This window comes from Grampus griseus (genome assembly GCF_964374135.1).
Source record: "Grampus griseus genome assembly, chromosome: 1".
In the NCBI taxonomy this organism is placed as follows: Eukaryota; Metazoa; Chordata; class Mammalia; order Artiodactyla; family Delphinidae; genus Grampus; species Grampus griseus.
The window spans coordinates 181,365,614-181,907,806 of record NC_139017.1 but is presented as its reverse complement, the minus strand read 5'-3'; the positions used below and the strand labels follow the sequence as shown (position 1 = coordinate 181,907,806).

Genomic DNA, 542,193 nt, shown 5'->3' with positions numbered 1-542,193 from the left:
CTCCTCCGCCCCCCGACAGACCCTGAGGACGTCACTACTTGGGGTCTGTGAGAAGGGGCCCAGGTGGCCCAAAGTGCCAGAACAGGGACTCTGGGGACCCGGTAAGGCACGTGCCTCAGGGCGGTGAAGGCACTGAGGCCCCGGGCGGGGGGGCGAGTCACTTGAGGTCACCCCATGGGGTCACAGGGGCCTGAGCCTGGATCCTGCTTCTCCCCACGTGTAGAGTGGGAGTGAGATCTCCTGTACCATTGGCTGGTGTCTCTCCCGCCACCCGGGCCAGCTCCGGTCCCTGGGGGCCAGAGGAGGCCTCTGGGCGGGGGTCCGCTTCCCGGACGGGCACGGTCACAGGGGGTGCTCCTCGTAACCAGCAGCACGTGTGCGTCCCGGCCAGCTTCCTGCGCGTTATGTATGTGCCCAGAGGACTGATACTTTCTGGCGACAGAAGAATTTGGCCCCTTTCCTCATGTGCCTGCCATGGGGGTCCCCAGCCCGGCAGCGAGGATCTTGGCATCTGAGTTTAGCAGACACAGCCAGGGAGGCACGGGGGCGGCCTGTGGGCGGGGTGCATCCCGATTTGGGTGGAAATGCTGGGGTGGGAACAGTGGCGTGGACGGAGAGGTGCCTGGTGGAGGGGCTATTAACCACCAGGTAACAGATTTGATTAATTTTGTGCCTGGAGGGTTTTTTTTTTTTTTCTTTTCCCAAAGAATCAGAGAAAACAAAATATTTTTCTAATTAAATAAATCTACGGTGCACGGTAATGGAGGCCGTCTGTTGGTCTGTGACAGGGCGGGGGAGACGTGGAATAATGATTTTATTTTTTCATTAAATAGAATTATAGGCAGTTACTCAAAGCAATGCTGAGCCTAATTGAGAGAAACCCATTTCTTCTTAATTTACTTTCACGGTTTTGGATGATAAAAGAGTGTGTTCGTTGGAAAATTAAATAAAAAACACACCACGAGGACAGGGTCTCTTTAGGTGCATTATTTGGTCCTTCCAGCTTTAAGTAACGGTCAGCAGGCCCAGGTGAGAACGGGGGGGACTCGGGCCTCGGGGGTTCTGCTTGGGGGTTTCGGGGTTGGAGAAGGTTTGGCGGCATAGAGACCCCGAGACCACCAGGCTCTGCGGGGTCCCGGCTCCCCTCCGTGAGACACCCAACACACGCTTCCCTGCAAGGCACAGACCTTCCAGTGTCCGTCCCAGGTCCCCTGGCCTCTGTCTTCCATGGAGTCTGGACCTCCCTCCTAAATCCTTTCTGCCCATCAGAATCCTCGAGAAGTTGGCCGGCCCGGAAGTCGGAGGCCATCGAGATCACCCGGTCTCGTACCTGGGGTCTGTGCACAGCTCGGTCGGCATCATCCCTGCCCCGCCCCCTAGGAGGGCTCCCACCTCCAGGGTCTGTGCTGACCAGGCACCCCGACCATCTTCTGCGCTCGCTCACCAATACTCCACTTCCTTCAGCAACGCCCCCCTCCGCCCCGACCAGCCCCTTCCCGTTGCTCGTCCTGCTGTGCCCGGCTCCTGGTGCACCGTCGCAGCAACACGGGCATCGAACGGGGCTGTGGCTCTCTGGACTCGTACTGAGCTCCTACTGCCTACAGGAGAGCCCTGCGAAGTCTGGAGGGTGGCGCTAGACAGCTGCCTTGGTGGCCCAGGGAACCCAGCGCCGTGCGTCTGAACTTTCTGCGATGCCAGGAACATCCTGTATCCGCGCTGCCCGCAAGGGCGGCCACGGCCCCGTGTGGCAGATGAGCATTTGAGATGCAGCGAGTGTGACTCTGGAGCTGGATTTTAAATTGTATTTATTTTAATTAATTTAAATTGAAATCACCACGGACAGCTAGTGGCTACCGTATCACACGGGAGTCTTTGAAATTCCGGGCGACGTCCTCCTGCTTTAGATGCAATCTTTTGACACAGAGAGGCGGTCCCAGGTCTCTGTGACACACGTTCCCCCTTCCCTGTTTTGGGGGCAGGTAGCATTTCTCGGGTGAGAGGTATATACAGTCAGACAAGCGTGAGGGTGTTTATTTTTAATTGAATTTTATTTTAAAAAACCTATTGCAAAGTTCAGAATGTGCAACAGTCTCCAGTGAGAAGCAGGTTTCCTCCAGCCCCACCTGGCTGCCGCCGCCTCTGCCCCTACCTGAGCCACCCCCTCTGCTTCTCTCTAACCCCTCGAGTCGCAAGGAAGGGGTGCGCGTGCCCGTGGAGGACCGCTGCATCCTGGACGCCAGCTACGGAGCTGCCAGCGACATCACACCGACTAAAATCTCCAGCCCGGTGCTGCCTCGCGACTGCCCTGCTGGGCTCTTCCACGTTAAGGGCTGAGCTGAGGCTCCAGCCGGTGCTTCTGTGAAATCAGGGCTGCTCGGGGACACCCAGGATGGATGGGTGCCGCAGACCGAGGGCCTCACCAGAGTCTCTCTGGGCATTTCTGGCTGTGAGCTCCCGTTCTGTTTGTGCTCTGAGCTGCTGGGACACGGAGCCCCCAGCCAGCGCTGAGCCGAGGTCAAGGGCGTTCAGGAGGGAAGAGCTGCTGCAGCAGCCCCTGGGCATCGTGCCTCCCAGACTTCCCCCTGCCCCCTCGGCCCTGAACTCCCCCGCCCCATCCTGGCTCCCGCCTTGAAGACCGGATCCCGGGGCAGGTTCGGTCCCCTGCTGCGGTCTCCACCTGTGCAGGTTGCTGTGGCCAAGCGGTCACCTCTGGGGGAGGTCACTCCCCGTGGGGCCACTTTGCTGGGAGGCTCTGTTTCCACTCACCGCTTCTGCTACTTTTTACACTAACGACTTCCCAGGACAGGCCCAGTGGCCGTGGATAATGGTTCCCGTCTGCGGAGCCTTCCAGAGCTGCTTTTCCCGCTGGCCCTCCCCTCAGCCTGCGCCCCCGGACACCCAGAGCCCCAGAACCAAGCTGCTCCCATCCCCCGAGGCGGCCTGAGCTCCCCGGGGGAGGCAGCACGGGGTCCTCATAGCAGGCCCTTGCCCTCATGGGACCTGGGCCGAAGGGGACCCAGGCTGGGCCTGCCTGGGTCGGGGTGGGGGGTCCTCTGAGGTCTCCCCAGGTCCCTGGCAGGAGGCAGACACTTCACAGAGGCTACAGGGCTGCTCACGGCCACCCACAGACACTTATTAGGCACCTGCTGCATCCAGCTTTGTGCTGGACCCTGGGGCCCGGGGGTGGGCGTGTGAGCGCGGCCAGGAGCAGAGCTGCGTGGGAAGTCTGCGTTCTTGCTTCCTTCCCGAGGGGACACTGAGGGTGTCCAGGCTGCCCCACCTGAAGGTCGGACATCTGGCCAGGTTTCTCCTCGCATGCCTGCTGTGATCACACCATGGGCCGACGGGCTCTGGCTGGGTCTGAGCTCAACAGAGAGGCACCTGGCGATCGATTGGTGATGCCTGCCACGGTCATGGGCCCGAGCGGCAGGAATTGTTGGTGAGTGTGGATGCTGACGGGACGCCCATGCTGGGGCCGGGTCACCAGGTCTTTTCATCACTAGCAACATCTTCCCCAAAGTGTTGGTTGATTTCACTGTGCCCACAATACGTATTGACGGGCACCTGTGCAGAACGAAGGCGTGTGTGTTTCGGGCTGTTGTCGGGGGGCGGGGGCAGAGGCGGCATGGCCCATCGGTGGAGAGAAATGAGAGCTGCAGTCAGAGTTGGGGGCAGGGCGGCAGGAGGGAGACGTCTGGTTTGCTGGTTGGCCAGCAAGTGTGAGATGTCCGGCTGCCTGAGCTGAAGCCACGTCTGGGGGCTCTGTACCCCGTTTCCTCTGCCCAGAGGGGCTCGTCAGACGTCATGGTGGTCAGCACTCTCCCCTTTCTGGAACCCTCCTCCAGCAGCCCCAGCGCCCACCCCACCCTGCCGGACCCGAGCTTCCAAGGCGCCAGACCCACAAAGCGGGGGAGGAGGACCCGAGGGGCCCAGATGGCAAACCAGGGATGCCATGCTGCCCACGGGCTCAGTCCACAGGGCGAAAGGGGAGGAGTGCTTTGGGGACCTTGGTGCCCATGGCCTCAGAACCCTGGGGTAAGGCTGACCCCGCGGGAACCCCTCAGGGGCAATTACAGCTGGAGGCTGGCAGGGGGCGTGATGGATGGGACGGCCGTCCTGCTGGGCCGTGACGAACGTCCCTCTCCCTCGCAGGCTCACTCTGGAGCTCTAATACTCCTCGAAAGCCCCATTTGTCCCCTGTAATCACAGCATTAAACTTTAATATCCGGTATTAATAAAACATACTCTCCCTAATATAGCCAGAAGAGGCTGGGAGCCGGCGGGTGTGAGGATGGTCCCTGGGTGACTGTCTCTGATGCTTTCCTGGCGGCCGGGGGCGGGGGGGCAGCGCCGAGGGGGCACCAGGCCTCCTGGACAAGTATGGGGTGAGGGGGGCTTCTCTGAGGGGTTGGGCTGAAGGCCAGTGGGTGCTGGGGCTGGTCTGTGTGTTGCCATTTGAGATTTTCTGTTTCTTCCCGACGGGCTTTGTTTTATGTTATTTCATGCTTTTTTGAGATGTCATCACGCACCACACCACTCACCCTTTCAAAGTGCACAGTCGGGAAATACGGCACCGTCGACCCTCACTATTCAGACCCGCCTCCCTGCTGACGGTTATCTGTGGCCTCCGCATCCGTCCCGCGGCACTTCTGTGGTCACTCACAGACACGCGGGGGCCGTGAGAACGTTGAGCCATGAGTCATGCGCCCCTGGGTGAGCTTCGGCTCACGGTGGGGACAAGGTTCCTTCCCGTGGCCTACCTAGTGCCGAGTTTTCCACGTTTCTGGGCTTTTCTTTGGCGATTTTGCCGTTTAAGGTGGACTCAACCTGGTGCTGTGGTGCCGTGTGGCCTGCGTGTGGCCTCGTGTGGGCTGACTGTGCACACACGTGTGAGGCACACGGACCACCCCGCGTGCCAGCCAGGCAGTGTCAGCACCCAGCACCCGACGGGTAACCCTCCAACTGCCCTTGGCAGGCAGGTCCACTCCCGCATAGAGACCGGGGACCTGGGTGGATGGGGGTCAAGGGCCTCTCCTCTGCCACCCCCAGAGCCAGGAGGGGTCACTGCCCTTGCCTGGCCCGTCCTGGGCACAGATGGCTGAGGCAGAAGCAGGGCCCTGGGGTCTGCAGGCTGGCCGTGGGCTGGGTGGTCGAGCACTGCTGACCCCGCAGCTCCCAGGCCGTGAGGTTGAAGGTGTTTATGGAGGCGGAGGTGGTCAGGAAGCAGGGGACAAAGAGGCCTTGGCAGGAGCAGCGTCCGGCACAGGACAGGAAACCTTCTCAGAAAAGCTGGACATGGCCCTCCGTTCCCTGGGGAGAGGGCAGTGGCGAGGAGAATGCGGGCTTTGTGTGCCCTGCCCCCTCCCTGAGCCGTGGGCCGCCCCGCCCTGGGAGCATGTGGCTCCCGGCCTGCATTCCACCACCTGGAGCCTTCCAGAAACTCGGCCTCCTTCTGGCCGGATCTGGGATGTGTGGTTGAGGCACAAGGCCCTGGGGACCCCAGAGGCTCTGGGTTCCAAGATTGTGGGTTTGGAGACGGGGTTTCAAGGCTGTGCCCTGGGGTGCCTAAGGGGCTGGTGGGCGGGGAGGGGGCACGGGGCTGGAGCTGGACTGTGGGGGGCCGGTGGGCCTGGGGAGTCCAGCCCCTGGGGAGCCATTTGGAATCAAGCTGGAGCCCCAAGGACCTGTGAGGCCATTTGGAAAAAATTGAGGGGGCCCCACGGAGGATGCTTTCGGCTCCCCAGTCCCATAAATCTTACCGTAGGGCATGAAACACCAAGTGAGCGGTCATGTTGGACTATTGTTCAAACCTGAGTCCTGCAGTTGTGGTCCCACACCTGGCCAGGCTGCCTCTCCCAGCCTGGACCCCCAGGTCTGCCACCCTGGGCCCAGCATAGCAGAACCACAGAGTCCTGTTAAACCCATTCTCGCCACTCTGCCCCCCACCCCGCCCCCACTCCCGCACTGCCAGCCTGTCCGTGTCTCTCCTGGCCTCGGACCAGATTCCTGCAGAGTGCTCCACGGGCCGTGGGTGGTCCCCAGCCACCTGCAGTGGTCTTCAGGCAGCATGGTGGTTTCTGATGAAAAACTGGTGAAGCGAAAGGGTTCCTACACACTCACTAATGTGAAACTTAAGATTAATTATGATTTCCACAGAAATCCCATTATGCAAATCATAATCATTTTGTTCTGAAGGGCTGCACCAGGGTGCGAGGCCTGCAGCGGCCCGAGATCCATCTCCCTGACCCTCAGGGCGTTATCTGTTATGGAACTTTGTCAACTACGGGCACGGAGCCCTTGAAGATTTTGCCTCTTTTCCAAAAAAGCTCAGGGATCTCCAGGTAAATCCAATTGCATGGGTTTTTTTTTTTTTTTTTCTTTCCTCAGGACAACTGCAAAATGCTTTTCAGTTTTAAGTGGAAGAATTGTGTTGCCAAAGGCTGAGAAGAGATGAAAACGTCATTCAAAAGTGCATGAAAGGGCTTCCCTGGTGGTGCAGTGGTTGAGAGTCCGCTAGCCGATGCAGGGGACGCAGGTTCGTGCCCCGGTCCGGGAAGATCCCACATGCCGCGGAGCAGCTGGGCCCGTGAGCCATGGCCGCTGAGCCTGCGCGTCCGGAGCCTGTGCTCCACAACGGGAGAGGCCACAGCAGTCAGAGGCCCACGTACCGCAAAAAAAAAAAAAAAAAAAAAAGTGCATGAAAGAGTTTTATAGTGTCTGGTCTTACATTTAGGTCTTTAATCCATTTCGAGTTTATTTGTGTGTATGGTGTTAGGGAGTGTTCTAATTTCATTCTTTTACATGTAGCTGTCCAGTTTTCCCAGCACCACTTATTGAAGAGGATGTCTTTTCTCCATTGTATAGTCTTGCCTACTTTATCAAAAATAAGGTGACCATATGTGCGTGGGTTTAATCTCTGGGCTTTCTATCCTGTTCCATTGATCTGTATTTCTGTTTGTGTGCCAGTACCATACTGTTTCGATTACTGTAGCTTTGTTGTATAGTCTGAAGTCAGGGAGCCTGATTCTTCCAGTTCTGTTTAAAAAAAAAAAGAAAGTGCATGAAAGAAGCTCACTGACCCCCTGCTGAGAAGGTCTTAGGACAAACCACAAAGCTGACATAAGCTCTGGCCCAGGAAAGCACACAGTGGCTCTGGCCCCACTGCCTCCCGGGTGTATGGGGGTCTTGCTCAGGGGTCTTTGAGGCTGTGGTGGGGCAGGGGACAGTTGGTGCCTGGCCCAGGCGACCAGCAGTGCTTCTACCCTTCGTTCTATTGTCACTGGGAGCTTGTCATGGCAGGATGGACATCTCATTTCACCATCACTGTTTGGGAATGCTGCTGGGGGACCAGCCAGAGTCCTGTGCCCCACAAGGAAGCAGTGGACGCTTTGATTTCTGTGCAGAGGAGAGAGGCAGGCAGCCACCCCCTTCTGTCTCTTTTTTCTTTAAATTAATTTTTATTGGAGTATAGTTCCTTTACAAAGTTGTGTTAGTTCCTGCTGTACAGCAAGGTGAATCAGTTATACCTATACATGTATCTGCTCTTTTTTAGTTTTCCTTCCCATTTAGGTCACGACAGAGCCCTGAGTAGAGTTCCCTGTGCTATACTGCAGGTTCTCATTACTTATCTATTTTATACACAGTAGTGTGTATATGTCAGTCCCAATCTCTGGTCTTAGTGCAGAGCTGAAAGCATGTCCGAAGGGGCCAAGTACAGCTCCCGTGGCCACGAGCGTTCGTCTCTTTCATGTGCTGCTCAGAGGCAGGGAATGGGGCACTGGCTCCTCTACACAGGAGCACCACGCTGCTCTGGGAAGGGACGCCAACACACTGATCGATCTGATTCCCCCGATCCGAGTGTGTGGCGTGGGGAGTACACTGAGCACCACGCAGCTGTCATTTTCCACATTCCTCCGCAAAGCACATACCTCCCACGACACACACTGGTCTTGCCTCTTTCTGAACTTTACGTACATGGAATCACACGTGTGACCTCTTTGGTGTCTGGTTCCTTCCGCTCAGCATTAATCCACGAGGTTAATCCATGCACGTGGGGCTGAGATTTGCTACCTTTGTTGCCACCTTGGAGCTGCCACAGTCTCCGTCCATCCTACTGTCAGTGGGCACTTGGATTGTGCCTGCCTTGGGCTGCTGTGTGTTCTGGGCTTTGAACACTGTCGTACGTGTCGGTTGGTGGATGTGTTCACATCTCCATGGAGCACATACACCACGGAGCGGAATTGCTGGGTCACGAGGTATGTGTAGGTTCAGCTTCAGTAAACACTGCTTCTCGGTTTTCCAAAGTTGCGCTGATTTCCATTCTCAGTAGCAGCAAACCGGAGTTCCAGGGCTCCATGCCCTCACCAACACAGGTGTCGCCAGTCTTTAATTTTAGCCATTCTGGTAGGCATGTAAGGGGTCCCATTGTGCTTTTAATTAGCATTTTCCTGATGAGCAGTGACATTTCAAGGTTTTTTTTTTTTCCAATTGCTTATAGGATAACTTTTGTGAAATGCCCATACACGTCTTTTACCCATGTTTTGATTATTGGTTGTCTTCTGTTCTTACTGATTTGCAGAAGGTCACTATATGTTCTGGATGTGATATATTTGCTCTCAGTCTGTGCTTTGCCTTTTTACTTTCTTGCCTTATGCCTGTGTTTACGTGTTCTACTCAAGAAACCTTTGCCTGCACCAGAGTCATGCAAATTTTCTCCAAGTTATCTTCTGGGAATTTTGTTGTTTTGTCTTTCATATGTAGAATTCACATTGTTCTAGGAATTGATATTTATGAGTGGTGTGAAGTAGGGATCTAGATTTATTTTTTCCCATATTGGTACCCAAATGACTCAGTACTTTTTCTTGAAAAGCCATCTTCCCCTGTTTACACTGCAGTGTCACCTTTATCCTTTATCCTGACTGGGTCTGTCTCATGGGTCTGTGTGTCCATCCTTGTACCAACACCACAATTCCTTAGTTATTGTAGCTTCATGGTGAATGTTGACATTGGGTACTGCAGGTCCTCTGCATTGTCCTCCTGTAAGATTTTCTCCCTATTCCTGACCCTTTTCATTTCCATATACACTTCAAAATTGCCTTGTCAACTTCCACCAATAACAACTTGTTGGAATTTCAAAATTAATATTGAATCCATGTATTCATTTGGAGATAATTGACATCTTTACAATATTGTATTTCAAGACATGAAAATGATAGGAACCTATTTATTTAGGTTCATCATTGCTTTTCGAGGAATTTATTTTTGCTTCTAGTTTCATTGAGGCATAAGTGACATCCAACACGGTATAAATTTAAGGTGTGCAGCGTGCTGATGACTTGATCTACATACATCGTGAAGTGATTATCACAGTAAGTTTAGCAAACACCCATCATCATATAGATACAGAATTAAAGAAATAAGAAAATTTTTTTTCTTGTGATGAGGACTCTTAGGATTTACTCTGAACAACTTTCATATATAACATACAGCAGTGTTAATTACCATGCTGGACATTACATCCCCATTACTTATTTATCTTATAAGTAAGCTAAATTTGTGCCTTTTGACTGCCTTCATCCAATTCCCCCTCTCTTCACCACAAATCTGATCCCTTTTTCTATGTTTGTTTGCTTTTGAAATATAACTGACCTACAACGCAACATAGTGATTCGATATTTCCAGACATTTCAAAATGATCACATGGTATGTCTAGTTATGATCTGTCACCATACAAAGATATTACATAGTTAATTGACTATATTCCTCGCACTGTACATTCCATACCGGTGATTCATTTATTTTGTAACTGACAGTTTGTAAATTTCAATCTCTTCCACCTATTTCTCTCATCCCCCCACCCTGTCCCCTATGGCAACCACCTGTTAGTTCTCTGTATCTATGAGTCTGTTTCTGTTTAGTTACGTTTGTTCATTTGTTTTGTTTTTTAGATTCCACATATAAGTAAAATCATACAGTATTTGTCCTTTCTTTTTAACATCTTTATTGGAGTATAATTGCTTTACAATGTTGTGTTAGTTTCTGCTGTATAACAAAGTGAATCAGCTATACATATACATATATCCCCATGTCTCCTCCCTCTTGCGTCTCCCTCCCACCCTCCCTATCCCACCCCTCTAGGTGGTCACAAAGCACCGAGCTGATCTCCCTGTGCTATGTGGCTTCTTCCCACTAGCTATCTATTTTGCATTTGGTAGTCTAAATATGTCCATGCCACTCTCTCACTTCGTCCCAGCTTACCCTTCCCCCTCCCTGTGTCCTCAAGTCCATTCTCTACATCTGTGTCTTTATTCCTGTGCTGCCCCTAGGTTCTTCAGAACCTTTTTTTTTTTTTTTAGATTCCATATATATGTGTTAGCATATGGTATTTGTTTTTCTTTTTCTGACTTACTTCACTCGGTATGACAGACTCTAGGTCCATCCACCTCACTACAGATACCTCAATTTTGTTTCTTTTTATGGCTGAGTAATATTCCATTGTATATATGACCACATCTTCTTTATCCATTCACCTGTCGATGGACACTTAGGTTGCTTCCATGTCCTGGCTATTGTAAATAGTGCTGCAGTGAACATTGTGGTACATGACTCTTTTTGAATTATGGTTTTCTCAGGGTATAATGCCCAGTAGTGGGATTGCTGGGTCATACGGTAGTTCTATTTTTAGTTTTTTAAGGAACCTCCGTACTGCTCTCCATAGTGGCTGTATCAATTTACATTCCCACCAACAGTGCAAGAGGGTTCCCTTTTCTCCACACCCTCTCCAACATTTATTGTTTGTATATTTTTTGATGATGACCATTCTGACCAGTGTGAGGTGATACCTCATTGTAGTTTTGAGTTGCATTTCTCTAATAATTAGTGATGTTGAGCATCTTTTCATGTGTTTGTTGGCAATCTGTATATCTTCTTTGGAGAAATGTCTATTTAGGTCTTCTGCCCATTTTTGGATTGGGTTGTTTGTTTTTTAGATATTGAGCTGCATGTGTTGCTTGTATATTTTGGAGATTAATCCTTTGTCAGTTGCTTTGTCTGCAAATATTTTCTCCCATTCTGAGGGTTGTCTTTTCGTCTTGTTTATGTTTTCCTTTGCTGTGCAAAAGCTTTGCAGTTTCATTAGATCCCATTTGTTTATTTTTGTTTTTATTTCCATTTCTCTAGGAGGTGGGTCAAAAAGGATCTTGCTGTGATTTATTTCATAAAGCATTCTGCCTATGTTTTCCTCTAAGAGTTTTATAGTGTCTGGCCTTACATTTAGGTCTTTAATCCATTTTGAGTTTATTTTTGTGTATGGTGTTTGAAAGTGTTCTAATTTCATTCTTTTACATGTAGGTGTCCAGTTTTCCCAGCACCACTTATTGAAGAGGATGTCTTTTCTCCATTGTATTCTCTTGTCTCCTTTATCAGAGGTAAGGTGACCATATGTGTGTGGGTTTAATCTCTGGGCTTTCTATCCTGTTCCATTGATCTATATTTCTGTTTTTGTGCCAGTACCATACTGTCTTGATTACTGTAGCTTTGTCATATAGTCTGAAGTCAGGGAGCCTGATTCCTCCAGCTCCGTTTTTCTTTCTCAAGATTGCTTTGGTTATTCAGGGTCTTTTGTGTTTCCATACAAATTGTGCAATTTTTTTGTTCTAGGTCTGTGAAAAATGCCATTGGTAGTTTGATAGGGATTGCATTGAATCTGTAGATTGCTTTAGGTAGTATAGTCATTTTCACGATGTTGATTCTTCCAATCCAAGAACATAGTATATCTCTCCATCTGTTTGTATCATCTGTAATTTCTTTCATGAGTGTCTTATAGTTTTCTTCATACAAGTCTTTTGTCTCCTTAGGTAGGTTTATTCCTATGTATTTTATTCTTTTTGTTGCAGTGGTAAATGAAAGTGTTTCCTTAATTTCTCTTTCAGACTTTTCATCATTGGTGTATAGGAATGCAAGAGGTTTCTGTGCATTAATTTTGTATCCTGCTACTTTACCAAATTCATTGATTAGCTCTAGTAGTTTTCTGGTAGCCTCTTTAGGATTCTTTATGTATAGTATCATGTCATCTGCAAACTGTGACAGTTTTACTTCTTCTTTTCCAATTTAGATTCCTTTCATTTCTTTTTCTTCTCTGATTGCTGTGGCTAAAACTTCTAAAACTGTGTTGAATAATAGTGGGCAACCTTGTCTTTTTCCTGATCTTAGTGGAAATAGTTTCAGTTTTTCACCTTTGAGAACGATGTTGGCTGTGGGTTTGTCATATATGGTCTTTATTATGTTGAGGTAAGTTCCGTCTATGCCTGCTTCCTGGAGGGTTTTTATCATAAATGGGTGTTGAATTTTGTTGAAAGCTTTTTCTGCATCTATTGAGATTATCATATGGTTTTTATCCTTCAATTTTTTAATATGGTTTTCTCACATTGATTGATTTTTGTATATTGAAGAATCCTTTCGTTCTTAGGATAAACCCCACTTGATCATGATGTATGATCCTTTTAATGTGCTGTTGGATTCTGTTTGCTAGTATTTTGTTGAAGATTTTTGTATCTATGTTCATCAGTGATATTGGCCTGTAGTTTTCTTTTCTTGTGACGTCTTCATCTGGTTTTGGTATCAGGGTGATGGTGGCCTTGTAGGATGAGTTTGGGAGTGTTCCTCCCTGTGCTATATTTTGGAAGAGTTTGAGAAGGATAGGTGTTAGCTCTTCTCTAAATGTTTGATAAAATTGGCCTGTGAAGCCATCCGGTCATGGGCTTTTCTTTGTTGGAAGATTTTTTTTTTTTTTTGTGGTATGCGGGCCTCTCACTGTTGTGGCCTCTCCTGTTGTGGAGCACAGGCTCCGGCTGCGCAGGCTCAGCGGCCATGGCTCATGGGCCTAGCCGCTCCGTGACATGTGGGGTTTTCCCAGACCGGGGTATGAACCCGTGTCCCCCGCACCGGCAGGCGAACTCTCAACCACTGCGCCACCATGGAAGCCCTGTTGGAAGATTTTAAATCACAGTTGTTTCAATTTCAGTGCTTGTGATTGGTCTGTTTATATTTTCTATTTCTTCCTGATTCAGTCTCGGAATTTTGTGCTTTTCTAAGAATTTGTCCCTTTCTTTCAGGTTGTCCATTTTATTGGCATATATTTGCTTGTAGTAATCTCTCATGATCCTATGTGTTTCTGCAGTGTCAGTTGTTACTTCTCCTTTTTCATTTCTAATGCTGTTGATTTGAGTCTTTTCCCTTTTTTTCTTGATGAGTCTGCCTAATGGTTTATCAATTTTGTTTATCTTCTCAAAGAACCAGCTTTTAGTTTTATTGATCTTTGCTATTGTTTCCTTCATGTCTTTTTCATTTATTTCTGATCTGACTTTTGTGATTTCTTTCCTTCTGCTAACTTTGTTTTTTTTTTTGTTCTTCTTTCTCTAATTGCTTTAGGTATAAGGTTAGGTTGTTTATTTGCCATTTCCCTTGTTCCTTGAGGTAGGATTGTATTGCTGTAAACTTCTCTCTTAGAACTATTTTGCTACATCTTATAGGTTTTGGGCCATCATGTTTTCATTGTCATTTGTTCTTAGGTATTTTTTGATTTCCTCTTTGATTTCTTCAGTGATTTCTTGGTTATTTAGTAGTGTGTTGTTTAACCTCTATGTGTTTGTATTTTTTACAGGTTTTTTTCCCCCTGTAATTGATACCTAGTCTCATAGTGTTGTGGTCAGAAAAGATACTTGATACAATTTCAATTTTCTTAAATTTACCAAGCCTTGATTTGTGACCCAAGATATGATCTATCCTGGAGAATGTTCCATGAGCACTTGAGAAGAAAGTGTATTCTGTTGTTTTGGGATGGAATGTCCTATAAATATCAATTAAGTCCATCTTGTTTAATGTGTCATTTAAAGCTTGTGTTTCCTTATTTATTTTCATTTTGGATGATCTGTCCATTGGTGAAAGTGGGGTGTTAAAGTCCCCTACTATGATTGTGTTACTGTCGATTTCCCCTTTTATGGTTGTTAGCATTTGCCTTATGTATTGAGGTGCTTCTATGTTGGGTGCATAAATATTTGCAATTGTTATATCTTCTTCTTGGATTGATCCCTTGATCTTTATGTAGTGTCCTTCTTTGTCTTTTGTAATAGTCTTTATTTTAAAATCTATTTTGTCTGATATGAGAATTGCTACTCCAGCTTTCTTTTGATTTCCATTTGCATGGAATATCTTTTTCCATCTCCTCACTTTCAGTCTGTATGTGTCCCTAGGTCTGAAGTGGGTCTCTTGTAGACAGCACATATATGGGTCTTGTTTTTGTGTCCATTCAGCAAGCCTGTGTCTTTTGGTTGGAGCATTTAATCCATTTACATTTAAGTAATTATCTATATGTAGGTTCCTATTACCATTTTCTTAATTGTTCTGGGTTTGTTATTGTAGGTCTTTTCCTTCTCTTGTGTTTCCTGCCTAGAGAAGTTCCTTTAGCATTTGTTGTAGTGCTGGTTTGTTGGTGCTGAATTCTCTTAGCTTTTGCTTGTCTGTAAAGGTTTTAATTTCTCTGTCGAATCTGAATGAGATCCTTGCTGGGTAGAGTGATCTTGGTTGTAGGTTTTTCCCTTTCATCACTTTAAATATGTCCTGCCACTCCCTTCTGGCTTGCAGAGTTTCTGCTGAAAGATCAGCTGTTAATCTTATGGGGATTCCCTTGTATGTTGTTTGTTGTGTTTGCCTTGCTGCTTTTTAATATTTGTTTTGTATTTAATTTTTGATAGTTTGATTAATATGTGTCTTGGTGTGTTTCTCCTTGGATTTATCCTGTATGGGACTCTCTGTGCTTCCTGAAGAACTTGATTGACTATTTCCATTCCCATATTAGGGAAGTTTTCAACTATAATCCCTTCTAGTATTTTCTCAGTCCCTTTCTTTTTCTCTTCTTCTTCTGAGACCCCTATATTTCGATTGTTGGTGTGTTTAATGTTGTCCCAGAGGTCTCTGAGACTGTCCTCTATTCTTTTCATTCTTTTTTCTTTATTCTGCTCTATGGTAGTTATTTCCACTATTTTGTCTTCCAGGTCACTTATCCGTTCTTCTGCCTCAGTTATTCTGCTATTGATTACTTCTAGAGAATGTTTAATTTCACTTATTGTGTTGTGCATAATTGTTTGTTTGCTCTTTAGTTCTTCTAGGTCCTTGTTAAACGTTTCTTGTATTTTCTCCATTCTCTTTCCAAGATTTTGGATCATCTTTACTATCATTACTCTGAATTCCTTTTCAGGTAGACTGCCTGTTTCCTCTTCATTTGTTTGGTCTGGTGGGTTTTTACTTTGCTCCTTCATCTGCTGTGTGTTTCTTTGTCTTCTCATTTTGCTTAGCTTACTGTGTTTGGGGTCTCCCTCTCACAGGCTGCAGGCTTGTATTTCTTGTCGTATTTGGTGTCTGCCCCCAGTGGGTAAGGTTGGTTCAGTGGGTTGTGTAGGCTTCCTGGTGGAGGGGACTGGTGCCTATGTTCTGGTGGATGAGGCTGGGTCTTGTCTTTCTGGTGGGCAGGGCCATGTCCAGTAATGTGTTTTGGGGTGTCTGTGAACTTATTATCATTTTAGGCAGCCTCTCTGCTAATGGGTGGGGCTGTGTTCCTGTCTTGCTGATTGTTTGGCATGGGGAGTCCAGCACTGGAGCCTGCTGGTCGTTGAGTAGAGCTGGGTCTTAGCATTGAGACAGAGATCTCGGGGAGAACTCTCACTGATTGATATTACATGGGGCTGGGAGGTCTCTGGTGGTCCAATGTCCTGAACTTGGCCCTCCCACCTCAGAGGCTCAGGCCTGACACCCGGCTGGAGCACCAAGACCCTGTAAGCCACATGGCTTACATGTAAATGGGTTAAATTCTCCAGTCCAAAGGCACAGGGTGGCTGGCCTTCTGTGCTCCACTTGATCCTCCAGCCAGGCGCTGCCCTCTGGGCCTGGTTGACATGGAGAGCCTGCTTTGGATCCAGGTCCAGCTGCATTCCCTAGCATCTAGAAGAAATGGCCGTCACCTGCATCCTCCCCTAACTCCGCTGCAACTCTTATTTGTCCTTCTTTGTCTGAATTATTTCACTTAGCATAATACCCTCTAGGTCCATCTATGTTCTCCCAAATGGCCTTATTTAATTCTTTTTTATGGCTGAGTAATATTCCATTGTATATATGTACCACATCTTCTTTATGCTTTCATCTGTTGATGGACACATAGGTTGCTTCCATGTCTTGGCTATTGTAAATAGTATTGCAATGAACACTGGGGTGCATGTATCTTTTCTATTTAGTGTTTTTGTTTTCTTCAGACAAATACCCAGGAGTGGAATTGCTGGATCATATGGTAGTTCTATTTTCAATTTTTTGAGGAATCTCCATACTATTTTCCACAGTGGCTGCAGCAATTTACATTTCTACCAAAAGGGCAAGAGGATTCCCTTTTCTCCACATTCATCATTACCTTTTTAAAACAATGTTTTGTAGTTTTCTGTGAGAGGTATTGCACATATTACACTTGTTCTTAGGTATTTAATTTTTTATGTAATGGTAAATATCATTTCATTTTCTGTTGTTTTATTTTCTAAGTTTTTTATTGTCCCTGTAAGCCCTAGCGTGTATGTGGGGCCATCACCCTGCCCACTCCCTAACCACTGTATAAACCCAGGCCAAGCTCTTTCAAGCCATTTCCAGACTAGCCTGGGAGTCAGTGATGCACTCCCCAGAAAGCCTCATTGTGTGAGTGGTAAACCTTATATTCTCTTGGGACGTGTGTGTGCGTGTGTGTGTGTGTGTGTGTGCATGCGCGCGTGCACGTGTGTGTGTCTATATGTCTTATCAGCAGTATCTATACCTGAACCAAATTTTATGTGGGGTGGGTTGGTCCATCTCATTTCTTGCTGTGGGTCAACAACACTAACACATAGAAATGTAATTTACTTTTGTATATTGACCTTGGACCCAGTGACCACAATGAATTTACTTAATCATGGTTTATCTTTGAATTCTTTAAGATATTTTGCATATAAAATCATGTTGTCTGCAAATAATAAAAGTTTTATTTCTTCCTTTCCAACCAAATGCCTTTAATTTCTTTTTCTTGCTATATTGCACTGGCTGGGACCTCCAGCGTAGGCTTAATAGATGCAGGGGGAACAGACATCCTTGTTTCATTTCTGATCTTGGGGAGACCTTCACCATGAAGTGTAATACATGCTCTAGGCTTTTTGCAGATGCTCTTTATCAGGGTAAAATGTTTCCTTTTATTGTTTTCTGAGAATTCTTCTTATCAGGAAAATTTCCCTGCATTAGAGTTACCTTTATATAATTGACTTCTAGCCTAATTCCACTGTGATCAGTGATAACTCCATACTTGGAGTTATCTGGGAATGAATGTCTCTTCATATTTTGGAAGCCTCACCTTACTGTCTGTCATCCTGACCCTGCCCTTGAAGTTTGTGAGGTCTGTGTTCTGCTCAGGATATGATAAACTTTGGTTAACATTCCTTATATACTTGAAAAGAATGTGTGTCCTGCAGTTTGGGGGTACAGTGTTGTATATCTGTTAATCGGGTGTCATTTTAATTCACATTTTCAAACTGTCTACATTCTTACTGAACTTTTGCTTTTTCTATCAATTACAGGCTGAGGCAGATGAACAACTTCCCATTATAATTATAATCTTGCCAATTTCTCACTTTACATCTGTCACTTGTTGCCTTATATGTTTTGAGGTATTAGTTTCATAAAAATTAAAGTTATTGGGTTTCCTGATGGAGTGACCATCTTTGCCTTCACTGACCATCCCCCTTTATCTCTCCTCCAGGTTCTTTCCTTGATGTCCGCCTGTCTCTGATATCTGTGCATGAAAGGCACCAGCTTTCTTTGGGTTAGTTTTACAGGGCACAGATTTTTCCATTTTTTTCATTTTGATTTTTGCATCTTCATAATCAAAGTGTGTCACAAGCAGTATATAGTTAGTTTTTTTTTTTTTAAATACAGTCTGACAATCTTTATCTTTTAATTGGAACATTTAGTACTTTTACATATAATTACTGATATTTTGGGCTTTAAATTTACCATCTGACTATTAGATTTTCTATTGGGCCCATCTGATCCCTTTCCCTCTTGTTTCTGGTTGTTTTATTCCTTTCTTTTTCTGTTGCTTGTTAGACATCATATATTTTATTCTTCTTCTAGTCTTTAAAGATTGAAACATGCTTGATCTGTTACCTCTACTAAACTGAGTACCACACAGACACCTTTAACTCCTTTGACCCTTTTTGCATTTTGCATTATTGCTGTGACATATGTTAATTCTACATATATTTAAAGGCCTATAAGACATCATTATTATTGTTTTATGTAGACAAAACTCATTTATATTTATTCACCTAGTTATCCTTTCTGGGCACTTAATTGTCTCATGAATTTCATCGCTCCATGTTGGGATAATTTTCCTTTTGCCTGAGAACTTTTTAACATGTGTGTGTGTGTGTGTGTGTTGTCGCCATGTCAGTTCTCTCACTTTGTATTTGCAAAAAGTTTTTGGCTTTCACTAAAAAAACAACTTTTTTGAGCTTTACTTACATACCACTATATTCGTGTTTTAAGTACACGAGTCAGTGGATTTTAGTATATTTGCAGAGTTGTACAACCATCACCACAATCTAATATTAGAACATTTCCATCACCTTGGACAGAAACCTCATGCCAATGTCAAGTCACTCCTTGTTCCCTCTTCCAGCACTATGCAACCACTAATATACTCTGAGTCTCTATACATTTGAATTTGGGACATTTTGTGTAAATGGAGTCACACAAGATGTGCTGTTTTGTGTCTGGCTTCTTTTAATGAGTGTAATGTTTTTGAGGTTCATCCATGGTGTAGTGTGAATTGGTACCTTTTACGGCTTGATAATACATCCATCATATGGGTAGACCCCATTTTGTTCATCATTCAATAGTTGATGGACATTTGAGTTGCCTCCTCTGTTGGGCTTTTGCGTATAAAGCTGCTGTAAACATTTGTGTACAAGTTTCGTGTGGACGTATGTTTTCATTTCTCTCCAGCCTACATCTAGGAGTGGAGCTGATAGGTTAGTCTATGTTTAACTTTTCAAGGAACTGTTGGCCTTTGTTTTTGAAGTTCTGTCCTCTTGCATCACAATTCTAAGACGGCAGTTACTTTATCTCAGCACTTATAGCACTCACGCTGGCTTCTGGCTTCTGTCATTTCTGTTGAGAAGTCCACTGTCAGTCCTATTATTGTTCCTTTGAAGGCATTTTTTTTTTCAGTTCTAGAATTTCCATGTATGATTTTTCATGGATTCCAAATTCCTGGTGAAAATTTCTATTTTCTTAAATATGCCTTTGTTAATCTTTTTTCTGATGACTCCAGTATCTGGATCACCTGTGGGCCTGTTTCTATTGCCTGTTTTTAGTTTTCCTCTCTTGGTTGGCCTAGGGTATCAGTGTCCTAGGGTTGCTATAACAAATTACCACAAACTGGTGGGGGAAGTGCCAAAAGCCAATAGTATCTTATACCTTCACAGTTCTGGAGGCCAGAAGTTCAAAATCAAAGTGGTGAGAAGGCTGCACTCCCTCCAGACATTCTAGGGGTGATTTTATTTCTTGCCTCTTTTGGCTTCTAGTGGCTTTCTTTGGCTTGTGGCTACTTCCCTCCAATCTCTCTTTCCATGACCACATGGCAGCCTCTTATTCTTGTTGTGTGTCTGGAATACACGTTCTCCAGAGTTAAAGTTATATTGGGAGGAGAAGTGGCTGGCTGAAAGTTATAGTGGAAGGGGAAATGTATGATACTGTATAATAAATGTCTTCTAAAATTAAAATTATTTGAATCCTGAGCATGAAATAGTTATTTCTTTACAAAACTGAACTGTGGTGCATGTGATTCAACTACCCAAAGTGGACCTTTTCTGTTTTCTTTAATTGTTTGAGAAACAGGTTGACTGCAAATATTGAGCCTAATTTGGAAGGACATACCGATTCTGCAATGGAGCGTGGAGAGCTGCCTTGAGAGTCACGTGAAACTGAAGATGGGCTGGGAATTCTTTGGCCTTGGTCATCTCTCCATCTATTTCACCTGCTTCTTCCAATGTCATGTCCAGCGTGGCGAGAGGCACAACGTGGGGCTATCAGCTGGGGTTCCGGACCCTGGCTGCCTCTCTCTGAGTCATCCCCCCACCCCCATAACTCACCTGTGCCTCGGTTTCCGCACCCCTCAACCGGGGAGGCTAACATACCCACTGCTGGGGCTGTTGTGGGCATTAAATGTGGGCCAAGCATTAGGAGAACAGGCTCTTGACACACGGGTAGCACTCAGTAGAATTTAGCAAACAGTTTCTGCCAGAGTCTCGCTCCTCTTTTTATCTGACTATCCAGAATTTTCCTTCAGAACTGCCAAGCTCATCTACTGTTCTCGATGACTTACAGCGTGAAGACAAACTTCCGATTTAATGGAGAGAAAGGGTCAGAAAAGACAAAAAGCATGTAAGCACCTGCCGGGTGCCTCCAGTCCGGGTTGCTGTCTCAGGAAGGCACCGGCCCCTTCCCCACCCGCCTGGCTGCAATCCAGGCCACCAGCCCTTTGTGACGCACCCCTGACTGGCCACCCCCTCCCTGGCCTCTCACCCCCACGCCGCTAGTTACTCCACTCCCCCGTATCGGTCTACCTTAGCAGCGGCTTCGACCACATGAGATCTTTAAGGTGTAGACATGGATTTAATCGGGGTCCCTCGGGAATTCATGTCTCAGAGAACAGAGTTGAAAAGGGATCCCCAGAGAGTCCCATCTGGGGCTGGGTTTTCAGTTCACACGGGCGAGTTTCTTTCTTTTTGGCCTGCGCCAGGGATGTGCAGATCCTCCAACATGATGCTGTTCTCAGAAATGCCCAGGATTGGGGTGACTCATCTCAGCGGTGGTTGGGAATAATCACTGGAGATGTAAAGTTTAATTCTGTGTGTCACTTGGAATTGCTGGGCTCTCTGAGGCTTAAAAAGTAAACCCTAAATTCTCATGACAATGCAGCCCGGGTTTGCTTCTTGCTCTTGTCACAGTCCCATAAGATCTGGGGGGCTCTCCTTAATGGGAGTCCCCAGGTGGCCCCCTTCTGCAACACACCGTCTGAGCCCTTTGCTTCCAGGGGAGGGAGCAGAGGAATCAGGGCTCCGCCTGGCCCCCCACCCTCCGGATTGCTATTGGCGGGACCCAGCCACGTGACCGGCCTGGGCCAGGGCTTGGGGATGCACGATGGTTCCTGCCACTGTTTGCTTCGCACTTTTTAACACGAAAGTGCTGCTTTGCTGGCTACAATGACATAAGTGTGCGGCAGCCAGGAGGGGAGACAGTGTGTTTGCAGATTCCCAAAGGATGAGAAGACCGGCACCATCAAGAAGTGGGCTGAAGTGTGTCGGCCCCCAGATTCTTATGTTGAAGCCCTGAACCCCAGTGTCTCAGGATGTGACCATATTTGGAGATGGCATCTTTACAGAGGTGTTTAAATTAAATGAGGCCATTAGGGTTGGCCCTAATCTAATGTGACTGGTGTCCTCATAAGAAGAAGCGATCAGGACACAGACACACATGGAGGATGACCGTGTGAGGACACTGGGAGAAGACGGCTGTCTACCCACCAGGGAGACAGGCCTCAGGAGGAACCAACCTGCTGACCCCTGGATCTTGGACTCAAGAATCAGGAGAGAATGAACTTCGGTTGTTTAAGCCACCTTACCTGTTGTACTTTGTTATGGCAGCCTGAACAGACAAATACGCATCGGAAACATGGTAGAATCGCCAAAATGCTGGCATCAGCTACGTCAGTTGTGAAATGTACGTCCTGCTTATGTCTGCTGAAGAAAAAAACTAGCCGTCATTCATTAGGAAAAGATAATTTAAAAAGGAAGAGCCACGAGCTCATGGCTGTGACGCCTCAGTGGCACCGTCTCCTGGAGAGAATGTTCTCAGCCTGTGCACAGACAGGTGCTCCCCCAGGTTTGGTTCGTCTCACCTTTGTGACTGGTTGTTATTCTCAAGAGCAGGAAGCAGATACTTGCAAGCATTTTCACGTTGACCTGGGGGAGACTCATCGGCCCAGCTTTGCCTCTGTGTCTTGGCTCCCCTGGCCGAGCTGTGCCCTGAGCTGTGTCCGGCGCAGCCCCAGCGTCCAGCCAGCCCAGTGCCCGTTTGGGCTCCATCTTAGTACTTGGGATGGTGCCTGCACAGAGTCAGGTCCCTATGACATCTGCTGCCTGAATGAAAGAGGCACGATATTCCTGACCCCAAGCTTTCCTCACCCCACCCCCATCCTTAGTGATCCCATTATCCAGCCATGAAGCTGGCCGGCTGGGACCCGCAGAATCTCTGTCCAGGGAGACAAGTGCCCGGGGCAGGGGCTTGGAGACAGCTCAGCAGGAGGCGCTGACCCTCCTCAGGACACGGGCACGGCCTCCCGGAGCCTGGTTCTTGCTGCTGCCCCATCCCCCCACTTCCAGCCCAGCTGCAAAGAATCCAGTCTTCTTTCTTTTGTACCCAGTGGCCCTTTGAGAATTGAAGAAACCTGCATGTCCCCCACCCAGGGTGAGTAGGACTGTCTCAGTCTTGAAACAGAAAGTCCTGCCTCCCGGAGACCCCTCAGTCCCGGGGAAATCGGGTTGGCTGGTTCCCCTGCGTCAACTGCTCCAGTTCACCGCCACGCAGGCTGTGGTCTGGGGCCCCCGCCCATCCTGTCCTCTGGTGTCCGGGCACATTCTGGAGCCCAGAGCTGCCCCAGGCACTCGCGGGCCTGCCCCTGTCCTGGGCTCTGTGGAGGGAAAGAGCCTTTGCCCGGCTGACTCCTTCCCGTCCTTTGGGTCCAGCTTGATGTCACCTCCTCAGAGTAGCATTCCGCCCCCTTGAAGAAGCTGTCCCCATTATTCTCTCACGAAACTCTGCCCGTTTTCCTCCTAGACTGACCACAACACACACAAAGCACACTTTTTCTCACCACTTCCTCATCTTCAGTCTTGTTTCATGACTGTGGGCATCATGGGTCTGTTTTACCATCACTGGCACCAGCATGGAGCATGGGGCTGGCACCCTGAGGCACCTGGCTACTATCCAAGGGGTGGGGGCGCGAACCCTGCTCTGCCTTGGGTGACCCTGAGCCAGTCTTGACTTCTCAGGACAAGGCATCACACCAATCGAGCTATAGTGTATTGCCATCTCCCCAGAAAGTTCTCTCCATCCTCTGCAGAAAATCCCCCTTCACCTTCCACCCCAGGCCCCCTGGATCTGACCCCTATCACTATAGATTAGTTTTTATTCTTCTAGAGTTTTACACAAGTGGAGAACAAGTATGTGTTCTTTTTGGTCTGACTTCTTTCTCTCAGCAGAATTATTTTGTGATCCATCTATGTTGTTATGTATGTAGTTCACCCTCTCCAAGGCTGGGTAGTGGTTGCATATATCCATACGTTGTTCCAGCAGATGCCTCTACCCCCGGCCATTGTATCCGTCGTATGTATCCACCACAGGAGCAGTCGTTAGATACACTGTATTCACTGTATCCATCGTACATAGCTATCCGTTATATCCAGTGTATGTATCTATCCATTGTACATATTAATACATTGTATCCATTGTACATGTCCAATGTATGTACTCATCCACTGTGTCCATGGTATGTATCTACCACATAGCCATCCATTATGTACAGATACACTGTATTCATGGTATGTAACCATTCATTGTGCCTATTGTATATATCCACCACTGTATACATTGACACATGTATCTATATGTATCTACTACATTCACCCATTCATTGTAGCTCCTGCATGCGTCTACCATATATTCATACATTATATCCATTGCATGTATCCATTATATGGATGGAACACAGGGTGTCTATCCATTCCCCTGTTGATGGACTTCTGGGTAGTTTCCAATGCAGGGCTACTACGAATACAGTTGCCTTGAACATTCACTTGCATGTCCCTGGGTGGACACATGTTTTCATTTCTTGGGTAAATACCTAGGCGTGAAATAGCTGGGTCCTATGGTAAGTTTAGGTCTAACTTGAAAGGAAACTGGTCAACTGTTCCAGCACGGCTGCACCACTTAGCTGAGTTCTCATTGTTCCACATCCTTGCCAGCACTTGGCATCCTCAGTCTCTGTGATTTTAGCCGTCCTGACATTTCATTGTATTTTATGATCTTTATTTTTCTCTCCTGCCTTTGAGCAGGATCTCTGAGTCTTCCCACCCTTCTTCATATGGTCTCCTCTCCCTACCCACCACCCTGCCCCTCCAGGCCAGGAAAACACCGGGCTGAGTGGAGGTGAGGTCCGCTCAGTGCCAAGGGCTGGGATGCTAAGACACAGCCCAAGGAGGGGGTCTGGTCCTCCTGTTGGGGACTCACTCCCCACTGGGAGCTGAGACACATTCACGAGGTGACTCCTGGGGCCTCTGGTCAGTACCGGCTCCTGCCTGGAGGAGGCCCAAAGGCAGCAAAAGACTCTGACAGACAGAGGGAGCAGAGGAATGACTTCGCTGGGGGGAGTGTGTGCTGCCGCTCAGGCCCAGGGCTAGGCAGTGTTGTGCTGGACATTCCCTGACCCGGTCCGCACCTTTCCTGGGCTGGGAGGTACAGCTCCAGGACACAGGTGAGAAAGCCAGGCTCGGAGCGGTACCTGCGTTAGTCCGTGGGCTTCTGTGAAGGAGAGGGTGCGGGAGGCAGGACAGAAATGCAAGAAGAGGAGCAGCTCCCCAGGTCTGGGTCCAGGGCCTAATGGGGCGGCACAGCAGGCGCTGGGGGACAGAGTGAGGGGGCGGCGAGCGGGTGTGCCTACCTGGTCAGGGCTTGCCCGGGTTGCAATCTCACTCGGCCCAGGAAGCCGGAGCTCTGAGGAACTGGCTCAGAGCAGCCTGTGATCCAGGGCTCTGTGTCCTGCCCCGAAGGGCAGAGGCCTCCAGGGAAGCGTGTCAGGAGGGTCCCACCCAGAGGGGTCTTGGTTGGGTCTTTCCTGCGGGGAATTCCTTCCCACTCCATGAACTGTTTTAGGGTAGCCGTGGCTGCCAGCTGGTGTGCACGGTGGGGGGTTGGGGGTGGGCGAGTGATGCACGTGCCTCTCATTTTATGATCAAGCTCGAATCAAGGTCAAGGACAGCAGACCCTCACCCAAGACCCTGCAAGGTCGTGGGCAGAAATCTGGGCCTCTGCTCAGCGTTCTGGCGTTTGTGGCTTAGCCCGGGCCCCGAGTGGCCGGTAACGAGAGGGGCCTGTCTCTCTGCACGCCCCCCTCCCCACCTGGCCCCCAGCAGTGCGGCCCATTTCATCGTTCCTCTTTCCTAGACCCCGGGTTTGGGGACTTGCCTTCATTAAGTAATGATTATTTCAGTTTGTCTTTAAAAAAAAATTAATCGGAGACATCCCAGCTGCCAACGGAGGTCTGATTGGCCGCGATAGCCAGCGTGCCCACAGGGCGGCGATGGGATTCCAGCCCTGAGCACGGAAACTTGACATTCTTGACAGCCTGGAAATGTAGGATTTCCGTTTGGCTGTGGTAATACTGGGGCAGCTCCAGAGACCCCATCTCCCGCTTTGCAGCAGCCCCGCCATCAGGGGCCAGCTGGGGCCGAGCAGCTTCAACAGCGGAGAGTCCTGCCCTGCGGGGCTGCCTTGCTCCCCCTTTTCCTCTCCGCTCCTCCAGGAAGCTTCCAGAAATGCCCTCGACTCTGGCCCACGGGCTGCAGGCAGCAGAGCCCGGGTTCCAGGCCAGACTCCTCTGCTCCCCCTCCGCCCACAGAACTCACTGGTTCTGCGCTATCATGCCCTCTATCGCCTTTGTGCGAAACGTAATCCACAAAATGCTTTCGTGGTAACCTTATCCATCGCAGCGGCGATAGCATCTCGCGGCCCCGTGACAGGCAGGAACTTGCAAGCATGGAGTTAATAATGCAGACTTTCAAAAAAGGAGGCTGGCAGAGGGAGACGCAGACGGGAATAAAAGAGGCCGGTGTGGCTGTAATTGGGACCATGTGAACTTCCTCGGAGGAGGATTAGGGGGAAGAGACAGGCCTTGCCCGCGAAGATTAGTTTCAATTAGATGGGCTGGAGGCGAAAGGCCGGGCTCGGTGGAAGATTAAAACAAGAAGGGGAAAGTTTCCGTGGCAGTGGCTCCGGGCCTGCAGCGGCCCCGGCAAGATCCGCTAATTGAAGGCAAAGCATGCGCGGCGTTGTTCGGAAGAACTCGCGTTAATTGATTCGATGCTGGCTCTGCTTGAGGTCTTTCCCCTGCTCACTCCACCCCCGCACCCTCTGCAGATATTCATTTGTGCTAGAAACCACTCAGGGTGGGACGGGCTGCTGTGCCCCGCGGGCCGGATGAGAGCAGGGGGCAGTGGACCTCAGGCTGCCCTCGCCAGACACCGGCCCATCACCTGGGCCTCCGTCCGCGGCTGCAGTGTGGATGCCGCTCCAGGACCCAGAGGCCAAGGAGGGCACCTTCCGGCCTCCTCTCTTTCCTTCCTTCCAAGAGAGGTGGGCTGGCGGGGGACCTGGTCCCAGCTGGTGGGTCGCTGTCCCGCCCTCTCCTGGCCCCGGGAGAGGGTCTGTGCTCCGTGGTGGATCCTAGGCCTGCGCCCTGAGGCTGGACTGCCTCCTGGCCTGGGAGCCGGAGGCAGGTGCCAGGTGTGGCCAGGGTTGCCCCCTTGCACGTCAGGGGGCAGGGCCAGCTGCTTCCTGGCGCTTCCTGGGGCTGTTCCCCTCCAGGCCTTCAAGCACGCAGTGTGCGCCTGTGTTTTATAAATCCTTCCCATTGTAATGACAGCTAAATTATGGAAAATGCATTTTCACAGCTGGTGAGAAAAGCCATTAGCATTAATCAGGGACCCAGCCTCGTGGGGGATTCGCGGACCGAGTCTGTTGGTGAAGTTATGGATGTGCTCAGCAGTCGTTAATGGGATTCCTTCAAAATGGGGCCGATCACTCACCTTTACACGGGGCTTGGGGAGCCTTGCTTGGGGCCCAGGGCTGAGCTCGCTGTGGGGCACCTGGAGGTCGCTCGTTTCCCACTCTTTTCCTGGATGGGGTCCTCTGGTTTTCAGGGGTCCCTGAAAACCAGCTAGAGCCGCCTTTGTCTCAGGATCGGGGACGCAGTCCTGGTGGCCTCTGTGGCCTCCTTCGTTCCTTAGTGGGGGACAGGCATCACTGGAGACCCTCACTGTCCTGGTGTCCGCGGAGTCCATCACCGGACATGCGGCCAATGGCTTCTGAGCCCAGGGCCCTGGCCAGTCCTTCAGGTCCTGGCCCCAGGCTCCCTGCAGCCTCTGACCTCAGTTCCCCTGGAGAGCCCAGCATCCGGTGCACAATAGATGCTCAGAAGAGCCAGGGCGTGAATCAGTAACGATCAGGCCGTCGGCAGCTTCTAGATTTTGAGCATTGGCTCCATTAAGCCACTGTGCTGGGGTGAATTTTTAAACAAAATTAACTTTGGAATAATTTTAGATGAACAGAAAAGTTGCAGAGAGTGCAGAAGTTCCTACGTACCCCTCTTTTGAGTATACTTTCCAAAACCCCATCATTCCAGTGTAATGGCCAGAAGAACACCAGACAAGCTGAGATTGGTGGACCTTCTCCAGGACCCTGGCCGGTCCTCCTAGAGATCATCCCTACCCTGCCACCCTGCTGCCCTTCTGTTAACATCACCATGAGCACACGTCCCGGGAAGACCTGCCAGGGTCTTGGCATGGGACCCCAGACTCTACTCTGAGTCACCTGTTACTGTCCCCCCATGCCAGGACAGAGCCCCGTCCAGGGCCGTTCAGCTGTGTTGTCTCCTGGTCTCATCAGCACTGTGACAGCCTTGGCCTTCACTTGTTTCTACTACCTTGTCAGTCTCAAGGAAGACTGGCCCGGTGTCCTGGAAGAAGTCCCTTCTCTGGGCTTATCTGGTGTTTTTCTCAAGGTTAGACTGGGGTTGTGGGTTTTGGGAAGAACATCCCTGAGGTGAGGTGCCCCTCTGTCATATCACAGGGGGTCCTGGGGTCACATGACATCACAGGGGATGTTGGCCTGGACCATCTGGTTAATTAAGGTAGTATCTGCCAGGTGTCTCCCCTGTAAGGTCAGAAGTGGGGGTGGTGGTGGAGACTAAGCTCCACCTCCTGGAGGGGTGTCTACACGTGGTGTTTCTCAGGCAGGAAGATATGTCCCTTCCCTCTCTCTCTCTCTTCTTCCTTCCTCCTCCCTTCCTTTTTCTTTCTTTCCCTCTCTTTCTTTCTTTCTTTTTCTTCCTTCCTTCCTTTCTTTCTTTATTTCTTTCTTTCTCTCTCTCTTTCCTTCCTTCCTTCCTTCCTTCCCTTCTTTCTCTCTCTCTTTCCTTCCTTCCTTTTTCTTTCTTTCTTTTCTTCCTTCCTTCCTTTCTTTCTTTTCTTCCTTCCTTCCTTCCTTTCTTCTCTTTTTCTTTCTTTCATTCATTCTTTCTTTCTTTCTTTCTTTGCTTTCTTTCTTTCTTTTCTTTCTTCCTTCCTTCCTTTCTTTCTTTCTTTTCTTTCTTTCTTTCTTTCTTTCTTTCTTTCCTTTCTTTCTTTCTTTCTTTTGTTCTTTCCCTTCCTTCCTTCCTTCCTTCCTTCCTTCCTTTCTTTCTTTCTTTCTTTGTTTCTTTCTTTCTTCCTTTCTTCCTTCCCTCCTTCCTTCCTTTCTTTCTTCCTTCCTTCCTTCCTTCCCTCCTTCCTTCCTTCCTTCCTTTCTCTCTCTCTCTCTCATTCATTTGTATCACCATGAGCTCATAGGCGTCTATTTTATACTTTCAGTTATAATCCAATATTGTGTGGTTTATTTTGTTGCTCAAGTTTTTGCAGCTTCAGCTGTTGGAAGCTCATTCAGTTGAGTCTGTGTCCCTTTGACATGCCCCACACTTTGGTACTTTCTTATTCTCTGCACTATGAGGCGCTCCAGGCACATCTTGTATTTTCCTTCATTCCAGCCCTATGGTCATCCAGGTCCCTGAGGACCCCTGGCTCTGTTATTGGAGAATGAATTAGAAGCCAAGGTTTGGGTGCTGAGGTGCTTGCAGCTACTGGGGTGTTACTGCTGTGTCTCTCAGCAGACAGACTGGATAAATTATGCATGTATGCCAACACTGCATACACATACATGTGTACTAACCCTTGTATACACATGCATGTATACTAACCCACACATACACGTGTGTACTACTCTGTGTGTACATATGCACATACTAACCAGCATATACATATATGTGCACTAACCTGTGTATACATGCAGGCGTGTACTCATTCATGTATAATCGTGTGTGCATTAACCCGTGTACACATGTGTGCATCAATTCATGCATACATATGCACGTATGTGAACCCGTGTACACATATGCACGTATACGAACCCTCTTACCGTGTGTACTGACTCACGAATACACACATACCTACAGCTGGCAGGGTGGTTGCTAGAAGGACTGTGGAGAGATTTGGACTTGCCCTGAGAGAGTTGGGAACACAGTCTGGTATAATAAGCTGCAAGGGTGGGGAGACCCAGGGGGTCGGGGAGCCAGTGGTGACTCTGCAGATGGGGATTTAAGCTGAACCTTGAGGGACAGGTGGGGGGAAGAGGTGAGTGTGGTGGGGGGTTTCTGGGGGACAGGGAAGGCCAGGACCAGGAAGACCATTTGGGGGTCAGTGAGTGGACCTCTTTAACCCCATGAACTAGGGAGGGGTCAGGCCTGAGTGCGGGGGTTGAGCACACTGGGCTCAGGGAACTGTCCCAGGTCCCCTGAAGTGCGTACCACCCCAGAGGCTGCCCCTGGACTGGGGGGCTGGCTTGAGGGGGAGGCTGAGGCCGGACGCCGCGGCAGGAGGCTGTCCGCTCCTCGCCTGCCCTGTAAGAAGGGGGATGGGAAGAGCAGGCCGCCAGCAGAGGCAGAGGATCTGACTTAGCCCACAGACTGCCCAGAGGCGGGGCCACGTCCTCAGGGCCCTGGGGGCTCTGGCAGAGTCTCAGGGGGCAGCGACCTCCATCCTCCATCCTGGTCCACCCGGCGAGGGCAGCAGTGGCGTCCAGGATCATATCCCACTCCGGGTGCTGGCTCCTGCGGGAGGGGCAGCACCTTGGGTTCCTGCGTCTGGGGGGCGCCTGGTACTCCTGGGACTCAGGGTAGCCTGGATGTAGGGCTTGGGGCTGGGGGACAGATCTCACCGACCTGTCAATTTGGGAGTGGCATAGGAGGGGGCTGAGCACGGGGTGAAGTGTGATGGCCACCAAGCACACGTTTTGTGTCACTATAACCAGTTCTGCATAGGGTATGGAGGTATCCCCTGCCTCTGTCTGGCTGGGGAGGGAGGAGAAGGTTTGCACTGTGATGGGTCCCCACGGGGCTGGTTACCGCTCTCCACACCGTCCAGCCCCAGGCAGGGCCGGGCTGGAGGAGGGTAGTGGCCACAGCTGGGGGTGCGGGCGACAGACCCTCAGCCCACCACAGGCCGCCCCTCCCCGCACTGTGGGGTCTGGAGGGGACGTGGCTGGCTGCACAGGGACAGCAGCAGGCTTCTTTGTGTTTTGGGAAACCACCAGGACCGCGTCTCCTGTGGGGACACCACTTCCCTCTCCGGTGGTGAGGCCAGGAGAGTCAGGAGGAGAGGAGGCGTGTCTGTTGGTGGCTGTGAGCCACGTGGAAGCCCCGGGCGTGGGCTTGAGTCCACGGGACCCTGACGTGAGGCTGCGGGTGAGCTGGGCCCCCCGCTGTCCGCAGGCCAGACCCCTCCTGTGGGACGCCACCCCCCTTCTTGCTAACTAAAGAAGGGTTTCTCAGTTTAGCTTCTTCCTCAGCGATCTTCTAAAAGCTAAACAAAACCCAGCACGCAGGGCTTTCTCTCCTGTGTTTGGGACACAGATGCTTGCCGAGCTCTTGCCATGCCTGGGTGTCAGGAATAGTGGCTCCCTTGTCCCTTTCTTGTTCATCCCCCCGGCACCCAGGCAGTGTTCCTGTCCCAAGAGCTGTTTCCCACCCCCAGGAGAGTCGGGAATGGGCTCGGGTGGGCAGGAGACCCAGGAGTCCCGAGGAAGACCCCTCCCTCCGGGCAGGTGGAGCTAATGAGGGGCGGGGGAGTGGGGAGGGACCGCAGGGTGACCGCCCCCGGTCCTGGGCGAGGTGTCCCTGGAGGGTGTGTAGGGTTCCGGACACTGGCCCTGTGAGGTCCAGACACCTTGGCTTTTAGTGACGCGGCCCTTTCTCCCAGGGGTCGCGTCCAGGCCCAGGCGGCCCCTTTGCCAGAGGGAGAGTGGCACTTGTTCAGGGGCTCTGGTTCCCGAGGCCAACCTCGGGCCAAAGCCATCTGGCTCCCTCTGAGAGAGAACAAAGAAACTTCCCCGAGCTCTCAGGGAGCTGGCGGAAGGAGACCCTGGGCACAGACCAGCCTTCCTGCCTTTGGGGTGGAGGGTCTTGGTCGTCCTGCCAGCTGGGGACACTGTGCTGCCCGGAGCACTCGGCACAGCCCTGGGTGCCGACCCCCGTCTCCCAAAAGCCAGCTTTGCTGCTGGTCGGCAGGGCCTGTCCTCTGACCAGCGGCTGCCCTTCTCCACTTACCACCAGTTCCCCAGCCCCCACCAAAGGACCATCATATTTGAGCCGGGCCTGCGGAGGGAGGGTGACCCCACATAAAACCCACCCATACGAGTGCCTCCCTGAATGCCAGCCAGGGAGGCCGGAAGGCCAGGAGCCCCGCCTGCCCCTCGCCACGTGCCCCTGGGAGGCTGCGGGGAGCGGGGCCCCCTGTATCTGTGCACAGGGCCGGAGGACGTGGGCGGGCCCAGCCCGCAGGACAGGTGTTTTCTGGGGCAACGGTCACCGTGTTCATTTACTCTCCGTAGTCCTGGGTGTTGTCCTGGAGAGGCTGGGACCTGCCCGGCCAGGAGGGCGCATCGACTTCGTTATCAGGCAGGAGTGAGCGGCGGGAGTGCCACCCACCGGGGCAGTTTTCCCTCTGATTGGTGCCACGATTCACACCTGGGGCGTCTGGGTGCCGGGCTGATCCTGACCCCGCTCTGGGTCCATCCTCGGAGCCCAGTGGCTGCCGTGCGCGGGGGCGGTGGCCCCTCGGCTGACTGCACGGGGCCAGGAACAGATTTCATTTGTTAAATTTAGTGTAAACCTTCAGGCGCAATTGATCAGGGATTTTAAAGGTTCTGTTCACTCGGGGCTGAAACAACAGCGTGTCAAGCTTTGAGCTGCAAATTCTTCAAAGTAAACGCAGTAATGATCAATTTGTTAGCGATAGCCCGCGATAAATACCCAATTCCCCCATCTGGCAAGCGGGCTCTGGGCGCTGTGGATGTGAACCGATTGCCGGGTGGGAGGATGTGGCCCCGTAGCCCCGTCTCCCCAGCTGCTGCTTCCCGGGGCCCAGTGCCCTCCGGTCGACGTGACGGAGCTGGGGTTTCCGCCACAGCCCCGCAAAACACTTCGTGGCGAGGGGGAGCCTGAGGCTCTCGGGGAGGTTTTGGAAGGAGGTTCTCATCAGGTTGGGGCCCAGACCCCTGGGGGAGGTCAGCTTGTACTGCAGGAGCAGGCGGGGCCCCGAAGCCTTCTTTCCGTGGGTGGGTGTGAGGGGGTGACTGCTCGCTGGGGGGTCTCGGGCAGGGGCCAGTAGGCAGGGCTTCTGGCTCGAGATGAGTCACCTGGTCGGTCCCTGGCTTTAGTCCCGGGAGCGTCTGGGGCCTGCAGCCCTTTACGGGGCCTCGGCTACGACTGCAGACCCAGCATGGGGTCTGCGTATCCACTGCCCGTGCCCCTCCCCCTGTCACGGCCCCCAGCTCCCCGAAGTTTTGATGAATTTCGTGGCTTGTACAGAGGACTGTTTGGGTCCAGCAGGAGTGAGAGAGGGAAGGAGGCCAGGGGTCACCAGCTCTACCTCCGGGCAGTGAGGGGCAGCCCAGATACACCGCAGTGGGCGGGCAGGGGGCCTTCCCCGGGGGTGGCTCTGCTCTCCCCTCCTCTCCCGTGGCCCGAGGTGTCACTGAGAAGCCAGGCTGGAAAGTAGCCAAGTGGCAGCAAACCCAAACCAGAGGTGCCCGCCGGCTGCCCGCTCCACAGCGAGTCTGCACTTGGAAAGGCGGAGGCTGCCCCGGGGATGGCCCCGCCCCAGCCCTGCCAGGCCACCCATTCGGGTGGGCAAAGCCCCAGCTCCCGCTGGGGGCCTTTCCTGTTCCTCATCCCCGACGCCCTGACACAGGCTCGGCTTTGAGCCCCTCGGTGGGGGTGTCTCTGGGGGTGGGGCTGCTGATTCCAGCCTGTTTCCCTGAATTAAGAAGGACTACGGTTTCCCCAGGAAGGGAAATGGATATCAACAAACTTCCATCCCAAAGATCAAACCGCTTCCTCCCGCCCGCCCCAAGGACCTCTCACATCCTCCCCCAGTGCCCCTGCCCACAGCCCCTGCGTGCGGGGGCTCAGGGGTAAGGAGGGTAGGGGGTGTGGGGAGTCGGGCCGGCTGGACAGGCGAGGGTCTGTCCACGGAACCCAGTGCCCTCGAGCCAAGGCCATGTCCATCAGGGGCCTCTGAAAACTCTGCCCCAGGGAAGGCCTGGCTGAGCGGGGCTGGAAGCTGAGCTCCTGACCTTGGGGCTGGGGGGGCCTGTGGGTTCGGGGCTGGAAGCTGAGCTCCTGACCTCGGGGCTGGGGGTGCCTGTGGGTTTGGAGCTGGAAGCTGAGCTCCTGACCTCGGGGCTGGGGGGGCCTGTGGGTTCTGAAGCCGGTGACGGGGGTTTCCGCCTGATGTCTGCTTCCTGGACGCGGCCCCTCCTACGGAAGCAGAGCGTTTAGCATCTCCCGTCACAGCCGTTTAGAAGCCCAGTTAGTGCAGAGCGGGGTGGCCTCCGTACCCCTGACCTGTGAGCCTTTACTAACCATACTCCAGAAAATGCTCCCATGGTAAGGGGTCCCTACGGAGGGCTCAGGGCCTCACCCGGCACGAGCCCCGCTGGGGGTGTGGGCGGGGCCAGCTCGAGCCTCATCCCCACTCACACCCCTTTCCTCTCCCAAGGGTCACCCGGGGAGGGGCCCAGTGCCTGGACAAGGGGTACCCTCGGTTTAGCCCCTCCACAGATGCGCTCAACCCCTCGTGGGGCCGTGGGAGAGCTCTCACCCCACAGGAAGACCCCCAGGCGTAATGGCCCAGGTGATGGGCACTAGGGTGGCCCGGATCCAAAACGAGGGCTCCTTGGTCTCCCCCCTGCCCTGCAACCCTGGCCGGGGCTCCTCCTGGCCTCTGTCCAGCTTGGCAAAGCCAGACCCCACCCTCTGCAGATGGGGCTCTGGGGATGGGGCGGGGACACTGGGAGGCTGCCTGACCCCTGCAGGTCTTGGGTTCTCAGCAGGATGGAGAGGTGCCCTTGTCATCAGGGCAGGTGGAGGGCTTGAACCTCCCACCCCTGTCCAGCGGGGGCCCTGGACAGGCCGAGGTGAGGGAGGGGTGACCGGGCACTGACGGAGGACCTGGGAGCATGCAGACGTAGCCCTGTGTCCACTGGAGACTCCAAAGGGGCTCTTTCACAGCTCAAGAGTCTCCCATGAGACCAAGGTGACTGCTCCAGGACCACGTGGGCGCTGGTGCCTGGCTGGCCTTCAAGCCAGGTGTGCCTGCCCTCGATGGAGCAAGGGAAGTGGAAGCACGGCTGTGATTTGGGGATGAGCGATGGGGGGAGGGGGAGGAGAGAGAGAGACAGAGACAGAGATGGAGAGAGAGAGAAATAGAGAAACAGAGACAGGGCAGGGCAGGGCAGGGCAGGATGCTGCCCCAGTGGCGGCTCTGAGACCCTCACTCCGGGCCAGCCCTGCCCCCGGGACTCTCGTAACCCTCTTGGTCTGTGGCTGGAGCTCTGGACAGGCTTCCCTAGAGAGATGGCTATTGTGGAAAGGCAGAAGCCCCGGAATCTGAACGCCGGAGGAGGCTGGGTGGAGAGGTGGGAAGGGTGTCCAGGGCCTCGGGCAGCCCCTCCAGCCCCGGCCTGAATCTGGCCCTGCTTCTGTCATGCAGTGCAGAGTAGTGACCGTTGTGCTGGTGACCTCAGCCAGGCCTCCTTAGAGGGAGACTCCACCGTGAGCCCCGGGGAGCTCCAGGTCATCACCCCTGCCCTCGTCTCACTGCTGAGGAAGCCCAGGCTCTGAGGGTGGGGTGACCCTCCTGAGACCCTGCCCCCAGCTGGTCAGCTGGACCAGGTGTGCCGGACCCCGTGCCGCTGCGCGGTGACGTGCTGGCTGGTGCCCTGTCCCTGAGAGTCCCCCGACCCCACGGAGGCTCGGGTGCGCTCGGGGCCCCGGCTGCGCGCCTGGGGGTGGGATCCGGCTGAGCAGGCGCCTCTATGGGGGGCTCGCGCGCCCACGGCCCCTGGGTCCGAGGCCGCTGCCCGCCCGCAGGTTGACGGATTAGCATGGCTGCCTGGCCCGGCTGGGCGCCCTCGCCCCTTCCTATGCCGGGAAGAAACGGCAAGCTCTGTTTATTTAGACTTTTCCTAAAGCTGACAGCTTGAATCAGGCTAATTTACCTGAAGTATACCAACCGTCCTTGTATTTATTTTACGATATTTCACCGGCGTAACCCAATCCCCGCCCTCTCCCGCCTTGTTTACCGCGGCCCAGGGGTGCATCTGTCTCCCATACCTCCCTGCGCTGCCCTTCGCTTCAAGGACACAGTGAGGTTTCCAAGAGGGGAGCCATGTGGGGGGCAGGCTCGTCGGGCGGCCCCCGTGGCCCGACGACAGCGGGGGAGGTGCTGTGCGCCTCTGGGTTTGGGTGCAAGCCAGGTCTTGGGGTGCCCCGTGAGCGGAGGAGGGGACTTTGCACCTGGTTGGGGCTCCCCGATCATCACACTGCCATTTGCTGAGCTTCTGTCACGCTCGAGGCTCGGGGCTGTGTGTTCCGCCGCACCAGCTGGTGACCCATTTTGCAGAAAGAAAAGCCCCGCACCCAGAGTCAGGTGCGGGCCGGCCTCAGAACAGGATGGCGGTCCTGGCCAGGCTGCTCCGGAAGGTCCGGCCGGCTCACGGGGCTGCGCTGCCCAGTCAGGCAAGTCTCCCCCAGGGACGCGGCGGGGCTGCTGAAGGCGGTGACCCGGGGGAGGCACCACCGAGCCGGAGAAGCCTGAGCACTGGTCCTGGGGGCTCCGTCGCAGGCAACAGCTCTGCAGAAGCAGGGAGGCCATACCCGGGGATGCCAGTCACCGCGTCCCTCTGGTAGAAGAGGGGCGGGAAGCTCTGCAGGTTCCCCCAGGGCAATGGTCGCCCACCTTGGCCCAGCCAGCTCAGGACCAGCACAGTGGAGGGGCCTCCGGAGGCTGGGCAGCTGTGTGGCCACACATTCATGACCTCAGATTTCTACAAACGCCTCTGAGAATAGATCCTGGGCTGGAACTGGTGCTGGGACACAGCAGCTGACGAGAAGCCCCACACCTCGTGCTCACCCTCCGTAGGGGGGCCGCCAGGACCAGGCAGATGACAGGTGGACACATACCTTGCAGTGGACAGTGGACAGAAACGAAACATGAAATGTTGGGGCCCTGGTTGTGGGCTGAGCCCCGGGCAGTGAGGGAGGGCTTCCTGGAGGAGGTGGTGTCTGTGCTGAGGCCAGGATGCTGAGAATAAGCCACCATAGGAAGGTCTGCACAGGAGTCCTGGGCAGAGGGAGAAGCTGGTGCAAAGGCCCTGGGGTGGGACTGATCTTGGTGTCCCACAAACTGTTAAAAACACACAAACCCAGAGCCGCCTGCTTCCCAGAAGCCGTGATCCTGACAGAGTGGGTGCTCTGCCCATGGGGTCCCCATGGCCCCCTGGCTCTGGACCACCGCCAGGGAGAGGCTGACCTGCCCTCCCCCCGAGGCTGTGAACACCCTGAAAGAGCCCTGGGGGCAATGCTCACTGCAGGCTTGCCTAGGGTGTGCAACCCAGGCCCTGGGGGGGCTGATGGGGGGCTGCTTTGGAGAAGGGGGTTTCTCAGTGGCTCTCAAATCACAGGAAGTAGGGGTAGGGACCTTGAGCTGGCCTGGGATTCAGCCGGGCCCTGACTTTTACGCTGAGGGCCGTCTTCTGAGCCCCTCCCCTGAGATGGGGCAGAGGCCAGCGAGCGAAGGGGGGTGGTCCAGCCAGTGCCGCGGGTGGGGGGGTCCGCAGGAGGGGAGGGTCCGGCCTGTCTGTGTGCAGCTCTCCGTGAGTGTGCTCCCCCCGGGAAAGGGCCGCGGCTGCACCGTGCCATACATCTCTGTCAAAATCTCTATGAATAAATTAACCTTTTTAAAGATTAGTGCACTCTAATACCTCAGGGTTTTTAAACAGAACAAATGCTAAAAATATTTTGACAGAGCTTGCCGGGTTTGCACTCAGCTCATCAGCAGAGGCTGGCCCCTGCGCCCACCCTCAGAGGGAGGTGCTGCCCAGTGGAGCAGGGCAGAGCAGGTGGTGGCCCCCACCAGGGGTCTGTTGCAGGGTCTCTGCGTGGACTTGGGGTCTGGCACTGCTGCACTGGCCTCGTGGTCCTGGCTGGCCAGGCCTCCTCTGCTGGGCCAGAAGGAGGTGGGCTTCACAGCCGGGGGCTGGGCCGGGCGCCTCCTGACCAGAGAGGGCTGCTTCTCCCCGGTGGCTGAGGGAGGGAGGGTGTCCCAGGCTGGACTCAGCGTGTGCCAAGGCCTGGAGCTGAGACAGAGAGTCGGGGGTACGTGGGGGGCGGGCCCGTGAGCAGAAAGGTGTGGGCCTCCGAGCTGGGGAAGGGGCACCTGGGAGCAGGTAGAGGAGGCCGGCCGTCAGTCTGAGCCCAGGGGAGTCATGGAAGCCTGTGGAGGAGGGGTGACGGGGCAGAGCCAGGAGAAGGTGTCAGAAGAGTGGCACCCTGTGTGGTCCAGGCGAGGCCTTGAGGCCTGAGCTGGGGGCAGCATGCGGGAAGGGAGGAGTCAGGAGTACCCCCAGACCCTAAATTCTCTCCGGGCTCCAGGGACGTCTTGCTAGTTTTCTGTTGGTCCTTAGCCCCCAGAACCAGGCCGGCCCATTGTAGGTGTTGGGTAGTAACGTTGGGCTGGGCTGGACCCCCATATTCCCTGGAGCCAGAGTTCTTCTTCTGGCCCTAAACACACCCACCCCAGGTCCCAAGCCCCCGGGGCTCCCGAGGGCCCAGCCATGCAGAGCAGAGTCCCGGCTCAGGCGGGCACGGGAGCCGCTCACCGGGCAGGAGCGCGAATCCCCTCCCTCATCAGCAGGTCGGCGGGAGGGCGACCGTCTTCAATCGAGCTGGGGGCTCTGAGGGGCTCAGGGGTCCCTCCTCATTGCCGAGGATGGTGTCAAGGACGGGGCATCACGGGGCAACTGAGGGCTCTGTCTTCACGCCTGCAGCGTACGGAGAGCCGGCCTCTGCCCTCAGCAGTGGGAGGACCCATGGTGGTTGAGGGCGTGGGACCCGACGGTTCCTTCTGTGTGTGTGTGAAGCACCCCGGGCCCCTGGCCCTGATGCCTGAACTTCAGGTTGGCTCGGCTCCCTCCTGGGCTGTCATGGCTTTGACCCCTTTATAGAGGAAGTGAGGCTCTGGGCCTCACCTGCTAGGAGGTGGAGGGGCCTGACCTGGGCCTCACCTGCCTACCCTATCCCCACCTCCACCAGCTGTCTCTGGCCCTACCCCCCCCCCCCACCCCGGGGTTTTCAGGTCTTCTGGATGCTGACTGCCCTCCCTCCACCTCCCCTCATACTGGTGAGCTCTTTTGCCTTCACTTAAATGCCTCTTCCTCCAGGAAGCCTTCCCTGACCCCCTGAGGTGGAGTTAGTTCTGCTGCATCTTGAAGACTTTGAAGGCCTTCTCTCTTAGAAGACTCCCTTCCTGGACATGTTTTTCTGGAAGGAAGCCCTGGGTCTGGTCACTGCCCAGGGCTCCTCTGTGAGGTGGGCAGGGTCGGAGTGCCGGCCAAGGGGTGGGAGTCCTCTCTTTCCTCTCTGCCTGTCGCAGGGGCTGTCTGGGGACAAGGGTTGGGCAGCCAGGCAGGGGTGAAGTGACGGCAGATCATCCCCCAGTGGGTCCTACCTGGGAGGGCAGGTACACGGGAAGTGAAATCTATGCTTCACGACCCGCCACCCCCAAGCCACTGCTCACCTCCGAGTCAGGGACCCAGGGTCCAGCCTGCCACTGGCTTCTCTCTGGGAGGGGGTCTCTGGGTAGCTGTGAGCTGCTGCTTCCCACTTTCTGAATTGAAGAGCATCCCTCCCGGGAGGTGGGCCAACATTAGTCACGCTCCTGACCTCCGCTGGGCAGGGGGGAGGAACGGCGGGACCGAGGGCTCCGCCTTCCTTCCGGAGGGATGGGGTCAAGGTCAGGCCTGACCGCCCCTTTGCTTTGGGAAGGATTCCTGGGTTTTTCCACCGCCCCTGGGCACCCATCCAAGGCACCGCCCAGTCCCCACTTCCGGGTGCTGAAATGCCGCTTCAGCACGAACTTGATTTTGCTGTGAGATCTCCCTAGGTGCCACCCGGGGGGAGGTGTTTTGGGTCCTGAAAAGTGTGGTGCCCCAAACTGCTGCGTTATTTATTTATTTTAACATCTTTATTGGAGTAAAATTGCTTTACAATGTGTGTTAGTTGCTGCTGTATAACAAAGTGAATCAGTTATACATAAACATATGTTCCCACATCTCCTCCCTCTTGCGTCTCCCTCCCTCCCACCCTCCCTATCCCACCCCTCTAGGTGGTCACAAAGCACCGAGCTGATCTCCCTGTGCTATGCGGCTACTTCCCACTAGCTATCTATTTTACGTTTGGTCGTGTATATAAGTCCATGCCTCTCTCTCACTGCGTCCCCTGCTGCGTTATTTAAAAGGTGACATGAAATTCGGGAACGCAGCTCTCAATCCACTCGTGGGACCTCCCCACCCCCCATGCCTGGACTTGACCTGCCCAGACATACCCCGGCCCAGGTGTGGCCCTCTCCCTGTTGTCCATTTGTCTGGGGTTGGGTTTCTCACCTTTCCGGAGGTGCCCCAAGGCCGCATTCAGGGTTCCTTCCCCCAGGACGATTGTCCCCGCAGGTGCAAGCCCTGCCGGCTCTTCCAATTCCTCCTCCTCCAGGAAGCCGCCCGGGAAGCCTGAGACTGGACCCTCCTCTCTGAGTCCCTGCACCTCCCCAGTGGGCTGCTGAGTTCTCTCCTGTGCAGGGGTGACCCCTTCACCCCCCTCCTCAGCTGCCTAGTCTCTGCCCAGGCCCGGGACAGAGCGGGGACTTGGGTTCAAGGGTTGGGGGGTTAAGGGGGTACAAGCCTGTGAGGACTCACGGGTTAGCCACTGACGCCCACACCCTCAACACTGTCCTTGTGTCCCGCAGGCCAGGGGCTGGGCTGTGCTCGGTGGGCGCCTCGGCTCCCTCAGCTTCTCTGCTCTGTGCAGGGGTGACAGTTGCTCCACGTTGGGGTGATGTAAGGCTCAGCAACTGATGTAGAGGACCAGCACGAAGCCTTCATTTGTGACAAAAGCAAACATACTTTCATTCTGTGTTATTTTATTTTAAAAATGCACCAAACACTTTCATGTGGAGAATGATCAGGCCGTCCAGATGGGCCTTCAGTGCCAGGGACTGGGGCGGGGGGGTGGCGCTGGTGGTGACAGTGGTGGGACGGCAGGAGGAACAGATGAAGAAAGCCCGGACTCCACTGCTGAGTAGCTCAGAGTAGGCGGGAGCGGCCAGAATTAGGGGGTGTTAAACCAAGGAGGCTGCTTGGAGGAGGGAGCATCTGCTCCAGGAACAGCCTCAAGTTTTACTCCTATGGTCTCCGTTACAATCTCCTTCCATCAGGATGTTTAAGCCCCAGGATGCACAGTGAGGGCCCCTTAGTTACCCTTGTGGGCAGAGTTCAGAGATGTAGATAGGGTGGGCGGGAAGGAGGTGGCCCCTGGACATTCTGTTTGAGGAGGTGCCCCGGGCACCTCAGGTCAGAGCTTACAGGACAGAGGGTCCCCGAGGATCGGCTGACTGAGGGATGCGGGTGTCGGCAAGGGGCGGCTGAGAGATTCTTGGGTCCGTAGTTTTCTGCTCCTGTGACCTCATGGTTTTGGCTCTGCCAGCTGGTCTCAGAGTGACCAGGGAGCACAAGCCACCTGCTAGCTGATGTCCTGCAAACTCAACATTAGAGAGAGGAGGGGGGACACTGGGTATCTCAGAGACCCCTCGGGGTGTGGGGGAGACCGTCCTCCCAGGGACCCCCCAGGGATTTTCCGTTATGCACGTTTATGGGACGGCTGGGAGGGAACGGTCTGGGGATCTGGCGGCGGGGGGCGGGGGGCGCGGGCGTCCAGTTGGCTCTGGTCAGGCCGCCCTGGCAAGGCACGCAGGGTTCCATCCCGCATCTGGAGGCAGGATCACACTCGCTGACCAGCTGGCTCCCGCCTGCGGTCTGTCTGTCGGCACGGGCGCTGGGCCTCTGTGGGAGACTGGGTTCTGGGGTGGGGACCCCACCAGAAGGAAGAGCCCGGTGGGTCCTGCAGGGCAGGGTCTCACAGGAGTCCAGCTGGCACCCCTGTCACCAGCCTCAGCCGGGACCGACACAGACACATGGAGTTCTCACAAAAGGTAATTCAACAAGCTTTGGACCGAATCCCGAAATTTGCGTACAAGGATCTCTATTTATAGAGCCTCCTTCTTCTCTCTGGGGTCGGTCAGCCATCCATACCCTTTCAAGAGTTTATAACTCTATTATTAAATTTAGAGTTGGCTGCGGTTTTAATTCAGAGTGAAAACTGCACACCGTGGGGGGAGCCACGGGATTCGTTTTAGGGTGACTGCCAGCAAGTGTGTTTCCAGTGGTCACCCTGGGAGACGGCCCAGGTGGATCCAGGAGCTGCGACCGTGGGCTTTCCGGAACCCTCTCGCAAAGCCGCATCCAGCATTTTCCTCACTCCCGGCGGCGTCTGTCGCCCTGGGCAGCCTGTTGGTTTCTGAACCTGAATCTGGTAGATTTCAGGAAGCTTGCAGCCCTAGACGCTGTTTGTTTTCGTCTTTGCGTTCAGGGGAGCTGTCCCGTGGCTGGCCTCTGTGTTCTCAGTGCCGGGGCCTGGAGAGTGAGCGATGGCCGTGGCCTGCTGGGCATGGGGCAGCTGGTGGACTCCAGGCTGCCCTGCCCGTATGCCATGCTCTCTGGGAGTTTGTTGTTCTAGGTTAAGACCCATCAGTCTCTTTGGAGCAAATCTGGGGTGCGGGGCCCAGCCCTGGGCATGCGAGGAAGGGGCTCGAATCAGACTGGGGCTGCGTTAGTCCCTCCTGGGTCTCCTCCCCTTCCCGGATTTTCATATGATTATTGAACACTGCGTCTGTTCCCTGTACTGCCCACATCCGAGCTCCCCTGGGAGAACGGCTTTCCAGGCCCCCCTCAAGCTGCTGTGACCTGGGGTGGTCGGTGGGTGGCAGGAGGTGGCCAGAGAGGCTGGGCGGACAGCCGGATGCCCCCACCTGGGAGCTGGCTGGCCGCTGGCCTGTGCTGGTGGAAGGCTGGTCCCAGAGCTCCGACCCCCAGGAACCTGCTGCGGCTGCAGGACCTCAGGGCAGGAAGGAGTGCGGACGGACCGGCTCCCGCCAGTAGGTGGTGTTCCCAGCCTGCTTTCCCAGCCTCCGCTCCGCCTGCAGCCTGCCGCCCGCACCTCGGCGCAAGCTGGGCACATCTGGAAATGTTTGGTTTGATAGAGTGTCGCTTTACATGGCAGAAATGAGCGTAAGCGGTTTTTTGACCCACCAAGTGAGAAATGTGATCTCGGTTTTACTGCCGACCCTTTAAATAAAAAACAGATCGCTTATTAAACCATTATCTATCGGGGATGTGGGGAGGGGCCCGCATGGACCGGATCGGGTGTGGATGGAAACGGACGGGGCTCTGTCTCCCTGCTGGGCGGGGCACAGGCCGCCCAGGACCCTCCCCGGGGACCAGGGGACGAGGAAGGGGCTGGCATCCACTGCCGCACAGTCTGCCCCTTTGCCAGCTGCTGCTGCAGGTTTCCAGTGTTCCCGTTGGAGGAGTGTAAATGCCACCGCCGGGCAGCCGCTCATAGCACCCCGAAGTTGGTGTTCCCCGTCAGGGGGGCAGGAGAGACTGACTGGGCCTGCCGGGCTGTTGCTGAGGCCAGGGGTCTCCACGGCCCCAGGCAGAGGCCTTGGGCCTGGCTGTGCCTAGAGGCAGCCGCGTCCTCCGCTGAAATGCCACGGAGGCAGGCGCTTCTGCTCCTGGGGGGTGTCTCGGTGAGCTTGGCCTGGAGCACTTTGCTCTTGGGGAACCGTAGTGTCTGGGTTGTGGGGATGGGCACGCGGGTGGCCAGAGTCCTGGCCCCTTCCAGGCTGCAGGCATCTTTACGGCAGGGGACCCGCCCTCCCCTGGTCTGCTCGTGCCAGCGTCCTGGCCTGCCCTAGAATGGCCGGAGCACCTCCAGGGGACGTTTCTTGTTTTGAACTGTTTTGCCCGATGAACCGGGTGTCATTTTCTGTTTTGACAGCGTGCTCTGATATCACCTCCTCCCTTGGTCCTGCAGTATTTTCAGTAAATGAACCTCAGTCCCAGCTCCGTGGAAAGGTCCTCAGTTAGCTGTCCAGAGGCCACTTGAGGTCATGTGAGTGCTCCCCACCGGGACACCCGCTGGGCGTGTGTGGTAAGGCTTGAGCTGGTCCCGCCCCACACGCTATGGGACTGGGGTTTCCCGAGCTGGAAGCAGAGGCAGCGTGGAGAAGACCGGCAGGCTGACCCGGCCAGGGAGGGTCAGGGTGACACAGAGAGGGTGGCGTCGGGGACCATCGAGAGGACCGAGGCAGAGTGGACGGGAGGAGGTGGGCTCCAGGGAGAGTGGTGAAGAAAGAGGTGTGATAATGGGGTTGACAAAGGAAGTTGGGGCAAGGTCTGAGGACAGAGGCCACAGGAAACATGGAGGGGGCAGGCCGCACTGGCCGGGCACCGCCGCCCTGGGGTCCGCTCTGCTGCAATCCTGAGAGGGTCTGGCAATCCTGGGCCTGGGCACAGGTTCCGTGTTAGGGGAGGGAAAAGGACACATGAAGATACCCCAGTCCTGGGCCGCTGGACCCCTTGCGCTGCGAGCTGCCTGGGAGGGAAGGATTCGCTGAGAGGGGGACCACGGGGCCTGGGCGGGGCGGCGGGGTGCAGGGCGTACATCCGTGAGGGCTGGCTATTAGCACTGGGGTTGTTATTATTCAGCAAGCCACTGTGGTGCAGAGCCCGGAGCCTGGGGCGTCTCAGAGATGGAGGTGGGACCCCCAGCCTAACCTGGGGACAATTCCTTCCAGCCTGGCCTAAGGAGGCCGGCCCTTTGTGCTGGCGTCGGTGGTCCAGGTGTGGCCAGGGCTTGGACTCAGGGATCAGTGGCGGGGAGCCCAGGCAGGAAAGGAAGTCAGTCGAGCGGTACAGAGAGACCCTGCGGTGAGGGTGGCATCCATCAGCCCTGAGGGATTTATCGAGCTCCCAACGCGGGCGCTGCAGGCCCGGCAGTGATGCTTGCAAAAACCGCCTTTCAGTCCAAGGGCAGTGGTGGGGGAGGGGGCATTGGCACCCACTGTGCAGAGGAGGAAAGGGAGGCCACAGAGGGTCAGTGACTGGCCCAGGGTCACACAGCCAGCAAGTGACAACCTAAAACGCGGAGCCACAGGGGTTGGGCGGCCGTCGTCAGGAGCCCTGAGTCCCGCCCAAACAGGCATCGCTGCTATGGCAGGGGGGCAGCAGGGGGGAAGTGGCCTCTGTCAGCGGTGGCGGCCACAAGGTCATGCCCACTGCCCTGGGGTCGCGGGGACCCTTGGCTCTCAGCGCCGGCCTCAGCTGGCCTCACCGTCCTCGTTGCGGCCTGCTGCCCACAGAGGACTGGCCGGGGCAGATTTATCTCCGCTGTCACAGCCAATAGAAATATAGCACTGCCCGAGCGGCTGTGTAGTTACAGTGACAGCCGTGATTGGGCGCACGCGTGATGTATGCGCTGACACTGCATGTGGCCGGATGCTCGGCCGTTCCCCCAGCAGACCTCAGGGGCCGCTCTTGACCTTGAGCGGGGTCTCCAGCTGCAGCAGCGTGGGTGGGGTGCCAGGTCCCCCAGTGCGGGCGGGGGCTATATCTCGGTGGGCCTGTGGAGCATCTAGACCTGGGGTGGCTGGGACGTGGGGTCTCTAGGTGGCAGCCTGGACGTGGGGCTGCATCTGACTCAGACAGAGATGGGGTCCTAGCTCAGAGGACTGCTGGATCCCTGAGCTCCCGGTGGCCAAGGTCTGGGTTTGCGCCAGACCCCGGCTCTGTGCGGGACACCCCCCTGTTCTCCGGCTACTCATTCTTGGCCACGTGTCTGACCCCCCATCCCCGAGCTTGGGGCTCTGGCAGTGGAAGCCTGGCCCTCCCTCCCTGGGCTGCCTCCCTGGCCCCCGTTTTGTCCGACTGCTCCCCAAAGACGTGTCTTATGTTTTCTCAATGGGCCCCAGCCACATTGGGACCTTCGGGGCCCTTTATTACCATGAACCCTGGGTTCCTGGGCGTTCTGCCTGTGACCACCTCACGCTGAGGGGCAGACAAGTGAGGGCCCCTCAGCTCCGCAGCCACGCCCACTGCAGACCTGAGCGGCCACCAGCCCCCGCCCCTGGTAGGTGAGCGGGGCCCGTGGACCGCGATGCTCAGCTCTGCTGTTCACTTGCCCCTCATCCCCGGGATGGCGGGTATGGCCCAGCTGTGTCCTGCGGTGCTGGCCATGCTGCATGAGTGTCGCGGCTGGCCCACAACCCACCGCCGGTCAGGACGTCTCTGGGCCCCTGGGTGCACACAGACCCCCAGAGCCCTGGCGGGGCTGCACCGGTTTGCTGCCTGGGGCAGAGTGCTCCGGTGGGACCGGCCGCTGTGGGCTCGAGCCTGAGGAATGCCGGGTGCCCGCTGAGACGTGCTGCACTCACAGGCCGGCCGGGAGCAGTGGGGGCGGCGCCCACTTGACCTCCGTGCCCCTGCGGGACTAGGCACGTAAGCCGCTGTGGCCCCCTTCCCAGGGATGCTCGACCGTGCCCACGGGGCTGGCGGGGAGACGGGGGCTCAGGGAAGTGGGGGTCCTGGCTAACTCAGAGCAAGCCCTCCCTCGCAGCTCCCAAGAGCTGTTGCAGAGGGGTGGGTAGGGGAGCCGGCCCCTTGGCTTCTTCGCCCAGGCCCTAGCGGGAGGCCTGCTGCTGGGGGAGCCCCGGGCTGGACCTCAGTCACGGATGGATGGACGGACGGACAGGCGGGGTGGAGGTGGCTAGAGGAGGTGGAGCGACCACTGTCCACCGGGCAATGTGGTACCTGGTGCCCACGTTTGGAGGAGCCCCAGGCAAAGCTCCCCTGCCCCCGTGCCTCCCTGGGGATGGGGAGAGCCCCTCCTGTGGGCTTGAGGTCCACGGAGACATGGACATAGGGGAACAGTCGTACTCCAGAGCAGCTGTCCCTCGCACCCGGCAGAAGGGTAGTGAGGCAGGTGGTCCGCACAGCCTGAGGGACGGGGGGCGCCACGGTGGAGCTGCCGCCTCTCAGGTTGTGGTGGCGAATACGAGGAGGTGGGTGAACCAGGCAGGGAAGGGTGTCCCTCCTGGAGGGAACAGCCTCTGCAAAAGCGCAGGGCTGGCAGCGACCTCACACACATCACTGTGGTGCCCGGTGGAGGCAGGGGGTGGCTGGCACGCCAGCCAGAGCTGTGAGCAGAGGGCTCGTGGGGGTCTGGAGGCCGCCCCTTGGGCTACGTGGTCACACCAGGCCAATTATCAGCTGCCCTGCCCCTCCTCCCCTCTCCCCCATGAGGCACCACAGTGGGGGCTCAGAGAGGGTGGGGACTGGATTGGTTCATTCACCAGGGGAATCCTGGGGACACCATAGGTGCCAAAGAAGTGTTTGCTAGATGCACAAACGCAACGGGAAGAGGCAGCTGTCCCGGGGCCACGTGACCCCCTCTCCACCCTGGGCAGGCTCCCGGAGCTCGTCCTGGGCTTCAGTCCAGCCGGCGTGCACACGGACTCACAGACACGTGTGCGCACACACTGCAGGCATGGGAGGTCCTGCACATGCAGCCTCGCACTCCCCCCTCCCCACTGGCATCTCCGTCTCATAACCCCCTCAGCCTGTGTCGGCTCTGCTGACCTGCAGGGTTAGGCACTGGAGCACAGTCTGGATAAATTATTCTAATTAGAATGTGTCTGTACGGAGAGAAATTGTATCCAGAGGGCTGCCGGGGCAGATACGGAGAGGTTCCACTCCTCAAGGATGGAAAACTGCAGAGATCAAGTGGTTTCAGTTGAGACAACCCTGGGGGGTGGGGGGGGATTGGCCAGTGGAACAGTGTGGGGGGGCTCTGCGGCACCTTGGGCAGCATTTGTGTCCGGGGGCGGGTGGGTGGGCGTCACGGGGCTGCAGTGGACAGGGGGTGCGGGCTGGTGGAGGGATCCCAGGCCAGGCAGGCAGCAAGGACACCCACCCTCTGGAGCCTCTCCTCCCGGGAAGCGGGTGGCACAGCAGGAGCAGCTGAGGTCAGAGTCCCCGGGGAGCTCTCGCTGCACAGCAGGGTCTCCCCTCACCTCCCATGGGCCCAGGCAACCCCGGCCAGTCCCCTGGCCTGGGGCCCGAGAAGGCAGAGCCTGGCAGGGGAATCCTGAGCACCACACTGGGCAGGGACCGAGGACCCGCTGGCCATTCCTGGGGAGGCGCAGGGAGACTGGCTCAGGGCCGGCACGGCCCCGCCTGCCACCCCCAGGGAATGCTTTGCTGAAAAGGCATTGTTGCAGCTTCTTCGGGGCCAGAGTTGTCAAGCCTCAGGGGAGCGTGCCCCCACCCCTTCCTGCTGCCAGGGCCGGGTACCCGGGGGGAGCACGCAGGCCACGCTCAGGGACCACTGCCCAGCTCCTCTCGGCCAGCCCAAGCGGACGAGCCTCACAGGACGGGGCCCAGGTGGGGTCCACCCCTGACCCCGCTGTCTTCCTGGGCCTGGCCCACACAGCTGCCCAATAAGCATGTGTTGAACGGAAGCCCCAGGAACGGCATATTGTACCTTCATTCTGTGTGTGTGAAATCCCCCTCCAAGACCTGGGGAGTGAGTCTGCAGAGAAGGATCCCAAACCAGGGGCGCCCTTGACGTGCCAGCGCTGTGAGTTCGGAGATCACCTGCCAGGTGGCTCCCACCCTCCCACTCCCCGAGGGGTCCTGAGGAAGCGCGGGGGGCTCTGCGGGCGCCCCTGGCTCTGCCTGCCCCGTCCTGCACGGTACGGCTGCCTCGCGGGGCCAGGGCCGCGTGGGGCCTGCCCCCAAAGCACATCCTGCCCTCCCTGCTCAGCAGCCCTGGCTTTCATTACCCTAAGTACCCCCAGCCCCGGAAACTATCCCCAGTGTAGCCTGTCGCTGCCGTGTGATCCTATCAGGCCTCTGCTTCCTTCTTCTGGTTTCCATACTTCACAGCCACGTGCGCAGGAGGGGAGTCAGGTGGACGAGGTCTGGGGACAGGCCTCAGGCAGTGCCACCCAGCCTGAGCATCTCCTGGCCAGACCAGAAGGGCAGCTGGTGAGGGGCCCCAGGGCCCGGTGCCCCTCGGGTCTGCCGCTCTGCGCCACTGTGGACACGGCGCGCCCTCCAGGGAGAGCGTGGCCGGGTGGGGGTAGGGTAGGGCTTTCTTCCTGGGGCCACCTCTCTGGCCGCGTGGCCATGGGGCTGGACGTCCATCTCCAGGTGGTCTGAAGGGGGCTCCCAGTCGGTCGCTCAGATTGCAGACCCTGTCACCCCGGGGGAGGGGGACATCTCGGGTCAGACAGTCCCCCCCGTCGGCCGTGGGCTCCTTGATTTACTGTCTCGGCCCCTTTAACGGCCTCCGTGGGCTGGGGCCGCGAGCCCCTCCTGGCCGCACCGCCCGTGCGGCTGAGCTTGGGAAATCTATTACGGCCGAGTCATTAATCTGGGGCTGCCGCCGCGGGCGCTCGCGGGCCTCCAGTTAATGGGCCGCTTCCTGAGCTCCGGAGCCGCTGCTCGCCTCTCCTGATCAGCTTTGTTTAATTATCAAAATATTTGATGCAGAAAATTGACATTAGTTCTGAAGGTTCTGCCCTCCTCCCCCTGCCTGGCTCCCGGCGACAGGGTGCCTCGGCCGCTGTGCCCCTCGCCTCAAAATAGCAAGGGGGCCGGCCAGCCTGCGCTCGCCGGGCGGATGCGGAGCTGCTGCCAGAAGCAACGTGGGTGCAGGGCCAGGACCCCGCTGGGACCCCGCCCTGGGCGCTGGGGCTGTACCCCTGTTTCTCCAGTGCCCTGGGCTGGGGGGCCTCGCACGGTCAAGGGCAGCCACTGGGAACGCTGGAGCCGGGACACGGCTTTGCTGGGCCATCGTGGGAGGTCCCTTTCCTCGCTGGAGCTGCCCCCGCACACCTGAGCTGGGGGCCCGCCCATGGCCTCTCCCGACCGTGAACAGCCCAGGGCGCTGAGCCCGCGGCTGATGGCCGCACTGGGTGCCAACCAGTGTGTCCTGCCGTCTGGGTGGTTGTCAGCCGGTGGGCAGAGCCCCGCAGGGCCCAGGCGGGCAGAGGCCAGGCCTCTCCAGAGAGCAGAGCCTCTTCCTGAGGGACAGAAAGGTCCTCTCAGCAGCTGCATGGGGACAAGCCTGGGAACACCGGGCTCATGCAGCCTCGGGGCTACTGTCTCCCCCTTCAGGTCTTAGGCTCCTTCCCTCCACGTGCCCGTCCAGAGCCCAGAAGCTTCAGCCCCTGGGGATGTCACAGCTGTCCTCTTTGCACCTTTTGTTTACATTCCAGCTCACGTGTGCAGTCCTGTGCCCCGTGTGCACCCACTCACCCGTGCCCCATGTGTGTGCCTGTGTGAATCCTGTGTGTGCACATACGTGTTTTCTCCTTGTGTGTGTGTGGGGGGCACGTGCGTGTATGTGCCTGCACCTGCCCGGTGTGTGCACGTGTGTCCCAGGTGCATGCACATATGTGTGCCCACATGTGCCCATCACGGGCGAACCCAGGGCAATCAGTGCCAGCCCTGAGGAAGCCCACTCCTTCGTTTCTCAGTGGCCCCTGATTCCTGGGTTGGGTCCGTCTGTCCATCTGTGTGAGTCGTTGCTTCCAGAGGTCAACAGCCACTGGACCGGATTTGACTTTCCTGGTCCAAGTGGTCGAGCTCAGGACGCTGCGCTCAGTGCTGGGGGCAGTGAGAGCCTCGGCCGCCTTCGAGCAGAGGCTGGCGTACGAGCACGCCTGGGGAGGAATATTGTTCCAGCTTCGCCAACAGCCGGATCAGCAGACCCAAAACTCATTTATTTGCTCCTGGTTCCTCAGTCTTGGCTACACCGGCCAGCATTTGTCCTCGGATACGGCTTGTTTTCAGATGTCAGATAATTTTCAAAACAGAAAGTAGTTTCAGGGTTGAGAAGATACCATTATGGAAAACAAGCAGCGGTCAAGCTCAGACGGTGGGTTTCACTTGCGATCAATGTCCCCCCGTGCGGCACAGGACGAGGGGGGCGCACTCAGGGAGGCAGCGCAGTCACGGCTCAGGCCCACCTGCAGGGAAGGGGCAACAAGGGACGCGCGTGACCCTGTGGATAGCAGCCTGGCTCCCGAGCACGGCCCGGCTCTGGGAAGCACGGGGCGACCGGGGCAGCTGGCCTGGCCCCTCCAGGTAAAGCCGCACAGTGTCCGTCATCGCGCCAACGTGGCTGACGGAACGTGAGTCCTTTCAGGAGTCGGGAGCGATGTTGTCCAATTCTTTCCCCACTGCCGGCTGGCGGTGCCCACTTTCTGGGTCTCCCGGCGGAAATCACGGGCTTGCCTTTGCCGCTGCTGCTTGGAGCCCTGCCACCCGTCGGGACGAGACCAGACTCCATGTCTGCCTGGCCACCTCCACACAGGGGCCCTCCAACAGGGTGTTTAGCGGGGGAGCCCTGTTTTCTGGGGAGCGGGGTTCTGGGCCCTGGGTACAGGAGTGAGGAAGACCCTGTCTTCCGTACCAGGTGGACGCTTTTTCATCAAAATATTTCCTAGAGTTTTTGCTGACTTCTGCATGAAGGGGTGGGGTGTTTAGGGGAAACCTGATGCCTGTGGGAATTCACAGAGCAGGGGCAGGACCGACTTGGGCCACGAGGTTGCACAGGGAGGCCTGGGGCAGCGCCTTGAACAACCTTGGGACTAGTTTCCTGGGCTGCCAGACCAAGTACCACAGGCTGGGGGGCCTGACATATGAGAAACTGATCCTCTCACAGCCTGGAGGCCAGGAATCTGAAGTGAGGGTGTAGTAGGGCTGGGCTCCCTCCAGAGGCTCCGGGGGGATCCTTCCTGCGTCTTCCACATTCTGGGGGCTCCAGGTGTCCCCTGGCTTGTGGCCGCATCCCTCCAGCCTCTGCCTCTGCTGTCACATGGCCGTCTTCTCCCCGTGACTGTCTCCTCTTCTTAGAAGGACACCCACCGTTGGAATAGGGCTCCTCCTATTCTCCTAGGAGGAGGGCTCCTCCTCCTCCTAAGTGCAGGATAATTTCATCTGAAAATTCTCGACTAACTGCACCTGTGAGACCTAATTCCCAAATAAGGCCACATTCTGGGGTTTGGGGTGGACGTGGACTTGGGGGATAGTGTTCAACGCACCACACGTGGGAAGCAGTTTCCTTGTTTTTATTGAGGATCCTGGTGAGGACGGGCAGTCTGGGTGTTGACCAGCCTGGAGCAACAGCTCTCTCTGCAGAGAAGGGCCAGGCTTGGCCAGTGCTGCCTGCGGAAGGACCAGGGCCCAGGAGGGCTCCCCAGAGCTGAGCCATGTGGGACCTGCACGGGGCAGGAGGGTCTTACATCCGGACGCCTGGATGCCTAGACGGGGGAGGCTGCAGGTGGGGGCCCGGCTGTGTTCATGGTGCATCTATTATTGATTCACGTGAACACACGGAGACCATTCTTAAATCTTGGTTGAACCGAGCAGGGGGAGAGGGGTCTAAATGAGCAAATGAATAAATAATCATGGTAACGACTTGCCCCTCCCACCTCGGGCTCCGAGGTCTTCCATCTCGTTATTCGGGGACGTGCTTGGAGGTGGAGGGCAGGTGACCGTGGAAAGGCTCTGTGAAGGCGCTCAGCTCTCTGGGCTGGGCTGGGAGGGTCTGTGGATGGGGCAGGGGGGTAATGGGAGGCTGTGCTTGTCTGTCCCTCGAAGGGATGGCCTCTGTGGCCACCTGGGGGAGGGTGGATGGGCCCCACTGCCCCGGCCGCCCGGACACACAGGGGTTAAGCCTCCTCGCGCATCGGCGCTGGCGCCCAGGGCGATCGTTTTCATATATATTTGTTTGTGGTCAGAAATCGTCACAGACTAGGGCTGTACGACCTTGACTTTCCCTGACACTTAAAATTATTGCTGCCCCGGGGACTCATTTTCTGTGCTGCCACCCGCTGACCCGGCCACACACCAATCTCAGCTGTCATGCCGCCCACTGGCCCCTCGCTGTCGCTCCCCATCGTCCCACCCTCGACCGAGAAGCCCGCTGCGCCCAGCCCATCTCCCCCCAGGATCCATCCTTGGAGGCGCTGAGTGCTCTCTGGTCCTGTGTGCCGGGTGTGGGCGCCATCCTCAGCGCCGGGCCGGTCAACTGGGCCCACAGAACCTGACCTAACCCAGACCCCTCCCTCCAACGCCTCTGCTGCCCTGGCCAGAAATGACTTTCCTGGTTAATGTCACACTGAAGCGAGGCCTTCTGACCAAGGGCTGAGTATGGGGTGGGTGGAGAGCAGTGGGGAGGGGATGAGGGGGAGAGGCGGGGAGGAGGGACCCGGCACACCTGGTCACCCACAGTCCTGCACTCCCACACGGGTTGAGGTCCATGCCCGACATCCACTGGAACATCGCCCTCTGGGGGCAGTGGCCTCCCCTCACCCCCAATACCCCAGTGCCAGCTCGGGGCGGGGAGGGGTAGTGAGGTCAGGGCTGCCTGCCCTGGTCTGGCCTCTGTGGTCCTGGGTCAGCCCCTGGGTGCCCCCAGGCATGGACTCAGAGCACAGGACATCCCCTGCCCGCCCCACCCCCCCGGGGGCTTCAGGAAGCCAGTGAGCAGAGACCACCTGACCCCACCCTCCTCTGTGTTCTGCATGTTCGAAGCCTGGGGCAGCCCTGTGCTGGGGGCAGGTGGAGACCCCCGACGTCCGATCCTCTTTGAGGAGAGGCCACTGGAGGGCTGAGGGGCTCCCCCCAGCCCCCCGTCCCCCCCAGCACGAGTCTCTGACAGGTCCCGTGAGAAGGGCCAGATGTCCTCCAACAAGGACTCAACGTGAGAGGCCCCTAATTATGACACTGACTCACCAGGGGGTGTCCCTCCCGCACCCCCCATTTTCACTGTGGGGTCCCAGGGAGAGGTGGTCCCCGCGGCCACTGCCCAGGGGTCACAGGTGACCATGGTCGGGGCAGGGAGTGACCCCCCCGGGAGGCCGGGCTCCAAATGCTCCCCCTCTGGCCACTCCTCCTCCCTCTGTGACATTTCTTTTTCTTTTTAAAAAAATATAAGCCTCTATAGATACACATCTTTATTTTATTTTTGTTATTGTTTTTGGCCGCGTTGGGTCTTCGTTGCTGCGCGCGGGCTTTCTCTAGTTGCGGCGAGCGGGGGCTGCTCTTCCTTGCGGTGCGCGGGCTTCTCATTGCGGTGGCTTCTCTTGTTGTGGAGCACAGGCTCTAGGTGCACGGGCTTCAGTAGTTGTGGCATGCGGGCTTCAGTAGTTGTGTCTCGCGGACTCTAGAGCGCAGGCTCAGTAGTTGTGGCACACGGGCTTACTTACTCCGCGGCATGTGGGATCTTCCCGGACCAGGGCTCGAACCCGTGTCCTCTGCATTGGCAGGCGGATTCTTAACCACTGCGCCACCAGGGAAGCCCTTTGAGACATTTCTTTACCCAAAATGCCTTATTTCTCACCTGAGGTCGTGACCCCTGCTGGTGACCTTGGAGTGGACCCTGAGCCTACCTGCCCCCCACCCCCAGTGCCCCTGGCCCATCTCCTCCATGGTGCTGTGAGCCCCCCAAGCCCCATATGCCAGGGTGAACTTATGCCTGCCCCAAACGCCCCCCACGACCTTCCTAAACTCTTGCTGGCCCCCAAACCCTGGAGCCCAGGCCCTGTTGCTGAGCTCTGGCGACTCCTCTGCTGCTCGACCACTGTCCAGATATCTCTTCCCCAGGCCACATCTGGCCCCCTCCCCAGACCACTGCCACCCTGTCCTGTGGAATCCCCTCCCTCTCTGACCCTGGCCAGGCCACTCAGGTGGCCACAGAAACTGGCAGGGCCCGTGGGGATGCCCGGCTTCAGCCCCAGCTGGGCTCCTGGGGTCTCTGGGGGAGGAGCCCAGCCCCCTCTTAATTAAGCCTCATTCCCACCACGTCTCAGGGCCTCATGGCCCAGCCTGACGGTGACTCTTGGTCCTCTGTGTCCCCACAGCTCTCCCAGGCACAGTCCCGCCCTCCTGGCACCGCTGGCTCTAACCAGCCTGTACACTTGTTCAGACGCCGCCCCGGAGCCTCCAGCACCCCCTGCTCTGCCCACCTTGCCTCAGGAGCAGGACTGGCCTGTGCACTCGCTGCTCTGCCCCTTTCCTCACCACCCCCCATGCGCATGCCCGCATGCATACGTCGGGGGTCCCCGAGTGCATGGGGCTGCACCAGGCCAGTGTGTGCCCATGTGTGCCCATGTCCAGGCTCGCCCCCCTTGGTGGGGGGCAGTGAGCAGAGGCAGTCGGTGCCCCCCGGGAGGGCAGCAGATACGGAGCTCTGGGGCTCCTGGTGGAAGGGTGCCTGTTCAGTATCTGTACCTGGCGTTCACCGGCAGGACCCACCCTGGCCTTGTGTTTGTGCCTCAGTCATCTGTGCTGGGGAACAGAGCACTGCACGCTGAGCGGCTTGAAACAACACACGTTGAGCACCGTGGTTTCCAAAGGTCAGGAGTCCAGCACGGCCTGGCTGGGTCCTCTGCTCGGGGTCTCTCCAGGCTGCACTCGTGGTGTCGGCCGGGTTGCGCTCTCATCTGTGGGCTCGACTCGGGGAGGGGCTGCTTCCTGCCTGCTGCAGGCGCTGGCGGTATTCCTTTCCTTGTGGTTATGGGACGAATGGTCCTGTCTTCCTGCTGGCTGGAGACCAGGGGCCACTCCAAGCTCCTAGAGGCCACCAAAAGCCCCAGCCCGTGGGGGTCTCTCCTGGCAGCTCACGTCTCCAAGGCCAGCAGGACAATGTCGCTCCGGGTGGCTTAGATGAGTCTTTCTCACCTAATGCCACCTTCTCAAGGGAATGGCTCCTGGCACCTTTGCTATATTCTACTGGCCAGAAGCAAGTCGCGAGTTCTGCTTGCCCTCAAGAGGAGGACTCATGCGAGGGTGTAACTTAGGGTGTGTCAGGCACCCCAGCAGCACCCCAGGTGCCAGACTGCATTCTGGGGAGCAGGACCAGAGGGGCCAGGATGGAGGTGGTGCTAGACACAGAGGGGAGGGGTGTGGAGGTGGGAGGATGGCGCCCAGGCTCCTGCGTCTCTCCCCAGCAGACGCCACCTCCCCTGAGGGCAGGGGGGGGGGGTCCTCTGTATCTCTAGCAGCCAGGACACAGCAGGGGGTCATCAATGCCAAGTGGGGAGGGCGCTGGGGGTCGTTCCAGCGGGGGTAGCCTTGGTGTCCTGAGGCACAGGCTCCAAGTGGCCAGCAGCATGTCAGGGACCCCACCCGCAGGGAAAGGCCGTCACTGTGAGGTCTCCAGAGCTTGCGCCGTTACTGGAACCTTCCCTTCGCTGCTGCACTTTGAGGCAGGATGGGAGGTGGTCTGGGGGCCCGGCCACCCCCCAAGTCAAGGGCAGGGCTTCCTGCTTGGCCTCCTCAGCTTCACTCTCTCTCTCCAGCTCCCAAGCTCCTTCCTGGGGTGGCAGCAGGTGCAGGTGGAGTGCCGTTTCCAGTCAGGGGTCAGGCCACATCGGGGGGCTTAGGGGGCTGCCGGGTTCAGGGTCCTGAGGGCTCCTCGGGGGAAAATGTCTTTTTAGGCAGCCGTAGGGGCCTGCGTGGGCAGGAGGTAGCACAGGCTGTGCTGGGATGGTGGAGTGGGGAGACTCCTCCGTGGGGCCCCGAGTCAGGCACACAGTGGGGGACCCCCTTCCTGTCACCAGTCCCTGGCCTGAGGACAGTGTTGGGGGGACCACCCTGGCTGGGTGTGGACGGTGCTGGCTGCAGCCCTGACATTGAGCCCAGCAGGTACCCAACGCTCAGGTGAGGCAGTCAGGGCTCAGGTGGGCTGCTGGCCCTGGGTGCTCGGGCCACACCTGGGGGTGGGCTTTGAGGCCGAGCCTGAGGGAGTCTCTGCGTGTGGACGGATGAGGCACAAGTCTGGGCCCCGGGGACCCCACACAAAGAGGCGGGGGGCTGAGAACAGAGGAAGGGACCTAGAAGGGGCGGCCAGGCCAAGGAGAGTGGGGGTGGGATCCTGCAGCCGTAGGTCCCGGGGGGCCAAGCTGCAGGCAGTCATGGCCTATGTCAGAGGCCACCACGGGGCTGCCAGGGGAGGATGGAGAAACAGAGGAGGGATTGGTGGTGAGGGTGCCCCACCGACCCTGCCAGAGCTGTTCTGGGCTGGGTGGTTCTGAAGGCCTGGCTGGGAGCTGAACGGGGGAGGAGGGCGGGGTTGGGGGCCGTGGGGCCCTGGTGAGGAGTCTTGCTGTAGGGGGAGAGGATCTTCTCATTGTTACCTCTCCCTTGATAGTGGAGCTGACGGTCCTGTGTGTGGTGGGGAGAGGGGGGACCCCTGCCACCAGAAGCCTCGACCAGGGGCCACCCAAGGCTCTCACTCCAGGACAAGGGGGTGGGGGAGCAAGGGTAGGTGGGGGGCCCGTTCAACAAGACCTCAGAGAGCTCCAAGGGGAGTCAGAGGGGCGCGTCCAGACGCCGGGCCACCCCTCCTTGGGCTGCACCCTCCGTGGGAACGTGGGGGTCTCTGTGGAGGCAGCTCCCCAGGGAGGTCTGCAGGGGTTCTGACTCGTTGCGGAGGCTTCACCAGCAGACGGACCCAGGCGTTTCCCCACTGACCCATCTCAGAGCCTGTTTTGATTTCTACTTAAAGTTTCACGGTGGGAGCCCCGGGCCCGTCCCTGCCATGCTAACCGACAATGTATCGTCCATTAGCGCGTCAGCGTGAGGCTGGCTGGTGGGTAACGAGCCCAGCGGGTGTCCTGGGCCGCCCATGACACACCACTGTCCAGCTTGGCCGGGAGCCACGGCGCTACAGTCCCTGCACTCCAGATGCGCCCTCAGGAGGAGGGCTGCGTGTGCACCTGGACCTGGAAGGGAGAGGACTTGCCCCACCTGGGCGGCTGCTGGGATGGGCCTTGTCCTGGAAGCCAGCTCGGTTCATTTCCCACCCAGCCCTCCCTGCCTCGTGACTGACAGCCGCTTAGCCTCTGAGCCTTCACAGACTTTAGCAGCACCTGCCCCACGGGCGGGCTGTGGAAGGATATCAGAAGGTCCGCGTCCAGCCTCAGTCCAGCCCTAACGGGGGGAGGGGAGAATAAATGCTGAGGCTTTCACTGCTCGTGGAACCCCTAGTGTTCCACGGAACACAGTATGGGAAGCACTGTTCCCATGTGTGATTCCCTGCAAAGTGGAGAGGAGAGGGCCTCCCTGATGGGCAGGCCTGGAGCTCTAGGGACACAGGGCCATCAGTGGCAGCAGGGTCTGGCAGGGCCGGCCCCTCTCTGGCATCTGAGGATTTCCCTGCAGAGCAGGTTAAGAGACATCGCTTTCCTGCAGTGTGGATGGTTTCCGGAGACAGACCGGGAGCCTCTTCTGCCTCATGTGGGTCCTGAGCATGTGCACAGCTCCGGGCAGTGGGCAGCGGGTGCCCTGGGGAAGTGTCCAGCGCTCTCCCTGTAACCAGGGGCGTCCTGTGAGCAGCAGCTTTGGTGTGGACGGTGGCTTGGGACCCTGGCGGGGTCTTGTCTGGGGCAGAGAGTCCACTCCAGTCCGCCTGACACCGTCGAGAAGCAACTGCTCTTCTGCTGCGTCCATCCACTCCAGCCACGGGGCCCGGGATCAGCCATGGGTGCCCTTAGCTCCCCTTTAGGTGAGCGCATCCATCCTTGACGTTTCCATTCCCACTAAACGAGTTCTGCTCTGGTTCTGGGGTCCTGGGATTAAGACCCCCACTCTCAATCTGCGATGTGGCACTGACAGAACGTCCCCCATGTGATGGGCACCTTCCAGGACGCATGGCGTGGAGGTAATGCACTTGGTGCTGTCCTGACCTGTGGCTGAGATGTAGGGTGGACTCGGGGAGGACCGGGTGGGGATGAGGTCTGCGCCCCCAGCAGCTCCTGGCCCAGCAGCGACCGAGGGTGTCGGGGCCACTGCCAGCCACTCCCGACGCCCCTTCCTCCACCCTCCATAACTGGTCAGTGTTTGTGGGATGGGCTCAAAGATGAGACTGAGTGAGAGAGTCTGGGGGTCCCCGGGATGTGATGGGGTCTTTTTCTTTTTTAGGCTGGAGAGTCCTAGAGTTTGCGGTCCAAGAGGGCGCTGGTTCACCTGTCTGCAGAGGAGGCTCTGAGGAGTGGGTGGGCGGCGGGGGCAGCTGGGCAGGGAGGCTCTGAGGAGTGGGTGGGCGGTGGGGGCAGCTGGGCAGGGAGGCTGTGAGGAGTGGGTGGGCGGCGGGGGCAGCTGGGCAGGGAGGCTCTGAGGAGTGGGTGGGCGGCGGGGGCAGCTGGGCAGGAGGCTCTGAGGAGTGGGTGGGCGGCGGGGGCAGCTGGGCAGGGAGGCTCTGAGGAGTGGGTGGGCGGCGGGGGCAGCTGGGCAGGGAGGCTCTGAGGAGTGGGTGGGCAGCGGGGGCAGCTGGGCAGGAGGCCCTGGGTTAGGCCACAGGCACAGCTTGGAGGGCAGGGTGTCTGGGTGCTCTCAGGCCTTGGGGTGTCTCTGGAGAGAACCAGCCACCGTGCTGCCTGTCAGGCGTTTGTCCACCAAGGCCGGGGTGCTGCGGAGGACAAGCAAATTCTTTAGCAGAACCTGGGGTCCGTGTCCTCTCCACCCGCTTCCAGATGTTCTGGCCGGGGCGGGGCGGGGCGGAATGCAAGGAAATAAAATGCAGGATGCCCAGGTACGCCTGGATTTCAGGTACACGTGAGTCATTTTGGGTGTGAGGATGCCCCCAGGGCAGCATGGGACACACTTGTACTAAAAACAATGTCTTGTTTATCTGACAGCTCTAGTTGGGACGTTGCCCTGGGGCCACTGTAGTCCTGGCCCAGCTGTCGGCACCCACGCAGGGTCCCAGGAGGAGCTGGGCTGGCGTGAGAGGCCCTCCCTTGGCAGCCGTGTGGCCAGGACCCCTGTGGAGGCTCTGCTCCCCTCTCCTGGAGGGGTCACATGGAAGGTCCCGCACGTCCCCCACTCGGGGGCTGGCGACACAGGAGGCCTTCCGAGTGGGCCCAGGTGAGGGTGCCCCGTGGGTGGAAGGGCCATCTGCAGTGGCTGCAGGGCTGGAGGCCAGGGCTGCTGGGCCTCCTCCTGACCCTGCTCGGCCCCTGCCTGCAGCCTCGTGCAAGTGGCTGGGTCCCCACAGGCCTGGGACTTCAGCGGGGGTTTGGAGCCGCAGCGGGGAGGCCAGGAGTGGGCCGTGCGGGGGACACCAACCCGTCGAGATCCGTGTGGTGCACGTCGGCCTGTCTGGGGGACCTGTGGACTGGCCTGGGCCGTGTCCCCTGGGCCACCAGCTGCCCGGCCGAGAGGCCAAGCGTGGGCAGGGCAGGGCAGGGGGCAGCCCACCCACCAGTCAGCCCAGCGGGGCCTCAGTGCAGGCGCCACGAAAACGCCTCGGCTGCTGGTGCGGGGACCGGAGCAGAGCTGGGTTCCTGAAGCCCTTGCAGTTGATCCGTGGAGGCCGGAACGTCTCCGAGAAAGAAATATGGAAGCAATTACTCTGAGAGCCGTCGTTTGGGTAATTCCCAAAGAGACACCAGGGCCGGTCCTTTCGAAGCCTGGTGCACGGCGCCCTAATGAAGCAATTAAGGCAGGGATCCTCCGGCTTTGATCTCGATGGGGTAATTTTTACAAAAACATCACGGAGTGATAGATACCCATAACTCGGGGTCCTTAATTGTACTTAATTTGTTTGGAATACAAATGTGCATTTAATTAAAGCCCAGCCCGGCCGCGAGCTTCAAGCAGGGCTGTCAAGGAAAATTAAGACCCAGTTTGCTTTCAAAGTTACTGGTTTTTATCAGGCAAGGACAGGGGTCTTCGAACAGAAGGTTAGAGATAATTAGGCCGAGAGCTACAGCCCAGGAAAGCAGAGAGAAGGCACTGCTGCCAGGAGGGGGTGGGGAGGCGGGGGAGACCCTGGCCTGGTGGGCGGGCAGGCCCTGCCCCCTCCAGACCTGGAGCTCTGGCAGTCAGGGCTCGGCTGGAGGCGGGACTGCGTCCACAGCCGGGGTCGGCCCAAGGCAAGGCCCGCGGGGCGTCCCCTCACACGCCATCACTGGAGCATGGCTCTGGAAGGGCTGGGACGACCCGGCCGCCCCTCGGATCAGGTGGGGAAGCTGAGACTCGGAGTGAGAGCCCGACATCTCCCAAGGCCACACAGGGCCTGCTGGCACAGAACGGGGGTGCCGGCTCCCCCCTCCCCATCCAGCCTCTCTCTGGCATGCCGTCCTTCTGTGCCCCTCCCTGGGGTGTCCTCTTGACTGGCCTCGCGTGAGCGGCCCTGCCAGCGGGGACTTTCTGGGGAAGGTGTTGTGGGAGGATCCTGAGCTCGGGTGGCTCTGGCCACTGAACTCCCACGTTGTTCCTGGGCCAGGGTGCAGACGAGAGAGGAGCGAACGTGCAGCCTGGCCCGCGCCCACCACACGTCGGGGCCTAGGTTCCTGGACACACGGAGGTTTGCGCGGGGTCCTGGAGGGAGACGTCTCTGCTCTGGTCAGGGACCCCCAGGCCTGCTGTCCGTGGAGCAGGGAGCCAGATCCATGTCGGGCGTGGGGAAGGCAGGGGAGAGAGAGGATCTCTTCTCTCTTTTCGATTCTGAGCGCGACGGCATGCGGCCATGCAGCAACCCACACGCCCACACACGCTCTCGTGAGATGCCTGCACGCGCACAGATGGGCACAGACCTGACAAATGCACAGAGGCGCCCCCCAGAGGCTCACACGTGTATGTGCACACTCACACATGCACACATGCGCACACAACACCTGGGGGGCCACAGGGCCTCTGAGGCCTTGCAGTCTGCTGGCCTTGAGGACTCTCTTCGGCTGCCCCACCGTCCAGACCTCTCAGGAGGACAAGGTGCTGAGTTTGTCAAGGACCTGAGAAGGGCCTGCACCCTCTGACCCGACTCGCTTCCTAGAAGACCCTCTGGAGTGTGAATCCACGCGCTGGGGTCATGGGGGCGGCCCCCGGCTGGGCGGCTGTGGCCTAGCTCCGCTCTGACTTTCCCATCCTCAGCGTGAGGACCCCCGGGCCTGTGGTCCCCAGGGTCCTGGTGGTCTGCAGCCCAGGATGGGGCTTCCGATGGTGCCTAGGGCAGCTCTGGCCCCCACCCTGTCCCAGCATCCCTGGGCGTGCGTGGACAGTTCCAATCCCAGCGGGCCACGGCCGGGTCCACACCGCTAGCACCAGCAGCAGTACCCGCATCCTCGGCTGGCGCTGCCCGGCGCGCGTCCTGCTTAGCACGGAGACCGCTCTCTCCAGAGCCCCCTTCCCTTGTCTTCGGGGTGCCATGCATCTCGGCTCAGTGACATCCCTGTGAATAGCTACAGTCGTGGTCTTGGTGGTAACTGTCCCTTCAGGGGTGGAGAAGTTAAGGAACTTCCTCAGAAGATCCAGCTGGGGGATCTGGAGAGAGTGGGGGGGAGGAGAGGGGCTCAAACTCGGGGTCCTGGGGTGTCCGCTGTGTTGTTTGCACTGTGTCACTGCCTCAATGGGAAGGGGCTCTGTGTGGGAGCCCTTGGACAGCTAAGCCCTCCCCAGGCCCCTGGAAGTTCGCCCCAATTTGCTGGAGGGCAGGAGGCCGGGCCCAGCGTGAATGTTCTCATGGGGGCCCCGAGTTCCAGGTGCTGTGGCCACGTCCCCCACGAGACCCACCCAGAGCGCTCGCCTCTCGAGCGGACCTGCCATCTTCACCCTCAATGTGCTGGTGCCTGTTGGGGCACCTGTCGGGCAGGTGGGAGGGTCCAGCCGGCTGTGAGCCCAGGGATGTAAAGCCAGCGCCGGGTGACCTGCAGACATGCAGCAAACCCTGGGCATGGAGATGCCTCCAGCACTGGTGGGGCGCTGTGGGGGGCGTGTCCCGGGGCCGCGTCACACGGCCCTATGGCCGGGCTCAGATGGCAGGGAGCCCTCTCTCCCCGCCCGAAGTCTGAGATCCAGGTCCGCAGGGCTGGTTCCTGCTGAGTCCCTTATGAGGAAGACTCGCCCCCGGCCTCTCCCGCAGACTCTGGTGGTTTGCTGGCTCTCCTTGCAGTTCCTTGGCTTATAGACGCAACACCCCAGCTCTGCTTTGTCCCCACACAGTATCTCCCAGTGCATGTCTGTGTCCAAAATCCCCTTTTTCGAAGGACACCAGTCCTATGGGATTAGGGGCCACCCGATTCCAGTAGGACCTCATCTTAACTAATTACATCTGCTAAGACCCTAATCCCCAAGAAGGTCCCATTCTGAGGTCCTGGTGGTGAGGACCTCAGCACGTGGACCTGGGGGGCACGGTGCAGCGCGTCACAGTGGTCCCCACGGGCTGCTGGGAGGCTCACGTGGGCTGGTGCGTTTTGGCAGGGGCACGTGGGAAGTGACGTCAGGGCTGGTCATGAATGGTTCCCCTCCAGCAGGCGTCATCATAGCTCCTGGCTGCGACGTTGAGGAGCATGGCTTCCGCCGGCCGGGCATCCGGCGCAGCCTGTCTGTGCAACCACGAGGTTCCCACATGCCGAGCCGGGAGGTCTGCTCAGCCAGGGCCCAGCCAGGAGCCCAGAGCGCAGGGATTCAACGGAGGCGCTGGTTCAGGAGCATTGGGAAGGCCCAAGGGGTCATGCGTGTGACCCAGGGACAGGACCTGCAGGGAGACAGGCGTGAGTCTTCAGGACCCAGGAGCTGCGAGAGGAGCCCATGGGCCTGGGGGCGTCTCTCTTCTGAGCAGGGGCTTCCCCAGCGGCTGCTGGTGCCCCTGTGAGGCACCACGGGCTGGTTCTGCTGAAAGAAGCTGGCGGCCAGCATCAACTGTGGCCGACGGGACCAGGGGCCAGTGCCTGGGACGAAAGTAACAGGGGCGACGTATAAATGTCCTCTCCGCCAGCACCTGCCTCCCCACTGCCCTCACCTGCCTCCCCACCACCCTCCAGGGCCCCAGTTGGCAGAGCCGCACAGGAGGCCGGCTGGCCAGGGGGACGTCATCGGCGGGGTCCTCACCCAGCAGCCCAGTGTGTGAAAGGGCAGGTGGGAGCCCAGAGACAACATATCAGACGGCCAGCACTGGCCTCCCCTTGGCTGGACGCACCCCTCTTACCTGGATGTACGTCCAGCCCTGGTCGACGATGGCAACCTGTGAGTGCTTCTGCCTAACGAGATGCAATTACCCGTCAGAAAAACAAAGACACTGTCACCTCCTTTTGTTAAAGGGGCGACAAGATCCCAGCATCCCGACACGCGTTTCCTGGTGACAGTGGCGGCATTCATCTCTGGCAAGTTTCGTTTCTCTCTTAGTTCAGTTGTGATGTCATATGTTTTGTATATTTTTGAATAAATGTACGTATGTGAACATTTTGGAGTCATAGAATAGATTGTCAAGTTAACCACTGCCCACCGTATATTAATCAAATAACAACGGGAAAGGAAGAGCGCGGGAGAAGGGAACCAGGACACGCACGCGCACGTGCACGCGCCTGTATGAGAAGGCGCATGGATGTGATGGGGCTGTAGTCTGGGTTCCACACCCGACCCTGAGGCACAGCCCACATTTACCATCTTTGCTCCATCTGTCTCCTTGGCTCACCTGGCATCTCAGCTGGCTGGGGTTCTGTCCGGGTGGGGTGACTCAGTGTAACCTCGTTAAAGGGTCTGAATCCTCGGGCATCCTGCTTTGCCCTTTTTCAGATGCTGTGCTTCTCCACTGACTTTCACACTGGGGGGGGTGCCCTGGGGCCCAGTCTTCCTCCTCCAATGTCCCCTTTGCAGGGGGCGTCAACGGCCCCCGGTGGCACACGCACTGTCACCGGGCCAGTTGGTTCAGGGGTAGGCGGGGCCCCAAAGGCCAGCTGCCAGTCTCGACTTCTATTCCGTGGAACCACTGTTATGTCAATTGGAGGAAGCATCTCTCTCGGGAATCAGGGCATCTGAACCAGGAGAGTCCAAGGCCGCAGGGTCGGGAAGCAAAGGTCCTGGTTTAGTAGGTGTGAGTGAGAGGCACCACTTCTGCCCCTGGCTTCTTGGACCTGGAATCTGGCCTTGGGACAAGCAGCTTGTTGATTCAAGACATAAATCACACCCTGGGACAGAGGCCCAGCCTTTCATGGTGTGGCAGCCCAACTGGCACCGGACGGAGACTTCAGTAGGCTTGACGTGACGGGGACCAGAGAAACGGGAGGGCAGCGCCCATCGCTGAGCCCACCCACATACTTTTACCATGAATGGGCATCTTTGGTCGGGAGCAGTGCTGGGTGGAGTGCCAGCATGGGGACGGGTGTGTAACGCACGTCCACAGGCGGCTGAGCCCTCCGAGGCCTCACGGCAGGGAAGGCGATCTCTGTGCGGAGAGGACAACATGCTGCCCCTCTGTGATGGCAGAGGTCCAGGGTCACCTGCCAGACACCAGCGGGTGGCACAAATGCCCAGGAAAGTGTGCCGCACGAGGGTCCCAGGGGGAGCTTCTGTTTGGGGCAGGTAAGTCACAGGGCAGAGGTGACGGGGCTGACCTTGGCCTGAAGCCCGCATCACTGAACCCCAGCCTAACCTTTGTTTACGGGTCACCCAGCAAAGTGCCACCGACCAGGGGGCTTAGAACGGCAGAAATTTGTTCTTTCCCAGTCTGGAGGCCAGAAGTTTGAAATCCAGGGGATTCCGTCCTAAGCTCCAAGGGAGGGTCCTGCCGGCCCCCTCCTGCTTTTGGCGGCCCCAGGTATTCCTGGGCTTGTGGCTATGTCACTTCAATCTCTGCCTCTGTCGTCACATGGCCTTATCCTCTTCTTAGAATGTCACCAGTCCATTGGGTTGGGGCTCAGCCTAATGACCTCATCTTAAGTTGGTTCCATCTGCGAAGAAGACCCTGCCCTAAATCATCATGGTCACAGGTACTAGGTGTTAGGACTTGTATGTATGTTTTTTGGGGGACATAACTCAGTCCACAACAATCACCCTCCCTGCCACCACGGCCACTCTGTGAGGGACCCTGAGCAGGCACCAGGGCAGCTGGGGAGACGTTCCCCCCAAGTGGTCTGCCTGGATTCCAGAGCCTCCTCTGTCTGCATGGATGCCCTTCTGTGCACCTGACGGGGCAAGAGCGTCTTCACAGCTGTGTTTGCTCCAGAAGGGCCACCCCAGACCCTTCCTTCAGATTCCAGGTCACCAGCTTCCTCTTTCTAAGCCCCGGGGCATGCTGGGCAACCACTGGTACATCTCTGGAATCTCTGGAGTTGGTGTCCATCCCACCTGTGGCCACCTTTCTGTCTTGATAAAGAGGACAAACACATGTGGTGTTGGGTGTTCGGCCCGCTGGATGGCTTTCTCCTCCTCCATCTTCAGGATCAGCCGGACTAGCGCTGCATCACTCTAAGTTACTTCTGGCCGGTGACAGAAGCCAGTTCAGAACCATGTATCAACCAAGCCTAAGTTTTTTGTCTTCCATCAAAGCTCGTAAGGAAGTCCCTGTGAAGCTGGGGGCGAGGGAGGATGGTAATGGGTCAAAGGATGCATTTTCCAGGAGTCCTGGCCACCTCTCCTCTCTGCATCTTTGTCCCTTCCTGACCAGCTGGAGTTCCGAGACGCCGTTCCTATGCGGTGGCAGATTGGTGCCGCCATGCGTGACCTGACGGTTTCTCGGCCCGAATAACCCAGTGGGTGGTGAACAGCTCAGACTGACCTGATGTCAGCAGTCAGGCATTGGGTCTGGGGCACAGTAGGGGACCAGGAGCTCATCCTTCAAAGGAGAAGTTACTCTCGGGGGAGACATGACTTTGCTTCCGAACCCTAGCTTTCCACACTGTGATTCCCGGCTCTGGTTTCTTTGGGATTCTAAGCAGCGGCCCTATTTGCTGCAAACGCTTCCGTCGCCGTTGGAAAGGCCGGGTGATGACGTCAGCAGAGCAGAGCGTCCCGCAGCCCACATCCACAGCTCTTGCCTTGGGCTCCGCTCAAAACTGGAAACCTCTGGATCGCCCTGGAAATAGGAGCAGCCCACTCCTGGGTGCAGCGGGGGGAGTGTGGGGTGATTTGCTTCCACGATCCAGACAGCTCCCCCAATGGCGTTGCTCCTTCTGGGTACAGTACGTGGGAGGCGGCTTCTGCTTCCCCTCAGAGGATCCATGTTTCAGACCATGGTCCCCCAGAAGCCTCACCCACGCATCTGACCCCTCAATTTTCATGAGTTTATTATCCACCCTCTGGTGCACATGGATCTTATCAAGTCATCCAAGACATTTGCCAATTCCCGATCTCCAGGATCGGTGGCCTTGGTGTCGTGCTCGATGGACCAGGGCGACGCCCTGTGACCTCAGGGTGACTGAGATCTTTGTAGATAAGATTAGGGCATCACGTGGGAGACTAACAGGGGTCAAAGACAGGATCCAAAAGGGGACATCACGTCTGCCGTGTGGGAGCACATGCTCCACGTGGACACAAGGGAAAACACGTTCACCAAATCCATCGTGTGTCCTGCCCGCGGCTTTGCTGATTTTCTCAGTAGAGTTTCCACGATTGGAAAGTGCACCAAGGCTCATCACCTGATTAAATTTAGAAGAATCCAGAGCAGTGGCTCTCAACTGCGGGAGACCCTCCTCCCCGGGACATCTGGCAGCATCTGGACACTTTTCGGTTGTCACAACTAGGGGAGGACACTGGTGTTTAGTGGGGTAGGAGCCAGGGTGCTGCTAAACGCCCTGCAATGCACGGGACGGCCCCACCGTGAAGAAGGTCCTCGGCCGGGAGGTTGAGAAGAGCTTATCCAGGGTCCTTCCCTGAGACCCGTCCACCTCCCACACATGTATTCCAATCCCTGAGGCCACAGAGCCCACTGGGGTGGATGAGGGCCAGCTCTCTTGTGTCACCTGAGCATGTGGCTGGGGGGTGCCGTGGTGTTTGGGGTCCCCAGGAACCTGTAATGTCTGCAAGCCTGTTTTGGGAGCACAGACAGCCTGCTAATAGCCTGCAGGCCTCTTTGGGGCAGATCAGAGTTTGTTCTTGGGTTGGTGTTTCTGGATCCTTCCTGGAGGCCCCCATCTGCCCTCAACCTGGGACTCAGATTGTGAACCGGCTTCAGGGGACCTGGGTGACAGGCACGACTCTCGCAGTGACAGCTCTACTCAGGGAGGCGTCCTGTTGTGTGGGTCGATCACATTTCCCTGGACCCTCCACCTACTCTGTCCCGAGAGATGCTGGGATCAGGTAGCCGTGACGATGGGCACTAACCCTTCTAATGGCCACTCCATCCACAGCCCGGCACGGTTCTTGTCCTCAGCTGGTTGATGGCCTGACTGTGGCTACTTCAGGACCTTGTCATTCCCACTGGAGTCGGGGTCCCGCCCCAAAGCGTATGGCCGGCTGGAATACGGCCAAAATATGCAAGGTCCTCCTCCTGGAACCTGGGAACGAAGTCTTTGCGGCTGGATCGAGGCCAGGATGCTGAGATGGGAGCCCATCCTGAACCATCCGGGTCGGCCCTAAAAGCCCTCGTAAGCGTCCTCGTAAGAGGGAGGCGGGGGCATTTGACACACACGGAGCATGGAGCGGAGGCCCCTCACCGATGCCTTCTTTCCCAGGCCAGCTCCCAGGCGCCGTGGGGTGTGGGCTGCACGTGAAGTTCTCAGCTCGGCCGCTGGCCGCCGTTTAGCCCAGGTTCTGTCCGCCAGCGGCCAACCTCCTGGAGCTGCGTCAGCCAACCCAGCAAGTCCACGAGCTCTGGTGAGTGAACCCATGTCGGGAAACTCAGATGGAATTGACCTTGCATCTCATCCTTGGAGCAACACCTGAAAATTGGCTCTCCAGCCATCTCCTGAGATTTTGTAGCAAAGCTTCCTCTTCTCGGGGCATTTAAGTCAGGAGAGAGGCCGAGATCTGACTCAGCTGTGGCCCAGATGCGAGAGGGGGGATGCGGCTGGATCTCAGGGAGACCAGGAGCTCTTTGCCAAGCGACTGCCTGATGGAACTGTGCCAGGGTCTCCTGACAATGGTGGCGAGTTTCTCTGGCGGGGTTGGGGGGCGGGGGTGGGTTCTCTTTCTGAGACGCAGAGCCCAAGACCTTCCTCTCTGGCCACGTCCATCCAAACGTCCCTGCTCCACCACCCAGGACCCCAGGGCCGCTCACCAGCCCCACGAGTTCCCCTGGGAATGGACGTCAGCCCCGCCCCCTCTGCAGTGGCCACTCCTACCGTCATGGTCAAGTGTGGCCACCACTTGGTCCCCAAGGTACAGACTTCAAAAGGAACATAGGTGACCGTTCCATCAGCTGTGAAGCCATTGTGGGGCCCAGGCTTCTAGGGGCCCGTTTTCCTTGGCAAGGACACGGTCAAGCTGTCCCAGACCCTCAGCAGAGGCAGTTTGTATCCTCGGGTCACTGCTGGCACGGCGTCCAGTCAGGAGAACCTGAACCACCCTGCGTATTTCAGCAGCGGGCGGTGACATGGGGACCGTCCTCTGCACGGGCCTCGGAGGGAGAAGGTGGGAAGCACGATGGGCACGGTGCTGGGAGGCCGGGGGTCCGCTGACCAGGCCCTGTTAGAGCCGCCCCCACCCACGGGGTGCTTACTCCCCTCCCCCCACTGCTCTTGCCCCAGGCTTTGCAGGACAGGGTCCTTCTTGCTGCTGAGAGCCAGACGACACCACGATGCGTCCTTGGGGCCGGTTTCCCTGCCTCCGATCCAGGGCAGCCCTGGTCTCTCCCCAGCACGTCTCCTGGTGTTTTCTTTCCTCCCATCCTCTCTTTATTATCCGGGTAGAAGTTAATCCCATGAAGCACACAGCCCCCCCGCCCCAGACCGAGGTGCGGGACATCCCACGCCCACTTCCCCGAAGGGCCACCTCTGCCCTGACGTCCACCCGGCTGCTCTGCTCCCGACTCACCCTCGAGGTCCCTTGGGATGCTCGCTCGTCATGCCTGTGGGGTTGGCCTCGTCCTGTCCGCATGGTGCTCTCCGCTCTCTTTCATTTGCTGATTCTCGGTCTCTCTGTATAGGGGAAGGCTCCATGGTCAGGCGCCCTGTTTGTTTTGTCTCCCCTGACCTGCCTCGGAGCCTGGGGCCCGGCAGGCGCCCCGGGAAGTACTTGCTGAATGAATGAATGAAGGGGTGCAGGTGCACGTACCCGGGACGTCCAAGGGAATCAGACGACTCCGACTGGCAGGGAGACGGCCTCGCCCTCCCGGTCTCCCGCCCAGCATCAGCCCCACGGGGGGGGCGGGGTGGACTGGAGCCCCCTTCCTTTGGCTCTCGCAGGAGTGTTGGCCTCACAGCCCATTAGTAATGGGAGTGAAGCTTCGGAGAAACCGACCCCCACAGACAGAGGCGCAAGCCCCGCCTCTCACTGTGCCCCCTGCATTCGAGCCCTGTGCTGCCCCAGGTGACCGTGGACACAGCCTTGGTGAGCCCCTGAGAGGCTCTCGGCCCAACTCCCAGGCTTCCGTGCGGATGAGAACAGGCAAGCCTCGAGCACACACCCTGGAAACGTTCATTTCTGTTTCTTCAAGAATGGGAAGATCCGTTTTGTGGCATAAACCTGGTTGGCGGTCTTCTTTCTCCAGAAAGGCAGCCCCTTAGCCACAAGGGATCCCTCAGCTGCCTTCTGACTCTGGGCGGCGAGCTCTGGCCCCGACTGGGACGCAGCGCCTCTGAGTGGCTGGCTGGGGGCACGGAGATGCCGGCTCGGTCTCCCTGGCCCAGCCTGTTTGCAAGCTGCTCACCCTGATGGATCCTGGAACACCAGAAGGGGATCCTGGGCAGGGCTCCATCTGCAGAACTCCCAGGGTCCTTTGCACTTCATGCATTCATTCATGCATTCACTCATTCATTCATCCAGTCATCAGCTCAGGGGGCAGCCTGGACATCTGGCCTTCCCACCCATCTTCCCCTCCGATAGCTGCTGGTGTGGGGCCTCCATGCAGACAGAGGCCCAGAGGATCTTGACGGTGGGCGGTCGGTCCTCTGATGGTTCAACCGCTGCCCTGGGCTAGGCACGCTGAACCCAAGTGGATGGTCCCAGGCTGACTGAGCAGTCCACAGCGACCGGGCAGCAGGGCAGCCCTGCCCACCAGCCAGCAGTGTCTCCCCGAAATTCAGCACAAGTTGGGGCTGCAGCCCTTGACACTGACTGCAGCTGCTGGGCACCAGCAAGTCCCCCAGTGACCGACGGGTGACAGGTCCATCGGGGCTAGTGAGCGTCCCCCGTGGACATTGCCCTCCAGCCCCTGCAGGCCCAGTGTCTTCCTCTGCCGCCTGACCCTGTGTCCCTGAGGCTGACCTGTAAGGACCCCTCTCTGCTGCACTGCCCTCTGGCTTCCCGGGGAGTTTGGGCCCTGAGGTCAGAGGGCTGGAGAGGGACCCATTTCCTCCTGGGGGGTTAAAACCACTGCTGCTGAGTTTCTTCATCCTTTACCTGTTGCTGGGCCCTCAGCCTACCGAGCCCCTGTAGACAGCCCCATACAGCCTCCCCTTCCTCTCCTGCGGGCCCAGGCCATCTCTTTCTTGCCAGGATTCTAGCGATGGTGTCCAGGCAACGGCTGACCCTTCAAGGCTGGACAGGCACTCACAGATGAGGCAGAGGGAGGAGGTTGCCCTGGGGTGCTCACAGAAGACCCCTCCGCGGGAGGGCCTGGGCGGTGCCCCAGCCGGAGCCGGGCACCCCTCTGCAGGGTGTATCCACGGTGTGCGTCAAGCTCCCGTCCTGGGCGGGGCGCTGACCGCGGGGAGGGGAGGCTGTGCGGGAGCGCCTGTCTCCACAGGGAGGAGCTTGAAAATCCAGGGATTTTCCTGGCGTGTCGTCTCTAACAGACGTCGTTACCACCTGGCGTGTCGTCTCTAATAGACATCGTTACCACCTGCAGCCTGATGTGCTGGTAATTATCTTCCTGGGCTTCACCCTGAGCCCCGGCAGCGCCGTTAGGGGCGTGATGTGCGCGTCCTAAAACAGTGATTATTTACAGCGCGTGCCATTCAACCCCCATAATCCTGACGTCTATGTCGAGTCCTGGTCCTGGGAGTGAGGGCGGGGCTGAGGGAGCTCTGGTGTCCCCTCTGTCCCCTCCGCAGAGGCTGGCCCAGCACTGCGCCAGCTCCGAAGTGTGGCTGGGAAAGACTCGGGGTCAGGCCTCGGCCGGAGAACTGCAGGCTGGGTCCACACTGCCCGCGACAGGGCTGCGTCTGGCCGGGTCTGGGGCCTCTGTGTGCCGGCGTCCCTTAGGACCACCAGGCAGCAGAAGGGTCTGGAGCAGGTGTCCATCCAGGCTCCGCCAGGGGCCCATGGGTGACCTTGGCTGATTGCATTTCCTGTCTGAGTCTGCAAAACGGGCACGACCAGCACACCTGCCTCCAGACTTAGACGCACGTTACCAGGCGAGACGAGGCTACGCTCTGTGATTCCAGCTCTGTGACATTCCGGAAAGGTCCAGTCTCCGGGGACGGCAAAAAGGCTTGCCAGGGGTTGGGTGGGGAGGAATAAGCATGCAGAGAGCAGAGCATTTTAGGGCAGTGAGAACACTCTGTATGACACCATCATGATGGATACGTGTCTTTCTACATTTGTCCAAACCCGTAGAACGTACAACAGCAAGAGGGAACCGCGACGTGCAGACTGTGGACTCTGGGTGGTCACGACGTGTCAGTGCAGGTGTGTCGGTTGTGACAGATACATCCTCCGCGGGGATGCTGACAGAGGGGAGGGTGTGTGTGGAGGCGGGATGTGGGCAGGAGATCTGGGAACTCGCTGTGCCTTTCCCTCAGTTTTGCTTGAACCTAAAGCTGCTCTAAGAAAGATTAATTTTCTTAAAAAGACGAGCTTGTCGGGGGTCCGTGAGGCCCGAATGAGCGGATACGTGTAAGCCGTGTGTCTCGGCGGGTTTTTGGAGCGGCAGCCACGTGGCCAGCGTGGCTCAGGTCTCGGGACACAGGAGACGTCGCTGGGCAGGGGCCGCACTGGGCCCCCCGTCTCGCCCTCCCCTGCCCTCCGGGGCGGGGGCTGCCACTGGGAGCAGTGGTGCGCCACGGCTCTCAGAATCAAGAGTCGGTGTGGGATCTTTGTTAGCGGCGGGGCATGCCTCTTTTAAATTATAAATCGATAAATAGTTAATTCACTAATAGAACTCTCCTGAATATTTCATGCGGCCCACGCACCGCCGCGCTCGGCCTCCGGATGTTGATGGAGCGGCTGCGAGGGATTCGAGGCGAACTGCCCCCAAACTCCGATCAGCTCAGCCGCGGACTCAGCGGGAGCTGGTGAGGGTCCCCTCCCCTCGCCTGGGACCGCACTGGTGCTTGTGTGATGCCCTAGAGAGGCTGGGCTTCATTCCCCATAAGCCACCGCTGCTCAGAGGAGGGACGAGGTTTGAGGAAAAGGAGGTGTTGTGGGTGCTTTTATTTCCCCAGATTTACATGTTGAAACACCAAGCCCTCGTGCCTCAGGACATGGCTGTATCTGCATCTTTAAAGAGATAATTAAGGTAAAATGAGGTTGTCTGTGTGGGTCTTAATATAATAGGACTTGACCCCAGAGGCACTCCCAGGGGAGCTGGGTTGGTAAGGTATTCAGTAGGCGCCACATCACCGTCCAGTGCGTTTCCTCCAGGCCGTTCTGGACCAGGTGGGACCCCGCTGGCCAGAGCGCCAGGCTGAGGAAGTGTGGGCGGCCCCTGGGCTGTGTCCACGTGGACGGAGCCTTTGACTTGGTCTCTGAGCAGCCCGTCGGGGCCTGCGGGGGACACCGCTGGCGAGGGTCTCCTCTGTGGGTCTGCGCCTCCAGGAGCCCACAAAGCCACTCTTGCTAAACCATCCTGACGTTTGCTTGGTCCCATCAAGCCTGTGGCCAGCGGGGACCCGAGCCTGGCAGGAGACGTGGCAGCACCGTGGGTAAGGTTCCCACCCTTCTCTGCAGGTGAGGGCAGGCCCCGCAGGTGACCCTGAGTGCGGGGACGCGTCCACCCCTCAGAAGAACAGATGCAGCTCGGGAACTGGGACGCCCGCAGCCTTGGGTCCACAGTGGTTATTCTGTGCCCTCGGTGCTGGTGACTGCTCCGGGACCTGTCGTGTCCCCGGGGAGGGCGGCAGCCCCTCCCAGGTGCGGTGGCCTTGGAGCAGATCCGTGTGCTGCGTGGCCCTGTCTGCTGTTGCCCCCGAGGCAGCCCTGCCTCCGTGGCCTGTTAGCTCTGCCGACAGAGCTGTAGCAGTGACAGTAGATTAATATCTCTTTAATCAGCCAAAATGAACATGGCACGCTGGTGACAGTCCAATTTCCTGCTAACAGATCGTAGCCCATCTAAACCCAGCGCTCTGCTGATTTTTATTTCTGCCAGAGATAATTCAGTGTGGGAGGACCAGCCAGCACCATCCCGGCCGCCGCCTTGCTGTTCAATAAATCTCGCTGCGGCGGCATTTCTCACCCACCTGTCAGGCACCCGCCGCCCGGGGGACAGAATGCGCCTCTGTGGGCCGGTGGCACTTAGAGGCCGTGGCAGAGCGAGGAGGCACGACGCGGCTGCCGTCGAGCTGGGCCCGATGTGCCTTTTCCCTCAACGGGAGCCACTGCTGAGTGTCTCAGAGGCCGCCGGAGACAAAGAGCAGGGGCTGCGGGAGCGGGTGGCCGCGTGTGCACACCTGTGGGGTCCCAAGGGGGCCCCGGCTTCGTGTGACTCTCCGGTTGCCACTCCCAGGCCGTGGGAAGTCGCTTCTCTTCCCATCTTCTCTGCAGGTGCGGAGAGCAGCTCTCGTCCCACCTGCTCCACAAGGGGTGTCCAGAGGCCCGGGAGGTGGGTGCCGAGTGAGGCTGGCAGCACCGGAGCAAGCCTCTTACCCGATGATGAGCCCTCAGGGGGCGACCGGGGGCTTCCGGGTGGCTCTTCCCAGGGGGCAGTTTTCACCCCACGGACGGAGGCAGCTCTTCTCTAAATGTGATTCTGTCACTGGCGTGGTCCTCGTACCTGCCGGCCACCCCTCTGAGGGTGGCTGGGGTGCGTGCAGCCTGCTGGCAGCCCTTCCTCAGAGGGCCAGTCCCAGAGGCTGCACCCCTGCCCGCTTTGCCTCAAGACCGGGCTCCTGGGCAGTTGGCGGCTGTTAACGTCATCCTGGCGGCCAGGGCCTTGCGCCTGATCATCCCCAGTGTCCACGTCTTAATTACAGGCTTCCTTTGCAGGACCTCCAGGTGGTGTCCTGGAGGCTGGACCACTCAGGCCTGAGTCACGGAGAGCCCTGGCAGGGGCCCTGGCCCCATTTGGGCCCAGCGAACTTCTCTTTAAGATCCTTGTCACCACCATAAAGTCTTTCTTGAAAAAAAAAAAGAAGATCGAGCATGAGAAATAGTAATTAGAGGTGACGCTTCCAGTGTTTCCGTCTGAGCTGAAGCGGGGAGATGCTGGTGTCAGCAGCCACAAGCGGCAGGCGGATGGGAGACGGTGTCTGCTGCATCAGGGCCCCGGCTCCATCCTCACCCTGAACAGCCCTGGTCCAGGCCTTGGGACCCACCCCTGCCTGCCTGACACGGCCCAGCCTTCTGCCCCCCACCGGTGGTTCTGGTCCCCTGTGCAGCCTTGTCCTATGCCTTCAGGGACGTCTGCTGACTTAGCTGACCAGGGAGTGGGGATAGAGCCGCCAGCGCCTCCCCAGACTCCTTTCATGGGTTGCTTCATTCATTCACTCAGCAAACATTCCCTGAGCCCTCCAGATGCTGGTGTCTTCAAGCAGGTCACGGTCCAGGATGTGTTCACAGCCTGGCGGGAAGACAACACAGAAAAAGCGACCTCCCAGCCCTGTGTCCTGTGCTAGGCTGTGCCCTTAGGGCGGGAAAGGCCAGTAGGTGGCACTCATTCCATTACGGCCCTTTCCCGTGTCCGGGGCAGACATCACTAATCGAGTGCAGCCCTACTTTCCTTGCAGATCAGTGTTGGTCCCTGCCCTTGGGAGAATCTTTTCCAGGCTGGTGGTTCTGTCCTGCAGGAGAAACTGCCCTGGACCACGTCCTTCCCACCCAGCTGGGCCTCCCTCCAGGAGCCCAGAGCTTCATGGCCCAGCTCTGCACCCTCTGCTGTGGGTCCACACTGGGCAGGCACACCACACAATCAAACCTAGACGTCAGGGCACACCATGCAGTGTGTCCATGTTGTCCATTTGCTGGCTGATGGCAGCCTCCACACCTCGTGGGCCCCCATGGCCCTCCCACCACCCCTTCCAGGCCATGACTTCTCACCCCAGAGGGGTCACAGCCCTGGCTGGGGTCACTCAGCTTGCACATGTGGTCACATGCCCTGCTCTGTCCTTGGGGCTATGCCCACCCTTTATGAGCTGGAAGTCTGGGGACAAGGGTTGCCATGACAGCTTTTCTGGCCTCTTCCTCCCCTGAGATCCTAGATGGTGGAGGGCACCCCTGGTCACCCCTGCACGGCCGCCACGGGAACAGAGCTGGCTCTGCCCATGGGGCCAGTCTGATGAGAGCCAGGCCCCACTCGGGGGCTCCCGGGACAGGAGAGCTTGGCCAGGGCCTGCTGGGGAGGACCAGGGACAGAAGGAGGGGAGTCCCCCAGCCCCTGGCACTCTGGCTCCAGAGCTAGCTCTTGGGGAAACATTTATCGTTGGCCCCCAGCCTCCTGGGACCACTGCCCTCCTCGGAAAGGCACTGGCTCTCAGGGGCACAGATCGGGGGCTGCAGTGTCCTGGTGGGGACCAGACCCAGCAGGATTTAATATGGGCAGCGCAGGACCTGACTGTCCCTGGCCTGGAGGGTGAGGGCAGAGAGAGGTGCCCGGGATGCAGGAACATGAGGAGTCGGGACAGCCATCAGAGGAGCTGGGGCCTGGGGGCGGGGCAAGCCCAGCCGGGAGAAGGTGACAACTCCCTGGATTCATGTGCCCCTCCTGTCACCTGCATGGGCTCCCACTGGATGGAACCTTCCGGGAGCCATGGCTGCTGCCCGCACCAGGGTCGGGAGCAAGGGGGAGGAGCACGGGTCTGAGGGGCGCACGGGCAGAGGTGGCCCAGGCAGTCTGCTTCCTCTGATGCGCAGTGAGCAACCGAAATTATTTGGGCCCTTCTGCCCGTGGCTGGCGGTGCCGCTCTCCACCTGCCCCCAGCAGGGTCTCCCCTGGGAAAGCTGACCAGCCCGGCCCCTGCCCTGCATTTGCTGCCCGCCCCCTGCCTGCCCGAGGAGCCTTCTCAGTGCACGGGCCGTCTTGCCGTCTGCTCCAGGTCACCTGGGCCGTCCGCCTCCTGGGCCGGCTTCTTCTTCCCACGCCATCCGCGTCTGCCGGGCTCTGCTGGGAAGCTTCCTGAGCCGACTGGTTCCAGCGTCAAAGGGCCTCTCCCTGGAGGCCAGAGGCTTGGGAGGCCCCAGGAGTGGCTGGGCTGGGCAGTGGGGGATTCTCCGCCCCCTTGATCTTGCCTGAGGATTTATTCTACAAACAAGCATTTGGGTCTGATGGTGAGAATCAGGGCCTGGGACGGGGAGGCTGGCCATCGGCCGTGATTCCCGACAAGGCCTGGGACCCCTGCCCTAGCTGTTGGGGCCTCCGGAGATCCCAGAGGGAGGCAGAAACTATTTCATCAGAAAATCCTCCTGAGAAGGAAGGAGACACAGGCCCAGCCCCTCGTCCCCACCAGGAAGGACCCTGCGGCCAGCTCCGTCCCCTGGGTGCTGGTGGGTGTGAGCGGGGAGAGCCCGCATCCTCGGAGGACTGGGCGGTGCTGCCTGCAGGGGCGGTGGTCCCGGGTGCTGCCAGCTCAGCCCCTGGCAGGGGAAGCCTTTTCCAGGAGACCCCAGGTCTGGGAAGGCCTGGGAACAGCCCGGACCAGGTGGGACCCGGGTAGTGTAATGACGTAACTTGTCCCCAGTTCTCTGTTCCCCAAACACCTGCATCGAAACTTGAAGCCCTTTGGGTGGAAAGTAAGCCCCTTCCCCATGCGTTTTACTGGGTCTGTTCTGGAATCTTTCCCAAGGCATTTAGAGAGTGGACGGAGGGGGTGAGACGGACAAAGTTCCCGTGCACACACATGCACACAGACACAGACCGGTACTCACATGCACGCACGTGTGCACATAAGCAGACAGGCACACGCACACATGTGTGCATATGCGCTCACGGACACGTGCACACACATGCACACACACATGCACACACATGTACAGATGAGTGCACACATTCACACGCACACACATGCACACATTCTCAGATGTGTACACACATGCACATACTCCTACGCACATGCATGCACACTCTTTAAGGGCCCACCCAGGACTCAGGGCCCCGGGCCCCTCTGGCCCTCAGACAGACCACGTGCCCTAGGGCGCATGGGGCTGCCTGCACAGGCCCAGGGTTGGGGGGCATGCCTGGCGGGCCAGCCTCGGTGTGTGCATGGGTGTGTGAGGCCGCACTCTGTGCATCTGAGTGTGGACGCGGTGGGCGAGGAGAGCCACAGCCCTGCTCTGGGTGTGCACACGAGCTGAGTCCTCGTGCCCCACGTGTGGTGCTTACACGTCTGCATCCGAACCCGTCTCAGGCCCCTGCGTGTGGGTCTGAGGCCGCGGCCACCCGGGCTGGTGGGCGGCCGGCCGGGACTCTCTGGTCCCGAGTCACCATGGAGACGGACGGCATCTCCCCACCCCCGGCCCCGGTCTGGGGCCTTGTTCCCGAGGCCGGTCCTGACCCGAGGGCCGCCTGCATTGCCTTGGCCCCATCGCGCAGCTGACAGGCTGGCATTTCCCTTCCTGTTTGCTCTTTTTTCTCCCTGTCATGTCGACAAGCACAATCGTGTTCCCTGACAGACGGAAATATCAGCCCTCGAGTACGGGGACAAAGCAGGCTTTAAACTTTAACGAGAGGCGTTAATGGAAATAAAATGTAGAAGGCCCCTTCAGATGCGGGGTTTCTGTTTTATCAGAGGAAAAGTGCCCTAAATAATAAATAACTATGTGTGTCTTCGTTCCTTTACACGAGTGAATATTTAAAACGTGTAAAAATGTGGAAGACGTATTTGCTGGGAACAAAAGGAAGCGCTCATTTAACCCCCCAAAATGAATAAATAAAGAAAGGTGATGGCGAAAACAGAGGAGATGCGTATTTACTGGGGCAGCTGGGGGCTGGGTGCGGGGAGCTGCATGTGAGCTGCTCTGCAGACTGGCCCACTTCTTGGGGTGCAGGGCTCGGTCTGGATGGTGGCCCATGGGGTCGTTCCCTGCACCCCCATCAGCGTGAGTCCCCTGGGGTCTGTCCCTGTACCCTGACCAGCCATTGGTCCCTGAGGTCTGTCCCTGTGACCCCACTGGCTGTCGGCCCCTGAAGCCTGGCCCTGTACCCCACCAGCTGTGGGCCCCCGGGGTCAGGCCTGCGTCCCACCAGCCGGAGCAGCTGTTCCACAAAGCCCAGGGGAGCTGAGCAGACAGCAAGCAGGAGGGAGCCCCGGGCGAAGTTTAAAAGCCCCAGGCTCCCTCCCTTCCTGTCCCTTTCTGTCCCGTCATTCCTTGTTTCGTGAGCACCTGGACACCCCTTGTTTATTTAGTGCCCACTGTATGCCTCGAGCACCAGCCCGTGTGAGTTTCCCAGGACGCCCGGGACGACAAAGCCCCACAGCTGGGAGCTGAAAACAACAGAAGTTTGCTCGTTCCTGGTCGTGAAGCCTGGAAATCTGGAATCAAGGTGTCCAAAGGGCCACGCCCTCTCTGAGGCTTCGGGGAGGATCCCTCCTGCCTCTTCCAGGTTCTGGGGACTCCAGGTGTCCCCTGGCTTGTGGCCACAGCACCCCAGTCTCTGCCTCTGCTGTCACGTGGCCGTCTTCTCCCTGTGACTGTCTCCTCTTCTTATAAGGTCACCAGTCGTGTAGGGCAGGGCCCACCCCAATGCCCTCACGTTGACCTGGTTATATCTGCAAAGACCCTATCTCCCAATAAGATTGTGTTCACAGGTACTGGGGGTTGGGACGTCACCATGCCTTTTGTGGGGGGGGGGATACAGTTCAACCCCTGGCACCAGGACACTGTGAGCCCTTCCGAGGCCTCTTACAAGCAGGGTGCCTGAGGCCGAGGGGATAAAGCGACTTGCCCAAGGTCCCTCTGCCTGAGGGTGGGCTGTGTGTGTGTGGGTCAGGTCTCTGTGGGGGTCCTGCTGGGGACCCAGTTGTGAGATCTTGGGAGATCTGGGGAATCGGTTTTCACAAGCTCATCCTGCCTCTTTCCATGCTTGTTATGTGCAGGAGGTGCTGAAGGTCTGGCCCAGGGCTGGCCTGCTCCCGGCCTTTGCACAGATGTTTCAGCAGACGACACAGATGTGTGCACGTTCACCCTGACACTGGTCTTCGCGACTCCAGACGGCAGGCGGTGGGAGCGGAGGAAGGAGACCGGGCTTGTTTTGTGCCCTCGTCCCCGCTGGTAACCTGGGGAAGCGCAGCGGTTTCTGACCCACCTTTTCTAATCTGAAAATGGGTGTAAGATGGACACTGCCCCGTGCCCGCCACCGGCGGTCAGCACCTGGTTAAAGGGGAGTTGGACGGACAGACAGACCCTCTTTCTGAAGTTAACGTGTGCTTTGTCACGTTGCCTGCGGAACTTTCTAGGAGACAGTGGGGATTTCCGGGCACGGCCTGGCCCTTGTGCTACTGCTGATAATAACCCTGCCGCCTAAGTAGTCTCCAAGTGGGCGCTGGCATCTTGGCCGTCTGGCGCCCGCGTTGCCCACAGGAGACATACCTGATGGTCGCCATCCTGTAGATGCGGACGGCAGGATGGGGAGTGGGTCGGGCCCTCAGCCGTCGTGGCCCTCGCTCTGTGCCAGGTCCCGCCTGGGGTCCCCTGGGGCTGTTACCCACCTTCCTGGAATCCCAGCGCTGCTTTTAATGATAATTCATTTTCCTTCCCACCAAGAGGTTTCACAGTGTGACCGCTCAATTATTCATTGCTGGGCCTCCCCGGAATGGAGAGGCAGACAATTTCCGAGGCTGAAGAAGGCTTTTCGATGTCTGTGCATTAATTTTTAAACCCGCTCATGTCGGTGACCAGCCCGAGCTGTGCACCTTTCAGGCCAGTGGGAAGGTTGGACCAAAGGGACTATGTGTTCTTGAGTCTTGTGACTGAGGACGGCCCGGGGGTGTCCTTGGTCAGAGCAGAATTCCAGGCTCCTGGGGGGAAGAAACTTCCAGACCTAGAAGCAGATTTGTCGGTCAGGGTAGGAATTCTCAACAGGCCATTCAGCCAGGGCGGGAACATGGTCCCTGGATTGTCATGTGTTCCTATTTCCTGAGTCAGAAGAGAGTGGCCCAGAGGGTACACAGCCGCCCGTTTACAAGCGAGGAAACCGAGGCGTGTCCAGATGGGGTTGCCAGCTTCTAGCGGTCTTCTTAGGACATCACCGGGGGTCCAAGGCCAGGCCCGTCTCCAGGCAGGATCCTGTGAGCAGACAGGCGCGGAAGCCAAAGCGGGCCCAGACCATTCTCATTACGGCCAGAGAGAACCCTGCGAAATTACAACACTAACAACGTCATTTATTTCAGCAACATTGGGGCAAAACGACTTTACAATGGTGTTTTATGTGTTACATGTGTACCATAAATATTTCCATAAAAACATGCATTAAAATATAAAAGTGGGCCCCAAATATCAAAAGTTGGGAGGGAGAAAGCCCACAGCAAAGCCCACGTGGCAGCCGGCTCCCCAAGCAGCCGTGGAGGGGTGTCCCCCGCGGGTGGGGATGTGAACGCCACCCCCAAACCCCTCGTGGAGGGGGCTGGCTCAGAACCCCGCCAGCCAGCCCTGGCTCTGCTGAGGGACTGTCTCGGGGCTGGGGGAAGGTGGTACCCCCTGCGCCGAGTCCCACCCTCCCTGTACTTAGGGTCAGGGGACGCCCCTCAGCTCCCTCCTGCCCTGACAACACCTGGTCCTGCCCGGCCTCTGCTCACAGCTGCCCTCCTTGGGCCCCCGGATGCCACACACTCCCTCAGTCCAAACTTCCCAGCCAAGCCCACCATCATGGTGGACCAGTGTGGCCAGGCTCAGGGGTCCCCCAGGCCACGCTTATCCACCCATGGGCTCCGGCCACAGAGACCGGGGCCTCATGTTCACAGTGCAGCTGCACCGGGCACGGCTCTAGCAGCCGTGTGCAAGTTAGTTAACTCACTATCCTCCACAGCTGCCTCACACGGAGGTCGGCACAGAGAGATCAAGCCACTCGCCCAAGGTCACACAGCCAGGAAGTGGGGGAATCGGGAGTTGAAACTGGCTGCCTGGCTCCAGATCCCTGAGGTCCCTGAGGACCCAGTTTTCCCAGAGGCGTGGCGCCTCCTGGCCCTACTCCTGGCCAGCTCGGGGCACATCAGGCCCACGGGCCCCTCCCTCCGGGCCTCCATGAGCAGCTCGGAGCCGTCGCTGCCGCCCTCCTTTCTGACTGTCCTCTGACTCGGGGTCCCTGGCTGGTCCCGAAGAGCTGCCCCATGCTTGGTCATCGTTGCCCTTCCAGGCCTTGGCCCTCCCTCCTCTCTGCGCAGCGAGTGGGCTCCTGTCTGCGGCAGCGGGACATTCCCTGCCGGTTTCCAGAAGCCACGCTTGGACTGTGGACACAGGTTAGATGCCTATTTGGGGTGAGGGGGAGGGAAGCTGATAAGGAGGGGGAGCTGAAACCCCTGCCCCGGCCCGTCCCTGGGCCCCAGCTCGGGCCTTGGAGAGATGAGGACGAATTTTGTGCTGGAGCCCAAGGTGGGAGCAGGGGGGCTGTGTCCTGAGTAGTCGGGGATCCATGGGGGGACGGTAGGGCAGGGTCGCCCACAGGGACCCCTCCAGGGTGAGCTGCTGTCGCCAAGTTCAGAGGAATTAACAGACTCAAACTCATTTAGAAACAGGACAGAATAAAGAATAGACGCTGGGGGCACCTCCATGGCCCCTGCTCCTCATGTGTTGAGCGGGAACCTCTGCTTCAGCCTCTCAGCTGAGGGCTGGAGATCCCCCAGGTTTGGGGGTCCCCCACCCTGGATCTCGTGCTGATGCTGCAGCTTCACGGAGGGAAGGGCCGAGCTGAGCTCCCGACAGCAGCACAGCTGGGGAAACATGGGAGCAAAGCCATCCCTGCAGGGGGCTCCCCCCCGCCTCTGGTCTCCAGACCCTAGGTCTGGGGCAGGGGTGCCGAGCGGGGTGCCCGGGGAAGCACTGGCACCCGGAGCCCCCTGGTGGTAAGTGGTCGCCACTGCAGCCGCGTCCACCTGGGCGGGGACCCGGGCCCAGTTCCATCCCCTCTGGGATCTGCCCTCCTCCGGGTCCTGGGAGCTGAGTGTGCGCCCACACAGGGCCCCAGGCAGGGTGGCCAGATTTAGCAAATACAAATGCAGGACTCGCAGTTAAATTTGAGTTCAGATCAACGAGTCACGCTTTACGCAAGTGTGTCCCATACAATATCAAGACATATTTACACCAAAACATGAAGTGCTGCTGACCTGAAAGTCGGGAATAACTGGGCGTCCCGGATATTGTCGGGCAACCCTAGTGGTGAGAGTTCGTGGAAAGAACAAAACAAAGAACCCGGGACGAGCCCTGCCCTGGAGACTCCTGAGTGGGAGCTGAGGACCGATCCGCCACCCGCAGGGCCAGGCAGTGGTGTGATGGTGGGACGGGTGGGGAGGGCACCGGGCTGGGGTCCCAGCATCAGCGCAGTCCCGTCCCCACAGCAACCGTTTCTTCAACAGCTCTCTCGAGCAGTAATTGGCAGGGCACACGGCGCAGCCGCGTCAAGTACGGTTCAGCGCTGGCAGGATGTTCACAGATCCGCGCCACCACCCCGCAGACAACTTTAGAACCATTTCATCACCCCCAAACCCCTGTTCCCTTCGGCTCTCACCACCACTCCCGGACCCCTGCCAGCCCCTGGCGACCACAAACCTACTCTGTGTGTGTGTGGATTTGCCCGCCCTGGACTCAGCCCTGGAGTCACGCATCTTCCCCGGGCCTGGGCCCCTCTGACTGGGTTGGCCTCGGTCATGGGGAAGGCAGGGTGCTGGACCGGCCTTGCAGCCCTGGGCGGCTGGTGTCGGCCGTCTGACATCTGGAATGTAAGAGGATAAATGTGTGCTGTTTGCAGCCCCCAAGTTTATGGAAATTTGCTCCAGCAACAATGGGAAACCGTTACCGCTGCACACGGACTGGCCACGTCCTGCTCGGGGGCCGGTGCCTGTCCTAGCCGCCTTGCCGCCTCACCCCCGTCAGCACCCGAGGCCCTGGGGACAGGGTGGGGCTGAGTGAGCTGACGCTTCAAGTGCATCCAAGGAGGTGGGGGTCACGCGAGGGACGGGGTCCGGGGCACGCCTCGCTCTGGAGAGTTCCAGGGCGGGAGGCCCTTCCAGGGCGGGAGGCCCTTGCAGACCGGGGACCCCTCCCTTCGCACCCACTGCCCCCCTGTTCTAGAAGGAGTGGGGGGGCTCGAGCCTGGTCAGGAGAGAGTGACAGTGCCCCACCCAGAGATGAAGACACACAGCTCGGCCTTGGGGACAGCGGGGCAGGCGGCGGGGTGACCTCCACCTCCCTTGGCCCCTTCGCCCTTCAGCCCTGGGGGGGACCCACTCTGGACCAGACGCCCTGCACTGCTTCTCTTCTGCCACCCCACGCAGGAGGGGCCGAGGCTGGAATGAAAGACAAAACGCCTTCCTGACTAGAGAGAGATGCTCCCAGACGTCAGGCAGCTGCGTGGCCGGAGGACCACGGGATCTACCCCGGTGCCCTGCGGAGGTGCCACGTGGGGCGGGCAAGGCAGCGCCGAGGAGTGGATGGGATCAGACTTGTTCTGTCCCCGCCATTGACCTGCACCCCGTGGCCTGGCTCCTTCATCACGTCTGCTTGTTCCTAACCCTCGAACGCCCAGCCATCCTTGCCCCCAGGACGGCGGGCAGGTGTGGCGGGGAGGGGTGGGCAGGGGGTGCTGAGCCTGCCCCTCCATGTGGGGGTTCAGCTGGGCTCAGGGCGGGACCGGTCTGATCGGCTCTCTGGCCTCCCCGCCCTGAGCTCCCGAAGAGGGCTCTGTCCCGTCCCTGAGCCCAGAGCTCGGCTGACCCCGAGGACAGGCTGATGTCGGTGTGTTCCCCACCCCCAGGGCCCTCCCCCTTCCCACAGGAGGTGACCCTGGGCCTCAGCTTCTTCGTCTGCCCCACGTGTGCAGTTGAGGGGACTCTTGCCTTGGGGACAGCTTTGTGTGTCCCCAACTCTTCCGTCCAGGGGTCTTTAATTTTAGGGTGAGAAAGGTTACTCAGGGCCTTATACTATCAATGGTTTTTTTTGCTGTTTGTTTTTTTTACCATTTATAGAATTATTTAGTGCACTTAATCGCTTGGACAGGTTAATGGCTAAAAATGGGAGTCTGGGATTATATCGAGATTCTAAAAAGCTCTTAGGAAATTCTATCTCACATGGATGTTTTTATTTTGGGGTGCATTTCCTCCCGGTGGACCCCTCTGGGTGCAGCTGGCTTCGTGGAGCCCAGGTCTCGGCACCATCCCAAGTGTACAGTGAGGAATTCCGGGGAATTCTTGGGCAGCAGGATTCCCAGGCCGAGGGCTAACCTGGGGCCAGGACTGAGCAGCTGGTCCCAGCACGGGGCGCCTCCAGTGCAGCCTCAGGCCTGAGGGCCGGACACCCCCGGAAGCCCCTCCCCTCTCCCATTCCTCCTGGGCCCTGGCCGGTCTGCCGTCTCAGAGGGTCTGCTTCTGGGTTGCTGGGATTTCAGAGAGGAGAGAGGCTCTTCTGAGAATTTCAGCAGCTACGTCCCTCCAACCCCTCCTGGTGTCAGTGGTCTTGGAGCAGCCCTTCCCTCATGAGGGCAGTGGGACATCCTGGGGACAAGAGGGCCCTGGCCTGCAAGGGACACGTGAGGCTGAAGGCTGGGGCTGGGCAGGCGGGGCTCCCACCTGGTCCATCGGCCGCCCTGCAGGTGGGAGCCCCGGCCCTCCCGTCTTGCGGAAACATCACGCTCAGCTCTGTGTTGTATGATTTTAGCCTCTAAGACAGAGAGTCCCAGCCAGAATGTGAAATTCACAGAATGAAATCTCATCAACTGATTTCAGATGAAAGGTAGGAAGGTAGGAAGCGTCCCATGATCCCACCTGATCCAGGCGGGCCCTGCTGGGTCTGGCCTCAGATTCCAAGCTCACCTCCGAGGAGCAGGAAAACGCGTCACGTTCTCAGCAGCTCCAGGGCGTCCGTGAGCTGTCATGTCCCTTCCACGCGAAGTCGGGCACCCAGAAGCATGAATGTGTGTGTGTCCGTGATCCCCGCCCCCTTTAAGGAGAGGAAAAAGCACTCTCTCTCTCTTTTTTTTTTTTTTTTGCGGTACACGGGCCTCTCACTGCTGTGGCCCCTCCCGTTGAGGAGCACAGGCTCTGGACACGCAGGCTCAGCGGCCATGGCTCACGGGTCCAGCCGCTCCGCGGCATGTGGGATCTTCCCGGACCGGGGCACGAACCCGTGTCCCCTGCATCGGCAGGCGGACTCTCAACCACTGCACCACCAGGAAAGCCCAGCACTCTCTCTTTTTTTGTGTGTGTGCCAAGGCACGCCTCACACCAAGGCATCTGTCACTTCATAAAAGTGACCCCCCGAGAGGCCGCCACACCCTAACCCTGGGCCACGGGGCGCCCCAGCCCCGCTCGCCTTCCCGTCCCAGGGCCGGACGGTGCAGTGGCCTCCATGCACCCCAGTGTCAGTGTCGGGAGCGATTTGCTGCGCCGCGTAAAACAGCTTAGGGCCGTTACGTTTCCCGGATTGTTTTACAGCAAAAGTCGGTGTCAATGTTATGCTTTGAAACATTTAAGCAACAACAGTTTACGGTCTCAGATCTTCACGGTTCGGAAGACCAAACACTCCGCTCGCCTTGGCCAAATTGATGTTTGAAATTCAGGAGAAACCCCATCATGTTACAACAGGAGAGAATGTCCCATGAAGAAAGTGCCCAAATCACTCCAAGATGTTTCAGGTTTCACGCCTCCTGCTCTCTACGGAAACCCGTTCGTGTTCTCAGGCTTGGAGTCAAAATACACAGAAAGGGGATATTTTTAGACAAGCACATTTGGAATCAGATCGCCCGCTGCAGCGCTCACGGAAGCCTCCTGGGTATGGGGGGTGGCGATGCAGCCGCGCCTCTCTCAGGGTCCTCAGGCACAAGCTTGGGTGCCCAGTAGGGCCGGGGAAGGAGCATGGCTGGACTGGTCCCGTCCCTCGATGACACGGGGTGTTCTCTGGCAGTAGAACAAGCTCTACATGGTTTGTGTCCAAAGCACAGTCCACTCTGGGAGCCCCCCTTGCTGTCCATCCTGGTCCCTGGCGTGTGCGGGGCCCAGGGGAGCCCATGCACACGTGTGCACGCAGGTCCGGAGCATGCACGCGGGTGCACCAGTTTGTGATGGGCTCCCCAGTCGGGGCCCGGGGGACACGGGGACCCAGCTGGACATTCCCACTAGTGTGCTAGCTTTGCAGAGATGTGGGTGAGACAGACCGTGTTTTCGCTTATAATTGGAACAAACACGGCATGAAAATCGTGGAGACAGAGAATAACTACGGACCCCTGGGCTGTCTTCACAGAACCACTGCTGCTTTCATTACTGCGGTAATTCATTTGAGCCCCGTGGAGAAGATTGGAGGCTGCGACCAAAACACCGCTGGCCAGTCCAGGCGAGCTCTGCAGCTTCCAGGGCGTTGGGTCCCTTCCTTACTCCTCCTGTCGCTGCCCGCTGCTGTGTCGTGCCAGGGAGAGTTCCGCAAATAAGGTCTTCGTGGGCTGGATGGCTGCTCAGAGCAGGTGTCTGCCACCCGGCTGGATGTTCCCAGGCCTCTGATGCCCCTCTTCCCCTCCTCCCCATGACTCTTGCTCTGAGCCCACAGCCAGCGTCTGTTTTCCCAACTCAGGAAAAGCCTAGAATATCACTGAGAGTCCCGAGGACCACCCCCCTCTCCAGAGCTGGTGGGGTCGACCTTTACATCCCGCCCAGGTGGCTCAGGGGGCGACCCCGCCGACCAGTGACAGACCGGGTGTCTGCGATGGGCAGTGGGCCCCACGTGGTGGCCGTGGGCTGCCAAAGTTGAGGCCACACCTTATACCCCCGGTGTGGTCGGCCACAGGAAGAGCCCAAGGCTTGCGCGGGGATGGGGGGACGTCTCTGGTGGCCGCTGAGGTGAAGGCGTAGGCTCTACCATCTGGAGAGGGGAGGGGAGGTGGCCCAGTTAAATTTTGATTTAAAGAAACGACAGGTGACTTTTCCGCATAACTCCGTGTATTAGTGTGTGTGGGGGTCGCCACAACACATAGCACAGGGGCACCTTACACAGCACGATTCACTCCCCCCCCGTCCTGGAGGCAGGTGTCCGAGACCGGCTGTGGGCAAGGCTCCCAGGCCTACTCTCCTTGGCGCGTAGACGCTGTCTTCTCCCTGTTTCCCCCATGGCCGTCCCCTGGGCCTGTGTCCTGACCTCCCTTTTTTATAAGGACACCAGTCCGATTGGAGCAGGGCCCACGAGAGCGACCTCTCTTTAATTCGGTCTGTAAAGACCCCACCCCCCAATACCATCGCATTCTGAGGTCTGGGGGGTTAGGGCTCCAACATAACCGTTTGGGGGGACCCAGTTCAGCCCCTGGCCACGTGTCTTGTGCAATATTCGGAGCGTTCTCAGGCTAAAAGTCACTCGTTGCTCATCTAAGATCTAAACATAACTGCGCACCCTGTGTTTTTCTTGGCTAAATCTGGCTCCCCTACCTGGAAAGCCAGCGTCCGGGCCCCTCGCTCCCAGCACTGGTCCAACCCCACGATGCAGACCACGGTCTGAGGAGTGAGGGCTGCGACCCAGAAAGCCCTGGGCCGGGCAAGGCCAGCACCTGTCTCACTTGGGAGGCGGGGAAGCCCTTTATCCGGGAGGAGCAGTAGCTGGAAGAGGAAAGAGATGGCGTCTGAAGGTCCGTCCGTGACCACCCGTCACCGAAACACACACACACACACACACACGCACCCCCGACAGGAGCACGAGTGGGCACACGTCTCAGCCTCTGGACTTGCCCCGTGTGCACACAGGGATCAGGGAGATCCCAGGGGGTCTCAGGGGCGCTCATGAGTTGCTCTGAGGCCCTAAGGAGATGTGGGATTTGGGATGGTTGTTGAGGGAACTGAGGGCCAGGATGGCCTCCGGTTACTGTTTAGGGAAACACAGGCAGCCCAGGCCTCCAGCTCAAAGTGCAGAGACCTGGCGGAGAGCTGGGGGGCTAACGGTTGGGCTTGGCTTCTGGAGGTTCCTCAGGGAGCCCCAGCCTGGCCTCGATCGGGGGGCAGTTAAGAGGTTGGACCTCCCCCCACCCTGTGTGGGACCATAGTTGGGCAGGGCAGGGTGACCCCGGGCAGCCGAGGCCTGTGGGTCAGGGTCCCGACAGCCACGTTGTAAGTGGACATGTGCACCCGTGGGTCCCGGGGGCTGCGGCCGCCCCCTCCCCAGCTTGGCAGTTTGGAGGTGTCAGTGCCAGAACGGTTTTGAGCTGAAAACCCTCCGATGTATTAACTTTGCTCCAGAAGCCAGTGCGGCTGTTATTGATGCTACTTTGATCTAAAAAGCTGTCTGTTTACATTTTATTGCGTTGTAAACCCCGGGTAAGCAGGCGCGATATTTTTATGATGCCCAGTAAGGACCCTCTTGTGAGCACATCCAGGGTGGGAGAGTCTTTACGGCTCTGCTGTTAAGGTCTCTTCCCTCCTGGGGCCCCGTTTCTGCAGATCATCTGGTCACATGCGGCCCACAGATGTGTCTCCACAGAACATCTGGGCTGGGGGGGCGCTGGCTTCAGAGTGTGGGGCGGGATTGCCGCGCACAGGAGCCCTGCGGGTCACGGGCAGCCCTGTGCCGGCCTGGCCGGAGCGCCGGTCACTCCCAGGGCGGCTCCCGTGCTGCCCGGGCAGGGGCCTTGTGTGGCCATTCAGCCCCTGTGTGGCCCGGGGTGCAGCCGTCCTTCTGGCTCTTGGGCTGGCGTGGGGCGGGGAAATGTGTCTGTCGGCCCCAGCTCAAGGCGAGCCATCCCCTGAAGCAGGGACGGGCAGCAGAGCAGCCCGGGCGGCCGGCCTGGGGCCCACGGGGCAGGGGGCGGCCGTACTCACGCTCTGAGTGGACCGCGTGCCTGGTCCAGCTAGCGCTGCAGATGCAGGGCTTTCGTCAGCTTGCAGACCCGTGTAGGAGGCGTGGGGCAGGCTAGGGAACGCCGACACTGCACTGGGGCCCAGCAGGTGCTGCAGAGAGGGGATGGCCGGGCTGGGGACAGTGAGTGGGCCTCCGTCGGGCAGAGGGCAGGTGTGGGCAGAGATGGCCGGGTGTGAAGGGCGTGGAGGGTTTGGGAAGGTGTGGGGCCCCCTGGGGGTGGGCGGGTCCCTCCTGGTCTTTTTCTTTTTTTTAAGGGCTCTAATTTTGGATGAATTTCCCTTTACTCTGGAAGTTCACGGGCCAGGAGCCCAGGCTGCGGCGGGGCCGGCGTGTCTGAGGCTGGGGTCTTGGCTCTCCCGCACCTGGGACTTCTCTCCGCACGGTGGCTTTGCTGCCGGACTATGCATCGCCTGAGAACAGGGACTCTGTCTTGTCCCGTCCCTCGTACTTCGCAGCCAGACCTGCATATGGGGACGCATGTATTCAATAGTAACAAATTGCTGAATGAATGAATGTAGGCAAAGAAGAACCAATGGGTTGGTCAAGCCGTCAGGCAGGGTGAACACACTTTCCGAGCCAGGCGGGTGACATGAATGTGTCTCACATCAGGCAAGGGGAGTTCATGGGAATTACTGCAGCCGACGGCGTGTGCGGACTAAAGGCATTCAAACCCCGAGTTTGTGAAACCACCGATCAAGTGAGGGGAATTGCTTGGGGGGCCTTCATGGGAACTGCTTGACGTGGCTGCATGTCAGGGACCTCTAGCCCGGAGGCTGCTGCTTCCCCCAGAGCCCACGGGGGCTCCAGATCTTCTTGCTGGCAGGGTCAGTCGTCCTGGCCCCCGGATCCCGAGCTTTGCCTTGGGCTGGCTTGGCCTCTACTAGCCCCACCCCTTGCTCCGTTCCAAGTGTGTGCTTCTCAAATCTGGGTCTTCCTGATTTTCTGAACAGAATATCAAGACCCAAGACCTGGGAAACATGACTGAGCCGCCCTGGAGACTCCAAGTCTGAGATCAGGTGTGGGCAGGGCTGGTTCTTCCTGAGGCCTCTCTCCTCAGCATGTAGATGGCTGTCTTCTCCGTGTCCCCACAGGGTCATCCCACTGTGCACGCCCCTCCTGGTCTTGAGGGATGGTGTGGACTTAATTCTCCACCATGGCCACATGGGGTGGGGTAGCATCACAGAAGAGGGACTGGAGGCCGCAGAGCAGGACATGGGGACCCAGGACAGGAATGGGGACATAGCACAGGGACTGGAGACACGGGACAAGACATGGGGACACAGGACAGGGACGGGAGGCACAGGACAGGACATGGGGACCCAGGACAGGACATGGGGACACAGGACAGGGACTGGGGACATAGCACAGGGACTGGAGACACAGGACAAGACATGGGGACACAGGACAGGACATGGGGACCCAGGACAGGACATGGGGACATAGCACAGGGACTGGAGACATGGGACAAGACATGGGGACACAGGACAGGGACTGGAGACACAGGACAGGACATGGGGACATAGCACAGGGACTGGAGACACAGGACAGGACATGGGGACACAGGACAGGGACTGGAGACACAGGACAGGACATGGGGACACAGGACAGGGACTGGAGACACAGGACAGGACATGGGGACACAGGACAGGGACTGGAGACACAGGACAGGAATGGGGGCATAGCACAGGGACTGGAGACACAGGACAAGACATGGGGACACAGGACAAGACATGGGGACACAGGACAGGAACTGGAGACACAGAACAGGACATGGGGACACAGGACAGGACATGGGGACATAGCACAGGGACTGGAGACACAGGACAAGACATGGGGACACAGGACAGGACATGGGGACCCAGGACAGGACATGGAGACACGGGACAAGACATGGGGGCCCAGGACAGGACATGGGGACATAGCACAGGGACTGGAGACACAGGACAGGACATGGGGAGCCAGGACAGGAGTGGGCGATGCCTGGAGAGGGAGGACACCAGTGTGGCCCTGTGGGACTCCAGGCCGGGGGGACACGTGTCAACCAGCTGCGCCTGTGGGTCTCTTGCTTCATTCAATCCCCAACCCCAGGTGGAGGGCAGTATGGGGGCCTGGCTGGCTGTGCAGGGCCCTGGGCCACCTCTCAGCAAGGGCAGGGCCTCTGCAGGGCCCAGGACTGCTCGGGGGGCGTGAGAGACCCGTGTGGGGGCTGAGGCCGGGGTCTTGGAGGAGGTGGGAGGGTCCGGATGCCGTTGGACAGCAGAGCCCTTCGTTTCCGGCAGATCCCCCGTGAGTAGGGCTGCCTGGGCCCCCAGGCTTCGGTCTGAGGCTGCCCAACGGCAGCTTTTCTCTCTTCCTCTGTCTGGTTCTGCTACCTCGACTGCGTGCTTCTGGGGGCGGGGCAGCAGCCCGTCTATTCGCCTTAAAAAAATTCGTAGACACTACATTTCAGAGCAGTCTCTGATTTACAGAATATCGGGCAGGGAGTGCAGGGCTCTGCCACCTCCGCCCATTGGCAGCATCCTGCCTCAGGAGCGACACCTGTCACCATGCTGACGCACTGTCACAAATTAAGTGAGGTTCGCACACTCCCTGGGTGTGGACAGAGGCTTCAGGCCGTGAATCCACTATTTCGGGATCACGTGGAATAATCTTGGCCCCAGAAGTGCCCGTGCTGCACGGGTGTGTCCTCACCTGCATTCTCACCCCTGCAGCCCTCCCTCTGGGCCCCCGGCTCGGCATCTCGGCTCCCAGACTGGGAAGGAGCCCCACCCGTAGCACGCCCGCCCCCAGCAAACCCACCTGGGACCCACTCCTGCCCGCCCGCCCGCCTGCCCACCCGCCGTGTCCCATGGGTGCCCCTGCCCTCTGGGAACTCGGGGTGCAGGAGAAGCAGCAGGGGGATTTGAGCGCTGGCGACCCGGTGTAGGGGCTGATCTGCACAAGCCACTTCCCTTCCCCGGCCCCGGTGACCTCCGTCCACTGGCAGCTCACAGGGCTCTGAGGACACGAGGTCAGGAGCGCAGTAGGTGTGCAGGGAGGGTCAGTTCTCCTCCTCTTGTTCCCCCGTCCCCCGGTCTCTGTTCTCAGACATCCGTCACTTCGGTGGAGCCACGAGCCGGCGGTGTTTGCTTGCTAGAAACGGGGAGCCTGCCCTTCTGGGCTCCGGGGCCCCTCATCTGCCGCAGAGCCCTCTCCTGAGGACCTCGGCTCTGGAGCCCGTTGGGAAAGTGACGGACACCAAGGCAGAGAAAGTTTGAGACCACTTAGAGCAGAGACGAAGCAGGCACAGCACCCTCCGCTGGGAGCAGAAGCTGGCCTGGCCGCCGCGTCTGGATTCCTTGTGTGGGGACGCGGGGCGGGGCTTCTGTTCTGCCCTTGACCTCCGGAGCGAGGTGAAGCCACAGCAGGCCCCAGGAGAACGCTCTCTTCATCTTTTATGCTGGAAGCTTTTCAGGTAGAAAAGACCGATAAACCCAATCCGGTGGGTAATGAAAGAAAATGACGGCCCGGGCGACATGCCTGTCTGTGACCCCGGCCGGAGCCGCGTACATGCTCATTACACGCGGGGCGACCACCGGCCCTGGGCTCCGGCGTGTCATCGGCTTTCAGGAAACTGCAACCTCAGAGTTAAGTATCGGGTGAGCGGCTAATGTTGGAGAAAAGGCGGAAAGCATGCTCAGGGTGTCTGTTTTACGGCCCTTGAAGTCAGAAGTTGTGACTGTAACCCAACCCGCCTCAGCAGGAGTGCTTCCAGGATGGTCGGGGGGATCGAAGCCCGGACAACTGTGGCCGTCGGGGCCGAGAGCAGCGGGTCCTGCGCTGGCCCTAACGGGGGGAGTGGCTGAGCCACCCAGGCGGGCTAGGTGGTTGTGCGCTACTTCCAGCCTCTGCCTGAAGCAGCCGGGGTCCTGTGCCCCTGGGGTCTTGGGGACCAGGCCGCACACAGAGGCTCCCTCGCTGCAGCTCTGGTGCAAAACCCTTGTGATGCCCTGGGTGGGCCCGGCTCTGTCACCAGGACCTTTGGAAGGGGAGCTGGGCCTGGGTGTGCTCCTTCCGTGGAGGCCCTTCAGTGGGGGCAGGGCCTCCGGTGCATGCGGACCTCCTCGGCGTCTGCAGTGGACTGAACTGCGCTCCCCAGTTTCCACCTTGAAGTCTGAAGTACCTCAGAATGTGACCTTATTTGGAAATAGGGGCTTTGCCAAAGAGCGAGTGAAAACGAGGTCTTAGGGGGGCCCTAACCCAGTGGGACTTGTAAAGGAGGAAATGTGGATGTGTACAGGGAGAGGCCGTGTGAAGATGGAGCTGAGCTGAAGCGGAGGAGCCCCGAGGATTGCCAGCAGCCCACCGAGTCCGGCGCAGAGGCCGCGGCCCTGTGACGCCTCCAGACGGGGAAAGCGGGCCCCCTGCCGTCTGAGCCTGGCCGTGGTGCTGTGCGACGCGGCCCCAGGGCACGCCCCACACAGTGGCCGGGGGGCTCAGAGCCTCCGTCACCCCTCAGGGCCGTTGCACGAGGTCCGAGGAGCCGGCTCCAGCCCGGTGGACCATAGGGCAACGTTCTGCGCCCGCTAGGAGTGCCCAGCTTGGGGTGGCAGGTTCTCTGGTTGGGTCGATGCCTTCCTTGGCTTTGCGAGGCATGGCCCTGCCCTGGTGGTCCAGAGGGTGCCGACCCCACCCCGAGGTCAGACGGCAGCCTCCAGTCACATGGTCAACAGCTCCGCCCCCCTCTTTATGGCCGCCGCCTTTGCAGCATGAGAACGGCTTTGAGAAGATGGATGGGGGCATCATGGCCCCCGGCTCCGCCTGCCTGTCCCTACCTGCTTTGCACCCCAGGGTCCGAGGTGGGTGTGGTGGGCGGCCCAGGAGCCTGGCCGTGAAGGCGGCCCCTGGGCTCCCGGCTCTGCCTCTGGCTGGGTTCGGCCTGCGGGAGGCACTGCGGGACTCCCTGGGTCCCTTCCCCACGCCGGCCCCGTAACTGCCAGCTGCCTGTCCCCTGCAGGGACCCCCTGCTCAGAGCCCTGGGGGTATCATCGCTGCCCCCTCCACCCCAGCCCCGCCCGCGTCTTGTACAGGACGCCCCGCTAGCTTTCCTCTGCTTACCCCGCAGAGTGAGCCGCCTGCGTCCTGCTGGGCCCCCGCCCCACCCCAGGCTCCACCCTCCGGGCTCGAACCCCGCGATCGTGTGATCTCACCTCCTCTCAGCCCAGACTTCGCTCCACGGACACAGATGTGTCAATGGGATCGGGGGTGACATCATGACGAGTTAACTGATGGGGCCCCGCCACCCCCCGTCTTCTTCCCCCGCTGGGGGGCCGGCCATGATCGCAGGCCCAAGGAGATGTACCGGGTGAGGCTGGAGAATCGACCTGCTCTGGGGCAGAAGATTCTAGGCCTTTCTGTTTGCGGAGGATTTGGGGACGTGTGTGACTGGACCCCTCGGTGCTGGCCCGTCCCTCTACTCCTGACGAGGTGGACCTGGGGGTGCAGGGCTCCCTGGGAAGCAGGCCCCTGAGCTCAGCCCCGACCCTCCCCTGCCAGGCTGCCCTGCGCCCGGGTCACGGCGGCCCCTGTCTTGGAGGGGTGGCCTGAGCCCCCAGCCGGGCAGGCAGGGGAGGTGGCAGAGGAGGAAGGAGCTGTGTGTGCCCAGGGCCACCCCGAAGTCCTGAAAGCCTGCGGTGACCAGGGACAGTCGTGCAACAGCAGCAGAGAGGCTCAAACTAGCGGACGGGTGGGGGCATCACCGCAGGCCAGGGCTGGACCTCATCGCCAAGGGGTCGGAGGGACCAAGGCATCCACAGGTACCAGCCTGGAGCCTGAGATGCCCGGGACCCACCCGATGTCTGGGACCGCCCTGGTCTCCGGACGTCCCGGGGGTGTGGGAGAGGGGGAAGCCCTGAACTAAATCACCTTGACCCTGAAATGACCGAATCCTTCAGAAGCGAAGATTAAACAAGACTCAGTTGTTGTTGAAAGACATACTTACCGCTTTGCCCACTTGCCGTTCCCTTGGCCTGATGCTTGTACCCAGTGATCCAAGTGCACCTTCTGATGGGGGCGGGGGGCCTCGGAGTCGGAGCAAAGCCGTCGCTGTGTTGACCCAGGCGGAAGACTAAGTGGCCGGGAGTGTGCTTGGGAGGGGACAGAGCCCCTCCCCTTTCTGGCCCCGCTCTTCGTGCTGGCCTTTCCCGTGCGCTTGAATTCGTTACCCAGGAAAAGGGCCATGCGGTGGGCGGGCTGGGCTGCCCCACTCACACGTTTTTGCAATTAACTGTTCTCTGTACACCTGGGCTAGGGCTTCCAGAGAGGCCGAGAGGCCAGGAGAGGGTGGGGGTCCTGTGAGGTGACCATCACCCTCTTATTTGGGTAAGAAAGTGGGGGAGGGCAGGAAGACGGAAAATCCCTTTGGAACAATGGGCCAAAGGCGAGTCCACGTGTGTGTCCTCAGCCTCCATCCCCCAGCCTCCCTGCCCCCAGCCTCCGTTTCCCCAGCCGCTGGGGGTGAATCCTGATCGGGCAGGTCCGCAAGGCTGGCTCTGGCGTGAATCGGACCTTTATGAGCGCAGCAATGCTCAAGGGGAGATTCATGGGCCCGGCGCCTTGGACTCTGCGTTATGAATGGGGGCCCTCAGTCATTTCCTTCTCATTTAATTTATCATTTGTGCCGTCTTTCAACACCAGGCCCAGGCTAGCAATCCTGGAATGTGGGCCTGCACAGAAATGCTCCCACCGGGCGTCAGAGAAAACTCAGCGCCAGCCTCCTCCCTGGGCTGGGCACAGCGTGGGCCCCTCCAGGCCCGCAGGACAGGGCAGAGCCCGGCTCCGGGGCACGAGGATGAGGCGGCAGCCGGGAGCAGAGGCGTCTGGAGACCCTGAGCGCTCGCCCCGCTGGGCGCGCTCGGATGCTCGGGTCTCAGAGCTGAGACCCACAGACGTCAGCTTCGGGAGTGACATGTGTCCTCCTGGCTCGTGCTGGGTCACAGGACAGGTGTCTCCGGGGCTTTGCTCGTGACCCCTGGGTTTGAGTGTTTCTGTTGTTTTTGCTTTAAGAAGGTGGGAATTCCTGCCGTCGTGAGACATGGATGAGGAAGAAAGGGCCCGCTTGGCTAGATGGCCACGTTTGGTTGGGGGCAGGACCTCTGCCTCTGTGGGAGATGCCCGGGCAGAGACCCTCCGAGGAGCCTCACGGACTCAGGGAGTCCCAGGTTTGCCCCCTAGTTTCAGTGATCTGTTGAGGGTGAGAAGGAATATAAGCCCTGTGCATGTTCATTTCACCATTTCTGCCCCGTTTCCTGACCCTTCAGTTAGCACCTTCGGGGGCGCTGCACACGCTTACATGCAGGCATGCACGTGGGTGCACACACACATATACGCATTGCACACACGTGTGCACACATGTGCACGCGTGCGCGCGCGCGCACACACACACACACGCACACCCTTCAGCAGGGGGCCTGGTCACTCCTGGAGAGAAGCCTGTTGCTAAGCAAGGTGAGAAATTGTTGCTCGCCCCGGGACCGGGCGAGGTGGAGACACTTTGGGGCCAGTGGTCCTGTCTCCCAGTGCTGCCAGGAGGGACCTTGTGCACACCAGGCCCAAAGGCTCAGCTGGGAGCCCACCCTCGGTCCCCAGAGCCCAGCCTCACCGAGAGCCTGCCTGAAGTCAGCACGATGCGGGGTTCCGACACAGCCCTTCTCGCCTCGGCCCCCTTCTCAGGGAGCCCGAGCCCTGTTGCATGTGGCAGCTGTGCAGCCCCTTCCCAGGGGACACCAGAGGGAGAATTTTGCAAAGGGAAGAGCGTGTTGCAGAAACGTTTGCTGTGCCCGATCTGCAGGGTCGGTGACAAGAGTTCCTGTCCATCCCCACTTGTCCTGGGCCATCCACGGATGTGGAGACGGGCACACGGCAGGGCCACGCCCTCCATCCTGCTGTGGGCACGAGCTGGGGGCTTCCAGGAAGGGTGGAAAGAGGGCTGGCTGGCTATAGCCCCATGTCCTGGGAAGAGCACCACGGTCCCCTCTTTCCCCTGGAGTTTACAGCAGAGCTGGAGCCAACACCAATTCAGCGACGCGTGGGGGGGCATGAGGCTGCAGGGGGGGAGGGGGTGGGGAGAGGTACAGCCCTGAAGTCTGAGATCCGCCATTTGCCTCTTCTCAGCGCGGCAGAAGGTGGGCCTGGGAGGCGCGGGTGTGTCTCACCTTGCACCCCAGCCGTGCTCCCGGGAGGCCGGCCTTCAGGGTCCCGTCTGGATATTCTGTCTGGCTCCCCACCGTGGCCTGGCCTGGATTCCCACATTTGACTTCTTGTCGAGAGGGGTCTGGCAGCAGCAGCAACTCCCCACACCATGGCTGGAAATCCATTTACCTGCTGGCATCTCTGTGTTTCTGAGGATGAGACCCCAGCTGGGTGGGGACAGCTATGAGGGCACTAGAGCCTCAGGACCCAGAAGGAAATGCTCAGAGACCCACACCCCAGGGGGCCCTCCATACGGCCCTGAAGTGAAGCACGCCCCTGTGGTCTTCCACTTCCTTCCTTTTTTCTGTTGCTTTATTTTGTATCTGAATTACACATGGAAATATTTTGTCAAAGTTATACACTTACATAGTATAAGGCTAATAAGGAGAGTGGATGACCTCCACTTCTCATCAGCCTTCTGATTTCTGCCACCCAAAACAGCCATTTCAACTCCCTCAGAGTTTTTTTTTTTTTAATATTTATTTATTTGTCTGCGTCGGGTCTTAGCTGCGGCACGCAAGATCTTCGTTGCTGTGCGAGGGATCTTTTAGTTGTGGCATGTGAACTCTTAGCTGCGGCATGCGGGATCTAGTTCCCTGACCCGGGCCCCCTGCATTGGGAGCGTGGAGTCTTAGCCACTGGACCACCAGGGAAGTCCTCCTCAGAGTTTTATCTGAATTTATCTTTATGTTTTAAAATGACGTGTTTATACCTTACATCACATAACTAATTGTAACAACGTCCTGTTGCCTTTGTGCTGTCGGAGGATAAAGACTTAACCCTCTTCACATACAACTGTCAGTTTAGTCTCCCCACGATTTTTTACTACATCAGTTTTCAGGGTTTACTTTCTTAAGAACGTGTGGATACTATTCTCAGCTAAGCCACGGAAAGAACTATGATTTCATTTCCTTTCTTAAGCAACTTTTGAATTTGCCTGTATTAGCAATTGCCTTATATTTTCATTTGCATACGTTTCTATGCAGCTGTTCCTAATTAAAGAGCTGTAAGATTTCTCTAAAAATGGCCAAATGTATCCACTTTCCGTGTTTCACTTATTTATTTTCTTGGAGCTGACCCCTCAGATCCTCCTTTTTTTCCCTTCATGCTGTTCTGGTTGCTCATTAGTTATTACTTCACTTGGGACACATTTGGGAAGGAAAGGAGGTGCTATTAACCATTTTTCTCACCTCATCTGAGGTCACCAGGGCAGTGGTTGTCTTGGGACTTGCTTTCAGCATCACCGTGGGCATTTCTCTGCTTCTCTCCGGTTTTGAATTCCCTGTCTCCTGAGTCCCATTGAATCTACTTTTCGGTTTATGCCTTTGATTTACTGGAGTACATCCTCAAGTAGCTTTCTGAGAAAAGGCTCATGCAAAGTAAAAATCTGAAGCCTTTGGATCTTTGAAATTGTTTCTACTCTATCAACACTCTTGATTGTGTGTTTGCCTGGATCCTGGATCCTAGACTGGAAATTACTTCCTTCAGAATTTTGAAAATGTTTCCTCATTGTCTGGTGCCATTTTATTCCTGATAATTTGTATATGATCTGCTCCCCCCACCCCAGCCCTCAAACCTTCTAAGGGCATCTTTCCCCAATATTATGACAATTCATGATGCTATGTCTTGGGCAGGTACATTCTCCTTCCTGAGTCTCTCCAGCTTCCTTTGTTTGCCCTCCTGGTGAGCAGTTGGATTCCTGAATCGGGCTTCCAATTTTTAATCCTGTCTCCCTTCTTTCAGAGAAGAAGGAGGGCTGGCTCCTGGTTTGATTCCAGGTCTGCCACTGACTTAGTTGTATAACCTTTGGTAGGTCCCTTAAACCCTTTGAGCCTCAGTTTCCTCATCTGTAAAATGGGCTTAGTTGATAGGGCTTCCCTCATAGAGTTCTTGGGGGTTAAATGGAGCTGACCTATAATGATGATGATTTAAAGTGGGCTTCCTCTAAAGCAGACCCCTCAGAGGCATTTGGATTATAAGGAGGGCAGCTCTGTGTTGGGGACAGGGCAGGTGGGCCTCACCCTCATGTGTTGCTGTGTCACTGCTGGTAGTGGGGCCCCTGCAGGACGCCAGCCTTCTCAGTGATGCTGCCCTGCCACGCGCCACGGACCCTCACTCCTGGGTGTGCTCTGTCCCGGCTCCCTGGGTAGGGCCATGTGCCCACGTGTCTCAGGCAGAGTCAGGGGCTGCGTTCTGTCCTGGGGCTGCCCAGCGACTTTGGCAAGTCACCCCCCTGCTGGCCTCAGTTTCCCCGTTCAGAACCGGAAAGCCCTGCCTTGCTGACCCCTGAGGACCCCCTCCCCTCTGCTCCCTGGATCGGGCGCCCTGGGAGCTGTGTTCACAGCCAGGGTCCCTTCAAACCCAGTGGCCCCTCGGTGTGGCCCTTCCTCTCACCGAGGACACATCCCTTCTGTATAAACTTCCAGCCCCAGGCTGACCACAAAGACTTGTTGGAGACAAAGCTCATCTATTTCTCCCCCGTCCCGCCACCTCTGGCCTCCGGGTCACCCTGGATGCGGGGCCGCGGCGCTGCCATTGTCCTAGCCCCTCTCTCTGCCTTGGCAGGGCGCCAGTCTTCAAAGTTCCTGATTTATTGTCTTTGAAATGACCCGCAGATGTGGCTGCGTCTGCTGGCTGTTGCCAATTAAAGTGCCGGGGGGCACTGGCCCTCCTAGCCCAGCCAGGCCTTCCTCCCAGGGTTTGGGGCTGGCTCAGCCGTGGGCGCTGGGTTGGTCCTGCAGGGGCTCCTGGGGACGCGGAGCCGTGGAGGCCATGAACGGGAACACGAGGACGGGATGGCCAATCACTTCCTGGACACGGCCTCTGATGTGCCCCCTCACTCCGGACACCCACGTTCGCAGGCCCTCAGGACGCCAGTGTGGGAACCAGTGATTTCCATTTGGGTGCACGATTCCAACCCTGGAAAGGGAATGCACTAAGTGGTGAGAGAGACAGAGACAGAGACAGAGACACACAGCTACCACGAGGGACCTGCACGCAGCTACCGTGAAACAACTAGCCACTCTCTACCTTGGCTACCCCATGCCACACCCCACGGTGCCGCACCTCAGGGCCAGTGCTGGCCCAAGACCACCCATTACGGATGTGCCTCGGACCCCCCCACCATCTGATAGTCATGCAACCTTACTTTAAAAATAAAGGTGACCCATTAAGTAAATAAATGCTTGTTATGAACACATCTACGGAACTTTTTGTATTCATAAACCCACCCATGGGGAACACTGTTCATGCCAGGGCTGGGTCCCCTTTGGTTGACCATCAGCCCCTGTCTGGAGAAACCCTGGGGGGCGGGTGGAATTGGCCTCCAGAGCAGGGGCACCTGAACCGCTGGGCTGTCCGCTCCCACCTTGATGTCCATCTCTCTGTCACTCCTACAGAGTCAAGGCCCCCCGGGGACCCTGCATGGGGCGGGGGGACCCTGCCAGCCGGGGCCTTTCACAGGCGGGATCAGAGCCGAGCACAGCCCTTAGCCTTCAGAACAGGAGGACGGAACTCGGATGATTTAAAAGTTCTCTTTAGTGTCTCCCAACGAGGGTGTGTGTGAGCGTGCCAGTGTGTGTGTGTCCGTGTGTGAACGTCAGTGTTGTCGGTGTGTGTGTGCGCGTCAGTCTGTGTTAATGTGTGCGTGCGTGTGAGCACGTGTGTGTGCATGTCAGTGTGTGGGTGGCACTTGGCTTTCCTCCGGGGACCCCTCTTGGCACAGACCTGCCTGGGGGGTATCCCTGAGCGCTCTTTGCCAGGACAGAGGAGCGGGCTTTTATCTTAGAGGCGATCTGGAGTAAAAGTGTCTATACAGATGTCTGACATCTGATAACCTGACTTGGCTGAAATCTTAATAACCACATAAAAGACTTACATTTTTCTCTTAAGATTTAGCAAGTATTTTGCTATGAAAATGAACGTGTGCAATTCCATACATGTGCAGAAGGGTTTGGCCTGGAAGGCGGGCTGTGAGCCTACAGCTTCTGGGAGCGTGTGGTCAGGATGGGCCTGGGGAGGGAGGGGGTCCGGGGGCTGGGAGTGACCGGCCTCCCTGCAGCCCGTGAGAGGCTGCTGCCCTGGAGCTCTGGGCCCCTGATGGGCATCGGGGTTGGAGCGCTCAGCGCACTTGACGGAAACCGTCCATCCCTCTCAGACACGCAGTCCCCTCGGCAAAGCACCGGGGGCCACCATCCGCGGCGCTGGGAGCGCCAGCCGAGCCTCCCTCCAGATGAAAAGCCGCATTCGCGGGTCAGTCGGTGCCATTTCAACAGCCTCTGTCTGTCCCAGAACACCCGCTGGCACCAGCCCCGACCCCCCACCACGTCTAGGTGAGAAATGCATTCCCCGCCTGGCCTGGTACCCAGACCCTAGCTCCTGTGGGCGGCGCTTCCAGATTTCACACTGACTTTTGACCCTCGGCCCCCTTCCAGCCTGGCTCTGGGTCGGGGAGCAGCCCATGTGGGTGGGGCAGGCAGTCACCCCAGGAGGGTCACCTACGTGGTCACCACTGGAGGACCAGAAGCAGGAGAGGGCTGCGGGAACCAGCGGAGAATCACGTCGTGGGGCTGGCGCGTTGGCGCCCGCGTCTCGTGGAGAGAACTGTCCTGTCGGCCTGTCTGTGACCACAGAGCCGCCCACCTGTCTGTGTTGTTGGATACTTTAAATACTCATTAAGAATTTGTCTACACGTACAAGCAGAAAGGCCCCCAAACCACCAAACTGAAATCAAATGAAGGTGCCTGCGGTGTGATCTAAGATTTATTTCCCGTGACGAGGAAGAAATTCTTGCGCACTGGGAACCGGTCAGTTCCGGGTGGGTCTGCGGCCTCAGGAACCTCAGTCCCCTCTGGCTCCCTCACCCTTGGCAGTTAAAGCAGGCGACTCCCCATCGGGACAGCGGCTACCCTGCTGCCCACCGTCTGGTCTTCGCCCGGCCCCAGAACCAGCCGTGAGCCACTGCTCGTGGGGCTTGAATAACACAGAGGTTGGAGGTGCGGGCCAGCTGCAGCTTCTGTTTCTGCTGGAGCCCTGGGCACCACGATTTAATGGATTAGTCAAAATGACGTGAGAGAACGGATCTCTGATTTACGACCTGCAAGTTTTTGCTGACTGCGGCGTGTTTTTCCAAGCCCTGCGTTTTATGGTCTTGGGCACATAAGGCCTTTGCTGTTTCCCTGATTTTGCCCTCAGGGCTCATCCCTGGACCCTTTGCCCAAGGCCTCTCCAGACCTTTAAAACAGGAAGTTTAATTTTATAGAATTAGAAAAGAGAAAACGGTACTTAATTATCTGGCTAAGAAACAGCACTGCCCTTTCTTAATGTTAGTAGCTAATAAAAGGCCGCTCCTGGAGGTAACTACTTCTGGTCCAACGCCCTACAATTCTGGCTATTTGGGTAGAATGTTTTATGAGCTGTTATATATGGCACTACGGTTTTTAAGCTCTGCTATGACATATTTCTCTCAAGATTTATTAGGAATTTTTATTTAAAACAATATATTAAATACGGGAGAAAAAGTAATCTTAGGTAAAATTCAAGTATTAGCAAAACATAACAGGGCCCCAAACCTCTTTTATTTGAAGTTATCCCCCTTCTACCCACCCCCTCCGCCCACTGCTGCTATAAAAAACATTTGGGGAAAGATGACTGTTGGCTGCGTCATTAATTCAACGTGGCTTCCAACCGGCTCTAATCAGGGATCAATTTCAAGGCCAGTTGCCACTTAAGTGATTTTATGGAAACAGAACAATGAACTGTGCCCGCCAGGACCCCTGGCGCCTTCCTGGCTCCCACTAGACCCTGAGGATGTCCATACAGGCCTGGGCCCCAGGATCCTCTCGGTCCCCCACCCAGAGGCTGACTCTTCCGCCTTCCGCCCCCAGAGGCCAGGAACTTGGGGACCACCTGCCTCGTGTGTCCTGAGCCGCAGCCCCACAGGGAGCCTTCTGTGTCATTTGGGGACATGTCTTCTCTCCCCCGAGCAACTATTGCTCATCCACAGAGGCTCCAAAGACCAAGCTTGGTGAAATTCAGCCTTGGCAGTGGGGAGGGGGACTGGGCAGAACCAGGGCACTGGGGCCAGGGGGCTGAGATGCCTCGGGGAGTGAGCCCCCATCGTCCCATTGGACCGCACTAATTCAGCACAAACTCAAGGCAGAGTGTGAGATGGTGAAAACAGAGTCCCAAGTGTGGCCCTTCTGAGCCCGGATCCTGCAGGTCTCACCCCTGACGCCAGCCCTGCGTGGGGTGGGTGCCTTTGGGAGGGGACCACGTGGAGGCTTAGAGCAGAGCCTGGGGCGTGGCAGGCTCAGCCCGGAGCAGACAGCCGTCGGAGGGCAAAGCAGCTTCTCACTCACCTGGGGGCCCCGGCGTGGGTGGGCCCCCCTAGGCCCCTTGTCTGTGCCCTCTGCTCTCCCAGCAGCTGTCCACTGAGCGCCAGTCACGTGCTCGGAGGTGAGGGCCAGCCAGGGAATGGGGTGGACGAGCCCCCGCCCCCGTGGGCTGGACAAGAAGCCCGGTATTTACAGCCTGTGGTCAAACGTGAGGAAGAGAACGAACGGTGCAGAGGGAGAGGGGTCCGCAAGGGGGCCCTTGACCGGAGGTCTGGGGATGCCTCGGACGAGCCAGCCTTTCTGCTGAGACCCCAAGGGTCGGCCCAGCGGGAGATGTCCAGGCCGTGGGGAGACCTGGGGGTGGAAGAGGCCAGGAGGCAGATGTCTGCCAGGGACGGGGGCACAGTGAGTGGGCATTGGGGAGCTGGGTTGGGACCTTTCTTTGGGATCACGGCCTCAGCTCCACTCCCGGGACAGTGGGATAACCTCCAGGGCAGGTGTGCCCGGTAACACTTCCTCTCGGCTGGGCCCTTCCTGGGGAAGGCAACCTTGTTTGCAGACAGGACGCCCTGGAGAGCACCTGTCGCTCTCCACAGTCACTGGGCGATGGGGCGGGCACGGGGCTGCTGCCCAAGCCGCCTACACGCAGGCAATTAAAAGGATATCATCCTCATCAATTACAGCGGCCCGTGCTTCCGAGAAGGCCTCCTCCCCAGCTGTGTGCCTACCAGTTAGCCGTGTGTAGTTAGCTAATTTGTGGGCGTTCAGGAGTTGTGCAAATATTAACCTTTTGAGCCTTTTAGGGCCCCTCGAATCTGTCTGTATTATTGGGCTCTCACCTGGCCTGCTCAGGGTCAGCACGGTGCTGCGTGTTTAATCAACACCACCGAGGCCACCTTTGTACACTGGGGGGGTTGGCACTGGCTCGGAAGTGGTCCCGGCTGCAGGGCTGGGCCGACTCCATGGGTGCTGGTGCTGGTGGGCACAGGAGTGAGTCTCACGTGCTGTCCATGCAGGGCTGGCTTCTGGTGCCGTACTAACCTCTCAGCCTGGATGGCCGGGAATGCCAGGATCCCAGAGGGAGGAGGGATGCCCTAGTTCCGTGTCCCTGGCAGGCATACTCAGCTGGTGACCCCATTGCCTGTGAGCCTGGCGGCCCCTCCCCCTGCACTCACAGCGTAAGGACAGCCCTGCTCTGGGACGGGATCTAGTGGTGATAACCAGGGCACTGCTTCTAGGTCCTGCTGGCGCAGGCAGGGGATGTCGGTATACACTGTGGGGCTGGGGACTGGCTGGCATCCACGAGCCGATGGCTCCTGTCCTGGGGTGAACGTGGTCTCCCCCAAATTCATGTCTACCCAGAAACTCAGAATGTGACCTTATTTGATTTGGAAATCAGGGCTCTGCAGATTTAACTAGTTAGGATGAGGTCGTGTTGGGTTGGGGACCCCTAACCCACGTGAGAGGCTGTGTGACAAGATGCAGGGTCGCAGTGATGCGGCCACAGCCCAGGAGCGCCCCGGCTTGCAGGCGGCCTCCCAAAGCTGGAGAAAGCCAAGGAAGGGGCCTCCCCTTGGGCCTCCGGAGGCAGTGCAGCCCTGCCCACACCTTGACTGGGGGATCCTGTCTTTCAGGGCTGAGAGAGAATCCATTTCTGTTGTTTTCGGTCACTAGGTTCGCAGCACTTTGTCACGGCAGCTCCAGGAAACGATTACAGCTCCAAACAGATGCCTTCAGTAGCTTCCCTTCCTAGCTCACACGTTCTTGTGATTTTTGAAATCTACCCAATCGTATATCTGTTTCGCTGCAAAAGAGGAACGAGTGATTCCACGGGCCGTCAAGCAGGAACATTGCTGGGTCTGTCCTGTGAGTCACTGCCCCCCTGGCCTGCCGCCCCATGCGCCAGGGTTGCCCCAGGCTGTAGGACAGTAGTGATCAGCAGAGAATCTGCTACCAGCCAGGCTGGGCTCAAATCCCTGCCCCATTGCTTTCCACCTGGGGCAGTGCCCCTGGAGGTTCGTGGGGGCTGGCCTTGTCAGCAGGCGGAGGGTGTGAGCTTGTCTTCGGGGAAGAAACAGGTCTTGCAGGGAGAGAGTGGGGAGAAAGCACGGGAGCCTCGGCTTGGGGGTCATCTGCAGGGTGGGGGGGGCAGGTGAGCGGCAGAGGGCAAGTCTGGGCTCTCTGGGTCCCTGGCTTCCTGCTGGGCCCACAGCACCCAACCTGGGAGAGCCAGCACAGGCAGCTCCTGCGTGGCCCACCTGAGAGGGTTCCCTGCCCAGAGAGCCCGGGCTTCTGTTCCCTCCTAAGAGCTCAGGCATGCACACCCGCGAGCCCCAGGGACTCCCCCCAAATCTCAGTAAATGCTCCGCGTTGTCTGGGGCAGTGACCGAGGCTGGCTTTGCTTTCACTCAAACCAGTCCTGCATCTTCACTTTGCCTAAGCGGAGCCTTCGTAGATAGATCTATTTTGGGTAACCTCTGAGCTGAAACATACTTGTGGGATGAGACAAGCCTCTGGGTCATGCATTCGATGCCATCTTCAAAGGCGAACTCAGAATGGAAACCGGATCCACAACCCTGGGCAGGGTGGGCGGAAGGGGCAGGTCCAGTGCCATCGGAGGCCCTTAGTGAGGAGGCGGGGGATGGATTCAAGCAACTGCGTGGCTGGAATTCCGGCACGTGGAAACGCGGAGCGTCCAGAAGTGTCATCCAGGGTTAGAGACTTGCCCAGAAAATCTCGGGCAGCCGTGGAGACAGCGAGTTCGGCTGGCCCTCACCCGCTCCTCAGAGCTGCCGGCCGCCTGCCTCCACCAAGATCAAACCTGCGTGGGTGGGAGGTGGGTGGCAGGACAGGTGGGTGCGGGGCCGACCTTCCTTGACCTGGTAGCTTGGAAATGTGGGGAACCAGCGTCTGAGTGGGGGCTGTTCATAGCCTTGAGCTGCAGACACCTACCAGGAGGAAGAACTTCTGTCCCCACCCCCTCCAGCTCCCAGGACCCGCCTACTCCCCCCTCACCCCCTGCCCCGTAGCAGGAATGTGCTTCCCCATCCAGAGTCAAAAGTAGCTGAGAAGTGGGGGTGAGATGGCAGCCTTGTCAACCCCATGTGGAGATCATGGCCCTGGGGAAGCTTGTTTTGGGCCTGAGTGTCCAAGGGGACAGACAGCCTGTGCCCATCAGGGGATGGGGGATGGTGAGGGGGAGGGCAGAGACCCTGGCTCAGATGAGACAGGGTTTTCATCCGAGCTCCTAGGCTGCAAGGCCGGGTCCAAGAAGCTGGGGTGATGTGAACAAGAAGAAAGGAGATGGGGTTGGAAGTGGGGAGGCATGGAGGTGGGGGGCAGACCCTGCCCGAGGGCAGGGGGAACAAAAGTGGCCTTTCTTCATCTCTCGGCCACTCTCCCTCTGGCCTCTCCTTTCTCTGCCCAGGCCTCTCCCAACTCTGTGCTTCTTGGTCTCCTGGCTCTGCTTCCCCGGCCCAAACATCTCCTCTCCACCCTCCACGTCTGTGTCTCTACCCATTCCCTCCCTCTTTCCCTCCCTCTCACTCCACCTTTCCCTCACCTCTCTCTCTCCTTTCAGCCATGAGACTCAGAGGTTTGGTCTGATGGTGTCTGAGCTGGGTGACTGGGGACCATGACCAAGTGGCCATGGTCAACCAGCAATGCTGCAGCTGTGACAGGTCAGGTGGGATACAGCACGAGCTTCTGAGGGGCAGATGTGAGGGACTCTTGTGTTTACCATTTCTTGCCGTGAGAATCCTTGCACCCAAACTCACAGCTGGATTCCACTCTGCTGTGGTCCTCTGGCTACCCTGGCCCTTCCCGGTGGTGCTCAGTGCCCAGACCTATTGGGAAGATCTCCTTCACCATCCAGTTTCCCCTCGGGCCTCAGTTAATGCCTCGGGCCTCACAGCTTTGTGCCTGTGCCTCAGAAAGTGAACTGTGGACCAGAGAAAGACTTTTGTGAACAGTAAAAGCAAATAGATAATTCAGACCAACCCTCCCACTGAAGACAGACCAAACCAGCTTGAATCAGAGTCCAGAAAGCAATGGAGAATTAGAGGAACATAATGCAGGCGACAGTCAAGGGGCGCTTAGTGTTTAGGGCTGCCTCTCCCCTCGCAGCATCTCGCTGGGACACTGAGAGTCTGCAAATCGTCTCATTGCCTGAAGTTGGACTAAGGTGGTCCTGGGTTAGAGTGGCTCCTTCTGCTTGTCAGAAACAAACATGTGTCCTCTGGTGAGGAAGACATTAATAACATAATTCTAAGCCTCAGATTATTTTTAGTTATTTAAAAAATATAATGATTGGCACTTGACAAAAAATAACTAGATATATGAGGAGATAAGACAATGTAAATGAAAACCAAGAAAACAATAGGAAATATAGACAGACTTGCAGGAGCTCCAAATATTGGATTATCAGACACAAACATTAAATGAGTTAGAATTTTATCAGAAAGCTAAAAACTATAAAAAAGAACCAAATGAAAATCAAGAACCTAAAAATATAATAATAAACATTAAGTCAATGGATACATTGGACAACAAATTAGACACAGATGGAGAGAGAATTAAAGAATTGGAAGACTGATAGGAGAAAAAACGATCTGCAGCAGCAAGAAAGAAAACTATGGAAAATACAGATGAGAATTTAAGACTCATAGGGAATAAAGCGAACAACGCTACAGACTTCTAATTGGATCCAAGGGGAAGGAGAGAGAGAGAGAGAACAGAGAGAAGCAATATTTGCCTAGATAATGGATGAAAAATTTCTAAAATTGACAAAATACATCCAAAGACAGATTCAAGAAGTCCTACAAAGCCCAAACAGGTCCATGAAGGTTCAGGTTACAGATGTGAGGAGGGCTATGAAAAGATGGTGGAGGAATCACCGTGGTGAAGAACCATCGCCCATCCAACTTCACTGGGAAGATATTGCAACAATAATGAACCAATATGTCTGTCTATCTAGAATTATACAGACAGCAAAAGTGTATTTCAAGAAAGAAAGCAAATAAAGAAATTTCTAGACAAACAAAATCTGAGAACTTGTCACCAGCGGATGCTCACTAAAGGAAACAGTGAAATGTTCAAAAAAAGCACTGCAAACTGTAAACATATGGTTTAATCTATATGAAAATTGACTGTATAAACAAAAATTAACAATGTCTGGGGTTTTACATATGTATATGGTTAGGATGCATAATATAAAAACATGTAAGTTGGGGAGAATAAAATGGAATTAAGCTATTCTAATGTCTTTGCATTGTCCTTTGACCTTGACTTCAAGGATGGATGCTATAATCTCTAGAGTAACTGCTAAGTGAATAGAAATATATGCATAAATAATGACATAATGGGGGATGAGTTAATTTTAAAAGTTGAAAGAATCAAAAAAAATCAAGAAAGGAGAAGAAAAGGAGCATAGATCATTCAGGGCAGATAAAAAGTAAATGAAAAGATATATTTAACCACAAATATATCATTACTTTCATTAAATGCAAATAAAGTGCTCTAATTAAAAAACAAAACCTGTCATGCTCAATAAAAACAACATCCAGGGGCTTCCCTGGTGGCGCAGTGGTTGAGAGTCCGCCTGCCGATGCAGGGGACAAGGGTTTGTGCCCCGGTCCAGGAAGATCCCACATGCCTTGGAGCGGCTGGGCCCGTGAGCCATGGCCGCTGAGCCTGTGCTTCTGGAGCCTGTGCTCCGCAATGGGAGAGGCCACAACAGTGAGAGGCCCGCGTACCGCAAAAAAAAAAAAAAAAACATCCAAATACATTTTGTTTATAAAAATCTACATAAGAAAAATCCAAGTATAAATTATTTATAAAAGCTACAATCTAAATATAAGGATAAAAGCAGGTTGACATAAAAAGTTTTAAAAAAATGTGCTAGGAAGGACTTACATTAGAAAACTGGAGCAGTTGCACTGAGACCAGATAAAGTAGACTTCAAGGCAAAGAGCATTACCAGAGAGAAAGGTGGACATTTTATGTTGATAAGATGTTCAATTCACTGTGAAGATTTATGGATTCTAAATGCAAAGCCACCTGATAACATATTCTCAAATAAATAGAAATAATAATAAATAAAGCAAGAATTGATAGAATTAAAAGAAGAAAATGACAGATTCAGAGTGGATCCTGACACAAATCTCTCAGCAACAAATTGAACAAGTAGACAAAATGTCATGAAGGATATAGAAGATTTAAATAACATGATCAGCAGCTTAACCTCATGGACATGGATATGCCATGCACCTCCAAATGCTAATATATATATATATATATATATATATATATATATATATATATAAAATAAAAGTTTTAAAACATTTCAGAGGATCAGAATCATGTGGAATTAAACTAGAAATAAAAAACAAACAGATAACAATAATAAAAACCTTGAAATTTTGGGAATTAAGAAAGATATTCTAAAATAACTCACAAGTCAAAGAAAACAATCCCTTTGGAAATAAAAATGTTTAATGACAACCAAAAATATGTTACACCATAATGTGTGGTATGAAGCCAAAGTATTTTTTGAAGGTAAATTTATACCATTAAGTGCATTAAAAAAGAAGGAAAAAAAAGGAAATCAATTATATAAACGGTCATCTCAAGAAGTAATAAAAAAAAAAACTCCAAAAAAAGTAAGAAGAAGAAAATGATAAAGAGAAGATATTGATGAAATAGAAATTGAAGGTAAGAAAATAAAATGCAAAATAGATTCTTTGCAAGACTAATAAAATTAATAAGCCTAAGAGAGAGAGAGAGAGAGAGAACAAAAAAGTGCAAATAGCCAATGTTAGGAAGGAATAAGGGGAAAATCACTACAGATTTGGAAAGTATTTTTAAAAGATTTTATGCTAATCAATTAGAACATGTGACTGAAATAAAGTTCTTAAAATATAAAAGTTAAAACCATCATAAGAAGAAACTGAAAATCTAAACAATTGTATAACTGTTAAAGAAATTGTCTCTGTAATGAAAACCCTTCCCCCAAAGAAAACTCTAGGTACAAATTAACTTGCCTGTTTAATTCTATCAGCATTTAAGAAATTATGCCAGTCTTATACAAACTCTTGTATTGAAAGAGTCACTTTCAACTGAAAGTGAAAAAAGGTCACTCTCCTCAACTAGGTTTACAAACCCAGCATAATCTTGATACCAAAGAGGGACAAAGACATCACAAGAACTGTCACACAGAGCGATTGTTCATCACTTCTGCATTTGGATTCAAAGATCCTAAACAAACATTAATCAACTCAGAATCATCCGTATATAAAAATAATATAACTTTGGATAAACTACAAGCTCCTAATGTATAGCACAGGGAACTGCACTCGGTTTATCCTGTGATAAACCATAATGGAAAAAAATATAAAAAAAGAATGTATATGTATCTAAGTCACTTTGCTGTACAGCAGAGATTGGTACAACATTGTAAATTAACTATACTTCCATAAAAAAAAAGAAAAAAGTAATATAATTTGACTAGGTTAGATTTTTTTCTAGGAACAAAAAATTGGGTTAAAATTCATAAAATTAATCAATGTAATTAAGCACATAAATGGAATAGGGTGAAAAATCACATGATAATCTCAATAAATTAAGAAAAGCATATGAGAAAATTCAATATCCATTCACAATTTAAAAAAATTAACAAACTAGGAATTGAAGGCAGCTTCCTTAACCTGACAAAGTAAATATGCAAAACCTACAACAAATATCACACATGATGGTGAATTGTTGAAAGTTCTCCAAGATTGGGAACAAGACAAGAATGCTTGCTACTACAAGTTCTGTTAAATTCTAGACTAGTGATTCTAGCTAGTGCAATAATGCAAGAAAAAGTAATAAAAGTTATAACTATTAGAAAGGAAGATATACTGTTGTCAAAATTTATAGGTGATATGATTATGTAAATAAACTTTGAGTCTATAGATTCATTATGAATGTTAATAAGTAAGTTTAGCAAACATTTCTATATATTTTAGCAACCAAGAGAAAATAAAAATTTTTTGAAGTTACCATTTATAATAGTACCGAAAATATCAAATGCTGTGACGAATCTAGTGAAAGATATGCAAACTTTATCACAAGAAACTATAAAACACCAGAAAAATTCAGGAAAGCATGAATTAATTAAGGGGTATATCATATTCATAGATTGGAAAACTCAGGTGAAGAAGTCTACTGCTACAGATCGATCTGCAGAATCAATGCAACCACGATAAAAATCCCATCCATTTCTCTGTGGAAACTTATAGCCTAATGTTTAAATTTATATGGAATCAGTGAATTTGGAAGAGCCAAATCACTTGTGAAGAACAAAGAGGAAGTTCTGGCCCCACAGATAAAGCAGGTCTTACAAAGCTTCAGCACTTAAGCAATGTGAGATAGTTACAAGGACAAAGAGACAATTGTCAGAGTAGAGATACAGAGCCACCCATATAGGGACACCATCCATATATGGTATATGGCACAGTCCTAGGGCCCTGGGCCCCGGTCAGGAGAGAGGCCCTGCTCTGTCGGCACTGCATGGGGCAGGGCAGAACCCGTGTCCCCAGGACCTCATCTGATGGGCAGCAGAGTGGGGGATGGGACTGGACATAGCACTGCTTCCTCATGTTGACCCCTGGGCAACCTCCTGGGCTGGAGCCCAGTGGAGGGAATCTGTCCTTCCCCAGAATGCCCACGAGCAACAGCGTCTTCATCCCATGGTGGGGGGATCTGCTGAGTTAGAAGACACATGACTGCTGTTGGCTGGAAGCATTGCAATAAACAGGTATGTCTCCAATGACAAGGATGTGTGTGGCACCCCCGGGGTTGTGCCCTGGCCTGGGCGGGTGGACGAACAGTCCACTCCTCCCCAGGAGCTCAGGGCATCCAGGTGAAGTAGCCAGGCCAGCCTGCACACGGCCTCCTGGGCCACCTTCTGCTCTATTCAAGGTGTGACTGTCACCATCCCAGCCAAGCGCGGTTACCACGGGGATCGCCGGGGCAGGGGAAGGATGCTGTCCTGGGGACTGAAGTGGATGGGGGCAGGCAGTGGTGGTTAGAGATTCCTGAAAGGCCAGATCGTCATGGCAGGATCCCCAGGTTAGCAAGAAGGGCCCATATGTGCTGGTTTCTTGCGCCCAGCCAAGGGGCAGGGCTGAAGCACTGACCAGTTGGTTGACAGGGAAAATAAATTATAGAAGAAATTGACTGTAGAAATCTCGAGGCAGCCTGTGGTCACTGCACTTTCTCTTTCTGCTTTAACTAGAGATAAGAAGAGATGCCAGTAAAGAGGAGATGCAAATGTCAGTTAGTGAGAAGTTCCAAAAAAGTCAGAGGAGGTGGGACAGCTTTATTCCCTTGCTAGGAGGAGCAAAAGATGGAGGGAAGACCCCGTGGGACCCCCATGCACGTTTGCTGTGTGCTCCGCCTGCCTCATTGGCCAGCGGAGCCCTGGGATCCCCGTCCCGGTTGGGACGCACAGGGCAGGTGAGACCAGCCACCCAAGGACACCAAGCTGGATGGGCCCCGGAAGACGCAAAGGGAGAGATGGACATCGTACCTGGGTGTTTTCATTCTTCTGGATTTTTCTCTAAGTTACAATTTATTAGATATCATTAAGCCAAAACATATTTAGTTAACCAAAGTGTTCAGTTAAGAACATGGAGGAAAGTGATAAAAATTTAAAACTACAGCTGTTAAGGAGGGGATCATGCCTTCCTTGATCCAGCCTTAGGGGAGCTGGTATGATTCCCCCAGGCCGGCCCGGGCGGCCGGAGCTCACACAGGGCATTGCCGTGGCCTCACCTGGTAACCGCGTCTTTGGCCCGTCACCTGTGATGGAGACAGCCTCATCAGCACGTGGCAGAGGCTTGCTCATGGGCGGGATTCTCCCCACTCTAGGGAAGCTTTCAGAGGGAGACAGGGCAGGCCAGTATCGCCGCCAGCCCTTGGATGGACCCTGGCCTGCCCTCCCCCGGGGCACCCGGGGAGGGGGGAGGGAGGGATATCTGCCTTCTGGAGTTGTTGCAGGTGACGGGGCTGGTCCGTTGCTAAGCCTTTGACAGTTGGGCCAAATAAACATTGCCTCCCCAACCCAGCGAGGACCTCGAAAGGACCCTCGGCACGTGGGCTGAGCAGGCTTGTGTCCCAGGCTGTCCTTTCCTCGTGGAATTCTCCTCTGCAGCAGGTGCTAGCGTTGGCAGTGGACTTGCAGCTGCCCGTGAGGCCTCCAGGGTCTGAGCACAGCTGCGGAACGTTCAGACATCAGCACCTTCACCCTCGGCTCTTTGTGACAGACTCAGGTGGGGGGAAGGGCAGGATGGGCCGGGAAACCCTGGGAGCTGGGCCACTAGGGTCGCCTGCCACCTGTCTCATGGGGGCCTGGGGATCACCCACCTGCGAGCCCTCCTCGGGGCATAAATGAAGGTGTAAATGAGGTTCCCAGAGAGATCTGACTTCTCCTAACCCCTTTCCAAACATAAGCCCCATTTGACATCAGATAGCATGAAACAGGCCTCAGTGGCACACGCCTAACCCCGCCTGTGGGAGTGTTCCCGCGGGGGGCTGTCCCCTCTCGTGGGGCTTTGGCCTCTGGTTTGGGCCCTGAGTGTCCTGGGAATGTTTTCCCTCCTGGTCCCTGCTTCTCAGCAAGACCCCTGCTCCAGGGCTGGGGTGCCGGTGCCCACCTCTGCTAAGCGTTTCTCTAAGAATCTCAAATTGCCGGCAAAGAGTCTGAGCTGGGAAGGCCGGGCTTGCAGCCTTGGTGTGTGCACGTGTGGTCATGACCGCCAAGTAACTGTGCTGGCCGAGAAATGGAAGCCCTCAATCCAGGGATGACAACTGGCATTTTAGAGACAAGATACTAGCGCGACCGGCAAACGAGCAGCCGGGCTCTGGCTCCCTCTGTGTCTCACCAGACATCTGCGTGGGCACGTTTCTTCCACGGGCTCAAGGGTCTGACAGACCCGTGGGCGGCTGTGGGGTGCTGGAGGCCTGGCTGGGTTATAACCCTCGGAGTCCCCGCAACTCTGTTTTGGAGGACAGAGCCCGCCTCTTTGGCGAGCTCCTGTGTTACGGGCTGAACTGTGTCCCTGCCCCTCACGATTTATAAGTTGAAGCCCTAACCCTCAGGACCTCTGAACGTGACTGTACTTGGAGATGGGGTCTTTACAGAGGGGATTAAGGTAAAATGAGGCCTTATGGGTGGGTCCTAATTCAAGGACAGGTGTCCTAATAGGAAGAGGAAATCAGGACACAGACATGTACAAAGATGAACAAGTGAGGACACGGGGAGAAGACGGCCATCTACACGCCAGGGAGAGAAGCCTGGGGAGGAACCAGCCCTGTCCACACCTGGATCTCGGATTCCAGCCTCCAGTACTGGGAGAGGATAAGTGTCTTTGTTGAAGTTCCCTATCTGTGGTGCTTTGTTGGGGCAGCTGAGTGGCCTGCCAGGGCTGGACCGACAGGAAGGCATCTTGAGGCTGGGGTGTCTCCTGCCCACTCCTCCAGCACAGCTGCTGCGAGGATGCTGGAGAGAAAGAGGGGCAATAATGCCATGTGGATGGGAGAACAGACATCTGGGTGTCACTCTCGCCAAACAAATATTTGCTCAGTGCTTTCTGGAGGCGAGTAGCGTGGACGCAGCTCCGGGCACGCAGGGCCCACAGGCTATTAGCGGAATTAATAGTCACTTAGAGAAACTAACAAGAACATATGTGACAGTTTGGCTTGTTGCTCAGCAAATACTCACCCCTCCTCTTCGGCTGTGCAGGGTGGCCCCCACTGTGAACTTTGTGCCCTGTGACTTCTCCGGATGGAGGTGTGACCTGAGCAGAGGCCTCCCGCCCACCTGCTGGGCACACTCCCTGCTGAGAGCGGGCCCGGGGCTCACGGGTCCTGCGCTCCAGGCCCCAGCAGGCACACAGCACAGCCCCCCGGCCACAGCCCTGGGCAGAGCTGCCCAGGGGGCCCAGCGTCCCTCAGCCAGACCGCACCGGCCTGCTGACCGCGGGTGTGATGACCGGCACCTGCGGCTGGGAGACGCTGCTTTGGGGAACTTTGTTACGTGGCGTGACTGTGGTGGTTGCTGACCCAACACCATACGTAGGTGGTTTTTACTTTGGTCGGGAAAGGGGCAATGTGGGAGGGAATCTGCCCGCGGTCTATCAGATCCCGACAGATTTGATAGATTCCTGGTTTATGGGATGAGCATGCGCATGTTCACCAAACTGTAGAATATTAGGGAAAAAGGGAAGCGCCCTGCCTCTAGGCTAGAGGTTGGCAGGTGACAGCCAATAGACGTAATCTGGCCTGCCGTCTGTTCTGGAACGGACCATGATCTCAGAGAGGTTTTGACATTTTTAAAAGGCTGAAAAGAATGAAGAATAACATTTCATGACACATGAACTTCATAGGAAATTCAAGCTTGTGTCCATTAAGTTTCACTGGAACACAGCCCTGCCGACTTGTCCGGTGTTTCCCGTGGCTGCTTTCACTACCCAGCAGCAGAGGCGAGTCCTTCAGGCCCACAAAGCCTAAACTATCACTTCCTGGCCCTTTCTGGGAAAACTGTCTGACTCTGAAGAAGGGGAAGTCTTAGGGCAAAACGCAAAGTGTCACCTTACCTAGTGGGGAGAGCGGCTGCATCGCGACCCCGGAGCAAAGTGAAAACGGGCCTGAGGGCGTCTTCCACAAATGTGCCCGGGCAGCCAGTGCCTGGGGCTGCCGTGTGCTATGCCCTGTGAAAGCACGCCTGCTCCAGTCCCAGGAGGTGGGCGGAAGCTTGATGCCCCATGATTGCTTCTGTTACCTTGATGTGAGGGTCCAAACCTTCTTACTTACCCACCATGTTCCTTCCTTCTTTCTGTGTCCTCCGTTACCCTCTGCCCCCTGAATACCTTCCACGTGCGGTGGTCTGTGCTGGACCTGTAGAGGCAACACTGAGTAAGGCAGTTGTCCACTCACTCACCCATCCATCCATCCATCCATCCATCCATCCATCCATCCATCCATCCATCCATCCATCCGTTTACTCATTCATCCATTCATCTATTCATTTACCCATCCATCCACTCACTCACCCACCCATCTGTCCATCTGCCCATCCACCCACCCGTTCACCCATCCATCCATCCACCCATCTACCCATCCAACCACCTAACCATCCATTCACCCATTCAGTCATCTATCCATCTTCCCATCCATCCATCCATCCATCCGCCCAACTATTTATCCACCCACACATTCATCCATCCATCCATCCATCCTTCCACACCTTCATTCAACGACTATTGCCCAAGTGGTCATTTATCAAGCACCATGTCGGCTCAGGGATACGATGGTGAACAGGCAGATAAGTCTGTGCCTTAGTGGAGCTCCCGTCTTACAGGAACAAAAATAACCTAACGTATCATTACAAATTATGATGTAGGAACTAGAGGAAAGGAGCAGACGTTCTGGGGATGCAATGGGAGGAGGCCTTTCCGAGGAGGGGGTATCAGGCCAAGACTTGCAGTTGAGGAGCAAAAGGACGCTTGAAGGACGAGAGGTCTGAGGTTGGACTAAACTGGCCCTGGGAGCTTGGGGGGCATCAAAGCAAGGGAGGAGCCCTGGAGGGGGCCTGCAGCACAGACAGATCACCCCAGTGACTGTGCTCAGAGCCCCCACTGTGGGACAGAACCAGCGCTTTGGGGAATGGAGGGTGGAGGGGGTCTGTCCCTAGGGGGACTTGGTTGACCCCCTGTAATGGATTGAACAGTGTCTCCCAAATTCGTGTCCACCAGCACCTGCGAAGGCGGGCTTATCTGGAAATAAGATCTTTGCAGATGTGGTCAAGTTAAGATGAGGTCGTTAGGGTGGACCCTGATCAAATGACGGCTGTCCTTAGGAGAAGAGGGAGATTCGGACCCACGGGGGAGACGCATACAGTGGATGGATGGCCACGCGGGGACAGAGGGATCTTCCCCAGAGGCTTTGGAGGGAGCATGGCCCTGGCCCCCAGAACTGTGAGAGAATAAACGTTTAGTTTGTAGTAATTTGTTATGGCAGCCCCAAGACACAAACGCACTCCTCCTCCCACCAGGACCAGCCTATCTACACTCTTACCTTCCAATTTTCTAAGAAAATCTGTCCCTCAGGGCCAGGGACCCCCCCCAAACCATCCCCCACCTTGAACCTGCCCCTCACCTCATGGCCCAGCCTGGACCTGACCAGCCAGTGGGGTCAGATGAAGAATCTCCTTGGAAAAGAAGCTCACCCGCTTAGGAGCTGAGACTTGGGTAGCATTCAGCTCCCACTCAAGGGGAAATGATTTATAAGACATCTGGAGGCCAAAGAGGTCGCCTGGAAAGCAGGCACGAGACAAAATAATTTATCCGAAAATTCTAAGTGGCTGCCTGTGATGGTTAGGATGCCCTGCGGTCTTTCCCAGCCTGGGAACTTCCTGGCCAGACCCCACCCGGTCCCAAGCAGACACCTGATGTTCTGGGGTGGGTGGGTGTCTGGCTTGTGGTCCCGACCCTCAGGGCCCAGAGCGCTGTGGGCCCCCTCATGGCCACGGCGTGAGAAGAACCAGGGTTATGGATGGTGCAGGTCCCCCAAGCCCCCCTGGGAGCCTGGGAGGGTCACGGTCGCATCTCTGTGGGGCAGCAGGTGACTGCTGGGCTGGCCTTGGCCGAGCCGTCAGGCAGCGAATGCCCAGGAGGAGCCAGCCCCTCCCTCCCGACACACTTGCTGAGCGGTCACTCGGCGACCAGCCGTGCAGCCGAGTGGCCGGAAGGCACAGGGCCCTGGGGTCCCGCTGCCGGCTGTGACCGTCTCAGGGCTCAGGAGCCGCTGCCTCGCTGTGCGGGTCCCTCCTGCCCGTCCTCGTGTGAACCGAGCCAGAGCACACCTGCACTCAGTACAAGACTTAGTGCAGCTGTAGAGCCCCGGGGTGTCCGGGCCACTTTCGGGTTTAGGAATAAAGTTCGGATGAGTGCGGGCTGTTCAGCGTGGGCTGCCCTGATGGGGCTGCACCCCTGGAACCTGGGCGGTGACCCAGGGTGGACGGGAGCCTCTACGCAGCCCAGGGTGGGCCCCGACGGGGCTCGGATGCGCTGCAGGGTCCTGGCCGGAGCCCGTGACGCGGAGCCGCCTGGAGTTTGTGCCGCTACCGTTTGGAGGGCAGCGTGCTCGACCCCAGGGCAGAACTAATTTAATACGTCATTCAAGTCACACTCGATGTTCCGAAATGGACGCTGACTTGGAAAGCACTCCCCCAGACCCTCCTGTGCCGGGGAAAGTTCCAATTTGGAAAAGAGGGTTTTCTTTTCCCTTGAGTGAGTCCCTTTCTCGGATCGTGGCGAGATGGCCCACCAGCCCTTATCTTTGAACGCCATGTACTTAACGCTTATTAAAATCAATACCGTCCATTAGCCAGCCGCGTTTCCATTTTTAATCATCTATTGATATACGGCGTGTGCTTTTTAGGGCTAAACAAATTTCCGCTCTCCGTGCCCCTTTGCAGCCCGGGGGCAGGCGGGTGCGCGCAGCCGCGGGACATAAATGTTTATTTACTGCCTGCTTCCTGATTGAGAACATGCCTGGTCCACGGGCCTCAGATGGCTTTTACACGGGAGACTGACGGCCACTTCCTGTTTTCCAGACACAGCACACCATTTTTAAGGAGCGTAATGAATGCAGGGTATTGTGGGCGCGATCGCCGGGCCATGGCCAACCTGACCGGGAGGGCTTCCTATTGATTTAGCCCTTCACTGCTTTCTGGGGGGCGGGGGAGCTCGTCCCAGCTGGCTGGGCTCCCCGCTCTCTCCTGGCTTTGGCAGGTTCCTGTCCCATGGGCTTTTGTCTGGGGAAGGGAGGGAAGACCAGGGGACCTCAGGGAAGGTGTCCATACCCGGGGGTCCTTCCAGAATAAGGGGCGAAGCGGTTGCTGCCTCTGTCCAGCACGTCCCTATGCGCTGGAGGCCCAGCGGCAGCAGGGACCCGGGGGACGTTGCCCCCGCCCTCCTCTCTGCACACCTGCCGTGCACAGCAGCCTCGGCCCTCGCCCCGGCCCCATCACTGAGCTCTTTAGAGCCCCTTATTCACCAGCATCTTCAGAACCAGCACGGCGCTAGGTGCAGGGCGGTTGGCGAGCTACAAACCCTGCTCCGGCCCCTTGTCGTCGTGGTGTGGACACGGCCCGCAGAGTCCACATGATGGGATCCACGTTTGGTGGCTGCCCAGCGTCCCTGGCCGCATGGCGGGGGCTCTGGGCACCCGGAGGCCACGACCATCCAGGCCTGGGTGGCCAGTCTGGACTGTTGTCAGTGCCCGGGGGTCTCCGGCTCCGGAACCGGAAGGACCAGGGACTCCCCATCCACCCGTGCCCTCTTCACCCAGCTCCTTCAGCTGTCGTCTGGCTCGTCTGGAAACTTCTTGGCAGGAATTAACCTCGGCTACAAGTGGCCTTGCCTCCAGCTGCCCCTCAGGGAAGTGACATTCCCCACTTGTGAACGGAGGCTTCATCCGGGCAGTGTCCACGGGGGCCTGGGCTCGGGGCAGAGGGCTCAGAAGACACACTGAAGCGGGTGGCACTCGCTTGCTGGAGGCTGGAGCTCAGCCTTTGGAATTAGCTACTCCTCCTGCAGCCGTCCCCGGGCCGTGGAGCTGGGGGACCCTGCAGGCTGGCAGGGCCCCCGTGCCCGAGGCTGGCTGGCGGGGCAGGGCTGCAGGGCCCTCGGCTCAAGTCATAGAGCTGGGGGCACCCACAGGCCTCGGGCCCAATGGCTTCCGGCTGTGTTCTGATCCCCCCCCAGGATTTGGGGGGCTCCAAGTCCTCCTGGGGTGAGTACAGGGTGGCCAAGTTTTGCTTCTACAGAATCTGCTTCAGTTCTGCCTTCATTTAGTTTTTATGCTATTTGGTGGTTTGTGGGCAAACAGAATCCCGCTGCTAAAAGAAGTTGAAAGTCACTTTCCTGCTTATTCTCACTCCCGGGGAAGCTGGGCTTCAGAGAGGAGGCCCGGGCTCACCTGGGATCACACAGCCGGGGGAACGGCTATGGCAGACTGCCGTCTGGGGTCTGTCCCGACTCTTGCCCCCCTCACCCCGCTGGGGGCTTCAGGGAGGGGTGGAGTCCGGGCGCAGAGGCCCTCTCCTGGCACACAGGGTGGGCAGAGAGACACGCGGGTGCTCGCCCGCCACCCAGGGCACGACACGATGCCCACAGCCCCGGCAGTGGGTTGGCTGAGGATCCGTGACGGTGGCTTCGTAAAATGCCTTCTGATGAACATGACACGCGGCAGAGGAGAGGGCAGGCTGCAGGCGGGGCCCCGTGGCAGGGCGATGTGCATGTTAAAATGGGTAACGGAGACATAACAAATCCCCAGTACTGGGCAAAGCTGTCGTTAAATCCCTTAATGATAGCGGTCGTTTCTCTGGGGCACCACACAGGTCTTTGTAAACCCATTTGGCGTGGCGGGAGGGGGCAGAGGGGTCTGGAAAGGGTCTTTCCCGGAGGCTGAGACCCCAGAGCCACCAGCACTGGCAGCTTTGTCTGAGCCACGAACCCTGGAGGGAGAACTGCAGCCGCGGGGCCAGTCTGTCTGCCTGACGCTGCTTTGCGCTGCAGTTTCTGTCACTTGCAACTGAGCGTCCTAACGAACACTCTCTGAGTCTCAGTTTCCCATCTCTCGGGGGGAAAGGCTCTTCCCTCTGGCCTTCCTGAGCAGAGACAGCACCAGTGGGCAAGCCCAGCTGAGCCTCAGGCCTTCCTGGGTGTGAAACTCCTGCCCTGCTGGACTTGACCTCTCCGAGGCCAGGGCTGGGGTCACACAAGCTCCCCCCAAAAGCAGCCCCCAAAGTCCCTGCATCCCTGGGATGTCCCCAGCCCTGGTGGGCCAAGGTTTTGAGTGCCGGTCTGGGGGGTGGTCCCTGGCCTCCTTGGAAGCTAGCCTGGACCCCAGCTTCGGGCTGAATCCTGGTTACCCGCCTCCCAGCTGTGTGACCTTGAGTGGCTCCCTAGTGGGCTCTGTGTTCTGTGTCCAGGGTCCAAGTGAGTATGAAGGTCCCCAAGCAGTGCTCAATGCCCGATGTCCCCTCAGGGGCCCGGGACCAGGCTCGGGGTGCAGTGGTGGTGGGCAGGGAAGCGTGACCCCGGAGCCCGCCACACCACGCCCAATCTCCAGGGCTCCTGGGACTCCCTCTCCTTCCCTTTCCTCTCCCCCCAAAATGCTGACCTGCTTTCTCACCAAAACATGTGTGACACCACGCCCCGTATGCACGCACACACGGATGCACACAGGGTCGCGTGGACATGCAGGCACACGGGCACACATCCTCTGTGAGGCCATGCCCCCCACTCTTCCCGGATCCACCGCCTCTGAAGCTGTGCTCTCCACCACCCAGCACCAGTGCTCTCCAGTGGTTTTTGGTTTTGGGGGGAGGCGGCTAAGTGCTGAGAGGTGGGAGGGTCCCGGGCCAGCCTGGACCACGAGTATCCGCGTATCTGTCACTCCCACCACACACAGGTGACTGAACTTGACCTTGGAGGACAGTGGCCACCTGCTGTGAGCCTGGGCAGGTGCCACCTCTGGCTGCCCTCCTTCTCCATGGGGGGGTGTGTGTCGGGGTGTTTGGCTGCCAGAAGTCTTCTCCTTCCCTGAGCAGCCCAGCAGTGAGGCCTTGGGGCTGGCAGAGAAGCGTCTGCCCCCCAGGTCATGGGGGGCACATCTTCTTGTCCCTCGGTGCCTGGAAACCAAGGCTCCTGTGAGGCCCCCAGCCTTGGCACAGTGCTCACGCGCGGCCCGATGGGAGGGGTCGTGACCTGTGGCTTGTGCCGTTGGGGGCGCCCACCTGGCCGTGTGGGGTTGGAATCCTGGGTTCCCGGGCCTCCCATCCCCACTGGGTGCAGACGTCCCGGTGAGCCCGGGATACTTTGCTGCGTGTGACTTCACAGACGGTCCAGGACATGGAGTCCTCCTGATGGGCAGCCGGAAAGGCCCCCGGACGGGGGGCCAGGGAAGGATCTCTCACGGGCCCCGGCGCCCTTGAGGACGGGACCCCCAGCCCCACCAGAGGCCAAGGCTGAGCTGGCAGGAGGGGAGCGGCAGGCAGCGTGACATGGGCTGACGGGACCCAGGGGTGGAGAATTTAACAGTCTGTGACCCGCCATCCACTCTCGGCTGGGTGTTAATGGCCAAATGTTTTGCAAGTAAATTACCAGAAAGAATTTTTCCTGAGAAGTAGAGGTTTGCCGGGAGGTGTGAGGGAACTGGACAAATGACAACAGTTTCTCCCCACCTGCCACCCCTCCCACCAGGCCTGCTCCTGGGACTTGGGAGGGGAAGGGTTGGTCCCCCCTCGGACCCCACCCCAGGAGCTACTCCCTCCGAGGAGGGACTGGAGCGAGGGGCAGGACGGCCCAGAGCCTTCCAAAGTCCTCCCTCAGGGGTGCTGGGCAGAACCGACCCTCCGGGCTTCCCTCAAGGTGGTCCAGGCACAGGCAGGGTGTGGGGACCGCTGGACTGCCAGCCTTGCCCCAGCATATGCTCTGAATGCATCTTAGGAACTGTGTGAAGGAGCATGTCTGTACTCACCCTCTGCACCTGCTAGAAGATTTGGGGCTGCTGGGCTCCAGACATGGCCCAAGGGCCTCAGGAAAGCCCAGGGATGCTGTGTGAAGGAGCCGGCTCCCCCAGGGCCCCCAGGACCCCCTGTTCTTGGCAGTGGTCTACACTGTAGACCCTACAAGCTTTGTCCCTGGCCAAAGCGGAGGATGCGCCGGCCCCGGGCTCTCAGCAGTGATGGCCCCACATGGAGGCTCCTGGACGGCACGGGGCCTGACGCAAACTTGGCACAGTGAGTATCTGCTGACTGAGTTCCTGGCACCGTGACCCTGGGGACGGCTGGTGGTTGGATCACATGAGGTACTCCAGGGAGTGTGAACCAGCGCTGGAACGGGCTGCCACTGTGGCAGGGAGGCCCTCCTGGCTGTCCAACCTGCTCCCTCCATTCCCACCTCTCCAGGTCGCCAGTGTTCGTATTTCCTGCCTGGGCTCAGCAGTGAGTTCTAACTCCACGGCCTGCACTCTGTCCTTGGAGCTAGAGACCCGGTGAGAAGGCTGGGACCCATTGCCAGCCCAAACTTGGAGAGGGCAGGACAAGGGGGCCACAGAGGGAGCCCTGGCTGGGCTCTGCGGACACGCTTCCTGGGTACCGGGCCCCTCTCGGCAGTTCTGAGCCTCCTTGAGCCTTGCAGCTCCAGTCTGAGAAATGGGATGGGCCCCCCTCCGGGTTTCGTGAGCAGCAAAGGAAATCTGATGAGAGCGCTTCACTGGGCGTTATACAAGGTCAAGTGTGAGCATAGCGCCAGGGGTGGACCCCCGAGGGGCTGCCCCCAAAGCCCAGGTCCCAGAGACCACACTGTCGTTCTCTAGGGCTGGGCCCCTCCTGGGGAGACGCGCACCCTCCCCGGGCCTGGGTGGGCAGCATTGCCGCTGCGCTTAGGGGACACGACGCTGTGGCCGATGGGGTACCTGGGGCTCACCAGGCGATGCCCGGCCCCTTGGCTGGGGACGGGGCCCTCTGTGTGCCCAGGAGAGAGGCCTGGGACCCTGTAGGAGAAGGCACGCGGCTGACAGACCCCGAGAGCCCTGAGGCCGCTCTGCACAGGCTTGCCCCAGACCCTGTGCCCTCCGCGAAGGCCTCTCCTGCGTCTTTAAGATGCTAATGGGCCCTCTTAAAAAAAAATGACAGTTTGCTTGCACACTAACAGGTTCTCGTCTGACATCAGCAGGGAATCAAAGATATTTTATTATTTGGAAACTCCATATAGGGAAGGCAGCCTTGAAAGTCTGTCATTGCTCCAAAACCCACACCTCCCCCGGGAGTTAATTATTTTCTTAAAATGCAACTTGTACTGTTAGTTTAAAACATTCCAACTGTGTTCACACTCTTTAAATCTTCAGTAAACCTTAGAGTTTAAATCACTTGCAGATAAGAGTAATTCTATTAGGGAGAGAGGGGACAGACGCTCAGAGGACGCGAAATCAAATGGAATAGAAAGGCCGTTGACTGTGGCCTGCACGGCCGCCTCCCGCCCTCACCCCTCCGGTCGGGCTGGCCATGGACTGTAGCCCCCCAGGGCCCAGCTGCCCAGTACCCTGGCCAGGGCTGCCCACCTTCTTCCTCAGAGGGTGGACATGGGCCCTTGTGGCTGGGCCAAGGTCAACTTCCTGGTGACTGAGGCAGGGCCACTTCTGGGGTGACCTGGGACACTTGCTTTGGTGGGGATGAACCCCTAGGTCTCTGGGCTGCAGGGCGCCTGGGGCCTGTGTGGGACCAGCCAACTGCAGTGGGCAGCCTGGAGGGTCTGTTCTGGTTCTCTGTCGTCACCCACCAGCACCCTCTGGTCGGAGGAAGCCCCAGGGCCAAGGGGGGCCGTTTGGATTATCACTCGGGGGCTGGTTCTCCTTCCAAAGGGCCTGTTTTATCTCAGACAGACTGCAAAAAACCCAGAAGCCGGCCTGCCCACAAGCCCACAGGCGTGACGGCCTTGTCCTCTGCTCTGGGGGCCTCCAGAGTTTGGAGGGGTTTCAGGGACCCCCAGGCTCTTGCTGCCGCTCCATCCTCCCAGGCCAGACCCCGCCTCCCGCTCAGGGGCTGCCCGTCGCCCTGTGCTGCCCACCAGCCTGGTGCGTGCTGAAGGGCTGGCTGGTACTTGCTGCCCAGACTAAGTCACCAACCCCTCCTCTCCTCCCGCTATCCTTTCCTCTCCGCCAGGCCCTGCCCCACGTGGATTCGGGGCCCTGTCCCTCCCTGTCCCAGCACTGGCCATATGGGACTCTGACTGCTGGGCCACCGGTCACCTCCCCACTGGACTGAGGCCCTACCCCCCAGGCAGGGTCAAGCCGGGTTGTCCTCAGGTCCCCAGGCCCTGCACAAGCCAGGCCCCGAGCTGGGCCAGGAGGGCACCCGGGAGCTGGAGGGGACCGTGGGCTGAGGAGTGAGGACAGGTGTCGTCCACGCGCTCCCAAGTCCCCCTGGGCTGGGCCGACAGGTCCACACTTGCCCCAGGGGTGATTGCAGCCACCTGTCAGAGCCCTGCCTCCCCCGCGGCAGAGCACCCCAGCTGGCATCTGAGCACACCCACCGACCCCTGCGAAGCCTTCGGAGTCACTGGGCAGCAGTGGGGAGGGTGGGGGTCCAGGGCAGCCAACTCTGGGCTCCTTGCGGGTAGGGGCAGGTGTCAGGGTCTTCCCAACTCCCTGGACCCTGCATGGCAGCCCCGGCTGGACCCCCTGCCTGGGAGAGCGCTGGGGGTGCAGCAGCAGCCCTGAGACGCCCCTGACTAGTCCTCATGGGTGGGGGGCTCTTCCGCACAGCATCTCCCCTCCCCACTCTTTGCTCCGGAGGACAAGGAAGAGAAGGCAGGATAGCCCAGGGCTGGACCCTGAGTGACCAATAGGCCCTGAGAGGGGAGGGGCTGGCCCTTCAGGAGGAGGTGCCCCCGCCCAGTTGCACACTTGGCGGAGCTGGTGACGTGGAGGACAGCCAGGGGAGGCGGGGCCAGGGGACCTCAGCGTGAGTGCATCACGAGGGTGTGAAGTGTCTGAGTGGGAGTGTGTGTGTGTGTGCGTGTGCGTGCGTGTGTGTGCATGCATGCATGTGTGTATGTGTGCATGCATGTGTGTGCGTGTGCATGTGTGTGTGCGTGAGTGCGCGTGCATGTGTGTGTGCGTACATGTGTGGGTGTGTGTGCATGTGTGGGGAGCCCAGCAGTGCCTGCTCCTGCCTGTGTCCCACCCCCACTGGGGTGTCGGGGTGTCCATCCAAGCCAGGGGGAGGAGAGACGGGGCCGTGCCCAGAAGACAGCGGCCTCCCCTGTCCTCACCAGGACTCTGCTGGGCCCGGGGTCTGGCTGCCCGGCCCTCCTCACCCCAGACACCGCAAACCATGCCGGGACGCCTGGATTCTCAGACCCGTCTGCTCCTTGGCCGCCCAGCTCTGCTCTGCCCGGGGCTACCCCGTGTTTTGCTTGTTAACGCTTTGCACCCCATTTCCAGCGGCTTTGCAGCTACTTCAGGGCAGAGGTGTGTTGGTGCCCAGCTGTCTTGGGTCCCTCTCTCGGACACTCATGGGCGCCCCCTGCCCTCTGGCTGGGGAGGATGCTCCTGCTGTCTCCTTCCCATCCTGGCGTGACCAGCTGGACCTCTCCCGGCAGAAGGAAGGGCAGCAGGGCCGAATTCTCACAAACTGTGGACAGCGTGTTCCATGGATGGACGCTGTGTTCTGGACACACGGCTGCCCAGCATTCCTGGCCGTCGGCGGGCAGCAGAGATGTCCACCCACTGGGCTCGGCCTCCTGGACTCTGAGGTCAGGCTTATGCCGGGCATCTGCGGACACCACTCCCCTCCTTCGTGGGGACGCCTTCTGTCTCAAGGGGGCCGTCGGGTGGGCCAGAAGCACAGCCTCCACATCCCCCTCTGTGTCCTTGGACCACCTGGCCTCAGAGCTGGGGGCTGGACCAAACTTGGGCTGAACCTGGGGTGCTGGATCCATGTTCTAAGATTCCCCAGAACCTCGATGGAAGGTGGGGTCATGCTGGCTGGGGAGGGCCACCCCCTCTACGCCCGTGCAGGACCTTTTCCCGGCCCCTCAGGGCAGGAGGCACCTCCGCTGAAGGAAACACCACCTCGGCCCCGCGTGTCCTTCCAGGGTGGACCCAGCTGCTTGGCGAGCCCTGTGCAGCCCTCGGACCTCAACTTCGGAGAAACCCTTGGTCTGCTCTCACTCTTACCAAATAGCGTTTTGATGAGTTAAGTGTGAGAGAATTAAAAACAACCCGATTAAATTTCCTTTATAAATACACAGGGGTTTGGAAATCAAGGGGAAAAGTGGCTTTGGGCTAATAAAATGCTGTGTGCATTTTCCCCGCAAGTGTTAGGGAAGGCGACTGACAACTCCTCAGACTGTCCGGACGGCCCAGGCCCAGAGTCCAAGGCGAGCTCCAGCCCCGCTCCCTGGCCTGGGAGGCAGCGCAGAGGCTGGGGCTGGTGGGCGGAGGCCCCCGGATCTCCCGTCACCCGCACGACACCTGTGGGCACTGCTCCTCTCTTGACCACCCCATCCGAGGGCAGCAGCCACGGTAAGGGGCACACGGGAGAGTAAACCAAGGCAGGGCGAGGGACGCACAGAGGGGGCCCTTGGGCTCTGGGCACACGGCGCAGGAGGTGGAGTCTGGGGCAGTGGAACACTTGAGGTCATTGGAAAGGAAAACAGAGTCATTAGCAGCTCCAAAAATAACCCAGCAAGAGTGAGGTTCCCAGGGGGCTCCTCCAAGCAGTGGAGTTGGGATAAGGGCGCACCTCTACTGGAGTGCCCTGGGGGCGGGCCAGACCCCAGCCACTGTCCCTCAGCCTGCCTGGGCTCCATCTGTGAAATGGACCCACACAAGAGCTAGTGGAGGGTGAGCTCATTCATTCACTTATTTACCCCCATCGTAAATGGTTTGGGGCAATGTCAGCATTTACAGGCTGTGTACTGTCACATGTCAGGCACTGTCCTGTGTTCTTTTCTAACAGCTTAAGGGGGGTCTTTATTGGGGTATAGTTGACATACAGGAAGCCGCACTATTTAAAACAGGTGACTGTAAGTTTTGACATAGGTGTACGCCTGTGCAACCATCACCATAATAAAGACTGACCATACCCATCACCCTAAAGTCCCCCTGTGTCCCATTGTCACCTCCCCTCCTCGCCAGCCCACCCCCGACCCCGGGCAAGCGCTGGTCTGCCTCCTACCGCTCCAGCCTGGTTTGTGTTTCCTCGAGTTTTGTTCAAATGGAATCACTCAGGATGGACTGTCCTTGACTCACGGGATCCCTTTGAGGTTCATCCTGTTGTCAGGTGTGTCAGCTGTTCAATTCCTCTAATGTTGCTGCTGGTGTGAATTATAGCCAGCGATGAATTCGTTCAGCCTTAGTGTGTCCGAAAAGGCCTTTGTTTCGCTTTTGCATTGGAAAGCTGTTCTCACTGGGTGTGGGATTCTGAGCTCACGGGATTTTTCCTTCCAGGACTTTCCCCACTGCCTTCCTCACAGGGCCTCTGCTGTCCTCTTATGTGCGTGTTTCTGTGTTTCTGTAGGCGACGCACCTTTTCCAAACGTCTCTTCCTTTGCTGCTTTTCAAAGGCCCCGGGTCCCCTGGTTTGAGCCACTTGATCATGAACATCTTCTCTTTATATGTGTTCAGTGGTCGAACTTCACAACCACCCTTTCAAGTGAGAAGTAAGTAGGTAATCAGAGGTGAAGGGCCTCTAGGTACCTGTTCCAGGCGGGCAGGCGACACAGACACAACCTGGGCCACGTCCACCGGGTTCCAGCACCTGAGTCCCAGCTGGTGCCAGGCCCGGCCTCAGTGTGTGGGTCCATGGGGCCTCCGGGGTCATCCCACTTTGGGGCAGCAAGGCCCCTGGACCAGTGTTCCCGTGGCCCTCGTTGCTGGGGTCGTCCACCAACTGTGCGGCCAGTCCGTGCAGACGCTTTTTAGTTTTTACCATGAGGTTTTCTTCCGTCCAGAGTCCTTTCCTCGCTGCCGTCTGCTCGGGCTGAGCTGGGCGGCAGCTACTGGTGCAGCCGCCATGACGGCTGCATCTGGAGAATCAGGGCGAGCCTGGCGCCCAGCACCGGCCCACGTGGCCACTGCGGACTACCTTCCTCTGCTCCTTCCCGGCCTCCTTTGGGCCGACGGGCTGGAGAGACGAGGGCAGAGCGTCCGGGCCCTCTCCCTGCAGGACACCCTGGGGCCCACACAGGGGGACCGCGGTGAACAGACCCCGAAGAGAGAGGCCGCAGAGTCGGGAGGCTGCCAGCACGCGGGTGAAGTCATGAACTCCCTCCCCAGGGGCTTCGGGAGGCCAGCCCCGTCTGGGGGATACACGGGTTCCTGGCCCTGAGGGGTGGTCCAGGGAGCCTGGGAGAAAACTCCCTGCAGAAAGGGGGCACTGTACCAGCATCTCTCCACACACGGTCGGGCAGGGTGGGAGCGAGCGCCTGGGGGCCCGGGGGTGAGATGCTCTAAGCCCGCCGAGGGGCAGCTCCCAGGCCTGATGGAGCCCTGGCCCCGGCTCGCCCTTTGTCACTGAAGCATTGCCCACCTCGGCCGGTCAGCTCCAGGCTCTGGAGAGCCCGCCTCCTGCCAACCTCAACTGGCAGCCTCCGTGCGAGTGCAGAGAAGCCTTTTTTTGGGCTGAATTGACTCGGTTTTCCCCTCCCTGCTGGGTCTGTTCCAGGGACGTCTAGTATATGAGGTTGCAAGTGAAGAGGCATCTTTGTTTCGTTAATTTTGCCCGTTGGAAAACTCCGGTATTAATATTTATGAGAAATGACCTAATATCTACACCGCCTGCCATGTGTTTTCTTAACATATTTAACGTGGTTTGGGGGCTGTGTTTACTTTTTAACTGCCTTGGTGAGGGGGGCCTGACCCGTCTCCCCACACCACGGAAGGAAGGCAACGTTGCCTTCAAGGCCCCCAAAGTTCACCTTTCAACAGCTTTGGAAAGGCATCCTGGGGACCCCCGCTCGCCCCGGCCCTTGGGAGGGGGCTCTGCTGGGACAGCCGGTGCCAGGTGGGGGTCTGGTGGGCTCTGCAGACGTGTGTCCTCCCAGCCCGAGCCTGGCACACACGGGGCAGAGAGAAGGTGGATTTCTCCAGGAAAAGAAGAAAAAACATTGAACAGTGTCTGAAAATAGATCCTTGGGTAGTTATAAGACAGCAATTTAAATAAGTGCTTTCTCCCCGTTTCTCTTGAACATAAAGGTAATTGTCTTTATCATTTATCACGTTTTATCATAAATTGATTTTTTTCTTTAACATCTTTTGTGCACTGCATTAGCTAATACGGTGCAGTGGGCCAGCCCCACGGGGGGGCGGGGACCGTGGGCCCGGCCTGGGCCTTTCGACCTGATGCCAGGGAGGAGGTGTCTGGGGGAGACAACAGCCCTGCTCAGCTCCAGTCCTGGCTCTGCTGCTTAAAATCTGTGTGACTTCGGACAGATTGCTTCACCTCTCTGAGCTCCAGGTCCCTCTGGTGGGAGTGAGAACAAGAACGATTTCTGGCCCCAGGAGTTGTCGTGAGGGTTCGAAACAGCACCTGGTCCAGGCTGGGTCCTTCTGCCAGGTGGTCAGACCCACTTCCGGGTGGGTGTGGGGACTCGGGCCCAGTGTCTAGCAGTGTTGCTCAAAAAACACCAAAGGGTATTCACAGGGGCCGGTGGCAGACCCTCCATCCTCCCTGGCAAGCCCGGAAGATGCATCAAAGCAGAGGCTGACTCCTGGCTTCTTCCATCCAGTCGCCTTGGAGACCCTGAGGTGGATGAAGGGGGGCTCTGGGCAGTGAGGGGCCCCTAGGGCCTGGCCCCAGCACTTCCGAGATGACAGAGGGTGCACTTGCAAGCTTCACGCATGTGGGCGTCTCTGCAACGAGGGATTCCGGGGTATCCTAGCTGGGAGGCCATGTCCTGAGTGCTTGCTTGATAAAAAATAACAGGGGACCTCAGGAGAGACCCCTCCCACGTCATGAGGGGCCCGTTTCCTGGGCATGAGTCTCGCCTGCTGGGGGCACAGAAACGATACTGGAGTGGGGGGAATGGAGGTTGTCCCATGCAGCCTTCCTGTTGGGGGTTTTCCGTCCCAGGGGTGGGATATCCACGTGATCCCCGAAACCCACCAGAGATGGGAGCTCTGAGTCCTGTCCCAGGGGCCCAGACAGGACCACTGGCCGGTCCCTTCCTGTCCAGGCATGGAGCTGAGCTCTCACGCTGCTCCTACACCACCCTCCGGGGCAGACGGTGGTTCTATCTCGCAGCCTCAGCCCAAGGCGTCGAGGAGTAACCCCGATAGAACCCACACTCCCCGGGCCTCGCAGATGCACCTGCTCCTCCCGTGGCCTCAGACAGAAACCAGATAGGGCGGCTGTCTCCATTCCAGCGTGTGGCTGATGCTGCCTGGACCCCGTCCACCTCCCGACCCCGCCATCCAGCCACGGCTGTCCTGACGCCTCGCCCAGCCTCCCGCAGCTGCCCCACCATCCGTCTTGTCTTGTCCGGAGAAGAAGCAGCAACTGCAGCCCACCCGGGGGGCTGGGCTGAGAGGGGGAGGGGGCGACCCTAGCAGGGATGCGCCCTGATGCCAGCCGTGGCTGGCTCGTCTGAAACGTGATCATCCCGGGCTCATTGGCAGAGTTCTGCTCGTGGGGTGAAGATTCAGCTCTCAGCCTGAGCACAGCTGAGAGACACAGCCAGCTGCCCATCGGACCTGCCCCGAGGCCTCCTGGGAGAGGACACCAGCACGCGTGATCAATCAGTCCCAACGCTTCCTGACACGCTTCTCAAGTTACACGCCATAGGGGTGATGTCATAGCGGCTGCCAGCCGAGCCAGAGGAGAGAGAGGCCCCTCTGTCTCAAAACCAAGTGCGAGGACAGGCCAGCTACTTGGTGCCTCAGATTCTTCCCCCCTTGGTCTCTGGAACGAGAGGACTAGTGCTGGAGTCTCTGTCTATGTCAGATTATGGAAGTAATGTGTGTTTGCTATAGAGAATGTGGAGAGGCTAGAAAGTGAGAGGAAGAAATGGGAAATAATCAGAATCCCACTCCATTATATTGGCTTCTAGTATCTTCCATCACATAGCTCTACTTACCTACCTAGCCACTCCTTATCCATCCATCCGTCCATCCACCCATCCACCCACCACACATACATACACACACACAGATTCATCACATCCATCCAGCCAGCTATGCATAATCCTTTCTTCCATCCACTCACCCACCTATCCATCCATCCATCCATCATCCGTCCATCCATCCATCCATCCATCATCCACTTATCCATCCATCCAACCATTCATCTATCCATCCATCCACCCATCTAACCATGCATCCATCCATCTTTTCAAACACCCTTTCTTCTTGACTGAACCCCTCAATTTGCCCAGACACGTTTCCTAAGTTTGGCATTTGAGCAGAGAAAAAGGCAATCGTAAGATAGTGTGCTGGTCACAGGGGGCGGGGGAGGGGATGGTGTGGTACTTGCAGTTCCATATGCGTGAGTAAGAGTGTGTGTGTGTGTATGTGTGTGTGTGTGCCTGTGGAAGCCTGTGAATGAGAATGCGAGAGTGTGTGTGAATGTGTGCGAGTATGTTCATGTGCCACCAGGGGAGGGAGGGGCTCGTGCGAGGATGGCAGACACGGACGTGAACGCTGCCCGGGTCTCCCGTGAGAACTCTGGGTCGCAGCACCTGCCCAGACGCCTGTCTGTCAGGCCCCACTGGGGGCTGCCTGCTCCCTGCTCCGGCCGCCTTGCTTGGCCACAGGGCACACCAGCGTCAAGATGGCTAAGTCTGTGCTTGTCACAGAGCCCGCCCTGCCACACGTGGTCCACGTTAGCTGTCCCCCCACCTGTGTCCACGAGGAGCCTGGCCCTGGTGGTCAACCCCCGCTCCCACCCCTGCCAGCCCACCTCCACTTCTAATTGGGCCGCCAAGCTGTTTAATGGTGTCTGCAAGGCTGCAGCGCTGCTCGGGGCAGACAATGCGCTATTCATGTCCAAACAGAACACGAGTGATCAGGCTAATATCTTTAAGCTGAAAAGCAAGGCTTAATTGGAACAGATGCTGCAAATTCCAGTGCAAAAGGCCAGTTCCTCTGTGATCGAAACCAGGTATGTGCCAGGGGTTCATTTTAATAGTGGCTTTTATTTTTTTATTGGCATATACAGAACTCACTAATACTCTGCACAGAGACGGCGACGGCCTCTTAGCAAACCTCCAAGGGCGAGAGGCCGTTGCTGCAGTCAAGACGTCCCCCCACTCGGCCGACTGTGTCCCAGGGGACACTGCTCTTGCCTCTCCCCTGGGCTGAGGCTTCAGGCCCTTCCAGACCTCGGGATCCACACCCTTCCCGGACATCTGCCCGGCCTGCTCCAAGACCAGGGGTCCCACAGACGTGGCTTCCCCTTAGTTAGGCAGCCTCCCCATCCAGACACCACTTGTGTCCCCGCCGATGCACTGCTGCCTCGCAAACTCCCGCGTTTGCTCTTGCAAGACTGCTCCTGCTTTCAGTGTCTTAGCTGTCTTCCCATCCCGAGGAAACTTCTGAGCCACGGCTGACGGTGGTTACACACAGGTTCCAGTCCACTGCTGAGCAGAATGGGCTTTGTCACGCCTTCCAGTTTTTCAGAGAAAGATGCCAGTCCCGAGGCTCCCAGCTCCTCTTGGGACCTGGGAAGAGCCTGTCTCCTTGCTGTCCTAAGGTGCCCCTCACCTGCCTGCCCCATCCTGCCAGGGTGAACGTCATAACACTGCTAAGAGGGAGACTGGGTGGCCCTGAAGCCACCCGGCCCATCCAAAGCACCCCTGATCCAGCTGATCAAGGTCTGGAAGCTGCCTCAGGTCCTTACAGTGCTGTTTCTGTCATAAAAGCTAAACCAAGTATGGCTTCCTGGCCAGTGAGGACTCCATTTTGCTACTACTCCTGAGAGCCTGGGGAGTGGTTGGTAGGATTTATCTAAACAAGTGTCTCAGGAGGAAAACTTGGCTTCAGGTAGAACCCAACCCATCCACCCATCCACCCATCCACCCATCCACCCATCCATCCATCATCCATCCATCTATCCATCCATCTATCCATCCATCCATCAACAATCCATCCACCCACATTCATCCACCCATCCAGCTATCTATCCATCCACCCATCCATCCACCCATCCACCCATCCAGCTATCTATCCACCCATCCATCCATCCATCCATCCACCCACATCCATCCATCCATCTATCCATCCATCCACCCATCCATCCATCCACCCATCCACCCATCCACCCATCCACCCACACACAAGTCTATCCATCCATTCACACGTCTATCCATTCAGTTAGTACTTACTTAGCTCCTACTAAGTGTCCAGCTGGTGCATGAACTCCCTCCCTTCTGGGGTGTACATGGGACAGTCTCGTGGGCTGGTGCATGGGCTATGGGGTAGCTGGGTGGCCTGTGCTGGTGGCTGGTGGCCCAATGGAGGCCCGAAGGACCAGGAAGTCAGTGAATCCACTTTGCATGTGCACAGAGGCGAGATGAAGGACAGACCCTCTGTCTGGAGCTGGGGGCTGGCACCTGGAGGCCCTTCCTGCAGGAAAGGCTCTCCCCGTCCAAACCAAATCCCCCAAGAAATCCCTTCTCAGGCTCAGGGCTCTGGAAAACCTCCAGATACTTAGTGGGCAGAGGGGAGGGGGGCTTAACAACTGAGGAAGTGAGAGTCAGGGGCCATTAACTTGGGGTTGGCTAGCCCTCCTCGCCTGCGCTCTAAGAGCCCCAGGCCAGGGGAATGCAGGTCAAGCAGGGTGGTGGCCCGCCTATGGCCCCTGCCAAGGTCCCTGCTGGGGGAACCTGGGCCCAGCATGCTGCGAGCTTCAGGGTCCCGTTGTCAGGCCTTCCTTTGTCCGGGCAGCAGAGGACTTGCCCAGGGTCACAGCGAGGCTGGTCAGTGTCACCACGACCCTGGCCCAGGTAGCTGTACCCTGAATCTGGCCCTTCAGCCCATCACCCCTCTGGTGGCGGCAGAGCCTTCCTGGGCCAGCACACACGCTGCCTGCCTCACTGTGGGGGTCTCCGGGTGCGGGCAGTGGGAGGGACCCAGGAAGTCACCGCAGGCTGGGGAGCTGGTGACTTGGGGAGGTGGGGTCAGAACTCAGGTCTGTTCCCCTCGGGAACCGAAACGCCCCTTTAGGAAGCTACCCCACGACACACATCCCTTGGGGGAGATGAGCAAACCATGGCCCAGAGACCGGCTGTGGCTGTGGCCCCAGGTATGAAATCAGCAAGGGGACTGGAGGACGGGTCTGCCCGGGGAGGTGCCGTCTCCATCAGGCTGAGAAGGGTGGACGATGGGGCAGGGAGGCTCCCCAGGGAGAGCTTTCTGAGGCCACCGTCGTTCTTATTTCTGTGGTTTCTTCAAAGGATTGTTCAGAAGCATGGAATCTTTCCAGCATAGAAAAAGGTATGGAGGATAACACGCCGCCCCCATCCCCACTCACACTGACACCGCCTTTGTCACATTGGTCACACGGATGGCCTTCGATCCCGTTCTGTGTCCCCCAGCATCTCTCGGTGTGGCATTGACCGTCCCCAGGCCTGGCCTGCATCCTCCTGTCAGGGTCACACACTCAGTTCTTCGCATGTTGGTTGAAGGGCATATGCTGGTGTTGGCTTCCCCGAGGGATGACCGGGGCCGCGGCCACGCTGCCGTGTGAAGATGCCGGTCGGTGGGTGTGAGCCCCACGCCCCCACGTTCGCCCCCTCTCCTGGGGATGGCATCCCGGGCCCTTCCCAGGTTCTGCTACTGTGAACGGCACTAAGATGGACCTTCTTGCAAAGGTTCCTTGACACCCACAAGTGAGCTTCTTAAGAGCGGATTGCCAGGCAGGCATGTCTTCACCTGCGAAATTGCCAGGTCGCTTGGGGGCGCTGCGTCAACACGGGTGCCTCCAGCTGCTGGCGATGTGACAGAGGTCCCCAGCACTGGTGTCAGCAGACCTCTTCCGGTGCCGGCTGGGCTCTGGGGGCCTGTCACTCCCGCTTTGATGAGCAGCTCCCTGGGGGCTCGTGAGTTTGAGCATCTCTGCCAGGGTTCAGGCATTCCTGTTACCGGCCCTGTAAAAGCCCTGATAGCTTTACCCAATTTTCTACTGGAATCCTTTGTCATTTTGCTTTCTCTTGTGTTTTTTTAAATGAACATTTTATTAAAAGACAACATACATACAGAAAAAAAAAATGCAAAAGTCGTAAATGTGCAACTGGGTGAATTTTCACGAAGTGGGCGCACCCATGCATTCAGCACCCAGATGCAGAAACGGAACATTCTGGGACCCCACAAGTCCCCTCGGGTCCTCCCCGTCACGACCCCACCTTTGGCACCAAAGGTAGTGACTATCCTGACGTGACACCGTGGATTCATTCTGTGTTTCTGAACTTCAGGCAGGAGGGACCATGGGGCATGTTCTGTGGGTGAGTCTTGTGGTTTCCTGCAGGGTGTAAGTGCTGGTGGGTCTCTGTCCCCCTGAAGCATTCGCTTGTTTAAATGAATTATTTATCCATCCATTCTACCACCGAGCTGTCTCCAGTTTTATGATATTTTGATGAAGGGTCTTATCCACAGTCCTGTGGATGCCTGTGGATACACCTGTGTGCCGCTGCTTTTGGGCATGAACTTGCCCCTCTGGCCAGGCGGGAGGGTTCCTGTTGCTCCCCGTTCCTGCTGACTTGCGTTGTCAGTCTTTCCAGTTTAGCCAAGCCGGGATAGCTTATCGTGGTCTTAATTTGCATTTTCCTGGAGACTAAAAAGCCTGGGATTGTTTCATGCTTTCTGGCCATTTGCTGCTCCACCTTCATGAAGAGCCTGGCTCAGTCGCGCCCCGTGTTTCCGTAAGGTTGCCAGCTGAGACTTACTGATCCGCGCACTTTCCCTGTGATTCCAGAAGCCATCCTTTTGTCACTTACATTGCTGCAGAGGTCCTGGCCCATGCTCTCGCTTCTTTTGACTCCCATAATTGCCTTTTGTAATGGATAGAATCCCTTCATTTCACATAATTCAGTTGGGGTGCCCTGTTCAAAGTCTTGGCCTGGTGAGGTCATGAACATAGTCCACAAAACCCTCTAGAAGCTTTATTGTTTTTCCTTTCCCAATTAGAGCTGCCCTCCACCTAGAATATATATTTTTTGCATGGTGTGAGGTAAGGGCCAAGTTTCATTTTTTCACTGTACAACTATCCAATTGACCCAGCGCAACTGATTAAAAATACCATCCTCTCCCTACTCGTCTGTCCTACCATCTTTGTCAGAAGCAAGTGTCCTTGTAAGTATGCATCTGTTTCTGAGCTCTGTTCTGCTCCGAGTCTGTGAGGATGAGGATGAAATCAGCATGGAGCTAGGAAGTTGTAAACAGAGATGGGACGTGTATCAGTCTTCTAAGCTGTGTAACAAATACCACAGCCTTAGTGGCTGAGAACATCACCTGTTGTCTCAGAGCTTCTGTGGGTCAAGAATCCAGTGACCATTCTCTGCTCAGGGTTGCACAAGACTGTAGTCAAGGTGTCCTCTGGATCATGTTCCTTTCTGAAGTTTGGAACCCTCTTTGGAGCTCATGGTTGTTGGCAAAAATCAGTTCCCTGTGGTTGCAGAACTAAGGCCTTTGCTTTCTTGCTGGCTGGCTGCCAGGGTCTGGTCTCGGCTCCAAGTCCTTGCCAGGTGGCCCCCTCCAACATCAGAGCCAGCAATGGAGACTGTCTCTCATGTATAATGGCTCTCTCTAATGGAAGAGGCTCCAAAGCTCTTCCCCCGGAACAGTACTGCTCCCTTCAAGGGCTCATGTGAGTAGGTGAGGCCCACTGAGGAAAATCGCCCTATCTACTGATTTGCCACCTTAATCACACTTGCAATTAAGTTCCTGTTCACCCTGTTGTGGGTTGGCTGCATCGGGGGTAGATGATGGGTCTCCCAGGGTTCTACCCAGATCCAGGGAGAGGCACACATCACTGACACAGCTGGGGCTCTGAGATGGTGTAATACGTAGATGGAAATCCATTTGTTCTCTCACAACAGTAGAATTGCAGGCTGTGAGCTCAGTGGATGACTGCCCAGAATGACAACCCAGCCTCCCTTGCAGCTAGTTGTAGTCATGGCAACAATTTGACTCATGGGAGTTGAAGTGAATGGACAATTTCAGGATTGTGCACATAAGGTTGTTCTGATCTTTCTTGTGGCCTCTGTCCTACATAGACATGTGGTTGTGGTTTTGAATCTTCCTGGGTCAGACAGCTGAGGGTCGCACCTTAGAGGCGGGGAGGACAAAATAATAGAGAGAGCCTGAACCCTCAGACAACCTCCTAAAGGGAACTGCCACACTAGCTATGGATGGCCTCTTTCCACCCCTGGGAGAATTAAACCTTATGTGTTTACTGCGTATTTGACTTTTTTGTCAAATGCTTTAAACCTAAGCCTAATTAATACTCAAGGTAATTGATGTGAATTAAACTTTCTAATGTTAAACCATTTGCATTGCTCTGATAAACCCAGTTAGGTAATGATAGTTTGTCTTTTATCTGTTTGCATGTTTCATTTTGCTGAATTTAATTTTTGGCTGTATTATTTATGAATTTTAAAAATCTCTGTTCGTAGGTGGATTTAGCTCATAATTTCCGCTTCTCGTATTGCCTTTGTCTGCTCTTGTCTATCAAAGTGATTTTAGCTTTGTTAAACGATTTGGGGGGGTTATTTCTTTGTTAGTATTTTGTGAAAGTGTTTAGATTTGGAATTTTTATTTATTGAATATTTTGGAGACAACCCTCTAAAATGATGCGATTCTAGTGGTGTGTTTCATGGGTCTATTTTGCATTATGTCTAATGGTAAGAGATTTTTGCTGACGTTCGTATTTCTTTTTTAGTAAGTTTTTTAAAAAGACTAAATTCTAGACCTCCTTTGGATCTCAGCAGCATTCCTACCAATGTGCTTTTTCTGTTCCAGGATCCAGTCCACTGTGGTCGGTTGGCATGTCGTCTCTTCCAATCTGTGACATCCTTGTCTTTCCTTGTCGTTCATGGACCTTGACACTTTTAAAGAGTACACGTCAGGTATTTAGAAGAATGCCTACAAACTTGAGTTTCTTTTGTTTTCTCATGATTACATGGAGTTTGGCATTTTGAGGAAAGAATGCCACAAAAATGCTACGTCCTTCTCAGTGCATGCTGTCAGGGAGCAGTGATGTCACTATGTCTTAGGACAGATGATGTTAACCCTGACCTCTTGGATAAGGTGGTCTCTGTCAGGTTTTACACTGTAAAGTTACTATTTTCCATTTGTAACTTACGGAAATATTTGAGGGGAAATACTTTGAGGCTATACAAATATCCTGTTTGTCCTTAAACCTTTAACTACTAATTTTAGCTTTTATTGATGGACCCTGCCTACAGCAATGATTATTGTGGTTTTCTAATGATGATTTTAATACTTCCATCCATTCATTTTACATTTGTTAATTGAAATGTTTCTGAACAGAAGAGTTGCCTATTCTCCCACATTTATTTATCTATTTAATCGTTTATGGACCCATGGATATTTTCCCCTCTGGGTTTTAATCTAATACCATTATTATTTATCATATTACTCAAATGGCTCCAGCTTTGGCCACTGAAAGCTCTTTTGATTGGTTCCTGTGTCCTTCAGACACGCACCTCCTTCCCATTTGTTCATTTTTTTCCAAGGTTGTTTTGACTCTTCTGGTTCCTTTGGATTTGCATATGGATTTTAGGATAAGATTGTCAATTACTGTTTTAAAAAAAAGCCAATGGGAATCTGATAGAGATTCCATTGACTCTCTGGATCAATTAGGGGAATATTGCCATTTTCACAATATTAAGTCTTCTGATCCATGAACATAAATGTCTTTCCATTATTTAGGTTTTTAATTCCTTTCAACAGTGTTTTAGAATTTTGAGTGTACAAGTCATGAACAGCTTTTGTTCAGTTTGTTCCTAAGGATTTCATTCTTTTTGAAGCTAGTTATTATAAATGAAGCGGTTTTATTAATTTCGTTTTCAGAGAGTTTGTTGCTAGTGTATAGAAATATAATTGGTTTTCGTACATTGATCTTGTAGCCTACAAATATCTTGTTTATTAGTTCTAATAGATCCAATTCCTTAGGATTTTCTATATACAAGACTATGTCATCTGTGAATAAACATAGTTTTGCTTCTTCTCTAAACTGGATGACATTCATTTCTTTTTCTTGCTTAATTGCCCTGGCAGTTACCCCCAGTACAATGCTGAAGTGATGAGAGAGCTGCCATCCTTGTTTTATTCCCGACGTTAAGGAAAGTCTTTCAGAGTTTCAGTGTTAAGCATGATATTAGCTGTTGATTTTTCATAGATGTCCTTTATCAGATTGAGGAAATCTCCTTATATTCCTTGTTTGTTGAGTGTTTTTACCATGAAATGGTGTTGAATTTTGTCAAATGATTTTGCTGCCTTTATTAAGAGGATTATGTTGTTTTTGTCCTTTATTCTATTAATTTGCTGTATTAGATTAATCGATTTTCATATGTTATAAACTAGCCTTACTTTCTTTGCATAGATTCCCATTGGTCATAGTGTATAAACTTTTTAATATTATGTCATTGGATTCAAATTGCTAGTATTTTGGATGGTTTTTACATCAATATTCATAAAGGATTCCAGTCTTTTTTCTAGATTCTAGTTTAGTTTTCTTTTCTTGGGATGTCTTTGTCTGACTTTAGTATTGGGATATTATTGCCTTCATAGAAAGAAAATATTCCCAGGACTTCCCTGGTGATGCAGTGGTTAGAAATCTGCCTGCCAATGCAGGGGACACAGGTTCGATCCCTGGTCCGGGAAGGTCCCACATGCTGTGGAGCAACAAATCCCGTGAGCCACAACTACTGAGCCCACATGCCACAACTGCTGAAGCCCATGTGCTTAGAGCCTGTGCTCCGCAACAAGAGAAGCCACCGCAATGAGAAGCCTGTGCACCACAACGAAGAGAAGCCCCTGCTCACTGCACGCAGCAATGAAGACCCAACGCAGCCAAAAATAAATACATTTATTAAAAAAAAAAAGAAAGAAAATATTCCCTCTTCTATTTTTTGTAACAGTTTGTGCAGGGTTCTTTTTTAAATGTTTGGAAGAAACTTGAGAACCAGAAGAGCTGATGGTGTAGCTCCAAGAGCTGACAGGCTCAAGACCCAGGAAGTGATGAGAGAGCTGGTGTTTCAGTTCAAGCCTGAGGCAGGAGGAAACCGATGTCCTATCTTGAAGGTGGTCAGGCAGGAGGCATTCCCTCTTACTCATGGGAGGGCCAGACTTTTTGTTCTATTCAGGCCTTCAGCTGGTTGGACAAGGCCCATCTACTTCAGGGAGGGCAGCCTGCTTTACTGAGTCCACTGATTCAGATGGGAACCTCTCCAGAATCATCCTCATAGACAAACCCAGAATCACATCTCACCGAATCTCTGGGCCCCCTGTGGCCCATCGAGTGGACACACAGAATTAGCCATCACACCTTCCTCCTATCTGCATTAAGTTTGGTTGGCACCTCTTTTTCTAGTGTCTCAAGTTGGAAGGTTAGGTTATTGATTTGCGATCTTTCTTCTTTTTCAATATAGGTGTTTTTAGCTATAACTTTCTTGCTATTTTCTGTTTTGTTTGTATCCCATAAGGCTTTGGTATGTTGTGTTTTCATTTTCACCAATCTCAAAGTAATCTCTGATTTCCATTGTGACGTCTTCATTGATCCATGTGTGTTGTGTAATATCTACCTATTTGTGAATTTCCCAATTCTTCTTCTGTTACTGATGTCTACTTTCATTCCATTGTGGTCTGAGAACATACTGTGTATGATTTCGGTCCTTTTAAGCTTATTGAGACTTGTGTTATGACCTAACGTATGGTCTCCCTTGGAGAATGTTTTATGTGCGCCCAGCAGAACGTGCATTCTGCTGTTGTTGGGTGGAGTGCTCTGTAGGTGTCTGTTGGGTGCGGTTGTCGTAGGGTGCTTTTGAAGTCTTCCATTTCCTTGGTGATCTCCTTCCCAGGTCTATTCATTATGAAAACTGGGGTAATGAAAGCTCCAACTATTATTGTGAATTGTCCGTTTCTTTCTTCAATTCCATCAGTTTTTGTTTCATGTATTTCAGGGCTCTGTTTTTAGAAAGATATGTTTATAATTGTTATGTCTTCCTGAAAAATTCTTTTTATCATTAGAAAATGTCCTTCTTTGTTTCTCATGCCATTTTTGTCTTAAAGTTTATCTTATCTGATATGAATATAGCCATTCTGGCTTTCTTTTGATGTCTGTTTTGCATGGTACATTCCCCCATCCTTTTACTTTCAAACTATTTGTGTCTCTGAGACTAACATGTGTCTTTTGTACACAGTGTGTAGTTAGATTATGATTTTTATTAATCTATTCAAAAGATAAGTCTCTGCCTTTTGATAAGAAGAGTTAATCCATTTACATTAAGTGTAGTTCAAATAATGTAAAATTTATGTCTCTGATTTTGCTGTTTGTTTTCTATATGTCTTATGTCATTTTTGTTCCCATGTTCCTTCATTACCACTTTCTTTTGTGTAAAATAGGTGTTTTCTGTGTGCCAATTTATTTCTACTGTTGCTTCTTTTACTATATTTTCTTAGTGTTTTCTCTGGGGATTACAATGAACATCTTAAATGATTGTAAGCCAGTTAGAATTAATATCAACTTAATTTATTATCTATATTATTTAGATAATATATTATTTATATTAATAAATAATAATTTATTATTTATACACAAACTTTGCTTTTCTGTATAGCTCCCTCTATTCACTCCCCCATTTTGTGCCATATTGTTGTAAAAATTACATCTTTATACATATTAAGCCCATCAGCACAGTTTCCTAAGTATTATTGTACACAGTTATCTTCTAAATCAAATTGAATAAGAAAATAATTACAACCCAAAAATACATTTATAGCATCTTTTATGTTTACCTTTGTAGTTCTCTTTATAGGTACTTTTCATTTCTTTGTGTGGATTCAACACACTGTCTAGTGTCCTTTCATTTCAACCTGAAGAACTTCCTTTAGCGTTCCTTGTAGGGCAGGTCTGCTGGTGACGAATTGTTTCACTCTGTTTATCTTGGAGTGTCTGGATTTCTTGTTCGTTTTTGAAGGGTAGCTTTTCTGGATACAGATTCTTGGATGACAGCATGTTTCTTTCAGTGCTTTAATATGTGATCTCACTGTCTTCTGACTTAAAATGTCTCGTGGAAAGTCATCTTTTCTTTTGCTGTTTTAACACTGCCTCTGTCTCTCGGCAGTTTGACTATGATGTGTCTTGGGGCGGAACTCTTGTAGTTTGTTCTACTTGGAGTTCACTGAACCTCTTTGATGTATAAAGTTTTACATCAAAATTGGGAAATTTTGGCCATTGTTTCTTCAAATTTCTTTCTGCCCCTTTCTCCCTCTCATTCTGGGTCTTCCATTATGTGTATGCTGTCATGCTGGATGGTATCCCACAGGTCTCTGGGCCTCTATTGATTCTTTTAAATTCCTTTTTCTTTCTGTTCTTCAGAATGGATTATCTCAATTTACCTAACTTCAAGTTCACTGGTTCTTTCTTCTGCTCAAATCTGCTCTTGAGCCCATGTAGTGATTTTTTTTTATGTCAGTTATTATCATTTCAACCCCAGAATTTCTTTTTTAAAATAATTAATTAATTAATTTTTGGCTGCGTTGGGTCTTCGTTGCTGCACCTGGGCTTTCTCTAGTTGTGGCAAGCAGGGGCTACTCTTCATTGCTGTGAATGAGCTTCTCATTGAGGTGGCTTCTCTTGTTGCGGAGCATGGGCTTAGGTGCATGGGCTTCAGTAGTTGTGGCACGTTGGCTCAATAGCTGTGGATCGTGGGCTCAGTAGTTATGGCTCATGGGCTCTAGAGCACAGGCTCAGTAGTTTTGGTGCATGGGCTTAGTTGCTCCATGGCATATAGGATCTTCCCAGACCAGGGATCAAATCCATGTCCCCTGCATTGGCAGGCAGATTCCTAACCACTGCACCACCAGGGAAGTCCCAGAATTTCTCTTTAATTATTTTAAAAATAATTTTTACCTTTTTATTGACATTCTCTACTTGGTGAGATGTCATTCTTGTTTTTCTTTAGTTCTCTAGACATGATTCCCTTTAGTTCTTTGAACACATTTATAGTAGCTGATTTAAATCTTTGTCTAGGGCTTCCCTGGTGGTGCAGTGGTTAAGAATCTGCCTGCCAATCCAGGGGACACAGGTTCGAGCCCTGGTCTGGAAAGATCCCACAGGCCATGGAGCAACTAAGCAAGTGCACCACGACTACTGAGTCTGCGCTCTAGAGCCCTGAGTCACAACTACTGAAGCCCGCGTGCCTCGAGCCCGTGCTCTGCAACAAGAGGAACCACCACAATGAGAAGCCCACGCACTGCAATGAAGAGTAGCCCCCACTCGCCGCAACTAGAGAAAGCCCACATGCAGCAATGAAGACCCAACGCAGCCAAAAATAAGTAAATAAAATAAATTAATTAAAAAATATATATCTTTGTCTAGTAAGTCCAATGCTTGGGCTTCCTCAGGGGAAGTTTCTACTGACTGCTCTTTTTTTTCTCTCTTATTGACCTCACTGTGCTGTTTCTGTTCAAGTCTTATAATTTTTTGTTGAAAAGTGAACATTTTGGGGAATTCCCTGGTGGTCCGGTGGTTAGGACTCTGCGTTCTCACTGTCGAGGGCCTGGGCTCAATCCCTGGTGGGGGAACTAAGATCCTACAAGCTGCATGGAATGGCCAAAAAAAAAAAAAATTCAAAAGTGAACATTTAGATAATACAGTGTGACAACTCTGGAAATTAGATTCCTGTCAGCCTAGGGTTTTTGCTATTGCTACTGTGTGTTTATTTAGTGACTTTCCTGAAAAAATTCTATAAAGTCTGTATTCTCTGTCATTTGTGGCCACTGAAGTCTCTGCTTGGTTTGCTCAGTGGTTAATGAATGTTTGGACAGAGATTCCCTTGAACACCATTGATCGATAAATCTCTCAGACTGTGATGAGGGCACGTCAGTGCTCCAGCAGGCAGGTTACTGCTCTGCCTTAGCCTTCAATTCCTCCTTGTACAGAGTCCCAGACTCAGCTGGAGGTGAGAGATTCGGGCCGTCTCAGATTTTTTCTGGGCACGTGCACCCCCTTGCACGTGTACGTGGATTTCTGGATTCCCAGGAATACGTTGGAACTTCCCCCACCAGTGCCCGTTGGGCTGCTGTTTTTTTATAGCAATTGTTACTGACATGCTGTTGGTTTTTAGGCCACCACACTGTTGGGAGAAGGGAATGGGGTAGAGGGCAAGTTAAAATGCCACAAAGCTCGCTGCTCTTAAGATTCAACCATTTTATTGAAGAAATGCTCTTCAACTTATTGGAGGCCTTAGATGAATTTCTAGAGTCCTAAAAAAGTTGTTTTTGGTCATTTTTGCAAGTGTTCGCCTTGCTTTTCTGGAGGAGCAGAGTTTTGGAGGTTCTTACTCCACCATTCTGAAAATGCTTCTCTTCAGATTTTAAAAACTTCCATCTCAGTCAAGGTAAAGCGTGACGAGGTTTCTTGTGATATTTGTGTGCCGCTAGGAGGATTTTGTTCATACTCATTCCTTTCACTGAGACTGTATGGGGACCATGGCTTCACGCAGAAGTCTCAGTCCAAACACTTTCCCCTTTGGTGCCTATGGGCTTCATCCCCTGTTCTGGGAGCTCATTTCAAGCCCCTTATCAAGACCAGCATCTGCGAGCCAGCCCCCAGGCAGCCACAGTGTTAGCTCACCTCAATTACTATTTTGGGTCATGGAAATTTCCATTACTCTTCTGCAAGTTCAGATCTCCTTTTAAAAGATGTGTATCGTATTTGCCTGGCATTTCTAAGCTAGTTTTTATTCAGAAGTGTTCTCAGGTGATCTTGATGGGAATATTCCTAGGGAAAAAAAGGAGCACTGTCTATTTTACTGCTCACATAAACATACACACGTAACTACCAAAATGCAATAGGTACAACCACGATGAAGACAGTGAGTACAATTATCCTGCATGCAGGTGAGAGAGTCTGACCTGGGTCCAGGGTCCCTCAGGACCATCCAGTCCACCTGTGGTCCTCACAGGAGGTGTTTAATGTGGTGGGAGGGGAGTGTTTATTTAGGGTGCTGCTGACAGCCAGGACTAAGGGAGCCTCCTGTTGTCCCAGAGCCTCTTTGTATCCGTAAAGGGACCTACTTTTCCTGAAGCAGCAGCCTAGAGCTTCCAGGACTATTGTTAGGGACTCAGGAGCCTCCCCTGTCCGTGGAAATAGTGGAAGGTGCATAGACCAAAGTTCAGGGGGGAGATTGTCTGCTCACTACAGCAGGTGCCAGGAGATGTTAGAAGAAGAGTGTTATGGGCTGAATGTTTGTCCCCCAAATCCATACGTTGGAATCCTAAACCCTAATGTGATGGGGCTAGGAGGTGAGGTCTTTGGGAGGTGATTAGGTCATGGGGGTGGAGCCCTCATAAATGGGATTAGTGCCCTTATGAAAGGGACCACAGAGAGCTCCCTCATCCCTTCCAACACGTGAGGACACAGCAAGAAGACGGCCGTCTATTGACGAGGAGGTGAGCCCTCACCAGACACTGAATCTGCCAGCACTTTGACCTTGGACTTCCAGCCTCCAGACTGTGAGAAATAAATATCTGTTCTTTATGAGTCCCCCAGCCTGTGGTGGTCTGCTAAGCAGTTAACACTGACTAAGACAGAGGGGATGCCCTGGGAGAGGTCAGGATGAATTTGGTACTCCCGGAAGCTGATCAATTTCTATAAGGGAACTTTATGGGCTGGGAATGAGGGTGATTACTAGATTACCAAGGACTCTCCCTTGGTGAAAAGAATGCATCTATCTTAATGGGGTTCAAAATCCAGCAGGGAGAGATGTGTAGACTAAGGACTGAATAGGTGGTGGAATTGTCCAGAGGGTTGATGTTTTCTTAGGAAAAATATTTGGGAATACCCCAGTCATCAGGACGTAAATATCGTATCTCCCTCAACCCCAGCATTTGAATATGTATATTCACACAATTCCACTTTTTTCCTTTTTCCTTTTTCCTTTTCCCTGCTTTCCAACCACATAGTAATTTTATAAGCTCTAAATTTAGAAAGCCACAGAGTGGCTGGGATTAAGCTCCAGGCATTTAGATGACTGGGGCCCTGTTTTTACTCAAATCCGATTGTTAGAGAGACCAGTGAGAGGGTGGAGTCTGATGTGGTCGAACCAAATGTCTCCATCATCGTTATCATCGCTGTGTCATCAGTGACCACTGTGCCCTGAGCGCTGACCCATGAGCAGGTGTTCTACTAAGTGTTTTATGGGTGCCATGTCATTGAAACCTTTCAGTTTCCTGGGGTTTCCATTATTCTCCACACTTTACAAAGAATGAAAGTTAAAGAGGGTAAGGGAGGGAGCTGCTCATGGCCGCAGAGCTACGAAGTTGCAGATCTGGGATTTGAACACAGGATTTTCTCACTCTGGAGTGCATAGTGGAATTACCATGGTTTTTCCTGACACATTTTTCATAGGGAAAATTCTAGTCGCCCAGCCAGCAGCAAGGGTCAGCTCAAGTGTCTTCATTGAGTCCACTTCCCCTGACCCCGGGTGTAGTTGTGTGTATCAGGGACATGTTAACCAGCAAAAGCCTGCAAGGGAGGGGCAGAAGCAGGGCATGGAAAGAGCTGGTCCCTTGTGGTCTCAGCAGAGTCTCTGCAACATAAGGGGTTGGGCTCCAGAGCATAGAGTGTGCTGCAGAGACCAAGGTCTCTCCTTTTATACTCTACTGTCATTGGCCAGGACTCTCCCCTGGGGGTTACATAACTTCTAGGGCACCTGAAAGCAATTCTCAAAAGGAGGCAACATAAGCCATTAGCACCCAGCACTCAGGCAGCGGGGAGACGGCGCCACTGACCGAGACTCTGAGAGGGGCCCCAATAGGGTCTACTACATTTCGCCCTCGCAGCCTCAGAGTCACCTCCTTCCCACAGTAAGTTCACCTCATCCAGCCACAGGTTCTCCATGAGTCTGGTCTTAACTCCTGGGAAAGGTTATAAGACAGTCACTGTGATAAACAGCAGCTCCACAGCTACAGCGGGTCTCAAGACTACAATTGACGCTCGTCATCTCCTTATTCTAGCCGTCCTCCCCCGAATCAGTTCTCCTCCAGGTCTAGCTGACTTGACTACTGAGGGGACCCACTAGAAGTCCTAGTTACTCTGCCCTTTAAGGCCATAATTACTGTACTTGCCCATTTACAGTTAAAACTGGGCACTGGAGTCCCAAAGCTCGTATGAATGATCTCAGTGGATCCTACGAATGCCAGGCACGTTCCTCCATATCCCACTGTATAGCAGTCCCCCTTCCTGCCACCCGACGGTCAGGATCAATTATTCCTTCCAGGGCAATGGCTCTCTTGTGTCTGCTGGTTTACTGGTACAATGAGGCACGAATAACTAGAGGGAACTGTCCTAGATTCAGTGGGACTCTTACGACTGTAATCCCTGGTGGAAAGGTGTTCTTCTGGGAACCACAGAGCCAAAAGTGTGAGGATGGGAAGCTCCCGTTCCCAAAGTGAGTCACTTGGGGTGATGGTAAGAGGGACCACCTGTTGTCTACTTGGTTCTGAAGTCCATGTGTTCAACCAGGTGTGGCCACAGCACCATACAATTGTTCCCGGCTTAAGGAGCACCCCCTAAATGGAGGAATAGCACTCCACATTCCAGAATGTCCTCATTCTGAGCTGCGCCACAGGGGCCCATCCATCCCTCTGCCAGGCTGGCCAGTGCTGGATAGTGTGGTACATGGTAGGACCAGTAGGTCCGTGGTCAGAGGCAACATGGTTCAAGACCCTGTGTTACTGAATCGGACACTCTGAGTTCTTGGTTATGGTGCCCGAGGAGATCATTCCACGTGCAGGAAAAGCAAACCCATACCTAGAACACAATCCGTCAGGATGAACCCCGGACTTTCCGGCATGGAAATGTTTCCACGTAACCAACTGGCCACCGAGTGGCTGGTTGGTGTCTTTGGGGGACGTTGTGGTGTCATGACAGGGACTTTAGGGTCAGTCCCTGATACTGAGAGCTGGACATACAGCAAGAGTAGAATTACATCAACCGCAGTGAGAAGAAGTCCAGACAGTAGCTTCAAACTCTATTGCTATGCCTACTCCATCCATGAATGCTCTGCGCAAAACAGGGAGGGCCGAGGACAGAGGCTGCCCGAGGACTGGTCCAGCCATCTTGTCCACGGGGCTGCTCGGTGCCCCTGGTGGACATCGTCATGTGACTCTGGCCCCTCCTCGAGGTCCATCCAAACGCCTCTTCCCTAGACCTGCTCGTCCCCTCTCTTCTTGTCGGTTTCCTCCCAGCCCTCCGAGCAGCTCACGAAGCGTTCACCACTGCCCACGAGTTCGTGTAGACCCCCCCCACTTCTCTCTCTACCCAAAGCTCTGCCTGAGGAAGCCTCCCCTCACCATGTCCTCCAGTGTCACCTCTGCAGGGGGCAGCGCTACAGCCTCGATGCCCCTGCAGCTGGTGCTGTGCTATGAGCTGCACTGTGTCCCCCAAATTCAAGTGTCGAAGTCCGAACTCCCGATGTGATGGGAGTCGGGGTGCAGCCCCTGGGAGGTGGCTAGGTTTAGATGAGGCCACGAGGGTGGGACCCCATGAAGAGATTAGTGCCCTGATAAGAGGAAGAGGAGACCAGGGCACTCACTCTCTCTCTTTTTCTGTCTCCCTTCTGCCCCATCTCCTATGTCTGGACACAGCAAGAAAGCAGCCTGAACTGACTCAGACAGGTGGTTAAGGGGGAGTCTGACCCAGAAATCCCACCTCAAGGATTTGATCGTTAAGGAGCAGATGACACCCCTGTGCAAAGATGTATGTCCGAGGGTGTATGCCTCAGAGCCATCACCGTGGGAAGTTATCCACTCTTAGGAGGCCGAGTGAATAACCGAAATGAATTCCACTTACAGAGAACCCCACCTTTGCCCATCATTCTGCGGAGATGCTCACGGGCTCCTGGGAGGCAAGAGTGAATCGGGCGCTCAGCTCCCCTCCAGCTCAGCCTGACGCTCAGGCTGGGAGAGGAGCCCCGGCAGGCCCACCAGCCCTGCCCCCTGCCCACAGGTGGGGGGGCCCAAGCCAGGGCGTTGGGGCCACTTGACAAAGCTGAGACATTGGCCGTTACAGATGGAGCCCCTCAGGCCTCTCAGTGGGGGTGACGGCTTTCCCTGGAGCCTCCCTCTTGGGAAGGCCAGGCCACTCGGCCACGTTCTGTGGAAAGGACCCCGGCTGTGGCCACACAAAACAGAGAAAGGGCTGAAGGCGAGGGGACCTGAGCCCTGGGCTCCAGGCCGCCTCAGCCCAGCCCAGTCCTGACCCCAAAGCCTGGCCGCCCCGGCATCTGCTGGCATTGGGTGTGGTGCTTCCCCCGGCATGGACCTCTTTACTTACCAGGTCAAGGCTGATGGGGAAACACCCCGAATCCGAGAGCCAGCTTTTCACGGCCAGCAGAGGACTAGGGATGATGACATCCTTCCTGCCCCAGGGCCTTTGCCCGCCCCATGCTGTTCCCTTGCCGCGCTGGAGAGCTCTGCTGCCCCTCCCCCACGGCACCCTCTGTCTTGTCTTTGGGGCCTCGGCTCAGTGGAGACAACTGCAACCACCCGTCCCTCAGCCCATTTGTCCCGAACCCTGTTTCATATTCTTCATGTCGCGCACCCGGCTCCGACACCACCTGGACGTGTGTTACCTTGCGCCCTGCCCACCCCACTTCTCCCGCCGAACGGCCCAGCGCGCTCAGCCAGGGGCTCGGTCCACGCCGTGGTGCAGTGGGAGGGCAAGGTGGGGACCCCGGCCTGGTCTGCACTAAATCTTTGAAACAACATCCTCGAAGATTCGGCCACTGAAGGACACAGGCAGGGGAGGCGGGACCGCTGCTCTCCCCCAGGGCGGCGGACCCTGTCCCGGGTTCCTGGCACCCGCCGAGCTCCCGGGCCTCTTGGGTCTAGCTGTTTCAGGCTAACCGAGCTGCTTGGGAACGTGGTGATAAGGGCCGAGCACGGGTAATGGTTACCTCCCGGCCCTTGTGAGAATGGCGAGTGCGGTGTGACTGTTTGAAGTGTCTGCCGCTGGTTTTCCAGGGGTCCCTCTCTTGGGAGTCTGGACAGACAGGCGGGGGCGTGGGGGAGGGGCGCCGGTTTCCATTTTTAGGTTGAATTCCTTTCTGGAAAGCTCCAGGCATGTCTTTGGCACGGATGCCCGGGGGGCACAGCTCTCCCGCGCCGGGCTTCCCGAGGCTCACGTTCCTCCCTCGTCTGCCTCTTTCTGATGGGATGGGGCAAGCTCTTGACGCAGTACTGCTGCGTGTTTGAGGTTCCTACGAGGAAAACGCCAGTCACGAACACGCCCACCCCGGAGAGCGTAGGACCCAGGCCTGTGAGCTGGGCGCACGCACGTGGGGTGGCCAGGTCTGCAAATACAAGTTCAGGACGCCCAGTTAAATCTGCATTGCAGGTAAACAAGGAAAAAGGCTTAGGACATGCAAGTCCTGTGGCAGGTGGTAACCCCACCTCTGCCAGCCGAGGCTAAAGTCAAAAACTCCACACACGGGCACAGCCCTGATTAACCGGCCACGTCGGGGGACGCCGGGCGCGGAGCTCAGGGGTTACCCTGGAAGGCGTGGCCCCAGATATCACTGTCCACAGACCTCCATGCCCCGGTGGGCAGGCCTGCACAGGCATGTCCAGCCTGTCAGCCACCAGCCACATGTGGCTACTGCCCGGTGGCCTGGGGCGCTGAGCCTGTCGATGGACACGGCCACAAGAGGCTGCGGCTCCCCTGTTGGGCAGGACAGGTGGAGAGGGTGGTCCGTGAAGCTCCCCGGAGCCTTTGTGCAGACGCCTGGAAATTTGGAGGAAATCGTCCCCCAGCTGGGGAGAAGAGCACCCCCGACCCCGAGGATCTAGAGGACGGTGAGGGTGGGGAGTGGGCAGGGCCAGCTGGCCTCAGGCCTCTGGACGCGGTCTGGCCATGGATTTTGTTCAGCTTGAAGGACGGAAGCGGCAACGACACCCGCTGATACGTACCTTTTCACCACCCTTCCCCACCTGCGGCAGCGGCCTGGCCAGATGCTTTGCTGTGCCCACCAACCGGGACTGCCGTTCCCTGAGCACTGAGACGGTTGTCAGCCGGGAGGGAGTCAGGCAGAGAGAGCACAGGAGGAGGGGGCTCGGGGGTCCGGTTCTCCCTGCCTTGGGTCAGGAAACCCCTGGTGGTTGGAGGGCCCCCCTCCCCCCCATACTCACCACCAAGATCTCAGATACATGATCCTGGCTCTGCCAGGGAGGCTTCTCCTGAGTGCCCTGGAAGGTCTCCCTCTTCATAGGCCAGCAGTGTTTATTTGTACAGAAATCTTGTCCCCAGCCCCCGGCATCCTAGATCTGTGGCCAGTTGCCCAGAGCCTGACGCCGCCAGGGGGGACAGTGAGATGCGGCCCGGGGCTGAGATGGGGGGATGCCTCCCTGTGCCAAGAGCTCCTCCAGCCTCCTCTCCTCCAGGACGCTCCAGGGCGTCCGCCACCCAAGCTGGGAACGAATGCTGAACATGAGAGGTTGCCTTTTGGGTACCTTTTAAGAGAAGGTCCTGTAGATCCTCTTAAAAAGAAAAAGAACAGTCAGGACAGGGGAAATGGGTCATTTTAGGAAGGCAAGCTGCTGGGTGTGTTTCATCCCCGCCGACGTTCCGCGGCTGCAGGGGAAGCTGCTGCGGAGGTGTGTCCGCAGGCTCAGGGCACCCGGCGCTGCCTCAGAGCGGCTCCGGCAAGGGAAGCAGCTCAGAGGGGATGCCTTTCGTCACCAATCACGGCACCTGTGTTTACATAATGTCAACAGATGGATGCCGGTTGCAGGTACACAGCTCAGACCTGACCGTTGTCCTGTGAATCTTCCGGGCTGTTGTAAACAAAACACCACTGCCGAGGACTTAACACCACAGAAACGTGCTCTCCCGCGGTCTGGAGGCCAGAAGTATGAGTCCAGGTGTGGGCATGGCTGGTTCCTTCTGGAGGTTCCAGGGACTGTCTGCTATGTGCCTCTCCCCAGCATCTGGTGCTGCCAGCTGTCCTTGGCTTGTAGACACATCACCCCTGCTTCTGCTGTCATGTGGCCGTCTCCCTGTGTGTCTCTGTTTTTGCTTCTTCCAAGGACACGAGTCATTGGAACTAGGGCCCATTCTGATCCAACATGACCTCATCTCAACTTATCTGACTGCATCTGCAAAGACCCTGTTGCCGAACGTGGTCATGTTCCGAGGTTCTTGGTGGCCGTGAATCTTGGGGTGACAATGACACAACACACAGGTTCACACATCCTTCAAAGCTGAGCGTGGATTCTCCGGCCTGTCTCAGCCACGATTCCAGTCTCTTGGGACCCACCTCCTGGTGGCCCCGGCCACTTTCCTGATGTGTGGATCAGGCTGGAAGGGAGCGAGGCCAATGGGGGGCTCCGTCCTCAGATGGGCCCCGGGCCCCCACCATGATGGGGACTGCTCTACGGGGCCCCAGAAGGCATGCAGCCGCGGGGGACCGTGTCCACATCAAGACACCTCCACCTAGAAACCCGAGCTGTCGGGGAGGGACGAGCACCCTCGGAGAAGGGGCAGCCCCTCCACTTCTCGCCATGGGCTTGTGAGGAAGCAGCCTCGCCGTGGACAAAAATCCTTTCACCTGGAGTCGAAACTCCACGGAGAGGATAAAACATGTTCCCCCCACGTCTGGCTTTCAGAACCGATGCCACTTACAATATGAAAAATGTCGGCTAGCTGGCTGGAATCAGCACATGGTGAAAAGGTTAGTCCCCGAACCTTGGGTTCCAGCCTGTCACCCTGCCCCCACCCAGAACACAAAGCCTTTTCTTTCTCCAGCTGGAAACGCGCACGGCCCATGCATGCAAAGAGCTCTTTCAACATTAGATTTTAAATTATTTGAATTAAATCTGGGATCCTTCCGGGCCCTGCGTGCCCCGGGTTATTTATCACTGGCTAAACGCAGAGGTCTGCAGGGCCTCTCCAGGGACGGCCCTCACTTAGACGCTGCCTCTGAAATGTTATAAACTATTTAAAACCGAAAGCTTGGCTGTGTCCGGCTTGTGGGGGGGGGGGGCGGGCAGCGTGCAAGCTCTGCTCTTCCGAGCTCCCTGGGAAAACGGGCGACTCACCACTCTACACACTTGTTCATTTGCTCCGCTTTTCCTCTGGGTAATCACTTTAATACACTTGAAAATAAACCTTTTCCCCACTGAGGCAGGGTGATTTTTTTCTCCTATTTAGCAAACATTGATTTTTTTTCCTCCCCCCAGTGTCCTGCCTGCATGAAGCTAACAAGCCTCCTTTGTTCCCGAGCGCCGGCCCCGCCCCCTGCCGCTCCCCCGCCACCGTCCCAGATCTCGAGGCGGTTCCAGCGGGGCGCCAGCAGGGGGCGGGAGACCTCTTTTTTGAGGGCCGCACGGGTGGGGGTGTGGCGGGCAGCTCCGAGACTCTGGGGCCAGGGAGGCCTGGGCGGCTGGAGGATGCAGGGGCGGGGGGGGGGGCCCTAGGTCCCCTGGGGATGTCCTAGGTCAGGACATAGCATTTCGAAGCAATGAGAAGTGGCCGCGGCGGTGTTTTACATAAGCGAGGCTGCCAGGAGGGTCCCAGAAGAGGCGGCTCCCAGCCAGGTGCTCCCACCAGTCCATCTGTGCCCCCTGCTCTCCCCAGATGGCCGCACACCCTTTTCCCCTTAAACTCCATCAGTGCCCTGAGCTGCCAGGCATCAGGCGACATCCTTGCTGAGCTGAGGAAACCAAGGCTGGAGAAGCTGTGCTGGGGTCTGAGCTGCCCGCCGGCGACCCTCCACCCGGGTCCTGGTGCTCTGGTCAGTGCTCCGGGCAGGCAGTCTCCAAGACGGCCCTCGATGGCCCCATCTCCCGGCACATGTGCCTTTAGTAACACCACCCCCTGGTCCGCACTGGGCTGACTCGCTTCTGAAACAGCAGAGGTGATGAGACATCACTCCCGAGATCAGGTTATAAAGGTGCTTCTGTCCTGGGTGTCCCCCCTCCCCGACCCGGGATTGCTCTAAGGGAAGCCAGCTGCCGTGTCATTGCGAGGCTTCCTGGGAAGGCACCGCGGCGGGGGACCGAGGCCTGCCGACAGCCACGTTGTGAGCTGGGAAGCAGAGCCCTCCTCACCTCCCTGCCCAGGCTTCAGATGAGACCGCAGCCCGGCCGGCAGCTGGCTGGCCACCTGATGGGGGGCCCAAGCCACTGCTCCAGCTGAGCCACGCCCAGATTCCAGACCCATGGAGCCGTGAGATAAGAAGTGTATGTTGTGTAAGGCCCTCGGCTGCCGTCCTTTGTCACAGTAGCCAGAGGAGAGGGACACGGCAGGTGTTGCCATTCTAACCTCGCCTCCCTCTCACATTCCACATGGATGTTTCATAACACCTGGCAAGCAGAGAGACCCTTTAGGACTTGCTCCAGCACCTCTGAAAAATGGGGCCTCAGAATTTGTCCATTTCTTCTAGGTTGTTCATTTTGTTGCCATAGGGTTGCTTGTAGTGGTCTCTTAGGATCCTTTGTATTTCTGTAGTGTCAGTTGTAACTTCTCCTTTTTCATTTCTGAGTTTATTGGTTTGAGCATTTTCCTAAATGCCCATCAACAGATGAATGGATAAACAAGATGTGGTATGTGTGTATATACACACACACACGCACACGCACACACACACACACACACACACACACACACACACAATGGAATATTACTCAGCCATCAAAAAGAATGAAATAATGTCATTTGCAGCAACATGGATGGACCTAGAGATTATCATACGAAGTGAAGTAAGTCAGAGAGAGAAAGAGAAATGCCATATGCTATCACTTACATGTGGAATCTGAAAAGATGATACAGATGAATTTATTTATAAAACGGACTCACAGACACAGAAAGCAAACTTATGGTTACCAAAGGGGGAAGGTGGGGGAAGGGATAAATTGGGAGACTGGGATTGACATATACACACTACTATATATAAAACAGATAAACAACAAGGACCTACTGTATAGCACCGGGAACTCTACTTAATACTCTGTAATATCCTATATGGGAAAAGAATCTGAAAAAGAATGAATATATGTGTATGTATAACTGAATCACTTTGCTGTACACCTGCAACTAACACAACATTGTAAATCAACTCTACTTCAATATAAAATAAAAATTAAATTAAAAAAAATGGGGCCTCAGACCCCGGTAGCTCCCTTCACGCTGTAAACGTGTGCAGACTTCCCTGCGTGGTCCTGAGTCAGTCTGGCCCTCGACCACACCAAGCAGGTGGAGAGGGGTACGTGGGGAATACCAACCATGGCTTCATTTGTGATAGTTTAAAAAAATCGGAAAAACCCCAATAACTGAAAAATTATTAAATGGAAAAACCTCAGTGGAGATTGTACAGACGAATTAGGTCAAGTGGATGACGGTCACCGAGCGGCCGTGAGAAGGTCAAGGCGGCGCTGTGCGGGCTCACGGACAAGGGTGTGACGCTCCCCGGGAGAGGGCAGAGCAGCACATGTGGCTGCACCCATTTAACAGCAAAAGCCTATTTCTGGGCGTTTCCATAGGTACTTGTGCCTAGAAAACATCTGGAAGATTCAGACCCAGTGGTGACTGTGGCCACATTTGGAGAAACACCGGTGGGGGAGGTGGTGAGGAGGGGTCTTCCTCTGTCACTCTACAGGGTCCGTTGCCGTAATGTTTCCAGTCAAAAGCCTGTTACCTTTAGAGCAAAGTCAGGAGAATGAAAGCAAAAGGGACGGAATGCATGGCGAGGCCGGCGCTCTCCTGCCCCGGCTGATGGAGCCTTTCGGGCTGGCCCAGCAGTGACCAGAGGCCAGCTCCAGGGCTGTCTCCAGTCTGTCCACCTCCGCTGCCTCTGACAGGGTGCATACGGCCCACACCACGCACATGCATCGTCCCAGAAGGGGACACGACAGGCCCCCAAGGTTTCCAAGTCCAGGAGGAGAGAGGACTGCACTGCCCACGAGTTTGTCCCCTGTTCCTCTGGAGACAGGCGAGGCCCCTGGCCGGCCCTCTGGCTGCCCTCTCCTCGGACCCCCTCCCCCTCCCCTCTGCCCACCCCTGCCTCCTGGGCAGAGGTGCTGGCATCTCAGCACGTCTGGGCTCTCTCTCCCCGTCTCTGCAGCCAGGTTGGATGCATGGTTAGGTGGCGCCAAGCAGTTAGGTGAGGCCAAGCCTCCGAGAGCCGGCCAGTGGACTGTGAGTGCTGAGCTGCTGACGGCCTGGCCTCCGGCAATCTTGCCCTCAGAGGAAATCTCCTGCCCCCTTCCGTGGAGGGACGGACAGGGCGGCCCCTGCCAGGGGCTGAATGTGCCCCCCCACCCCCAATTCCTATGTTGGAACCCTGACCCCCAGTGCAGTGGTATTTGGAGGTGGGGTCTTTGGGAGGAGATTAGGGTGAGATGAGGTCATGAGGATGGGGCCCATGGTGGGATTAGCGCCCTTAAAACAAGAGGAAGATTCACCAGAGTTAGCCCTCTCGGCCCCATGAGGACACAGCGGGAGCCCAGGAAGCAGGACCTCGCTGGGAACTGACCCGGATCTCGGACGTCCAGCCTCCAGAGCTGTGAGGACTAAATGTCTGCTGTGTGAGCCGCCCAGCCTGGAGTATTCAGTTATAGCAGCTGAGCTATGAGGGCAGCCCCCCAGGTGGCAGTCCCAGGTCTCTGGACCACAGTGGGCTGTGCTGGGAAGGCCAAAAAACCTGCATCCACGTCCCTGACGCGTGGGCTTGGGCCACGCGGTTAGAGTTCCTGATGTCCGACATCCACCCGAGAGCCCCATCAGGAGAGGCGTTCCTGAGGGGCTGCCTTTCCCAGCCTGCCGAGGTCCGTGGGCCCCTCGCAGAGCCCTGGAGCTGTTACAGGGGTCCCCTGTCCTGTTGGAGCCAGAACCTGGATCCCCAAAACCTCAGTCTTGGTTGCAGTCACACCTGTCCCAGGGGAGGGTCCACCTCTCTGCCCAGCATGTGCCCAGGTGGGGCTCGTCACCTGTCCAGGGAGGCCTGCTCTGTCTCCTGCCGGTTGGGGACCGGGTGGGGCTGGTCCCCTCCCTCCGGCCACAGAGGCGCACGTCCTCCGAAGCTGTGACCGGTCTCCATGGCATCAGCAGCCTAGACGCTTATGAGGCTCGATGGGCCAGCCTGTCACAGCACCCTTGACCCCAGATGACTGTCCACAAGCTGCAGAAGCAAACACCACAATAAGGCGGCCAGACAGTGAACAGTGTGCACAGGGAGGGGCCGGGAGGGCCTCCACCCTGCACGCCCACCGGCACGCAAAAGCCTGTTGTTACTTCGGAACAAAATGACCAGGGACCTGTCACAGCACCGGTTAGGAGGGGGGGTGTGAGGTTGCGCAGGTGAGCGGGGAGGTGGGGGTGCCCTGGGGCCAGGGTGGGGAGCTGGAGGCCGGCAGCCAGAGAAGGAGCCCCACGCCGCCCCCTCCATGGACCTGCATGTCTGCGAGGTGGGGGCCCCTGGCGAAAGGCCGGAGGTGCTAGGCTGGGAGAAGCAGCGGGAGGCCGTGGTCACACAGGGCACCTCTGCAGGGCAGCGGCCCTCCTGGCTGACACCTGCTGAAGCGTCTGGGGCGGGGGCAGCTCTGACCCTCAGGTAGCCTGCTGCTGGCTCTGACCGGGGGTGGGGGGGGCGCCCCGTGAGATCCACTTAGAAGGAGGAGGGGAGGGGAGCTGCCCCGGGTGAAGTCTGAGGCCCCTCCACATTCTCCTACCATCACTGCCCACCCCCACCCCACCTCCACCCAGGTGAGCAATGAACAGGGAAAGCCGCTGCCCTCGGGCCGTGGACACACCCACAGGGGTCCCACTACGACAGGTGAGGGGTGATCAGCCTCAGATCCTCTCCCACAGCCCCGGGGTCACGTGGCCCCTGAGCCACCAGCAACCCCAATTCAATGCGTGACCGAGAGCTCCTGGAAGGCAAGACAAACCCCCCCGCCAGCCGGCCCTGCACGGGGTCTCCCCGGGGCTCTGCAGGAGGCCTCTGCGTGGGCCTGAGCAGCCGGCACCGCGGAAAGTGAGGCAGGCAGGCTGAGAAGGATGGAGCCCGGGGGTGGGGTGGGGAGGCTTGCGGGCCCCAGCCTGGAAGCACGGACCCAGAGAAGCAGCTGTGGGAAGACTCTGGGAGCACCCGCAGGATGGGAGGAAGGTTGACGGACATGAGACAGTCCAGTGGAAAGCTGCGTGTGGTTACAGCTCATCCCTAAGGGGCGTAGCGAGATGTCAGCAGGGCTTAGCGAGGTAGCGTCAGGGGTACTTTTTATCCGCCTTGTAATGCTGTTCGTGTGTTTTCCAAAGTTTCTCCAACAAAAATATACTTTTTAAAAATGTTCTGAGTGCTCAGGACGAGGGTTCCATGAGAGTGAGGGGCAAAAAGCCAGGGCGGGGTAACTGGTGGTCTGACTTCAGACGGTCTCGCGCCCAAATGGGTCTGTGTCGCTCGACCACTCAGTGGGGTGTCCTCTGAGCGATGCTGGACCGTGGACGGCCCCACCAAGGGCCGCCTTACTAAGCTCCCCAGAGCACGTCAGCTGGCTGCCAACTCCTTCCGTCTGCCCCAGGAACACCGAGTTTCACTGGTGTCACGTTGGCCGAGGTGGGCCAGGCCTGCCCCATCCCATCCAGTTTGGTGAGCCAGCCTCACGGGAGGCTGAGAGGGGAGTGACCTAGGGGCGTCATTTCAGCCCCAGCTGGTTGGAAGAGGACAACAGAGCAGGCAGGACTCACGGGTGCTGTGCTGGCAACTGTGGGCACCCAAAAGGCTCTGCTGAAGTCCAAAGGTTACCAAGAAAGGAGGTGGACAGAGACAAGACCGGATGCTCAGTTCAGCTACTAAGAAAGGAAAGGTAGATGGGAGGGCGGGTGGGGTGGGAGGAGGGGAGATAATTAAATAGGAGGTTAGATGGATGGAGGGATGGATTGGGTGGGTAGATGGAAGGATGGATGGACGATGGACGGATGGATGCATGGATGGATGGGTGGATGGATAGATAGATGTGTGGGTGGGTGGATGAGTGAATGGATGGAAGGATGAACCGTAGCTGGATGAATGGATGGGGAATGGAAAAATGGCTGGGTGCGTAGGAGATACAAGTTCCATCTCAGAGATTCAAAGGGGCTAGGTTCCCAGGAAGAGTGCTCAGGGCTCTGGGCTCCTCTGGGAATGCCTGGGGCAGAGAGGTGGAAGAGCAACCATCCCCGGGGGCACCTGCAGGCACCCATGGCCCCTGGGCTCCCACAAGCTCCCTCTGACACGTACTCTGTCCTCTCTCTTGCCTGAGCAGTGCCCATCTTGCCAACCGCAGAGTCGCCCTGTTCCTTCAGGCTGCCGGCTCACGGCCCAGGCCCTCAGCAAGCAGGATCTGGCCACCAGATGCCAGCTAGTACTAATAGGTCCAGTCTGCTGGTCACTAATCGGCCGAGGCTCTGGGCGTCGGTGACAGATGGACTGAGGGACGACAGGGCAGACGGGGAGACCTGGCCCAGGGCTCGGGTGGCCCAGGCTCAGTAGCCAGGGCGGTGGGAAGCAGGGGTGCCCAGCAGACCCAGGGCTACCCCCTCCCAAGTCTAATGCCCGGCAGCCGCCCAAGGCTGCCCAGTTGCTGTCCACCTCCCATCGAGGGCATGGGCCTGGGGGCCGTGTGGGAGCTGGGGGCTGCTGCTGGGTGTGACTGCTGGGGCAGAACCAGAGCGAGCCTTCCTGCACAGGGCGGAAGCAAGTGCCCTGCAGAGTAATCACAGCGTGAGCCTTGCCCTGCGGAGGGAGATGGAGTTATGGCCAGTTCTCCCATAAACTCGCTCAAGCGATTTACGAGGCATGGCCGGCATGGGGTGGGGGCAGGGCGGCCCCGGAGGGAGGCTTCTAACTGGGCTGGGAGAGGGCAACCGTCCCTGGGTTAATAGCAAACGCACCCCCTGCAGCGAATGCTCAGGGCATCGCATCCCTTGAAGGGGCCACAGGACCGCTGTGGCCGTCGACGTGGACACCTGCGCCGAGATGCACGCGGCCCCTCCCAGACGTCCTGACCCAGGTGGCTGGAGGGACGGGCAGCAGACAGGAAGAGGAAGAGGCTGAGCAGAGGCTCCCGGGCACCTGGGCACCACGGGGTGGAGTCTCTGTCCCGGGGCGAGCTTGAAACCAACACAACATCACGTAGCTCATAAACCCACTGGTTTTCTCAGTGCCCACGTGGTGTCACCCCCCAGGGAGAATCCCACTTCTTGGGGGTGGGGTCCTCAGAGCCTTCCTGCCTCTCCAGGTGAGGGACAATCTATGAGCCGGTTCAGACACTTATACCAGTATGCAGAAGCCTTCCCCGAGCCTGAGGTGGGGCTCTGACAGCAGATGCAGGAATGCAGCAGGGAGCTGGCCCAGTGGCCAGCAGAGAACTGGTTTGCCCAAGTACACAGAGAGGAGAAAAGTGACGACCGCTTCCCCGGGGCCTGCTCTGCCAGGCGCGTGGAACCCAACGGCCGTGGGTGGTCAGGAGTGGCTGGGGTCCCAGACCCAGGCTCATCAGGGAGAGTGAAAACATTTAGGAAAAGGGGTCCTGGAGCTCCTCGGATGGCTTTGCTTGGAGCCTCAGCCCTGATGGATAGCCCAGCCTTCACAGCTCTGTCCTCGAGGGTCTGAGCTTGTCTGGGATGGGCAGTGGTCACAGGGGGACAGAGAACTGCCCGCTACAGGTTTGGCAACTGGTGGAGGGGCCTGGACTTGCCCTGCTGGCTGTCATGCACGCCGGGCCTGCAGAGAACAGGGAGGGGGCTGCGTGTGCCCATGGGACCTGCACCAGGTCTGGCCGGCTGCCCCGGGACATTGTTACACATTGTGCTGTGTGCTGTCACAGCTGCGGGGTGCGGTGAGGCCTCGGAACACCCCCCCACCCAGCTGGTCAGTCCGAGCTTTGCATGAACGTTTGTCCTTCCTCCTGCTCTGTCCCCCTGCAAACCTCCGTGCCCCAGCCAGCCCTGGGCCCCCAGGACACACCGAAGGGCCCCACCCCTGCGTTTGACCTCTGCACCCAGCATGGTTACATCACCACCCATGTGGGCCACTTTTAGGGCCAAAATTGAAAAAGCTTGAGGTCACACTCCTCCTGGTTCAGCCGGGAGCGTTTGGCAACAATGGGAAATAGCAAAGCCCGAGAAGCCGAGTGCACAGGGCTTTTGTGATGTAAGCAGGCTGGAACCCCCAAGACACGCGCCCTAAGGACCGTCCTCGACCCAGCAGCCTCTAGGCACACGCGCTCCCCTGAACGTTGGGCCCCAAATCTTAGAGACCCCCACAGTGGTAGCTGTGGTTCTGGGCTCTATAGTCTGGGGGGTGCGTCTTCTCTCAGCGTCAACCCCAGCGTGCATCTGATTCCACTTCCATGTAGAGGTGTCCTTTGTGGGAGAATCTCAGTAATACCAAGTCTTTATTGACTCCCCCCAGGCTGAGCCCCAGGGGTTCCCACAAAGCTGTGCGTCCGTGTCGCTGGTCTACACCACGTGTCTGTAACACACGCCCACGCCGTGCATCCACCCTACATGATGACACTTTTTGCTGGTGGGTTTAGAAGGGCCGGCAGGACATGCAGAGAGGGCCACCGGCAGAGGGAGGTGAGGGGACCTGGAGGGGAGCTTGTCTCCTGGGAAAGCTTTCTGGTTGGGCAGGAGCTGGCCTGGAGGGTGATTTCGGACACGACAGAACACCAAGTTAGCATTTTGTTCTCTAAGACCGGCTCCAGCTTCCTCAAGAAAAAAGTCAGCCCTGGTTCCCTAGTCTGAGCTCCCTCCCAGTTTCTCCTCCTGAGCTGGAAAGCAGCCCAGGCACACCCTGGTTCTCCGGGAGGCTGGAGTGGGCGCCCCCTGCCCTCATGGGCTTGGCTAAACCAGCAGCCTCACTGCCCTCCGGCCTGACTCTCAGCCTCAGACTTGGTGACCTGGTCACTTCTGACAGTGCTTCAGTGGGCTTGGCCAACTGTGTCACGGGCCCAAAATAGAGATGTCTGGGGCTCCAGTCAGGGCTGCCCCCCCAGCCGATGAAACCTCAGATCCCTGTCTTCACAGGCCACTGGGTTCCCAACCCACAGCCACTGGATGTTGTTTGTGACAGCACTTCCGGGGCTGCAGAGAGCAAGGAGGGCCCTTGACCTCAAGCCAGAGCAGGGGTACGTGTGCCCCGAGAGAGAGCCAATAGGAGCAGAGGGCTCTGCTTAGCAGCTACCCTGTGAGACAGGGTCAGGGTTCATGAGGTAAAGAGAAGAGAAATCACTGAGAGCTTCCTGGAGGAGTCTGCACTCCAAAACTATGTTCTGAGTGCTTACTGTGTCGGAGCCCTGGGCATTGCTCCTCTAACCTGGACCTCTGGGTGCTTGGTCTTCCCCTATAGCAAAGAGAAGTGTGTTTGTCACCCTCCAAACAGCAGCTCCCTCCAAACAGAGGGCCAGAGATGCCAGTTTTATGGGCTGCTTCACTGGTTCCAGGTTCCACAACAGGCTCCTCAACACGGCCTGCGGGAACAGCTGGACTTCCCCCTCTGGAGTCTCACCAGGTGAGGGGGGGCAGAGACCCCACCCCCAAAGGCCCCCGACGCTGGCTGAGGACAATGGTTGCCTTGGCTGGATTGTCACATATGTGACGTCATTCCTGAAAAGGCCTCAGCAGCCCAGGCTTCCTGAGAGGAGAGCAGATCCGTGGGTGGGGATGGAGGGCTCTCGGGGACCGGCCGGCCGCTAGCCCTGCCGGGGAGACGCCCCGAGAACCGCGGAATCCTGTGCCCTCGAAGCTTCCGGAGGAGCGTCATACGTCACAAGGTGGCCCAGGAGGCTTCCGTCTTCATTCTGGCCAAGCGCGGATGAGGATGCCACAGGCATGTTTAACCCACACGTGTTAGATTGTCCAGCTGTCATATTTGACATTGGGTCCGGGCTCTGTAAGGCAGGCCTGTCTGGAGAGGTTGGCCCCCGCCACGTCGTCCACTCCGTCGTGGGGCACCCCAAGTTCAAGATGCCTTCGGCAGGGGCCAATCAGAAGAAGTACTTTGTGGGGGAAGAGGCCCTGCACAGGGACGAGGTCTTACACCTGCACTACCCCATCGAACGAGGCCTGATCACAGGCTGGGACGACATGGAGAAGCTCTGGAAGCATCTCTTCGAGTGGGAGCTGGGGGTCAAAGCCAGCGACCGGCCGGTGCTCATGACGGAGCACTCGCTGAACCCCAGGGAGACCCGGGAGAAGATGGCCGAGGTGATGTTTGAGAGCTTCCACGTGCCCGCTTTCTACCTGTCGGACCAGGCCGTGCTGGCCCTCTACGCCTCGGCCTGCGTCACGGGCCTGGTGGTGGACAGTGGGGACGGGGTCACCTGCGCCGTCCCCATCTTTGAGGGCTACTCCCTGCCCCACGCCACCACCAAGCTCTACGTGGCGGGGAGAGACATCACGGAGCACCTCACCCGGCTGCTGCTGGCCAGCGGGAGGACCTTCCCGTGTGTGCTGGACAAAGCCCTGGTGGACGACATCAAGGAGAAGCTCTGCTATGTGGCCCTGGAGCCGGAGAAGGAGCTGTCGCGGAGGGCAGAGGAGGTGCTCAGGGAGTACAAGCTGCCCGACGGCAGCATCGTCCGTATCGGGGACCAGCTGTACCAGGCGCCCGAGGCCCTGTTCTCGCCTGAGCAGCTGGGCGTCCAAAGCCCGGGCCTCTCCAGAATGGTCTCCAGCAGCATCGCCAAGTGTGACGCCGACATCCAGAAGACGCTCTATGGGGAGATGGTGCTGTCCGGGGGCACCACGCTCTTCCGGGGGCTGGATGGCCGTCTTCTGAGGGAGCTGGAGCAGGCGGCTTCCAAAGGGACCACCATCAAGGTCACAGCGCCGCCCGACCGCTGCTTCTCCACGTGGATTGGCGCCTCCATTGTCACTTCCCTGAGCAGCTTCAAGCAGATGTGGGTCACCTCTGCGGACTTCAAGGAGTTTGGGACGTCCGTGGTTCAGAGAAGGTGCTTCTGAGGGGCCCGCGCGCAGGGTGGCTGCGGTGGGGAGGGAGCTCACCGTTGGGCAACCACGGGATGTTCAATAAAGGGCAAAACGGTGCAGCCTTTGGCCACGTCGGGCTTGGTTCATTCTCGGGGGCACCAGAATAATTTCTGACCCTGGTGGTGAATCTCTTTTCACTGGTTCTGTCCCCCAGCCCCGTTTCTCCCGAGAAAGCCCTGGGTCATGAGTTGAGGGTCCATCTGTAGAGTTTGTGCCCAAAGCAGGGGCCAAGGCCTCCTGCCCAGAGCCTGGACTCTGCATTTTAAACCTGTGTCTTAGGTGGGTCGGGAGTGGGGGCAGGAACAAGCAGGAATGCTGCCCTGTTCTGAGGTCACGAAATCCTCCCCTGGGACGGCACCATAGGGCTATCACTGTGCTTTTATGAGTGGAATGCACCCCCTGTCCTGGGCGCATGGGGCCTGTCAGCAGCAGGAATCACCCTCTGTTTAAGGCCCTGTGAAGAGGCTGCTCCCGGGGGACCTGAAGAATCAGGGCTTGATTACCGTGATGTTTCTATTTGTTTCTACGTTCAGAGATGTTTATAGCACTGTTTGGGGGTAAATATTGGAGACAAAGTGAATGGCCATCAGTAAGATCACATTTGAATAAATTATGCATACAGGGAATTTTCCCACATCGATGGGGTGGAACTCTCTCAAAATATTACTGGGAGAGAAGTGGAAAATACAGAGCTGCCCCTGGGCAGTGGAGCTGCTAGTATGTTTACCTGACATTTAGCCCAAGGACAGACCACCAACCAATGGACCTGCAGACACCTTGAGGCTGGGTTTCTCTTTCCTCTTTTTGGAGAAAAGGAACAGGGCAGTGGGCAGTAATTCCCTTCCCCGAATTAAATGCATCAACTTCATGCTGCCTCTCTGTCCAGGCTTTTGTCAGTTGGTGTGTGCGAACCTCTGGCACCATTGCTGTTTTCTAAACCCACCTTCTAGTTCTTACTGTTAGGATGTCACTTCATCATGGTATGAGGAGGTATTCTATGGTGGGTTTTGTTTTTAAGCTTGCTTTTTTGAAAATACTTTTTTTTTTTTTTTTTTTTTTTGCGGTACGTGGGCCTCTCACTGCTGTGGCCTCTCCCGTTGCGGAGCACAGGCTCCAGACGCACAGGCTCAGCGGCCATGGCTCACGGGCCCAGCCTCTCCACGGCATGTGGGATCCTCCTGGACCAGGGCACGTACCCGCGTCCCCTGCATCGGCAGGCGGACTCTCAACCACTGCGCCACCAGGGAAGCCCTGAAAATACTTTTTAAAAAGAAATCTACTAGTTAGATTTTTTTTGTCTCACAAAAATGTTTTTAGAGATTATTTTGTTCATAAGTGTTTCTTTCTTATGCTGATGATCAACTGAGTTTGTCTACAAATGTTGGCCTATCACAGTATTTTTTCAATACAGATTCGATTTACCAAATGACCATTTTAGTGTTTTTAAAAGGTACCGAGGACTGAGATATGTAAATCAGGTGACATAATATGAAAATTATGTGCCTAACTATTTTTGTAAAGGTGTCAAATAAATACATTTTCTTCCAAAAAAAATTGTTGTTTTTGTTTTTAAGAAACAAAACGGAACTGCCTTTGCACTAAATTAGTGACTTGGACTTTTGCACAGTGAAGACAGGCTGTGACACCCTGAATGTCTTGGTGTACGTGAACACACATGGCACACACGTCACAGACTCTCACGCAGGACTTCAAGCTTCTGCTGAAACCTTGGGGTCAAGGAACATTTCATTGGGCTGTGTTGTGCCCACCCCTCCCTTCCCCTTGCTCATTTGGATGTCACCTCTCTTAATTCACCTGCCGCCACCATCTTTGATTCACCCAGGATGTAGCTTACAATCAGAAAAGAGCAAACGGAAGGATCTTCTCTCTTGGTGGAACATGCAGAACTTGGGATGTGTGCATACATAAATATATAATATATATAATACTAACAAAAATCAAATTCCCCGACATACATTTTTTTAAAAATCTGTGCCAAAAATGTGTTTGCAGAGAACATCTTCTTTTCATACTCAGACTGTGTATTGTCACTCATTTGTACAAGTGTGCTTCCTTACAGCACGGTCCCTGCTCCCACAATTTGGAAGTGTCACACACACAAAATACAATAGACTGGCTTCCCTTCTTCCTGTGACCTTGACCTCTCCCCCAACTTCCTAACACTTATTAATTTATGAAACTTTTTCTCAACGCAGTTTTGTTTTGTGTGTCCATTGGATTACAAACTTTATTAAAAAATACAGAACAACAACAACAAAAATACAGAGGTGCCTTTATAAAATGAATCCCCCCTTTTTTGTTAAAGAAAGCAATGGTACTTCCCCGTGTATACCTGTGCACGTTGGTATGTACATATATAAGTGAATATGTGTTTTTATGGGGTTATAAGCCATAAAGAAAAGAACAGAAGGGTAGACACCACGGGTTGGTGGGGGAAGGAAGGAAGGAATGAGAGGTAGTACAGAGGGAGGGGAAAATCTCACTTTTAGGAAATTTTACTGAAGAAATTCACCCTGAATGAAATCAACCCATCTATCCACAGTGTGTGTGTTTGTGTATTTAATGTTTGCCTGGGATATCTTTTCCTGTGTGTTTACCTTCAAACTACTTATGTCATATTTGAAATGTGCATATGGTGTGTTGGAAGATCGCATATAGCTGGGTTGTGTTTTAAAAAAATCCACCAGTTTCTGTCTTGTAATTGGCCTTTGTAGACGGTTTACATTTAAGGTAATACGTTCCATCTTAAGTCTGCCATTTTATTGTTTCCTGTTTCCTCTGTTTCCTTTTTCTCACCTTTGAAACCGTGCCCCATAGGGTTAACAGAAAGTGGTGTCTGACAGAAATTCTTGGGCTAGCCTTACAGCTTGTTAAAAATCCCTCTGCTTGTAGCCTGCCTTCACTTAATTATGCTATTGCAAATTGCACACCCTCCAAGATTCATGTAGCCCAAACAATAAGATGTTTGCCCGAGTTGTTTGCCAGAAAGTTGGAGTCAGCTGTGTCTAGTTCAAGCTCGAGCCAGCTAAGACTAGTTGGGACCACTGACCCTAAAACTGGGCCTGTGCAGGTGTCCGATGAGTGACCTTTTGACGTCAGGGGGCCCCAAACTCCACCCCCGGATCATACGAAGCGCCAACATTTTTGAACACACATCCCACGAGGAAGCATGTAACTCAGATATGCCTGCGCAGAACACCGTTGACCTCACCTTTCCCGGCCTCTAATCACCTTGCCCCATGCCTAAGCCCACCCTGCTTCTTTATCTCATAAATATCTCAAGCCCCCCGCCTTTGGCGGGGGGGCGGGGGGGAGGCTGGTCTGAGGCTGGTTCTCCCGTCTCCTCGCTTGGCTGCCTCGTGAACAAGCCTCTTCTCTGCTGCAAACTTCGTCATCTCGGCGTTTCGCTTGCTGCGTGTTGGGCCAACGACCCTGCTTCGGGAATCCCTTCCTCTGGGTTTTACTAGAACACTTTTTAGGATTCCACCTGGATTTATTGGGAAGGTTTGAGTGTACTGCTTTCTGTTGATTTCTTGGTGATTGCTCTGAGTCAACACGACCACCCACTGGTAATAACATTTTTACCACTTGGAGTCTTTTTACCCTCCCAACTTTGAAATAGAACTGTCTTAAGTTTTTCCTTCAACCCTCAAAGGATTTCAGAAACTCATGAGAAGGGTCTAATATGATGACCACTATTTTTACCCAATCCCATGTTCTTTTGCCCTTTCTGGAGTTCCGAGCCACCTTTTGGCTCTGTGCTATTATTATTATTTTTTTTTTTTAGAGAACTTCCCTTAGCAGTTCTTTAAGGGTAGGTTTGCTAGCAACAAATTCTCTTAGTTGCCAACATCTGAGAATGTCTTTACTGCCCCGTCATCCCTGAAGGATATTTTTGCTGGATATAGAAGTCACAGTTAACCATTTTCTTTCAGCACTTGAAGAATATTGTGCTGGTTCCTTCTCCATGGCCTCTGTGGTTTCAGATCAGAAACCTTATTATTTGATTGGCGTTTCCCTACAGGTAATGCGTTATGTCTCTCTGGCCGCTTTCAAGAGTTTTTCATTGTCTTTAGTTTTCGGAAGTTTAATTATGATGCGTCTTGGCATGGATTTCTTTGGCTTTATCCTGCTTGGTTTTATCTAGCCTCTTGAATCTGCAGACATGTCCTTTGTCAAACTTGGGAAGGTTTGTGCTATTATTTCTTCTAATATTTTTACAGTCTACTCTCTTTTCTATCCTTCTGGGTCTCTTAAGGATACCAAAGTTTGCCGTTTTGTTTTTGTCCCACAGGCCGCTGAGACTTCGTTCATCATTTTCCAGTCTACTCGGTTTTCAGGTTGGGTAAATTCTATTCACCTGTCGTGAAAGTCGGGGATTCTACCCTCTGGCATCACACACTATTTTTGAGCCTTTCCAACACGCTTTTATTTGAGTTATGTTTTTTAGTTTGATAATTTCCACTTGGTTCTCTTTTTTTTTTTTTTGCGGTACGTGGGCCTCTCACTGTTGTGGCCTCTCCCGTTGTGGAGCACAGGCTCCAGATGCGCAGGCCCAGCGGCCATGGCTCACGGGCCCAGCCGCTCCACAGCACGTGGGATCCTCCTGGACCAGGGCACGAACCCGTGTCCCCTGCATCGGCAGGCAGACTCCCAACCACTGCGCCACCAGGGAAGCCCGGTTCTCTTTTTATAACTTTTAATTATTTGCTGAGAGTTTCCATTTTTGCATCTGTCTCAAGGGAATTAGTCATTGCTTGCTGAAATGTCTTTATGATGGTGGCTTTAAAACCTTTACCCAGATAACCTCGACATCTGGTTCATCTCCATCTGCTCTGACAACCACATCTGCGGTTTGTCGTTTCTCATTCACATTATGATGCTCCTGGCTCCTGGTATGATAAGTGATTTTGTATTTTACCCGGGACAGTTGGGATATCCTGAGACTCTGGTTCCTATTTAATCCTTCTGTGGCAGGCAGTCCCCCTGCGACAGTGGAGCGTGAAGGCTGGGTGCGTTCAGCTCTCCAGGGGGCCCCACTGACACCTCCCCAGCAAGGTGCTCACTGCTCACACAGCCTTCTTACAGACAGGTGGGGTGGAGTCTCAGCTCCCCTCTCAGCCCCACTAACCCTTCTTGCCTTGCTGCCCCTGAGTGGGGGTTAAATGACTCCAGGGGAGGGGACACCAGGGGAGGGGAGGCAGAGTGTCAGCTAGCTCACCTCCCCCGCCACCTTCCGTCGTGTTCATGCTGGGTGAGGCGGGGGGTCAGACCCCTGCAGGACCGCACAGACACAAGGGGTGGGGGTGAAGCAGGGCTGACAAGATGCTGCCCACACCACCTCATCCGGTCTCGTTGCTGCTGGATGTGGCTGGGCCTCAGTCCATCCCTGGACCCCACCAACACTACCCCGGCAGGGGAACTGGAGCCCCTGGAGGTGGGCAGTGGGTGGAGCGGTACGTTAGGTCAACTCTCCACTCTGCCCACTGAAACTGCAGGGGTGGGGCATGGTGTTTGATTGGCATTTGGAGGAGAACATTCCCCAAAGGCATTCTATTGTTAGGTCACGCTTTGCCCAGGGGAACAGGATTTACTTGGAGTGTTTTGTCTGTGCCTGTTAGAGATTTGGGGTTGGAGGCCTCTGTGGCGCCCTGTGGGGATATATGGGTGATGATAAGGAAGCCCAGGGAGCCCCCCCAAGTCCTCAGCAGCCTACCACCTTCCTGCCTTCCAGATGCTTCCTGTGTTTGCTTGTTGTGTTACGACCAGGATGTTTAGTTGTAACAGAGAGGACCTGGAGGAAGGGGGCTCCTGGGTAATGTTTTCATTTCATTCCATCATACCTGAAGGTTGCAGGGGAACTTGGAGAGGCCACTGGACCCACCCTCAACACCTTCCCTTTCAGGATCACTGTTTTACAGGAGAGAATGTCAAGGCTTGGGGAGCTGGGAGCAGAGCTCAGCCCAGATTCCCAGTCCAGGGCTCTTTCTCCACCATTCTCCACCCAAGACTGCCCTTGTGTTACCAAACTACACCTTAAATAAAATATAACTAAAACCTCTTTTTTTTTTTTTCTATTCAAGATATTCTGCTTCCCTAGAGGGGTGGGATAGAGAGGCTGGGAGGGAGGCTCAGGAGGGAGGGGATATGGGGACATGTGTATGCGTATGACTGATTCACTTTATTGTACAATAGAAACTAACAGTATTGTGAAGCAATTATACTCCAATAAAGAGCTATTAAAAAATAAAATAAAATAAAACATAATAAAGGATCCTCTGCTTCTCACATGGTGGCTGCTGCTGCTGATGGTGATGATGATGGTGATGATGGGGATGATGGTGAGGATGATGGTGATGATTACGATGGTGATGATGATGGTGGTGATGATGATGGTGATGATGATGGTGGTGATGATGATGATGGTGATGATGATGGTGATGGTGATGATGGTGATGGTGGTGATGGTGATGATGGTGATGATGATGATGATGATGGTGATGATGATGGTGATGGTGATGATGGTGATGGTGGTGATGGTGATGATGGTGATGATGATGGTGATGATGATGGTGATGGTGATGATGGTGATGGTGGTGATGGTGATGATGGTGATGATGATGGTGATGATGATGGTGATGATGGTGGTGGTGGTGATGATGGTGATGATGGTGATGATGATGATGGTGATGATGGTGATGATGGTGATGATGATGGTGATGATGGTGATGATGATGGTGATGGTGGTGATGATGATGATGGTGATGATGATGGTGATGATGGTGATGATGATGGTGATGGTGGTGATGATGATGATGGTGATGATGATGGTGATGATGGTGATGATGATGGTGATGATGGTGATGGTGATGATGATGGTGATGGTGGTGATGATGATGATGGTGATGATGATGATGGTGATGATGATGGTGATGATGGTGATGATGATGGTGATGATGGTGATGATGGTGATGATGGTGATGATGATGGTGATGATGGTGATGATGATGGTGATGATGGTGATGATGATGGTGATGGTGGTGATGATGATGATGGTGATGATGATGGTGATGATGATGGTGATGATGGTGATGATGATGGTGATGGTGGTGATGATGATGATGGTGATGATGATGGTGATGATGGTGATGATGATGGTGATGGTGGTGATGATGATGATGGTGATGATGATGGTGATGATGGTGATGATGATGGTGATGATGGTGATGATGGTGATGATGATGGTGATGGTGGTGATGATGATGATGGTGATGGTGGTGGTGGTGGTGATGGTGATGGTGGGTATGGTGGTGACAATAGTGGTTTTCTCTCCTCTAGGTCATCTTCAGCACTCAGTTTGGGGTGCTGCTTGGGGTGTAGAGAGGGAAAGTAGCTCCCCAATTCCCTGACAGAATCCATATCAGACACTTTGAAACTGATCTGACTTCCAATTCTGGCTTCCTTGAGGGGGGTGGGAGGTTCCAGGGGAGTGTCAGGCAGACTACAGGCTGCTGCTAATGAGGGAGGAGAAATAAAGTAGCCCGAGTTCAGCCTTCCCATTCACAGCTTGACCCCCTCTTTGTCCTGGAGATGTCTAATGTGAAAGATCAGGGCTTGGGGATGGCGTGGGCTAAGTCCCGGAGGAGGGAAGAGAAGCCTTTCTCTGGCTTTGAGCTCCTCGGGCCCTGCCTGTCAGGAGGCCAAGGAGTGAACTGAGCCAGTTTTCCTGTTTCTAAGATATGGGTTCCCACTCCTCACATCTTGACAGAAGCCTCTTCAGACCCCTTCCCATCCCTTTGGTCCTGAACAAGATCTTTCTGTGAAGCAACATATGGATGCAAGACGGGATGGAATGCTGCAGGCCGGCCAGCTCTGCTTGAGGTTCAGAATTCACGGACAGGAGAGGAGGACGTGGAGAGCAGAGGCCAGTCGTGCCTGAGCATAACCCTGGCTCTGAGTGAGACTGACCCGCCAGTATCTCTAGTGGGGCCAAGATGATGTCAGGCCCTCCGTATCGCTGCCAAGGGCCTCTCTCCCAGCCCTGCCAGAGGTGACCACTCATATCCTGAATGCCAGTGGTATGACTTTGTAGTCCAGGCCCCTCCGTGAGGGTGGACACGGCTCAGGGCCGCCCCATATTCTACGGTGGCCCCCGCTGTGATGCTCCACCCCCCCCCCACCAAAGCCCAGCTCCCACTCTGGACAGTGGAACAGGTTTCTGCAGGGGACTCAGAAAACGGGTTCCATGAGAGATCCTGGCCATGATTGTGGAGCACCCCCAAAACCATGTGACATGGTGGGAACCAGACACAAGCAGTGCTGCCCTGGTGTGGGACTCAGGCTGAAGGAGTGCGCCCTCAAGCACCCCATCGGCCACTCCATGGCACAGCAACCTCCTGGGGCGTCATGGGGGAGATCTGAAGGCGCCTCTGTCACCAGGGGCTCCAGTGGTCCCAGCCTCTGATGGAGGAGCCGCGAGTCCTGGAGAGAATCAGGTGGTTACAATGCAGTAGTCTGGGGGCACCTGGTGCTTTAGGTCCTCCACCCCTCAGCCAAACCCCAGGCCTCACTGTGGACAGATGGAGGCTGTGACGGCCACTGTGTATGTCCATGAGGACAAGTGCCTGTCCCTCCGCACGACTTGAGCTGGGGGCGAGACATTACTGGTGCCAGGATCCTGTGGGAGAAGGGACTCTCCTCTGAGGGCTGAGCTGAGGATGCCCTTGGGCATCTAAGTGCATGAAGGAGAGGCCGCCAGCCCCCAGAAGGACAAAGTATGACAGGTGTGGCTATGTCCTTTCCAGGGGCCACCCCACCTGGAACAGAGGCCCCCGAATTCACAGCCGATCCTAACGGAGGGGCCACGTGCAGCCAAGGCATCCCCCGGGCCTGCCGAGGAGCGTGACGGCGGCTGCAGACGTGCCCGACATGCCCAGAGCTGCCCGGCTGCCCTGCTCCGTGGGGGGCTCCTCTCTGCTCAGCTGTGGTCCACCCTCCAGGTGGTGGGTCACCTCTTAGGAGCCCGGTGCATCCCTGGGCCCTGACAATGCTTCTCCCAGGCAGGACTGGTCACCAGCGGGCTCCCTGCCCAGAGCCACAGCGACCAGCCATGGGCACAGGGGGTCCTGGCCTTGACCTTCAGGTGGGGTGGGCAGAGCATCCACTGGGAATAACCTCTGATCCCTGTGCCCACACTGCCCGTCCCTGGAGCCCACAGTTTCCACTCTGAGGGTCTCCATGGCAGCCCTGGACATGCCCCACCGTGCCCGAGGGGGTGGGCCTGCAGGGAGTGGCCACGCTGTTCTGTCCCCCGGGGGTGGATGCAGCTGCTGAGGAGGGGACGGGACCACGGGCAGAGGTGTGAACTTGGATCCAACCCCCGGCGCCACTGTGCGCTGTGAAGGACCCCTCAGGGTACAGTGCCAGAGCCTGGGAAGGATGGGGGGTTTCCAAGTCCTGCAGTCAGCAGGCTCTGCATGCGGACCCCCGACCCGAAGTGGCCTGAGCAGTTTCCACTGTGTGCAGCGCCCGCCACCTACACGGACCAGGTGCCGTCCAGACCACGAGCACCTCAGAGCCTGTGTCCAGAGGCCCGGGCTTGGTGCCCCTCCCACCTCCAGACTCTGCCCTGAGGTTTGAAGACCCACGTGGGACGCTCTCCCCAGGGCCTTCGGGCAGAGGGGGCTGCCTGGGGCGGGGGCGTGGTCCCAGCTCCTGTTCTGGAGGAGACAAACAGAGCCAGACAGGCTAAGCCTCCACAGGGTCCTTTTCCCCGCAGAGCCGGGGCCTGAGGCCGGATGGCCAACAGCTGCGTGTGGGTAGGGGTGGGGCAGGGGGCACCTTCAGGCCCTGAGTCACCCTGCAACCCCTGTGTTTTCCCTACCCATGCCTTTCCCCAGCGTGGGGACGGGGCTCCTCTGGCGCTAGGACGGCGGGATCCCAGGGCCCCTGCCTGCACGAGAGACTGGTAAAGAAGTGAGCTACAAGTGTGGACAGCTTGAATGTTGTACAGCTAGCCAGCTTCCACGCAAGGGGGATTTACGGATGCTTAAGAATTTAGCCTTGCACTCCAGGAACCCGGCGAGAGAATCGAGATGACGAGAGAATCGGGGGATGCTGGTGGAGACGATGCCACTGGGAGGAGGCCCGGGGGCAAGACACAGAGCCAGGACCCTCCCCCAGGGCAGCCCCATCCTGACAACACCCCTGCCCCGCCCCGTTCTGACCCCTCTGAAGGCCCAGGTGGTGGGCCCTTCTCCGAGAGGAGCCCAGCCGCCCTGGGAACACTAGGCACCTGGGGGCGGAGAAGCTTGATGGTCTCGACCCTCAGAAGGGACGTGCTGGACTCAGGCTGCCAGGGGCCCAAAGAAGGACCAGTGTAGCCACGCCACCTGGTGCCCTGGGTTCTGGGCCATGGTAGCCCTGGCGGTGCAGGCCCACGTGTGCGGCCCCAAGGCCCCGCTCAAAGGGGTGGCAATGGGGGGGCGTTGAGGGCCAGCTAGGGGTCGACACGGGACTGTGGGAGATGCTGCGTGGCTGCACAAAGCCTGGTGCTTCTAGCAGGCGCCATGAGAGCCCAGGCCCCGGGCCAGGAGAACCCAGGGGTCCAGGCAGGAGCCCGGAGCCGGACAGTCCCGCCGAGGCCTGGGTCCGGCCTCAGTCTCCTTCCTCGCAGGCCAGGTGCCAGCACAGAGAGGCCGTGCTCCGAGGAGTGGCATCTGCTGCCGGCCACAACCTTGTCCTGGGCACGGGCCAGAGTGGACACCTGTCCCGGGAAGAGCAGGTGTGTTTGCAGCTGCAAATAAGGGGAAGGGGCACAGTGGCCAGGCCTCGGGGCGGGCCCAGAGGGCACTGACAGCCGGGCTCCCCTGCCCCCAACCTCCTGCCCACCCGGCCTGAAGCAGGACAGAGGGAGGCAGGGCCAGCGCTGACTGAGGGGGGCTGAGTCTCGCTCTTCCCATCGTTCTTAGAATGTTCGGGGGGGAGTGGGTCGTCTGAGAGGGAACGGCCGGCACACGCTCGGGCTAGTTGGCATTCGACGGTGTTGAGCTGGCCGGTGGGCCCCCGGGGGTGGTGCCCCTGTCCCTGCCCGGTCCAGGGGGCTCTGGCCACACCCACTCACCCCGCCCCCCGCAGCTTGCTCATGGCGGGGCGGGGGCTCTGCAGCAAGGACCCGGCTCCCCAGAAGGTGGTGGCTCTCGGGTCCCTGGGACCTGGCATGGTGCCAGCTCTCGTCCCAAGAGGTGACCTCCTAAGGCAGGTCCCGAACTCCTGGGCCCCTCGCCGGCTCTCAGGCCGGGGAGCCAGAGCCAGTTCCAGCCTCGTAGTTTTGCTACAAATGAAAACCTCTGCCCCCCACCAAGGGTGCCCCGGACCCTCCCACCGGTCCCTGTCGCAGCCCCAGGCAGCGCCGTCAGCGGCAGGCCGGGTCCCCCTCCTCTGCTCTCAGCCCCGCCGCGGCTCTCGTCTTTCTGGGGGTGCCCCGCGCCTGCCGATCCCGTGTGTTTGGGGCTCTGAGCCGGTGACAATGCCCGACACTGGGAACAATGCTCTTATTGTCACAGCCGGCCCTGGCTCAGAGCTCGGAAACGTTAGACACGGCGTCCCTGGTTATCACCCTCACAGGGAACAGGGCTGGGCTCCAGCTCACACGAAGACATAATAATTTTCTCCCATTATTCAAATCTCCTGTTTCCCTCACTCCACCTCTGGCGGCAGGAGCTGAGGGAAGAGGCTGGATGGGCTGTAAGCGCCCAGGACCCCGGGATGGCTTCACACGTGGGCAGCTGGGCCACATCCAGGGCCCACAGGGGTTGCAGCCGGGGCACCAGGCGCTACTCACGAGGGGCCTGGCCAGGGACCAAGACACCAGGCAGGGCGTTTCTAGGATTGGCTCCCCGCCCCACAGTTGTCTCTTGACCAGAGGCCCTCAGTGCTGGCAGGGCTGGGGATGACGCTGGGCAGAGATGCAGTCAGAGGGTGGAGGCAACCCCGCGGCCTGCCACCACCCATGTCGGCCAACTCTGCTCAGAGGTGACCGTTCCTGGCCCCCAGAGCTGGGGGCCCCGCCCGCCGCTGCCAGCCTGCCCACGGGGTTGGGGGTCACCGGGGGGACCCCACCCCACGCCTGGCAGGGAGGGAACACGGGGGGCTGGTCCGCCCACCGCGGCCCCGGTTCAGGCCTCGGCGAGAGGCGTCAGCCAGAGTAAGTGGATACCTCCCAGTTATGCAACCCGGGGTTGGTGAGGATGGGCTGCTCGGGTAGTGAAAACAAGCACCGTCCGGCTCCAGAGTGTGAAATCGTTGGGCCTAATTAGAGGGAGGCCGGGGAGGCGGGGCTGGGGCCGGACGCGGGTCTCAGCCTCCCCGCGACAGGCCTGTGCTGTGAGGCCTGTGCTGTGAGGCCTGTGCTGTGACGGGCTGCTTGAGGCCAGCTGGGCCCCAGGGTCACCCCAACACCCTGGGGGAGACGGGGTGGCGCTTCCAGAGTCTCCTCCCCTCCACCCGCTAGACGCGGACATTTCACCCACAAACCTTGTGTTGGGGGGCACGGATGGGGAGGCTTTTGCCTTCCTTTCTCTGCGCCCGAGGGACGCTTCGAGTCCAGTCTGTTCACTTAACACTTGCTCATCCAGCAGCAACTCTGGGCTGGGCCAAGTGGGTCCCGGAGGTTCCGACAGGAGCCAGGGCAGCCCCGACCCCAGGCTCACAGCCTGGAAATTCACAACGGAGGGTCAGGTGCCACCTGTGACTTGGGGAAGACGGGGACCCCGCCATCCCTTGCAGCAGGGTGCCCTAAGCCTGGTAAGGATCTGGAGCATGGGGGACGCCCCCAAATGGGCCCTACGGAGAGGCCCAGGTCCAGGCTTCGAGCGAGAGGATGATGGGGAGGCCCAGGGAGGAGGTGCAGACGAGAGGGGGCTCGTACCCTCGTTCAGAGCCTTCTTTGTACAGAGGGAGCTTCCTGCTTTCTGGCCAATGCTTCTCTGCCGCAACATGAGCGGCTCGGGGGAGGTATTGCCCGCCCCGGGGGGCAGGGAGCAGCACACCCCCGCCCCCCACCCCCCGGCTGGAGTCCTGGCAGGACAGGCCAAGGTGGTCCCCGCAGGAGCACAGTCACCACCCTGCACCCACGTGGGAGGCGGGCGGGGCCAGGAAGCAGAGCTTTATGAAGACAGATGAGGGAAGGAAGGAGACACTCCATCCCGCTGGAGGGGCCTTTTATCTCCCAGGGGCTCGAGAGTGTTTCACATAAAACATCCCCAGGAGCATCAATCAGAAAGTGGAAGTAAGACTCTATAAAGACTGAAAATACTGGCTGTGGCTTGTGCCTGTGGGCGGTAAGGAGCTTAACCAGAAAAACCTGTGAGCCCGCGAGAAGCTCGTTTCTAAGGCCCCGGGGAAGCGGGAAGCAGCAGGCCCTCGGACCCTCGCCAGAGACTGCTCTGGGTCCCACGGGGACCCACTGGGGCTGCAGAGACTTTGGCCAATGAGGCTCCTTCCGTGTGTTACTCCCCACCGTGATGCCGGAAGCTCGCCGGGAGCCCTGGTAGGGGAGTGGCCGCAACTCCCCAACAGAGCCCTGCCCCGCTGGTACCCGCATATCACTGCCCTGGTGGGGGCCCCGGCATCTCAGCTCCAAGCAGGGTCACCAGGCAATGGAAGGACCACAGCTGATGACTTTCCGCCGGTCTCCTCAGCCTCCGTGCTCAGAGCCCTGGGTGGTCCCCTCTCAGAGTGGGGAGGCAACTGGCCCAAGCAACCCTTGTCCTCTTTTAGCAGAAAGAGGGGAGCCTGGAACACAGGACCGTCCCCGACTAGCAGCTGTGTGCAGGGGCAGAAATGCACCCACACCCCCCGGCTGTACACCCAAGCCAGCCCTGACGCGTCCTGCTGCAAGAGATGTGGCTCCTGGGCTGCGAGGGCTGGGCAGGTCATCGGAGGTGACCGTAGACCTGGGGAAGCCCTGGCAAGGACACTGGGAGGCCAGTGGTCTTCCTTGCATCTGGGGCATGTCCCCTGATGGAGAGCCCTGGACCCAGGTCCAGCCATCATCACAGAGTGCCACCCCCAGGCTCTCGGTCCGGGGCCCGGCCCACTCTCCCCATGCTGCTCTGGTCAGCAGCCTGGACATCCCTGCTAATGCAATGACGCTGGCAGGCTCTGTGGACCCCTTTCGAACCCTCCCAGAGGGGGCTCATGAGCCTGGAGCAGGGGAATGTACCTCCCCAGGGTGGCTCCCAGACCCCTCCCTCCCTCTCCACCTACGGTAGGTGGGCTCCCTGGCCCCTCCGTCCGTGTCTCTCTGTCCAACCCAGAGTTCTCTGCTTTTCCTTCACGGATGTGCAGACAGACGGTGGTGTGTGCCACCGGAAACCACAGATTTTCGCCCGTGACAGACAGATGCATCCGTGCTGCATATGCCCAGCATCTCTGACTCTGTGGGCCGTTCCTGGGGTCTAGCGTGCGAGCCGTCCCAGCCCCAGTGCCTGCGGCCCACGCTTCCCTGTGGCTCAAACCCTTCCTCTGGTCATTCCAGGGATGGTTGTCTTGGGCGGGGGGTGGGTTCTGGAAGCCCACGGGAGGAAAACACCAGGTCCTCCCTGGAAAAGGCACAAGCACCCCCATCCTCTCCCCTCTGGCGCCACCCTCCTGGATTCAGCCTCGAAGGCTCTCCCTGCCCGCGAAGCCCGAGGGCCCCAGGCCAGGTGGTCAGGCCTCCCGGGGCTGGTCAGCACGCCTGTCAACTCCTGGGAAACTCAGTGCTGAATGTGGGGCTCAGAGCATGTTTTCTACTCTTCATGTGTCGGCAGGTCTGCAAGGACTTGTGATGGCCAATCTTCTGTGTCCTCTCGACTAGGCCACGGTGCACAGACATCAGGTCCCACGTGGGTCCAGATGTTGCTGGGAGGATGCTTTGTAATGAGATCAACATCTAAGCGGACTCTGAGTGAAGCAGATTGCCCTGCAGACTGTGGAGGGCCTCACCCCATCAATCGAAGGCCTGGCTGGAACAAAGACTGACCTTCCTCAGCAGGAAGGAGTCCTGCCTGCAGGCGGCCTTTGTGCTCGAGCTGCCCAGTTCCCCGGTCTCTCTCCACACACACGCACACACACACACACACACGCACACGCACACGCACACGCACACGCACACACACACACACACGCACGCACACACACACACGCACACACACACACCCTATTGCTTCTGTTTCTCTGGAGGACCCTTACTAATACAGAACACAATGGAAACTGTTTATGACATTTAGTGCAACACACTTTCTGCTCAAAATTCCCCTGCTGTTGAGTGTGTCCCACCGTGCAGGGGTGCCAGGAGGACCCTGGGAGAGCCCTGGGGCCTGAGCTGGGCAGACCTTGCAGGGCTGCTGGATCCTGGGTTCAGAGGTGGGGTCCGTTTGCTGAGTGCAGACCCGCTCACCACGGGCCGCCAGGCCTGCTTTGCCTGGCACTTCGGGTCGTGTCTCTGCTGTGGGCATGTGGGCACGTGGCCCTTGTGGCTGCACTGACCAAACGCCTCGCGTTTGCACTCAGATCTCTGAGTCTCCAGAGGTGCTTGTGCCCGAGGGTGACACACACAGGAAGCGATGTCGGGCCACCGAGGAGTCCGGGGAGGGGCTGGATGCCAGCCCTCTACGCCCTGAGTTCCCCGTGACGCTGATACAAACCTCACACCACGTGACTCAGCCCCTTTGCAAGACATAGGAAACCAGCTCGCTTTTCTGAAAGCTGGTGGATGAGAAGCAGGTGTCAAGCTTTCAGAACACAAATACAAATTTCATTTCTGCCACAAAACCACAGCGAAGCCCAGATTTAGGGGAAAATCACTGTTGTTGTTGAAGGCGATCCACGAACGTAACTCGCTGGGGGCCTGGGGAGCGGCCGAGCTGAGGGATCCCTGGGGCTGGTGCATCGTCCGTGACTCTGGCCTCAATGCCTGCGAGGACCCAGGGGCCCCGACCCTGAGCCCTGGTCCTCTCACCTGTCACCTCCTGCGTCCTGGGGGGCCTCCCAACCTGTGTGGACGTGTGCTGCAGGCTGCGGTGGGATACACACACGCAGACGCACGTTTACGCACACATCTGCACGCAGAGAGATACACACGTGTGCACGTGTGTACAGGCATGCAGCTCACATATACACGCGTGTGTGCACATGCACACAGAGACATGCGTGCACCCACAGACACACAGAGACACACAGGCGCTCGCACACAGGTGCGCACACACGGAGTGAGGCCCACCACAGCAATCAGCTGCACATCCGGGTCGGCCCGGACGGCACCTGGGCCCCGGGACGGCCATTGCCTGCCATGCAAATGAAGCACCCGACATCTGCGGGCCAGATGCACGTGAGCAGCCAGTGACAGTAGAAACGCGACTCCTTGGCCTGAACCATCCTGCAGAGGCAGGGTTTCCCCGACAAGCGCAGAGCAGGGCGGGGGCTGAGGGTCCCACTGCATCAGGGCAGCACACACACACGGTGGGCCCCTCCCATCTGGCCCTGAGCGCACTGTGGGTGTCTGGGGCACCAGCAGGTCAGGGATGCCTAGGGTGGCAGGACGCCCCAGCCTGGGCACCCACGGGGGAATGACAGGAACTGGTATTTAGACCCGACCGCGAGTTCCCACCCAGATTCTGCCCCAGGCCTGGCAGCCCTGGGAGGAGCGGGCGTGGGGAGCGGGGCGCGGGGGCAGGAGATGCTCAGAAGTGATGCCCAGTGCTTGGTCTGCAGACCTGCTTTGAGGCCGGAGGGGCGAAGGGGCTGTGGGGAGAATGTGGGGTGAGGGTTTCCCCAGTCAGGAGCTCAGGCTCACCCCTTGGGAGGCAGCCCCTGGTGGGCCAAGCCCGGAAGAAAGGTATCGGGACCGGTAAGCGTGGTCCCCGCTTTGTACTTCTTGAATCTAAAGTTTCCAGGAGAACGAGGCCTCTTCTCATGACGGGTGTTGGAGGCGCGCCTGAGGCTGCCTATTGCTCCTCACCCCGTGAGCCTGGGGCACCTGCTCTGACTTCTTGCCCAAGGCTCTGAAGAGCAGTGTCCCAGCCCGTCTCCCTCCGTCCCTTCCACAGAGCATCTTCTGCAGCGGGGCCCGCTCGCAGCAATCAGCCGGGGGGCCGGGGGGTGGGCGAGCAGGGGTCCCTAGGCCCAGAGCCACGTGGTGCGATGAGGCTGGACTTCACATCTCACTGCCCGGACCATCCAGGAGGAGTCAAGACCCTCCTTCCTGGAAGCCATATACGAAGACAGAGAAGGAAACCCAAGCCAGACTCGGTGAGATGACTCCAGGACTGACTTTGTCCTGCTGTCCTGCGGCTTCTCTCCTCCTAACCTCGTCCAGTTGGCCCCCTCCCCAGCTGAAGCGCGTGTGCGGCCAGAGTCTGAAATGACTCCAGCGTTTCTGCTGGGGATTACTTGAGACCAAAATCACTCTTTCCGCCAGGATTACACAACCACTTTTATTCTAAGTGCTTTTCTCTCTGTCTCGGGTGTAAGGAAACCTTCGGCCCCAAACCTTTAGCTGGAAGACAGAGGCTATTTCCTGGACAGGACCAAGGGGTTGGATGAAGACCTGGTCCCTTGCAGCGCTGGTCCCCAGACGAGGTTCCTTGCCTCCGGGCACAGGCTGGCCCCGTGCAGACCCCTGCCTGGGGTGCTGGCAGGGCGGCCAGGGGAGCTGATCCGTCTCGGGAAGCACAGCTGGGTCAAGGCAAGGGAGCGGGATTCTCTGCCCGCTGCTGAGCTGCAAGTGTTGTTCGTGTCCCCCAGCAAAGAACACATTTCAAGGGCCAAAGTGTGCTTTGAGCTCTTCGGTGATGCCCAGGAGGGGAAAGCACAGGAAGAGACTGGAAATCACACCATTAATAGCCTGGGGTGGGGTTACTGCTGGACACCTGTAGGGGTGGCCGCTGGCTGTGCCTGGGGCCTCAGCCATGCTTCGTCCCAGAGGCCTTGGACTCTAGCCCGGGCAGCCTGGTTGGGCGCCTGCAGCCATCAGGGGCTGAGGTAATGCTTCGGGCTTTTGGGGGGACCTGACGCCCCTGCATGGGGTGCCTGAGCCTGAGGGAGGACTCAGTGACCAGGCCCTGGCGGCTCTGGCTCTCAGCAAGACCAAGTCCAAGGACCTCTTCCTGGGGGTGGGGAGGCCGAGTGTGGAGGTATCCAGGCCCACAGCGGAGCAGGGAGACCCCGTCCCGCCCAGGACCCCCTCTGCGACGGGACTCCTCTGAGCCTCGGCCATGGCCTGCAGAGCCCAGAGTTGGTGAGAGTCCTCCCACCCCTGACGCCTAACCAAGCTCCTGGCGACTTCCACTCGTGGCCCTGGCCCCCGTGCCACCCACTGCTTCCAGACCCTGGGGGCTCCTTCCTGGCCCCGTTGACCCCACTTTCCTTACCTGCCGAGGTGGCTGAGAACAGCTAAGCCCAGGTATGGGGCTGGTCAGCAGCCTCGGGTCCAACAGCTCTGGACCCGAGGCTGCTGTCATCAGCTCTGTCCCCGCAGGAAGGTCATCTATCTGGTCGCTCTGTGACTCTGCTTCCTCATCTATAAAATGTAGAAAAGCTAGAAAGTGTAGGAAACTGGCTGAGAGATAGACCGAGGGGTGAGGCAGGCGAGGATGGACATCCAGTAACAGGGAGGGTCTCAGATCCCTCTACACCTGCTGGAACTGACCCCTCAGGGCCAGCTGGAGCCCCAGTTAGCAGCGTTCGGGAGTGGGGGTGGATCTCACGGTCCAAGTGTCCTGCCCCTCGCCTCTCCCCCAGCTCAAAGCCTGGACAGGTCAGAAGCCAGGACCCAGGGCTCTGTGCCCCAGGGGAGTCAGGCCTGGATCCGGGGAACGTGGCTGGGGGGCTGAGGGAAGGTCTTCTCATGGTCTGTGACCAAGCTGGCACCTGCTGAGATGCACTGGGGCCGGCTGGTCCCTTTGGCACCTCACCTGCTGCTAACGCCGTGAGCCCAGAGGGGGCATCTCTGCCTCGACAGCCCCAGTTTCCAGCCCCTGGTATGGGGGCAGGAGGGGGCCGTTTCCAGGGCTCTGTGCTGCACGTGCTGTATACACGTGCGTATGTGTCGTGTGTGTTGTGTAATTAACTTGTTCCTGTGTTGTCGGTTTCACATGGCTTCATGTACTTTTCAGTCGTCAGCATGGTTTTAAAGATTTATCCACCTGCCAGCATCAACCCCCAGACCGTTGTCTCTGGCCCTTCCGTGGCTTTTCCTCCCTGGGTCTCACCCCCCCGGCAGACACCCACTGTCCCCCTGAGACGGGCACCCCACGGCAACCTGCGCGGACCCGGGAGCAGGTCCCTGGAGTGGGCGACGGATGATGGAGTAGTTTCACTAAGCTCTGCCTGACTCCACTCTGGACACCCAACCCGTCCACCCCTCTCCTTACAGGACAGGGGTCCCCCCGACATTCTCACCCACACCGGGCATTATTTGACTTTCAAATTTCTGCAAATTGGTTGGGTGTGAGGCGGAAAATCTTTTGAAAAATTTGCATTCGTCTGATGACTGTTGAGTCTGAGAAATCTCCACGCATGTGTTGGCCCCTAAAGTGACCCCCTCCCCGAGTGCTTTCAGCGGTAGCGTGTGCTAACTCAGATTACATTCTGAATTAATCACTCAGCTGTTTTCCTTGTAACTTCTTCATGCTGTGAACTTTCCCCACTGTGTTCTTCACTGGACAGATCTCTTTATCTGTTTTGTATTTTTATATCTGTTTAAATCTTTAATTTCAATGGAGCCGAATCCCTTAACTTCCAGCTACAGGGAAAGATGTAGGTCTAATGGAAGAATTCGTTACTGCCCCACGAATGACAAAGATATCACCCCCACTTTTCCTTCCATTAATAAAACTGCTGTGGTTTTATCATTCACACCCAGGACTTCATCTGGCCGAAGAGCACGTGTGCAAGGGGCTGTTTTTTTCCACACAGTGAGTCTGTCTTCCTAATGCACTCACGCCCCTGTCTGTCCCTTCCCCAGAGCGGACACCCGTGGTCACCTAGGCCTCTTTCCAAGCTCTGTTCTCCACGCCACGCTCACACCGTGCTGTTTCATTTGCTTTATTCCTGTAGTTCTGTAGAGGTCTGGTGGTCTAGTAGCCTGGCTGTAGAGGTCTAGAGGTCTAGTAGCCTGGCTCTTCTTTTCAAAAATTCCTTAACTATTTTCAGCCACGTCCATGTTAGAATAAATTAATGAGATCCTCCGAACACAATGATGAGATTTTGATTGGACTGGAATGGACCATAAAGATGAAACGGAGAACGGCCGTCTCTGCAATGCTGAGTCGTCCTGTCCATCTCACTTCTAGCCATCCTGTTTCATGCTTTTTAAGAGAGATCAAGCATTTCTCTGAAAAGCCTTGTGAATTCTTTGTTAGACGAATTCCTAGGTACCTGGGAGATGGTGCTTCTAATGTGAATGCACCTTATTTTTTATTACTTTTTCTAATTGACTGCGGTCAGTGCAGAGGCATGCTAGGATTTCTGTAAGAGGATCTCTAATCTGGAATCTTGCTGAACTCGCTTAACTGATTATTTTGTTGTTGCTGTTGTTGTTTGTCTTAGTTACTGAGGACTGTTATATGGGTGACCGTTATATAGATGATCTTTCTTGTTTTTCTTTTTATGTGATTATTCTATCTTTATTCTTACAAATAACAATAGGTCAATTCCTTCCTTTCAGTTCTTAGATGCTTATTTCTCGTTTGTGTCTGATTGAGGTGTCAGGACCCTTAAGCTCCACGGAGCAGTCGTGGTGGTGGAGGGGGAGGTATCCTTGTGTTGTACCTGATGGCAAAAAGGATGCTTCCAAACTCCGTGACATGAGAAACCTGCTCTAGGTTATTTGAAGACCACCTTCACCAAGTTAAGACAGCTTCTTCTTCTTCTTTTTGTTTTTAATTTAATTAATTAATTTATTTTTGGCTGCGTTGGGTCTTTGTTGCTGCGTGCGGGCTTTCTCTAGTTGTGGCGAGTGGGGGCTACTCTTCATTGTGGTGCACGGGCTTCTCATTGCCGTGGCTTCTCTTGTTGTGGAGCACAGGCTCTAGGTGTGTGGTCTTCAGTAGTTGTGGCACGCGGGCTCAGTAGTTGTGGCTCGCGGGCTCTAGAGTGCAGGCTCAGTAGTTGTGGCACACGGGCTTAGTTGCTCCCGCAGCACGCTGGATCTTCCTGGACCAGGGCTCGAACCCGTGTCCCCTGCCTTGACAGGTGGATTCTTAACCACTGCGCCACCAAGGAAGTCCCAGAAAGCTTCTTCTTGTTCCCAGTTCTCTGGGCACCCTTAGAAAGACAGAAAGAGATAAACCTCTATCACATGCTCTTTCCACACCTGTTAATTTTTCCTTAGTTCCTTAATATGAATTGATCAATTTTCTGAATTTAAAACATCTTTGCATTCCTACGATAAAACAATATTTGATCATGATGTATCTTTCCCAACATTTTATTACAAAAATTTTCAAACATATAGAAAAGTTGAATTTTACAAAGAACACCTACCTATATACCTGCCATTGAGATTAATATACAGCTAATAAAATGTACGGCTAATAAAATGTTTTACACCATTTATATTAATATTTTGCAAAACATCCCTTATCACATAGCTATCCGTTCGTCTCTCCCTCTATCTATCCAATAATTCATTTTATTTATTTTTGGATGCATTTCAAGGTAAGTTGCAAACCTCAGCTCACTTTCCCCTAAATACTGCAGCAGGTGTATCCTTAACTAGAGTTTAATATTCCTGGAAGGTCCTTTTTATTTCTTTTGTGGTAAAATTTACATACAATGACTTTGCCAAATGCACTCACCTGGGTGTGACCCAAACCCAGGAGATGCAAAACAGTCACCCCCAAATCTCCCTCACGTTCCTGCCCCTCTCGCCTTCCCAGAGGTAAACAGAGCTCTGAGGTTTTCATCCTAATTAGTTTTGCTTTGGTCCAGAACTGCACGTAAACTGGGTTATGTTGTAGGTACCCTTCTGTGTCTGGCTTCTTTCAGTCGACATGAAGGTTTGGGGGTTCGCTGTGTCTTTGGGTGGATCGGGGGTCCAACTGATTTCATTGCTGCAAGGACGGTTGGACCATCCTCCCACTGGTGGACATATAGGATGTTTCCGGTGTTTTGACATTATGAATAACTTTGCTATGAACATTCTTTTACAAGTCACTTTGTGGACATGTTTTCATTTCTCTTGAGTAAACATCTCGAAGTGGAATTTCTGGGTCATGGGGTAGTCGTATGTTTAGGTTTATAAGAAACCAGCGTATCTTTCCCCAAAATACCCCATCAACACTGTACGGGAGCTCTCGCCAGCATGTGGGGTTTGGTCTTTTCAACTGTAGCTAGTCTGGTGAGTGTGTATTTTAAAACACATGGTTGGATCCAGGTAGCCAATGTTTTACTCAAGATGTTCCCGCCTGTGTTTATACACGCCTTTACTTCCTTTCCTTTTGTTGACCTGATCCAAATTTAGCACCAAGTTGACACCTGTCTCTTAAAGTGAAACAGGTTGTTTTACCCCTTTTATTATTTTCTAGAAATATATATATATATATGACTTATCTGTCCCTTGCAAGAAGTCACCTGTAAACTGTCTTGGCATACGGCACTTTTTTGAGAAGGGTAAGTGCTTTGTTTCCCAATTTTGATCTATTTAAGTTTTCTATTTCTTCTTGGGCCAGGTTTGGCATTTTGTATTTTCCCAGAAACATGCCCATTTTATCTCAAAGTCTTCCCTGAGTTCCTTGTTTAATATCTCAGTTGGGCATAAAGAAAGACCTGGGAGCTCACCAGGGGCCGGAAGATCGGGGGACCTGCTCCCTGAGGCCAGCATGGCTCAGCAGTGGCAGGAAGCCTCGTGGAAGGAGGCGAGTGTGGGGCGGGCTCTGAGCTCTAGGGCCCTGCCGCCCTCCCAATGCTCTGTCTTCTCCCCAGTGCTGGAGGAGCTGAAGGAGAGAGCAGCTTCCCCTGGAGGGAAGGCCAGAAAGACGCCTGTGCTCAGTGGCTCTGAGGTCTGGGTGAACTCCTGAAAGGCTCCTCAGGGGCCTCACCTGGGGAATGGGTACAGCAATACCTGGCTCAGGTGTGTGAAGGGAACAAGGTGTGAATTGTGGTGCTTGCCTCAGGTGTGTACACAGGTCAAGGTAGAGTGTGGTGCTTGCCTCAGGTGTGTACACAGGTCAAGGTAGAGTGTGGTGCTTGCCTCAGGTGTGTGCAGGGGACAGGGTAGATGGTAGCCCCTGCCTCAGGTGTATTCAGGAGACAAGGTCGATTCAGTGAGAGGGAGGTGAAAAACATACCTCACAGCAGGTGCGTATTCCACCAACATTTTTTTCCTGTCTTCCTCCCTCAGGAAATACAGCAGTAGTGAGGTTCTGAAGGTTTTCATTCCTCTTTTTAAAGTAGAAAGGAACAAGTCTTTGGTAACAGGATTTGACACTATGTGGCCTTGAATGGGAGGTCCCTGAAGCTTCATGGCACGCCTCAAAATGTATCACCTGTCCCAGACAGGTGTGAGGCACTGTGTCTGTTTGAGTTTGTAATAAGTGTGTAACTCCTGCCCCAGCTCACTGTCTGCAGAGAGTTTCCAGGCTGCAGTGCAGGGAGGAGAATCTAAACCGAGCCCAGAGCTCCTGGTGAGTGGAGAGATGGGTCCAGAGTCTCCCGCATTGTCACAATCGGTGAAATTCAAATGAAGTGCAGAGATAAGTCAAAAGCATTGTGCCGAGATGAACGTCCCGGCGTGCACAGCCGTGCCAGGGTGATGTACAGTGTTAACACTAGGACAGGATGAGCAAAGTGTCTATTGAAACTCTGTGTGCTCCTTTGCAACTTCTTGAAGAGTAAAATAATAGTCTGATTTTTGGTCTGAAAAGAAGCAGGAATATATGCCTCATCACCACGAGGAAAACCAGTGAAGTAAAATTAGACCCAGGCATGACACAGATGATAGAAATACAATAAATGAATGTTAAACCAGCTATTGTAAGTATAGTCTATGTCATCAAAAGGGCAGAGGAAAACATAAATATGATAAGGAGAAAAATAGAAGAGATTAAAAAGACCCAAAATGAACTTCTAGAGTTGAAAAAATACATTGTCTGAAATGGAAAAATACACTGAATGTGATTAAAAGCAGATTAGATGTTACAGAATTTTTTTTTTTTTTTTTTTTTTGCGGTACGCGGTCCTCTCACTGTGGTGGCCTCTCCCATTGCGGAGCACAGGCTCTGGACGCGCAGGCTCAGTGGCCATGGCTCACGGGCCCAGCCGCTCCGCAGCATGTGGGATCTTCCCAGACCGGGGCACGAACCCGTGTCCCCTGCATCGGCAGGCGGACTCTCAACCACTGTGCCACCAGGGAAGCCCCAGAATTTTTTTTAAAAAAGAAAAAAGATCAATGGGATCTTTTAAGAGAGCAGTAGAAATTATCCAAAGTTATATATATATATAAAAGAAAAAAACGACTGAAAAAATGAACAGAGCAACAGTGATGAGTGGGATAATAAGAAGTGGTCTAACATACATGTCATCAGCATCTCTGATGGGGATGAGGGATATGAAGGACAGGAAAGTATCTGAAGAAATCATGGCTGAAAGTATTAAAAATTTCATTAAACAACAACATTGTAAACTCACAGATCCAAGGATCTCAGTGAACTCCAAGCAGAAAAAAATAAGAAGACAACCATACCCAAGTATATCATAACCAAATTTCTAAGGAGATAAAGGGACAGTCTTACAAGCAGCCAGAGAATAAGAGATATATTATGTACAAATGAACAAAGATAAGTATATAAATATATTTCTCATCAGAAACTACACAAGCTGGAAGACAATGGAGAGACTTCTTCAAAGTACTGAAGGAAGAAACCTAGAATTCTGTGCCCAAGAAAAATATCTTTCAAGTGACGGCAAAATAATATTGCGGTCAAAATTAAAGTGGAGAGACTTTATGGTCAGTAGACCAGCACTACAATAAACGTTAAATAACATTCTTTATACAAAAGGAAAATTATGCCAGATGGCAATATGAACCTACACAGAGAAAGAATATTAGAAATGATAAATATGTGTGTAGATAAAAGAGTGCTTAGTTTGGATTTTTAAAATTTAAAACATAATTAACTTCTCAGAGGAAAATAATGACAAGGTATTAAAAGTTTTATAAGTAAGTGAAATTTACGACAATAGCACAAAGGACAGAAGAGAAGAAATGGAAACAAAAGGGGAAACCTACTGTAAGGTTTTTACACCATAAGTGAAGTGGTATAACATTCTTTGAACGCACTTTGATAATTTAATGATGTAAAGACATAAACTCTACAGGAATCATCAAAGAGAAAAGGTATAGCTAATAATCCCATATTGTAGGTAAAATGGATATTTGAAAACATTCATTTAATTCAAGAGGGCAGGAAAACAAGAACAACAAAGAAATGAGACGTGAAAACAAATAGTAACATAGTATATTTAAACCCAACCATATATATAACCACATTAAATGTAAATGGCCTAAACCTTCCAATTTAAAGGAAGAAATTGTAAGATTGGATTAAAAGAAAATCAAAACCCAACTATATGCTGTGTACAAGGAACTCACATTAAATACAAAACAAAATAGATAAGTTAAAAGTAAAAGGATGGAAAAAGATACACCATGTAAACACCAACCAAAAGAAAGCAGGAGCTGCTATATTAACTTCAATAAAGGTTTATTCAGATTCACATTCTTTCCATATGCACATAAAAGAGTCATTAAGGGAGACCATATTCTGAGCCATAAAACAAGTCCCAATACATTTAAAAGAATTAAAATCATGCAACATATGTTTTCTGACTACAGGAGAATTAAACTAGAAGTCAGTAACAGACAATATCTGGAAATCCCCAAATACTTGGAAAGTAACCAACACACTTCTAGATAACTCATGAGTCAAAAAATAAATCACAAAAGAAATTAGAAAATATTTAAAACTGAATAACAATGAAAGCACAATATTTTTAAATTTGTGGGATACAGTTAAGCAGTGCTTGGAGGAAAACTTGTAACATTAAATTCTTATATTAGAAAAGAAGAAAAATTTCAAATTAATAATCTGTGCTCCCTCTGTAAGAACTATAAAATGAAGAAAAATTAAATTCAAGGTAAGCAGAAGGAAATAATAAAGCTAAGAGAGAAAATAAGTGAAATAGAAAACAAAAGAAGAATCAATAAAACCAAAACCTGTTCTTGAAAATGTTTATTGATAAATCTCTAACCAAAATTATCAGGAAGAAAAAAGACACAAATTACCAATGCCTGAAATAAAAGAGGGGACACCACTACCAAGCCTACAGACAATAAAAGAATAATAAAGGATGCTATGAACAACTTTATGCTAATACATTTGAAAACTAAGATGAAAAGTATAAATTTCTTGAAAAACACAAACTACTAGTGTTCACCTAAGAAGAAATAGGTGTAGACAACATATTTATCTATGTAGAAAATCTAAAGGAAACTACAAGAAATCTACAAGAACTAATAAGTGAGTTTAGCAAGATAGCAATGTACAAAAGTTCAATGTACAAAAATTAATTGAACTTCTACATACTAACAATGAACAATTGTAAATGGAAAATTTTAAAATTACCATAGAATAAAAATTATGAATTTAGCAATCAATTTAACCAAAAGAAAAAAATGTGAAGGCTCATACACTGAAAACTACCAAGTATCACTGAAATAAATTAAAGATCTAAATAAATGGAGAGATATACCATGCTCATGGATTGGAAGGTTCGGTATTGTTAGAATGACAATTTTCCTGAAATTGCCCTGTAGATTCAAAGCAATAACACTAAAAAAAAAAAAAAAAAAAAAAAAAATCCCAGAAAGCTTTCTTATAGAAATTAACAAGCTAGTTTTAATGTTTATGTGGAAACACAGTCCACCTAAAGTAACCTAATCAATTTTGTAAAAGAAGAGAAAAGTTGGAAGACTTGTATGGTATCTCAAGGCTTATTATAAAGCTAGAGGGATGATGACAGTGTGGCATTGATGGAAGGATGAATACATAGATCAATGGAGCAGAGTCCACAAAGAGACCCACGCGTATTTGGTCAATTAATGTTTGAAGAGCTTGCCAAGGCAATTCAGTGGGGAAGTCATAGACTTTTCAACAAATGATGCTGGAACGACTGGACAGCCGTACTCAAAGAAATGCACTTCAACCCTCACCACACACCGCACACAAAAACGAAATCAAAATAGATCCCAGATCTAAACAGAAATGAAACTATAAAACTTTTAGAGAAGACACAGTAGAAAATCTTAGCAGCTTTGGGGTGGGCAAAGATTTTTTTAAACAGGACAGAAACAAAAGTACAAATTATAAATTAAACAAATTTTTTATTGAAGTCGATTTTTGTTGACTTACAATGTCATGTTAATTTCTGCTGTACAGCGAAGTGACTCCGTTATACACACATATACTCTTTTTCATATTTTTATTTTAAAATTTTAATTTACTAAAATTAAGAAGTTTGTTCTTCAAAAGACACTGTTGAGAAAATGAAAAGGCACGCCGGATCCTGGGGGAACATATCTACAAGTCATAAGTCTGGGGAGGAGGCACTGGATGGTAAAATATCTGGGGAAACAGAGGGGAAAACTCCTGCCCAAGGTCCCTGGGTGCTCAGGGGCTGCACTGGCACCAAAACCAGGTGTTCTGACCCAGCACGATTGAAGGTACTGACGTTGTCCTGAGCACAATCTAATCTTTTAGTGAATTCTCATTTTCCAAGTGTCTAAGCCTCTCACCGTTCATGGTCATTGGCCAGAGGGTCCTAGCTGGGCTGGGCTGCCCTCTCTCTGGGCTGCGCTTATCGCAGTGGGCAAGTTCCCCAAGCATCACTGGGACAAAGCGAGCAGGTGAACCTGGGGCCCTTTCCTCCCACACACCTGAGTAGGGTGGTCGGCGTGTCTGCCAGCGCATGGACCCCGCCATGCTGGACCCCTGTCTTCCTGGTGTCCTGATGCCACCCAGCAGGAGTACCTCCGGGAGGGGGGTTGCTCTCCTGGCCGCTCGGGGCTGGGGTAAGAGGCAGCTGGACCAGCGCTTGAGGTGCCTTTGGAAGAAATCCACCTTTGAGGCAGTGTGGCTATTCCGGCAGAATCTGGAGAAAACATAACGTTGCCTTCATAAGTGAGTCAGCTGACCATTTTACAAGTCTTCCCCAAACCGACTAAGCCATTTTCACAACATAAAGTGAGCAAAAAATGTAATTATTTCAAGGTGTCCTTCCCCTCGAACTCACTGGAGGCTCACAGCTTAGGGGTTTAAAAAAAATACATGTATTTAAAGCAAATATTATTGCAAATGACTACTCTGTAATTTGGATTAATTGCTTTCGTTTTTTTCTGGAAATAAAATCTTTAAGGCAAACCCATAAAAACCCTGGAGCCCAGGGCGGCTGTTCTCTGCAGCGCCTCGTTTACAGAGAGCCTGGGGCCGCCCTCCAGGGGACCTTGATGGGTCAGGGAGTTCCCTCTTGGGCCAAAGACCCCGGAGGAGGCTATACCATGCCCCCCAGAGCTGGGGACAACCCCAGCCCAAGATGACAGCCTGTGAGCCTCAGGGATGGTCCCAAGACCCTGACCCTGGGAGGGTCCTGAGAGGCCCAGCCAGGTTCATCATTAGCCCCTGTGGCGGGCAAGGTCAGAGGCCCAGCGACACACAAGGGAGAATGTGTCGGCGTGGGGCTGGGAAGAGCTGGGCCTGGCCTGTGCCCGTGGTTATATGAAACACGTGGCTGCGTGTTGCACAGGGGCAGGGTGTGCAGGAAAGTTGGACAGACGGGAGAATCCTACGTCCCAGGGCACCTCCCCTGGGGCTTCCTGCACACCATGGAGCACCCTGGACTTGAGGATTTGCCGACCCAGGAGCCCGTCACGGGGAGGGGTCTCAGCAAGGCTGTGGGCTTAGGGGAGGGTGTCCGGTTTTAGGAGCGAGCTGGACACCCACGTGCAATGCTACAGGGGCACAAAGAAGATGAGGATGGAGCATGGACCACTTGGAGGTCTCTGGAGACCCCCTGAGAGTAGTTTAAGCAGAACAGGGGCAAAGGGAAGCGTGTCTGGAAGGGGCTGGGCACAGGTGCCATGTGACCACCATTCGCCTGGTCCCTTCAAGCCCATCATCTTATTTGTTCTGATCAGCAGCCCCAAGTGGGCACCATCTTTCCTTTTCTGGGTCCTCCACCCAGCGTGCCATGGCCAGGAAGGGAGATGGGAGAGCTGTGCTTCCTGCAGGCGCCTATGGACAGAGGGGAGGAGGGGCAGGTCCTGGGCTCCCCTGGGGCCAATGGCAGACACATGGGTCCTGCCTGTTTGTCAAGGTGAAATGTATCCCTGCAGGCAGCTGGGCAGGGAGAACAGAGGTCTGGGGTCCTGGGCCAGCTCTGTTGCCTTTGTGCCCTGTGACCTTGAGCAAGCTCCACCCCACCCCCTGCTAGGTCTCAGTTTCCCCAGTTCATTCCCAGTTTCATCATGAAACTCAATTTCCTTCATTCATCAGGCAGGTGGTCCATCCATCCATCCATCCACCCACCCATTCTTCATATACCCATTCATCCATGCATCTGTACACCCATCCTCCATGAATATATCCATCCGTCTATCAATCCATTCATCCATCCACCCATCCACCCATCCATCCACCCATCCATCTATCCATGAATATATCCATCCATCAATCCATTCATCCATCCACCCATCCACCCATCCATCCACCCATCCATCTATCAATCCATTCATCCATCCACCCATCCATCTATCCATGCATCCATCCATCCACCCATCCATCTATCCATGAATATATCCATCCATCAATCCATTCATCCATCCACCCATCCACCCATCCATCCACCCATCCATCCATCCATCCATTCATCCATCCACCCATCCACCCATCCATCCACCCATCCATCTATCAATCCATTCATCCATCCACCCATCCATCTATCCATGAATATATCCATCCGTCTATCAATCCATTCATTCATCCACCCATCATCTATCCATGCACCCATCCATTTATCCACCCATCCATCCATCCATCCAAACTATCAGTCATCTCGCCTGTGTCACACTCTCTGCCAGGCACTGGAGAATAAAGGGAAATAAACCAGGTAAGAAGCCCACCCCCTCTCTGAGTGGCACCCTGAGAGTTGCATGGGGGGAGGTAATAGTTTGCGGACCAGGCAGGAGGCGTTTGCGGTAAGAGTGCAGGTGAGAGACGGGGGCAGCCTGGAAGAGGCGGCAGCAGAGGGCACAGATTGCAGCTGGTTACTGCGAATGGAGAACAGCTGCCCTTGTTGGTGGGGAATAGGTCTGTGTCCTGGGACAGGCCCAGGGCTCCCACCAGACCACCATCTGCCAACTTGGCCATGGCACCCTCCTGGCTGGCAGCCCTGATGAGTGGACCCTTGGGGTCCTCATGTGTCCACAAGCAGGGGCATGGGGGGAGCCAGGTCCACTCAGGGTGGTGCAGGAGGAGGGGATGGCACCGCTGGCCGGAGGGAACCAAGCCCCTGTGGAGCCCCCGGTCCCCTGTCCTGGAGAAGGCGTGGGCAGACAGGGTGTGGAGGACGGGGGATGGTGGAGGAGTACCAGGCAGCCAGCAGGGGGGGCAGATGACCCATCCCGCTACAGGGAGGGGGTCCACCCACCCCATCCTTCCAGGGCTCAGCGCGAGGCGACCTGCCTCCATGCGCATCTCTGTTCGGGTCTCTTTTGACCACACAGCCCCACCGGGGCCTCTGCTGGAGCCCATTCTCTGAGCCAGCATAGTGGGTGTCAGCCTGTAATCCCCTCCCACGGGACCCCAGCTGCTCCTGTGCTCGAGACTGCAGCCCATGTACATCCTGGACGCACCAAGAATGGGAGCTAAGTTCCACTGGGCTGGAGAGTGTCAGGAGGGCTTCCTGGGGGAGATGGCCTTGCAGCTCTGGTAAACTCCCCTCCTGCAGTGCCCAAGGGGCCGCATCCTCCGTGTCCACGTGCAGGGAGGGATCCCCTGGTGATGGAAAATCTGGAGCTCTCTGGGTGGGTTTGTGCAGAGCCCACCCTGGTGTGGGCCTCCAGGGGCTACAAGGTGCCCTGGAAGGCTGCTTCCTCCGCAAGGACCCTTCCCCGGCGCCTCCTGTCTGTGGTTACAAAGTCCTCCTTCATCCTGCAGGCGTGCTGCCAGTGGCTCTGTTTGTGACGCCCGCATCTCGCATCTCAGGCGAATCTCACCCTGGCACTTGTAAGCATCCCGATGCCTGTTGCCCGGAAGGAGCCCCGTTTTAGTAGGTTTTCCAAGGGTCACTTTTTTCAGGGGAGGCTGGGGTCCGGGGTGCAGCCTTCCTTCCCTGGAGGCTGCTGAGGCCGAGGGCCTGGCCTGGGGTGGAGAGAGTAGGAGAGGGCGCTGGGGGGAGATGCCAGGAGCCCTGGGACTGCGCCCCTGGCTCTGACCATCACAGCCTTCTTTTTAAGTGTGTGGATGGAGGCCAGTCTCTGCCCTCAAGCCCTCAGCAAAGAGCTCCTGATTCCCCCTCCCCAGCAGGGCTCTGCCCATCCCCCGTGTCCTCCTGGGGTCCAGGACGAGGGGAGGACCTGACCTGGGAGCCGCCGGAGTCTTCAGCACCCCTTGGGGTCCAGCCCCAGCTGGAAAGTGAGTAGAATCTCGACTCCGAGGTCAAGTTGTCCACTTCTGAGTGGGGGCTTCGGAGGAGGTGTCCACCTCACACCCATCGGGGACTGGAGCAAATCAGATCAGACCCTGTGCGGCCTCCGGGGGCTCAGAGTCAGGAGGGAGAAGACAGAGGTACCTATACCCCCAAAGACGCCCCCGAAGAGGGCTGCAACACCCCCACCCTGTGCAGAGGAGCAAAAGCAATCCCACACCACAAGCGAGATACAGAAGAAGAACATTGTTGGAAGCAGCCCGGCAAGGTGGAAGCAGCTGAGTGTCCATCCACGGCCGCACGGGTGCCCCAGGGGGGTCCAGTTCGCTCTGCGGTAACAGGCACCCCGACAAGGAAGGAGATGCTGACGCCTGTTACAACACGGATGAACCTCGAGGACACTGTGCTCGGTGAATAAGCCAGACACTAAATATTGTCTGGTGCCACTCATGTGAGCTCCCTAGAGGAGGCACATCCAGACAGAAAGGAGAAGGATGGGTGTCACGGGTGGGGGAGGGGTGGGGAGTGAGTGTCTAGTTGAGGCAGTGTGTCAGCTCGGGACGATGAGAAAGTCCAGGAGACCAGAAGGTGGTGATGGTCGCACAACAGTGTGAATGTGCTTAATGCCACTGCGCTGTGCACTTAAAAACGGTTGCGACGGTAAATTTTCTGTGTAGGATTCTCAGCCCTTCACACACATCAGCAACCTTCACCCCAAAACAGTCCACAGGTGGGTGCTGTTCTCACATTTGCAGGTGAGGAAACTGAGACCCGAACAGGTCGCAGGGTGGGGAGGGGCAGCTCTCCCCAGAGCCTTCACTCCTGCCCCCCTTCCCCCCTCCCCCCCACCCAAGGTTCGAAGCCCAGATGCCCCTCCCCCCATCTGAAACAACCGGGAAACTGAGTCACAAGCTCAGGGCGTGTCCCAGTCTTCCACACCCTGTTAGAAAGGAGGCTCTGATTTCACAATCAAGTTAATCTTTAGAAAATAAAGTTGTATTTAATGCCCCTCTCACACATTCAGTGAGGCAGCAGTACCGGCAGTGGGACCAGGAGAAGCTCCAGGATGTCTGCGCTGGCTCTCAAAGACAGATAGGATTTTGTTCTTAATTTTAAACATTGTAACAATTACACAACTAATATATACTGCCTGGAGAAAAATTAAAATGCACATAAGCATAACAGAAAAAAGTTATAATATCCTGAAATCCCATCACTCAGAGAAAACTGCTGTTAATATTTCAGTTGATGTCCCTGAAGGTCCCCCCACCCCAGGACATATCAGTGGAACCAACAGACTTCATACATCAAGTCTTTTTTGCTGGAATGTGCTATGGGGGAGGCTCTGGGGAACTAACCCATCGGAACCCAGGAAAGCTTGCTTGGAGAGGCTGGACCCTGCAGAGCACCAGGCCCAGACCTAAGAATGGACACGGCTTCTCTAAGAGCCACAAAAGCCTCCGCTTAAGACAGCAGGTTAAACACACGTGACAGTCCTCTCACTGCAAACACACTGCACCCACAATAAAGCGATGTTAAAAGACAGTTACCCACGAGGTGGAGAGGACAGAGAAACCACAAGTGTCTCAAAGCCGAACTGCATGGAGCCACGGTAACCGGGTCACTGACAAGAGACACAGGCCTCAATGGAGAGTGGAAATGCGAGATTTTACCAGAGTTAGGACAGAGAGCACCCCCAATCTCAGGATTGGCCATAAAAGCGCCTCTAAATGAGGGGTGCACAAGTGGCTACGGTCAGGAAAGCGGACGTGAAAGGTGTTTGTGAGGAAGTTCGAGTCCTAGATCCCCTCCCCCTCCAGCCGCCCCTCCCCCATGTCAGGAAAGCCCCAAGTTCTATTCCCTGGAATGCAGGCAGTCTTACCCCTGTCTTCACCCCAACGTGGCCCCCAGAAGACTGGCAGCCATGCCCCTGCCTCAATCACTGGGAATTAGATTGGTCCCTAAGGATGACGTCACCAAGTGTTCCCAGGACCACCCTTCTGTGAATCTCAAAGGCAACAGCCCCCCCCTCCGCCCTCTCAGATCTTCCAACCAGCTCTGTACTACACCCTCTGGATCACGGGCAGACAGCCAAGGATCAGCAGATATTGGAGGAAAGGCAGAGACTGAAACAAGCAGTACAAAGCCATTAGGACGACACCCGGACCACGTGGGCAGAAGAAGATTTCATGCTAACTATCAGTTTCCAAAGGCAAAGAACAGAGGAAACAGTGGAAAATCAGCAACACAGCGTTTCAAGAAACGTTCCTAGAGCTGGAGGACGTAAGCTTCCAGCTTGAAAGAACCCACCGTGGATGAAATCAGACGCTTGAGGTGCGTCATTGTGAAACAGAGGAACACTTGGGACGATGAGGAGCGTCTATGGATTCCAAAGACAAAACAGCAAGTCACGCACAAAGTATAAGGAAACAGAATCTCCTTGGACTTCTCAACAGCTACCCTCGAAGCAAGAAGACAGTGGGGCAAAACTCTTAAAATTCTGGGTGAAAATCATCTCCAATCTAGAATTTTACACCCAGCCAGGCTAGCATTCCGGGTGGTGGAAGAATAAAGGCATTTTCAGACACGTGAGGTCCTAAACATGAAACGTATCTTCCAGTTTACCAGAAGTTACTGCAGGATGTGCTCCACAAATGTGAGAAAGTAAGCCAAGAAAATACAAGCACTAGGGAGCAGAAGATGCAAAGGCATTCCCTAGGGGATAACGACCAGACCTTCTAGGCTTGTGGCCATGGGTGATGTCAAGGGCAACTGGTCCATCCATACTGGAGCAGAGTGAGTAGGAACCGGATGTGAGGACGGCCATGACCAACGTCCCCGCAGCCACTGTCCTCTGGATTAACTTGGGAGAGCCTGGCTCAGACCTTTATCTTGACCCAGCTTGTCTTCACCACAGACGGATGAGGTTCCTGTCCCCCCCCGTATGAGTTTCCTGTGGTCACTGTAATGTAGCCTGAAATAGCACAGATTTACCACTTTACTAGTCTGCAGGTCAGAAGTCTGAAGTGAGTCTCACTGGGTGAAAATCAAAGTACCATTGGTCAGGCTGCTTTCTTTTCTGGAGGGTCTAGAATAGAGTTTCTTGCCTTTTCTGTCTTCTAGAGGCTGCCTGCTCTCCTTGGCTCCTGGCCCCTTCCGTATTCAAAGCCAGCAAAACCATCTGACTCTTTCTGCTTCCCTCTACCACATTTAAGGAGCCTGTGATGACACTGGGCCCAGCCACGTAACCCAGGAGATGCTCTCCCTACCTCGAGGTCAGCTGGTTAACCATCTTAATTCCAGCCACAGCCTCAGTCTGCGGCCTCCCCCAGCCCACTACCCCCTGACGGATTTCCTGTTCCTCTCCCTCCTTCCTTCTGCTCCAGCACTGGGTGCTTTTGCCTCTGGGCACTCCGCACTGGCTGTTCCCGTTGCCCAAATGCTGTTCCTCTCGATGTGCACATGGCACCCTTCTCACTCCCTCACATCCCTGCTCAAATGCCACCACCTCAGGGAAGTCTCCCCAGGCCTCCCTATTGAGAATTGCATGCTCCTCGGCCCCAAACCCTCACCTCTCCTCTTTCCTTATTCTCACAGTAGTGCAGCCTTCTATCCGCTGCATCTGGCTTGTCGCTCCCTCCCCATGAGAAAGGCAGCTGGTGGGGGAGGGAGAGTCTTTCGTCTGTTTCAGTCACTGCTACATCCTTGGGGCTATGGCTGCCCTGGCACGTAGCAGGTGCACAACGAACGTGTGTCCTTGAACGCATACATCACCCACACTGCGATCACCGGGCACCTGACCTTGGTCAGCCTTAGTTTCCTGCTGGCTTCCAGCTGAGGGTTTCCTGTCCACGCCCAGGGGCTGGAGCCGCACGGTGGTCTGGCTCATCTCTTGCAACCTCCACCTGCTGAGATGCCACTGCTGTTCCTTCCACAGATGGGCAGCCACTGATCTGTGTTCTGTCCCTCTGGATTTGCCTGTCTGGGGCACTTTGTATCAACAGCGTCATACAATATGTGGCCTTTTGTGACTGTCTTCTCTCACTGAGCGTCACGTTTTCAAGGGCCCTCCATGCTGTAACACGGGTGAGGACTCCGTTCCCGTCGCTGGCTGAGAAATACGTCACACTCTGGATTCATCACGTTTCACGCACCCACTACTGATGGCTTTAATGTTCCTCACTCACTGCAATTTGAGGAAAAGCTTCTGCGGCCGGACTCACATTTTCAGGATCTATATTACACGATAAAGCTGGAAGTCAAGTCAAGGAGATGGTTAACACAAAAACCTGGGGGTGGTTACCTCTGGGCTGGTGGGAAGGCGACATAGTTAGGGAAAGGGGGCTGCACGGAGCGCTGTGAAGAAAATGGTCACGTGCTTATGCTTCGCCCAGGAGCTGGGGCCAGCGCTCACGTTACCCCCTGCAGGTCTACACGCGCCTCTTACGCACTCATCCATCGGCACGCTCATCTCAAAACTGAAAAACCTTTAAGAGCATAAAGCTGTTGAAACATACACACTCAGTCGTGATTTTCAAATAAGCGATTTACTGAGATACAATTCACACAGCATGACGTTCCCTGTTTTAAAGTGGGCTATCGAGTTCCAGAACATTCTCACCTTCCCGGAGGGAAACCCTGTGCTAAGGAAGCAGTCCCCTCCACATCCCTCTCCTCTGGCGCTGGCAAACACTGGCCTCTTTTCTGTCTCTATGGATTTGCCCATCCTGGACACGTCCCATAGGTGGCGTTGCACGGTATGTGGCCTGCTCTGGCTAGCTTTATTCGGAGTCCGTGCCCATGGAGGCCTGCATCAGGCCTTTGCTCCTGGCTGCGGCCGAACACTCCTCCGTAGTGCGGATGCGTCACTGGTGGTATTTTCACCTTCCTCATTCATTTCAATGTGATGGCTCTCATCCCAGGTGCTGGGAGACCCACAGGGCCCTCAACTTCTGCTGGGGTCTGAACAAACCCTTCGGGAAGCTTTAATAGTCTTCCAACTCAGAACTTAGGTTTCCAAAACAAAGGCTTGAAATGCAGTCTGTGGCGTTGAAGCTGTGGCCACCTTTTACACCCACTTCTGCTGATCCAGGGAGAAGCCTTTCTGCTGTCCTGGGCACAGCGGAGAAAAGAGCAACGAGGATACCAGAGCGGCTCTTCTTATTTTGCAAAAAGCACACGCACAAAAGGAGAGTCCCTAGCTGTTGATTTGATTGGGAAGGCAGCCTTCAGCGCATGACATCATTGGGAGAACATAAATCTTGGTTTGCATGATTTATTTATGTTAAGAAACCCACATATGATGCTGAGTTTTCAATGGCTTTGTTTAAGTGATAGTTTTTCCTTTTTAGCGAAAGTTGGAGCGATGATAAACAGCTCCAGCTGTAAAAATTAAAGGCGGAGGTGAAGCCAAGGTGATTATTACACAAAAAATCTAAGTTTGCGGGGGGGGGGCACATTTGGCCCTTCTCTACTCTAAAATGAAAATTACCCTCTGCCACCATGTGCCGTGAACAATTACCTGCTGTTTATTAATTAACCTCTTTTAAAAGTGCCACATTTCCACTTGAAACTGTTATTTCTCTAATGTGAAAACTGGCTTATTCATGTTTATTAGAACAACCATGTCCCATGTGGTCCAGGCTCAGCGCACACTTAACTGACACATATATTTTCTCAAATGACACATTTCATGATTGGAAATTTCTTCCTGGAAGCCCAGATTCTGAGCCTGACTTGCTTGAAATGTTAGCTCCAAACTGGGCACCCGAAGCCACTGGTCTACGCCCGGGGACGGCCCCAGAATGGTCCTGGGATGCCACTGGGTGGCAGTCAGCCACTGGCCTGACTCCCCAGCGACAGCTGGACTCTGAGAAAATGCCAGCCCCAGTGGCTGAGTCTTTCTGGACACGGTCACTGTCAGGAGCACATGGTGACCCAGAGGCCAGAGCCCCCTCTGGAGCTCACAATCCTGGTACCACATGAAACCCAGGAAAGGTCCCGGATGAAGACCCCTCCCTCCACGGCGGTGTGTCCGTCTGTCCTCCGCAAACCCTGAAAACATCCTGCTGCGTGTCACCTGGAACAGGGATCTGTGTCCAGCAGGTGACTCCCACTGTCCCAGCTCTGTGGGAAGTCCTTGCACCTCTGAGCACCAGTTTCTCCTGACTGCGGTTCCACGGTGTGGGGTTATCGTGAGGGTCACACGCACGGTGATGCCGCCCGGGGATGGGAGTGAGCTGGGCGGCCACCAGCACCCTGCCTGGTACAGGCACCAGCACCACCCGGCTCCATCACTCCAGCACCACCCGGGTTCCATCACCCCAGGCCAGGGAACCCCATGGAGAGACCACATGTCGCCCGAGGATGCTCTTTCTGCCACTGTCCCCTGCCTCCATCATCCCACCGACCCCACCCCCCAGAGCAAGAGGGCTTCCCTTTTGCACACCCTGCACCTTGCAGCTGGGGGCCTGGGTGGCTTGCTCACTGCTGCGTCGTCCCGGTCCCTCGGCACAGGCTGCTGGATGCAGGGCAGCCCTTTTTGGATCAGGACAGCTGAAGGACGGGGCACTGAGCACGGGGCTGCGCCGCCACTGCCATCCCCGGAAGGCTGCCCCCGCCCCCTCGGTCTCCTGGGCTGAAATTAGCCTTCAGGTGTCCCAGGGTCACCTTCTGCTCACTCAGCCCTCTTCATTCGTTCATTCGTTCATTCATTCACTGAGCTCCAAGCACACTCCCAGGTGTGGGCCAGGCACTGGGACCTTGGGGGGCGCGGGGGAGGGGAGGGTAAGATGCTCGGGAAGCTGCAGGTCTGCTGGAGGAACAGGCTTCACGTTCAGCCTGAGCCGCGACTGTAGCTCCAGGCGCACCAGCCCTACCAGAGCCTCTGGCCGTACATCCATGAATGGATGAATGACTATTAGGTCTGCACGCAGTCTGAGAGCCTTGGCCTCTCAGGCGGCAGGTGGCGACCTATAAGAAGCACTGAAGGCAGGTGCCGGGAGACCAGCTGGCCCTCTGACCAGACCAAGGTCAAGAGGGTGGGCCTGACTCTGGGAGTGTGTTCAGAGCTGCAGGGTGAGGGGGACCCACGGCTCCCGGGAGCCCCATCCTGAGTCCTGGCCCGATGTGCCCTCTGTGTCCAGCAAGGGAGTGAGGATCTGCCCTCCACGCATCCAGCTCAGAGCCCTGGGAGCAGGCCTTGGTGCTGAGAGAGGAGGGGTCAGAGGGTGCAGGGACTCCGGCCATTAGCAGTCCCCTCTCCAAGTGCTCAAGCGCTCCCAGGAGGTGCCAGGCCCCGCCCCTGCAGGCAGCTGTGCCCACAGCACCCCACACTGCACAGCAGGAAATTGGGGTGCCCAGGAGGCCGGTGGGGGGCTGACCCAGAGTCCCAGGTGGCATGGGGAAGGAGCTGGCTCTAAGCTGAGCACCTCCTGCCCCCCCCTCCCCCCAGCAGTCTGCTTGTCCTTCGGGGGGGCAGGGGAGGCGTCCTGTGTTAGTGAGGGTGAGGGCAGTGCCCAGGCAATCCCTCTGCTGCCCCCCACCCGGCAAGGCACTCATCATAGTTCCACTGATATCATGGGGGGGTGCCCCATGCGTGAGGGGCTGCTACCCTAGTCCCTCAGTCCTCAAGGAGGACCCCTGACCTGCTTGAGCTGCAGGCGCAGGGCCCTGTGTTAGCATGTCTCTGCCACTCCGGCCACCGTTCCTTCCTTCACCGGGGAACCTCGTGCAGATTTGAGAAGGAGGACGGGCGACGGAGCCCCACTGCCCTCGCAGAAGGGAGAGAAGGTGGAGAAGCCCTGGCAGGGGCAGCGGAGCCCTGCTCGCTTCCTAGAGCCCCCGGGTCCTGCGCTTGGGCGCCAGGGGCAGAAGCAGCCAGCCCTGCCCCAGCGGACAGGAATCCCCAACTGATTCCATCAGCTTCGGGTCACTCAGCACAAGAGGTAATTTTTTTCCCTGCCTGGGGCGGTCCTGGTCTCTTCCGTTTTCTTGCCGGTTCAGAGAGCCGCCGGCGATTACTGGTTTAGTGGCAGGTCAAGGGGACCTGGGGAGGGTGTGTCCACTTGGCGCCCCCTGGCCACCCCCCCATCCTCCACTGGTCCTGCCCAGAAGCAGTGGGCAGCCTGGACGGTTTGAACAGGCCGTGCCCTTCCCCGAGCTCCCCTAGCTCCCTATTCCCTCCCTCATCACTAGCTGGGCTAGTTTAAGGTTGATCTCTAAGCCCTGGGTCACGCCCCAGGGCCCCGCCCAGAAGCCCGACACCCCGCGGCGTGGGGATGGGGAGGGACGGGGTCAAATTCCCTTCTGCGAGCTCAGCTGGAATCAGGGCTTCTATCGCCTGTCCCCCTCCCCCGGCATCCCCAGCACCCACCCTCTGTGAGGTTTTGGGTGCCCGGTGGTACCACCCCGAGAGTTGGAGCCTGTTGTGTTAAACCTCCCTGCATCCGGGCCCCAAAGGAAACTGAGAGAACCGCCCAGGGCGAGGGAAACCCTGTCCAGGGACAGGGCGGAGACTGGAGACGCTTGGGCAACGAGAGGGACCCTGGCACCTCCGCCACCGCTCCGGGGAGAGGGGAGTTCTGGGGTGGGGGCGGGGGGAGAAAAGGGGGAGGGCAGCGATCGCTCAAGAGCAACCCTGGGCCCCTTCCAGTCTGGGCACGACCTCTGAGCCCCAAAAGGTGGGCAGCGCTGGGCCCCGCCGGGCGTTTTCCATCCTCCGCTCTCCCTGCCAATCCCACATCAACCCTGGGAGGGGAGCAGGAGTATTTTGCCCCATTGCACAGATGGGGAAACCGAGGCGTGAAGAAATCCTCCTCCACGGTTACGTCGGAAGGAGGCGGCAGGACCAAAGGCGAAATTTGGTTTACAGACTAACGGGGTCGCGGTGCAGACGCAGGGACCAAGGTTCAGAGGACGCAGAGGAGAGGGCTTGGCAAACCGAGGTGTGGATGGGGGAGTCTGCTCGGCTCTGAAGCGTCTGGGGACGCGGAGGGCGGGTTCCCGCCCAGAGGCTCCCGGGACTCGGACGCCCGAAAAGCGACGCGGCTCTCCGTTTTCGTTGTTGCCAGGGCCCTGCCTGCGCGCAGCCGGAACCTGGAGCAGAAGGCGGCGGCCGCGTCTACGCGGGCAGCGTTCCGTAGCGACCGCAGTGCCACCTCTGCGGGGCGGAGCTCTGCCCGCGCCGCAGGGCCAGGGCGCTGAGGGGAACGAAGTTGCTCCCCGCGTGCGCGGGCGGGCGGCCGGGGGTGCGGGCGGCGCGAGGGTCCTCTCTCCAGGCGGCGCGGGGTGAACGCGAGGCTCAGGACCCGCGCAAACTGGACGACGGAATTCTTAAGCGAGTTTTGAAAAGTTCTGGCATGGAGAGGGGAAGCGTGGGAAACCGATTCCGTTTATTGCGCTCGGCGGCCGAGGCCGGAGCCGGAGCCCGCGCGGTTGCTGGAGCCCGGGGACTTAGCCGCTGAGTCCCGCCCGCTTTGCGCGCTGCGGGGGAACGAGTCGCCAGGGACTTTCTGCGCTTCTTGGGGTGCTGGTTTGGGCCGAGATACTGGAGTCAACTCCCACCTGGCTCAAACGAGGGAGTTCAAGCTCACAGCCTCCATCTCTTAAATTAAAAAAAAAAGAAAACAAAACTCCTGATCACATCCCGCCGAAGCACGTGGCAGACCCCAGGTGCCCCTTACGGGCACCTGCGCTCCTGCAAGATGGTGGCCTGAGCCAGGACTCCAAGATCCCGGCAGAGGAATCACCGGAGCCCTCCCAAGAGGCTGCCCGTCTACAAGAGAGAGCGTCCTCCTGCCTGAGAAGGAAGTAGGCTTCTAAACATCTGGGGTTTGTTCGCAATCAGCTCCATGGCTCACATTCCTGGGAAGTCTTGGTTGGGAGCGTCCCCAACCCTCTCTGCGACCCACTCCAGAACCAGGGACTGGGTGTGGGTGCCGGAAGTCCTCCGCTCTGAGCCGCCACATAGCTTCTGAACTCGCTGGCCAGAAATCAGGTCCTGTGTGCTTCTGGCTTCTAAACTTACCTGGGTCACAGCGAGTGTCTCTGGGCCTGGGGTAGGAAGAGGGGCAAAAGGAGGTCTGAAATATTAACCCCAGGGTCCAGGGAGGCTCCTGTGGTCCCAGTCTGGGGCTGAGATGCGGTGCTGGGGCAGCACCCACCATGGGGCCAGTGTGGAGGCCCGGCTGGGGAGGAAAGGGCTCTGTGGGTTGCCTGTGCCCCCCACCCCATGCTGGACCAAACACTCTTCACCCCAGGCTGGAAGCCCTCTGCATTCAGTCCCCGACTGGGTCCCCTGCTGGCCACAGAGACCATTTCCGCTTCCTTCTGTGTGCAGTGGGAACCATACTGCTTGTCCCCAAGCATCCCGCGTGGTCTCCTGCTGCTGCTCAAGTGGGAGCCATTTCCACCTAGTGTGCGGCAGGATGTGCCCAGAGAGGGAGACCCCCATCTTGGCCTCACTCAGTGGCCCTAAGTCGGGGGTGGGGCGAGGACCGGTGGTTTGGACACCTCCCGGGGCGATTCCGGATCTCCTGAGAGGCGTCCCCGTGTAAACGAACGGAGCCTGCCTTTATTCTCTCAGCTACTCTTTTCTGAGCAGAAACTGGAGGGTGAACAGAACCTGACCGTCATCCGATGCAGCCAGGAGACTGAGTGCCTGGAGCCCAAGGGCGAGTTCGGTGAACACAGAGGGGAACGTGGAGGAAAGCAGCGGGAACCTAGCAGGGTCAGTGCGTCTGGCCCGTTGGCTGCCTGTTCCCACCCCGCAGCCACAGTGTGCAGAGGGGCTCCCTGGGCCTGAGGTCCTGGGCTGGGCCGCTGGACGGCTCTGACCCTGCACCTCCAGGCCCACAGATCTCACGACGTGGACCTCCTCTCCACAGGCACGGCCCCTTCCAGTTGGCATGGGGCCCCTTCCTCTAGCCCCGCAGTGTGGACGCTGGGAGTGTACTATACCCCAGTGTGGTTTACTACAAATGGGCTTCTTGGGAGCCCCGGGGCCCACAGTGAGGCTTACGATAGCCCTGCAGGACCAACTTCACCTGCTCTCTCCCAAGCCCAGCCTCTTCCCAAAGGAGTTCATTGGGTCTTGGGTCTCCAGCTGCACCTCCTTGCTTGCTGGTGAGGCTGGGAGTGTGCTGAGCTCTGGCCTGAAGCAGGATTCTAGGTTGCGGGAGAAGTTGGTGGTAAAAGTGCCCCCGCCCGTCCCCTAGACCGCAGCGTTGAAGCCTGTTCCCAAACTCCACAGGGTGTAGAGCACATCACTGTGGGCGACCCACACGTCACCAGCCTCGGACAGCCTGGCAGGGACAGAAGCCCCTGATGAGGGTACCAGGGACGGGCTGGGCGGCACTTGTGTGCTCCCACCCCAGTGCGGAGTCCCCAGGCCCCAGCTCTGGGCCGGCCACAAGAATTCCCCAAAGCTTAGCTCAGTTTGAAAACAGCCTTTAAACCTTTTAGTACCATTGAAATGAAAACTGCCTTATTCTGGCTGAGCCCCCCCGGCCCAACCTGTTTCCCCAAGTCTCTTCATGTCAGCGGCGGGGCAGGACACAGAGCGGGGCGCCCCGGAGGACCTGCCTCTGATTTTCCCTGCTCCACCCTTTTGCTCCTCAGGACTCTCCCTGAGGCCTGACCTGCTCCCCGTCAGGTCTAAGTCTCACCACGCGGGGGCAGGGCCTGGCCAGGCCGGGACCCAACCTTGGCCGGGGCCATGGCCTTGGGGACGCCTGCCCGGGCTTCTCAAGCTGATGTGGCTGGCACCCTGGGGGTGTCAGCACCTCGGCTGTCTCCCTTGGTCACTAGCTTACCCCTCCCCAGGCAGGCTCTGAGCTGTAGTTCTCCCCACCCTCCAGGGCCCTAGGGGACACGGGCAAGAGACAGCGCAGCCGGGCCCTCTCCCCGGACGCCTGCCCGCCTCTCCTGGGCCCCGGCAAGGGTGCAGTCCCAGAGTCCGGAGGCTGCCCCACAATTTTAACCACCTCATGAGCTGAGGGAGGGAGCACAGAGAGGGCCTGAGTGAGCTGGGGCACCCCCAGAAGAGGCTGGGCCTTCCTGACCTCGGGTCCTGCCGGCTGCCACTCGGGTGGGAGAAGCCGTGCTAAGCTGGGGGTGGGGTGCGGAGGGGACCCCCTCTCTGCAGGTGGGAGGGCTTCACGGGAGCCACTGTATTCTCCCCAGGCCTCACACCTAACCTGGCTGGGAGAATCTGGGGTGCCGAGGCGGGAGGGAGACCCTGTGTCTGTGCTCTTCTGGGCAGCGCCCCAGCGCAGTTCTGCTCCCCGCTGGAGCCTGCCGTGGCTGGGCGAGGGAGACGGCTCCAGAGCGGGGGGCTCCAGCTCCAGAGCGGGGGGCTCCAGCTCCCTTCCTGCCTGTCCCAGCGACCCCCCCCACACACACACCCTCGGCTTGAGAGGACTCTGAGCCCACGAGGACTTGCAGCCATGCCCTAGCCCCCCGTGGCGACTCTCCTCCAAGCCCCGGGGGCCTCTGAGCCTGGGGGTTCTCTGCCCAGTCCCTGAGGAAAGATGGTCAGGGTTCGGGAGGCGGCGAGGGGGAGGCGGCGAGCCACAGGCCCTTGGAGGGCTGAGCTCAGGCCAGGGGACTGAGCTGACGGTGAATTCGGGCCGCCACCGCAGGCAACACTCACCAAGGGCCGGAAACAACAGAGGCGGCGGTCAGTGGGCATCCCGGCCGGGCAGAGAGCGCCTTCTCCGTCCGGGTCAGCAAGCGAGCGGGCTCAAGCCTGGACACACCACCCCCCAGCAGTGGGGGCTCCGTCGGGGTTCGAATCCCGGCAGGGAAGCGGCTGAGGACGGCCGAGAGGCCAGGGTGGAAGGCTCAGCGTGCTGCCGCCGCTGGCTTTTGACAAGCCCGGCTCCGTCGGGCTTTCCTCTGGGGTAGCGTGGGCCATGCGCCCCTCGGCATCGGGGCGCCTCTGCTAGGACCCCGAGGTTTTGGGGGCAGCTCCTTGGACATTGCCAGTTCACCTCTTTTATGGCGAGGACGCGGGGTTCCGAATGTAGGTCCCAGCGGAGGCGCCACTGGTCTCACTGCACAACAAAGGGGAGGGGCACGGCCCGGAGCCCACCCAGGGCGGCAGAGACCCCGCACCGCGCACACGACCCCTCCCCGGCTCAGGGAGACTCTCTGGCAGCTGCAAGTCCCGCGGCCTGGCAGAACCCTGGTACTTGAAAGAGCGCGGGGGTCAGCGCCTCCGTTTGCTTCCAATTCTTTCTCGAATCCCAGACATACTCGAGTGAGCAGTTCTCAGCGTCCCCTCCAGGCCCCTGGGCCCGGAACACGCTGCCTGCGCCCAGCCTGCCCCTCCGCCGCCGCCCCTCCGAATTTGAGGGCTGTGGGGCAGAAGGAACGCCCAGTCGGCTCCCGCCCGCGCTCCGGCACCTGCTCCTTCGCTGGCTCTCCCACCCGAGACGCACCTGGGCCGCGCAAGGGCAGGGGGACGTGTCCCCAGAGGCTCCGGTCGCTCGAGGTGGCCCAGCTCGGGCGCTCGCGCCGCTGGGTACTCACCTGGGGCCGCGGAGGCAGGAGAGAGCGGGCCGGCCCGAGGCGGCGAGGTGCAGGGCGCCCGGCGCTGGGACGGCTGCCCCGGCGCCGCCTCCCCAGTGCCCGGCGCGCTGCTCCCTACGGCTCCGTGCGGGACCGAGGGCGGCGGGTCCGAGTCCCGCCCGCCGGCCCGGGCAGTGGCGGAGCGCGGAGCTGGCGGCGCTGCCGCTGTTGTTTTTGAGCCGCGGAGCCCGAAGCTAGAGCGGTTGGGTGGGGGCGAAGGGGTGGGGGCGGGGTGGGGGCGGGGGCCGGGGAGGCCCGAGGGGGGCGGCGGGGCCCGAAGGGGGCTTCGAAAGAGCCGGGTTCGGGCGATCGCGGGCCAGGGGCAGGGGCGGAGGGGAGAGCCAGCAGGAAAGCGGGCTGGGGCGACGGTGAACGCAAAGCTTTTTAATTAGTAATAAAATGCAATAAGACGAAGCAAAACCAGCCAGACCCGCGTCCGAACTGTCGGCGCGTTTGCCCCCATATCCAAGGAAGTCTCGAGGACAAACGCCGCCGCCACTCCATCTTCGGCCCCAGCTGGGGCGGGAGCAGCAGCGCGACGCGACTCAGGGGAAGGGGGGGGCGAATAGTCACCTCGCCTCCGGGGCCACCTGGGTCCTTTTAAAGTGTCCGGGGTGCGGGCCCCGGGCGGGAGCGCCGAGCACGGAATGTTTTCTTAAAGGGCCAGTTCCGAGCTGCGCTGAAAGGGGAGGGGGGAGGGAGGGGGAGGGAGGGGGGAGGGAGGGGGGAGGGAGGGGGAGGGAGGGGGGAGGAAGGGGGAGGGAGGGGAGGGGGAGAGAGATAAGTGAGGTGAAGACCAGGAAGGCCGAGGAGAGCCCCCCAATCCCGCGCCGAGGAGGCGGCGGCGGCGGCGGCGCGACGATGAGGATGATGAATACATTGCAAAGTTTTTTTGGCCCCGGCGAGGGGTGTCAGATTGAGTGCTCTGTGCGCATGTGCGAAGGTGTCCAAACTGACAATGCTGGGGAGATGAAGATAGTGTGTAGCTGCTTCTGGACTCAAGGAGGAGGAGAGAGATTCCGCGAGCCGACACCATGCGATCCAAGGCGAGGGCGAGGAAGCTAGCCAAAAGTAAGTCTCCCGCGCTCGGCCGCGCCGCGCCGCCGGGCCCGGGCCGCGGGGCCGGGGCGCCCGGGCCAGGGGTGCGCGTCGGGGCGCGGCCGGCGCGCCTCAGGCTCTCGGCCCCCGGATCGGCCGCGCGGCCCGGGGGCTGCTCCGCCTCCCGCGCTCCGGGGCGGCCGGGCTCGGCGCGGAGGCTCGGGGCGCCCGGGCCGCGCGCTCCCCGAAGGCGCCGGCCCCCTCCTCGCCGAACCCCCTCCCCCCCCCCAGTGTCAAGCGCTCGGGCCCGGGAACCCGAGGCGCGCGGTGGGGGCCGGGGAGGGGGGCGGAGGGGGAGGGCTGGGGGTGGAGGGGAGCGAAAAGCGAAAGTTAGCGAAAAGTTGACGAAAGGGGAGAGCAACTTTTTCCTCCTCGCTCGCTCTCTCCCTCTCTCTCCGAGTGGCTCTCAGTCCTGGTCAAATCATATTCCGGGCTTTTGAAATAGTGGGCGCTAGAGCACCGCCTTTGGCGTCCGCCAGCCGGGCGCAGAGGAGGGAGACCCCGAGCCGGGGAGGGGGCGCAGGAGGGGGCGCGGGCCGGCGCCCACCCGGTTCCTCGGGCGCAAGGGCAGGGGTGGCGACGGCAGGACAGCCACTGGGGGAGCAAAATGGAGGCGTTTTCCTGGGCTTGGAACTATGGTCGTGAAGTTTATTCCCAACTGGTGCCCCGCGCGGTGGCGGGCGCTCCTGCGCGACTCCGGCAGCCCGCGCGGCCGCCTCGGCGCCGGTGCTCCCGGCAGGAGAGTTCCCACTGGGCCGCCTTCCTCCCCGCCGCCGCCGCCGACCTCGGCCCCGCTCGGACCCTCCCGCGCCCGTTCGCCTGGCACCGCCCCGAGGCCCGGCGGGGACAGAGCTGCCCCCGGCGAGACTGCCCGGTCCCCGGTCTTACTTTCTCTTTCGCTCCGTCTCGGGCCGAGCCCAGGGCTCCGCGCGCGCAGCCCGCCGCCAGCCCGGTCCTCGCCGCCGGCCTGGTGCGCTCGCCGCCCGCCCCACAGACCGCCGCCGCGCCTGGGGCCATCCGCGCGCCCTCCGCGCCCCGGCCGCCGGCGCCATCCGGTGCCAGGCCCGCGGGCCCGGGGCTGCGGCCCGAGAGGCGGGCAGGTGGGGGCGGCGGCGCCGCGGCCCGGCGAGCGCGGCTCCCGAAGCCCGGCCGCGGCCCGGCTGCAGCGAAGCGGCGAGCGCCGTCCCGAGCGTTCTCGGCTCCTCCAGCTCTCGCCGCCCCCTCCTCCGCGGCCGCCCGCCCACCCGCAGAAGGGGCGCCTGGCCTGCTCCCCTGGGGAATCCCTGCCGGACCACCAGGCCGATCGGTCCGGTCCTCCTGGGCCCGACCCTGCCCGTCCGGGCCTCGCAGCACGCAGGGCCGAGCCCCCAAGCGTGAGCCCGGGGGGCGCGAAACTCGCGGCACTTTTCCGAAGAAGTCCTACCCTCTCGGTTCGGTGCTCGGCAGAGGCTCAGCCGCACCGCCCCCTCCCCCCGAGTCGTAGGCCTCGCGTCGGGCCCGCGGGGGAAAAGCAGCTCCCAGCTTCCGCAGGACGACCCTGGACTCCGCCCGCAGCCGCTCGGGGCCCCTCGTTGAAGCGCCCATTTCCAGCCGGTCTCCTCTGCCCAGGGCTCGTGGCTTCGGCCTCCCCGGCCTCCCGTGACCTCTGGCCCCTCTTGGTGCGAACAAGGCCCCGCGTTCGGTGGCTTGCGCGCGTGCTATCTGCCCGCCGGCGGGCGCGCGGAGTATGCGTGTTCGTGTGCGTGTCAGGGTCTGTTTGTGCACCGCGGATCTCCTCAGTGGCTCGGCTCCCCGGCGGCAGGCTGCCCGGGTCAGGCTCTCCCGAGGAAGGGCCCGAAGCTGGAGCGAGAAAGTGGAAAGCGGCCGAATTCTCGCCGGGCCTTCGCTGCAAGCGAGAGGCCGGCTCAGGGTGCTCGGCGCGGCCGCGGAAACTTGTGAGCGTCCCACGCCCGCCGGCTGCCCGTCTGGCCCTCAGCTCTCTGTGTACTCCACGCCAGCCAGGTGGGGAAGGTTCCCGGCCCGGCTCTGCCTAGGGCCTTAGAATGGGTGCCTGGCAGCGACCTGCAGCCCGGCTCAGAGGTGGGAGAACTGGACCCAAGGGTAGGGCAGAGCACAGGGTTTCTTTTCCTGGGAGTCCTTATTGAGAAAAAGCCGGCGCGGAGCAGGGCTGTCAGGCCCAGACCCAGCTGGAGCCACACTGGAGTGAGCTGTGGGAACCCCTCCTGCCTGTGCTCCACAGCCAGGACAGCTGCCCCCAGCCCTCCCCAAAAAGGTGGCCCAGGCAGGCACGGGACCTCGCTGCCTGCCCGACACAGATCACTGGATCCACTGAGAAATTTCATTTCTTTGGACAATATTTTAAGCAGATGTGGGCGTCCCGAGGGACCTGACTCCATTACCTGAATCCGAGGCAGTGGGGCAGACCCAGTGCCACCAACAGAACCTCTCCCTCCAAGCCACATCCCGGCCAGGGTCAGGGGGCTGGGAGCAGGGAAGAGGTCATGGTTCCGAGGCCAGTGTGCGGGACTGGGTTGTGCCTGCAGCCGTGTACCAGGCATGGAAGGACAGCCAGGTCGGGGCTGGGGTGTGACCCCCCCCATCCAGAGCTTGGGGGGCTGCCCTAGAGGGTGCATCTGGGGCTCTGATTTTGTTTGTGTTTCCCCAGGACCCCACTCCAGGGGGTCTCTCCCGCTGGGTCTGCGTGCTGGCTGAGTTGGTAGCAACTTTGGGGCCCACACTGGGGGCTGTGAGTTGAGCTTGTAAGGTCAGAGGACACTGGGGCACTCAGGCCAGGGCTGCAGGTCAGCTGCTGGGAAGCCCTCCATCTCAAGCTGGGCCTGGGAAGCCTGAGCGGGGTGAGGACAGGTCGGTGCCAGGGTCCCCTCACACACGGCTAGGCTTTGCTGGCCGGTGGGGAAACGGGGCCGTCCCTGCCCACACTTAAAAATGAAATGCCACACAAAAGCTTCGTGTTTCTGCCGCTGTTGGGGGCCAGGTGGGCAGATAGGGACCCAGTGGGAGGAAGGATGTGGCCCCGAAACAGCAACCAGCCAGGGCCCTCATGGAAGGGCCCGTGAGGCCTGATCCCCGTGGAGGTGACAGACCCCAGAGTCCGAGACACTGCATCTTGCAGGCCCGGGAAGAGTCTCCTCCAGACAGCTGCTGACTGCCACCTAGCCCCTGGGGTGTGGGTGAGGGCACTGCCTCTGCTGGATGAAGGCTCCGTGCGCCTCCCTGGAGACTGATGTGTGTGACAGGGTGGGGGGAGCCTGGCTGTAGGCTGAGCTGCCAGCCGGTTTCTTCTCCCCGGCAGAGACAGGCCAGGCTGCAGCTCTGCTGGGCCCAGCCTTCTCCCACCCTCGGGGGTGGGGGAGGGCGGAGGCCTGCCTCTTCCACTCGTCCTCTCCCAGGAGCCGGACAGCAGCCTCCCATCTGGACGCCTGGTAGGGCAGCAGCGCCAGGAAATGTCCAGCGGGAGTCTGGCGGCTTACCCCGCTTCGGGCGAAAACGCGGAGGCTGCGGTGGAGGGGCGGGGTGCGGGGCTGGCGGCCAAGGCCAGGTGCCCTGCGGCGGTGCGCTGATGGCCCGAAGGCTCTGGCTTGCCGGGGGCCCCGCGGGCGTGCCAGGGTGCCGAGGCCCCGCTGGAGGGGGGATCCCTGTTCGTGGAGTGACCTCCCGACGGGCTCCCTGGGGGAAGGGCACCCGCTCTGCCCTGGGGTCCCCAGTCACCCTGCGCCGCTCAGGGCCGCCCCGCTGCTCCCGTTGGCTGCTGTCGTGGTGCAGGTGCGGGCCGGTCCTCCTCCACCCTCCCCGCCCGCGGCCCCCTACGCACCGGGCGTCTCCCTTCTGGGCAGAGCTCAGGGCAGGGGACCCAGTCCCTCGTTTCTGTTGAGAGGCCTGGTGCGGGCGGAGAGGCCGGCCCGGGGGTCCCATCAACCAACCCCTGGGGGAGGCGCGCCAGCTCGCTGGGCCGCCGCCGTGGGCGCGATTAGCCCCCTGTTTTATTCAATTAGGAGGCAATTAGGGATCCTTGGGGGCTGGGCTGGTAATTAAGGTGACCTATAATTAGAGTTTCAACAAAAATTGTCCAGGATTAAAAATCTTGTGAATAATTTCGTTTAAAAATTTCAAATAGCGTTAAGTACAATTTATCAGGTTTTGAATCAAACCCGTGTAACAAGTCTTGGACGCTGCAGCTCACGTAGCCGGCGCAGGAGGACTCTAGGAACAGCCTGGGCGCCGTCCCCGCGCGCGGCGGGCAAGAAACTTCTCGAGGTGGAGGGAGCCGGCCCGGCCTAACTGCGGGCGCGGACTCAGGCTGCCCGGGGCTCCAGACGCGCCGGGCCGGGCCGGGGGTCCCCAGGCTGAGCGGATGGTCGCCGCGGCCCGAGGTTCTCTGCGCACAAAGTCGCGGCAACTACGGCGCGGCGCGAGGAGCGCCCGCGTCTACACCGCGCAGCGGGTCGGTGGCGGTGGCCTCGCCGAGCCCCTGGTCTCAGCCCAGACCTCCTCCTCCAGGACCGCAGTCTGGGCCCAGGGGTCCCCGCCTCCCTGGGCTTCTTGGAACGAGGAGGGCGGGCTCCTCAGCCCTCCCGACTGCTGACCCTCGCTCAGACTCCGCGGGCTGCAGGCCGTGTGCGGTTCCAAGTCGCTTTGCGGACCTGGGCCGGGAGAGATGCGGCAGCGGGCCCGGAAGGCTGGGTCTAAGTCGGGCCGGTGCGGGAAAACCGAGGCGGGGGTGGGCGTTCGGCTTCCCAGGAACGAGCCCTGCCTTTCGCCGAACTTGCCGCTGGGGTCCGTGCACTCTGGCACGCACCTGCGGGGAGACCCGAGCGGGCTGCAGCCTGAGCCGCCGCCCATGTTTCCGTGCCGCTGCAGCCTCCGGGCGACGGTCCCGTAAAGGTGTTCATGGTCCGCTTGGGAGGCATGACCCACCCTGTTCACTGACCCTGAGGAGGACAAAGCGTGGCTAGCCGGCGCCACTTTTCTGGGTAAGAAACCCAGGGCACAGAGAGGTCAAATAACCCGACAAGATCACACAGCAAGTTAATGGTGAAACTGAATGTTCTTTGAAGCCCTCCAGGGTTTCTTATTTAGCACCCCGCCCCCCACCAGGGCACTGCAGGCTGCAGTTAATTCCGAGGATTTTATTTTATTTTATTTTATTTAATGTGTCAGGTTTTAAGCATTTTCCCGGGGCCAACGGTCAGCTTGTAACAGGTCTGTTCTTAAAAAGCAAGTAAGACATCCATGTGCTTACAGCTTGTGAATGCAACTGGGTGCCTTGTGCACTCGCCTGCTTCAGACTGGTTTCTTTCTCCGCCCGGGACTGGACTCTTCCACTCTGCTCTCCCCACGCAGGCTGGGCAGAGGCCTTGCTAGGGTCTCCAGCCCCTGGCTCTGGGTGTCCTCTCCCAAGGACAGGTGCAGGAGAGCTGGAGTGTTGACCAGGGGTTGGCCTCGTCTGCACCCCACTTACTGCCTTTCCCTTGAGCCAACGCCGGAGGTGTAGGACCTGCTGGCTCCCCCCTCGCGCCTCTACCCCCACCCCCACCGCAAATCTGGAGGGAAATAATCCTCCCCCCTCCCCCCCAGGCAATCGGGGAGAGGAGGAACTGTGGCCATGGACCTGACCCGCAGGGCGGGGGAGCCGGTGGCTGCAGTTTCAGGTCCAGCCCGGAATCGGCCGCTGTTCCTCAAGTCTGGGCACCTCACAAGCTCCAGCCAGGGCCACGGTGGCCGTTCCAGGCCGGACAGTGCTCCCCAGCTCCCAGGGCAAGGGGGGTGGCCTCTTCTGCTCTGACCACTCTCCTCTCTCCGGCTTTCACCAATCCTCCTCGGTCTGAAGGCGCTCTGGCCAGGCCTGCGGCCTCTCCCTGGACTCCGGGGAACAATGCCCTGGGGCCGCAGATAGGAGTGTGCTGGCCCGAGATACATATTTGTTTAATAGTTAACATTCTGCGGGGAAAAAAAAGGAAGAAAGTCAGATTCTGGTGAAGGCTTTGCTTATTTTATATCCACCATAACTATTTCTGTCCATGAAAATTGGCTTAATTATATCAATGGAATGTTTCTTTTTCAATTCTGTATGCAATTAGTCCATCTTGCCGGCTGCAATTTATTTTAATAAAAAAATAAACCAGTGGTGTGTTCAGTTCCTCGTCCCCTGGGGACAAATGCGATTGGTGTGTTTAATTTCATTAACTACAATGCGGCCTACTGGAAAAATGTATAAAATCAGCTTTCTACAGCTTAAACACTGGCATTTGAAACAAATCATTATTGCATTAGCTGTCACACTGGTAATTCTAGAATCTAAGGAAAAAAATATATTATGGCTGTTTTTATAACCCTTTGCAAATGCACTGTTAAAATAATTTATAATCATTTTAAAACATGGCTGGGTCCTGGTGAATATTTTATCTCCTCCAAATAAGGCTCCACATTACCCCGTGCACATTTTCCATCTGACGCGTGTGCCATTCTCAACCCCAAACACGCATCTTTCAGGGTGGAGACGGTGGAGCCTATATTTAAACAAATCTGACGAGCGCTGGGTCCCTTTTTCATTCTAACCTGACCCTGCCCTTGAGGTGGAATGGTTGACGCAGCAAGAGGCTCATCTAAAATTCGCCTCGGGGCAGAGGGGACCCCAAGATGCTGCAGAGCCCTTAGCGTACCCAGCCTTCCCCTCCGGGCCCCCCAGGTGGGAGGAGAGGCCCACAAACAGGCTCTACAGGCATGGGAGCAAAGCCACTCCGTGGACGGTGTTCGCGGGCTCCAACTTGGGGTTGTGCTCTGCTCATCTCCGAAGAGATAACCGGTCACCCCAAACACCCACTTTCTGAACCTGACGTGAGAATTCTGCAGAATGAACTCAGTTAGGAAATTCACCAGACTTGTGCCGCTTCTCAGCAGGTCACCAATTTCCAGGAAGGTGTGTGCCTTTGGTCTGCAACCCATGCAGCATGGGGTGCGTTAGGGGGTGATCCCCAGTGTGTGCGTGTTGGGAGCCGAGTTGCCCACGCGAGCCCTGGCCCAGCCCGAGCTGCTCTGCAGTTATGAGGCCGGTGGTGGAGGACGCTTGCTCCTCCCTCCCGCAGGTACGTGGCTGGAGATGCTTAGGTGCATCTGTGGGGGAGGATGTGGGCACAGTGCAGGGCTCCTCTGACCAGCCGCCTCCTGGTTCTGAGATGCTTTTCGAGGAGACCTGAGTCGTGCTCCAAAGCCTCTGCTTCCCCGGCCTGGGAGTGGGGAGGGGCAGGACACACCGGCTCAGCCTGCGTGCCCACTGTCACTGTCGCTGTGCTGGCGCCATGGGCTTCCTCTGGGGGCCTGTCTCCCTCCCAGCCCCAGGCAATGCCAAGGGGAATTAACAGGAAGGAAAGACCCCAGGCGGCTCGGTTTGAAGCCAGGCACCAGGGCTGCTGTCCCGCTGATGTGGGAGGAGACGGGTTCCCGGGACGCATGCAGGGGTTTCCTAGGAAGGTTCCAGAAACATACTTGGGCACTTCTGGCCACATTAAGAGCTATCACCCTGCCCTTTAGCCTCCTGACTCCCCTGGATGGATTTAGGGAGATTTGATTTTTGACATACAATTTATATTCCGTAATGAATTTTGATGTGGGGTGATGGTGAGGCATGAGGGAGACCCCGGCACCTCCTCTTTGCGTCTGAAGCCCCCTCCTGTTTCTCATGGCCGTGGCTGGAGGGCCAGGGCCGTGAGGGCCCAGGCTGGATCTCCTGAGACCCCCGGCTCTGGGGACCAGGCCGAGTCACCGTGACTCCACGAGCCCAGGGCGGTCGTCAGGCGTGAGGTCTGCTTTCTTTTCAGGCTCTGCCGAGTTGAGAAATGAGTGGCTTTGTCCACTTTCCTACTTCAGAAGGAATAACAGAGCTGGACGCTTGGTGCAAATACCGAGGCTCTGCCCTTCGGCCCCGTGAGTGCTGCCCCTGAGGCTGCAGGGGGACCGCACCCCAGAGTCGGCCCCGAGGGACGGGCTCGGCAGGATGGAGTTCTTAGTCCCCGGAGCCCGCACTCCGTCCACTCGACTCTGGGCTGGGCTGTGCCCCCTCCCGACCGCCACGCCTGCCTCGGCTCAGGACCACCAGCCCCCGCCTTTGAAGCCGGTGAAGGGGGGCCGTCCTGGAGGGTGAAAGTGAGTTGTGACTCGGTCAGAGGGGCTGCAGGGTGTGGACGCCTGGGTATCTTGCGCCTTGTGTGCTTCGTCTCTGGCTGCAGGCAGGCATGACCACACAGAAGGTTCTGGAAGGGTCCATGGCATTCGGGGAGGTGATTCTGCCTGGAGGCGAGGGTCCTCGGGCGGGGTGGGGCTGAGTCGGGACACCGCTCTCCAGGCAGACAGACAGTCAGGACCGAGTGTCACTTTCACCTCCCGGGCCTGGCTGGGAAGATGCTTTGTTGGTCCACGGCCACCTGCCTCCGTGGGGGCCGTTTGGGGCCGCAGCAAAGCATCCGCTTTGATACTTCGATTCCGGCCGCCCAGTTCGGCCGGGACATAAAGCACACACGGTCCTTAGCTGGTGGTTGTATCTTCCAACCGGGGAGCACAGGTGCTGGGGTGTGTTGGGCCCCTCCCTCCAGCCGCCTTCCCGGCCCCTCAGCCACGCTAAGCCTTTTCCATCCTCACATCTGCCTTCGGGGTTCCAACAGCTGGTGGCATCTGCCGGCTCTTTTCTCGTCAGACGCCTCCCACGTCCTGCAGGCTCAGGTCTTCTATTTGTTTTGGCTGCTCTGTTCCATCCGTCCATTCATCCCTGAACGTTGTCCGTGGGCCTACTGTGTGCCGGGCTCTGAGACGTGCCTGAGGGTCCCGGGCAGCTGCGGGATGCGTGCCCGGGGCGACCCACCTGGAGGACGATGTGGTGATGTCCCCGCGCCCTGGGCAGTGTGACGAGTCTGGGCAGTCACGGGTGCCCACCTGACTCTTGGCCCTCACCGGCCAGCAGGTCCTTGTGTGGGGGCTGGGCGTCTGTGTTCAAACTGTTTGGAAGGGGGGCGAGCCAGCAGGCCGCCCCCAGCTCAGCACATCTGGAGGCCCCAAGCTCTCTCGGGCCTCCCGAGCCCTGGCTCTGTGCTGATGGAGGGGTGGCGGAACTCCCAACCAACTTCTCTAGTTCAAGTTAGAAAGGCCAGAAGGAGAGGGAGGGAGGGAGGCAGGGATGCCAGAGAGGAGGTTTCCTAGCTGTCGTTGCTTCCGTGAGCCCCCCGGCCCTTAAATTCAGTGGCTCACGTGACATTTGTGTAGCACTTCGCCAGTACCGGTGGCAGGCAGGGCACCTCCAGCCTTTCGGCACAGGAGGGAAATGCCTGGGTCAAGCAATGACGGATGGGAACTGAACAGGACCGGGAACCTTTCCTGGGACACAGCTTAGTTCCGTGTCTGCGTTCAGGTGCTGGCAGTCAACGTTGTGCTGAGATATGGATTCATATAACAGTCTCCCATCTAAGCTGCTCTGTCTAGCTGCTTCTCAGAGGGGAAGGGGCGGGCACTTAAAAACGCTCAGACATTTGTATCTGCTCAATGGGCTGTAACAGCCTCTTCCGAGATGCCTGGTCACCTCGTCCTTAAAACGTTGAAACAAAGACTGAAAATCACGCTCACTGGGGGAGCCCGGAGTGCTGACCGCAGGAGAGCCCTGGGGTCCCTTCTCCCTCCCTGGCGCAGATGAGCCGGGGCCCCTGTTGCTCCCTGGCACTGTTTTGCCCGCAGGTGACGCTTCCTTGGGAAGGTTCAGAGTGAGGCCATGTCCCTAGAATTTATATTTTTGCCACGGAGACCGCTTCCGCCCTTGGTTCCGGGAAGGCGAGAGGATGAGGTCCTCACTGTGTTGGAATGAGCGTCACCGGCCTGTGCTGACCCGACAGCCTTTCCCAGCCCCCAGGGTCAGACGTGGCTATGGGGCACCCCTCTCCCCACGCGTCGCCCTGCTGCTGTCAGGGTTAGATCGAGGTGGGGTCCTGAGTACTATTTCTGCGGTGTCAGTGAGGAGAAGAACGCCAGGCTGCCTGAAGGCCCCCGGGGTCCCTTTCGGGAGGGGGACACAGAGAACGTGGACTGCTCGGTAAACATCCAGCTGCTTGGGGCTGCAGCAAACAGCGTGGGGCACGGGCTGTGCCACCTTCCTCTTCGCTGCCACCTGCTCGTCCCGAGATGCCTTCCTGGGAAGCCGGCCTTCTTCGCAAATCACTCTCAGCTCATTCTTGGAAAAGCCAGTGCATTCTTGAACTGCCTGAAAGCCGGGGAGCATTTTGTTGGCCAGAACTGATGCAGCTCGAGGGAGACGCGGCCCCTGACATACACCCTTCATCTGGACAACGTGCCGAGGTGGTCTCTGGGGAGCGTGCGGACACATCTACGTGTGTGCTGTGCGTGCACACGTATGCGGGCACTCCCGGGCAAGCCTGGGTCTGCTGTCTGAATGAGACGCACCCTCAGGCCGTTCTTTTTTGTCAGCTGTGCTGCACCTCCCTGCCCACTTGTGCTCTGCAAAGACCCCCTCGCTCTCTCTGTCCTCTGACGCCACTTAGCTCCCCGCGGCGTCTGGAACGGGGGCTGCGGCAGCCGGGCCTCCCGGCCCAGAGCCGTTTGAAGCTGGTTGTAGCGAGAGCAGAGACGGGAGAAGTTCAGAGGTGCAGAGAGGCCGACGTGTGAGCACTTTCCTGCAGTTTATAACCCCTGAGCAGAAACAAAGAGGAGAGGGGGCTGTTTAGATCATCCCGGGCCCTCACGCTCACATTAGAAAAATTAGGCCCTCTTGAAAAATTACAGAATTATGCTGCCAGTGTCAGGTTCCGAGATAATGATGTGTCTGTGTGCGAAAATATTAAATTGCAATAACACGCCCGTGAGTACCTCTCTGAATAGGGTATTCAGTTCCCAGCTTGGGCTGAACGTAAAGCTTGTGACTGACAGAATACAAATGGTGTCATAAAACGTGGGGGGGGGGGTTACAGCCGGGCTCCGTCTTTCTGATCGGCTTCTCTATCTCGGCCCATCCAGCCCTCCTTTCCTTTAACGAACCAGCCCGACGATGTGGCTAATTATTTATTTATCACGTTAGCAGGAGGAAAAGCTATCAGAGACAGATCAATTTTTCCCTGGAAGTGATTTGACGTGACTTTAAAAATAAGCCCCACGACAGGATGCCGGGCGCGCTCCTCCGCCCTCCCAAAGTCCGTGCCGTCCACCGCACCGATGTCGGTTGTGAAAGCATCCACCGGCCGCTCCTCCCGCGGAGCCGAGGCAGCCTTGAACCAGCCCAGTGCCCTTTCCGACCAGGGGGCTTCTCACAGGTTTCCGGCCAGGGGAACCGGGGTCCCTGTCTTCTTCTGTGCGAATGAAATCAGAGCAGCAACAAGTAACCCTGGGCCAACAGGAGCTTTTCACGTTTACCCGGAGCCTGTGGAGATGTGGCATCTCTGACATAAGCCGGCTGAGACGGGGGGCTTGGGTCCCCGACGCTCGGCTCCCCCGCACGTCCGTACTGAGCACGTGCGCGTGCTGGAGAGTGTCCCCGCGGGCGGTGGGGGGTGGGGGTGGAGTTTCGGCGGCCTCACGTTTGGCTGAGTGTCCTTAGGAACAAAAGGGCTTAAAAAAAAAACCAGTGGAAATTAAGATTGCTCAGAAATCTCCGGGCAGATCGCCGGCCCAAGGGGGGCTCTCGTTTCACGGCTGGGAGTCAGACTTGCAAAGCGAAGGGGCCCCCGAGTCTTAACTTTCTCTCCATCGAAGGTGTTAATCTTACCTTCCGAAGGTTAGATAAAGCTGCTCGAGGCTGCCGTTGGTTATCGAATCTCATCTGCTAATGACGGCGGCGGCTCGGAGCAGGCCCATCTCGGCCGAGCCGCTGGTCCCTGCGGCCGGCAGCCTGGATCAGGAACCCAGGTCTCCGTTTACCCGGGGTTTTAGGTTGCCTCCCGACCGTGACAGACTACCCTCATTCAAAGGGGAGGGGGGCTGATGGCCACGGCGAGGGTGAGAAGCCCATTACCGCAGCCCAGGGCCTTTCTCCTCCCCCGGGAGACACCCCCCTTTGACCCACAGACTCGGCGTGGCAGAGTGAGGGGAGGGCCGGGCGTGGAGGAACGCAGCCTTGAGTTTTCTGACAAAGAACCCCTGATTCTTTATCCACCAGACAGAGCATAATACTTGGCCTCACCTGCAGGGCCTGGGGGTGCGGAGATGCCTCGATTCAGCGAGGCCTGAGCTGGGCTTGGCAGGACCTGGGCCTCCTGGGAAACTGTGACCACGATGCTGGTTCCCGTCCTGGGGTGGTGGTCGCCAGCAGTGGGCATGGCTTGGCCGCAGGGTGCGTGGGAAGGGCCGGGGCCGGGATGACTTTCCTCCTTGAAGAAGCCCCCGACACTCGCCGAATCTGTGATGGCAAAACCAAGCTGAATCGCCCCCGCCTTGCCTGGCCCGGAGGCAGAGGCCTTCAGGGCCCTCGGCCAGCAGGCAGAACCGGGCCAGGAAGCCAGGGCGCCCCGGGGATGTGGGGAGTCCCCAGCGCGCACCACCAGGGGCCCCATCCCACCAGCTCCCAGCCCGGGGCCCGCAGGGCTGGCTCTTGGTCTTCACTTCCCAGATTCCAACGGGATGCGCAGCTCCATGACCTCAGCTGACCTTGGACCAAACCAGAGGAACTTGGTGGGCCCACCTGCGGGCTGAGCCTTGGCCGCTGGGGTGGAAGTCTGGCCTTGGGGCCCTAGGCTGCTGGGGGGAAGGGAAGGTGGGCAGGGGGGTCTCTGGGCGGGGGGCATGATGAAAGGCTGTGGGGCCCTGCAGTCTCCAGGAGCACCTCCAGGCCAGCTGGACCTGTGTCACAGGGACAATGGCCCGTCCCCATCTGGAACCACCCTTGGCCATGGCGGAGACGGAGAAGAGGGTTGCCCGTAAGCAAGTGACCTGGGGAAACCAGGCCCCGGCTTGCTGCAGGGGGAGTGAAGGCTGGGATAACGTCTGCAGGGCGCTTGAGCGTGGTATTATTCTTGCTGTTATTCTCTGCAGGATCCGGGCTGTCATTGTTAGCAGCTACTTCGGGTTTCTGGAATTTTCTTGCACCTGGCAGAAGGCAGATTTGTGTGTGACTGTGTGGGGCTGAGCAGTCTCCCCGGGGGACCTCTGGATGTGGCCTAAAGATGAAAAAGCTCTTCCAGACAATATTGTGATGAGTGCAGAGCAGACGAATGTGAAACACTGGGCAGGTCTCCATGCCGGTCCCTGGGCCCCGGCGGAGGCGTTCAGTCACTGTCACGCGGAGGGCTGGGGGTTGCCTGGGGCGGCTGTGCTCTCCGTGTGACCCGGGCTGGGGGCTCCACCACCGAGTTCCTGGGAGGAGTAGAGCTGGGGGCCGTGGCAAGCTTCCTGCCCTGGGGAGGGGGGTGCATGCCCTCTAGGCATTAGAGCAGACCCTGTCTTTTGGGGTCTCCTGTTTGGTTTAGTTCCAGGGGACTTGTGCTGAGTGACAGGTCCCAAAGCTGAAAGGGGGGAAGAGTTTCTCCTCGCTGGGCCGTTAGGTATCCAGCTGCTGCTCTGACCCCTGAGGCTGTGGCTCTGATGCTGTCTAGGGGGACATGCCAAGGACTCGCTCAGAGAACCACGGGATACTGGGGCTTTGCTGTCATCGGTCTGATGTGTGAGCTGGCACACACACGCGCGCACACGTGTGTACAGGCACACATGCACATACATGCACTGGCACACTCGTATGAGGCAGCACACTTGCATCGTGCATGCACATGGCACACATGCAACACAAGTGCATGTGCACGCACACGTGTGCACACATATTTACACGTGCCCACGGGTACATGCAACCTGTGCATGCACACACACGTGCAGGCACACCCGCCCAAGTCACACAGTGCAGTGTGTTCGTGCAACAAGCGCGTGCACACACACACATGTGCGCACACATACACAGAGGTCTCCTTGCACACAGACGTGACTGCACGAGCCAGGCTCTGCTTTCAAGGCTTGGACGATGTAGGAGGCTGATACGTCGACATCAGAGAGGAGTGTGTTCTAGGCAGGTGAAGGGGACCCTCACTCAGGGGGCTGTCACTGGGCCTCCGTGGTCCCACAGTCCTGTAGACGGAGTGAGAGGAGAGGGAGGCTGGGACAGTGAGTCCGAGTGCTGGTCGTGGGCTCCCGGCAAGAGAGAGGGTCTCGGCATCTGCCGGGCCAGGGGACGGCCTTTCCCTCCTCCCCACAGGCCCTGGGGTGTTGGGGGCCCTACCCTCTGGGGCGGGACAAGCAGTGGCCTCCGAGAGCCCAGCCAGGATGGGCTGGATCTGGTGTCACGCAGACCCAGGAGCAGGGGCACAGGGTCCCCTCTGGCCCTTTCAAAGGGACATTCGATCTGAACCCTGGGGCCCAGTAAGGAGATTCCTGCGAACCCCTCGCTGATGGAGTCAAAAGCACTCAGCGGCTGGAGAAAGCACTTTGCAACGTCGGGCTCTGGCATGAGGCCCTTTGTGGGATTATCTGCCCCCCCCTGGGAGGCATGGAATGCTGGGGGCAATGGGCCACGGCAATATAGAGCTCGCGCAGGCCGCCGATAAAGCGGACTGCTTTCTGTGGCCGTTCTGTCGCCGAAATTTGAGGTGCGGCCCCAGAGTGGAGGCCGCTGGCCCAGGACATTTGAGCCAGGGAGGCTCCGTCCGCTCTACCCTCGCCCTGGAGAATTTGAGTCCAGACCGCGTCTGTCGGGTCCCGTACCCGGGGCTCCTGCCCGCTTCAAAAAACAAAGTCTGGAGAGACCGGGCAGCATCTTACTTTCCAGACAGGGCTTTTCGCGGCCTCCCTCGGGGGGAGTCACCGTGCGGGGCCCAGTGGACGCAGCTGTCGTGGGGAGGGCAGACGGGGCGGCTCTCGGGCCGGGAGCTCTTGGGTGCCCGTTGTGAGCTGCAGTCAGGAAGCCTGCGGGCTCCTGGGTGGAAGCACCAGGTGGACCCGCACACCTGCTGCAAGTGCTGGCTGGGCTGTGGGCTGCTTGGGACTTATTTCCGCCAAACCTCCAGGCCCCCTTTCCTGCCCCGTCTCTCCCCAGATGGTTCCCGTCTTTGTCAGTGGACGTGGGCACATCCAGCTGCTCCGGGCTGGTGCCCAAGACCCACTCCTGACTCTAGAACGCAAGTCCAGGTGGACCCCGGGCACATCCCGCACCCGTGCAGGTGGCATCGCCGTCTGGAAGACACACCGGCATCTCGGCGGGATGCTGGGTTTAGGACCCCAGGGTGTTTAAAGCCGCAGCGGTGGGGGTCTCTGCCTCACTGGGTGGGAATCATTCCACAGCCCAGGGATGAACTTGGTCTGCTACAGGGCAGAGCCTGGGAGGACCAGAGATGTGGGAGGTTCAACTCGCTGAATGTGACTCCAAACAGCTCTGGGATGGGTGCAGGAAGGAGGGACCGACCGGGGCAGGAGCTGGACAGCTTCCTTCCTGACTCTCCCTCTGGGTGGGGCGTCAGGGCTCACCATCTGGCTGTTAGGGGGCAGGTGGCGTAGGCTTGGGGCTCACACAGACCCCTCCCGAATCCCGCACCCGCTTCCCGCAAGCTGAGACCCGAGCCACGCAGCCTCTCTGAGCTCAGTGCTCCCTCTGGGACACAGGTGACCCGTAACTTCTGGGCCTGTGGTTGAATCAAGAACCAGCCTGCCTGTCCCTCCTGGAAGTCAGCGTCCTGCCCCTGGGCTCGCTTGCCTCCTGGCAGGGGCCACAGCAGCGTCCACGGCAGGTCTTCTCAGGGTGCCTGTAGGAGGCCTCGGTCGGGATCCTCCCCGGGCCTGTGGGGCCCCAGGTGGGCACAGGCCCTGAGGATTGGCGCTCCGGACGCGTGGCTTGACTGACGTGTGGGCTCTTGCGTCCTTGGGGCTCTGAGGCTTTCGGCACCTGACCACAGACCCGCTGGTCTGGGCACGGAGCCGGCACCTTCCTCTAGCCTGATTCAGGGTGGCCTTAGAAGTGTCCACAGGCACCGCTGAAGGTCATGGTGGCCTGGGGTGGCTGGGCCGCCATCTACCCCGAGCGCCTTGTGCACGCACCTCAGCTCCCCTCTTTTCAGGGAGAAGGCAGACGGGGAAACTGAGGCCTGCTCAGGGAACACTCGTGCATACGGGGGTCTTTATATAGGGCACTTGCCCAGCGAGGTCCACGTCAGGGTCTCACCGCCAGAACGGCCGGTCTGGACTCCGGGGTCACTGCTTCTGACCCCCCAGGCTCAGCATCCCTTCAGCCTGGAGTTGATGCTGCAGCTGAAGTTCACCCCGTGCCCCCATCCGGTGCTGCAGGGCCTGGCCCTCTGGCTCAGGAAGGCTCCCCCAGAGCCCAGGCCGCCCACGAGACGTCTCCCCACACCCCCGGCCCTGCACACCCTCAGAACAGAGACAGCTCGAGCCCCAGTCGTTGGCCTGGCTCCCACCCACCATCCCGCTGCCTGACCTCCTCCCCAGCCTGCATTTTCGTCTGGACGTGCTGGTCTGTGTGGAAGCAGGGGGCCCGAGAGAGAGCCGCGGGGGCTGATCCGGCTGCGCTGCGGGTTGGAACCCATGAGCGCTGGGCCCCAGAGCCTGGGCAGAGCAGACCCTCCCATCCGGGGCCGGACCCCAGGCCCAGCCACCTCCGTCCTCTCCTGAGACCTTTCGGGTGGAGGTTTCACCGAATTGTCCCACTGTCGAGGCTTCCTCTTGGAGCAAATGAAGGGTTCTTTGCGTAATGTCGGTGCTTGCCTTATTTATTTATGTATTTTTATGAGTTTGCTGTTAATTAGGCAAAAGATCTACAGAATGTGCTTGCGCCCGGAGATTTCTGCGAAAAACGAGAACCCTCCTGAAATTTCCAGTCGTGAAGCAATTAAGTGATGGAATTCCGCAATCTAAACATGATATTCTCCTCTAACAAAAGTGTTGGTGCGGGGGGGGGGTGGCGGGCGGGGGGGGGAGAAAGAAGGAAAGAGGAAGCCGAGGTCCGAGCAATGGCAACTCGCAGACCAGCACCACGTGTTTGCAGTTGGGACTGGACTCCGTTCAGTGGCCGGGGTTGGGGGGGACCTGCACACAGCCCGCCCCCTCCTTGGAAGCGCCTGCTCCTTTGGAGGTGAAGGGTAAGGTGAGGTTTGCTTCTTAAAAGGGGTCGCCTGCGTCAGCCGACCCACCCATACGAGCGGGGGGCTGGAGGGCCGCCGTCTTCTGGCGACAGAAGCTGGATGGGGAGGGGGCTTCCCACCTGGGCAGCCAGTCTGCAGCAGAAAGAGACCCCATGTCAGGGCCTGAGAAGCCATGGTGCCGGGAATGCCCCCCGGGCTCCACCCTCTGGGTCACTGTGCCACTCACATGGCCCGGGGGTCCCAGTGGGGAACCGCCGTCCACATCGGGGTCAGGTCAAGGGTCCTTCCTGGCACTTGGCAGGCAACTCAACCCCAAATGAGGAAATTCACATTTCTTGGGTTTGTGGGAGGGAGTTTTTAGATCACAGGAGGAGATTGAAACCAACTTTGATTTTTTTTTGTTTTGTAAACGAATTCTTAGCTAGGGATGCCCCATGTGCCCTCAGATGTTACAAATCCGACCTTTCCAGACCATCCATCCAGCAGTCGCATTATTGTTGGAATCCCCTTTTCTCAAAAAACGTCTCTCGGTCGTGCAAACCGTTGCCTGTGGTTTTCATCATTACTTTTTTTTTTTTTAAACAACCTTGAGATGCCTTTGGACGAGCCACTGGTTGTTGACAAATCAATTTTCCAGGGAGGGGGGCACGTTTCTGTCGGTGGCACTGGGGTCCGGCCTCCCGCTTGCGGTTGAGCAAAGATTAGACTGAATTTCTCTGTGAGCTGCGTTTCCTCCGTCCCCCTGTGACTTCCCTGCTCTTTGGCCTTCATGCTACATTCCTTTTCCTCCCCTCATTGCGCTTTGTAATGTTGCTTCTCTCACCTTCTAAAGCCAGCCGGCAGCGCGGCGGGGGTTTATGAGGTCGAAACTTCTAACAGGACCGTCTATTTTATACGTTCTCTCTGCCACTCCAGCTGTGACCTCAGCTGCTGCTGTCCGTGCAGTGTGTACACGCCGGTTCTGTTTGGTTGAGAAAACCCCTCTTGGAAGAGATGGGAGGCCGGGCTCTGGGGTCTCTGTTGCATTAAATCAGGGAACTGGGGGCCAGAGTCACTGAGGATGATCCAGAAACCAACGGCAGCATCCCCTAGACAGCCTTTTCCCCGTGTGGGTTCTCATGTGTTTGAATAAACTTACAGCTGCTTCTTGGTTGAGGTGGGAGTGAGTGGGGGCATGAAAAGCATTTACGGAAGATCCCCACCCCCCGTGCCCACCCTCTCCCCCTGCCCACTCCTGGGGATGACCCTTCCTTTGGGTGAGAATGGACAGGGGAGTTTTTCCTGGAAGAAATGAGGCCAGCAGTGCCTGAATGCCAGCTCCCAAGCCCTGGGCAGCTTTCTGTGCTGCCCACTCAGCGGCCCCTGCCTTTTCCCATAGCTCTGGGATGGTTTTCTAGTTCCGAACCCCAGTCCCTCTCCAGAAGGACTAAGAGACCCTCTCCCCACGTGCGCCTGGAAGATGCAGGTGTTTCTAGGGCTGCGCAGCACTTGGTCACTTGTCACCTCACCCGTCCTCTCCCTGGCAGGGGCCACAGCCTTGGGGAATTTCACAGGCGTGGCCCTGCCACGGACAGACAGAGGTGACCTGTGCTGGCACCGCCCCTGCCAGAAGATGTGCACGGACCCCGTAGCTCTTTGTATCCCTGCTGCCTGCACCGTGGTACCCGGCTGAGATCGCAGCCGAGCATCACCCTCTGAAACGTGTGGGCCCTGGGCCTCCTCTCCTATGCAGCCTTGTGTCCCTGTGCACCAAAGCCGCCTCCGCCTGGGCCTGCATCCTCCACAGAGTGGGCTGGAGCGGAGCCTGTCCACCCACCTGGAGCTAGAGGGGGTCTGCCGACTTCACTGATGGGGCGGGAGGCCCTCTGAGCACAGCAGCTGCCTGTGTTCCTGTACAGGAGAGATGAAATGTCCCCAGGCCAGAAAACGCGTGCCGGTCAATCAGCCTTTTTTAGACAACAGTTTCCTTATGGAGGCAGAAGTGCCCGCCAGGCGCAGGCCAGACCCTCTCCTGTGCGTTTGGGCAAATTCCCCTCTTTTATCACCTCTTCTCCAGGCCCAGCCTAATCCCAGTGTTTGTCCTGAGGCCCCAGTCCACTCCCTATGGGCGTTTCTTTGATTTAGTGAGAATAGGAACACGCTCGTGTTGGCTTTCCCGCACCTGCCGGTCCCCTGGAGAGCACCCGAGGGACTGTGACCGGGGCTCAAAGTCCCTTCATTCGTCCACCTGTCCATCCACTCATTTCCTCAGTGACAGTGACGGGGGTCCCTCTGCTTCCCCCAATGTCTAGGAAGCTCTCTCCTGGCTGGCCACGTGCTCACAGCCTAACTGGGCCAGTGGGATAAAAGTACCCACCAAGTTACAGCCCGGGGGTCAGGAAGGTAAGGGCTGCCCCTGGGCGTGGCAGACAGTTAGGGACCCCGGCTTTGTCCTAGATGGGCCCGGGTTCAAATCCAGCTCCTCCACCCCTCGGGGACCCTCCAGGCACGGCCCGTCCCCCTGCCGCCAGGAGAGGTGGATGAGCCGCTGGCATCCCGGAAGCAGCCCAGAGACATCGCTGTCCTGGAGGGGACACGGGGCGGCCCCTGTAACGGTGGAAAACCTTCAGGAATCAAGTGGCCGTTTTGGCCAAAGAAGCCGGGCCGCCCCTTGTGCCCCCGCCAGGCACGTGTCCGCTCGAGAGGTGGGCCAGGGGCGCACCCTGAGGGGGCTGGGCTAGTCACGCCCCCGGGCATGGCCTGGGGGCTCCCCGCTCCCTCTGACGCAAACGGCAACCTCTCACTGGAACCCCCAATCCTCCCCACCTTTGGCCTCTGGCTGAGGCACCCCGACCTCAAATCGAAAGTGTCTCTCCTTGTAGCTGCGTTCCCCGGAGACTAAGCAGGGCGCCTGATCCCCGTTTCCCGAAGCAGCAGAGCCATCCCTGCTTGGGGGCAGGGGGACACGTTGTGAACGAGACCCTTGGGCTGAAAGCAGAGCCTTCGTGTCCAGCTCCCCAGGCTCCCAGGGTTGGGGGAGCCCATCTCCGCTCCCGACCCCTGTGTGGGGTCTGCGGGGAGCCTGGAGGCGGACAGGGCAGCTTCCCCGGGTTCCTCCCCGAAACCCCAGCTCTGAGGCTCCCAGACATGGGGCTCTCAGGACAGGCAAGACCACGACGGCAGCGGCAGTGTCTTCTTGTCCACAGATGCCCAGCAGAGCTAGAGGGAGGCCTGGTCGTGGCCTCTTGAGGAGTCGCACTCCCCCACCAAAGGCTGCCCCGAAGTCGGGGCTCCGGTCAGGAAGGGGCTCTTAGCTCTAAGGGCCCCGACCTGCTGGTCACGTGACACTCACTGCGGTGGACAGGGGCGGGGGGGGGAGTGGCGATGGCCTGGACGTGGCTGTGCTGGACTTCCCACAGGGCACGGCACCACGAGGCCAGTTCTTGCTTCTCCCAAAGCTCCCCTTCCTGGTTTCCTCCAGTTTCAGAAATGCTCAGATCCACGTGGGAGTCGATAAGAAAGCCTGGGGCCATGGCCACACCTCCTCCCATGCTTTCCGGCGAGAGCCTGCCCGCGATCCCGTCTCCAGGAGACTGGCAAGGGGCTGCAGGACATGGCCACCCACAGACAGGTGGCCCAGGAGGGCACCTGGGCTGACTTCTGCGGGTCCCCCCGAGCTGGTACCAATCCTGGGGGCCTTCAGGCTCCTGCCCTGCTGTCCCCCGTCCCCGCCGTGGACACAGGCTGCAGGTGCGGTCCCTCCTGCAGACACACGGGAAGGTGTCATCCCTGCTGTAGACACACGCGGCAGGCACTCTGGGCAGGGCCGCCTGCTTTCAGTGGTCACAGGTTTATCGAGTGGCCGCCACCTGCCACTGCTGTGTGAGCCGTGGAGTCAGGGCTGAGAACAGGGCAGGAGAGTAAGGGCCGGTCCTCGGGGACCTATCTCCCAGGGCGAGCACACTGACAAGCGGTCACATGTGAGAACTGCCGAGAAACTCAGGGTGATGAGGAGCTGGGCGGGGAGAGCTGCTTTGGGCGGGGGGCCTGGGAAGGCCTCCTGGGGAGGAGATGTGACCCCGACATAATGGATAAGACTGAGCCAGGGGCCGACAAGCCCTGACATACGGGTCCCCCTGTGGGGTGCACGTGCAGGCGCTCCCCCCGGCCCAGAGGCCACGCTGACAGTCCAGACCTCCATCCTGTGGCTCTGGAGCTGGGCCCAGACCCTTAAGGGGACAGGAGAGGTGGCCCGGTGGAGACGGTGTGGTGCGAGGTCCCAGAGTGGACCCCGAGGCAGAGGGCGCCGCGTGCTGTCAGCCATCTTTCCCACCGCACATCCTAAGCCTTCCTGCCGCACCCTGCGGGCCCCCAAGCTGGCCGCCAGCACCCAGGGCACGACGCGTCGGGGAGAGGGCTTTGCGGGCCTGGCCAAGGGGCGGTCTGCGAGCTCCGCTCGGAGTTCCCTTTTCACTTCCAGGTAAAATGTGCCGTTTAGTTTTAGACATCCTGGTGGGTGCCCACCACCTATGGCCCGCGAGTGGGAAATGGAAACCCCGTTGGGACGGCTGGGCCTCCCACCGGGGCTTCTGCAGAAGGTTCTAGATGAGTCCCGAGTTGGATGCCGCCTGGCGTGGAGCCCTCCTCCCTCTGGCCGGGCAGCCCCTGCCTGGGCACTGTGCTGTGAGGTGAGGGCTGATATATTTCGGGGTCCCCAGGCTGCCCCCGGGCTGGGAATGTGGGCGGGGTGGGGCCAGTCTCCACTTATCTCAGGGGGGCCGTGATGTCTCAGGGCAAAACCTTTCAAACCCAGGGAAGATGGTGAAGGCTGCGGCCATAGGCTTCTCAGCACCTTTGAAGTGGGCGATCCGAATGACGCCGCGGGCGGCTGGCGGTTCGGGCCCAGTGGGCTTTCCGGGTTCTATGGAGGAATTTTCCTGCCTCCGGAGATGACAGCTCGGCTCTGTGATGGCCCAGAACCAGCAGGGAGCCCCGGCTGACAGGCTTGCCCGTGACTCCCCTGGTCACTGCTCCTGCTGACCTGGCTGGGGCGGGGGTGTTCTCACCGCCCACAGTCCTGTCCAGGGCCCAGGCGAGCCTGGGGTCAGAGGCAGACAGCGTTAGATGCCCGCTGAATATCGGGGCAAATGTCAGCCCCTGCCTGGACCACAGCAGAGCAACGGGCCATGCAGACGGGCCCCGACGTACAGGGCAGGACGGGGGTGCTCTGGGCTGGGGTGGGGTGGCATGCCTGGGCACGCCCAGCCTGGCTAAGCGGGTGGGTCAAGGAGGGAGTTCTTGGTAAATTTCCCCGCGCGCTGAGATGTTTTGAAAGTCACCGCAGGATGTGGACCCGTGTGGTTCGGTGGTCAGGCTGCTGTGTTCCAGGAAGCTGCAGACAGAAGCTGCGGCTCTGGCCAGGGGCCGTGGTCTGGGGAAAAGCAGTGGCCACAGCCAGTGTGGTCTGTGGTTGCCGGTGACCCAGAAACCAGCGTCTGAGTGCTCAGGGCAAGAGGAACTCACAGTGCCAGGGCCCGGGGCTCGTGGGTGGGGTGAGCGCTGGGGCACTGAGGGCACCTGGAACAGCGGGGGGGGGGCCCACGCACACCTGAGGTTCCCAGCCTGCCTTGCTGCTTCCCCTTGGCTTCTCAGCATCTAGGGCAGCTGTGGAATTTTCAGAATGGACTGACTTAAAAATAAATCCATGTTAAGTAAACAGTGGGTTCTCCAACCTCCCGTCTCAGGATCCGAATCCGTGATCAGAGGGAGGTTTGGGGACCTGAGGGCGGCTGCTTCTCAGCCCCTGACAGGTTCGGTGCCTGGCCTCGACCCTGCAGAGGGCAGCCGTCACCCGCGCTGGGCCCCGGCGAGCCGCGCTGGGAGGGTGGCTCCCGTGCTGGAGTGGCTCACTTATGGGTGTGGTTTAGTGGCCAACACTGGCATCCCCGGGCTCGGCGGACGGAGGATGCGGCGCCTTCCGGACACTTGGCTCATCCCGCCTGCCCCAAGTGGGCAGGGACCCCGTGGAAACCCCCCGGCTGGTGCCGTCCTTGTGGGGACTCCAGGCCATACGCCTCCCACCCCCGCTGTGAGAATCCCGTGGGCCAGGAAGGGGGCACCACCGAGGTACGGAACCCCCGGCGTCTTGCATCAGCCTGGGGAATTTTCCGAGCTGGGTGAGACAAAGCCAGGACCCGAGCAGGACTGGGGGCTGGGGTCTCTGCCTTTCCAGCCCCTCCCACGCCCCCACATTGCCGTGCACAGATGGCCAGGCCCTGCTCTGCTGCCCCTCCGGCCCGGGGAAGTGCTGACCCCAGGGGGCCCCACGGTCACCCTTACTAGGCACCGGCCGGGGTGCTGGGAGCCATGCTGGCGGGCGGTCAGGGGTCTCCCGCCGTCCCGTCCACCCGCTTGTGGTGAGAAGGCAGCAACCCTCTCATCCGCGGCCCAGGAGCCCTGTGGTGGGTCAGCGTGGTCTGAACACACCGTGGTGCCCACCCAGAAGGGGCCTGGGCTCGCCCTCTGGGGTTCGCAGAGAAAGCAGAGCGACTGGGAAGCGGGTGTATTCTCAGTAGTTTGGGGTGTGGCGAAGCGTGTGACCAGGCCTCCGCCGGGTTGGGCTCGGAGGCCTCCTCCCTCCCAGGGCCCTCCTGAGCTAAGCGGCACGTGTGCCCGTGAGAGCAGCCCCGCCGCCCTGGGGAAGCGGGACGGGGAGAGGAGAAGGAAGACCCCAGAGTCTGGGGAACACTGTGGTTAGCTCAGGAACGTGAACAGAGGCCGTGAGGCCGGGCAGTGGGCCGCGGGAAGGGAAGCTGGTTCTGGGCCCGCCCAGGGCCTCCCTGGACACAGCTCCCACCTCGGTGAGAGGACGGGGCTCGCCCGGTTGGCCACTGTGGCCCCGGCTGCAGCTGCCGGTCCGGGTTCCAGCTCAGCAGGTGCATTTGGGACGAAGCCCGGGCTGGGCCTTCTTGTCCAGACAGCCCTCGGGGACCCTGTACCCATTCCAGGTGGGGCTGGCCCTGCAGGTGCCGGGGGAAGCAGGGGCTGGGTGGGGAGGGGCCTTGTAGGAGTGGACTCTCCACTTGGGGTGTCCAGGGGGCGCACCATCTGCTCAGGGGCCGCCCTGGGGGCTCCTCACACTGTCCCCCACTCCATGGTCCATGGTCCATGGTTTAAGTAGAAGATCCTTTGGTCTCGGCAGAGAGAACTTGACGGCAGGCACGAGGTGTCAGGATGGAACCCGGCTCAGCCACCCTCCCTCCCCGCTTTTGCTTTACAAATGCCCAGTGACCTCTGTCCCTGGGCCACCTCCCTGTGAAGCGCCCCGGACCTGCCCTCGCATCCCGCCTGGGCAAGGGTGGCCTGCGGCCTCTCAGCCGCCGTGGCCTGCGGCCCGTCCACTTTGGGTGAGTGGTGGACCCGGCCCTACCACGCCCTGGACCAGGCGCCCCGCGCCGCCCACTGGAGGGGAAGGGCCCCTCGCTGCTGCCTCCCCCTCTACCCCGGCTGCCCCAGCCAAGTCGGACCATCAGTTGGGAAGGAATGAGGTCACTGGAGGAGGAGGGGGTGCCGGGGACGTGTGCTTAGAAAGGGGAGGGTCTGCTTTTAGAACCCACACCTCGGCGGGGGCGAGAGCCCCTCACCGGCCCGCACTTCCCCTCTGGTCCGGCCTCTTCCTCTTTCCCGGCCCCGTGCACCTTCCCAGCCTCCCTCAGTCCCATCCCTGCCTTCACACTGTCAGCGCCGTCCTGGGGCCCTGAAGAGGAAGGGGGCCCGGGCCTGGGGCTGGCAAGCCTCGGAAGCTTCCGGAGCAGGCAGCTGGGCCTCGGAGCTGGGGCGGATGGTGAGTAGGCAGAGAGGTGGGTGCCCTGCAGGGCGCTGGGCTTCCTCGGTTTCCCTTGGAGTGGCCAGGAGGGCGAGCCCAGTTGCCCCCATCGTGAGCCCTCTGCCCTGCAGCCCACCGAGGTGGACCAGCGGGGCCATTTGCTGGTCACTTGGTGCCGCGTTTTAGAAGGGTGCCGCGCCAGTCCCCGCCTGCGCCCTCCTCCCGCCGCCGCCTCTTCACTCCGTCCCTCAGGTTTTCCCTGGGAGAGACGGGTCTGCCTGAGGGCATTCGAGGTGTGTGTCCCTGGGGACCGTGAGGCCAGGGCTGGGGTCAACGATGCCGCAGCCCATTTCCGCCCGTGAGGAGAGAGCAATTCAGAGAAGCCGCTTGCATTGCCAAGGTCATGAGAAAGGTCAAGGGCAGGGCATCAGGGTCGCTGGATGAGCCGAAGGACAGGGTGTGGCTTGGCTGGAAGAGCTCAGGATTTTGATGGTCCTTCACTGGCCGAGAGACCTCGGGCAACTTTCCTCACCTGAGTCCCTTTCCTCATCTACAGGACCGCGGTGAGAATGCCCCCTGGGCGGGGCAGCTGGGAGCAGCTAGGCTCAACTGGGCTCTAGTGCACCATCCTCCACAGCAGGGATACTAAGGTAGCAGCAAGGCTGCCATCTCTGCATCTCGGTCTCCCCTGGGGTTACAGATCAGGCAGGAGCTGGCCAGGGTCCTCTCATCTCACAGAAACACTGTCGCCCGAACCACAGTTGAAAAGATCTTAAAAACGCATCACCCCCAAAACTCGCAGCTCCCAGCGGACCTCCGTCCCGGTGCTGCTACCCGTCTCGCCAGGGGGAATTTCTGGGGGTCCTGGAGACGTGGCCACTGCGCCGTGCTGGGGGGCTGGGGCAGTGGCTGCCACAGGCCCAGCGGAAAGGTCTGAGAAGGTTCCTCTGAGCAGCCAGGGCGCTGGTGCGGAGCACGGGCTCTGCGCCTGGTCACTGGCAGAGATGCCCGGGGTGGTCCAGGCACATGGCTCACAGGGCAGGAGGCCGGTGGGGACGCTGAAGGTGCTTGGACTCCCGGGTCTGCTGCAGCCGCCGTGGCAACGCAGGGCTGCGAGGAGACCTGGGGCGGGGGGTTCTGTGGCGCCTGCCCCGGGGTCCCCTCCTCTCAGTGCCCATCACTGCGACATGCGGGCAGGGTCCCCATCCACAGCAGAGTTCACCCTCACTCTGTCCAGGCAGCCCCCAGCCAGGACCCCAACTCTCCGGGAAGGGAGTCTGAGCTGCCCCTCCGGGGGCCAGTTCTTTGGGAGGCAAGGACCACCCCCAAAAAGCCACCAGAGGCAGGAAGAGATGCCCTACAACCACGCCCCCCACCCCTACCCGGCCCCGCGCCCTGAAGGCTTAGAAACTCCTCCAAGCCTCCTTTGCTGTCTGTGCTCACCTCGTGGGCAAGGGGCCTTCAGTGAAGCCAAGGGTCCTTCCCAGTGTGTAAAGGGGCACACCCAGGCCGGGATGTGAGTTTTGCCCTGAGTCCCGCTGATGTCCCTGACCCCGGCCGAGGACCCTGCAGACTGGCTGCAGCTTCCCTGCACTGCTCTGGGTTCCCCAAACCAGGTCGGATGCCCGGAGGTGGGAAGATCTCTCCCCAGGCTCCCCTTCCTCAGCCACGGCCCAGCGGGTTCTTCTGGGCTGGTGCTGCCACGAGCTGGGGCAGGATGGGCGAGGCTTCACCCCCAGGCTGGGTGGGAGGGGCTCCCTGCTGGCCACCTCCCCTGAATGCCTATGCAGGGGCCTCCGGGTCCCCATAGCCACTTCTGCCCAGGTGCCTCTCACCAAACCCCCTTCTGGCCAGGAATGAGGGATTCGCCAGGACAGGAGGGGAGCCGGGTCTCGAGCAGCAGAGAGCTTCCCTCTGGGCCAAGGTCACTCACAAGCTCTTCAAAGAGTCCTGACTTCATTTGGGTGGACAGAGGCTGCCCCCTGAAGCCTCTTCTGCCCCAGCGCAGGCAGAAGCCGCTTCCTTGCACTCCCAGCCGTGTGGCCCTGGAGGGCAGGGGCCGTGTCCCACCCGTGTTAACCCTGGGACCTGGCAAAGGGCACTTGGCACGTGCTGGTGAGTGGCCAGAGCCTCACCGAGGAGGGAGAGCCAGGGGACCCACCTGCCGAGCGCCCGGTCAGAGGCCCTTGCCTGCCAGCCTGGGTGGGGGGAGGGGCAGGTGGACACCCCCAGCTGGTTTTTCAATTTGAGCACCTTTGCAGTGAAATTCCAGGAACTGGCTCAGGCTAGGCTGTTGATAGGAAGACCCCTCTGGGGCGTGGTTGTAGGGCATCTCTTCCTGCCTCTGGTGGCTTTTTGGGGGTGGTCCTTGCCTCCCAAAGCAAGGTAGGGGTGCCTGGGCGCAGGGCGCAGGGTTGGACAGGAGCAGCTCTGCAGGTGTGGCTGGCCTCCTGGGGGCTGTGCCCAGGGAAAGGCCAAGGTCACCCCCTCTGCCAGACGCCCCATTTCCCCCCTCCGTCAGGATGAGCCACTTGGCTGACCTTTGTGGGCACTCAGTGTGTGCCGGGCACATGTCAGGGTGCCCCGGGCCTCGGGAGTGACCAGCATGGTGGGAAAGAGAGACAAGGCCCAGCTGTCCCACTAGAGGGGCGCACGGGGCTGGGGGCCCCCGAACGCCAGCTTGGAGGGTCAGGGAGATCTGGCGAGGATGAGGCCAAGCCAGCCCTGCAGGTGGCGGGCCTTGGGCAGGTGGCCGCGGGGCAGCATCACGTCCTGGGGTTTGACACCCACAACTGTCATTGTTAACTCTGCTCTCCTCTATGTGACAAAAACGTTTTTAGTCACAACCCGGTAACTATCACGATCACGTTTTCCTGTTTGGTTTTGTTTTGTTTTTGGCCGAGCCGCGCGCCTGCAGGATGTTATGGGAGCGAACCTGTGCCCCTGCAGTGGAAGCTTGGAGTCTTAACCACTGGACCGCCAGGAAAGTCCCCACGATCATGGTTTTCTTGATTCATTTCTTTACCTTTAAAACAACTACTCCTAAAAGGGAAGAAGGCCCGTCTCCATGACCTTTACACTTAGCACTGCCGGCCTCTGCATTGGACGGTTTCCGGGTTTTGGATTTTAGACTCAGAGGGCATCCCCAGGTGGTTTGGTAAGTGCAGGTGGGGGCGTCGGGGTGACTGCTGCGGTCCCCTCCTGCTGCACAACTGAGGTCGGTGCCGACTTCCACCGCGGTTGGCATGCTGCCATCTGTGGAACGGCAGAGCCACGACAGCCCGCCCCAGGTCCCAACCTCAGGAGGGGTGTTCGGCGGGGGCAGGGCTGTCTCCACACAGGGCACCAGGCTGGCAAGGAGGAGGGCGCCATGCGGGTGAAGCTTTCGGTGCTTTGGTCTAGCTGTGTCGCCGCTGTGTTGGTGGGGACGCCCGGATTAACAGTCCCCAGGGAGGGGCACTGGACCCCTGACTGTGTTCGGAGTGGCTGCACATGGTGGTAATAGAAGGCAGACGACGAACAGCTTCTCCTGTTACTGTTTTAAGTTCTCTGCCCGGTGCCTCTCCCACCACCGGCCGCAGGGCCCCAGGCTGGGCCGCCCCACCTCCCTGGCCCTGCGTGGAGGGACATGTGTCCGGGAGATGGACGAGGGCTGAGCGGGACCGTCCAGGCGGTGGGCTGTTGGACCACGGGGGCCCCACACGTGTGTGGAGTGAGCCGAGGGAGAAGTGGTGGCTGGGGCACGTGGTGACTGTGAGCCATGGGGCGGGTGCAGAGCCAGGCTCTCCAGGGTATGACAGGTCCGTGTAGACAAGCCCCTCCCTGGGGCTTCTCCCTTGGGAAGGGGGCCGTGGGAGGTAAAGGGGATGGGGGGAGGGAGAAGGCACCGGCGGGGATGGGGGGGCCTCCTGCAGCCCGGTTCTGAAAGACCCCAGGGCTAGGTCCTGCGGGCTGGGCTGGCTCCTGGGGGCCCTGGGCCCAATGGCTGAGCAGGGGGTGGGGTCAGGTGATGGGTGAGGGGAGCCGGAGACCTGGGCCCTGGCGCACAGTAGGCACTCGAGAGAGAGGGAAGGAGATAAAGCGTCAGCTCTTGTCCACCGGCTCTACCGCAGGCGGGGCTGCTGAGAGGAGCGTGACGGGGGGGCAGCCCCTCACGCGGATCCACGGACGCCCCGCAGACGTGCACCCTCGTTCGGTGGACGGGGCCCTTCATAGGTGCCTCCCACGTGGCATCCCCCAGGCCTGGAGAAGGGCACGGGGCCAGCTCTTCTGGGGCGGGTGCTCTGAGAGCCCCCGCTCATGCCGTCTGCTCGGGAACAAGCCCCCTTGTAACTTTCCCTTGAGGAGGAGAGATGCCCGCCTAGGTCAGCGGGAGGCCTCCTCGGTCGTTTCAGAGGGCAAGGGAGTGGGGGGAGGGGGGATCCTGCCTGGGCTTGGGCTTGTGGGCGTGGAAGATGATGGATAAACGTGGTCCTTACCCTCCAAGGGAAGGGGAGACACCACAGGTGGTCCTGGTGATTGGGCTGGAGCCCCTCCAAGAGGTAGCAAATGAGGCTGCGCCGTCGGAAAAGGAGGAGCTCGCTTCAAGGTGACCCCTGTCGCTTTGTCACTGGCTGACACTCTGGCCTGGAGCTTCCAGGAGGAGGAGGGGGGAAGCATTGGCCACGGGGCCCCTAAAAAGGGCCAGGACCTGGGCAGGTGTCCAGCTGGGGAGAGGCCACCCTGCGCTGGGTGAACCGCAGCATCTGCGGCGGGTGTGATCAGAGTGGAAGCAGCCTCTTGCTCAGGTGTGCGCTTACCTGGGCTCACCTGGGCCTGCCGGGCACCTGGGAAGGCCAGGGAGGGAAGACCCTGGCTGTGCCCCTCTGGCTGGGGGAACAGAGATGGTGCCCAGAGGAGCCCAACCTTCCCCCACCTCCCCGCCGGCCTGGATGACGGAGACGCAGACACGCTTCCCGAGAGATAGTGCTTCATCCAGGGCACCTCAGCTAATCACCAGCATCGTGGGAAAAGCCCGCGATGAGGGCCGAGCCGCAGTGCATTGTCTGGGGGAGATTAAAGCCCCAGTGCTGTATTGTCTGGGCAGGGGATAAATCTTCGCGCTGTCACTCAGACGCTAAATTAAATCCCCCCTCGTTTCTAAAGGGGCTTATCTGTGTGAATGGCGGCCACTCGGCAGCGTGAGCGGACGTGTTTGGATGCGTCTGTCCGGGCACCTTCGGAGTGGGGTGGCACCTCCTTGCAGGGAGGTCCCCGCTGCACCTTGGGACACGCACCTCACCCACTGGGGAGAGGAGGCCCGGAGCCCTGGGGTCCCCGGCAGAGCCGTCCAGGGGAGGGCCCCAGAGAGGGTGCGAGCTTGGTGGGGTCAGAGGGAGAGCCAGCGGCGGGAAGGGAGCAGCAGGGGTCTTCAGGGCAGATTGGGCTGAGGAGGCGTTGACCTCAGCCACCTGGAACTTCCTAGAGAAGCCACTCCATCCCTGTGCCTTCCAAGCCTGCACAGCCCAGGTGGACCCAGCAGTGGAGCCATGGGTGGGGGCAGAGAGCCCCTGGCGAGGGGCCGTCCTCAAAGCACGGCCGGCCCCGGCTGCCCCATCCACCCCCTGCATCTAAGGCAGGGGGGCAGGAGCCAGGGGCAGCGTCCTGACACTTTTAGCAACTGGGCTCCTTTTAAACCTGAACTGCACGGGGGGGGGGGGGGGCTAATTAACAAGATGAGTTTGGGCAAGGAGTAGGAGCCCCCCCTGGGGACCCCCGGGCCACAGTGATGCCTCGTTCAATTGCAGTCAGCATCCCTGGGTAACGCCCATTATACAGATGCAGAACTTGGCGCGAGGCCATGTGTCCAGGCCACCCAGGCGATCCGTGGTGCAGCGAGGTGCCCACGGCCGTCTTTCTGCAGGGCTGGGGATATGTTCAGGGAGGGAGGGCTTGCAGGTGCGCCCCTGGGGCTGTCCCTCTCCCTGGTGCTGGAGGCTCAGCTGGGCTGGCTGCACACAGAGCAGTCGCTCGAGACGTAGTCGTGGAATGCCCTAGTGCCGGGAGCGAAGGCTGTCACCGGTGGACACCTCTGGGCTTGGGGGTCTTGGTTGAGAGTGTCTGCGATCAACACTCAAGGCCTCACCCCCAGCTCTGACCAGCAGGCGGGGGACCTCTGGCTGCTCTCCTGGAAGGCACTTGTGGATTCAGAATGCCCTGCGTCTTGGTCTCTGGGTGTTTGGGGAAGTGCTAATCGGGGTTTTCTGTGCTGGGTGTGAAGTTTCCCAGGTTCATGGGCTTTGATGCTCTGTTGTAGATGTTTCTGGAACCCCCCTCCCCACTCCTTGGAGGGAGGACCCCAGCCATTGCCTGAACGAGCAGGCTGGTTCCTATTGCAGAACTTCACGAGCCGAGAGCAGAGCGGGAGCTCGTGCAGCAGGATGGCCTGTGAGGCACAGCTGTGTCTGAGGTAGACTTTTCCAGAACATTCGGCTTCCCACCCGGCTCCTCCCCTCCTTCTTACTTTAGATGAGATTGTGCCCCACTGGCCGGTAGTTTTGGACATGAATGATAGCATCACAGTGGAGTGAGAGTCCCCGTGTGCGCCGAATGCCCGCCTTCCTTCAGACCAGAAGCCGCCGGGTCGTGTCTGTGCGGTGGTGACACCCGTGCAGGCTCATCCCGGCCTGGGGCTCGGATCCAACACATCCTCCCTCACCCTGGGGTCGGGCAGCAGAGGATGGCTGGGTGGCTCCGGCCCCTCACTGAGCCTGTCCCGGGTTCCTGGGGCGGCCCTGGCAAAGCACCACACACAGGGCGGCTTAACCCACAGACGTTTTTCCTCCCCCAGTCCTGGAGGCTGGACGTCTGAGATCCAGGTGTAGGCAAGGCCGGTTCCTCCCGAGGCCTCTCTCCTCGGCATGTAGATGGCCATCTCCTCCCTGTGTCCTCACCTGGTCGTCCCCCTGTGTGTGTCTGTGTCCTTATCTCCTCTGCTTCTTTTTTGTTTTTTTTAATAAATTTTTATTTATTTATTTATTTTTGGCTGTGTTGGGTCTCCGTTGACGCGTGCGGGCTTTCTCTAGTTGCGGCGAGCGGGGGCTACTCTTCGTTGTGGCAGGCGGGCTTCTCGTTGCGGTGGCTTCTCTTGTTGCGGAGCACGGGCTCTTAGGCACGTGGGCTTCAGTAGTTGTGGCGCGTGGGCTCGGTAGTTGTGGCACGCAGGCTCTAGAGCGCAGGTTCAGTATTTGTGGCGCACGGGCTTAGTTGCTTCACAGCATGTGGGATCAGGGCTTGAACCCATGTCCCCTGCCTTGGCAGGCAGATTCTTAACCACTGTGTCATCAGGGAAGCCCCTATCTCCTCTTCTTATAAAGATATCAGTCACATGGGATTAGGGCCCACCCTACGCCCCCATGTTACCTTAGTCACCCCTGTAAAGGCCCTATTTCCAAATACTGTCACGCTCTGAGGTCTTGGGGTCAGGATGCCAACATACAAGTTTGGGGGTCATAATTCGACCTGAAACAATGCCCTTCCCCACGACCTGCACCGACCTGAGACCGCACTTGGTTTGCCTCTCCAAACACCATCGTCTGTGATGATATTCCAACACCCCCCCAGAAACCTGATTGCAAATGGACCCCCAGGATCGCCCAGGCCCTTGGCGGGGATGAGGCAGGAACGCCTCACATGGGGGTGTCCTGACTGCAGAGCCCAAACGTGATCGGGGCCTCTGGGCCGCCCGTGAGCAGATGTGCCGAGAGGGGGCGAGAAATCTGCAATTAGCACAAACGCTCCTTTTTGAAAGGCCAAAAGAGCTTAAAAGAGAGGCCTTGAACCTGAGAAACGTCCATGGAAATCAGGGCTTGACTGGAGAGCACAATTTTTCTCATTTTTGTGGGGCTGCGCCTTTTCAGTAAGATTTCAAGAGAATAAAACCAACAGCCCCGGGAAATTTGCATACGGCTACTTAACAACAACGCTGTATGTTTTTTTGGTTTTGTTTTGTTTTGTTTTTTTAAAGAAATAAACACATCCTCAAACCTCCCCATCCACAGGGCGGGACTGCCCTGGGAGTTAACGGTTCAAACCTTTACAATTTTTTAAAACCCAACAGCTTTCCATAACAAAGGGCAAAATTCACAAACAAATTGCCTTCCTCTTCCCAAGGCTGCTCCTTGGCCCGGTGAAGGCGTGTTGACAACACACAGCTCCTTGGGTCACCGCTGAATGGCGGATCCCACGGAGCCAGGGTCCCCCGAGGTCTGTTGAGAACAGCGTGGCTCGGGGGCCGAGCGCACGCTCTCCCCTCCGGTCTTTTCAGAAGACCCGCTAACAAGCGGCTTTGTGGGGACCTGGGAGGCGGCCTCCAGAAGGCAAGCGGGGCCTTACAGTAAGAGGCAGCCCGGGGACGGCAGTCCTCGCTGGGAGGTGGCGGAGGGCGGGAGCCTCCGTGCACCGGGGCTGCCCTTCTAGAAGCTTGCGTTTGCTGCAAGCGAGTGAAGCTTGTCCCAGGATGGGGGGTTGTCCGACGGACAGCTCTGGAGGGGCCGGGACGGTGTAGTCGCCTCCAGAAGGAGGGAGCCCTCAAACAGGGGCCCGAGATCCAGTCCCGAGGACAGCCTGGGGGAGAACTGCCTTCTCTCCTGGTCGGCCCACCTGCCCAGGGCTGTGTGCACCAGTCAGGGGTCCAGGAGGGCGGGATGCCCAAGCTGACCCCCAGAGACCCTCATCCCCCTCGGGGAGAGGGATGCAGGAACAGGGAAGCTGGTGCTGGGCAGGTGAGAAGAGCCGGGACTGTCCTCAGGGTCCGCAGGGCTGGCCCCGCCGACCCCTCCCACACGTTCGGGCAGGAGCTCATGGCCTATCCCAGAGCCCCATCTCCCCTCTGCTCCTTCTTCCATGCAGACCCCTCTCCGAAAGCCTTCTCCAGAGCCCACACTCCCCTCCCCGCCATGGTACCCTGACCCTGCATTTCTAGGTTGTGGTTTTCCTGTCCCTTCTGGCACCTAGCAGCTTCTGGTATTCAGTAGGCGCTCAATAAATGCTCGCGGAAGGCATGATGAGGGATGGGGGCGGGGTCAGTGTGAGTCCCTCAGAAGGAAGGCACTGGCGGTGCAGGGATGGGGGCGGGACCTGACAGATTGTTCTGGAACGGCTGGCGCCACAGGCGTTGGCTCGGGGGTGCCCGGGCAGGAGGGCAGGCCGGCTCACCTCCCCAGACAGCCAGGGCCACCCCACCGCCCGCCGGCACTGAGTGACGGGAGCCGGCATGGGGGCCACACGCTCTCCACCCGGCAGCGGGGGCCAGCGTACTGGACGCCGCCACGCCCCGGCTCCTTCCCGCTGCCCACTGTCTCCCCCAGCCCAGCCTTCCAGGCCTGCCCTGCCCACCGGGGTAAAGCCACATCTCCGTGTTTCTGGGCACCGAGGGCCCGTGTCCTTTTTATCCTGTCCACCGCTCTGGGCCACCGTGGCCGTCTGGCCTCCTCCACGGCCCGGCCCAGAGCAGGGCCCTGGCTGCTCACCTCTGGCCTAAACACCCCTCATTCCTGCTGTCCATTCAAAGACAGGCGCTTGGGTGGGCAACACATCCTGGACGGCTCTGGCTGCTGTCCTGCTGGTGGACTCTTCTGGAAGCGCAGTGGGGGGCAGCGTGCTTGGACCTGACTCGGGAGGGTGTGGGCCGCCCACGGTCACTGGTCTGGACCCCAAAGGGTTAAGGCGCGAGTGCGGGGTGGGGGGGCTTTGTTCCGCGTCTCCTGGGTGTAACCCGCGGCCTGTCCCCAATCCTTTCCTCATGACCGTGATTAGGCCGCACGGGAAGAATAGGCCAGCGATTCCTATGGTAACCTTCCAAATGCATTCCTGGGCAAGCGCGGCCCCCTCGGTAATTACATTCCTAGCTCGGCCCACAAGCAGCATGCAGATCAGCCCCTCCAGGGGCTGCAGGTCCCTCCCGGAGACGGGCCGGGGCCTCCCCTACCTCTGGCCCAGCTCTGCCCCTTCCCTTCCCCAGGAGGGGCGGAAATGGGTGAGATCCTCAGGGCGGCGGGCCAAGCCGGCCACGGAACGTCCAGGAGGGAAGCCAGACCAGGAGAGGGACCCCCCCCACTACCACCACAAGCCTCTCCCCCTGCCTGGACCGCCCTCCGTGTGTCCCCTGGGGCTCCACCTCGGCTCCCACTGCGGGGACGGCCTGCGAGTTCGGCCTGGACTCCACCCCTGGGGTTGCTGTCCCCAGTTTCTGGCTGGCAGGGTTGGGGCAGGACCCATCCCGGAGGAAAGCCCAGCCGGCTCCTCTCGTGGCACGAGTGCGGGGCGTGGGGAATGCAGGGTGAGCAGCCCGCAGGGAGGGCACCACCAGTGGGCAGCAAATGTGTTCATGCCAGAGGAGGACGGGGCCTGGGCTCTCTGGGTGAAGGCGGGCGGTCGGAAACGGAGCCTGGAGGAGACACTCAGGCTGCCCGAGGGAGGAAACCGCCCCCGGGGGCTGGGGAAGCTGCAGGAGGGGCTGGAGGGCTGGGGCCCTTGAGGAGGGCCGGTGGGTGGCCTGCAGGAGGTGCAGGGCTTGGCTTTGCTCGAGGTGTAACGGAGGCTTGCGCCAGAGGAGCTTCCCACGGGGGGTAACCCGAGCCCGGTCCTGCGTGTCAAAGACCCCGCGGGCTCCAGCACAGGGAGTAGGGGTGCCTGAGTGGGTGCAGGTGAGGGGTTGCCTGTCAGGCCAGGGGGAGGGGCGGGGGCGGGCAAGGTCGGGGCTGGGACTACAGGAGCTGCTGAAGGGCTGCGTGTGGGCTGTGGGCCGGGAGGACACCCCCAGGTTTCTGTCCTGACCTGCCCGGCCTGCGGGGCCACACCGAGGGGCAGGTCCGGCTCCTGCCTTTGGGTCAGCATGGGAGGCAGAGCCATCGCTGACCCGGCACCAGTGGGCCACACGAGCTGGGTCTGTAGGTCTGATGTGGCTGGCTGGGCAGGCGTAGCCCCCTGACAGCTTGTTCCGGGGGCCGGCAGAGCCCTGCCAGCCCAGCTGATGGGAAGCAGAGTGGGAAGTCCCTGCCCTGGTCAGAGGGGCAGGATTGCTCAGTGGTCGGGGGGTGGGGGGGCAGGCCCTGGGTCAGGTGGCCTGGGGTCAAGCCTGGCATTGTGGCCTGGAGTGGGCAGCCCGGACCTCGTCGGGCCGGAGACAGTAGGAGCCCTATGGGCGTCGAGGGACCCTGCTGCTCTGGCTTCAGGGGCCTGGGGCCCAGGAAGCAGGGCTGTGGGGAGCATAGCCGAGTAGATGCCACGTGCTCGAGAGCACAGCTGCTTGGCATCGAGGGATAGGGTCACCCTGTGGGGCTCTTGAAATCCACCGCTGGGAGGGTCCCCGCTCTGCTGGTCTCGGGGGGGACAATCTGGTGGATTGCAGACTGGCTTTTACCCCAGCCTGGCCCGGGGGGGGGGCGCGGGCAGAGGCAAAGACTGGGAGCCGGCGGCCAGCCCTGGGGAGCTGCTGACTCGGGATTCTGGGCCCAGGTGGTTTGACGGGGAGGCTTACGTGGGGATTACCGACCTTGGGATTTGGAAGCCAGGGATTCCTTGGTGTCAGTCTGCTGCACTAATTCTAATGTAAATAGAGCAATCCTTTAAGTATATATCATTTAATGCTCAACAGGGAGCCTGCAGATCTCCTTAACACCAGCAGGCTCAAGGTACCTGCTGGACTCACTCCTCTGGTCTCAGCCCATATCCCCCGACGGGCTGTGCTTGTGGCCAACCCTGGTAGGGTATCACGATAATTATGGAAAGCAGCCCAGGCGGATTTTCAGCCCCTATTGTCCTCCCCGCTGGACTAACACCTTAGAACCACCTTCCCTTGTTAGAGCTACACATGATCCTAGGAGCTCTGCTGGCCACAGCCCACGCGCTTCCCCAAGGACAGCCCCCAGAAGGTCCCTGCTCACCCTCCGCCCCCGGGCTTGGCCGAGCGCCAGCCCTCCATGGCCACGCAGCCATGTGGCCGGCCTGGGGCTGGGCTTTCCCGTGAGGTCGTAAGTGCGTGCGTGTGGCTCCTGCATTCAGGGGTAGCGGCGGGGCGGGGTCGTGCAGGAAAGCCACAGAGGCACCTGTGCTACCGAGGTTGCCTTTGTAAGGCGGTCTTGGCCCTGCCAAGCTCTTTCCTGCTCCTGCTCGGACGAACTGATTGTACTGCTTGGGAACGTGCCCACCTCGTGCAGGGAGGGAGCGTGGGGAACCCTGAGCGATCAGTGTTGTCTTCTGTCCTCGGTGCATTTGTGTCTCAGTTAACAATTCCTTCCCTCTCCCCAGGTCAGATCCTCTCCCACTTCCTTCTTGAAGTGTTGAAGTTTTGCTTTCTGTATTTAAATTCCTCAGTCCTTCTACCGGGGGTTGTGTATATGGTGTGAGGTCAGGACCTAACTTTATTTTATGCTCCACGTGGGTAGCCACTATCTGAGCTGGTTGGTAGCGTGGCAGTGTTAGACTGTGATCTGAGATGTCACCAGGTCACCTGCAGGGCCACAGACCAAAGCGAGGGCCGGTTTCTGGATCTCCTCCCCCTTCCCGTGGGTCAGCTGGCCCCTGTGGTGGCCGATGCTCAGGGCCTGAGGGAACTGCACAGTCACCATCGTAAGCTAGTCACAGGCACGTGGATGCGGGTGGACGCGCCCTGAGAGGGCAGCTGGAGGGCGGCACGGCACAGAGAGGGTGTGAGGCTCAGACTGGTCTGCACAGCCTCACTCTGCACTCACAGATCCAGAAGCCACGGGGCCCCCAGGGCAGCCGCTCCAGGCCAGACTGAGCTGCCAGGACGCTGGGGGCCGGGCCCAAGAGGATGGTTCTCTTCTTGAACCTCAGGAGAGGGGACCCTGGAACAGGAAATCAGGGGCAGCAACGCCTCGTCACTCTAGGATCACCATGGATTGTTCCCAAAGGTGTCGGAACATTGTTAAATGGGGTAAAGTAAAGTCACATATATTGAAAATACAGGTGTGCGCTACCCTAGAAAGGCCGGGGCTTTCCCCCTCTCTCTGGATGTCTCAGGTCCTCCTTGCAGTGGGACCGTGGGTACTTACTGAGCTCATCAGTGTTTGCAGGTGGGTGAGCGGCCAGCTTCTTAGGTGAGACTGAATGCTGTGGGTACGAACTCGTACGCGTTATCGTTATTACTGCTGTTGTTTTACTATTAGCCAAGGGATGGCAGTGCCGGAAGCAGCCACACCCCTGTAACCCCAGGGACTCGGGGCCGTGATTTCATGCCTGCTTGGTACCAGTGCCCAGCGTGGCTCTCTAAACAGATGCTAAAATGATTCCACTCCACAGAGCTCCCAGAAGTCAACTGTCTTTTAATAACTGTCTCATACTTAACGCTCCCGGGGACCAAGGGACGCATCGCAAGCCATTAGACCAGGGACCTCGGCCAAGGATTAATTGAGCAGCGATGGGGGAACGGCTTCGCATCAGGGCAGGAAACCATGGTCATCAGTGACCAGCATGGCATTCACCCCGGGGGAGGGGGTGGGGAGGGAGGACCTCTAGCCCCATCTGAGGTCCTGCAGTCAGGGTCTCCAAAGCCAAATGTCCCCAAACGCCATCCGCATGGCGTCTGTGATGAGAGCTTTGGGGGGAAGCTCATCACCCCGGAAACTGGCTTCCGTTCCGGGGCGGTGGCATCGTCCCCCCAGATGCAGTGCAGTCCCAGGCTCACCATTTCCAGGTGGCTGCCTGAGACTGCGGCCTTCACCCCCGCTCTTGACGTAAGGGGGAGCACAGCATCGCCCGCACAGCAACCATGCAGGCCAGCGCTGGGTCTGCGGGGGGGCTTCAGGCAGTGTTTCCTTCACTCATCATCACCCCCACCCCCGCCCATGAAGGGGAAGAAGCAGCTGGGGGAGGGCGTGGCTGACCGGCTCTCGGGCACGGGGCCTGTGCCCGGGCCGGCCGTGAACTTGGTCTGTCTGACACGAGGCAAAGACTTCATGATGCTGGGACCCACCCTCTGTCTGGCCTGGAGCCAGCAAGCGAGGCACCGCCCCACCCCCAGGTTTGTGCCGCCTTCCTGGGCCTGGCTTCCCTGTGAACACTTGGGCTGGTCCCTTGGGCTGGGGAAGGGACAACATTGTCCTCTTAGAGGATGATTTTGTGCTGGGTCCTGGGGCCTCCTCGAGGTCCCGGGCTCCACCCACCTCAACACCTCTTCTGGGCAGCCTAGGGCTGTGCTGACGGAAACTGGTGGGCCTCGGAGCCCCCTGCCCAGAGTTCCTCTGCTTGTCCCACCCAAGGATCTTCTGTCTCCCTCACATTCAAATTAGCGTATTCCAGTGGCCACGGTGGATCTAAAGTAGGCCTTTTCTCACAGTCCTGCAAAGTGACATCCGAAGAGATGGTTTATTTTTGTCAGGAAGTCACGGTTGGCTTGGTGTGAATTTTCCTTCCCCTAGCGTGCTGTCTGAGTTGTGGGATTCCTGTGGTCCTGGAGGGAAGTTTCAGGACATGGCAGGCTTAGCACCTTTAACTGGGAGCGAGAGCTCCAAGGAAGCAGGTCCAAGCACCGTCACCTCCAGAGAAGGACCCGGTGGTGGGGGGGTGGGGGGTGGGGTGTGGGTCATGAGAGTGGACACAGGCTGGGAGTCAGTACGCGGGCTGGTCAGTGGACAAGAACGTTGGCCCAGTCCTTGCCCTCCTGCGGCTCCCGGGGGAGATGTGTCAAAATCAGGAGAGGCCAGAGATTGATGGTGTCTGGGCAGGATGGTGGCGGGGCGCTGGCCAGGACACAGCCCCAGGCCAGCGGGCCTGCTTCAAGTGTGCGGGCCAGGGAGGCCTTGGGCAGGGGTGGAGGACCCCATGCTGGCTGTGCCCTGGAGGGTCCTGGGCATCCCAAGGGCAGCCGCCTGAGCCAGTGTCAAACCCCAACCCTGGGCACAGCTGGAACCCTGCACCCTGCGCCCGCGCTCGAAGCCTGCCCTGCCGGATCCCCGGGGGACAGGCGGACCGTGGGGGCCGGTCTGCACAGGCCTCTGTGTGTTCCCTGAGCTGGGGGCTGGGGTGGGGACACGATGGACAAGATTCTCCCTCTTGGGGGGTGCTGACGGGGAGGAATCTGCACACCGAGGTGGGATTCTTGTCCGGAGGGCTGAGGGCCAGGCCGTGACCTGACGGTAGGACCTGGGGCTGTAGGGGCGGGTGGGGAGGTGGCAGGGAGGAGGGAGAAAAAAGAGGGAGAGAGGGAAAAGGAGGGAGGGGGAGGGGAGGAGGGGGAGGAGGAGGGGGAGGACGGAGAGGAAAGAAGAGGTAGAGAGGAGGAGGAGGAGGGGGGAGGGGAAGGGGAAGGGGAGGAGGGGGAAGGGGAGGAGGGGGAGGGAGAAGGGGGAGGAGGAGGGTGGGGAAGAGGGGAGGGGAGGAGGGGAGGGGAGGGGGAGGAGGGGAGGGGAGGGGGAGGAGGGAGAGGAAGGAGGGGAGGGAGAAAGGGGGAGGGGAAGGGGAAGAGGAGGGGGAAGGAGAGGAGGGATGAAGGGGAGGGGGAGAGGGAGGAGGGGGTGGAGGGAGAAGGGAGAGGGCAAGAGCGAGGTGGGGAGCGGTCAGTGGAGGGCGCTGAGGCCGCCTGAGCACATGCAGAGGAGGCGGGTTGGGGTGCACGCCCCCCCTTGGGGGACGGCTTGGTCTGGCTTTCAGGTACCGGCCTTTTGTCTGCTGCCCCGAGCTCGCCTGTCAGCCCCGCCGTCAGAAGCCTAATCTTTTTTTCTTTGCGGGCTGAAAAGGCCCAGCATCACATCAGGCAACATACTGCTGCCTATTCTCCTTCCCCACGGAACCCAATCACCGGACAGCTCGGCTGCAATTCACTCCCCAGCCCGCCCTTTGTCGAGGTGGGCCGCCTCGGCGCTGCTCGCCCAGCAAGATAAATCATGTTCTCGAAATTAACTCGCATTGAAAGGGGGGCAGGAAGAAAGGCTGATGGCCAGCGCGGGCGGGAGCGGCCCGGCCTCGACAAATGTCAGCGCCGATAATTTGGGGGCTGTGATTAAGATCTTATCTAGGTGGGAAGTAAATAGGAAAGACTTTCATAAAACTCCGGCCCCATCCGCGCTTACCAGCTCGGGAAGTTCCTTGATTTCCTTGTCATTTCTTTTTTTCTTTTTCCTTTATTTTTGGGGGGATCGGAAGGAAATACCAAAAAGGTCTTAGGTAAAGGCAAAGTAGGATGGGGGCATCGCCTGAAAGGATTAAACAGACCTTGAGGAAGCCAGCGTTTCTCCTCTGGCGACAAAGGGCACTGGGAACGGAGAGAAGAGCCGCCTTTGTCTCTGAATTCCCGCTCGGAGGAAACGCAGCGCTGAGCATCAGGCCGGCCGCGGTGCCCGGCCTCCACGTTCCGCTTTTCTTTAGTCATGAGCACTGTTTTGCTGCAGTAGAAGTTTTCCCCAAATAAAATGAAACCGGAGCCCCGCGTGCGGACGGGGCGGGGAGGCAGCGGGCTCGTAAACATTCGGCGCTCCGGAGCCGCACCGCCTGCTTTTATGGGCCCGGCCCCTCTCGCCCGGGTGTTTATTTTTGCTACTGATGACTTCAGCGACTGGCGGCTCGAACCCCACGCCCAGGGCCCCGGCGATGACTGTCCACGCTGCGCCCCCCACGGTCCCCTCCCCGGCGGCCCAGCAGCTGCTCTGGGCCCCGGCACCAGTGACTAAGGGGGAAGTCACACCTTATTGACAAATCTATCTGAGTCTGCAACGCCCCTAATTGGAGCCATTCAGGGAGGTGAAGGGCAGGGCGACTCCCTCTGGGTCAATGGGGCAGCCAGCGGGGTGTCCTGGTGGGAAGGGACCCTGGGGACTTGAGGTCAGGTGTGCAAAGGGCACAGCCCAGGGCCCGCCACTCACTCCAGGCTCAGCAAACCGTTAAGACGATCGGGACACTGTCCCCCACTTCCAGGCGGGCCCTCTGCAGCCCGGACAGCACCAGTCCTGGTCGCCCGGCACCCGAGCCTGCCCGAGAACTGACTCAGAGCCGCTCCCTGGGGTCTGTCTGGACAGCTGTGCCCATTCCCACCCGAGGCCCCCCTGGAGAGGGTCTGGGTGTCTGGATTCTGCAGAGGGCCGAGAACATTCCACCCGCACACCCCCACCCCGAGCTCTGCCTTCCGTGGTGTTGCCATGGCCGGAGGAGGGAGGCCAGGGGGGCCCAGGGGACGGTGGGGAGGAAGGGTGAGAGGAAGAGAGATGCTGTGATGGGGGCTCAACGCCCCAGAGAGACTCAGCTCCCACACGCAGTAGGTGCTCAGTAAAGGTGTGGGAAGGAGGGACAGAAGGAGGGAGGTGGTTGTTGCAGAGGCTTTAGGAACAAGGCAGGGAGTCGGGGTGTGAGGGGGGGCAGCGGGGGCGGGCGGGGCAGCTTTGAAGCAGGGCTTCTCACCCCGTGGGCACTTTGTTCGGGAAGATCCCTCGTCCGAGGCGTCGTGGTATCCCCGGCCCCTGCCCACTGGATGCCCCCAAGGTGCCGACAGCCCCAGCACCTCCCTGCACTGCAGGTGCCGGGGTCTGGGTGGGGAGGGGTCAGCGCTGCACCCTCAGCAGTCTCTGAGCTCAGGGGCCGGGATGTAAAGAGTTAGAGTTTCACTTGAGAATATTCCTCCTTCTTTTATTTTAAACACTCGGGATGCGCGGGGAGAAGCGCTGGAGTAGTCTCCCCCGCTTGCCAACGTTTTGTTTGGTTTTGTTTTTAAATACCAACTAATGTGTGGAGGAATTTGAGCAACAAACTTGCCAGGTTTTTAAAATGTAGATTGGCTTTTAGATGTTCCTTTGAAATGGCAGAGTGTCAGTGTCATTTGAAGACAGCAGCATTTACCCCTACTTATGAGCACACACAAGCACACGTTTACACACTCGTGCACACACATGCACACACTCACACACCCCGTACGCTCACACACTTGCACGCACACAGTCACACAGTCACACTCAGGGAAAGCTGGCTGCCCCTGCTGCTGGGCTCTTGGGCCGCGAGGACGCCTGCACTGTTGTCCCCGTTCAGCATCTGTCCCCTGAGCCCCGCCAACCAGGCATCACTCCTGCCTCCAAACCAGCCACAAGGACGGCCTTGGGGGACAAGAGAAAGAGCCCAGAAGTCGGTGGTGGGGGAGGAGAGAGAAGGCTCCTGCAGACCCCGAGATGCCGGCCAGACGGCTCGGACCCTTGGTTAGACGAGGAGTCCCTTCTGCACAGCGGGTCCCGGCCTCTCTCTCCTCTGGTCACACCCCTGCCCACCCATCCACCAGCCCGCGCTTGGTGGGTGGCGGCACCCCCGGTGCCTCGCATGCAGCCTTTGGAGCCTGAAGACTTTGGCTCTCAACTCCAACTGAGCCCTTCCTTGCTGTGTGACCCTGAGTCAAGAGCAGCACCTCTCTGTGCTTGCCATTGCCATGGTGGTTGAAAAGGACGGTGGGACTCGTTTCGTTGAGTCACTGGGAGACGCCTGCTGTGGAATGATGGGGCCAAATGGGTCCGTGCTAACGGGACCCTCATGTGAGGGGCGGGGGGGAGCCCCAGACAACTCTCCCCGCGGGGAGGGTGGGGGCTGTGAGAATGTGGTGGCCCTCTAAACGCCCGTCAGGGAAGGAGTGGGGACAGGCTTGGAAAGTGGCAGATAAAGCAAATACCCCCAGCTCTAAACAAACCCAGCAGGACAGGGCAGATGACAAATGATGGGATTGTGTCAGCTTGAGAGCAGACTGGACTAATGGCATGCCGGACTCTGCACTCTGAGGGATCGATACTCCATCAGGCAGGCCACGTGAGGCGCGCGCCCGAGGACAAAGGGGCGATGGCGGCAGTCCGCACTTGCCACCCGCAGCGCCGCACGTCCATGTCGGGGTGAGGGCGTGCCCGAGGGTCCAGCTGCGGGGGAGCGCGCTGGAGGGGCACCCAGGCCGCGGATGCCCACTCCCATATTGGGGCTCCACCTGTCTCTTCTCTGGTCTCCCCGGGGACTGGGTGGTGTGGCCTGCCTACCTTGTGTCCAGTACTGGGAGCCGCTGTCCAGGCTGCCTTCCTGGGGGGCTCTGTGGCAGCCCCTCCCTGCCCAGCGGCTCCCCAGGAGGCTGTGTTCCACATCAGGGCCAGGGCCCCCACCTGGAGGACGCCAGGCCAAGTCCACCTCGGGAGCCGTAGAAGGCATGGTCCCAGGCCCCTAGGCGCCCTTGCCTGCTAGGAGGTCACCCAAGAGAGGCTCACTCACTGTGTCCATTCCCTGGGGTGCTCCCTCCACCTGTGTTGAGTACTTACTGTATACAGAACCAAAACCAAAGCCAGGGACAGAAGTGCGTGTGAGCAGTGCAGTGGGGGAGGCGCCGGGGGACCGGGGAGGGATGCTTGGCCCTGGTTTCCAGGCCCTGGCCCTGTGTTTCCCTGGTCTCTTCACCCCCAAGATGGCAGCTTGGCCTGGGTGCCACTGACCTCACTCCCAGGCAGCAGCCCTGGTCTGGGCTTGGTCACTCTGGGATGTGGACCCTTGTTTTACCTGGCCAGGCCCTGTCAGGCCTCTCTTTCTCCCTGCCTGGGATAGAGGCTGCCCCAGGAGGGCCCCAGCCCTGGCTCTGATTACAGACACCACGTGGGTCCATCGACTGCAGGGCGTCCCAAGCCGAGGCCAGGTGTGATGGGGGTGTCCCTGCCAGGGGACGGACCTGGGGCAGGGCAAGAGGCAGGTGAGAGCAGCTCGCCACTGGTCTGGCTGTCTAGCATACCTGGGTCCCAGGCTGGCTCTGCCCGTGGATCACACCCCGGCAGGCGACTCGGCATAGGGCTTTGACCCTGAGGGCCGCCCCTAACAGGAGGGAAAGGTCACCGTGGCTTCTGTTGGCTGTCACACAGCTCAGCACCAGACGTTTCAGGAGAAACACGTGGACGTGGACGTGTGTGTAATGGAGCCCAGCAAAGTGCCACTCACTTGGCCACAGCCCAGGCAGCAGCCACAGTCTCGACACCGCTCACACCTGGGGTCCCCAGGAATTCTGGGCCGGCGCCCGTCCTGAGTGTGGGATGAGCGAGCTTGCAACGCCAGATGGACGAGGAAGCCCGTCCCGCAGTCGCTTGCGGGGGTGGGGTGACAGGCTCCCCCAGAACCGCGCACTGGCCGGGCTCTCCTATCGGGGGAGCACAGTCCTCTGTGGGGTAGACCCCCCCTCCAAGGTTTTCACTCTTAGTTATTGTAGCCACGGCTTTGCCAGCTCACGTCCTCTTGGAATGGTTCATTCCTGGGCTTTTCTTCTCCACACCCAGCTCTGTGAGGGCTGCCCCGGGCGGGCCAGGTTTAAGGCCGTTTTAAATACTAGTGGCAGCAGGGCCCCGGAGGGTCAGCCCCGTGTTCCTGGGGTCACGGCCGTGGCCTCTTTAGGAGGAGGAAGTCGCATTAGACCCCGTAGGGCTGGGGCCGATTGGAACCAGGGGTTCAAGGGCCCAGGCGGGGCCACTGGGAGCCGACCGGGGTCCGCCGCGGAGCCAGCTGCCATCCTGCCCCAGCATCACTGGCCCCCGGGCAGCGAGGGAGAGCTGCTGGTCGGGGGAGGCTTGGGGCCCAGGCGGGCGTGGGGAGCTCAGAGCCACCTTGCCCCCGGCTGCCATGCAGGCCCGTTCTACTGTCTTCTGTTTTCCAGCCGGTGATTCACGGAAAGGCCTGGGTCTTTCTCTGGCCTCTGCTCGGCCATCTCCAGCGTGGGGAGCAGGGCCGGGGGACGGCTTGGCCCAGAGGACCAGGGCACGTGCGTGTCTGGGCCTGGGCACGGCTGGCCTCATGCTGATGGTGGGAGCTGGAACCACAGACCGGGTGGTCCTTGTAGGCGTCTGAGTTCCCCTTGCCCTGACTCTTCAATGGGGCCATAAACCCAGCGCTCGCTGCTCTTCCCGGAGCTGTAAGCAGGCTCCTGTGTTCTCCTTTGACCTACAGGAGGGCCCGGGTTGTGGCACCTGGGCCTCCCACTCTTCCACGCTCCTGGGGAAGGAGACTTCCGGCCACGCTCAGAGACGGGAGCCTTCCCATGTGGCTTTCTGGCCTGTGTCAGGATGGCGTTCATGGATGGGCAGCAAACTGTCCTGGGGACCGCAGGGCTGACGTGATCTCAGCCACTGGGCAGGAGGCTTCAAGTGGGGAGGGGGCCACCAAGGGATGTGAGCACCAGGCCCACACGCGGGGGCTCTGCTGGGGGCACACACATACGTGTGCACATGTGAGAGCACATGTGTGTGCACACGTGTGAGTGCACACATGTGAGCATCTGTGCACGCATGTGCTTTGGCGTGCGTGTGTAGGCCTGTGGACAGGCGGCCACGGGCAGTGCCTCTGTGGCCGGGTGGCACTGGGGGCTCCCGTCGCAGGAAGCACTGAAGAGCGGCCCGGGTCTCTGGAGGGCGGCCCTGCGTCTGCGCGATCTCAGCTCTCAGGATTGCTTGCCTGCGAGGCAGGCGAGGCAGGGCCTCGACCACCGGCTTGGCTGGCCTAGAGGGGTGGGAGCGGCGTGGCCGGGACACCCTGGGGCCGCCCTGGGGCCGCCTCCGCCCCGCTTTCAGCGCCTCTCTCAGCCGAGGGCCTTTGTAGCCTCGTGACGCCACCTGGGCGCCCGTGGTCCGGGGGCTCGCGTGGCCGGCCCTGCCCGGCTGAGCCCTGCTCGCCCTTCCTCAGCAGCCGGCCGCCCCTCTCACCCCAGCGGGCTTCCTGTCGAGGTGCAGGTGGAGGAGAACAAGCCGCCCCCGCCTCTTGGTGCGCGTGGAGCGCGTGGCCAGCCCGGCATGGCCCGGTGGTGGCTCTTTGTGTGGCCAGGCAGGTGAGCCGACTGCGGGCTCAGCCCTCTGGGGTCTGGTTAATTACCTTCCTCCGGACCCCGGCTTGGAAAGTCATTTCTCTGAAAGCACATGGTGAGGGGGGCTCTGGGTCCGGCCCCCGCCTCCCTGCTGGTCTGGGCAGGGCTGGGGGAAGTGGGACGAGGTGCGGCCTCAGTGGGCCCGAGGCCTCGGCACGGAGGCTATGACTGCGGCAGCACGTTCCCTAGGGGCCCCCCTGCTCCGTGTCCTTTCTGCAGCCCCCCAGGGGGCTGGGCTGGGCAGCGTGCTGGGGCCGGGGTTCTGGGGAAGCGCAGCCGGGCTGGCAGGAACCCGAGGACCGGGACTGGGGAACATGGGGGACGGAGGGGGCGCCAGGTTTTCGTGCCTGCACAATGAGATTTTGATGACTGATCCTATTTCTTAATGTAAGCCATGGAGTTAAGTGTTTGAAAATTGTTCCAGAAGCTGAGAAAGGCCTGCCCTCTGGTCACGCTGGATTGTCTCTTACTTAGCAGCTGACAGGCCCATCTGCAGGCCGTGGGGGAGGGCGAAGGCTGGGGGAGGGGTGCACCCCGCTCCCTGCAGCCCCCAGAGCTGCAGGAAGGAAGGACCCCTGCCCCGCCTGGTGGTCTCGGCTGCTGTCCGGTCTCTGGGGAGGGGAGCGGGGAGCCCCCCTTCCTGGCTGGCAGCTCTGCCTGTTTGCCCTGGAATCCGAGCCCCACCAGACAGCGGGTGCTGGTAGTCTCTCCCCGAGGGCTGGGGGACCTGGGGCGCAGCCCCTCTTGCATGTGGGGCCCCATGCTTGGGGGGGGCGGTGGCTGCAGCCGTCCATTGCCCATCCTTGGCTTGGGTCCACAGGTGCTTCTCTGAGCCTCTGTGGGAAGATGATGGGCCAGCCCCTGCCGCCGGGCTCTTATCAGTTCGTAGCTTGAAATCCAAGTCATTAAGGGGATGGATTAACTCTGTAGGATGTCTCCTCGCTGGTCCCATATCATGTCGTTCCACAAATATCAAGTGTCCCCCCCGCCCCGCCGCCACTCACAGTCTGGCGGCCACCCCTCCCCGGGCGCTGGAGGGTTCGGGGATGCGTCTGACGCGCTTGGGCCGCCTTCAGGGAGCTGTGTTCCTTGTCCGCCCCAGCTGCCAGGAGATGGACAAAACATAAAGAGAGCTGAGGAGCGGTGTGAAATTCCGCAGGCGTAAAGGGCACCCGCCCTGCCCAGGGTGTTGCCGGAGGATGGGACAGAGGGAGCTGAAGGGCAGCTGGTGGCTTTGTTCCTCACCGAAATCACCCCTGGTGCGTGCTTGTCCTTTACTTCTAGTGAGTGACCTCAAAGGGTCATCGCCACCCGGATGGCCAGAGTGAAGCTCTGCCTGCCAGCCCCTTCTCCTCGAGCCCTGCAGACCCCAGGGAGGACAGGGTGGGCTGGGGCCTCTGCAGCCTTCAGTGCGAAGAGCCTGGGTAGGTGCTGGGGGCTGTCCGGGAGCGGACGGCCCCGTGGGAGTGACCCCGGCGGGCAGAGCAGGGGACCCTGGGCAGCGGGCCGAGCCCGGGCCAGGAGCAAAGGGAGGCTGCGGCCCCAGAGACCGTTAGGGCCGACTTCCCACTTCTGCAGAGAGAACTCGTTCTGTGTTTAGATTAGAAACAGGATATAATAAACTTGTTAACATGTCAGAATCTCATGTTGGGACAACATAAGTGGGTGTTTTCTCCTCTTTCTTTCTGTTGTGCAGGAAAATGCTCCAATTAGTGCCCGGGCTCTGGAGGCCGGGCTGGCGGAGGGGGTGGTGGCTGCGGGCAGAGGGCAGTGGAGGGCCGGGGCCCGGCCTCCCCGTGAAGCCCGCCGGCCACAGGGCGGCCTCGGGCCTCCACGTGCTGGATTCAGCTGGCCTGGGCCCCGGGAGCCCACCCTCCCAGCAGGGCCGGGGGGCTATGGTAGCTCCGGCACTGGCATCTGCCCGTGAAAATGAGCCTGGGAGCGGTGGGGGGACAGCATTATTTGTTTTTTAAGAAAGACTTTTATTTTAAAAGCCTTATGTCCTGGAGGAAAGCAACATGGAGCTATTTTCAGGAATGGGCTCAGAAAAAGATCAGCTCTTAATTAAAACAAAACACAGTAAGATCAAGCCGTAGCAGAGGCCCCCAACCGGAACAAAACCGTTTCTGTCGAGACCTGCGGGAATCGTGCGGCCGCCAGCCCTCAGGCCCTGATGCTCCGCCCGAGTGTGTCCCAGGCCCTGGCCGGGACCCGGGAGTGGGGGACAAAGGGTGGCAGTGAAGAATGGCCAGGGCATGCAGAGAAACAGATGTGAGTCTGGACAGGAGGGGAGGACGGGCCTGGTTAGCGACACGGGGCAGGACCGAGGGCAGCCAGGCAGCCTCGTGGGGACGGTGGCCTGGCCTAGACAGCCGCCTGCAGCCTGGCCGGACGCAGCCGGCCCAGGGAAGGCGTCCCTTCAGCCAGGACCCTGTCCCCAAGGCTCTGGAGACCCCAGGAATGCGAGGACTGGGCGGGCTGTGAGGGGAGGAGGGGCTGCAGCCACGTCAATAACCCCGGTGATGTAGTGAGTGAAACATCGCGAAAAATGAAAGCAAATCCTTCTCTAATCTCCCCGAACAAAGGCCTTTCAGTGGGACCAGAGCAGGGCGGACGGTGGGTATCGCCAGATCTTTTATATTAAACGCGCACCCGGCGGAATATGGATTCTATTAGGGGAGGCCTGCTCACCGCGGGCCCCTTCCCTGCACATGCCGAGGAGGTCAGGGGCCCCACGGCGGCCAGGAGGGTGGCAGCACGGTCAGGACTACCCCCTGCCCACCTTGCCCACCCACCTCTCCGTCCAATGTGGGGAAAAGTAAAACAGGCAATCTGACTATTTCTAATCAACTCCTGATACCTTGGCCCCGAAACTCTCTTTGCAAATCATCCTCTTTGATCGCACAGCCTCACGTCCGTCCTCCCCCAGGCGGTCAAATGTGGCTGCTGCGCTGAGTGAACCCCCAAAGGCGCCGATCCGGGAAAATCCAGTGTCTGCAGGTTTTTTCGGGAGGGTCAGGTGTCTGGTCGGAGGAGTCGTCTCTCCTACACCTTCAAGAAGCCTCGACGGCCCCTCGGAGGGGCCGGCCCGGCCCAGGACTCCTTGGCAGTGCCGAGCACCTCGTGGAGGAGTGACGGGTTTGGGCAGAGTGAACACAACTCACGTGCAGGCCGGGGAAAGAAAGGATCATTATATGAGTGAAAAAAATGAACCATCTCAGTCCAACAAATACCACAGTCCTGCCTTCTTCCAGACTCTGACCCCCGCCACCAAAAACAGTCCAGGAAAGGAAATCAAATTTAGGGGTTTCCCTTACTGGCCAGAATTTTTAATTTAATAAGGGGTGGAGAGATGCCGCTGTATTTTATTTTATTTCTACTTTGAACAGGTTGAATCTTCCTGTAGGGGCTCTGGGAAGGCGGCTGCCGGCAATGAGAACCAGCCCTGGCCACGCAAATTCAAACCAGGCTCCCAACCTCCCAGTGGCCCAGACGCTGAGCCAGGGAGGGCCCTCTGGAAGGAGGGGCGAGGGGAGTCCGAGGCCCAGGAGGGTGCAGGGTGGGCTGGGAGCTCTGGCAGGGAACTGCACGAAGGAGCCATCCGTCCCTCCGGGCCGCTTGCCGTCTTTGGTGCCACGGCCGAGACGTGGAGGAGGGTGCGCTCAGGTTTTGTGTGTCCGCTGCGGCCATAGCTGGACACAGTCAGGGGATCCCCGTCCTGGCTGCCTCCCGCTCTGCGATTCCCAGCCCTGAATCGCTTACCGTGAAGCAGCTCGGAACCCTATCCCAGGCGCCGGGCACCTCCCCTCCCACACGAGACCAGGGGCTGCGCAATGTCACCTGGCCGTGTCTGGGAGCCTGTCTGCCTACACCTGCAGGGGAGCCCGGGAGAGCCGGCGAGACGGTTGTAGGAGACCGTCGTTGATGGGGGAGCTAAGGGCAGTGTGTCTCGAGGCCCCTGTCAAGTCTGCACACCCCCAAGCGAGGGAGGAGGCCGAGGTAAAACACTTCCCCCAGACGTGGGGGGAGAGTGCCTGGAGCCCACGGGGTCTTCCTGGAGGAGGCGCCATGCTGTGACTTGAACTCCCACCCTCCTCTTTACTGCCTTTCCCTTCAGAGAGCAGCGTCCGCCTCCTAGGTGACGTGGACGCAGCTAGAACCGGGGGGGCAGCCAGTCCAGGCCCTGCCGTGCGCTCCCTGGAGGCCACGGGTCCAGTCAGTTCAGTTGGGATCGGGGAGAAGGGGGTGGTTAGATGTGGATTAAGTCACTCCGCCCCTCCTCATCTGGGGGAGAGAAAAGAACTCGTGTCCTCCTCAGGCTGAACGAGGCGGTGTCTGTGAAACGCTCACAGCCAGAGTCCCAGCCACGGTCATGGCCGAGGAGCCCCCACCCCACGGGCGGGCACGGCTCTGCCTCCGCAGGCTTCCGGCAGGACTTTGTCTCTGCCATTGGTGCCCAGGCTGGGAGTGGCCTCCCCGCATCAGGTGTGAGACCCCAGCGCCCCTGTGAAGCTGGTGCAGCGGCCCTGGCAGGAAGCCCGGTGTCTTCTGAGCCCCTGCAGCTTCTCTGCGTTGCTGTTGGCCTTGCTGGGCCGGTGGTGACCTTCGCCGGGGCCTCCAAAGTGACCACTGTCCAGTAGCAGACAGTGGACCAGGCAGGACAGAGGCAGAGGCCACAGCAGGGCCCTTGGGCCACGGCCGACCCCCTGGCTGTACCAGCAGGCCCCGCCTGGCTGCTATGCCACTGGGCCATCCTGCCTGGCCCCCGGGCGGGGAAGGAGGAGTGAGGGCTTGGGCCCCTGCTTGGCTTCCTGGCACCGCAGTGGCCCTCTAAACCTCGGGAGGACATTGGCAAGATGGTGATGTCTAACCCACGCTGGCTCTTGTGCCCGGCCCAGGGGTCTGCGGCCCCTCCCCCGGGCAGACCTGCAAGGAAGGAAGGAGCCCTGGAAGGAGGCAGTGCCACGCCCACACACAGGCCAGCATCCCCATGCCTGCAGCCCCACGCCTGCAGCCCCACCCCTGCCTCCCCACCCCTGCACCCCGACCCCTGCATCCCCACCCCTGCACCCCGACCCCTGCATCCCCACCCCTGCACCCCGACTCCTGCACCCCAACCCCTGCATCCCCACGCCTGAACCCCGACCCCTGCATCCCCACCCCTGCACCCCGACTCCTGCACCCCCACCCCTGCACCCCCACCCCTGCACCCCCACCCCAGCCTCCCCACCCCTGTGCTCAGAGTTGCCGGTTTCGCCTCCCCCAGTCCCTTGGGCCCTTGGTGTTCTCTGCGGCTCTTTGTGGGTCTCTAGAGGAACCCCACTCAGCAGACCCAAAGCAAACACAGCCCTGCCGCGTTGCTCTGTGCCCAACGGCCCTGACAGTTCATCCTTGCTCAGGGGCCTCAGTGGCCAAAGGCAACAGGGCTTGTGACGGGAGCCTCCCGGCAATGTGCCTCCTCGGGAAGGCCCATCCTCCCTTTGCCAGCAGGCTTCGGGGGCCTGGAATCTCTCGGGCCGGGTCTGGGCTCTTACTGCACAGCCCAGGCCTGGGGCTCTGGGCCTGAAAGCCCCCCGGAGCTAACCCGGAGGCCGGGCTCGGTGCCCACTGATGAGGGTGGAAGGAGGGGTGGGCCACCTCTGTGTTATATCTGGCTGGGATCTGTTCAGCCCCCCCAGGTCTCCTGTGACCCCCTGAGGCCAGCACCATCAGCACCAGGTCACACAGGGGAAACTGAGGCCCCAGAGGTGAGGCCACTTGTTCCAGGCCGCTCAGCGGCTGCCCGGAGGCTCCGAAGGGCAGCGTGACCGGCACAGCAGGACGTGCACTCGGGAAATGCGGCCCCACGCTGAGCCGGCTGGTGCTCGAGAAGATTTCAGGGAGCTGTGAATTTTGGGGGAGCCGTCATGCGGGTCCCTGGAGCAGGCAAGGTTCTCAAGGGAAGAAAGAGCCAGGCTCCGGGCGCCTCTCCTTTGCTCTCCATCCTGGCGAGTCCCAGCATTGTGCTCCGTCTGGTCGGCGTGAGGGGCGCTGACCCCTCTGTGCCGGGCCCCTCGGGGGAGCAAAGGCACCCAGGGGAGGCGCGGCCCACGGTGCGGGGTCCCAGCTCCGGCGACTCATTAAAGGCTGGGCTCCTTTGTGGGCCCCGAGCCTCAGGCCCATTGCTGTCAGCGGGCTGTTACAGGCATAATGACGGGCATTACAAGCCCCGAGAGCAATTAACAGGCTGCTTAATTAGCAGGAGGAATTAGAGGTCTGAGTGGCTGATCTTCGCTTAAAGCCCGGGGAGCGGGCAGTTATCTGATTATGCATTGATCCCGGCTCCCTCCTTAGGTCTCCTCGCCCCTCGCTGCAATCTGTGAATGTACAACTGTTTAAATATTCTCAACTGAACTGTCTCAATCAACTAGGGGAGAAAGGGGCCCATTGTGGCCTCCTTCTCCGGCCCAGCTCCTCCGGCCGGCAGAGGTGGTGGTAGGTCCCCGGGCCTCATCCGGCCAGCCCGGCTGTGCCTGGGAACAGTGTCGGCCCAGCCAGGCCCCAGGCAAGCCTAGCCCAGCTGCCAGGGTGCGTCCTCCTCCGCCAGTCCCTCCCGGCTCCCAGTGGCTCAGTTCCTCCCTGTGCTGCGGGGACTGCCCTAGTGGACCCATTGTACAGATGGATATGGTGAGGCCTGAGGGTCGGATGGCAGTTGCACAGTGAGTGATGGGCCCGGTGACCTGCGGGCAGCATCCAGATTCTCTTGCCCTTGTGGAGGTGCCTTCAGAAACAAGTAGTTCTGGCACCTGGTGTGGCTTTGAGGTCCCCAGGTGGGCTTTGGGAGGCCAGGGGCGCTGGCTGATGCTCTGTGGGAGATGGAGGGCTGGGGGGGCCGGAGCACAGGCAGACCAGTGGCCCCAGCCCCTGGGGCCTCGTGTGGAAGCTATACTGTAGGGAAGATGCTTCCGGAGGGAGGGGAGGAGGTGAGGCTCCCAGCCCAGACTGGGGCTGGCAATAGCACGAGCAAAGGTGCAGAGGCAGGGAGGTGCAAGGAACATTCCAGAAAGGCTCCTGATTCTGTGTGGCTGGTGCATGGGGCAGGAGTGGAGCACAGGTTCTCCGATGTCAGGGCCAGCACTTGCTCGCAGTCCCCAGATGCCCTCCCTGTGTGTCCTGGCAGACTTAGGAGGGCTGGGAACCTGCTTCACCCAGGCTCGGCTGGGAAGCCCTGGGAAGCCCTGGAGCTGGGAGTGGGCAAGGCAGCGAGTGGTCCTGGACACAGCTGCTGGGATCCTGTCCTGACACCTTGGTCAGCCCAGCCAGGCCTGGAGCTGGAGGCCGGCAGGGGGAATGCGGCTGGGAGGCTAGCTTTAAAGGAAAAGGGAAAGGTCAGAGAGAAGAGATGGAGGGAGGGAGATAGGCCCGACGGCCTCTTGTTTTGCAAAACTCAAAATAGATTTCAGCACCGTGCTTTTTAAAGACAAATCTCCGAGCTCCTCTGCGATCCTTGCCTGACCCTCCTGGTTCCTGGCAGGGGAGGCTGCTACGGTCTGGCATCGGGTGGTTGAAAATGCATAACAGCCGTGCGCAAACTTGGCCAAAAGCTGGTCCGCGCTGCTTTCTTGAACTTTGCTTTTCTTGTTTTGCTACATCAGATATCATCTTACCCAGACGATGCCCTCGTGAGATAGATCTCCCCCACCCCTCCACGCTGTGGGTGCAGCCAGTGTACTTCATTTGGCGGCTTGCAGGAGCCGTGGGTCTGGAGAGAAAGGATGCTAGTTACCAGCGCGGCGCAGCCCGGATTCCTGGGCACCTGGGGAATCTTTATCGGGCTCAAATGATTAGACCTGGTTTCTGGTTTCATTTTGGAAGACTTGCTGCTAAGCAAATATAGATGCTCCAGGCCACTGCACTCCCTCTGTGCGCGAGACCCGGCCCTTTCTCCGCAGGGCAGGGGACGGTGGGACCTGGGTCAGGGCTGGTCGGCTCCCCTGGGCGGAGGCAGGTTTGCCTCTGTGAGTGGAAGCAGCGGGGAAGTGGACACCAGACCCCGGTCCGGGGAGGCCTGTCAGCCCCGGCTGCTCACTTAGGAGCCCAGAAAGCTGGATGGGGTGGTCACGGGGATTCTGTGCCGAGAGTCAGGCTCTGGACTTGCCCTTGTCGGGAAGCTCCCGGCAACTGGGACGCTTCCCCCGGCGTCCTGCCTAGATGGCTAATTCCTGCGAAACGGGCTGGTATGTTTCCATCCACTTCAGACGGTGCTTGAATCACAGCCTCCTGTCCCCCTGGTCAGCCCCTCCGCTGAGGGATCAGCTCTGAGAAGGAGCCCTCCTGAGTGCTTTAACATAGAAAGAAAGATTGGTCTGTGTGCCACGCGGACTTGGCATTTGGTAGAAAAATTATCTTTAGCAAAAGGGAAGCAAGGAGCACCCAGCGTGACAGGCAGCGATCTGTTTACCGCTCTGACCCTGGGCGCCTGGTGCCGGAAAGCTCCGGGGCCGTGAAGTCCACTTTGGGTCCTGTTCTGTCCTAGGTGAAACGGGCTTGAGACTGTTATGGGATTGCTCCTTCATTCCTTTATGCTGGCAGTGACCTCACTGGCGGTCAGTTGGTGTTTTCTGGGCAGTGATAGCAGCGGGCCACCCAGGTTCCCGAGCTGGGCTCCATGGGAACGAGCTGGACAGACAGATGTCATGTTTGTCTGCAGTCCCGCCAGTGCCTCACTGGGATTTGGGGTCTGCTTGGCCTCTGCCTGGCACCATTGTCACCAGCCTGATGTCCTGTCTGGAAAGTGGGAGGGCCGTGTGCAATGAGGGGAGGGTGACCAAGGGGGGCTGGTGGGGGCGTTGTCACCGCTGCCCACTTCCTTCCTGGCGTGAGGGCCGTCTGCACGGCCTGATGGAGCAGCCGGGGGGGAACCTGGGGTGTGTGCACGCGCACGCGTGTGCACTCTTGTGTATTGCGACCAGTGCAGAGGGCGGCAGGTTCAGAGCACCCACACGCATTTGAAACCCACATGGACCCATCCTGATGCTCACGGGCAGAGGCAGGACCGGATGGGAGCCCAGGGGCCTTTGCGGCAGATTCCCATCCTCCCCGTGGCTGTGGGAGAGCCTGAGGACAGAGCCTGGGGGTGTCTGTGCCACAGGCGGGGGTGGGGCGCTCCGTAGGCACTGGGTCCCAAACCCTGCAGAGCAGAAACTCCTGGAAGAGAAAAAGGATTTGGTTTAGACTTGCCCTGCCCCAAACTGACAAATTCTCTTTCTCTGTTCCTCTCTCTCTGTCTGTGTTGTGTATGTACATGTATGTATACACGCGTGTACAGTGTACACACGTAAATATAGTTGATTCTATTCTATTACATATAATTTATTTAACATAATACATTACATCGTAGTTACTGGCAGTTTTCTCCTGATGAGATAAGGATCCTCGTTCTATGAGAACGATAAAGGAAGAGAACAAAAAGCAGGCCTGTGGAAGGACGGAGCCCAGCCTGGGCTCGGGGAGCCCCCAGTGCCCCTGGCCTTAGGGCCGCGGGAGGGTCAGAGCCATCTGCACCCACCAAGGGTCAGCTGCGCTCACGTGCAGAGGACCTGCTCTGGCAGAAGTGTTTCCAGAATGATTTGAAGAAAGACTGAAGGTGCTGAGACCCCAGATACACACCCACTGCTAAGTGGTCCCCTGACTCCCAGGTCCCTGGGGCCTGTGGGCAGCCGGGCTCTACCTGGAGGCCACGAGGGTCAGTCCACACCCACCTGTGCCTCCAACCCCATATGTCCTTGGCAAACCACGAGCAAACCCCAAGGCAGCAGCAAGTGTCCGGGCTCCAGGAGGAGCGGGGCTGAGTCCTCGCGTGGTCAGAGCCTGGGTACTTCCTCGGGCTTGGAAACCGAGGCGCCTCGTTCCTCACAGCCACCCCAGCTGTGGACGGTACCCCGACGCCCCCACCGATTTAGTGGGCATGTCTGGGACTTGACACTCAACGTCCCCTCCTCTGCCCACCCCCCTGCCAGCCTTTCCCTTGGAGACACTCAGCTTCAGCTTCTGAATTTTCAAGAGCTCGTGACAGACAGATTTCACCTTCCTTCCGGCGGGAGCTGGGTACCTCTTCCCTTGTGGTGCAGAATTTTTGTATTTTATGTCAACTTGTGACTCTCGTGCGGTTGGACCCCTCGGTCCCCTTCACACCGTCTACCTCGCGTGAGATGGTGCAGATCTTCTTGTTTGCTTCTTTCCGGCCGTTTCGTGGGTTCCAAGGGTGTGTTGGGAACTTGCACCTGTGGGTCACTGTTCTGATGCGTGGCTCGAGGGACAGAGGGACGGAGGGAGGGAGTGGGCTGGTCCTGCGGGGAGGCAGCGAAGATGCTGTGACCCTCAGCCTGCCCTGTTCAGTGTGTGGTTGACCCCGCTCTGCGTTTCCTCCTGTCTACACCCCTCCTCGAAATTCTCAACTATCTTATTTTTATTTGTATTCTCTTGGCACCATAAATTGAATATTCAAATCCGTGAAAGAGCAAGGTTCCCCTTCTCTTTTAAACATCTATCATCATCGTCCAGGTTTATATTCCCAACCCCCAACCACGAGATAAATTTTGGAGTCATTTTTTTCAAGTTAAACAACAGAGATTAATTTTGGCGTCTATTCCATGTTTAGGTGAACATTCAGGGGATAGAAAACTTTATGATTTTTAATCCTTCCCGTTTAAGAACATGATCTGTGTCTCCATTTAGTCAAGTTTTTTCTTTTTTTTTCAAAAAAAGGTTTTCACAAAGATTTTGTCTTTTCGCTCATAGCCGTCCCAGCCCATTTCTCATTCAGTTTACTTCAAAGGATTTTTTAGCATGAAAATAAAATATTTCGAAGTGAAATTAATTCAAATTCTTACACCCCCTCCACTGACTCCAATGCAGAAAGTAAACGTAATGAGGCAATTCTAGAAACAATAAGCAAATGTTTCTGTGCCATTGGGAAAGTGCTGGCCCCCTGCCCCTTGGTCTGTGCCGGCTCCGCGGTGCCCGCGCCCCGTCTGAGCGCCCTGAGGTGGCTGTAGGCTGGGGCAGCTCCCAGCTCAGCAAGGGCCGAAAGATGACCTTGACCCTGAGCTCTGTCCCGGTGACAGGGCTGCCCTGGGGTTCCGGCACCCCCCCTTCGTCGTGAGAGGGGAGGCCCTTTTCCTGCCGCTGGTCCTCCTCCGGGCCTCGCCCTGTGGCCCACGTCCTAGACAAGCCTGTTAAATTAGCCCCATAATACTTAAAATGCTAGTCCGTTTAATATGTAAACAATGACAATTTTTTTTCAAAGCGTTTAGGGTTTAAATTAGTTTTTTTAAAAAACCCAATTACTGCCATTTCATTTGGAGGAGAGAGTTCTTTATGTGCTAATTATATAGCTGGGGAATGAGCAATCAGGGGCACAATGGGGCATTAAGGGCACTGTTTAAAGGTTTAAACTTATTTATCAGAGTTTGGGGCTGGGTCTCTGTAGCCTGAGCGGCTTGGAAGGCGGGGCGCCGAGGAGGGCGAGGGCAAATTTCGGAACTGGGGCGAAGGGCGATGTGGCCACACAGCGGGGAGAAGTGTGCGGTCGTTATACCGCCTTATTATTTCGACGATGCTTACGAAACGTCAGAGCCTGGACACAGGCCCTGGTCCCTGCCCAGATTCCTCTGGCCAGCAGACAAAGGAGAGGAGGCTGCTGGCTGGGGGCTGGACAGGAAGCCTGGGCCTGGTCAGAGCAGTGCCTTGGGCCCTAAGGGTCCAGCCCACATAGGCCTTTCTGGAACTTTCCGAAACCTTCCAGAGGAGGAGAACACATGCTCCGAGAAGCAGATAGGCTGCATCCTGCATAGGTCACCGCCTCGGACCCCAGATGCTGGGAAAGGGTGGGAGGGGGCTTCTCCACCTACTCCCATCACGAGCCCCTGTGTTTCCGACAGATCTGGCTTCCCTGGAGCCAACAGGAGGCCAGAACGTTCTGAGCCACGCTGTCCGTACTCTTGCCGCTTCCTAAGAGAGAGAGGATGATTCATTTGAAACAGGACTTATCTTTGAAGCAAAGTGACCCTTTGGTCCCGCATTCTCTGAGGAGAGCCTGGTGGGACAGACGGGGGCCTCCGCTTAGGAATTCCTTGCTTCCTGAAGGGACACGGGGTGGCTTTGGCAAGGCAGCCTGGGGCCCCTGCGTCTTGCAAACACAAATACTGTGCTCCTGCCCCCAGTTTATGGAGAAACAGGCCTGTAATTAGCACCGAGCAGTGTTTAACTGCCCCGGGAAGGTGAATGTTTACAGAAGACACCGTAGCAGCGCGCTTCAGAGAGGCTGGGCCCTCAGACCTGAGGCAGGTGTGGCCGCATCGGCGATCCGAGGCCCTTGTGCATCTGACTGGTGGGTGGACGGGTGGGTATGAGGCTCTGGCGTGGTGGCCACGCTTGTCCCCTCCCCACACGGAGCAGAGGGACGACCTGACTGGGTGTTGGAGGAGATGAAACACACTGGAACGCTTCGCGGGGCTGGCTTTCCGTGGCCCCTGGTACAGGGCCCTCGGGTGGGAGCAGCCAGGGCCTCCCCAGAGGAAGGCTTGGCTGGAGCTGACCTGGGGGGTGGGGGTCCTTCCACTGAGAGCCTGTGGTCCCGAGCTGCTAACCCCAGTACCCGCCACTCCGGGCCCTCCCCTCGCCTTACCAAGTGCCCCCGAGAGACACCCGACCATTGTGTCTGATCTCATGGGAATTCTACAGAACCCACAGCACACGGAGTCGTCGGCTCCACTTTGCAGAAAGGGTAACGGCTCCCATGAAATCGTTCAGCCAGTGATCTGACACCCAGAACCCAGGCTCACGATGGGCCCCGGGTCGGTGCAGGGGCGGGAGACGCGTGCGTCCCAGGCCTGGCCCCTTGGAGCTGACGGCCGATGGGAAGGGAGACCCGTACACAGCCTCTGCCCGAATAATGGGAATTGTGTGGGAAGGGCCAGGAGGCCAGCAGCGGGGGAGGAGACTGGCAGCCCAGAAGGTTCCCTGGAACATGGCACGCAGCTTGATTCTTAAAGACGAGGACTTGGCTGGCAGAGGAGCTGTTGGCAGAGGGAAGGAACGCCAGGCAGAGGGCACAGCCCAAGCAGCGGCCGGGAGGCGGGGACCACGCACCGACAGTTGGGCCTGAGAGGGCAGCGCTTCGCGGGTCCCCTGGACAGGACGTGGGGGCGGGGGTCTCATCCACGGCTGACGCCAACTCCCAGGGCACCTCTGCCCGCACCGCGGGCGTCGGGGGGTGGGGGGCAGGAAGAGAGCTGTGAGCAGCAGCGCCTGGACCTAATTGGTCCAGGAAAGTCAGCATCGGCACCTAGAGTGTTCAAAACAGTGAAGATTAAACTTAAAGCGATTAGAACTTATTTTCTTTTTCAAGACATTAGCTGGTCAAAAATGACAAAAATGTCCTTAAGCCGCGATGGGGCAGAGGCAGCGAACAGGCGGCCTTTTGTTCGGTGGAGGGGCCCGACGGCGCAGCCCGCACGGGGCACCCGGGACCCACCTTCCCTGGTGGAGGGAATCGGGTCGCATTAGCGGGGGATTAGACGGCCAAGCTGCCGGCCACCCACAGGCTGGGGCCTGGGGCCCCACGTCCTCACACCGGCCTCCTGCCAGGTCAGGGTGGAAGGGAGGATGGGCATCTTCCTGGCAGAGTTGGGCTGCCCATCTGTTTGGGGGGGCTTCGGAGCACCCCAGAAACCAAGGAAGAGCCCCCAGGGCTCGGGCCCCGCTCTGCCCGGGAAGGAGGGTGAACCCGTGGTCCCCATGTTGACCTGGAGGACCCTGGGGGTCGGGCGCGAAACGTGAGGGCCCCCAGCCTGCATCCCCCCAGGCTGGGCGGAGGGCAGGTGGGGACCCTGGGGAGGGGCACCTGGGGGGAAGCGTGGGCCAGTGCAGCCCTTCCCTTGCGCCCAGCTCTTCCTGTCTTGCAGACACCATCCTTGGGCCCGACATTTTCTCAAGCAAAGAAAACACGAGCCCCCATCTCTTATCTGAGGGCAAACAATGGGACCGCGCCGCCGGGAAGGGGCCGTCACGGCACGTCCAGTGCCAGGAGCCCGAGCAGCCGTGGCCAAGGCCAGCGGGCCCAGCCTGGCGGGCTCCGGGCTCCAGCCGCGCCCCCGCTCCACGCGGGCAGGTAGCACGCCGGCTGTGAGCCCGGTAACCGGAGCACACCTGCCGCAGCGTGCCGGCGTGGCAGTGACAACTGAGGGGTCTCTTCCCCGGCCTCCTTCCGAGCATCGGCACCGTGGCCCCAGCACACCCCCGGGGCTCAGCGTAATTATAGGGTTGGGTTACCCCGAGAAACAGGTATTGGCATTGTTCAGCCCTGAGACAGACCCCCGCTGCCCCTTCCCTTCCCTTCCCCTGGCTCTCCGGCCGGGACCCCGTGTGCCGTCCCCCGGGACTCTCTTCAGTGTGCTCCAGCGGCCCAGGGAAGGTGGGGTCTGGGGAGGGGGCAGGGGCCTTCCTGGGGTGCTGGGTGGTGAGCCTGGAGGGTGAGCACGAGGGCGTCTCCTCTCATTTAACAGCAGTTGAAATCAAACGTCCAGGTGCAACGAGCTTGTTTTGCTGGTATTGTCCCCAGAGCCACAGGACACCGGCTGGGGTGGGGCTGGGCACAGAGGGGCCGCCCCCCACCCAGGCTGGCTGACGGCAGGGAAGGTGGAGGCACTGAGCGACACCCCCCGGGGATCACACACCATCCGGTATCCTCACAGCGTGCGAGGAGCTCAGCCCTGGTGTCGCCCATCTTACAGACAGGAGGCGGAGGCCTGGGGAGACAGGGGGCGTTTCTCCAAGGACCACAGTCTCCAAAGTGCTCGCTGCTGGGATTTGAACCGAGGCCTGGCTGTGTCCGGGGCCCCTGCCCCCTAGTGCCTTATTGTCACTGTTTCTCTGGGTTGCAGAGTGGGCAGAAGCCGGTTCCTAGTTTTGGGCACAATGATTGCCGTGTCCCTGTGTCCACAAGCTCTGATGGGCCAGCTCTGAGGGCTCCCGAGCTGTCCCAGGCCGTAGATGCTTGTTTCTTGGAGCAGCGGCTCCCGGTACTGGGCGTGGCGAGAAAAACAGGGCTGTCAGTCATTGCCTGCCCCCCTCGTCCCCACCTCCTCCTCCCGGCAAACGCACTGCTGTGTAGACGCTTGCAGGCTCCTTGCCGCCCAACACGAGAGCCCCCTCCTTTGGGCAGACTGCAGTCCGTGCCCCCTCCTGTCCTGTGACGGGTGATGGGGCAGCCCCAGTGCTTGGGATGCCGGAGACTCGTTTGCAGCCTTCACGTTGGCCCAAGTCACTGAGGGGAGCTCTGGATTGGGGTTGGTGCAGAGGGAGGTCTGAGCCCTAGGGGGGTTCTTCGCAGGGTTAGGTCATCAGGCAAATGGGGTGGATGGGAGGGCCAGCGGCAGGAGTCTTATCCCACTTTACAGATGAGGAAACTGAGTCAGAGAGAGGCCACCAGGCCGTGCAGGCAGGTGGAGTCCAGCCCCAGCCTGGGATGTGCAGATCAGACCTGGGGCGGCCCCTGCTGCCGGTTGCTCCCAGGCCAGGCATCCAGGGGCCGAGGGCAGGCCCGTATCTGCAGCAGCACCCTCGGGCGGCCCCCGGGCCCCTCTCCCCTCTCTCTGACCTCGCAGCCACCTGGCCCGAGAGCCAGCATGTGAGATGGGTCACACGGTGCAGATTTAGACATGAGCCTGTCGTGAAAGGAGCGAGGAATGCAAAGCTGACCCCTCCCTCCTGCAAAGCCTCATCATGTGTGAGATAAGTTCTGGGGACAGTGGTGGCTGCCTGGAGGACGCTACCGGTGCTGTCCCCAGCCACCCAGGCTGAGGCCTTAGGATGTTTCTCTCAAAGGTCCCAGAATGTTCTGGCAGTGAAGCCCCCTCCCGGGGTGCCTGGCCTGCTAGCCAGGGAGGTGCTACGAGTCGGGGTGGATGTGGAGCCCTGGAGGGCTCCCTGGAGGAGGTGGCTTCGTGTGGGTGGAGGAGGGTGGAGACTTCCTGTGATGAATAAAGAAAGACTCGAGAAGGCTTCCTTCTCGAATACATGAACCCTGAGTTCCCCTCTCACCTCCACACAGCAGCTGGGAATCAGGTTTCCTACAAAGTGGGTTCATGGAAATATCCCTGATGCAGAAGAAAACGCTGCTTCACAGAAGCCCCTGAAATTTTCCCACTGGGAGCAGAGCCACCAGCAGCACCCCCTGCGTGTCCAGTGTGGGAAGGTCTGGTGGTTTCTGGGCTGAGATGTCTCAGGACCGCTTGGGGGGCGAGGGCCACTGGCCAGGTGGGCAGCAGGGAGGGTGGAGCCTGATGGGAAAAGGGGGGAAACCCTAAACCTCTTTTCAAGTAATTTTGTGTGTCCCCCCCAACCCCTACTCCATCTTCCCCGTCAGAGAACTGTAATCTGGGAGTTCGGGGAGGAAAAGGGTGAGGCCGCATCCACCCTGAGCTTCGTGTGAAATCCAAAGGACCTGCCGCAAGTTCGACATCATCTGATGTTTAGCCTTTTTGCGTCCACCTCTTAGAGAATTGAAAGCCAAACCCACCCGTGAGCTACAAGAATGATTCGCTGAGCCAGCCTTGAGACGCTAGGTGCTGGGGCGACAGTCGGGCCGCCCGGTTGAGGTCGTGTCTGGGTCTGTGCTTGTCCTGTCCCCCAGGAAGGCCGGCTCGGACCCCGCGTCTGCCCCGAGTCATGGCCGCACCCTCAGAGCCACGCGTGTTCTGGAGCCTCTGTCCTGTGTCCTCTTCAAGGTGCAGGCGGCATCTTCAGCGTCTCCTTAGGGTGCCTGGGCCCATCCAGCCAACGAGCCGTTACTCAGCCAGCTGAGCTCCCCTGGCAGTGCGTCACCCTAGCACTTAGACCTGCGTGGGAGTTGGGGGCAACCAAGAGGGCCTGACCTCTCGTCACAGACCCTTCCTTTCAGAAAACAGCATCAGCCCCTGGGAGGTGGGAGAACTCGGCACAGAAAGCTCTGGAAAGTTCTGGAAAGTTCCAGAAGGCTTTTCTGCTCTGGCCCAGCAGGTGCCAGGGCACAGGCCTTCCAGCTACACATGGGCTGGGGTGGGGCACATGGCCATCTGGTTACTCAGTTGGAAAACCTTGGGGGATGAGCTGGCGCCCTGGATTGGGGCTGGCTGGTGGATTTGGGATTTTTCTCCTTTTGCTGCTGTTTCGTCGTCCTTTTGTAGGGAGGAGGGACGAGGGCCATCCCCTGCGCTGCCCTCCTACCTCCCCCTCGACTAGTTTTCCCGGTGCTGTGGGCGTTCAACTTTGACCTTTAGGATGAGATAATGGAGCTTCTGTTCTTGGGGCGGCTTCGGAGCTGCTGCCCAGAGATGCAGTGTCTCCCGTGACTTATCCTGGCTGGTAAAGCTAAACACAGCGCGTTTGCACTTCTCTGCGTTCCTCGTTTCGGAGGGGCTGGCCGGGGGAGAGGGATGTCCTGTACTCTCGCCCTGCCTGGCACCGTTGCTGCCCGTCCTGGGTCCTGACCTCCCCAGGGAAACTCAGCACAAGACACTCCCCCGCCCTCTGGCTGGAGCCCCGCCGGCCTCCTTCCTCGCCACGCCCCACCCCCCCAGAGCCCATCCATTTCCGTGAGGACCCTGGAAGCACAGGGCTGCGCCGCCCTTGGTGACCCTGGGGTGCGGGGACTGATGTTTAAATAATGAATCACCTGCCCCTTTGCTCAAAGCAGGCAGCAGATTGATAGCAGACGACTCACTCTGCAGACGCCGGTCACCCAGCCAGGAGAGCGAGGCGACAGAGCAGTTAGCCGGTTGTGGGGGGAGGGCTCCAGCTGGGGCCCAGACCCGCCTGAACTGAACCCCTCCGGGGCGCAGTCCCGCAGTGCCACGTGCTGGGGGGCGCACAGGGAAGGGCCAGCTCACAGCCACCGTTAATCCACCATGGACAGTGGCCGGCGTGGTCAGCTGTCCTGCTGTGGTTCGCCCTCTCCCTGCTGGGCTGTGATTTCTCGCCTTCTCACGAGTGGAGAACTTCTGTAGAGACTGCCACTCCGGTCCCCCCACCCCACCTCTGGTGCTACTGCAGGAGCGGGAGCCGCTCCATCACAGGGAGGGCTCCTGGGCTGCGTGTGGTCGAGGTGGGGGGCCTGGGAGCGCGGACACCGCCGGGGGCTCAGCAGGAAGCCTGCCGGGGCGCCTGCACCTCCCACCCCTCACATCCCCCGTCTCGGCCGTCCCCTCACACGTCCCCCGGGGGACCATGCGCCCTGACCTTGAGCCCCCACGGTCCACCTTCAGTGACGCCTGCCAGACGCATGCGGCCTTCAGGTCCCTGCAGTCGGCCTGCTGATGCGTCTCCCCCCGGGAAGGACTGTGGGCTCTGGTGTTTGACACAGTCATTAGCGGGACCGGCGTTCAGAGCAGCGCGTTAGCAAGAGGCTCGGAGGCGACTGTGTCTTTTATTTTAAAGCCGACAGCGGCAGCACCCAAAGTGTCCCCCTCGGGCGGACCAGTCTCCGGATGGCGCTCCGGCCTTGTATCTTTGTTTAGGAACCTGGTTTTTATTAAATTTAATTGCTTCCTTTTCTGGCCTTAAATCAAGGGTGGCCTCAAAGCAGGGACAGCGTCAATTTAATTTAATTACTCTGCACTGTGGCCTTCCGAGTAGAAACGTGGCTACCGGGGGCTCCCAGTGGGCCCCCAGTTCAGGATGAGCCCGGCAGCCTCGGGAGGGCACAGGCCAAGGGTCTGGGCTCGGACCCCAACCTCTCCGACCCCCACCCGTCTCTGCTGAGGACCGGCCCCGGACCACCGTTTTCACTCACTTATTGGTGTGTTTATTTTTCATTTGCCATTAAAACCACGTCGGCTCTCTAACTTAGGGGCAATTCATTAAGGGCCATTTATCTTTTGCAGCGATATTTCACCAGCACAGCCCAGCTCAGCGCTGTAAAGACGGGCCAGTGTGGACACTCGTGGCCTCGAAGCAGCACGTGGGGCACGCTTGCCGCCCCGCATGGTGGGTTGTAGGTAGGGACCACGGCCGAGCACCCCCTCCCTGCGTCCCGAGCCCCGCAGCCCATCCGGTCCCCCCGCCTCAGTTTTCGGAGCACGCGGGCGGCTCTCTGATGGGCTTGGCCCGAGTGAGGCTGCGTCCGGCATCCGTCACCTCAGAGAAAGCCTTGCTGCCGCAGAGGCACCGGCCAGGCAGGCGGCCCCAGCCTGCGACACCACACTTGCTTTTACTCCCGATGTTCACCCCTTTCCCCCAACATGGAAATCCGGCGACAAAGGCGGCCTTGGAGGCCGACACGTTTTATTAACCATCGGGGATGGCGAGAGAGCACGGCGCGATTGGTTCCTGCAGGCTGGGCTCCCCGGATCTCCGAGCAAAAACACTGGGAATTATTAAGATGATTTGTTAAATAATAGAAAATGTTTTTCATTTCCCAATTTCCAGCTCTTGCTAAAACCATCCTCCAGCTGCCTGCTTCTCATTCCTTAATATTTAGACGTATGGGCCAATTTGAGGGTATTTCCTCTTTCTGCCGTGATTAATGCCTCCACGAAACAATGTCATCACAAGTCACCTACCTACCCTGTCAGCCTGGCATCAATCTCGCTGGGCTGGGTGGTAATTTACGACTGGTGCTGGTAATTTGCAAACCTAATGGGGAGGAGGGGGTGAGGACCCAGCTCCCAGCTCTGTCTGCAGCCTCGTCGCTGCCCCCCCATTAGCAGAACAAATGGTGCAGAGACCAGACATCATCTCCAAGGCTCAATAAATATTTTATCAGCCATAATGGAAATTGTCAAATTGATCTAATTGTACAATACGTTATCAGTGAGATATCAAAGCCGGGCCTGGCCTCTCCCCGGACCCTCCTGCCCACCCTCCTGCCCCCACCCCCGGCTGCGGAGGATGTGAGTGAGGGAGTGGAGGGTGGATCCCGACAAGGCGTAAATAATACACTGGCCGCTGCGGCCCTTTCAGGGGATGATAGATTTTGTGGAAATAAGTAGCCTTATTCTGTTGTGCTTTGCCAGTCCTGATTTTTTGAGAGCCGGAGGGAAACAGAGAAATAGAGAAGGAGAAAGACAGAGACGGTGGGACGCATCAGCACTTGCTGAGCCTCGGACCCATTCCCACCCTCTTACTTCGTGGTGGTGACAGCGCTTGAAATTGGTCGCCTTGTGGCCGAGCAAAGACCTGGCCTGGCCCAGGCGTCCTGTGGCGGAGGCTTGTGTCGCTACGGAAGGGGACCTTTTTCCTGGCCCCCAGGAGCTGGTGGCCCTCGGGCCCAACTGGGGCAAGTGCTTCCTTAAATTCGGGGTCACACTCTTCATGGGCCGCTGTGGGGACGGACACCATGGCTTGAGCCAAACGCAGACCTTCAGCCTGCAGGAGTGGGGAGCACGTTGTAAGACGAAGCTTGGGAGAAACCGAAAGTCTTGGCATCCCCCGCCCCCTGCGTCCCCCTGCGTCCCCCTGCGTCCCCCTGCCCCGGTGCATTCACGGGTCTGGTCCTCCAGGAAGGGGTGGGGAGGGGCTCGGGCGGGTGGTGGCCAGGCGTCTTTCACAGCCAGGCAAGACCTTTTGATTTCTAGAACAAACAGAGATGTCTTAGACCTGGAGCACATTTACCAAATCGAGTGAAAACATCTGTGAACAAGCTCGGGACTTGCTGCCCGGCTGAGCGTGGGAGCCCTGCCCCGGGCGCTGGGGTGAGGGCTGGCCAGGTCAGCTCCGGCCACAGTTCTGCCCACGTCCTTCATCTCACTTTCAAAATTGCATCTGGGTCTCGGGGATGCACAGGAGGAGGGCGCGTTCTCAGCAGCAGCAGCAGACGTTCGAAGGCCGTAGCTAGAACTTGTGTGGTCCTCAGGTGGCCTGGGCATCAGGACAGACAGCCTGTGCGTCGGGGGGTGGGGGGGTTCCTTGAGCTGGTGCCCCCGAGAGCGGGCATTTACCTTAACGTACGCGGCATCAGCACGGGGCACCGGGACGTTCACATAATTATCGGCCAGCAGAGCCGCGGCAACGTGTTGCGGGCAAAGTGCTTCGTCGGCCGGGTCCCAGGTAGTCTCCGCGGGCAAGGGGTAACCTGGCGTCACGCGCCCCCGGCCAGCTCCCGGGCTTCCTCGGCAGCGCCCCGATCCGTCGGTAGCAGCTTCTCCGTTAGGGAATCCTAAACATTTGCTCAGACGCAGGCTCCGGCTATGTTTCTCATTAGATCACACGGGGGCTGGTGAACACGGGCACACACGCCCACACGCAGAAGCCTGCACTCTGTCTTTTCGGCCGCCTGTCTTTTTAAATAAAAGCAAAAAGAGAGCGTGTGTCGCTGTATCGGGGCCTTGCCAGGCCACGTGGCTGGTTCGAGGCCCTTCCGGGACGGGGCAGAGGGGGATCCCTCGGCCCGAGTGCCCCAGTCTCACCGGCTGTTCAGGTAAGGGGCACAGGGAGCCCCGGTCTGCGGGGCAGAGGGGACGTGGATCTGCCCACCGTCGGGGCGTCGGGATGGGCAGCAGCGCCGGCTTCCCCGCTGCCCATGGGAGCCCGGCTCTCCACCTGTCTCTCTTCCTCATAGAAGAAAAGGACGACAGTGTTTGAAACCATCTGGGATTCTCTTTTACGAGCAGCGAGGTTCAGGGCAAGGGCTGAGCCTCCTGAATCTGAAACCAGCGTGAGGGGCGGTGTCTGCAGCTCGGAGCGGGGAGGGGACCGACTGACTGGTCTGTGTCCCTGAGGTGTCAGCCCAGGGTCCTCACAGCAGACGCTCAGGCAGGCTGTTTTAGGGGAGGGGTCGTCCCTGCTAGTGTTGAAGGCAACCACTTCCCCTCCTGGCGCTGCAGGCCTCTGCCCACCACAGTCCTGGGTGACGGGCCCTTCCTACCGCCTGTGCCCCGTCGCTGTGGGAGGGATGCCCCTGAGCCCTGGAGGCTGGTTCTACCTCCATGGGACCAGTGGGCGAGGCCCAGCCGCCACTGCCCACAGAAGAAGGTGCTGGGGCCCCAGGATGTGGGCAGCTGAGTCCGTGAGAGGGAGTGTGAGGCCCGGCCTTCCGACGGGCACTGGCCATCTGTGGGGTCAGCCTGGGCTGCTGAGTCCTCACTGGTGGATGCAGCCCTGGGACCAGCTTCTCCTGTCTCGGTGTCGTCGTTGCCGAGAAGGGGCAGCAGCCCTGCCCCATGATTCTCGATGCTCATCCACTTCCATCCCGTCAGGCCGGACAGAGCGGCGGCCGGGCCAGACCGAGGCCTCCAGGGGAGGCCTGCGGGGAAGCCGGGCAGAAGGCCCGGGGGACGGAGGCCCCAAGCAGGATGGTTAGAGGAGGCCTGAGGTCCTGCCCTATAGCTTGAATCTTAGTAAAATACAGATGTATTATAGAGGGATGAGAATGAGTGAATAAGCAAATGAATGAAAGGATGAAGCTACTCTTAATATGAGTTGCAGACTCTTTCCTGAGAGCTGACTTTGCTTGTGAGGATTAAGGCCTTAGTGTTTATAGTTGAATAATATTCCATCGGTGTCCGACCCCACCCGGGCGGCTGCAGTGACCTCCCCGCTGACAAAACGGGGAAGCCGAGCCCCCTTCCCCAGCGGGGCTTGGCAACCTGCCTGAGGCCAAGACCCAGGGATCTGCCGGGGGCAGCTCCCAGCAAAGGGCGCTCCCTTTCCCCAAAATTCAGTGAGTTCCAGGATGCCCCGGGGCCAGAAGGTCAGCGCTGGATGCGTCTGAGTCAACTGGGCCAGGTGTCTGTTCTCTCCATCCACCAGGGCAGGGACGGCCGGCAGGTGACCCCGAGAGTCCTCTCACCTGGCTGCCACCTCGAGAAAGGAGAAGCTCTTCCCCTTGTCCTGGGGGGACCCAGAGGCCTCTGCCTCAGAGACATCTGTGGAGCTGACCCCTGGGACCCCCATGCCACCTGGCCCACCGTCCAGGGAGCTTCTCCCCAGGTCTCCCCGCCCCCCTCCCTGAGGTCACCCTAATCCAGCCACGTCCAGGGCTCCCTTCCTCTGGGCAGCAGAGTCAAGTAATCAAAATTCCTGTGCAAAGCGCAACACTCGCCAACCCCTCCCCAGGCGTCACTGGTCGTGTCTGCGTGGTCAGGGCCGAGGCTGGGGGGGCTGCACCCCTGCGCCCCGGCACATCCTGCCTCTCCTAATCTCCCACCCCCACCCTCCAGGGAAGAGATCTTACCTGCAGGCAGGGGGCAGGGGCCTCCAGCTCACCAGACCAGGTCTCGGCCACGTGGCGAGGTCCTTCCAACCCACCAGGGCTTCCGATCACTGTGTTAAGAAAGTGCGACGGGTCTAGCCAGGGTCCAGTGAACGGTCTACTGTGTCCGAGCAAGCCCTGGCCCCCTGTCGCCCAGCACGCGGGCAGCCCTGTCGCCCGGAGGTCAGGCAGCCCCCTGCGTCAGGAAGGATGTGACCACCACCTCGGGGAATCCCATGGCCTCCCGGCTGGGTCTGGACCTCCCGAGGCCTCTGAGGGGCGGGACGGGATAAGGGGTTGCAGGCTTCTTTTTTTTTTCTTGTTCAAATTCTTCTCCCAATTAGATTATTACAGAATATTGAGCAGAGTTCCGTGTGCTATATAGTAGGTCCTTGTTGGTTATCTATTTTATTTTATTTATTTATTTTGCGGTACGCGGGCCTCTCACTGTTGTGGCCTCTCCCGTTGCGGAGCACAGGCTCCGGACGTGCAGGCTCAGCGGCCATGGCTCACGGGCCCAGCTGCTCCGCGGCATGTGGGATCTTCCCGGATTGGGGCACGAACCCGGGTCCCCTGCATCGGCAGGCGGGCTCTCAACCACTGCGCCACCAGGGAAGCCCGGTTATCTATTTTAAATATAGCAGTGTGTACATGTCAATCCCAAACTCCCTAGCTGTCCCGCCCCCCCCCCCCAATCCTCCCTGGTAGCCGTAAGTTCGTTCTCTAAGCCTGTGAGTCTGTTTCTGTTTTGTAAATAAGTTCCTTTGTAACATTTTTTTTTTAAGATTCCGCATATAAGCAATAGCATACGATACTTCTCTTTCTCTGTCCGACTTACTTCACTCAGTATGATAATCTCTAGGTCTCTAGGTCCATGGGATGCAGGCTTCTGCAGGCCAGGGTTTGCTGGTGGGGAAAACATTCAGACCCCGCCCCCCACCCGACATATGCACTGGGGCGTCAGGATTCTGTGTCACAGCAAAGTCTCGGTTCCTGCACTCCTGGGGGCAACCACACCCCCTCACCTGCTCTGGCAGAGATGGGGCTCCACTAACCAGGGAGTGAGCATCGACTTTGTACCGAGAGGGCCTCTCGGCTGGTGCCCCCCGATCCCTGAGAAAGGCGAGCCGTCGGGGGCACAGACGGTCAGCCCGCCATCCACTCAGCTTCTACATCCGCCGATTCCGCCAACCAAGGGCTGAAAAGCCTCGAAAACAAGATCCTAGAAAGTTCCAAAGGGCAGAACTTGACTCTGTGTGGCTCTGGCAACTGTTCCCATAGCATTTACATCGTATTTGCTCTTAAGTATTAGAAGTAACCTAGCAGTGACTTAAAGTGTATGGGAGGATGTGCATAGGTTACGTGTAAATACTGTGCCATTTCAGATAAGGAACGTGAGCGTCCAGGGGTTTTGGTGTCTGCGGGGGTCCTGGAACCAACCCCCTGCAGTTTCTGAGGGACGATGTAAAGCATTCATGAATCCTACTGGAAACGGTTGATAAAGACGATGTGCTTTAAAACTAGCGTGAAGTCTGCCGTCAAGGAGGGCACGTGTGTGTAGGTGCATACATGTGCCTGTGCACTTGTGTGTGTGTGTGAGCACACGTGCGTGCGTGTGTGTGGTGTGCTCACTTCTAAGCAGTGATGTGAGGATGCTTCCTCGTGCTGGATAATCTTGGACACGGAGAAGGAGGGGAAACCCGTGTGCCTTGGTGTGCGAGGTGGTCCCCCCGGTCCCACTCATGTCTCTGCTGTCCCCCCGACTGCTGTCCAGCAATTGGACTCAGGCGGACTCGGAAATGCCGATGCCTTTGTGACCCCGCTTTGCACCGCGGTGCCGGCCCACGTGAGGCTGTGGGTGAGCTGAGGCCATACAGGCCGGGGCTGCCTGTGTGTCCCTCCCTCTCTGGTTATCGCTCCTTTCCTGTCTTCTCCTCCTTGAGCAGTGGGCTCCAGGTGCTGGCATCCACCACCATGGCCCTGCAGTGTCCTAGTGAAGGATGGGACCCCAGTCTGATCTTGGGCTCCTTGGGGAGGCCCAGGTGCATCTGGTCCACATGACAGCATTGCTCGCCAGTGAGGTGCCGGGCATGGGGGCTGGGTCCCAGGTCACTGGCAGGTCCTTGGCTTCCATCCGGGAGCCTGGGCCTCAGGTCAGGAGCAGAAGCCTGAGGTTCCAGTTTCCCCCGGTGGAGGGGGGCCGACTTGCTCCAGCCGGACCCAGCGCCGTGCTCACCGTGTATACATCAGGGTCTGCTTCCTGTTTCATTTCATAGGATTCCTCCATTCAGATGTTGACTTCCTGGGCCACCTGCTGCCACCTGCTAGTGGGCTCTGCTCTGTGAGTTTCTTCTTCCGCTCACCTTCTGAGCCGCCGTTGGAGAGACCCAGATGGGCAGCATTTGCTTCCGGCCTCCGGGGGTGCAGTCTCCTCTCCAGGCCCTCACACCCGCCCCTCCCTGCTCTGAATGCCCTCATGCAGGCCCTGGCATAGCGCCTGCAGCTCGCGCACTTGTGGGCGGCTGGGGCTGGTTGCACATCAGCATGGCTTCACGCTGGGGGCCCCAGGCTGAGGGAGAAGCAGGAGTCCCAGGGAAATGAAGGGGTCCTGGGGGTGACGTCACGCCACTGGGAGCAGGCCAGGTGCCAGGACAGAGCGGCATCCCAGGCGGAGGCCCCTCGGGGTCTTTCACTCTAGGGTTGACCATCACCAGGCAGCCCTGCAACGCCAGGGGCCCGGGGCTTCAGGGGAGCCGGCCCTCCAGACGTGCACCGTTGGGCTGACGCGCTGGGAGCTGTCAGTCACCCCTCCCCCAGAGCAGCTGGCACCCCCTCCTTGAACTTCCCTACCACTTCCGAGGGGCAGGGCTTCCCCTCTGCAGGCAGCCCTTGCCCTGGGACTAGGGCTCTGGATTTTGGAATTCAGGAGACGCCCGCTTGCCCTCCTGTGTGTCGGCTCCTTCCCGGGGCCTCTGAGGCCCCCATGGATGCCAGGTCTTCAAGCCTCAGGTGAGCTGTGCAGTGTCCTGGCTGAGCTGTCCCCGGAGTTCTAGAAGTCTCTTTCTGGCCAGAGCGTCCTCTGCAAAGGGCTCAGTGTTTGCTGGGTCCCCCACCCTGCCCTTGCCAGCGACGCCAAGGAGCCTGCAGCTTCCTCGACACCCCCTTATCCTGAGTCGTCCCCATCCAGGAGGCAGACGGGAAGGCAACCGTGTCTCTGGGACCCCAGCGCTCGGGGAGGAGGCCTGGGGCGGGTTTGCCGTCTGTGCTGCGCTCCCTGGACCCGGTGCACCACCGTCTACCCTTTTGTTCTTCCTCCAGGTGTGGCCGGGCCAGATCCAGGGGGCCTCCCCCAGCATCGGGACCGCGGCACAGGTGTGCCCCACGCTTGCACACCTGATGGGGGATGCCCTGACCAGCCCTGGCTCTACCACCCGCGGCCCACACCGGGCAGTCCCTCCCCGCTCCTTTGAGCCTCAGTTTGCTCGGAGTTAAGCCATTTGACGAAAGAACCTTGTAGGCTTAACATTCTCTGAAAGCTTAAGAGGTGTCTCTGGGGTCATCATAAGTGCCAGGTCTTTCAGGACAGTTTGAGGAGGTGCGTTCTACTGATTTGAATTCGTGGAATATTCTCTGTCTGCTTCCTCTTCTGACAAATCGTTCTTGTGAGTTCAGTGTGCGATAGGCGGTGGCACAGTCAGGACCCACGGCGGGGGGGGCGGTCACTGTGATGACCCCGGATGAGCCGGAACATTCAGTTCACCTGTGAGCGTCCAGAGCAGCCCTTCAGGCTCCCAGAAGCAGCTTTGAGGAGAGAAACCCTCCTTCCGACTGGAGCAGGAAGGTTTGTTTGTGCTCAGGGCTGTTGAGTGCGGTGACTTTGAATGACCTTGAGAGGGCCAGGCTTCAGTGGGAAGGTCACACCGTCTGAGTCAATGACCTCTCTTGTGAGATGGAATTTTCCAGGAGAATCCTGAGGGCGTCTTCCCCGGGCAGCAGAGGGGCTGCTGAAAAGGGGCCACGAGTGTCTAGGGGGCTCCCTGCTGGGCAGGGCTGAGCGGCCGCTCCACACGGCCTCCTGACCTCGGCTGCCTGCTTCTCTGGGGCCCTTCCTCTGGAAGCACCAAGTAGCGGCTTCCCCGGGTCCTGTTCCCAGTGGAACTGGAGCAATGAGTGGTTTTTAGGACTCCTCGGTTCCACTTTGGTCTGTAAAAGGGAAAACAGAGCCTGCCCACCGCAACTTTCTGTCCCTTCTGTGGCCGAGCGGGGGGGTGGCGTGGGGGAGCGAATCTGTGAGTGATTCTGGGTTTTGTAGCAGAAGAAGTGACCCCCCCCCCCCCCCCGCCGTGGAAGGGGCTCCACTGCACTCCTCTGGGTTTACAGCCACCAAGAGAAGAAGCCGACACCGCTGGGGCTGGACCCCTGAGAGAAGTGGGTCCACGCCGAGCCTGATCACCTGGGCGAGGCCGGCGCGTCCTGAGCCCTGTGAACCGAGCAGCCCGCGGGGTGTGGGTGTTCTCTGGGGCTGGGCCTGGGATCTAGGCGGTCCCAGTTCCCCCCAGTCCCATAGTCTGTACCCCTTGACCTGCCCTATGTATCAGCCTATCCAGATGGGAGTCACCTGAGAGCAGGGTGTCCCTGGACACCAAGTGGGCAAGGCAGGGGGTCTGGGCGTTGCCCCAAGGCAGCGCTAGGACCGACCTCCAGCCCCGCTCAGCCCCAGCTCCTCCCTCCCTGGTATTCGACACGGCCGCCCCGCCGGACTCATCCCGCCCTGGTACCCAGAGGGGTCTTGACTTGAGTACCACCGGCTCACGGGAACCGTGGCCCCTCACTCTCTGCCCTGCTCCCCTGAGACACCAGTGCCCACAGCATCTCCAAGTCCGTCCTCTCTATGTAGCACGTGTCCAAAGTCCTCTAGAAAGCCAGGGCATCCGCGGCTGTGTTTTAATCAGCGGGGAGTCACCACATCCCCCCACACACTGGCTCTCCCTCCTGCAAGAAATGTCGGCTTGGGGGCCGGTAGCAGTTGGGGAGGTCCCTGAAGCCCTCTATGCCCGCGTCCCCTTCAGGCTGCTGGGGCGCCGGCCACAGCGACCTCCAGGGTCCCGTCCATCTGGAGGTTCTGTGCTCTGGCCCACGGTTCTGTGGCTGTGGTGTCACTCATGGCAGGTGGTCTGTGTCGTGGATCCCACGGTGAGGGATCCTTGGGGAGTCAGGAACACAGGAATTGCCCCGAGACAACGTCGCAGCCCCTCTGCAGGGAGGGCGGACGCTCCCAGCCGGCAGGGTCCCGTGCCAATGGCCTCGAAGGCCAGGCTGGCCTCTGCGGGGCCTCAAGTGGCCACCGGCCCACAGGCATGGAGCACCATTTTTATGCCAAGACTTTGCCGGATTTTATTTCACCAGGAGGAGAGAAACCGACAGTTCATATTAATTAACTTCTCGGGCAACTAAGTTGCTCAGGACAGAGAGTCCAGCTTGGGGCAGTGAGGCTGACCGTCCAACTCCAGTGTGGGGAGACACAGTGTCTGAGACACCCTCAGGCCGCAGTTCCCGCTGGGCCTGGGACAGACTCCTGCTGGGGTCTGGCCGACGTTGGTCCTTGGGGTTAACACTCAGTGCTCTGTGGGGCCAGGAGCCCACATGTTTCCTAAGACTCTGCCGCTGGTGGACAAGAGATGCTGGCAAGGGGCCTGTGTGGCCGGGTGTGTCCATGCTAGACACTGAGTGCTGGGGACCCGCTGGCGTGGTGTCCCCAGGGGATGGGCAGCTCCTAAAAGGAGGCAACACACCCCGGATGGCCAGGACGGGTACAGACATCCCTCCCCACATCTGCAGCGTCCAGCACCCAACCACACTGGCATAATCTGCACCCCCGGCTTCCATTGGTTAGTGGAGGGGCTTTGGGGGAGCCGGGCCACCTCCCAGAACTCGTTTCCTTGTCTGATGTGGACACGCGGCCCCCAGCTGTCTGAGAAGGAGGCGTTTCCTCTCCGGCCCCTGCAGACGCCCACTGCGAGCGCATGCATGCACGCTTGCCCTCCGCCCCCAGGGAATCTGGGGGTCCCCTCTGGACTTGAACTCCAAACAAGTGGGAGAACAAAAAGACGTCGGGGGAAGCCGGTTCACAATCACAACGTTGCAGCCTCAGCAGAACCCTGCTCTGTATCCCCCGGGGCGTGTGGGGAGGTGGGAGAGGCAGCCCTCAGGTGAGGCGCTGGGACTCTGTGGGAGTCACCCTTGACCCCTGGTCATGGCATCGTCACCAGAACCTCAGGCCCGTGTGTTGTCATCCAGCGGTCCCACTGCCTTTGTCTCTGGACACAGCAGATGGGGCCACAGTGTGTGTCCCCTCACCAGGAGGTGGGCTCAGGGCCCTGGGGCACCCTTGTGCCCCTGTCTGGTCTGGAGAAGAGGTGACCATGGTCTAAAGCTCCCCTGAGCCCGGGAAGAAGGGACCAGAGGAGGAGGCTCTCAGGGTGACTCTGTCTCACTCATCCAGCCATTCACTCGTCCATCCATCCATCCATCCACCATCCATCATCCATCCATCTTTCTCTCATTCCATCCGTCCATCCATCCATCCACCATCCATCCATCCATCCGTCCCTCCTTCTCTCCATCCATCCATCCATCCACCATCCATCCATCCACCCACGTGTCCACCCATTTCTCTCTCCATCCACCATCCACTGAGATGTACTGAGTGCCTTCCTTCACCTGCCAGGCACCGTCTCTGCTCCGGCCTGTTGGGCCTCTAAACAGGCACTACTCGATCCCCGTCTCTGACAGAGAAGCAGGCTCGGGGGGGTATGGAGCGTGTGGGGGTCCTGCCGTGACCCCTCTTTCTACAGTGGGCCCTTGTCCACTGTGGCGCCTTCTACGGCACTGAATGCACTTATGTATGAGTCATGTCTCCCCCTGGGGTCTCTGAGAGCAAGGGCCAGTGGTCTCCAGGATTGTGTTGCTTGCTGTCCACGTGCGTCCTAACCCCCAGGCCAGGCCCCCTGCAGAGGGTTGCGAAGACACCACCCAGGTGGCCAGGACTCCTGAGGAAGGACAGTGTCCCAGGAGGCTCTCGTCCTCAGGCAGGATGAGCTTCGCCCAGAGGCTCAGGCTGGTCCTCCGCTATCTATGCCACCTTTCCTACTGGGGCCCCTCTCTCCCCACCGAGCCCAGGGCCGGAGGACTCCTGAGCCCCAGGAGCGCCCCAACAGAGGCTGTTCTAAAGGGCCTTTAGGCAGGAGATGTCCAGGAAGTACCAGCCCAGAGCGGCTGACCAGATAGCCTGAGGCCGACGGCAGGCCAGAGCTGCTCCCAGGCGGTGCTCGTGTCTGCCTCTTCTCTTCTGAGTGGGAGAAGGGAGTGACCCCATCCCCGGCCTTCCCTGCCGGGCCTGCCCGCTCTTTCCTCCCTGTCCTCCTCCTGGCCCGCGCATGCTCGTGTTCACAGGAGACGGGAGTGCTGAGCGGGGTGGAGGCTGCGGGGGGCTGGGAGTGGAGCCAGAAACAGCATGGGGCCCTGGGATGTGAGTGCGCGTGTGCACGCGTGTATCCACGTGTGCCCGTGCGTGTGTCCAGGCTACACTGCCTGTGCCCGGAACGTGGTCCCAGTTCAGCAGTTCAGCGGGATGGAACGCACAGCCTTCGCCCAACCAACGCGCAGTTAGCTCTCCTGGGTGGAAGGCTGGGGTCCCTGGCATGGGGCTGGCCACGGGGCTGAACCAGAGCGGGGTTCACGGGGAAACCCCCATCCTTCGCTGCGGGGAAAACGCCCACAAGAACCTGCCTTGGGTCTTTTGGAGGCCGATCCTCAGCGCTGGCAACAGCTTCTCTCACTGATGTTTGGTCCTGGAGAGCCCAATCCCCCTCCGGAAGAGGCCGTCCTGTTTGGATCAAAAAATAATTAGCAGAGCTTTAAGTGGAGGTTTCAAGTACACATTTAATTTACGCTGATTAACAGTCATATGCTAAGTAAACACCAGCTGAATATTAAACTGTCACTGTTGGGCGGTGCGTCGCGCGCGGTTATAGAGAAAACTCCGTAAATATGCCGTTTCTGTAACTGGCAATTATATTAATAACATGCAACACTTGTCTTGCAAAATTCAAATTAATACATGCATATCTGCGCGGAGATCCACACTCGGGCACTTTGACTTAACGTGTTGCCGGGGAGTCTTCCTTCCCCGAGCTCCACTTTAAAGAAAGTCACAGCTTCCGACGCAATTAAGCTGATGAACAAAAAATAAAGTCAAATCCACCTGGGATCTCTTGCCCCCCTTCCAATCCTGTCTCTCCCGATCCGTGAACCCTTTTGTCTGTATGTTTCTAATGTTAGAGCCACTGCTTTCCCGTGAGCAGCTGTGCCGTCACGCAGACCCACCGGGGCTTTGCCTGGGATGAGTCATTAGGACCTGCATGGCATCCACCACCGTGTCCCAAATGGGCTGATGGGGGCTGTCGCCGCAGGCTGGCGCACTCTCCCTCGGGAGCAGGGTGGACATTTTCTGGTGGGTCCTCTTGTCCCAACTGGGCAGGCATTTACAGGAGGGGACAGAGTCATCTGTGCGTTCTCCAGAAGTGGCTTGACACTTCAGGGAGACAGATGCCACGTGGGGCGCTGTCAGAAGGGGCTGAAGGACAGCCGTCAGCGGCGTGGCCCGTCCAGCTCCAGGACCCGGCCGTCCTGTGACCCTGGGCTCCAGGTAGAGAGGGTTTCCAGGGCCTTCTCCCCACTTCCCACTTCCGTGTCCCCCAAGGTCCCAGCTGGGCCCCCGCTGTTCTCAGGTCCTTCAGCACGTGTTCATTGCCGGAGCATCCCGGTTCACGCCTCCGTGGGGGGACCTGGGTGCCAGTCTTGGCCGAGGAGGGCACGCAGAGCAAGCGCAGACCCGCACCCCAGCCATCGCGGCAGGCACCCTCACTCCCTTACATCAGGAACCCCGGGGGACGAGTGTGGGTGAAGGCAGTCGGGCAGGGCCGGGGAGGAACACTTAGGAAAACTGCTGGAAAATCAGTCTTAGCAAAAGAAAAAGAAACCCAAATTCTGTCGTTACAAAATCCCGCAAACACCAAAACTAATTGTTTGTGTGGCTGGATGAAGGGTCTTCGTGAGCCACCTCCTTCATCCCTTCTAGAAATAAACGCTGCTTCCTCCCCGACCCCAGAGCTCCGGTCGGCCGCACGCAGGTCTGTGACGCGGGGTCCAGAGCCCTGGGATGGGAATCCTGGCCTGAGCCGGGCAGTGGCCTCCCTGACCTCGAGGATGTCCTGGCTTTTCTTCAGGGACCCCCAGGTTGCAGGGCTGGTGGTCTCCCTGCAAATTGCCCAGGAAGGTCCCTGGGAGAGGCTGCTCCCGGGTCTCTGGGCAACAGTTTGGTTATGGGCCGGGGCCCGCGGCTCCTTTCTTGGAGGGTTTTAAAAGAAAGTAAAATGGGGGAAGAAAACCCAGGCTGCCGGGCGGGGATGTGACCTCTGTGCCTGCCGCCCCGATTAGCATCCTCTGGAGGGACTCTGGCTTTGGGCTCTCGGCATCCCTGCCCGGCTCTCGGCTTGTGCCCAGATTTCATGGTGGTGCTGCCTTGTTGCCAGTGCACTGTTCCCTCCCTGAGCTCCCCCATCTGCTCTCCTGCTTCCTCCCTTCAGGAAGGGCCAGCAGTTCCTGACCCACCCGGCCGTCTGCAGCCCGTGGGCCTCGCCGTCCCAGCTCCTCAAGAAAGAGCATTGCAAGCTGTGCCATTTCCCACTTTGCAAAATGTGCTTTTGCGTTTGTGGGAAGCAAATGTTTCGTCTTTCAATTAAATAAAACCTCGGTGGTTGAAGGCTTCGGGGATTTGGTGAGAGACCAGCCCGACCTCGGCTCGCGGACAGGGCTGGGTTTCTCCTTTCCTCTCACCGACCCTCCGTGCCGGGGCCGTTCCTGCCTTATCCTTTGCTTCCTCCTCAGAGCCGTGGGTGTAATGGACTTCCTTAAATCAATAATGCGTAGAAGGAGATTTACAGCACGTTGCTAAAATACTGTCTCTGCCTTTTATTCATGCATTTGTCACTGTGGCCTCTGATCAAGGTGCTCAGAGGAGGGATAAATAAAGAGGAGAGAAAACGCTCTGTCATACTCCAGAACCATTTGCAAATGCATCACTGATATTCCTGGAGAAGGAGAGACGGAGGGATGACGAATATCCTGCAGAGCTAATATACCTCGTTGACCTCCTCTCCCATTTATTCACATAACCTACTTGGACCATGATAGAACGAGGGGCTCTGCTGGCCAGCAACAGATGGGGCCGGGCCCGGGGTGGCAGAACAGTTGCGACGCGTTTGGTTGGGGCCGGTTTGAATGTTAATTGTGATCAATTTGATTTGGGGCGACTTTGGGGGAAATTATTCTTGGAGGAGAAATGATAAAGATGATTTCCTGCAGAGAATCCTCGCCCGTCTCTCTCTCTGCGGAGAAAATAAGTAGCCGCTGCTTCTGCTTTTGTGGCTGGGTCCGTTTAGGTCGATGACCGGTATTAACAGGAAGAATTGGCCCCATTCAAGTCAATACCCCCCTCCAAAGAGGCGAGAGTGTGTTTCTGGTTTGGAGGGTCTTGCTTGCCGGTGTCTCCCTCCTCCCGTCGAGGGCCTGAGCTCCGCGCTTGGATGGGTTTTAACTGATGGCGACGGGAAAGAGGGAAAGATACCTATTTGGGGGGATTTTTCTCTGCGGCAGACAGTGTTGGACCCGTGCAGAGCCTCAGTGCTTCTGTGGTCAGTGGGCCACCACCCCGGCTCCTCCCAGACCTGCTTCTGGGAGTCAGGCATCTGCGGGGGTCTCTGCACCATCCACGTGGCCTCCGGGAGCCCAGGGGGGACAGACTGCAGCTGCCTCAATGGGGACCAGTGGTTCCCACAGTGTCCAGAGGGGGACCAATGATACTTGGGAGCCCCGTGTTGTGAGGTCTGCACGTGGCACCATGCCGTAGGTCACCGAGTCTCTAGGTGGTGACTGGGTCTGGGGTGGGCAGGAGGGGCAGCCTAGGGGTCTGAGAGGCAAATGCTCGCCTGGGGCTGGCATGGCCACCCGGTCTCCCAGGCTGAGGTTCCAGGACAGGAGGTTCAGCACCTGCCCGGCCAGCCTGTGGGGCTCACAAAGCAGGAAGTACAAAAGGGAGGTCCCCCTGCAATGGCTGAGCACAAGCCAACATCAGATCCCCAGGGAAGGGGGCCGGAATCAGCAGATGAAAAACCCGGGATGCCCAGTTACGCTTGAATTCCAGATAAACAGCGTATAATCTTTGATAGAAGCATGCCCCAAGTACAGCATGCTTTTCGTTGTATTTATTGCATTTTAGATCGTATTTACTGTGTTTTAGCTGGCAGCCCTTCCCCCAGGCTCCATGCCCTGCACTGACCGCACTCGAAATAGAACGGCGTGGGGAGGGGGCACGGATTCCCACTGACATGAGACTCAGCTAGGTCCAGTTTGGAGGCACCAGGTCCACCTGTGCAGAAAAGAGATGCTGGGTCAGAGACAGAGATCGAGATTGCAGAGAAATGCTGGCTCACGTGTTACAGAAAACTCGGGGAGTCTTGGGCCTATTCTGTGGGCAGGGTCGCATGGCCCGAACAGATGCCTCCTGAAAAGTTCCTGGAGTTGACGGGGCGCCCTGTCAGCTGCTGTACCGGGAGGCTCTGCGTGGTGGCTTGTCTGCAAGCGGAGAGGGTCCTGGGAAACACCCAGGTGGGCAGTTTCCGGGCTGGTGATGCTGCAGGACACTCCCAGGGCCACCAGGGCCCAGCACCCACTCCTGTCCAGCCCCCAGCCGCCGCAGGCCCAGCAGCTTCTGCACGGAGAACTCTGTTCTCCCACCTAAACGTTTAACATAAATTGTCTCATGGTATAAGAATTATGAAATTATAAATATAATGAATCCTCATTGTAGAAAATACTGAGGCATAGTTTTTAAATGAAAATCTCACATCCCATCACGTAGAGATAATATTTGCTTACGTTTTCAGTCTTGTATGTTTATCTTTTTTATATAGATATATGTATATAATATACATAAATTACATAAATTACGTGTCTGTGTGTTATATATAAATTAAAATTATGACAAGATGTGGGAAACCCCTTGGTCATACATGTAAAGTATTTCATATACACGACACATGACCTGAGATCATAATTCCCCCACACCTTTGGCGTCTAAACCTTCCTGGTCTGTGTTAGCCAGGACCACCAGCGCCCAGGGTCTCGGGACGGGGAGGGGTCTCCTCTCCGTTTAATGGTCCACGTTCTCCATCAAAAGACCTGGCTGCACCCTGAGAGGCACCCTGACTGCAGCAAAGATGAAACACAAGACAAAGTAAAACTTGGGTCTTGTCCTCCGGGGGGCTACTCTCCAAAAGAGGGAACAGACCCAATTTGGATCTTACAAACTTTTTTCTGTTTAAAATGTACTACGATTATTTAAATGAGAGACATTTAAAATTGTGTGTGTGTGTGTGTGTTTTAACCCTGTAGCTAAGCCACTGGTAGTTTCGGGTTTTTGCTGAGTCAGTTAAATTTTAAAACTGATACTTTCTTTAACAGCTGAGAAGGCGCCCTCCCCACACCCAGACCTGGAGAAGTTGATGCAATGGAGGCGATCAGCTTCTGGGTGGGGGAAGGAGTCTGGGTGTCAGGGTTTGTTAAATACTTTTCTTTAATAATCTAGCCCCCTGGTCTGCAGGAGCTGGGTGCCAGGCTGCAGCCCCACGTGTACCTGGGGGCGGCCCCAGACACCGCCCAGGGTGAGCGGGTGGGAGAGAGTCCTCCATCCAGCATGCGACACACTTAGAGTAAAAATTTGCCTGTTGTTTATCTGCAGTTCAGGACTGAGTGTCCTGTACTTTTATCTGCTGAGACCCACACGCCCTCCCCAGGGTGGAACCTTCACACTTTCTCGCGTGCTCACCGAGGGCCTGGCCGGGGCAGCCGGGCATCCTCTTCCCGCGGCCAGGGGTCTCACCCCCGCACATGGAGCTGGGGGGCCCGCGGGCGTCAGGCCCTGGGTGAGAGTGTGGCATCTGGGGGGGCTGGGGAGGCAGTGAGTGGCCGGTGTGGGACGCCAAGACCGCCTGCCTGGAGTCCTGGGTCTCCTGTGCTCAGCCCGTGTCAAAATCACCTGCTGATGGGTCAGCCTGGGACACCGTCACGCCCCTCCCGCCCTGAGGAAGGGATGAGCTCAGCCAGCATCCGTGCAGCGCCTCCTGTGTGCACAGGCACCCCTCGGGCATCTCGGGGGCCTGAAGGTAGAGAGGCCCTCAAGGAACGCCCCCCCACCCCCACCTGGAGTAAGGAGGCCTCAAGGGAAGGAGGCAGGGAGCCCCCCCGGGGCCCAAGGAGCAAATAGGGTCCCCCTTCCTCGTGCCCAAGGCGTAGGTGAGGCACAGACAGAGCCCGGGTCAGGACGCCTCTCGGCCAGTGTCCTCAGGCCGTACCCGGGACAGCGGGTGACAAGACCTCAATAGTCAGCAATGACCAAGGGGGCCCGCCCACCTCCACTTCCAGATGGGGGGCAGGGCTCAGAGAGATCAAGTGTCGGCCTGAGACCACACAGCTGGGAAGAGGCCAGGTCTGAGCCCCTGCGCCGCGTCTCAGGCAGACTCCCCTGTGGGTTGGTGGCTTCCCTTCTTTTCCTTCTCCTCTCCCCATGACGATGTTGTCCTGTAGTTTCTGAGACCCCAAGAAGGGAGAGGAAATGCGATGAAATTGGTAGCCCCCCTTCCCCATATCCCTGACCACCTGAAGGGGGTGAGCGACTGGACTGGACGGTACCCTGACCCCCCTCCCCCTTGGGGCCCTTTTCTGTCCCAGGAAAGACGGGTTCGCGGGGACCGGGCGACAGGTGAGGGAGGCCAGGCACGAACGTTCCAGCAGAACAGGACGGTTTGCAGAGTTTCTCAAAAGATGGCAAAGGCGTGCTTCAGATCCCACCAGAAAACCCACACAAAACGCGCTCAGAGGACTCAGGGGAAAGTTTACTGGAAACTTGGCCGCGGGGCCGGCGAGGGCTTTTTGTTTGCTGGTCACAGACACAGCGAGTGCAGACCGAGGGGTTTCCCACATCTTGTCAAAGGCCTGCATTTCCTCTCTCCTTTCTCCTCAGGCTGATTAGCTGCTCGGCGATGGCGTGAGGACATGTCGGGGGTAGGAAAATGGGGGTCACTTTGGAAAACCTCTTTGTGGATGGGTCGGGAATGGGGAGAAAATGAATAGTTATAAGCTCATTTCCATAGAAACTGTCTCATTACCATGCTGGCTGCCCCTGGAAGAGGCAGGGCTCCCTGCCAGTGAACGGCCCACAATTAAGTGTCCCCTGCCCGCCCGGCTGCCAGAGATGGCTCCCAAGCGCAGCCAGCGCGGTCCAGAGGGGCTGTCAGCATGCCTGCTTTCTGGAGCGATCAGACATCTGCGTGGGGATTTTTCTCGGCGTCTTAGAAAACATGAGCTCGCCCCATCCCGCGACCAGGCGCTGCCCCTGTTACGAGATCCCAGACATCGGCCTTCCTGCGATTTTCACTGGATGCAGTGTGAGCAGGCCTTTCAGGCGCCCCGAAGATGCTGAACAAAAGACACGGGAACCCTTAGGTTTAAAATCACTTCCTGGGCCGTGCCCTTTGTCCCCTTGCTCGGAAGGCACTTTGTCACCAGGCTCCGGGGCCGGCAGGTTTCTCCAGAGATGGGTGGAGGGGCCTCTCTCCTCCACGAGGGGCTCGGAGGGGCCGCCCTGGGTCTACAAACCCTCCCCGTCCCATGCAGTCACCGCGTCCTCGATTGGTCCCCACACGCGTGTCACTGGGTATGGAAGAGGGAGAGCGAGTGTGTGACCTGGGGGAGACGCGGGGCTTCTTCTGAAGGAGCCGGAGGTGGAGATGGGAAGGAGGAGGTGGGGTGCTGGGAGCAGCTTCTCCCCAGAACTTTCCGATTTCGGTGAAATAGACAACAGATCCGAGTTGCCCTCTTGACCATCAGTGAGCGTGTGATTCGCCGCATTAAGGACGTTCCCGTGCGCATGGCTGCCACCTCTCTCTGCTCTCTGTCCCAGAACTTTTTCATCGCCTCCAACAAAAACACCGTCCCCTTAAACCGTCACCCCGCCCCTCCCCCAGCCGGCGGCACTCTCTCTCCTACTTTCTGTCCTTACGGACGTGCCGGCTTATGTTTTTAAGATGGAACAGTGGATCCCAGGGGAGCAAAGATCACCTGAGCTCCAAACGGGCAGCGCTGCAGAGCCGTCGGGAGCGCAGCGCCCTTGCCCGGGTCCCGGTCTCTGCGCCTGTTTACCCTGGTTTTGTGAGCAGCCTGTTCGGACAGAAATGACCCTGCCCCTGGGAAGGGAGTAATTCAGGGTTGACAGCAGTGAACCAGCCGAACAGGAAGACACACACCTGCCGAGGAGGGAATAATCCCGGTGGCAGCTTGGGGAGACCCGGCGGTGAGTCGGGAAATAAGATGAGCGATTTGGAAAGTGTAGACACGTGCGGCATGGGTCTGGGCTCTGCTGTCCCTTAACCTTGAGTCGGTGATGAGGCAGGGGCGAGGCTGTCCTCGTTTTATAGTCTCAGACACACAGCGGCAGGAGTCAAGGGTCAGTGTAGCACCATTCCAAGAGGCAGGGCCTGGGGACCTGCAAACTCAGCTTCCAGAACGCTTTAGGAAGGGGGTGCTCGTGGAAGCCCCCAGCACCGAGCCGCTGAGGGTGTTTTTAAGAAACACTGGCAGCTCACTCAGCAAACCCTGACTGTCCAAACTACGTGTCCCTCCCGACGGCCTGAATGAGCCCCTGGACCATCGTGCACAGTGGGTGCTCAGTTAAAGATGTGGAGTGAAATCCATCAGTGAGATTAGTGGGTGTGTTGGCTTCTACAAGTACCCCAGAGCAGGGGCTCAGACAGCAGGGATCTGCCTCTCCCGTTCTTGAGGCCGGAAGTCTGAGATCCAGGTGTCGCAGGGCTGGGTCCTCCTCCCGGCCCCTCCCCTGGACTCTGGTGGGGTGCTGGTGATCCTTGGGGCTCCTTGGCTTGTGGACACATGACCCCAGCTCTGCTTCACCTTCACACGGCCTCTCCCTGTGTCCAAACCTCCTCCTTTATAGGACACCAGTCTTATGGGACTAGGGCCCCGCTAAGACCTCATCTTAACTTCCCTGATTACACCTGCAGTGATCCCATTTCCAAACAAGGTCACACTCTGAGACGCTGGGCTCCAACACGTGAATCTGGGGACACTGTCCAGCCCACAACAATGAATGCCTGCCCAATTCATCCCGCATGGAACCGTGTTCCCCAGGGCGCCTCTGGGAAGAGGTCTGCCTGGCCAGGCTGTGGCTCCTGCCACTTGGGGGTGCTGTGGGCACCTGGGTACCCCCACCCTCTGTCCAGCCAGCTCGCCGACCCCTCTGACACGATCGTGGGGTGAAGTTCGTCTGTGGTTCTGGCCCTCGCCTGCCTAACCCCCCAACCCATGTCTTCTACAAACTCCAGAGGCTGCCACCCTGTGACTTCTATGCCGCTCAGACGGCCGGCCAATAGCTTAAGTATCATGTGTGATAAACACAGGAGATCATTCTGCTTCGTGGTTTTCTAAGGTTTGAAAAGTGATTTAGAGTAATTTTAGGTTGTCCTGGAGTTGGCAGACAGTGTGATCGGCAGTTGAAGAAGACGGAGTTCTTCAAATGGAAGGATGTTGCTGCCTTGTTTTAATTTTTAGAAACATGATCAATGTCAGCTGGGGAGGAGGCTGGCAGCTTCCAGAATGGTTTTCACGCACGCAGGCCGTCGGGGCCGCGCGGGTTAGGGCATCGCAGCCCCAGCCTCTGTGCCGTGTGAGCGAAAGGCTTTCGCTCTTCAAATTGGAAACCTGCCCTCGGCCTCCCTCTGGCCGCGACGTAATCCCGCAAGCAATCTGCTGATCGGACAGAAAACTTTTCCACCGTGTAGTCGGCTAAGTGTGTCTGGAAAGGATGGATTTAAAGTGTGAGGAATTGCTAGCTAAGTGCTGGTGGCAGCGGGTGGCCTGGACGGGGCGGGGGTGAGCGAGGTGACCTGCAAGAGAAATGAGGTCATGGCCCTGTGTCGGTGACGCCCTATGCAGGCCTGGCCGTGTTGACAGGAGAAGATGCAGGGAAGCAATTCCAGGGGAGGCGCCGTGTTGGGGGCTACTGGGAAATGGGCTGTGGGACTGCCTTGAGCCTCCGATGGGCTGCCCAGATCCCACGGGGGTCAGTCGGGTGGGCCGGGGCACAGGGGACCCTGACGGACCTGCTCTCCCCCCCTGGTATTTTGGACCACAGGCCTGCTCCCCAGCTGTGCAATAGTCGGGGGGGAATCTCCGCCCTCCAGATGGCTCCCACCAGCCCCCGTATCTGTGACACCGCGGGGAAAGGTCATGCCTCTGCGAGGTGGCCCAGCACACGAGGAAATGCTCAGACATGGCTCAGACTGGGGTTGGTGGCAGAAGCTCCAAGCTCCTCCTCTGCTCAGCCCTTCCCCAGGAAGACTTGAGCACAGGCAGGTGATCTCCTGGGGTGACCACCCCCCTGGCTCAGAGACTGGGCTCATTTGGGCTTAGGGGTTCACCTGGGCTTCCCTTAACTCAGGGGTGGGTGCTCACCTAGACTCAGGGATGGGACTCACCTGGACTCAGGGATGGGCTCACCTGGACTCAGGGATGGGACTCACCTGGACTCAGGGATGGGCTCACCTGGACTCAGGGATGGGACTCACCTGGACTCAGGGATGGGCTCACCTGGACTCAGGGATGGGACTCACCTGGACTCAGGGATGGGCTCACCTGGACTCAGGGATGGACTCACCTGGACTCAGGGATGGGCTCACCTGGATCCAGGGATGGGACTCACCTGGACTCAGGGATGGGACTCCCCTGGATCCAGGGGTGGGGGCTCACCTGGACTCGGGAATGTGGACCCAGCTTCCTTTCCCTGTGGCTGCACCACAGGTATGTTGAACACTCAGCAGAATGCAAGCTGGGAAGCGCCTTGGAGAGGGGCTCTGTGGGCTCTTGAGGGGGCAGAATGGCAGGGTGGAGCCCCCTCTTAGCCCCTGGTCCTTCCTGTGTCTGGATCTGAGGCTGCAATGGAGCCTCACCTTGCTTTCCGTTTGGCTGAAATTCATTAAGTGCCAGGAAAGCATGGATTTCCAAGCCCAGCTTTTCCCACAGCCTCCACTTAGCAGAGCAAATCAAAGTGATGCGAGTGAGTAACGAGAAACAGCTCCCAGAGAGCTCGCTGAGAAGCCAGACAGTCTGCCCACCCGGCGTGGCTGGTGGCAGACATCACGGGGGTTACTTTGCAGACGCCCTGGGGTCCCCTCCAGGTGCGGTGGGCCATTATGCGGCTTTCTAAGTGTGTTTTTGGGTAATTCTTAGAAGGACAGTGAGTCCCCAGGCCCGCGGTGGGCCCCGTTCAAATGTACCAGCTGCCACTGGGCTCAGGGTCCCATTAAAGGGGGCCTTCGCGGGGTGGTACAGCTCCGCGGGAGTGTGTCACCAGTGGCCTGTGGCTTCTGCTTAAAACAGAAAGTGCTGATGCCATGGAAACCCCTGTGCATTGCCAGGGACCAGGGGCCCTGCTGGTGGTGGGCGCTGGGCAGAGTCTCCCTGAGGGTCGGCTGGAGGCGGGTAGAAGCGTGAGGTCACCCCGGGCCAGGTTCTTGGCCTGAGTGACCTCAGGTCTCATCCGTGAAGTGGGACGCTCACCAGGCCAGCTGTTCTGGTGTCCAGTGTGCTCAGAAGCCCCCCTGCCTGTGTCAGCTCATTTCACTCTCAGGGTGGCCCTAAGAAGCAGGCCCCGGTGTTACCGTGCTGTCTAGATGCTGCCACGAGGCCCAGAGACCTGCAGGCACCTGTCCGAGAACACACAGCCGGATGCAGTAAGTAGGGTCGGACACTGTCTCACCAGCGCTCCATCTGCCTCTCCTGCCTGCCGCCTTGGAAGGAGCTGAGGGCACATGAGAGGGCCCAGTCGGTGCTGGTCTACACTGCATGACTACTGCTACCAGCAGCGAGCTTGAGAAGCAGTGTTCCAAGAATACTGTCGAGAGAAAAATAAGGAGGATACTCACTCAGAGCCCCAGGCCTCCGTCCTGCATGAGCAGCCTCCACGCACCCTTACGAGAAAGGGATTCCTGAGAAACACCCCACCCGGAGCCAGCCGCCCGTGGGACGCTCCCCGTGCCCCAGGAGCTCGGGCCGCGGGCCGCGGGGCAGGCGGGTTTAGGGAGAGGCCCCGAGGCAGAAGGAGCTGGGTCGGGTGTTGTCACCAAGGGGTCCCGTGGGGGCCGGGGGCCCGCCTGGGGATCCGATGGAAGCACAGAAGGTGCCACCTCTTCGTTCCCTTCGCGCCTCCGTGGAACCGCCCGGCCCCACCCCCATGTCTGCTGGGAAGCGGCCCCAGCATCACACAAGTGAGCAAGGGGCTATTTCCCATCTCGCAAGCACCACGATGAAAGGAACAGGTGGAAAGATTGTTGAGACTTGTGAATTAGTCGCTAATGAGGAAAATTAGGGAATTTACTGAAGCATAAAGAATGAGAGGTCCAGAGAAAGAAGACAAACGGGTCGGGAGCTAGTCCCTCCTCCCCCGCCCCCCCGCCCCGCGGGCTTTCAGACTCTGGTTTAGACCAGACTGAAATACAGATCTGACGGCTGGGCTAATGGGAAGACATTGGTTTAAGAGGTAGAGACGATTAATTGGATTAATGTGCGAAAATGGTTAAAGTGGTGTCAGGGAGTGAGGGGAGGGGCAGTGTTTCCTGGGCCACCTGCCACCTGCCCGGCCCTTGTCAAGTGCTCTGCAGATGTCACGTCACTGGTCCCACCAGGACTCTGACAGGTGGGCCTATCGCTCCCCTCTGCAGAGGAGCTACGAAGGCAGGCGTGTCGTCTAGCTAACGCAGAGCCCGGGGTGCTGCCCAGACCCTCTGCCCGTCCTCCTTCCTGGGGGCCAACCCCTCAGGTTCAAGGACCTGGAATGGGACCATTTCAGGGGAACCCAAGGCTGCTGCCGTTGAGTCTACAGCCCAGAGCTGAGCTGTTCTCGCGAGACGGAAATCCCCAGAACCGGTCTGCGATGTCCCTGCCTTGGGGTCTCCCAGCCCCACCTGTTCAGGTCCCTCCCAGCCTCACTTTTCCCTCATCTAAGTGGGGCATCGCCTGTACTACCTGAGACTTTTCTGCTCATCCTTTTCCAAGAAACCCATAGTTTGGGACCCTAGGAGCCAATAAACGTCATGAACATCAGATTTCTAAGGTTTGCCCCGTCAGCCCCGCCATCCTGAGTATGTGCAAATCCGAAAATATTCTTGTGAAGCTTATCAGGGACCAGAGAAAACCCCCACTAGCTTCCCTGATGCTGCCTCCAGCAGCAGCTGTCTCGGGGGCATCAGAGACCTTGTCACGGGGGCCAGAGCCAGAGCAGAGGCCGCGGCTCATCAGACCCGGATTTCAGTCGCGGTGCCGCCCCGTGGGCAGGTCCTGGCTTCTCAGTGCCTCAGTTTCCTGATCCATAAAATGGGGGTAATGATGGACCTCGATGCTGGGCTGTGTCTCGGGGATCCGTCAGGTTATTGGTGTGAACTTCCCGGCAGGCACGTGGATGTCGGTCACCACCTGGATGAGGAGGGTGGCAGTAAAACAACACCGTCCCCAAGGAAGAAACCTCGGTTCTTGCCCCCCCCCCCCAGGCTGGTGTCAGGAGGCCGGGGGCCGGGCACGGCGGGGCCTGGTGGCTGCTGCAGCCCCTGGGGCCGCCCGGGGCCGCCCGGGCCTCCGCTCGGGCTGCAGGTCCCGGGCCAGCCGCGCTCGGGTCAGCAGCGAGCTCACGCCTTTGTCAGGGTGATTAATAGTGGTGGGATTGTCGTTAATTCACTGCCTAATGACTGTGGCCAGCGTGCTCCGAGTAATCGGGTGATGTATGTGGGGGGCGCCCACCTCATGGCAGAGGTGAAAATCATTTCGACAAGTCAAATATTGTCACAGGGAACAAATGGCTCTCCCTGTTAATAAAAATTAATGAATTTTTTTCTTCCTTTTTTTTCTCGCCACTGGCCTGCTAAATGAAGCTGCAGAGCCGCTGAGCTGGGGGCTGGGCTCGGTGGAGTCAAGCACTTTATTTGATGGTTGAAACTATAAACGTCTTGATTAGGGCAGAAAGTGGCCGGAGGGCCAGGGTGGGTGTCGGCGGCGGCCGAAGCTAGAGACTGGTCTGGGCTGGGAGTGTGTGTGTGTGTGTGTGTGTGTGTGTGTGTGTGTGTGGAAGTGGGCAGCCCCCCCGGGGTCTGCAAGGGGTGAGGCTGCCAGAGGGGCGCTGTGGCTGCCGCTGGCTCTGTGGCCCGGAGGACGGGGCACCCCCAGCCGACCCCTCGTCCCTCCCGTCTGCAGCCCCTTAATGTCCGGGCAGTTGAGAGAGGAGAGCAGAGGGGAATGGGAGCAGGTGCCTGGGCAGAGCAGAGACAAAGGGAGGGTCTTCGCGGCCCCCTGAGAGCTGAGGCCCAAGAAGGCATCACTTTCCACGGGGGAGCTGAGAAGCCCTGAGCCCCCAGTCCTGACCTCCGAGGGGCTCAGCCTAAGGATCCCCCCACCCCTGGTGGGTGGGGGCAGGGAGCGTAGGGCAGGGAGCCAGCTGGCCTCAAGGGAGGGAGCCCTCGCCCACCGCCGGCCACGCCATCTCCAGGGCTGCAGGCGAATGGACACGGCGGCCCCCTCCTCCGGCCCAGCTCTCATTTTGAGCACCCCGAGCTGCTGGGAGCGCCAAGCCTGCTCCGATGGCAGCGGAGGCCGCGGAGCAGAAGCCCAGGAGGAAAGGGCTCTGCCTCCCAAGCAACCGGCTGATGGCATCTCCAAGCAGGGCCGTGTCCTCCCCACCCACCCTGCCCAGAGCCGGCCCCTCCCGCCTGCACTCCCACGGGCACCCCAGCCCACGGGGACCCCAGGGGGGCAGAGGGGCACCCCTGGACCGCTCTCTTCAGCTGTTTCTCTTTCGGGCAACACTTGTCCACTGGCATGGCCTGTGAATGGAGCCGCAGAGGCTGGGTCGGTGGGAACTAAGGAGATAAACGTGTCTATAAATAGTGCGGCGGCGTGGCCGGGGTGCTGGCTCTGCGTCGACCCGTTCCTCCTCGGCGGGGCCGCGCAGGCGGGGGGAACCGCAGCGGAGGACGCTCCGCCGGGTGCATGCTCCTCCCTCAGTGCCGGGGCTCGGCCTCATCCCCCCAAACCCCCAGCAGAGGCGGCTGACGAGGGCCAGGGGATTGTCCCCACCCCGGCCCACCCCTCAGCGCACCTGTGGCCGTTGGGATCCCTTCTCCACGCCTGTCCTGGCCACGTGCTGCCCTCGGCACCTGAGCCACGTCCCTCGTGGGTCCCTCCTCCCTTTCTCTGTCTGGAGGGTCCAGAACTCCACAGCCCTTGGACCTTGAGGCCCCAGAAAACCTGTCTGAGCAGGGGAGGGGGCTGGGGACCCTCCAGCGGAGGAAGTGCCTCTGAAACCCAGCTTGGATGAGGGCGTCCCCAAACCCCAAATCCCAGAGCAGCCCCCCAGACCCAGAGAGCAAAGCCTCATTCACTGGGGAGCCTCCAAGGCCGTGCTGTCCAGCAGAATGGGGTCCCCTTTTCCTGAGGAGTGCATGTGGGCACTGCGGGGCACAGAGGGACACTGGAGGAACGAGGAGCCCAGCGGTGCCGTGGGTTCTGCTGGCAGCTGGTGCGCCCTGTCCGGCATGGGGCCCCTGGCGATCGTGCGATGACAGTGTCCCCACGTCGGGGTGCGCTGGTACCTTGAACCTCTGGGCAGGTTGGATGTACCCGTCTTTTATGGGGGTGGGGGCTGAGGTCCAGAGAGCATCTGTAAGCGTATTGGAATGAGAGCCTGTCTGTGTTTATGGCACCTGAGAATCAGCCAGGACGGGGAGGGAGGGAGAGCCCAGGATCTGGGTGAGGGGCTGACGGACGGAAGCTGGTTTCACTTTGGGCAAACAGCCTGTAAGAACCTTCTCTCCCGTGGGCTACGGTGATGCTCAAAGCACTGTGGACTCAAACAGACCCTTGTGCATCCATGTTCACGGCAGCATCACTCACCATCACCAGAAAGGTGGAAGCAACCCAGGTGTCCATCGTCAGACAATGGAGAAACAAAATGTGGTCCATCCATACGACAGAATAGTATTCAGCCTTAAAAAGGGAGGAGATTCTGACACCTGCTCCAACGTGGATGGACCCTGAGGACACGATGTCGAGTGAAATAAACCAGACACAAAAGGACAAATTCTGTGTGATCCCGGTTCTGTGAGGTCCCTGGAGGAGTCACACTCACAGAGACAGAAAGGAGGAGGGTGGGGCCGGGGGCTGGGGGAGGGGTGGGCAGTGAGGGTCTCATGGGGGCAGAGTGTCGGTTTGGGAAGATGAGAAAGTTCTGGAGATGATGGTGGTGACGTTTGCACGACAGCACGCCTGTGCTTAATGCACTGAGCTGTGCACTTACAAATAATTAAGGCGGTAAATGTTACGCTATGCATCTTTTATTTCAGTTTTTGCAAGAGCACACTGTGGTGTTGCCAGATGTGAGGTTACAGAGTTGGTGTGCAGCGCCTACGTCCCTTGACATTTGGGGACGTCTTGGGGCCCAGGGCCCCTCTGGTGCGTTAACAGTCTGGAGGTGACGGGTGAGGGGACACCCCCTGCTTGAGCCGCCGGCTCACACGGTGCTTAGCACAGGGGCCAGGGAGAGTCGGCGGTGATTTAGAAGAAAAACATGAGATTCGAGCAATCTGTGGGCTACCTCGCTGCCCCCGGGGCTCAGGGAAGTGGTATATTAACCAAGGAATAAAGGAGAGGAAGAAAAAAGGCCAAATCACATCTCTCTGAAACAAAGAGGCTTTTGACCGGGAACAAGCCTTGATCAAAATTACAGTGGCATCGCGAGTCATTCAGAGCCTGCCCGGGGCAACGGAGGCAGGGAGGAAATAGTGGATGCGGGGCCTGAAATAGGCACGCCAGAGCCGGAGTCCCCCGAGCATTGCACGGAGAAATAATCGTCTTAGAATCATGCGCCGGCTTTAAGGAAGGCCAGGTGGTCTGGGCTGCCGGCAGAGCCCCTCACAGCCCTGTGGCCACTCGGCTGGGCCGTGGGGGTCTGGGGTGGGGCCTCCGAGGGCAGCGGGCTCCCGGAGCTGTCTCAGAGGCAGTCCCACGGCACGGGGGCCAGGCTGCCGACAGGATGCTGAGGAGGGCGCAGGGGCCCCGGGGGTGTGGGGTGGGTGTGACGCTCGCCCAGGGCCCACCCACCGACCTCACGTGTGGGAGGGGAGGGCGGCAGGAGCAGGTCCTCTGGGTCCCCTTCTGGATTCACCTCTGTACCACCTCTGGTCCTCCCAGACGTGCAGGGCTGACCCCGGGAGGTGAATCTGACCTTGAGGTCGGCTGAGCTTGGCAGTGGAGACTCGTGTGGGGACCAGGGCAGGGGCCTCACCTGCTGCTTTACCCTCTGGGCATCAGTTTCTTCGTCTGCAAAATGGGTAGATGGTGACCTGCTACTCGGTGCTACGGGTAGACTAAGAACAGAGGGCAGGCGGGGGGGCTTCTGTTGGGGGACCCTGTGAGACGTGACGGCAGCCCCGGGGCCACGTACCCTGGCTGGTCAGGGCCCTCCAGCCTTTTGCTCTATGTGCCTGCGCCTTTGTGTCTGTAACAAGGTACCCTCAACTGGGGGCTTCAAACGGCAGACGTTTACCGTCTCCCCTTTGGAGGCCTTGGTCATCACGTGGCCGTCTTCCCTGGGTGTCTCTCTGAGTGACTCTATCCCCTCTTCTTATCAGGATACCAGCCACTGGGTCAGGGCCACCTTAATGACCTCATCGTAACTTGGTCACGCCGGCAGAGACCTTATTTACAGATCAGGTCACATCCACAGGTACTGGGGGTTCGAACACCTGCACATCTCTTTTGGGGGCACAATTCAGGCCATGACGTCTTGGGGGTCGCACCAGCTCCCGATGGCCATCAGGTGACCAGAGGCAGTGGGGGCCGGTGGAGTAGCCAGCCAAGTCAGAGGCCTGGACCTGCCACCACCAGCTCAGGGTTTGAGACAAAAGAAGTGCACGTGTGTGGCAGCAGCCGGGAAAGTGGTTGCCGTCTTTTGTCAGGACGAGGAGAGGAGCGGGGAGCTTGCATCTTTCGGGGGAAGCTGTCCGTACCTCGGGCCCTCGCAGGCGTGGCTGGGACAGGGCGGTGAGACCCCAGGCCCTGCGCCTTCCCGGTCTCTCCGGGCCCTGATGACAGTGCAGCTCCATTAGCCCGGCAGCTGGGGCTCGTGGCCTCCGGTCCCTGCAGGCAAGGTCCCCGGAGTGGGCTTGGAAATATAAACGGCCACCGACTGTTATTAATACTCAGCGTGTTTGCAGGAACGTCTTCTCCCGGTGCTATTAACCTGCCGCGTTGACAACAGCCGCGCTCTGCTCCGGGCTTAGCTGGGCGGTGACGGGCGAGGGGGAGGCCAGGAGCCAGGTGCCCGCTGTGGCCACAGCCCTGGGCAGCTCGGGCAGGCGGTGAGACCCCTGGTGGCCGCAGCCCTGGGCAGGGGCGTTCCTGGAATGGGGACTCTTAGCTCCTGTCTTAAAGCCAAGGTCCAGGGCTGGGGGAGGGGTCGCCGTGGTGGCTGCGGTTGATTAAAAGCTCGAGGACAATAGCGAGACTGACCCTGTCAATTCCCAGGTTTCTCTTTCTAGCAAACCGTTTCCGGAAGTGGGGCTGTGGCCCAAGGACCCTCCCACCGAGGGGGGGGCTTCGCCCGCCGGTTGCGCTGGACGGGAAGGTGGCTGCACCGAAATCCTGATTAGAAATCAGGGCATCTTATTTCACCGCCCGAGCCGGTGGCCCCCCAGCCCCGGCTCATCTGATGCGCTCGTCCCTCTGTCCCTCCCCTCCCACCCCAGCAGCAGCTGAGATGGTCCTTGCGACAGTCACAGACCACGGGGACTTATAGGCTCTGGGGAAGAAGTTTGGGGGGTCTCTGAGGGGCGCAGTACACAGCTCTCCTCTCTGCTTGATTCAAGAAGTGAAAGTCAGAGGATGGGAACCAAAGGCCCATCTTGTTTCTCTGAAAAGGTTCCGGTGGAAGGTGAGAGGGCCAGGCAGGCCTGCGGCTGAACCCCGGCATCACAGATGTGCCCCGCGACCCCTATGTTGCTGGACCAGGCATGCCACCCTGCGTGGGTGGAGGGAGGGATGCCCGGAACGAGCAGCAGAGACATCCGGCCCTCTTCCAAGAGGTGGGGTCTGGGCCTAGCAAGCCCAGCTATCGCCTTCAGAATAACCACTCAGACTTGAGCCTCCTGTTAAGGGGGCTTCATCTCAGGGAAGATCGTCCTTGCCCCCATCCCTTTATCCATCCATTCATCCCCTATACACCCATCCATCCTCTACCTACCCATTGATCAATCTACCCACCAACCACCTATCCATTGATCCACCCTTCATCCCAACATCCATCCACCATTCACCCATCCACCATTCGTTCATCCACCATCCATCCATCCATCCACCCATCCATCTACCATCTATCCATTTATCCACAATCCATCCACTATTATTCTATCATCATCTCTCCACCCACCAACCACCACCCACCATTATGCCACTACCCATCCACCACCCATCCATCCATCCACCATCCACTGACCACAATTCCACAATCCATCCACCATTTATCCATCTTCTTACTCATCTTTCCATCCCCCCCCATTCATCCATGTATTTATTCCTGAATTCATCCATCTATCCATCTGCCCATCCACTTATCCCCTCATCTACCCATGCCCTGACCCAACCGTCCACCCATACATTTACCCGTTCATTTCCTCTGTATCTTCTGTGGACACGAGGAAGGTCATCACTGAAGGCTGGGCACTCTTTAAGGTGCATCTAGAGCACAGGGGTGGGAACACGGAGCTGTGTGATACGGGGTCTGAGCGCTTTAGATCAAGCTGTCTAAACACTCCCAGCTTGGCCCTGGCTAACCGTGTGGCCTTGAGCAAGTCCTCACTCCCCGAGCGTCCCTCCCATGATGTACAAGGCGGGTGAAGTCATATCTCTGCCTCCTCTCTGGGGCGTGGCGGGAATTAGAGTAACCGCAGCGCTGGCTGCGTGCTCCCTGAGCCCTGTCAGCACCTGTCACACACCAGCGGGCAGAACCGAGGCAGACAGTGCTCTGACCAGGCCCCCTGTGGTCCTGAGGTTGCTTTTGCAGTCTCTCCGGGACGGTCCTCAAGTTGCCTGGGCGTGTGGTCAGCCAGGGATGTGCTGCCCGAGGTCTCAGGGCCGTGACCGGGTGGGTTGTCTGTTCTCCACTCGGCTTCGCCGCGACCACCATGTTCCTTTCATAAGTTGGACTGAACAGTAACTTTAATTCTTAAAAAAACATTTTTTTGAACAGTAAGTTTTAAATACTGCATTGACAGGCCTGGTGAAAGCGGATCACTACCTGGACATTCAAACCTGGAGTTGGCCGTGGGATTGGGGGTGCCCGTGCCCCAGCCTGCCTCTCCCTGGGAGAGACCATGGTCTGGGGTCCTTGCTGTTGATGATACGACAGGGAATTCAGACCTGGGCCGCCGCAGATCCCGGAGAGGGCACTTCCGGAAGGTCCTCGGCCCGGTGTCTGGTGGCCTCTGGGTAGGAGGCTTCCGTTGAAAAGGCCGGAGAAGCCTGGCCCAGCCCGTCTCACCGAGGTACAATGGCGTGTGTCCTGCATGGCCTGTGGGTCCCGTCCCTGCCGGCGACACCAGGAAAGGGGGAACATTTGGACATGCTGTGGCAGCTCTCGTCCCCTTTCACCCCAAAAAACTCGTTGATAAACGTAAGCGGCTCGTGTCTGCGGCTGGCCCTTTGCAGGCTGCTCTGCGAGCCGGGCAGCGGTAGGCTTTCGCTCCGTCCTTGGGAAGCCCTTGGCAAACCCCACCTCCCTGTCCAGCCTGGGCGGCTTGTGCGGTGGGTGGAATGAACCAGGCCGGGACGAGCTCTGCTGGGATGTGGCTCCTTTAACAGAGACTTCTTCCTCCAAGGGCTTCTGATGGACAACAGTCTGAGGTGCAGACTAGGCAGGGTTACCGGAGATGCGGTGACGGCGGCTTTTCTCCTGCTGCGTGGCGCGTCTCCCATTACTTGCAACAGGTCAGGGATGAATGAAACGGGGCCGTGCAGTTGGGTGCTGGTCCAGATTGCCAGGGAGAGCTCCTGGGAGGGTTAAGGCGACTTGCTCCCCTGTGCTGAGTCCCATCCCCCCGATGCACTCTGATCCTCAGGGCTCTTCGGACGCGGCTGCCCCTCCCCCTTGCTGAGCTCCCACAGTGGTTCTCACGCTTGGCTCTCCAGCCCCCTCAGGTTCAGGTTGGGCAGGTCTGGGTGGAGCCCAGGAGCGGCATCTCCAGAAGTGCCAGGGGGATGCCGGTGCCGCTGGTCTGGGGACCCCGCTCTGAGGAGCCCTGAGCTAGAGGGGCCCCCCCCACCTCCAGGCTGAGTCCGTCTTGCTTCTCAAACCCCCAGGCCCAGGCCGCTCAGCTGGCTCCTGTCAGGAGCCTGCACGTGTGCACCGTGGCTGCCCTGCTCTGCTGTCAGCGGGCAGTGGATGCGCAGAGGCCCCGTCCCCACTCTGCCAGTGACTCGCCTTTCAGACTGGACTCGGCCTTCTGGGCGATGCTCTGGGGGCCGCCCCAGCTGGTCTGTGTCCCGTGGGCAGCTCTGGCTGTGGGGCTTGCTGGACCTTGGCCTGACCCCCAGCTGGACGCCACGCCGTAGGGTCCTGTCTCCAGGGGCATTTGGGATCTGTCGTCATCTCCTAAACGCACCTGGGCTCCTTCAGACAAGGGGCCGCACCTGAGAGCAGCTCCCAGCTCAGTTCAGCTCAGCGCCAACCTCACTGTCTGACTCAAGAAGTGTCCCTCGGCGCCCAGTCCCCGTGTGTCCTTGCGTCAGCGCTGTGGGACCTGGCTTACGTCTTTGCCGGGCAGGCAGATCTCCCACGAGAACCCCACTCCTCCAAGAGGTCACAGGATGCAGCACGGCCAAGGGGGCTCCCGGCCTGGGGTCTGCACGGGGCCTCCTGGGGCTCCAGGAAGGGGGAGGCTCACAAAATGTACTGGGGGCCTGACCCGACCTGGGCATGTCCCTGACTGAGGAGGTCTGTAAACTTCAGCCCCAGACGTGATCCTGGAAAGAGATGTGGGCGGCCAGCAGCTTCCGGGGAGCCAACAGAGACCTGAGCCTGGGCCTGGCCATCATACCATACCACTCCCGCAAGTGTCACCGTCGCTGCCCAGGGCGGGTGCGTTTATTCTAACTTACATGGAGAAGGGGTCAGCTCCGGGAACCCAGCCACTTCCAGGGTGGCCAGCTGATAGCAGAGGGGCTGGCCCAGGCCAGGCTGCCTGGCCCCCCTCTGGGGATGAACACAGGAGGCGGTTCCATTGGCTCTGAGGCCTGAGCAGGGGGCAGAGCCTCCGGGGCTGGGGTCTGTGGAGTGACCGGGCCGGCTGCAGAGGGCAGGGAGGACCTCAGGCGCAGCCCGGAAGCAGGCGGCCATCTGGCCCACAAGTCCTCACTGGGCAGGGCCGAGCATCCCAGGTCCACGGAGGGCGGGCCAAGGCCGAGGGCAGACAGCGAGGTGACCTCTCGGCACCTGGGTGGACTCCGCCGTGGACTGTCCTCCCCGCCGAGTTCCAGGTCCAGCACAGCCACCAGCGTGTCCCCTTCCTGGGCAGCTCGGCTCACGGGGGTCCAGGGGTCCCTCTTTTCCCACTCGTGCAAGGTTATCTTCTGCCCTGTTGGGGGGTAGTATTCCCCCCAACCCCATTCAGAGTCAGCATCAAGTTGGCTGAGGGTAATTTGCTTTTGACCCACCGACCCCGAGACGATTGCTGCGTAGGCTATGCTGGGGGGAGGGGGCGCTCGGGCCCACAGGTCAAGCTGCCTCGTCCTGCAGGCTGGGCCCCCAGGCCACGTGTCACCCCGCAGGAGCCTCTGCAGCCACTTTGCCTTCTTGTGACATTCACACACCCACTTACGCTTCTAAACCCAGTGATGTGGGTGAGACACAACTGAACCGGCAAGGAGACCCGGACCTGGATGCCTTTTCAGTGTTACCCCAAGGCGCTACCTGTGTGTTCTGTTTGCATTGAGGGTGTTTCTCTTTTGGGGGCGGAAAGGAGGGTCTCACAGCATGTGCTGGGCGTGCAGGGGAGGAAGCTCTGTGGCATTTGTGGGGTGAGGCCCAGGCGTCATCAGGCTGAGCTCACCTCTGGGCCCAGACGGCTTCTTCCAAGCACACCGTCCCCTGTTCCTGGTGCCTCTGCCCTGGCGTCTGTGGGGTGATGTGTAGCACCCCCGCCCCAAATGAGACGCTCCACCTGGACCAGGGGGGTGTCAAGGGGCAGCCTGCCAGGTCAGAGGTTGGGGTCTGCACCCCAGGACAGGGCTGGCCCAGGAGGCTGGGTGCAGGTGTTTTTAGGGAGGAGCATTGAAGCATCTTCTTCCAATAACGGCCAGTCTTCTGACAAGCACGTGATGTTCTGTCCACCCTGACACCTGACCTCTCTGCAGACTACAGTACGACGGCCCCCAGAGACCCTCCCGGCCGCCCGTCTGGTGGAAGTGGAAGGGCGGCCCCCACACGGGGCGTTTTCCTCCCTTCCTCTTGGGGGTCTCCGGGCAGAGGCAGCCACGTTCCGCCACCTACGGGGCCGTGCGGAGGCAGGGGGCTGGCTGAGGTCGCCTCGAGCCTGTTGTCAGGATCCGTTGCCCCTTCTTTACATACACACTGCACACACACGTGCTCGCACACGTGCGCGCACTCACACACGCTCACATGTACACACGTGCATGCACGCATCCTCTTCCACACACCCACCCGCTCACTCCTGGCTCCTGGCGGCGGCCCACGGCCTTGCCCGTGCCCTGCATGGTTTGAGGGCTTCTCCTACAAATCCTGCCACACGATAAAGGAGGAAGCAGAGCAAAGCACACAGGGACTCAGAGAAGCCCGCCTCGCACGCCCCCGGCTGCAGATCGAGGCTTCAATCGGCCTGATTCCAGGGTTACAAGCAACCAGGAGCTGGAGCTTCAGGGAAGGGCCGGGGGTCTTTATGTCCCCCTCCCGGGATACTGCTCGTTTAGCCATGGCAGGGCTGCCAGCCCCACGGACGGGACTGGAGGGACCCTCTGCCCCCGGCCCGTCAGGCACAGTGGTGCTCACTGGGGGCCTTCTCTCTCTCCAGACCCTGAAACCCTGGCCGTGGGTTTGACGTTTGGATGGGGCTCTCTGGGGGTGGAGGGGCGGCTTTAGGGATCTGGGTGAGAGAGGGCACACAAGCCTCCAACGGGGTTTCGGCATGAAGTCTGCCAAGAGCCTGCCGCCCTGGCTGGGCCCCGGCCCCGGTGGCAGGTGCCCTGTGGCCTGACTGCCGTGGCCGTGGCTCAGGGTCGCTCCGTGCCTCTCCTCTTCCTCCTGTCGCTGCCTGCACCCTCCCCTCCCCTCTCCTCCCCGTTTTTATTATTTGGGTGGATCTCCCAGGAGAAATTTTGGGGATGATGGACTCAGTCATGAACGCTGAGCCTGAAACGACCACAGAACCCCAGTGAAGGACCTTGGTCTCCTCATGAGTAAATAACATGCCACGGCACAGTCTGGATTCCCAAGGTCATGAAAAGCTCGTGTTCCTGGCATTGCATTCCGCCCTTCCGGAGAGCACTGGCTGGGAATGTGACGGTGGTCACAGGCCTGGGTGGCAGGGGGCGGGGGGCCGGGGGCAATGATGCCCCCTCCCTGGAAATGCCAGCCCGGGGCTGAGGGGCTCCTGCTGGGCCACCCGTCCCGAGGGCAGTCCGGCTGGGGCACTGGGCCGAGGGAGGATGCTCTTTCCATCCAGCCTCCCAGCTGCTCGGGGACCCGGGGTCGGGGGGACAGTTTGTGCTGGTCCTGCACGGGCTCCAGCAGCATCCGAGCTGCTTCCTGCTTCTTGCAGGGCCTGGGGGGCTGCTCAGCGCGCCTCCTTTTCTCCAGATGTTTTCTGCGCACCCTTAGGCCTCCTCTCAGCCACGTCTGAAAACAGAGCCCCCCCCCCCCCCACCACCAGCAGTGGGGCAGCCGAACGAGACCTGGGCTTTCCTGGCGGCTCCGGGCAATCACTTAACCTTGGTGACTGCGGTGGGTGGGAGGTGGGCGACGCACAGCCTTCCTTTAATCAGCAGGAAACACCACCTTTCCCTCCTAAGCTGTTTGCTTGGCCAGTAAATCAAACGTGCCCTTCAAGCGCTGATTTTCCTCCAGAAGGTGACGAGTTTGGGGAAGTCGAATTCAAACAGAAAGAAAACAAAACACAACAAAACAAAAAACAACCCAGGAAAACAAAAAGAGCCCTGAGGTGGATGTGCACAGGATGGGGGCACGTCCCCGCTGAGGTGGATGTGCACGGGACGGGGACACGTCCCTGCTCTCTGCCCAGCGCCCTCACACGCACAGAGCTGGACTCCTCACCGGCCCGGAAGCAAAGGCATCAGACCCTGGAGGGGTCAGGGAGCGCGCTGGGGGGTCCTACCTGAGTCTGCTGGGAGCTCTGTGCAGTCACCAGGTCACATGATAAGGTGGCACGTTAATTATCCCCGCGATATACCTTGGTGCGCGCGCAGTCCCAGGAAGGGTCGGGGTGTTCTTTCAAACCTAAACAGCCTCGGGTCCCCAGGATGGGGGAGCGACAGCGGCCGTTCCGTTGTTGCATTTTTGAAAGGATTCTACGAGTCAATTAAAAAGGAACCATTGGCCACATAAAACATAATAATTACTTCTGTGAATACTGCTAAATTAAATAAGTGTTATTCCCCCCCCCTTTTTTTTAAGACTTTGGTTTCTTTTGAAAGAAAACATTTTGTTACTTCTCCGTTGGATCTGAGGTCATCTTACTCGTACTGAAAAGTTCCCATCTCCCTGGAGACGACCCTTTCAGGAGCAGGGAGGGGGCCGCGAGACGAGGGCCAAAGTGACCGCAGCCTTTGGGTCACTTTCTAAGGTTTTCAAGTCCCAGAAGGAGGGACTTGGGCAGAAGCATCTAGATCAGAGGTCAGCGGGCTCCGAGCCACGAGCAATCCGCCCGCGCGCCTCCCACCCCCGGGCCTCCCCTCTCCTCCTCTCACTCTCCTCTGACTTCGTTAATTTTATTGAGGGAAACTCACAGCATACAAAAGTGAACCATTTTTAAAGTGCACAATTGAGGGACACGGGGCACAGTCACCAGGGTGTGCAGTCGCCCCCTCCGTCTGGTTCCAGAACATCTCCTTCCCCCAGAGGAGACCATGTGCCGATCGGTCGGTCACTCTCTGTTCCCCCCCAACACGGATTCTGTCTCTGTGGATTTGCTTTTTCCGGACGTTTCACATAAATGAAGCCGTAGGACGTGTGGCCTTTTGTGTTCAGCCTCCTGCACTCTGAGGGTCGTTTGCAAGGCTCACCGTGTGCAGCCCGTGTCCGTGATCCTCTTCTCTTTTCTATATTATCAATATTCTGCTGTGTGGATGGGCCACACGCGTTGGTCCCCTTGTCTGTGGATGGACACTCGGGTTCCCCTCCCTCGAGGGGCTGTGGGTTAACGCTGCCGGGAATCCTCACCCCTCGGCCTCCCTGTTTTCCACTCTCGGGTCGATACCGAGGAGTGAAGCCGATTTCCTCGCTGCTGGACCTGCCTGCTTGCCCTATCTCTCCCCCGCCCACTCTATCTTTTCTGTGCCTCGGGCCACCCTTGGGTGAACTCCTAGGTGGCACTGTTTTGGCACCAACTGTCTCTTGGGCTGGACCCCGAAGAAAGGCCCACAGCAGACAGACAAGCCGGGGACCCTTTTGCTCAGTCCCATGACCTGCCACCCCAGGGGTCCCATACTCATGACCTCAGCAGGTCTCTGTCCTAAGCTGCCATGAGTTCATCGGGAACTCCCAGGAACTCTCCCCAGGGCCCAGCCGGCCCCATGAGCTGCCCAGAGCAGCCCAGGTATTGGGGTAAATTTCACAGTAACCCCAATTCTGAGTCCTCCCAAGAACGTGGGGCTTGCCCCCATTCCCTAATTCCCAAGGCTGCGGACACAAAGCGGTCCCAGAAGGAATGCCTCCCCATCAGCCCCGGCCTGGGTGTCTGGTGCGTCGGCTTCCCCCACCGCCCCCGACCCGTGGAGCGTGGGCACCTCCTTCCCTCCTGTCCTAACGCAGAACGGGCCAGCGTGTCCTCGGGCTGCCACCGGGGCCTCGGGGAGCCCCCCAGGGGTCTGCGTTGCTTCCCAAGACGCTGCTGGAACAGTCCCCTGGGAGCCCCTAGCAGAGACCGTGCCTCCCAGGCAGGGGTGGTAGCCGGGTGACCCCTGGGCCTCTGGCGCCCTTGGTTGTGTTTGTCCCATGTCCCAGCTGGTCCCCGAGCCTTGAGCCCTGGGAAGCCGAGCTGCAGAGCCTGACGCTGCCTTGTCTCCTCCAGGTGACGGCGACATTGTAAATAACATGTACGGGCCGGACCCCGACCTGCTGGCTGGCGAGAGTGCCGAGGACGAGACCGAGGACAGCATCATGTCCCCCATCCCCATGGGGCCGCCGTCCCCTTTCCCCACCAGCGAGGACTTCACGCCCAAGGAAGGCTCGCCCTACGAGGCCCCCGTCTACATTCCTGAGGACATCCCCATCCCACCGGACTTCGAGCTCCGCGAGTCCTCTATCCCCGGGGCCGGCCTGGGGATCTGGGCCAAGAAGAAGATGGAGGTCGGGGAGCGGTTTGGCCCGTACATGGTGGCGCCCCGGGCCGCGCTGAAGGAGGTGGACTTCGGCTGGGAGGTGAGCTCTGTCGTGCAGGGTGACTGATCGCGGCCATTTATCTCGCGCTCCATCTGTTTATAAAGCCGGGTGAGCTGAGCCGCCGGGGGCAGGAGGCTGGGTAGGAGAGAGCGTTCGAATGTCACATTTCCCAGGCTTATTTTATCCTGCGGCTTGCATGACGCGACTCCGAAAACACCAGAGGGCCTCGTAGCTGCCTGGCAGCCCCCATCCGCTGTGCCCGCTCTCTTCCCGGAAATGTGTCTTTAATGAGCTCATGTCTTAAACCCCTCGAGCTTCCCGTCTGGATCTTAGGTGCTAAGGCTGCAGTCTCGGCAGAACCTCAGAGATGGATGGCCTCTCCCAGAACAGGAGCCTCTGCTCCCGGGAAAGCCCCTCAGATGGGGGCCCACCTCCTGGCAGGAGCAGCCAGGGGCAGCTTGTAAAACGTGCCTGGTGGCCGCGCTGCCACAGATGCCCCAGGCACGTCCATGCCAAGGGCCTCCTGCCCGGGTCAGCGGGCTCCCTGAGAGCAGCCCGCGCTTCTCAGACGAGCGGGGACAGAGAGGCGCACCTTGTGGTTAACATTTCCCTGGCGACCTGGGCCTGGCTCGAGGGTCCTGGAGCCCATGTGCGGTCAGGAGAGGGAGGCTGGTTAGGTGGGGGGCGGCAACTGACACCCCCAAAGGCGGCCCTCCCTCTGGAGGTATCCTGCTCGGGCCACGAGCGTCGCTGGGCCCCAGTGGGGGGGCTTTCAGGGTGGTCTCAGAAGGCCCGTGGGCCCCACAGGCGCGCTCTCCCCTCTGGTCCTAGCCTTTCTGCTGGCTCCACAGGGCCGATGCTCGGTGGTATTCTTGGCAGGGACCCTGCCTGGACGGAAAATGCAAATGCCAATGCAGATTCCTTCTGGGTGTTTCACAACTTCCAAAAGTGCTTGGACGGGGGTCAGTTCTAGGAAGGGGCGCGCTGTCCAAGGAGGGAAGAGGGCCTTGTGTGGCCGGCAGCCGTGTCCCCTACAGTGGACCAGGGCAGCGGGGGTCAGGGGAGCCGACTCCCCGCAGCTGCTCCGTGGCTTTGGAGAAGTTCCCAAGCTGTGCGTCTCGGCGTTCTGTGTACAGCAAGGGGCGAATCTGGATCTTTCCCCTCTCATGAGTCTTTACAGCTTGGAAGGCTGCCTTGGAGCCTCCGCTGCTCCCTAGAGATGTGCACGGCCTCTTCCTAACCCCTGGGAAGCTCCTGGACCCCCCGCAGCCCTTGAGCATCTCCCCCGGGCCCGTCAGCTTTGGAAACCCTCCGTAAAGGTCAAAGAGGCTGCCTGAGTCGGTGCACGTGCTGGTGGCAGTGGCCGCAGACCTGAGACCGCCATGCCCTTCACAAGGACACGGGGGTGCCCCGAACGCAGGACGCCCCCGCTGTCCAGCAAGCTGGTGGAGTGTGGCTTGTGGTAGCACATGGAGTGTAGACATCAGGGGACACAGAAGCCCCTACCGGGTGCCAGCTGACAGCCTGAGCTCTGTAGACTTTGAAGGTTTAGAGGGGTAGTGGGTTGACCAGATGGACGGAAGAGCAGGCCAGCCAGAATTCACAACGGTCCAGAGTGGGGGAGGCCGCCGCTTGGCCGGCTGGACCGTGCCCTGCTGTCCCCAGGCGCCCGACGCCGTGTGTGCCTCTCGAGGTCAGGTCACCTGCAGAAGCGGCCGGCCAGGTGGGAGCAAGGTGAGGTGGGAGGTGAGGAGTTGGGAGGTGCGGCCCTCCTGGAGGCAGGTCGTGTGCTCTTCGGAGACCCACAGGGTGGCCCTCGCTGGGCCGAGGAGAGCATCTTTGGACAACGTGACAGGTAAGTGGTTTGGGCTGTTCAGTGGCTTTTTGCAGGCGGCCTGTCCTGTCCTTCCCGCCTGGCTGTTCGGAAGGAATTTGGGGGTGTTGTGTCGCGTGCTCGGAAAGGCCTGGACTATTGAATTAGGAGGCGCCTTCAGATGCTGCAGGGTAAACGGACCCTACGGGTAGTGCGATGGGTGACCTTGAGGCAACCTGGCTCTTGTCTGCTCTGATGCAGGCCTCTGTTTGCTCTATTTTTAAAGAAACAGCCCGTATCGCCGCCGCCCTGGGTGCCGGGCCTGGTACGGGCCGTGGCTCTTATCTGCCCGGTGGTGCCTGTTGACTTTGCGATATCACTTGTCCTTCGTGTACGTGCGGGAACGCTCCCCTCCACGGCACCTCCCCCGACAGCGCCTTGATTCCGGGGCCGTGACCTGACCGCCACCTCCCCCCGGAGCCGGCCGCGTCCACGTCCTCACGTAGAGTTCCAGACGCTCCGGCGGGATCTGACTTTGTTTCCTCGGCGAGTCCGGGCCCTGACCACCTGCTCTGGGCTTCGCGGCCTCCTGTCCCGTCCCGTCCAATGCGGTCGTGAGCAGCTGTCTGTGTCACCGTCATCGTGGCCGAGCCCCAAGGGCAGAATCGGGCTGGAAGGAGGGGGAGGACGAAGTAGGCACCCCGAAAATCAGGGCGAACCCGCTTTTGCTTGAAATAAATCATAAGGTCTAGGTGGTTTCTTTCTAGCACCGTGGGTCTCTGGGGTGGAACTCAAAGAGCCTCACGCGCATCCTGAAACAGGCGACTGATGTTTCACTTTGTTTCTGTGCCCTGCTCGAGTGTGACAGCGTCTGGGCCAGAGGAGCGGCCGGCTGCTGCCCCTTCAAGGGCAGGCGTGGTCCTAGCCTTTGCTCTGCTGCAAACAGGGCTCGAGATTAGGAGCGGAAAGCCCAGCCTCCAGAGCCTGGATCGTTCTGTGGCTCCGGACCGCAGAAGGGTCTCCAGCGAGCCCCGGAGTCCCGAGGTGAGGCCGCTGGCCACGCCCTCATATGCCCCTGCTGGGACGCTCTCCCCGGGCCTGCGGCCAGCTCAGCCCAGAGCAGGCCTGGCGACCAAGACAATCGCTAGCAACACGTCAGGGCCTAAGTGTCACAGCCAAGGAGGCCAGGGCAGACGCAGGACCGCCAGAGGCAGGTCCCAGGGACAATACCCAAAGGCCTGCAGTCCGGTCCCGAGTTGTGTGTGTGTTGATGTTGAATCTCATGCTGGTAATGAAGCTTCGTAAATCAGGTTGATTTGGTTTTACTACAATTTACATGACGTTTAGTTCCCGGAGAAGAAAGAACAGGTAATGACGTTGTAGCGAAGGTGGCAAAGGAGCTCTGAGGAAGCGCCTGGGAGGATCTGGATCCCTGAGGGGCGGAGGGTGGTGGGAGCGTTTTGTGGCCTGGCCGGGCTCGGAGTGTGCTTGCTCCTGTGAGGTCTGGTGTTGGGGTCCAGCAGGAGAGGGGGGTCCAGAGACAGCCCCTTGCAGGCACAGGGTGGGTGTCCCTCGGGGGACGGGCTCAAAATCAAGGTCAAACCGATTATTCCTACCCTCCTTTTGGTACACCATGGAAACAATTTTCTTTCTACCCAGAGAACAGAATTCCTATCGCGGACCATTCCATTGAACTAAAATCCAAGGGTCCCATCTCCTTTTCTCTTTTTGTGGTGCACACGGTTTCCGGTGACACGATGCCTCTGTCCCTGCTGGGGCAGCATGAGTGACCTGGCATTTTCAGGGTCAAGGTGGCAGGAGCAGCCTTGTTTCACGTAGGAATTTTACTTGAGCAAAATGGGGAGGTGCATGTGTGCCCCGCGGCTGGCACCCTCCCCCCTCTGTTCATCTGCCCTTCCTCCCCATGTGGGCGTCAGGAACATTCAATGACTCTAAACCTTCCCCCACTCCCACCGGGTGCTTTGGGGGACACCAGGAAGTGACTCCCTGTCATTTTGGAAGAAAGCACAGATGGGCTCTGCGAGCTCCCCGGACCTGGCAGCCGCATCCTTGGACGCAGATGGGAGCGTGGGGTGTGTGGAAACGGCCCCCGTGGGCTCCATCTCAAAGGAAGGTCGTCTGTCCTCGTGCCCGGGAGGATGCTCGAACTCCCGGACCCCTCCCCCCAGACACAGCCTGCCCAGAATAAATCACCCAGTGATTGCATTTTATTGCCCTGGGGTCTGAAAAACAATGATTTTGATCATTTGTTGAGTAAATCATGACATTTATCATCGTGCTGTTTATTTTGCTAATTAAGAGGTGGCTGCGAGCGACAGCCCAGAGGGAGCTGGGCTGTGGCGCCCTCTCCTCAGAGGCGCCACCTGCCCCCGAGGCGGGGCCCTGCAGCTGTGCTGGTCTCCACGGGGAGGTGGCAGGAGTGGTTTGCACACCGCAAGCACCCGGTTCTGTTTGTTTCCTGGTGCAGCGCTTGTCTCCCCCAGAAAGGCAGGCTCTCCGGTGCCCAGAGCTTTGCCCAGCCTGTAGCTGGCACTCAAGCATCATCTGTCGAAAAAAAATGCGTCTGCCTCTGTTTAAGGAGCTGGTGGAAAACGTTAACGTGAATTGATGGGGCTTCAATTATCTGAAGAACTGACTTGAGTGGATTACCTCATCCCGTTGGCTATGGTTCCTGAATATTAATATACGTGTTCATTTGCTCAATCAACAAATGGCCGTGTCTGGGCCAGGGCCCGTGGGAAGCTCCAGGGTCACAGGGGGAGTTGCCCCAAGGCCTCAGGCTTCCCTGTCTCTCGGGTGCTACCATCACACGGCCCCCAAGCCAGCTCCTCTGGGGTCCAGGGCTCCCCCTGCATGGCTCTGGCGAGGGCCAGGACCCACCGGCCACCCCCGAGGACCACGGGCTGCCAGCACATCCCGAGATGCTAGGGCAGGGGATGTTCCAGGCAAAAGCTGCTACCCAGCCGCGCACGCTCAGATTATGAGACGTTGCTGCTAATGTAAGACTGGCTGAGACCAAATTCAGTGCGACACGGGGAGGGGCAGGAGCTCCTGGGCGGGGCTGGCCTCTGCGCCCTGGCACCTGCCCCAGCCTGGCCGGGAGTCACGTGGGCACCTCAGCGCTGGCCCCAGGTCTCCGTGGGGAACGGGCCTCCACTTCCTTCTTCTCCTGCATTTACACCCTCACGCTCTGGCCTCAAGGACCCTGTCCTCTTTCCTGCTGAACTTACCACACCCCTGAATGTGAGCACGATTCACCAACACCCCGGGGGCTCCCTGCCCCCAAGGCCATCAAGGCCTGGGCTCAGGCAGCAGTGACTCCTGTTATAACCAAGCACCCACCTACCCCTGGGACAGGGTTCCCGAGGCTCTTGGGAATGGGCTTCGCTTCTCTCTAGTCCCTGCCGCATAAGGACCAAACGAGAAATCCCGTCCACCGGGAGACAGACACGTGCTGGACTTGTCACCTGAAAGATCCTGGATGCACCTGGTAGCCCCGGGAGCCTGAGCTTCCCAGCGCCCTGCCCCCTGCACTGACCTCCTGGCGCTGTGGGCGCCTGTCCGGCCTCCAAAGAGCTGAGGCAGCCAGCGCCCCTATGGCCAGGCCTGGCCGTTCCCCAAGGCTCAGGAAGGAGGTGCTCAACCTCCAGGAGGAACAGCAGCAGTGGCGGCTGGTCTGCACCCGCAGGCATGTCATTCGCCAGCAGCCCTGTGGAAGCAGAGCTGGTGTCCAGCCGGCGGGCACCTCCTCTGTGGCCCTGAACTGCCGACAGCCACAGAATCCCCGGCTCTTTCAGCCCCAGCCCACCCGTGGATGGACCTGTGGCCCCAGGACGGTGAGAGAGGAAAGCTGGGCTCAGCAGCCCCCCACTGCTCCAGGTGACCCCGAGAGGAGGGTCACGCAGCCTGGGAGGAGGGACAAGCCCTGGCTCTAGACAGCGTCTGCTAAGTTTGCAGAGCAAAATGTGACAGCTGGTACTTGAAGGTCAGGACTGCCCTTCAGACGTTTCCCGGGCGTCTGAGACCTGAGAGCAGAGGTCTCCATCCGAGAGCCTCACACGGAATCGCCTGGAGCATCAGAAAAGCAGGTGCCCAGACCTCACCCGAGAGACGCCAGGCTTTGGCCAGATGAGGGACTAGCCGTGTCTGTTTTGCCCAGGACTGTCCTGGTTTTGAACCAAAAGTCCCAAGAAACCTCCCTGAGCACTGGGTTTGTGAAAACTTCTAGGAAGTTAGAATGTGCCGTGGGGGTGAGAATAGCCAGTCTGGAAAGAAGAAGCGGGGGATCCTTCCGGACCTCCAGCATCTGCACCAGGGGCCCCGGGAGGCAAGGGGGACGATCTGGGTCGGGTCGCTGGGGGCATCCAGATACTCCGCAGGCGATGCTACTGCGGGGAACGGCTTGTCCCAGAGCCACCCCTGCGGCCCAAGTACAGGTGGCCGTGCTCCGTGCTGCACACACACGAGCACACTTCCTACCCTCTCTCGTCCACGTTCATCCTGGTGCAAGGATCACACTTCAGCCTCCACCCTGAAGCCCGCGGGGCAAGTGCTCTCGGGCCATGCCGAGGCAATGCTTCTTTGCTTCTTTGTTTTTGGGTCTTAGACCATCTTGCTGTGTTTACTCTTGGAATTCCAGCCGTGCGGGAAAGCCTGTTGGGGAAGGGGGCCAGGACCGGTCTCCACTGTAAAGGCTGGGCCTCTTGTTGGTCTGACGGCCTTACTCACAGGGCTTGGTATTCTCAGTCCCCAGTCTTTTCTGTCCTTTCTCTCCGTGGCACCAGGTTACACACTGGGACCATCCCGGCAGCATCCCGCCCCGCAGGGACACGGGAGCCCGGAGTCTCCCTTTACTTTGCCCTCCTCTGCCCAGCCGGCTAATTCACCCCTGACTCTGACCCTCCTTCTGCGTGGTCTGGAATTTTATTTTAGACCTAGAAACATGGCAGGGCCTTTTTGTCCCCCTGGAATGATTTTCTGAATGTGTTTAGGAGGCGTAACGTGTATTCAGGAAGCGTCCAAAGTCTAAGCTGCCGCCCAGTGAATGTTCACACACCGTGGAAACACCTGGATGATAACAGGTTTGGGGACCTCTTCCCAGGCTGTCAAACAGGAATCCGGATCCGACGAGAGGGGCTGTCCTGTGGGAACAGGGCCGAGTGGGAGGCGGCCTGGCTGTGCTTGTGCAGCGGGGCTGGGGACACAGAAACCCATGCCCTCGCGTTTCCTCGGGAACCACTCCCAGCGCAGACCCTCTGCCATCTCTCCCAAGCACCATGACATCAGGTCCAGACGTTTTTAGCCCAAGAATGCCATGAAATCCTGCACTATCTTAGGCCCAGCTCCGAGGCACGGGTATATAAGGAATTTTCGGAAAAAGGAGAGAGAATGACTAAGAATACCTCCCTGGTAGTTCTTCTTTATTTCCTTAAGGGGTAATAACTCAGACACAGTCCAGCAGAGGGTACTTTCTTTAAATAGAGCATTCTGATTCACAAGCGAAAAAGGAAATAAATATTTTCTTTTCATATTCGAGAGACGTCCATGAATACCAACTTCTTAAATGGTATGTTACCATCTGTATCACACACACACACACACACACAGGAACACACACACACTCACACCAGTGACAACAAGCCCGCCCTTACCCTGGAGCAGGCTGCTTGTGAACCAGAGACGTGGAAATAGCCTTGGGGTTGTCAGAAGGGAGCGAGTGGGAAGGTGGAAGGAGGGCAAGATGGCTTCTCCTCCGGGTGGCCGCTCAGCCTCCCCAGGGGACCTGGGCTCAGCCTATCCCACTGGCTCCCAGAAAGCCGGCAAGCATGGGGTGCTCTGTCACCTCTTCCTGCCCTCCCGCCTCCTTTTTCTTTAAGGGAAATGGGGATCACACGTTCAGGGACGATGGCAAGGGCACCTGGGTCCCTGTGCTGGGCGGGACTGGCGAGGCTGGGGCAGGCTGACTGGACAGCTGCTCTGTGGCCCAAAGCGTGGGCGAGAGGGGAAGGCCTGGCGTTCATTAGGCCCCTGCTGTGTGCACACGCTGGCCACGCAAGGCGCTTTCTACTCCGTGGTCCTCATTCTGTCTGTAAGTAGATCCCAAGTCCCAGACCGATGGACCGTAGCAGGGCCTGGCGGGCATTAGTGTCCACCCCTCGGGTGCCCCGCTGTGGAATTCTCTGGACCCCGGAGAGAGCCATCAGCCTCTCTGGAGCCAGGATCCTGATCTGGTCCCAGGGCGCCTGGGGCCTGGCTGGCAGGGGGAGACGTGTTCAGGCAGGAACCATGGGGTCCCCGCCCCAGGCCATCAGCCTGCAAGGCGCAAAGTCCAGGAATCTAAAAGGACATCTTTGCCACCTGCTCACCTCAGGCGTGGGTCCCACGGAGCTGCGGGTCTCAAACGGTCGTGCTGAGGATCCTCCAGTCACCTTCAAAATGCAGATTCGGGGCCCCACCCTTACCTAGTGGGTTAGAATTCCTGACGGGGGTCCCCAGGAATCTGCATTCTATTTAGCAGTGGAAGAGGGGCCACTGGGAGGTCTCCATTCCCGGGTGGAAGCCCCAAGAAAGGGCTTACCGTGGATTTCCCTGCTCCTGCCCCCGCACCCCTCCACCACTGCCCCCAAGCCCGGAGCCAGGCGCAGCCCGGCGGCCCCACTGTCCTCCTGGTGGAGCTCTGGGCGGCAGGTGAGGCCGGGAAGGGGCCCCGGAGCGATCCCACCCGCACCCCGACAGCTGGCCACTGGCACTGCTGTCCTCCGGGGGGGAGCCTGCTGGAGACTGCCCAGGGACCCGACACCCCCCCAAGGGCATGGCCTGATGGTCAAGGTTGGGGCAGGGGGTGCTTCCCGGGCACCGATCGTCTGTGTCACGCCTGGAGATTACTTGGGGCATCACCATTTCTCCCCCTCACTGTGCAGGTGGGAACCCCGAGCCCTAGAAAGGGAAGGGGGTCCCACAGGGTCACATGGTAAGTTAGCACAGGGGCGAGGGACCAGACAGGGAAGCCCCAGGCGGCACCCTTCTGCCTTGCCGCTTACCCCTGTAGTTCCTGCAGCCAACACATGCTGAGAACGGAGACTGGGCCAGCCGCGCTGGCCCCGTGCACCAGCCGCCGCAGTTAGAGCAGCCCCCAGCCCTCGTGGGCGTTCCACCCCCACCACCCGGTCCAGTGGGTGATGGCCCAGGCCCCAGCTCCTCCAGGGAAGCGGGGACCAGTAAGGTGTGGAGTGGCTCAGACGTACCCCTCAGCCTCCTCTGTCTGCACCCACACCGCCGGCCGAGCGGGGGTAGCTCTCAGGTTTGGCCTGGGCTGCCTCTGGCCGGCCCTCTCTGGGCTGAGCCCGCCTCCCCCAGGCAGGAAGCAAGTGGTGGGACCCACCTGCTAAGACTGAGGCATCTGCAGTGTCGCTTATATACACGGAAAGATTATTTCAAGTACTTTCCCAGCAGTGGCCTCGCAGAGAGCAGGACGGGCCGGGAGGGTGGCCCCTCCTGAGAGCCGGCAGCTACTGGCCAGGAGCCTCCCCGGGGACCCCCAGCACGGCCTTGGCTGGCCCATCGTCCACCCCCTCCCTGGGCCTCCCTCCCTGCTGGGTCAGTTGAGCATCCCAGGCCTCGCAGGCCATAAAAGGTCTCCCTGGGTCACGGGACAAGGGCGTGGACCTCCCAGCCAGACCTGCTTATCAAAGGTTCTCTTGGGTTGGGAATTTTTGTGGGCTGGTCATCCCCAGGTTAGGAATGCTCTCAGCGTGTCACAGGCCACCTCGGCCTCAGCAGAAACCAGGGTGATGCAGCCGCTCACCACGCGTCCAGGGGCAGCAGCTGTCGGAGGGTCCCCCAGCAGGCCACCCTCTCCTGCTCTGCTCGGGGCTGGCGTAGGGCTCCCTCCACTCTCTGGGGCCCTGCTGGGCACTGAGATGCAGCTGGGTTTGCTCTGATCGAGGCCAGGTCAGGCCAGGAGGGCCTCTCCGGGTGAGAGGTCAGTCTGGGCGCACGGCAGCAGGCCCCGCGGGACCCCCCGGAGCCAGTGTCCTGGGGCGGCGTCCCGCCCGGCCCTCATATTGCTTAGAGCACAGTGAAGAAAACGTCCTAAAGGTGACGGTTTAAGTCAGCCGACAGGATGTGCATTGGTGTTGGTGGTCGCGTCTGCTCCTCCGCGTGGGAAGATGCTAAGACAGGATGCCCTGTCATCATCATAGGAGCCAGCGTGCCGGTCCCTGCTCACCTGTGTGCCTGTCCCCCTGTGACACGTGCCACCGTGTTTCCAGGGGGTTGGCTTGAAGAGAGGCACCAGCCTCCACAGCAGCGCCCAGGGCACGCGGGGCTCCCGTCCTGCTGTCCTGCTATCCCGGCTGTGCCCCTTGCCCGGCTGCCAGGGCAGGGCCAGGATCACCAGCCCTGAGCGGGCCACGGGAGCACCTTTGTCTGGCTTTCAGTCTGCGTTCCTGCCTTCTGGGCTAATGCCCAGTTTAATTGCACATCCCATTGTGTCATCCCTGTTCAATCATGTTGAACAATACCTACATCCACTCCTTTCCCATTTAGATCTTTCTAAAGTCCATTCCGGCTTATCAGCACAGTCATTTCAGGAGCAGAGCTAAGATTTCTGCCTTTTAGGCCCAAGGCATTGTCTGTCCCCGCGGCAGCTGAGATAAACCCTCACCCAGAACAAAGTCGCAATGACCTTTTACAAGTAGAAGCCGCCTTGTTTCCCTCTAGACTAATTTATCAGCCTTCCTTTCAGCCGGTACTCAGTGGAGGCCCGGGAGAGCACTGCCAAGTGGGGGTGGACGGGTATTAGGACGCCGGCTGGTTCGTTCTCAATGGCGCACCTCAGGGTCCGCGGGGATGGGAACTGTGCGTTGCCGTGGGGAAGGATGGGGCTCGTCAGAGAGGGTGAGGCCTGCAGGGGCGGGGTCCAGGCAAGGTGGCCAAGCCCCCTGCCCTGGCCTCCTTCAGGGCCGAAGTAAAACCTCGTGGACAAAGTATGAGGCACGCTGGACTTAAGTAAAAATAACGGTGATGAAATGGCTGTGGCCCCGGAGCGCCCGGGGGAGGCCGCTGAGCTCTGGGGTGGCAGCTCACAGGTGGACGGGCAGAGGGCGAGGGATGGCTGAGAGGCCGGGGGGGATAGAGGAGGAGGGGGAGGGGGAGGATGACGACGACAGCAACCACAGGGATGGGCCACAAGGACGCTGGGGAGGCAGCTCAGGGAGCGTGAACCTCGTTGCCTTCCTTCGAGGAGGGAGACGGAAAAGGGGTCTGTTTTGCATTTTGATAAAAGCCTTCAGACTCCACTGATTGTATCATAGGGGCTGCCATGCTGAGGGGAACGTATTTGCCTTGTCCATAAAGCCTGCATCGCCATGGGGGAGACTCTCGTGGCACTGACTTGAAAGCTCGTCCAGGGATGGAGGACACGCGGCACCGGGGCTAAGAGGTGGAATCTCCAGCCCACGAGGAATTGACCTGGGCATTCGGGAGGGCAGCCCAGCCTGGGCCTGGCCTGTCCAAGGGCCGCTGGGCCAGCTAAGCTCCCAGTGCCTCTGCTGCTCCCCCGTCAGTCCGGTAGCCCTCAGGGACCAGTCCCTGGTGAGGTCTGGACTCTGGTCTTCACTGGGGCTTCTGAGTCAGCACTGAGGATGCGGGACGGCCCCTTGGAGCAGCAAGCCCTCAAAGGGCCTTGCAGGACTGAGGTTGGTAGAGTCACTAGTTTCTCGGTGACACCCTGGCAGCCCGGACTCCCTGCCTTCTCCCACACTTGCTTCACCCAGACAGACGTACAGTCCACACCAGGCCCCAACCGGAGAGGCTCCTGCGGGAACCCGGGGCCCATTGACAGCCCGAAGACAACACCAGAATTCCCCAACTTTTGAAGGTCTGTCTTGGATTGACCTCCTAATTTAATCCTTCTTGGAACCTAGAATACATTGAAGATGGGCTCACCCCATCAGCTGGCCGGTCAGGCCTAGGGAGGCCTGGGGAGCCTGGGCTTCTGCTCCCCAACAGAGCTGCACGGTTCTCGCAGCCGCTCCCTCGTGTGGGTCCTCCGTGCTGGGACAGGGGAGGCTGATTCTCCAGCTGGACCCACTAGGATGGGGCACGTCCTGCTCTGGGTCAGCACCTCCTACCCGCTCGTGCCTCCGCCTTTACTGAGTGTGGCTTCCCAACCCATCCGAGCTAGTGCGCTGGGTCCGGAGGATTCCCCACCTCTGCACCCTGGGGTTGAGCCCAGAGCACTGACCCCAGCACCTCTGGCTTCCTTGCTTTAGCTGTGCCTGTCCAGGTCCACGGAAGTCACACATCCACCAGGCAGGGCTCCCTGCAGCGAGGGGCCCACTGCCCTCTGGGGCTCGGCTGTGCTAAGCCACCCCCGCGCCCCGCCAGCGCCCTGTGCCTCCCGGGTGGAGGTCGGAGGTTGGGAGGGCTTTCCGGCTGCCCCCTAGAACATCAGACTCCTGCTCCCAGACTGGGATTTGCTCTTGTCACCTGTTTCCAGTAAACAGATGCGTCCCTCACGCTGGGAGAATCCGGCAGACGCGGGGACGTGCAGGGAGACCTGGCCAGGCTGCTGGCTGCCTGGCCCTGCATGAGTTGGGGCAGTTCTTGAACCCTTTACCTTCAAGGGCCTTCAAAGCCCCAGGACGGCCAGGACCTACCATGCTGTTATCAGGATGGCATCACCCCCATTAACGCTGAGTAGATGAGGGTTAGAATGGCCGCATCCAGCCTTCTCTTGTTGTTCCTTTTAAACATCAGATAAATTCATGAGGTTTTCTAAGAGGCAGCATACAGGTTACCGAGATGTCTGTGTCACGAGGCGGGGGGGAGCCGTGCCGTGGATGGAGACCCGCGCAGCCAGCCCCATCTCTGGGCCTCGGTTTCTCCACTTGCTAAGCAAGGATTGAAGTGAATTGTCCTGAAGGCGTGTGTCATTTGAATACTCTGGTATTCACCTTTGAGAGGTGGGGAAGTGGAGAGTGGGGGAGAGATTTCTTTGCTGGATCTGGGGGGAAGAGAAAGTGAGTAATTTTTCACTGGACGTCCCTCCACCACCACGTGGTGGTTAAATTTCCGTAGAACTCGTTCTCTCTCTTTCCACCGTGAGCTGAAATGCACGCGAGTCTTCTCAGCCTTGGGAACTGCCTCGCTGGAGGACCCGAATGTGCCCCTTTCAGGGGACCCCTTGGAAATAAGAAACGCCTACTTTCAATACATTCAAAACACAGGCCAAGATGCGTGGGCCCCACACGGCAACCTTTGCATTTACGTATTCCTGTAAAGTCTGCTCCCTGGGATGGGCAAGGCTGGTACATCCTCTGGACTGAAGGGTCAGCATGGGGCCCTCAGCGGCTCCAGCCCCAGCACCTGGCCCCTGTCTCTCCGCACAGAAGCTCTGCCCCCCTGACGGCCTTCTCATCTCTGTTGAGGTACCCAGCCTTGAAGCCACAGGGATGCATGGAGGCATATGCGTACCGTCTCCCTCCCACCTCCTCCTGAGCGGTGCGGAAAGCCACATGCTGGTTTGCTCACCAAGTTCTCCGGGAGGTTACGCAGAAGCAGGGGGCTGGGCGGGGTCTTTAGTAGGTACCCCTCAGACGACTCCACCCCACTCCTCAGACACTGGATTTAGCAAACAATGAGGACTTGGAAAATAAGGATGTGACGGCCAAGGCGGCCTTGGTGAGTTCTCCCTGTACAATCGGCCAATTGGTCGATTGGATACTGAATGTTTCTGAACGCAGGGCGCGTGACAGTAAGGAGGTAGCTGCTGCGCCCAGAGCTGCCCGCGCTGGGCCCTAGGGCTGTGGCAGCAAAGTGCCCGCGATGGGCAGCTTCACCCAGACACCCTCTCAGAGTCTGGAGGCTGGCTGGCGGTCCCAGATCAGGATGTCGGCAGGGCCGTGGTCCCTCCGCAGCCTCTCAGGGGGGACCTGTCCCCGGGGCCCACCCACCCCGGCATGACCTCATCTTAACTAATTACATCTGTAAGCGTTCTATTTCCACATCAGGTCACATTAGGAGGTGCTGGGGTTAGGACTTCAACTATGAATGGTGGGGGGATGACACAATTCAGCTCATAACAGACCCTCAGAGAGCAAATACCTGCACTGAGTCATCCCCAGGTGTTGTAGGAGAGGAACCAGTGGTGACGCACACCCGGTGCCGTGTCTCTGCGTGGATGCTGGTGCCCAAACTCACCCGGCCAGGTCTCCTCCTGACACCAAGAGGAACCGTGCCTGTGTTGGGCGCATGAGGGGTGGGGACCCAGGAGGGCTTTAGTTGATGACAACCTTGCTAACCCAAGTCAGAGCCCAGGGTTGACATTTTTAGCCAATTCCAACGTCTTTCTTTCGAAGATCACAGCAGTGGAATAAACATGGGGATTGGGTTGACCACTCTCCGACACCCGCCTCGTCTGAGCCCCGTTGTGCGTGCGCACGTGTGCGTGTGGGTGTGCGTACGAACTCCGTGAACCTGCGACGGAAAAAACCAGAGGGAACGTGGCTCCCTGCAGGCCTTGGGACGCTTTTTCTTCAAGCAGGAGAGATTGGCTTGGGGGTCAGAGATGCAGTGTCGACATTCAGAAGAAAGCCGTCATCGGGACCAAAGCTCTAAGACATCCCAAACCGGCCCCGAGGCAGTGCTGACGCCTCAGGAGCAGCTGCAGGCCTCGGCCACCTCGCCGTCCCAGGAGGACAGCGTGGGCTGAGGTCGGGACAGCAGAGCCTGGCTGCCCGCCTATGCCTGGTCTTCACGTTTTCTGCGAGGCCAGTGCCGGTTCTGCAGCACGAGTGTGACCTGAGCCCGGGTCGGCTGACCCGGCGCCAGGCTCTCCCCCAAGGGCCCTCCGCAGTCCGGTTCAAAAGGAAATGGTTAAAAATGAGCGGCTGGCAGGGAGGAGCGGGGAGGACAGAAGGCCCAGCAGTTGGCTAATTGGAGAGCGGACCCGGCCGAGGGGAAGCCTGCACCCCAGACAATGTGCTCCCGGGTCGGGAGCTGGGAAGGCCTGGCGGGATTGTCATTGAATTAGTTGAAGTCAGAGCCCCCCTGAATGCGGGAAAGAAGGAAAGGGGAAATGAAGGCCCGGGTATAATGCGGCCTAAATGAGGGGCCCCATTCACAGCCCATGAAAAGGCTCGGCTTCCTTTCTTGGGGAAAGAGGAGGCCAGTTCACTTTTGTCTGGCTGGGGGCGGGGGCTGCTCCAGGAGGGTGTACTTACCTACAGCCAGTGACAGGAGGGTTGGGGGACGGGAAAATGGGGCATTGAAAATAATCCCCAGTGCCAGCAGTGGGATGACAGCGGACACAATCGCTGGGCACTCATCAAGGGCCTCCAGAGAGTCCCCGTCTCCTGCGATCTCCTGGGACCGTGGGCCGTGTCACCCGGGTTAGTGGGGCCGTGGCCGCCAAGGACGCCTGACCGCAGTCGTCTGGCAAGGCCATTTGATTTCTGTCTCCACTTAAAATTTCGAGGTTTAATATGTGCTTTGGTGGCCGACTGGGTATGCAAGAATATATCTTAATAGTTGAATTAGAGAATAATGTTATTGGAAATAGCAACTAAACGCGTGAAATACAGAAATGGACCAGCCGGAAACTTGACCAGCCAACCGAAAGTGGGAGGGGGAAACATACAAGTTATGTAAAAACTAAATACTTAACGAAGTGCTGCGCTCAGTAAATATTTGTTGAATTCACACATTAATTAATTTTCCAGATGAGATTTTCCTAATCCGTTTTCTAAAAAGAATAAGAATTAGGAACGAGGCAGGATCTGATTCTCAGGCAGGCCTGGAGGAGATGAAAGGAAAGTGGTATGTGTGAGGTTTTGGGGGCTGGGGTGCCTCTGGGGGGAGCCGAGGACAGGCTGGCTCGGCCCCTGGTAATTGCCCACTTGGACAAGCTGATTTGCTATTCACGGTCCCCCACAGCGAGGGGAGCCGGCTGACCATTGCCCACTCTACCCTCGGAGTGTGGGCCGCATGTGCCGGATTAGCGGCCGGAATCTCGGGGTCCCGTGCAGTTAACCCTCTCGTAGGGGAACCGAAAGCCTGGGGGACGCAAAGGGCCCCGACTCCAGACTTCCAGGGCTTTGCAGAGAGCGAGGTGCACAGCCGCCACCCCTGCCTGGTCCAGCTGGGCCCTGACCAGCCCACGATGAGGCTCGCTTTCCCCAGGGGTTCCTGGAGTCGTGGACCGGTTCACAGCACCCCACCTCGTTCGTGTCCCTGACGGCACCAAGCAGCACCGCTGTCCCAAGTCTCTCAGCAAAGGCGCCTTGTCGGGGGTCACAGAGCTGCCGATGGTGGCCTTTGAGAGCCCACTGACCCCCACAGACCTGAGCCCGGTCACACCTCTCCTGTGTTGACCCCGAAGGGCTGTCCGGTGAACGTGAGGGGGTCCCCGAGCGTCAGTGCCCGAGAGTGGGTGTTTAGGAATGGAATCGGGCTGTTGGCGCGCTGCCTTCGTTTCGGGGTGTCACGGGTAGTCTGGCTGTGCCACTGCTCCCTGGGGCCCATGTGTCCCTCCCGTCCATGGAGTGGGGGAGGCCTGCCAGGTGCCCGTGCAAGAACGATGCCCGTGTAGACGGCAAGTCCTGGCCCTTTCAAGGTGTCTCGGGGCCTAGCCTCACAGCCCCTGTTCCAGAACGCTCACGAGCTCCTCAGCACAGAACTGTGGCAGAGCGCGAGCATTTTCGACGGTCTCTGATTTTACTGTGCAGCTTTGGCTGGAAGCTGGGGAGAAAGCACAGCCGTGCCCGAGTCCCAGGCTGAGCGAGGCTGTTTCCAGGGGAGGCTGCCGGGTGGGCTTGGACCTGTGCCCTCGGGGACGAGCAAGCACACGTTTATTGGCAGCGAGGCACCCGGGGACCCTTGCATGTCTGGTGTGGGGAGTGGGAGGGCCCCTCGGCAGGGCAGAGACCTGGCTGCTGTAGGAAACGGCAGGTGTACCGTTCGTTTACTTTCCTGTGGACCATCAGTCTGTTTCCTGAGCAGCAGTAAGGAAACAGCTCCAGGGGAGGCGAGGTGACTGGAGTTGGGGACTCCAACCCCCTGCAGGGGCTCCTCGAGCCCGGGGTCTGGCCCAGGAAGCGAGGACCCTTCTGAGTCGCTGAGCAGCCCACGTGGGGGTGCACGGAGGAGAGCACGCCACCTGTGTGTTCCACCGTACGCCAGCTCCCAGGAAGGCAGGCAGGGCCCACAGAAGGCCAAGGAGCCACCGGCCAAGTCAGGACCCAGAGCCTGAAGGACGGTGTCGGTGGAGGAGGCTTTCAGGCAGGTGGACGCGTCCACACAGGGGCCAGTGTGCCAGCCCCGCCAGCTTGCGCCTCCAAAAGAACTTCCCAGAGGCTCTAGCCCAGCGCATTAGCCCCTTGTTAGGCCTGGGAAAGAAATTCGCAGTTACAAAATGCAACGTCATTTCATTAATTCCACCCCTCCAAGTGCCCCTGCTGTGTGAGTGCCCTGGGTGGAGGAGCCCAGTCAGTTTCCTTTTTTTTTTTTTTAACATCTTTATTGGAGTATAATTGCTTTATAGTGTTGTGGTATCTTCTGCTGTATAGCAAAGTGAATCAGCTATACGTATACATGTATCCCTGTATCTCCTTCCTCTTGCATCTCCCTCCCACCCTCCCTATCCCACCCCTCTAGGTGGTCACAAAGCACCGAGCTGATCTCCCTGTGCTATGCGGCTGCTTCCCACTAGCTATCTATTTTACGTTTGGTAGTGTATATATGTCCTTGCCACTCTCTCACTTTGTCCCAGCTTCCCCTTCCCCCTCCCCGTGTCCTCAAGTCCATTCTCTACGTCTGCGTCTTTATTCCTGTCCTGCCCCTAGTTTCTTCAGAACCTTTTTTTTTTTTTAGATTCCATATATACGTGTTAGCATATGGTATCTGTTTTTCTCTGACTTACTTCACTCTGTACGACAGACTCTAGTTCCATCCACCTCACTACAAATACCTCAATTTCGTTTCTTTTCATGGCTGAGTAATATTCCATTGTATATATGTGCCACATCTTCTTTATCCATCCATCTGTCGATGGACACTTAGGTTGCTTCCATGTCCTGGCTATTGTAAATAGAGCTGCAATGAACAGTGTGGTACATGACTCCTTTTGAATTATCGTTTTCTCTGGGTACATGCCCAGTAGTGGGATTGCTGGGTCGTATGGTAGTTCTATTTGTAGTTTTTTAAGGAACCACCATACTGTTCTCCATAGTGGCTGTACCAATTCACATTCCCACCAGCAGTGCAAGAGTGTTCCCTTTTCTCCACACTCTCTCCAGCATTTATTGTTTCTAGATTTTTTGATGATGGCCATTCTGACTGGTGTGAGGTGATATCTCATTGTAGTTTTGATTTGCATTTCTCTAATGATTAATGACGTTGAGCATCCTTTCATGTGTTTGTTGGCAGTCTGTATATCTTCTTTGGAGAAATGTCTCTTTAGGTCTTCTGTCCATTTTTGGATTGGGTTGGTTGTTTTTTTGATATTGAGCTGCATGAGCTGCTTGTATATTTTGGAGATTAATCCTTTGTCAGTTGCTTCATTTGCAAATATTTTCTCCCATTCTGAGGGTTGTCTTTTCGTCTTGTTTATGTTTTCCTTTGCTGTGCAAAAGCTTTTACGTTCATTAGGTCCCATTTGTTTATTTTTGTTTTTATTTCCATTTCTCTAGGAGGTGGGTCAAAAAGGATCTTGCTGTGGTTTATGTCATAGAGTGTTCTGCCTGTGTTTTCCAGAGATAAACCCATGCACATATGGTCACCTTACCTTTGATAAAGGAGGCAAGAATATACAATGGAGAAAAGACGGCCTCTTTGATAAGTGGTGCTGGGAAAACTGGACAGCTACATGTAAAAGAATGAAATTAGAACGCTCCCGAATGCCGTACACAAAAAGAAACTCAAAATGGGCTAAAGACCTAAATGTAAGGCCAGTTTCCTTTTGAGCAGCTAGCTTTACGATCTCAGTGCCTTTGGCCTCCGCGCTTGGTGCAGATACTGACGCTTTGCTCCCACGGAGGCCACTGTGCTTCCATTGAGAGTTTCAAGGGGGAAGCAAGTACATTTGGAGTTCAGGGTCGCTGGGCAGAGCTAGCGTAGGAGCGCACGCTGCTTTAAGGCAGCTGCCTTCAGATTTAGTTATGATCCCTGCTTGTGGGCAGCAACCGCCGGAAGGCCCTTTGCCCGATTCACTGGCCTTAAGGCTGCGTGGCCTCAAGACCCGTTTCCACAGCCCTGGATGCAAATCCTGGCTCTGCCTTGAAAATGTCACTCCACCACCGCCCCCAGCCTCAGTGTGCCTGTCTGTACAGGGATCTCAGCCCCTCGGGCTGTTGCAGTGATGGGGACTGTGGAGGGGACGTTCTGCCCTGCATGTCCCACGTTCAGAGGGCCGGTCCCTCTGCAGCCCGTGGGGGTCCCCACAGTCAGGTTGTCTGTCCTAGGGGCACCAGCCCAAGGGGGGGCAGGGGCAAGTGGCGTGACCCCCACAAAGGCATTTCTGGCTCCGTTGGCTCTTGGGGCCTGGCACTCCCTGCAGTGGGCGACAAAGGATGTTTAGTTGGCTGGACGCCAGGAGCATCCCCAGCCCGATCGTGACGACCAGGTGTCTCCAGACATTGCCGGTGTCTCCTGGGCAGTGGGAACCCCCAGTTAAGAACCACAGGACTTAAGTAGGAGCCCGTGAGCCCCCTATTCCGGCTTCTTCCTCTGGAACAGTTTCCTGTGGTGCCCTCCGAGACCTTTGTCCTCTGCCAGGACCAGGTGCCCACAGGGGACCCGCGAGGCTTACAGGCTCCCGGGGGCCCAGGCGCCGGCTGCGTCCTGCTCTGCCCTGACCCGCGCCTCAAGCCCCGTCCTGCCTTAGCCCTCCTCAGATCTCCTACCGTGTGCCTGTTCCTGCCCAGTGGCCAGCACCAGGAGAGGAACGTGTGCAATCGGCCCCTTTGAGGCAGGATCTGGGGGTGACGTAGCTGGTGGGCTCAGGACCAGGCTGGGGGGTCTCGTCCACACGGCCTCTGGCCTGGGCATCACCTGTTCTCTATTCGAAGGGTCTGGCCGGTTTGGGGGCCCCCAGGTTTGTCCTGAGGCTGCAGTGCAGGCATCCAGGAGAGCCCAGCTGAGACACGGAGAGAGCAGAGGAGGGGCCTCTTCCTGCCCCTTCTACAGCCTTCTGTCCGGCCCTGAACAGGGATGAGCTTGTGATCCAGCCTCTGGGTGGCTGAGCAGGCCGCAGGCCCTGGAGCGGCTTCTCCAGCCCATCCAGACCCGGCCTGGGTCACCTGGACACACGCCACCGTGGCTTCCCCGCCAGGACCCCCACACAGAGGCAGAGGCTCTTGGTGATGGAAGGAGCTGGTGCGCTCTGCGCAGAACCGTTTTGCTCTCGCCTCAGCAGGCATTCACGCTCTTATGCGGGTCGGGGTGGCATCTCCACAGTCTGGGTGACTTATTCCAGCCTTCCTTGTGCTTGGGGGCTGGGGAGCGGCCTTGGGCATAACTCTGGGGAATCTACAAACACAAGGGCATCTTGGGAATTCCAAGAGACTCAGAAGGGAATGATCGGGGCTACGCTCGCTAGGGGAGGACTGACATTGGGTGGCATCTGGTGGCCTTGAAGGTCTTAGTCAAAAGTATGGGAGTGTTTTGGCTCCAGTGACAAGAAAAATGAATGATAGATCTGGGAAAGGCTCATGCCGGAGTAGGAAAGGGACAGGAAGTTCAGGACCTGAAATAAACCTTCGACTGGGATTCACCAAGCATGGCCACACTTAAAGCCACAGGAGTCCAGGCAACACCCTGCATTCCACAGCAGAGAATACAGCTCCACTGTGGCCCGTCCCCGGGTGCTGACGGGTTGACCCAACCTCCACACCTGCCCCGTCATGACCTTGGACAGACTGGAGGCAACCCAGGCTCCCTTTTCCTGGGGAGGTTTGGAGAGGTGACTTCCATAAAGGGCTCCCTTGGGGGCCAGACCAGCAGCGATGAGCATGGAGTGGCTATAGCGGCCGTATTCCCTCCACACGTTTCAGCTGACGGCACCCCAGGGGCGGGGAAGCCGGGCACCCAGGGGAGCTTCCTGGGACCCCAGGTCAGGAGCCTTTGGCAACACCAGTTTACTGCAAGTGCACCTTTTGCTTTGGGGTTTTCCCTGGCAACTGACCCCAGGAGACTCAGCCCCACCTACCCCAGGCAGTACCCTCCCCGAGTTCTGGGCCACAGATGTGTCTCGCGGCCCAGGACTGTCTTCAGAATTTTCTAAACTGGCAGAAAAAGAGGATCTGGCTAAGGCTGATGTTCTAGAAAAGTATCTGCCACTAGCTGCCTTCTACCCTCCCTGGCTAGTGAGGAGTCCCGAAACGTTCCCTGTCGTTCATTCTCCTGCCAGCCCACTAGCAAAGTCCTTATTTCGCACAGGAAATAGTGTCGCACTTTCTAGAGACATTTACACGAAGGACCTCTGACACTTTAAGGCTACCTTTCTTTCTCAGCCACAGAAAATCAGCGATTATTAGTATCATCTTACTTAAAAAAGTAACCCAGGTGTGAATGTCTAGAAGATGAATATATTGATTTATTCGATCAGAAGATAGTGCTTTATATGCAGCATACAGGCAGTTAAACGTCGTTGTTGTGGGCTTGCGGCTGGCTAACGGCACGGGCAGTAGGGCTGGCTTCCAGGTGACATTGTCTCTGTGACCCGTTCAGCTCTGAGCTATTGCCATGAGGAATGTTCTTCCTGTGTCAGATGGGGAAACTGAGGCCCAGGAAGGTGACCCCTCCTGCAGACACAGGAAGAGGCTGGGCAGACTCAGAATCTAGGTCAGAGCCCAGACCTGCAGGCAGCCCAGTCCAGGGCGTCACAGGAGACTCTCAGAGGGGTGTGTGTGTGTGTGTGTGTGTGTGTGTGTGTCTGTGCGCGCGCGTGTGCGTGCGTGTTTGACATTCAGGTCCAATTTCAGTAGCTTAAGCCACATGATAAGGCGGATAAAATATTTCCTAGACATGGTCTAAAGAACAGATACCATATGCTAAGTTTAAGGGATCAAAATCCAAGAGAATTTGCCGTTGAATGTGTGCCCTGGATTCAAGGGGCTGGAAAGGGATATTCTTTTTTTTTTTTTTAATTTACTTCATTTAAGTATGGTTGATTTCCAATGTTGTATTAATTTCTGCTGTACAGCAAAGTGATTCAGTTGTACATATATATACATTCTTTTTCATATTCTTTTCCATTATGGTTTATCACAGGATATTGAATATAGTTCCCTGCGCTCTACAGTAGGACCTTGTTGTTTATCCATTCTGTATGTAATAGTTTGCATCTGCTAATCCCAACTCCCAGTTCATCCCTCCCCCACCCCCTGCCTTGGCAACCACAAGTCTGTTCTCCATGTCTGTGGGTCTGTTTCTGTTTCGTAGATGAGTTCATTTATGTTATATTTTAGATTCCACATATAAGTGATATCATATGGTATTTGTCTATTTCTTTCTGACTTACTTCACTTGGTATGATAGTCTCTAGGTCCATCCATGTTGCTGCAAATGACATTATTTCACTCTTTTCTGTGGCTAAGTAGTATTCCATTGTGTGTGTGTGTGTGTGTGTGTGTGTGTGTGTGTACACACCACATCTTCTGGAAAGGGCTATTCTTGACGTCTAGGTACATATGTGTTTATCTAGTCATTCATTAGATATTTATTCACTCACTAGATGTATACTCCTTTGTTCACTTGGATACTTGTTTATTAACTTACTAGTGTATGTTGGTTTACTTACTCATCAGGCATTTACTTATTTTATTGGTTCATTAGACGTTTGTTCGCCTGTTCAGTCACTCCTTAGGTGTGTGTATCATTCAGAGGCTGCCGCCTGCCAGGTACCGAGCTGGTCACCGTGAGCCCCTGGGTCGCGTTGTCAGCACTGATTTCTTTCTAAGTAGAACAATCAGAAGTAAGTGTGAGTCTCTCCCTGGAAACGTCCACCTCAATCCCGAGATGAATAAAGGGTCGGCTTGATGGTGTGTCTCTTCGGCTTGATGGTGTGCCTAGTTTGCCAGTTTCGGAAGCCGTGGACTTGATCTAGTTTTAAATGAGCTCTTGGTGGGCCCCTAAGGAAAGACGGGTCTAGCGTGAAATGAAATGTCTTGGTTACGTCGGGGCGTCAGTGGGTTCAGTGTTGGAAACGAGTGTGGTTTGGCTCCGCTCGTCTCTCCGCTCTGAGATGCTGGGACACTGTCCCCCGGGCCACCCTTGTCCTTGCTCTTCTGGGGCCTGCTTGAGGCCATTCGCCACGGCCGTGGGAAGACAGGGCTGGCCACCCTCCATGCCCCACTCCACCCGCGGGGCTGCTTACCCCAGCATCTCAGCCAGCAGCCAGCCTTGGTTCTTGGAGAGCAATAAACCTGCAGGAAGTGGCACAGGGTGCCTCCATGGGGTGTGTGCTTGTGTGTGCGTGTGCGTGTGTGCATACTTGTGTGTGCATGTATACGTGCTTGTGTGTGCACGCATGTGAACCTGTGCATATGCTTGTACATGTGTGTGCGTCCATGTTTTGTGTGTGCTTGTGCATGCATGCGTGTGTACTTGAATGTGTGCATGTGTGTATGCTTGCATGTGTGCTTGTGTGTGCATGTGTGTGAGCATGCATTTAAACTTGTATATGTGCGTGTACGTGCATGTATGTGCATCCATGTTTGTGTGCGTGTGTGCTTGTGTGTGCACACAGTGCTCACACGCGTGTGCTTGTGCATGTGTGCATACTTGAATGTGGGCATTTGTGCACTTGTACGTGCACACATGTGTGCCTGTATATGTGTTGGTGTGTGCATGCATACTTGTATGTGTGCTTATGCATGTGTATGTGCTTGAATGTGTGTGTACTTGCATGTGTGCTTGTGTGTGCATGTGTACGTGCATGCATGTGCGTGCAGACTTGTGTGTGTGCGTGCATGGGTGTGATTGAGTGTGTGTGCATTGCAGGCACGCATGTGTGCTCGTGCGTACGTGCATACTTGAATGTGTGCGTGCTTGCGTGCCGTGACTGGCAGCCAGGGCCTGAGCGTGAGTGTGCAGGCGGCGAAGGTGTGCGTCTGCGGCTCTGTCCCCTCAGAGCGCCTCGCCGCAGTGGGCAAAATGGACGACCCGCGAAAGGGAAGACAGTAAATAGCTTCCTACCTTGCCCCGATAATGGGCGCGCTCTGTGGATTGATTAGCGCTCACGTTGCCTCTGGACGTCAGCTTGGGAGTGACAGTAACAAGCCTCCCGAGGGCTCCGCTAATTTGCACCCCATTCACCACCCCGTGAAAACCCATCAGAGCTGCGGAAGAGCTGCGCGCTCGACCTCATTCAATGGGGGCGATCGCTGGGAAAGGGGCCAGTTTTCACAAAGCCCAAAAGAGCAAATTGGCGGAAGCTTTGTTCTTCCTTTTCCCTCTCCCTTTTATGCCGTCTTGCACTAGTTAAGCTTCTCATTTGTCCCTGCCGGGGCTCAGGGCTTGGGTCACCCTCCGGCTGCCTTTTCAGGTGATCTCGATGCCCCCCCAACCCCAGCCCCAGCCCAAGTGGAAGGTGGGGGCAGGGTGGCCTGAGGTGGGGACACCGCAGGAATCTGGGAGTCCAGGCTGGGACAGGGCGGGGCTGGCCCCTGCTGCGGACGCCCTAGGCGGGCCGAAGCCTATCCGTCCCTCCATCCTCGTGGGGTGCCCCCCCCACCCCGAGGTCCTGGCTGCAAATCCCTGCACTGCCGGAGTCTTGAAAGTTGGAGCGAAGGGCGGCTTGTCCTCTGGCCCCGAGTCGCTGCTGCCTCACTTACCCCAATATATGGGCTCCACGCAAATTAAAATTAACCAGGCAGTGTCCCTTTGGCTCCCGCCCAACGTGTGCTGTCCCGTGGCCCTTACGCCTGGCTCTGTCACCACCCCCGGCTCTGTGTCCTCCCCATGAAGCTCAGCGTCAAAGGGGCCGTTTTCAAGTGCCCGGCCCTGTAAGGGATCCTCTCCCTCATTCCTGGGACGGGGTTCGCGGCCATTTGCTTCACTGGATTTCTCGCCCCCTGCACCCCACCCCGGCAGCACTGTTTTAAAAGGTCTAACCAACAGAGCTGCTGGCGGGGGACCTGGAGGAACTTCCTGCAGTAGGACGATGTCACCTGAGGAAGGAAGGGGTGCCCCCCTCCCCCCGTCCACTTGCCACGTGCTTCCCTGGGAGGCCTCGCGGAAGCCTCCGCCAACCCCATCCTCCACACTGGCAGCGCCTGCTTTGCCAGGAAGGGGCCACCACCGCCAATGGCACCAACAAACACAGATTTTTGGATCCCCAAATTAGCCGGTAATAAGGAGGGAAAAAAAAGAAAAACACTCAAATCTTTATGAATTAAACATAGCAAATCCATCAAGCTGTAGATATAACCACGTTTGCTTCATTTGCTGACACAGCCCCCCCGTACTTTGCTGGGGGGCGTGGGGCAGGGCCCCGGTCGTCAGCCGCTGTAATTATAAAATTGTGATGGCTGTAATTTGCCACTCAGGACTGTCACCGGCTGGGAAGCCACAAGTGGGCCGGTGGTGCCCTGCAGTTCAGCTCTTAGGGTGATGGTGTGCGGTCCCCTGGAGGGGGTCTGTGCTCACCTCCCTCGGGGAGCGGGCATCTGAACGTGGGAGGAATGGCCTGGGCCGAAGTGTGGGTCGCTACATGCAAGCTTGGTCCGTGGCGTGCTCTAAGCACCTTGTGTTCTAACCGAGTGTTTCCCCAGGACGCCAGGAGGCAGAGCAGCTCCCAATCGGATCCACTCTGTCCAGGTGGGGAAGCGGGGTTTCCGGGACGCCGTGTCCACCCGAGGTCACCCACAAACAAGGTCACAGCCAGGCTGTAGACCGAGGACTCACAAGGCCAGGCGGGCGCCCTCCCACACGACCTCGCCGCCCCCCATTAATCCTGCGATTCCAGATCATTATCAAGGCCGCTCGCCCGGTCCATTAATTCAGAAGCATGCAGAGCAGAGGGAGTGGCCGGCGAGCTGAACGGAACGGCCGGGGGCGCTGTGCCTGCACACGTGTCTGAGTCTCGTGGCCACTCGGTCACATTGGTCTGGAACCCACGGTCATGCCATCGCAGCCCCCTTTTCTGCGCGATGCACAACCGGCCCCGGGGCCAGGGGGGTCAGCATCACCCAGTGAAAGCGTTTCCCCGTAAAATGTTTCTTCCCCAGGGAGAGCACGGGCAGGGGAAGTGGTTTCCCTACTAGATAGGCGTCTCCTTCACTCTCCTGTCGGACAGAAACCAGAAACTTCTAGGCCTGCGGAGGGCACACACCTGGCAACTCCCAGCCCCACCTCTGTATGTCCAAGCAACAACGCCTTTGTCAGGCCGAGCAGAGCAACGGCGGCTTTTAGGAGCTGATTCCCAAAGCGGGAGCCCCAGTCGGGCTCGCTGGGCCCCGAGACCGTGGCAGGAGTCACCATGACACCATCCTGCGGAGGCCAGAGAGGTGGCCCCCAAAATGGGAGCATCTTCAGAGGTGGGCGCTGTCTCCAGACTCTTTCTTCATCCGCATAGCGTGTCAGGCCCTGGCAAGAGAAACACCGCAGCCGGGGAGAGGGTTGCAACAATCTTGACCTTGGCCAAGGGGACCCCAGCCCAAGCTCTGCTGCAGACCTGCCCTTTCACCGGCAGAGACCCTGGCGTGGCGCCCTGGGTGTCTGCCTCCCGGACCTTCCCTTCGGGCCCTCAATCTGGGAGGTCAGCAGCGGCAGGACTAAGCCCCGGGGCCTCTGTAGGTGGATTACACAGTTGGTTGTTGAAGGCATTCATTTCAGCCGACTGGGCTGTCATCACGAGGCCACTCAGTGACACCATCCCGTCTGCTGACCGTCACCTCCGTTGGTCCTGAGGGTCCGTCCTGAGCTCACGGTTGAGGGATCAGGCGCAGGTGGTGTTTCCTATTACAAAAATAAGTAGATAAACAGGGCAGGAGGGGATGGACTAGGGTGAAGTGGGATAGCACAGAACAGAAGAGGCCAGACCCGTTTTGGGGCTGGCACGTATGCGTGGCCCGTATCAGGGAGAAAGGGCCCATCTCGTGGAGACTCATCAAGGCCTAGCCGTGGCCACGGTCCACTGTGACCCCTTCGGAGGCGCGCTCTCTGGGCCAGCCCCCCTTAGCTGGGGGGCAGCGTGTCTGGGAGGGTGGGAGCCGGCCGGCAAGGGCAGGTTGGCTGCACTGCCCAGTGTCCCCGGCACATGGATCTTGGCTCGCTCGCCCTCCCCAAGCAGATGGAGGACCTGGGCTCCCTCCCGGTGCCCTGTCCTCAGAGGACCCTCCGGTGCTGGGGTCCCCCCGCTGCCTTTTCCCACTGGGCGTGGAGGGGTGGCCGTGGCCTTCTCCTGCCAGCCCTGCCCTCCGCCTCGGGGTGCCCTCGGGCCCTCTGATCCCCCCTTGGCTCTCAGAGATTCTGCCCGTGTCCGCACCCTCATTAATCAACGTCAAGCACGGCATCACCAACAAGGGCGGCATTCTTCCGCAGCCCTTCAGCCGCATACATCCCATTGTCCCGGCCCGATTCAGATGGCAAGAAAACAGCCTATGCAGCACATAAAAGAGATGAGACAAAAATGAAAAGAATCGAGGGAGAAAAAAGAGGAGGCATTTTTCCCCCTGAAACACTCGAATAAGTACTCGGCAATGATAATTTAAATTATTCATACATTTATGAAAACATCCATTGAAAAGTGAAGTGTATGATGGCCTTTGTCTAATTTGCTTGTCTCTTGTTTGGGATTAATCTTCACTGTAATCCGGGCTGGCCGTGCCCCCCTCACAAAGGCCACACTCTCTTTCCATGGGAAAAATGTGTCTGCATATCCCAGGGAAAAGTCGGGGGGGATACTTGTGCTGACGTGGCAGTTGCCAGGCCCTCAAGACGCTGGACGGGCTGTGTCCAAATACTGTCCTGTGAACAAAAAAGCCCGGAGTGGTTCTCACGTCCGTGCCAGCGCGGTGACACATCAGTGCCACGGGCTGAGAGCCGGACGGCGATGGCCACTCAGAGCGTGCGTGCGGGTCCTCGCAGCCCGGGCCCCCTCCTCGGAAGGAACACTGGAGCCTCTCCGAGCGCCAGCCCGCCTGGAGGAGACACGCACGGCACGCTCCATCCAGGGACCCTTGGGTTTCAGGGTGCCGTGTGGCCCAGCGGGGCTCCAGGGTGGCTCTCCCTGCTGGACCCGGCTTAGATGGGCAGACTGCGTGCCTGTTGCAGACCGTGTAGGTGGGAGCCTCCGCGTCTCCCGGGACCTGGGAGAGGAGCCATGGTCCACACTGTCGTTAGGCCATGTCTGGCCTTGTGGAACGAAGGCCCGGCCCGAACCCGAGGCTAAAGACGTTGAAATCGTTCTTGATGTCACAGAGGGTGGGACTGTGGCCGCCGGGCTGTCAACCGCACACTGCAGCTGACAGATCGCTGACGGCCGGTCCCGCGACGAGCGCCCACCGTCCGCCGCACCCGCCACCCACCCTGCCTCCGGGCCCCTCCCCGTCCCTTCCAGGGACCCCTGCTGCCCCTGACGGCCCGAACCCACCACCCGGGATCCTGCTGGCTCCTGCACATAATGAAACTCGCTGTCCAACGCCGCTCCCGGCTGGAGTGCTGTGAGGTCAGAGGGAGACAGGACACCCAGCCCTGGACCGGGGATGACGATGTTTTTATGTAACGTCCCCCCCACCCTGCCCCGCCAGGGCTCCTCGATCCAAGTTTTGGTATTTTCAAAACTCCTTCCAAAACGGGATGAGGCCCAAAATGGAGTTCTCCCCCACGCGGGATTCCACGAGGAAGCTGCGGTTTTCGGTTGTGAGTGAGTTGTCCAGCAGCAATTTATTTTCCCTGGCAACAACCCAGAACCTCCTTGGCTTGGTGTCCGGCGTGCCAGCTCAGCGGGGTCTGGCATGGGGGTTGGGCGGGTGTGGCACTGGGGACACACGGGCGGCTCAGAGGCTCCTGCTTCGGGAAACCGTGCCGTGGCTGCCGGGCTGCCCCTGCCCGTCTCCTCCAGACTTAACTTGGTCTGGGCTGGGAGCGGGGGCCCCATGGGCACAGCCCTCCTGGTTGGACTTGGGTTTACGGCCTCTCGGGTTTGGGCCAGGTCAGAACCCAGGGAGAACTGCCGCTCTCTGCTCCTTGCTCGGGTGAAACGACGCCAGCTGTTGGCTGCCGGAACACAGGCGGCCACTGGGGAACCGGGCGAGGACGCGGCTGGTACCGCATCAGTGCAGGAAGTGGACGGGGCGCCAGCCACCGCGGCCAGGCCGGTGGCTTCTGAGAGCAAACCGTTTTCACCCAAGTCGTTGCTCCTCTATCGCCGCGTCCCGTGCAGCTTTTTTTTAAAAAAAAACAAAAAAACGTGGGAATGTTCTTGAGAGCCTCAGCCTGGCTTCTTCAAGTTCTCTGCAAGCTTGTTCAGGACTGGTTGGGTTGCCCTCTCCTCTGCCCTGAAGTACCGGCATGCTGCCGTCCCCCCCCCAGACAAGGTGTCAGGGGGCCCCTCCGCCGTGCCGCCCTGTCCCCCCTCCCCCCTCGCCTTCCTCCCTCCTCCGTCACCGACGTTGGGGTCTGGGAAGGTAGCCAAATGCCACTGAGGACACTGGAGCCATAAATCATCCCTCGTCCAACATCTGCAGGCCCCGGGGGCTAGCCCCTTGCAGCCGCGATTCCCTCACCCGGCCCCCTCTGACAAAACACCTATTGTCGTGGCCCAGTGAAGAAGACTCGTTTCCACTTACAAAGGACCCTCTGAAGCCAAGTGCGGGCTGCCAAAGGAGATGCCTGGCTCACTGCGGGGAGCCCCCCGCACCGTCTTTCTTCCCCCCTGTTTCATGCTTTTCCTCTCTCGTGGGGGTCCCCCAAAGCCTTTCATTCTGGCTTCATATTCACATAAAGACATCAAGAAAAAAAACCCAGCAGAAAGAATTATTAGGCATGGCTGTCAAATGCTTTATCAGAAAAACAGGGAGGGGGAACACGGTAACCCTTTAGGCGCTGGCCCGACAGCCTGATTCCTGAGAGACCCTGGGGACCGCGGGGGAGCTGGGGTCGCCGTGGACCCCAGAGGCTGGACGCCGGTCCCCAGCACGCACTTGTGCACGCGGCCGCCCTGAGGCTCACACGCGTGCACGGGCACGAGGCATGTGGGTGCCCGGGGAGGGGTGGGCGGGGGGGGGGGGTCCGTTTATATGCAGATTTCCAAATCGCCTCACTGGATCTGAAGGTCCTGGGCCACTTTCCTCTGGAAAGGATGCTCTGGGCCTTCCCTGAGGCTCTTCTTTCTTTGTTCCAATCTGCAGAAAAGGCCTCTTTTCCTCTCCACCCCGGCAGGAGCCTCCGTCCCCTTCTACCTAAGCGCCCGGCTCTTTTCCACCCTTGGAACTGAGGGGGGCTGAAGCGACAAGTCCCCTGGGGGGGGCCGGAGGATGGTGCTTCCCGGGTGCGTGCCGGGGCAAGGGCGTGCCGTCCTCTGCACACTTATTCAGAAATCAGATGGCCCAGCTGGCTCTCTCGGGCCGCGCTCGGGGCTTAGGAGCGGTGCAGGCTGCCTGGCTCCCCACCCGTGATTTTCTGCTTTCCTCCTCCCGGCAAAGGGCTTTGTCACCCGACAGCTTTGCAACCTGCCCAATTCTAATGGTTTTCTGAAGTGGGGGCAGGAGCCCCGGGGCCTGGCTCCTCCAGGACACGGGTCCAGGATGCGAGGGATGCCCAGGTCCCAGGTGAGCTGCCAGGGAGGGGCGTGTCCACACACCACAGCCCTGAGGCCCCTTAGGATTTGCGGTGAGGGGCACCCCGGGGTGGGCAGCCTCTCGGGACGCATTTTCAACGCTGCCCTTCTGGTGCACAGAAACCGAAAGCCGCATGCCGACGAACGGCTCCCTCAGCAAACATTTTTATTTCCAATTAGCAAAAGAAAAATTGCTAATTTGCTGCAGTTGGACCAAGCTGATGTCTCAATCTGCAGAGTGTCAGTGTAGTGAAAGGAAATGTTTCACACTGTGCCGGAGAGAGCGAGAGAGCGAGCCTCTCCAAAGAGGGTCAGGGCAGCGGGCCCAGAAACCAGCTTGACTGGCCACAGCGCTAAATTACTCACACAAGACGCCCATTGTCTGCCGTGCCAGCTCCCGGAGGACCTGCTTTCCCATTCTTTCCCCTCGGAGCTGGGGCGGGGGAAGGGGTCCAAGCGTGGGAGGAGAGGGCAGGGGCTGGCCGGGAGCGGCAGGCTCATCTTCAGAGCAGAGGGGATCAGGAGCCGGGTTAATGATCACCCAGGCCTGTCTGCGGCGCTCGGGAACAGGACGAGAACATTCTCCCAGAGCCCGGCCACAGCTCTGCACCCGGGAGATTCGGTGCGAGATAATGTCCTACGAGGGTTAATAACTGAACGGGCCCGGGAGAGGGGCCAGCTCGACGCTGCCGGGCGGAGCGCCGTAACCCACCATGCTCGACGCTTACCCGGCTTTGCCCCCAGCCGCTGATGTGGGACGTGGGGAGGTGGGGGGCTCCCCCTGGAATCTCGAGAACCATCTCCCCGACGTGGGTGAGCCTTAGGACCCGGAACGGCCAACCCCCTGTGGGCTGGAGGACCTCGGGATCCATGAAGTCGGTGTAGAATAAGGATCCAGACTGATGGGGGCTCCCTGGGGAACCGGCGAGGGGGCCGCGCTGGCCACAGATGTTCGGCACCGAGGTAATAATGAGCCTCTCCTGAAAACCATTGACCACGTAACCTCGGACGGTAAGGGCCTGCGGTGGAACTCTGCAGGACAAGCTTGCCTGCATCTCAGACCTGAGCCTCACCTTGCAGACGATGCCTAGTACTCACGGGAGCAGCGGGGAGGTGCAAGCACTTTGCTCGGAGCCCAGCCTGCGCCGGCTCTCCATCCGAGGACCTTCCTCCTTGCGTCCGGGCCCTAGATTCTGCCCATCACCCCCGCCGGCTCACACATGTGGAGCCAGGCCTCGGCACCTTAGCCATCAGCTGGGGCAGCTGATCCGGCTCAGACACACCTGCAGGGCCAGTCCAGGAGGTGTCAGCAGGCCTCCCCTGGTGTCCTCCGCCCCTGGTCCGCTCGGTGGGCGTTGGACCAGGTCACCAGGGCCTGGGAAGACTCTGGAGCGGCGCCAGCCGCCTCTGGCTGAGCAAGCCACACTGTCGTCCTCAGGACTTGCTGCCCACCTTGGCTGCCCGTGGTGCCCTCCACCTGAAAGGCCAGGTGGAGGGTGAACTTTGGAATGGTCTAGAAGGGCCCAGCCTCGAAGCAGTTCCAGTGGACGGAGTGCTGCTACAGCCGGGCAAACAGGAGCACAGAGATGCAAGCGGCCTGGAGGCCTGCAGGCCGTCTGCTCACCTCCCCGGAGGCCGATGCTCTGCCTGCACGGAGGAGGTCCTTGCTGAGACCTCTTAGAGACAGGCTGCCTGGGCGAGAAAGGACAGCTAGCCCGACACGGCCCGGCCCTGAGAAAGCCACCACGATCCCAGCAAAGCCAGCATCTGTCAGCTACTCCGCACTCCGCAGTGTGAGCACCCACGCTGCACCAGGACGCTGGACCCCTGCAGTCAACACACTGTCTGGGGAGCAGCACGTGACAGGCCGGAGGTCCATTAGGTGGACAGTGGAGATGGCTCAGGCAGGGCCGGCCCTGGAATGGCCACTGCTTTAGACCACCGTGTGTGGCACTAGCATAGAAGGAGACCTTGGAGAAAGTCCCAGCAGGGCCCCACTGCCTCTGTCTCACTCTGACGTTAGGGAAACAGCCTCCAGCTGATGGAAGCAGAGGCCTGGACTTGGTTCCCCCAGGCACTGGTGCATTCTACTGCTGTGTGACCTCAGACAAGTCGCTTAACCTTGCTGAGCTGCCTCACAGCGTAAGAGGGACAATCCAAGTGGATAATGTATGTGGGACTTTTTTTTGCAAGATGCGAAGAGCTGCCTGGATGCATGGTGTTTGTGCAAATAAGGGAAGAATGCCCGAGCCTGCATTGTGGGACCCCTTTGTACCGAGTGGACCCAGTCTATAAGCACTGTATTTTCTTCACCCAGGCCATCAATCATGAAGAAGTCTGGCCTCAGATGCACAGTGCACACAGCACAGTTCCCAAAGGAGCAGAGGCAGGATGGGCGTCTTGCATCCGGCCCCTTCGCACTAGGCCCCGAGCGGGCCGGAGCCTGAGCGCACGTGACACACACGCGTGCTCACAGGTGTAGCAGGGACACACGTGTGTGCACATGCACACGGAGCACAGGCATGCACCCACACGCACACACACGCATGCGCATGCATGCACACGTGAGTCCCTCATGGAGAATCACTCTCCCCTCGTTCTGAGGCTCAGGACCCGGGAGCCCCTCTCCGAGTTTTCGTGGTGTGGAGAAATGTGTGCGGGAAAGCCTGTCAGGGGACAGGACAGCACAGGAAACTTCGTGATGATGGCTTCTCACTCTTCTGTTCCCTGGACCCCGGGGTCTGCTCTGGATGGCGGGAAACTCACTGCTCCCTGACAGGGGCCTGCGGGCCTGGTGCTCGTGCCCCAGGTGGGGAGGGAAGATGCACCCACAGGACCGGCCTCAGCGTCAGGCGCCATGACCTTGCACTCAGGTCCCGTGGGGCCCACCCTCCACAAAGCAAGCAGCCCGGTGGAAGAGCCGAGGACAACAGACCTCGCTGCCCGCAGGGGCGAGCTGGCCCCCCGCCTGCCGGCCGCTGCTCAGGCAGTCCTGGCCTGGGATGCATTTCCCAAGGCTCCACACAGCCCCAGTGCTTGGGTTCCTCTTTCTTCTGGGAAGCTCTCCCTCCTTCCCTCCACCATGAGGGGTGGGAGCTCTCAGCCCGCCGTCCACCGTCCCTCCTTTCTTGGTGGGCTTCGGATGGTGGAGCCTGCTGGGATGTTCTAGACCCCTGCCAAGCCGCCTTGCTCCCAGACCCCGTGCAGGGCTGGGACTGCTCTCGCCCTGGCCGCACTCCAGAATCACCCGGGAGCTTTCACGAACTGCGATGCCCGCGCCCTCCTGGCCCACACCCACGACACTCATGAGATGGGGGTGTCACAAACTGCGATGCCCACGCCCTCCTGGCCCACACCCACGACACTCATGAGACGGGGGTGGGCCCAGGCACCGGCATTTTGCAGAATCTTTGGATGTTTCCAGGGTGGGGCCTCGTGTTGGGAGTGAGGAGAGCTCAGCCCTCAGCACTGTGACCGCGGCCAATTCTGTGCCTTCAGGTGCACCCACCCGTCATTCCTCCACTGGTGGTTTCCAGACCCCGAAGATCGGGCATTTTGCATCCAAAGGGGACTGGAGAAAGTATGCAGCTTGCCCACCCTGCCAGCAAAGCCTGGGGCTGGCTACTCTCAGGGAGGCCCAGGGAGGCCTGACGGGCGTTCAGATCAGCCGTGGAAGGCACAGCTCCAGGACTCCCAGAAGCGAGTGTGAGCCGGGCGTCCTCCCTGGGACCACCTGCCCACAGGTGCGCTGCATCTGCTGAGGGCCAGGATGAGGCCAAAGTGACCCCCATCCCCCGCCTCTGCCGCTGCCAAAATAAAGGCCTGTTTCTGCCGTTAGGGAATTATCGCATGAACACAGCCTGGGCTAATCGTGACCAGGGTACAGCTAATCACAATGTTGATTATGGAGTCACTATTGATTTTCGCGGAGGCAAACTCGCGTTTATAACACCTGTTATCTTTTGACTAATAGAAGCGATGCTGATGAGCCGAAGTTCATCTCTGGACTCGGCTCCTTCCCAGCCCAGAGGGCGGCACCTCCCCACACAGGTGTGTGAGCACCACACGGTCCTCCCCCACACGCATTTTAAACAATTATGACAAAAGGGAGAAAGCCGTTCTGGCCATCAAAGTACGTGGTGTTGAATCGAGACTAAAATCGCTTGGATTTTTTTTTCCTTTGGATCCAATTAAACCCTTCCAAAGCCTGCTTTTCTTCCCGTGGGTTGCAGGAAAAGGCTCCATGAATTCTGAATATTTGGACCACACACTAATATCACAACCCCGGGAGCACATTTCTCAGTAAATCACAGATGTGATGCGAATGTCACGTGGGCCCCGGCGCTCAGCCGCGGCTGTGGGACAGAGGATGTGCAACCAGAATAAGGAAGCAGCCCCTCTCCCCCCACCAGGCTCTGAGTTGTTATCTCATTGCTTTTCTCAACTTTAAATGCCGCGAGCAGATGACGGAGAATTCCGGGCTCCATCAGAAGCTGTACCTCCTTTTCCAAATATTAAGATAAAACGGCATCACTTTGGAAAATGTTAAATATGATAGAAGATCCGTTGCACCGTTCGAGAGATTTGTCTTCCGGGGAAGCTCTCGTGTGAGGGAAGGAGGCAGTAATACATCAGCCTGCTCCGCCCCTCAAATAGATAATCAATTTCCCTGAAAGCATCAATAATCAGAGTAGACATTTATTGCCCCTTGGATGGTTTATCTTTGGGGCTGGGGACAGCAGGGCCATGATGAATACCAGATCTGCCAGGGAACACAATTAAATGCTGTGGGGATAAAGGATTTTATATCGTGCACAAAAAAAGCAATCAAATTCATAATTGAACTCCATCGCATGAAATCGGCCAGAAATAAATATCACACCCAAAGCATAGCACTTGAGCCCCGTGTTATAGGTCAGGGGACAGTGTTGCTAGCACTGCATTTGTTTATCCCTCTGGAGGCCTGAGCTTGTCCCCCTCTAAGTGGCCTAGCCGGCACGTGGGGCTCTGTCCCCTCCCCTCCTGCACTCGCTCAGGGCTGACACCGCCACCTTTTTCTGCTCTTAGTGGAGAGAAAATATTGTGCTGGTCTGAAGTGGTTTAAACCGGCATCAGAACTGTGTGCTCACCTGGCTGCCTGCACTCAGCAGGTCCAAAGGGGGTGACGAGGCAGAAGGGTTACCCTGACGAGTGGGGTAAACGGCACTTGGGGGTCCACAGGACCAGGGAGCCCCGCCTCTCCCAGGAGGAGCATTTGCCCCCTTGTGCTCGGGGCAAGCAGGGGCCACACTCAAGGTGACCTTGAGCTGGGCGGGCTAGAGCTCGGGGAGGGCCTGTGAAACCCTAGAACGGGGGATTCTCGTCTCTGGGAATTTTGCTCATTTCCCACCGGACACAGCCCCAGGGGGCTCCAATGGTGGGGACAGGTGGACCCCCTGCTTGGGGCAGAGCCACAGAGCTAAAAGCAGGGGGGCAAAAGCTGTCGCCTGCCCATCCAGCGCTGGGTTTCTGGGGGCAGTGGGCGTCGGTTCCAGTTCAGGTCTGTTTGGACTTCACGAGCTGGATTTTCGAAAGCGCCTTGAATATGTTAGCATTTAAGGTCATATACACTTGGCAAAGCATGGCTTTTCGTTTGGAAGGGAAAAAAGGCAGAAAGGGCATTTTGGACACAAAATAGTGCTTTAAAACAGCATTTTGATGAGTTAAGTATAAATAAATCAGAAACACACGGATTTCATTTCCTTTAAAATACCCGAGGGCTCAAACACTAGCGGGAAAAGTGCCTGGCAACAGCGGTTTGGGATTTTGACAAACCCAAATATTTTGAAGGGGTTTCTGCAGTGTTTGCACCCAGGTCTCCTCGTCTGTCCTGCCTTCCGTGAGCACCCGGCGGACTCGTGCCCACCTGCCTGTGATGGGCAGATAGTCCGTGTGTGTCTGTGTGCGTGTGCGCGCAAGTGCATGAGAACAGGCAGCAGAGAATAAAAGCAAGGATGACCAGAAAAGAGATGAGCCTTTCAGACTTAAAGCGTTTGAACTTCATTTTGAGAAGTAATGGAAAAAAAAAAAAAAAGCCTGAGAATCCTACTTGACGGAGTTGAAAAAAGGCTCCGTCCCTCTAAAACGGGCCCTGGAATGAAGTCGGGGAGGTCTGCTCGCTGCTCGAGCATCTGGGTTGCAAGCGGAAATCCAGCTCCGCCCCCAGAAGTGTCGGATCCCGGGACAGAGCTCCTGGGGCAGCCAGACGTGTGGGCAGGGCAGCCAGGCCGCACGCACCGCCAGGCCCTGCAAGGTGACTGTCGCCTCTGTCGAACAATGGAATTCCGTGCAGGAGGTTTGCCTTTCTCTGTGCTCCGGGGGTGAGGGGACAGCCAGCCTGGATCACCGATGCGGCTATGTTCAGGATGGCTCAGCCTGGGGGTGTGGGCGGTGCCGGGCAGCTGGGCAGGTTCAAGGATGCTTTGGTGAAACACCAGCTCCCTCGTTCAGGTGACTCAGGTGCCGGGAAGGAAGGCAGAGGCCATCTTCCTTCCCGTCCAGAACTCGAGGGTGGTCAGAGGGAAGATGGTCCGAGCAACCCCCGGTTATGAGTTTTCCGGCGCGCCTAGTAAATAAATACAAATAAAAGAAAAGCTAGTGGGGGAGTGACCCAGAGCCACAGAGCTTGCTCTGCAGGTTCACAAACTACTAAAGTTTGAGGGGACTTCCCTGGTGGTCCAGTGGTTAAGACTTCGCCTTCCAACACAGGGGCTGTGGGTTCGATCCCTGGTCGGGGAGCTGAGACCCCACATGCCTCGCGGCCAAAGAACCAAAACATAAAACAGAAGCAATATTGTAACAAATTCAATAAAGACTATAAAAATGGTTTCCATCAAAAAAAAATCTTAAATGAAAATAAATGAAAAAAATGGAGTGTGGGGCTCCCATGGGGCGTGCAGAAGGGCCCCTGGCCCGTGCACCATGGTCACTTCCAACACGGGGCCCTCTTGGTGAGCCCCTTGCAGCCCGATCACTCAGATGGGGTGAGAGCCCGGTTCGCAAGTCCCGTGTGGCGTGCACACACGCAGCCTGCAGCTCTTAGCTAGAACATCTGGCCCCTCTGAAACCGGCCTGTTCGCTCAGAGACGCAAACAGAGGAGCTGCCCTCCAGGGCCGGCCCCGACACATCTTTCCCCACTGAGTTCCTCTTGGCGTCCGATTAGAAAAAAAGACCTTGCAATCAGTACTCAGAGTTGGATTTTGAGCTTTTCTGCAGAACTGGGCTTGGAGGGTTTAATAACAAGGTTCCTCACTGCTTGGGCCTCTACGTTTATAATAAAAATAAATATTTCCCCTTCCTCATGGTGAAGGCCATGCCAACAGCAGGGAGGGGCTTGGATGCGAGAGGAAGCAATTGGAGACGCTTAAACACCACAAGCGTAAACCCCCGCGGGTCTTTGGAGGGCCGGGTACCTTAACGGGACCCCGGGGATCAGAACGTTCCGGCGGAGCCCCGACCTCTTCTCTAATTGTACAGTGTAAGCTAATCAGCCTCAAATGCCTTTTCTCTTTAAGAGCAAGACAGGATAAAGCCTCAAGTTACTAATTACACAAATACAGTGTCTTTTGCTAATTGGGTTGGTTAATGTCAGTTAATAAAGCCCTTGAAGGATAGGCATGTGGTATGAACGAGGCGATTCATACGTGTAACAATAGGCTAATAACTGTCAGCGGTGACTCATCAGGCCCTGTTGCGGGCACCCAGCGTCAGACTCTGCTTCCAGGCCTCTGGACGGCTGGGACAAACCAATGCCTGCGCCCACTCGCACCCCACGAGGGCTCGGCAGTGTGGGCAGGCCACGGCCCTGGCGGTGGTTTGGGGAGTTCATCCTCCAGCGAAGAACGAAGCCCTGTTATTTCTATTATTTATGAAAGCGTCTTCGGTGAAGCGACCAGGAACAGGAACCAGAGTCCTGCATCCTTGTCCCGAGGCCAGAGGCTTAGCCGTGTTACTCAGTGACCCCGGGCAAGCTCCTTGACCTTCGCGGGCCTCAGTCAACTCAGCTGGAAAATTGGGTAAAAAGATTGTGGTGTCTCTCAGGCATGAGCTGCTGAGTGGAGGGGCTCAGAGAGCAGACAGCCCAGAGAGCAGGGACACGGCCGTGGCCAGCTCTGCCGTGCCCGCTCATGGCCAGCGCCAGGAGGAAATCAGGACCTGTGGGCCCCAAATCGGAGCCCAGGATCGGGGACTCAGGGCCCGGCTCTGGGACCTGACTGGGTGAGACGCAGAGGCCAGATTCCCTTGCTGGCTGTGGAGAGTTCCTCCAGCGGGCTGCCCGCCCCGGGGCTCTGGGGGCAGGTGCTGGTCTGCGGTCGGCTTTGGGGCTGGCGCGCCGTCCTGGCCCCCACACACACAGGCACCCGGGGGTCAAGTTTATTACTTGTCCGGTCCTCTGTTTTGAGACGGGGCCTCCTTGCTGTGTCCCAAGTTCTATCGTTCCACACAAGTAAACCTTTTTTCTGACACAGGAAAACCAGACGAGAACGAGTCACCTGCCACGAGGCTGCCCCCGTCAGCTGGCATCAGCGATTCCATCCGCAGGGTTGTCCCTCTTCTAAAGAGCCCTGAGGGGGGCATCTGTCCAAGTCCGAGGGCCTCTCCCAGGCACAGAAACCCGGAGAAGCACAGGGTGTCTGGGGAGGGAAAGCGAACCGACCAGGGCACGCAGATATGTTTGCCTCGGGTGTGGAGCTGGGGGAGGAAGATGGCCCAGAGGTCAGCTTCCATCTGCGGGCCGACTCTGCGGGGCCGGGCAGCCTCCACTCAGAGGAATCTGTCTTTTAAGTTCACGAATGTGCCGTAATCGAGACCGTTAGACCAAACCAAACAACCAGAAATGAAGGGCGTGAGGATGCAGGGCTTGCCCAGCCGGACGGGGACTGGGGCAGGGGCGGGGCCGTCCAGGAGGAGCAGTGAGGCACCCAACATGGGGCCCATCTCGCTGTTCGCCCCAAGTGCTGAGAGGTGGAGGCTGGCCCAGCTGCGGCTGTGCACACGTGCAGGTGTGATGCTCGTCTCTGATGAGCTCAGGCTGGCTTTGTCCGGGAGCCATCCACCTCCACAGCGCAGGCCTGCTGAGCTCGGCCCGTGGGACCCCAGTCTCTGTCCCCGTGCCCTCCCCGCTCAGTTTACCCCGGTTCTCCTGGACCCCTGCCGGGACGGGTCTCCAGGGGCTGCGTGTGCTCTCTGTGTCTCTCCCCCCATCTCTCTCGGTCTCTGTCCCCTCCACCTCTCTCTCTCCTTCTGTCTCTCTCTGCCTCTGACACTTTATGTCCCCCATCTCTGCCTGTCTCTCTCCAGGTGTGGGACACGCTGCCCCGCCCCCTGCCCCCACGGGCAGTACTTGCACAGACCTCGTGTGGTTTGCAGCCCGGCAGACCTCAGCTCTCTTCTCAGTCTTTGGAAAAAGCAAATCAATTGTGCTGCCGAGCAAGATCTCCCAGCTCCAAGAATAGAGCTTTAAAAATCCGTCTGGCCCCAAGAATATTTCTGTGAACGCGGTCAGTGCTTTCCTGAGGCCATGTTGTCCCAGGCACGGGCTGCGTGGACAGTCTTCCCTGGCAGCGCCGACGGCCTGCAGACCAGCTCAGAGCTGTGGGGCAGGACCAGAGAGGCTCACAGCCCGCGGGGCCCCCAGGCGCCCTCCCGACCCCCGTCCAGACGGCCCTGGGGACACACATGCCCCTGTGCCCACTCTACCTCCGGCACTGATGGGGGTCGGTTTCCTGAGTCCGTCCCGCAGGCAGAGGGTGACCTTGTCATGTTAAAGTGACAGGCATGGCAGCGAGCACCAGAGTGCCACCCCACCTCCCCCCACGTGGCCTGAGCCTGCAGCCCCTCCTGCTACAGGTCCGATGGGAGCCTGTTCCCACGCCGCTCCTCCAGGGTCTGTGGACCAGGCTCCAGCTGCCCATGCTTACGTCTGGCGGTTGCAGGAAAACCAGAGAAGGATTGAAGAAGCTCTTGCTTTGCTTTCAGGGCTACAAAGAGGAAGGAAGGCGGCAGGGGTATGCACGTGTCCTGAGGGTTTTGCCTGCTGGACGCCGGCTCTCAGGAGAGCCGTGGGATCCAGACCTCAGATCTCAGACCTCGGGCGGGGGCCGGAGGGGAGTGACGTGTGCTCTCTGCCCTGACGTGACCTCTCGCCCGCTGGCGACTCGTTAGAAAGAGGGGATGCGGTGTGAAATCACACTCCGTGCGGAAGTCGGGACGGTCAGCAGGTGCTGTCGGTGTCTGTGTGTCACGCTCTGCGCTTCTGGGGGTGTCAGTGTGGCCCGAGGTGACACAGGCGCATCCTTGGGTCCCTCCAGCGTCGTGCTAAAGGGAACTCGGCAGAGGGCAGCTTCGGGCACCAAGCTCCCTAGCTGAGGTCTCGAGAGCCAGAACGGCCTCCGTGACGACCTGCGACCCATTCCTGATGAGCAGGGGGCTCTCCAGAAGGCGCTGGCGAGGGCACCCAGGTCCCCCAGTGTCATGAAGATGTGTCCCCCACCCTCACGCTCCGAGTGCCCCAGGCCGGAACCTCAATGAACCAGGGCCTCTCGGCCACCAGACCTGCCTCCTGGGAAGGGTCTCCCCACCTGAGGGGTCCCACCGGGATGTTGAGGGGCTCGAGGTGGACATCCCAGTGGAGATTTCCTTCATGACAACTTGGAGCGCTTCTTGTTGGAGAACAAACAGGAAAGGAAAGAAGGACAAGGAGCGGAGCGGTTTCAAACTGCTTCCAATTTCGCACCATCTCTTCCCGGCAGGAGGCTGCAGCTGAGAATGTGCTCTGGGCGGGGGCCGGGCGGGCGCGGCAGCTGTTCGCCGGATCAGGTGTTCTGGGAACCCGGCTTGCGGGCTGCCCGTCTCTTGGCCACTGAGCAAAGCTGCCCTGGGACAGGGGAGCCGTCTCTGCTCACCCCATCCTCCGTGCTCACCGAGGATTCGGGAAGCGTCGTGCCCGCATTTCCAAGGACACGAGACCTCCCACCTCCGTCCTCTGGTGATGGTGTCTGCCCTGGGCGGGGGGGCCACATGCTGCTTCTGCGGAGAACCAGACAGTAAACATGGCAGGCTTTTTGTGCCACGAGCGATCCCTGTTGCATATTCTTTATTTTCACAACTCTTTAAACATGTAACGGCCCTCGTAGCTCACAGGCCACAGGGACACAGGCCACAGGCTGGATTTGCCCCGCCGACGCTGCCAGAGGCCAAGGTAGCCCTCCTCCTCCCCACTGTGGTCTCTGAGCACCTTACTGGAGGCTACTCCCCTTCCCCCCGCCCCAGGAGGGGGTGCCGTGGACAGCGCCAGCCTCCGACGCGTGTGCCCCCTTTTCTCAGGTGAGCAAATCAAGGCTGGTTAGCGGGGCACACGGGCATGGAGGGCGGGAGAGCCGGCTCTGGGCCGGGGCTCTCTGTGCTGCCCCGTGCCCCCTCCCACCCTGCCAAGGCCCCTGAGGAAGGAGGGTCCGGCGGACGCCCCATGTTGGCCGGGAAGCCCCGACAGGCGTGCCCAGGGCAGGCGGCCTGAGCCACGGGCCCGCCCAAGTCTGGGCAGTCCTCCCAAGTTCCTTCATCCCCAACGTGCCTGACCCTGAGCTGGAAATGCAGAAGCGGGGCAGGGGACGGCATGGGCTTTGCCTGGAAATTCGAGGCGGAATAGGAGTGGGTGGCCTGGCCCAGCTCTGCTGGTTCAACCTGCCCCCCAGAGAGCAGATCCGGGCCCTGGGGGCTCCTGGCTGCACGGCAGTTGCAAGGATGCTCTAAGATTCCAAAGGCTGCCCATTTTCCACAGCGGATCAGTGCGGAATTCCTCCACACAGCTGTTGCTGTAATTGGGCCCCATTAGGAAAGTGTGAGCTCTTGCTGGGCGGCTCCCCACCTCCTACCGACCCCATACACGGTGGTCTCGAGTTAGCGCGGCAGCTGTGACCAAAGCCCAGGCACTCGGGCTCGGCAGGGCTGGCTCCTCCCCCCAGATTGGAAACATCCTTTGTGGGAGAGAAAGCCCAGCTCCCTTTCTCATCCTTCCCTCCCTCCTCCCCAACGCCCACCCCCGACCCGCTCCCCAGATGGAGCCAGATCTGTGGAGGCTGCACAACCTAACGGCTCGAGCGCGGCCTGGTTGGAATCCCAGCTCGGCCTCTTCCCAGCTGTGTGACGCCGGATGAGGAGCTCAACCTCTCTGAGCTTAGTTGGCAAATGGGGGTTATTAGAGACTATTGTGCCTTCCGCAGGGCTGGCAGTTGGGCCGTTATTACTGTCATTGCTACAATATTATAATCGGGATTCGAAACAATGTACTTCGCGCTTGGAAGTCTGCGATCCCCAAAGTGAGAGGGTCCTCAAATATTTGCAGAGTGAATACGTGGAATAATTAAAGGGTGAGGATTAGACAAGGCCAGAATTTGATGGGGAAAGGCCTTCTGTCCCCCAGGTCATTGCCCCCATGGGCACAGGGACCACTGGTGGCTGCCTTTTCACATTGTGTCACTTCTCCGTCCCTGGAAAGCACTGCCTGACATTGTTACGGGAGTTGAAATTCAACTCTGTGCTGAAATGGGGGGTGATCACCTCTGACCCGCCCACCTTCAAGTTATTAAAGGCGACCCCATGCCCCAGTAGGAGGGGTGGGAATTCACAGCCCAAGAAGAGCCCAAATCCCAGGGGATTCACGGTGGGCGGGGCGGGGTGGGAGAGGGTTGTCACATTTCAGCATCAGCCCAGCCCCACCCGCATCCCGGCCTTGGGTCTCGGGACTTTCAAACTTGCGTCTGTCGAGCAGCCGTCGCTGGAGATCCATGACCCCTTTTTCTTCACTTATGATTAAGGATCATCTAACAAACAGGTTATCGATAAGCGGGGTCAAGTTGAAGTGCATTAATATGATTCTGTCAATACGCAGGTTATTTCTATAACTAAAAAGGGTTGAGAATAAAAGACAAATGTGCGTGTAGCACCGATAATTGACCTGTGATTTATTTTCCCCCTTGGGAGACGCCAAGGTGCAAAGTCCCCCGGGCTACAGGGCCCCGGAGGCGGCTTCTCCAGATGGGCTGCCATCCAGGTGTCCGGGCGAGGCTGGAGCACAGCTATCAGAAGGTCCGGAAGCCAGTCTGCATGGCCCGCAGTGGTCCCAGAAGGACGTATTTTCAGACGTGAGTGGGCAGAGCCACCTCTGGTTTGCGATGGGCAGAGCCCGGTGTTGGTTTAAGCGAACGGGATTGAGCACAGCAGGGAAGCCGCGGGAAGCCGGTCCTGCACGCGCCTGACACTCGCGATGGATGACCAACGTTCTGGGGCCGCAGAAGGGTCGGCCGCACAGGGACACTGGGCTTTTGGAATGTGAAAGAACGTTCTAGAAAAGCTGGGACTCTCGCAGGGTCTGAGGCCTCCCGAGTCCACACGCTCCTTCCAGCTCTTGGCTTTCTCCTCTTGAACCCAGACCCTCAGGAGGAAGCTCTGGCACCAGATCCAGGAACAAACAGCTGTTTGCTTCTCCTGGTTTCCAGGGGTGCGTTTCCAGCTCCTGGAGCCGGCTATCGCGAGGCCCCTGGACGCACCAGTGGTTCCCGAAGGCTGAAAGTTATGGCTGTCACGAGCCATTGATTGGATGTGCCACACGTCACCCAGCTCTTAGGATTTACGTGCACTTCCTCTGGGGACATCAATCTCCCGGAAGCAGCTGTCCCCTGAGGCCAGGTGGGACACGGAACACGCACCTCCTCAGGACGAGGGCCCGCGGAGGCCAACCTGGGCTCAGGCCTCAGCTCACTGCCTGGCAGAGCCCGTGCCACGGCGGCTGACACAAGCGTGGACCCAGCGGCCTCCTCCTGCCAGCGCCTGCCTAGTCGGCGCCCCGACCTGAACCCCCTCATGACCCATCCCCCCAGACTGTTCTCTGTGTCCAGAGCCCAGCTGGACCCGAGCCCCCAGGTAGGAGCTCTGGGAACGAGCTCCTGCTGGAGCCAGGACAAGAGGGCAGGGGCTCCTAGGCCAGGTCAGGGTTGGACCCAGGCCACCCCATTCACAAAATGGTGACAGCAAGGGCTGAGCGGTGTCTGTGGGGTCGGGCTCTGAGGCCCGACCTGCCCAATGTGTGAGGAACCTGTACTTGGTCTGGGGGAGAATTCAGAGCCTTGTTGGAACGGCTCGGCCAGAGGTTGGGTGGCCTGAGCTGGGCGTGACCTGCACTCTCTTCTCTCTTGAAAGGGATAGCTCTGGGGGGCAGTCCTGGGGGAGCAGGGGTCCTTGCAAACGACCCCCCCAGAACAACTGCCGCCCCCAGGGAAGGTGGTCAGCCCGAGCCCTGCCCCAAGTGCGCCCATGTCCCCATGGCATCAGACACGGGACAAGGCAAGGTCACAGTGGTGGCAGGCCAAGGGGGCCATGTGTCACTGCCCTGGGGGCCTGGGTGGGCTGCTGCCCAGGCCAGGAGCTGGCGGGAGTGACAGGTGGGACCCCCATCCAGACGGCTCTGAGGGGCCTGTGATTCCGAGTGAAAGACCAGGGACTTGCCGTCTGCTGGGGGAGTGTTCGTGGTGAGTTCGGCTCAGGTACTGGGCTGTTACAAGGTGGCCGGTGGGTTGGAAGGAAGCTGGGGAGCCTAGGGCTGGTGGCGCTGCCCTTATTTCTTTGGATTCTTTATTGGCAAGATGGTTGCAGCGGGAACCCTGCTCTGTCAGATGCCTGGGTGATCAGGGGTCAGAGACCAGGCAGGTCCACACCTGGGCTGCCTTCAGTCTTTCCTTGGCAAAGGGGCTGCACAGCCCTGCCCTGTTTCGGTGCCCCTGCCCCACGGGCCCCTACTCTCCATCCCTGCGGGTGGACGCCTGTGTCCACCCTCGCCAGCTGTGCACATGTGGGAAGGTTACTCTACCTCTCTGATCCCCTTTCTCATCTGTGAAGAGGGTGACGGCAGCTCTCCCTCAGAGGCTTGTTCTCAGTTCTAATGCCTAACGTGAGCCCACCCGGCGCCCGGCCCGGCCGGCCCTCTGTTCCTTGCTATCTCGCTGTGTCCCTTCGGGCGGCCTCTGACAGGTCCCCCAGCTGATGGTGGGGAACCGGGGCCCTGCGGCCTGAGCTCTGGGCCTCCCCCCACCCCCGGAGCCCACCGTGGCGTGTCAACAGGCGGGTGAGCAGGGAAGACCCGAGGACTGCCACCACTTAGCATCCAGGGCTTACACGAGGCCACCCGTCCCTGTCCGTATCCTGCAGACTCTCCTTCCTCCCCTGCTCCCCCCGCCCCCGGCCCCCAGCCATCTGCCTGGCCAGCACCAGCAACCATACTCACCCTCAGAGGCAAATTGAAACCCCGCCTGACACCTGAGGATGCCCAAGGCAGCGGGGCCCTCGGGGCCTCTCTGAACCTGGCGGTCCCTTCCGCCCTCTGGGCCAGCTTATCTGCCCACCTCTACCCCTAACTTCTGAGGGGGCTCCCTGTTCGCGTTGGTATTGTTGGAGAAGCGGGTGGGCTTCAGCCGTTGCCTCTTCCCCAATATAGCTGACACTGGAATCAACGCGGTTTCAATATTTCTTTAAATGTCTCCAAGGCACCTTCCATGGGGCAGGGCAGACCAAAGGCGCCCAGTGGGTGCTTCTGGAAGGAGGCTGTGAAGGGGACCTAGGCCAGACTGGACCATAAACCTGGGGGACTCAGAGGGAGTGATTCGTTCACTCACTCAGTCGTCTGTCCTGCAGGAGGGGAGGTATGGGCACCCGACAGCCCCGGGCAGGGCAGGGTGTCCAGCAGAGGGGCGCGTGCCCACGGCCAGGGGCTGCCAGCAAACAGAGTGTTCTCAGCACATCTGACAGCGGGCAAGCCATGCCCAGAGCGCTGGGGCCATGCAGGGAAGCGTAGGCCAGGAGAAGCCGTCCGCCCCTCGTTAGCTTATGCTAATAAGGCCCCGGAGCACTGCACAGAGGCTAAGAGACGTAGAGGCCCCGCTCCGGGGTGGAGGTCTGGGGGGGTCTGGGAGAACTGGGGTGAGTCTAGATAAAGCCCTCGCAGGGGGCCCAGGTTTTTTGTTGGCCAACAGGAAAAGTAGGGAAGGTGGGACTTGGCTGTCACTCAAGCAGGGCTGGTTTCTCCTGTCCCACCCCGGGGAGGGGCCGCTCCCAGTACCCCGACTTCAGGGTCCCAAGCGGGAGGCTTGGGAAATGCCTTTGGGGAGGGGAGGGCGGAGATGCCGGGCTGGGAATGTAAACAGCATGCGGAGACCTAGATGCGCTCCGGCCAGGCCCTCGAAGGAGCCTGGGTCCTTTCTCGTGCCATACTTGACTGTGTAAATATTTTTCTTAGGAGTAAAGAGAGAGTCTCCATTCATTGGGTAAGATCTCACTTGAAAGAACTGAGAAGTATCTGTTTAGGCATAAAAGTGAAAAACAGTGTCCAAGGCGCCTTTCAAAAAAATCATTTCTGAAGCTCAAACACGGCTAAGCTGAGTTGTTTTTTTTTTTTTTAATGCAAAAAATAAATAAATGTGACCCACTCCCAGTTGAGAGCTCAAGAGTTTGTGTCAACACCGTTGGAGCCTTTGCTCGGGAGCCAGAGCGGGCTGGCCTGTGCCTAACCGCCCTGACGGCTCCTGGGGGCGCTGCCAGCAGGACCCCACCCAGGCCACACGGCCGGCCTGGCGGGGGGATGGTCTGGCCGGGGTTCAGGTGTGAGTCCCTGTCGGACGGGTCGGCGGCGCGTGGCTCCTTTCCACCGGACACACCACCCAGTGCCCCCCCGCCCCCCGTTCCTCCAGAATCAGGAGGCCGGGGCTTGGACGCAGCCTCCAGCACCCAGCAGCTCTTTGATCTTTGCCCTGTCGCTGCAGCTCCCGAGCCTCCAGCTCCTACCTGTAAAGCCGGTATAACGATAGCGCTCACCCAGATGCGGCAGCCGTGAGAAGGACGGGGGATCCGCCTTTGGGGGCCCGGACAGCACCCGCCGCCCCCGCTGTCCTCCTGTCACCACGCTGCTACTGTGCCCATCACCGGTCACTGCGGCATTTCTACCAGGGAAAGTGGCTGTCATGGTAGGACTTTGATTTGGTCAGAAAACTTAGCATGAGAATTGTTCCTTAAAAAGTCTGTCTTCCTAGGAAGGGAGGATGCAGACGTGAGGCCTTGGGCGTTCTTTGCAGGAGCTCAGATGAGCTCGCAACAGGGGCATCCGATGAGCTCTGAGCGGGCGCGCGTTGGGGGCATTTGCGGGCGCTGCCTCGTTGGGCCTGAAACCCTCCTCAGAGGGCAGGTGATGCAGAGTCCAAAGCAGCTGACCACGGGGCTGGGGAGGCGGCCCAGCCTCCGTCTTGACCTGCCTGCTCAGGCTGTGTCCCCCAGTTTCCCGGAGGGCAGCAGACTGAGGCTCAGAGCCAGATCGGCACGGGAGGGCGTCCTCTATCAAACCCTAACCCCAGCCCTGTCTTCTGGGACAGCCCTGAGCAGTGACCAGCGCAGACGGCCCTGGCCCGGCCCATGGAGGCTTCTTCGAGCGGAGGGGCCTTGGAATCAGCTTGTAGCCACTTCTAGACGCAGACACACCTACCTCTTTGGGTGGAAAAGGCGACTGCAGCAGTGGACAGAAAGGAGCAGGTTAGAGAGAAGCCTGGGCTCCAAGGCCAAGAGGAAGAGGTCGGTAAATGAGAACCTTTGGTGACCCCTTGGACCACAGGCCAGACTTGGGCAGGGGGTGGGGAATTCATTCACTTCTCTCTGGTTTTGGAAGCCGCGAGGTCGGGGCTCTGTCTGGGTTTCCTCCTGTAGGTATGTTTTCAGATCCTTTAATAACAGACTGTTTTGAAGGGAGAGAGCCTTCTGGGATCCGTTTGTGACACCAAGCAGAGAGCCTGGCCCCCTCGGGGGACGCGCCAGAACTCCGGAGCTGTGAGCGTACGGACGTCTGTGTGTGTGTCTCCTCTGGGCTGGCTTTTTGCAGAACAGAGGCTATTTATTTTAAGAGTCAAAAAAGATGCTTTGAGCAACCCCACTTAGCTCCATCCTGGCACCGAGACCCACGAGAGAAGCAAATGCTCCAGGTCAAACCTCACTTTTCTGGCTAAACTGCCGAATCAAAACACACCTAATACTTCTGCCGGTGCGGAGACGGGCTTGAGAGCAGAGACCGCCGCTGCCAGCAGCCGGCCGGCCAGCGGCGCGTGTGCCGAGGGCCCAACGAGCAAAATAAAGAGGTTTTTCAGCAAAGTGGCGGCCTTGGCGGGGAGAAGGCTGGAGCAGAGGCTCCAGGAGGGGCGCATGGGGTGGGTTTGCGCCCGAGGTCGGCAGTGGGCAAAGAGCAGAGGTTACGGCGGGCACACCTACCAAGGAGGGCCGTTACCTCAGGGCGGGCGTGGAGAAGCTGCCGGAACCCACTCCCCGTCAGGAGGACTCTTCTTTCTTTGGAGTCGCCGGCAGAGGGTTAGGCTTCCTCCGGATGGGGGCGTCGGCCAGGTTGGGCTCAAGGGCCCCAGCTCTCTCTGCATCACTGGATTGGGTGGGGCTCCGTTCTGCTCACCTGTGGTCCTGCAGCTCAACTGCCCACACCCCAGGCCTGTCCAGGGGGAGCCGAGGGGCAGGCTCCGAGGGGCACTGGAGAGACCTTCGTCTGCCTGGTCCCACCCGCCCCCGCCCGGTTCTAGGCTGTGCTTGGTGTGTTGTGCTGGCGTCTTGACCTTCAAGGAAGGTGCGGTTTGAACGTCTGCCTCTCTACCCCTAACCAGAGCTTTGCCGCCAGCACAGGCCTGCAGGCCATGGGCAGGTACAGGTCTCCCAAGGGTGGCTTCTCCAGGTGCCCCCAAATCAACGGCGAGCCTGGCCCGTAACCAAGTGCACGGCCCGCATGGGCACGTGATGAGCTGGGCCCGGCTGAGAAGGCCAGCTTGTCACCTTCCTCAGGACCGTCGCCTGGCGGTCAGCACCCTTGCCGGGCTTCGTGACACTCGGGAGGGTCCCTGAGGCCCCTTCTCTGGGAAGAGTCGCAGCAGCAGGGTGATGAGAAGTGGCAGCGCTGGGTCGTGAGGCTCCAGTTCCTCGACGGCGGGCGTTGGGTAGGGGCCTCCTTTGTCCTCCATGAGGGGACGGGGCCCAGGACGGGGAGTCATTCGGACGGTGCGCCCCTCCCGTGGTTCTGTCCCTGGAGGCCGCGCGGCTTAGAAAAATTAATGCACATTTTGTTCTCCCTCTGGTTCAAGCCGCCCCTTCATAAGGGGCCTGTTAGTGACCACAGGACTCGGGGCCAGCGCTCAGACCCCAGTTCTGCGTGATGCTGGCAAAGGCCTCCGGTCCAGGCGCAGGCCCGGGCAGCCTGCGGCCGGAGAGTGGGCCATCTCCCTCCCCGGGGAGCGCGGTCCCTTCCTGGACACCAAGGCTTTCCTGGGATCCAAGCAGTCAGCCTCTCTCTCCTCCTGTCCCGGCGTCGACCGAGCCTCCAGCCAGCCCTCTAGGCTCAGGCTTTGGGAGTGAAAAGCAGACAGACAAGAGGGGAGCTACACAAGCCCGTCTGCTGGCAGAGCTCAGCCCCCAGGTCTCCCCCGGGCCTGTCCAGCCCGGGCCAGCGGGGACAGAGCAACTAGTGACCTGGTGTCTAGCTGGCTCTCCTGAGGAGACCTCTCCGGTGTCTCCGTGTCCTTCTCTTCTGTCTCATTCTCTGTTTTCACTCCTAGTTGCATTCCAAACCACAATTTCAGAATCTATTAAAAGAAACATAAAATCCCCAATTGGTTAGAATTCTCAACATTTAAAAATATGACTTATTGTTATTACAGCTGAGCCTGGGCAAATCCGCCAGCATTTTGGAACGCAGCATCTCGATCCCCTGACCTGGCCTGCGTGGGCACCAGCGGGCACTCTCTTCCACGCTTGTCATTTGAAAAGGCAATAGTGTCATTTTAAGGGGAGGGGAAATAAACCCCTGGATTTGACCCCATTTCTCTTATTATTTTCCGAATATTAGTTTCCATCTTGCTTTCTATTCTTATGGAAATGACATTACAAATTTATGTACGTGTCTGTGCAGGGTGCTTGCGATCCAGAAGGGAAAATCCCAATGATACAGCTAATTTGTCGGTTTGCTTAGCTTAGAAAGCGCTCTGGGACCCGTCGCTGAAATGCCACCCCTCTGGAGTGGAACTTGGTGGTTAGGAGGAGATGCCAGCCAGGCAAAATGCTCTTCAGGGCCGAGCCAAGGAGAGTTCCGAGCCAAAGCTGTCCAGTGGAAGAAAGACCCAGAACGACGGGCACTTTTCTCTCCTCTCTGTCCCAAGCCTGTGTCCCATGGGCGGGGGGAGGGCTTCCTGGTGCTGCCACCGCCCACTGCTGGGGCAGGAGCTCACCCCAGGAAACAAGGAGGGAGCCTGTTACACATTTCAGGCATCTCGGTGCCCCCGTTGGACCATTCCTACTCATACGTGTGGCGGGCAGTAAGGACCCTCCGTGTGGGTCTGTACCCAGTCACTACGGGACCAGGCTGAACTCCACAGGGCAGCTCCACCCCAACAAATCGCTGTGCAACAAACGGTTGGAATAGAGGATCCCGGTTCTCCTGCCTATCTTGAAGAAGCCACCCGCCTTACCCATGTTATTTCAGAGCACGCTTGCTCTGCTCGCGCGATGTATAACCCACCGTAGCTTGAGGACCGCGTTTTGTTGGAAACTAACAACCCCTTTCCAAATTGTTTTGCAGCAAATGCTGACAGACGCAGAGGTGTCGTCCCAGGAGGGCTGCATTCAAAAGGTAGGAGAGCTGGTCTGCGCCTTCTCCCCTCCCGCCCAGTGTCCACCCGAGTACGAGGTTATCTGCGGTCCGGCGTGTGTGCAGAACGCTGATTCCCGAGGGATTAGGACGGACGCTTGTTCTCACTGTGTTGCAGTAGGGGCTCACTTCACGGAACCATCCTAGTTCCGGAGAACCGAGGCAAGCCCCGAACCTGTGGGAATGCTTCAGGCCAGGCTGACGTGTGGAAATTAAATAAATGCAGGTTGTGTTTATTTAACTATCTCCACTGGATACTCACGTGAAAAGAATAGAGAGAGAAAAAACACACAATCGGCTGCAGATTCAGCAAAGCCGCTTGCAGTCCTCAGCCTCCAAAGAGGGCTCGGGCACGGCATCGAATAAGCAAACCACCAAGCGAAGGAAAGCGCCAACGTGCGCATCGTCCCCTGGTGATGGGTAACAGCCGGTTGACAAACCTTAGTTCCAAAAGGTTCAGAGAGTGAACTGGGCCCAGAAAAATACACACGCCCCCAGAGGAAAGCAGACGTCCACAGGCAGGCACGTTCCTGCCTGTGCAGGCTGCACGTTAGACAGACGGCAGAGGGATGGGATGCAGAAATCACCCCCAAAACCCAGACGCCGTTCGTCGGGTGGAGTTCAACGTCCATAGAATTCGGGCCATCCATACACACGCACATGCATTACACACAGAGACACACGTGCACACACATACACCCAAATGCACACACACCAACACACACCAACACACACACACAGTAGCTGATGCAGTATTTGAGTTTTCCAGTAGGATTACTGTAGCCTTCTCTCTCCTGGCGTCTTGGCTTCAAAGTACCACCCAGACAAAGCAGAGAGTCCAACTCCTCCTGGTACCCCGACCACGTCAGGAAGCACAGCATGGGCGGCTGGGGCGATGAGTCAGCCAGGGGCTACCCAGCTCCTATCAAGGGCTGTTTTCTTAATGTCAGAATCACGGAGCTGTGCTCACGGGGTGCTGTCACCTCTTCTGGGAGGGTCCAACGCCACCGCTTGAGCGTGCATTCCCGTCATCATGAAAATTCCTTTTTGGGTCTGGAAGTGAAAAGAAAGCAATTTGCTGGTTCTGCCAAACTTTGTAACTTTCTCCCTGTGTCTGGCTGGCTGGTTAGAGCCGAGGCCTCGGGGGAGCCACCGTCTGGGGGGCCGATCTGTGAGGGATGGGGGCCTGCCCTTCTCACCAGGGTCAACCCCGGAGACGTTGATTTTGGAGAAAACTGTGCAATGGGGGACGTTGTCTGACCCTGCGGTGACCTCGAGAAGGGGTGACCTCTGGCAGCGGTGACCTTCTGGCCTCGTTTGTCTCCATAGCCGTGGTCTGTGTCTGGCCCCGGGGGGACCCTTTTGTCTGAGCAGAGCTGGGACAAGGTGTCCTCTCCCTGTCCCGCTGCCCGGGGGCCTGAGGCCTCTCTTCCTCGAAGCGCATCAGCAACCCTTCCCCCTTCCTGCCTCTGGGAATGAACTCGTATTTTCTTAAAGGATAAGGTGGCAAGAGCAGCTGAAGCAGCGTTCCCACATGTCAGAGAATCGTGGTATCTCCACTTCCCACGAGCAGGGACTGCAGTCAGCGCGCCTCTGCACTTCTAGAGAGAACGTGGAACAGTCGCCTTTCCACAGAGAAGCGGCTGACGGGCTGACACCCACCAGGCCGGAGGTTAGAGGTGGGACGGCCTGGGGTCAAGGTTCAAAGCGGAAGGTCGAAAGGTCGGGTCTAATGTTAAGGTCGTGAGGAGGAGAGGATGCCTTTGAACTGGCACATCCTCCGTTCCCTGAGGCAGGGCCATCTCCCGATTGGCCTTGCCTTTTACAAATGGCAGGGCCGTCAGGCCTTGGCTACCGTGATCCAGACGTCCTTCCAAGAGCTACTCACGGGGTGGGTGCAGGTGCCGTCTGACCAGGGACCCAGGTCACATTGGTAGATGATCGAAAACTAAGCCTGGTGTCTGGAGCCATCTGGTCACTTCCCAGGGAGGGAGGGAGGGGCTGAGAGAGACTCGGGTGCAAAGGCAGCTGGGGTCCCGCTGCGGGGCCGGAGTTCTGTCATCACAGCGTTCCCTTGACCTTCTTCCCAATAGAAGGTGCAGGTTGCCAGCAGGTGTGTCACTTACAGCTGTGGAGACACATATATGCTTATTACGTAAGAGGACCGCACGCGTCTCAGTGCGCTTTGTAAGGACTAATTTAGCGAATTCCTTGGTAATGGGACGTAGACCCCATTTACCAGTCCTGTGGTTTAGGATTTTCACGTCTGGCTGAACGGGGCTCTCCCCCTCCAAAGACATACACGTCTGGGGGCCGTAAGAGGCACTGGGGCCGCGCTGGAGGCTGTGCAGCCTTGGGTTGGTCAGCTGACACCTCTGAGCATCACTTATTCCATCTTTAGGATTAACTGAATCACACTTCCTGCTCTTTATTGGCATGCGTTGCTGAAATGTAACTAAGGCTAATTAATTCAATCAGTGGCTTGACACAAGAGATGCAGAAACAGTGATGTTTTGTAGGAAGCGGTGGTTATAAATTCTCAGTATTAAAGAGCCAGGTTGATGAATTGTCTGTGGAATCCACCTGTCAAGAGTTTACAGGGGGGCTTCCCTGGTGGCGCAGCGGTTGAGAGTCCTCCTGCCAAGGCAGGGGACACGGGTTTGTGCCCCGGTCCGGGAAGATCCCACATGCCGCGGAGCGGCTGGGCCCGTGAGCCATGGCCGCTGAGCCTGCGCATCCGGAGTCTGTGCTCCACAACGGGAGAGGCCACAGCAGTGAGAGGCCCGTGTATCGCAAAAAAAAAAAAAAAAACAGTTTATGGGGGACAGAATCCAGGCCCAGCGAGGCTAGCGGACCCTACTTCTGCAGTGGAGGCGGGATTCGAACCCAGGGTCTATGGCTCAGGGCCGGGCTCGCGTTGGAGTGACAGCGACCGCAGCCTGTGAGCCTGCACCGGGCTTGGCCCCGCCCCTGAGAACCCTCCATCCCCCTCCCCCCAACTCTCCTGTGCCCCTCCTTCCGGTCCCCTCCATCCCCACCCCTGGTGGTCTCCCACCTCCCTCTGGCCTCCTACGTCCCTCTGTCCCCCAGTCTCCCCTGGGTCCCCGTGCAGTGCCACGCATCCGTCTTCATCCCTCCCACCCCTCCCCCACCCTCCCACCCTCCCCACCTCACCCCCCCACCCCTTCCCCCATCTCTGCATTCCTGCATCCTCCTGCCGGAGCCCCATCTCCACTGCACAGTGCAGCCCAGAGCTTTCATGCTCCGTGCTGGTGCCCTGGCCGCCCCTCACTAGCCCAGGTGTGCACTTGGGCTGCACACGCACTTCCCCCCAGAAGTCACTTTGGCTGCAGGTCGGGCTGGTCGCCTTTTCTAGCCTCTGGCCGGGACCTCTGGGACTGCTGCTGCTGCTGACTCTCTTTAGTCTCTGTTTACTTAGAGGGAAAGCCCGGGGCTCCTGGAGAGCAAACATCTGCAGGAGATAATCTAGCGAGTTGTCCATCCATCACTCAGGTCGCCTGGCTCCCTGGAGAGCCCGCCAGAGCCCGTAATAAAAAGGCCGGGCAAAGAGGCTTTGGGGACGAATAAAGAGCGGTGTTAAGGGCCCGCTGAAAATGGATGGAAGACATTATTAAGACTCAATGGCCGTCTTATCAAAATCCAATAGGATAGACATTTGGCAAAAGGCTTAAATTTATTCTTTGACTTTCTGGAGGGCTTGATTTTATCCGTTAACAAGAGTGTGGTCCACCCGGGGAGATGGTATCAGCTGGAAGAATTTTGATTCAATCTCTCTGGTGATATGAAAGGGGGAAGAACCAGGCCCCCAACAGCCGTCCCATTGTCTCGCTTTATCTTGTTTTCTTTGACCGTCTTGAAAAGGAAGGACATGTTAATACAGTACAACCAGGAGAAAATGAAGAGGGAAGTGACCTTTTTCTTTTTTCTTTTCTCCCCCCACTTCTCTGCCCACGCGGCCTCCGCCCCTCCAAAATAAATAAATGAATCAAGAATTCGCATCAGTGGGGCTGGGACCAGACTGGGACAGGTGCGTCTTCGGAAGCATCCCAGATTGTGGCCACCCCAGCCAGCGCTCTGGGCCAAGGGCGGGGAGCCCGAGGCTTTGAAGGAGAGTCAAAAATAAGCTGAGCTAATAAAGCCCTACTGCTGGCGAGGGACCATGACAGGTCCATAAATCTCTCTCTGCTATTCCGTACAAAATGCTACAGGTCATAAAAGTCATCCGATAGCCCAACCTGGCACTGTCCAAATAGGGTGATTGATTGATAATTATGATAATTCGTGAAATGATTATTTGGATGTGAGAACCTCGGCCTGTCCCACTGGGCTGTTATACGTGCGTGTTTTATATAGCCTGGCCAGGGCGAAATGCCTCTGGTAATGGGCGCCCCAGGACTCCCGGCTCCTTCCCCAGGGACCTGAAGGCTAATAAAGGATGACCGGGAGCCAGGAAACCCGGGAAGGTGGGAGTGGAGATGGACAGGCAGCTGCTAAGTGTCTTCTGTGCAGCAATTAGCTGAGAAGATCACACACCCCAGGTCTCCGGGAGGCTGCGACCAGGCTGTGCCTCGGGGGTTTCGGGCCAGGCATTTGCGATCAGTGTCGCTTCGTGTGGTTTATTTCCTTTGCGTTGTTTTTCCCCTGGAGGAAGCAGAGGTATTTTCCAGGCGGCTGGAGGGTGAGGAAGGCTGGTGGGGAAGGAAAGATTGTGACTGGAACAAGAGATGGGGAGGGCTTCCCTGGTGGTGCAGTGGTCGAGAGTCCACCTGCCGATGCAGGGGACACGGGTTTGTGCCCCGGTCCGGGAGGATCCCACATGCCGCGGAGCTGCTGGGCCCGTGAGCCATGGCCGCTGAGCCTGCGCGTCCGGAGCCTGTGCTCCGCAACGGGAGAGGCCACAAGAGTGAGAGGCCCGCGTACCACAAAAAAAAAAAAAAAAAGAGAGATGGGGAGACGCTCCAGCCCCGAGACCCCAGGACTAGGGCCAGTGAGCACGCGTCGCGGTCGGCCGGTCTCACTGGGACCAGAACAAGGTTGATTGTCCCTGTTATGCTTTGCCTGTGCCGGCGAGGTTAGTTTTAGAAATCCTTTTCTTTTCCTCTTTACCCCCCAGCCAGCAACGCTCAGGAGCCACCCAGGTGCTATAATTCAATTGCAGTTTACCTACAACGCGCTTGATTCCTGAAAAAAATCACAGCAGAGTCCCAAGCCCTAAGAGGCCCGGGCTCACAATTAATAATTTGCATGTGGGATCGGTTATGTCTTTATGAAATCAAAGTGTGCTTAGCTGCCACGGAGACAGCTCCAAGTTGATTTTGATAATCTCGGGCTGGATAGACTTGCTTCGTTCCGGTAAGCCCCGGACAAAGGCTGGACAGTGGCTGAAAGCCCTGCGGAGACATGCTTCCCTTTCCTTTGTTCGGGGTTGCTGATAAAAGAACCAGGAGTCCATTAATTCAGTGAATGAACATATAGTAAAGTCAGTCCCCTCTTGAGAACAATAATGTTGAGGTCAGCTTCGGTTGCCATGGAAACTAAGTACTCCTAAGAAGTTTGCATCCTTGATTTTGCTGAATCAAAGGCTGCCGGGTGGAGAAGTGTAATGGGGCCAAGACGCAGAAAGTCGGAAAGCCCCGCCTCCGCCGGTCCCCTTCCCGCAGCAGCTCTGGGCTGGTGGCCTTGGGGACCCTCAGCTGCTGGGGACCAGCCCCGCGTCTAGCTCTTGCCCCTCCCCCTGCCCCTCCCAGAGGCCTCATTTTTTCACAACTGTAGACGCTTATCTGAAGAGGCCCTTAGGCGTGACCCTGGTGGCTGGGGTGCCGGCAGAAACTCCAGCCTGAGGGAGGGGCCGCGGCCTGGAAGCCCTGGCCGCCTCCACATCAGCCGTCCCGGGTGGACTCTGCCCTCTCGCCACCTCGCAGCACCTGAACTTGCCCTCTGGGGGGCCGTGGCGCTGTGGCCCCCTCCCAGGCAGATAAGGGTGATTAATGGGCCAACAGCAGTAGGGTGTCGAGGGCGAGTCGCAGGCAGCTCCAGGCTGGATTTGCATTTTGTTCCCCCAGCAACTGAGCTGAGTTTACCACCCCCAGCCCAACCTAAGGGCCCCTGAAGTCAGCCTAAACCATCAGATTAAGCTGGGGAGAGATGCAGGTAATTAATTTCCTCCGCAGTAATTTATTACCTGCTGCAGACCTGCGTGTCTGAGGAGGGCCTCGTCTTAGCTGGACGGGGTGGGGCAGGGACTCAGAGCAGGCAGAGGGGGCACGTTGTTCAGACGGACCCACCCAACCCTGAGAACCTCTCCTGGGGGGTGGGAGAAATAAGAGGTGAATTTTCCCTCATTTTTTGCTGCTGAGAAAGCAATGAGCTGGGTTTTCTTTCTCATACTGAAGCATCCCTCGTGAAACCTTCTGAAAGGCTTCTGGACTGCAGCTTGGGGTGGGGGTCCTGCAGGAGGGAGGTGGGTGTGAGGGGGGTCAGAGCCCGGCCAGCGGGACCCCCCTCCTTGGGGTCCAGCAGCAGCTCCTGGCAGGGCACATGGGGAGCAGGTGACATCTCTGTGGTCAGGCCCTTCCCCCACCCTGCTGACACTTTCTGCCCAAACCTCAAGCGAGAGCAGACAAAACATCGCTGATTTCAAAGGACAGATTCAGAACTTGAAAACGTACATTACCCGGAAAGTAGACAAAGGACCCTTTCCTTCTCACTGGAGACCCGGGTCGGGAGGCCATGCTGGGTCCGTCGCCTCCGCCCTGCCCACCCCTGGTGCTCTGAACCTGGCTCTGCCCTGGGTGGTGTGGCTCTAGGCCCTGAACTTGAACTTCTGCATTTCTGTTTCCTCCCCTGCGAACGGGGAAATGATGATCCAGAGCCCTGCACGGCCTGGGCAGCAGGAGGACAGTGATAAATCGGGCACAGCTCTGGTCGCCAGGCCAGCTGGATGGACCTTGGGGCCTGTGGCCACTGTTACTGTTATTGTTACTGGTGTGGGACAAGGGGGCCCACGTGGCCCTGGGTGGCCCTGGCCAGGGGACCAGCGGGCCGGGCCCTACACCACCTGCAGCGGGTCAGAGGTTACAGGCGTCGTGCCTGCCTCGCTCTCCTGGAAACCGCAGCAGCACCTTGGGGTGTCCAGGCGGCCCTCGCGGGACGGCGCTGGGGAAGGTGGCGGGGAGAGGCGGCCTCCGCCGGCAGCAGGTGATGAAGAGGATTTACTGTCTCCATTACCGGCTTTCTAGGAGCCAGATGGCGTCAATAAACTCTGTCACCTTCGGGTGGGGGCAATGGTGAGTTAATTAAATTGTGCCGCACTATTAAGAGAGAAAAATATATCAGCTTGAGGCCTCCTCAGCGCCTTCCGCTTTGAAAGTAGACACGAGCTTCCTCGGCAGGCATTGCTGGCTCGTGGGCGCGTCCTCCGCCTGCGGCACAGGGAAAGCCACACGGCTCACCTTTGCTCCACAAAACCTGCCGTCGGGTCATCAGTGCGATTATTATCGTTCTGAGTGTAAGGCTGACTTCTGGTTTTACACACACACGGTGTCAAGGTGGCCCATCCCTCTCCAGGGTAAAAGGCGGCGGCGGGCGGGTGCTGTGGGCCCTCAGGGCCCCTCCCGCGGCCGGTCAGTTTGAGCTGTGTGTCACTTCTCTCTCAGGGTGCAGGCGGGACATCCAGGCCTCCGGAGAGAGCCGGCTTCCTGAGGTCCCCTCGTGCCTCTGATGGCCACCCGTGAAGGTCTAGGGGGACCATGGGCACGTGGTCTCCAGGCAGGGCCCTGGGTGGCCCCCAGTCCCGAGAGTGGGGAACAGAACCTTCCACTGCTTCTCTCGGCCCAGGCCTGAGCTAGAGCGGGGAGGGCCTCATCCTCCTGGCGTCTGGGGGTCTCCGAGGCCGGCCTGGCAGGTGGAACCTCTTGGGGAAGGCTGTGTCCTCCCCAGCCCGCCTGAGAAGCTGCCTGCTGTCCCGACAGGCACCTGCCCCGGGCTCGGGGCCGCGGAAGGTCCACCCGCCTCTCAGCTCACCTCTGCTCATGACTTCTCTGAGATGGGAGGTGGCTCCCTGCATGTGTGTACAACAGGTGTGTGAGGCACAGATGGGTGCGTGGGGGTAGGGTCCCGTGGGGCCTGTCAGAGCCTGGCCCTGAGCCCCCAGCCTCTGCCCCAGCTCCCAAGGCAGCTTCTGGGGTCATGTCGCTGCAGGCTGACTGTGCCTTGTGTCGATGCATGGGAGGCAGGGGGAGCGGGTGTTGGGGAGGAAGGACAGCAGATGGGTGGGTGGGATTGTGGGGAAGTGGAATTGGGCCTCTCTTGCCCCCAACGAGGCTGTCCCCTCCTGAACACAAGCCCTGGGAGCCGGGCGCTGCTGCTGTTCTTACCGCCGTCGTGGTCAGTGTTGTCATTACAGAAAGCCTGCCAGGCTCTATATACACATCGGCTCATTTACCCCCATCACCCCCAGGCACTATTATTCCCACTTTACTGCATAGAAAATTAAGGAACAGACGGTTTGTCAGTTGCCTAAGGCCACACGATTCAGTGGGGAGGCCAGGGATTTTCCAGGGCCAGCCACAAGACTCCAAGGCAAGTGTTCCTAAGTCTCATGTTGTACTGTGTGTTGCCCTCCAGACCCTTCAAGAATTGGGGTAAATATGATTGAACAATAAATACGATTGAACTCAGAGAAAAGCAAGAGGGGGTTGGGCTGGAGTAATTGAAGTTGGTGTAATAGCAGTCAGCTATTACACAATGGCGCTGTGTAACAAACCACCCCAAACCGTTAACACTTAAAACAACACTTATTGACCTTCACCTGTCTGCAAGTTGGCTGATCTAGTCTGGGCTCGGCTGGGCTTGGTTCCAAACTGATGGTTGGGTCCAGTTTCTTCCTTATCCAGCACGGTACATGGGCAGTGTTGTTCTGGTGGTGACGGCAGGAGAGGAGGGGGAGGTGACGCACATAATCATCATTGCCCTTAGGCCACAGAAAGACATGGAGGAACTTTAAATACGTATTATTAAGTGAAAGAAGCCAGTCTGAAAAGGCTACACTTTCTATGATTCCAACTCTATGAAATTCTGGAAAAGGCAAAACTATGGAGACAGTAAAAAGATCGTGGTTGCCTGGGGTTGGGGCGTGGTGGTGAATGTGGGAGCACAGAGGATTTTTAGGGCAGAGAAACTACCCTGTAAGATACTGTACTGGTGGGTACATGTTATCATATATTTATCCAGACCTGTGAATACACAACACCAAGAGTGAACCCTAGTGTCAGTCAGGGGCTTTAAAGACGATGTGTCACTATTGGCTCATCAACTGTAACAAGCGGCCACACTAATACAAGATGATAATAACGGGGGAAGCTGTTGGCGGGGGAGACGGCGGGGGGGTACATGGGACTCTCTATACTTTCCACTCATTTTCCTATAAACCCAAAACTGCTCTAAAAAATGAGGGCTGTTACTTCTTTAAAAAAAGGATTTTCAGAAAGTGGCATATTATACACACACACACATCTTTCATAAAATATATGCTCACGTTTAAGGACATACGTAATATGAAAAGGCTGGAAGGTAATATACAAAAATACTGTCATTCTTTGCGGTGATATAATGGGTGATTTTTTAAAATTAATGTCTATATGGGGCATTTTAGTTATTAAATATGTTAAGTCGCATAAAGTGCTCATACAGTTCCTGTCCCATAGCAACACTGTAAGTGGCGAAGGACTTACCACTGAGGTGACCATGGTCAGTCCGCAGGGAGCATTCCCATTAGTTAGATTATAAACTCCTGGTAGTCCAGGGTCCCCCCCGGGCCTTCGTGTGGGCTCCCTCAGTGCTGTTCAGCCACGTGTCTGACTGTGCCTACTGGGACCGAGGTAGGATGGACCTTCTGCCTGCCCTGTGGTTGGATGAGCTGTCAGGCCAATGGCTGTGAGAGATGCAGGTCACTTCTAGCTCAGTGGCCAGTGGCTAGCATGATACCTTCCAGCGCTCTGTGCCCTCGGAAACTGTAGCCAGAAAGATAGATCCTGAGGTGATTAAGCAGAGCCACCCTGTGAATTCGCCAGACATGCAGCAGAAAGGCAGCTTTTGCCAGGCCTCTGAGTTTTGGAGACTGTTTGTTATTGGGGCATAACCTCACTCACCCTGACTGATTCGTTTAGGGAATTCCTGGTGCTTTGTCTCATTCTGCATCATCTCAAAACCCCCTTCATTCATTCACTCACTCACTCACCCCTTCAACAAATACTTACCAAGCACCTACTGCGTGCAGGACGCTGTCCCAGGTGCTGCAGACACCAGGCCGAGTTCCACCAGGTCTCTGCCCTCACGGCTCACGTTCTGAGACCCATCACCTGCGCAGATGGTTTGCCACAGCCTTTGTTCTCGGCGCCCCTGGTCCCCTGGTGATGCCCAGCTGCAATGTCCCAGGTCAGACACTCCTCCTAGTGGTGGGCAAGCTTCCAAGAGCTCCTTGTGCTGTCTGCTCTGTGCATTTTGGGTAGAAATGCCCCCATCTTGTCACATGGCCTTGGCCCTATCCCTGTAGGTTGGCGCTTCTAAGCAGTCATATTTCTGGGCAATTCTCCTTTGTGTTCTCTAGTATAGAAAGGGGAGAATTGTGAGGATAACAAATTGACGCACGCCAGAAGGAGCGGGACTCCTAATCTAACAGATTGGCGTGAGGGTATCATTTTCTCACTTAATCTTTCCTTCTTTGAATGATCGCTCCTTCAGCACTGGCTCTCCGTTTGCTGACGGGATGCATCATCTCCATCTGACGCCACTCCCATCAGCCGGGGCTGTGCTGGCGAACGGTTTCTTCTTACCCAGTTAGCAAGATGTTTCTCCAGTATAGTGTTGATAAATTAAGTCATAAAAAGCAAGACTTATTATTTTCTGTTGGAACCTTGCCTCTGTTATTCCTGAGCAATGGCCAAGATTCAGAGTATTAGCCACAGAAATGTGTGTGTTGCCGGGGATGGAAAATTATCGCATAAAAAGAGTCTGACGTGCTGTTCATCATAGATCAGCTGAGAGTAAGGAGAGGTATTCAAAGACACAAATGAATAATAAAAATCTGCTTCTCCAGACTCGCGCTGGGTGCCAAGGGGACGGGCCAGGCTTGCGGGTCTCAGTGTCACCGAGGATGTCCCGTGTGCCGCGGCCAGGCCAGCGCTTGCTTCTTGCCACTCAAACCCGAGGCTCTGGGTTACCAAGGCCCCGAAAGGGCAGATAATCATCGGAAGGGAATCTGGAGCATGGGCACCCTGGAGAGCTACAAAAATAAAATGAGGAGGAGGAAGTTTGAATAGATTTCCTCCCTTTGTATTTCTGTTTTGGGCGAGAAATGTAGCGGTACAATAAAAGGGAACTGGCAAGGTAGAGGAAAGCTTCAAATTAGCCCTCAGAAAGGTCTGGACCAGTGGGCACACTGGGGGCCGGTGGACATCTTCGTCCCGTGTCGCCCACGTGCAGCCCCTGAGAGGTAGAACCGGCCCCAGGGGAGGGCTGTCTCTTGTGAAGCTCACCCAGGAGGAGGGTCTGGGTGGGTGCTGACCGGCAGATCCCAGGACAGGGCTTAATGCCGGGTTCTCAGCAGGCGAGGCACAGCGACTGTGTCTCCTGTGAGCAAAGTCAGGCCACGTTGGAGCCAGGACCCGGGGAGACAGAGGCCACATCTGCGTGCTTACTGCAGCGTCCCTGAACCTGGCAGAGGTGACGAGCTCCGGTCACATCTGCAGAGTGCGGGGCCCTCGTGGCAACCCTGTGAGGCAGCTGCTCGTCTTCCTGGGGTTCAGACAGGCAAATCCCCCCCGAAGGCCACGCAGACAGTAGGCGGCACACTTGCTCCCACTGAAAGCCCGGGGGGACCCAGCGAGGCATCGTGCAGGACGGCCCGCCGCTCACCCTCTGGGCCGTCCCTGGTGTCTGATAGGAAAGCGTGGGTCTCCGGAGCCAGGCACCAAGGGCAGGTCCTCGCCTGGGCCAGCTCCCGCTGCGTCTCCTGGGTGGGTTCACCGGTCACTGTGCTGCCGCGTCCTGTCTTCCTTCCCCTTAGCACAGCAGGTGCTACGCGTGTGTCCCTCACCCCAGCTTCCTTATTAAACACCCGTGATTCTCCTTTCATAATCACCTTTTGACCCCAAAGTGTCACTGTAATACTCCTCAAAGCCCTCACCCCTCTCTGGGCCCATGGTTTCCCAACACGACAATCATTTGCCTCCAGGACGCGGTAGGAGGGGAGCTTTGTGTCTCCTGGCCCCCTTTCTGCATCCTTACACTCGGGGGTCGGGGTACAGCCTTTGCCTTGGGAGCCCAATTGAGTGCCCTGTGCTGCCACGGGGAGCGCTTCCTGAACTGCCCCGATTCCTGTGCTTCTGGGGGCCAGGCCCCCAAACACAGCTTCAGAGGCAGTGGGGACCTTGCTCAGCCTGGCCCGAGTTGCAGCCCACACGAAGGGCTGTCCGCAGCACTTTCTGGGGCCCGGGGGGATTTGGTGGTGGCAAGAACCTCTTGGAAGGCAAAAGACTGTCAGAGGACTTCGTTATCTTCTCAGGACCTCAATTTCCTCTCCTGTAAAATGGGGATGATCATAGTTCCTGCTCCAAAGTTGTGTTTAGCGATTACATGAGTTACTGTGTGCAAAGCACACTTAAAGCAGCACGTGGCACAAGTGTAGGGCTCAGAGTGAGACCGAGGAGATGGTGATGACGATGATGGAGAGGGTGGTGACCGGTGATGGAGATGTTGGTGATGATGATGGTGGTGATGTTGATAGTGATGAACCTTGAGGTCCCACCAGACACCATCGTTCCACGAGGGAACCAAAGAGCCAGGAGAAGATGTCCACAAAGGGAACCAGACCACAGGACTTCCTGTACTGGCTCCACCATCATGGGCGTGACCTGGGACAAGTCACTTAACCTCTCGGGGCCTTGGTTTCCGACCTGGCAACTCAGGGCAGACATTCTGTGCCCAGCTCCAGTGCCTGGTCTGGGAGAACCCTGGAGATAAGGCTCGGAGCAGCGTGGTGGCTAGTCCCTCGCAAACAGGAGGCAGCCCTGGAAGAAAAAAACAACAGGAAGCGACGGAAAGAAAACTCGTAAATGCCCCTCACACGCTGGCCCTCCGAGGTGACCTCTCACCCAGAGAAGAAGGCCTTGGGGAGTTAATAAGAAATACAGGACTTCCTGTGAGATAGCAAGTGAATTGTGAGCTGCGAATTACTTTCTTCCTTTGAAAAATGATGTAGTCGGGTCAAAATATTTTTGCGTCTCAAACACTTGAGTTCCTTTGTCCTCGGGGCTGACATGACTCGGTTTCCATGCAGCTTCACAATGTGTGGAAACATCTTTTAACTGCCAGACGGCCCTTCTGATAAGCCGCCAATTCATAATGTGCCTTTGGAAAGCGGACGGGTGAGAAAGCAGAGGCCTTTGGAAAGACTATTTACACAGCAGCGAAAGGCCCTCTCCCGCCCTCTGGTAAACAGGGCCCGGAGCACCGGGTGTTGAGTGCCTGCTGGGCGGGGACGGGGCACAGGACAGTGCCCGCCCACCCACACTCTGCGCCCAGCCGGGCCCTCGGGGCTGGGGGGGACCTGCCCGGGGCCGTCCTGGGGCCAGATTCCCAGGTGACCTGCCCGCCTCTGCGGGTGACAGACACACTGAGGCTGGAGCTGTGCCGGTCTGGCTGGCCTGGTGGTCGAGGCAGAGTCCGGGAGAGCTGGCGTTGCCTTCACAGCCCCCCTGGCCCCAACTCAGAAGTGTCCCCGTGGCGCGGGTTTGCTCAGCTGACGGTGGGCCTGGGCGGCGGCCTGCTTGGCTTCTTGGTCAAAGGGAGCGTGTCATGCTGCCGTTCTGGGCCACAAGGCGGCAGGATGGCAAGGGACAGCGCTGTCCGCCCCTCTGTCCCCTTTCCTTCCCAAGCCACCCACCGTGCTGCCCAGAGCTGAACCAAAGGCTCTGTGCGGGTTGTTTTCCGGGAAAGAGAGAACTAAGTGAGCTCGGGCACCTGCTGCAGAAGGCTGGCTGTGGGACCAGCACTCGAGATCAGCTAGAACCCGTTCTGCAGACGAGGAAACGAGGCCCAGAGAGGGTCAGTAACCTGTGCAGTGTCACACAGCTGAGAGGTTAGAGCCAGGGTCTGAGCTCAGGTCATCTGGCTCTGTGCTCTTAGCAGTGCGATGTGCCCCTCCTTGACAGACAAGGGTCTGTTTGCACCATCAGTGTGCATGGCCCACCTGGGGCGGGGGTGGGGCAGTCCCTGGACCCTGAAGACCCAGGACTCCCTCTGTCAGCACTTGGGAACCCAGGGTAGGGGTTCAGCACCCGTTTGTGGATTGATGGAGCCCATCGAGGTGGAGCCAGAAGGAGCCTGTCTTGCGAGGCCCTGACGGGGCCATAGAGGTGACGCAGACCCGAAAGTCTGCGTCGGGGCCTCCCCATTGCCCCCGCCAGCCTCTACTCCCTCACAGCTGCCCCCGGCTGCCCTGTCCCCAAAATGGCCTCCCTGACAAGGGGTCATGAGGAAGAGGGGAGCTTGCAGAGCACCCACAGAGACAAGCCCCCAGCCTTCACGAGTGCTCGTTGCAGGGAAACCCTGAAGCGATCACGATGACAGCAGTAATAATAATAATAACAACAGACAACAGGAGTGCAGGCCGCGCTCGGTCCTCAGTCCACGGCAGCTCAGAGTCTGTCCGCACCCTCCGAGTTGCTGCCGGGTGTGGAAAGGGCTCAAAGCTGGCTGTGCTCCTTGAAAACGGACCCCTGTCCCAGCGGGGCCTGCCTGCCCACGGGCGGGAGGGCCTGTCTGTGGCGGGAATGCTCCCAGGCCAGGGGCCCTGCCCGCACAGCGGCTCCTCTGGGCGCCGCCTCTGCTCCAGTGCTGTCAGCACACGCTCAACTGTCCCCTTGGAGCCTGGCCACGCTCTGCCCCCAGGTGTGTCCCCCGTGCTTCCCCGGGTGTGTCGCCGGCCCCGGAGCCGCTTCTGCCTGGGTTTCAGTTGCGTCGAAGGCCCAGGGATGGAAGGCCATTCTGAGAACGTGGTTGGTTGACCCTGACCGGCGTGACGATCCCATTGCCCCGAGGCCCGGTCTCCCCTCTCACCAGGCTTTGTTGCAGCCTTACCGCAGGTGTGGGAAAATGAGGCCCAGCCCAGAATTCCGGGACAATCCCAAACATGTAGGGAGTGCTGCTCTCCTGCGGGGCACCTGTCAGGTGGCGGGAAGGCTGCCCCGCCGTCCCACTACAGGCTTAGAGCAAGGCCGCTGCTGGCCACGGGGCCTCTGCCCCTGGGCCTGAGGGCCGGCGCCGCCTCACCTGGCTTCCGCCAATGGAACCCCCCCAAAATCCAGCCAGAGCGCCAACAGCAGTGGGTCCCCACCTTGTGTCCTGCCACGGCTCCCTGAAAACACGGCTCGAGGTCCCCCCGGGTGCAGCAGCCGTTTCCCTGGCAAACCTCTTGCTTCGCTCCGCAGAGAGCCTGCCTGGGCAAGACTGATATCGAGGGAAACAGCTCCTTAAATAGTTGACGTAAGAAACGCGGAGACGTCTTCAACAGCCTTTGGAAGAGCAACCGGCGGTCAGATGGCAGAGCCTGGTGGGACCTCAAGTCAGCATCCGTCCGTTCAGTCACTGGCTCAGGGGACCCATCTGGCAGAGCCTCCTCTGCACCGGCACCGTCCCTGGCATTGTCCCCGGCGCTGTCCCCGGCATTGTCCCCGGCACTGTCCCCGGCACACAGCTTCACCCACAGGACGGGTAGGCCCGCTCTGCAGACCAGGCTTCCGGGCACACGGTGGTGAGACTTTGCCCAAAGTTCCCACGTGGCCATCTAGCACGTGGCCCCCGTCCCCACGGCCCCTCAGCTGTTCCCGCTGCACACGTTTATCGAGGACGTGCTGCACGCGGGGCTAGAGCTGGGCTCTGAGCCCGCAGCTGTGGTTGTCAGGCCCCTGCCCGTGGAGCCCTGTCCCGTCTGTCTCGTTCTGCTGGAGATGTTCTAACAGAAGTACCACAGACCTGGCTGGGCGTCCCGGGCACTGGTGAATCAAGGCATGCTCCGAGGGGAGGGGGCTGTAGGGATCCCAGGGTGCGGATGGCTGGGCGTGGGAGGGACCAGGGAGATGACAAAAGTGATGTATTCGGGGTATTTTTGAGGGAGAAGCATCAGTATATGGACACGAGGAGACCAAGGCACCTGCGGGGGTAGCTGGGGGCTGCCATTTGCAGGAGGAGCCTGGGCAAGGGGTGGGGCAGGTGGACGTGGGGATGTTAGCTTGGCACTTGGTGCGCCTCATGCCTGAGATGCGCCAGGACCGTCCCAGAGGACATCTGAGAACAGGGGAGCCTGGGGCTTGGGCGGCCATCCGGGAAATGGGAACCCGGATGGGCTGGGAGGGAGCTGGATGGCTCTGGAGCTCTGAGAGCAGGGGGAGGGGAGTGGGGGCGAACCCTAGCACTGAGAGTGACAGGAAGATGGAGCCAAACTGACTCTGGTCTAGGGACAGTGTGATCAACAGCCTGGACGAGAGCATCGTCCCCTGAGCTGGGATGCCAGGGACCTGTGGTTCAGGGGACCCCCCTGAGGTCCTGGGAAAGGGGTGCTGAGTTGCCTTGGAGAGACGGGGTGAAGTCAACAGGACTAGCTTCCTGGTCTGGGGGCCCTGAAATGACAGCGGCTCTGTGACAGCCTTGCCCAGGGGCCACCTGGAGAAGGAGGACGGTGGGGTTCGTCCCGAGAGGCAAGGGTGGCAACGGCAGGTGGTTAATGGGGAGATGAGAGCGACCCCAGCTGGAGGGACTCGAGGTCCAGCCAGTGCAGCGCACCACGAACTCAGTGCCCACTGAGCCCCCCAGGACCCGTTTCCAGTCAGGGCCCCGGGCCCCTCATCTCTGTGATCCCCTCACGTGAGCCCACCCAGCTTGGCCAGCCAAGCTCCGGCCTCCTCCCTCTGCATCCCGAGCCCGGTGGCCCCAGCCCAGGTCAGGCCGTGAGGTCCGCTTTTTCACCAGGTCCCCGTCAACTGGAGTCCAGCCGGGGAGGCGTGAGCGCACGCGCTGAGTCAGCAAGAATGGCCGTAAGCGCCGGTCGTCCTAAACGCGCGTTTAATAACTATTTTCTTCTCGCTGCTTCAGAGGCTCAGAAATGGGCTTCACCCTCCAGCTGGTAATGAGAAGTTAATAAAAGTGGATTTTGTGCAAGGCTGGCCCCCTGACATCTTAATCTTTATTAAAGAGACGTAAACTTGCAAGGAATGGGCGGGCTTGCCCGGCACAGCTGGGTGCCCGGAGAGGACGCCGGCACCGCACACCCCTCCACCGTATCCGCCGCAGGACACGTGCACGGATCCCCTCTGCCCTGGGTTCCTGCGCTCACCTTGGCAGACGCAGATCCATCATTGCCCCGGGAGCTGGACAGCCCCCTGGGAAAGAAGTGAAAGAGTGGGGGGCGGGGGGCTGCCATCTCCTCGTGTCTCTTTTTCGTTGCTATTGAAGTGAAATTCACAAAACATACAAATCCGTCCTTTAAAGTGAACAATTCTGTGTCACTTAGTGCATTTGTGAGGGTGTAGCCACCACCCCTACCTGGTTCCAGGCACTCATTTTAGCTTCGAGGGGACCCCGTCCCCCACCCCCACTCCCCCGGCACCAGCCCACCTCTGTCTCCGTCTGTGGTTTGCCTGTTCCGGACCCTTCGTATAAATGGAGTCGCTGACGTGGCCCTCGCGTCTGAAGGTTTTCACGCAGCATCGTGTTTCCGAGGTTCACCCGTGTTGTAGCCTGTGTCGGTCCCTCGTTCCTTTTCGTGGCTGAGAAAGGTTCCGCTGCGTGGATGGACCAGCGCATCTTTACCCGTTCGTCCACGGATGGGCATCTGAGTTGCCCCATCTTTGCTGTTGTGACTAGCGCTGCAGTGAATGTGGTCGTGCCAGGGTCCAGGACCCAGGGTGCAGGGTTTGAGCCCCTGATTTCCATTCTCTTAGGTAAATAGCTGGACTGGACCTGCTGGATCCTGTGGTGACACTGGGTAACTTTGGGGGGGAACCGCAAGACTGTATCCCCGGTGGCTGCCCCATTTTACATCCCAGTGTCCACACTCTTTTGACCCAGAGCTGCTCTGAGAATGAGAATGGGCTCCGCAGAGTGGCTGAAGGGCCGACCCACTGACCCCTGGGTGACCAGAGCTCCTGTCTCCGCTTCTGTAGTTGGGGTAGAGCAGGTACCAGCCCCTCCATCAGGGAGGCAAGGCCTGGCCTGGCCCACAGGGAACCCCACTCGTAGGATGAAGGACGTTGACACTGGCTCTAAGCAAGTCCTACCAGGAGACCAAGCTGTCTTTTCAGGTCCTGCTTGGATCAGGGCCGGGTTTGCCTACAGCTTACAGACAACGTCCGTGAGAACAAGCTGACCAGCCCTGACCCTAGGACACGGCCGGCAGGCGCCCATACCCCTGCTAGGCTGGCTCCCAGGCCCTCTGACAGCGACCAGCCGTGGCTCCCATTCCTACACGTGTGTGAGCGCGTGGTGAGCAGGCCTTGGGTGCGAACCTGCCAGCCCCACGGCCCCATGTTCCCAGCAGCCCTGGGGCTTGAACAGGGCCACCCGGAGCCCCTGACCTCACCGTGGATGTGGGCCCAGCCCCTCGGCAGGCGTCAGGTGGGGCGCGTGTGCACGTGTGTTTGTCACTCGCTAATCCACCCGCAGAGGGGAAGAGTAGAGTCTTTGTCAGTCTCCAAGCAATTAGGATAATTAAAAAAGAAAGCTTATTGGGTAAACATGCTCTCAGATCGTGACCCCTTAATTAATGGACTACAGGGAGAAATTACAGCGGTGGTAAGATAATTAACACGTGCATTTAAAAGAGAACCGTGAGATGGGGTATCAGAGGACAGGACAGCCGGCTGTGCAGGGCGGGCTCTGAGGGTGAGGGAGCCCCACTGGAGACTTACAGCTTGTGGTGGGCAGCCCTGGCCAGTGGGCGGGCCCAAGGCCCCAACTACCTGGGGCAGGTCAGAGAACACCTGTCCCTTCGTGAAGAAAGATCCATGGTCCTCAGCGGAAGCCACAGCCTCCACAGCGCTCACCATCCCAGGGAGTATGAACAGGGCGGGGAAACGGTCCCTTAGAGGGTCCTCCCAGGTTCCACAGCGCTCACCATCCCAGGGAGTGTGAACAGGGTGGGGAAACGGTCCCTTAGAGGGTCCTCCCAGGTGGGCCTTCCACCTCCCAGCCCAGCCCAAGAGGTCACTGGGGCCACTAGAGGAGTCTAATCTTCCTGGAATGTGGAAGCTGTAGGGCCGTCAGTGATGACCTGGGCCGGGACCCAGCCCCCAGGTCCCCCGGTGCCTCGGGGGAGGGGAGGCGTTTGCCTTCCCCATCCAATCCCAGCTGCTCTGCTTTCGTCTCCAGCCTCACCCTGGCTCCGAGGCTGGCTGGGGGGCTGGTGGGGGGTGGTGTTGCCTCCTGCTGGGGGAAAACCACTGACTACATGGACCTCCTCCAGAGGTGCAAAGGCCCTGGGGCTGGAGACCCGCCCTGTGAGGTGCAGAGGCCCCGTGACCCACTGAAGGCTCCCACCCACTAGGAGCCTTTCCTGGCAAGCAGGCCCACCAGACCCTGCTAGACAGTTCGGAGACGGGGGTCTCAGAGATGGGGGTGCCGGGCATGTTTCTCGCTTTTTCAGGGGGCAGAACAGAGACACACAGGTACAGGTTTCGGGCTCAAGGGAGCGGAGCAGCTGGCAGTGGTGGAGAGCCTTGCTAGACAGGCCTGGAGGACTGTGGCCTTCCTCCCTGCCCCACCAGCCCTGCCAGTGCAGGGCAAGTCCTTCTAATTTTTAAGGGCAGTGGCTGGGCAGCCAGGCCTCTCTGGGGTCCTGGAAGTCTCAAGGTCAGAATCTAAAGCCCAGTCCCCCTGTGCCAGATATCTGAGAGGGAGGAGCTGAAAGCATCCCCCCAAATTATGGAGGACGCCCCCCACATCCTACCCCCCGGTGGGAGGGCTCTTCTGTGGCCGTCCCAGACCCTAGAGGCGCCAGCAGGCGGGGACTCCCTGATGGCTGACAGGCCTCGGAGAAGAGCAAATGGCAAAAGTTTGGGTAAAGAATTCACTCTCAATTCACTGCCAACCAAATCCAAGAATGACAACAAGACGGTAGCCCTTGGGAGCTCCGCCCGGAGAGAGACTGTGGTCACCCGGGTCCTGCAGCCGGCCAGGGACAGGGCCAGGCTCAGCCCCTGCTGCCAGGAAGCCTTGGCCTCACAGCTGCCTGTGCCGTAAATCAACTTACCGCCCAATGAACCGGCCGGAGACGGAGGCCAGCAGGTGGAACCAGCCTCTGGAACTGCACGGAACCTGGGCCGTGTCTCTCAGCTCCGGTTCTGGGCCGAGGCCAGGCCGTCCGTCACGGTCAGCTGGAGGTGGACCTGGTGGCAGGGAAAGGATGCTCCTGCCTCAGAGGCCAAGTGACCCTGGCTTCACCTTGACCTGGGTCTGCCCGGCCCTGCCTTTGGACATGAGGAGTCTCCTTCTCTTCTCTGCTCCCTCCGCACACACTCCATCCTCAGCTCCCTGTCCTGCAGGTGGGATGGGCCGCACAATCACCTCCTCGCCCCACCCCCCGCCGTCACGTGACAGCCGAGGCCCCTGCAAGGAGACCAAGTCCCCACGATAGTGCCCCCGCTTGCCTGTTCGCTCTTTTGGGGGCAGCTGTCTGACCAGGGCTGGTCAGGTTGGGACCCGGCGCCCTCGTGGGCTGCAGGAGGGTGGCAGATTCTGGAAGCTTCCAGAGATGGCCGGCACCTAGGAAGCACTCCAGCCCTGGGGTATCTGGCTCACAGTTTCCTTCAGGGCAGGTTCTACAGGGACTGTTTTCGTGGCCCGGAAGCGCGTCATCAGCTCGCATCCGCAGGGGGTCTGAGCAACTGGAGCCTGTGCGCCTTGGGTCCCCCCAACCCCCGTCTCTGATCAGGGGCTGGATGCATTTTCACTTGCAGTTCTCAGGACTCAGGAAAAAAAACCTCAGCGGGAGAGGTGCTGGGCTCTCCCCTGAGCGCATGCATGCTGGCGTCATGCAGCCCGAGCTGTTGATCTCCCCCGGGACCCTGCTGCGCCATCCACGCGGGGTCTGGCCCCCAGGGAGCTGGCGGAAGGCTGGGATCCCGGAAGGGGCTCAGGACACACCAGCTCCGGGGGCTCAGACCCCCGTGACCCAGCGATCGTCATGTTTCCCCTGGGACACAGTGTGGATTTTAGAGTAACTGGTGTATTGGCTGCATGTCCGTCGCTGTGCATTAGTTGAGGGCGATTCAGAAGCTCTTGATGTGATGCCGGGTTTCTGGGAGGCACTAAGCCGGCTCTGGGGCTGCTGCCTTAACATGCGTGTGGGACTAGTGTTCCAGGCCTGGACCAGGTGGGCAAGCCCACGGCCTCCTCCTTGCCCTGTGCCCCCAGCCCCAAGGGTGAGGAATGGCCCCCTCCCCGTGCCCTCTGGGGCAGTGGCCGTGTGAGCTGTGAAGGGGCAGTGGGACCAGGCCTGGGCTCTGGGACGGGGGTGGGCGCCCCAAGCCTCAGGTGTCTCACCGGCCAGATAGTGGGGACTGTGGTCATGGTTGTGTCACGTCACCCTCCTGGGCTTGCACTGAGGACCCAGCGGGGCACACAGCCAGCGCCCCACAAACACGAGGCCGTGACGGCGTGGCCAGGACCTACATTTCCTCTGAGAGAGTCGGGGGTCCCTTCTCCATGCCTTGTCCCCCTCACTGGACCTGCAGGGACAGAGTGACCGCTGCCGCCGACCCGGGGGACCCCACACATGGTGAGAGACAGACCTACCGTCCACAGGGTGCCCTCAGCACTGGGAGGCGAGGCCCACGGCGCTCCTGGGATGAGCCTTGTGGTGGGGCCTCCGCACCGGGTCCAAGGTGGGGCGGGGTCTCCCTGCATCCATCCATCCGTCTACTTGTTCACTGACCACGTCTCTGTGCGCCCGCGTGGCCTATGTGGCCCCGCCCTCAGTCTGGGCTCACCTAAATCAGTGGACGGAGACAGAGTTCACGGTGCTGGGGGCAGAGGGGCAGCCAGGCCGTTTGAAGGGAGGTGTGGGCAGTGCTGCGGAAGCTTCCAGGTGGAGATGGCTGGGGCAGGACCTAAAGGGTGGAATAGAGGCCATCAGGAAGGGAGTTCTCGAGGGGAACAGGATGTGCGAGGGCCGGCCGTCGGGAAGCACGTGGCAGCAGCACTTATAGGGAGTTTCGGGTCCCCCCGCCCGGCTGGGACACAGGGAAGGGCAGAGTGACGGGAGGGGCAGCAGGGCCCCGACACCACATCAGGCAGCCACGTGCTGGTGATGGATTTGGAAGCGGGGACCACTGTGCTTAGCCTGTGGCCACTCTCCCAACAGTATGGGGCCTGGAGTGTGGAGACCCTTGTTGGTCCCTGGGACCAGCTCCAGGGACGGCGTGATGACACGTGAACTGGGCAGACCCTCAGGTCTCCGAGAGTCCCAGCCAAAGTAGGACACCCCCTTACATGGGGAGCTCTGTCTCTTCCATGGAAAAGAAAGACTCCAGGCAAACAGGATAAAATGTCAACAGTTGTTGACAGCAGTGTTTTCCGTGATTCCATGCTCTTTGCTGTATTATTCGATTCCCTTTTGATATAAACCAAGACTCCAATCAAATCTGGGGAAGAGATTAGAGCAGGAGAGAAGCCCGCGTACACTGATTCACCCTCTTTCTTGGGGCTGTGACTCACCCTCCCCACTCCCTGGCAGTGGGGCAGGGACGTCCCTTGAGTCAGAATGTGCCTTTGTGGAGGGAGCGGCCGGTCCATCGCCTGAGCCTGGGCAGGTAGCCCGGGTCCGCTGCTGCCAGAGGGGCGGCCAGGGCCTGCATGGGAGGGGATGCCTTTGGAATGGCAAGACAGGGCAGAGCGCCCTCCCCAGAAGCAGAGAGGAGTCCAAGGGCAGGACTTGGGGGGGCACCACGGCTTAGCAGGTCCTGACCCTGCTCGCACCCATCTGATCCCTTATTTCTTCTGAACCAGGTGAAAGGGGCTCACAGAGGGGTGGGGGCTGCCCCCCGGGTGTCCCAGGGACCAGAAGAGCAATGGATGCTCTGCCGTGGGAGGGGGCTTTGGGGGCAGAAGTGGTGAGTGGGGGGACCCCCTTCCACGTCTACTGCGATCCTACCCAGGATGCCCTGAGAGCCCTCTGATCCCCCTGTGTTCAAGTGTGAGTGTGTGCATGCACGTGTGTGTGCATCTGTGTGGGTGGTGGGTAAGTGTGGGCACGTGTGTGCATGTGTGGACGAGGGGGCATTTGTCCATGAGTGTGGGTGGACAGACTGTGCGTGTGCGCACATGTGTGTGCCCCGTGTACTCATGCGCACATGGGTGGGTGTGCCTGAGTGTGTGCACATGTGTGGTGGTGTGTGTCCCAAGTACAACGCCCTCGCCATGGACTCAGCGCTGGGGAAGGAAGGAAGGAAGGAAGGAAGGAAGGAAGGAAGGAAGGAAGGGAGGGGCCGCTAGAAGTGAAGCAGTCACATGCATCTCTGACTAACGAATTAGGATCCGAATTTTTAACTAATTGAGTACATTAAATAGAAAGTCCCCCAAAAAGAAAGGGGGAAAAAAAAGACTAAATACAAGACTCTGTTGAAAGCGTCTTTAATAAAAAGTGTCTCTGGGATTTGACCGTAATGGCTACCCTTGCTTGCCAAAACCTGTCGCCCTGGCAGGTAACCCCCATCCAGCGTATCTGAAATGGTACCTAAATGAATTAGCAATAGAATGGACTTAGGCCGAGCAGTGGGGACCTCCATTAATCTCGGGTTAATCACTAAAGAGGTACCCTTCACTCCTCTTAAGAAGTCACATTTTTCTCCCCTTGCTGGCGACCAGATTTCTTAAAGTAACGTATTTCTAATGAAAGGCCTCTGCTTGAATTAAAGCCTGAAGGTTTATACAGATTTCGTGTTTGATTACTGCCGGCTGCGGAAGGGAGGCCTCTCTGAAAGGGCCCCAGCGTGCAGTTCATAAGATTCTTTGAAACAAAATAGCGCACTTGTGCTTAGTGGCTTTAATCAGCCCTGACTTTTCATAGTCAAACAATAGCTAATTACAGTAACACCTGCCTTCCAGGCCCTGTCACAGGGGCTCCTGCCAGAGAGCGGCCTTGTCTCTGAGCTGCGTGATTATTACAGACTGTGCACGGAGTAACTAACTGACACTCAGCAAGTTTGGTGGCCATTAGGAAAGGTTTACTTTGCTGCCGCGTTGCTGGCTTTTCCATTCCATTCTTCTCCTTTGTGTTTTTGGGGGGCAGGGAGGAAAGAGAAGGGGCCTTGGGCCTGGGTCGGGGCTCGGGCGTAGGACTCGCACAAACGCTGTGCATTTGCTCCTTTGGGCTTGAGATTCAGAAATGGGTGTTCTGGTGCGCGGACCCGCGCATCCCGGCCGGGGGCTGGGGGCCGGGGGCCGGGGGCCGGGGGCCGGGGGCCGGGGGGGGCCCACCCAGCAGCGCCCCGTCTCAGCTTCCTTGCGTGCGGCGTTATTTCACATGGAACGTTCCGCGACGCACGGGGAGACTGGCCCAGTGGAAGCCATAGACTATTACCTCGTTAAAGTCTTTCTTTTCTCATTAATTTTGCCTGGCAAATGAGCCTGAGTTTTCCAGAACCCAGCCACGTGAGTAACATCAACCTGTCAGCCGGGGGCTTGACGGCGCCTGTAACAAGTTCCTGGAAATGAACAAGGGACGTCAGTGATGACAAAGTGATGGGCGTCCTGTCCCCCGGGCCCCCCACCCCCTCCCCACAGCTGCCTGTTCCTGGCGCCCCATCGCCCCCGTGCCCCTTTGGCAGGACCCCTAGAGAGTGACAGAGACGGAGGGAGGAGAAGGGTCCAGGTGGCCCGTCCAGGGGGCAGGTACAGAGCGGCGGTAACTGCACACAGATCACACGTGCCAGCGGTAGACGTGTCTGCTCCTGACCGCGGCCCCGTCACCCTGTCCTGCCACCGGGAGGGCTCTTTCGGGGGACAGCTTGGGACGCAGCTGTGGACCCAATCCTGGACCAGCCCTGCCCGCTTTCCAAGTCCCTCGGGGACTCCATCCAGTTTCCTCGAGGAAGGATGCTGCTGGGGCTTCTCCCGTACTCTGGGTGACCTTCACTGGGCGGGGGGGGACGTGAGAAAAGGGAGGCAGAGCCAGGAAGCCACCCCGAACCGGGAGAGCCCTGCGCACCATAGCGGCCCTTCCGGCCGCTCCCAGGGAGGCCCGCCAGCTTCCCTGCTTGGGACCAGAGCCTCCAAGGCACACCGAGCCACCTGCTCTGTGGCCAAGACAAAGTTCCCTTTTGCCTGCGGTCAGCGCGCTCGGCGAGGGCGTGTGCACACAAGTGAGCACACGCGTGCCTGCAGGGCCGCGTCCCGGGTCCCTCTCCGCTGCGGGTGCCATTTCCGTTCCCCTGGTTTTGGTCTCTGGACACTGCACGGTGTTGACAATTACCCACAGCCAGGACTTGCCAAAACCTGGAGTTGAAAGGCTTCGAGGAGGAAAAAAACAACTGGAAAGCTGTTTTCTGTTAAGGCAGGTTTATTTTTCCTAGCAATTATGTCTGACTAAAATGTCCTTGAGCGGGAGACACTTCCCCAGGAAAGGTCTGATTCATCCTGGCCTGGACAGCGAGAGCGGCGGCCCCCGTTCCCACCCCCCTCGGGCCCCACGCTCCTAGCCAGGGGCTCTCCGCACTCGCCCACGATGGGAGCCCGGGGCCCAGAGCAGCCACCCCGTGACGGCCCAGAAACCACGCTTCGGTGGAGGGAGCGCCCGCCTGCACAGGGCTCTCTGGGACCCGTCCGGGAAGGGGGCAACTGCTAGGATCTGGAAACTCAGCAGCTGGCCCTGCCCAGGGAGCTGGCCTGGCACAACCGGCCGTGCGAAGCGGACACCAGGCAGCAGCCCTGACTCACCTTGCCAGGAAGGCCAGCTGCCCCAGCTCCTGCGATGTCTATCCCTGTGCTGTCTCTGGTACCGGCCTTCAGGTAGCTCGGGACTTGGGTCCCAGAGAAGCAGCAGGGCCTTCTCCAGGGGGTCAGTGGCTTGGCCCCCACCCCTGTCTCCACCACCAGCTCCAGGTCTGTGAACAAAGCCATCGCAGAGAAACTCCCCGGGTTCTGATTCCTCCCGGGGGAGGGAACCGCCCCCCACGCCCAAACTATCCCTCTGCTGTGCTGTTCTGGCATTTTCCACCCCCGGGGCCGCCCTGCCAGGGTCCCGAGGCCAGCCTGGTCACGGAAGGAGCGAGCGTGAGTCCACAGGGCCTGCACAGCCTTCAGGCTTAGCATTCAACACGCCATCCTCCCCAGGCCGCCCCTCGCCTGCCCAGCACTGACCCCCAGCCTCCAGGCCGCCATCTGCCTCTCGTCTCCCGTGTTTGCCTGCCCTGATCAACATGATTGATCATCTCGGCGGCCACAGGTTGGTCATAAAGCCATTCTGAGAGCCTCTCGCATTTCCTCCGGGCCCCGTTGGCAGGACAGGCCTTGACATCGGCCATTCGTCACCTGCTGCCTGTGGTCACTGTACACGACGGCCGGCAGACAGACAGGAACCAGGCTTCAGGAGGGGCTGGCCCACAGCCGGGGTGACGTGGGCCAGACGGATGTGTCTGCCTTCCGTCGGACCCACCGGAAGGTTGGGACAGTGCCCCATCCCCAGGGCAGGCTGCCCTGGGCCAGGTGCCACTGGGGACGCCACCCAGCACCATGGGCTTGGCCCTCCCCACAGGGGCACTGGCATCCGCCCTGCACACCTGGGAGGGCGGCTGGGAAACCAGAGGGCAGATCAGCGGCACGGCCCCCCGGGGGCCCTGTGCAGGTCCCGCCGCCTCCACAGAGCAGCCCCCTCAGGCTTCTCCTGGGCATGTTGTTCCCTGGCCCTGTCTGCAGAGACAGAGGCACAGTGAAGGGAAGCCTCGGCTGGCTTAGGGACGGGGTGGGTGCAAATGCCTCTGACACTGGGGCCTGGGCATATCGGGAGACCCCCGGAGTTGGGGGTAGTCCCTCACACACGCATGTGCACACACTCAGGCACACAGGCACTCGCCCTCCTGAGATCGTGAACCCCACGCTCTGGGAGCTGTACGTGAACCGATGCTGCCGTCGGGCCAGGGAGTCCTGTAACCCAAAAAGGAGAGAGGCCAGAGCAGGCATTTGGGGATGCAGACTCCGGGGCCTCGGAAACTGTGTGTCTGGGGACTTCCTGACTCACATAAAGATGCTCTTCTTGGTCATCACGGCCCCCCCGCCGCCCACCATCCAAGGGCCCCGAGACCCCAGCATAGCCGGCCTCTCCGTCCTCACGGTCCCTGCCTGGTGCTCGACCCGTTCCCTGCCGTGGCAGAGAAAGCCTTTCGAGGCCTTGCTGGGTCTCCCCCAACACCCCACTCCCTCCCGTGGACCACCGGCCAACGCGATGTCCTTTCCCAGGGATGGCCCGGTGCTGCCTCTTAGGAGAAGCACCGCAAGCCCCCTGCTGTTTGGATGCCTTACGGGGGACGAAATAAAGACCTGCCGCAGGTCGGACCCCACCAGCAGCCTGCAGAGCGCGGGTGGCCAGTGTGATTTCACGTCTAAGCAGGACGTCCCCACAGCAGCACTTAACTGACCACTGCAGCCCTGGTGGCGTTTGGAGGCCCCCGCCGTGCACCATGCAGAGTACGATGGTCAGCAAGCTTGACGCATCTGGGACGTCCCTGTGCTGGCACGAGACACCTGCCCACAGTCTGGGGGTCACGTCGGCAACCCCAGCAAGCCAGGACGCCCAGCGGCCGTGGACGGACCACCGGCTATGCAGCTGTGGCTGGATGTTGCCATGGGCATCTCAGTGCAAGGCCCACCCTTGAGGTCTGCGTCCTCAGCGACCCGTAGAATACTGACCCCCGGGAGCTTTTCCAAATGCATCGATCAATTGACCGATGGTGTGTTTCAGGAGACGCATCTCAATTCAGAAAACCTCCACTGGTCTAAAAACAGAGATCTAGGAGGGGAGGGTGAAACCCAGCACAAACTACCCAGGCACCCCCATTTCCCGATGGCCAGGCTCCCCAAGGCCCCCGGGCGGGAACTATTCAAAGCCCCCCATAGGCTGTCCAGCCCCGCCCCTGTATTTCCCGCCCCAGCTGTCAGAGCTGCAGCTGGTCTTGGGGAGACCTGGGCATACAGTGTGCTTGCTGTGTGTCCTCCTCAGCCTCTCGCTGCTGTCAGGGCCGGGCCGTGCATTCCCTCTGTGCTGTCTTTGCAAAGGAAGCAGGTGTGGAAGCTGCACCAGTGGCCACCAGAGCGGCCCTGGGCCCCTGAACCGTGGGGATGGGGTGGCTGCGGTGGGAACCGCCCCTGTCCAAGGGCCTGTGCTCACCAGGGCCCCCCACAGCCCTGCTTGTCTGCCCAGAAGGGCGGGCGGTGGCTCGATCTGGGTCCGAGTGGCAGGGCAGGGCCCTCTCTCCGGCAGGTGCAAGGTGACCAGAGCAGGGATTAGCACAGCCTGAGGCCAGGCCCGGGGCACAGCTGGAATGGGGGTAAGTGCCCTCGTGTCAGACCCTTATAGAGAGAGGCGAAGGGCAGGGCATTCAGAGGGCCCGAGCTGGACGGGTCTCAGCCGCCTGCCCAGGTGGCTGTGCAGGCAGCCTCGGAGGAGCTGCCCCCGCACAGCAGCCAGGCCCCTCGGCTCCGCGCGCCTCAACCCCTGCCCTGGGCTGGAGTTCTTCCGACCAGCCCGGGCTCCCACAGAGGGAAGCCCGCCCAAAGGCCCATCCACGGCCTGGAGCTAAGGTCAGGCTGGGGACCACCAGGGGAGGTGACAGGGAAGCCAGCTTGTGCCTAGCGTGTCCCCTGAGCAGTGTCACCCAGAAGGCCAGCCAGTGCAGAGCCATCAGACGCCCACCACCGAGGGGGTAGATGTTTTCTCCATTATGTCACTGGGAAAGCATGAGCCCCGTTAGGACAAAACCTTGTGGAATCCCAAATCTCTTAAAAGGAATATTGACTTATCTCCCAATCATGATAATAACGTATATGCTTTGTGAAGCAAGCAGGGGAAAAAAACAAAGAGTGTTTAAATAAGAAAATCAAAACTACCCATGATTCCTCTGCTAATCTATAAAGACAAACACCCAAGCTCTAGGAAGAGAAACTCAATCCCACTGTCAGCACTAAGCCAGTGAGGGACCACCGGCAGTAGCTGAATGTGTGTCCATGGTCAGGGGCGTGCCTACCTGTGCGCACAGGTGTTTGCGTGTGCGTGTGTGGGCAAGGGCGGTGCAGGCGTGTACACACGTACTTAACAGGTCTGCATGCTCCCAGCCGAGATCGACCTCAGACCTTCGCCTCTCCACTTACCCTGGGGTATCGCCGTGGGGTATTGCCCTATGGCTTTAGCGCTCTTGCATTTTAGGTTCTGCAGTGGCTGTTGGGGGTGATGGTATAGCATCACTGGACAGCCAGCTAGACCGACGACCTTCTCAGAGGATGTCACTTATCATGCAGGGACCCCCGTCTCACCTGGGCAGGTGGACCTGGGAGGGTGGGAAGAGCTCGGTAGCAGGCTCATCTCTTGCGTGCAGAGGAAGTGCTTCTCTCTCAGTCTCCCCTCTTCCCCGCGGCCCCCCAATGTCAGCGTCCAGCCCCACATCTGGGAGCATCCACGTTAGGACCTCAGGGCTCCCATCACCCCCTCTGTCTTGACGTGATGGGGTGCAGGTGCAGCCGCTCCCCAGCTCCCACCACGGGCTGTTCCTTCAGTACCCACTGGCACCATCTAAAACCTTTGCTGAGGTCTGAAACAAGCACTTAGCTTCGAAAAAAATCAATACTAAGAACAAGGACGCTTGGGCAGGACCAGTTCCTGGTGCAAGTAGGAAGCAGGGTGGACGGCCTTCCCTGGGGTCGCGCGCTCACTCTTAGAACCAGAAGTCCAGGAGGAACCAGGGCCGGGTTCCCTCGGCACGCCGGGCGGGAAGGAAAATCTCTCAGGGACTCAGGCAGAATTTGGAAGAATCACTTGGAAACAAAGGGAGGATTTTGAGGTGCAATTGAAGTCACCAAGGTGGTTCCTTCCGAAATTCCAGGAGCAGAGCAGGGAGGCTGGCTCTGGCTGGGAGGCGGGGACACTGCCACACACCTTCCCCAGCTCTTCATATGCTAGCAGCTCTACACTGGGCAAGTCCCCAAACTCTCCAAGTCTAAGTCACTCGCCTGTGAAGTGGGGACGATGCCATCAGCCTCCCGGGCAGCCGAGGAGGTACAGTGACACTGATGTGCAACCCTGGGCACGGGCTGGGAGGGGGCACTGGGTGCAGAAGCGGGCATGTTTGGCATCCGGTCACCAGAACAATGCCGCCAGGTACCCAGGTGTTCTCTTTAACTGTGAATTTTGCCGTTCTGTCCTGCTGGTTCCCCTCCGTCTCCACCTGAGGACACGCCTGTGGGACCTGCCGGTATAGACGAGGTGTCTCAGACTGCGGCCAAGTCAGCCACGAGCCCAGAGCTGTGGCATGTGCAGGGTCCCCCGAGAGCCTGGTGATTCAGACGTGGCTCTGACCGCAGAATCTTTTTCTGTCACTGCTAGTTCCAGGCCCCCAGAGCCCAGCCTGAACATAGTAGGTGTGCAGTGGATACTTTCTGAATGAATTCACGGAGCCAGGAGCAGGGTGGGTACCCTGGGAACGTGATCCCGGTGCAAGTTCTGTGGCAGAACATTTTCAGGGGCTCCGAAGGCCCCTTGAGACGCAGGCCTGAACCTCCCACGGGGTTTACACATCTTTTAGGCCTTCTGTGCGGCCAGAGGTCCTCGGAGGTGGCCTTCGGCAGAGGGCCCCATCTTCTAACCATCACTTCCTCACGTGCGTTTATTGACCCCGCATTTGCCCAGGTCCCAGGCCCAGCCCCTGGCGTGGAACCACGCACTCTCTCTTTTACCAAGGAAGCCCCTTTGGACTTGCAAACGGAAGGCATCTGAAGCTAGTGTCCAACTTGGCTCCGCTCTCCTACCTGTAAACGGGCTGCTCCGCGCATTCTCAGAATGTTCTAGACGAGGAATGTGTGTGGGGCTGGCTTTGGCACGCAGGCGTTTCCATGGAGAGTCGGTAAGTACCAGGCTCTGGCACTGGCCCTGGGTACTGGTGGGGGGTGCGGGCTGTCTGTGAGCCAGGCAGAGGCTCCCGGCACCTTGACCCAGAGACCCGGCCCCCAGCTCTGGCGCTCAGGCTGGTGACTGGCCACCCCTGGTAGTCTCGGGGACCCTGGACCCTGGGATGCCTTGTCGGCTGGGCCGGCTCTGCCAGGGCCTCTGTTTTGGGAGGCCCCTCCCTCGGCCCTGCCCCTCCCAGCAACCATGGCAGGCTGTCCACCCTGGAGGAGGAAGGTCGCCTCCTACGAGATGGCGGAGGGTCTTAGGAGTAAAGGTCACTGAGGTCCGCCTGGAGCCCGGTCTTGTGTCTGGAAAACACCTGCAGAGGAAGCCAGCGGCCTGTGTCCACACGGGGCTGGGAAGTCTGCCGATTGAAAACTTGGTTATTACGGCTTGAGTTGCTGCCTGTGTAATTCTCGGTAAACCTGGATTCATTCCCTCCCCAGGTGAACTGACCACCCCTGGTGTCCCCCCAGGCCACAGTTTATTTGTCTGAAGCATGGGAGGAGCCGGGGTGCACCGAGATGGGGGCATCTTTCCCCCAAGGCCCCGGTGAGGGTCGAGGTGCTATCAGGGCAGCTTGTGGCGGGATTTCCCTTTATTTTCTCCTGCATTTCCCTTGATATTGGGTCATCTCTCAGTGAGCATAGACCAGGTCTCTGTAACATCCTCTGCTAGAGAAAAGGTGAAGCCCTGGGGGACCAGGTGGAGGGGAGAAACTTATCAGCACGTGTGGGCTTCCCTCTGTCCTTCCCTACACCGTATTTTGTAGGAATCTGGCCCAGTGGTCGGGGTGTGGGTGCCCGTTAGCCCCGAGATGCCGCCACAGGCGGACTTCCCTGCCAGGGAGGTGCCAGGGCAGGGGGCACACAACTCAAGTTCTGAGGGGTGACACTTGGGTGAGAACCCAGCTCCTTGCCTAGGGTCTTGAGATCTCAAGACCCCAAGCTCGCAGGGCCCGGCTGGCGGGACCCAGTTGCTCCGTGTGGCAGGCAGCAGGCGGTCTGGGGGGACCCGAGGGGTGGTCCTCTTGCAGCCGGGGCCCAGGCCCGCAGGGGCCGGGGCTGCTACCAGGCTGCCAGCCGCTGGGGTGAAGGCGCCCTCTATCGCCGGCTTGGGGGACGTCTTGTCTCCAAAGCCCGGCAGCCCCGAAAGCCTTTGCAAACCAGCATCAAACGCCCCGGCTTCCCCAGACGTGATCTGCCTTTGGGGAACCTTTAAAAGAAAGAGGCAAGCGTTTCCAGCTCCCATCTGACTTTTAATATAAACCGTGTGGTTCTTGCAGCGTGAGTGTTTTTCAGAGCATTTAGATGGTTGTGTTTACCTGGGGATGGGAGGGAGGGAGAGGCATACGGACCTTCTGCTAAGTCAGTTTTCGTAGAAAAGCAATTGAAGATACGGCCAAAATGATGAGCTGGTTTCCCCGTGGCCTGGAATTCTGTCGAGAGCAAAAGCACTTCAGAAAGCTCTGGAAGCAGCAGGGATGGGGTCACGCCTCCACCTCTGGACGTGAGAGACGTGAGCGGGCTTTACCCTCACACCTCTCGGTGCGGCATTTTGTGGGGCTGGGGTCCTCGGGCTCTTCCGTGATGACACAGTAGCCGAGCAGGGACAGAACAAACAGCCCGTAAGGCTTTCCTGCCCAGCTTGGAGAGACAAGGTTTCCTCTCCAGGTTGGAAACTGCCTTTGTTCAGACGTCATATTCAATGAGCACCTTTAATACTTTATGGAGAGTTTGGGGGGTTTTTTTGTTTTTTTGTTTCTAAAGTGTCAGTTTTCCACCTGGAGGCAAATGGATGATTCTTTTTTTTCCTCCGAAGCAATTTGTTTATCGCTCTAGTGACTCACTGCAGGGACCGTTATGACTTGGAGCGTCGGTCTGGTTTTCCTGGCTGGACGAGTGGATGCCAGCCCCACACACGGGCCTCGCTGGGCAGACGAGCCGTGTGGGCCGCACGGGGGCCCCGAGGGCTCCAGAGGTGGAGGGCTGTTTGCCAGGGCGGGATTCACAGCAAAGGCTCCTCCCGAGGGTGGGGGGCACCGAGGTCCCCCAGCAGCAGGACAGCATGGGAGGTGCAGATTGGCTGGGGGCCGGGGCGGGGAGGGGAGCTACGCAGTCACGACCCAACCTGTGCTCGTGACGACGACGCTCTCCTGAAATATTAGATTGGGTTCTGGAGAGGCCGTGGGTGGCCTTCCAGGTTGCAGGGGTGTCAAGACCTTGTCAGACAAGCTCTGCGTGCGTGGGAGCCTCTGAGCAGCCCGAACCTCGTTTCCAAACTGCTCTGGTCCCGCTAACCTCCGGGCCACGTCAGCACGGGGCCCTGGGCTGACAAAATCAGGCTCCACACAGCTCAAGCTGTTTAGATTTGCAGCCGCCCTGGAAGCATGGCCAAGGCGCACGGGATCGGTGCTGTCGGCGGAGATTGTACGGGTCACACGCTCGGGAATCAATTTGCGGAGAACGGACACAGCCTCGGCGATGGGGGCGTGTAACCCAGCCCAGAGAGTAGATCCCACCCGCCCACTCCAGCCAGCCCCCCGGAGCCCTGGAGGGGATGCTGGGATTGCTGCCAGGTGCTGCCGTCTGTTGGCATTGGGTCCCTGTCCTCTTCTGGTGTCAAGCAGTCGGGACAGCTTGGGTCCCCCAGAGAGACCCTCACCCTGGGAGAATGGGGACACGGTCCTGACACAGACAGTGGCCTTTAGACCAAGCTCAGGGCCTTGTGATGGGACACGGATGGCCCGCCTTGGGCCAGGGCGGGAGGACTGCTCGCCGGCAGTTCAGCTCCTTGAAAGGACCTTCTATCTAGAGAACTTCAGAGATCACACGTGAGCCACGGAGATACAGGGTCCTGCCCAGGGCCAAGGGCAAAGCGAGGAAAGGACCAAAGCAGACTTGGCATATGCAGTGCAGTCTGCAGCCTCTGAAGGAAGCCCAGTGTGCCCGGGTGGCACGTGGCCCCTTCCCTGCCACGAGCCCAGCGCGATGTGCTCCTGCAGAGACCCTGGGCTTTGGGAGGCGGATGCTGGCAGGTTCCGCCAGCCGGCGCAGTCCTTACATGCAGAGCTCGCAGCCTCGGGAGCGGAGGGTACCTTGGATGGCGTGGGAGGGAGGCCAGCCGGCGCTCTGGGCCCCCCCAAGTTCTGGCCAGCCCAGAGCATGTCCTGGTGAGGTTTCTCAGGGCCCCCAGGACAGCTTGGGGAGCCCAGGATGTGGGTGTGTGAACCGCAGCCATCCAGCCAAGTCTGGCTCAGGGCACCTGCCCCCCGGCCCCAACCCCGCAGAGGGCAAGCGCCTCTCCCCCCCAGCTGGCCACCTGGACGTTCTGATTACCTGTCCAGGTGTCTCTGGGAAAGCCGCTCTGCCCTCCTGCCTGAGGCCCATTGTTCCGCGCGCTCTCCTTTAGGTCATTTTACATTTTCACCCGATCCCTGTAATTCTGGCTGAACATTCCCAGGCCACGAAGCGACCCTCTTGCAGCTGGTGTCTGGTCCCCACCCACAAAGCTCTGGGCAGAAATCTCGGCTCCACCACCGGCCCCGGGCTCGGTCAGGGCTCTAGCCCCCAGGGTAGGACAGGGCTCTGTCCCCCACCCACCCCACGTCCGCATCCGGTGTGTCACAGCCCCAAGCCCAGGGGCACCCAGCCTCCCTCCCCGGTGCTCCCAGGGCAGCTGGCGCGTGGGCAGGGAGGCAGAGGAGGTGGGCCAGGTAGCTGACCGCTAGAGCATGGTGCCCCCCAGACACGCGGAGGGGTGCAAGGCAGGCACACCTCGGCGGGAAGAGCTCAGACCCCCTGCAGGCGGACTTGGCAACCTCCCTGTGCAGACTCAGAGCCTAATCAAAGAGCGGGTGGAGAGGCCCTGCGGCGTGACACATCCGAAAAGAAATATCAAAGAACATTTGAAGAGCTCGATAAATTGATCATATTCCAGTGAACCTTCACCCTCATAACGATGGGACCATTTAAATGCTAATGTCATTTTTTAAAAAGTCAATTACAGGAGTTTGGAAGGAAAGGAGTCAGCATTCTCCCCACGCCTCCCCTGCTGCCGGCCCCCTCTCCCCGTCCACGGGCGCTGGAGCGTTTGCTGGGTCCCCTGCAGGGAATATCCCTCACCGTGGTCCCTGTAATTGAATCAAGTGGATACAGACAACAAAATACCCTCCGTCCTGTGAGTAATGAAAAGCACGTGTTGATAAAGCAGGCAGTGTGTGCAGGTCCGGGAGAAGCGTCTGCAGTCCACCCCGCGATGGCCCAACCTCACTCCACCCCACCCGCAGGCCCGGCAGTGGCGTCTCCCTACGGAAGAGAGACCGGGGTTGGTGACACATGAGCCTTCCGGAACATTCCAGAGAGGGGTGCCAGTTTCCCTTCCTTCCTCTTGGTGGGCATCCTCGCCTGCTCTATGCCTGCCGACCCTCTGGGCCCCCAGGCTCCCGTCGCAGGGTCCTGGGCATTGCGTCCACCGCAGGGCCTGGGGATCTCTAGGGCGTGCGCACACCTCCACGGCCCTGGTTCCTCCCATGCCGGCGATGATGCCAGGCGTGCCGTCTGATCCGCTTCCGTGTTGGCGCCGTCTCGTGTGCTGGGTGCTCAATCTTGTGAGGCCCCGCTCCAGAGAGGGAAACAAAGGGCTGCCCGGCTGGCCTGCTAGCAAGCGGAAAGGGCTAGAACTCAAAGCCGTCTGCCCGGGGCTGTACGGAGCCACACGGGCAAGGAGGCAAAGCCTTCACAGCCGGCAGGCTGCCCGGAAGGTCCCTAGTGTCCACTCTGGGCCACGATGGGCTGAATCCCCAGGGAACCAGCCGGTCTTCCCCTCAGGGAGAACATGGTGAACTTTCTGGCATTTCGGGGGATTGGCTGTCCAGGACTGACCTGTGACCCTCAGGCCCCCAGTCCGGTGCTGTGAGCAGAGACCCGGGGTCAGCTTCCAGCAGGTCCCCAGGACCTCCCGCTCTGGGGCGGGGCTGAGGGGCAGCTCGGACCCCCTTTCTACCCCCTTTTCTGCTCTTCACCACAGCACTGGCTGCCAGGAGAAGGCGTCCTCCAGACTCTGCTCCCCCAGTTAGCAGGGAAAGCCCACCCCGGGGGTCCCCTGTCTGCTTTCTGCCCAACACTTTTCTCTCTGTTGTTTTTTGTTTGTTTTTGGCCACTCCGTGCAGCATGTGGGATCTTAGTTCCCCGAATAAGGATGGAACCCGCACCCCCTGCCGTGGAAGCACAGAGTGTAAACCACTGGACCGCCAGGAAAGTGCTCCCCTCTCTGCTTTCTGTACCCAGGCTCCTCACTGGGAAGTCCAGGTCACGGCCCCAAGCACCGGGGCTGGGGCTGAGCCCAGCGAGGGCCCAGAGCAGGTGCCGCCTCTGGAGCCCAGCAGTGGCCGCAGTGACGTGGGACTGAGCCGCCTACCTACCGTCTCTGGGTCCCCTCGGCCTCCCGCAGCTTGTGCTGCAGGGAGTTTACTGATTGAGTCTCCACGTGTGGCTGAGAGACACCCCGAGGCCTGCCCGTTGGGAGCCTCCCCCTTCAGGAGCCCGGTCAGCCTTCCCTGTCTCCCTGCCCGGGGCCCGTGTTGTAGGAAGGGGAAGGGTCCAGGACGCCCCTTCTCAGCCGATGCCACAGCGGGAAGACAGGTGTTCTCCTCCTGCTTCTGGCCACTGCCCAGCAGATTTGGGATTTTGCAATATTCCAAAGTGGGGAGGGCCTGACACACTCCCCCTGGGGCCACCTCTTTTCAGGGCCTTGTGGCAGGGCACTGGGCTGGCCCTCGGCCTGGACTCCATCACCCCTGGGAGAAGACCCCCATCCCGGGGGGGGGTGCTGCGTCTGGGGCTCAGGGGTTCCTTCTCCCACTTTCACTGGTCACTGGCTGCAGGGCTCAGGTGGAGAACCACTAAGGGGAGGGGAGGCCGTCTCTGCAGTTACGGGGAGGCACCGAACTGGGGACCACAGGTGGGAAGGAGCCAGGCTACTGGACGTGCGGTCTCAGGACACAGGGGTATGCACCAGACACACTGCGTCCTACACACTTTGTGTGTGGGGAGGGGCGTCAGTGGGAAACCTGCAGGTCTACAAGCCCCCACAATTTGGGGACCCAGCAACGATGACAAGGCTGCTGCAGGCGGACAGACCCCGAGGAGACCCAGCCTGGACAGTCAGCCCCAGGCCCGGCTGTAGGAGTCTGGAGGATGGGACAGATCCCACGCGGCAGGTGAAGTGGCCAAAACCTGTGCTGCCGCCGTGCAAGTGCGGAGCAGACGCGTGTTCACAAGCTCACAGGACCCGGCCCTGACTCCTCCCCCGGACCCGGCCCTGACTCCTCCCCCGGCCCCCAGGCCGCCTCTGTGTCCAGTACTGCCTGAACCCACCCCGCCCCATCCAGGCGGCGCCAGGCTGGGTGTGAAGGAAGCCTGTCCCCGGAGCCGACAGTCAGCATCCGGACGACACTGACCAGGACCCTGGGCTCCTGGGCAGGGTCCCCGAGAACGCAGGGTCCTGGCATTTGGGAGTAGAAAATGGGAACGATTAATAAAAGAGCATGCCTGCCAACCCTGCAGACCCTGAGGCCCCTGCACATACGTGTCACCCCTTTCTTCCTCATGACGGGCGGGGGTCTCAGCATCCTCGTTTCTCAGATGAGGAAACCAAGGCACAGAGAGCTGGAACACGCTCTGGTTCCCACAGGGCCAGGATGGAACCCTGACAGCCAGAACCCAGTTATGTCCCAAAGGTGATTCTCTCATCCCTCCCTCCCTCCTGCCCTTCACACCATTCTGGGCCTGGACCCAACGAGTCTGGCAGCCCCTCCGGTGGTGGGGACCAGTCTGGGGTGATCCCACACCTTTCCCCGAATGCTGGCCCTTCCGATGGTAAACCCCAGCCCGAGTCGGCTCCGTGCCGGGGGGGGAACGCCATCCCCACCACCCAGGAGAGAAGTGGGCTCCAGGAGGACGCTCAGCAGAGGAAGAAACTCAAGACGGGGGCTGTGGATCACAAAATGTTGCAAAATTTTCCGAGGCAGCCCCATTAGATCCCTGAAACGGGATACGAAACCTGAACTTGGCCACATAATACAGCTCTGTCTGGAAGGGCCGAGAGCGCCCAGGCCCCAAGCTGTCTTTCAAAGAGCGATAGTTACGGAAATTAGTGGTGCAGAAACGCATCCCCATCCTTCATCAGGGGCCTTATTAACTGTCCCACGGCGTGACAGGAGCAGCCTGGCCTCTTGACTTCAGGGCCTGGGAGAGGCCGTCCCCAGCCCCAGCCACGCGGAGACAGGCAGGAGGGACACCCGGCAGGCGCGGGGACCTCGCGGGGTGCCGCACGGCAGGCGTGGAGGAAGCGGGTCTGCAGCACAGTGTGACCCACGCGGCCTCCTTTTGGGGCAGTGATAACACAGTGTACCAGAGTGGAGGACGGCCTGGGTGGAGATAGCCCTAGTAGTCAGGGGCCCCACGGAAGGGCCAACCAAGTGCCACACGGGGCCCTGGAGAGGCCCTGAGTCACACTCACCTGGACGCGGCGCCAGCCCACTGCTGACCCCTCGGGGCCCCGCTCCCCTGAGTGTCAGTTCCTTCATCTGCACCCGGGGAACCTGTGCAGGTTAAAGGAGGTAAAGGGCCAGCTACAGGCCCCCGGGGGATGTCTGTCCAGTCGATGTCGTGTGCTTCTGTGCTTATCCCAGCCCGCGGGTCACAGGCTTTCCCCTGGTGCCCCATTTCCTCGCGCAAACTGACCACCGGCCAGCATGGGACGGGACCTCCCCCAGCCACCTACTGCCGATCAGTTGAATCGGTGCCCATTTTAAATAAAAGCGCCACACCTGTGGCACGTGGAGCCTGTAGCTCTCAGCATCACCTGAGACCTTGTTAGAAAGGCAGGTTCTCAGGGCCCAGCCCAGACCCGCTGAGTGGGGCCCGGGTGCAGCTGGTGCTGTGAATCAGCCCTGCGGGTGCTCCCGATTCAGGATGAGACCCCGCGGGGGACACAGAGAACAAGCCCAGTTCCAGCCCCTGCCCTCCCAGGTTCTTCCCTGTGGGAAGGTAACAGAGGCCTCCGCTGCCGGGCACCCACCCGGGACGGCCCTCGTGCTCCTCCTGGGCCCGCATCCCCCTCTGTGGCCGGCACAGGGGCTCCCGGGGGGCCCAAAGCTGGACACGGCAGCGGGAGCCCAGCGAGAAGGCACATGATCGTTCCAGAAAGGCCGGTTTGGAGACCAGAGTCTATGGGCTGAAGAGGTCTTGGCGGGACACTTGCCTTTCAAGGTCGTGCTAATGACCTTCCACACATGATAGATTTATTGAGGGGAAAACACGTGGAGTTGTTCTGTCCAAGGGCAGCGCCAGAAGGAATCCTGTGGCCGAGCTTCAGGCCTGTTAATCAACACCCACATTATTGCCCCGCAGAGCCAGCCTGAGCAGGCGAGGAGGGGATGGGGTGACCGGCCTCTCTAAACCCGTGCGTTTCTAGCCCCTGTGAATCAAAGCCGCGTCCGGCTACATCCGGGGAGCCTTTGATCCTCCACCCCGGCCTGCAGAGTCTCCACCCGTGGGAAGCAGAAGGCACGAGAAGATAAAGAGCACTTGAGCGAGTTGAGTCCGCCCGGGCCGCACTGCTGTCTGCTTCCCCGAGTGTTGAAAAGAGCCCTCTTGGCGAGTAGCACACACGTAACCTTCACCCTTGACCGCGCGGTCTGGTGGGAGATAAGAAGGCGGGGGTGGGGTGGGGGTGGGGGTGGAGTTGAGAGAGACAGGAAAGGGAGACAAGCTGCCTGCTCCCCTAAAAGAAAGCTGAGGCGGGAACAAGGCTGCCGGCTTCCCGTTGGGCCGGCGCAACCCCCAGGGACAGGTGTCAGGGCATCTGTGCAGAGGCAAAGATGCGGCCCCGCCTGACATCCTCCACCAGCACCTTGAGTGTCTTTAGGCTGCCCAGCAGACCAGGTCGCTGAAGGGGTGGTGAGCGCTACAAGGGAGGCGTGGACGGTTCCAACTCACCTCACTTAAATTGTCCTAGATGGAAGCGTTCAGTTCTGTCGCATGAACTTGGACTTTGTCTTTCTGCAGTTAATTACCAGCATAGGGGATGGTCTAATGCCTGGGTTTTCAAGAACCGGTGACCCCACGAAGAGGGGGACCAGATCCCATCGACGCCCTATCCCACCCTAATGCCTGACATGGGCCAGGGCCCAGAGGCAGTTGAATGAACCCCTGGCGCCTTCCAACGTTCACTGGAGGGGATGGGAAGGGTCCCATCCAGGGAGGGAGGGGCCTCGACCAAGCACTCCAGAAAGCCAGGTGTCCCGGGTGGCTCCCTCGCCGCCCAGAAGCCCAGAGTCGCACCACCAGCTTCTGGGGACGGGGGTATGGTAATCAGGCGCGCGTCTGCATCTGCATCCCCAGCCCGTCCGCTGTGTCGGAATGAAACCTTTGAAAATCGCCATGGACCCTGGTTTTGATAATAATACGTGGCTAAAGGTTGTATTGCTATCTGAGCGGTGATTCATCCATCTGTGAAGCAGGACGAGGCGGTAATGGGAAGGAGCTGATCGCCAGGGGCAAAGCTGGAATGCAAACTCATCAGAGGCGGCGGACCCGGGCACCATGCCGTTAAATAGAATTCCATTATTGTTTCATAAATAGAGAGATTGAAGTGCCCAGGCCAGGAACCGGTGATCATTGGGGACCACGTTTGCGTTCAGCTCATGACTAGTATTTGTTTTGAGTAAGTGGTTGTCTGGGCTAATAGTAGGGTGTTTCGTTGTGAAGAGCTTGTTGAACAGGATTTATGGAGGAATCCTGCGCGCCGTCTGTGCAGGGCGCTCCGCGGTCACTGGGTGGTGGGGAGTTAGTACGGCCGTTGCTCCGTCTCTAGTGGGTTTCGCATCATCTCCCGGTTAATGTCGGCCCTGCAGGTGCTGGAGTCTCTGAAGGGCGCCGCCCACAGCTCCAAGCAGGTGCTCAGAAAGGGTGTGCGTATGTGTGTGTGTGCACGGACATGCACGCGTTCTCCTGTGATAAGGCGTGGGCTTCTGGCTTCCCTACAAGAGCCATGGCTGGACCATTTCCCTGCTTCCCTCGGGCCCAGGCATCCCACCTGTGTGCCCACCTGAGGGAGGCAGCAGGTGACGAGATCCAGGTAAACAGGTTAAGCAGTGCAGGTGGAAAGAGCTTCCGTGTCGGGGCAGAGCCCGGCTCAGAGGCACTGTGACGTGGGGCGTCCCAGGATGGAGAGGGCTGTGCGCCCCCCGGGCCTTTTCCACGAGGCCCCTGAGGGGCTGCTTCCACGTGGAGGAAGCAGATGGCAGACTGGACCTTCTCTCCATCTCCATCTCTGCTCCACCTTTGGCAGGTTCAGAAGACGCCCAGAGGTCTCCAGCCTACAGCTCAGGGCTTTCGCTCCCAGCTCGCCTGCAGGCTCACGATGGGCAGGGCCCGCAGAGGCCTCTGGGTTGTCCCCAGACAGCCAACGAAGCCCGTGGGGTCAGCGCCCAGCTCTCCCGCTCTGACCTCAGTGGTGTTGCGGGGCTTATCTGAGGCACTCTCTTGCCTGTGGGGCGGGGACTGGCCTTTAGGAAGCTGCCTCTCTAGGGACCCCAGCTCTGGCCGACCCCACCGGAAGCTCTGTGTCCGCTGTCATTGCCTCTATAGAGCCACTGATGCGGGAGGCCTGGGCCCCAGTGTAGAAAGACATGCCTGACTGCTGTGGGTAAGACACTTCTAAGAGAGCACCCAGGACGAACGTGGGACAGCGGGCAAGACAGCCTGAGGCCTTCTAGCCTCTGCTCCCCTCTCCCCACGAGGGCCCTGCTCTGAGAGCAGGGAGGAGGGTATCACAGGAACCAGAAAGCGTGGCGAGTTCCCGTCGGGCTCCTCCCATCACCGGTGCCTCTGACTTCCCATGAGGGGCTCATGGAGGGCACGCTCGAATCTGGGACCCTCGCTGACCCCCCGTGCCCCCTGCTTGGACCCCCGGGAGCATGGTCACCGTGGGGGAGGGGAAGGGGGCATCCTTTGATGCAGGTGTGCAGCTCCCACTCTCATTAGAGGTAGCCCTGCACGTGTGCCCGAACAAAGGGCCCCTTCACCCTCACCTCTGGGGCCGGGGCACCGCCCCGCCTGGAACTCAGCAGCCCTGGCCTCCACGCAGCCGCTCCCAGGCCCGCACCGCAGCTCGCCCACTGGAGGCTTTGTTTAGTCTGGGTTTCTGGGCGTTGGGCTCTTTTTTCTCCAGATTCTTCCAAAATTCTGTAGGCTGAAGACACCACTCATGCAGCCCCAGGGGAGAGTAAATCACCCTGCTCAATGGAGAAGTTCCTGTCTCTCCCCAGGGCGACAGTGGTTGCAGGGACCTGGGGTAACCGAAGCGTGACCCTCAGCCCACAGGAAGGCCGGGCAGCAGGAGCGCGTCTGGGGGCAGCGTAGGGTGGGGAGTGAGGAGGGACTCGGGCAGCTCCACTGTGATGCTGAGCTCGGGGTCCCCCCCGAAGCATGGGGAGCCTTCTTCAAACCATACCGAACAACGGGCTGCGCGAATCCCAGCCCCCGGCCTCATTCCCTCAAGTTCTGTGTCAAAACGGCCCGCGGCGTCGGGGCCGAGTGCCGTCTGCGGGGGGCAGTGCTCGGCCCAGCTGACTAGCTCCGGTGGTCTCAAGGCTCTGGCCCGATGCCCCCACTGAGATGCCATCGGGCCCCACGCAGATGGGCCCCAGGTTCTGACGGTCCGAGAGGGACCTCGAAGGAGCCAAAGGGGTGGCCTCCTGCTGCCCAGTGTGGCCCTTGCAAACGGGGTGATTCGTTCAAGCAATGGCCTTGCCCCCGAGGAACCTGTGGTGGAGGCAGGGGTGAGAGGAATGAGTAAAGGGTGACCGAGGGCAGAGGCGGGCGGGCCGTGTGCTCACGGTGGCCGGGTGCAAGGACCGCAGGCCGACAGGCGGCCTGAGGGGGAGAAGGGCCAGAGCATTAAACGATAGCGCTTGGGAAGGAGGGTCGGTGTTTTCTTTAAGACGAATCTTTTCACGTATCACTCCAGCACTATGTTCAAGCCGAAGGAAGGGGAAGAGTGGTGTGGGGGGCAGATTTGGGACTGAGGCCCACAACGGCCCCCGAACTCTGAACATCCTGACCTACCCACAACCTGCCCAGCGGCTGTGCTCCAGGGGCGGCCTCGCCGTTACGGACCCCCCACCCTGCCTTCGCGGGCGCCGGGGCCTATGGGACTGGGTCCTCCTCGTGGCCCGTCCCGGTGCCTGGGGCCACGTCCTGGACCCAGGGAGCCCTATCCATGTGTGCGTGGGGGGGGGGCGTATTTTGAGGGCTGGGGGTGGCGTGAGGGCAGGCAGGCAGAAGGGATCAGAGGGGGGGCCAAGGCTCTCGGCATCAAACCAGAGCCAGACTCCTGCCCTTAGGCCCCCTGACAGGCAGCGACGGAACAGGAGTCAGAGGCAGGCTGCCCCAGGTAGGAAGGCGGCGGCAGGACGGGGGCCAGGAGGTGAGACCAGGAAGGAAGTCAGTCCAGGGTCCAGCACTCCAGGATGGAACACGGCCCAGAGGGAACCACCGCCCAATGGCATCCAAAGTCCACCAGCAGCTCCCATGTCACCAGCCCACACGAGGGGGCCTGCAGGAGCCACGAGAGGAAAGAAGCAGGTGGGGCAGGATTCGAGGAGCCCGGCATCTTCCAAGGCTCGGGGCTGAGTGGAAGGCGGTCGGGCATCTTCTGTCCTTTAAGTGGGTTCACATTAGCCGCTGAGCAGCCGCTGAGCTGCAGGAGGTGTGTCCCCTCGTGCCCGAGCCCTACGTCCCTCTCCCCCGGGTCCCGCTCACGTGGCTCCGAGCATCCACTGTCCTTTCTCCTCGAAGGCATGACCCCAGCGGCAGGGGCTTAGAGCGAGGGGACTGTATATGATGGTGGACGTGCTCTAGAACCTCGCTGGCCGAGACGGTAGCCATGAACCAAATGCGGCCCCCGAGTCGCAGAACGTGGCCGGTACCACTGAGGCTGTGACGTTTTCATTTGATTTCCCTTTATTGTCTTCAGCGTAAACGGCGAGCCCGTTGGACGGGGCAGCTCTGGACGATGGGCCTTTGTTTCCTAATACATCACAGGCTGCCGACAAATGGTTTCGGCAGCGGCCTGGCCACGTGGCACCCCGTCCTCGGTGCCCGCACTCACACGAGGCAGCTCTTTCCGTGTGAGCTGGAGAGGCAGTGAGAGGGCTCCTCTGGGAGAGATGGGTTCCCATGGGAAACTCTCGTTCTTCCAGCCCTTCTGTTCACGGAGGTCCGGGCGTCCTGCCTGGACCCCGGGGCCCAGTTCTGGGGGCTTGTGTAGAACTGAAGGGGTCTTACAGATATGCCGGCTCTGGAGCTGTCAGGGGCACCGAGGAGAGGCACTCTCGTGCTGCTGTGGCCACATGTGGGCAAAAAGTCCTCCTTTCCCCTTTCACTCTCCTGCAAGCCTTTCCTGCAGCGTCAAGGTGTCCGTACCCGACGGAACCCTCGCACCACACGTATGACGGGCTGGCTCTGCTTCCAGTCCTGCTGGGGCCACCCGGGATGAAGGGCCCCACTCTGTGCTCCTGAAACTCCTGCCCTGACCCCCGCCACCGCCAGCGAGGCGTTGACTCTGCCGCTGGGGACATAGCCCCTGTGGGTGTTCACGCTGCAGACCCCTCATCCCCGTCTAGTTCCGTGAACACCTTTCCTCTTCCAGCAATGACCCATTCACTGGTGCCCGTGGGGTGCCCTGTCCCTGGGGTGCACGGATCACTGGGTGAGCTTCTGTCTCTCACGTCCGACTTTGCCGAGGTCTGTGCCTGGCCCTCAGCGTGTCTTCCAGTTCTACTGTCATCCTCTTCCTGGTGCCGCTGTTTGCTTTCTGCCCTTATCCCTACAAGTCACGGCGTCTCCCTGTTCCCAGCCCCCTTCCACAGCGCAGGTTTCTCGGCGACAAGGCTACAGCACTGACCCCAGAGCCTGAACCCTCGCAGGGTTCAAGGAATACCTGCCGATGAATGAGCACGTGAAAGAAAAATAATAAATGCTTTCATGGTTGGGGACACGTGCTCTAGAGACAGAGGGAAGTTTGGCTTTGGTCACTTTCAGTGGCCCCTTGATTATCAAGCCCTCGTGGTCTTTGTATTTTCAAAGGACAGCATCTCGGTGACCAGTGCGTAGCCCGATGGGATGGCAGGACACGGCCCCCTGCAACAAGGGTTTCCTCAAGCCTCAGCTGCGACTCTGCCCGAGGCTTACAGAGTTAACGCAGGCCAGGACAGGCACGTTTGCCAATCAGCACAGACACACAGGCGCCCAGCCAGAGAATGGGTTCCACCAGACTGTCCGGTGGGTCATTACTTCCCCAAGCAAAGCCACGTCCCAAACTGGCCCAGCGTCCAGGGCACTCCCTCCCGACATCCATGTCACACCTGAACCACGCGTGCCCCATGTTTCCCGGTGGCCTTATTAGTTGGCCACCTGAGTGTCCTCAAGACTGATTATTCCATCAGACTCCTCCAGCTCAGGACCCTCCCAAGGGTGGGCATTCAGCACGTGCCTGGCCGTTGGGTGCACACAGGTATAGCTCAGGTCAGATTTGGGGAGCCCTCCCGGTAAATATAGCCCACATACCGTAAACTCAGCCCTTTCGAATGGCACAGTTTGCTGGGTTTTAGTATATTGAGAATAGAGTGGTGGAACCGTGGCCACCACCTAATCTTAGAAAATTTTCGTCACCCCCAAAAGGGGTTCCATACCGCTTAGCAGTCGCTGCCCATCCCCCTCTCCCGGCCCCTGGAAACCACGAAGCCACTTTCTGTCTCTGCGGGTTTGCCTGTTTGGGACATTCAGATAAATGGGATCCTACGACATGTGGCTTTTCTGTGACTGGCTTCTTTCCCTGAGTATAAGGTCTCGAGTCCGTCTACGCTGTAGTGTGTGCGCGTCAGGACTTCATCCTGGTTACGGTACAATAACATCCCACGGCGGGGACAGGCCACACTTTGCTTGTCCATCCCACTGTCGATGGACGTTTGGGTTGTGTCCACTTCGGGTGGTTGTGAGTGGTTCTGCTATGGCTGTGCGCGCACACATGTTTGTGTGGACCTGTGTTTTCGTTTCTCTTGGCCGTATACTGATGAGTGGACTTGTTGGGTCATGTGGGGACTTTACGTTTAACTTTTTGAGGAACCATCGTCTGTTTTCCACAGCGGCGTCACGTATTACCTTCCCGAAGATGGTGCACCAGGTGCTACGTCCCCACACGCTCACTGACGCTCAGCATCACTGTCTTTGATGGTAGCATCCCCACGGGTGTGACGTGTAGCCTGTGTGTGCTGCTTTCTGAGATGAAGTGCTAGGGAGTGCAGGAGGCCAGCTTTTAGACGCTTGCGGGCAGTGAGTGTGGCAGGAGCCCAGCCGAGGGCTTGGGTGGAGGTGGCACGTCTGTGTGAGCGTTGTTGCCTCTGAACGAGCAGGAAGGGAAGAAGGCCGTTTCCCAGGGAGCTTTCTCTTGTCAGGCCTTAGTCTGTTGACACCAATAGAAATGCCCCCTCATTTTGTGCAAACGAAGGCTTGCATTTCACCTTCGAGCCGCAGAGCCACCGCCCTGGCCTGGCTCTCCAAGCAAGGAGGACGACGCGGAGCCCGGTCCCTGCCAAACCCCAGGGGGACTTCTGTGTGCCTTGAGGACAGCACAAAGGACACAGCTGCCCCGGGAGCCGGTCTGATGGAGCTGGACAAAGCCCCCTGTACCCCTGCCCTCCTGCAGCTGTCCAGCAAGGCCCTGAATCCTCTAGAGAAGGCAGGGTGGCCTCAGAGCACAGGTACCCTCTGGACCTCTGCACTCTGACCCCCCAGAATGGACCCTATTGAGAAAGGCTTGTCCAGGATGGATGGTAAATGAACGCACATCTGAGATGCTCTGAGCTGGAAAGAGTTTTGGATGCAGAAGGCTGCCCGCCTTCCAAGCAGCAGTTAAGCTTTTTGGTCCTTTTGTGCAAGAATATTTCCATTAATGCTCACAAAGAGCCCACCCAGAAGAGCTTGCCACAGACACTGAAACAGCCCAATTCCAGCCGAGGGGCTGCAGGGAACCGCGTGCAGAGCGCACGCACGGCGAGACCCCAGGAGAGCTGGGCCCCCGGCCGGCCGGAGAGAAGGAGCGCCTTGCCCTCCCGGTGCCGCGGCTGGTGTCTGGTCTTAAGGGTCCAGGGCCTGGTCGGTGGCACACTCAGGTGTAAGTGGATCTTCAGTTCCTTCTTTCTTTCAGTCTATTTGCTCCCTTGCTCGTGGCCTCTTACGTGTCGCTCCTGACTTTGGCTGAAGTTCGCCAGGCCATACAAGCCTTTGGTGTGGCCGATTGCCATGGCAACAAAGCAGTGTGACATCTGGCACCGGAGCCCACCGTGCGGGCAGGACGCATGGCTGGAGACGGGGAGGGCTGCCCTCCCGAGCTTCGCAGCCCCACATCACACAGGAGCCTCATCCCCGCAGAAGCCAAGCAGCCAGTGACCTCACCTCTTAGAGCAGGGCTGGGTTCCAAGACGGAGAAGAAAACCCTTCTGGGTAAGAAAATGCAGTTGCCAGCCTGTTTTCCATCTTTCCCAGCCGTTTATTTATTCATGCATGGACAGAGCACTTTGCTGCTCTCCCCCCGGTGCTGGGCCCTGGCTTAAGCTTGGGGAGATTCCCTTTCCATTCTCTTCAAGTCCGTGTGCTGGATGTTGAGTAAGGCCCAGGTCACTGCAGACTCTGAAAAGTGGCCAAGTCTCTGGGCAGAGGTGTCCCCTCCTGCAGGAGGGGCCCGCTCAGAACAGATTCCTCAGATTCCCACGCTTCCAGGCGGCTTGGTTTCCGGAGGTCCGCGCCTCCAGCAGATCAGAAGTGGAAGGGCAGCACTCACCCCGCTGGTCGGACTGCAGCCATCTTCCATCCTAGGGCCGCAGGGGCGCACTTGGAGGGGGCAGCTCAGCATCACATCCAAGGTATAATGAGAGCCACGCGACGCACGCTGTCCTATTTAAGAAGGCCAGGAACAGGGCACCTGCTTTAGAAATCTTCCGTATAAAAGAGCTGAGGGGTTGACAGGGACGCCCCCTCTCTTACCTGGGAAGCCTCAGACGCCTCCGGCCCTGATGGTTCTGAAAGGCTGGACTTTCTTTACACCTGGACGCGGCCACGCGGAGACAGAGGAATGTCACAGATGGAGGTCGTCTCTGTGAAAATCCACTGCACACGGGTGTAGGATGTTTCGGAGAAGTTTTAAAGGTTTCACAGAAAAATGCCTGCCCTGTGCAAACACTGCATGTTTAACATGGCCTTATTGAGCTACAACTCACCTACCAAACAATACACCAATTCAAAGGTACAGTTCGCGGGGTGCCGTCTTGTGTTGCCACCGCTCGGCCTTCTACAAGTGTCTTGCTCTGTGTTCTGTGGGGTGACCTTCTCCGAGGGGGGGTCACCTGCAAATACGCCCCCACACCGCGGGAGGGGAGAGGAGAGCACCTCTCAACCTCAGACACAGTCCCGGGGGCCCCAATCTCGCTTCCCTGATCCCCGTCCGTCTCCGGTCCTGGGGACCGCGTCGTGTGGCCCTGTGTGCGCCCCACTGAGTGCTGGGCAGTCCGCCCCGTCCCTAGCCCCGCAGTGTCTTTCCTCCCCCTGCCCAGCGCTACGGTCTGACGGCACGCGGCTGCGCGGCCTCGGCAGGCAGTCAACCATGCGGTCTGCGCGGGACTGCCGCGGTTTTAGCACTGAAAGTCCCGCGTCCCAGGAGACCCCTCAGCCTCCTGCAAACCAGGACGTGGGACACCACACGGCTGGGTGGCATCCGTGGATCAGGCCCCAGTGGTGGCCTGCAGGGCCCTGCTCCCCACCAGGAGACCATAGCTGGGAGTACAGTGTATGCTGGGCTGAGGTGGGGGGTTGATTTTCCACTCCTCCGTGTCCAGGGGCGGGACTCCATTCTGGGTACGAATCACCGCAGCTCCTTCTCGAGTTTGTGATGTGGGTCCCGCCGCCTGCTTTTCTTAGAGAGCAGCTCGCCTGTAACTGCCAGGCCCCCAACTCAGGGCGGGGGTTTGCTGTGTCCTCTCACCACCCTGAGGAAGAAGCGAACTCAGGCCCGGATGCCGCCCACTGAGGGGCAGGCTGCAGATCTGAGCTCCCGCCGGACCGCTGGCTTGTCTTCTGGCTTTGCCGCCTCCTGGCTGCGTGATGGTGGCAGGTGACGTTAACGTCTCCGTGACTCAGTTTCCTCTCTTACAAATGGTGGTAAGAGTGCACCTGGGATGCCGTGCAGCATGATACACAGTGATGCTTTGGGGTGATGGTGGGATCCACGAAAGATAACGCAGTGCAGGAGATAATGTGGGGTTGGCCCCCCTCTGTGGTCCAGGAGGGGCTAGTGCCAGGTGGCCTGGACACCCTCTGCGAGTTTAATTTTCCATGGCTCCTCCTTGGGAAATACCAAGCAATGCCCCCACCCCACCTCGATTCCCCAGATCCCATCTGTGCCATCTCCAGGCCCCTACTTGTCCCCACCCCAGGTTTTCACCCCAAGGATGGGGAGAACCTGAGGAAACCTGGCTTCTGCCCTTCCCCGTACCCCCGCCCAGCACCTGGTTCCCTTTGTGAAGGCCTTTTACTCCCCCTCCTGTGACAGGAACTCCTCCGGGTGTGCCCTCTCTTGTGTCCTGGGCGTCTGCCCTCTGCTTCCTTGGAGCAATGACGGTGGAAGGCTCACAGGAAGGGCCCTGGTGCTGACCATCAGAAACGTCCCCTGCTGCACTGAGGTGCGGGTCTGCTCCGGGTGCCACACCCAAGCCTGGCTCTGCCCCTCCCAACTCAGGGCGGGGCGTGGTCTGGCCACAGTGTCCCCGGACATGGGGAGCATTTTCATGGCTTCTCAGGGTCACCCACTGTCCCAGGTCTGTGGCCTTGGGCAATTTTTTTGACTTCTCTGTGGATGTACGTCACATCTTAGAAAATATCTTAGGGAAGCAATGAGGGCTGAAAGTAAAAAGACAGCAGCAGCGCTCAGCATGGAGAAGATGCCTAATAAATGGAGGCCAAAACTATTATCATTATTATCTTCACCACCATCATCACCAGCATCACCATCATCACCATCACCATCATCACCACCATCATCACCATCGTCACCAGCATCACCATCATCACCATCATCATCATCACCATCACCACCATCATCACCATCATCACCATCACCACCATCATCACCATCATCATCACCATCACCATCATCACCATCACCATCATCACCATCGTCATCACCATCACCATCATCACCATCATCATCATCACCATCATCATCATCACCAGCATCACCATCATCACCATCATCACCATCACCACCATCATCACCATCACCACCACCATCACCATCATCACCATCATCATCACCAGCATCACCATCATCATCACCATCACCATCATCACCATCATCATCATCACCATCATCACCATCATCATCACCATCATCACCATCATCACCATCACCACCATCATCACCATCATCATCACCATCACCATCATCACCATCATCACCACCATCATCACCATCATCACCAGCATCACCATCATCACCATCATCACCATCACCACCATCATCACCATCACCACCACCATCACCATCATCACCATCATCATCATCACCATCATCACCATCATCACCATCACCAGCATCACCATCATCACCATCATCATCACCATCATCACCATCACCAGCATCACCATCATCACCATCATCACCATCATCACTATCACCAGCATCACCATCATCACCATCATCACCATCATCATCACCAGCATCACGACCATCACCATCATCACCACCATCACCATCATCACCAGCATCACCATCATCATCATCATCATCATTCCCTTCCCATATCCCTCGGGGACCGAGTGCCCTAAGTGAGCTCGCTGTGACTCTCGGGCTTGAGGCCCCACCGGGCTGAAGCCGGCGGCTCTGGATGCACACTGTCCCCCTCAGCGACCACCACCGTAGGGGCCGAGGGCGCCCAGTGTGGGCGCCTCTACCATGGGCCCCTCAGAGCAACTGCAAGGCGCACCCAGCACCACGTTCAGACCACATATTCCAAGGAAAGCCTGAGAGCAGCCTCTCCCCCGCCGACCCCGGGATCCACGCAGGGGTGGGGGTGGAGAAAGCATGACCCCCAGTGAGAGGACCCCCAGACCCCGATCTCACTGAGTGTGTGTGCACGTTTGTGCATCAAGTGGATTTTACTGTAGTTTAATCATTTTCCACTTGGAAGCCAGGATACTGTCACACATGCAGGTCCTTGTTGGTTTGAGACTTCACAGCACGGCTCGGCGCCTGGACACTCAGTCACCAGGGCCGCAGGCTGGGGCTCTGCCCCTGCCCCTGCCCAGCTGAGGATATGAGACAGTCACACCCTCATCTCTAAAGTGAGCGTCACCAAGAATGATCCCTCCATAGTGGTCCTGGGACAGCTTGACTGAGATAATACAGGCAAAGGCTGCTCAAAGGTGAACTCAAAGGCAGGAGCCCACAGTGAGCCAGGTTCCCCCACCCATATCCCCAGGAAGACCCCAGCCCTCAGCCATACTGCCACATGCCCTCTCCCTGGCTAAGTGAGGTGATGGCAGCCTGGTGGAGTCCTAGCACCCGCCCTCCTCCTCGCAGCTCCGGCCACCCCGACATCACAGTCTCAGGGGCCTCTGGGATGCCAAGGGGTCCTGGCCAAGCCCGGCCGTGAGGTCCAGGCTCCCCAGGGACAGAGCCACGATCAGTTGGATCGCTCGGTCCCCAATGTCCATGGCCACCCCTGCTCTACAAGCGCAGCCAGCAAGCTCTTCTCACCCGAGGGGACATGGTGTGACCCAACCCAGACTGCCTCGGCCCCTTCATCGCCACCCTTGATCTTTCCCCTCCTCTCTCCCACTCCCTCCTGCCCTTCAGTTATTTTGGCGACTCTTTGCAGAACCTCAGATGAGCTAGCCCTAGGGAGAAGCGTCCCAGTGTGTGCATACACACGTGTGCACATGAGTGTGCAAGCTCCAGTGTGAGCTGTCATTGGTGGCAGGGTCCTCGGCTGCACCTGGCCCGAGACCCCCTCCCCCAGCCTGAGATGCCCACCGCGCTCGCGTGGCCAAGGGTGGCGAGGCGGGAAGGGTTAACCCGCACTGCAGGCGCCACAAACTGTGCAGGGACTGGGCAGTCATTCCCGCTAATGAGAACCAGACCTCCTGCAACAGTCCTGCAGTGTTAGCGCCACTCCCCCCAGGGACGCATCTTTGTTGTTTTTCCCAAAAAGTAGGCGCGGTATGTCTACATTTTCTCTCTTGCTTTCTTTCACTTTTGGAAACAAACAGGAGGAGCCAGGCCGAGAGAGAGAGATTCTTTATTTCTTCCCCAAATTGCCTGGAAGCCTGCCCCTCCGATGGTGTCCACCTCGCTCGTGCCCACGGCTCCAAGGCACGATCCTGGCTCCGGGGAACCTTCTGGGCTGAGATCCCCGGGCCCAGCGGGCAGGTCCCAGGGAACTCAGAGGTGCAGTGGGAGAGAGGCAAGGAATCGGCAAGGACCACTTACAGGTCGAGACCGGGCCAAGCATGGCAGATTTGTCTTCATTTAATCCTCACCTGACCATGGGTAAACTGAGGCACGGAGAGGTCCAGAAGCTCCCCCAGGTGGCACAGCCAGGAAGGGCGAGAGTGGGAGCCCAGGTCTGCCTGACCCCAAAGGCAGCCCTGATGCTGGTCTGTCATCCCAGGTTCTGTCCCACCTCCCATCAGGGAAGTTGGGTTCACTATCTTTCCAACATGCCCCCATGTCTGCCTTGCAGACAGAGCCACCCTTGCCCCTGGGTCCAGAGAGGCTGCCCCAGCCACCAGCCAGTGTCTGTTCTGCCGGCCCCTCCCTAGATTCACAGGTCAGCTCCTGGCCCGCAGTGTCCAGACCTGGGAGGCTGGTAGCCTGCCTGTCCCTGGAAGGACGCCTCGGGCTCTGATCTCGGCTTCTGTCTCCCCTTGTGTGAATTGGGACCCCACTCTTGGGAGTGGGGCTGAATGAGGTCATGTGCGAAGGGACCTGTGCTCAGCCTGGCCCATCTCAGGCCCTCAGCAGGCAGCAGCAGTGCCACCAGCATCCTGGCCCCCATCGGGCTCTTCTCTGCTTATTCCCATGCCCACCAGGTGCCAGACGAGGGGTCAGTGCGGGGCCCCAGCGAGGAAGCCGTCAGGGTGGCGATTGGCAGGTGTGTGGCTGATTAGGTAGCATGAAGAGCAGTGGGGCAGGCACTGGGCTGCGGGACCCCAGGACCCCGAGGGCAAGAGGCCGCTGTCCCATCGCCTCCGAGGCCGGACCCAGAGGCTGGACCCTGCCCTCCACTTCCCCGCCTTAGCCGTGTCCCGCGTCGGCGTCATTCCCTCGGTGGAAAGCACCGGGAGCCCATCCGGGAGCCCAGAGCCAGCAGGTCCAGGCCCCCAGACGGACAAGCTCAGTGCGGGGCTTTCGGAAACGGACCCTCCGTCCCCCTCCTCGAAGCCACGGACGGCCAAGCTGCTCCCCTCCGAAGGCTGGAATTTCAAACGTACACAAATATTCCAATGCTTTTCGAGCATGTTCCAAATAGACATTTATGTTGGCCGAGGCAGTATTTTCTTTCTATTGCTGCTATGAGATTCAACATTTTCCAGAAATAACTTCTGAACAGTGCGCCTGGATTTTGAACACGTGTGATCCTGACATCCGGGAAGAAACGCTTTGCAAAACACGCAGGCACCCACGCGCGGGCACCCACGCGCACATGTACCTTGGGCCTGCAGCCTAAAGGCGCTGTGTGCGTTTGTCAACCGTAGGGCTTTTGGGAGGCCCGCGCCTTCCTGTGAAGGGGCCACGCTGTGCCTGCTGAGGGACCCAGCAGACCTTTGCCCTCTGCTCCAGCCGTGGCTGCCTTTCCGAACGAGCCGACAGTGGAGGGGATGCGGTTTCCGCTGCCTCATCCTTGGCTTTCTGCCCACGAGGGGTTAGACCCTGAGGCGGGAGCAGTCGTCGGAAAGGAATTTAACTGCTAGCTGCCCCCGAAACACTCAGGGAGACCCACTCTGCCCACGGAGCCGCCGGAGCTGAATCATCACTGAAGCCCTGAGTCAGAAGGGGAAGCGTAACATCCAAGCGCTCGGCGCTGAATTTACAAGAAACCCTCGTGAGGCAAGAGCCTGGTTCCCTGTGACATTTTAAATCGCTCCGGGTAGGTCAGGAAACAGGGTGAGAGCACACTGCCCTCGGCCCTTCTGGTCCCCCCACCCCCTGCCAGAATCCAGGTGAGAGGAAGGAAGTGGAAAGAAAAATGAAAATGGGAATGGAAACTTTTCCCCCCAAATTAGAAATCATTTCTTTGGGCCTGCTGCACTGGCAAAGCCCTCACCCTGGCTCGGGGCTGCATGGGGCCCACTCTGCCCGCCCCCTCGAGGGCTGGAACCGCCTCCCAGGGGCCGGGAGCGCGGCCATCTGCTGACCCCCAGCAAACCCCGAGCTCCCTCCTGCCCCGGCGGGTCTGGGATTTGCGAATGTGTGAAGGTAGTAGCTGCCAGTGATAACTGGAACGCAGCCTAGAGGCCTCGCTTCTCCAGCAGGAGAGCTTGTAATGCAGCGAATCTGGACCCGACCCAGCATTCAGAAACAGGAAGGATTAATGGGAGTAAATGTGAGTGCTGTTAGCACTCCCAGCTACGATTTATTGCCCGTGGTGGTGGGGAAACGTTGGTTGGTTGCGGAGTGCCGTCCACTTGAATATCAAATGTAATTAATGGGTCACCAAGTGTGGGACCCCAGAACCAAGGTCCAGCCACCACAGTTTTCAGGGGCGCGTGACCCTCTGGCAGGAACACACCCTCCCTCCACACGGGGGCTGGGGCCCAAAAAACAGACCCGGCCACCCCTCCGTCGCTTAAGTCTAAGGACAGAAAACCCGGGTCCCGGGGTGGCCTGGCCAGTGGTGGGCACGGTGACCAGAACGTCCTAGGTGGTGGGAGGGGATGGATGTTTGGGGACAGGAGGACAATGTGTCCGGGCCACGGGTGGTGTGCCCCATCGGCCCTGGAGAGAAGGCGGCAGAGGTGGGGTGGGGCGGAGGGAGGGGAGATCATGTCTCTCCACGGAGGTGAAGGATTTACTTGCACGTGCGGCTGATCTGATGACCAGATGACCGAGACCTGTGGGTCAGAGGTGGCGAGGATGAAGATGGAGCGCGCGTCTGCCCCCCGCCCCGTGCCCGGGGTGCCCGGGTACCCTGCTGCCCGCTCCCCTCCTGTCCCGCGCTTTGTTAATGAAGGGAGGTTGGGGTTTGCGTTGTTGTTTCCCCTAATCGCCTTCGCCCCCGGAGCCAGTGTGCTCTCGGCAAAGTGCCCCCTCCTCCTCTCCTCCTGAGCTCTTTGATCTTCTGGTTTGGGTTCAGTTGTTTCGTTTTTTTGCAATTACCAGCCTGGAGGGAGGATGGCCCTGACCTGCAGCCGCAGTCTGGCAGACAGATGGGACAGGAAACGGGGAGTTTATTTCAGCCTTTGCCCCTATTCATCTTGGATAGATCACAACAGTAGCAGCTCCACATGTCTTCATAGCCCATTTGCGATAAAGCAATGGTAGCATCACACGAGAAGAGAAATGTGCAGGTTAGCGATCCCCGGGGAAAGACGGCTTGACTGAGCGCAGGGGATTGCTCTGAACAAAATCCCCTGCCTGCCCTGCTCTCAGGCGGGACGGCAGCTCCAGCAGGGCAGGCAGGGACCTCACCGTAGCGCCTCTCCCTCCCTCGCTCTCTCTCTCCCCTCTCCCTCCCTCCCTCTCCCTCTCCCCGCATCCTTTGCCTTTCCGGGTTTTTGAAAGTCTACAGGGCAACTCTGCAGCAGCCCGAATGAATCAGCTGCCGTGGTTTCTCTGCAGAAGGCCGGGGGATTTATATTTGAATTTCAGGAAGAGGGGAAATCCATCATTCTGGAATGCCGCATCTATAGATTTTAAAGTTTGTTTGAATTAGTATTGGGTGGGGGGGCGTTGCGGTGGAAGGGGAGCTTGGAATAAAACCAAGGAGGACTGGCAAGGAAGAGCGTCTAGCTGAAGGACAGGGGCACATTTATGAGCCATCAATAAGAACCCTTAAGACCTGTGGCTTTCTCTTTGTTCTTTTTAAGAGGAAACACTTAGCAGTTGTTGTTCTTTGTTGTACTTTTTTAATGAGCCAAGAGAACATTGCCGCTGTCCCCCCGTGCAGCCGGAGAGGAGGGGCCACAAGCTTTGTCTTTTGCATTTTTCATCCTTTTCCTTTACATGAGAACTGACAAGAAATCCCCCCATGAAGGAAAGCTGATCTGCCCGGGCTGGTTTCAAAGAGCCCCAATTTAGAGCATCCCTAGCGACTTCATTCCTAATCATGTTTTTACTTTCCTGGCTACCAATCGGAGACACCTCCCTCCCACCCCCACCCACCCCCGCGCCCCCGTCATTCTAGTTTCTATTGATTAGAGCCTGGCTCAGAGGTGAGGGTCCAGGATGCCTGGGGGGGCGGGCAGGGGAAGGGATGCGTAGGCTGGTGGTGGTGGCCCTGCCTGGAGAAGGTATCTGAGGATTTGAATGACATCTCCAGGGACAGTATCAGGCTTCCAAATTCCTTTCATCCATCAGATGAGAGAACAAGCCGTGGCTTTCAGCCGGACAGGGGCTGGGGCTCTCCTGGAGTACGTAGGCTCAGGCCACACAGATAAAGAGCGTCTCCTGTTCCTTTTTAAACCGTTTCAGGCCGGAGTCGTCTGTCACTGACTGAGGGCGTGTGGGGGCGGGAGGGACCTTTCAGGACTGATTAAAGTAGCAAGTTCAGGGCCATGGTGGAGCTTTCGAAAGTCTTTCCAGCCCTTCTTTCCCACTTTACTTACTGGGCTTACCCCATGCCGTGGGGGGTGAGGGGGCACTAGCCTCTCATTCCAAAGAAACCTGCGTTTCCCAAGGCAGGGATCAGGTCCAGCCTGAAAGAGCTCGAATCCCTCATGTCTTAACTCACATCAATCCAGCATCCAGGGAAGAATAGGTGCTTATTAAATATCAATGATATACACCAAGTTCTGGGAGGAAACCAGGAGAGAGGGGAACTGAGAAGAGGAAGGGAGCTGACAGTGTAGCAGGAAGCAGGGATGCAGTGTCTCAGGAAGCAGGGATGCGGTGTCGCAGGAAACAGGGATACAGTATAGCAGGAAGCAGGGGTGCGGTGTCTCAGGAAGCAGGGATGCGGTGTCGCAGGAAGCAGGGATGTGGTGTCTCAGGAAGCAGGGATACAGTATAGCAGGAAGCAGGGGTGCGGTGTCTCAGGAAGCAGGGATGCGGTGTCGCAGGAAGCAGGGATGCGGTGTCGCAGGAAGCAGGGATGCAGTGTCTCAGGAAGCAGGGGTGCGGTGTTGCAGGAAGCAGGGATGCGGTGTCTCAGGAAGCAGGGATGCGATGTCTCAGGAAGCAGGGGTGCGGTGTCTCAGGAAGCAGGGGTGCGGTGTCTCAGGAAGCAGGGGTGCGGTGTCTCAGGAAGCAGGGATGCGGTGTTGCAGGAAGCAGGGGTGCGGTGTCTCAGGAAGCAGGGGTGCGGTGTCTCAGGAAGCAGGGATACAGTATAGCAGGAAGCAGGGGTGCGGTGTCTCAGGAAGCAGGGATACAGTATAGCAGGAAGCAGGGGTGCGGTGTCTCAGGAAGCAGGGATACAGTATAGCAGGAAGCAGGGGTGCAGTGTCTCAGGAAGCAGGGGTGCGGTGTCTCAGGAAGCAGGGGTGCGGTGTCTCAGGAAGCAGGGATACAGTATAGCAGGAAGCAGGGGTGCGGTGTCTCAGGAAGCAGGGATACAGTATAGCAGGAAGCAGGGGTGCAGTGTCTCAGGAAGCAGGGGTGCGGTGTCTCAGGAAGCAGGGGTGCGGTGTCTCAGGAAGCAGGGATACAGTATAGCAGGAAGCAGGGGTGCGGTGTCTCAGGAAGCAGGGATGCGGTGTCGCAGGAAGCAGGGATGTGGTGTCTCAGGAAGCAGGGATACAGTATAGCAGGAAGCAGGGGTGCGGTGTCTCAGGAAGCAGGGATGCGGTGTCGCAGGAAGCAGGGATGCGGTGTCGCAGGAAGCAGGGATGCAGTGTCTCAGGAAGCAGGGGTGCGGTGTTGCAGGAAGCAGGGATGCGGTGTCTCAGGAAGCAGGGATGCGATGTCTCAGGAAGCAGGGGTGCGGTGTCTCAGGAAGCAGGGGTGCGGTGTCTCAGGAAGCAGGGGTGCGGTGTCTCAGGAAGCAGGGATGCGGTGTTGCAGGAAGCAGGGGTGCGGTGTCTCAGGAAGCAGGGGTGCGGTGTCTCAGGAAGCAGGGATACAGTATAGCAGGAAGCAGGGGTGCGGTGTCTCAGGAAGCAGGGATACAGTGTCTCAGGAAGCAGGGATGCGGTGTCTCAGGAAACAGGGATACAGTATAGCAGGAAGCAGGGGTGCGGTGTCTCAGGAAGCAGGGATACAGTGTCTCAGGAAGCAGGGATGCGGTGTCTCAGGAAGCAGGGATGCGGTGTCGCAGGAAGCAGGGATACAGTATAGCAGGAAGCAGGGATGCAGTGTCTCAGGAAGCAGGGGTGCGGTGTCGCAGGAAACAGGGATACAGTATAGCAGGAAGCAGGGGTGCGGTGTCTCAGGAAGCAGGGATGTGGTGTCTCAGGAAGCAGGGATACAGTATAGCAGGAAGCAGGGGTGCGGTGTCGCAGGAAGCAGGGGTGCGGTGTCTCAGGAAGCAGGGATGCGGTGTCTCAGGAAGCAGGGGTGCGGTGTCTCAGGAAGCAGGGATGCGGTGTCGCAGGAAGCAGGGATGCGGTGTTGCAGGAAGCAGGGGTGCGGTGTCTCAGGAAGCAGGGGTGCGGTGTCTCAGGAAGCAGGGATACAGTATAGCAGGAAGCAGGGGTGCGGTGTCTCAGGAAGCAGGGGTGCGGTGTCGCAGGAAGCAGGGGTATGGTGTCTCAGGAAGCAGGGATGCGGTGTCTCAGGAAGCAGGGATGCGGTGTCTCAGGAAGCAGGGGTATGGTGTCTCAGGAAGCAGGGATGCGGTGTCTCAGGAAGCAGGGATGCGGTGTCTCAGGAAGCAGGGATACAGTATAGCAGGAAGCAGGGGTGCGGTGTCTCAGGAAGCAGGGATGCAGTGTCTCAGGAAGCAGGGATGCGGTGTCGCAGGACGCAGGGATGCGGTGTCACAGGAAGCAGGGGTGCGGTGTCTCAGGAAGCAGGGATGCGGTGTCGCAGGAAGCAGGGGTGCGGTGTCTCAGGAAGCAGGGGTGCAGTGTCGCAGGAAGCAGGGGTGCAGTGTCGCAGGAAGCAGGGGTGCAGTGTGTAGGAAGGAGGGATACAGTGTAGCCAGGAAGCAGTGACATATATCATAACCCAGACACAGATCAGCGGCTCTCCACAGCCTGGTGCACAGAAAACACCTGATGCACTGGGTAAGCGTGCACTCGTGATCCGTCTGGTTTGACAGTGTGACCGTTGGGTAGACTACCTCTCTGGCCACTTGCAAAGGGTGTCTGCCCCTATGCTGCCTGCTCCTGTGATGTTTCAGGCCCTGACCCGGGAGCCACAGGGCTGAGGTCAGGAGAAGGGTGTTCCTAGCCAGACCCTCACTGACCCCGGGGGGATCCCAGCTGGCCAGGATGGACAACCCAGGGCCGTGTTCGCCAAGGCGCCCTTTTCTTTGTGCTGACTCCATTCCTGGGTAGACGGGGTCCTGGGATTAAGGTGTGGGACCACGGGAGGTCTCCAGGGCTAGGTGTCCCTGGGCTCCCTACAGCATCCTGCTTTGGTCCTGACCGGAATTTCCCTCCGGGACCTGACTTCCTACAGTGGAGCTGCCGTGGAGGTGGATCCCTCCCGCCTCTCAGCGCCTCCCCAGGACCTCTGATGGCCTTGACCTCCAGACCCAGCACACCGGGGAAGCCGTCTGAGGGCAGGCCTGGTGGGGTGAGCCTCGCGGCCCCGAGCCGCCCCCACACACCCTCCCCCCTCCTCCGTGCACCACCAGTGCCGAGAGGGATGCATATTGCTTATAGGAATATTTCCTTTTAATAAAGACCCAAAAAAGTTTCCAAAGGCAAAATGACAGGCTGGCTAACTTTATATCCCAACTCCAAAAAGATACATTTTCCTCTTTGTAACACACTAGTTAGTGGTTACTGGCACATTACATTAACTAATTTGAGATCGAATTATCAAATTTGCTCATTGCTGCTAGCGCTAATTTGAAACCTTACAATAAAGAAGGGTTTGAGAGGCACATGAAAGGACACCACCCACGGCGGCTCCAAGGCCCGTCCCCGGAGCATCACAGCAAGGCTTGCAAAGGGTTGGGGTAATTGCAGTCATGAGCCAGAGTTGATTGAAGAAAATTATACCCCAGTTTTTTACTACAAGTTTTTTTGTGTGTGGCTTTTCTTAAATTATGCGGTGAAATTCAATTACAAGGGAAGACACATATAGGACTTCTAATAACTGCAGCAAGAAAGTCTTTCGAGCCCTTTTCTGCGTCGTCTTGTCGGGCTGTGCACCTACCGCTCGTGCAAACTCGCTCCTGTTCTTGAGGATGTGGGGTGTTGTGCGCGCGCTCTGAGAAAGTTACCTGGCTCAACTTCACCGTTTTCCATGTCACTTTTCTTCTCACTCTTCTACAATTTAAAGCAGCAAATGTGGGGAAGAAAGTGTCAAGACGATATGTGCGTACGTGCGTGCACATGTGCACGTGTGTGTACTGTGGCGTGTGTGTATGGGGTGTGTATGGGGGGAGGGCCACGTGTGTAATTGCTTTTCCAACTCGGGGTTCTTAGTTCCATCCTTGCCAGACAAGCGCTCGTGGCCTTGAACTCCCCTGCAGGATGGGGAATCTCAACAAACGCATTTCCAAATTGCAAGTAACAAAGTGAATTTCTACATTCCGAGCATCATCCAGATAGTTCAGGCAAGCCAAAAAGCAATAGAGGGTGTGTTTCCCCCGCTTATTGAAAGATTTGTAACAATAAAAAGTAATCAAAACGCCAACGGAGTTGCAGCGGCTGCCAGCACTCACCCCACTTTCCTTAGAAAAATGCAGCTGTGAATGAAAAATAGAGGCCCCGAGCGCTATGATTAATTCATTTACATTTTTAATGCCGTAAATGGCTACAAACATGCCGTGACATTTGAAGGGACACCGGGAGTTCTGACCCGGGAGTCCCGCTTTGATGTCCGTCGGGGAAGCAGGGACGAGATTGTTCCTCCAGGACCTATGGAGGGTGGTGTCCGGGGCGCACAAGGACTGCAGCCGTCGGGGGTCTAGCTGGTCCCAAGGCCCCGCGGGAGGACAGCTGGGCGTGAGGCTGGGGTCCTCCTCCCTGTGCAGGAGCCGGCAAGGAACCTCGACCTTTGAAGGCGAGTCAGAGGCAGCCACTGTTTTCTTCTGACAAGCGTGGGCATTTGCCCCAGACAGTCCAGCCTCCTCCAGCCTCCTCCAGCCTGGGAGCGTCGGCCTCCGGGGCAGGGGTGGACGCCTGGCCTTCTGGTCCCAGCCGAGCTGAGGGAGGAGACTGTGGGGCTAGCGGGGGAGACGCCCCCCAGGGTGGCGGGGATGGGTGGGCGTCTTGCTGGCTGGCCCTTGACTCCAGGGATGGAAGGAAGGTAGGGAGGGCTCTGAGCACCTGGCTGACCTCCAGCCTCAATGGCAGTTGGGGAAACTGAGGCCGAGGTGTAACACTGGCTTCCCCAAAGTGGGGGCAGAGCCTGCTGCCATTCTGGGGGGGAGTCTTTCCTCTGCCACCCCAGCTCACCCACATGGCACTAGAAGCCATTGTCCCTGAGAAGGACCGTTTCCGTCTATGGCTTCCATGGCTTCTCCACTGAGCTTTGGCATCTTCTGCCCACGCTTGCAGGAAAGCAAGGCAGGACCAGCTGGGTTAGACTGATGGGCCTTCTGGCCTATGGACAGCACAGCTGAGCGCCCCAGTCAGTCAGAAGCACGCTGGCCACGCGTGACAGGTGACTAGGAAGGGAGGGAGTGGCAAGGCTGCCCTTAGAGGAAGGTGCTTAGCGCTCACTGCCACGACAGCCAGGTACCACCTCTCGAGAGACCTGCTTCCTTCTTCCTGGATGCAGAGCAATGCAAAGTGTACGCCCATACGCTCACCCCCTCTACCGTCAGTTAGCTGCACTGCAGCGCCTTAATAAAATGCACAAGTGCGCCAAGTTAAAAGAAACCTAAACTGGGCCAAGACAGGAAAATACGTTGCTGCCTGTGAGGGCCCAGACCCTACAGGTCCCTGGGACTTTGAGTGTGAGGCAGTGGCCTTCGCACGGGCCAACCCAAAGGTACATGGGGTTGTGCATGTGGTCACACACGTGTGTGCAAAGTGAGCACCAAGCTGGGGCTGCCTCCCGGGAGGGTACGGGGCCTGCGGGCTGCTGGGCACCTGAGTTCTCGGGGACCAGGCTCGTCTTCCAGGGGGCCCACGTCACTGCTGTTGTCACCTCAGGACACAAAGTCTGCATCTGACCGTGAATGGGGCAGAGGCGGGCATCGTCGGTGCGGACCTGCCATCCAGAGGAAACCTCACATGTGAGCACCCCCCCCCCCGCCCCGGCAGCCACGCTCCCCAGCTCTGCACAAAGGTCCTGCTGAGATAAAACCCAGTGCTTTGATCTCCATCCATCCCTCCAAAGGTTTCTCCCCAAGCCCAGGTGACTCAGGGCCCCTGCCCAGCCCAGCCCAGCCCTGGCTGTGACAGGAAGAGCTTCCAGCTACCAGCCAGGCCCCAGGGAGAGTCACAGTTCAGAGGGGACAGAGCCGGCTGCCCCCCCGCATGTGGCATCCACCCACCCCCCCAGCTAGGCAGGGCCCCGCACGGTAACAATGTACGTCATTCCCCAGGGGGCCCTACTCTCTGCTGCAAGGGGCCAAGTGAAACACTACGGGGGCACCTTGGGGTTTCACAAAATAAGCGAATGCGGGGAATCAGGGGAGGGGGTGTGTGAGGGCAGAAGCACGTGGAAGCGTGTGAGCATCCTCCACAGGGCCTGCACCAGGCTTCGGGGGACTCCGTGTGTGTCTGCGCCTGCGCGTGCGTGTGGTGGGGCGGGAGCACGTGCCAGCGACCCTGGCTGTGGGTGTGAAGCAGGAGTGAGTGGTACACGTGTGGGCGTGTGCGGTGTGTGGGCCTCTGTGAAGGTCACATGCTCACGGGGCATCTCCAGAGCTCAGAGACGGAGAAAACGGCCCGGGATAAACGGTCTGCTGATTGACTCAAGTTACATCACCTTCTTCCCTTCACGGGCCTGTAAATCCCACGCACCTTGTAAAAACAGAATTTAAGAACAACTGAGACTCCTGGACACACCGGGCTCCAGCCCCTGCGGCCTGTGGGCGGGTCCCACCTTGGAGCTGGGGCGGGGGTGGGGAGCGCACCAAGCCACACCCCAAGACCCTTGCTGATTTCTGGGCTCCTTCCTGCTGTACAGACCTGGGCGGGCCCAGATGTCACAGGCTGCCGTCCCGTGGCCTCCAGCCCCACAGGCCGGGGCCCGGGACAGTGCCCCTCCCCTGGCGGCCTTCTTGGATGGGCACAGAGTCTCGTTACCCAGACGTCGGTCCCTTGGCACCGTGTCTGCTCATCTGCTTTCTTCATTCAGAACCTCCCCCGTGCTGAGGACCTGGGGAGAAACAAAAGAAAATTCCACTGTATTTTTTAAAGTGGGGACTGCTTGTGCTCTGGACTTTCTCCTTTCTGGCTGTGGTTCAGTTACCTAGCAGTGGTTCTCCTGCGTTTCCAACGATGCTGAGAAACAAACCATGTTCCAAGCGGCGGTGGGGTTGAGCGGGCCCGTGGGTGCCGAGGGCAGGGCTGGCGTGTCGGGGGCTGGGTAGCCCCCGCCTCGTGGGAAACTTGACTGTGACCCGCTGTCGGGCTCCCGCCAGGGGCTCGTGTGTCGGCTGTGGGGCATCCCGGCATCGTACGGTCCACGGTCGTCCGTGAGCTTCTTGCTAGAGCGCTGTGTGCCTTTGGTGGGAAATGAGATGCTACCGTCATCTTTTCAGGCTTGGGATTCCGTGAGGTGTCTGGTGTCATATATATATATAGTAATTTGTAGGCGTGAAGAGATAAATATTCCAGAGGTTAAGAAGTTTGATATAGATGTCAGCGCTGACCAGCAGCCCTGACCCTCACTGGTATCGGCTGCGGGAAATCGTGAGGTTGGGGATGACAAGATATCTGCAATCCCCAAGGCAACTTTGAAAGCTGGGCCACCTGGACTCGGAAGAACTTGGGGAAAATCAGAAAGTTCAGGCAAGCTGGGCAGGGTGTCTCCAGGCTCCTGACCTCCAAGCCACACACACCGCCGGAGCTGGGGCGTAACCCGGGCTGCGAGTGAATGGGAGCTGTGCCTGCCCACCTCCTGGGGAAGCATCTCCTTCCTGCTGGGGGCTTCTGTCTGGGGATCCCCCAGGGGCCCAGGCAGAAGGAAGCTCGTGTGGACCAGTGGTGGTCCCACCCGCCACCAGCTACCGGGGGAGCCTGTGAGCCCTGGGACAGGGAATCCCTGGGCCCCTGCTGCCGGCGTTGGAAGCCGATCGTGCGGTCATAAAAAGCCCCATCAGGGGCACAGAAGTGCCCGGGCTGCGCACTTTCTATCAGGCCTGATTGCCCTTAATCCAAAGCAGTAAAAACTGCAAGGCCCCACGTCCCAGAACTTCGTCAACGAAGAGGGCTTTTTCCGCGAGTATTTACAACTTCTGGCGTGGCCGGTAACAATGTGGTGGCTTATGTAATGATGTCAAAGAGCCTTTTCAGCTTCGAGAGCTCCTGACGGCTGGGGCCGCAGGCAGGGCTGGGCAGGGACTCCGGGAGCAGCCTCTTCTCTTCTCAGGAAGTGGAAAGGAAAGGGCCTGCTGGGGGTGGGGGGAGAGGGGGCAGGTGGGGGCTCCATCCCCCCCACCTTATCCTGGGGAGGGCAGAAGGTCTGTAGCTGAAGGATGACCCTCGAGTCAGAAGCCCGAAGGGTGGTGGGGACCCCGTGCCAACAGGACAGGTCAGGGAGGCCCCCCCGGCCACTCTACAAAGTGGGTACAGGGCAGGACTTCCCGGCGGGGCCTGGGGGGAGCTCAGAACCCCAAGGAAGGGGACTTGCTTTGCAGGGCTGCCCCCACACCGACCTGTTCGCTGTCCCCTCTCTGAGGTCACCCCGCCACATCCTCCACCCCCTGTCACCATCCTGGAGCCTCACGGTCACCTTCCCACCCTCTTTCTATGACCTCCGATCTCCCCACACACGCCCCACATTGCTGCTGCTGGAACGGCAGGCGGGTGGTGGTGAGACACAAACCTGACAGGTCATTCCTTCCTTCCTTCATTCATTCCCTGGAGACAGACTGAAAGGACCTCATCGCCCAGGCCAGAAGCCAGACAGTCTCCGCCAGGCCATCGTGTCCCTCCCGGGCATGGCCTCTCAGCTGGGCAGGCAGACCCTTCCCAAGCCCTGAGGCCCTAGCAGGGCCCTCAGACGTGGCACCTGGAGTAGGCGGGTTTGAAGCCACGGGGCTTGTCCCCTTGAGTCTGTTGTCACTCCCACACCCTCTGCTCTCAACCCCGTGAGCGATCCTGGGGCCACATGTGACTTCACCCGGCGTGACACCAAGTCCATGTCTGGCAGTCAGCTGTCCCCTGGGCCTGGACCCCAGTCCCCGGGAAACTGCCCCCAGGGACGGATGCTCTAGAGGTCTGGGCAAAGCCCCCGGCCAGCCGGGGGGCACCTTACGCCCCTCCCCAGACCCCGGCCTCCGAACACTTCCTGCACACACACAGAGGGGAGCCCCAGCTCTGGGAGCGGCCAACCCCCCAGCCCGGAGCTCAGAGCAGGACGAGGCAACTAAGAGGATACCGGCCGTGGTGGCCCCTGGCTCTCGGGACAGGCTCAGGCCACCCGGCAGGCACAGCTGAAGGGCCAGCCCAGTCCTACTGGGTCAGCACTCTCCCTGGGACAAAAGCAGGGACACCCCTTGGAGGTGGAGGGCAGTGTCCCTGCGTGGAAGTGGAGGACAGTGTCCCTGCGTGGAGGCAGTGTCCCTGCGTGGAGAATAAAGGACACCATTTCCAAATAAGGCATATTCTGAGGTTCGGGGGGGATGTGGGTTTTAGGGGGACACTGTTGAACCCACTGCAGGGACCACGGTCAGCTCTCGGGGAGGGTGGGTGCTGCTAGGTTGGCGCTAGAATCTCGGCCCTGCCCGGAGGCCCGTTGACCATGGCCAATGGCCAGGGTGGGCATCCCTCCCCGGGTGCAGCCCCCAGGCTCCGTCATCACCCCATCTCCAAACATGAGTGCAGCCCCCTGAGAGCTCATCGGAGGAGCAGAAAGAAGGTCTCTGCACTGCCTGGGAGCCAGAGCCCAGGGCAGAGGAAGGGGACATGGCCGCCTGTCCCATCACACACCAGACAGGCCCTTGACGGCTGTCTCTCCCAGCATTCTCTGCTCCCACACCTCCCGCCGGCCGGGGAGGCCGCTTGGGCTCCGGGAGTGGATAGAGACACACCTGTCACACCAGGACACACTCGGCTCTCTGGGCCTAACGCCTCCTTAGTCTCAGAGGAAATTGCTCTCTGGCCCCCCAGGCTGCTGTGGGCCTCTGCAGACACCCATCCTGGCAGGAGAGGGCCTCTGGGACGGGGCTGGGGGCCTGGGAGGGCCGGGACCAGACGCCCCTGCGTCCAGAGGGAAGACATGCCCTGAGGGTGCTGCAGGCAGGCCCTGGGAGGCTCTGCAAAGCGAACGTTGGGAGTTTGAAAACCTTTTTGTCTCTATCCTCCTTCTTTTTCTTTCTGAATGGTCGCTCAGCAGAGTCCCCTAAAAGCCACCTCCCAGAAGCTCCTGAGATTTCAGGGGTAAAACAGCCCAAATCCAGGTCAGGGAGGTCGTTCCCAAGGACACCTTGGGATTCCGGCCTCCAGCCTCTGCCTGGGCCCCAGCCACCTGTGTGCCTCCCTGTCTGCTCGGACATCCGTCCCCGCGGTCCCCTCACCCCACCCCCAGAATCGCACACCTGGAGTCATCTTTCCACCGCCACCCCCGCCCCGTCCGCGCATCCACACATGGCACGGAGGATCGCGGCGGGTCCCGGCAGGAATTCTGTTGATCCCGACAATGAGTTATCTGACCCGGGCACCGATCTGTTTACTGATACCTCGTGTCGGCTCTCGGGGCAGCACACGGCTGCCACTCGCAGACACCTGGGGCCTGGAGCCCGGCTGCGTTTGAGAAGCCACGTCACGGGGGCAAGGAGGACACACGGGGCGGGGGGGGGGGCGGCTGGGGGTGGCGCCGAGGTCCCCAGATGCACTGCCTGGGCACCATCGCCCACTTGCCCCAGAGGGAAGGGCAGTGAGAGGGTCAGGGCAGCCCCGCGTGGGGGTCTCCGAGCTTCAAGACGGAACCCTGCTTCTCGACACACCTTTCCAGGCAGACCCTCGCAGCCCAGGTCCCAGCAGATGGTCCGTTCTCCCCATTTCAACGATGGCAGGGGTGGGGGTGAGACCCAGGGTGCCCGGGGCACAGGGTCCCCTAGTCCACTGAGGCGAAAAGACATTTCGTGGGAGAAAACAAGCTGAAACCTCTGGGGGTTCCTGGGGACTCCTAGGAAACAGGAGCAGGGGCTCTGGAAATGGAACCCCAACAGGGGAGCCTGGGGGCTGCCTCTGGGTCCACATCTACAGCCTTGAGGGGCTGGTTATCTGTGTGGGCTAGGCAGTGACCTGACCGGTCCCGGAGAGACTCCAAGAAACTCCCCAGCTCAGCCCCACCCCCATAGCTGCTATGGGACTCTGCTTCCTTGTCAGGGTTTCTCAACCTGGAAACCGTTGACATTGGGCTCAGATCATCTGTCCTGGGGGGCTGTCCTTTGCAGGGTCGGGTGTTGGCAACATCCCTGGCCTCTGCCCACCAGATGACAGTGACAAGCAAAACTGTCCCATACGGTGCCAAGTGTCACGGTGGGGGAAGGAGGACCAAATCCCCAAAGCCCCTGTCTCAACCCTGCCTTCTCTGGGGGGCTGACAGCCTGCCTGGAGGTTTCATCACTCGCCCGGCAGCAGGGTTCTTGCAAAGGCTGGTAGGAAACATGCAGACACCCTCCCGCTTCAAAGGGCAGCAGCCCCGGGGTCCTGCCTGGTGCCAACGGGACACGGTGGGCGCCCATGTCACAAGGCCCCCCCCCCCCAGACTGTACAGCCCCTCCTTGGGGACAAAGACAGTCCCAGGCAGAGGCTTTCTTACTGGGGGTGGGCTTTACCAGACCCCGGAAGCAGGCTCAGCTGTCACAGCCCGGTGAGGACTCCAGAGGCCCCGGAACCCGTGGGCTGGCTCTACGGCCAGGCAGGCTCACAGGCACTTTACCTGAGCCTCTGTGCCCCGCTTTCTCCAGGGTCTGGTCCCTGTGCCTGTTTTCTGGTGGGAAAATGAGGATGAGCGTGCACCCCACGCCCATCAGCCGGCTCCCCTCATCCCAAGCTGTCCACCGAGGCACCTAAACGTATTGCCTTCAAGTCAGGTGTGGCTGCAGGCGTGGGCGGAGCCGATGCAAGGGGGGACCCCAGATGGGATGTGGCTGGTCTGCCTGGAGGGGACCGGGGTGCACCTGTGGGCGCGGCTGCAGCCTCAGCCTCTAAGGAGCCCACATGGCTCAGCCTGGGAGGCTGCTCCCCCGTTCATCCTCACCCGGGGGCCCGGTCTGGAGCCCAGCGTTTTTACTCCTGGTGGCCGTGTGCTGGGGTGGGCTGGGGGAGCCCGTGGCTTGGGGGCTGGACTCCGCCTGTACCTTAAGGGAGGCGGGAGCTTGGGGGCCTGTGTGTAAGGCAGGAGACCCACATTCTCGGCGACGGGGTAGTCCTGGGCTCACCGGCCTCTGGGGTGGGAAGCAGATGCGATGAGGGTCTGAGGGCGGGGACTTTCCTCCTGCTTCTTCGTCTAAAGGGCTAAGCATCAGGGCACAACCCCTCGGACCCACCAGCCCACCTTCCCCGCCCCCTCCACCGCATCTCCCTGTCTGGATTCGGGCATCTGGCTTGCGGAGAGTGGGGCCAATGATGCCCTGGATGGGGGGCTGGGAGGGCGAGGGACCCTGCACCTTCACGGGGCCGGGCAGGGAGCAGAGGGCTCACCCTTGACCCCTGGGACTGGGTGTGGCCGAGGCACTGAACAGCCTGTCTAGAATTATCCTGACCTCAGAAAGGAAAACCAGAGCAAGGAAGGGGCTCACCAGGAGGGGCCCTTGCAGGCGCACTGTTTGCCTGATGCCACTAAGACCCAAGGAGGCTGGGGAGGATCCAGGCAGGTGGCCACCAGCCAGCATAGCCCGCCGGCCTTGGGAGGCCCCCAGGGAGCACAGAGGCTCGCCAGCCCGGGCGGGTCCTCGCTCAATCCGCTGCCAGCCCAGTGGGTTGCGAGTTGTTCCGGCTGCAGGAAATCAAGCGTCCACGGGCACGCACTAGTCTGTGTGGGACCCTGGAGAGGCTCCTCGTGGTGAAGCGCCCCAACTCCCCCCCCCCGCCCCGTAACGACAGCCATTCTTCCTGCTCCCACCCTGCACCCACCCAGCAGGCAATCCCTGGGATCTGCGCTGGGCTGAGTGGAGCTCCCCCAGCTGAGAAGCAACGCACCAGGCGCTGGGGTGGGAGAACCACAAAAGTTCCCTCGGTAGGAAGGTTTAGGGCTCACTGTCCCTTTAAGAGCGCGAGCCTGCCGGGCTGCCAGCATCTCTGGTTCCCCAGACGAGTGACATGGGAGGGTCTATCCGGAGAACAACAGCTAGAATTCCCAGCCAAGAGGGGTTAAGGATGCCTTTGAGACTCTGGCCACCCACTTCACCTGGACTTGTCAAGTCACACGGCAGTGCTTAGCCCTTGCCTGGCCAGAACTGCAGACCTCAGTAGCCCGAATGCCAGCGGTGGCGACCTTGAGCGGAGGGCACACATTCCACCTTGCAGACGCCCAGCCTGACCCTCCCCTGGCCCTGTCTCTTCTCATCCCTTACTTTCACTGGCCTCTTGCTTCCCAGCAGCCCCTCCAGCCCCATCCCCTTTAACTCTAGAAAGTGTGGCGCTTCCTTTGTCTCTACCACCCTCTTGGTGGTCGCTGGGGTCTCAGGCTCGGCCTTGCCCCCAGCCAGCCCCCAGCCCCAAACCCCCTGTCAAATCCCCCTCCCCAGCATGCACTCTTCCCACCTTCCGCAGCTGAGCTGATAGAGGGTCAGTTGGCTGCGTGGGGCACAAGGGTCCAATCAGAGAAAACCAGCAACCAGGGGGATTATGGCAGGCGGAGGTGGGGTTGTTTGAGAAGCACTTGAGCGTGGTGCAGCGACCCTTCCCTCTAATAAATTCTGTCTCCTTTACATTCTGCCTTGTGTCTGGAAATTCTTTTCCAACCTGCGTTCGGACCATGACCGTGAGGGAGACCGGGACCTCGCAAGGCCCACAGATCTTTGGCCACAACAGAGTACCTCCTTTGCGGGTGGGCTGAAGAGGGAGCAGCTGAGAGCACTACCCGCCCCCCCACCCCGCCGCCCCCGCACCCCACTCCAGAGACTTTGTCACCTGCGACTCTGGGCAGAAATTAGAGCTGCCTCGTGTGCCCACCTGGGGTCAGGGGGTGAGGAGATAAGAGCCAGCCCTTTGTGCCCAGAGCTTGGCTTTCAGCTCACAGGAAGTGGGCCTGAATGTGGGAGAATAGCGCCGGAGGGGGGGGGGTGGCAAGCAGCGCCCGGTTGCATCTGATAAGGAGGACGCTGAACCCTCGCTGACAGGCGCCGCCGCCCACCGCCTACCCGGGCTCCAGCCTGGAGGAAAGGAGGATGCCTCTGCCCGCCAGCCTGGAACGGGCCCAGCCTGGGACCCTTCCCCAGGGACGGGCTCTCTCCCGCCCTGGCCTCCACCCCCGCCTGGGTGGGCTTCAGCCCTGTGAACCAAGCAGTCCCCAGGCCGGCCTGATGGGGCCGCTTCTCCCCACCACCCAGAGGAAGGAGCTCGCGGGGGTCCTTTATCCCCCGCCTGTTGATTAGTTCTTCCTCAGAGGACATGGCCCGTCGGCGGAATCCCCCAAACCGGAGCCCCCGCCCAGAGGTGCGCAGACACCTTTGTTGCATGAAGGAAGGAACGAACGAACGAACGAGCGAACGAATACTCCAGGCTTTGTGTCCAGGCTCAGAGACGGCTGAAAAGATGACAAAAATTGTGGAGGGAGGTGGGGGAAGGGCTTCTCCGGGCCTCTGCTTTCAGAAGGGAGCCAGGTCCTGAAGGAAAAGCACATTCGTCCAAATCCCCTAATTAGCCGCCGCGGGATCGTGGTGCCCGGACACCCCTTGGTGGGAACGGGCAGGGACGGCCTTTCTCTGTTGCCCGGCACCCTGGGCAGAGGCTCTGGCACAGGCTGAGGAGTGTCACCCCTGGGTCCCCCGTCCTGGGCTCCCGGAGGCTCTGTTCTGGGCTAATTGGCCCCTCATTGCCGTCTCCCTGCTCCGTGGAACAGCGGCGAGCTGTCACCCCAGCTCCTCTGCAGAGGGGCTCTGGGACTCCAGGCCTGGGGTCTTTTTTCACTTGACACAGATGTCCCCAGGTCTCAAAGGACGAGGGAGGGTGGCCTCCCCGCCCAGGCAGTGGCTCAACCGCATCCCTGAAAAATAAATCCTGGCCGTGAGGCTGGGCGGGCGCCCCCTGGACAGTGGGAAGGCTGGAGACCCCCCTGCTCGGGAGGGGCCGCCCGCCTCTGTCCAGCCTTGGCTGCCCCCCTACCCGCCGGCTCAGCGGTCCTCGTGCAGAGGTGGCCTCTCCCACTCGCCGACGAAACACACTCTCTCCTGATTGGGGAGATGTGTGCCCTTGGAAATTGTAATTAGATTCTGCCTCACATTGTGTACTAGTTCCCAAGAAAATCATCTATTAATTGATTCCAATTACTCTTAATTGTTTCTCATACATTTCAATTAGGCGGCCCTGTAGTTACAGGCGGAGCTCTGGTTAGGCAAGCAATCATGGCGCCTCTGCTGGCGGGGCTGCAGGGGGAGCCCACGGAGGGGCGCGGGCCGCTGGGTGCAGCAAGGCCAGCCCTCGCTCCCGTGAGCCGAGCTGAGCTGCAGCCTCGTCCTTCCTCTCGGGGCCTCGCAGCCTCCTGCCTCCACCTTGGATGGCAGGGAGGGTGCCTCCCCACCCTGGGAGGAAAACAGGCTCCCGGGGGCCCCCGGGCTGCTCACACCCCAGCCTGGGAGCGTCCAGTGGTGTGACACGTCCACGGGAGGGGGAGAAAGGCGGCTGAAGAGGATGGGGTCCTGGAGCTCTTTATTGTTGCAAATTATAGATAACGTTCATTTACCATTGTAACCATTTTCAAGTGTGCAGTTCAGAGACATTTAGTCCATCCACAGGGTTGTGCAACTCTCACCTCTAATTCCAAATATTTCATCCCCCAAAAGGAAACCCTGTACCCACTAGAGTCACTTCCCCTACCCACTGCCCAGCCCCTGGCAACCATGAATCTACTTCCTGTCTATGGCTTTCCCTCTTCCAGGCTCACTTTGGTGGCAGCACGTGTCAGGAACGCGTTCCTTTTTATGGCTGAATAATATTCCATCGTGTGATAGGTCACATTTGGATTATCTGCTCATTTGCTAGACGTGTGGGGTTTTCTGCCTTCTGGTCATTGTAAACAGGGCTGCCGCGAACATCTGCGTTCGAGTTTGGTTTGAACACCTGTTTTCAGGTCTCTAGGGTGTGTGTCTAGAGATGGAATTGCCGGGTCTTATGCTCTACCTACTACAGATGGTCCCCTGCTTATGATGGTTCGACTTCCCATTTTTTGACTCTCTGAGAAACCGTACTTTGAATTTTGAATTGTGATCTTTTCCCGGGTAGCGATAGGGGGTATATACTCTCTTGTGAGGCTAGGCGGTGCCAGAGCTCCTAGTCAGCCCTGAGATCACGAGGGTAACGATGGATACACTTATGACCATTCTATACCCAGATAACCATGCTGGTTTTCGCTGTCAGTACAACATCCAGTAAAGTGCAAGAGAGAGTCAACACTTTGTTATAAAATAGGCTTTGTGTAAGATGATTTTGCCCACTGCGGGCTAGCGTGAGCGTTCTGAGCACGGCTAAGGTGGGCGAGACTGAGCTGGGATGTCTGGTAGGTCAGGTGAACTACACGCATTTTTGACTTAGGATATTTTCAACTTCTGATGGGTTTATCAGGCCGTAACCCCACCCTAAGGCAAGGAATATCTAGTCTTATAGTGACAAAGTGTAAGCAGGCTGGCAGCAGGGGTGCTGGGCAGGAGGGCTAATGTGTCCTGAGGAGGTGAGTGCCTGTCCTTCCGGGGATGCTGGTAGACCCTTGGGGTGGGGGCCAGAGCAAATGAGGCAGGAGCATCAGGGTCCCCCCAAGGCAGCGTAGGGGTCTGACTTGGGAGGCCCAGGACCCTGTGTGCAGCGGAGGGGCTCGTCTCCCGAGAGGAAGGCTCGCAGGACCAGGTGCGGCAGCCTGGATGGAGAAGGATGGGTCTCAGGGCTACATCTGTACCGGGTGCACCCCAGAACACGGATTCTGGAGCACTTCCTGCCTCCCCAGCTCACTTTGGGATTATGGGAATGGGGGGCTCAGACCTGAGCCACAAGATTAAGGATGAGAGACCTGCCCCTCGAGTGCCTTCCTCCAAAGGAATCTTCCGGAATCTTCTCTCTGCCAGAAGCCATCGCAGTCCAGGGCCCAGGCGCAGTCTAACTGACTCGGTGCACATTTTGTTTACAAGCTGTGTGACTAGGCTGCCCGCAGTCCCGAGTGTCTGCTTCCTCCACTGTTGAATGGACGGACACAGGTTCACAGAGCAGCCCTACACGGGAGGGTGGGAGTCTCTGCGGTTCCACACCTGACACGACACGAAGCTCAGGTCTCACAGTGACAACAGCAAAGAAACAGGGAGCATCTCAAGGCCGGAAGTTCCCCCTGAAGAGCCCCAGGCCCAGGTCCCAGCCCCGGGCCCAGGGGCTCCCATCCCAAGGCCACAGAGCCCAAGAGGGATGCCAAGGGCAGTGGGTCAGCCCAAAAGCCAGCCCTCCCCTTCTCTGAAGGGCACTTAGACATCACTCAGGTCATCCCCAAAGTCGAGGTGGCCAGGCCAGGCCCTCCAGTTCCGGTCACCACGGTGTCTCTGAGGTTCCCATGTTCACCATCAAATATTAGCCCGTCCAACCTCACCCCTTCTGCTTGCTGGAGCCTCTGTCAGCTCCTGTGCTTGGGAAAGAAGGACGGACACAGGACGGGCCCACCAAGTCCACCAGGCCCATGAAGCCGAGGCCACGAGGCTCCAGCGTGGGAGGAGACGGCTGAGAGCCGCCTGGGCTCAGTGCCCCCACCCCCTGCCCACCACCACCTTGGGCACTTCCAGCTTCACCCAAGGTCTCCACAGCCCACTGCACGCTCTGCCATGGACGATAACCCCAGAGGGATCACAGGGAAGGGGGCTGCCAGCTTGTCCCTCCCAGCGAACTCTACCCAGACCCATTCCACAGATGAGGGCAGCCGAGACCTGTGCCCTCTGCTCCCAGCTTCCGTCCCCAGCCCCGGAAAACAGTGTGGCTGCCAACAGCAGAAAGTTGCCCTGTGCACTCAGGGCCGGAGACCCGGCCCCACTGTGACATGAGCACAGGCCGGAGGAGCGGGGCTGGGTGTTTCCCTGGAGAGGTCCACGGGCTCACGCCAAGCTGCAGCCCCGACCAGAAGGAGCCACGGTGCATGAAGCCCCCGGCGCCCTGGGCAGAGGCTGGAGCGGAGGCTGCGTTTGGGGGACCGAGCATCTTTCTGCAAAGGCAGGTGGTGGGCGCGTGCCTGCGCGGGGCCGGTCCCACAGGAGGAAACTCGCTTCCCAGGTGGCCCATTCTCAGAGCTTCCGCTTTGGAAAGTGGATGAAAGAATGTTATTGAGAGTGAGGGACGACGTGAAACCTCAGAGGACGCGGGAAAGCCATCCGTCGAGGGCGCGATCTTCACCCAGTCACAGCCAGCGCGGCGCGTGTCCAAAGGCGCACTTAACGAGGCCTTAAACCAAGCAGGGTTTGTGCGTTTGAGCTGCCGGCTGGCCAATCCAAACAAATAAACAGGACTTCAAAGGAGCTGCGGAGTCGGAGGACATCTGAAATCTAACCTCCGGCTAAGGTTTAAAACAAACACGCCCTCGGACATAAATCTGCAAATAAACTTTCCAAAGTAAAACATCTCCTTTCAAAATCCACCGTTATCCCGTGCTCCGTGCCACACCCTCATAGAAAGCGCCAGTGTGGCCCGTGTGGGGCCCCGCCTGCTCGCTCTGCCCCAGGTGCCCCTGCAGCCCCTGCCAGCTCACAGGCTCCCAGGCGCCGTGCGGGCCAGGCCGCCGAGTGCTCGGGGTGGCGGAGGCTGGGTCTGGTCCGGATGAGCCGGGCCAGCACCGATCTCATTCTGGTCGTCAGGACCTACATCCGTGAATCTCCCTCGTGGAATTCCTGATTCCCTGATCCCGTAGGGCAGCAGGCAGAGGAAGCTATGACAGGTCTAAACACAGGTACCCCCGAGTGTTACTAGACCAGTTACACACCAGCTGTGCTCTGGAGGATGGTGGCAGGAAAAGGAGGACGGAGGGCCCAACACCAGGCTGCATGGGGGCTGCTGCATGGGGGCTTCCAGACACACCCGGTTCGTGGGGGGGCGTTCATGTGTGTGTACATGTGTATACAGGCACGTACACGAGGGCACTGTGCTTGGGCGGGGGGTGTGCACCTGTGACCGTGTGCATCTGTGTGCCTGTGTGCACATGTGGGGTGTGTGTGTGTGTGTGTGTGTGTGTGTGTGTGTGTGTGTGGACCCACATACGTATGTGCGTCCACGCGTGTGTGTGTGCGTGCACATGTGCACACCCGCTGGGAAGTCTAATTCGGAAGGAAGGAGAGGCAGGGACTGCCTGGGAGCAGACACGTGCTTCCCCCGATGTTCTGAGCGCTCCCAGCGCCGCCTGCGCCCAAAGCGTCCGGTTGCTGCCTCTCTGAGCCTGCAGCCTCCCTTCTTTTCAGGAGAACAGTCCTCGTTTGAGTTCTTAGGACTTTGATTTCTGAAGCTGCAGTCTTGGGGGCAGAGCGAGCCTCCAGACCAAGCTGGGTTCCCAACACATCCCCCGCAGGGTCCTTGATTCTGAGGGCAGGTGGAGAGGCCAGAGGATGGCTACATGTCCACTCTGGGGCCGAGGACCTGGGCGCTGCTGGCCCGGGGCAGTGGGCGTTGTGGACACGCACCACACAGCCCTCTGGGTTCCAGCCGTTGATTTGGGACACTTCCATTTGCCCTCTGCCTGGGAATGCCAGGTGGCCCAGGAGGTAGAGTTTCTCACAGATTTGCATTTCCACCCCCTCTCACCCGGGGATCTAGAGCCTGAGACCCTGAGCTTTGGTGCTGGAAAGGAAGGAGGAGGGGAAGAGACAAAACACACACACATGCCCACGTGCACACACCAGATACATGTGCACACGCATGCATGCAGGAGTGCGTGCACAGACAGCCTTGTAGACATGTGACACGTGCATGCACAGACACATGCAGGCACGCACACACACCTGCACACATAAGACGTGTGTGTGTACACACATGTGTGCACATTCACACAGCCCCACAAGCACACGTGCACATGCATGCACGTGAACGTACACATGCACGCATATTCATACACACAGGCCTACAGGCGCATACACACATGTACACACATGCGTGTAAACACGCATACATGCACCAGCTGGGAGCTGGGGGGTGCGTCTGGAGCCAGCGAGGGTCGACGGAGTCCACAGGACTAGCGGCAGTGGAGCCCCATCCGACAGCAGCCACTGAACCATTTCTGCCCCTCTTCTGGGACTGTGCCAAGCTCCCCCAAACACCAGAGAGGGGGAAGACCCTAATTCTGAGGGTGACCATTAGCCTTGGAGCCCTTCTCCCTCTGGGGAGATTTGCAGCTCGAAGGCTGTTAACAGGTGGCTTCTGAACTGCCTACCCCTGTCTGCCCGTCCCAGGCCCTGCCTTTCCAGGCACTCAGAGGTGTCCTCTGATCTTTCTCCTCCCGGAGCACAGTTTCCTGGCCATGCTCTCCTCCAGCCGCTGATAGTCGAGCCGTGTTGTGTGGGACACTGTTCCCAGTGGAAACAGCCTTCCCAGGGACAGGAGGTGTCCCACCCATCTTTGCATCCCTGGCTCCTGCCTGGAGGAGACACAGCAGGCCTTGGTGTATCGGTGCCGTGGAAACATGAATGGACAGACGGATGGACAAGTGATGACCATCCTAGGTGGTCTGCAGGACCCTAGAAAGGGCTCAGCATGGTGGAGAGGGTGTCCCCCCCCCACCTGGCAGATCCTCCAGGGATCCCTGGAGGAGGTGCTGCTTGGGCTGGGACTTAGAGGACCGTAAGGTTTTGTTCTAGCAAAGGGACACGGGCAAGGAGGCCAGACAGGTGGGGGGGGGGGGGCTTCAGAGAGACCATCACCTTGCTCTCATGAGACCCCACTGCCTCCTGAAGTGACAGTGAAGGCGACAACCTCATTGGGCTCAGTTGATGCCTCCTGCCCCCGCCCCCCGAAGAAATGTGGGAGGTGGGGCTGAGCCCCCCCCTTGCCTGCCCGGCGTGCTCCCCCTACTGCCAGAAGCAACCGAGAGCTGTCCACTCCCAGAAGAAGGAACCCTCCCAGCCAGGGGGCTGGGTCCCGGGGTCAGACAGTCTCCCCCATTCGTTCTATGGGAAGATGTGGTTCTTCTGGGCAGCAGGCTGGAGCTGGAAAAACTCCTAGGCAGGCTCTGGACTGGGGACCCTATGCTCCCTAAGCATCTCTCGCTCTCCGGGGCTGCCGGACGGTCCCCAGGGCAGACAGCTGTGCAACCTGCCATCCAGGGTCCTCATGGACAGAGCGTGATCCCCCTTTTCTTCTAGTAAAAGGCTGGTGGGGGTTCTGGGCTGGGCCTCCCTCGGGTCCTGGGCAGAGCTGTGGCAGCTGTGCTCTTACTGGGGTCTTGCCCACGCTGCCCGAGCCTCACGGTCTCCCGTGTCTCCAGGCTGCAGACATGCCCACGAGGCTGCCCTGGCTCCATTTGTCCCAGAGCCTCCCCCAAACTCCAGACAGACTCGGACACCCCAACCCTCTGAGGCAGGCCCCCCAAGCCTGCCCCATAGAAGTGCCCTGAAAGGCAAACAGAAGGGGGTGCGAGTCACTGCCTCTCCTTCCCTTTGCCCCCTCCTGGAACAGTTTGGAGATGGATGGTAACAGAACGATCATTTATGTGATGAACATCTCGGGAGGGGCAGCAAATGCCGACCAACACCAACCTCCTGCTTCCCGGGAGCCGGCGTCACGGATCAGTGCGTCCGGGGGTATCTGGAACGTTCCCAGGGAAAATAAAACAATTATTTTTGACAACTTGCATCAATACCATCTACATTTGTTTCCCCGCACGGTGCTGCCCCCACTCCCCCGCCCGTGACCATCCCTCTACGCTGGGCTGTGTCTTCAGGAAACGACCGGCAAACTCAATAAGCCGATTGTTAGCTCCATCGATCTTATTTGGGGGCCTGAAAATTCAGCAGACAGCACAGTGTTAAATTATTAACTAAATGTTTCCACTCGCCGGCGACGTGCTTCTGTAAAGACCATTGAGATGAACAATGGCCTCTTTATGGAATTAACAGCCAAAGGGGCCGAAGGGACCGGGAACAGAGGACGCGGTGGCCGAAGGACGGTGCCCTGTGACCTCCAGATGGGCAGAGGAGCAGAGCCCAGCCCTGGAGGAGTGCGGCCGCAGGACGAAACCGCCCAGCCCGTGCTGGGGTGAGCGAGCCTGTGCCCGACGGGACCCCGTCAGGCCACCCTCACGCCAGGCCAGGCAGGGCGGGGCTGGAGGCCCCAGGCTGGGGAGCACGTCACGTGTGATCTCACGTTCTCATGAACCAAGTGGCCCCACGTGAGCCTCGCTTCCCCTTTGCTGTAAGGGGACAGATCCAGGTGGCCTGAGGACGTCGTGAGCCCTGAACCAGCCATCAGGAGAAAGGCAGCGACGGGAACTCACTCAACCCCCGCAAGCCCAGCAGGGGCCGGAGACTCGGGGAGCATCCAGTCCAACCAGGGAGGCGCGTGTGGCCCTGGAGGCCGCCTCTAGGGGAGAGTCGCCAGGGAGGCCAGGGAGCCCAACAGTCCCCATCAGTGTGTCAGGCTGGCCTGGCCGGCGCGGCCCGCCAGGAGGAGCACACGGAAACGGGGGAGCCAGGATGTCAGAAAGCACACACGCTTTCTTAACTTAAAGATCGGAAATCTCACAGTTCAAAGCCGGAGCGAGCCCCGCTTCCAGCCAAAATTACTATGATGTTTTGCGGCCTCTTCGCTCAGCAGGGAAGAGACCGCCAGAGCAGCATACCCGGGGGCTCCGAGGGCCGCCCTGGTCAGCATGGCTCCCCAGGACCCTGACACCCTCCCCCTCAACCCCAGAGATACCCTCGGAATCCACAGTGCACACCGTCCTCGTCCTTGGGGAGTTCACGAGTGTTTCCGAAGAGAAGCCCCTCCCTGCTCCGAAGGCAGCTTGTGGGGTGAAGCGTCCATGGCCCCTGAACACGCTGAAAGCTCCCTAAGTGCTAAAGGGGCCTCCAGCCCACCCTACACAGAAAGCGGCGAGCGCTAACAAGGGCACTTCTTCCGTTCCAGGGCTTGACCTGAGCACCTCATTCAACTGTAACACAATCCTCACTGTTGATTGACTTGCTGATTGGAGAGCTGAGGCCCTCAGAGGGTCTAAGACGCGCACGGTCTCCCACGGAGCCCGTGGCAGAGCCGAGACTCAAACCCGGGTGGCCCGGCCTCATGGCCCCCGCACGTGGGGTGTACCAAGATACACTGCCCGAGTCACAAGTGTGCACTTGGGTGACTTTGATGTAACCACCACCAGGACCGAGGCAGCGTGTGTTACCGTCGCTCTCAGCCCCTCCCTGTCAATACTCCCCAAGGGCAGACGGACAACCACCCTTCTGATTTCTCTCTCCTTAAACTAGTTTCAAATGTCTTTGAACTTCATAAAAGGAGGCTGACACAGTCTGTACTCTCTTGGGGAGCTTCTTCTGCTCCACGTAATAGTGTTTAAAATTCATCCATGTTGCTGCATTTGTCAGAAGTTCATTCTTCGTTATCACAGAATAGTATCGCATGGTATGGATAGATCACAGGTGTATCCATTCTCCTGTGGATGGGCGTTCTGCGTCGTCTCCAGATTTGGGCTGTTAGGAGTATAGTTGCTTTGAACATTCACGTACAAACCATTTTCTGGGCCTAAGTTTTCATTTCTCTTGTGTAAGTTACCCAGGAGTAAAAATTGTTGGGTCGTAGGGTAAATGTATGACTAAACGTATAAGACGTTGCCAAGCCATTTTCCCAAGTGATGAACCATTTTGCTTTCCCTCCAGCGATGGTGGAGTGCTCCCGTCGCTCCAATTCTCATTGATGTTCAGTGTTGTCAGTCTTTTCAATTTTAACCATCTTAGCAGGTATGAAGAAGCATTTCACTGTGGTTTCAGGAGGCATTTCCCTGATGACTAAGGATATTTGAGCATATTTTCACGTCATGCACCTATTAGCCTTGGGTGTCACTGCTTTTGCGAAATGTTTGTTCAAGTCTTTTGTCCACTTTTTTCCTGGATTTTTTTGTCTTTTTATTGATTAGTTTTTAGGAGATCTTTATATGTTCTGGATCCATTTCCTTAGTTATTTATATGTATTGCAAATATTTTCTCCCAGTGTTTGGCTTGCTTTTTCTTTTCCTTAGCTGAGTTGTTCGATTAGTGGATGTTTTAAATCTCTGTGCATGTAATGCTTTTTCAGGCTTTTCTTTGGTTATTTTCCTGCTCCATCTCCTATCTCCTCTCTCCTTCTGGGACCTGCTACACACATACCAAATATCGTCCCACAGGTCACTGTGGCTCTGTTCATTTTGTTTCAATTTTTTTCTTTTTCTTTAGATTAGATAATTTTTATGGATCTGTCTTTAAGTTCACTTACCTTTCCTTCTGCCATCTCCAACTTGCCCATCCAGGGACTTGTTAGTTCTAGAACTTCCATTTGGTTCTTTATACAGTTTCCATTTGGCATTTCCTATCTACTCATTCCTTCTGGTCATATTTTCCTTTAAGTCTTTGGACATACTTACAATAGCAGCTTTGAAATTTTTGTCTGCTAATGCCAACATCTGGGTCATATCAGAGATGGTTTGTCTTGGCTAATTTTTCCCTTGATTAAGGGTCACATTTTCCTATTTCTTTGTACACTTAGCAATTTTACAATTTTTATTGAATTGGGTATTGTAGATGACACACTGTAGAAACTTTAGATTCTGTGATCTTTCTCCAAAGAGTGTTGGTTTTTGTTCTAACAGGCCTTTCGGTTACCAGCTGCTCACCTTGAGCTCATTTTGCAGAAGCTTGACTAACACTTGGTTAGGGTGTGTCTGTTTCCATTTTGCTCTTAGTTTCAGGATGCAGGCTTTACCCTTAAAGCATAGCCCTCCCAGAATTTTCATGGAAAATCAAAAGTGTTCACCAAGCCACTCCAAGTGGACGAGACCCAGATTCCTGATTCTCCCTCCCCTGCCGTGGTGGGCAGCAGCTGAAGTCCTTACTCAGCCGTCCTGGCCTTCCAGCCGTTGCTTTCCCCTGTGCTCCCTGTAGTGTGCCCCACGCATGGGCAATGAATGGGCGAGCCCAAGCTTTGGGGGGTTGGATGCACACAGGATCACCTGTCCATGGCTGTGTCCTCTCTAGGAATTCCCCTCTTGATGTCCAGCTGCTCTGGCAGCCGCCAACCCCAGCTTCTGACACCCAAATTCAATAAGACTGAAGCTTTCTGCTGGACTTCTAGCTGCCCTGTGCCAAGTGGACTGGGTGGGGGCCTCAAGGGAAAAGCCAGTTAATTGTGGACTTCTTTCAGGGCTTTTACTCCACCTCTAGTGCCTTCGAATCTTTTTTTTTTTTTTTACTATTTTGTCCACAGTGTATGTTTGTGTCTGCAGGAGGGTGAGTCTAACACAGGCTACTCCTCCATCCCTGAAACCGGAGCCTCCAGGGCCCCCGCACGCACGTCCGCGTGCCCTTGTTCCGTTGTCCTCGCCACAGCTGGCGACGGTGCGGCTCAAACTGGTTAAGTACCTCACCTAAGGACACCCAGCGGGTCGCAAGAGCACTCGGGCCGCGAATGCCACCGGGCTGCTTGCAAAGCCCCTGCCCTTCCAGCTGTTGGTGCTGAGTGAGTCACTCGGGTGCAGCGGGACCCCTGCCCCGGCCCCTCTCCATGCTGCCTCCTGCAGCTCGGTTTTTCTTGGCGTCTTTATGCTCCACCCAGAGCTGCTTGGTGCCCACCCCCCGGGCTCCCGGGAGCTGACAAGAGCCCCACAGAGGCCGTGTGGCTGTGGTCCAGGGTCTCCACCGTGCAGGGGCAGCATGAGGGGCTGCCTGTGAGCGTGAATATGAAAGGGGGCATTGAGGGGCGGGCTCCAAGGAGACGCATTCTCCACCAGGGCCCCACAATGTGGGCTTTGTGAGGCCTGGCAGGGCTGAGCATAACGGGAACTTTCCTTTTTCTCCTAGGGAGAGATTATTTAATTTAAAAATAATTGAATGTGGAAAATGTTGGATATGGAAACTGTTTATCAGGTTTCCTTTTTTGTTTCTCCCTTGGGCTCTGCCCCACGGTGGTGAGGGGTGGTGCCCTCCCCCGGCACGTCAGCAGAGGTGTCTGTGCTTCGAGTGCTGTGTGAAGTGGGCGGGGGGCGTCGGCTTTTCCAGCAGATGAGCCTTGGACGTCTGATGTGGCTGTCATGGCAAAGGGGGCCGAGGAGAGCCCCGGGTCTTGGGCGGGACGCTGGGGCCTGCCCGACTGAAGGTGGCAACCATCTGAATCGCAGTCAGACGTTCAGGAGGGGCTGCTGTTCCCCCCACGCGCCCCCAGCTGGATTCCCCGTCATTCTCCTTGGGGAGCCTGTGCTCCTCTGAGGACGCCCGAGGGTCCTGCATGACCCTCCCCACCGCCACTCTGTCCCGGGGTCTCCTTCTCTCTCCTCCACCCACCCCGGTCTCCCGGCAGCCATGCCAAAGCCATCTCCTCCCTGAGATCCGTCTTGATGGCCAGCAGGTCCACTCCCCTGTCCTCCAAGTACGTTCGAAACGGTGTCCAGTGTCCGTTCTTGCCCCAGCTGCACCAGGCCAGGGGTCTTTTCTGGTGCCTGTGCACAGCACCCCCTCTGCTTTGAGGTGTGGGTTGGTGGTTCAGACACACGCCCGACCCTGGTGTCCAGCCAGCGCCGTGCACACGTGTGGGGAGCGGCTGGACAGACAGAACGTTTGATCGGTCGGTTGGATTGGCTCAAGTCCTGCCAGTCGTCTCTGTGTGGCTCTGCCACCCTCTCCTGGAGCATCCGTGTTTTCATCTGAGATGCCCGCGACATCCGTCTCAGGGGTTTGGGCTGCAACCGGATCCTCCCAGAGTGCTCAGCACTGGCTGGGAGGCCTGGGCTCTGGTGCGGGAGCGGGGGCCTGGGGAAATGCCTCACGGCCTCCCTGTGGTCTCCTCGAGGACCTCAAAAGATCCAGTTTCCAAATCTCATCCCGGGAGCGTGGAGGGAGCCCCAGACGATGGCCCCGGAAAGGCAGGTGGGGCGGGGACACTCCCATGCCACCGGTCCTGGAATCAGCATCTTACATGAGGTTCCACCCCAAGGGCACGTGCAGGGAGGCACCCGGCAGCCAGGAGTGAGCCCGGATGCTGGAAGGGACCTTGGGCCGTATTCCAGGTGGGAAACAAGACCGAGGAGGGAGAGACCCTTAGAGGCTGTGCACGTCTGGACCTGGTTCTGGGGACGTGACCGAAGTCCCACTGATGAGTGCTGTCCTCCTGCTCCTGGGGGTTCCATTCCTCCCCCTTTTGCACCCTGGGCCGAGCCCTGCCTACAGTGGGTGCTCACCTAGTGCCTGTGAAGTGAACGCAGCCAGGGGCCAGCTGGAGCGGGGCAGCGGGAAGGCAGAGCGTCCCCGTGCCGGGCGGGTTCAGGCTGCTGAGCCTGAGTCACGGGGACGGGTCGCTATGGACAGGCAGGTCCCGGGCAGAGGAGCAGGGCCCCAGTGCGAGCGAGCTGCATCCCGCCCCAAGCCAGACCTGGGCCTGGCCACCATCCCAAACGCCCCAACACTTTCTGTGGTCGAGCACTGGCCCCGCGGGCCCCCTGCGGGGAGGGCAGCACCCTGTCCTGCACAGCAGCCTCTCCTGGGCCCGTCCCCTGTGGCCGCAGGGTCCTCCGTGCCAGGCCCTGGGCTCCCCTGAGGATCTGGACCCTGGGCTGAGTATCGCAGTGGCTCATCCCGCCTAGATCGGAGCTGAGCTGCAGGTTAGTCTGCTCAGGGCTCTTGCAGGACTCCTGGGTGGAGAAAAGCCCCCCTCCCAGCTCCCACGCGGAGTGGGTGCGAGTGGAGCACGGAGGAGCCCCCAGGCATTTCTGGGCTGGTTTTGGCTGTGCGGGGAGCCACCCGCTTGCTCGGGCTCTCCCTGCCGCCCGGCCCCCAGCGCCTTCCATCAACACGGGCCCAGGCCTGCGCTTTCTGGGGCAAACGTTCGCTGCCTGGTTGGGCCCCTTTTTAGTATTCGAATGGAGGCCCCGGGAGAAGCAAAAGGAAAGTGAAGAGAGGCCAGCAGGAGGGGCGGCCCTCAGCGCCGTGCCTCCACTCTCGGGCCAAGGGCAGGGGACAAAGAACCCCTTCATCAGAGCTGTGGCTTGGCCGCCCTCGCAGAGGCAGCCCTAGTGTGTGCGGAGGGCAGTGCGGGGCAGGGCGGAGCGGGGCGGCGGGGGCACACGAGCCAGCTCTGCAAGCCCTCCTCCTGGAGCTCAAGAAGTCCCTCCTGAGAGGTGACCTTGAACGCTGGGTGCCCCCGCGCCCCAGGCAGGACTCCTGACACCAGCCACTGGGCTCTTCCCAGGGACGGTCACCCTCCTCTCCACCGGGCCCGGGCCCAGGTGAGCCGCGGAGTGATGGGGGCCGGCGCCGTGTGCAGAACCGCGGAGGAGAAGCCTGGGGCTTCGCGCGCATAATCGCCGTGACGATTATTGAATTTCAGGAGCCAGAAGTCAATGCGTTTCTGCACAATTCCGTCGGCCAGAAACCCGCAGTCCACAGGCGCTGCCCTGCCCCCGCCTGTAAGGGGGCCAATGGCCGGGCTGTCTGGACGTGGCATTCCCAGACCTGCTCGCTGGCTCCCAGCAAGGGTCCCTCGCCCGAGGGAGATAAGATAGAGCCGTGTCAGGGAGGAGGTGCCGACGGGGCCGCCCCGGCACGCTGTGAGTGATAAAAGAGGCTTCAGAAAGGTGCTGACGTGGCCACCGCGCTTAATGAGGTCATCGCCCAGGCTGCGGCCCCCGATAACCTGGAGGTCAGGCCCCAGCAAGTGGCGGCCGCGGGAAGCAAGCCGTCTGTCGCCGCCCGTCGGTGCCCAGCACCCACTCATGTCAGCCAGTCGTCCTGAACACAGCAGGCATCCCTGTCCCAGCCCAGCCGAGGGGAACCCCCAGCCGGCGTGCTGCTGGGGAAGGGCAGCTGTCAGGGCTCAGGCTGTGCCTTCTCCAGCCTCCCAGTTCAAGGGTAGCTCCCCTGCCTCGGGGGGTCTTCGACGTGCCATCAGGATCTGTCCTGGGGGGGTTCTCTGCTCTTCAGAACGCTTGTGGGGTCCGTGCGCTGCCAGGTGCTATGATGGGCGTGGGGAGTGAGGGGCCTAAAGCCCGACGGCCCCAGTGGCCTGGGTCTGGGTCTGCTCAGCTGCCCTCTGCCATGAACACTTAGCTCGGCTCAGTCCAGCCCAGGGCTCGCTGTCTGCCTGGCCCGGCCCTGAGCCCCAAGTGCCGAGCGCCGAGTGCCAAGGGAGAACAGAAGGTAGGGCCCTGCCTCTACCCTGAGATGCTCGTCCTCCAGAGAAGAGGACGGGGGTGCCTGTGGGGCTCAGGTCCCTGGTGGGGGCTCCGCCACTCTGGAGCTGGGGGCCCTCGGATTGACCCCCACCCCCTCCTCCGCCTCCATTTCCTCGTCTGTGCGGCCAGAGGCTGCGGCCAGGGTCTGGGCTCCGTGAGCATTTGAGTGTAGAGCTCCGGCCCAGGCGAGGTGTGTGTCTGTGCAAACGCAAAGCGCCAAGCCTCCGGCGTGGCCCACAGGACGCCGGCAGCCCAGGCCGCTCCAGGGCCCCTCCCGCTGGGGGTGGATGGAGTGGGCTTCCGTCAGGAGAACGAAGGGGCAGAGGAAGCAGAGGGAGCCGGCCCCGCCCCGGTGGGTCTCAGGCACAGCTGGCCTTCGTCCAGGGCCTCGGGGTGGCTGCACAGTGAGCGCCCTCAGGCAGGGCCCCTGTCGTGGGCCTGCGTGTCCATGGGCTTCTCCAGCATGAAAGCAGTCAGGCAGCCCAGACCCGTCGCTCCCTCCCCGGCAGGAGCTCTGCGCGAGGCGTCGTCCCGACGTAGCGCCCCGTGGTTCCCTCCTTCTGGGCCTCACGGGCATCTTGTACCCAGGTGGTGGTGCTCGGCCAGTCCTCGCCCTTCCGGGCCCCACGGCCCCAGTCCTTGTAGGGCCGGCTCTGAAGGAGGCGTCAGGGCTCCACTTCAGCTCTTTTTCTTCTGAAGCCTGGGAGAAAAACAAATCAGAAAACCATTTCCAAAACTAGCCGGCAGGGAGCAGGAACTGTCTGTGCCATTGCACGTTTGCACGGCCCCCTCCCCCTGGGGGGGTGGAGGCTGCCCTCTGGGGACCGTCTCCCAGGCCAGACGGACCGAGGGGCCCTGAGCCCTGGGGCGGTTGTCCTTCTCTGGGTAGGTGTGGCGTCGTGGGGGAGGAGCGTGTCCACGGGCTTGGGGGTGTCCGAGCAGAGTCGCGCCCCCAAGGGTCCACGACAGCCCCGACCGGCAGCTGCTTGCATGCCGGACACATCCTAGCCCACCAGGCAATGGGCAGGCAGAGGGAAACCACAGAAGGGATTGGCACGAGTGCCCCCTCCGCCGGCCTTTCAGGTGGAAGAGACCCCGCCCAGGACAGGTAGTCTGAAGGCCCACCTGGAGATTTGGATGGGAAAGCGTATTCGCCTGGGCTGGGTTTAGGGAGAAAACTGTGTGCGGGGGCCACTTGGGGTCCCAGGGCACCTCCCCACCCCCATCCTGAAGCCGGGTGCCGAGGGCTGTGCAGCCCCACAGGGCTGGGCGAGGTCCAGGGCTGCTGGTTCCCCGCCTTCCCGCCCCCGTTGCCGGCCAGCACACAGTCCCCAAGGAGCACCCTGACCTCCGACCTCACTTAGGCCGGTGACCCGTATTTTTGATGTAGAAGTTCAGAGGACTGTTACTGTCTTTTATTCATCTTTTCCCGCACTGGCCCTGGAGGGTCTGGGCCCATCAACGCCTCGCGCGGGCGAAGGGGGCAGGTCCCTGCTGGGCGGGGCTCCTCTGTCTCCAAACTGACTCTTTCCTCCCCCGCCAAACAGAGGCTCTGAAAATGGTCCTGCGAGCTGCATTTTCAGGTAGAGCCAAGCCTTCCTCTGCCTGGAACTTCACCTTTTCCAATCAGGAAGGGTTTCTTCCCAGACGGGAGGCACATGAGGGCTGCCCAGCCCTGCCTGCCGTCCCCAGACCACAGCTCTGCCATCGCCAGGCCGCGCCGTGGCCTACTTTGCACGGTAGCACCTTGCTTGGACCATGCTCCCTGCACCGCCCCCCCAGCCCACTCTGCGGGGCTCTGGTCCCTGGTGGGGACTCAGGCACACACTCTCCCCGAGCAGGGGCCCCCGACGGTGCTGTGACCTGGTATCCAGCCTCCTGGGGCAAGAGGAGGTGATGCCGAGGGTGGCCCAGATGTGCCAACGTCAGCCCTGCCCTGGCCCCCCTTCCAGATCCCGAGAGCAGGATGTCCCCACGCTTCACATCCAAAGGGGACGCTCTTGGGAGGGAACGTGCACGTGGCCGTCCTCCGGAGGGGGGACCGGCGAGTGGAGGGCCCCCTCCTCCGGCGCCCTCTCCCCCCACGGGCTCGGGGCTGTGCCTCTCGCTCACCGGCTGATTTATTTCTGTCTCCCCCAGCCCAGCGCCGCCCGCCCCTTGCAGACTTCCCATCACAGAGTTGTGGTCTCTGGCGGTGGCTGCAGTTTTTAATTGTTTTTCTCCCCCTAAATGCCCTCCTGAGTCCTTTCCCCTTCACTGCCTCCGCCTCCCCCCAGCCCCGCCTGCTGGCTGCGCGTGGGGGGGACGGGATTCCAGTAGCATTTCCTCCCTCTCCTTCTATCATTTCATTTGTTCTCTTTTCCTTTCCCTTTCTTCTCCCTCCGCGGGCCCAGCCTCTGTGATTAAGCCTCAAGGTCCCCTGCTGCTTTTAATAGCCTGCGGGCTGGGCCATCTGATGAGAACGGGGCTGCTCAGCGGCCCCGAGTACTTGCTCTGGAATCTTCTAATGCACGGTATTAATCATCACTGTCAAGCCATTCAGGCCCTAAATACATCCACCCAGTATAAAATTATACTAAACAGAAAAAAAGGGGCCGTGATTGGCCGCATATTGAAAACAGACATTAGCCCCCGTCCCCACTCCCCACCCCCCAGTTTCAGGGTCCCTACCAGGGCCTCTGCCCAGTTTAATGAACAATGGACAGCTCAGGGTGGAGGTCGGGCCGCAGTTGGTAGACATAAAAGTTCCGCGTCCTGTGCAGAGGGATGGAAAGGAGGGGAGGGGACAGCGGCGTCTGCGGCGGGACCTGAGTGCGGGCAGAGGGCGGGCTTTGGGGCGCTCAGCCTGCAGGCTTATCCCCAGGAGTGGCCGGGGGCTCCTTGGGGGTTGTGCAGGGCCGGGCTCAGGGCTGTACCTGGGCAGCCCCCAAGGAGGAACCAGAGCGAGGCGGGAGAGGCAGCCACCGTGCGCCCCGAGAGCTCGCCAACTGGCCCCCAACCAGCCCCCCTCACCCCCAGGCTGGGACCCGCCCGCCTTCCTCTACTCCGCAGCCATCATGCTTCCTCCTGGAGTTTGTCGTAAAAGTTAACCACGTGTGAAATGCCGCTGAGTGGGGTGTGCTGGAAGTTTACGACGCTGGATAATCTGTTGTGATCCACCTAGCGCACGGGCTCCGCTCACCGGCACAGCGGCGTCCAGGGTGCCCGCACAGCAGAAGGGGGAGGCCCAGGGCACCTCCGGTCACACCTTGGACGTGGGCCTGGCCCGGGGTGCCCATCGTGAGGCTGTGCGGCGGCCTCTTGCATTTGTCCTGGGGGTTACCCCAAAACGCCATCTTCAAGGGTATTCTCACTGGTCAGCCTCTCACACTCCATGTAAGGGTTGAGGTGACCACAGGCCAAGGTCGTAATCTACGGGTGACCTGGACCGCGTGGGCAGAACACTCTAGTCGCCCTCCCTCCTCAGTCCATCCTCGTGGCCTCCCGTGAGCTCTGCAGAGACGTAGATGACCAAGGCTCAGGCTCCCGGGGGTCTGGGGACGGCCAGACACGCAGAGAGCAGCTGAGCCGGTGGCCACTGAGGCCAGGCCTCCAGCCTCCAGGGTCCGCATCTTTCTGTGCTGCCCCGAACCGTGGACCCCCTCCCCAGAAGCTGTCCCGGCTCCCAGCTGAGCCAGCAGCATTGCCCGGAGCAGCCCAGTGGCCTTTCCAGAGGCCAAAGAGGCCCGGCGACCACACGCAGTTGAGGCCTGGGCTGCTCAGCCCACTGGCCTGGCCACCGGGTCCCAAGAGATGTGGAGCCCAGTGAATTCCAGGCTCTCAGGGGCTCTCCACGCTCATGGAGCTGGTTCCTAGTTGAGGTGCTTGTCTCCAGAGACTGTTCCGGTCGACACCGTAAACGGATAAGAATTAATCCAAAGTCAGGTGACCAGGGATTCCGAATTACAGGACATGGGAGGGAACCTAAGGAGAAGGCAGCTTTGCCTGTCCCAGTGCTTGCTGGGACCAGGACCTCTGAGATCCTGACCCACCTGCCAGCAAGGACTGTTCAGGATAGAGAAGGCAAGAGTTCGCGTGTCTGATACCCAGACGGGCTGGGCAGCGCGGGGACCTCTCGCTGGCCAAGGCCACGCGTCCAAAGTGCGGGTGGGGCCCCAGGAGGCAAGCACCGTGTGTGCCAAGGCGAGAGGAAGGTCTGCACGGCCGGGTCTGGGCTGGCCAGAGCGGGCATCCCACAGCCTGGGGAAGCATGACCAGAGGGAGAAGGGCACTGCAGTGGGACCAGCTGGGGGGCCGGCTGTGGGGGATTGGAGCAAGGGCCTCAGGACACCCAGACCTGCAGGTGTGGGAGGGGCACGCGGAGCTCTGGGGTCAGCGGTCCTGAGGCGGGGACGGGGGCTGAGGTTGGATGGGGTGCGGGTGGGAGACCAGCAGGGGTGGGCCCAGGGCGACAGGGCTGAACCGTGGCGGGGAGACAGCACGCGGGCTCTCCTCTGAACCCACCGCCTCGCCTCAGGCAGCTCTGCCCCTGGTCTCGCCCGCAGTCCTCCAATCATAAACAGAGCTCCAGCACCCCACAGCTTCATTTCCATGCCTTCAGCTGGGTGGGAGCAGCTTGGTCTCCTTGCCGTGCCCGGCAAACGAGGGGCTCAACCGCCCCATCCAGCTGAGCCTCCCCGGGGTGTGCGTGAGGCCGCGGGTGACCCGGGGTCTGGGTGCTGGAGCCCTGCCGGCGCCCGGAGCCCCAAGCCGCCCCCTCCGCACCCCACAGGCCACACAGAGTCAGCTCCCCATGGCTGAGATGCAGGAGGCCCGGGAGAGAGGACGTCACGCTCCTGCTCTTTCCTTGCAGGAAATCGGTTTCAGAGGCTTTTCCGGCAGCAGCTCTTGCTTGAAGGGGTGGCTGGGAGGGACCCTGATTAGGGAGGATGCGGCCACGGCAGTAAAATGAGGGTGGCATTCACTCTACTGTGGACCCTGAGTGCCCCTTGGATCACGCAGAGGAGAGCAGCAGGAAGCTAAGCCCCTGGCCCCGTGGACAGAGCTGGACAGGGTGCCGGGCTGACCTCCCAAACTCCAGGCCACGAGCCACCTCTGGAAATCAGGGCGCCTGCCATCCCCGATTCTCCCCTGCCCCATCACCCCGGCCATGAGATCAGAGAATAACGTGGCCGGAGACACAGAGTACCAGCTCCTCCGGGCACCTCCCGACAAGAACAACTGGCCTGTCGGTGACAGAGTGACAGCTGCCACCTACGCCTTGAATCAAGTGCAATTTTCAGGGCCCGAGACCCCTCCACGCTCTTCTGCAAACGGGGTCGTATGCTCTTCCCATGACTCCCATGGTGGCATTAGCAAAACTTCCCTAATCTTAAGCAAACAATCTCCTTGCCCACATCAGCATGCTGCGGGCAGATGGATCGTCGCACCGGCCCCGAGCAGGCCCAGCGTGTCTGGTATTTGTGGACTTGTTCCAAAGCCGTCCAGCCCCTCCCCGCCCAGCCGTCATCTCTCAGCCGGGGGAGCAGCTCTGGGCAGACGCGAGCGGCTGTCCACTTCAGGATGTGCGGCCGCCGTCTGATCAGCCGGAGGGAGGCCTGCGTCAGGGCTCACCCCCAGCCCCTCCGAGGAGACGCGAGGGGGAGGAGGTGTCTGAAGTCCTCATTCTCCAGCAGGGCAACACGGCGGAGAGAAATCCAGAGGACGACATCCCCTGCCCCTGCCCCCTGACCGCTGGCAGAGCGTTTAGAAATAAAAACAGCGGCAGCAGAGCCAGCCCTCTGAACGCTGGCGTGTCCAGGTGCCATCTGTGCTCTTGGTTAAGGTTTACACTAGCCCCGAGGGAGGCACTGCCCTCATACCCATTTCACAGACGAGCTCGCTGATGGCAAGGCAAGTGGAGTCACGTGGGCAGATCGGGCAGCTGGACGGGGAGGAGCCGGGAGCCCCGGGGGGCGCTGCCCCGACTGCCAGACAGAGCCGGCCACTCTCCCTGATGCCCAGATTCGGAGTCAGGGTCCTGGAAGCTGGGCCACCCCCGCGAAGAAAGTCCCCACACTGCAGGGCTGCTCAGGGAACTGAGGCAGTGCCACCACCCTGGGTCCAGGAGGCTGGGATGCTGGTCTCCAAACAGGTGGGGCGGCTCCACTTCCCATCCCTCCGGACTTGGAGCGGATACGCTGGCCAGTGCCCGGCCCGGATCCAGAGCCTGCGTCCTGGCTGCAGTTTGCCCACACAGACCAAGCGTGGGGACACCAGGGGACCCTCACCCCACCCAGCAAGATCCGCCACCATCCTTAGCTGGGCACTGGGCACAGAGGAGTGGCTTGTGCTCCAGAAACAGCCCGGGCCCAGGAGGAAGCCCAGATCCTGTGCGCAGCCATCCCCGGGCTCCCACTCTGCCCATGGCCCAGCAGAGACGCGGCGTTCTCTCTCCGTCTGGGGCCTGCGCCTCCTGAATGGATAAGACACTTCCTTCCAAGGACCCTCGGCACTGCACGCACCGGATGGAGGGCCGTCTCTTCCTACGACACCAGCCCAGGCTGAGCTGGAGAAGCTTCCGCAGCCTTCTCCCCATCCTGGGCCCCAGGCGTCAGCCATGGGCAACCTGATGCAGTCGGCGTGGCAGGACTGAGAAAACCCACCATGTGCCTGGGCGGATCCCCTCCACACGGCTCACCTACGGAGTTTTCTAGAGCCCCAGGCCCCGCCCACACCGCCTTCTCCCTTCTCTGGATCCAGGAAGCAGTTTTCCCCATGGGCCCTGGACCGGTGCCCTTAGGAGAGGTGCAGGTGCCTTTCACGGGGGAGTCTCACCCAGACCCATTCTGATGATTAAGCCGCTTCTCTGCCGACCCAGCCGCACGCTCCCGGAAGCCTGACAGCGATGGCAGAGAGGTCCTCCCGCCTCAACAACTGTGCCTCCCACCAGCGGCTCTCCACCGCGGGCCACTCTGCCCTCCAGGGGCCATCGACAGTATCTGGAGACATTTCTGTCTGTCGCCGCTGGGAGCTGGTGGGTAGAGCCCAGGGATGCTGTTCAACACCAGCAGTGCCCTGGATGCGCCCCCAGCAGAGAGTGAGGGGACCCCAATGTCCACAGTGGTGAGGTGGAGAAAACCGCTGAGGCCGTGATCCTAACGGAACGAAGCCGTTAACGTGTATTAACGCTGCTGCAAAAGGGCGCGGGGCGGGTAAATCTCGCCGTGCTCTTCGGATGACGCCAGAATCCGAGTACACAGAAGCCGTTTCACTTGAAGGAAGAGGTGACGGTAGTGTCCACGGTCCCCATGTCCCGCCCTCGTGCACAGGTGTGTCCCCAGGGCCAGGACAGGGATGGGGCCCCGTGCCTGGGTCAGTGTGGGCAACAGGAACACAGTGCAGTGGGCCACTTTCCACCTTGAAGGGCAGTTTGTCCCACGTCTCTGAACGAGGGTAAAAGTCACTGGAAAACTCCGGGTCCCGCCTCTCACAGGCTCAGCCTGGGCAGGGCGGCAGCCAGGGGCTCGAAGGCAGAAGACCTTGGCGGCCGTAGGAAGTAGCCAGCTGCCGACCTCCAGATGCCCGGCTGTGGCCTCAGAGAGCTGCGGGCGTGCGGGCGGAGCCCTGGGAAGAGGCAGGGAGTGACCCCCCCCTCCCGCCGCCCCCAACCTTTGCTGAGAGCCCTCGAACATCTTTAAAAGTGTGACGACAAGGGTAATGGTCTCCAAGGGGCTGCAGACCAGATGGGACGCCCAGAAGCAAACACCACCGCGCTTGTGCGAGTAGTTCCAAAGGTAACAGGACCCAACGAACGGACATCAGGTCTGATTTCCACCGTATCCCGAGACTCTGCACAGTCTCCGTGCGTGATGACTCGTGACAAGCGAGGAGGTGGGCTCGCTCCCAGCTCAGACCATTCTGAGGGGAATGGACCTCGCTTGGTGCTGGAATAGAGGATCGTGGAGACTTGAACAAGGGCCAGCGCCCCGAGTACTGGCAGCAGAAGAACGTTACCACAGTTGCAGCGAACACTGTCAGCAGGGTCGTCTTTCAGCTACGTACGCAGCCTCCGTTTGCCCACTGGAGTCTTTAATTACGCATACATTTTTTGAACTCAGAATCATTTTCTAAGTTCAGAGAATCGAGGGCACAAGTCAAACCCTCGCGCAGCGGAGGCCGGTGTCCCGGGAAGGAGGACTCCTTTATCCCTGGTGTTAAAGTTCACGAACACGGCCACCCTGACCACGTGTATCTCAAGGCCATGAGGGTCTCCCCTCCGTCCCCTGTGGGTCTCAGGGCTGGAGACAGGGTCCCCGGAAGAGGCACAAACAGCCAGCCTCCCGTGGCCCCGTCGGAGGGGCCGCCGCCACCTCCCTGATGCAGGGCTGTCCGCGCCATCTGCAAGGAATCTCTTCCTGCCGTTACTCTGGGGCTCGAATTTCACCCCCGACTCCACCTGTCATCATGGTTTACCCTCACCAACTTTCACAGCTCCATCTCCCCGGGTCCTCCTTTAAAGGATCTTTAGAAAATTGTTGGCAATCTTAACGTTTTTTCCCCCAGAGGGGGGGAAAACAAAAGTGTCCTCCGTGTAACTGAAGGGGACAGCGACAGCCAGAAGCCTGGAAACGAGCCCCCATTCGAAGCACCACCCTTGCAAGAAGGTGTGTTTATTTAGAAGCTGGAATCAGACAGGGGCCTTGGATGTGGAATGTGGAAGGTCGCTCAGAAAACTGAGGCCCTGAGCGTGTGCCTTTGTAGGGGCCACGCCCACGGGCAGCCAGGCAGCCCCTGAAGACGCAGACGACTCGGTCGAGAAGGCTGCCAGCCCTCCGGGTGCGGCGGGGCCCCCTCGGTGGCTCCACGGCCAGCGAGAAGCAACCGGCGCGTGTGGTTAACGCCATGCATTCCTGTCGGCAGGGCCACGGTCCCCTGTCCCTAATTGTCACATATTTGAATCAAACGCATCTTTTAACTCGTCGTCCAGGACAAGGCGTTGTAATGATGACCAGATGTGGGTGGAACGGGGACGTGAGTCCAGGGGGATGTTTTCACTGCTGCCCAAACGTGGTGGACAGGACTTGCAGGCAAGGGTGGCCGGTCACCTCTGGAAGCAGCTTATCCCTCCAGACCCTGAACTACTCTTTGTTGTGGGACCGGGTCGTCGTGCCCCGTGGCGGGCAGGCCCCTCTCCAGTGGGCACAGGTCCCCGACGGGAAGCGGAGGCCAAGAACAGCCGAGTGGGGGGCATTCACGGGTCGCGGTGGCCCCCATCGCCCTGGCCTTTGGGGTCCTGGACTGAGAATCAGCCCCCGCAGAGGCGGGTCTGCCCTGAGCGTGGGCTGCAGGGGGAGGGGCTGGAGGGGGCGCCCACCTTGACCTCTGGAGATTGGGCTGTCTGCATCCTCCCCGGGTTCTGGGGGAAGGGAAGGGGGAAGAGCTCAGCGGGGCCACGCTGCGTCTGACGGTGCCGCCAGGACAGGGGCCACGATGGGAGGGGAGACTGCCCCAGGGTGACAGGAGGTGACGGCCCCAGCGCCCCGCACCTCCCAGTTCCCCTGTGGACCAAACTGCTCCGTTTTTCCAAAGTGGAACATCCCTGGAAATTCCCCCAAGTGGTGCTAAACGTGCTGGCACCGTCCCCCTGCAGGGAGGAGGGAAGGGCTGCAGCCCGGGGCTCCTGGGCACTTTCCTTTCCTCTACCAGCCACTTCTGGACGATTGTGCCAAGACGCTGACAACAATCAGGGCAGTGTCTGCAGAACCGTGTGCCGCTGAGCCGCGTGAAAAGCCTTTTTCAAGTGCGGACGGTTTGAAGAGAGCGTCCCTCGTCCCACATTTCAGCTCTGACCCGGTGGGTGGACAGGGCCACGGATGCCCATTCAGAAGCCCCTGCCTTTGAAGCACAATCCGCTTCGCGCCGCAGGGCCCCACCTCAGCCCACACGCCTCACCCGCACCCATCTACCCAGGGGAGCGGGAGACCAGGGGGAGTGGACCGCGACGGGGTCTCTGCGGACGGTGACGCCTTGTGGGACAGGAGCCAGCACGGGGTGTTAGCTACCCAGAACTTCTCCATGTTGCGGGGAGTTGGGAGCCCCTGCTTCAAGCACGCAGAACAACCGTGCCGAGGTTGTGTGTCGCCCAGGAAAAGCGTTGTTTGGTTAAGGAAAGAAACATGCTGAGAGAGAGAGAGAGAGAGAGAGAGGTTCGTGGAGCACAGCCACACACTGGTCTATGGGGCGTCCAAATCTCACCGGGTGCCACCCTGACGTTCATCCGGGCAGAACACCTGCCAAACCCCAACTTCCTCGGAGGCGGGAACAAGGCGGGTGTGTCCTGGACTTTGGGAAATGGGCCCAGACGGTGGCCAGCGAGCCCCGGGACGCCGATGGAAAGGTGAAGGAAGGCACCCTCTCTGGACTCAGTCCCACCTCCGAGTGGACTTTTGTCCGAAGGTCTGGAGTGGCCTCATTTTGGCTCTGGTGAGCTTGGCCGCCCTCTCCTAGCAAAAGCCTCAGTCCCTCTCTGGGTGTCTATAATGCTGATCTCAATCTTGTCTGAAAACGCCGTGACCCAGAGGGGATGTGGTGGCATAGGGCTCGCCCACCCTGTGCACGGGGCGCCCCGGGAGTCCTTCCCTGAGAACCAGGAAGACAACACAGGTGTGCACCAGCGCAAGTCGTGGGTCCTGCTGCAGGAGGGAAGGATTCAACAGGAGGCGTGGCTGTGCAGGTGGGCAGGGGCCTCCCTGGAGGGGAGGAGATGGGGGCAGGCAGGGAAGCAGGGACATGGGGCGGGGGCTGGACGGTCACCAGAAGACCAGCCCCCGGTCACTTACGGAAATGGGGCTACGAACACAGCCTCACCTTGGGTTGCAAAGGGCGTCGAGAACATGATTTAAAGTATAGATAGAGGGCTTCCCTGGTGGCACAGTGGTTGAGAGTCCGCCTGCCGATGCGGGGGACACGGGTTCGTGCCCCGGTCCGGGAGGATACCACGTGCCGCAGAGCGGCTGGGCCCGTGAGCCATGGCTGCTGAGCCTGCGCATCCGGAGCCTGTTCTCCGCAGCAGGAGAGGCCGCAGCAGTGAGAGGCCCACGTACCGCAAAAAAAAAAAAAAAAAGTATAGATAGGTAGGTGGGTAGGTAGATGGTTGGATAGATATAAACATACAGAGATCTTTCTAAGCAACAGGACTGTGTGTCTTCAGAGCTGTCTGGAAAGCAGGCCCTTGAAGATCCCAAAACTTGTAGCCGCATTATTCAGGGACCAGTGAAGGACCCCCTCATGACTGCTCCCCCAGGGGAAGACAGGGACCCCTGAGCTTCACAAGTCAGGCGCCAAAGGCAGGTGCCTCAGACCTCCCACCCACCCCGAGATGCGAGGCCGCACCGTCCGTGTTAGAGGGGCCGCCCAGCCTTTGGGCAACGGGCTCGTGTCCAATTAATTGCGGTTTGTCCATTCTTGTTCTCCTTTGACAACTAGTTTAACACCTACGTGAAATGGACACGCTACATCATCCTTAATTAAACATCCGAGGGGAGGCCTCATTTCTGGGGACTTCCTCCCACTGTGGAAGGAATCACTGGGTTGACAGCCCAGGAAAGCTCAGAGCCGAGGAATCCAGGCGAGGCCGGGCAGCCGTGGCTTCAACACCCACCGCAGGCCTCACACGAGGCGGCTTCGCCCCTCGGTGAAGCAGTTGGATTTTCCCACGGGGCCCGAGTGTCATTCAAGATGTCTTCATTCCTGAGAGTGTGGCCACCACGGACCTCATAAGAAAAGAATCCGTAAGAAGCTCCCCTAGCCCGCAAAAGGCCACCTTCCAACAAGCTCCCACGCCGCCTGCACGTGGCAGGAGGTGACTAGAGACTCCCCGAGGAGACGTTCACGAAGCTCCATGTTGGGACCAAATCCTGAGGAAGAGAAAGGACGAAAAGCAGGGAAGGGGGAGGGGGAGGGGGGAAAACCCGAAACAAAACAACACCCAGGTCCATGCCGTCCCCATCCCAGTAAAAACCACTCAACTGAAAGCAGATGCTACTGGATTAGGGACCAGAAGGGCCCGCATCAGCACCGTCCGCTGGAATCAGCCCTGGAGGTCTTTGGACATGTGAATGAATGCCTTTATCTTCTCCATGGGTTCGGGGCATGGTCTAGGCTGCACGTGGCCGTGGGCATAGGAGCTCCCAGATGACGGTCTAAGGGATGCTCTCCCGGCCGTCCGCTCCCACCAGGCTGCTATATGGGTTCAGCTCTCCGAGAGCTTCAGGTGGGCTTCTGGAAGGGCACAGCGGTCAAACCCACCCTGTTCTCTCCGTGGCATGGGAGTTCATATGCTTTAGAAGTTTTTCCTCCGGGTGTGAGGTCTGGGGCGGAGGCGGTTTAACGGCTCTTCGGGGGTTCCTGGTTTGTCATTAAGTGGACCCCGAACAGCCCTGCAGAGCAGCTGACCTTGTAACAGGAACACAGACGGGTCTGGCGATGCTGCGGCCTTGAAGGACCCGGGTTAGCACAGTGGATCAGAGCTGCCCATCTGTCAGCCGTACCCACCCACCCAGCACTTTCTGGAGAGGTCCCGGCAATGGCTCCTTTTCCATTCCAACCCAGACCTTAACGAAAATGTCTACATCCAAAATGTCACCGCGTGGGGCCACTGCTGCCCGCCCCTTCCCCCAGCAACAGCCTAGTAATGACCCTGTGCCCCTGCATGTGGCCCCCTGGTGCCAGGGCAAAATTAATCCCCGCTGATGGCAACATAGTTATTTGCTGCCTGGGCAATTACTCCCCCTCCCCCAGCGGCCCAGGGGAACAGGTGGGCCGTATAGAAACCAGAGCCGGAGCACAGTTTTAATTATCATGGTCCAGCCGGGGGACCAGAGCTGACAAGTAGGGCCGATCGCCCTGCCCCCAGAGCCCCGAGAAAGACACTTCTGTTGCTTCTGAGGGAAGTGGAGTGCTTTAGGGCGGCCCGATCCTTCACCAGCACCGTTCTTCCCACACCTGTGCCACTGCCATCTGACCCCGCAGGGAGCATCCCCAGGGCAGGGCTGCGAGTGGACGTAAAAGGGAGATAACAGGGGTCCCCAGAATAAACCGGGTGCATCTCAGTGGGGGGTGATGCGGTGGACGGGGCTGTACAAGGAGGGGGTCCCCTGGAGGCAACCCTGAGTCACAGGAGGGAGGGTTCTCTGTGGTCTGTCTGGGAATGAGTGATTTGAGTTGCAAGGTCGCCCGGGCTCGGCAATGACTGAGGGAACGGGATGGCAGCTCCAGGGTGTGGGGTGCGGGCTCCGGTCAGGTTCCTGGGAGGGCAATGCAGCCCCTCCCACTGTGCGCTCAGCCCCCAAGCGCCTACTGTGTGCTGTCGAGGGTCCCAAGTGGAGCAGACACAGTCCCACCCCTGCGCAGGGGAGCCTGTGCCGGGGTCCAAGGGAGCGCAAACCAGAGCAGTTGACCATTCCCCGGGAGAGGAAGAGGGGCGGCTGTCCTCGGGAAGGAAGGAGGGGGCTTCTGGCAGATACGCATGCCCCTCCTGCCTCTTCCATCTCGGCTCGGGGGCAGGCTGCCCGCTCCCCGAAGGCCCCCTCCCTCCGCCATCGGCCCTGAAGGAGCTGCCACCCTGTGCAGGAGGAGGGGCCTGGGGCTGGCGGCATCCCTGATGTTGGGCACAAAGAAGAAACACTGAGGCCCTGTGCCGGGCAGCCGGCAGGCCCAAATGTCAGCCCTGATGTCAGTCGCGGGCCAGAGGTGTCAGGGCCCGGTGCTGCCGCTGTGCTCGCAAGTCGTAAATACCGCCTAAGTGGCTCCTGTCACCTCGCCGCAGCCTTGCTTCCATCTGCAGCGGAGCCGAAGGTGATTAATGGGAATTATCATTAACGCTGATCAGAGCCGTTTGGAGGAGGCTGGGGGGGAGGAAGTGCCCTTTGTGGGGCTGCGGAGGCCGCTCTGAAGGGGGAGTGCACGCGTGGGGTGCACACGGGCACTGTGCACACGCACTCACATGCTCACACGTGCACTCACGTGCACACACATGCACACACACACTGTACACATGCGATGGAACGCGCACACGTGCACATGCACACACGCACTGTACACATGCAATGGAAAGCACACACGTGCACTGTGCACACGCACTCACATGCTCACACGTGCACTCACGTGCACACACATGCACATGCACACATGTACCATACACATGCAATGGAATGCACGTGCGTGCACACACGCACTGTACACATGCAATGGAACGCACATGCGTGCACTGTGCACACACACTCACATGCTCACACGTGCACTCACATGCACACATGCACCATACACACGCACTCGAATGCACACACATGCACACATCCTCTGTACACCGCACTCGAATGCACACGCACACGCAGGACCGGGCCCCGGGGCTGGCTAGTGGAAGGTGGTCTGGCGGATGGGGTGGAGCCAGTCAGTGTTAAGAACAGCCCTTGCCTTTCGTGAAAGGTGGGCTCCAGTGAGGCCGGAGCGCCAACCGCCAGGAGCACAGGCCTGGCACGGCACAGCTCAGCCTGGCTGAAGCGCACTCTCCCTCCGTCACCAGGCGTGCTCACGACTTAACATGCTTGGCAGCAGAGCACAGACTAGACGGGCCCGGCCAAAACAGGAACAGATGCCGGAGGACGCAGGGCCGTGGCCATGCCTTGGCTCGGGGTGCGGTGCGGGGGGACCCTCTGTGGGTTCCGTCTTCTCCGTCCGTCGGCACACAGCCTGGACCCCTGCGCTCGGCCCACTCCCACCCCGTCACACTGGGGCCGCCTTCTTCTCGCCTGTCTCCGAGGAAGTGGCCGAAGGGGCTGTGCAGCGGGCTTCCCTGCCCTCGGCATCCTCGCTCGGCGGGCCGAGTGGCTTAAAGATACAAAGTGTCCTTTTATTGGAAATATCAATTCAGAAAGGGGCTAGTAGTAAGCTGAGAATATTTGGATAAACTTGACAGCCCTTAGGACTAAAAAAGACCTTTTGTTCCCTCCAAGAAAAAGGCTGTCGCACCACCCCGGGCTCCCTGGAGCCGGTCCAGAAAAAACTGAGGTCGGAGCAGAAAAGTGATTAGGGCGTCTCGTGAAAGATCTTTACTCTAGGTCAAATGTTTATTATTATTTAGTTTATTTTTTTATTAGAATGTGCGGTTACCATCCTGTTGCATAATATCAGGCTGTAAGTGTGTCTTCAAACACCCAGTCTGGTCCAGCCCAGCCTCCCGGGGCACAAAGGGGACTTTGTGGTGAGGGGGAGGGGAGTGCGGGGTGGCACCGGCGTGTTTTATTTTGCTCTGCTTTGTTTTCGAGATGTCGACCCGTTTAAGAAGGAGCAAGCATCTCTGGTGTTTGCCCGTCGATGAGCAGAGGGGTCCCTGCGGCTTGGGGATCTAGCCGTCGTGGGGGTGGGAGGTCGCCTCTCCTTTTCCAGTGGCAGGAGGTTGTGCGTGTGCATTGCACGGCGGGGCGTGATTTGGGCAGGTCTCCACCGGCAGAGAAGGCAAGCTGTTGCCAGGAGGGTGGGGACACGGGAGAAGCTCCTTTTCGGCTGACCACCAGCCCGGCTCACCAACAGCCACGTGGCTTTTTGGGACACGCAGGGACCTGACGGGGCCACCAGCCCGGCACCTCCCTGAGAGCTGCGCCCACGTGTCCGTCGCCCAGAAACTCGCATGCAGCCCTGCGGCGCCCTGGTCTTGGGTCCGTGTCTCCACTTACGGGCTCTCCAAAGAGACTGCTTACTTTCCGAGGTTCCCGTGAACGGACGGCCCTCCAGAAGCCGCGCGAGATGAAGATCCAACCTAATTTGATCCTCTTCTACCCAAATACACGAAAATGAGAAAAGCTTGTCCCATTCAAGTCGCTGGAGGAGAAAGGGCCAACCTCAAGTGAGAGGGGCCTTGGCAAAGTGGGAGAGACACACCCCCACCCCCAAAATGAAACCCAGTTACTGTCTGCAAGGGAGCTGGTCATGAAAGCAGCCTAGCGTCTGAGGTCCATGTGATCCAGAAATTTCTCCCCCAGCCTCTACAGAAAACCCTCGCGTGGTGGATTTTCTCCCCAGCCATCGTGCAGGGACCCGGTCCTGGGTGTGGGACTCAGAGCTGCCTCTGTGAGGGGTCACACCCACGTGTCTTGGGGCCACAGCAACAGTGGACCCGGCAAAGCAACCAGTCACCCTGAGCTGCATCTCCACGTGCCACCACCGCCTGCCCCGCCCTCCCCAAGGTGCAGCTGGCAGAGACCCGGACCTGGCAGAGTGTGCCTTTCCCAGAGATGGCGTCCAAGGGGTCACAGCCCAGGACCCCAAGCAGGACCTGCCGCCCAGCTCTGCCAGGATGAGCCCCAGAGTCCTCAGTCACAAAGGCAATGCATAAGCAACGCATCTGACGCCCTCTCAGCCCCCGCAGGCTGTTGTGCAGGGCACCCCAAGAATCAGGCCCCTCTGTGAATATGAGTCTAAAGAAAATCACTTGATGCTATAGCCTGGGGCCCTCCCAGCGGGAGCTGCATTTTCAAATACACCTTGGTCCTTGTACTGTACCAGCGAGAAGCCAAATTCCAAAGGCCTCTACTCCAGCTTTATATATCAGCTATTGCCCGTGCCTCTAAGGACCTCCTCAAGCTTTAAGGAGACGGTGTCTTCAGGGAGAGTTTCCACCATGGACTATATACATGAATGTAAAATATTGACAGAAGTGGAAGCAGTCACGCATTTGAAAGTAATTACGCTTACAAGCTTATTTTTCGTAATTCATGGTTGATAGGACAAAGAATTAGTGGAGTAGGAGGTGAGTGTACTTATTTTAAATGTTCTGATTCTATTTTTCATTACTTTTTCACAAATTAAATTAGGCATTAAATAGGAAAAAAAACACACGTCTTCAAAAAAAAAAAACACTTGGGAAAGAATCAAAGTGATTATTTTTCCTTAAAAGATAATTTTAAAATAGTCATCATTTGGAGAGGAAGACTAAACAAAAAGAATTTAAAATAAAAGTAAAGGAATGTATGTTTAGAGAGTGAGAGGTGAAGGAAAAGGGGGTTGAGGGACATTTTCCATCTGACATCCCTAAGGGCTGACTCTCCTCACAGAGGCAGGGAAGCTTCTAGAAAAGAGCCCAGGCCCTGACAGAGGGGAAGAGCCGTGTGCCACTTAGGGAAACCACCAGCTCGGTGAGCATTCTCAACCTCCCAGGGATGGCTGAGGACCGCCTGCCTGCCCAGAGCGGCCCCAAACCTTGCCGCGTGGGGCTGGAGGCCAGTCACCACGTGGGGCAGCTCTGGCAGAGTCTCCAGGACATAGTTCCCAGCTCAGAAGTCACACCAAAGACCAGGTCTGCAGCACGTCCATCCGGAGGAAGTCTGGGGGGTCTCGGCCCCTGGAGACTCTGTGATCTTCAAGCTCTGGGTGCCTGCGGCTGGCTAGGAAGGCTTCAGAGGAAACCCTTCTGTACCCACAGCCGTTCTGACCGTCTGTGCGGGAGCCAGAGATCCAGGAAGCCAAGATGCAAAGGAGACCACCAACCGCCCCTCCCCCAGAGACAGAGCCCCCGCCGCCTCCACCCTGGGGAAGAAGGGAACCGTCTCTGCACGCAAGCAGCCCCTCATCTTGAGGGAGCTCCAATCCGGTCACCCGGGAGGTGTCCCGACTCAGGACAGCAGCCGGGCGAGCCACGCTGCTTTAATTAAGCAAAGCGGGGTGTTCCCTTTTCCCATGGGTTTTATTCACGTCCTGACAACATCAATAGCAACAGATCTGCCAGAATAAGTCCTATGAAGCTCACCCAAAGGAGGAAAGAAAATGTGTCCTCCCATCCTTCGCCTTTTCCAAAGAGAAAAATACAATAGCAGAACCCACAAAGAAAGACCCGATTTAAATGTTCCGAGGCTCTTACACACCCCCATTTAAATTCCGGGTAATCGGCTGCATTGTGCTGCCCCTGAAGAGGCTGTGGGGCTGGTGCTGCTGTTCAGAACCATTTGTGTCATATAAATGCTGGTGATTAGATTTTTAATAAACCGTTTCAATTCTATTTCCTGGGCTTGAATAGATGTTTGCACTTGACTGGTGTGGACTTGAAAGGGGTCCAGGTAATATCATTGTGGGGGACATACTCTTAATTCCTTTAATATATTTCGTCAAAGGTGACTGGCTGTAGGAACTGGCTGGAACACGGGGAGAGAAGGAGAGCGATTGAATTTAATTGGTTCCATTTGTCATTCAAGACTGGCTTTGCCTCACCTCTGCCTATGAATCATTTTCAAACTTGCTGGTCAGACCCAACATGCCCACAGCTTGGGAAGGAAGCCGGCTTTGGGTTCCCAGGACAACATCTCAGGCTGAGCTCACATCCAAGAGCAGGCCTGGCGTGAGACTCAGGGTCCATCAGTGAGCAACCTGATGACCTCTGGCCAGGATGACAGCTCCTGAGAACGGAGGAATCCAGAGGGAGACGACAGGATCCAGAAAAGTGGCATTGGGCTTCCCAGGTGGCGCAGTGGTTGAGAATCTGCCTGCCAATGCAGGGGACATGGGTTCGAGCCCTGGTCTGGGAAGATCCCACATGCCGTGGAGCAACTAGACCCGTGAGCCACAACTACTGAGCCTGCGCATCTGGAGCACGTGCTCCGCAGCAAGAGAGGCCGAGATAGTGAGAGGCCCGTGCACCGCAATGAAGAGTGGCCCCCGCTTGCCGCAACTAGAGAAAGCCCTTGCACAGAAACGAAGACCCAATACAGCCAAAAAATAAATTAATTAATTAATTAACTAAAAAAAAAAAAAGTGGCATCACAACCCCAGACTCTTAACACTCCACGTCCAAGGTGCTGGGAGGGTTGAGGGCAAGAGAAAGAATGAGCCCACTGGGTTACAGTTCCAGGACCCCGGGACCCCTCCCCACTCAGCCACTAGGTGACAGCTGAATCCTAGGAAGTGGAGCGATTACAACCAACTGTTCAGAGAGAAACACGCCTCCTCTCTCTGTAAAGCCAAAACCGAGGCCCAGGCCCCGGCCAGCGCTCTCACATGTGGCACCCGGGTGCTGGGGGAGGAAACCAGAGCTGGCCTCTAGCCAGGCGTTCAGACGCCGTCCGCACCAGGATCTCTTCCCGTGGCCATTTTTGTCCATCAAAGAGCAACGAGCAATGCTCGTGATGGGGCTTAGATTCGTCCCATTGAGACTGGAACTATTTGCAGGAGCTGATTTCAAAACATGAGGCCTGATACAGAGGCGATGAGTCACGGAGCTTCTCCAGACTGACGTGTCCCCCAGAGAAGGAAGAAGGATGGGCCCAGAGGGACTGAGTCAGTGGCAGGGGAGGCACTAAATATAACCCTGCTGGATGCGTCCTGGCCACCGCCAGACATTCTACGAGCACCTACTGTGTGCCAGGTCCCACGGGGTGCTGAGATGGACAAGCCAGCCTGGCCTCTGTCCTGGAGAGAGGATGTTGCCACAATGACTTCGGGGGAAAATTACACTGCAACACTGTGCACAGGAGAAAGACACTGTAACACTGGATCCAGGAAAAATTGCAACTGATTTCCAGAGAGGGAGAGCGACTAAAAGGAGGGTTTGTATGTCCTTCAGCAGAATCCGTGGGAGAATGAGAAGGAAAAGGGTCCGGAATGCGACAAGGGGATGTGAGGAAAGAAAGACCCTTGGGCAAAGCCCTATGGAATATTGGGGGAAGTTCTCCGTTGTCTTGAGGCACCTACTCATTATTTGTCACCCAAACATTTATTGAGCACCCACTGTAGCCTGGCCATGGGAATCGGCCAGATGAAACCTTCGAAGCCCTCATCATTCAGGGGAAGAGAAAGAAATTATGTGGACAGGACAACCACCGTCTACCATCATCCTTACTGTGATGGGGCAGGGGCAGTGAGAGCCCCTCAGAGGGTCCCACCCCAATGTATGGGATCAGTGCAGTCCTCTTGGGAGAGGTGTTCCTGTGTTGTGCCACCTTTACAACTCTTGGTAGAATGTATCCTTATATCTCACCTTGGGAGTTGGAGAAAGCCAGAAGTGTCTGGGCAGGTTGGGGGAATTCTGTGCCTCATCCATCTATCCATCCACCCAACCAACCATCCATTAATCCATCCACTCATCCATCCATCCATCCAACCATCCATCCACCCATCCATCCATCCCGCCATCCATCATCCACCCATCTACCATCCATCCATCCAACCACCCATCCAACCATTCATCCATCCAACCATGCAACCATTCATCCATCCCTCCATCCATCCAACCATCTGCTCATCTGTCCATCCATCAATCTATCCATCCAATCATCCAACCATCCATCCATCCATCATCCACTTATCCATCCATCCAACCATTCATCTATCCATCCATCCATCCATCCATCGACCAACCATCCATCTATCCATCCATCCATCCATCCATCCAACCAACCATTCGTCCATCCATCCAAGCATCCACTCATACATCCACCACCCATCCTTCCATGGACTTGTTCAGTGAGCCCTGTGTGAACACTTGTCCTTGGTGAGGCTCTAGGGAAGCTTCAGTTGCTCTTGGCCACCATCCTCAGGAAGAACAGAGGTGAGAAGGGGAGGACCGGCCAGGATACGTGGTCCCCACAGGTCATAAAAGGGGCAAGACAGGCAGCCAGTGCACAGTGTCCAGCTGATCTGCTCCTTTCCAGCTGTGCAACATTAGCCCAGTTCCTTCACTCCTCTGTGCTCAGTTTCCTCATCTACAAATGTGGCTACAACAGAGGCTCCCCATCGGGCGGGGGGAGCATCTAGGGACCCGGGAATGAGACCCAGCAGCAGCCAGCAGTGAGGCAACGTCAGCAGTCTGTAGTGGCCTCCTCCTGACCAAGGTGGGGTGGAAAGAGCCCCAGGGCAGGCTCTGCACGTCACTGCCCTCCAGAGAACAAGAGGATGTCTAAGAGGAAGACAGGGGGAAGACTGAGCCTTCCTCCGCCCAAATGTGTCTGCTTCTCTGAGGGCTGCATCTGGACGTCACTCCTAGGTGCAGCCTGTGTTGGCTGTTGTCCACGGTGACGGGGTCGTCTGAGACAGTCTGAGGGTCACAAGGCCCTGGGCTGAGGTCGTGGGCCCGAGGGAGCAGAATCCCAGCCAAGGGGCAGAGAGGTGGGTGAGGAAGCCCAGGGCATCCTAGGTGGGCTCCTCAGCCTGGCGTTCGGCTCCCACGCTTGGGGCTTCTGTCCGGCTAAGAGAAGTTGCGGGCAGTCCCCTACGTCTGGCCTCAGGGAGCACGCGTGCTCTCTTTGGAAAGTCCCACCCCTCGATCTACAGCAGGCAAGCCATTGTGGGAATTCCTCCTGCACCTGCTAGGGGGGGGGGTGGGGGGTGCCCCGTCACAAGCTCTGCAGTTTGTCACCATCAATGTGACCAGAAAAAGGTTATGAATGTGACACCTCCCGGGGGCCTCGCATTAACTCAACGACAGAGAAACCGCTTCCTGTGGGCAGCCCCCGGGCTCCCGCCTCGGCCCTCGCAGGAATGCTGCCACAAACCTTTGGTTTGGGGTGTTTGGGCTTTTTTTTTTCCAGTCTTTTTTATGATCAAGAAACAAACACAAGTGTGTCACTTCAGAATGTCACAGCTGAGTCTGCGCTTATGTGCAGAATTTAGGCTCAGAGACTTCTGCTCCGGACCCAAATTCCAATCAGATCAGGGTTTGAAAATGTGTTTGGGCTGTTAGCGATTTAACCATGGCAGCCCAGGGGGCGGCGCAGGCCTGCAGCCTGCGGTGAGGCCAGGACCTTGCTAGCTGGGGGGGACTTTACAAGCCGGGCCAGGATTTGGGGAGGCTTCTCTGCACCAATAGCCTTCACCTGTCCAAACCATCCCGGTGTTGGCACGTGGATGGCGTCTCATGATTCTGCCCTTTCCTGAGTATCAAACTCTCTGGTCAGCGCCCAGGTCCAGCCGTTGTTGGCTGGACCAGATGTGGACATTTTCATCTCGCAAGAAGCAGAACCCCTTTGAGGCTAGAGCTGGGCCAGGCTGGGCCGTCTGTGCCGGTGTTTGTTGGGAGCCCCTGCTGCATGGTTGCACAGGGGCCTCCATAAGACATTCGTGGGTCCCCCACTGCAGTGCCAGGGCAGGGGGACAGAGAGGGGCAGGGTTTGTACCTGTATTACTTGGGGATGGAAACTTCTGCAAGAACCCATCTGGCAGGGAGCTGCCCTGGCGACACCAGCCACCTCCTCAAGGTTGAGTAAAAGGGAGGCCAGGGATCTGGGACCAGGTCTGGGGTCCGCAGTTGTTTGTCCTCCTTGGCAGGTCCAAGTTCAGCCTGAAATTCTTGCTTTGACCCTGATGTCCACACAGCGACTGAAATCCCATCTCAGTGCTTGTGAGAAATGCCGCAGAAAGGCCACAGAAGTCTTGTGCCACCATCTGCTACCAGCATTATGCTGAAGGTGGAGCCTCTGGGCAAAAGTGCCCTCTGGGGGTGGCCGAAGCTGCCCGCCACCCCACTGAGAGAGGGGCCGGGGGCTTCCGCCCGGCAGCCCGCGGCGCGGCCTCTGGCTTGGGTCTGCGAGGAGGGCCCCCTCCTGCTCGGGGCTGAGGCCGGGCCCAGGCTCTCTGCAGGGACCAGGGGCTTTCTCTTCGGGGGACACCCCAAGAACCTCCGACTATGATGCAATAGCCCCACACACAGGTGGGCTGAGGGATTCTCTTTTTTTAAGTTAATTTTGATTGGAGTATACCTGATTTACAGTGTGGTGTTAGCTTCTCCTGTACAGCAAAGTGAGTCAGTTACACATATACACGTATCCACGCTTTTTTAGATTCTGTTCCCGTGCAGGTCATTACAGAGTATTGAGTAGAGTTCCCTGTGCTCTACAGTAGGTCCTTATTAATTATCTATTTTATTTAGAGCCATGTGTAACTGTCAATCCCAATTTCCCAATTTATCCCTCCCCCCACCTTCCCCCCGGTAACCATAAGATTGTTTTCTACATCTGTGACTCTATTTCTGTTTTGTAAGTAAGTTCATTTGTACCATTCTTTTAGATTCCGCATGTAAGCGGTATCATATGATATTTGTCTTTCTCTGTCTGACTTACTTCACTCAGTGTGACAATCTCTAGGTCCATCCATGTCGCTGCAAATGGCATGATTTCATTCTTTTTATGGCCGAGTAATATTCCATTGTGCATACGTGCCACATCTTCTTTATCCATTCCTCCGTCAACGGGCACTCGGGTTGCTTCTACGTCCTGGGTATTGTAAGTAGTGCTTCTGTGAACATTGAGGGCAGAGGGATTCTTGAAGCAGGAGGCACAGGGTAGAGCCTGTTTGCTGGGGGCCTTCTCCTACTCACTGCCAGGGCTGGTTTGTCTCTCGGGGGCCCCGGGCAGCCCACGGAAGATTCCCGACTGGCCAGGAGTCTGGGCTTCTTACCTACGCAGCAGACCCAGGAAGAGGCCCTGCTTCTGACCAGCACCCTCTTCATCCTGTAGTGGGCACAGCCAGCTCCCAACCTGGCACATTTCTGAAGAGCAGATGAGCAGGTACAGACAGCCAGGGAAGCAGCAGATGCCCACAGCCATCGTGGCCACCAATATGTCCCCGCAGCACACGTGCCCTTGAAGCCGGCAGAGCTGTGGGAATGGGGCTCTGTTCAGGGTGTCTTCAAGGAGCTATCAAGAGCAAACCAAGTGTTCCTTATGGTGTGCTCTCCCTGCAGGGAGCCGCAGGCCTCCACGCAGCTGGAAAGCAGGGAAAAGTCTTTCCAGTTCCAAAGGGGAAACTGAGGCTGGAGCCCAGAAAATCCCCACGTTGTCAGATTCGGAATTCATAATGTCAGGGCTGGAAAGGCACCTATGGTCAGAGGTCCGGTCTCCCTTTGGAGCACCCTGGAGAGATGGCCCTTGAATCCCCACAGTGACGGGGCGCTCATCCCTTTGCAAGGCTTCTCACCCACCCCACAGGCTGCCGATAGGGACGTCTCAGCTGCTGGTCCTGAGGTTTCATCAGACCCCTCTGGTTGCCGATCGCCCTGAGGGGTTTCTGTGTCTGAGCGAGTTTCTCACTCATTTATTTCCCTGCAGACTTCAGGGCACTAGTTTCAATCACCAGTTGGCCCGTTTATTTCTGATGGGTCAGGGCTACGGCCCACGGCCGATGAGACACAGCCTGCCGACTTGCCGTGATGGACGGGACAGGCTGGGAGGAAGCCGAGCCCCCAGACACCCGACTCGGGCCAGGAGCAGGGCTGTGCTCAGCCACACCAGGGGCCAGGGGCCCTCGGAACAGCCCACAGAGCCCCGCCTTCACCAAAGCCTCTCTTCTTGTCCCCTGGGTGCTGCTGGCGAGATCAGGCACGTTAAGTCCTGCTCCAGCCCAGGCGATGCACAGAGCAGACCAAACCTCTCCGCTTTGCCGCCTTCTCACCCTCTGGTTTCTGCAAACTGCACAGACGCTGCTGGGAGAGCTGGCCCCGCATGTGCAGCCCCTGGCCTGAGGAGGAAAAGAAGGAAAAGGGAGAAGTAAAATGAGAGTCCGATGGAAGGGGAGGAGGGGCCGATGGAAGGGGAGGAGGGAGAGGAGAGCCCAGCGCCGTGAGCTCTGCTTCCTGGGCTCCAGGCTGGGCCCCCAGGGCCGTGCACCCCGGGAACGCAGCAGCATCGAATATCTGGGTGTTTTGTGGGAGATGGTCTGTGAACCCCAGGGAGCGCCGGGGCACCTGGCTGTCAGGATTTTGAGGGGAGAGGGTCTGAGAACCCCGGAGGTGTTTATATAGCACTTGGGTGTGTAAGTGATTTCTGGTCTGACCTTTGAAGGCATCTGTGGCCCCCGAACACATAGAGTGTGGTTTCTGAGGTCTGGCTCTAAGCTGAGAGATTCTGCCCATCGCTAACATGAGTGAATTCCCCCAGGCTGTCGGGCACCCAGCTCCCTCTGCAGAATCCCCATCCTGGGCTGTGCTCTTGGGTCCCTGAGACTGAGGGACCCCGGCCCTTATCCCCCCACAATGCCCTGGAACTGTCCCACGGAGATCACGGTCAGCAGGGGTGTCCTAGGAACCCCAGCGGCTCCTTTGGGCACAAGTCCCATGGACACTGGCTCTCTCTACCCACCCCCCGCCGTGAGCTTCAGAGTCAGACTGGCCTCCATCTTGGAGGAACAGTGTCCATGAGTTCTTCCTCGAAGCAGCCCCCTCCCTCCCTCCCCCTCCCTCCCCCTCCCTCCCCCTCCCTCCCCCCTCCCTCCCTCCCCCTTCCTCCCCTCCCTCCCTCCCCCTCCCTCCCCCCTCCCTCCCCTCCCTCCCCCTCCCCCTCCCTCCCTCCCCCTCCCTCCCTCCACCCTCCCCTCCCTCCCTCCCTCCCCCTCCCTACCTCCCTCCCTCTCCCTCCCTCCCCTCCCTCCCTCCACCCTCCCCTCCCTCCCTCCCTCCCCCTCCCTCCCCCTCCCCCTCCCTCCCTTCCCCTCCCTCCCCTCCCTCCCTCCCCCTCCCTCCCCCTCCCCCTCCCTCTCCCTCCCTCCCCCTCCCTCCCCCCTCCTCCCTCCCTCCCCCCTCCCTCCCCCTCCCTCCCCCCTCCCTCCCCCTCCCTCCCCCCTCCCTCCCCTCCCTCCCCTCCCTCCCCCTCCCTCCCCTCCCTCCCCTCCCTCCCCCTCCCTCCCCTCCCTCCCCCTCCCTCCCCTCCCTCCCCCTCCCTCCCCTCCCTCCCCCCTCCCTCCCCTCCCTCCCCTCCCTCCCTCCCCCTCCCTCCCCCTCCCTCCCCCTCCCTCCCCCTCCCTCCCCCTCCCTCCCTCCCCCTCCCTCCCCCTCCCCTCCCTCCCCTCCCTCCCTCCCCCTCCCTCCCCTCCCTCCCTCCCCCTCCCTCCCTCTCCCCTCCCTCCCCCTCCCTCCCCCTCCCTCCCCCTCCCTACCCCCTCCTCCCTCCTTCTCCCCCTCCTTCCTCCCCCACCCCTGACCTTCCTCTCAGCCTGAGCAGGTGGGGCCCCATGACCCTCCTACCAGGACTCCTGTCTGCTGGGCAGCCGTGCAACTGCTCCCCACTAGCCACATTTCTCCCTGGTGCTTGTTCATGTCACCACCAGCCCCATAATGAGAGTCAGGACAGAGGATTTACGAGCTCATCTAGGCTCCGCATCTGCACCCAGCAGAGGTGTTTCCAGAAGGCCTCCCCCCCACCGCCTTCCATCACAAGAGTGGACTTTCTGTTCCAGCTGCTCGTGGACGCCATAAGTCTTGGCGTGTGTGTGCGTGTGCGTGTGTGTGTGTGTCTGTGTTATGCACGTGCGGGTGCATGTGGGCAGGACAGCCCCACACGGCTTGGCGGCTGAGCTCGTGGCTCTGGATCAGCTTAAAGAAGGGGTCAGGGTGAGAAGGATGAGATCTGCCCCCTGGGTCCTCCCCGAGCTGGAAGCGGACGCGAGGCCCAGGCCTCCATGGAGCTGAGCTGCAGAGGCAGGACACGCGGCCGAGGGACCGGCCTCCCAGGCCCGTTCCTTCCCGCCCGCTCGGAACCCATTAGGCGGCTGACGACAGATGTGTTGGCATTCCCGCCGGCACGCACACCCCAGATGGCCGGAGGCTGGCCACGCCCATTAAACGTGAGAGAGCAGCCCAGCAGCGAGCCCACAAATTCGAGGTGCAGGAAACCTCAAATGATGCGCAAAAACAATTGTCAAGGTGAAGAGTTTTCTATGCCTTTGCTTCACAGCTAGGCCTTTCTGGTGGGGGCGATTTATGAGCTGGGGAAGCTGGTGGGGGGACGAGGCGTGGAAAGCCCTGGAAGGCCGAGTGGGGGAGAGCGGGCAGGAGGGCAGCTTCCTCTGGAGGCTCCAGGACCCCCAAGGCTCAGCCCCAAACTGGCCAGAGCCAAGCTTTGGATGCGATGAGGCAGAGGGGCCGGACCTCAGATCTGCAGAGAGATCCAGCCCCGAGGCCATGGCAGCCTCCAGGCCACTGCCTGCTAACGTTGACCTAGGCGATTGGTTAGGGGGCAACTGGGCCAACTCTTTCCTTCCGTCACACCCTCCCTGGTGCATGCCTTGTGCAGAAGCAGAACCGAGCTCGCAGCCTGGGGCGGGGGCTCTGCCGTCACCTGTACCTGCTCCGTCCACTTCTACCTGTATTGGCCTCCTGGGGCACGGCTCTGAGCACAGACCAAACCAGGCCTCAGGCCCTGCTGAGCTGGGCAGAGAGTGACATGACCCGTCCTTATGGGCCCTGGAAAGTCTCATTCCAAGAGAGGCGGGAGGGGGGACCTGTGACGGCCCGGGGCTGCTTTCTGGATCCCAGGGCGTGCTGAGTCCTGTGGGTCCTGGAGCCGGGATGCAGACCCTCTCTCTGGTCCTCGATCCGGCTCAGACAGCATGTGGGGGCCCTGGGCTGGGCCCAGCCCTGCTCCTGGAGCCTCCCTCTCGTGTCCTGAAAATGCGCAATGACAGCCGCTGCCTGGGAGGTCCGCAGTGATGAAGAAGGGGCAGTGCTGGTACCAAGAGAGGCCTGAGCCCACACGGCTCATGGCGTGAGCACCCCAGAGGGCCCAGCTTGGCCACGGCGGAGACCCTGGAGAGAAGGCCAGAGACAGAAGGAAAGGAGGCCAGAGAGAGACAAACGTCGCTCCCATTCCTCCCCTTCTGTAATCAGAAACGGCATGGCCCGTCCACACCCCAAACAAGAAGCCAAGCCTGCGGCACCCTGTCCACCTGGCCCGAGGCCCAGGCCCAGGGCCGCTCCTGGGAGTGTTTCTCTGATCTGAGGCAGAAAAGCAGCAGCTTCCAGGCCGGGCTTCTGCCTGCGCCCCCCGCCCCCGCCCCCTGGCCCGGCTCCATCACCCAGGTACGCCCCAGTGTGCCCCACAGGGCTGGACTCTCTACACAGAGACGGGAGAGAGACGTGGTCCTGGCATCAGGGTGAGCCCCACTGCCCAACCTGGCCCCGCATCGCTGGTTCAGGGCCCCAAGACCAGGGCTTCTTGTGCCTTCCCTGGAGGAAAGGTCAGCCGTTCCCTGCTACCTCTCAGAGGGAGAGTTTTAGTCTCTTTGGGTGGAAGGCATTAACCAAGGCCTCCTCTGTCGCCCCAGAAAGCCAGCCAGGGTGGCCATGAGGGAGAAGGGGCCCCCGGACCTTCAGGGACCTTCAGGAAGTAAGTGGCACCCTGCGGTGGTCCAGATGGTCGGGGCTGGGGGACCAGGTCCTCCGGGTTGAGGAGGAGGGGCGTTTCCCAGGAGGGGCTGCTCACCAGAGAGAAGACACCCCCTGGAGCTGGGCAGCGGGGCCCTGGAGGAGTTCTTGCCTCTGAATTTTGGGCCCTGCACCCCAAGAAGGATGGCCACATGGCCAGAGGCCCCAGAGCAGTGTCCGTGCAGGTTAGCCACCGGCCGTGTCCACGTTCAGACGCGCTTGAGAGGCCCAGAGCTGTTTGCTGAACGAGGGCCGTGTCCAAATACCTGCAGGGCTGTCACGTGGAGGAGAGAGAGGCCTGTTCCCAGAGGGCCGAGCAGGGACGTTCAGGAGGGAGGGCCCGGCCATGCAGAAGCTACTCTCTGTGAGGCAGTGCTGCCATGGTGGGTCTGTGCGTGTGCCCACAGGTGTGCCAGCAGAAGTGTGGATTTGCTCCTAGGTCAGGCAGGGCTTGGGTGTGGGGCTGGGGGATGAGCCTGGGGTCTTCCAGCCGCCCTGCAGTGTCGCAGAATCTACTGGAACTGAGAGGCAACGGGCCATGCCTGCATCCGGCCTCCCGCGCTTTTCTGGCCAACCCCACACATCCTTTGAGAACCACGGGGTCAAGCACGCTCTCTGGGGGGGACGGGAGACGCGGGGGGGCCCTGCTCTGGTTGTGACGGCTCACAGCATCACTGACCGTCTCTGCTAGTCCAGACTGGACCATGGGTGGGGGGAGGAGACCGAGAGACACAGGCAAAGAGACAGAGACAGAGAGACTGGCAGCCGCCCGCCTACACCCACCTGTGAAGACGCTGGGTGGGAGGCAGAGGGATGGGGTGGGGGGTCCCTGGGTCTTAGCCAGCCACAGCCCCTCTCCCTCCCTGTGATGCAGCCAGGTGGCCGGGGGCCTTGCCAAGTGACGGGGCCACTACCCACAGCTTTGCTTGGTGGGTCTCTCTTGCGGGTTTCCTGCACTGGGGGTGGGAGGTAAGAGAAGGGGCCCGTGAGAGGCGTGACGTCAGGAGAGGGGCCTCTCCCGTGTGGCCTGCCCCCCACAAGCCCACAGCGGCCTCCCGATGGGGCCCAGAGCGGCCGTGTCCCTTCACCCCTGGCAGCCAAGGACCAGAGGCTGGGCCGGGCAGCCTCCCTGTGGCCACACTGGCCCAGGCGCTCTTTCAGAATTAGGGCCGTTTGGTTGAAGTCCCCAAAATGGAGAATCGTCAGAACGGAGGCCTGTGGGCTCACAGCCCCTTCCAGTCAGCTTGGCGGCCCCTCAGAGACTCGTCATGACAGGAGGGGCTGCCGTGGGCTCCGGGGCCCGTGGGGCTTGGAGGCACAGTGTGACTAGAGGTGGGTTCTAGGCCCTCCCACAGCAAGGCGGCTGCTTCCCCAAACCTCACTGACTCACAGGCCATGCGGGACCCTGGGCCATGTAGAAGGTGTCCGTGGGCGTTTGGGAGGCGCCTGAGCCGTTTACAGAGCATCTGGTTCTCTGGCCAGAAGGGCTTCTCCAGGCCTCAGGGGCAGCCTCCCTCCCTTCTCGGGTCCTTACCTGTTCATCAGGCGGCACTGGGGAGACCTCCCAGGGGAACAGGGGCCGTGCGCCTGGGGTCGGCCTCCTCTGTTTGTGCTAAGACATGTCCCTACCCCCTGCCCTGACTTCACTGAGTCCTTCTGACACCCTGTTCGCATCACCCCTACCCACCTAGATACCCCTGCCCACCTGGACACTCCCGACCACCTGGACACGTACTTGCAGCCCTCAGTGTGGTGGTGGCCTCAGCCCCTCCCTCCTTCCCTCCCAGCCTCCCAGCTCAGCTGCCCAGGAAGCTTGCCCACGATGCCACTGGCCTCCACGGCTCTAGATTCGGGGCCCTGAGCAGGCACTGATCAGAGCAGGTGGGAGGGACTGTGCCTGCAGCGTCCACCTCGGCGCCCGGCGGCTTTGGGGCATCCCCCTCTCAGCAGGGACAGCAGTCAGGTCGGTCTTCTGGGAAACGACCTGCTCAGAGTGCGCACGCCGGAGAAGCCCCGGGCCTCTGCCTGTCAGAAGGGCGTTCAGAAAACAAGAGCAAAGTACCTGAGGCCAGTCGGGCCCATGGAGCCTCTGCCGGCTGGGCTTCTGCAAACACCAGCGTCAGATGGAAACTTCCACTTTTAAGAAAACCAAATGATGTTCCTTCTTGCAGGGTGACGTGCACACTGCTGTGAGCGTGCACGCTGGCACACGCACACTCACAGGCGCACACGCGTCGAGATTCGCCCGCAGCCACAACCCGACCACAACGTCACCTTCGAGACCGCTCACCCCCAGCCCACCCCAGTGCTCTCAGCAGAGGGCTCTGCCCTCGGACACTGCGGCCTCTGCTTTCTCACATGTGGGGCCGCTTGCTGGGGAGTTTTCACAAGGCCGTCGGCACTCTTACGGCTGTGCCAGGGCAACGATCTGCTCGGTGAGAATAGACAGGGCAGTCCCTACCTCTGCGTCGGGCTCCCTCCCGGAGATGCCTGGGCGTCGGTGGGCTTGGTGGGCTGAGGGCCTGGCTGATGCCCGGAGGGTCGGCTGATGTCCAGAGGCTGGCCTGCCTTCCTACTCTGCACCCAAACAGCGGACTCTCTTGCTGGGCAAACGTAGAGTGTGTTGGCTGTAGCGCACAGGATGCCTCTGACCTTTCTTGGTTTTCTTTCTTGCCGGGCAGATCTCCGAAGACCTGGGCAGTGGGAAGTTCTGCGTGGACGCTACTCAGGCCGGGGCCGGCAGCTGGCTCAAGTACATCCGCGTGGCGTGCTCCTGTGACGACCAGAACCTCACCATGTGTCAGATCAACGAGCAGGTGGGTCCGGGCGCGCACAGAGCCTCGGCCTTGGGGCCCTGGCACCGGGAGGGAGGGGAGTGGAGCCGCCGAGGTGAAGGGTTAGCCACATGTCTACCAAGCCCGTCCTGCAGCGGGGGGCTATCCGACACTCAGCCAGCGCTGAGTTTCCGGGAACCCAGCGACACCCCCGGATGCTCCATCAGAGCCTTTGCTCCGGGGCTGATGGGGCTTGAGGCTTATGGGAAGACACATGGCCGGGAGCGGGCGGGTCTGAAACTTCAGGGTCCACATTCCGACAAATGCCAGCCCCGTGAGAGAAGTAGAGAAGTAGAGAACCCTGTCCTTGAGAATCGTGTCTAGGTGGCTGTTAATCCAAGCTGCCCGGAAGGGTCCGCACTGGCTGTCTGGAAGGCTGAGGTGAGGCCCCAGCTGCCCAGAGCCGCCAAGAATAGCTGTGGCAGCCCAGCCAGCCCGCGGAGGGACTAGCCCTGTTTGGGCACAAAATCCTGGCCCTGCTGGGAGCCAACTGATATCTTTCCTGAGCTGCGTGGTCCCGACTTCAGCCCAGGCCCCACCAGGGCCAAGGGATGCTTTGGCTTCTGCTGCCAGCCCCCAAGAGGCCGAAGACCCCCCTCGGCACGCTGGACCCTTCCCACTGCTCCACGTCTGTGCCGGCCCGGGGCTGCAGGCATCCAGTATCAGGAACCAATCAGGACAGAAGATGCCGCGGGAGTTTCCACCACAAAGGAACCTTAGTCCTTTAACGTCTTTACTTACAACTTTGCAAGTGGCCCCCAGAGACCCTGCTCAGAGCCAGGCCCCTCAGGCCACGCTTTCACTGGGTCCCCAGGGTACGCCTTCCTCGAGATGCCTGGGGGCCCAGCCGCTTCCATCAGAGGCGTCTGCTTTCGCCTCTGTCTTGGGGTTTCGCGTGAGATTTCATTTGCAAAAAGGATTCCATTGCTTTAAAAAAGGTTTGTGGAGACCACATAACAGGGGGTGCAGCTTCGAGTCGCCAGTGCAAACCTCTAAAAGCCGTTTGAGGCTCTTCGACTTTAGAGAGACAGTTTTGCATAAAGAAATGCAGACAGCACACACCCAGGAGGCCCCGGGACCCGCGTGAGCTGCCGAGCACCCCGCCCTCATCTGCTCAGCCCCGTCCCCGGCCATGGGGCTCAGCCTTGACCGAGCAGCCCTCCCTCCACTGACACGATCTGGCGATGCTCCAATCCACCTCTGCTACTGAGAGGTCTACAGCTTCCGCTGAGAACCCAACATTTTGAAAAAAAGGGTTTTTTTAATTGCAAAATATATTGAGGAAATAAAGGAAAAGATAATCATAAAAATTAAAAAGAAAAGACACTGCCCCCTTCCAGATGAACGTGAAATGTGAGTGAAGGAGAATCAGGGTTAAGGCACGTGGGAAGATGGTCCTTCCGTTGTCTGTCTTTGCAAAGAACATGTGTCCTTGGTCGTGTGTCTGGGAGCCGAGGGGCAGGAAAAAGATACCAGGAGGCCGGGGCCAGGACTGCACTTTTGTGAGATGCAGCATAAAATAATGAAGGATCCAGATTTTTTGTTTAAGAAAGAAATGTTTGGTAGGTGCCTTTATGTGGCAAGCTTTTGAAAATGCAGAAAATGCAGCCGTAGCATCTTCTCAAAGAGAAGCCTGTCTTCCGACATCTTTGTTTTATTATTAATGTTTCAGGTTGGCTTTTATTTCAGCTCCACGCAGGGTCCAAATGGAATTAACTACTTGGCAGCAAACTCTTTCCTTCTTCAGGACCAGTGGACAGGAGTACCCTAGACTCATGGGTTCCCTTTCATTTAACCGCACTTTTATACCCCAGTGCTTTACCAAGCTCCATCCTACGTTCGGAACCATACCTGGCTCGAGTACTTAAACCCAACGTAACGTCAAAACTTCATCCTCGCCTGCTGATGCTTCTAGCAGCCTAAAGCTGGGGGATTTATGATCCCCATCTTAGTTCACAGGCTCGGAGAGGACTCTGGTGCCTATTTAAGCAAAAACAACAATGAAATGGCCTGGGGACTTCCCTGGTGGCGCAGTGGTTAAGAATCCGCCTGCTAGTGCAGGGAACACGGGTTCGAGTCCTGGTCCGGGAAGATCCCACATGCCGTGGAGCAACTAGGCCCGTGCGCCACAACTACTGAGCCCATGCTCTAGAGCCTGCGAGCCACAACAACTGAGCCCGCATGCCACAACTACTGAAGCCCGTGCGCCTAGAGCCCATGCTCCGCAACAAGGAAGCCGCCGCGATGAAGAGTAGCCCCCGTTCGCTGTAACTAGAGGAAGCCCGCGCGGAGCAACGAAGACCTGACGCAGCCAAAAATAAATAACAATAAATAAATCTATAAAAAAAATGAAACGGCCGGAAGCAGTAAAATTTCTCCACCCAGGGCCTTTCAAACCCTGCATCCTCCAAGGGAGAGAGGACCCTCTGCCCTGCCTCCTGGGACCATGGTGGGTGATTCCTGCTGGCACGGGGCAACCGGGATTCCCGTCAACGTCCCCATCTCCAAACTTAACGGCATGGCAGGGGCCTCCAAACACCAGGAAAACAGGAGCCAAGGGGTGTGTGGGGGGGGGCGGCCGCATCTCAGATCTCAAAGGAAGATGGGCAATTTGAGGGATGTATTTTCCTTTGAGAAATAACACAATTTTAAACTCTAGTAGTAATAGGAAAACTGCTCTGAAATACACACAGATTCTCAGTATTTGTTGGTTTGAATGAAGCGGATTTTAGAAATATAGTTTTGAAAGGAGGATGCTAGATTTCGAACTATTTTGTAGACAGTCTCTCAGAGCCTGACGTGCTCTCTCGGATGGCCACGCAGCCCAGCAGAAAGTCTTTCCTTCCATCCCCCAGTCCCGAGCGCTGGCAACTCAGCGTGCTGCAAAGCGACCGGCTTGACCCTGTGTAGAGCTGGAATAAAAACGTCCCTGAAATATTAATAATAAAACAAAGATTTTTGAAGACAGGCCTCTCTTTGAGAAGGAAACATTACACGATATTAATGGGGTTTCTCAGATTTCCATAATCCCAAGAGTTTCCACCCGCATTTCCTGCCACTTAGGGAACTCCCCCCCCCCTGCCGACGACACACACTCATACAAACACACAAACACACTTAAGTGAACAATTTCCCTTTCTCTCTCTCTGCTCCCCCCCCCCCCACACACACACACACCCCACCTCCTGCAACACAGCACAGACACAGGGAAGGAACCGGGTTGCAGATCTCAGATCCATAAAAGCGGCTTCTGGGAACAGTGTTTCCAGATGGTGTTCTGTAGAGAGGCGACTTCCGTCAGAAGAGCACTGACTTGAAGTTCGTAACCATGAGCCCCAGTGTCCAGAGGACAAAGGAGACCAGGCAGGAGAGGGTCTCTTAAAGAGAACATTCCAGAAGCCACAGCGGCCAGGGGATTTGAGGCAGCTCTGGACGGGCCCCCTGGATGGTCCCGAGTCCTCCGGAGAGACCCACGTGGGGCGGCGAGCTGAGGCCAGGGGGTCTCACACCCCTCAGCCCAGCACGGCCTTTGCCGGTGGCCAGACGGGCCGCGGGGACAGACGTACCCCCCATGCCCCGTGAGGTTCTGAGCGGCTGGCAGCCCTCCAGCTGCATCGTGGGCGCTCGGGGAGCCCAGGCACTGGGTATTGCAGCCCCCCCGGATGGCCTCCTTCCATCTGGTCGGGCCTCGTTCTCCCCGGAGCCGCTCAGGCCACTGACCACGTGCCCCCTGCCCAGCCGAGGGACTGCAGGGCCGTGCTCAGGGCCCCTCCCCCAGGTCCTCATCTGTGCCCCTCTTGGAGCCCTGTGGCTCCAAGCGGTCCCTGCCCCAGCGGGCCTCAGGGAGAGGTGACCGGCCCGTCACTCCTGCTTCCTGGGCACCAGCTTCAGCACAGCCTCAGCCCTCCTCTGTGCAGCTCTGGAGGGGCGAGCCCCAGGCAGCAAAGGCCAGGGGGCCATGAATGTCCCCCTGCACCCAGCGCATCACCTAAAGGTGACTTGTGGTTTGCTACTGCATAGAACCCACAGGCGGTCCTGAGGCCACACAAGCTTTAGGGCTGCCCAGGTGCTAGGAACGAAACACCCACAGCAGACAGCTGTGGCGGAACATGGCATCCTCTGGGATTTTTGGGGGGTGGTCAGACCGTAGCTGTAGAGCCTGGGGTGCTTTGATTTACTTTCCCAGCTTAGCAGGAAGAGAAGGCAAGGAGCCCACGGGAGGCTCGGTTCACGCTGGAGGCTCGACCGTTGCCCCAGCAGCCTCCAACCCCCACTTTTCTTTCTGGAAAACGTGAGACCCTCAGATCCCCCCTGCTGGTTCTTTCTCCCACGATTATGAGCAAACAAGTTGGTTTGAGATGTTTCAGAAGACACAGACAGGGTCTGTTCTTGGATTTGTTTTAATGGTAAGAAAGAAAACGAGAGCTTGGAAATAAAGTGCCCACCCGAGGAAGCAAAGGCAGGAGGAGGCCAGTGCGCGGCCCGGCTCCCTCTCCCGTTCCCACGTTGCCGCAGCAGGGCAAGGATGGCGGTGGCCGGGGCTCAGGTGGCCGGTGGGGCTGAAGATGGTACCACATGATGCCGGGGTCACACACACACGTGTTGGGGAGCGCGACTTGGGGGTCGGAGCCCCCAGCACACCTCGGAGGGGCTGCGAGGCCCTCGCTGCACCCCCACGGCCGGAGCTGGCCGGGCATGAGGAAAACCCACCACTGACAGCACCTTCCGAGGGCAAGTGAGGGGATCAGCCTGAGGAGAGGGGCTGAGTCTCCCCAAAGTGGAAGCAGACAAAGGCTAATCTCCTTCGCAGAGTGTGTTGAACAAAGGAATTTCATTAGCAGATGAGCCAGCGGATAGCCACGCAGCACCCCGTCTTTGAGAGCCAACACTTGTTTCTAATGAGAACCTGGTGTTCCCGGGCCAAAGCTCACGGCGTTTGCTTTTGCTTTCATTTCCGCTGCTCCGGTGTGGACCACCTCCCCTCCCCCACCGCCTACCCCCACGTCAGGGCGAGCGATCCGCCAGGGCTAGGATTTTCCACGACAGGCAGGCGACGTCCACCGCCCTGCTCTGCCCTGTTGCCGGACAGCCCATCACTCCCTCCACAGTTTCTTTTTAATTAAAAATCGTAAATGGATGGGCCGGTTTAAATGGTAGCTTCCAAACAATTAGATACAATTTTCCGTTTGAAAATGAGAAGGATGGGGAATTCATTTTAGCGCTTCTTAACCAATTTACAAAGGACTTAAAAAATACAGCAAATTTGTTTTGAGTCAGAAAGCTGTTGGATTTTACTCTTTGGAGCAAACTGACCCCCTTTGGGGCAAAGGGCAAGGCATCCATTCACGATCCTGGCTATCATCATTTACCAGAATTTATATTGTTTTCTTCTTAATTAAGTGGGATACTTCATTAGAAGAAGGCACTTAAGAATAATGAAGACAATCTAACTGTGACCAATAATTTATACTATATATATATATATATATACACATTAAAATGGAATCTAGGTACAAACTGTAAACTGTATACTATATATTTTTATGTTATATATAAATATAATTCATAGATATCAAATATAATTGTAACATCCAGGTACAAACTGTACAACTAAGAAGAGATAGAGAGAGATGTTTTTCAATGTTGAGCTGCTGGGAAGGTGGCAGAATATATAACAGCAAAAAGTAAAGGTTTAGGCACACGCTGCTTCAGCCACACTTGGGAAGAGAGGAAAGCGGCGAATCCCAAAGATGACAAGCTTTCTCCCCTCTCTCGGCCTAAGGAAAGAATTGTCTGCTCGTCCCTGGAGACTGCGGGTGGTGCCGAACGCACCCAGAGTGGCTGGCCATCCCCTTGCTCCTACCCGGCTCTGAAACAGCCAGGGAAAGGTTCCCACAGTGAAGGCAAAGGGAAATAAACACCTGCCCAGACCCTCGGCAGCTCCGAACGCTTGCTTCCCTGCTTCGTCCTGGAGCATCACCTGGGCTGTTCCTTAAACTCCAAATGCTCAACCCCTCCACCAGCCTCAGGACTCCAGTGTCCACCAACTTTCCCAGAGAGAGATGGTCCACGTTTGGGGACAGCAAGTAATGAAGAAACATGGTGACAATTCCAAAGGTCTTGAAGCAATGAGGCGGCGCTAGGACCCACCTCACCACTTTGGGGATCCTGAGAGATCAAAAATGCCCAGGGATACCCCTCAGACCAGCCTCCCCTCTCCGAAGGCAGACTGGCCACTGGGTGAATTTGCTTTTCATCAAGATCTTAGAGCGATGCAAATTCCCCTCGCTGTGTGCTTCTCTTTCGTGAAAAGCCCCTTGTGCACCACGCCGAAAGCCTTCACAAATTGAAGCACAAGTGAATTCTGAAATCCAGGATGGAGAGAGGTTTAATTTTTTTTTAAGATAAGCACTGTGAAAGAAATTTCACCTACTTTACTCAAATACGCCTTTAAAATTTCTCAAACTGGTCGGGGGTGGCGGGGGGGGGGGCAGCGGGGAAACATGGTCCAGTTCACTTATCACTTTCATGTTTTTTAAGAAAACCGTTTGCTCCAGGGAGGGGAGAGCACGGCTTTGGCCTGAATTCAGCCTACAGGCTGGAAGTCTGCAGTCTAGTCATTTCTACCCAGTGTAGATTGGACGGAGCTGTTCACCTATCCAAATTTTAAAATTCTAAGATTAAGGAGGAATAAAAATTGTGGAACGTAAGTCTTCACGTTTGAAAATAGTATCTATCCTTGTGAAACTGACTTGGTATTAAAAACAGAAACAAACTTAAGGAACTCTAAGGAGAAAATATCCCAAAGTGTCAGCCATCATCAATTTGAAATATTTCTTTGTCTTAAAGAATGTTGCTGGGGGAAGAGAAAATTATGTTCATTTTCTTAAAAGGCTGGGTCTCGCTGAATGTGGCCCGTAAGAAACCCAACTTTCCTCAGGCAGTTTCTCCGTCTTTTGCTGAGAACGTGGCCACTTATTTTTCCCAGCTCCCTTCACCTACAAGAAGCTGTCTCTTTGTATCTAGAGATTGTAAAAGGGCAAGAAACTAGGCCGGGTCAGGGTAAATACAGTTAGAATCCCGAGGCCCCCTTGCTGGTGTCGCCCGCCCGTGTTCAATCAGGTCTCGCTGTTCCAAAGAGAACTGAAATGCTGAACAAGGACTTAACTTGGGATCAGGTCTGTTTGGCATTGTTATTTTTTAAAGCCGTTTAGAGCAGACATTTATTGGCGCTAGTAAACTCAGCTGTTGCTGTGGGTTCCCCCCCCCCACGGCCCCCGCCCTCAGATCCTGAAACCAGAGAGAAAATTCCAGCTCTGCCTTGCTACACAGTCCAAGGACTGAGGCGAGTTTAAACAGTGTCAGGGCTGCTGCTGTTAGAGACAGGCCTGGGTACTCAGATGCCGACAAAGGCAGGTCTGCGCTGAGCCTGGGAACGAAAGGGCATCCGAGGCCAGGGCTCCTTCTTCCCTGGAGAACAGGCTTCTGTCTTCCCTCTTGTGCAAAGCCTTAGGACTCAGCCCGTCCGTGATGCCCACTTGGCCCTGGGGTCTGAGTATGACCCACGGAGGGGCATACAATGAAAGGCAGGTTATAAACCGACTTTAGGAATGTTTAAGGGGTTGCAATCATAATTTATTACGGGCCTCGAACGGAAGGGGCCTGCCGGTGCAGTCAATGCGCAATTTGTGATTGCGCCCTGTAAGCCAGGAGACTGCCCAGGCCTCAGTCCCACCTAAGCCCGGACTTTGTCCCGGGAAGGCACCCGACCCCGCAGACCAGGAACCGGGTCTTTCTCTGCGCGTCTGGCTGATAAGACCTTGGTGCCACTGCGAACGGGTCGTAAAAGCACTGGCGGCCTTCGTGTGGACCAGGGCGGCCCGCGCACCGGGCGCCCTTGGCAAAGGCGGACCGGCTGAGCTTGGGGAAGTTCGAGTGGTCTCCGGTTCGCCGCCGCGCCCCGTCCTCAAGGTGGAGGCAGGTCGGGGACGCCCACGCCCCCAGCCCCGCCCCAGGCTCTGCGATCAGCGCTAACAGCGCTTAATTCCGACTGCGGTTCAAAGTCGAGGCGGCCCCTGCTAGGTGCCCGGGCTGCCCCGAGGGTCCCAGGCCGGGGCGGGGGTGCCCACTGCGCACAAAACTGCATCCCACGGCCAGCGCGCTAGACCCTCCGGCGGCGACTGGGGAGGGTCGGTTCCCCCCGAGGCCAGGCGGCCTCCGAGGAGGTCGGAGCGGGGTGGGGCGTGGGAAGAGGGGGCAGGAGGTAGTGCAGCCCTCAGAGCTGGGAGGGGTGGGGGGGAGGGGACCCGGGCAGCCTCCCAGTGAGGGGTGGGCGGGGTTCTGGGGGTCCGAGGGCCCTCGGAGAGGTGGGGTGGGGTGGGGGTCCTGGAAGGCTGGGTGGCCCACAGAGGGGGTCGGAGGGGGAGGCGGAGGAGGGAGGCGGGCCGCGCCAGCCCCGGCAGCCCAGCTGGAGCACGAGCCCAGCATCCGGCCGCGGGAGGATGCGGCCGCCGCAGAGCCGGGACCGGGTCTGAGAGCACCGCCGGTCTCGCGCGTCCCTGGCGCTAGCGGGCTGGCGCGGGGTGGGGGGCGGAGCGGCCGGGAAAGATGCTGCGGGCGGGTCCACATTGCCCTCTAACGGGTCCACATTGCCCTCTAACGGGGACCCTCGAGAAGACACCGCGCCGCCGGGCCCGCCCCAGCCTGCGCGCGGGAACTCAGCGGCCCGCGGGCGCATTAAGCCTGCACTTGCTGGATGCGCTTACTCTCCGCAGCCGGGATGAAAGTGCGATTGTTCCCATGTATTAATAAAACCTGACTCACCTCCCCGGGATGGCTCAGGGGCTCCTCCGAGCTTTGTTGAAACGTGGGGTTCACTCTGGGTCCGATTTTAAAATACAGTGACTCGAGTCTGATTTTTTAAAACAATGATTCAGCCACTGTGTAATTTTTAGGTACAATAATACAAAACTGGGAGCTTAATAACAATTGATTTAATTACAGAAGGTAATATGGTACAGTTTCTAGTCTCCATTTTCAAAATCTCATCATTATTTTAGCGACGTGCCAGGGAATAGTTGCGAAATGAAATTCCTAACGAGCGCAGGGAAAGGAACTCTGCACAGTGGTAAGCCATCTGCGCACGCGCATACTCTTCCACTGGGTGCAGTTCCACAGTCCAAGTATTCGGCTGGGCGTTTGGGGACGCGGTGTGGCTCTGCTGTCCCTTTGAGAGCACATTGGTGTCATTCTGCAGTTAGTCGAGACTGGCTGTGAGGGCGTCCAAGCTGGACTTGGCCTGGGGAGAGGGGGGAAAGGGGGAAAGGGGCCCCACCAGAGATGAGGAAGCTCAGCCTTCCAGATGTTTCCCCAGGGCGGGACCCGGGGGCGGGGGGAGGAAGACCGGCAGGCCGGTGCCCAGCTCAGTCCCTGGGGCCACAATCAGGCCAGCTGCTTCTGGGAAGCCTGGCCTGACACCTAACCGCCATGTCCTCCATGGGGAGGGTGGTGCTGTGGGACCTCGGATGGAAATGGCCTGGAGAAGCCTCAGCCCCCAGGTCCCCCAGGGCAGAGGGGCTTCGTCTCGGGTCCTTCTCTGGCCCCCCGGCCAGTCCTGTGGCCGAGCTTTTGGGCTCCTGGAAGCTCCCTGGTTACTGGTATCTGAAGAAAGACCCAACCACCACGTGCCAGCATGCTAGGAAGTGGACTGGCCTGAGAGTAATGTACTCTGCTGCCTCCATTTAAGATGCAGGGCTCCTGCTGTCAGCCCTGCTCACGTGAGGAGTGGGTGCCCCCACGCAGGGGAGCTGTGTCCCTGGTCCCCAGGGAGGGAAGGGGCTCCCAGGTAGGGTCTGGCAAAGGCAAGGAAGGCCCCATCCTCTCCCAAAGCCCCCCCGGCTGTTGAAGCCTGGTCCCTGGGCTCCATCCCCGATGGTCCCTGTCATGCTGCCCTTCTGAGTCGCTGGGGTTCTCCAGATCGTGGCTGCCACCTCCCATGCAGACGGTGTTTTTTTCAGGGGACACCTTGGCAGGGTACGGGGCTGCTCGGAGTACTGAGGCTGGACGTCCCTCAGAGCTTGCTCCAGGCTGCAGACTCTACCCTGAGCCCCACCCGACCCATCTCTGTTTTCAGAGGTGTCCCCCATCTCAGACCGCCAACGGCCGCTGGCACCGAGCTTGCGGCAGGCACAGGTGGCATCCACACTCACCTGAGACTCACCCCTGCTGATCGGGCCTCCGTCTGTGTTCATAGTCACTTTCATAAACATCCAAATTCACTCTCGAGCCCCCTGAAGACCCCGCCCCGCCCCCAGACGGCAAAGGGTGTCTTACATACATACTGACAAGAGGAACCCGGGAATCAGTCCAGGCTCCACTCCTGATGAAAAGATCCACTTTTCCTAATATTTCCCTCTAGGACTCACCCTGCTTGGGAACTTTGGAGCTAATCCTCACCTATTTCCTTTTGCACCCCTTTTACCAATATCCAAAATCTGGGTCAAACAAGTTAAAAATAGACTCTAGTCCTTCTGCGTGTGTTCTGTCAAGTTCCAAAGGGGAACCTCTTAGCAGCAATTAGAAGGCAGGTCAAGTGGCCAGCGGGCCAGCCCCCCCAGGGAGCAGTGTCAGTGGCGTGCGGGCTGGGTGTGCGCGATGTGTCTTTTAAAGCAGCAAGGCCGCCAATGCTGACGCTTTCTCCCTGGTTTCTCCGTCATAGATTTATTATAAAGTCATTAAGGACATTGAGCCAGGAGAAGAGCTACTGGTCCACGTGAAAGAAGGCTCATACTCCCTGGGGACGGTGCCCCCCAGCCTGGATGGTAAGCCCCCACCCACAGGAGCAGAGGCCTGGAGCTCCCATCACTTCGGGCCACGTGACAGGGGCCGGGGGTCCCCCGGCTGCTGCCCAAGGCCCACCACCCGGACCCCAAATGAGAGAACCAGCCTCTTCCTAACAACTTCTCAACCTAAGCGCTTTGCTTTCTCCTTCCTTGGGTTACATGGGCCACACCCTGAATTCGAGACGACTTCAGACAGTGCGTGTGGATGGGTGTCCTGCCGCCTTACAGCTCTGCAGTGGTAGAGTCCTAGGTTACAGCTCTGCAGCGGTAGAGTCCTAGGTTACAGCTCTGCAGCGGTAGAGTCCTAGGTTACAGCTCTGTAGCGGTAGAGTCCTAGGTTACAGCTCTGTAGCGGTAGAGTCCTAGGTTACAGCTCTGCAGCGGTAGAGTCCTAGGTTACAGCTCTGCAGCGGTAGAGTCCTAGGTTACAGCTCTGTAGCGGTAGAGTCCTAGGTTACAGCTCTGCAGTGGTAGAGTCCTAGGCGATTTTTTTTTTAAACTGCATAATTAGTATTAGCAGCAGCAGCATTGCCTGTTCTCTACATGACTTAAAAACAAACAAAACCATTTTGCGGCTTGGAAACCTTTGCCTCCAGAGTCTGTGCCAGGGGAAAGTTTCGGTCTCATTTAAGAGAGGGCACTGATGCCATAAGTGTCTTTGAAAGTAACGCCCATCTGCAGTTAAAAGCAAAAAGTCCCAGAGACAGGTTAAGGGAAAGTTTATGTGGTGAGAGGGAAAATTTAGGGCTTCGGTGGGCTCCTTGGTGGTACGGTGGCCACTGAGCTCTTTCAGCGGGACTGCGGGAAGCGTCCCAAATGTCCTTTCCTCTCGGTTGGTCACTTGGCGTTTGTCCAGTAGACATACTTCCCTTCCTTGTTCATCCATGCTCAGGCACATCTCAGAGGACGCTTGAGAAAATCACAGTCTCGTATAAGCTCGGATTTCTGAAATCCAGATTTCTTTTCCTTCATCCACGTTGCTAAGCCTTGGGATTCTGGAATCGTTTTTAAGCCGCTGAGGAAAAGTCCGGTTGGAGGACGCTGCGTTGGCAGCGGAGTACCAGCTGGTCCGTTAACTCCCTAAGCGCAGCTGCTGAGTAGACCGTGTCTCTTCTTTGAATGAGACCCCAGCAATGAGCAGACAGGCAGCCTCTCCTTCTGGCCATCTCCGGAGCTCAGGATTCCATTCCTGCTAGAGAAAGGGGGGAGGTTGGTCTTTCCCTTCCTGTCTTTCTTCCCCTCCCCTCCAAACACTCCAGGGGTTAATGATTAATGCCACTTACTGCAAGTTTCTCTAAGGAACTGCTCCAATGTCATGGCCCGGGGGTGCGCTTGGCTGGGCTAGGGAGCTGGGCGTTGGAATTAGCAGGAAGCAGAGCGACCTTTGTGGTCCCGAGTGTGGCCCACCTTTGTGGGGCAGCACTGTGTGCCCGTGAGTTGTTCCAAAGGCTATCTCCACAGAAGGACAATTCTGCAAGACGGCCCTACGCATGCTCTCCTCTAGACTTTGGTTTTAATTAGGCCATGGAGAAAAGAATGGCTGAGCTCTGGGTAGCAGAGGGGTGGTCTCACTTTACTTAAAATAATTGTTGAAAAGACCTGTGAATCTTACCTAATGCACAAGAAGGCAGAGAGATAAATCTGCCTAACCCAAGGAGTGCGGCCGGTGGTGGGGTTTCGTTTGTATGATGACATGTCTTTCTTCCAAAAGGTTTTAAAAACCTTGATTCCTGTCCCCCTTCCAACGCCCGATCTTCAATAACCTGGGTCTACATTTTCCTAATAATTTACCAGACGTTTGTGGGCTAACTGCTTTCGGCACATAATAGTCCCACATCAAATATTTGACTCTCTATACCCTTTGCTGTCAAGATCACTCCTTCACTTCTCAACAGTCCCCCCCGCACCCCCCTGCACCCCCCTGCACCCAGTTAACTCTGAATCACACAGAAAGAGAATGTAAAAATGTTCCTGACTAAGATAATTATCATAAAAAATCTTTTATCCCAGCCCCAGCTAAATGCAGCGGCCCCTTATCGCGGCAGGAATTTGGAGTGTGCTCTTGAGGGCTTTTGAGCCTCCAGGCTGGTAGCTTAGCATGCAGATGCCACATAATTGTGTCCCCCTGGGCTCCCTGAAGCCATTAGGCACTGATGTATTTTCCTGCTACATTCCTGCTTTGCCTTGAAAAGTTGCTGATAGAACTTCAGATAGACGTGAGGCTGAGACTTGACAAACAGAACATGAGGCCGCCATGGCCTTGGTTTACTTTGGTTTGGGTAGAAGACAGAGCTTCAGCCCCGGTCCACGGCCTCCCCAGATTTAGATGAAGAGACTTCAGTTCTGAATCACAGTTCTGCGTGCTCTTGTTGGGGGCAGGGGCTCTGCCAGGACAACGTCCAGGTATCATGGAAGAAATGGGGGTGGGGGCCGCTTTGCCAGTTCGCTGGGGGAAACAGCCCCAGTCCTGCAGACCTGGGACTGGCAATGCTCTTTCAAAGCTGCCCCTTTGTAAAGAAATTCAGTTCCCATTTACCTACAAGTGATTCAGAGCCGAGGGAAGCCACTTTCAGATTCATTAGTTCCAGGGACTTCTTATTTTGTTTTTACTCTTTCAATGGAGAGGGGAAAGATTTCTCTTTCAGGAGAACTTCTTGCCCTTGGGAGAAAATAAAGAAAATCATTTCCTTTCAAATATGCCTTTCTTTTGAGAAAGGCTCAAATTTATTAACTTTTCCCCCCTCTCCAAAAAAGATCAAGAGGCTGCATTGTATTGGGTATAAAGCATGAGACAGGCATAATATAACATAATACAGCAATACAACACAATAAACATAATGGAACCCGAGTGTAACATACTCTAGTATTTCTTTAAAATGGAGTTGCTTATGCTGGGAAAGTGAAAACCACGTGGACTGGGCACATCCTTCTTGCCCCGTCCAGCTTGCCCTGGGTGTGTACTCAATGTCAACTTTACCTGCGTGGAAGTCGTTGGGACACCTGTGCACACCATGGCACAGGTGAGCGAGACTTGGACGTGTCCTGTCCTCGGCTCTGTCCTTGGACAGGAGCAAACTTGGGCTGGTGATGGGATGAGGGCAATGGAGGAGAGGGTGCCCTCCACGGCTGGTTCCACTGCCTCCAGGACGCCCTCAAATGCCTTCAGAGTGAGAAACAGGCTGAATTTTCATTGTAAATCCAAAGTCCAGATCCAAACTGGAAACATAAGTTGGTCAGTGCTATGGATGGGCGGGGCTATGGATGGGTGGGGCTATGGGTGGGCGGGGCTATGGGTGGGTGGGGCTATGAACGGGCGGGGCTGGCCCTTCTTCTTGTCTTTGTTTGCAAATTTCAACTTTGGTGACTGTTCTTAGGTGGGTCCAGAAAGAGTAAGATACAAACTGGCATTTCTAACTTCATCTTGATGCTGGTGGGAGGGGGCCCCCCTCAGCCTCATTCCGGCCCAGGAAGTCCGAACAAGCCCACGAGAGCTTTTTGTGGGGTCTATGCATCCGGTTCTGTTCTAAAATGGTGTTCTTGGTACTCAGACCCAGTGGAAAGGAATCCATGTTCCTAAGGACAGGGAAGGCCTGCGGGGGCGGGTGGATGACAGCGCGTGCCCACACGCACGCCACATGGGTGCCTTTCTTATACCCTCAGCGGGAAGCTGGGACTCAACCGCCTGCCCCGGGCACCCAGCAGAGCGACGGCTCCACGAACACAGCTCTGCCACCTCCCCTCTAGGTGCCCCGGGGGGAGCCAGGCAGCCTCCCCCGGCCTCCTCCATTTACCAGTGACAAAGCATGCGGACTGATGCGGAGCTCGGGGGAGGGGACACCGTATAAAGTTCCCGGGGTGGAGCCTGCCACGTGGAGGGTCCCCGCCTCCACGTCACAGCGGCCATTTCCCTGAAAGCAGCGTTCAGGCTCCCTGCTGTTTTAGAGGCAGCGTCTTGCAGACTTGCCAGGTGACTAGTTTGTGATGTGCGTCCTCCTTTCCCACCGGCCCCCTCTCGGGACTGTGTTTGGGGCTCCACCCCAGCACCCGGGGACCGGCCTGGGGCCTCAGTGGGCCTCGTTTTAGAATCTTTTCTGACTTAGCCCACCGCCTCCTAGTCCTTCTGCCCAGTGGGGCTGCCCGCTGGTGGGGACGCCGGGGTCCTGCTGGCCTTGTGTTCGCAAACGCTGGCTCGAGGGTCACTGGCGCGGCCGCCCTCCGTCCTGGGCTTCTGTGGTTGCAGAGGACCGGCTGGCCCTCTTGCCTCCTTCCAGTCTGTTCTGTGGCTCAGCACGTGTCAGGGGCAGGTCCAGGGACGGCCTTTCTGGGATACTGGGTGGGGGCAGAGCCTTCTAAGCCCTGAGTTCAGCTCAGGTCCCCCCGCCCAGAGCAGGGCTGGGGGTTGTAACTGGGCTCCCCAGACTCTGAGCACGAGCTGGCTTTTCCCCTCCTTGTTCCAGCACTTTCTTGACCGCAGCCTCCTGTCGGCGAGCAGGCCAGGCCGCTGGGACTCGGCTATGTCTGACCAGCGCTGGGCCCGCCTGGCCTGCCCCCCCACACACGCGTCCCCTGGGCTCCTCTCCTCCCCGCAGCTCTCCCCTGTCACCCAGGGAAGGTGACAGCTGCCTCTGTGTGTGTCCAAGGGCTTCATCCAAGGCCCGGGGGCATCTCAGAGATGGATCCCACAGGAGTGTCCCCCTTGGGCGTGGGGGGCTCTGGGTGCCCACCAGTGGGGGCACCGGGTGTGGCCAGACGCCGGGAGCGGTACCTTCGCCCTCAGGCTCAGGGAAGCTTCCAGTCTCGAGGAGTCCTCCCCTACCCCCGCCCTCCCCCAGGCCACAGGTCCAGGTTGCAGAGCTGCCCCCTGTCCTGAGACGTGGGTGGTGGTCCTTCTGCCTGCCCCCATCTCCCCCACCTCCCTGGCTTCTGCACCCCTGAGGGTCAGGCCCTTTTAGTCAGCATCCAGCCCAAGGTTACGGCTTTGCCCACTGCCAGGCCCAGAGGTCCTTGTTCACGTGCGCACACACACACACTCACACTCGTGCAAAAATGCACACATACCCACCCAGGTTCACACAAACACACTAACTCATGCGCACAAGTACAATCACATTCACACACAAACCCATGCACACATATTCACACACACATGTACAGGCACACAAGTGCACATTCGCACACAGATGTGCACGCACTCACGTATACACATGCACACCCAGCACACTTAACACATGGTCAATCATGCAAACGAATTCGTATACTTAATATGCGTGTGCGCACATAACACACATGCGTGCACAGAGACATCCATTCACGTGCGGCAAGTAATCACACACAGGAACACACAAACGTGCACAAATGCAGATGTGCCCCCTCAGGCACACTTGCATGCACCTGCGCACAAGTGTGCAGATATACGGACACACACATTTTTCACACCTGTGGCGGCGACAGAAACACATGCACACGTGCACAGGAATACATATGACACCAGCACAAACATGAGTGCAGATGCACGAACATGCCTGCACATCCACGCGAAGGTGTCCTCATAAGGAGGCAGACGTGCTCAGATATTCACCGACATGCACACCTGTGCGCACACACAGCTGCACACCCGTGCACAAGGAGCGCACACGCGTTCACACAGCCACTCGGCAGCACACCTTTCGATTCATTTGTGCTGGAGCTTTTCGTGCAGGTTCTCTGTTCAGACCTGCGGGGAACACGAGGTGGTCCTCGGCGGGGAGGGGGACCCCTGCTGCAGGGAAAAGCTGTGCCGGGGCAGCCACGGGCTGGGGATGGGCCCGGAGGTCCTTCCCTGGGGACTCACACTCTGAGCTGTTTGGCTTGGCAGGGTCCTCAGGATGCTGCCTCGTAAACTTCATAGTAGCCGCCTCCCTTTTATTTGTTTGACCTTGACGACAATCGTTTATGATACGCTTTGGAGCCGTGCCGTCTCTCTTCTGATTCATACACAAAGCGCTTGGCCAGCCTTCCTTCTCTGCTCCCGAGGCGCGGGGAGGGGCCCAGCGCTTCTCCGTGTTTCTTGTGGGGCCGACGCAGGTCCCTCCCGTCTCCGTGTCCCCCGCCCCGGGGCAGCCCCTCCCAGGTCCAGCAGGAGGGCGGGGAGGATGCGGGCGGGAGGGGGCACAGCCGGTGAGGGAGGCACCCCCTGCAGCCCCGGGCCTGGGGCGGGCCTGGGGCAGGTCCAGGGCCGCCCGTCCACCGCCCACCCTCTCTCCCTCGCAGAGGACCCCACGTTCCGCTGCGACGCGTGTGACGAACTCTTCCCGTCCAAGCTGGACCTGCGGCGCCACAAGAAGTACGCGTGCAGCTCGGTGGGGGCCGTGCTCTACGAGGGCCTGGCCGACGAGCTCAAGCCCGAGGGCCTGGGCGGCGGGGGCACCGACGGGCAGGCCCACGAGTGCAAGGACTGCGAGCGGATGTTCCCCACCAAGTACAGGTGCCGCCCCGCCCCGCCCCGGCCCTGCCCCGCCCCGCCCCGCCCCCAGGAGCCAGTCAAGGACGGCAGGGTCGGCAGGCCCTGGGGGCACAGAGGAAGCCCTGAGAAGGGCAGAGGTCACCCCTGACCCCTCAGGCCTGCCCAGGCTGACAGGCCCAAAGCTCCAAGGACAGGTGGAGACATACCTCAGGGGCAGGTACCCTGGCCAGCTCATCCGCCCCTGGGGACAGAGCAGGCCCGCCAGCTGGTGGTTGGAGGCCGCCGGTGGTCACTGTTCTGACCATAAAGGCCAGGCCCCGGGTCAGAGCCCCCCCTCCACGAAGGAGCCGCAAGTCACCAGGTCGAGCCACCCACCACTGGCCCCACCATCCTGGGGTCAGGGCCGAGTTGTGGAGACAGACAGGGGTGAGGCCCCAGGGCCACTTCCGTGGTGAGGTCCAGGACCAGGCTGCGGGATGCGGCCCAGGGGCTTCCTGGAGCGCCTGGCCCTTGGACACACTTCTCAGACAGTGGGCAGGAGTAGGAAAGGGCCCCCAGGGGTCCCCTCACCCCCACCCCAGGCTCCAGCCTCTGCTTCCCCTGGGGCCCCCCACCTGTCCCGGAGACTTCACAGACGTGGGCACAGATGCCAGGCCAGCTGTGTGATGGCCGGACGTGGCCTCCCTAGCCCCTGGGAGCAGAGCCCCGGGGACCCATGTGGGGAGAAGCAGGCCGGGCAGTCCCAGTGTTCCAGGGACCAGTGAAGACCTTCCCAATGTGCGCCCCTCCTCTGCCTCTGAGAATATCCTCCAGGGCAGCCCTGCAAAGTCAGAGTAAAACCCTATCAGGTCACTAACTGGCTGTGGGATTGCGGAGAATTGGATGCCAGTCCTGTCACAGCCCCCTGGGGACGGGAAATCCTCCACCCTGAACGGATGACTGAGAAAATAAGAGTTTGGGCAAATCCCGACTGAGGCCCTTGGCGGTAAGCGCCGCTCAAGAGGGTCCGTGTTTTCTTTACATAAACACATAAATCACAATTAACAACAGGGGAAAAGCTACAATCTGCCGGGTGCTCGAGAACCAGGCGTTTCTGATCTAAATGGATGGCTGGGCCCCGTAATTAACGGGCCATGATGTATTGCTGCCTTGTTCATGAAGATTAACGGTCATACCTGGGACAGGAGGAGAAGCAGGACGTCCCCCGAGAGGAGGGGGCTCCAAGCTGCTGGTTCGTCCAAGTGCAGCCGCCCCCGCCCAGCAGCTGTGCCCGCCCCGCCTATCACATCTCCTTTGGAGAACGCCGGCCCTCACTCCCTGCTGACCTCCATGGTGTGTGCATGGCGGGCAGCCTCTCAGCGAGCAACCCCAGGTCACTCAGAGGGGTGGCCTTGGGTCTCCTGGGCCTCGTCCCCACTCTGGGGCTCGTGGCAGTGTTGGAAGTCTCCAGACCCCGTTTTTCTTAGGCCCAGGGTTAGCGTCAAGGTGAAAGTTGTTTTGAGCTGGGACCCCGCCTGCCGCTGGGTGCCTCGGGGGTGGTCTTGGGTGAGGGCCCGAGCTCTGTCCACGCACTGGCTTCCCCCCCATCCCACGTGGGAAGGCCATGCCTTCCCGTCCATCCCCTTTTGCCCTGTCCAGGGGGGAGATAGACAGACCAGCTGCCAGACGTCACTCTGCCCTCTGAGCAGGAGACAGTGGCAGGGGCTCCAAGGGGCTGCCGGGAGCAGGCCGTGCCGGGCTGGGGCCCTTCCCTCCCGGGCAGCGGGCAGGGGGGGGACCCACAGTGACCCCCGTCCACTGTGCGCAGCTTGGAGCAGCACATGATCGTCCACACAGAGGAGCGAGAATACAAGTGTGACCAGTGTCCCAAGGCCTTCAACTGGAAGTCCAACCTCATCCGCCACCAGATGTCCCACGACAGTGGCAAGCGCTTCGAATGTGAAAACTGTGTGAAGGTAACATGGTTGCGAGCCCGGCCCCGGCCCCACTGTCGAGATGCAGGTGACGGGCCCCTGAGTCGTTCGGGGAAGAGAGGAAGTGGGCTGGGTAGCACAGCGGGGGAGGGCCCGGGGCCAGACCTGGGTCCTCTCAGGGTTCCTGCCAACGTGGCAGGACAGGCTGTCATGGGTCAAAGTACTGGAGCTTAAGAACGCTTCTGAGCTCCTGTCTCAAGCATCTTCAGGGTGACAGTTCTCTCGAGAATTATCGTTGAAGAAACACAGTCAAGGGAGGCCTGACGGCTCACTGAAAGCCGTGCAGGGGGTCACCGCTGCAGCAGAGACCCGCTGGGCCAGGCTCAGTGCAGGGGCAGAGCAGCCAGGGAGACCCCCATCCCGTGGCCAGACCCAGGCCCGCAGGGGAGCAACCAACAGGTGGGGAGTAACTCGCCGGTGTTTGTGTCCCCAGGTGTTCACGGACCCCAGCAACCTGCAGCGGCACATCCGCTCCCAGCACGTGGGCGCCCGGGCCCACGCCTGCCCCGACTGCGGGAAGACGTTCGCCACGTCCTCGGGCCTCAAGCAGCACAAACACATCCACAGCACCGTCAAACCTTTCATATGTGAGTGCCCCAGCCTGGGCTTCCAGCCGTGAGGTGGGGGCGCTTGGGGGTCAGGCCAAGGCTTGAAAACCCCAGGCTCTTCCCCGCCCGCGGGACCCCGTCTGTCCAGAAAACACTCGCGGCAGCTGCTGACACCTCTGCCGCGAGAAGCCCAGGCCTGGCTGCCCTCCTTGCTTCCTCCCCCTTGCTCGCCCCTCCAGTGGCCAGAGGTGGGCAGTGGGTGGTGAGGAAATCCACTTCCCCTCCTCTTCCCCGCACGCACGTGCTGCCCTGAGCTCCAGCAGGTATATGATGGTCCCACTGCTGCCCCCCAGGCTCTGCTGTTCACCCCCCAGCAGCCTTTGGGGAGCGCGGGCTGTGTGCCTGCCCTGACCCGGGCAGCCGGGGCCGGCTGTAAATAACTGGACCCCTGTCCTCATGGAGCTCTACCTGCCGGTGGAGAAGACAGAGGCTAAGCCACCCAGATCATAACAGCACCCGTGACAGGCACATCGGGGGTGGGGGGCGGGAGTGCAGGGTCAGGAGGCTCTCCAGGTGTCCAGGTGGGTGCTGTCCTGGCCACGTGCTGGGAGGTCAGGACGGTCTGTTGGGCGAGAGGCGTCCTAGCAGAGGGCTGGAGGAGGCGTGGGGGTGAGCCAAGGGGGTGCCTGGGGAGAGGGCTCGCGACAGGGGGCTGTGAGCACAGAGGCCTTGAGGTTGGGGTGCGTTTGGGGAGAGAGGGGCCAGAGGTCACAGGGGTTGGGCCTGGGGCTCTGGTGGGCCACCGCGGGGGTGTGACCGCGGTCCTCGGAGTTTGGAAGATACTGAAGGTTCTTCTCTGCCTGGCATTGTGCCAAGTCTCATTTCACACGAGGTTTTGCTGAGTCACGGTTCATGCCCACACAGCACTGACTCGTCATTCACACCAGCGTCGCGCTGACTCGTCGTCCACACGAGACTGTGCTGAGCCGTCATTTCACACACATGACCTCACAGCATCCTTCCAAAATCTTACGGAGCAGGGGCCACACTATGTCCAACTGAAGGGAACTGACAGAGGAGGAAACGCGTGGAAACGTTAAGTGACCAGGCCCTCAAGGCTCGACGGCAGAGCCCGGATTCCAGCTCAAGAGGCCTGGCTCCTGAGCCCAGACTGGGCAGCCTGGGGCCTCTCGGGCTCCAGCACATCATTGTGTGTCAGGGGTGACTCTGGGAGCTGGAAGACTGGGCTCTGGGTGTTTTCACCAACTTGGGGCTTGTACAGGGCTGACTCCTGCCCCAGAGAGGCCATGCTGACTGGCTTCTCGGACCTTTGTTGAATAGCTGAGTCTGGGCCCCCCTCCTGCCCACTGCCTCGAGCCCAAACTTCCAGCTGTCCTGCTAGAGGTGACTGAGCCCCCGGCCTGCCTGGGTCACCTGCTCCCCTGGTCCAGGAAGCAGAGGGAGAGAGCGCTCTGCCTGGTGGCCACCTCACTGGGGCCATCTTCCTCTTCCTCACCACCCCTTTCACCTGCAGACCCTGGAAAGAGCATCCAAGTCTCGATGGGAGCAGGGCCCATTCCCTCTGGGAGGGGCCAGGAAGGAGTGAGCTGGGTGGGAGTAGAGGCTGGGGGCCGGGGCTTTGGGCCTGGTGCATATCCTGCTTCCAGGATGAGCGTCCCAGCAAGTCCCTCTGTGGGAGGAAGCGCACGTGAGTGCATCTATCGTAGGTTTCTAAGCTTTTCAGCAAAGCTTGGAGAGGAGACTTGCACACGGGCTTACAAGTCACTTCTTCTCTGCGCGCGCAAATGGGCTTGTGAAGTCTTGTTGGATTGTAGTCACAGCGGAAGTTCTGGGAACCTCAGCAGTCAGGCACCATTTCCGCTGCCTGCACGGACTCTGTGCAGATGGGGAGGACACGGGCAGCCTGGACGGGCCCCACCGGCTATCAGCAGCCCTCCGCCTCTCGTCTGTGCCCCGTGCCCACCTTGGGCCTTGGCTTTTGGCCAAGGGGGTAAAGCGAAAGAGAAAACCCCAGACTTGGCCAGGTGCCACGTATGAGAGGGAGATGCAAACGTTAGAAGTTAGCTTAGACGTGGACGTCAGCCTGCGCGTCCTCTCGACCAGGGCAGAGCATCCTTTGGCCCACGGTTAAGGGGGTCAGGTTTGGAAAGGAAGCTGCGAACAAATGAGCAGAGGGTAAATGATACAGCGCTTCTGAGAAAAGATGGGCCACAGGGGGAGCAAGGGCTCACGGCGGCCGGTCACTCGTGCACAGACTCCATCCCCCGCTGGGCGGCCCCTGGGCGCCCACACACAACACACATGATGGACACCAAAACCTGCCCCAAGTCCCAGCCTCACTGACCACACAGCCCAAGGCAGCATAATCTCCCGGTGGGGTGTCTTGCATCGGGAAACTCAAGTGTGAGGGGTCGGGGCGAGGGTGTATCCGTGCACACAGGCAGACAGGCTCCTGTGGGCACTTTTTAGAAAGGACCTTCTTAGGCGTGAGTATGTACATGTGCATGTGTGTGCATGTGTGTGTGTGTGTGTGCATCCCTGCACATACCCTACAGGAGAAGAAACTGCTGATCAGAATAAGTACTGGCCAGGGCCCCTCTGCATCCCAGCAGGGCCTGGGGCACCATCCACCAGGCGCTGGTCCCACGTCCAGTTCACTGTGGGCTGCCCAGGCCTTTCCCAGCCCCTGCAGGCAGCCACCTCCCAACACCGGCTCCAAGCCAGCGGTCAGCCATCCCAGGGCCAGGACCTGCCTCTCCAAGGACCTCAGTCTCCCAGAGGCCTCTCTGGAGCCCCAGCATCTCTGCAGGATCCCTTTATCGTGTGAGTGGGTGGGTAGGAAGCAAGGGTCCCAGGCTCCCTGTGCCCAAGCATGGCCACTGGCCCCAGGGGCCCCTCCTGAGAGCTGCCTTGGGTGGGAGCCTGCTCAAGGCCAGTTTCCAAGCTCAGGATGGCAGCAGCCACTAACGAGGTGCCACAGAGGCCTGCTGTGGGGGGCAGAGGGTGTCACAGAGCCTCTTCGGGGGCCGGGGATACAGCAAGGTATCACTGGTCTGGCCAGGCGCCCTGAGCTGGGCAGCGGCCTTTCTCCCCCTAGGGCTGGCAGAGGCCTGTGGGTATTTATAGACCATCTGTGGCACAGCCTCTCTGCACCAGCCGCCTCCCAAAATGGGCAGATTTCATCAAATGGGGCAGTGCTCTTCTCCGTCAGCCTTGAAAACGTCCCGCCAAGCCAGACGACCAGGAAGGCAGAGCCGTTAATATAAATAGATATTGTGATTAAGGGACAGGATCACCTGAGGGCCAGCGCGCCCAGCTAGAATCGCGCGACATCAGGCAGTGGAGTGTGCGGTGAGCAAGAAATGCATGGAAATCATTGTTTCCACTGGGGCTGCATTTAAGGAGCAAATGGTCCTGCAGAGAGAGACACACACAGCGTGCGTGCGTGTGTGTGTGCGTGCATGTGTGCACACGCGTGTGTGCATGTGCATGTGTGCGCGCGTGTGTGTGCATACGCGTGTGTGTGTGTGTGTGTGTGTTCATTCCTCCCTTGCTGGTTAGAAAAACAAGAGCAGAAAGAAAAACTGGCAGTTGGCCGACACTCAGCTCACAGGCCTTTGGGAAAATGGCCGAGACTGGGTCCCCAGGGCCTCTGGGTCCTGGCGTTTGACCTCGGCCGCCACCACCCTCTCCTGTTAAGGGCAGAGGCTGGCGTCGCAACCAGAGCTGGTGCGGCCTCTCCATCCCAGTTTGGAGAGTTTTCGATTTTCTCAAACGTGGAACTAGCCCTCTCCACGTGGCTCCCCTCCCATCTCCACCTTTAGGCCCCCCCCAGACGGTGACCTCACACAGCCAGGACCCGTGCTCCCAAACCCAGCCTCCAGGACTAGGAGCCCCAAGGGGCCGGTCCCTCCTGAGGCCTTCCCGTCCTGGGTGCAGGTCACAGGTCCTGGGACAGAAAGAGGGCAGAAAGCTGAGAGCATTTTAAACTTTACAAGGTGGGAGACCTAGCCCGGGGGTGGGTGTTTCCCTCGCCCTGGCTGGAGCAGCGCAGCTGACACGGCAGGGAGGGTGGGTGGGTGTTCTGGGCGGCTGGTGCAGCTGCAGACGTGATGGCGTGCCACGACTTTGTCTCTGGGAACGATTCTGAAGGCCTTGGCACCACATGGCAAACTCATGGGGGTGGGAGGGCACAGAGAGCGGCAGGGCCCCTTTCTCCAGCGGAGGAGGTCGAGGCAGCTGGAGACCTACCCAGGCTGGCCCAGGATCCCCGGGAAGGCACGGGAATGTCCTTGCCAATCTGTGCTGGCCACCAGAGGCCAGTCCCAGGTCGGGTGCACGCGCATCTGTACGTATGCGTGCGCACGCGCGTGCAAGCACACAGGTATGACGTACACACCTGAAGTATGATGTACACACGTGTGTGAACGTGTCCACGGACACGTGTCCACACATGCATCACACATACACATGTGGGCACATATGCAGGTACTCACACACAGTGACGCATATGCCCGCACACGCACACACACACACACACAGACGCTCACGTACCTAAGCACACGCTGCTCCTGGTCACCGAGGCCAGAGCGCCCCGGTCCTCCACCCCCGGGACCCTGCAGCGCAGGGTTTCCATCATTTCATAGCTGCCGGTCTTCGCTTCTGCTGACGTTTCAGGTGAGGTCTGCCACAAGTCCTACACGCAGTTCTCCAACCTGTGCCGCCACAAGCGCATGCACGCCGACTGCCGTACGCAGATCAAGTGCAAGGACTGCGGGCAGATGTTCAGCACTACCTCTTCCCTCAACAAGCACCGGCGCTTCTGCGAGGGCAAGAACCATTACACGCCGGGCAGCATCTTCGCTCCGGGCCTGCCCCTGACCCCCAGCCCCATGATGGACAAGGCCAAGCCACCCCCCAGCCTCAACCACGCCAGCCTGGGCTTCAACGAGTACTTCCCCTCCAGGCCGCACCCGGGGAGCCTGCCCTTCTCGGCGGCGCCCCCCGCCTTCCCCGCGCTCACGCCCGGCTTCCCGGGCGTCTTCCCTCCGTCCCTGTACCCCCGGCCGCCCCTGCTACCTCCCATGCCGCTGCTCAAGAGCCCCCGGAACCACACGCAGGACGCCAAGCTCCCCAGCCCCATGGGCAACCCGGCCCTGCCCCTCGTCTCCGCCATCGGCAGCAGTGGGCAGGGCTCCACGGCGGCCGCGGGGCCTGAGGAGAAGCCAGAGAGCCGCCTGGAGGACGCATATGCCGCCAAGCTCAAGCCCCGGGGCAGCGACCTGTCCGACGGCAGCGACTTCGAGGATATCAACACCACCACCGGGACTGACCTGGACACAACCACGGGCACGGGCTCCGACCTGGACAGCGACGTGGACAGCGATCGCGACAAGACCACGGACAGGGGCAAGGCGGCCGAGGGCAAGCGCGAGCTCGGGGGCGGCGCGGCGGCACCCGGCGCCCCGGAGAGCACAGGCGAGGTGCCCGTCTTCTACTCCCAGCACTTCTTCCCACCGCCCGAGGAGCAGCTGCTGACAGCGTCGGGCGCCGCGGGCGACTCCATCAGGGCCATCGCGTCCATCGCTGAGAAGTACTTCGGGCCCGGCTTCGTGGGCGCGCAGGAGAAGAAGCTGGGCGCGCTGCCCTACCACTCCGTGTTCCCCTTCCAGCTCCTGCCCAACCTCCCCCACTCCCTGTACCCCTTCACAGACCGCGCCCTCGCGCACAGCCTGCTGGTCAAGGCCGAGCCAAAGTCGCCCCGGGACGCCCTCAAGGCCGCTGGCCCCAGCGCCGAGTCACCCTTCGACCTCACCACCAAACCCAAAGAGGCCAAGCCCGTCCTGCCGGCGCCCAAGGTGCCCCCGGCCCCGGCATCCAGCGAGGAGCAGCCGCTGGACCTGAGCATCGGCAGCCGCGTGCGCGCCAGCCAGAACGGAGGGACCCGGGAGCCGCGCAAGAACCACGTGTACGGCGAGCGCAGGCTGGGGGCCGGGGAGGGGCCGCCCAAGGCGTGCCCGGCGCAGCTGCCCCAGCAGCCGTCCCTGCACTACGCCAGGCCGTCGCCCTTCTTCATGGACCCCATCTACAGGTATTAACATGCCCTGCCCTCACCCGCTCTCCAGAGGGGCCGCCACCCAGGTGGGCCGCCAGGCGGGTGCGGCGGCGGGAGGGGACACTCTCGCCTGCCCCTCAGGCTTCGTCCCTCTGCCTTTGCGGCGTCAACAGGCACCTCGGCTCTGGGGTGTCCGTGCCACTTGGGGCCCATGCCCGGCTCGGCCCTTTCCTGGGGTGGGCAGCTGGTGGGGTCTCCTGGGCACCCCTGGCTCCCTCTCGCTGACAGGCGCTGGGGGACCCCTGCCGTCCTCTCTCGAGCCCTTACCTCCCCCCACCCCCCCACCCACCCTCCCCACCCCACCCACCCCCACCCCTCCCCGGCAGCCTGCCCTCAGACTCCGCCCCAGACATGCACCCGCTGGAGGCTCCAGCCACCTTCTCTGCACAGACTCTGCCCACGACACTCCTGGCTCTTCCCTCCGCTTCAGCGTCCCTGCTTCCCTATGGCTGCTCCACAGCTGGGGCTTCTGGTGGCCCAGGGGAGACCAGAGGACGAGCTGCTGGTTCCCAGCGGGAGGAGGGGGAGGAAGGAAGGAGGAAGCTTTGGAAGTTTTGCCAAAAAGCAGTGTCCCATTCCTCTGGCACCTTCCCAGCGAGGGGCCAATTGAATCCCCCTCCCCGGCTTCTGGGCACGGTTTGGTCAGGCGGGTTTGTTAGGTGAGAGGGGTCTGACCCCCCACCACACGTGTCCTGGGGTTGCTGGGCGGGCTGAGCCCTGAGGAGGGGGCTGTGCCCATGGACGGGCCTGGGAGGGGGCCTGGAGGGGCAGGCAGGCAGGCGTGTTGGCTCAGCCCCGATACAGGCCCACGGCTCTGTGTGGGAGGCGCCCGCGTGCACACACGTAAGCGTGTCCCCACGGGCATTCAGGGAGCATGTGGCCGCCTTGAGGGCTTGCGTGCCTGCTATTCCCCAGGGGCCAGGCAGGGCCTGGGGATGGGTGTGCAGGTGAGGTCACCTCTGCTGAAGGTGCAGTGGAAAGAAATGGTGGCAGAGCTGCCGGCGAGGGCGATGGGCCAGTCTCCTGCTCCGCCCCCTGGCGCCGACTTGGGTCCCCGCCCTCCACGCTCGCCCAGGGCCCTGGCCGGCCTGTGTCTGCTGCCGGTCCCGTTTCCTGCCAGGTCCTGCTGGCGTCATCACAGGAAACATGAAAAATGCCCCCCTTGGGTCTTTCTTTAAGAACACGCCATCCATGGATGGTTTGCTGACAGCGGCTCATTGGGTTTCTGGGGTGAACATAGCCATCAAAGGCCCAGGGAGCACCTGCCAGTTAGAATAAGAATCTCCGGGACCCACGGGGAGCCAGGAGACACCTGGGGCCTGAGGGAGGATGCCCCCCGGGAGAGCCGCCCTTGTGCAGAGGAGGGGGGCAGGACTGGAGACCTAGGGAGGGACTCTGCTGTCAGGCCTCCAGAGTCGGAGCCAGCAGGCCTGCAAGAGGCTCTCGGTTAACTGTGACTGCTCAGGCCCTGGCGTCCTTGTCCGCCCCGTCCCGGCTCTCCTCCTGGACCCCAACCCTCCTGTGCCCCTCTCCTCCCACTTCCAGGCCTGGTTTAGGGCCTTGGGCCTTTTTCTGGAAGCTGGGGGAGCAGCCAGTTGGGCCCCGAGGCGGGAACTGGCCACAGGCGCCCCCAACCCGGGTCCTGTCCGAGCCCCTCCGAGACCCGGCGTGTGCTAGGCTCTTGCCCTCAGGATTTAGAGTACAGTGGCTGGTGGAGGGGCTGCCTGGCCCCCAACTTTATACGCAGGCACCAGCAAAATGCCCGAGAGTGGATTAGCTCCAAGTTTTCTCCCCACCGCCCCCCAAGCCCAGTCAAGATAAACACTCATGGTGTCGGGAAGATTCAACTCCAAGTGAAGGTGTGGGCGACTGTCACTGCCTGTTAACAGGCTGGCCCAGGGCTAGGGGACAGGGTCCCCTCAGCTCCTGGATGGTTCTGGGGTGACTCCAGCGAAACTCCCCACAGGCCACGCCCTGGCAGTGACTGTGGACGTATACCCACAATCCTCCCTCCCCCAGGGTGGGGGAACCCTAACACCGCCAGGCTGGCGACCCCCCAGCCTTCCAGCCCCTCTCACCGCCACGTGCTGCTGTCTCTGCAAGATGGGCTGGGGACGGTGTGGTGACAAAAGCCACGTGCCTTGGAAGAGCACGTGTCCCCTGGGGTCTGTGGGGTCAGCTGGCGGGGGTCGCTCAGAGCAGCCCGCTGGGCTGTCGCTAGACACAGAAGTCGGGAAGAGGCAGAAGAAGACATTTAACAACCCCCCGACGTGGGGCCCCTTCCTCTCGGGCCACACCACACCCCCCAGGGGGCCTGTTGAAAGGCCAACTCAGTCCAGCTTTGAACAGGGCCTCTGCTAAGCCCTGCAAAGCGGGGTGCCCCTCAAGCCAACTTCCCACGTGGAGACCACCTCCTCCCCTTGGAAGCGGCTTGGGGTCTCGGTGGGGTCACCTGTGGCCGCCTGCGCTCCCCGGGTGCTCCCGCCTCTGGGCCCCTGTCCTTGCGGCCATCCCCGTCCTGCTCCGGTCAAGGCCCCAGCCAGTCCCCTGGGGGCAGAGCTGAGCCCAAGAGGGTTGGGAGAGTGGCCCTGGGCAAGCGAGGCGGCGGGTCACCGCAGCTGTGGCTGCCTGTGGGGCGGTGGCAGGCCTCACCAAATCCCACTTTGTAGATCTTGACGATCCCCCAGGGGAAACTGAGGGAGGCGTCCTTGGGACACAGTAGAGGAGGGGTCGGGGAGAGGAGGGATGGCCACCTCCTCCGCTTGTGACTGACAGTTGTGCTGGCATTTGGGGAATGTTCTAGAATTGTCACCTCCAGTAGCTGTTTTGAGGTTTTAGGTAGACCCTGCCTGGCTGCCGCGGGGAAGCCCTGCAGCCTCCCCAGGATAGAGACCTACCGGTCACTCACGTGTATCCGCCCCGTCGGGCAGAGTGCCCGTGCCATGGGCCGGGAGGGAGAGGGACGTGGGGTGTAGGCGGCAGCCCCCGTGTGCTCCACGTTCTGCTTCGGGGGAGCCCTCGCTGGGCTGACAGGCCGGTTGGCAGAGGCTGGTGCACGCGGGCCCTTCAGAAGGTTCCTGGCTCCAGCATCAAGTGTCCCTCACGTGCCTGGGTGCCAGCAGCTGGGGGGGGAGGGGGCGGACACCGGGGAGACTCGAAAGGGTCCAGACCTTGGCACGGTGATGGGGAGCGTGTGCTCGGCAGGCGACTGTGAGGCTGGGTCACAGACGTCGCCACAGCGTCAGGTGGGACAGCTGGGCCGCTGTGGTGGCCCCCCAGCTCGTGACCGACGGGGCACGGGTGGGCGCCCAGAGGGGCGGGGGCCCCAGCGCCTCCCCGCCCAGCGCTGGGCCGCTCGGTGGGGTCCGTAACCCTCTGTGTTGCTGTCCAGCAGGGTGGAGAAGCGGAAGGTGACCGACCCGGTGGGAGCCCTTAAGGAGAAGTACCTGCGGCCGTCCCCACTGCTCTTCCACCCCCAGGTAAGGCCCAGCCAGGAGCCCCAAGGTCCATACGGGCCAAGGCACACACCCCAGGCGGGTCTCCGCTTCCCGTCCCTGAAAACCCACAGGTCCCTTTGAGGCTGGGGAGGATGGGAAGGGCCGGGACGGGTGAGGAAGGAAGGTGGTTCTCTGTGGGGGCACCCTGTGAGTCCACAAGGGGCCTCATTGACCTGCGGCTCAAGCTCTAGGAGGGGGAGTGAACTTGCATGGGGCAGTGGGCAGCAGATTGGATGGAGCAAACACAAGAATTCTGAATGTAGGGAGAATAGACATGAGAGAGCCGGGGAAGTGTGGACGCCAGCAGTCTCTCCAGTGTGAGGGACTCGGGGATCCTTAAGGGAAAAGAGCAGGAGAAGAAGGGCCTGAGTACAGGGGGCAGAGGCAGTAGGGAGCAGGACAGCAGCAGAGGGACTGGCGTCGAGGGCAGGGCATCCCGGGGGGCAGTGGGCAGGGGGACCGCCCTCACCCGGGGATGCAGAGGGTGGAGAGGCCGCCTGCCAAGACTAGAATCAGGGGTCTGGGAAAGAGAACCCCCAAGTCTGGGCAGTGGCCGCAGACCCCACCAAGCCTACAGGCACTCCTGTGTCCCCCTGGCCGCGTCCTCCCAAGGGGTGGGTGCAGAGAGGTGGCAGGAGTGGGAGTAAGCAGCAGGGCCAGCGGAGTCCCCCTGATTCCCTGCCCCGGTGCCCACCTGTCCTCACTGCTTGGGACCCAGCCCCCTCCCCAGAGCCACGGGCCTCCCCTGTCCCAGCCGGAGGGGCCGGGGGCTGAGCTGTGGGACAGGCCTGGGCCCAGACTCCAGACCCAGGCATTGTTCTCTCGCTCCGAGTTTCCCGCCTGGGACAAACCCCCCGGTTTGTGGAACCTGTGCCCTGCCTGGGTTCACAGCTAAACTTAGAGCCTCCCATTGTCTTGCTGGGGCCTTGGAGTTTGGTTAAGAACTTCCCCTGATTTCCTCAGGACCGGCTGGAACAAGCCGGCAGGCCAGCCAGGCACATCCTGTGTTTGTGTTTGTGCGGGAGCTCGGCCGGGAATATCTGCTCAGGCGGCGCGGGCCAGGCAGGCCGGACCCTCCCAGGCCTGAGGAAGAGGGGCCTGGCGGGGGCCCGGCTGCCCATTGTGCCTGCTGCCCGCTCCCCCCACCTGCCAGCCCTGCTGCCTGCCCGCGGGCCCAGAGCCAGGGGTGGGGGCGGGAGAGAGGACTAGTAAGTCGCCTGATTAAATGGTCTGAGGTCAGACCGTCACTCGGACAGGAGAACTTGTGGCCTCTACAAAGGCTAGGGGTCACCACTGCACGAAGACGCCAGGCTGCGTTGGTCAGCTGCCTGGCAGGACCTTGCCAGGGCCTTTCATTGCTGAGGCCCGACGTGCAGGTGTATGGGGTGCAGGGTGAGGCAGTCCTGCCAGCCCACTGCCCCTCACCACCTCTGGGGTCCTGGGGAGTCTGGGGTGGTGGAGAGTCCCAGAGCCTCCCACGGCTCTGGCTAAAACTGAGACCCACAGGCAGATGAGCAGCAGTCTGTATGCCCAGGTCCCATCATCCAGGCCGTGGAGGGGCTAAATGAGAGGCTGGATGGCAGCTGAGGGGCAAGGCCGTGTCCATCTGTCCATCAGTGGGGATGGGTGGGGCCACCCGTGGCTGGAAGCATCATGTGCATCTGATGGGGAGCGTGCCTGCCCCACAAGGACGGCGAGGCCCAAAGCCCTGCAACTGGACAGAGCTGGCCAGGGCCCAGGCGGCAGCCCAGGGTCAAGAGAGGCTCAGCCACTAGGATGGACCCCATTTTCTGTTTGTAAACCCCTTGCTGGTGTTTTATTGTAACAAGTCGGTTGTTCCCCAGCCTAAACCTTGAGGGGCTCGGGGCATAATGAAAGCTCTTCCTTTTCTGGTCTCATCCCTCCCATGGGGCCTGGCTTGCAGCAGGTACTGTCTGAGGGAGAAGTGCTGCTGAGGCCTGTGCAGCCCCCTCCCCTCTCCTGTCCCCCAGCCCCAGGGCCTCAGGGCAGGTGCAGCCTGGGATTCTGATCAGAACCCTGCCCGCCAGCTGGAAATGACCAATGCCAGGAGGAGGTGACTCCCTTCTCCTCCCCAGGCAACGCCTTGGCATCTCAGAGGAGCAGAGAGGCGGCCCCTCTTGCCTGTGTCACCGTGTCCTGTGCCACGTCACGTTGGAGTTATCATTCCGAACGTTTAGTTAGTGGAATCCAACCTTAGGCTGTTGAATTTCCTTTTAGCGCTTTGCCCGCAGTTATGGCCCGCTGCCCCGAGGTGCTGGTAGTGCCTCAGGCTCTTGATTCATGTTTTAACCTGAGATTGATTCAGGTAGCTATCAATTTTTCACCACTCCAAAAAAAAAAAAAAAAGGGATGTAACTCTGTGTTTAACCCAAACTAGCCGTCAGGAGTGCCGGCCGGGAGTCGAGCCAGCAGGGCCTTGCTGTCTTGTCTCAAAGTAAAGGGCTGTGTAATTGCAGGTGTCGGCAGCCCGTGTCACCCACTCCTCACCCAGCGCGGGTTGGCTGGGGAAGGGCAGTTGCAGCTCCCCCAGCCTAGACCCTGGACTGTGACGGGGTTCCAGGCAAGGACAAGAGCAGGGCTGGCCGCAGAAAGTGAAAGAACCTAGCCCAGTGGTCAAGAAGGAGGAGGAGACCGTGGGTTCCAGTGACGACCTCCTTGTCCTGGGGGCCCGTGACGTGCTCGGTCATCTAGGACCCCCAGATGCCCGTGGGGGCGGGTTCCCGCGCGTCAAAAGAGGGGGCGGCTCGGGGGCGCCCCACAGTCTCTCCTGCTCTCCTGCCAACAGATGTCAGCCATCGAGACCATGACTGAGAAGCTGGAGAGCTTTGCGGCCATGAAGGCGGAATCCGGCAGCTCCTTGCAGCCCCTCCCCCCCCACCCCTTCAACTTCCGGTCCCCACCCCCGACGCTCTCGGACCCCATCCTCAGGAAGGGCAAGGAGCGCTACACGTGCAGGTGAGACGCTGAGAGCCCCTGGGGCGGCGCCGGCAAGTGGCCACAGGTGCCACGCTGGCCCGTGCGCCTGCACTTCCAGGAGAAAGCTCTCAGTCTCAGCCCAGGTACAGCGTGGTAGCAACCGATGGCCCGTTGTCCCCTTGACATCATTCCCCAGAGATACGCACGTGCCCCCCACCAGGTTGTGCTCCCGTGAGCGCAAGAAAGTGCAACCTTGGCCGGCCGGTCAGAATTCGCAAGGCCGGAGGCTGAGGTGCCGCGGTCAGTGTTTAACCACAGCTCTGGGGCCGGTGGGGAGCCCAGTGCTGGGGAGACACGGTCCGGCCCCAGGTGCTCGGGCTTGTGCCGGCCGGTCCTTGCCGGCTCGGCCGAGGCTGGGCTCCGGGGCTGAGAAACTGCTTGGCGGCGGGGGGATTGCGGTGGGGGACGGCCCCGAGCGGGCCAGGGTGGGCCAGTGCCGTCTGCCCAGTGGTGCGAGTCCAGCTTCTCTGTGAGGCTCAGCTGGGCCCCGGGGCCGAGGAGAGACTGAAATCCAGGGTGTGCCGCCGGGCCACCTGCCCCCAGGTGTGGGAGAAACAGCACCAGGAAAGCACCTGGGCGCCCGAGTCTCGGCCGTGCGTCTGCTTCACGCATCCCTCACCCACCCCTCCACTCCAGGTACTGTGGCAAGATCTTCCCCCGATCAGCAAACCTCACGAGGCACCTGAGGACACACACCGGGGAGCAGCCGTACAGGTAGGAGCCCGCCCGGCAGGGGGTGCAGGCTCCTGGCGGACAGGAAGGGCGACGGGTGGGAGCCAGCACGCTCGCTCCAGCTCGCTTCCTGCGCCCCTCCCTCCCGGCCCCTCAACCGCCCTGCGCCCAGGGGCGTTGTAAAGGTTAGGCTACCGGAAGGTTCCCATCTGCCGACCCAGAAGGGTGCTCAGGAGCAACCCTCCCACCTGCCGCTGGGGTGTCGACTGGCGCAGAGAAGCCAGGCCCAGGGGTGTTCTGCGGGGGGGGCCTCAGCCTCACCACCACCCAGCCCCACTCCGCACCCCTCACCACGGCCGGCAGCCCTCGCTGACCTAGCCCTGGGCAGGGGACCAGGGCAAGCGCCCAAGGCGGGGTGGGCTGGTCTCAGAGCAAAAGGAGCTCCGTGCACATGCGGGTCCCAGCCAAGCGTGGGGCATCCTGAGGGATTCCTTACATCCCCCTGACCGCCCTGGACGGACGCCGCCTCTGCCCCCAACCTTGCTCTGCGGTGCCTGGGCTCCTGCCTGCAGAGGTGTGGTCACAAGCGCATGGTGGGGGGGTGGGGTGTGAGAGCCAGTGCATTTCATGTTCACAACTAGTGGAGGCATCACCCCATTTCAAAGACTTGGAGCCCCAGGCCTAGAGATGCCCCTGACCTGCCAGGGGTCCGAGATCATGGCCATGGTAGTTTACCATTCTGGCCTTTCCCCTTGGCCCCTGGGGCGTTTGTCGGGCAGGAAAAGAGCTGAGGGTAGTGCCCTGTCTTTTGGGGACCCCACCCAGGAGAACCCTGGGAGTCCCAGGAGATGGTGACCGTGAGGCAAATTGGGGAAACGCTGGTCCCAATGCCAGGACGACATTCCGGGCTGTCTGGTGAACAGCAGTCACCAGGAGTAAGGGGTTTGGTGTGGTTTTAAGTTGGCAACACGAGATTCCTGTCCTCTGGCCGCCGCACAGAGCTGGGAGTCACCCACTGGCCCTGGAGATTGGGGGCGTGTCCCCATCCCTCGGCCGGGCGGCCACACAGGGACCCCTGCAAGTGTCACAGTCCCCGTGCCCTGTCCTGGCCGGGTAAGCGTCTGCTCACGTCATCTGTTCAGTGCCCTCGGCCTGCCCACAACACACCCCCCCACCCCGTTCCCCTCAAAAAGTGGCTTACAACTTAACGGAGGCTGGTTTGGCCTGGTTCCCTCCCTGGAAAGGAGCCACGTGTGTTTTCTGTAAGGAGAACCAACTCTGGACAGTGTTGCGTGTAAGAGCCCCTGGGGCGTCGGGCCGTGTTTATAGAAGGATTTAATTATCATCGATTTCTTTTGCCCTTTCCAATCTGTGAGTTTCGACGCGGGTAACAATGATTGCTTTGAAAGTTTGCGCTGCAAATCCTGACCACGTCTGGTTCAAGGCAGCCTACAATGAGGAGTTTGGGGTGTGGGACGGTGCTTGTGACGTCACTGAGGCTTCTGGGCTCACGCTGTGAATCAGAACGTCTTGAATTGGAGAAGGAAAATGTGCGGGTCTGTCCACAGAAGCCCGTTGCCGGCCCAGGCCAGGTCTGATGAAAACCGCCCGCCGCCTGCCCGGAGCCCACGTGTGTGCCGGCCCAGGCCAGGTCTGATGAAAACCGCCCGCCGCCTGCCCGGAGCCCACGTGTGTGCCGGCCCAGGCCAGGTCTGATGAAAACCGCCCGCCGCCTGCCCGGAGCCCACGTGTGTGTGCTGCGTGTGTGCCCCTCACAAGCAAGAGAAAGACAGACCCCTTAATGTGACCGATGCGTTTTCTGGAGAGGAGGTCACACCTCTGCCCGGCCCAGCCCGTGTCCTGGCTTCGAGATCTTTGCATGCAGCTGCGGGGCGAGGGGCAGTTGGTGACACATTCCTTCAAGCTCCGGCACGGAGGGCTTATTGAGACGTGGGAGGAGAGATATAAAAACTGGATTGGGAATGAGGGGGGCCGCTTCCTTCATCTGTGCTGGCAGCCGCCGTGCTCAGGGGTCCCCCCAGCTGCTGCCCAGGGTGGGGGCCCTCGAGTCACACTCTGGATGCGAGTGCTCGTGGACTGGCCGTGGGCTCCTGGCGGGACCTGGATTCCGGCTTTAAGGATGCTCACCTCCCCATCTGGCTCCCCGTCTCGCTGACTGTGTTAAGTCAAAGCACCCAGCAAGGTCCTGTTACCATTTCTGTCGGGGCTACGGGTGGCCCATAGGTGTCCTTTCTTTGCTCGTTTTATTGTTAGGGCTGGGTTTCAAAATCTCTTCTTTCTTTCCTTTCCTCGCTTACAAAGACCGAAGGCTTTTCTCCCTGTGATGGCTGGTGTGGCCCCACTGGGTCCCGGGGAGGACGCTGCCAGCCCCCCGAGGGCCATTTCACCCTCCCCACGTGGTGCTGGGTCTCTACCACGGCTGGCTTTCCCAGGGCGGCGGCAGATGCGGTCACAGCAAGGTCCCCTCGAGGCCCTGCCTGCCCACCACCGTGGCCAGCGCGGGTCTCTGCTCTCCCACTCTTGCTGGAGCGTGATGGCGTGTTATTTTATACAGCACGGCTGTAAATTTCACTAGCCACTTGTCAGCTTATTTACAACGCAAATCCCAGCTGCTCTGAGAGCCCTGCTCCCTCGCAGCCCTGGGCTCACCAGTCCCCTAAATTTCAAATGTACTTCTCTGGGCCATTTATTTAAATTAGGACCACGAGAGGGCCAGGTTCAGGACTCTGTGACCAAATCGAATGTGTCGCTGCCCTCCCCAGCCCCTCCCAGCCCCGCAGAGGTTGGGGCTGGGAGGTCTCAGGTCTGTGATGAGCTCCTCGGCCAGTCCTGTTTCGTCCTCAGAGTTCCCACTGCTCTGGGGTAATGCACGGCCACTGGTGGAGCTCGCAGAGGGTCCCTGAATTTCCAAAGATACAGGGAAAGGAGGCTAAGTGTGCAGGCACCTGTGTAGACCGAGGCGGGCGCACCACGCAGCCCGTGTGAAGCCTGTTGGACAGGCAGGGGGCGAACGCCCAGACCCGGGCTGGGGCCAGCTTGGCCTTGCGCTCGCCCTACAGGCGAGCCTGGCGCCACTGGGGGTGGAGGGTTTCTGTAACTTTGCTGGGGGCAGAGTGGGAGAGCGAGATGGTGCAGGCTGGGATGTAAAAATCCTCCTTTCTGGACCGTCGAGAGGGGAGCGCCAGGTCAGAGGACACCCGAGCATCTCTGCCCAGCCCAGCCAAGCCCCAGCCCAGCTTCTCTGGCACCGCAGGCCGGGAAAGACAAGATAACCACCTTCCCGGTGCTGGCAGCCAGGACGTGGGTCCAAGTCACGAGGCTGTGGGAGGACCAAGGCCCCATGTCCCAGGGACACCCAGGGGCCCGGGGGCAGCTCAGCTGGCCCAACAGGCCGGCCTGGCACCTAGCAGCAGAGGAGGCCGAGGGTGGCTCACGGGGAGCCCAGGGGGTTAGTGTGTAGATCACGGACAGCTCTTAGCCCATCTGCCGTGGAGGGAGCCAGCGTTAGCCTGGCCTCAGGCAGAATGTGGAAGCTTCGGGAACTGAGTAAATGAGCCCCAGAATCACACCAGGGGAGCCGCAGGGGCCCCCTCTAGCTGGGCCCCTCTCCCCAGGGGTTATCCCGCAGGAGGAGAGGCGGGGGTAACATGGAGCCTCTCGACCTACCAGGACAGAGCTTCATAAGGCTGCCACCCCTTCAGCAGGGAAAGCTCAGCTCCTGGGCCCCAGCGGCGGCTCGTGGGGGCCCTGGGAACACGGAGGTTGCCCGGACTCCCCGGGCAGGGCCAGCCTCTGAATGTCAAGTGTCAGGTGGGCACCTCGGGTTCTGGGTGGGCGGCACCGGGAAGGCCCCCGCCAGCCCGGCCCCAGATGGGAGGCCAGGGCCCCAGAGCGTCCTCAGGCACGTCCCAGTGCACATGACCGAGCGCTCGTGACCAGTACGCTGTGCTGGAGCACGGCCACCGGCCCCTGCAGGAATGCCAGGCCGCGGCCTCACGGCAGGTCCCCACGCCTTCCAGCCACGCCCTCTGGGTGAACCTGACGTCCCGAGCTCATGCCCCTCTGCACTGGCTGCATAGACTCTGCCTCCTGAAGGGCTCGGGCACTCAGCGTTCTGCCGTGCTCGCCTCTCTGCTTGTCGCTCCGGGGAAGCTCGTTTCCGAAGCAGGAGGAGACCTGAGCGCAGGGATGGCTGTTTCGGTGCACCTGTGCATCTGAGACTTGGATGAGCATCCCTGGAGGAGTTCTGAGGCCAGGTGCACACGAGCGTGCCCACCAACACGTGTGCACCCGCACCCGCAAGAGTGGACATAGCCACACGTGTGTGCAAGAGCACTCTGAGACGCTCGCACACGTGTGCGACTGGAGACCCCTGAGCCGGAGTCCCTCTGCCATGGCCCAGCTGGGCGTGCAGAGCGGATGGGAGCGGTGGACGGCCTTGGCCCGGACTCCTGCCGCCAGGAGGAGGTGGCACTGTTTGCAGAGCTGGCGGCTGTGGGTCCTCCGTCCCCCGGCCCCGGCTCTCTCTCTCTCTCATTCTCTCAGTGCCGGCAGTGCTCAGGCCCCTCTGTCAGTTCCCGTAGGTGATCACCCTCCCTTTCCCCGCCCTCGGGGCCTCCAAAGGTGGTCGTGAAGGCTGTGCCCGCACAAGGCCCCACACCCACGGGGACCTGCACGTGGCAGGCGTCTCAAATCGTGCCTCATGGCAACTTCCCGTCAGTAGAGCGCTTTGCTCTGGTAAACTTGTGGGGGTCACGACAATATTCTAACAGAAGCATCTGGAGGAAAGAGCGTCTTTTTCTAATTTCCCAAGTGTGCCGTGCAGCCTGGCAGCGGGTGCCCCTGCAGAGGGGCTGAGGGCACCCCCCACTGAAGGGGGTCCGTGGACGGAGGCCACCTGACGGGGTGAGGCTGGGAGGCCTCTTCACCTCAAGGCAGTGAAGGATGCTCGAGAGAGTTGGGGCAGCCCCTGTGCCCTGTTAATGGACTGGCCAGCTGAGGCCCCAAGGGAGATGCGGTCCGCCCAAGGACCTGTGGAGAGGGGCCGGGACCAGGCCAGGGGAGGGTTCTCCGCCAGGGAGGAAGGTTGCAGGCAGCGGGTCTGGGCTCCTTCCCAGGAAAACCTGCCAGGAGTATCTTTCCTGGTGCGCGAGTGCCCCCGTGAGGCCGCCAGGAGCACGCCGCCCTCTGCCGTGGACCGCCAGGCCCTGGCCTCCGCGCTGGGCGGACCCAGACAGCAGAGAGGTTGAGAGATGAGGGGAGACGCCAGAGGGTCCCGGTGCTGCCCACCCAGGGGCACAGGCCCCAGAGGGTCCCCCCGGCCTGTTCAGGGCGCAGTCCGACGCCATCCACCGCCCAGGGGCAGCTTTGCCAGGACCGCCTCCCAGGGCCCTCGGGGGTCTCCTCAAGGCCGGGGGCTCCGCTGAGGCGCCGTGTCTTACAGGTGTAAGTACTGCGACCGCTCCTTCAGCATCTCCTCCAACCTCCAGCGGCACGTCCGGAACATCCACAACAAGGAGAAGCCCTTCAAATGCCACCTGTGCAACCGCTGCTTCGGGCAGCAGACCAACCTGGACAGACACCTGAAGAAGCATGAGCACGAGCATGCTCCAGGTGGGGGTCCGTCCGGCGGGGAGGGGCGGGGCCGAAGGGAACGCAAGCTAGCTCTGTGGGGAGGCTCACAGTCACCCCTCAAACCGTTGTCATTACGGAGAATCCTGTGCTCTTGGGTCTTCCAAGAAGTGGGTTCCCTGACAGCGCCCCAAATGTGCACCCCCCTTGGCTGCCCGCCCCGCCACTGGTGCGCCGCGGAGGGAGGGGCTCAGCTGAGGGACGCCCCCCTGACGCTGCTCCTCTGCAGTGAGCCAGCATTCGGGGGTCCTCACGAACCACCTGGCGACCAGCACCTCCTCCCCCGCCTCCGAGTCGGACCACCATGCACTTTTAGATGAAAAAGAAGACGCCTATTTCTCAGAAATCAGAAACTTTATTGCCAACAGCGAGATGAACCAAGCAACAACGCGAACAGACAAACGGTAAGAAACCCATCCCGGGGCCCCAGGAAGCTCTGGACTCTGCATGGTCACCTGTATGGTCACGCCCACAGCAGGGTCCCGCATCCCAGCACCAGGGACCCCAGGCCCACCGCAGAGGGCGAGGCCCGTGGTCTCTGCAGCCAGTGTCCATCCCAGCCCCCTCTCTGCCTCGGTTTCTCCACCTGCAGAGGGCGATTAGAACAGGCGCCCTGGCCTGATGGCGTGTGTTACACGCTCAGTGTGGTACCAGCACACAGGCCTAAATGGTACAGTTTGGCCTCACGGTTGAGACGTGCAGCCGGACATGGGCCAGGCGACGGCTCCTGCCATGAGACCTGCCGCGCCTCTGAAAGTCCAGAACATTCTCATTTAATCCGAGGCACAGAAGGTTTCTTAGCAAGAGTGCTGCCCCTTTAAATACACACACACAGAGGCAGGAGAATGGCAGAATTGGGAGTTCAGGGATGCGGAGGGTATTCTGCATAACCTCCATCCCGGGGCTCAGCTGGCAGAGAATCAGAGATGCCCAAACTCCAAAAGTCCTCAGGGATGTGCTCCCCTAATTCTGCAGAGGCCCAGAGGAGTTGGTGAGCTGTGGCTTTGCGGCCCCAGGGCCCCGGTCCCTCCCCACCCATCTCCAGCAAGGTGACGAGGGTCCCCCAGGACACCCAGCTCCCCAAGAGCCTGTCTGTTCCCACATCACTGGTGCCCCTGGGGGCAGAGCAGGGGCACCAAAAAGACCTGTCAAATCTACAAATGGGCATGACACGACACTTGGACTGTTTCTGGCTCTGCTAAGTCCTGAATCTATGCCCGGGAAGGTGATCTCACCTGGTGCCTGGGTGGGCTCAGAGGAGGGGAAGTGGGAGAGGCTGGCCATGGGCTGCACATCCCAGAGCCCTGGCTGGCAGTGGAGACCTCACTCCTGCGGGCAGCCCTGCCTGCTCTACGGCCAACAAAGCGCCCATGGCCATCCTTGGCTCTGGGCACACGCTATGGTCTCATGGGAACCCAGGCCCTGCCATCTGCTCCGGGGTGTGGAGTTGTGCTCGGACAGCGCCCCGCGGCTCTGAGGGCTGTGCGTAGTTCAAGCTCTGCGATCTCCGCCTTCAAAGTCACGGACCTGAGCACCCAGGGGCTGGGCCACGAGGCACGTCCTAGCTGTTGAAGACTCTTCCTTTGTGCCCAGGGCAAAGCCAGACGAGAACTGACACATGCCCGGGGCATCCTCCCTGGGGTGGGCGGCCGCGCCGGGTGGCTCCCACACCTCAGGCTTGGGTGACAGGCCCAGCTCTCAGCCACGAGGAGGACACTCCAGGAGAGCCACCAGACAGAGGGGTTGTCCCCAGAGGGAAGAGGGGACGGCACCATCCTAACCCCACGGAGCAGAACGTTTCAACCAGGGCCCCTGGGGGGCGGTCCGTGGGGCTCAGAGGAGGCTGGCCTCACGTCCCGTGCCAACCCAGGCCCTCGGCTGGCCCCGCCTGCTGACGCTGCATCCCGGGAGCCGGGAGCCCCTGGAGGTGCCTGCACATCGTTGTCGGAAATGGAGACCATGGTCACGGTTGACGTTTGTCGGCTAACGTGCGGAAGGCGGTAGGATGCTGGCGGTCCTGTTAGGGGCCAGTACTAACATCCAGAACCAGCATCTTTCTCTTGACCGTCAGTGAGAATTGAGGGCCTGCCAGGCTTCCTGGCCCTACAATCCCAGAAACTCCTGGGCTGGATCCTGTCCCCCCCAAATTCCTATGTTGAAATCCTAAACTCCAGCACCTCAGAGTGTGACCTTATTTGGAAATAGGGTCTTAAGTTGTAATTAGTTAAGATAAGGTCTTACTGGAGTCGGGTGGCCCATGTCCGATAGGACTGGTGTCCTTAGAAAAGGGGGAGATTGGGGCACACACACGCACAGGGAGGTACCGTGTGAGGACAACGCAGAGATCGGGTGATGTGCCCACAAGCCAAGGAGTCCCAAGCATCGCCAGCACCCCACTGGAGTCCAGGGGAGGGGCCGGGAGGAGAAGCAGCCCTGTGACACCGGGACCTGGGACGTCTAGACTCCAGGACAGGGAGGGATGGATCCCCGCTGTCTGAGCCGCAGCCGTGCTGCTCTGGTGCGGTGGCCCCGGGGAGACTCCCCCGCCCCAGGCAGCCGTGTGGAGGCCTGGACACTCGTCCTGGTGTCCTCTCTGTCTGAAGCCGTCTCCAGCCAGACCCCCCGTTCTGTCCCCGCCATATCCGCCCCTGTCCCCACCCAGCGAGCTCTGATGCTCGATGCAGGCCTCCCACCAACGAGCAGACCCTCTATGCAGGGCGGGGCTGGGGACGCAGAGACAAAGCGCTCGAGGTTGCTGCTCCTACAGAGAGGGGCTCATGTATAAACCTGCACAGAGAGCTCAGGCTTGCTTAACTGACACACAGGGCTTTGCACTGATCCGAGCCCCGGGGCCCAGGGCTCCCCACCTGCACTGTGCACCAGCCCTCAGCGTGGGGCCTGTTCCCACGTCCCTGGGAGGGCGTGGGCTCCGATATGGCAAGCCCTGTCCAAGGGGACCCTGCTAAGACCCAGAGTGGGAGGCAGGACCTGGCTCTGGGGTCCTCACCGCAGTGGACGGGCGTGCACCTGGTGACAAGGGACATGTGCTGGGGTCCTGCCCGTCCTGGAGGGCAGGTCAGCTCTCAGCATCCGCATACTTCCCTGTGGAAAGAGAAGAAGTGAAGACAGGGACGGGCGAGAGCAGGGCCATCGGGGTCTCCCCCAGCCCAGCCCGGCCCCCCACCCTCTCTGCGTTTGGAAGTGGTGACCACTCGGGGGGGACGTATCCTCTCGCCTTGGTGCCCCGAGCGGGAGCCCGAGTCTCCCCTGACAGCAGTGAACAGACTCCCGTGGGCCGTGTGGGGTCCAGGAGGAGTGGGGACGGGGGGCTCGAACTCGGGCTCCGGAAGCGTGTGCTTCGCCCTCCACCCCCCCTCTGCCCACGTGTCGGACCCCCGCCCAGATGGCCTCGGGCCCAGCCCACCTGTGGCCGCAGCCCCTGGTCACAGACTTGCAGACACACCAGACACAGCTGGTGACATTTTCTGAAGGGAATGAGCAACCTGTCCCTCACTGCTTGTTTTCTGCTTTCAGTGATGAGGACCCAGGGTGGGAAAGGCTCGCCCGGCTGCAGGGACCCCGAGGGAAATGAGGTGGGGTCCGGGCTGCAGGAGAGAGCCCCCTGGCGGGTTTCCATCACTGACAACAGCCCGGTCCGCGTAGTCCGGGACCCTGGATCCCAGACGCTCCATCTGCGGAGGGGCCGCCCCATCCTCGTGTCCTCACGGCGGGCGGGGGGGAGCAAGCATCCATCAGGGCCGGGCCAGCAGCCCTCCCATGCTCTGAGCCCCCCCAAGGGCGCCCCTTGTGCGGTGCCCAAGCCCAGAGCCCCCTTCCCCACCGGCCCGGCCGTGGCTTCCTTCCCTGAGCCACTGAGTGGCCCGCTGTCCTCGCTGGCATAACAGGAGCCCTGCCGCCGAGCGGTGCCCACCCAGCCCCTGCCCAGCCCTCAGCAGTCCCCCTTCTCGGCCTGAGTCACTCACTCCACAAGGATGGCAGCCAAGCCACCCAGGACCCCGGCTCTGAGGGTTCGGTGACCGCGGGGGGGCAGGCTGCCTTCGAAGGGGGCGGGGCGGCCGTCAGGGAAGGCGGAGGCGTGACCCACTGGCCTCTGGGCGTCTGTGGCCAGCTCCGTCCGTGTCATTTCAGGCCGGAAGTCCAGGACCTGGACGGTGCCCCCCCGTGCCCGGGCCTGGCCGGCGGGAAGCCCGAGGACGCAGAGGAGGAGGAAGAGGACGAGCTGGAGGACGACGGCGACAGCCTGGCAGGGAGGTCCCAGGACGACACCGTGTGCCCCACGCCGGAGCCCCAGGCCGCCTGTGAGGACGAGGAGGACGGGCCCGCCTCCCTGGCCATGGGATTCGACCACACCCGAAGGTGGGCGCCGGCCCCCAGCCCCCGGGTGCCCCGCGCGCCGGGGGGACCTCGTTCCCACACCCACCATCCGCCCAGCGGGGTTCACCCTCCTTCCCAGCAGGCGTTCCTACTGCAGGGACTTCTGTGTGCAGGCGGGGGTGAGGCCGGGCCCCAGGAAAGGGGGTCAGGGCTTCAGCCCCCCACACTCGCACGCGCGCGCAAACACACACGCTTCCCCAGGCCCGGAAGCAGAGTGGGGGAGGGGACGGCTGAGAGGGAGCTGGTCCTGGACCCGCGGGCCGTGTCCGGCCCTGCGGAAGAACCCAGAGCGGTGACATCTGGCCTCCAGCAGGCTGTGAGGGGCGGGGGCTGAGCACCCACAGTTCTGGAAGCAGGTGAACCACAGCCACGTCCCCCAGGTCCCGACTGCTCGCCGCCTGCTTTCGGCACCGGTGAGGCTGCCGGCGTTCCATGATCCTCCTGGGGGAGGCCTGTAGATCCCGGAGGCCTTTCCGAGACGGCCCGTTTCCTCCCACCCCTGAGTGCTGGGGGCGGGGGCCCCGGGCCGCTCCAGAGCCACCCAGATTCTCGGGAACCGAGGTGTCCCCGGCTGCCCCCCATCCCTGAGGCCCAAGCGCCCCGCCTGCTGCTTGCAGTGTGTGCACGTACTCATCTCCCTCTGTCGCTCTCCTGCATCCGTGTGGCTTCCGTCCAGGTGTCCGTGTGTCCGTGTGTCTGTCTCCTCGTGCACGTGGCCCGTGGAGATGCCGTGACGCGCATGCAGGCATGGAGCCAGCTGTGGGGCATCAGAGAGGTGGCGAGAGGCCAGGCCGGCTAACGGCAGGCCCCTCTCCGGTCGTTGGTGCAGGTGTGTTGAGGAGCGACCAGGCGGTCTGTTGGCTTTGGAGCCGATGCCGACTTTTGGGAAGGGGCTGGATCTCCGCAGAGCAGCTGAGGAAGCATTGGAAGTTAAAGATGTGCTTAATTCCACCTTAGATTCTGAGACTTTAAAACAGACCCTGTACAGGCAGGCTAAGAACCAGGTAGGTACCCGCCAGAGCCCACCCCCTCGCCTTCCCCAGGCTGGACGGCAGGCGGCAGCCGCGCCCCCCCCCCCACCAGGGACAGCCTCGCCTCTCGCTGTGGCCATCCCACGTCTGCCTGGGGACACCTCCCGTGCCTATTGCATCGGCTAGAGAGACCCCCAAGTGACTGCCCTTGCCCACAAGTGGGGTGGGGCATGGAGAGGTTGAGGGCAGATGAACACAAGCGGGACCGTCACGGGGGCGCTCCCCCCGCAGTGCTCGCGGTCACGTGGGTCCCTGTCCTCACGTCCCTGGAGGGAGGCGTCCACAGCAGGTGCCCTGCCCTCGTGGCTGCATTGGCCTCCCTCTGCCTCTACCCAAGCAGGGATGATGATAGCCCAGGGTCTTCTCGAAGGACGCTGCCCCGTTGGGGGTCAGGATTGCAAGCGGCAGCCGTGACGGGGTCAGCGGGCACCCGGCCGGCTGGGCACGTCTCGTTCCTCAGCACAGGTGTCGCAGGAGCCTGCCTCCTGCTTCTCTCCAGTCTGGGGGGCTCGGGATTTCACTCAGCTCTCTGCAGCCCACCTGAACCTCAGCAAAAGCCGTTTGCGTGTCTGTCTTCGTCTTTTTACTAATGCTGTCCGGAGCGTGAACTCGGGTGGACATCCCCCCAGCCCGCCTGCTCTGAGCGGCCCCCGCTCCCGTCTGCTCACACCCTGTGGGCTAAGCCGGGCTCCAGGCCAGAGGCACATCTCAGAAACGCTGCACGTCGTTTCCCCAGAATATCTCTGTGCTGCCACCGTGGTCATCCACAGGGGACAGGCCTCACCAGGCAGGGCCTGAGCCTCGTTGACAGGGTCTTAGCAATAACTCCCAGCACTCCCAGTCCCTCCCAAAGAGCACACTTGCCTGGGGACGCGTGCTGATCACCAGGGGATGTGGAGGCGACTGCAAGGGGGGATGTGCCCCAAAGAGGCTGAGGGTCTTGGTGGCACTCTGCACAAGCGCCTGACAGAGCTCCCCCCACCGCGCCTTCCTCCTCTGTGGGCCGGCCCCCCGCGCCTCTGCCCTCATCTACCTCTGGAGCTGAGGCCAGCCAGAGCGGGTGGGAGGCCGGGAGGGGACGGGGCCGGCCTGGGGTCCGCAGGACCGCAGCCCGCACCGCTCACCTGCCCGTCCCGTGTGTGCCCCGCCCTCTCCCGCCAGGCGTATGCAATGATGCTGTCCCTTTCCGAGGACGCTCCTCTCCACACCTCCTCCCAGAGTCCTCTGGACGCTTGGTTGAACATCGCGGGAGCCACGCCAGAGTCCGGAGCCTTCAACCCCATCAACCACCTCTGACCGCCCCCCGAAGGGCTGGGGTCAGAGTCCAGGCGAGGCCACCATGGGCCCCCGACATCCCGACAGAAATCCCAGCTGCGGAAGATGGAGGCCAGGGCCTCGGGGAGCCGGAGCGGCCCGGGGCCGAGGAGACCCCTTGTCACCTGCGTCTGACCTCTCCTCAGCGTCTGTGCCCCCGGCCATGGTCCAACTTTAACTTTTCCAACGAAAACTCAGAACCCGGAGTCCTCAGAGCCGTCGTAGGGTTTCACCGGCTCTAAGAACTGGTCTTGAGGACGGCGTTCGAGATGGTTCAGCTCACAGTGTCCGGGTGCAGCGCGGGGGGGCTGCTTTGCAGAGTCAAGCCCGTGGGCGAGGGCGGGATTTGAACCCCAAACTGAGGCCGGCGGGCCGCTCCCAGGCGCCCGCGTGGTGTCTCGAGAGGGAACGGACAGCTGGGTGTGCTCTAAAGAGGGAATCGCCCGGATGATTTTTATAATGAAGATTACAAGAATGACCCTTTTGGTAATCTTATTGACGACAGAGTCTATTTAAGCATGTGGTTTTAAAAATAGACAGTATTTTTTAAAAAAAAAAATCAAAAAGTGACTTGCCAATTGTTTTTTAAAAGTAATTTTGCATTGCTTTGAAATCTCCGCTTATTTGCAAACCCAAACCTGCCTGGGAGCCAGCACTGCGTTTGGGGGTGTTCTTTATACTGTAGATGCAGAGAAATTTTCTATCTCTGACCGTATTTGTAAAGCCAAGGTGATTCTGGGGTCCCCCCCCGGGCAGAACTGAGTTTGGGGGGCCGACTCCCGTGAGCAGTTTCAGACTGTGCCCGGGAATCAGATACGGTGTCCTGGGCTGGCCCAAGGCTGGACTCGGAGATGTGCCTGTCATCGTGTGCCGTGCGATTCGTGCCCGTGGCCCCCATCCAGACGCCCGACTGTGTGGGGGAGGTCGGAGCGGTGGCTGGTTCCCTGATGTTCTCCCCACAAGGGCTGTGCCTCGGCCACCCCACAGCAGCCCGCCCGCCACCGTCCTCAGAAGGCAGGCCTGCCGGTCACATTCGGATCTCCAGCCCTCACCCTCACCCACCCCCGGTCAGACGGACAAGGGGGAGGAAGCGGGCCTCCGCGGGGGCCACCGGGGGCCACACTTCAAGGCTCCCTTTTGCTCCAGGCCGCCAAGCTCCACGTGCACCTGACACCCCAAGACACGACTGCCACTTCGCTCTTTGTGTGGGCTCCTGGCGGGCAGGACCCGGCTCCAGAACGAAGGGCGTCCAGACGCGACCTACCGCAAAGAGCAAAGACAGCACAGCCCCGTGGGGACGGCGCCTCCCCGGGGACCAGGCTACTTCTCCACTCGGATGGGCTTTAAATTATTCCCGTAGGGGCCAATTTCGAGTAATCGTTTGTTTTCCCTGATGGAATTGACCTTAATCTGTATATAACTTGTAATTTTGTCTAATTCATTTCTTTTCTTATTTTATTTCTTCCTTAACAGTATTTTTGGCATTAGACATTCTTATTGTGAAGAAATAATGTTAATATAAGTATCTAGTGAAGGACCAAAACCGTGTAATAAGGTCGTGTGATGTGTGATCAGTAACCAGGGAGTGGGGCCGTTTTGAAAGTGCCAAATACCGCGCGTCCCCCGCGCCCAGCAAATCCCGCTGCCCGTTTTCCAGACAATCATGTGTTTCTGTTCAATTTGAGTTTCAGCTGCGTTTAAGACAAGTGCTCTATTTATTTCTTGTTTGGAAGATAAGAAGCAGAATAGCATCCTGAGAAGAAGAGAAAAAAAAAAATCTCCCAAGTTGCCCTAGAAAACGTGTGAAAATACAAACGGCTGTGGAGTGGCCAAGCGTTCGGCCACGCCAGGCCAAGACAATCGTCCACCTGGGCACTGGGGGTCCAGCCTCGCGCTGGAGACCTGCGGTGGGGAGTCCCCGGGGGCGCACAGACCTGCGGGTCCCAGTGAAAGGGCTTTGGCCCTTCCCAGATCCAGTCGAGGTGACAGGCTCAGAGCACCTGGCATGTGGGCGCCCCCGGGGCAGCCGGAGAAGCTGCTGGTGGAGGACGGGCCGTGGCCACACCCGTGAGGATCTGCAGACTCAACGTCGGGCTCACACCTGCTCGGAGGCATCCTCGACCCGCCTCGGCCAGACCCGCCTGGTGTGTAGGAATTTCCAACTTCCCCTCCGCCGAGATGGGACCCCTTTGAAAAGTCAACCTCAGATACCAGCTCCCCATTTCTGTAAACCCAAATTATATGATTTCTTCTGCTAAAGAATAAGGTGTGTGCTTTTTTTTGCGATATGACTCTCTCAGTCCAAAACAGGACGTTTGGGCTGGGGGAGACCCGAGGGTCTGTTCCCTGCGGCCCGGCCCTGCCGTTCACCTCTGGTCTCTCTGTGACTGTCACGGTCGGACTTCTGTGGGCGATCTTCTTAAACATTATCTCTTCCCTTTCCTTCTTTTCTTCCCCTTCCCCAAGAACCCCGGTTGCACATTTTAAGTCCTGTTTTCTTGTCCCTCTGAAAACGATTAGAGCAAGCCCAGTTTCTCCTCTGGCCTGAACACTTGGCCGGCCTGGGGGGTGGGGTGGGGTCTGTCCTTGTACCCCTGGGCAAAGAAAGCACTTACTTCCTATGCCTGGTGTGTCCGTGAAGCCGGGTTTCAGAGCTTAGCGTTGCTCCCAACCACAGCGAGCTGCCCCCCTCTGGTCTTTCTCTGCCCCCTGGGCTCTAGCACCAGCTGCTTGTTCAGGCCCCGACGCCTCCACGTGCCGGGGGACCCTCCGGGGTTGGGGTCTGGGAGCCAGGGAGCCCGGGCTGGAGAATTCCGAGATCCCAGCTTCGGAGCGCAGACACAGCAGGCAGCTGGCCGGCTGACCACTCTGTCCGTGGGCGGGTGGCCAGGGTCAGGGCTGTGGACTGGGTGTCCCACTGGGCCAGGTGTGTCCGGGGCCAGGGCCCTTCGGTCGAGCCTCTGCTGCTTCCCTCTCTGGACTGTGGACACTTACCCCCAAATGGAAATTCGAAAGGAAGCCCCCTCCCCTTTCCCTCCTCCGCCCCTCAAACCCCAGTCCCCCGAGGACCCACACCCTCTCATTCCCAGGCCCATGGGGTAGGATCCCAGGGCTGCCAATGCTTTGGCCGGCCAGCCCTTCAGCCCCCCGATCTGAACCCAGGGGCGTGCGTTCCTGCATCTGGCCTGGGACCCTGGGGTGCGGACGAGTGGACAGGGTGAGCCTGAGAGACTGCCCGGCCGGCGTGGCCTTCCTGCACAAAGTCAAGGGTGCAGCCAGTGTGTCCGGACCCTGACTGGCCCTGGAAGCCCTGAGGGCCCTCGGCCTTCTCTGTCCTGGCTGCTTCCTCAGTTCACAAAGCACTTACCTGAATACACATCCCTCGTGTTCGCCCCGAAGCCTCAAGCACTGGATTATGGAGCCCCTGTGCCCCGCCCCCCGGCCAAGTGACTGAAATCTACTGAGCTGTATTCACTGTGCTGTCCTGGGGGAGGGGCAAGGGGCAGCACCCCCCGGGAGAGCACCCTGCACTGCTGCCCGGGGTAGGGGGACGGCCAGGGAGCCGGGCACCTCGCTCCCCTCCCGGCTGGGGACGCGAAGATACGGTTGCTCCTGGTCGGTGGAGGTCAGCCGGGCCTCAAAAGCCATGAAACTGTGTCTCTGTAGCAATGAGCGATACTGTGACTAAGACGTCCTCCCGTTATTCCAAGGAGCGATCCTTTTCTCCTGCCATTCCAGTGTTTTTGTTTTATTTCTTTTCTGTCACTGATTCATATTACCACTTTTGGAAAAAAATAAAAGAAGATGAAATGAAAAGGCAGCTTGAGTTTCCAGATGTGCAATTCACTTGTGGACAAAGTAACCCTAAAGGTTCCTTTTCGTGCGTTTTGCATCCTCCGTTCCGTTCCAGACGAGGGAAGCTGAGCCCCGTGTCGGAATACGGCACTGACAGCATCTGTATGTGTACGCTGGCGACACTCCAAACCTGTGCACCCATGTCATCCTTCACCACTGTTACACTACAGATTCGGTTTCTTTTATTTTCTTTTAGAGCTATATAATGTTGTAAAAGAAATCAAATGTAAATGTCTGGTTTTCATAGAATGTTTTTTAAAAAACCATTGAGAAGGAGGCTGGTGTGTGTCCCACGTCCCCCGATTGTAAATTGCTTCTGTTCTAAGTAAACTGTGCATGGCTCGTGTGTAGCAGTCATTACCGTGTCTGTTCGTGAAATTTTTACGCAAAGGAAAATCCCATAGATGCACTTACTGAATCTGTGATTAGGGTCGACGTCCTCAAGACTAGAAGTCTCGAACTGCCCACGCGGAAGATGCAGTTCTTAATCCATACGGAAATCGCTGTGGGAGAAGGAAATTAAAAGGACACCAAGTGTAGGAGTCATTCAGAGAGCGACTCTGCAGATTCCATTTCGATGCTTGTGATAAAGACAGATGTACTTGTGTAGAGAAACGTCTTTAAGATGAAGCCTAGGAGAGCCGATTTCGAGGTTGACGCTGTAGTCTAGGACCGTATACCAAATGTAATCTTCCCGAAGCTACAATGAATTTATACATGAGATTGATATGCAATAAATCCGTGTGCTTTTCTAAGCCTCCGTGCCCTCCTGCTTCATTCAGGGAGAACAGAGGCCTCTGGGGAGGGCGGGGGGCGATGGACTTGAGAGTTGGGGCGTGGCAAGGTTCTCCACCAGTCCTGACGGAGACGCCCCTGTGCCATCTTCCTGACGCCACCGCCAGGGCAGGTCCCCTTGCTGCTCCCGTTTTCCAGACTCAGAGAGGGCGCCAACTCCCCTGGATGGCCTTGCAGTGAGAGTGGTGGTCTCCAGGTGTGTCCTCCTGAGGTGGGCCCACCCTCACGCGTGCCGGAAGGACGGAGGCTGAGCAATTGCCCAGGCCGCAGGGAGCGCCGACCCAGCCCTCAGGGCACCCCTCCTTCTGCGTACTCTTCTTGGGGACCTTCTTCACAGGGGCCCCCCAGCCTGATTCTGCTCTGACCGAGAGGCCTTGAATCATTAAACTACAAAGGGCGGATGCTCCGTGCCGAACTAGGCCTTGTGAGACCACCCGGGGGGGTGCCCGAACCCTCACCCACGGGTGTCTCTACTCTACTTTCTGGTGACACAGAGGTTAATTAGTGTCACTCAGGTGTCCTCTAGGCCTGAAGCCTCTGGGCCAGCCTCGCCTGCCACATACAAATAGCCCCCACCCTGGCCCGGGTCCCTGTACTTCTGCCGGGCTCCTCACTGCCACCTCCTGCTGGCAGACTCCCCGCACCCCCCCGCTCCTCCAGCACAGGCATGTTCAGGGGCAGCCCTGCCTGGAGGTGGGCACACCTGGAGGGTGCCAGGCCGGAGGTGGCATGTCTGGAAAACCCTCGGCTGGAAGTTTTGGGTGGTAGAGGGTCATCACGACAAAGGCAGCTTCCCCGGAGCGTGGACGCCGGCGGTTGGCCTTCCAGCATCTCCAGGTGGGGCTTCCGTAGGTGACATTTATGTTGCCTGACACCTGCTCATAAGCGAGACCTCCACTGCTGACTCGCCTGAGCATTCCCACAGGTAATTTCTTCCCTGGCACACAGTCCCGGCCTCCTCTCCATCCCCAAAGCTCCTTGGCCCCCCCTTACACACCACCTTCACCACTCAAGCCACGGGAGATGGCTCTCAAATTACGAGCACTCTCACACCAGTGGCCAATCCTCCCCAGAGCACGGGTTGATGTGGGCGGCACCCTCCTCACCCAAAGAGACCTGATGAGGTGCCTCTCTGACCAAACAACCCACCCACACCACCATGGCCCATGGTCCTCCCCAGACGTTTAAGGCAGGAAGAAAACAAGATTTCACGTCAAACAGAAATCGGGCAGCATCTCCCTTCTCCCCACGGCTTTCAAGTGCCTGGGGTCCAGAGTGTCCCCCACAGATGACATCTCAGGCTCCCAGAACATGCAGGAGCCCCTTAGCCTCTGTCTGTTCACAGAGTCAGAAACTATTACATGCACTGGATTTGGGGACTTTGAAGATGGAAAGTGACCTGATTTATTTCTCCATCCCCAAAGCCTGGCTTGAAACACTCAGTAGAAGGCAGCTTGCACAAAGCAGTGAAGGAATGAATGGATGATGGATGGATGGATGTGGGGATGGATGGATGGGTGGGTGGATGGTGGATGGATGGATGGATGGTGGATGGACGGATGGATGGATGGATGGATGGGTGGATGGTGGATGGATGGATGGGTGGGTGGATGGACCGATGGATGGATGGATGGATGGTGGATGGACGGATGGATGGATGGATGGATGGGTGGATGGTGGATGGGTGGATGGTTGATGGATGGATGGATGGGTGGATGGGTGGATGGATGGATGGACGAATGATGGATGGATGGTTTGCTGTAAGGACCCTCACTCAACATGGATTCTGGGACCTCCAGTGCCTCTGGAGGGGTCTGAACATACTCTGAGGAGGTAACGGGAGGGAGAAAGGCCTCGTGTCCCTAAACAGCAGCGCCAGGAGCCACCAGAGGGAAGGAACTGCAGCTGATCTTGGAACAGGATTCCTGGACCTAAATCCGGGCACTGGGCCTTTTTACTTTCTTCACACAGTCAAGTAAGTGCATGTTCCCAGGGAGGGATTGGTTGGGGGAATCGGTTAAACATTTCAAGGTGACCTCCTCCCTGGTGTGGCTGGCACCCTGAAATTTGAAGCCCATGGTCAGATGTGGGGTTCGCCCCAGAGCTCCGGGCACAGAGAGCCTGCGGGAGATACACTTCCGTTCCCGGAGGACAAATGATGTCAGTCACAGAACAGATGCATGGCCACACCTCCGAAAGCTTGCGTGCTGGTCTCCAGCACACCCCGTCACACCCTCCCCGAGCTCCCAGCTGCGCTGCTGTAGGGGACCAGCCCACCCATCTTTGTTCAGCCCAGCAGCCTTTCTCCGTATTCCGCTGAGGGGAGAGGAGTATCCCGGGACACGAGCCTGTCTGATGAGAGCCCTATTGTCAGGGAGACCCTAGAGGAAAAGAGGGCAGAGATACACAGAACAGGCTGACAAGCAGACTCTGTCTCCCTGAGGCCCAGCTCCTGGCACAGAGGATCGAGGAAAGAGCTCCATTTTGGAAACAAGGGGAAAAAATCAACAGGAGGAAAATGTGTCAATGAGGAATCTGTTTTCTGGGAGAAGAGATGCTTTTGAATTCCCCTTCGGATTCATTTTGGGCCAAGTGAGACCGTCAGTTATTTGCAGAAAAGCTATTCTGAGAATCCTTAACTTTATGTCTCGGGACAGCAAAAGTCTCCCCAAAATTGAGAAGTGTCCTAATTCAGGGTAAACTGGCCAGACGCAGGCTGGCTTTTGTGGGGACAAAGGGACCGGAAAGAGGTGCCCAGGAGAAGATGATGCTCAGAGGGGGATTCTGGGGCGGGAGGAGGCTTCCAGCCACAGCCCGGACTGCCGTCCCCATGAAGGGAAGAGCACTGTGCTCAGTACCGCCTGGCAACATCCTCCCCAAACCTCACACCCCATTCAGGAAAGGGAAGCTGGCTTTGCTCCAGAGTTCCAGGGCAGAGAGGACGGAATTCCAAGGTTACAAGATGGGGAAGCCCGGGCACAAGCGGAGGCCCCGCAGAGGGCCTGGGGCCCACCCAAAACCCCAAGGGAGGGGGTCAGCTCTTCTCTCCTGGGATCCAGCTGTGGCCCCCGGACTCCTGAGCCCACCAGGCCTTCCAGTCGATGCAGAGCAGGAGCCTGCCTCTGAAAGGCAGTGAACTGGAAACCTGCCGCCGCACAGACGTCTGTGTGTCCCTATTCTCAGCAGCGCTGAGACATAGCTCAGCTCATCTCATCAGCTCAGCTGTGTCAGCTCAGCTCATCATAGCTGCGCTGGACAGAGCCCGAAGGTTATCCACTGCCGAGTGAGTATGCAAACCGTGGAAGTAAAGGAAGGCCCCCCACCATGAAAAGAGGCCAAGGCCATTTACTCAGAGCCTGACGCAGCCAGGCCTGCACTGGCACAGACTCAAAGGTGGGCAGAGGAGTGGGGGAGCTTCATGGCGGAAAGGGGGGGGGTGGGTTCTGGGTGTGCCCTGATGGGGGCTGAGGGCCTGGGGGATCTGCAGGCACTGACTATAATGGGGGCGCCCCACGGGATTGGCTGGGGTCACACCTGGCTTTCTCTGGCTGGTCCTGAGTTGGAAGCAGGGACCAAACTGAGCGGCCTGGCCTGACCAGGTCCTGGCCGACTGGTTTGGGGCTTCCGGTTTAGCTGCCTGAGCTGTGTCTCGTCCATCGTGGGGCAGAGGTCTAAGTCCTCTTTCACGTCTGGTCGGCCGTCGTCTGTATAGTCTGTCTCCGAATACCATCTGTGGGGCACCCAAGGAAGGAATTCCACTCCTCAGTAAAGGGGCCACTGCTGAGGCACCCAGTGCAGCCAGGGCTCCCCACCAGGCCCCGTGGAGGAAGCTGCAGGCGCCGGGATCCCTGAGCAAGGGGGAGCCGGCCAGTGAGCACCCGGGGCTGGGGCTGGGGCTGGGGAGGGCGGCTGGACTGCCAAGGGCGTGAGGAAGCCGCCTGGGGTGAGGTAGTGTTCCCTATCCATCGTGTTTATGCAACGATGCACTTGTTGAAAACTCATCTAACTGTACATGTTAAAGGGGCAATCTTGTTTTATGTACATTATAACTCAATTCAATGATTTTTCGAAAACAGTGTGTCCTGCCCACCTCCGCCTTGAGGAAAGGGTCCACCACGAAGCTCAAAGTTTTGGAGGCCCTGGAACACCTTCAATCACTTTCTGCCCAGGCTGGCAAGACTGGTCCCCACTGCCACTGTGCCCGCCCCCAGGCCACCCAGCCTGCCCTCGGAGGAACCCTTCCCCCATGGCGTCCAGGCTGGGATCGGGGGTGGAAGGAGCAGGGGGCCTATGGCCGGGCCCAGGGCGAGCTCAGGGCCCCCAGCCTGGCCTTGCTGCAGGCATCTGGGGTGGGCCCACCCTCCAACACTCAGCTGCCTGAGCCCTGCCAGGACCCATCCAGCATGGAGCCCATGAGTACAGGCCTTCTGCCTGCTACAATTTACAGAGTTTAGAAGTTCAAGGAAGCACATGGTAGACTATTTATGGTGACACACATGTGTAGGAAAAGAGCAAAAACATGCATGAGCTGGAAACACACCAAACTCAAAGTAGTGGTTTCCTCTGGGAAGCAAGGGAGGCAGAGGGGGGTTGGGGGAGACAAAGAGAGAGAGACAGAGACAGAGAGACAGAGACAGAGGCAGAGAGAGAAACAGACTTCTTCCTTTCCAAAATGTATGCCTTTTATTGCTTTTTCTTGCCGCATTGCTCTGGCCAGGAGCAACACTGAATAGCAGTGGTGAAAGTGAACACCTTTGCCTCGTTCCAGAGATGGAGGAGAAAGTCTCAGTTTTTGACCATCAGGTATGATGTCAGCTGTAGATGGCCTTTACCGGGATGAGCAAGTTCCTTCTATTTCTATACGGCTGAGATTTTTATTATTAAGCATTGGATTGGGCTTTATCTTCAATTTATCAGTATCTATCTTCCAGTGACCGTATATCACTTCATGTAAAATATATGAACTTTACAACTGTATATTTCTATGCTCTCTTCCTGTCTTTTGGGTTTTTATTATATTTTACTTCTACATATGTTAAAAACTCCATAGTGCACTGTCATTAGTTTTGCTTTCAATATCTATTATCTTGAAAAGAATCTGTTGAAAACACATGGAAGGGCTTCTCTGACAGCCCAGTGGTTAAGACTTCACCTTCCAATGCAGGGGGTGTGGGTTTGATCCCCGGTCAGGGAGCTAAGATCCCATGTGCCTCAGGGCCAAAAAAAGAAAAAATAAACAGATGCAATATTGTAACAAATTCAATAAAGATGTTTTAAAAATGGTCCACATCAAAAAAAATCTTTAAAAAAAACACACAGAAAAAAAAATCTGTCACGTTTATCCACATATTCACAATTTCCAGGGGGCTTCTATGCCTTGTGCAGACCTGAATTTACATCTCTTATCATTTTCTTATGGCCCAGAAAACTTCCTTTGACATTCACGGTAGTGCAGGTCTGTTAGTGATGAATTCTCCCAGCTTTTGTCCTACAACGTCTTGATTTCACTTTCATTCCTGAAAGACGTTTTGCTAGAAACGGACATCTTGGCTGACAGTTTTGTCTTCCTTTGTCACTTTAAAGATGTCCCCGTGTTCTCAGCTTGCTGTGTTTCTGATACGGATCAGCCGTTATTCTCATCTTTATTCTCAGGATTTTCTATTACTGCTTTTTAGCCCTTTGACTTGTTGTGTGTCCTGGTGTGGATTTCTTTGGATTCGTGCCATTTTGAGATCATTGAGGCTCTTGGATCTGCGGGCTTGAGGGTTTAGCCCACTGGGAAAATTTTCAGCCATTTTTTAAATTAACCACCGTTCTCCCCCTCACCCTTTTGGGCCTCTGATTACACGTACAGTTAGACTTCTTGATGTCAGTTCACAGATCAGCAAGTCTCTGCTCATTTTCCCCAGGCTTTTTCCTCTCTGTGCCTTAGGTTGGCTAGCATACGTTGTCCTGCCTTCAAGTTCCCTGATCTTTCCTTCTGTAGTGTCTAATCTGCTGTTAATTCCATCCAGTACATTTTTAAATGTTCATATCTTGTATATTTTTGTCTTTGGAATTGTCATGTGATTCAGTATTACACTTTCTCTTTTGATTATGGTCAAGGCTCCTTTTACATCCTCTGAATAGTTATAAAATCTGGGGTTTTTTTAACTTTTAATTTTATATGGAGTATAGTTGATTA

The 542,193-nt window shown here is 58.4% G+C and overlaps 2 protein-coding genes across 4 annotated transcripts; both read left to right on the top strand.

Annotated features, from left to right (window-relative positions):
- Window positions 1-164,742: 164,742 nt before the first annotated feature.
- ACTRT2 (actin related protein T2) lies at window positions 164,743-165,876 on the top strand (the record flags this gene model as incomplete). The annotated part of the gene is made up of 1 exon (XM_082661383.1): window positions 164,743-165,876. The coding sequence occupies one exon, from the start codon at window positions 164,743-164,745 to the stop codon at window positions 165,874-165,876; it is 1,134 nt and encodes a 377-aa protein (XP_082517509.1).
- Window positions 165,877-212,205: 46,329 nt separating this feature from the next.
- PRDM16 (PR/SET domain 16) lies at window positions 212,206-531,341 on the top strand (the record flags this gene model as incomplete). Of its 3 annotated transcripts, none has more annotated exons than XM_082678414.1 (17): window positions 212,206-212,313; window positions 316,865-317,214; window positions 368,489-368,536; window positions 485,709-485,843; window positions 496,579-496,681; window positions 502,952-503,165; window positions 504,952-505,099; window positions 505,551-505,704; window positions 510,364-511,777; window positions 515,196-515,280; window positions 518,105-518,274; window positions 518,932-519,009; window positions 524,432-524,601; window positions 524,849-525,023; window positions 528,769-528,996; window positions 529,844-530,018; window positions 531,207-531,341. In XM_082678414.1, the coding sequence occupies exons 1-17, from the start codon at window positions 212,277-212,279 to the stop codon at window positions 531,339-531,341; spliced, it is 3,819 nt and encodes a 1,272-aa protein (XP_082534540.1). In that variant the 5' UTR covers window positions 212,206-212,276. The 3 variants fall into 3 exon arrangements, with proteins under 3 accessions (XP_082534540.1, XP_082534541.1, XP_082534539.1); XM_082678415.1 differs by having other exon boundaries at window positions 368,486-368,536; window positions 515,193-515,280; window positions 531,264-531,341; XM_082678413.1 differs by having other exon boundaries at window positions 368,486-368,536; window positions 515,193-515,280.
- Between the last annotated feature and the right edge of the window lie 10,852 nt (window positions 531,342-542,193).